Below are 576,716 nucleotides of genomic sequence, written 5' to 3' on the forward strand. Positions count from 1 at the left end.
GAGCAGCACCACTGAAATTCTCCAGCGCTTCACCCACATAGCTTTTGGGTGCCCTCCCATGAGGACTGTGGGTTGCACCTACCATATTTTATGAAGGAAGAGAAAGCTTTCTACATTTAAAATTTAGCCTTCATGCATTTGCACAATTCCTATGGTTACCAGTGGGTGGTAAGGGTTTTTCTCATGGCTAGTGCTTAGAAATTCAACTTTCTATATGAACTGGAAATGCAACAGTCGTTTCTTTACATATGCATTTACAAACTCACCTTTTTGAAGTATTTTGTGATAAAATGATATAATGAAAAAGCAAATTTTATCAATGAACTGAACATATAAGTGCGGGAAATATATTTGTGAACACATATAATGTGAACAGCAAATTTAATTGTATTTTCTACAAGAATTACTGAACTGCTGGTAACAGATTTATTTAAAATAACATGGCTACTTGAGATTTAACATTAGGATGCAGTAAGGATCAAAATGTCATTTTCTCAGCTGATGTATAGCTATCTTTCATATTCAAATTCTGCTGGAATACTCATTAGAGATTTGAATTTCAGGGCCTTGTACACACACACTGGATGCTGAGAGGCACCCCCATAACAACACCTTTCTTCCCCCTCACTTCCTTCAACTAAAGACATTCTCTGTTCATGTTCCACTCTTTCTGCATCAGCACTTCAGGTCATATCTGTATGGCCAGAGAAAACCTGCAGTAAGCCAGGAGCTCAAGTGAACCAAAGTGGCTTTATTGTATAATGTAAAAATGCTTAGGCATCCTGCACAGTGGGTACCCTATGTTTAGTTTCCCTGGATTTTCATTTCACACGACTCCAGAACAGTGTATTTTGAATGACAGACCAGATGGGCTGGGTTTCAGTGACTGCACAGATTCCCTGCTCAGATGTTCCCCGTGGCTCCGCTTTCAAAATGGGAAGGATTTTACTGCTCCCACCATGAACTGTCACTGACTACCTCTATGCGTAAAAAATCTTTTTGAAGATTCATGTATTTTGTCGTAATATTTACATAGTGTTTGACATCTCCAAACTACTTCCATAATCTTAAGAAACATATTCAGACAACTGTATATTTCTAGGCGCTTTCTTCTACAGGAAGTCCTGTATAAATCAAAGGGTTTTTTTGTTGTGTTTTTGTTTGTTTGTTTGTTTGTTTGTTTTCAGAATAAAATGCTACCCAACGTAGTAACAGCATCAAAATCTTGTAGTGCAAATAACTTAAATACTCCAGGATGAGGGTGGTTGTTGCTGACGTTCAATGCTTACCCTCAAAGGCCTTGATTTACGTTTGAGGACAACACTACATTTGAAGCACAACCTAAATTTTTCTGCAGTCTTTGTAAATTATTATTGTAGCTATTACAGAAGGTACTTCAAATACTGAAACAAAATGTCGCTCCTTCTTCTGAGTGAGGTTCTCTCCTTCCTGGAAAAGTAAGCCAGAGGACAATGAGTAACATCCCCCTTGCAGCTCACCACTCTGCTGAGAATGAAATAGAAAAATGCATCCCGTAGTGATGTCTTACTGGCATGCAGGGTCTGGCACTAATCTTAGACCCAGGAGTAATCACTGTGAAATCATCTCCTCTGTAGGGGCGTAAGCAAAAACTGATTTTGTAAAATCTTTTCTATGCATTTAGCCAGGATTAGACCTGATAATCCTGTGTGTTTTCACTGTGAACTTATCTTGACAAAGCAAAGGATCCTAAAAGGTTAATACAAACAGGATTTGGAGACGGGATATTTTCTGTCCATATCCACATGAATTGTCAGCTACAAGTGCACATGATTTGTACTACAATCAGAGTCGTGACAACAGTGGGACAAGAGTGGCAGCAGATGGTGACAGATGTGAGGGCCACCACCTCGGGGTGCTCCGCAGGTCCAGGGCAGACTCTGGAAAAAGCATCTGGCAGCTGAGAGGACACAGAGGGCAGTGAGACAGGGGGAGAGGGGCCTCCAGAGAAAAGAGCACTGGAGGAATAAAGCACAGGCGTCTGGTGTACCAAAATGTCCTGCCCTCCTCTGAACACAACGAACGGCTTTGTGTATGGTCCTTCAAGCACCACACATAATTAGTGCTTGATTATTTTATCTGATTAAAATAATTTTATTTGGGGAGAGAGGAAAATACATGAACTTTTACTGCATCTGCAATCCACTTGCATGAACAAAACCTTCAGTATTTCTCTATTTTTTTCTTTATTTCTTTATTTTTATTGTGATTTCACTTAAATCTGTTTTATAATATCATAATCCTGCTTATTTCAGACAACATTTTACATTGCAATATCTGAGGTCAGAGTGGGTCCCTTGCAACTGATTTTAACATCTTGGGGAGACCTTTCATCCTGTGGGGTAAAAAATTTTCCTGGGAAAACTCAGATCATAGCTTTTGTATGCATTTCAAGTGCTGTACGTAAGGGACTATAAAGAGCCTTTGTGGAAATGGAAGTATGGAAGTCTGAAATAACTATGCTGAAGGTTTCAAATATTTGCTATTTTCACTGCTCAGATTCATTAGATGTACAATTCCACTAGCAAAAATAATTGTTCTCTGCAAAGGATTATTTATCTATTTTTCCTATTTAAGCATATCCCCTTCACAAAGCATGCATTACATTTAGTCTTTCCTCTAGTGTGTAGGTCAGTAACCCATGGTTTTGACATTTTCTCTTTTAATTTCCCAATCCACAGTGTTTGATATTCTACCAAGATTAGCTTTTGCATATTTCACTGTGGGTTATGATTTTATCAGAATCTTAATTAAGGGGCCCCAAGCTGAAATTTTAAACTCTGTCATGTTTATTTTGTAGCGTTCATTGACAAACACAGTGTAAACCACGCATCTTTACAAGGGAGCTTCTTTTCCTTAAACTTTTTGCATTAGAAACATTGTAGCCTGTTAAAACAAGAAGTCTGCACAAGAAAAAATGAATTGTGTAACCTCACTTGGTCAGTACCACATCCTGCTATTTATTCTTTATCGTTAACTGCTTGCTGCAGCGTGGTGGTCATTCTTCTGCTAGCAAATGTCCTCTGTAACGCTCAGATGTTGTTAAAATGTGGGGAGCATCTAAAACCACTGCAGCCAGCTGTAATGAAGTGCAGTCCATTACGAACATTTCCCTTGCACCACACTGCTCGCTGCAGCACATACATTTATTAGACCCCCTAGGCACTGCCTGACATTGTGAGGACATAGTGACTGAAATAACGAGTAGCCACTATGCAGTAACATGTCATTTTACAGCAGGAAATCTTTGTGTGGTAGGCATGGTGCCACGCAAAGATTGATTAGAACCAGATGGTAAAAAATGCATTGCAACTGGCGCCCCAATGAGCTATTTGGAGTGATTATTAAAATGGTAGAGTGTTCTTCCTGAAGGATATGCACGTTCCTGAAGGCTCTTTCTGGTGCAGGCAAAGTTTCAGACATTGGTATTGGAATGGAAATGGTTGTAGTCAACCATGCTGTTGAATAGATGCAGTTAAGTCTATAGTGTCCAGTACAATGCCACCAAACTCTAACCAAGACAAGAGCTCCCACAGTCCATTTTCTGGTCTGGAATTCATAAAATCTACATCTCCACCATATTCTGCCTGTACACTGCAGTATTATCTCTGTGGGTAAAGGCTTAATCCAATTGCTGTCACTGGCAAAATTCCCACTGACCTGCACAGAGGAAGATTTTAATACTTAATCTGTATGTTCCTCATCTAGTAAATAAATAATATATTTCTCTTCTCCAGTACATCCGCCTATTGTTTCTTTATTTAGACTGTAATCTCTCTGGACAAAGGCTTTATCTAACTTTGGCTCTTCTGTAAAATTAACATCAGTAATAGCCTGTCACACCCCCAAGTCAAAACCATCAGCACGCAACAGCCCAAAGATCGGTAACACAGCTTTCTAAATATCAAACATGTTCACCAATGTGTGGAGAAAGACAATCGAACATTTGTCAGAGGCTTACATGATCATGGTGTGGCATGCAAGTGGCTCTGTTCTATGGTCAGCCCTTCGGTGCTTTTCCCACAGCTTCATGGTTGGCACTACACTGTGTGCCCAGAAAGAATAAAGATGTTTTCCTGCATTTCACTGGGAACTTAGAGCAGCCCAGCTGCCCCAAGTGTGTAGGACAATTAGATCATTCTCTGAAACCACTCTCGCAAAAGGTTGATCACTGCAGCACAGCTGATATTTTGTAAAGTGGCCATTCTCAATTGAGCTGGATTAATGTGGTTAAGAATATTAAACTTACTCTTAGATAATATCTAGTACAAAGGCCCTCAGTCTCAGCTGAGATCTCTCTGGGTTACAGTGATATAAATAATACTTAAACAATTACTGTGGGAATTAACTGATATTTAGCAATTTCAGTTTTATTACAGCACTTGCCCTTTGAAAACCAAAGATGAGGTGATAGGTTCTATAGGAACATGAGATGCTTGTGGAAACACAACTGTAATTAATGATAACAGCAAGATCTATTGAGAGAAAATGTGATGAAATCTCATAGCATAGTTTACACAAAGAAAAGGATTTGCAACATTAGCACATTTAAAAAGCATTTGTTTTGTTTGTTCTACAGGCTCAGCAAAAGTTTTAAATATGTAAGTATTGAAAGCATTCCTTTTTTGTCCAGAACTGCCAAATTGTAAATTATATCTCTAGTTTTCTCTTCAGTGAGACAATCCATTCTACTGGTGAGAGCTTGTATTTCTACAGTCTAGTAATACTGTCTTCCAGTGTGATAGATTTTGTCTTACACTACAGTGCAGAGTGAATAATTTTCCATTACAAGTAGGACTGTATTCTCACTTTCAGCAGGAAAAAAAAAAAAAAAAGCTTAATTTTCATCCCACCAGTATTTAATTCACTTTGGGTCTATTTTTCATTCTAGCTAGTTGAGTAATTCATGCCCATCTGTTTCTCTGTGAGTCAAGCAATCATTTTTATTTTTGAAATGTGTTCTTCTTTTTCATATATATTGCAATAAATAAATTGAATAATATTTTGCTGACCAGTTGACTATTTCCACTTGTTACAGAGGACATTTAAAACTGGAACACTAAAGAGTTGCCTTAGCACCCATGAGACATAGTTCACAGTAAGTGCAAAAATTTTCTTTGGTCACAGCTAAAATGAAAGCAATTATTGTCAGCAATGCTGGATTTATGCTATGCATTCACAGTCAAAGGCAAACTCGAGTTTCTAAATGCAAACCTTTTAAAATAGTCTCTCAGCTCTAGAAGAATGTATAAGAACAAGGAAGAGAAAAATTGTAGCCTAAACACACATGGCATCCTTCAGATCATGAATAGACAGAAGGAAGAAAAATATATATTAATAAAAAGAAAAGAAAAGAAAAGAAAAGAAAAGAAAAGAAAAGAAAAGAAAAGAAAAGAAAAGAAAAGAAAAGAAAAGAAAAGAAAAGAAAAGAAAAGAAAAGAAAAGAAAAGAAAAGAAAAGAAAAGAAAAGAAAAGAAAAGAAAAAAGAAAAGAAAAGAAAAGAAAAGAAAAGAAAAGAAAAGAAAAGAAAAGAAAAGAAAAGAAAAGAAAAGAAAAGAAAAGAAAATGAAGATGCAATTATTCAACAGTAAAAACAGTGAAATGATTCTCATGGGTCAGTTATAAAGCAAAATTTTTTAGTTTCAGATGCGTATATGAATAACTGGAGACATTGCTGCCATCATACATTATACTGGTTTGACCCAACTTGTCCTTGCTATTGTCCACACTGCTGGTAGAAGTATTCTTTAGAAGTATTCTGATCTTGATGTGCTTCTCAGTTTGGGCTCTGGCTGCTGTGTAAGAGGAAGATCTCCTCGCCTCACTCCTTCCCCACGAAGCAGCATGTTCAGGGAGAGCAGCGTGGGAGAGACCGGAGCAGCCCCTAGGTACAGATGTTGGAGATAATTTTCTCTGTCCCCTATTCAAGGCGAAGAAGGAGAGCTTTGTACGTCAGAGACCTAACACCCCCAAGGGCTGCTCCTGGAGCGAGCAGGTTGCCCAGCACGCGTTGCTTACAGCTATAGCTGAAGGCACAGCCTCACCTTGGCTTCTTGACACCCCCCTGGCACTTAGGCTTTCTCTTTTCAAACTTACAAAAGAATCAGGTGCTTTGATGAGACACTTCAAATAATATCACATGCTGGCGAATAGCTCTCTTAGCAGCAGGCTACCACGTCATCATTTTTCCATCAATACAAAAAATATGAAGGGGGTCTGCCCTCAGTCCTCTCTTTCGTTCAGGAATAAGCTACCGGCTCCCTGGATTTGTGTTTTCTACTGCAGGGCTCTTGGAGAAAAGCCAAAGAATCATTCCTAAGCTTGAATATACAGTAGACTTAGTTTTGTCTGTTTTGAGACATCTTCACTTTATTTTCTAGCCCATGACATGAAGCTTACAAAATTAAATCCTTTGTTTCTTCTTTTAGCTGGCTGGCAGCCAGTTCCCTATCTTATTATCCCTTGACCAATTTCAGCCCTATATGGCAGATGGTTAGAGATCTCAAATATAACAAGTGTCTAGACTGAAAGCTAGAGGTTGATTAAAGAGGAGAGACCTTACCGTTGTTTCCTCTGAAGTAAAGACAGAGAGAATTCAATGTCGTCTGTTCAGTTGTATCTAGCTGGTCAATCAGCAGGCATGTACTTACAGGTTATGCAGCTAAAAGTAAAAAAATAAAAAATATAAAATAAATAAAGCTTGGAATCTTAAGAAGCATCAGTTGAGGGAGAGCTAGGATAATACCAGCAGGCTGTAGGAGTCCTGTGGGGTGAAGTGAAGGTATGGAGGTTTTGGGGGGAGGCTGTGCATACTGCAGGGGGAACTAGGAGGACTGCAGATACCATGACAGTGGCAAAGGAACACAAGGGTGTGCTGAGTGTACTGCGGTGAGGGTATTTTAAAGGATAAAATGCACTTACCCAGTGCATCTTCCCCATTTCCACTGGCCATGGGTTGACTGCTTTTGCATAGCTTCCTCACCAGGACTTCAGGTGTGACAAAGAGACCCTGGATAGGAGATCCTGACAGAACTTAGGCAACCGGGTTTGCTGTGGGGGCTTTTCTGCAGGTAACCAGGCTAGATCAAGAAAGCCAGACACTAACAGCATCAGGAGCAGACCCAAGCACTCTTAACAGAGCCACAGCATGATCGAGGTTGGCAGGGACCTCTGGAGGCCATCTGGTCCAACCCCCTGCTCAGGCAGGGGCACCCAGAGCTGCTTGCTCACGACCACATCCAGGTGGCTTTTGAAGATCTAGGAGGGAGACTCCATGACCTCTCTGGACAAGGTGTGCCAGTGCTCAGTCACTCACACAGCACGGAGGTGCTTTCTGGTGTTCAGAGGGAACCTCCCGTGTTCCAGTTTGTGCCCATTGCCTCTTCTCCTGGCACTGGGCACCACTGAAAAGAGCCTGGCTCTGTCCTTTTTGCACCCTCCCTTCAGGTATTTATAGACATTGATAAGATCCCCCTTGAGCCTCCTTTTCTCCAGGCTGAACCCCCTTATTCAAAGGGGACCCAGAAACCTCAAACAAACAAACAAACAACAACAACAACAAACAAACAAACAAACAAACAAACAAAAAAAACACAACCAGATAAACACTTTTCATTCTCCATGTTCAGACTAGTCAGTCTGGGACTAGACTGTGTACCTTTTAAGTCTGCATGACTAAATTTTACCTGGCTCATTGCTTTTCCATTTCAATTTCATGGTTTGATTCTCTACTATCTTAATTTGTGTAATTGCATTGCTTCCTAATTTCCATGGATCTGAACTGAGAACATAGAACAGCAGAACAGGAAATGATTTCCCAGTCTAGCAGGATTCTCAGCATTCTCCTACACTGAATATCAGACTGAAATTAAAGTTTTTTAAAAACACCAGAAGAAACAAGACAAAACCTATGCCTTCATTCTGGAACAGTCTCATGATAAAGACATTCACACAGCATCTGCATCACCTGCAGAGGAGTTAATTTAGCTGGATTCACATACAGGCTGATAGTCTATAAATTCTTCATCTTTAATGTATTTTGTGTGCATGTAAACAAACAAACTTGCACAAACGCAAGGATATATCTATGGATTATTTTTCTGTATGATGTGTGATACTGAAAAGTCTGCAAAAAGTGTCCTCCCAACCCTGCTGATGAAAGGAAGCTTTTTAATTTTTCAGAACTTTTTTTTTATTATTATTACACATATGCATGTGTGTGTATATACGTAAATATAGATATGTGATTATACAAAAATCTGAAAATGTTGCTGTGTTTGCAGACATGATTAATGGACCTAAGTCAAAATGAGTGCTTTTTTGTACAGCTGTCAGCACAGTGAGGTTGAATGCCTGCTCACTAAGCCATCAGCAAAGCCACAGGACTGGGACAAGTCTAGCCACACACAGTTAGGATGTTTTACTGATTGTGGACTATTTTATCTTCCAATGGAGGTAATCTGTCAGGGTAGCTGGAATAGAAGATGAGAGGGTGATTTCCTTTCTGAGCAGGTCCAGTGTCCTAGAAGACTGTGACAGGCCCTTGTTGGATTCTTCAGCCAAAAGGGCAAGCGGCATAGAACAATTAGAATTATATTCCTGCTGGGTTGTACTGATGGGCAGATAAGCTGCTGCATTATGCACATGTCTAATAGATTAAATAATTAAACAATAGGTGGACATCTTCCTTAGTGTTTAAGATCATTAAGAAAATTTATGTGGAAGCATTCCTAGACTCATGCAATTATTCTCATTAGACTTAATAGTACCACAGGATGATGTGGGCAGTCAGCATCTTTCCAGAAATGGGCTTCATGCTGTGTAATTTGAAGTAAAGTTATATTACTACTTGCCATCGTTTGTTTTTTTTCAATGTTGAAATATTCTGCTCTCAGCACTGTGTATAGGTGGCATGTTAGTGCTGGGAAGTGTCCATGTTATGTGCCCTTCTTCAAGCACCCCCTTATTCACCAGCAGTTAACTTGACAAGTAAACAGAACCATAAAGTGACAAAGCAGTTGATCAGAGGAGTGTCTCTTACTGACTTTCCATTACTTAGCAATGGTCATCAGTCAAATATACAGGTAAGACTTATCCATAAGGAATAAGAAGAAAGCTACATGTGCAGACTGCCTCTGTTAGAGATTACCCTGTTTGCCTTGGAAGAGAACCCAGGCTATAATGAAATAATCACATTTTATCTCCAAAACGACAACATTTTATGCAGTGTCTTAGCAATTGCGTAATATTGTTGTTACATCAAATTAGATGTTATAAAGGGATTTTTTTCTCTCTATCAGTATTCACTTCATGCCTTGCCAGAGCTTGGCTGAGATCCACCTTTATTTCGTGATGGATGTGTGATGACCAGTGCAGTTGAACCTCCAACAATTTGCTCAAAACTTTTGTGATCCTCTGAGTGATTACTGTTGACCGCCTAGAGAGCTCCAGCCATGTATGAATGCTGCCTGTGAACTGATGTACTCTCCCTTTGAAAAGGACTTGCTGTCATTACATTTGAAACAGATAAGCAGAATGGCGAAGGGGAGGGAAGATATAGATGAAAACAGAACTATGGTTCTATCTTACATACCAGTCTATGTACTAACAAGGCTGTTTGCACAGCAAGTGGTGATGGTGTTTTCACTGACTCTGATGCATCTAACCAACCCTCACAGTAAAGAATTTCCTCCGAATATCTAATCTAAACCTACCCTCTTTCAGTTTAAAGCCATTACTCCTCGTCCTACCCCTACACTCCCTGACAAAGTGTTCCGCCCCAGCTTTCCTGTAGGCCCCCTTTAGGTACTGGAAGGCCGCTGTAAAGTCTCCCCAGAGCCTTCTCTTCTCCAGGCTGAACAACCCCAACTCTCTCAGCCTGTCTTCGTAGGAGAGGTGCTCCAGCCTCTGATCGTCTTTGTGGCCTTCCTCTGGACTCATTCTAACACTTCAGTGACCTTCTTGTGCTGGGGCCCCCAGATCTGAATGCAGTGCTCAAGGTGGGGTCTCGTGAGAGCAGAGCAGAGGGGGAGAATAATCTCCCTCAGCCTGCTAGCTATAATTCTTTTGATGCAGCCAAGAATACAATTGGCTTTCCAGGCTTCGAGCACACATTGCTGAGTCATGTTGAGCTTCTCATCAACCGATATCCCCATCTCCTCAAGGCTGCTCTCAATCCATTCTCTGCCCAGCCTGTATTTGTGCTTGGGATTGCCCCAACCCAGATGCAGGACCTTGCATCTTGACCTCATTGAACCTCACGAGGTTTGCACTTTCCCAGCTCTCAAGCCTGTCCAAGTCCCTCTGGATGGCATCCTTTCCCTCCAGCATGTTGACAGCACCACACAGCTTGGTGTCATCAGTAAATCTGTTGAGGGTGCACTCAGTCTCACTGTCCATGTCACCAACAAAGATGTTAACAGCTCCAGTCCCAATACCCACCCCTGAGGAACCCCACTTGTCACTTGTCTCTGCTTGGACATTGAGCTGTTCACCGCAACTCTTTAAGTGTGATTATCCACCCAATTCCCTATCCAGTGAGAGGTCCATTTGTCAAATCCATGTCTCTCAAATTTAGAAACAAAGTTGTTGTGAAGGACAGTGTCAAATGCTTTGCAAAAGTCCATGTAGATGACATCAGTTGCTCTTCTCTTATCCACCAATGCTGTAATCCCATCATAGAAGGCCACCAGATTTGTCAGGCACAATTTTCCCTTAGTTAAGCTATGGTGGCTGTCACCAATCACCTCCTTATTTTCCATGTGTCTTAGCATAGTTTCCAGGAAGATCTGCTCCAGGATCTTGCCAGGCACAGAGGTGAGAATGATTGGCCTGTAGTTCCCCGGTACTTCCTTTTTCCCTTTTAAAAATGAGGATTATGTTTCCTCTCTTCCAGTCAGTGGGAACTTCACCAGAATTTGTCTTCTGTGACTTGGACAGTGTGGCTAAAGCACTTGCCAGCGAAGCCTGAGGCAAAAAAATATCTTTGAGTACCTCAGTCTTCTCTATATCCAAGGTGACCAGGTCTCCCATTTCCTTCCAGACAGGGCTCGCAATTTCCCTAGTCTTTCTTTTATCACTGATGCACCTATAGAAGCCTTTTTGTTGCTGTAGACATCCCTGGCCATATTTAATCCTATCAGGGCTTTAGCTTTCTTGACTTGATCCCTGGCAGCTCGGATGATTTATCTGTATTCCCCTCAGGCTACCTGTCCATTTTTCCATCCTCTGTAGGCTTCCTTTTTGTGTTTGAGTTTGGCCAGGAGCTCCTTGTTCTTCCATGCAGGCCTCCTGGCATTTTTGCCTGACTTCCTCTTTGTTGGGATGCATTGCTCCTGAGTTTAGAGGAGGCGATCCTTCAATATTAACCATCTTTCTTGGGCCCCTCTTCTCTCCAGGGCTTTATCCCATGGTACGCTACCAAGAAGATCCCTGAAGAGGGCAAATTTGCTCTCCTGAAGTCCAGGATAGCAAGCTTGCTGTGTGCCCTCCTTGCTGCCCTAAGGATCTTGAACTCCTCTGTCATGGTCACTGCAGCCAAGGCTGCCCTTGAGCTTCATATTCCCTGCCAACCCCTCCTTGTTGGTAATATCCATATCCATTCTGTGGTAATCACAGAACTCCAGAGACTTCATATTTTCACCTTCATATAAAATACAGGACTTTGCCCATTGACTCCCGTGACAGAGAAGCACAAGAGGCTGAGAAGTTCCATGCTCAAAGTGGAGCCTGTAGTTTAACACAGATAAACACAGGGGAACTGCAGAAAGTTCTCCAAATGATCACGTAGTTTACAATGTCTGGTTTGTGACAACAGAGCTAAAACAAATATAGAAAAGCGAGTGGCTGCAATTCCATGACATGAAAAGTTTTATCTCCTTCAGCTTCACCCATCACAGAGTAATGGGAGCCATGAACATTGGTATGGCATTTTAAGTGGCAAGATTCCTTACTGTCTTATCAGTAGAGGCACTGGTAGCTATTTTCCTTTTCCTCTCTTGCACTAGCAGACTTTGTGCCTCTCTTCAGTTGATTAGCATTTTGAATTTTGCCACACAAGATCATTCCGTTTCTATAGCGATCTTGGCACTAATAGTATAGGCTCATTTCCTATCAGTCATGGTTTACTTACGTCAATGAACACATTATTTTCAACTGCGTTTCTTTCATTCCTGCATCATGTAGGTCATTATATTTATATGCAGCCAATGAGACCAAGTTTCTAAAATTGCCGGAATATTTAGAACAGTCTGACAAACTGTACTATGTTCCTGCCTATTAATGAGCCATTATGTTGGGAAAACAGAGCATAAGTAAAAACTAATTAAGAAAACAGGTAAATAGCAACAACAATTGCAGTACATCACTCAGAAACAAAAAATCTAAAGATGTACAAGTTAAAAAGTCAGAGTGTGATAGTTCTTCAGAGGCAGAAGTGTTGAGTCCTACATGGACTCAGACTGCCTTAGTAAGACCAAAACAGAAATCTGTGACAGTCTACAGAAAAACCCATTCCTGGTTTTCCTGCTTAGTTGAGGTTCTGGCTATTATGCATTATAACATGCTTATAGCACAGGGCAGATATCTTGTACTGATCTATCTTTTGAGAAGGCAGCTGTAAATCAGATAAATGAGCTTTTCTAATTCTATGTCCTGAAAACACTTCACAATTGTCTACACCAATCTGTCTTTTTAGCTTTCAGTAACTACTATAAAGATTTTTTGTTCTCTTGGATTATGAGTTTGTATGATGAAGGAGGCCTCTGTTTCCAAACAAGGAAGGAATTCAAGAATTTGTCACTGAATGGGACACCTAACAGATAAAGACAAAATTGTCCCTAGAAATTATCTATTGTTCTTCTAACAGATAAAGACAAAACTCTCCCTAGAAATTATCTATTGTTCTTCTAGTACTAGTAATCTAAAATATACTGATGTAGCTTAGCTATGACTGAAGATGAAAACAGGGATGTTGTTTAGACAATTTATTTAAATGTGTTTGAATTTCTCTGTTCTTAAGTCACGTTTTCCATAAAAGTATCAGAATTCTAGGTTATCTTGAGGTAAAGCTGTGTAACAGAGATTGAAGCAAATAGCAAATGTTTCCATTTAAATGGAAGAAAACTACAAAAATATGAGGTTTTGTAGAGAGGATGGGTAGAGTTGAATGCAAGTATTCTTTGTTGATCACTATGTGCTACTATTCAGTAACATGCATGGCTGGGGAAAAAAAAAAGGCTTATGAAAATGAGTTTGCAGAAATAGAAATTGCGGTACAGGCATTGAATATAACATAACATTTATAACATTTATTTATTTATAACATTTTCCTCCCTCTCTACTCTGCCCTCCTCCCCCTCTACTCTGCCCTGGTCAGGCCTCACCTGGAGTACTGTGTCCACTTCTGGGCTCCCCGGTACAAAAAAGACAGGGATCTCCTGGAAAGAGTCCAGCGGAGGGCCACAAAGATGATACGGGGCCTGGAGCATCTTCCCTATGATGAAAGGCTGAGAGACCTGGGTCTGTTCAGCCCGGAGAAAAGAAGACTGAGAGGGGATCTCATCAATGTATATAAATACCTGAGGTGTGGGAGACAGAGGGATTTGGCCAACCTCTTCTCAGTGGTTTGTGGGGACAGGACAAGGGGCAATGGCCACAAGACAGAGCACAGGAAGTTCCGCATGAACGTGAGAAAGAACTTCTTCACAGTGAGGGTGACAGAGCACTGGAACAGGCTGCCCAGGGAGGTTGTGGAGTCTCCTTCTCTGGAGACATTCAAGGCCCGTCTGGACGCCTACCTGGGCAGCCTGCTCTAAGGAACCTGCTTTGGCAGGGGGGTTGGACCCGATGATCTTTCGAGGTACCTTCCAACCCCTTCGATTCTGTGATTCTGTGATTCTGTGATTTATATCATTTCAGTTAATACAAATCTGTGAAATCAACCTGAAAGCCCAGAGAAGGTTATTTGACTTTGAACTTAAGTTCATCTGCAGCTCAGCCACAAATGCTGCCATTTTATTAAAGGCATATCCACTAAACTTAAGGAATTTACAAAGCCTCTTCTTTTAACATTTTAAGGCTAGAGACCAGTTATCATTTATATTTGTGCTTCTCTAAGTTCTAAGTTCTTGGAACAAGTGATGTCTCTCCAGTTGTAATCTTGCTGATTAAACTCTGCAAGAATGGTTCTTTTTGCTAAATAGTAGGATAACCTTCAGCAAAGCTATTAGAAAAAAAAGTGAAAAAGAGGGGACAAGTGGGTTAAGCTCTTATTATCCAGCACTGTAGAACACTAACTTGGAATTTTTTGATAAGCTTTTTTTTTTTTTTTTAATGTCATTAAAAAAATGTACTGGGCTTAATTACAAGTTGGAGTCAGCTCTGCAACTCATGTGCATTGTCACCATTTTCTTCTTTTGGCTGTTCATTTTCTACTATAGCCAATAATGTTTTCTCCAATAAATACAAAATTTACTGTTAGCTCTGACAAAGTCCAAGGATGCAAAAGAAGGTAAATCACTCTACGCCTGGAACTACTACTTGTGTTTGTATTCTCTAAACTCTAGATCCACAAAGTAGGACTGAGTCTTCAGAACTTTAAAAAGTCCTGAAAAAAGTCCTGCTGCTGCCTCTTCTCCAAAATAACCAGTTTTCTAAGTGTAAATTTCTAACCCAAGGCCACTTTCTTGTCAGATTCAGGCACCTTCAAAACTAACAACAAGCTTGCTAGGCAAGGTGGTACCCAGGTCTCACTGAGGATCTGGGCCTGAGTGAAATCACTGCTGAAGACAACTGGGTTAAAAGTAACAATATCACAGAGAGACACTGAAATAGAAATGAGATGAAGGTTTTGGGTAGTCTGTAACAATAGCTGATTCAGGAAATTTTCTGGTCAAAGAACCATAAAACAAGTCCTAGCTATTTCTAATGAGAAAAATGAAAGAAGAAAATGTACTATAGTCAATAAATAAATCTTGACCTGAGGCCCAGGGTTCACGGCGTCAGATGACTAGGAGTTTTACAGGATGATTCAAAGTAATATAACTACACCCCAAAATGTAAGAAAAATAGAGAACATTGATACACAGTTCATTTCCATTTTTATCTAATGCTTTCAAAACAGACAAGTGAGAAAAAATACAAATGTTGATCAAATAAGTATAAGGAAAAATGAGGTTTTAATGAAGATTCGTAAGATTGCATCAGGTAGTCAAAAATCAGTGTTGCAAGTAAAGCAGGATGTGAGTCACACTTATTAGTAGGATGTTGTGTGAGTTCTGTCATGTAAACAAGTTATATTGGTCAGGCTCTACTACAGAAACACATACTGAACCAGCCTGAAATTTATGGTTGCCAGCATGCGGTACATCCTGGCTCCTTGGAACTAGATAGTGACAGCAGATCCACCTGCTTTGGAAGTATTACCAAACGAAAATCTCTACTAGCTAGTAGAAATATATTCCATATGACAAATGTTTGAGCAATATGATGTTATTGACATGTGCACTCTCATTCACTGCAAAATTACAACACTTCTTTTTCAAGAAAACTAATTAAATTTCTAACTTTCTCTGCCTGCAACACATTTTTGTGAACAATCTTCTTCTTTTTTTATCTTTTTTTTTTTTTTAATAAGTGATTTCTCTAATAATCAGTTCATTACAAGGTGTATATATATACTATTGGCAAGATGCTATGCTTGAAAAACACAGTCCAAAATAATGTTCTTCTAGCTTGCATGGAAGAACACTTGTCCCTGTGAATAACAAAGGACAGTAACTTTGCCATTTGTGTATTCATCAAAATGGTGAAAGAAATGAATGCTCCTCATACATTTCTATTTAGAATTAGTGGGGAAAAAACAAACAAACAACAAAACAAACAACAATAACTACGACAAAACCAACCAAGAACCAGTGGAACCAACAACGGGGTACTTATATTTTTGAGCTGAGAACTGCTATGGAGACAAAGAGCTGTGAAACATTCATGCCTCCTGCCCACATTTGATTGAAATGGGATGTCCTGTCCAGACCCTTCACCACCTACTGGAAGAAGACAGGTTCATACTTTTTCTGATTTTATCGTTCTTGTTGCCTACCTGATAATTTTGCTTGCTAGCATGCTCTGTGGGCATTCGAAGCTGTACAGTATCAGTCTGACTAATGTTTCAGTTCTTGAAGCATCCCAAGACAGTTTATCAGACATCAACACTCATGACATTTTTCTGCCATGTATCTATCCAATGTGAGGTGACTCAGAGAACAGAGGGGGAGCTTTACTCTCTAACACGTGCCTTGCTTGCAGGCAGGCCAAGCCAAAGTGCTTCCCATTGACCTTTGTTGCATTGCATGCTCCCTCTGCACAAATGTTAATGTATTCAAGACGTGGGAGAAGGCATCCTTGTGTGTACAAAGACTTGTGTGTACAGAGACTCTCCCATCCAGAGTCTCAACTTCTTTCTTCAACCAGAAAATAATTATCATGTTCACTTTCTATAATTGATAAACATCTAATAATTTCTCTAATTTTCTTATTACTCAGTTCATGCACTGAGAAACTAATTTATTTGCTTTGCTGTTGGTTACATTTCGTCATTGTCACTTTGCAGGAGTTTCCAATATGCTGCTGCTAGTTAGGTTTTCACCTCCAATAGTAACTTGCTTTACTGGTTTTCTTTGTGATGACTGGAGTCTCTTCTTGGCTGCCCGTTATGATTCAGGGGGGTATAACCTGTCTCATATAATGAGTAAACATCCCAATAAGACTGAAAGGGGTTTTGTATCCACCCCATTATGCCAGTGATGCCTTACTAGGTGAGCATTGTGAGTGAATGACATACTAGTGATAGGACTAGAGGGAATGGCATGAAGTTGACCCAGGGGAGGTTCAGGTTGGAAATTAGGAGACATTTCTTTTCAGAAAGAGCAGTCAGGCATTGGAATGTGTTGCCCAGGGAGGTGGTGGCATCACCATCCCTGGGGGTGTTCAAGGAAAGGTTGGACATGGAGCTTGGGGATGTGGTTTAGTGGGTGACATTGGTGGTAGGGTGGTGGTTGGACCAGATGATCTTGAAGGTCTTTTCCAACCTTAATGATTCTGTGATTCTCTGATTCTGTGTTGTAATGTGTTGTTATTAAATATTTTTATTGTAGAGCTTTCATATTCATATTCTGAAGCTTTCCCATTTTTGCTCAGCTACGGACCTGAGCTACTCAAAATAAGGTACTGGTAAGGATCAGTTCAGGTCTAGGCACTTTAACCAGGGCAAAAAATGAAGCAATATTATATTCTAGCTCAGAACCTTTAAACACCTCACTGTAACCATATCATTGCTGAAATTCCCTAGCTGCAATTACAAGAAAACTAGCATGATAAAAAGCAAATATTAGGCTTGGCACAGTCAGACACCTTTGAACAATTTGTCAAATTCTGAATTTTCTGTGGATTAATAAAACTTGTCCATCAGAACGCAAAACTCCTTACCCTGTGACATGCCTAATTGCATATTTTCAGGATCCTCCATGTAAGAGGCCCATGGCAATAATTAATACCTAATGCTGTAAAAACCGTTGCTTTGGCTGTTGCTTGGCAACCAGCATCCCGTAGGCTTCCGCAGGGGCTTCGCATAAAGGCAAGAGAGGGAGCATTTTGCACTGCCAGGGCCACAGCAGCTTTGGGCTAGGCTGGCTGCTCCGTTCTGGCTGTTTCTGGAGTGATCTCCATAAAACAAATCTCTCTTAAGAGGTTACATGCCTGAAAAGCCTTTTCAACGGCTAAACAGATGCCAAATGCCACACATGGTAATTTTTTCGTACCTCAAAACACCTGTTAGGATCAGAAATGCATCGGCTGTCCTCCTGTTATCTTCCAGTAACAAAGCTTTGTTTCCAATGGTTGCGTTTCTGTGGGTTCATTTCTACTTCTAACTGGAACAGTTTGCCTTCTCCGACAGGGCTGATTTATTTATTTATTTATTTATTTATATATTATTTTATTTTATTTTTTTACAATATATATATATTTTTGTACAAACCATAAATTGAATTTAAAAGAGGAGTTGAGCTGCGAGGGGTTTTTATACAAATACCGCCGTATCTCACTGGTATATGCAGGACGAGTAGAGCAAATTTCCCTGAAATGCAGTCCTTCCCAGCTGTGAAAGCATTCCTTTTTGCTATTACTTTTTTTTTTTTTTTTTTTAAAGTACCAGTTCACTTCCAATGCAATCTCTTTACCTTGGTGCAGGGACATCTAAATCTCATTTAATTCAATGTATGTATTTATTCAGATGGCCACTTCAATAGGAGCAAACCAGTATTGCAGGTTTTCCTTTATCAGTTACAGTCTCCGAACTGTTTTGTGGTCCTTAGCAAGTCGATCAACTTTTCTTAATCTTTGTTTTTCCATCAGAATATCTGCTCAGATAACTTCTGACTCAGAAAGACACTGTAATGCTTTAATAGCAGCTACTATATTAGCCCTTAAGGAAAAAAATACCAGTGTAGGAATGTATTTCATTTTGTTATAAATAATGCACAATTTATCTAGTTTTAAGCTAACACATTCAGCACCAGTTGGGTAGAAAAGATATAGCAAAAAAATCTTATTTTAAAATAATCATTTTATTAACAGGACTGTGAGCAATCCTGTCCTGTGTTTCTATGAATCATAGTTGTAACTGCTCTCAAATAATAAAGTTCAAATATTATGTAAATATTCCTCATTGCAAATCCACCAACTTTCTTTTTTTTTTTCATTATTTTTTATTTTTTTATTTTTACCTTTGTCCTTCAGCAAGATTATTCAGTGCTTTGAGATATTTTGTAAAGTCATTATATTCATACAGATTTCTGGCTGCAGCAGATCTTCTGTAGAGCCTTGCTTTTATATTCATGCCCAGTCTTGACATCTCAGAGAAAACTGTCAAGGCACAGGAGGTAGGAGAGTTCCTAGCATCGATGGAAAGTTGATGAAACTTTGGAGCCTAAACACTCTTTTTTTATTGTTATTTTGGTTTGTTTGCTTGGTCAGTTCATTTTTTGTGTGTTTGTTTGTTTTTCAACACATTTAGTTCATGCACATTTTTAGAATTTCATTCCTGCCTAATTCCCTAAAGGTTAGCCAACTGACACTTTGAGCACCAAAGTTGCATACAACCTAAGTGATGTAAAACATCTCAGTCTTGAATGATGAGCAAAATCCCAATAAAAGATTACCTTATGGATATCCAGAATTTAAACAGTACAGCTGAGGCAGAATCCATGATCCATCTTACTTAAAGAGTTTGGTGAAGTTGTACATTGAAAAATGCTTGGACTTACCAGGAAAGGCTAGAAAGGGTTTTCTCTCTTCTGCTCACTGCTTTTCCTCTCTTTGCCTCACTTATATGTAACTAAGTGAATTTTACACATACGCTGAAAGCAACATGAATTTTAATTTCACCTTTTTTACTTGTGATTTCATGATCAAACTTTTTTTTTTTTTTCTGGATTAAAACATTCAGCAGCTCTTGTGCTAGCCATAAATTTGAACCATGGACTTACATATGAGCTGCCTATCTTTATTTCAGGTCACTGTGAGTCTTGGCAATAAGATGATGTTAGTTCAGTTTATGGCACTCACACACTCTCAGATCTCTGTCTTTTGACAGAATTATTTTTCATCTTTGAGAGTATAAATAAGGAGTTACATTGCAAAGTTGGATTGCATCCATAAGTAAGTGCATTACTTTCCTACAGGCAAGAAATTTTGTTCCTTTATTCTAGTGAATGCATGTTTTCCAGGAGAGTGTTAACTCCTCAGCACAATGATTTCTGCTCTGTGTCAGCAGCACAGGAGCTAATTCTCCTGGGTTGTAGTTCTACAACATGTGTGGTGGAGCTAACAACCTATTGAAGCAGTTTTGTTTCATTAGCAAGGGAATTTCTCCCTAGTGGAGCATTTCAATACAAACAACATTTTATTACCAAGTCCCCATATAGAAGTTTAATTCGAGTACTAAGGTAGCTACCACCTTACTGGAACTGATACTTCTTGGCAATTGATTAACCTCCCTCGAGATTTGATTTCCACAATTACAGAGTAAAGCTCCTCTTGAAGCTGTTTCATGCACTGAGTGCCCACATACAATACTGCACTTGCACAGTGAGCTCTCAGAGCTATAGCTGAGCTCTGGCAGAAAGGGCAGCCTCCACTGTGTGCAATATCATTTCAATTCCAGCTGAGTTTCTTCTTAGATACAGTGGTCCATCTTGGCATTGGTACAGCTTCATCCCTACAGGGGAGCATTTAGTCATTCAATTTTGTTCCTAGGATGTCAGCAGCATTAGAAAATTTCAAAATTAACCTTTTGTATAATAAAAAGGGAGAAATGCCAAAACAGTAGGGAGAGATATCAATGGGTTCTTGTGGAAAAAAAGAGATTCTGAAAAAAAAGTGATTTAACAATCACTGAAAAAAATTATTTCACAGTATGGTGATTTGTGGGCTAAGAGTTAAATTCCAAAATGAGGTAGTGTACTTCCCAGCACTGCAGATCACTGCATAACTCCTGCCAGTGACGGAACAAACTCTTCCAAGTCTGGCAGTTGCAGCATGAATTCCCCTGCCTGTTGCCACTACAGCCAACGTGATCACAGCAGCATGCATTTTTCCTATGTCCAGAAAAAAATGTGTTTTTTTTTGCCTGGAAGTGCTGATGCCTGTAAAAGTGCATTAGTCATCAGGTCTGCACAGGGAAACTGGTTCTGAGAAGTCTTGATTACTGCACCTTTATTTCTTCAGTTAGCAATCTCCTGCAGATCTGCTTTGTGTTCTTTACTGGTACCCAGTCTTCATGAGAAGATGAGTGAAAATGAGAAATACTACAGGGGTTTTAGTTTTTCTGAACATTTTTATGCATTTTCCATCTGATAATTTTAACTCTCCCATACCTTTCCAATACTTAAAACGCTGCACCCTCTTTTTAGTCTTAATAGCAAATATGAATAACTCATTTTCCATAGTGAAACAGATGTAAAGCTAAAAAATATCCAACTATTTCAGACATTACAGCATAGATTTAAAGCATATTGATAGCCTAATAGAAATGTATAGATTTCAGCTCCAGGGAGATCAACATGTGATTTTATATATATATATATATATATTTTATAAAACAGACTGCAAAACTTACTCTAAAATAAATGTTGTTTCAAATTCATAGACTGTACCCATTTTTAGTTTCAGATTCCATTCTGGGCTCAGATTTCTAAAAGCTAGGCATACCAAACTCTTAAAATGTTAGGTTCCAGCTGGATCTAGCTTTCTTTCCACCTGTGTTAAAATGAAGTCTCATTCAGAATTCCCCTGCTCAAGGTAAATTTCTTGAATTGTCACCTGTAAGTTTTAGACATTCCCAAAATGTTATGCTACTGTCAGAATGATGTCACTCAAGGTAGAACCTCAACGATAGCAGTTTTCTCTTTATATGTAAAAGATACATTAAAATCTTGCCATTTTGTCTTTTAGTATGATGTGAGGTTTGCAGTAGATTTCAGTTTATGTTTCAAATATTAAAATGTTACTCATAAACATTCAAATAACATTTTCTGAGATGTCAGTAATGTTGACACACAACACCATTTTGATAGTTTTTCCCTTTTTGTCCACTTGTGCCTTTCTAAGCAGATTACAGCCAGTTTTCAACATTCCAGTCATGTGAATCACATCACTAGCTTATAGTAATATGCAGCACTGTTGAATTTATGCTCATAAATCAACAATTCCAATACTTTTTATTTAATAGCTATGCTCCTTGTGCATAGCCAACTAGAGCTTCTCTTCTGTTGTTGTTCACTGGAGATTCCATTTTGTTCTCAACAGTTTGATTTTTATCTCCTTTTCACCTTCCCTTTTGATGTCAGTTTAACATCCTCAGAAACAGCCAACATGGCTTCTAGAATATCAATTCTCTTTCTACTGAATTTCGCTTGGACAGTGGAGTGCCATCTTCTAGAGAAAATAACCCTTTCTTCACAAAATCCCAGTTAAGGTTCAACAGAGTGTTCTGTGTTGCTTGCAGGTCTCCAAGAACAAAGGTCCCTGAAGTGGTAATCAGTGCAGCATTTGAATTATGTTGAATTCATATGAATTATGGCTTGATGAGTCCTAAATGAGGGTGATGGCAGAAATGCCTTAAGTTAGCAGTGGGGTGACATTTTAAAAGATTGTGAGGAGATGATGATTTCTGAGGTATCCGGGGGTTCAACATTTCCTTCTTGCTTTAAATTCAGGCACAGGTATGTATATATATAAATTTTATTTTTTATTTTTGAAAAGAATGAACAAAAATATCATTTTGCATTTTTGTTGTTGTTGCACGAAAATGGTTAGTAGCAAGGAGGTAATGCCTCAATACACTGTATGATTTAGGTACATAGCAGTTTGCTTCCCTGCCAACATACAGCCAAGGCATACATTTTCTATCACAGCAGTTGCGTGCTAATGGAGGGAATGAGCAGTGTTCAGCACAGCAGCTGCATCCTGTGAGTTGTGGACATCCCACCTCTGTGTGCCAGGTCTCTAATCATAGGAGAGGAACACATTTAAAGCTCAGCTGTAAGGCCTGCTCCTAGGCTTGGCCTTTCTTTCTGCTACTCAACACAAGAAAACTGGAGCAGCAGAAAAAGAGTAAATTACCTCTAGTTTGCCAGAGAAAAGCAACTCCTTTGCCCTACTGTAGTGATAAAATTATCTGTAAAAACCACTGGCAATTTCTCCTGCTAGCAAGGCTCTGGCTTGGCCACGCATTAAGATGTTCTATTCCACATAGTACAGGCATAGCAATGATAGTGCACTATGGGAGCAGTCACAATGTCATGCTGTCCCTCTCTGAATTCGCGTGTTATGTGTGCAGATGTTATACTACTGAAGGTGTAAAGCCAGTTCTGAGAGAAAAGATGTCGGTAGCACAAACAGAAACCAGAGAATAAGTGACACCTTGTCCAGTGATGCAGCACTAACAATAAAGAAAAAAAACACTTCCTAATAGAGAGTTGGTCCCAAGTCCGAAGCCATTCTTCATGCAGAAAAATCTCAAAGACTTTAGGGCCCCACTGCCATCACTGACGCAGCAATGATTGCTACACTGCATGAGAATCTACTCTCAGTAGCAGCTAGTAATATTCAATATGGATTTTAGTGCTCTCATGCCACCAGTATGTCTTGTTGCTGTCATTAGGGGAAAGAGTTAAGAAATACAAACATCCAGTAGAGGCTCATACAATTACAAAAATCAATAATATTTTCAAAATGTTGAGATGATTAATTTAGTGGCATAAAGAAATCTAGATCATTCCTCCTTCAGAAGCACGCCTGTCATCTTTTCGACCACAACAGTAGGTCAAACTACTTCCAACACTTCGACGATGTGCTGGATATTAGTTGTCTGGGGGCGGACTTTTAGTTGAAGTGTTGCTGGTCCATCTATCCTATTAATTTTTGTTGGATGAGATCTGAGTCTTCCACCCCCTTCTCTCTCAGAAATCATTTCTAAATTTATCTTCAGATGAGGAAAGAGAGAACAGTTTTCAAGCCTGAGATGGTAAGCTGTGACTAATCTAATATGCATTGTTATTTTGATAAATGTACACTCAGTAATTGATAAAATATCAGTTAAACCAGAGTTTATGATCTCAGCAGAGCAAGAGATAAATGATGCATCCTTTGCTACATTACTGCTGTGATGCAGATGGAGTTAAAGAATATAAAACTTACATGGTATGTCGTGTGAATGCTTTGTACCAGCTCAGACAGAAAAACACTTAGGTAACTGTGATGGCGAGCAGATGATTACAACACAAGTTAAACAACAGGGAAATATTGGCCATGATAATGGTGGACAGGATTCAATAAAAGATACTCTCAAACCAGTTAAAAAGCTAAAAATCATTTTGGAGTGGAGTAAATATGATGATATCCATATGAAACAAGTGACTTTTCAATGAGATTCTCAACGGCAAAGCACCACATACTCTTAGAACTTTATATAAATAATTAGTAATGTATGGTACTTTGCTCTCAATAAAGTAAGCAGTGGCAATATATTATGAAACCAACTAAATGGTATTAGAGTTCTGGGAACTGAATAAAATAAGAAGGTTTAGGCTCTGTCATCAATGGAGTTTCTCTGCTTCAGCAGTGAAAGGGATGTGAGCACTCACCACAGCTATAGAAAGTGAAAAACTTGAGTAGGAGGAAAGCTGTATGACTTTTAAGGAAAAAAAAAAAAAAAAAAAACAAAAAAAAAACCTAAAAAACTCCTAAACCCAGGGTGCGTCTATTTGACTGGAGAGTTTCTGTGCACTGTAATGGATCCTGTACAATGAATTCTGCACTGTTCAGCCTACATTTGTATCACGGTTGTTTATTCCTCTTGTTGCTCATTGGTTCCCCTTCCAGCTATGCAGCTATGTATAGGGGAAAGTTCATGTATGTTTTTACATATATCCTCAAATGCAGCATTCTTAGAAGAACATTTTTGCTGACTTTGATCAAGGGAAGTCATCAGTCTCTTTCTCCTGGTCATGGTGCCAAAGGAATTGGAAATAAACCTGAAAGTGAGGTGTCCCTATTAGACAAGGAGACCAGCAAGGCTCCTTGGAATTACTTGTGTTATATGTGGAAGTTATATGAGGCTGTAGAATAACCAGGTCCCAAGTTTGGCTTGTCACGGATTTGTTTCTTCTAGAGAACGGTTCATTTAGATTTGGCCTATAGCTAGGCAGGTGGGTTCTCATTGAGGGGGAAAAGAGCTGAGGCAAGGCTTTGAGGAACATCTCCTGGAGGAAGGCGTATGTTCTTGGGGGGCAGACATGCAGATAGCCTATGGGGTAGTGGGCTTAACATGATGGCCTGAAACTTCCTCTGGAGGGGTTAAAGCAGGCTTTGACTTAGGTACTGGTCTGGAAAGGCAAAAGGCAGCCCCAAGCCAGGATGAGCTCTAGGGCTGCCGCAGGGATGCTTTCTTTAACCTGGCCTCAAAGCACTAGGCCTGCACGAAGGTCCACCTCACAGAGGCTCTGAAGCCACTCCGGCTCGAAAACATGTCTGTAAACAAGGGCTGGTGACAGCCATGTGTGTCCCCCCCTCCACAGGGGAGGCGGTGGGAGAGGTGCTCTTTCCTGTCAGGCCCCCCAGAAAGAGAGAGGTGCCCTTCCCCGAAAGACTTCTGCTGGATCTAACCGGCCAGGTGAGCCAAGCCCACCGCACCGGATCTTCTCTTTCTTTCCCCCCTCTACCCTCTCTTTCCACTCTCCTCCTCCCAAGCCACGGCGGAGGCAGGGAAGGGAAGGAGGCGAGAGGTGCCTGCGCGGGGCCCGGGCCGCGCCGTGCCAGGGGCACTCCCCTCAGCCACCATCGCGGGCGGGCAGCCCGCCGCGGGGTCCCGCTCCCCCCTCCTCCGCCCGATGGCGGGGGGCGGAGGGGAGGAGGGGAAAGCGGAGCTCCCGCTGGCCCAGCGCCGGGATTCGCTCGCCCGGGGCGGCTCGGAGCGGCGGCGGAGGGGTTAAGCTCCCCGCTGCCGGTGGGCTCGGTGCCGGCGGGGAGGGGGTTAAGCGCCTTGGCGGCGGCGGCGGCGGCTGCCACAAGGCTCCGCGCCGCGCTCCGCGCCGGAGCCGTTCCAGCGGGAAGATGGCGACGGAGGGAGCGAGCGGCGAGCCGGGCTCCGGCGCCCGGGACGACTCGGCGGCTACGGCGGCGGTAACGGGCTCGGCTGGGCCGCGGGGGGTTAGAGCCGGCTCGGCCGGCCGAGGGGGTGCTGCGGGGATGGGACGAAGCGGCGCTCGGAGACCTGCCTCCCCCGCTCCGTCCCTCCGCCCTCCTTCTCCCCCCCGGGGCGGGACGGGGCTCGGCTGCGGCCGAGGGGCGAGAAGAAGGGAGAGGCGCTGGGGGTCCCCCCGTCCTCCTTTCCCCACCCGAGGGGCTCCCCCCATTGTTCCTTCCCCGCTGTCTGAGAGCGGGGCTGGGCAGGGCAGGGCGCCGGGGTCCCCCCGGGGTCCCCCCGCTGCCTTCCCGCCGCTCCCCGAGCGGGCTGAGGCGGTGACAGCGCCCGGGGCCGGGAGAAACGTCGATCCTATAACCCTCCCCGGGCTGCCGAGCCCGCAGGAGCCTTTTTTTCTCCTTCCCTTCCCTTCTAGCGCCCCCCCCACGGCAGCCGGGCAGAGCCCCCCGGGGGTGCGGGACGCCCCGGTGCCAGCCGGTGGCGGGGCGCGGGGGCTGCCCGCTCCGCTCCTTTCAGCGCGGGGCTGAGCCCCACACGGTGCCCCCAGCTCCCTGGGGCTCCTCACCCCCCTGCGAAGCCCTCCTTGGGTTGTGGGGGGGCTGCCGGGGGGCTCAGCTCCTGGGCATCGCCCGGCAGAGCCCGGGGTGAGCCCCCCGGCAGCGCCCAGCCCTGCAACCGAGCGCCGGGTCGGGGGCAATACAGCCGAGGAGCTGCGAGGTTTAGGCTGGGTCTTTTCTGAAAGCAACAACCCCAGAAGGCAGGATGGCGCTAGTTTCTGGGAAACTGAGGGTACTACTAGTGTGTGTGTGCCTATATACCCCTATATACCCCTATATACCCCTATATACCCCTATATACCCCTATATACCCCTATATACCCCTATATACCCCTATATACCCCTATATACCCCTATATACCCCTATATACCCCTATATACCCCTATATACCCCTATATACCCCTATATACCCCTATATACCCCTATATACCCCTATATACCCCTATATACCCCTATATACCCCTATATACCCCTATATACCCCTATATACCCCTATATACCCCTATATACCCCTATATAGATACATATTCTTTTCTTCCAAGTAGGCACAAATTCTTATCTGAAGCCATGTTCCGGCTCTCCAGTTAATTTCACTTGCACATTTTAACTCCTGCGCTGTCACAGAAATTGAGTTTTACTTTAAAAAAATAAAAAGGTAAACCTTACGAAGTGAATCACATCGCTGTCTTTTAAAACAATGACATGGCTTTGATATAAAAGAATATTGAGGTGATGATTCATAAAAGCAAAATATCAAATACTTTCAAGTCCTAGTTCTGAGTAAAAATTATACTAAATTCTTTAGTGTTTCATGTTCTTACTACCTTCAGAATTCAAAAAAGTAGCTTAATCAAGTACTGCTTTAATATTGTCCTGTTAGGCAATGCAGTATGAGCTGCTCATGCAATCTGATGTTCTCATTGTCATGAAGGAGTGACAGCTCTACACTGCACGCTTTTTCCCCTTACTATTAGAAATGTTAAATTGTCGATTTCATTTTATCCTTGGTATAGGGAAGTAAAAAGAACACTTACGGGCAATGAAAAGATTCCTAAAAAATATTTATACAGTACTCCAGTGTTCCTTTTGAAGGGTTACTGTGAGTAGCTTATTTTCTGTCTTCAAATTCAAGATATAAAATTATGAATTGGATCATCTTGCTTACATTTAGGATGACAATAAACATCTAGGTGGCTGTCTTGTAAGTCATGCTAAACTCAAGTTATAGTGAAATACTGTTTTCTGTACAGTTTTAGATTTAGTTCTCAGAATCCTGATTGCACAAATGGTGCAATGGAAAACTGTAGGAATAGCATTTGTAATAGTAATGCACTAATGTGCAATTTTTATGGTATAATCAGGAACTGTACACTGCAGGACAATACAGTAGGGTATCTTCATGCTGTAACTCTTGTATCTTGGTACACTGTCAGGTACACCATCAGTAACATCACTGGGGGAAAAGAAAGACTTGGTTTTTACTGTTTTTAGAAGCACTGTAGAAAAGGACAGAATGTGTCACCCAGCTTTCCCCCCCCCCAACCCACCCAAGAGAAAGTGATAGAAAAGCCTAGGCTGTTCTGTAGTGTTACATTTAGGAGCAAAGCTGAGAGTCTTGTCCTTCTGAGTTCCCTTGGATGGAGCACAGCTCTTGGTAAGCCCACCAAGTGGGCTTCCTTTCTCGCAAAATATTGGTATTTTTATTGTGATAAGGATGACAAAAATGGGATGGAAATGGTTTGGTCCTTTTTCATACCTGTACAGCTTGATTGGCTGAGCCAGTGAAATTGTGGTGGTGCAATTTGGACTAGAATTCAGGGAAAATATGCATGTGTTTTAAAACATCTTTGAATAACTTCCATCTGCATAATATCTACCAGTAATAATTATATAAGAGCAAGAAATAATTCAATTTGACCGTCTGTTTGTTGAAACATTGAACACCAGCCTGCTGTGCATGGAGGGCTGTCTTGTCACACATTATTGCTTCAGTGCAGGTTTAACAAACAGCATGAAAAGCCTCTTATAAATCAGAGAATTTGTTAAAGTTATTCAGTAAAATCTCTGGTTTTGATTTTGCTTGACCAGTGATCAAAAGCACAAACGGTATTTTTCTCCAGAAGGCAGTAGTGTCTGCTGGCTGTAAGGCTGTATGTATAGAGCACATTGGTGGAATGATATCTTGACTTCTCTAAAATGAGTAGGGATCTTTCTGTTGCCTTCATCAGTTAAAAGTTCATTGAGAATGATGTTTACATACTTGAAAAAATCATTCGGGGTCAGTCTGGGTTGCTGTGGATCAAGTAACAGCATAAGAAGTTGCACTACAGAAAAAAATTGTCAATATTAAGTGGATTAAAAATTGATGACTAAACAAAATAAATGGAGAGAAGTTCCATGACACTTTATGGTGACATGTTAGGAGGATTTTATACTTAGCTTGGTGTATTCAATATCTATCGATCTGCAAGAACGTTTGTAGTAGAATTGCCATTGTGGGCAGTGTAGCGACATGCTAAACGATGGTTTGATCAGGTCAGTTATACTGGCTGATGTAGATAAGTTGGAAAGATTCTTAGCTGAAAAATACTGCATGTAGCAGAAAATGAGACCATAACCCTTGAAAAGCAAAGACTGAGTCTCTTAGTAGGGACTGCACCCTGGAAAATTATTTCTTCCAAAAGGATTTTGATTAACTACCACGATCCTCATCTGACTACAGTGCAGTGGCAATGTTCAGAGAAGTTATTTTCCTCTGGTCAGATGCACAGTGCTGTTGGGGTGTTCCAACAGGTAGGTGAGATGCAGACACAGCACGGTCTGTTTCAGTCCTGCTACTGCTTTGCATCTCTCCTGTAACGAGTGGCTGGTAACGATCCATCCATCGTGCAGTGGTAAAGTTCAAGCCTTGCTCCACAACCTCTTTTCTGCTCTGCCTCCCACTAGCCCTGCCTACATCCTGCCTTTTCTGTGCTGCTCAGCTCCACGGCTGGCAGCACGGCCTCTCTTCCCTTGTTGCAGGGGTCTGGGGGAATGGAAAAAGAAAGCCAGTGAATGTCGTCCACTTTGTAAATGCTCCTTTCTTTTCCAAACATGGGCCTGTCACGTTGCCTCTTGCTAAAGGAGAAGTGCAGAGGGGCAGTGCTGTGAGCCAGGTAGCGGTGTGGAGGGGCAAATCTGTGGGATTTAATACATCCTGCTTTTTTTCCCAGCTGCTTGGATGTTTGTGCAAGCGTAGGGAAGAGAGGCGTTGCTTTGGTCTCAGAGGTGGTATAGCAAGACAGAATGAGATGGAAATGAAGAAGCAGAAAAAGTAAAGAAAGAGCTCATTTTCGGAAGACAACAGCTGGAGGTCTGCCTCTGCACCCACTCCTCCCCAGAAAGGGAGCTGTAGATTTACAAGACCAGTGTCATCCTTGAATATGTAAACAGGAAGGAGTCAAGTAGGCTTAGGGAGGAGGCACTGCCTGTGTGGTGTGTGAATTATAGGTTTCCTGGGCATTGGGGTTTGGTTCTAACATAGCACAGGGAAAGGTGTGAAATTCTGAAAGGTTTAAAAATAGTTCTAAAGATAACTTGAAGAATGTGAACCTGTACCTGGATCAAATCATGCTATTTGCCTTAGAAATGGCCTTCAAGTACGTGACTTTCTGAACAGGAATTCCCTGTTAAGTTTAGTACCAGTTTAAGCATGGTCATCGAAGGACTGTTGTAAGCCTAGATTGATAAAAAAGACTTAGGCATCTCTTTCAGATGATTCGATTTCAGTGCAAGTTAGGTATCTAAGTACCTTTGTGGCTGTTCATAGATTGAAACATGTTTTAACAGCTATGAGAATATTTGGGTATGTGTAAAGGTCAGTGTCTTACTAATTTTGGAGGGGCTGTGGGCTGTTTGTTTTTTTTTTTCTGTTGTTTGTTTTGTTTGTTTCTAAAATACAGTTCTCAGTTCTGAGGTATATTTATGGTTAATGCTGGAGCTGTTAAAAGTTTTGCAGTTAGCCCAAGCCAAAAAAAATCCACAGCAGCTAAACAAAACCTCCCCCATGCCTTTTAAAGAAAGCCTTTGAAAAAAAAAAACAGAAAGCAAGGGAGCTGTGCTTGGAGAAGAGAGGAGCAGTATAAGCTGGTAACTTTGTGTGCTGAACAGTCCAATAAGTCAATGAACTAATGGATGGGCGTAATTAAATGCATTTAAAGTACCCTCAAGGTCCCTGAGGTGTGACTGTATGACATTTTGTCTAAGTCCTGGATGTTAAAGTTGGGTGATATTCTTTTCAGGAAGAAACTTGGTCTGAGTTTAGGAGCAAGTTCCACAGTATTGCTTTTCCTTGAAAGATATTTCTCTGCCTTCATATTATTTTTTTGTTGTTTTTGTTGCCAAGATCATTCCTATAGGTCTCATCTTACTTCTTAAGTTCATTTTGGATGGGGTGGGAAGCGGACATGTATTCTTCCATCAGATAATTTCTGGAGAAGCATGGCATCACTCTTACTCTGGTTTCAGCCTAAAGAACAGGCCTTCCACAGCCAAGTCAATAAATCGTGCTTTCTCTTAAGTATCTGTGAATGCTGTATGGATTTTGTAACTACTTCTTTCACATTTTCTGTTTGCAGAGTTTTCTTTGCTACAAGAGGGTTAGGATTCATTTGAGCGCATCGCCGTGTTTGCATTGAGCTAGATCTTGAAACTTCCATTTATAGTTGGTGGAAAGAATTAAGTGGTTACAAGGAATGATCTGTTTTGGAAAAATATCTGTGAAATTTCTCTGGTTTTAAGTGAAGTGGCTTGACGGATGACTCTTGGAGGTATTGGTGGGATTCAAGGCACTTAAATTTAAATGTTTACATGTATGCACAGTGTTAATTATCCTATTACAGCGAGTGGAAATCCGACCGATACTGCCAGTGGAGCCTTGAGCAAATAGTTCTGGTGGCTGGTAAGCTGAACAGCTTTCTTGGCTGTTTTGACTGGGCTGATCGGTTTTCTGTTGGCAATAACGGGAAATTCATCACCTCACTCACATACTGACACCTGCCTTTCGGTGTCTCAAACCTGTCTCAGGGGCTTCCTTAAGTGATCCACATGCATGCTCTGGGTATCCCAGCTGACTTTCTACCAGCCCAGATGGTGTGGGTGATTCTTCTAAGTTCTGTATCATATCTACCTGCCTCCAAAAGAATCTCTCTGATCCCCAAGATACCTAAAATTGCACCAGATACTTACGTGTAGGTAACAAAGTAGAATCAGTTGAAATGTGCTTATACTTGGTCAGGTGAGTTCTACCTGGTGGACATTAGGGTTGTTGGCAAATTTGTCATCAAATGTGTGAATCAGGGTTGTGTTTCCCTGGTACAAGTATTTCGTGGGTCTGACAGCTGTGAGGCCGTCACGATATTAAAAGTTTGCTTTGTACGACCTGATAAGTAATAGGAAATCCTTTTATTTTTAGAAGCTCGTCTTGGAAGTCTGCTTTGTGAATCCTCAGGAGGATTCTTGTGTGTATTTAATGGAACACCACATAAAATATGTAACAAATGTGGATATGTACCTTTTCCCTCCCTTCTGAAAGGACTCCCTATGTGTTTTCCTATACACCATTTTTTCTTCTTGTCTTTTTAACTTTTCTTCCCCTCCTGTCGTTCCACCTCAGCCCTTAATCATGCTTCACAGTTTTCTTTCCCAAGTCCTGGGCTACTACCCATCTCCATCTCTAAAAAGGCCACCCAGCTGCTTTCTGAGCAGGAAGGAGATTGTTTTCTCTGGTCATCTGTGATTAATCCACAGCTTCTGTGCTTTTCGCCCTGGTTCTGCTTAGGGAAGGTACAAAGCTGTGTCTTTCCTGCTGCCCCTATTCACACTTGTGCTGAAGGCAGCACAGTTTGGAGCAGCTGCACTGGTAGCACAAGGAATGACACCTTTAGCTCCTGAAATTGCCAATGGTATCAGCTGGGCCAGGTCAGTAAAACCAAGATATTGGTACTGCCAATCCCTCACGAGAAACGTTGTTGTTCTTGGGGCATGGTGGGGATAAATCTAACATTAAAGACTTTTTTTTTTTTTTATCTCTGGTTTAAATAGCTTTGTATGTGGGAAGGAGTCCCTTCTGTTCTTGTCTCTTGGTGCTCTTCCCATTCCATCCCTTTCTGAGTTTTCCTCTCCAGTTCAATCCCTGTGTCCTAACTCAGCCTTCTCTTGTTTGGAGGTTATGCTTATGTCATCTTCTTGGCTCATAGTAGAGCTCAGTTTATCTTTAGATGGTGCAGGTTAGCATTTTCCCTATACTCTTTTGTGATGAGTACACGGGTATTTGAGTTTTAGCTAATTAGCAGTTTTCTCTGTTGTCAGTGTGCTTGCTGCCAGGCAACACAAACCCCTTACAAAGTTGGTCTGAAAAAATAACACGAAGTTTTAGAGACATAGAGAACTGAAAAGGACACAGTGTTTTTCAGATATTTTATCCTTATAAATCAAATAAACCAGACATTTTAAAATCTGGAAGAAGGAAAGAAAAAAAAAAACGGCTATGTTCTGGTTGTGTATGCCAAATTTCACCCTGGGGCAACATATTCATGTATCTCTGTTGTAAAACAAATATAGTGGATGGCTTGGTTATATAGTTGTTAAATTGTTGGTTAAATTGTTACAGCTTGGCACTCTACCAGAGGTATTGTAGCTAAACCCCAGATGACACATAAGCCATGAGCTACTAATGGAGTCTTTCTTTTCTGGAGATGTAAGTGTTACTGCTCCTCTGGAAGATGTTAGGAAGATTACTTTCCTAGGCCTAAACAACAGTTTTCTCTGTAATACGGGCCAAAAATGTTCCATCTGGATGAGAGAACTTCACGCAAGCCTGCCATGACTGACACCTTGGTCCCCAGAAGGTGGCAGGGAAGTGTTTAAGAGGAAGATTAGTTTTATTTCATCATATGCCAAAAGTATGTTTAATAAATCAGAAAGCATCCAACAAAAGTGGCTGATGGCAGACTCGCAGCAAAGTTGGTGGTTCTTCACACAAGCTATGCAATGAGCTGCAGGAAGGCTGTGGATTCGAAAATTACATAAAGATTCAAAAAGCAAAGGGGCAGATTCACAAAATCTATGTCCTTCAAGGGACTACTATGTGCAAAATAATAATTTATGGCTCAGAAGGTGAAAACTGCTGGAGGCTGGAAGAGTATTTCTGGGAAGTATCATTATGTGCTTGTCCTGCTCTGGTGCTGATTTCAAGTCATCCACTATTGGCTGCTTCTGGAGACAGGACGCGAGGCTAAGTGGGCTTTTAGTCTGACGTGCTAGAGCTGTTCATGTATAAAGTGGCTTTGCTAGTTCTTATTTTTCAAGTCAAGTTTTCAAAATGAAAAAAAATATAAAAATTAAGCTGTGTACGTCATTGGTATGACTTTCTCTTAAAATTTTTTGTCTATTTATATCTAACTTTAAATTAACAGAGAGCACTTTTGAATGGGGCAGCCCTGAGGGATGAGAGGCTGGAGAGCAGCCTCGTGGAAAGGGGTCTGGGGGTTCTGGTTGCCAGCAGGCTGAGCATGAGCCAGCAGTGTGCCCTGGCAGCCGGGAGGGCCAACCGCACCCTGGGGTGCATCAGGCCCAGCGCTGCCAGCCAGGCGAGGGAAGGGATTGTCCTGCTCTGCTCTGCGCTGGGCGGCCTCACCTCGAGTACTGTGTGCAGTTCTGGGCACCTCAATATAAGAAGGACATAAAACAATCAGAGAGTGTCCAAAGGAGGGCCACAAAGATGGTGAAGGGTCCAGAGGGGAAGACATATGAGGATTTACTGAGGTCCCTGGGTTTGCTCAGCCCAGAGCAGAGCAGGCTGAGGGGAGGCCTCATGGCGGCCTGCAGCTCCCTCACGAGGGGAGCAGAGGGGCAGGCGCTGAGCTCTGCTCTCTGGGGACAGCGACAGGACCCGAGGGAACGGCATGGAGCTGGGACAGGGGAGGGTCAGGCTGGGGGTTAGGGAAAGGTTCTGCACCCAGAGGGTGGCTGGGCACTGGGACAGCCTCCCTAGGGCAGTGGTCACAGCACCGAGCCTGCCAGAATTGAAGAAGTGTTTGGACAGTGCTCTTAGACGTAGCGTCTGATTTTTGGGTGGTCCTGTGTGGAGCTGGGAGTTGGACTCGATGATCCTTGTGGATTCCTTCCAGCTCAGGATATTCTATGGTTCTACGATTTTATGAATTGCTCATTGTTGCTGTCTTTTCACATGCTCTAGTTTGTGGTATGTACTTGAGTAAGATTTACTTTAATTACTTGATCAGATGGTTAGTTTAAAAAGCTCATCTTGCATCACATATGTTGAATTATGCCTCTGGTTTGTAAAGAATGTAAAGGTCTTTTCGTTTATGTCTTGTGGAAGACTGTAGGAAAGAAATGTTTCACCTGTGATGTACAGTCGGTCTTCTGACAAAGAGCTGCCCTGGGCTTTACCTCCTGACAAGCAGAATTTACTGACTCAGAGAAAAGAGTAGGGTCATGTTTCTTGCACTGTGCTTTTGTGGATGCCCCTCTTAACTTTGGCTGTGCCTATCAGAAGTCTTGGGTGCCTTTTATTTTTTTGTCAGAGGAGGCAGGTATTTTTTTGAAAGGGAAACCACTGAATGGAGACTTAAGGCTTTTTTACATTGCTTTCTGTGTGGTTTGGAAAAAGTACTTGATGTCTCTGCATCAGCTTTCCATCTGAAAAACAGAGATGGTTTTTCATGTATTAAAGGAAGTTATATGAATAGATCCATTGTTGTCCTTCAGCCTTTAGATATTATGAAGTAGTCCATACAAGAAGGAGGGTGGATAAGTGGGTCTTGCTATCTGACAAATTTAGTGGTTAGAATTGCAGAGAGTGAAATCTGCTGCAGCCTATGAGGCAAAATCTAGTCAAATTTCATGAGGAGCTGCATGCTTTCAGTAACTGCACTTCATGCACATCCATTGATTGCTGGGCCATGTGGAGCACTGTGAGAGGCTGCTGCAGCATATGTTGGGAAAAAGCCTTCAGAGAAAGAAACTGGTTGTTTTTCTTAAACATGGGCATGAAGGATCTTTTGTATCAGCAGAATAGCTGAGCCAGGCAGCAAAATTGGAGGATAATTGTTGGTGGAGGATAATTGCTGGTCAGTCTAGAAATATTGGTTGGAGTGGATGGCTCTGTCCCAGAAAAAGTTATATTTGATAGAAATCATCGGTCTTCTCTTGATCCATGTGGTTCAAGTAGATGAAGAAGCTTAGCCCACTGTACGTTGAATATGAACAGCTAATGTTCTGGCACACAGTTCTCACTAGCCATTTGTGCACCTGTGTTTTAACTGCAAAGTAAAAAAAGGGAACCTGGAGTAAATCTAATATAGTTAGGGCTTTGGGGTACTTTTGATCCATCCCTCTAACCAGAGGGAAAGACGACTGTTTTCTCTCTTCTTGCCTTGAGAAAGAGGAAATGGTACCTTAATTTTTATTGGATTTTCCTGAGAGGAAGCTAAGCTCCTGGGTAGCTGAACTTTTACATTTGACTTCTTCCTCCAGGGAGAGTAGACTCTATACCCAGATAGGCAGTTAGCTAATTTGGCAGCTGATTACTTCAGACTGAAGATAGATGAGTGTCCTCATCTCGGGGCTTCACTAGAAGACACGTCTGTGTCATAGCAAGGACTGTAGTATTTCCCTCGCAGTGAACAGCATATGGGAGATCACAATGGTCAGCTGAATCTAACACATGAACTAGATGCTGTTTTTTTTTCTCCCTTAAAATGATCTCCTTCTAATTTCACTGTTTCCTTCTGTTAGCATTGTGGAGTTTGGTGAACAAAACCAATTCGTATTCATCTTATCCCCTACCTTTGTAATTTGTATCAAGAGCAGATCACTCAGAGATTGCGTGGGGGGATACAAATCTTGAAGATTTCCACCCTTGTGGTCTTTCCTCATACAATAGTTACTCCTCCTCTCGTAATCCTTTTACCTGTCCAATTCCTTTCCTGTGGGTGAGAACTTCATGCAGTAAAGGATCCCCTCTACCCACCTGTCTGTTGACAGCCTTTCAGGACCCTAGCAGTGTGAGGCAGGAACTTCATTTTACAGGAGCCATGCTGACTTTCCAAGCAGACAGTGTTTACACGTGCTCAGTGATCTTATAAACTCATTCTATTGCCTTTTCAGAAGTGGAAGTCAGGCTTATAGGAAGCTTGATAACTGCAGAGTGAGGAGATAATTGTTGCTATAAACTGTTGTTTGTCAGTGCCTCTTAAACCTGAACTATATCCTCCAGTCAAAAAAAGGGGACTGTGAATTAAGTGTACAGATAAGATTTCACGTCTTTTCTCAAGCTGTGCTTCGAAACTTCACATACAGTCCTGTAATTTGGTTCTGTCATCTTCTCTTGCCTTCATTCTTGATGTGTTATTTCAGGTCTGCTGAAATGTTTCTGTCACTGTAAGGCTGTATATAGGAACAAAGTTAATTTTTTTATCATTTCACCCTTATCAATTATGAGACTTTCAAGGGTCAGTTTCTTGCAACAGTATAGGATTTGAAGCAATGCCATGCTGGTGGGCTTTTAAGTTCTTCACCTTAAATGAAAAGAAACAGACTATTTATTTTGACTTTGTGTGCTACAAAGAAAGCCACCTCAACTTTGACAGTCACGGATGTTTGAGTAACCCATAATTAGGATGCTGATATGTCTTCATTTCATATCTACAGTAACCATTACAAACATTTAATTAGTGTGTTCATTAGTGTTTTGTTTGTTACAGAAAAAAGAGTTTGATGTGGATAACTTGAGCAAGCCAGAATTGCGGATGCTTTTGAGTATAATGGAAGGAGAACTAGAAGCACGAGACCTTGTAATTGAAGCTTTGCGGGTAAGTTACAGGGTTGTTGTGGTTTATATATATATATATATATATTTTACATTCTCTTTTGCCAATTCTTTTGTACTGAGCATAGAATGTTATTAGTGGAAGAATAAATTATGATTTCTAAGCTTTAGGTTGACTAAATCTCAGTAATCACAAAGCATGTTCTTGTTTAATTGTTGTCATTCAGTAATTCTGTATAATTTTGGTGTAAAATACCAATAAAGTTTCAGTGAAAGAAGTGCAGAAATGTGAAAATGACTTCCTCTATAAACTCTTTTATGCTGTAGAATCTGTTATTTGTGAAACGAAGGAATGACTTCAACAGAGAATTCAGTCCATTCTTTGTTTGTTCTGATGTTCTATATATTTGTACATCCAATCATTCTGTGAGACAGGAGGAGTGACAAAGTTGGATGGTTATGTCCAATTAAGAAAAAGCTTTTTTTTTTTTTGGTTAAAAAAAGGGAAATTACAGGATATGTATTCTAGCAGCACTCACAGGTGCTTGATTAGGTGTTTTTTTGTGTGTGCTAGGCACATGTGAAGGTTGGTTTCTGCTTTGAGAGGATGCAGTCTGAAAGTCAGCTTAGAAAGCTGACTGGAAATGTACAAACAACTGTATTTTAATAATAAGATGATACATTTTTTGACTGTAACAAATTTAAATTTTATTCTGTTACCGATCAATTTAAGCAGAGCTGCCAAACAGAGTGCAGGTTTAGGGGGAAAACAGTCTTACATGGATTGAAAATACTTATAGCTTCACAGTTGGATAGAAGCAAATTATGCCCTTTAAGGTCTCTTAAAGGAAAAGCTGAATGTAATAAAATATATTAATACTAAATATTAGTAGTATATGCAATGATAACCAGGTAACGTGGGAACGTTTTCCATTTGTAATGTCACAGTAACAATTGCAAATGCATTTTTATTCAATTTTAATTTGTTTTGTGGTGGCTTCACATCGTGATGCAAATGGACCTTTAAAGTAGCTGTCACTGATGCACCTGCATTAATAACTAAAGACTTTATAAGTATAAAACTCTATTATAAAATACAATTTTCACTTTGTACTGACAATAAGGTGCTGGAAGCAATATGATTCTGGGGGATTACTGCACTTTGAATTCATTGGTGTTGGGCCTTCATGTGTGTGCATACATTGAAATGTATTGCCTTTTCATCAAGCTGCTTTACAATTTCACATCTCAGTTGTCCAGATGAGAACCTTTTCTTTTCTGTGACTGCCAGTTAAGATTTTGTAAAAGAGGGAACAACGTGTACACCTCCATTCAGAATGGTTGTTTTTTTTTTGTTGGTTGGTTGGTTGGATTTGGCTGCAGGAATGCAAATATAATATTCAGACAATTTTCTTTACTACATGTTCATGGCCAAGCTACTACACTGCACACCAAATAATGGATGTATTGAGATTCAATAAAATAAATAAAAAAATAAAAAACCAAACAAACACATTTAATGAGAGTAAATGCTAAAAATGTGGAGTGCAGTCTCCGGAGAGAAAAAGTCTACATTGGATTCCCATGTACCTGCTGAAATGGGCAGTATATTAGTATGTACATGGTAGTTCTTGATAGCTAATACAGATCAATATTAAAAATTGCTCCATTTCACATATGGTATATAAATGTTGAAAAACGGTGGTGTTTCTTTTCTTTTATTCTCCTGCATCTCAATTTCCACTTCCCGTGTGTCATACTAAAATCCTCTAAACAAAATCCATATGGAACTCAGTCTTCCAGGCAATGTGCCTGGTTAACTGTACCAGTACTGGGAAACTTGGAAGTTGTACCTGCTGAAGATCTGTAGCATGATATCTTGGAATATGATACTTTGGGATCCTCTGGCTTCTTGAGAATCAGTTACCACAAGTCAGCAATACTAGTGGATAGAGCCTCTAAGGGACCCTCCAAAAAAGCTGCTAGATAGTCAGATATAGTTCCTTTTTTTTTTTCTTCTAATTTTTAAAATAGAATAACGAGATAATGCCATTGGAATTGTGTTGAATTTAGTACTGACTTTGGTTCATTTTGACAAATGGGCATACATTGTGTATCCTTAAAGCCATAAGGAAATGCAAATGACTTTCTGTTATTTCAGAAGCTGATAAAGCTCTATTTTAAAATTAGTAATGTTTGGGGGTGGGTCTTTTTCTGTGGTTTTCTGTGTGTGTTTTGTTGTCTGTTTTCTTTTTGTTTTTATTCTACTAATACTGCAAGGCTTTTGTTTGAAAGACTAATTTCTTGGATAGGTCAGAACTTGTTAATTTCAAGCCATATAGTAGACAATGTAAATTGTCTTTTACTCGTAGGTGATTTTCCTGTCAGTTTTTAGTTTCTGTGATGTATACATTTATTACGCTATTTCATATGTTATTGATCTTTTTGTAAGACTAAAGAACTGGGTCTTTTAATCTCCTCTTAGAAAGTAACTTCATCTTTGTGGTTGTCATATCAGATTTTTTCTCTATAATCGCTAAAGCTTAAATACATTGTTCTTAAATATATGTGCCCTTATCCATACACATTTTGCAGGGTTTCACTGAGCATTTGTAAAATTCGTGCAATCAATAGTGTTTGTTTATACATCTATTGGAAATGTCTGTCCTGGAAGATTCGGACACTGGAAAGAACTGGTTTTGACAGATCACAAAAGAACTAGTAACACTGAATATAATTAAAGACTGACTCAGGTGGTACTACTCATAACCTGCCTCTAGCATTAAGATGAATCCATTTTAACAGGACCTGCTTGAGGCATCTGTTAGTCTGTCCTTTCCCCATTGTATGTGTTCTTACGCTGACCTCTTGTTTCCTGCTTCACTAATTTTGTGTGAAGCCATATCATGTGTTTTACTGAAAATCTGAGACAGATCTAATGCACTTTCTCTGTCTACAAGGCCAAGTATGTTTAAAATAGATAAGTTTCAAAAAACACCTTCAACATCCATAGGTGGAATTTCTTGTCAAGCTGACTCTTACAGGAGCACAGTGCCAAATGGTTTCTCTTGGTATACGCATCATATCATCACAATCAACACCTTATCCACTGTATTCCCTGGTGGAAAGGAACAGAGGTTTCTTTCAGAGTTAAGGGGTAAGATCTAAGGAGCAGAAAAAATCTTCTTGGATAAGATATGGGTTGGAATTTGTGCCTTGCTGTTTTTTCTTATTGATGCGTTTATAGTTTATATGTGTTAGGGAGCTATCGCTTAAACCACTTAAAATCTTGCTTTAAGTGATTTTTTTTGGCTTATTTTGGAAATTTCCTTTTCATGATTGCAGGTTAATTCATATTATGTTGTAAAAGTGTAATTTGCTTGTGTGGGTTCTGCTGGATTAAGCAGAAAACATTACTGACTTTGTTTTTTGTGGACTGAGCCACAGTCATGTATGGAGAAAACTCTACTACTGAATAGCTCCTAGAAACCTAAAATAATAATCTTTGGAATGTGTTCTGTTTTCATAACTTCTGTTTTTTCTTGGTTTCTCTTGTTTTAATGAAAATAGCTGTAAAATTATGCATGATTTGAGGAGTCAGTGAAATAAATTAAACTCCAAAATGATATCGTGTATCTGTTAGTGCTGCTGTAATATTGCTTTTTGAAAGGGAGGAAATGCCCTTGGATTTCAGGATTGTGCTGTCTTCAAATGCTTCTTTTTTAACTGTTCATTTGCACATACTCATTGTATCACAAAAGAAATTCATATTTTATGAGTTTCAGTTTAATTTCCTATTGGTATTAGTAGGCGTCAGAGAAGATGGCTACTAACTCCTCATTTAACACTTATGTTTAGGATGTTGCATAGACTTTTTTTCCAGAAATTTTCAAAAAGGTCTAATCAGTGGAAAATTAAAAATTAAAAGTGAGAAAGGGCAATAGTTTGGGATCATGGGAAGAAATCTTATTAAATTAACTACTCATCCCACTGGGAAAAAAAAAAAGGAAATTCAGTAAAGTTAATATTATTGGTGTAATAGATTTTATTAAGGCACTTGAATTTTTGCCACATGATTAATTAGAGAGAACCAAACCCAAGGTGTCATATATAATAATTAAGTCCTTTTATGGCATCTTTGTGCATAATATCTTGTTTAATGTTGAGCTTCCATTGTGTTTTATATAAAGTTTTGATATTTGAAGTCTGTTTTGAAATGAAAATCAAACTTCAAATCCAAACTGCATTCATAAGAAATAGGCAAATGACATCTGTATATGTCTGCTTTTACAATACATTGTTGTTTTTTTATAATATACATAACTGCAGATACATAATGACACATAGCATTCCTATTTCTAAAAAAAGGGCTGTTGTTTCAGTTGGTGAAGCAGGAAGCATTATCTAACTGGGTCAGTGTCTCCTATTATTGCTGTAATAAAGTAGACTGGTGTTTTGATATAAAGAAAAGCTATGGGGTTTCTTTGTTTGTTTGTTGTTTTTGCCCTTAACATGTATAGTATAGTTGTTGTTAGCATAGTATATTCTGACTTTTACAATACAAAAGCCTTGGTATTTTGCTCAATCAATCTCTATTAGAACCCTATTTCTTTTCTGGGGAACGTTTTTGGGGAACTCTGGAAGCTGGAAGTCAAAAATTCAGACTTAAAAACAGTTATAGTTACTATCATCTAGCACAATTTAGGTTGCTGTAGAAGGTCAGTGCTGTGAGGACCAGCATCCTTGGAACAACAGACCTTTGTGACACTCAGGTCAAATTTCCAGATTTATTCTCCAAGTGAACAGTTAATTTTCTGTGTAGGGCAACATCAGGATTCACCTCAAGGGAGGTGATCTTTCTATAAATCTTTCTAATTAGCTCTCTGGCTTTGTAATAACTACTACACTGATAGTTCTTTTTGAATCTGTAATTTCTTTATTTTAATAGGTCCGTGGTGAGGTTTGCACCGCGATTAATGGTTTAAAAGATAATCTGATCTTATTTTTAAAGTTATTTTGTTAATAAGAAATAGCATAGTCTAATTGCCATTGTAAATGCATATAGTTAAAAAAAAAAAAAAGAGGAAAACTTGACTGTAGCTGCTTCCTCCATCTTTGTCAATTATCCAAATAAATGGTCTGCTTTAACAAGGGGATAATAGGGATAATATATTCCTAATGTGGAGGTGGTAAAGTGGTCACATACGGCGTGGCACTGGCCACACACAGCTGTGACCTCAAATACAGCATTAATTTGTGTGGTTGGTTTTGTGTTTGTGTTGTTTTGTTTTTTTTTTTTTTCCTCCAGCCATAATATGGTTACTGCATCTTCCTGCTTTCCAGAGGAGATTTTTAAAGTGCACTGACCTTCGTATGACGAAGTGCTCATGTTAGCTGTCGAAATGGACTTAGAAAGTCCGGATGCTGTTTTTGATGGTGACTCTCATGAAGTTAAATCAGTAGTAGTTTGTTTGTTTTTTTTTAATTTTAAAACCCATCATAGTTGAGATTTTTACCTAATGTTATTCTTGTAATTGTTTTATTTGGATATGTAAAATTCAGTAGGTAGTGCATGGTAAAGTGAAAAATGTTTATCTTGCTTCTAAGGTGTGTGCTAATTAGTGTGACAAAAAATGCAAATACTAGATACTCTGGGGGAAAAATCCCTGTTGAAATTCAAAAAAAATTGACTATAAAGTTTGTCAACACCAACAACAGATATATTTTTGTTTAATCAAAGGTGACTACAGTATCAGTGACATTGGTTTGGGGCGGTGTCTTTTCTCCAAGCTTAAGTGAGCACCGAATGAACAGGTGCTATGTATGTGACGGCAGGATCAGGAGGGCAGTATGAGAATAGCAAGGTGAATTTGGTTGTAGGTGTTTCGTCAGTATTATAAAGCCCTATTGTGTTTTCTTCTTTTCTTTCATGTGTGGAGTTCAGACAATACCAAAAAACCTTAGTGTATCATATTTTGTTTGTGATGACAGTATACTAACAACTTTTGGGTTTGGTAGGTAATCTAGATTGATAGTAGAAAATTTGATACTTATAATTATGCTTAGTATGGAGACTTTCATGCATGGTTCTGCATTTCAGTAACGAATGAGCTATTCCTTGAAGGGGTGGAGGTGCACCTCAGGTAAGTAATAAGCAAAAGTTTTGGAAAGGGAGCTGCAGAAACTTGCAAACTGTGTTTACATAATTTGATCTGTCTGCTTCCTGGTAAATTCTGTCCAGTACAAGAACTTCCTTCAATTGGCCAAGGCAGACTTTTGCCTATTACAGGTTGAGGTTTTAATCAAGATTTTTTTTTATTTTTTTTTTTTTAGCTAGAGATTTTGCATCCTTTTTATGTTAATTACCTTCTGCATGTTGTGATGGGGTGGTACTGCTTTTTGTCTATGCTCTGTAAATTAAATGTTAAAATAGAATTGTCACTTGCATTTGAATAAAGTTTTGATCATGGACTACTGTGCAAAATCAAAGAGTTGTACTATAAGACAACACTTCTAGAATGAACTTTGGAGTTAGAGGAGAAGAAATCTGGGAGCTCTAAGAAAAGGGGGAGTGAAACCATATAGAGTTTGGTTGTTCACAAATAGGCTGATAGGGAGGAAAAATTACATTTATATTAAGTGTGATCTGCCAAGGGAAACTATGCCACATATACATTTTGAAGAATCTTACTTGCACTGATTGTGATAAGTTGTTGCAAATTTAAAATTCAAAGGTGAACTTCCACGTGAATCCCACTCTTCTGTACCAAAGAATGGAGCTGGGAGCACACAGGAGGCAGCCTCAGAGGTTTCTGGCAGCCAGTAAGACAGACTGTTTTGTAGCAGGTGTCTTTGAAAAATGGTGATTAGCTAGAAGGAGGAGCAGATGATTTTAAATTGTGTGTAACAGAAGGTTATTGTTGTAGACAGTATGATGGTAATCGTTGGCCTTGGTGGCAAAAGTGAACTGTAGAATAATTAGGTAATGCCTTGCTTGTATTGTCATTTTTGCGTGTTTGAATTTCTTTTCAAAAATTTAATTTTTACTGAATATTTAGGATGCAGTGATCTGTAGTTTGTGTCCTTACTCATCGGATTGTTACTTTTAATAAGCAAGCATAATTAAAGTTTCAGTATTTCAAGCTATTTCAGATTTCTTGATTGTAAGAAAACTATGAAGTATGAATAAATCTCAGGTTAATAGATGAGATGGTTTTCAGTGCTTAGTTTTGAATGTTTTCTTTATCTGTTATTTATTTAAAGAGGCCAGAGGAAGTGCCCGCTTCCCAGAGGAGGGCCACGAAGACGATCAAGGTGCTGGAGCACCTCTCCTATGAAGACAGGCTGAGGGAGTTGGGGTTGTTCAGCCTGGAGAAGAGAAAGCTCTGGGGAGACCTTAGAGCAGCCTTCCGGTGCCTAAAGGGGGCTTGCAGGAAAGCTGGGGAGGGACTCTTTGTCAGGGGGTGTAGTGACAGGGCAAGGCGTAATGGCTTTATACTGAAAGAGGGAAGATTTAGATTAGATACTAGGAAGAAATTCTTTACTGTCAGAGTTGTGAGGCCCTGGCACAAGTTTCCCAGAGAAGTTGTGGGTGCCCCATCCTAGAGGTGCTCAAGGCCAGGCTGGATGGGGCTTTGGGCAACCTGGTCTAGAGGGAGGTGTCCCTGCCCATGGCAGGAGGGTGGAACTGGGTGGTCTTTAAGGTCCCCTCCAATCCAAACCATTCTGGGATTCTATGAAACAATGCAGTGTGTTCTTTGTTCACCTAATTTAAAAAGTGTTGTTATACACAGCCTAAAAGATGTTCAAATCTCCCAAATCATGGGTTATGTCTTGTATCTTTTGTAATTTATACTATGCAAGATAAACTTTTTTTAATATAAATTTAAGTTTTGATACTCTGCTGTATTGCTAAATATTTCAAGAAAGTAGCTATCAATTAAGTAGTTATCTATTAAATAGTAGTTAATAGTAGTAAAAAGTAGTAATCTATTAAATATCTATGTGAGCCTCATTTTTTAAGAATTGCATGACTGGGTACAGTGCTAGAAAATAGCTTTTGTTTGTCTCATTTAAAGAAAATAATCAATATGCTTTGGACAGCGAATCCTAACACTGTAGTTCAGGAAATGTGTAAAATGTTCGAGATTTTACATTTTTATAAAATGTGTTTGTTTGTTTTTAAATCAAAGGACAGCCTTATACCTTATTCTTGATATTGCCAGAGTCTGTGTTTCAATAGTTTGAAAATACTGTTTCCAGTATTTGTAGGTTGGCTTTAAATATTAATATCCTAGGTAAAAGATGAGATATTGGAAAAAAAAAATTTGTTTGCCTGTCAAAGTATTTACTTTTCTTATATTCAGTGGTTGTGGTTTTTTTTTTGTATTTTTTTTGGTAGTACTGGCTTTTTAAGTGTAGATAATTAACAGTAAATGCTTTTCTTTTCATCGTGAAAGGTATCAAGTGGATTTTCCCTTCAAGTATCAGCCTTAGATTTGGCACTTCATTACGAATGGAGCCACGTCATGCCTTTTCCAAGAGATGTTGGGGATGTAATAGCAGCAATTACAGGATTCATTAGCTTTGATCTGAGGGATCCTGGGTGTTGGTTTTTTGTTTGTTTTTGACATCTACAAAGGCCTCTTCTGGAAGCCACTGACAAAATAAGTTTTTAGTAGTGTTACATTACTTCTTCAGTTATTTGCTCTTAGCCAAAGGGAGATAGTAAGCACTGAACAAAGAAAAACAGTTGTTAAATGATACAAAAATACTACTTTCAGTGCGTTGTTACTAACCTTAGCTTTACTACTCAGGCAGACACCCTTATTCCAGGCTCTCCTAAAATTGGAGACTAATAGTATGAAAGTAGTATAAAATTGCTAGAAACTGTCTTTTTCCAGCAATGACTGTTAAACTGATAATATTCTCTTTCTGTTTTTGACATAAGATCTGAATAACTTTATTGTTGCCAGGCATGTAACTACTGATTTAGCTGAAAGTGTTCTGCTGGTTGCTTATCTGGGTAATTGCTTTACCTTTCCTACTTGATTTGCCCTATTCCCATTTGTGGGCATGTGTAATCCAACTGACTCTAGCAAGTAGAGATGCACACATTTTTAAAAATAATAATAAAAACATCTATCATTGTGTTGAAGTAACTGTTGGTTTCTGTGATCTTTATAAATAATACAGCTGAGCCTTCATTGTTACAGTGACTTATTTAACTATGTTTTCTCTGGCTGCCATCATTACTCTCATTGCTGACAATGAGAAATGTAACTGGGACAGCCTATCTGTATTGTTATATTAACTGTAATTTTCCGTTTTTAGTTACGTGGACATACACAGGATGTTTCCTCTATGCCAATAAACGGCACAGTTAATTTTGTTGATGGCAATACTAAAGTGCAACTGATACATAATGCTTCTTTCCTTTCTGTGTGCATCTCTCATGTGTGCAATTTATTTTAGTGCTTCTTCCTGTTACTGTTGCTGAAGAAAAATATATAGGGTTTGTTCTTGGATCTTTCAAATTAAATTATGATACTTGTTTATAAAAGTATTTTCATTACTGTGAATAAGAGATTTGAGTGGGGTGACTTTCAAATATTCGGAAATATTCACAAAACATCAACTACTTCTGTTACATTTGGGTCTATGTGTCCCTGTGCTTTTTTCCCTTTCGCTCTGTTTTGATGCTGTTCTGCCTGGTGGGTAGGTCTTTCCACCTGCAGTTCTCCCAGAGAGACATCTGTCTTAGCAGCTCTGGCAGAGTGCTAAAAATACTTAGCGCTAGGTCTGTTATAAAGGCCAGCATTCCATTTGTTTAAATAAATGGAAAAATTGAGAAAACAGAGCAACAGTGATTATAGAGTTCTCTATGAAATAGCAGAGAAAATTTTAGCTAGGTTCTGCGGAAATATAAGCTGTTATATGACTAATTTAAAATCAATAGTTTAAGTATCGATGAAGAGAGTACTAGCTGGGAAGGTGCCTTAAATTTTTAATAAAGGGTGTCAAATCCAGAATGCAGATAAGGATTCTGTTTACTTTAAAATGTTCCGTTCAAGAAATCAAATGGATTTAGTTAGGTGTATTCATTCATTCAACCTCTTCTCCAGGGATAGTGGCAAAAATAAAATTGTCCTTGGATGTAATACACATTACTCTCCAAATTTTTTTTTTCCAAATGGATGCTGGAAATCACTTCAAAACTCTGAAATCTTATACTTTACCTCAAGTAAATCCATACTGTTAAGCATTGTAAACACACAGTTTGCTGACCTTTTTAATTAATTAGTCTTGTAATCAAGTAATTGCCATGCAGTAATATAGGATGATATTTTTACTAATTGCTATACAGTAATAAGAGTTATATTTTAACTGAGATTTTGATAATCTGAAAATATGAAAATCTAAATAGGAAAAGAAACAGACTGATTTTAGTTACAGCATTTCGTTATATCTTTAGTATGCTTTGTCTGTTGCTGTGCGAAGGAAACTTCTACCTGCTAAGTATGGAGGCTGAAGTCCTGTTTTCTTTGGTAGAGGTGAAATCAGAGTTCCTTCAGTACTTCAGAAAAATGACTGTCAGATTTCCAGACAAAGAATTCTGAACTGATTTGCATCAATCTGAACTATAAATTTGAACGTGCAAAGAAGTGTAGATGACGTGGCTGTGTAAAGTAATCAGAAAGTTTAATTCTCTTCTGTCCATTGAGACTCAATATCAGGATGAAAATCTGTATTATTTTCATAAATAATAAATGTCTGGGTGGTTAGATAATCAGAGCATAGAACAGTGATACTTCCTTACAAAATATTGGCCTATAACTTTCAAATGTTTAAGCATCAGACAACAAAGCTGTCATAAAACAGGCCTAATGTCATCTTTATATAGAACATCTGGATGATTATTCTCAATTAAAAACACATGTTGTTCCATGATTTGAGCTTTTTCTTTTTCTGAATGTCAAAACTCAGTACGAGGCCTGAGTTTCACCTTCTACGTTTGTTTAAAAAAATATATGTGTATATGTGTATATATATTTTTTTTTTATGTTGACTGTCTTGGTTTATTTGTGTTTTTGTTTTTTTTTTCTTCTTTTAGTACTGATGTGTTAGTAACTGATCTTAGCTTTGTAATATGGCCTTTACATTTTTATATCCTTTTCTTCTTCCAACCTCAAAACAGGGGATTTTCATTACTCTAAGGGGGAAAACTAGTAAAGAAGAATTGGAAACATATGTCTATCTGTTCTGTGTGCGCTTCTTTCTTTCATGGACGTTTTTGTCAGGTAACAGGGAGAAATGGAAGTAGACTCAGCAATACTGGGGTAATAGTAAATTGGTGATACCAGGGGATATTCTCTCATGCAATCAGACCCCAAAGGAGATTCAGGCTTGATTGTTACCTTGACTGTAAGCTGCTTCTTCAGTGCTTTCTGTTAAAGTGTAAGTCAGGTTTAAGTGTTAATTAAGCATCTCTCTTCCTGTACATAGAGACTTGATTAAGAAGTGACATTACTGCTAGGCGTGTTGTACTTCTACTTAAAATCAGACTTAACAGAGAAGAATGAATTGTACAGCTTTTTGTGAACCACTTTAATATTTGGATACTTGGCATGAAACGGAGAAAGTTTAGTTTGCCGCTGTTCTCATCAGCCACTAGTTAAGGTTTGACCTTTTGTGCCTTAAAATGATTTTTGTGCGTCTTCTTGAATGAAGTTTACTAAGGATAGCCTTGTAGAACAACATATAGTCATCATCCATCCAGAGCTTTGTTTTTACCCTGAAAAATTCTTTTTAAAAACTTGGATTTAGAGCTATGCAATTCTGAGAGAAAGGGACACTTTGCAAGTTACAAATTTTTGGAAATTTCTATGGGCTGTTGTGAATGAGAGAATAACACAACTTTTTGTTGTTACTTTTATTTTAATGGTTCATGCTTAGGATAACTTTTCTGGAAAAACTGATTATATCTCCACTTTCATGCAGGCTACTTCACAGTTGAGTTTCATTGATTTATCTGGATGGCTGTGAGTAGGCAGTCTTTGGCTGTCATGGGACACTGCCCCAAGACAGTTTTGAATGCTTTTTATGTGTATGTGTACCTTACATTAAAAATTACGGAGGAGTTATATTTTCCTTACCAGTACCTCTACAAAAAGACTCTTTTATGATCCTGATCAGTGATCCATGAAGAGCACTTTTTTTAGTAAGAAGCAATTCTATAGTCCTGTTAGTGTAATCAACCTATACGTTGGTTTTATTTAATTTGCCAATTGTCATTTATTTCTCAATTTCTTCTACTGTTTTCACCCCTTTTGAACTAGCAGCCTGTTAAGCTCTTTGTTGCTCTTCAGAGATTTTCCATTTTTTTCAGCCCCTGTAACATCCAAAAAGTGTACATGAAAGCTTTTGTCTTAGGGTATTTGACAGTTACTATGGAAACAGTTTGAATTTATTGGTCAAATATTTTTGGCATTATATTGAGCTCATTAAAATCTAACTCACTTGTTGAATTTGCATAGGTACACAGTATTATAGTGCCGAAGAAAGGAACGTAAGCTGTAGTTAAGGTTCTAAGGAGTAATTGAGCATCACATGTTCATTGACAAAATCATGCTGCAGGATTCTGTTTCTTCAGCAGTCATTGACATTTACACTTTTCATTTGCTCTGTAAAATGTTTTATGCATAAATAACATCTCGTGGTACTTGGAAAAAATTCACTTACACGTGCATTAAAAAAAAAAAACCCAAACCCTCAGTCATTCTTAATTACTCATTGTAAGATCATAGTAAGACACATTTTTATTTACCAGGTATCTCTGAAAGTACTGCTTTTATTACGATTATGTATTCATTGATAATTCTTTTTGGCTCAAACAAGTAGCCTCAACAACATGTTTTCTTTCAGCCAACTTCCTCTTTTAAGTAGTCTGTTATCTTTTCAGTTTTGTTCAGAATCAAGATGTCACACATACACCCCCTCCTTAATGTAATATGTAGAATAAGCTTTTACTGCCTCCTATTCTGTGCTGGTTAGTGTCAGAAAACTTCTTGCCACTCCCCAATACATATGGCAAGAGAAAATAATATGAACCTATCAACATCTGCTGAAACAATTTTAGTATATGTGGAAAAGGAAATTAATCAGAGGAACAAATGCTTTTGAAAGGAAGGAAATTTTGTTTAAGGGTTCTGGAGCAGCTTTAATTCAGTTCCATTGTTCCACAGCAGTGTAGGACATGCAGTCCTATTTTTGATGTTTATCTTCAGTTGCTGCATGGAAGACTCGTTGAACTTTTAACTTGGCAAGTAAGTGAAGAGGAAACTCAGAAACACGTTGGGGAAAAAAGTTCAGTATCAACCTTAAAAATATTACTGCTTGTATATTCTGCTACTAGTTATATAAACTGAGTATGAAAACTTATTTCAGTGATTGTGTGCAATTAATATCAACTTAGACTGTTACCAAGAGAAAACTAACAATATAGTTTATAGTGTGATTATTTTTTTCATTTTTTTCTCATTGGGCTTATTTCTTGCTTATATATTAATTGGTCATATTTGTTTTTCTTTATTTTGCTCTGCGTTAAGCTTTAGGTTCACAGTAAGATAGGTATTGTGTGAAGTTACTTCTCACTCCCTTGCATTCTTCTTTAAATAATGGTGGACAAAAAGAAATCTAATTAGACTTTGTAATTCTAAGTCTAGTCACTGAAAACACATATTTTGTTCCCTGAAGTGCCACAGAAACAAATAAGCAACTACAGACCAGTGCCTGTGCTGGATTTTCAGCTTGCCCTGCAGCCCATCACCCAGGTACCTCCATGCCTTTTGCTCCTCTCTCTACACATCCTGCTGCCAGTCTTCATCCCCAATGGATAAATGGGATCAATGACTGGCTTTAGAGATGGAAGTGTCCAGGAGGGAACTGGCAAATAGGTGCACAGGAGTGACTTGAATAGTGTGAAAACACACTATTATATATAATATAGGGGGAAGTGAGATGTCTTGCTGTATGTGGTAGGAGTCTCAGAGCAAGGAATGAAGTAGTTTATTTTACAGCTTTGTCTTTCAGATTTTTGTTGGCTGCAGACCTAGGAGGGAAGACTTGAGAGAAAAACCTTCCCCTTGTGTTGCACAGCTGACAGTGCTGATTTTATTATTTTTGAGAGTATGACAGACTAAAAATTCTGCTAATTTATGATGAGTATTTTCATGATTCAAGGCAAGAAATAAGACCTCTTCTACCAATAAGCATTCAGTTGTTTTGCTTCCTCCAAGAGCTTATTTCTTTTGTTTGTGACTTGAGGAGTTTCTTGTAGATATGTTAGCAAAAAAAAAAAAGACAGTTGTAGAATAAATCAATAATTATGGAATAATTTAGGTTGGAATGCATCTAGAGAGAACATTCAGCCCCGTCTGCTGCTTAAAGTAGGACTGATGTCAAGGATGGATCAAGTTGCTGAGGATCTTATCCAATCTAGTCCTGGAAATCTCCCATTGGCAGGGGTTATACATTTTCCCTGGGCAACATGTTTCAGTGCTTTTCTGTTCTCACTGAAAATAATTTGAGTCCAAGTGGTATTCTCCTCTTTTCATCATGGGAAGACTGCTGCTTGTCCTTTCAGTGTGCAGACCTCTAACATGTTTTGTCTCCATTATTGTCATTGTTTAACACTGAAAAGCCCTATTTCTACTTAGCTCTTCCTCTTAAAGAAGACATCTTGACTATTTTTTTCCCTCTCTGAAGATGTTTTTCAATTCTGCTTTATTTTTTTGCATGTAAACTCATAGTCCATCCTTGATCTGACAAAAAGCTGTAGGCCAGCCTGCCCATAGATAAACTTCAGGCTCTTGTTCTATAAGTGGTAGCTGCAGTCTTATTTTAGTCTTTTGCTTCAAACCCTGTGTAAGGATTTAAAAGTTGTGTATAAATATGATGTTCTTTTTGGACTGAACTGAAAAGCTATTGTAAATCTGTCTAAGCTTTTGCCCTTTTGCAGTAGTGAATTTCTTGAATTAATGATTTAAAGATTTTTTTCCTTTTTTTTAGATATTTTCTTAATTTGTATATGCTTACTATCAGTTTCAAGAGCAATTCTCCAGGTGGAGGATTTATCTTAAGATACCATTTTGCATAACAGTGGCATATGCCGCAAATAATAGTATTTCCCATGGACACCTTTCTATACCTTTAAACACTTTAATCTTAGCCCTCTAATTAAAATATTAGTTAATGTGCAAATGGCTATGTACAGGAGAATAAGGTTGACAGTTCATAAATTCATATAACACCTTTCACAGTGCAGCAGTCATGATTAGTTCCTGTAGTGGGTGCATATTTTTTCTGGTTTTGAAAATTTGCTGTTTGAAAATACATTCAGTTAATTATTCACAAGCAGACATTTAAAATGTTATTTTCTCTATCTATTTTTCTGCAATTTAAGTTAATTTGAGACACTGCTAATGCCGTTTTAGCACAGCCACCAAATTATGCAGACTCTTTTAAAGAATTAATTACCCTTGTGACATTAGATTGTACATTCCTCAGATAACGAGTGCCATCAAAAGTAGGTATCTTAATATTTCGACTAGCTCCTATGACTTGAAACTCAGTACTGAAAGATGATGTAAGAGAGAAAACATTCCAATTCTAGCGTTTCTGCTTCTCACATCTAAGGTATCGGTGAAGTGTGACAGAACAGAGCTATTATTTAAGGGCTAAAGGACCAATGTACAAAAAAAATGATTATACATATCTATTATTAGCTTCATGAGATGGTGTTTGGTAACAATGCTAGCTTAAGGTATTCTGATTTATCTCCTTTTTACCTTTTTTTCCCAATTTGCTACTGCATTGCCCTTCGGTGTATTGGCACATTCGTTCATCAGCTGCCCTGTGACTGCCCTGTGAGAAAAACTGTGGGGTGGATCCTGTGGAAAAATAACCTAGGAAAAGAAGCCTGGGGTTTGTCATCTGCGCGTTTTCCTCACCCTGGTGACAGAGCTGTCCCATGGGAGCTTTCCCAGCCTCAAAGAGGGAGTGCTACGTGGTGATGGGTGAACGAGCAGGACATCAGTACTTTTATCTGCTGTTACTGTGGAATATTTTGCCTTGTGGAACCAGGGCCTCATGGAGTCAAAAGACACCTACGTTTTTACGACCTATTTCATTCACATACCAGAAGTTCTGCTCTTTATCATGCCCAAAGGTTCTGCCACATTGGCTGAGGCAAATGTATAATCAAGCACCTGGCTCCAGCATTCACAAATTAGGTGTTTTTACCTCTGAGATCTCCTAGAGCAAGATGCCCCAGGTATACTTCAGACAGTGTTACACTGAAAAGTTTTTATTTCCACAGAAAATAGGTGATTTGCACTCAAAAGCATGTCACTGAGAAAGAACTGAATGTGGTACTTCCTTCTGCATAAAAACATAATTGATATAAATTCAGACTTGTGTTTTAGGTATTGTCAAGGAGATTTTGTTCCAGCTTGCTGCTCCCTTTTCATTTTATAGCTCTCCTTTTAGCTTTTAGTAGACAAGCATGGAAGTGGTATTCTTTGCCTATGTCAGGCCATGGTTATGCTTTTCAAAGCCTACAAGCCATCTGACAGAAGAGAAAGAGGTAATGTTGGGGAAAGAGCACAGTTGGTTCTTTTTTTTTCTTTTTTTTCTTTTTTTTTTTTTTTATGTAATGCTCTAGCAAGTATCTACGTATAGTAACTACTGCAGGAGCCCAGAAACTTATTCTCTGGGACAAACTCTGCAGATTTCTGAGAATAGTGTTATATGTATGTTAAAATGTCAGTGGTTTTCTGTGTGTGCTAATGGTATAATTTCTGGAAAACTAACTTCAAATGAATACCCAGTGACTCAGCAATGTTCCATGAAGTTCTGTAGTTTATTTCAAAATATCCAGATTGTCTTTTCCTTTAAAATATTTGGGTTTTAATGTGAAGTAGGTATTTGTCAATTTACAAATTTATCATAAATCAGAATGTTGGGATTATAATAGGCATTTGTATGTGGGAAGAACTGTGATGCTTTCAGTTTTGATGGGTGTGCATTATTTATGTTTATTCTTCTAGGTTTATATACAACATTTTGATGAGGAGGTGATTTATTATATTAAACACTTAGTATTAATATTCATCTGCTTAAATCTAACCATGATAATCACTCAACATGACCTTCTGCTGTTCCTTGCTATTTGCATTGTCAGTAGAATGTATTGAAAGCTAGGGTTAGCATGATTCAGAAGAAGTGAAAATAGCATGATTTACAAGATTTTGTATTAAATTCTGTCACTTAAAAACAAAACAACAACAACTAGAAGCTTCATCAATATTATGATGTGTTATACAAAAAGATATGTTTTTGCAACTATTAAAAATTTTTCAGTTAACAAGACAACACGAAAGGAAAGTCGATCTGAGAAAAATGTTCATGTTAAAGTTAACAGACCTTTTCAGTTTCCTATCAGACCATGTTTAATTTCTTAACCTCTTCTCTTAGGACCTAAAGGTAATTGAATTTTTTTTTTTTGTTTGAAAAGCAGAAAATGCATTAAGAATATTTTTGCAGCTCTCCTCAGTGCAGAATACTCATTTACTGTTTTGCAGTTCCCGTTGTGGAAATGGTAAAATGCCTGCGAAAGCCTCTGGTGCTTTCGTACACTTGTTATACTGTCTTGGCAGCCTCAATTAGTGTTTTGACATTCTTCATTCAGTGTTTTTCTTTTCAGTATTTTTTTAGTATGTTCTTTTATTCAAAGTGTCTATAATTAAACTACTTTCTATTTTTATTTTTCTGTGGCACGACAAATTCCAGAAATACTCAATAAGTAATGGGTTTCAGCTGAACAGAGAACTGAGTCTCGTGTGCAACGAAGGGCTTTATCCATGCCTGGTGGCCATTGCCACCTGTTCAGACAAGAGGAGGAGATGATGGAGACTACTTTCAGCTCTATTCACCCTTTTTGATGTGTTTGAGACTAGTTGGGAACATGAGCAGTGATATTAACATTCAGCTCTGGTCAAAAAGTCATCCTGGATAATGAGCGGATAGCCAGAGGCAACTGTAGTGTCTTTTATTAGATGGATCTTTAGGACCAACACTGTGGCTTCTAAGATAGAACGATAAAAACTGAAAATACAGACAAATATTAATTGATGTTGCTGTATCTACCAAGCCTTCATAATAGTCAAAATGGTGGTGTTCTCACCTTTCTGTTCCAATTATTTGTTTTTACACGAGCTATGTACAATATCATAACAGCCAAACAGCTTCAGATTTAAGGTCCATCTAGCCAAATATTCTATGGAGTTACTGGATGCCCCCCAATCCTTGAATTAGATAATTAAACTGTAACCCCTTACTTATCTCAACTGTTGCCATTCATAACTGTATGTTTAAGGCAGATATTTATATCTTCTCATTTTCTAAGCAGAAATTCTCTACCCAGGATGATCGTTTCTAATGTGGCAGCTGTTCTAAACTTTTGATTGTCTTTCTTGTCCTTCTTTGGTCCTGCCACATAACCCCCAGTGTGTTGAGTATGACAATTGCATGCAATATTCAAGATACAGACAAAACATTAAGTATGCATTGGCAACATGATGGCTGCTCTTTTGTTCTTTAATTTTCTCTTAATGGTTCTCAGGATTTGTTTTGTTTATTAAATGATTTCTACTAAGCATTGTACTGAAACTTGTGTGACAGTAAGGCAAAAAAATAAATCATGCTGGATCCAACAGCCTGAGAGGGGCAAGGCTGCTACTGCTCTGTGGCTCTGTGTCCCCAGGTCCAACCAGTAGCAAGGCTGAAGATGTATATGCCCAGCACACACACACATATATGTGATGTATATACGTGATGAGTGGTACAGACAAACACATGAACACAGGGAGCACCAATGGCCTCATCCTGCTCCCCTATCTGTCTGGACAAGCTGGAATCCACTAGTGAGAAATGGGTGCGTGTGTATTCATGTGTGTATGTATAGGTGTGAATATACATGTAATCGTATATACTCACGTATACATGTACAAGGTGGATACCCCTCCTCAGTGTGCCTAGTAGTGAGTCACAGCTGGTATCAGGATATGGGAGCCCCTGGAGGCCCCTCCCCACGTCAGCTGGTGGCACAGACCGTTGTACAGACATACACACCGCTGAAACGATGCCCCTGGTCCCATAGCCAACCTCTCGTGCTCTCACTCCTGGAGACACACAGGTGCTCTCACACCAGAGTTGGCCCTTGGAGCCCCACTCACGCCCTTGCTCCCAGGCCCCTTCACTCACTCGTGGGCTGGGCAGGCTTCACTTCTGCTGTTGATCACACACTGACTCACACACCCACTCTAACTTCAGTCACTGGCACCATGGAGACACAGGTCCTCAGCCCCATGGTCTGACCCCAGCTGCTGCACTCACACCCCATGCACGTGTGCAAACAGAATAGGGAGCCCTCACCCAGGACAGGGTTAGGAAGGAAATTAGTAAGACAAGCTGGACTGTGGAGATCAGGCACAGGGCATGACCAGGTACTGACCAGCAAACGAGTTCAATGTGACTGCCCTTTTTATCCATGTACCACTCTGTCTTCCCACTCTTTTTCATCCCAAAGTCACCCGAACCTCTCCCTTGCCCTGCTTTGGTTTCTTCTCTAAGCATTTCACTGTAAGTCCTGTGTGATCCCAAACTGCTATTCCTTACACCCCATGTTATGTCAGACCCCTAGGCAGCAACCCGTAGAGGTGCTCCTACTGACTCAAAGCAGCAAGTTTCACACCTGGATAATTCTGGGCTGATGGCTTTGCTGGGGCAGCCCGGGCCCAGACAAGGAAGTCCTTGGTTCAGGTTCTCCCCTGCCACTGCGTACTCCAGTGCTCCGTTGAGCTGTGGAGACGGCCCTGTGGTGGGCCCAGCAGGGTTTTATTCAGGCTCCCCTTCTGCTATTGTCTCTCTGTGCTCCTTTGTGGGTGTGCAGGTGAGCTCTGTCACCTAACCTAACAAACAGTATCAGTTATAACTCAAACATCGTGTATTGGGAACATGGAATTTTGCATCAGTCATCCCAAACCACGGGCTGTTCTAGACTTCCTCATTTTTCCACAGTCGTTAGCTTTCAGATTTTCCTATAGCTGCTTTAATTCTTAATGTCACAGATCGATGTGATTTTCATTCACCTGGAGTCCATCCTTTCTGTACAGCTTCATCTTTTCCTTAGTTAATGAATCTGAATACCCAGTCCCTTTACTGTTTTGCCTTTGCCTCTGAGATCCGTTAATCGACTTTGCTTCTCATCTTGCTGTTGGTCTCTGGGTTTCAGGCTGGAAGCTCTGGTGGCCTTTTTTTTTATTTACAGCTGAGCTGCTACCTCACTGTCACTTCCTTTACTTTGATGTCAGTCTCTATATATAAACAGAATGGCTTTTACACTGCCGATGATTTATGTATGGATTGTGCCTTCATCTCCATTTAAATTCTTAACCTGCTTGGGTTTGTCATCTTGTTTGCCTGCTTAGCACTTCAATCCATTTAGAGTCAGGTTTTTGGTTTTGATTGTTTCCTTTATGTGAAGGTTGAATTCCTAAGCTACGTAATGCCCTGTAATTCCCGGGTATAAAGCCAGGAGCTGCAAATATAGCCCCTCCCCACTATTTTATTTTATTTTAAAATATAAGATAAAAATTAGAGCTTTGAAATCTTAGGCTAATTAGAGGTTATTTGCAAAGCAATTTATTAAAAAAAAAAAAAAAACTTGGTTCTGTAGGCTTATTTTTGTCTCTTCAGCCAATCCCTATCTGACTTTCAATCCCAGCTAAACTTTCTGTCTGAATGAACTCTGGGAGGTTTTCTGAGCTGTGCTTTTTGTTTGTTTGTTAATATTTTCAGCTTCTATTTATGCTATCAAATTGGGAAATAGACTTAAAATATTTCAAGCATCAGAATAAGTATCAGAATGCTCACTTGCATCTGCTGCAGTTAAATTCTCTTTTACCTTTCAATTTCCTGCAACATCTCGGTTTTGTGCCCTATATATAGGCAAAAGTTGGGCATTCGCTAAGGTATGTTATTTGTAGTTTGTCTCTGGAGAATTTTTCTCACATGGTTCTTACTTTCTTCTTTGGTTTCCCATGCCCTGAATATGTGTCACCTTTTATGACCTTTTCATATGTTACAATTTTAACATCAGGCTTTTGGAATGGTCTCCTAACCTATCTGGTTAGCCTGTTCCTCTGCTTTTACACCTCAAAATTTGCTTATTCTTCATCTGGTTTTGCTTGTTCCTGAAAACTGAGCTTCCTGATTTTGAAACAAATCACACGTAAATAACTCAGCCCTTATTTTTGAGGGATTCCTTTTTCTGATAGTATTTCTCTGCACTGTGGTTTTTGTTCTGATTTTTGAGGCGTACTTGAAGGAGTTGCTCTGGTGGTTGGCTTAGTTTTAAGGTAACAAAACTTCACTTTCCTCCAAAGTTTGTACTGCAGTGGTTTGGCTCGCTTCCTTATACTTCCTGTTACATATGCAGGCACAAAAACACCATAACAAAATCTTTAGAAATCTTTCAATAGTTCTGTTGTTTGTTTGTTTGTTTGTTTGTTTGACAAATTAGATGAGACTTAAGCCTGAGATTATGGAACAATATTTTCTATAAAAAGCCTTAGAAGTCGGTACTAATATGTGGCCTTTTCATGTACTGTGTACTAAATGTATAAAAAACCTTCTCTGAAACTGATCTCATTTACATGTTGGACTGAAGAACCAAAAAATTATCAAGCAAAATTGCATCTGATCTTTATTGTGTAATATTTTTGTTTTGCTAATAAAGTGTGGTACTGTATTTTGGAAATATAATTGTGTTTTTAAATAACAGCTTGTAGAAACGCATGATAATGAAGTTCTTCTTGAGCATAGATTTGAGAAGGGTCTTAATTTCAAAGAGCCTTGGAGGTATTTTTGCTCTCTGCTTGTCTGATCGTTGCTTAAGCTAATCTCTGTATGTGTAAAGATGCTGTTACTTTTTTATTTTAAAAATTCTTATTTTGGTACTGCAGTAAACACATGAAACATGTTTTCATGTCTTTCACTAACATAATGTTAATACACTGAAATAGAAAAGTGTTTTAGAATGTTTTTCTTCCCTTTCTACTCTGTGTATCAGCCAGTTTACAAGATGTTATTTTGTGATATTTCTGAAACTGTTCCAAACTGAAATTTCTGTGTTAAAATGAGACGGGGAAGGATTTTATGTAGCAAATTGTATTGACAATGGTGAAATCTGTGTGCAATGTATCTGTCCAATTCTATTAGAAATTGGAAATACTTAAAGAAAGCATTTTAAAAATATGTGTAAGTATAACTTTCTCAGTGATTTAAGTCTGTTCTATGTGTAGATGTACTCCAAAGAGTGCATTTACTTTTACTTCTTTATCTATTGTTTTACGTTTTGTTTTTGTTTTGTTAGGCCCGGCGCAAAGAGGTTTTTATCCAGGAACGATACGGAAGGTTTAATCTGAGTGACCCATTTCTGGCTCTGCAGAGAGACTTTGAGGCAGGTGCTGGTGATAAAGAAAAGAAGCCAATCTGCATGAACCCTCTCTCCATTTTAGAAGCCGTTATGGCTCACTGCAGGAAAATGCAAGAAAGAATGTCAGCTCAGTTGGCTGCTGCTGAAAACAGACAAAAGAAGGTACCCTGCTACCAGTTTTCTTTTTCCTTTTCCCTCTCCCGATTTGTTCTTTCATGATATGTTTCAGTTTGCTCCTTTGTCTAACTTGATTATCGTCACGAGTGTTAATTTTTTTTTTCCATTTAGTTGTCATATATAGTGAGGTGCTAGTTTTCTGGTGATATTTTGTGGTACACATCACTAGTTCCATGAATTTAGATCTACTTATGGAATAAATGAAGTAGAACCATTACAAGTCAATGCACTATATAAATAGACAGGTTAACATGAGCTAAAGGAAAGCATTGTCACTATATATTTTTAAACTAACTCCATTGAAACCTAGAGGAGCTACTGTTATTTTGCATAACCTAAACTGCCTAAAATAAATAATTTATTTGTTTTTCTTATTAGGTGGCTCTATTTCATAAAACAGTAAGAAAGTAAATTACAACTAAAAAATATTTTTTGAATATTTAGAACATTTGGTGTAAGGAGAAAATTATTTTGGTACAAGTATGATGCCAAAAAATAATAAAAAATAAAAATAAAAAAGAAAGAGAGAAAGTTTCATATTGAAAACAAAACAGTGTCATTTTGAAAGTGAATTCCTGGGCAATTCCTGACATACCTACAGCAGGTTGCCCAGGATGTGTCTGCTTGAGCAGGGGGCTGGACCTTCAGAGGTCCAACTTTTAAGCTAAACTTTAAAGAACTACATTAAAAAAAAAAAAAAAGTATTGTTTTGAAAGTGTGTCACTCATATGCTAACTTTTTTGCTCCTTATAACAAATAGGGATTTTGAGTGAAACTCATGTGCATAACTCTCTACAGAACTTGCATCTTTTTTTTTTTTTTTTTTTTTTTTTAAGCCAATTTGAAAGGCTGTTTCAACAGGGCACCCTCTTAAACTTCTTGGTTTGTAGAAACTGATGACATTTCTCTTAACCATCTCCATTAACCTCCACATAAATTATTCTTTCAGTGTTTTACCTTCCCTTAGTTCCACATTTTCCTGTCTATTCTCCATCTCTGAAATCCTTCTGTGGAAGAGATTAATGAAAGTATTTTGAGGGATTTCTTGAAAGGTTCAGCAAAATATGGTGACCCTGCGTAAGGAAAAAAAGTTAAGCCCAGACAAATGTGACCTAAATACAGAGCCAGCTGTACCTCCTCTAGGAGTGGTTCCTCCTTCCCTAGCTGTGTGATGCCTCTATCTTCGTGTTTCAAATTGCCTCAGTATCTCACTCTTGCACTAAGTGGTCAGGTCTGTGTACAGCTCTGGGGACTATTGTCTCTGGATATCACTAGACTCAGACAGGCTCTGAGTGAGCTCTTTTTCCTGGAGACTTATTGCCTATGAATATAGTGACCCTGAAGGTATTCTTTAAATAAAATCATTACTTGATCCTAAAAAGTAAGTCATAACAATGTGCAGGAATGTAGAAAAATGAAGAGGTGCACAAATGACTGTCAGTTACGGGCTTACTTTATACCAAACACCTAGTCCCCAGATGTCATCTGCTTTGTGTTAAGTTTCCAGCCCCTTCCATCTCTTCGAATGCCATCCCTGGAGTTGCTGACAAAATTCATTTTGAAGTTTCCTGGAAACTCATAACCAGACCATCAAAATGACAGTTTTTGATCTGTCAAGTGTTTGCAGATAAGTTAGTATTGGGATGCATGCTCATAATAGGCATGTTGGTTGGAAGAAGCCTGTTGATGGGATTTAGTATAACTTTGTGCATAACGCAGATTATTACCAGCAGTACATTTGGTCATCCGTGAATTTGTCTAGCTGAGTCTTGAAAATCCCCAGGAGTGGCAATACCGCGGCCCTCCTGCACTACCATCGTTGTGAAGAATGTCTTAAGGGGCAATTTCTCGTTGCCCTTTTGTTACGGGGTCCCACCTTCCATTGCCAAGAAGAATTTGGCTTTGTCATTGCTGTAAGAGCCCTTAGTAGTAGTATCCTGCTATTAGATCATCCGTCAGTCTTTTTTTCACTAGTCTAAGCAAGGTCCCTTGACCATTTCTCACAACACGTGCCCTCTGTCTCTCACTTTTAAAGGGCCTTTCCGGGTCAGTTCTTTCCTGGTCCCTACCAATGATCTCAGTATCCTGCTGTATTGCCTTTCAGAGCCTTCTTGGGCACGTTTCCAGATGTTTACGTTACTGATATGATTTAGTGTATGCATATAGTACACTTCACAAAAACTCACCTTGTAGTTAGTTCACAAACTCATAAATAATTGCAACTAGTTCCAAATCTGTCATCTAAAGGAAAAAGTAGTGTAAATATTCATAGATGTGGTTTTTTTGTTTGTTTGTTTTTTTAATTCAAGCAGATACAGACAAAGGAAAGCGATGAGGGGAGATATAGGAGATAAAGTAAAATAAGAAACTAATGCTGCTCTTGTCAATTTGCGATCAAATACGGGAACATATATATATATTTATATATATACATATGTGTATATATATACGTTAGGGATTCTTGTTTTATATGCAATGCTTACAAATAAAATAATAATTTGGAAAACCAATTTCATCCCAGCTGTATGTTAAGATCTACTTGTAATTTTTTGAAAGTAAGATAAATTATCTTACATTTCCCATGATTTTTGTACCTATTTTTGAAAAAAAAATATTATTGGGTGCACCATTGTTACTGACTAGTTGTGTTTGTCTGTGAGGGATGGTTTTGTGAAATTTTAAATAGACAATGAAATGCTTGAGAAAAAATCATGATTTTCTCCACTTTAAGAACTGTGAATGGGACCACTCCTAAATACAGTATCATCATAGTAGCTTCTTAAATTAGTTTGCAGCTGTACTGTCATTAACATAACTGAAGAGGAACTGTTGCTGATATCGTTTATTTAGTGATGAAAAGTCATACCTTATGTGTTTTGTTTTATATATATATAATATATATATTATATATATAAAATATATTATGCATATTATTATATTATATATAATTATATATATTATTTTTTACTTTTATTTTTATTTTATTATATTTTATAATTATATTAATATATATTACTATATATATTATATAATATATATAATATATATATTTGTTACTGTTTTTTAAGACAGGTGAACTTGGTTGTGTGAATTGAATTACACAGATTGTGTTGGTTAACCTGGGATGAAGCTGTAAAACCACAGTGGAGCTAACAGTTTTTGATGTATTTGAAACCAAGGTGATGTTTACAGTGTAGATATAATTTCCCATAATAATTTCTTTCTCTTAGTTCACTGGATGTTTATTAGAATGGTATGATTTCAGGAAGAAATTTTACTATTACTAAAATATTTCACATAAATGTTGCCACCACCTGTTTATGCTTTTTCCCATTCTTCATAAGAAAACGGAGGAGAAATTTATATTCAGGTAACATTGTTAGCAGTGTTGGTAGATGGAAACACACGTTCAACTAGAACAAATTCCTGCAGGATTTGTTGTCTATGCCCTCTTTGTCGTTTCTCTTGCTTTACTTTTTCATCATTTTCTTGTGTTTGAATTCTACTTAACATGTGGGGAAAATTTATTTCGGGGACAATGAGCTATAGCGGGTGGGATTTATTTCTGTTCAAACTGCAGTCTGTCTCTCTTGAACTCATCCCTTGATAGCATGAGTTTCAATTCTTCTATATGGTACAACCAGAGAGTAACAAAGCTCTTATTTTAAGATGTCATTTATATTACTTGTAATTTAAATGCAGTTTAATTTAAAATTAATTTCAGACACATCTACAGTGGTGTGAAATACATTTCAAGAACTAAGAAATTTCGTCTACTGTTGTAAAGGAGAGGGAATAGTGTGCTGTAGCAGCAGGCTTCTGGAAAGCTGTTGGTAAAGCACGTGGCTGGTTTTGGTTTTGGTGGTTTTTTTTTGGAGGGTGGGCAGGGGAAGCTGTTAGTTTTTTCCTTTTTTAGTAGTTATTGGTGGTGTTTTTTTCTTTTAGCAACCAAGACAAATTTTAAGCAATGAATGAGAGAGAAGATATTCCATACCTATTACCTTAGGCCATCTCATTTCCCACATTACTGTTTACAGAAAATATATGCACTGTACTATAGTGTCTTAAGCTCTGAAATCAGTATCAGTTTGACCAGGATACTAAAATCTGAACCTTTACTCTTGATATTTCTCCAACTACTGAAGTGAAACGTTTATTCCAAGTAGAATCTTAAATATATTGCTATTTGCCACAGCTTTCACCAGAATTTTTTTTTTTAACACTGAAATGTTCTCATATCACTTCGTAGAAGCATGAAGCAGTTTCCTATTGCAGTCAAAATAAAACTTACATGAGCACTTGATTTTTTTCTAGGTACCTGAGAGTAGTTTTCCAGAACAGTAAAAATTCCCACTCAAAAAAAGCACTTTATCAGTAGAGTTCTGAATTGTTCTTCCTGTATAAATCTCTACATAAGTATTAAGCAGAATTGATAATTGACAAAAAGAGCACAGGAGAAGGAATGGTCACTGTCTGTTTTTATTATCCAGATGAGTCATACAGGAAATGACTGCATCATTATGTAAACAGAGTAGGAAGAAAGAAGCCAATTTTTCTTCTGTTGTAGTTTGACATGTGTAAAAGTTTACCTGGGAAATTGCAAAGTAATTTGGTATGCCTTACTATTAGTAATTATTTTATAAAACAGTGCGTTAACTTGTATTTTTCCAGTGCTTTTCTATGAGACAGTCTTTGAATAAAAGAACAGTTAGTGGGCAAAATGAATTGGTTAGAAGCGTTGACTGTATGAATGAGTGGAAAACTTATTCTCATCTATTTTCTGCACATAATAGGTAGTCTTTTGTTCCTAGCCTACAGCATAGATTATACATCACTGATGTCAGCGAGACATTCTACTGTTAGTAAGTACAGGAAAATGTTTGTGACTACACCAAAAAATTGCTCTCTAAAATGAATGTATTTTTATAAATGTTAGTAAGTAAGACAACTGCTGTGGGCATGGACTGTGTTTTTCAACATTAATCTTCTTCAGTCTGAGGAAGGCCTAGAACTTAAACTTTCATTTCTGGGCTCGAAGTTTTTCTGCAAAGTTCATTTCTTAATTGTGGCCAGTTCCTTTACTGAGAAGAGGACTCTGTCATGTCATTGAATCAGGTGTCTAATTTCAGTGCTTGCCTAATTTCTGGAGAACAGGCAGCTCCTCACTCAGAAATCACGAGAATTTAATCAATTTGTAGAGTCTTTGTGTTATCGATAGAGCAAAGTAGATAGTTTTACTTAGTCTCTGCATTGCTCTTCAGGGATGCCTGTCTTTTTCTCTTGCTTATAGGCACTTGCATTACATACCACAAATCACTTTCCTGGGCAGACAGGTTCATTTTAGGCATACTCTCAAAGGTTAAAACATTAATGTCACATTAATACTAGGTTATGTTGAAAGTCTACATCTTGCTAATGAGAATTTTTCTATATGTTTTCTTACAGCTGGAAATGGAAAAATCTCAGTTACAGAATCTTGAGCTGGAGCACAAAAAGCTATCTGCTCGTCTTGAAGAAGAACGTGGCAAGAACAAGCATGTAGTATTGATGCTAGTGAAAGAGTGTAAGCAGTTGTCTGGACGAATAGTAGAAGAAGCCCAGAAACTGGAAGAAGTGATGTCAAAATTTGAAGAGGAAAAGAAAAAGGCTAGTGAATTGGAGGAGTCTCTTGCAGCTGAGAAACAAAGGAGTACACAAATGGAGGCTCAAATGGAAAAACAGCTGTCTGAATTTGACACAGAGAGAGAACAGTTGCGTGCCAAACTTCATAGAGAGGAAGCACACACCAGTGACCTCAGAGAAGAAAGAGATAAAATGATAAAAATGATTGAGCAATTAAAGAAGGAGAATGACAGTAAAACTAATCTTTCTCTTAAAAATAAAGATAAAAATAAAGATAGGAGCCTTGTTTCTGTTTCTGTTGAAACAGAAGAGCTGAGTTCAAGAACTATTGCCTGCCAAACGGATCCTGTAGTTATGGACAGTAGCACTGAGAATACTAAGAAGTTGCCTTTGACTGTATCTGTGAAGCCTTCCACAGTGAACCCGCTAGCGTCTGGCAATACAAAAATGAATGTGTGTGCCAATGCAGCACTTGTGAAACCTGTTATTGATAAGCAGTCTTCACATAATGAACTTGTCCCTCCTGCAACTCCTGTTCTTACACAGAGTCAAAACAGAATTGAGGAAAATGGACCAAGTACAGGCTCATCATCTGATTTACCAAGTAGCACTTCCCCCTTTCCAAATAGTACTTCCCTTTGCACTCCTTCCACACCAACTGTCACAACTCAGAATTACTCAGTAACTTCATCTATGCACAGTTTGCATTCACCGTCTGCCAATGCTACTGGCCATCCAGGCCTAAATCCACGAGTCCAAGCAGCTAGGTTTAGATTTCAAGCAAATGCTAACGATCAAGACCAAAATGGAAACACAACCCAAAGCCCTCCCTCAAGGGACGTATCTCCTACTAGTCGTGACAACCTAGTTGCCAAGCAGGTAGCTCGGAATACTGTCACCCAAGTCCTTTCAAGATTTACCAGCCCTCAGAGCGGCCCTCCGTCACGGCCTGGGACGTCACATTCAGTGGAAGTTGGCACTTACCCCCCAGTCGGTAAAATGAATTTAAAGACGCCTAGTGTATCGAGAATTGACAGAGGAAATCCTCCGCCTATTCCTCCTAAAAAACCAGGGCTTTCGCAAACTCCTTCTCCACCACACCCACAGCTTAAGGTTTTAATGGATAGTAGTCGATCCCCAAATACAAGTGTAAAAACTGACAGCAAAACCGTGACCTCACCTCTTTCAAGTTCACCACAAGGAATCAGGGTAATAAATGAGGAAATTATTTCTAAGTCCTCACCTCAGCTGCCACCAAAACCTGCTATAGATTTATCTGTGGCACCTGCAGGCTGTGCCATACCAGCCATAGCCACATCTCAGGTGGGTGCCTGGCCTTCCCACTTCCCTGGACTGAACCAGTCTGCATGTTCAGAAAATTCCTTTGTCATTCCCACCACCATTGCCTGTAGCTCCTCCATAAACCCTGTTAGTGCTTCATCCTGTAGACCATGTGATTCAGACAGCCTCCTGGTAACAGCATCAGGTAAAGGGATTGATATGCTACAAACTGTCTCCCTCTGAAGTAATTTATTTTTTTTACTCTAAATTTCTCATTTGCTTTATTTACCTTTTTCTTTAGTTTCCTTTCTAAGCACTGAAATTTCCATTTATATTTTTTCCACATTCCAGGGGTATGGGAATTCTTTTGCATGATTTAGTAATGTCCTTAATTAGTTTGCTTCCTCAAGGAGGTCTCAAAATTGAAGGTGTTTTTTTAAAGGTAAATAGTTCTAACGTCTAGAGCAAATGGGCAGTGGATTATGAAATATTAAGAAAATTACCTTTTATTAATATTGTTATTTTGGACTACAAAATGCTTTCTTAGTCTGAAATAATGTTTTGAACTTTTTCTGTGCTGATGATCTTCCATGGAATATGTGTTCCTGTTCATTTCAGTGCTTTTTTGAATCTTTTAGAAAATAGGGCATAGCTGTATTCTTCTTCTATGGCACTAAATGCTTGCAGCTTAAGGTCCATTATTGCCTGGCTAACAGTGCAGTTTGAAATATAGCACTTCATACCTACAGAAATATATTGAGGTTTTATTTCCTTTTTCTGTATTTTTTTGGTAGGTATTTATAGTTGTAAGCTTTATTAATAGCTATACGTGGCATCTCACAGGTTCACTTCAACTGATATCAGCAAAGGCTTGATGTTGGAGAACATTAAAATCTAAATGTTATGTGAACAGTCCAAGTCTGCAGTCAGTGCATGTATCTGCTATTCATTTTGCATTGTGCTGAAGACTTTCAAGCCTCATTTGTTACCAGCTTCAGGATATCTTCTTGATGACAGCTAAATGAACAAAGAAGGCCCTGATCTCCTTTTGAGTTAATTGCAGATCTCCTATAAATTCTTTTCAGCATATGTACTTGCTGGGATCAATAGCACTGAAAGATTAGGTAGAAGCCTTTCTTCACCCTCACTTGCAGTGCAGTAAGAAGATGGTTGCAGAGTTGAGCACTTTGGACACAAAAAATCTTTGTTAACATTGAAGAATGTTTGAAGGACATGAAACTGTTGGAGAGTGTACAGAGGAGGGCTACGAAGATGGTGAAAGGCCTGGAGGGGAAGACGTACGAGGAATGGCTGAGGTCACTGGGCCTGTTCAGCCTGGAGAAGAGGAGGCTGAGGGGAGACCTCATCACAGTCTACAACTTCCTCGTAAGGGGGTGTCGAGAGGCAGGAGACCTTTTCTCCATTAACACCAGTGACAGGACCCGCGGGAACAGGGTTAAGCTGAGGCAGGGGAAATTTAGGCTCGACATCAGGAGGGGGTTCTTCACAGAGAGGGTGGTTGCACACTGGAACAGGCTCCCCAGGGAAGTGGTCACTGCACCGAGCCTGTCTGAATTTAAGAAGAGATTGGACTGTGCACTTAGTCACATGGTCTGAACTTTTGGGTAGACCTGTGCGGTATCAAGAGTTGGACTTGATGATCCTTAAGGGTCCCTTCCAACTCAGGATATTCTATGATTCTATGATTCTATGAATGATCTGAAACTTCATACAGTTGTTTTCAGTTCAGTTATGGTCCTTTAGTCCCTTTTAACTTGAGTATCTTTATCTCATCTATAGGGTATGAACTGCCCCCCGCAGTTGGTGTGCTTCCATCACACAGCTGACCACTTTCTGGTGGTGGTTGCCCCACGCAGTTGGCAAGTTGGTAAGGCAGTTGGACTAACTCTCTAGTCTTGGGGAAGCTGTTCTGACAGCACCATGGGGCAACCTGTATCTGTATATATAGGAGATTCCAAGGTTTGCATTATTTAGGAATTTTTATTCCCATTCCACTTCAATGAAGACTTTCAGCACATTTCTGAAGTTTTAGTATCTTTTATTTACTTTTTTTTTCAGAAAATGTTTGGAATTTCAATTTTACTTTCAGTTAAATCAGACCGTAGTGAAATCTTACTCATATAGTTATGCTTTTAACATTTGCCTGTTACACCATACTGTCAGAATCTTCTCACCTTTCCGTAGTATGACACGGAAATGTGACCTCAAAAATCTTATCCTCCATTTGTCTACTACATCTCAAAGTCATCAGCTGTGGGATTTGATGGCTGCCTCTTAGTTTATTGTTTTTCATATAGATGCCCTGAATTTTCAGCTTTATTTTTTGATAGTCCAATTACCATGTCAGATAGTTCATTAGTCTTCCAGTATTCCAGATATTATCTGAACCTCATTTGCCTTCAGGAGCTGTTAGACTCCATAATGGAATTATAACTTTGTAAAGAATTTAAGATTCTATTAATGTACAACAAATTAATTATTGGGAAAATCAGCTTCAAAGTTAATAGTTTCTGCGGGCTAGAGGCTGTCTTGCACAAACCCTGCCAGTGTGAAATAGACTGTAGATTTCAGTTAGTTTTACATTAACTAGATGATCAATTAAAACAGTTTTTGATTATTCTTAAAAAAAAAAAAAAAAGGAAAGGAAAGAAAGAAATCTTCTACCTTAAACATATAAGTTTACTTTACCACTTGACTTCATAACTGCACGTACTAGTTTGTGCTTCTAAGTATTAACGTTTTTAGGAGAACAATCATTCTTTAAATAGGACTCTTCCACCAAATAGTAAATTTTTTGCTTGTGAAATTCATGACAGTTCTTAAAGGCAATTCTCAAACATGAGATTTTTGTCAAAAACTGTTGTTTTTTTCAATTGTACTGTTTTATGTGTTCAGATTGCCTTTCGTAACTTAGGCTTTGCACACTCTTCACTTGCTATTGGAAGGGATAGAAACAATTGGGACCATTTAATCTCATAATCCTTGTTCTGAATATTTGACACTTAGTGTTTTGTAAGTGGCATTGCTTTTTGTGAATTTTCACAACTGAAAATGGGAAACATATCCCATAATCAGAAGTATGCAAAAAAAGATTGCTTAAACTGTAGTTGGTGATCTCCTGTTTTATTTTGTTAATTTTATCAAAGCTGTTATTTTAATATCCCTCCTTTACTGACCTCCAAAATAAGGCCGAAAGAATGTTAGTAAATTTGTCTGCAATATTCAGGTGGATATTCAGGAGCTCCTTTGACTTTAACCCAGACTAACACTTGATTGCGTTTTTCTACAATCCAACCCTGTTTCTTTTTTTATTTGTTTTTAGGGGAACTTTATCTATTTGGGCCAAGTGTTCCTGTGAGCTGCACTAGAACTAAATAAACCTTGAACAGTAGACATTATGCAATTATGGAAAGACATTGCCCTTGAAATTTTATGCTGAGGAAAAAAAAAACAGATTTAATAAATCTATGTGCAAATTGACTTTGCCTTAGAAAAAAGCTAGACCAAGCTCAATAACACTGTTTTAAGTAAGATGATGTGGCCAGTAGTGCCTGAATTAATGTCACTCACTCGCTTTCTTTTTTCAGTTTCTTTTTTTGAGTATGATCTTACTGAAACCTCTTTCCCATATCTGCATTTTTCATGCCCTCTAGCCACAGATTCAGTTAGTTTTGCTAATTTTCTGGTTGGCTTTAATCTATTTTATTTACTTTTTTTTTCCTGAAAATGTTTGGAATTTCAATTTTTCTTTCAGTTAAGGCAGAACATAGTGAAATCTTATTCATATTTTATTGTACAGTAAGTAGTAAGCAGTAAGCTTCAATCTGAATTTGTTAATATTTTACAAAAATGTGAAAAACAGATTTAATGTTGAAAGAAATTGAAAGAATCCTCAACTTTAATATTTTTTGGCTTATCAGTAAATTCACATTTCTTTCTTCTTACTGTGGAGTCAGAAGAATTGGCAATAGCTTAGTCACTAAAGTATTCCTTTTATTAATTTGAAAACTGTGTCCTAGTTAGGTCAGATTGCTTTTATCAATAGGATGATTTTCAGTAAGGGAGTGTCTTGGTTCTAGAAAGAACAAGTATTAAGAGAAAACTCAAAATATGAGATCAGATAGTTTCAGTTACATGTTCTGTTAAATTAATGCAGTGATACCTTCTTTTAAATGTGGGGCACTGTACTGTGTTGCTCTTTTCATTCCTGGTAAGAGAAGACACCAGCTTTTGTCATTAATGTTGAACAGACTGCACATAAAGAAATTACAATGAACATTTATGGCCTGATTCAAAATCTGCGACAGTGTTTTCATTAATTTCAGCAGCCTTTGAACTGGTGCCAAAGTGCTTCTGCTCTGTTTGGATTCCTACATTTCAATGGCTCTAAGACTTCAAAATGGAAATGAATCTAGGCAGTTGGATTTTCATACCCCTGGGATTTCTGCTTTCACTTTCTTCTTGGTTTTGTGCTTTTTATGTCACTTTTCAGTGAAGTATGTTTTTTTGTTTTGCTCATTTCTATAGTGATTTCTTTAATTATTCTCTCTATTCAATTGGCTTAGAATATAAAAGGGGGGGGGGGGGGGTGAGGCACTGATCTGGGCTCTGAAATTAACCATCTCCACATTCTGAAGCTGATGCCAGAAGCTGTTTTTGTCTATCCCTCTGCCCTTCATCACTGCATGTCCTACAAGCTTTCACAGATGCTTCACGTTTCCTAACTTTATGCATCTGTAATGATGTACCTTATTTATTGGTATTTCCTAATATTGATGTATTTATTTTCTGTTTAAATGCAGCCTGATTGTATTCATCTACATTGATAATAGAAGCCAAACTTACATATATCTTATTATCCAGTTTCTGTATCTTTCTGTGTAGGAAGATTTCATCCAATGATAGCTACGTATAATGAATTTCATCACTGAATTGCCACAATGTAATTTCAAGGTGTTGGAACAAAAATTAAGATACCACGTACGGCACAATAAACATTCTTTCTTTCTTTTTTTCCCTTAATGCTTTAAAACAACAATAATAAAAAACCTACCTTGCACTATTTTCAATATGGAAGAATTCCGAGCAATGCTATTCATATTATGAAATAGCTTTGCAGAGTGGACTTCATGCTTACAGCTTAGAGTCAGTCTCCCCAAACTCTCCCAAATCCAATACGAATCAGATTTAATTTCTAAAATGAGGAGGAAGTTTAAACCAAGACTGTTCTGGAGTGCCACACAAGCAGCGTCCACTATCAACTACCATGTCGAGACAGTAAAAAATACATATCAACTGCCAGTTAAAAAACATTGATGTATGTACTAACAACAGCAGCACAATTAGTATCAAATAATAATAGAAAATCAGAAAAAAAAAAAGGCACTTTTATAATGGAGAGGATGAACAAAAGTCATTCTTAAGTTCTTTGGGGATTTTTTAAGTCAGCTGTTTTCAACTATTGGAGCTGTAAATGTAGTATATTTTATCATTTAAAAGATGTTGTTTACTTTGCATCTTCCTTAGTTGTTCTGCAAACTTTTGAAAACCTTCAAATTTCTTCATTAAAAATTTTGGAAAAACAAATATTAATAAAAGTATTAGTAGTCAAAAGGTAACTTCAGAAATGAAGTGATATAAAGATGGATGGAGTTAAATTTAGAGTTTTTCATCAGTTTAAAGCTGAATTTATAAGGTAACTTCACAGCTGTACTGATAACTTTTAATACTCTATAAAGTAAAAGAGTTGAATAATAAGCTAACATTGTGAAAATACTTCAAATATATTTCCTTTACATACTAAGTTTGTAAATTTAATTTGAAATGATAAATTCAGGGAGCTTTTGAAACAAATATAACAATACTCAGCACATATTTGTTTGTTGTTTTGAACTGGGATCAAGCTATGCTCTCTTTATAAGTGCTGCTCAGCTGATGGTTTCTGATGTAAATATGGAACTTAATGAAAATTTGCCTGGATCTTGCAAGGTTCCCAAATCTGTTACATCCATAGAATTCTCTGGGGGGAATTTTCATATTTAATTTTCTAAAATGTAGAGCTTATCCTAGCAGGGTACTATTTTGGTTCTAGGTGTTGGAGGTTGGATAGCACTTAACCAGCTTGATGGAGCTGGAGGTAGTGCCCTGCATCTCCTCTTCAGTGTTGAGTGTCACAGAGCTACATTAAAATCTAGTCAAACTTTCCTTGTATTGTCAGATTTCAGTCTGAGATAATATCTTGTATGTGGCTACAGAATATGAATAAACTTACTTATTCAAGAGGGAAACAGAGAATGTGTAATTTCCAAAGGTAATATACAAAATAAGAAAAGATCTTTCTCCTATTTTCTCTTGCAGTCCTTGATCAAGGAAGAATGCACAAAATTTTTTATGCCTTATGCAGCAAACTTCATATTCTTAACAAACTCCCTACTAAAGCTGAAAAGTAATGAATGCAACGTTTAACCAAGATAACTCCAAAGCTTTCAAAGCTTTGGGTTGAATACTGTCTTTGAGCTGCATAACTTGAAAGCTTTCACTAGTGAATTTTATATAACCTTTATTCATTCACACTGGAACATTTATAACATATCATCTAAGTATTGCTAAGTAAAATGGTCATTACCTTAAGGTGTTGCTCAGTATTTATTTCTGCATTATTTCTGCAAATTATTTTTTTCCCACAAAGTTATTTAAAGTCACTTGAAGTTATTGAGGGTTGTCTGCATTATTTGTCTATATAACTACGGATGAGATATAAATACTGAGGTTTGGGCTAAGACTGTAAGGAATAACAAATTTTCACATAAAAATAAGCACATTTTGTTTTGGAAATCTTTCCTTAGATACTTTAAAAAAAAAAAAAAAGCCTTCCCAGGATATCTAATTAAAACTTATAGAAAACTTTCAGTAGTTTCTGAATTTTATTAATATAAATTTTGATTTTTGTCAGACATCCAGCCACTACTACAATTTATAACAAGTTTTACATTAACCTGTTGAAATCTTATTTGTTTGCATTAACAGCTTGTCACCCCTGTACAAAGTTTTCATTCTTCAGATTATGTTCTTGCAGATAAAGCATTGTCACATAACTTGTGCTAAACTAACGAATTCTGTCATTTTGAAAATCCTTCTTAATTTTTGAAAGAGCACAGAAAATGCAAAGCTTTATTTATTTATGTGACTTCCTTCTAACTTCTGTTGCTTTAACTCACAGGCTGGTCTTCCTCCCTAACCCCTTTGTTAACAAGTGGTGGTCCTGTCCCCCTGGGTGGCAGGCCCACCCTTCTTCACCAAGCTGCTGCCCAGGGAAATGTCACTTTATTATCAATGCTGCTTAATGAAGAAGGACTGGACATTAATTACTCTTGTGAAGATGGCTATTCTGCCTTGTATTCTGCTGCTACGAATGGACATACAGGTAAGTGATTCCAGGTTTTTTTACAACATTCATGTGAAGTCTTACTTCATTAGCTTTTAATATTAAATTAATCAAATGCACTTTTTTAAAAATGAAATTGAAACTGAGATATATAGTTTACATGACAAAAGTCATAGTATAGCATATAATATAAGCAAAACTTCTAGAAAAAAAAATTGGAACACAGAAAGGCATTCTTGCTTGTGGTAAAGTTCTGCACGAACATCCATTCTAATTCTCCACTCCCTTCCTATAAAAAGCCACCAGGTATCTTCACACCAAGTTCTTTGACAAATTTGATTATTTTTTTTTTTGTAACAAAGGCAAAAACTTGAAAGAACAAACTTTGCTTTACAGTAAGCAAGGCAGAATATGTCATCACCACTCTTTCTGCAGCAGCATTGAAAATGATGGAAGATGTTTTCAGAGTAGTGTGTTACTTGGGAAATCATTAAAATTAACTGTCTTTATTTTTGAACTAGATGAAATAGCCTCAGTTCATTCCCTACATTCTACTGAGGTAGTTAACAATTTTCTTTTTCTTTTCTCCACTTTTTCAGCCCTTAGTCTTGAGGAGGTAGCATCTCTGAACCTTCCAACAGCCAGTCTTCATATTTTTTAGGTACCTTAATAAAATGATTTAAAATTATATAGTAAAAGATACTAATTTTGTTGATACAAAGTCCAAGCAACGATTTTTACACCATTAACAAAGGCTTTTGAACAGCAACTTTCTCTAAATTTCTCTAAATTTTAGTGAAATCGGGATTATTTTTTACAAGAAAAGGTGGAATGTAGTGCCTTAAAAGCCACTGCATTCAAGACTACTTTGTTATTTTATCTAACAACGTATCTGTTAGTGACATAATCCCTGATTCACTTATTAAAATAGTATTTGGAGAAAAATATTCCTTTTTTTTCTGAAGTATTTTTAAAATCAGAGTGTAAAGCTAGGTTCCAAAATCCATAGCTAGGCAAATGGTATATGGTTTTCTGATAAATTCAGGGTTAATTTTGCTACCAGGCATGAGGATAGGAGGAATTTTCCCTTTGTTCAGAATGTATTTTGTCTTTCTTTGCTAGGTGCTATGATTTATCTCCTAGTAACATCTGGGCCTTTTCATCTGACAGATTCTTTGCTGTTGCAATGACCCTTATACTATTGCAAAAGTCCTTTATTTTATCTACTTCCTTTGGCACTTAGTATTTCTTGCAACTTTTTGTCTTCAGTATTAAGGGTCCACATTTATTATACAGTGGGGAATTTTTTTTTCCTCTTACTGAATGGATGTTCTGTAGATTTTCCTAGATTTAAGTCCATTGGTGGTGTTTGTGGATGACAGTGCTTGCCCCAATTCTTCTTCTCTCATCTTGTATTCCTAATATATTTCCAAGCAAATGCCCTGATTTGCAGTTACAATTACTAAGCAGCTCTTACTGACAGCAAAGGCAACTTGATTTCTTGTTTTCTTGTCAAATTTTCAAATAATAGGCACTTGGAGAAGCATGAAGACAAAACAATACAAACAAGCATACACATATGCATCCTGTAGCTGTTTGGTACCTTTTACTTTTTAAGATAAAAAATATATGTATATATATAACTATAGTTTTAGTGTTGCACTTCTATTTACAGTTGACAGGATGTGAATAATACTTTGTTTTACAAATCGGATCTTAGTGACTAAGTGGATTGTATGAGTTCTTGAATGAGAGAATCACACAGCAGCAACACTGATGTCTTCTTAATATATTATGTGAAAATTGAGAGTGATGCAAACAATTAGATTTATAGTATTTTTGGAGAAAGGTTTTTGTGATTAATATGTAATCTTCTGTTTGTTACTTGCAGTTTGTTCCCAAGTGCATGGATAGATGCAGCTCTTCAAAATGCAGTCTTTTAAGAATAATGCTATGTAAAAACATGCAGATTTAAGAAAGGAATTATAGGGATAAATCTCATACTTTAAAAAGTCTTTGTTACTAGCTTTCTTAACTAAAAAGATGGAAAGAAGTGACACTGATGTAGTTTTTAAAAGGATAAAACCATACTAATTTTACAAAGTTTTTCATTATATTAAGTAGGATTGTCAATGGTAAGTTACTGTCTTTTGACTGATTTCTTTCTTTCTTTCTTTCTGTGGAAGACTTAACACATACGCTTAACCTGGAGGGTGAGAACACCATGATATGATTTATTGGGAATACATTCAACCTGGAGTTAGTGACTAAATAGATACAGCGATTTTAGGGACCCCTTGTTTTCTCTAAGTCAACTAACCAGATTTTTTTCTTTCTCCTGGGAAGTACTTGACCAGAAGAAAAGAGTAGCTCTAGACTTGTTAGGGGCCAGTGTAGTGAGTACCTTCCTTCAGAAACAACCACCATCTTGCAGAGTCTGGGAGGAGTGGAATGCAAATGATCTCCACATGCTTTCAGTGAAGACATATAGTATTTAAGATCTGTAGATATCTAAATAAAGGTAGAGCATATTGTAACCAAGACTGTGGCAGCAGCTGTTGTATGCTTGCAGCTCAGTCTATAGAGAAAAATGACAGCTATACAAGATAAGAGAACACTCAAATATTCTTTCCTAATCTGTTCTGTTTGCAAAAAGGATAGCCTTCCTGTTCAGAAACAGTTGCCCTTTGAGAGCTGCAGCTTGGGTTTTTTTTTCCAGAACATGAAGCTCATAGCAGCTTCTTTGTTTCTGTGCACACACACTGTCCTCAGTTCCATGGATCTGAGAGAAAAAACTTCACCCTAAAAATATACACTAAGTACTTTATTTCTGTTTGAATGGGCACTAGGAAACTGTTGTTATGATTTAACCACTAAATTGGGAGAGCTGAACAGATTGTTTGTCAGGCCATCTCGGTTTGATCCATTAACAAAACAGGAGCCGCTTGAATCTATTATGTGTTTGATAACATGCACAACAGTTCACGTGGCTGATGCATAGAATGGTTTGTACTGGAAGGGACTTAAAGATCATCCAGTCCCAACTCCCTTGCCATAGATCTGGTCGCCCAAAGCCCCATGCATGTGCATACCTGACCAGTGGTGGCAATCCTGACCATTCTCTGCCACTCACGAGGTGGCTCAGAAAGAGAGAATTAAGCAGTAAGAGTTCCTGAAACAGAGATGTAAAGAAAATAATAATATTATCCAATAATAATATCCTTTGGACTCAGCTATGTGCTAATCACATGCTTTTTTGGTATAATCAATTTTCCTCTACCATGAGTATTTGGATGCTGTGGCACCATCATTGATAGGAAAAACTGGAACGGTTTGGGAAGTAGAATGGGGTGAGATGCAAAGACATAAAGCTACATGAAGTCAGCTCTGCCAAGCCACTGGATATATCTGCATGGTGTTTGCCAGCACTCTGGAGGAACTGACTACCCCGCTTTGACGGAGAGCAGTAAAGTCTCCAGGTGTTTGCTAATGAACTTCCACGTTTTATTTTGACCAAAACCTTTAATAAATGATGACATCAGTGTCTGTCTTGTACCTGCCCTTCTGCCCAGTCCTCCCCGCTGCTGATTACTTCTATGGCAGACAGCAGTGAACTGGAGTTAATGAGTCTGGATTGACCTCAATTATTCTCATCCAAATCCCAATTAAAATCCATCCAGAGGATGCAGGCTTCTTGGAGATTATTGCTCTTTTATGTGATGTGCTACCAGAACAGGTTGTGTAGACCTTGCTAGCTCACATGGTATGCCTTATGAAAGTAGCTATGCTTCCTCATGCTTGCACCTGGCCTGGAGAATAAAGAGCTCATTTCAGTGATCTTCATCAGAAACACTATTTTCACATAGATAAGCTACTACCTGAATGATCTGCCAATCAATAATTGTGAGTTAACTGTACCTTTCTGGAAAGGTGGTCTTGTTCTGTGCGTTCTTCGTTGCTTTTGCATGGCTAACGTATGCTTTGTGAAGAAACTAAAGAGTATTCTTGCCAAATACTTGAAACTGCTAGAAGAAAAAAAAAATCATTATCCTTCAAAAACTTTAGAAGTATTTTAGGATAGCAAGCAGGAATCCTTTTCAATGTAAGACTGGGATTGACATTGGAAAGAGGTAAAAATGATGTCAACGTTAAAGTATTTTTTCCTGTTGCAAAGTGATTGAAAATATAATTTGCTTTTAATTAGTATTGTATTACATGTGGAAATACTAGTTAAATTTAGTTGACGGAGAGCTTCTTCATGACTTAAAAATACTACAGGTTAAATTAGGTAGTTTATCTTGACAAACAACTTTAAAAAAGAGGTGCCATTTCAAATCAGATTATGTATTTAAGAATCTTAATTTGCGATATAATGATTTTCAGTGTTTTAGAATCTTACTTCTTAATTTTAAATTATTTATTTAATCAGCTCCACAACATCTGCCATTAATATTTGTGACAGCAGTGAAAACATTCAGAAATGTTTCAGTCAGATTTCTAAATAATTCTAAAGGTATTTTTCTGGTGTCTAGAGATGAACTTTACTATTACAGCTTGGTCCAGGATCTTACTCAGTGCTGTAACAGGATGCATTAAGCTTGCTCAGAAACTGGGCCAGCAGTTTATAACTGGTGTTCAAGCTGAGCTTATTTTCAAGGTAGTAGTTTTAGCTACAAAAGATTTGTTTTATCTTGGTGTAGAAACAATTTTAAGAATATAGTGGAGATTTAGTGTTTTCTTCAAGCTTTATTGAATTAAATGATATTCCAACATATGTATGAACATCAGTATAATTACTATGTAATTAATTGTCTTAATTTAATTTAGCTTGGTGGAGTCAGGCTGCTATTATTTGTACCATGTTATTCTGGAAACATCTGAATAGGAAAAGTTTTGTTTTTTCTTTGCTTTTGTGATCTTATTAGTCATTGCAATCCCATGTCAAAGTGTCCTAAAAGAAGGTTGGCCAGCCTGCTGTTTGAGTTCTGTGCAATTTGTGAGCATTTCCACTGTGGCTGTCATTTTGGGGACTTGTCACATGGCTGTCAGTGGGACTGTGCTGCCATTGGGGGCTGCTGGTTAATTCAAATTTCCAGCTTCAGAAATACCTAAATTTAGCTAACACTAACAATGGGAGTTGCCATTAATGGGCATGTTTTTGGATCTCAGTAGAATCCAATCCAGGCCCTTTTTGCAGTAGAGCGGTGGTGCCCCGAGGGAGCAATTCTCCTCATCTCTCTCCTGCAAATTCTTTCCTGAGCTTCTACTTTGGTTTGCTATGATGTGTGGCGTATAGTCATAAAGGCTGGCAGCTATTGCTCCAAGATGATGCTCCTTGAGCAGGTTTCATTTTCTGGTAGTTTTAACCACTTGTTTTTGTTGCATCAGTCTATGTTTATTATCAATTTGTAGATTGTGTGAGATTGCTGCTGACTGCAGAAGCACAAGTTGATGCTGCTGATAAAAATGGCTTTACACCCTTGTGTTCAGCAGTTGCTCAGGGACATGTCAAGTAAGTGAAGTCTTAATATTTTTCTCATCAGCTATTACTCTCTTTGTATTCTGTTTACATTACTTTATATACTTTCCTTACATTGCACTACTATTGCATTCTTAACTGTCACTACTATTGCATTCTTAACTGTAAGTGCATTTAAATATCATTTACTGAAAGCAACCACTCAAATTCATATTCATATACTGTTCTGTTTTCAATATTTACCCATTTTTTTGTTTCCAGTTGCAGCTCTCAAGGTTGTTGAACATGTGTAGTCTTAGTAACCACAATGTGATGCTGGTCTACATGGTAGTCATACCTTTGGATTTCTTAATTTTCTTCATGTTCTCAGCCATAATACAGGTTTAACAGAGGAAGAAGGAAAGAAATTATTTGTGCATTAAATTTTTGAAGCATAGAGAAATGTGATGTATCATATACAGAGACAAAAGAACATTTATCTAAGTTTTCTTATAAGTGGTGGAATCAAATACTTTAAACAACCAAAAGAGTTTTTTTAATGTCTAAGTTTTTGTATCAGTAATTTTGAAAAACAGAAAATTATGTATGAGTCAAAGAATATTTCTAAGAACATACAGTAATTTCCTTTTATCTTTGAAGCTACTGTTTTAGAAAGATTGGTGTTTTATGACAGCGTGGTTTGAGAATTCTGTCATCTCTTTATATTGAGAACCAGTACACAACAATTCATCCAGATGATTTTTTTTCCTCCCTTTTCTTTAAGTGGAGGAGCTGAAAGCTAACCCCGTGTTTCTTTTTTGCAGCTTTACTGTGTATCATGGAATCATAGGAAATAGAACTGAAAGTTGGAAGCAGCTATTAGATAACATCTTCCAGAGCACCCTTATCCAGAATAAAGCTATTTTACAGATGCAAAGATGCAACTGTATCAAGTACATCAGTATGAGTAGGGGTCTTTATTACAGATGTTACATTTGTTTTATATATGTTTGGTTTTGTTTATCTTCAGTTTTTGATTTTATTTTTTTTTTAGTTTCAGATTTTAACATTTGTTTTTTTCTGTGATACAATAGCATACAGGAGTCAAAGTCTTAGTGTTGTTACACTGTGATAGGCCTTGTCCCACTAGGTTGTCCCTATCCTTTCTTATGATCTTCCATGGGTGTATAAGGAATATCAGAGATTGTTGCCACTTGTTAGAGAACTTCAAGCTTATCAACTAAGGAATACCTTTTGCTGGAAGTCTTTAAAGCAGAAACACCCCAGTAGGTGTTTTGAGCACAAAAATACATATCTAATGAAAAGTTTCAGTGTTTTACATAGAATCTGTAAAACATGTATGTGATTTGATAAGATGAACCAAAGGTACAACTTATTTTCTCTCACTAAAATAAATATCTTAGATTTTTTGGTTTGTTTCAATAGGAAGCTGTTTATTTATGACTTAGCCTCACACTTTGCTTTATATTGTCTGCTGTTATGATACTTCAGACTTCATATTCTTTTTCTCTTAGACTTATTATGTAGCATGAAATCCCGAAACGCTTTTCTTCCTTTGACTTTCTTAGATATTAAACATGAACCAAATCGTAAAAGTGAGTGTAGAATAATAACAGGGCCAGATGAAAATATCAGAGAGACTGCAAATGCTTCTAGCTGTTTTTATTTGTTGATCACTTGAAATTTCTGGCTCAGCAAAAGTCTGTAATAGGCAAAATCTGGGGCAGTGTTGTAGTTTGTTTTCATTCGAGTGTTCTGTTGCATAGTCGGTGGTACTTGTGTTTCTGCAGCAGTAAGAATCTGGGGTTATTGACAACAATAAACTACTATCAATTACACACTATTTGTCTGTGGTAGATTTGCTAGCCAGTCCCCTGTGACAGACATGTCACTCGTGAACTGGGACGATATTGTTGTTCCAGCCATAGTTACGGACTCAGGAAAAAAATTGACAGCTCTTTGGGGTTGTTTGGTAATTCAGAAAATGCTCTCAAGTAAAACTTTGAAAATCATTTCCCATATGGTCCAAACCAAGCTGACCTCAACTGCTCTTAACGTAAAAAGTGAGCGTAGCATTTCCAGAGTCATCTAGTCCCCCAGGGAACACTGTAGGATATTCAACAACGTCTTCTTGAAGCTGTTATTTATGAACCTGCAATTAGACAGTCTTCCTTGAAGTGTCAGAGAATTAGAACTGCTAGATTTTTAAGAACCTGCTAGCATCATACAGTACAACAGCTTGAATACAATGCAAAATGACAGTACAGGTATTTCTGACACAGCAGACTCAAAACTCAATCTGCAGGTGCTTTATGGAGGTGTCTTGCTATGAGCCAATTTTAACACAATTTCTTTGTGATGGTATGGTTAGGGTGCATGTTCAACATATGATAAAGTAGAACATCAATTTTGTTTTCTTTCAGTTTATTTGAACATTTTCAGAAAGTGCAGCTTAATCATTCACACTGCAGTAAAAAAAAAGTCCTTATTTCTGACTAAATAAAACCCTTACTAAGAGTAGGTTTTTCTAAGTGCTTCTGTTTTTTCCTTTGTAATTTCTTACATTCTCATGTATATGTAATATTATATATATATATATATATATAATATTGTTTAAGATATTTTGTCATCCTGTTTACTCTAGTATGGTCTCCTTACCTTTAGTTATATGGCATCGCGTTAGTTGCTCTCAGGCTTCAATGTTGCTATCCTTTTATTTTTATAGACTGATAAATACCGAACAAGGGAGATGGGGAGTTATCTTACATTAAAACCTTTTTGAACTGCAGAGGGAACAGGAGAGAATTAAGATTTTTGTAAAGTCTTCAGAGTTGCTGAAAACCTGGGTTTGGAAAGGGAAAAGGGGACAACCCTGTTATAAGAATCAGGAAGAGAACTGGACTTACTGCTACAAGGTCATGAGGAAGTACAGGATCTCGGATCCAAACTCAGGCCCCTAATGAGTCTCAAGTTCTCCTCAGCACTGCACCTCCTCTTCTGTCCTCCCTGCTCCAGTAGCTGCTGCCAACACACCCCAAACCATCCTGCCCCTTTTGCTGTCCCTTCCAGTTTGCTTCTCATTTGCTGGTTTCTAAAGCTAGTGCAACCAACAAACAAAGCTCCCAGTAATTTGATAAGAGGAATGGGAGTTGCTGTGTTTTGTTTGTTTTCTTCTTGAAACTATTTTAAACATCAGTAGTCACAAAAGAAATGCTACTTTATTGCTCAGCTGTCATAAAGTTTTTTATTTGCCTTGTGAAATTGTTTTAAATAACATTTATATAATAACAATAAATACATCTACATTAGTTTAAGATTTATGGGTTTAAAGTAACTTGATTTTCCATCTTTATTGTACATTAGTATAAAATTATATACATATGTACATATGATGAATAAAATCATGGGTTGATCTGTATCTCTACAATCAGTACTTTACCCCCCCCCCAAAAGAAAAAAAAAAGATATTTAAATATTGTAAGTTTTAAAGTTTTTGAATGTCAAATATGGGATAATTGTACTAACTTATTGTTTGCTGTAGGTGTGCAGAATTATTAATTATGTATCAGGCTGATATTAACCATGCTGCTGAAAGAGGACAGACACCTTTGTACCTGGCTTGTAAAAATGGAAATAATGATTGTATTAAGCTCTTGTTGAAAGGAGGAGCAGATCGAACAGTAAAAACCAGTGTAAGTGAAAGTAGTTTTTAAAGTTAAAATACATTGTATAATCCTGAATAATTACAAACACCGAGGAAATATTTACATTGAAGTATTTATTTAAAGTTTTCTTTAAAGCTGGAATATGTCATGTCATTTGAAATTAGTATTATTTTCTTTTCATCCTACTTTCTTTTTTTTGTTAAGCTGTGTGTTTTGTCTAAAATCTCCTGAGGTACATGACTTCCATATCATTTTACATACTTCAGATTCTGTCTGCAATTTGCTCTACAGACTATTCTTCAGCACGAGACATGCAAAACAGGACTCTTCTGTTTTGAATTATTTTAAGGTGGAAAGGTGGAGATAAAGATGTTTTTTCCACCTTTTATGTTATGAGGTGTTGTTGTCTTTGAGGGACACCACCCCCACCCCACCCCCCAGATTTGCTAGCCAGTATTGTAATGTCTCATATCACAAATGACAGAATATGGCAAAAAAGAAATCAAGCATGCAGGAAAAAAGGAGGAGGACTGTCTCAAAATTAACATCTAGCTACTATCTGGGTACCGCTCTTTTCAGGTAGTTTCCTGATTTTTTTTCCTGAAGATTTTGAAGTAAGCATGACAGTAAATGTGGGGTGTAGGCTGTCCAGAAACAGAAAAGAGTGTTAGCTTCACAGTACATTTTGCTAAGCATATAGGGGATTTTTTGGATTCATTTATGATGGGTTTCAAAAGTAAGTATTTTTTTACTTGAGATGAGAGAAAGTTGTGATGTCAAACACGTGAAAATATCTGGTAAATTGATTAATGCAATATGATACAGATTATTGAACATTAGTCATGTTAATTTGATACGTAGTAAGGAAGCAATCTTCTAGCAGCAAGTACAGTCCTTTATTACTTACACTGTTCTAAATGCCTTGAAGTCTCCATCCATTGCCCTGTCCTTGTAGAAAACTGTAAACTTAGTGTGCTACATTTCCTTCCCTCTCATTCCTACACCTCAAACATATACAAGTAACTCCATATTCCCCAAAGATTATGTTGTCACTCTTGCCTATCTTGTCAATTTCCAAACGGAGCATTCCATTCAGATTCATTGCTGATATGAGTTCTGCAGACATTTTCCTATGTGTTTGGTGGGAGTGTGCTTTTTGCTTTTGTTTCTTCAGGATGGCTGGTCACCCATTCACGCAGCAGTGGATTCTGGTAATGTTGACAGTCTCAAGCTCCTGATGTACTATGGAGAGCCAAACAATGAGAACTCTTTACCTGATATAGAGCCTAATTCAGACTACTTTGATTTGGAGAAGACAGAAGATGGCTGTAGCAGTAGAGGAAAACCTGTTGTTTCTGCAGACCTCATCAACCATGCTGACAAAGAGGGTTGGACTGCTGCTCACATAGCAGCATCAAAAGGCTTTAAGGTCAGTCTATGTGAACAAGTTACAGTAATGTGCTAGAATTTAGGCAAGATAAATCCTTTTTTCACTTTGAATACTTTGAATTTCACTTTGAAACATGAATACCTGAGATTCAGACTTTCAAAGTTAAGCTGAAGTGAATCCCACCGTAAATGCCAGGTTATTGGGTGACATGTATTTAACAAAGATGTTAAATGGATATAGTTTACAGTTGCAGTTAGGGACAGTTTAACTACAAACAATTTCCCTGCAGGAAAAGAAATATTAATCACATCTGTGCAATAATACATTATTTAATTACTTATTTTGGGCAGCCTTTTTATCAGGCAGATAATAAGCTTGGGGGCAGGAAAACTGATAATATGGAGACATCTGACAGGTTTAACTGATTACACACAGGAACGTTTCTGGACACGGAATAGTGTTCTTGACTATTGAGAAGATTGATTTATTTATATGACAGCTGTCAGTCAGATCTTACTGTGACACTTTTACCCAAGGAGAAAATAAAGAACAATTACTAAACACAGAACAGAGTGAATTAGGATAATGCAGTGCAATATTTCAAAAAGTATCTTGTGATTGCATGCCTAATTCAATATCTGCCATTATATTTGCTTTTTTCCTAATAAATTTGCTATGAAAAATTCATAATAGCCACAGATTTGAGAGTTAGTATATTAAGATATGTTTATTTATTTTGTTAAATGCATTTTTTGACTCAAGAAAAATGTTTGGGCTATTGAGAAGCTAAAGAATGCTTAATACATCTTTTAAGTACTATTAACAATTCATCTCTGTTCTCTAATCCTTTATCTGTACTGCCTCTGCTGTGTCCTTCATGACACTACATGATAGTTGCATGTAAACAGTTCTGGCACTTGCACAGCAGTTCAAGATTGTTAGGCGTAAGACATTCACAGGTGAATTATTGTAAATCAGCTGCTTGTTGCTGCTCTGCAGGTCAACAAAACTTCTTATTCTGCTGAGGAAATAAGCTTCATTTTTTGTTCTTTCCCACCTCTTTTTTTTCCCTTCTTACTTCCTACTTTTAGCCTCACAGTTCAATCCTCCCCATTCTGCTATCTGCCACTTATTACATTCATTTGAGAAACACTTAACTTACAAACCTGATGAGAATATACAGGATGGTTTTGTTTTGTTTTGTTTTGTTTTTCTTCCTCCTGTTTATTTTTTTTATGGAGAATTTAGTGAGCTAATTAATTTTTGAAATGTTTGGCAAGTGCTGGAACTGCTATATAGTAAAATCTATCTCATGGGAAGCTAGGGCTTAAATGACTGAAATGTGTCAGAGTATCATATGTGCTGACAGATTTCTTTCTGTAACAGCAGATACAAAAACAGGTAACAAAAGCCAAACTTGGAACGATTGGAACATTTATAAGCTGCTTCTCTGTATTTTTGAGATTTGTTTCTCTGCTACAATTAGATTCAGAGTTTAACAATATAATAAGAATTAGTATCATTAGCAATGGCGTATTTTTTGATTAGGATATATCCTTGAAGGCATGTCTGAAGATGACAATGCTTTCATGCAGGCCACCTCTAATGTTGTTGAATGGGTGATCATTAAAAATCAGGAATTAATCGGTCTTCTGACCACTGATTTCAAATCAAAATTTGAAATGTAGTTTTGTGAGCACTTTTTTTTCCTAGTTTCGAAACGCCCATATAATTGATTTTTTTGGTTACAGTATGATTGTACCAATTAAAATTTATCTGCTTGTAGCTCGTTTCTAATGAACTGTAATGATTTTTTGCTTTTGTCAACCGTGCCCCCCTCTCTCTCTCTCTCTCTCCCCCTCTATATATATATATATGTGTGTGTGTGTGTGTCTGTATATATATATATGTATATATATATTCAGTCTTCAAAGTTTAAATGGCAATCATGCTGTTGGTATCGACACTGTATGATCTACAAAATGTTTGTGCTCTGAGTTTAGTATAAATGCATTGTTATTATTTCACTGCATCGCTACTATGCCTGGAGAAATTTGGGTTTATCTGCCAAAGGAGAGGCTTGCAAGGTGATTTTAAAAGATTGTTTTTCTTTTGCTGTGTACCAGTAAGATGTCAGGCATGATGGAATCTTATACTTGCTGAAATGGAAAGTGAAAACTGGTTCTATGGATTCGTTTGAATAGTTTCCTGATTTAGTCTTTATTAAGCTTTAGAATTGCCTTTTTAGTATTGCTTGAACATCAAGGAACAGATTTTCAAAACAGGATGTATTGAAATGTCTCTGTTGTATTGTATTGTGATGTAGGGCTTCTGTTGCCTTATGTGAATATCTTAACTAGTGGCCAGATGTTAAGAACTGCTCATTTCAATGGATCAGCACTTGATGCTTGAAGACTGTAGAAGCCTGGTTATGTTATGTTCTGCTTTTTCAAAATCTTCGTTTGAGACTTTCAAGACTGGTGTATAAAATATTTTTACACCTTGTTTTCAGCTCAGTGAGGAATATTGCTTGGACACTCATATATAGAATTTCTGTAGCTGATCTTTGGAAATGCATGTATGTGAATTTCAGTTAGGAGTCTTAATTACATATTGGTAGAACTCTGCAATGCAGCAAATGGACAATTAAATAATACAGCTCTTACCTTTGCAGAACTGTCTAGAAATCCTTTGTAGCCATGGTGGACTAGAGGCTGAAAGAAAAGATAAGTGTAATCGAACATTGCATGATGTTGCTACTGATGATTGTAAACATCTCCTAGAAAACTTAAGTAAGTAATTGCTATCAATAATGTATAAAAATTGTTTTAGTAAAGAACTTGTGGGTTAAAAAAATTTGTCACCACAAAATTTTCTTACTTCAGCAAGTTACTATTCTCCAAATTTTGCAAAAGCGTATGATAAAATTTTGCTGGAGAGTGTCACATGATTTATATCTTCATGTTTTTGATCCATTTGAAAAGATGGTATATATTGTACATACGCAAGCATCCATATCCTTGTAAAATTTTTTGAATTTAATATTAGTAGCTAATTTTTCCAAAGCCATTATCTTCTTTGACCTTCATTCTCATCTTTTAATCAAATTCTTGCAGAAAAAATCACTGAGTGTTGGGTAGCTGTCATATGTCCTCAGGCTAAGACAATCATCTAGTCTTTAAAAGCACAGTTTTAATTGTCATTTGTTTATAGTGTTAGGGATTGTTTGTTTATTATTCAAAGCAAGTCTTAGAGAAAATTTCAAGCAATTTCTTCTTACCCACATGAATAACTTCTGTGAGAAGATTGTTCTTTTCTTGGAACCTGTCTAATTCCTTGTCTGTAAGTTTTCTTAAAGTTCAGTAGAGCTGGCTTACCCCTGTATTTCTTGAGTTACAACTTAGTCCATCCACTCACAATTTCTGTTTTCTCTATTTTTCTGTATAGTCAGAAGTACCGGCTTTGTAGATTTGTACGCTTTGATTTATTCACTTTATTTTGTGTTTGCATTGTGGGATGTAGGTCTGCGATTAGTGAAGTTCATTGATTATCAACAAACTAAAGAAGCTTTCTCTGAGCTGTTTTTGATTTTCATCTTCAGCTATTATAACATCTGGGTTCCTACAATTTTACCATAGGTGCACAACTCACTTTATGATAGAAACTTCTCCTCTATGGTCTACTTCTTTATCAGACTGAAGCTAGTTTCCAATGGCTGAATCTGTAGCCTGCTAAATAGATGCTTGTATTATTTTCATCAGTCCTAATCTCCTGTCAGTCTGGTCAGGCTTATCATGAATCCAACTGCTTTTATCAGGTCAGAACCTTTGCGCTGCATTTCCCATATGGTTCATTTGTTAAGCCTGTAGTTCACATCACCGCAATCATAATTAGCTCCCCCCACACATGCACACACAGTATCTGATCTGTAGATGCTTGGAAATAATGCTGTTGGATATGGATGTACACCTCACCGAGCCAAGACTGCATTTGGGGTAAACTGGGTATGTGCCATCCTCTGCCTTCCTCACAATCCAGTAAGGTTTTCACTGTAAGGAGTTATATGCATGTAGGACACTTAACATGTGCACTGACCTATCTGAATGACTGGGGGCCAGGATTGCCAGCTACTCTGTAGAGGTCACCTGCACTGAAGTTTTGGCATACACTGTAACTCCATCCTAGGGGGCTGTTCCCTTGTAGAGAACCCCCTCTGTTTTTTACAGTCATTACTCATTTCCATGAAGTCCAGACATCAGAAGGGCAAGTCTTTGATACATTTCTCACAATCCTATATCTGAAGGATGCCCCTGAGTGATCTTTTCCCTATGGTTGGCTAATGTATTTAAATCAGAGCTTTTGTGAAGTCAGAAAATCCTCATTGGTTTGTATCAGCTGAAGATTTGGCTTCTGAGCTCAAAACCAAAACTAAGATAATATTGCAAGATTCCAGGATAAGCTGACATCATTTTTTTGCATTGCACTTATTTTAGATTACATGAATAATTTCTGAAATGTACTGGTTTTGCAGTAAGCTTGAAAATAGTTTCATTTTCATTTTTAGTAATCTGATTAATCTATACAGATTGCTGCTTCTCTTGAGTTTTATTCCAGTTTTCAAAGAGTAAGCTTCAAAATAACTAAGTTGATTTTATTGTATGTTTCTTGTATGTGGATGTAAATTTTCTACTTTCTTCTTTTAAAATTTTCTTAGCGTTTATTCAATAGCAAATCAAATACACAGTTCTAAGTTAATTTTCTTACATTTTATTTAAAGACATTTGGCCCAACTAACTGTGTTTTCCAGTTATGCACTAGAGCCAATGAATTCCTTTCTGCATTGATAATAAAATGTGCACAACCACAATAAACTGAAATATTAGGAAGCATGCTACTGTCTTAATTTATAATAAATTAGTCTATGAAGAGGAAAACAAAGATTAAGTAAATTTCATCTTTCCCCTAATTATTTGAGCATGATAATACTGATTTTTTTGTAATAGACACCTTGATATTTATTTTTCATTATTGCTCTGATTTTGTGGTGGTGACCTGCACTCTGCTTTTACATCTGCTCTTCTGTAGCAGGAGTTATGTTATGGCTTTCCTTTTAAATATGAGGTGTTACTGGTCTTTAATAATTTAATTTTTATTGAGTTTTACAGTTTTTCTCATTTTTGTTTTTCTGTTTTTCAACAGATGCTCTTAATGTACCTGTAAGGATTTCAGTCAGTGGCATTGAACCAGCCCATTGTGGTACAGAGGAATTTGATACAGAAAACACAATATGTGCTTTAAATATCCGCAAACAGACATCATGGGATGATTTTTCGAAAGCAGTAAATCAGGCAGTGACAAATCATTTCCAAGCAATCGCTTCTGATGGATGGAGGAGCCTAGAAGACCTGTCATATAATAGTGCTGCAGAATCCAGCATTGGTCTCAGTGCAAGCAGTATATTATCTGTCAAACTAGGTATGATTATTGGTGTAATAAAAGCAAAAATGAATGGTTTTCCTGAATTCGTGAAATCTTATTTCATCCCATAGTTTAAAATATACTAAAAGTTACTTGTGACAGTTGCTGAATGTTATCAGTGCTTTCATGTCTATACATTCGTTTAATAAAACATTTTTATACTCACTGTTTATGTATTACTATAAAGAAGTAGAGTAAGATAAAAATATCTTAAGTTTCTTGATCTTTTAGATGTCAGACTAAGAAAGGCCAATACTAAGTATGAAATTTTGAACATTGCTGGCATGAAAGTATGCTTTTGTTTTAACTGTGTATGGTACTTTAACATCATCTTGGGGACCAACCATAAGGTCCTATGACATTTAGTCCTTTACTCGGTTTAGTACTCCAGAGGAGGTATCTGTATTACATGTGAAACAAAAGGAGTTAAACCAAAGCCCACACTATCATCTGTACAGTACACCCAGACTGTACAGTAAATCCAGAATGTAAATCATCAGCCTAGGTAGAACAGAACTACCCCTGTTTTATGTAGCTTCACTTATCAATGTATAATATAAAAATATTTTAAAAGAATCAAAATAATGAGAAAATTGACCAGAATGTGGTAGTACTAACAGTTGCATAGGACGCTGAAAATTCATGTATATCATCTTCTCCACCTCTCCCCAAAGAAAAAAAAATACCACCACCAACAAAATAAATCTATTTCTATTTGACTATGCAAATTATGTTCTTTTACTTACAGGGTAGTGTATTACTTGTAAAGATGTAAAGACAATCTAGCTATTAACTTGTCTATTAATTGGCAGAAAACATCAGTATCATCAGTCATATATCAAATAATAGTATAATTTAGTACATGAGACTGGTCTATTTGTCAAATTGGTCAGTGTATACAAACAATCTGTAAGTAGTTGTATATGTGTAAGTATAGGATACTTTACATAGATGCAAAGAATCTCTCATTTTTTCTTTTTGATAGGAAACATTTCATGGTCAACAGGTCAGATTTTTTCCCAACCACCATGGGACTTTCTGAAGAAGAACAGAGCTGAACATATCACAGTGTTTTTGATTGGTAATTTTCAATTCATATTTTTCAGTTTTGACTGTTTAAACACTCCATGAAATACATAATTTGAGAATCATTTACTGCTGGTTTTGTTCTTCAACATTACTCAGTCCTTAGAAATATCATATCCGGTCAATTGTTTAGCTTGATTTGAAAGGGCTTACAACATTTAGAAAATATGGTGGCACACAAAAGCCCTACTGTCTTTTTTGATTGTATGGTAGTATCCATTTTACGTATGTCATGGATAACTCTGAATCTGTGTAGCTAGATGCCTTTCATTTCTTTGTTATTTTAATTTGCATAGCCTGTAATTTTAGGAGGTCGCTGTAGAAACAGTATAAAAAGCATGTGTATCCATTATACATGCTTATCAACATGAGAGATTTAGAAATGTTATTTGCTTATCTGTTTTTTAAAGGACCTCAAGAAGGCTGCCTAAATAGTGTGACTTACGCATCTATGATCCATCTTCAGACTCTTCAGAATTACCTCCGCCTGGTGAGTACCAAGCTAACTTCTCTCCACATGCTATTCATATGTGAAATTATTACATTAATAGAGGTGACTTTAAAAAAGCCTCCTACTCTAGGAATGTCAAGATTTCTAAAAAATTAAGTAGGATGAAAGCTGCTACTTTAAAATAAAATTCCCACTAAACATTCTCCCAATAATTTTAGTCATGTGAGGGCATTCCCTTCATTCTTTAAACAATTGCCATCTGATTAACTAATGTTTAAGAAAATATATTAAAAAAATCTTTGATATCTTATTTCTTTCCAAAGTGATTTCATTCTACTTTTTGACGGAAAAGTAAATTAGAAATCATGTAAGCAATTATTTGAGACTTTAATTTTATTATCAGCTTATATATATAAAAGATATCTGTGTGTATATATGTGTGTGTGTGTGTGTATATATGTGTGTATATATACATATCCTGTAACTCCTATAAGTTATTTAATATCTGAAAATGTAGGGATAATTGGGTAATGTGAGTTAACTTTCTTAGATCATTTGTTTTAACATTGATCATCAAATCGGAATTAGTTTAAAAAACTACATAAATTCTGCTATGTCCTAGGATAACATTTTAGGTTGCTTAGAAGAGCAGTTGTATGTCATAGATTTCTGCTGTGTTCAACAATATTGCACAATGATGTGTGTGTATTCTCTTAATTACTTTTTATAGATGAAGTAATAGTTCATCTATCTAATAGTAATAGTAACAGTTAAGATGGACAAAATAATTTTTATTCTGCTACACCATAATTTTATAATTAACCCATTTCAACTGGAAATAAAGTCCTTACACTAAGTCCATAAGTCCTTTGCAGTGACTTAAACTACTCTTTAATGATTGTAACATTATTTTGATATATCTATTCTAATGTGAATCAAGAAATGTGATTATCTGTGATTCCTAGACATGTCCTTCCTACATGAATATTCAAGTTAATGAAAAGAATATTTTTTTATATGGTTTTACAAATAAAGATATAAATAGGAACTTCCCCTTTGAAAATATTGTGGTACGCAAACATTGTCTATTTTATATCTTATATAGTAAGAATTATCAACTCCAGTAGTGCAAAACAAAGAATTTCATCATTTATTAGGCTCTGATTCTCATGTGTGTAAAAGAAAAAAAAAATAAAAATCAAGTCTATGAACTTTCAAGAATAACGTATTGTCCATATGTAGGTTGAACAATACCGTAACGTCATCTTCCATGGTCCAGAAGGAAGTTTGCAAGACTACATAGCATATCAGATAGCGGCCTGCATGAAGGTATTAACACAAACATATATCGTAAATCATTTTGCAAATTGGAGTATGTACCATTTCACCAAATCTATACATTTTCAACACAGCAAAAACAGGTGGCTGCAGGATCTACATGTGATATCGTTAAAGTTGAAGTGGATGCTGGTTTCTCCAAGGAGCAGCTTGCAGAACTGTTCATCAGTAGCGGTAAGCTTATTTCAGCAGATTGACTTTGGTAATTTGTAGGAAAGTTTTTAATTTTACAAAGAAAATAAATACATTAAAACATTTTGCACAGTGGGTGACATGTTTTAACAGAACTCATGGTTTTCCATGATTTTATTTGGGGAATAATGGTAAGCGTCTAAACTGAGGTAGAAATAAATACGACAATCCAGTAGGGAGCTCTGTCAAAAGTTCATGATATTTAAGTAAAATTAATAGTTTGTTATATGGCTTTTTTTCTGTTTCGTTCCTTTTTCCCTTTGTTTGTGAGCCTTTAAGTTGATTGCTATGGTTCAAACCTACTGAATGAAAAATGAAAGTATTATTGCCTTATTGTAGCTGTTCAAATGTTTAAATATATATGGGAAGAGAAGTTATAATTACTAGTTCTTAAAAAGCCAGATCACTTGCTTTTGATATATGCTTGTTTACTAGATACTTAAGTGAGGTTCTGTGCCCAATTTTTGTCATCGGGGAAGGCGAATGTTAGTGTGCTTGTATTCTGTATCCTATTATTCCAGGATAAAGTTAAATTTCTGTTAAAATGAATAGTTTTCTTTTAATAGATGGGAATAATTACTTGTAGGCTAAGTTCCCTTTACTTGGGTGCTCCACAATGAAGTATTCTCAGAGTGCTCCATAGGTTGTACTTGTGTATGTTCACAATGCATGATTGATAAGAGTGAAAAAAAGGTCACAGTAGCCAAAGTAGGATGACAGTGAGAATGGTCAAAATAAGTGTGGAACCAGAAGAATAGAGACACATGGATCAGTCAGATGTAGCAAGGAGGACATAAAAAAAGTAATAGAATAATGCTAGAAGTAAAGGACCAGGTAAAATTTTCTCTGGAGGGTTTGTTCATAAGCAGGTTATACTGCATTCTGCATACTCATACGTTTAAGCTGGGATTTCTTTTATTTCAGCACAGTATTAACCATACAGTAGTAATAATAATAATATATAAAAATAATAATATATAGCAATGTATATGAAATATAAAATAATTTGTAATATATAACATGTTACACACAAGGTATTAATGTAAGAGCCTGAAGGGTGATAGGACGCTTTTTCGTGTTTGGTACTGTCCAAATTAATTTTGGCTCAAATACAGTTTTGCTGTTTGAAAGCAGTTCTCAGCTATGCAGCTGGTTTCACCCCTTTGAAGTCTTCTCCTTTTTTTTTTTTTCCCATTACTGTTTCATAAGTTTTTAGTTATACTTTTTGTTAAGAAAAAACAGCAATATAGTTTGAATCTAACCTTGGTAGCAAGACTTAATTTTCATCCAAAAATGCTGGGCCTTTCTTTTATTACTCTGGCTTATTCTAGAGTGCTAGGATTTAAATTTTACCTTTCATCCAATATGTTCATTCACGTTAATAATAAATGTGACATGTCATTACTTTTTGAGATAGCCTTGTATTTCACAAGCTATGAATTTTATGTTTCACTTTCTCTATTGAAAGAGCCTGGGTTTTAGGCATTTGAAATTGGTATGTCTGTGGATACAGTCTCATGTTCTATCACGGTGAAACTTTGAGACAGAGCTTTGAGAGGATCAGCCCCTAACTTTTCTTTCTCAGTATTGGCAGACCTGTGTGCAGTTCTGGGTGCCACAGTATAAGAAGGACATGAAACAATTGGGTGTCCAAAGAAGAGCTACGAAGATGGTGAAGGGTCTAGAGGGGAAGACATACGAGGAGCAGCTGAGGTCCCTTGGTTTGCTCAGCCCAGAGCAGAGCAGGCTGAGGGGAGGCCTCATGGCGGCCTGCAGCTCCCTCACGAGGGGAGCGGAGGGGCAGGCGCTGAGCTCTGCTCTCTGGGGACAGCGACAGGACCCCAGGGAACGGCATGGGGCTGGGACAGGGGAGGGTCAGGGTGGGGGTTAGGGAAAGGTTCTGCACCCAGAGGGTGGCTGGGCACTGGGACGGGCTGCCCAAGGCAGTGGTCACACCACCAAGCCAACTGGAGCTCAAGAAGTGTTTGGACGGTGCTCTCAGACACAGGGTCTGATTTTTGTGTGGTCCTGTACAGACCCAGGAGTTGGATTTGCTGATCCTTGTGGGTCCCTTCTAACTCAGATTATTCCATGATTCTGTGATTCCTGGTGTAATTTCTGGCTATGTCAGTTTCTGCTCTCCCAGGAAATCCCAATCACAGCTGGGAGGTAACGTGTGCCAGTGATTATTCCCACATATCATTTTGAGTGCCACCACATTGCTGGGAGAGAAGAACACCACTTAGAATTCAGCTAGGCTTTGGTGTTTACCCTGCAGGCCAGAAACTCATTCATGGTCTGGTTTATTTACTAGCCTCTGCGTCTGTAGGAAAGCTACTTTTTGAATGCTTTGCTCCAAGTCAGTAACACACTTTTCTTAATAGCCTGTGCTTGCATTTCAGCTTTGTGACAGCTGTCTGAGTCTGTTCTGATATCTGTTTCTTTCCCTATTGTTTTGTCACATCTTCTCCCCTAGGAGAGCTCTCTCTTCCTCCCTCAAAATGGTTTCATCAGACCCAGAGGATTGTATTTAGGACTTGGTAAACCTGTCCTCCCTGCTGCCCAGCCATATCCTCTTAGTAAAACAGGGCAGTAATAATCAGGAAATTGCAAATATGTAAACAGCAATCATCAGCTATAGTCAGTCACTGCAGAAATGAGTATGGTTCAGTGAAGGTCATGTAGGATGGGAAACCAAAGTATTCAGTGAGCCAAAACTTCAGGGAATTGCCGGTTGGAAGAATCTTCTTGTCAAATCTTCTTGGGTGTTTTTTGTTTGGCTGTTGTTTTTGTTTGTTTGTTGTCTTTTTGACTTCTGGGATTTTGCATGCAACCTCATGTCCTCCTCATAGAACTTCAAAAGCTTTCCAGACCCATAAGAATGTGGTCTCTTGGAAATAAAAGAACATTATAGGTTCCAGAAAAGCCCTCTTGGTCTTGGCTTCTCCTTCAGTGGCATTGAAATATCTGAAGATTTCTTTATGATCACCAACAGGTCTGACATCAGTGTCTTCAGTTCACCCATAACCTAAATATATTCAAAGACTGATCTCAATCTCCTTCTCACCTAGCACAAACACTTAATGTGTTGCTGCCCAGCTTTAACATGTGAAGAAGTGTATATTTGTCTGCTGGAACTCAGTCAATTGCTTTCTTCTGGCAAATTTCATATTTGGAAGTACCGTTACCTTTAGCATTGTAAATACCGAGCAAGTTCAAGCCTAAGTGATACAAGTAATTAGAACTGATCTGTTTCTAATATTCTTAATCAACAGAAACTCAGAGAGGTGTCAGTTTTGCCCCTAAGTGCAGGTGATTAATTTAGGCGAAAGTGAAGAACAGTGAGTGCATCACTGAATTCAATGCCCAGGTACTGCAAGCAACTATCTTACAGTTTCTTAACAACATATTATACATTTTTGAAAACTAGCTAGATCTCCCTACTCATTTTTTGTTGTTTTTTTTTTCTTGTTTTCAATGAGTCTTTCTGGAAGTCTGTTCCAGACTACATTCCCATGTTTAAAATCTGATTTCCAGCCTGAATTTTTAATGTATGGTTTAAATGTTTGCTCTCTTGATGATTTCTTTTGTTTGTTTATTTTAGCTAGCTCTTTCCCCTCATAACATTTACATCCCATGTATGTATACCATGTATTTGGAGACCATTCTTGTTCTTTATCAAAGTTTATTTTTCCTAAACAAAACAAGCTGAGACTGCATAATTTGATGTGCCTGTTATTTTCCAGACTTCCTGTGTCCTTGCGCTTTCAGTATTGTGTTGAAGATCATGGTACTCTCTGGTTTTCACCCATTAAATTCTTTGATTTCTTTGGGAGTTTTTGTGTGTGTGTTTTGTTTTGTTTTGCTTTTAATGTCCTTTATAGTATTTGTGATTTACATTATTTTTATAACTGATAGCCATTCTGGTTTTGCACTGTTACTCAACATTTTCCTTCATGACCATCTTTTGTATCACCTTCAAAAAGTTCTGAAATAAAGCAAAGGACACTCAGGACAAGTGTTTTGTTTAATATTTGTATTAGAGAAGCATTGTTCTCGGATTTTGTGTTACGGGAATACTTGCAAAGAGAAGTGTTTGCCCAGAGAAGTCGTGGATGCCCTGTCCCTGGAAGTGTTTAAGGCCAGGTTGGAGCAACCTGGTTTAGCGGGAGGTGTCATGGCAAGGGAGTTGGGATTAGATGATCTTTAAGGTCCCTTCCAACCCAAACCATTCTATGATTCTATAACAATGGCTATTTAGGCTATAAGGTGTTGAAATCACAAAAAAAAATAATGGAAAATATTTGAAATGTGAAAAAATGAAATATATAACTTTAATGCCTGTTAGATTCAGATGCTACTATTTGTAATCAAACTAGCCTCAAACTAGCTTTGATTGTTTAGAAGATTCTTAGAGATATGGAGTGACCTTTTGAAGAGAGGATAGTAGCAAATAAATAGTTAATCTCACCAAGTGATTAAGTTTCATATGAACATGGAATGTTCTTTATCTATTTATCACTGCATGGAATAAAGAGTACATGTTAAAAGCTTAAGATGTATTAGCAGCAAATGAAAGAAATGTTTCCAGAGATCTCTGCTATCGTCTTGCTATTTATTTTCAGTGTCCTAAAATCCTTTCTATATATGAAGATTCCATTATAGTCATTTCAGGATTATTTTTAGCTTTTTATTTTTTTTTCCTTACTGCACAGTGTGAGATTCTTTCCATTGTTTTTATGCTTTTCATTTTGAATATATTGTAGAACATGTTAAAAGGAAAAATAAAATATAAAAAAGCCTTTGTTGCATGAGTAACATTAAAACTGTATACATAAATAAAAATCAATTTTTATAAGTAGACATTAATGGGATTTTTATATTTCAGCTTGTCTTGTCCCAGTTAAACAGCCTCCTGTAAGCAAGACAACCATTGTGATTTTAGAAAATCTGGAGAGAGCTTCTTTATCTGAATTACTAGGAGATTTTCTGGCACCTCTTGAGAACCGTAGTTCGGAAAATCCTTGCACTATTCAAAGAGGTATTTTTAAAGAATTTGGTATGGAGAAATGTTTTTACTATGGTTTTATTATAATACACAACACTTGGAGGGGAACTTGGAGGAGAAAAACATAATTTATTCAGTTTTTGTGGTTTTATTGCAAAATACGATTAGCTAAAATCAGCATGTTAAATTTTAAGGATAATTTGTGGTTTGTTTTTATCTTTCTAATAAAAACAAGACACAGTTACTTAATACGAAATCAGGTAGTGGCATTTGGGTATTTTAGTAAAATGTTTTATGTTTCATTTTTAGCAAATGGAGCTTCTGGTGCCTTTTACTTTCATGAAAACTGCTTTTTACTGGGGACAATTGCGAAGTGTCATCTTCATGGCTCTGACTTGCTAGTCCAGCAGCATTTCCGTTGGGTTCAGCTTAGGTGGGATGGGGAACCAATGCGTGGTTTGCTTCAAAGGTTTTTAAGAAGAAAAGTTATAAACAAGGTAAGCACAATTTGAATCAGCTTCACTGATTTTGTTTATCACTAAGTCTATGAAATATGTACAGTGGTAATGTCAAAAGCTGATCAGATAACGGAATTGTTTCAGGAAAAATATATTTCCAAGAATATTTGGGCTGCCTATCTGTAAATGTCATGCTTGACTTGATATAGGAAAGTATGTAACTGTGGCATAAACACACAGGTTGGCTACAAGAATAATACTGCATGTAGTTGCTTATCCACCATATGAAATCTCCTTCAGTAATTTTTTTCATCTTCTGTGTGAGCATGATAAAGAAGAATCTGTTCAGCAAATATTAAATCCCTTTCTCAATAAATTGTCTGTACATCTAAAATAGGATAGTTATATGCCCCGTGTGTATTGTCTAAGCTTTAAACAGCAAAAAGAGTTTTCGTAAGGAATTCAAACAGGAAAGAGAGGTGAGAAACATTAGTAAGGAGGTTGTTTTGAGCCAATAGGCCTGCCGAAGTTGGAACAAAAGACCAAAAGAGAATAAAGATGGGAAGCCTGTTTTAAAATGAGTAAATAAATGGATAGGAAATGGGAGAAGAAAAAAAAAAAAAAAAAAAAGAAAAAAAAACATGGGCAAAAGCAGAACTGGAATTTTGAACGTTATTTGGAAAAAAAACATTCCAGTGTAATAGTAGCTGTTGTAGACAGTTAGGCAGTGTTAGAGAGGGGGAGGGGAGTTTAATCAGAACAGCTGCAAAGGAAGATAATCTTGGCCACAGAGTTTTGGACATGCTTAAAAAGAGAGATTGTTCTAGGAATAGGAAGAACTCAGTAGTACAGAGTCCTGATCTGGGACAGCAGACCTAGTGTTAGTTCAGAGTGTACAGCTGTACATATCTTGGTTATCCTTGGGGAAGTCATCTTTCGTACCCTGTGCCATCTATCACAGTCTCATTTATAAAAGCTTACTGATTTGTAGAGATTGTAAAGATTAAATTTCAGTCATGATAGTGAGCAAATTTTAAAACATTCTTAGATATACTTTAATAGCAAGAACAGGAATACAGAATATAAAGAATAAAGGGGAATGTATCAGTTGAACTCTTACCAGATTACTCCTCTTAGATTACTTTTTACAGTTTCTTTTTTTTCTCATGTTTACTTTTTTTTCCCATAAGTTTTAAATCTTTGAAATCGTTATGAGCGGTTGTCTGGTTGAGTCTGAATGATTTCCAGAATCCTTGCAAAGGATGGAGGAGAGTAGCAATTGTGTGTAGGCAAGAAGGTAGGATGGTTGAAACTTGTCTTGCAAATATGCCGTAGTGCTGGAATGAGATACAGACCAGAGGACAGTGCAAAAGTATGTATCAGAATTCTCCTTCATCCTCTAAGGATAGAGGTTGTGTTCTCAAGCTTACACTGGAGAATACCTAAAGTGTGAAGTTCCTTTATGAAAGGACAGGAACACTTTGATCCTAGGTCATTAAAGATCAGAGAGAAGGACTTTTCTTCATTTAAGTACAAGGCCAAGAAATACAGCAAAGCAGGCAGTTGCAGAAGCTGCTGTATTTTGACTTGGTCGTAGGCATGGGCTGGATCAAGCTGCTTTGACTACCTGCAGCATTGTGTAACATGTCATTTTCAGGCTATTTTGTTTAGTTTAACAGCAGTCCTTAGTCTCACAGGTAAGAGTCTAACAGTGTAATAGGTTCCTACCTCTGACTGAACTTGAACAGAATTTGGGTAATTGGCTCATTTTTTATTTATTTTTTTTTTTCGGGAAAGCATGTCTGCTGATGGTGGCTATTTGGAGGAAGAAAAAAAAAACACAAAAAGAAACAGCATGTCTTCTTGTATCTTCATCTTAAATAATGACTATGAATGCCCAGTGTATTAACATGGTTTTGGTTTTTGTTTTTTAACATGTGTACGCCAAATGATTTGGGCTTTAAAATAGGGGAGACCAATGTAAAAAGTAGAAGAAAAATTAATCTGTTTTAAAATCTAAGGGAAAATAAAAGCACCTTCATTGTTTCAACAGTACAACAGTAGACTATTTCATAGATACTTGCTCTTTATTTTAATAACTTACTTGTGCATTAATGTTCATGTTTTCAGATTAAAAGTTCTTTTTCTCCTTGTTTTGGAGATGTATTTGGAACAGTTTAAGCGTTTTTCTACATTAATATTAAATTGTTCACCTGTAGACTCTGTTAGTTGTTCAAGAAGCTCTGGCTTCAATGCTGGCAAATACTATCCCTAGTGCATCTTTTAAAGCTTCCTTTAATTCAAACTGTTCCAGAGGATAATCCTAGGATTAGGATGATGAAGACTGTAATTTGGACTCAGATGAGATAGAAGATCTTTTTGGCACCAAATAATTTTCCTTTAACAAGGCATACTAAAAATGTAAGTCTTACAGGAAGGCGTTTTTCCTTCACTGCTACTAAATATAAAACTAAGTTAGAAACCCACTCAGTATATGCCTGGATCAGACATTCCTGCTCAGTGTGATGGTATATTCTTTTATGTGCCCTATTTTTATTACACATATTGCATAGGATATGGTAAATGCGTCTTGTAATTCAAATCTTAAACACCATATAAAAAGCAACGCAGTCAAATTTGTGTCTCAGTTTCCCACAACAAAGTAGGGGCATGTCAGTTCACTGATAAGGAGTCGTAGTTGGGGAAATAAGGTCTGATACAAGAAGACTTCAGTATATGTCATAGAAAAGTTTGACCAGCTTTTGTCTGTTCTGGTTTTCATGACAGGAGGAGGAAAAAAAAAAAAAAAAGGAAAAAAAAAAACAGGCCTTCTTGGTGCTTCAGTATAAGTGTTTACAGCAGAGATCTTGCATTGTGTCAGTCATCTTTTCTCTCTCTGCAGTTCAGAGGCAAAGTACCTCCTCCATGTGATCCTGTGTGCAAGATCATAGACTGGATTCTTGCTGTTTGGCACCAGCTGAACTCTTGCTTATCACGTCTTGGAGCACCTGAAGCTCTTATGGGGCCAAAACATTTCTTCTCTTGTCCAGTGGTGCCAGGGCATGGCCAAGCAACAGTGAAGTAAGATTTCTATTTCTTGTTTGACCCTGTTCAGTGCCAATCAAATATTTCCTACCAATATAGCAGTTATGTTTCTCCCCAAACTCATCTGACTCAGCATCCTTGGAAGTATTTTAGCGGAAGTTACTGAAAGCTTTAAGACTTTTGTTTGGTATTTAATTACCAGAAGGGCAATTTTGAAGGACAGAAGTGGGAACTGGGTGTCTAACACTGGTTGAAAATCAGTCTTTTGTTGTGACCTTTCAGTTATTTTCCAACACAGAGTTTCTAAAATAGTGTGTGTACGGGAATGGCTAATTTTGCTCAACCGTTTAAGGGTTCTGTTCTTCATTCCAAGACAGTACTGTAAAGAAAACTTTTCGTTAGGGAACAGATCAAAATAAGAATCAAGAATTCTGAGCTTGAAAAGTTGGTAAAGTTTCCTTTTGAAGCTACATATGAGAGAAATATGGAGAAGTAGAATGCTTTCTCACCCTTTCTAATGTCTGGTATCATTTCTAAACACATACAGTTTCACGGAAGTATTAGCTTAGTAAATAAAGCAGATACATTCTGTGCACATGGTTAGATGTCCAGTGAAATCAAAGAAGAATGATGAAAATTTGTCTTTTCCTGCCTGGTACGTATTGCTTGAACATCTGCTCACATTCCAACCTCTGCAAATATTAGCAAGTGAAACAAGAAATACTTACAGAAGTTTAAGGTATATTGACTTCATGATAGGATGTTTGGCTATATTAGAAATGTAACGAGCCCTAATTAAGATTCAGACTTACTCAGAACTCAAATGATGTGCTTTTTTGGGGTATGTGACGTTACTTTTCTCACCGTGTTTCACAGCATTCTCCTTGATTGTCCCTTCTGTTCCCTCTCTGACTTGTCTCCCTTACCAGCTTCTGCTCACCCTTAGTTCAAGGTCTTTTTCTTAGCGCATACACTAGCTTTCTCACCTTTTTCTCTGTCCATATCTTGATAAATTTTGCTTGTTTATTTTCCACCTCTTTCTAAAGGGCAAGGTTTTCTAATATCCAGAGTAATTATCAAGTTCTAAATGTGGATTTAGCATTGGCTGAAAATGTTATGGTTGCTATGAAATAATAAATGAATAAAGTACACCATGCATTTATCTCCTGTCTTCCTCTTGATCCGTGTCCACTGAAATGTCTTAATCAGTTATTTATTGTAATGGTATCAGTAGAGGGCAGAAAACGTGTTGCTTAGATACCTTAAATATGCATTTCTCAGTTTGGATTTGTCCTGAGTAACCTTGACTAGATTCACAATGCAGTATTTTGAGGTAATTACCACAACTCCATAATACCTTTTACAGTAGTGATATGCCAACTGACTCTTCATTTTAATGCAGTTTTTGTGTACTAGTAAACAATCAGAAAGAGCAGCTGTAGTGAGCACTTACTAGACACTTCAGGTTTAGCAGCGTGATGCCTAATGGTGTAGTCATATAACTAGCAATAAATAGGTTTAATTAACAGCTCACTGGTTGGTGTTATTTCAATCTAATTAGCCACTCCTGTCCTCTTGCCCCTCTTCTCCGCTGCTATTCTGCTGCTTTTTGTATTTGTCAAAGCCTCGCTGAGTCAGTTCAATTCATTAATATAGTAGCCAGCTGTCTGGAAACTGAGTTTGTTCTGGGCTGGGTGTTAGCGCAAGGTAAGTGGTAAAACCAGGCAACTGGAAAGTGAGAGGGAGAGGGAGAAGGCATAACAGGAAATTGTTTCATGCTGTGTGCTGTTTCATGTAGCTTCACATGTTTTGGAGAGTAGACTGAATAAATGAGGAAAATTTTAGCTGCATTTTTTTGTTTATGATCTAGAAAATTAATGATGATGTTCCAATGGGGAAGAGTTTCTTTTTACAGCTCTTTTTCAGGGATGAGTGATACTATATCTTTCCAAAATATTGGATACATCAAAGAACTGGGGACTTGATCAAAATGTGCACAAATGAAAACCAAACATAGGACTGAATTTAAACACCAGGCTGGAATTTTATTAAGAGAGGATGGCACTGTAAAGCCCATCAACCATTAACTGTTAGATTAAATGGGCTAAATTAATTTTAATCTCTGCAACATTCATTTCTGACTATTCCTACTAGCAACATTGCAGACTTTCAGAAGCTTACATAAGCAAAAAGTGAGAGATAAAGTTATAGTTCAGCAATTTATAGTAAACCGGTGTTTACTTTCATAGCTTAAGTCAGCTAGCAGAAGCAAACTGTGTCTATATGGAATGTATCTACAACATCATGCTAAGAAGCTTAAAGGAACATTTTAAATATGCATTTTACAGCTTATTAACTGTACTAATTCTTTTGTGAACTAATACAACTTTTACCAAGCTTATACAAGCACTTTAGAGTATAATTATACGTCACAAAAATTCAATCTATGCTTCATAACTAATAAAAAATATATATTAAATGACTCACGCATTCTAAATTTAAAAAAAAAAAATATTTCTAACCAGCCAAAAAGCCATCATTTTGGGTGATAAGATGGCTTCTGTGTATCAACATATGAAGAATATGGTTCACCTCAGTGAAACAGACTTTTTAGTCTTCATTTTTTCTGAATGGATTTCTGCGAAGCTGAAACATCATTATAGCCTGTAATTTCATATAGGCCTTTGATATAATCTATGTAGCTCTAAATTTTACTCATCTACCTCCCACAAGACGGTAATAAGGAGGGGAGAAAAAAAAAAAAAAGTTGTATTTGATTTTAAAAAGATTGATATAGCGTGAAATAAGCCTTAGTCCTGAAACTGCTAGCCTTTCTCCCCTGAGAACTGTAAGCTGTGACAAATACCACTAATTTATTTGCTAATACACTTAGTTTTCACTCCTGTGCTAAAAAGGTGTAATATTTCTCTCTTAAGCAAAAATCCCACAAGAACCACATCCCATTGAATCAATTTTTTTGTAATCAGACCCAGTCTCTAAACCAGACAATCTGGAAAATCCACAGCATCCTGGAAACACAGTTCACCATAGACCAAATAAACAAAAGGAGAGAGAGAGCAAGGCAGCTGTATGAAAAGAAAGGTCATGCAAGCTGGATGAGTTTGGAAATGGAAGAATACTAGAAAGGGTGCAATCAGGACTGAATAGCTCTTTTTTCCCACCCTGGCAGCAAATATGCTATGAATGAACACCTGCAAGCATGGAAACTTTTCCATGTTCTGGCAAAGGTGAAGGAGAATTTGTTTTTGGTTTTGTTTTGGTTGCTTGCTTGCTTGCTTTTTTTTCTTCTTTTTAATATACACAAATACTCATTTTTCTGGGACATTCTTTCTTTAAGCTTTAGAAAGAAAATGATGGTTTATGTTCTCATTTGAAAGAGGAAAAGCATCAGATGGTAAACAGTTTGCCAAAGCCATCTGAAAAAAAAATAAGTCAAATAATTGAATATAAAGCAAACAAATAAAGCCTGCCTTAATAAAATCAGTTCCTTGCTGATATTGGGTACAAAGGGATGTCCAAAATATATGTGCATCCTGAAAGCACAAGCTCTGATGTGTTACCCAAAGTATTACCCACAAAATCTGGAGGGTTGATAATTTTCTCTGAGGCTGAAGGATTGTTTGTGCACCTACAGGTGGATGTCCAAGTTATGGAATGCTGTGATAGCTCCCAGAGTTCAAGAAGCAATACTCTCCAGAGCCTCTGTGAAGAGACCGTCTGTACCAGGACAAACAATAGCCAAAAAAAATCCCAGTCAAGGTCAACAGGCTGTTGTTAAAGCTGCTCTCAGTATCTTGCTAAATAAAGCTGTTTTACATGGCTGTCCTCTACCCAGAACAGGTAAGAGTGAGCAACCAGAAAGGCAAGTAGTAGTATATTGCCAAAGCGGGGCTTTTAACTGTTTGGTTCCTTTTGCAAGACTTCCACAAAACATAACAGAGTTGTACAAATTAGTCAAAGAAGCACCATTTGCAACAGTTCTTTCTAAAATTGTTCTATTTTTGTTTCAGAGTTAGATAATTACATAGCAGATTTTAAGGGTGGAAACTTTCCTTTATCCATGGTTTCAAGCTACAAAAATTGTGGTAAGAAAAGAGGAGAGAATGCTTCTTGGAGAAAAGTGAGTACAAGTCCTCGCAAAAAGTCAGGCCACTTATCCTCCCAGTCATGGAATAAGCAGGAGACAAATACTGAAGGTAAAGTTTTCTATTTGAATTGTGGGGAAACAAAAAACAAAAAACAAAAAAAAAAAAAGTGGGGGTTTAAACTGAGTAGATAGGAATATAACTTTTTTTCCACATCATGAATTAAAAATTTGCTACAAAGTAGCACTTGTGTTTATGTTTACTCATTTAAAAAAATGACTTTTTTTTCCCCAAAAAAATGTTTCTTTTTCACTATGAGGTAACCTAATCAATTCCTTTTTTTTTTTTTTTTTTTTTTATAATGCCCTTCCTGTTGTCTGATAATGAGGTAGGCTTTGGCTCTGATGGTGGAAGATAGAGCAAGTTACACATCATACTGCTGAGAGTGATGCTCTGTCATTCCCTTCCTCACTACTGGCTGTGAGGAAGCTTCATTACTTGATTGCTTCCCTCCTTCATCCCTTAAATCTGCACCTGATTTAGAGTACACACACAATGTTTTAGAGGGTTGTCTTGGTTTTTAAATCTTTATATCATGTAAGGCTTTATGTCACTGGGTTTATGGGTGTGTATAAATGTGGAAGCTCTACTAGTAGCTGACACTTTTGAAATGTGTTTTCACCTCAACATCATAAGCCATCTAACAAGCAGTTAATTACAAAGAGATATCATCTGGATATATGTAGAAGCAACATTCATTCTTTTGCAAGTACACATCTGTCTAGAAGGGACACTTTGGAATGCTGTAACCAAATGCCATATCGAACATGAAAACTTCTAGAGGACAACACCAAATTACTTGTTTTTGCTTTCTGAAAATGAAGGTAACTTTCCTTTAGACAGGAGAGTTAGGGAAGAATTTAGAGGATTTTTTTTTCCTTCATTTTAAAAACAGGAAGATTTTAGTCTCAATTGCCTTATACATAAAAGACTGAAATACCTGATGCCTGGTACTTTTTAATGTTAAATTGAACTATTCATTTCTTCAGCTCTTGTTCAGAAAGAAACCTGCTTTTGCTGAACTACAAATCTAATGTCCCAGTTCTGCTTTCTAGTTCTCTGTTTGAATTGTGAACAAATCTAATCCCACTAAGATTAATCTAATCCCACTAAGATCCCACTATGATTTGGAGAACTCAGATGAACATAAACTGAAGTAGCATGGTTAGCACTGTACTTTGTACGCAGAGATGCTTTTGGAGTCGAGTTAATATCTGTAAATAAGTTGGTGTTTTTTTTTAAATAAAAAAGCATGATGAGTTTAATTTTAGCAGCCTTTCATTTCTGCTCTGTTGTTCCTATTAAAAGTAAGGGCAGATTATTTGGGTTTTCTTAAATGAAGTTGAATCTTTTCCCATTCATAAGTGATTTCTGTTTGAGAGAACCAGAAATGGTGCTTTACAGAGAAATCTGATGTTCTGACTTCCACAAAAAGGCATCACTTTTGCTATTTTAGCAGTTCCATATGGTCCTGATGCTACTCTGAACAGTTTCAAGGGACGTATTCTGAACTTTGGAAGACTTTATTGATGTAATTAGCCAGTAAATGGGAACACATTTTCCCATTTATCACAGATTTTTTGAAGAATTCAGCAGACATAATAATACACTAATAAGTCAAACACTCTTTTCTGCAGGTGTAAAATCTAAGACTATGTTGCAACCAAACTGTAAGAAAAGAGCTTCTCTTGCCACAAAGTAAGTTTTAATCTTTGATATTTGTAACAAGTAGAAAACAATAAAGATCTTGAAATGGTGTTGTAACCCAGCACCTAACAATGAACGGATGAAGAGTTTGTATTTGATAGTGTTTTGTCTTTCCATCTGAATAAAAGAAATCTATTTAATTTTCATATGTGAGAGAAAATAAAATTTGTACACTTAGGTATAATTTTAGAATCAGTTTCTGTAATTCAAACCTTGCAGCTCTTTGTGTTCTTTTTATGTAACAGAATAACGTATGACTTTAGAGTATTATGTAATATTTATTCAGCCATAAAAAGCCAACCTTATGCTTTTTTCACTTGGCATTGTATTTTAAAAAACAAACGAACAAACAAACAACAAAAGAAAAGCTCCTCTGGCTGTTTTAGCTTACTGAATGGCAATTTGAAGTTGTACCATACCTGCGCTTTAGTCTAAATAATACTGAGTTTCTCTAAGAAAGGGTATGAATTAGTCACATGGAACTGCATTTGAGATTTGACTTTAGTCTGAAACCTTTATGCCACCATATTCACAGGAACAGAGAGCATAGAATACTTTATACTTCCAGTATGCTGGCTTTTTAAAATCAAAATGTTTGGAATTAAGTCCAATGAAGAGATGAGAATAAAAGTTATTACTCCATTAAAAAAAAAAAAAAGGAAAGTTTTTGAATACAGTGGGCAGAAGAATCCTTTCTTAGAATTTCAGGTTAGAGAGAATAATTTGAATAGACAGGAGGTCTAATATGATAAGAGCAAATATTTACAACTGTTACTGCCAAGGAATTAGATATTTTTCCTGTTTGTAGTAGTAAAAACATTTGGAAAGAAATTACTATTTTCCAGGTGTATATAGTATTTATTTTTTTAATTCTATATCTTGGTTTGTTTGTGCTTTGTTTTGGGTTTGGATTTATTTTTTATTTTTTTTACTAGGTCTTCAGAGAAGGATCAATTGAGAACATTAAATCTAGAGCAAAGGCTGTCCCTTGGTTCTGATGATGAAGTAGATCTTGTGCAGGAACTTCAAAGTATGTGTTCCAGCAAATCTGAGCCTGATATAAGCAAGGTAAACATAAGGCTTTTAAATAATTTACATAATTACCATATGCAGCTGTTTGCTACGTGCTTAAAATAAATTTTTAATTTACAAGCACTGCTTGAACTGAAAAAAAATTGTAAAGTTAGCTGGCAATAAACCAAAGTCAACTAATAAATAATACATTTGAAGGAGAGTGTTCTGGTTTAATACACATTATTTTAAATTACACCTTCACTGTCTTGTATCACAGAGCTTTTTGCAGTAGAGGCTGAAATTTATTAGTTCATAAGCGCTGCAGACAATAGCCTTCTCCGCATTACTGTTCCCCATATTATCTTTCATGTTATCGTTGCTTCCTCTGGGAAACTTTTTTGCAGTCCTAAAGACAGAGTAAGTTTTTCTTAGTATGCATTGCACATTTTGTTTTTTTTAATGTAATCTCGTTAGCCATCATAGAACTGGCTCAAAGCTCATCTGCTGTGTAGGCAAAATTACGTTTTGCTGCACCATGCAAGAAAGAATGGATTGGCACAATTCTTTTTTCTGACAGAAGAGGGTAAAGGCGGCTTGCAAGACTCATAAGTCTATGACTAAGTTCTATGCTGGAATGGATTTTGGGGTGTTATGGGAGGCCTGTTGAGCAGAAGGTAGAGATGTGGATCTTTCTCACTTTTCCTTCCATAACAAAAGCATCCAGATCTCCCTGTATCTATGGCTATTTTTTTAATTTTCCTTGTTTTTCTCCTGGCACAGCTGAGGTAGATGTCTGTGACAGCAGGCTGTGTTCAGACTGGAGTAGTTGATCCATGTCTTTGGAAACACAGAGAGAGCAAGCACGCTTCTTCAGTCCTAGGCTGTTGTCTAGTTAGGCCATCCATTATATCCTCTAGGATCTCCTTGAACAATAGTTTCATTAGTTTTGCTTTATTAAGTATTCTGTTTATCCTTAGAAGACAAACACATTTTTATTAAGAAATGCTATGTTTGGGAAGATTTTTCAATGTATTTAATTAAATCCTTCATTGTGTGATTTTTGTTTTGTTTTGGTTGGTTGGTTTTGGGGGGGAGTTGGTTGGTTGTAGTTTGTTTTGATTGATTTTTTTTTTAATAAAAAAAGTACTTGCAATCCTTGGATGAGTCACATTCTCCAAGCTGGTCAGCTAATCACTAAGTCAGCTAACAGGGATTTACGGTATCTGTCCTTGAAAGAATGGGATGTGCTTAAAGAAATGGTAACCAACTTAAAGTTGTGTTTAATAACATTTAAAACGTAATTGGTTGTTGACAATTCAAGGAAATGTGGGTTAGATGAGGAAGGAGATAGATGTCACTGTCTTTTGTTCGGTTTCCTCATCATGGGTGGAACCATCCATGGTTGTAATTTCTGTTAATTCCCTAACTGCCTGGTAGAGGCTTACGGAAGTAAGGGTGCTGTTGTATGCTTGCTTTGTGAGATGTAATTTCAGGCTGCCATCAAAATAAGCACATCAACTTTCTAATTTGCGCTTTCACTGCATGTTCCTGCTGCCTCTGTTATGATGGGATTGAGTACTTTTGCAGTTGCAGAGTGAATCGGGTCACCATGCCCCAGGATAAAATACCTAGTTTTCAGCAAGGTCAGAAGGCTGATCAGATTGTATCTGTTACTTCGTGATCATAAGTTTTGGTGGAATATAGCAGAAAAGAAACATGGCAGGAGGAAGAGAACAGGATCATTCCTTTCTGTGACATCCCTGAAGCTTGATAAAATGTAACAGGAAACTGCCCTTAAGCTCCGCTAAATAGTATTGCTCTGGAAAAGATGTTCAGTCTTCTCTGACAATGGTCAATGTTAACACTCTCTCTCTCCCCCTCTCTTTCTCCTTCCCTCCCTCCCCTTTAAATGCTGTCGAGAGTAAAAGGAAAGTTATTTTACTTGTTCTTTGGATATTTATGCATTGCTACTATATATTCTCATTACGCAACTACATGAAAATCAAGTCAAGATTCCAAAATTTGGCAAACAGAAACATAATTTCTTGTGTGAATAATAAAGAACTCATCATTTTCTTGTCTTTATTAGATTGCAGATTCTAAGGATGCACTACTGATGTTCAACAACTCTCAGAACAATCCTGTATTTTCAGCAAGTGGTACTAACCCAAGTAAAACAACGAAACAAAAGGTAGGTGAAGAGTTTTGTAGTAGTAGTGAAAGTTTCTAGAGTTTAGGTGTCTCTAAAATCTGAGTTCCTGATTGGATACAAAGAATGAATGTTCCAGTGCCCTGTTTATTATGAGAATAAACTGTCATGATTCTTAGGAAACTCGCTGGACACACCATGCCAAGTTTCTTCCATGTGTCTTAATGGAAACGAAGATTTATTAAACAGTGGATGTATTTGCTACACGTTTTTCATGTTGATATGAAGCCATCTCCCTAGGCCAAGTATTGTTAACATTCCTGCAACATTGTAAGTTATTTGTATCAGATTTTGAGAGAAATAAAAGCTCTGGTTTCTTTTTTTTTTTTTTTCATTTTTTAAACCAAGTAAATCTATTTTAAGAGTTTGCAAAAGCTGAAAACTTTTTTAAATTCTTGATGTAAAATTGCTGGCTCATGGTTTATTTTTGTACCCACTTTTGCAGTGATTACCAAAATACGTAAGATTTCAAACCAATATTTTCCTAAGTGTTTTTATCTAAGTAGAATTGAGTCACTCTGATGTCAGAGCTCTCAGTGGGTAAGATTCTAAGAAGGTATATAATCAGAGTTTTTGAAAAGTAGGATTTTCTTGTTTAAAAGTTTTATTTCTCTGCCTAGCTATCTATTGCTCTATAGTTGTCTTGGCATATTATTTATGAGATTCCAAAAGCAACACGCTGTTATAAGGTTGGTGGCTCTGCAAAAAGATAGTCTAAGTGTGAACAAACTTTACTACCTTAGGAGCAGCTTCAGAGTGGGAAGGTACACTGAATACTACTGGCATATATATCAGGTCCACTATCTGCTCTTCTTTTTTGCAGAAATTAAAAATAATTGTTTAAGGGTTAAACAACCCTACTAAGTGTAAAGATGTACTATTTCCACCTTAGTTTTCATTCTTTGGATGATAATTCCATTTTCTTTATTGTTTTTGAACATTGAGAGTACTTGTGACCATACAGCTCAATTAACCTTAGCCAGCACAGAGTCTGTTGTCCATGTTCTCTTAATAGGCGTTCAGAGACTTGGGTTCCTCTAGAGATCAACCCAGACGCTGTCTGACTGTGGTAAATTGTTTTTTGGAGGTACACTGCCTATTCTCTGCCAGTACAATGGCAGCCCTGAAAATAGTTTAACTTGTGCACCTAAGCATTAAAAAAACTGAAGTTAGATGAGATGACTTACCACCCTGACCATCATCTTTTTTCATATTCAAATATTCAAAATACTAAAAATATTGTCTGTAATTTTATTTGAAATCCAAAGAACAGACTCCACTGAATTGAAACAATTTTAACATTGCAGATCCACATTTAGGTATACTGCTTTTGACTGTTTCTCTAAACACATTAATTTCAGACAGCCCAAATCAGAGCTTTATATAGTAGCGATGCTTAGATAATTTGGCAAGTCAGCTGACCTGCTCATTTCCACTATAATTTGTTGCTAGTGAATTTATTTTACTTTTAAAATTTCCTTCTAACAATGTAAGGCATAACTAAATGCCCATTTCTCCCTTTTAGCTGTGGCTGCAGCTGCCATTTCTCTGCTATGATGAAAGAAAAAAAAAATGTTACTTTGAAAATTGAGATATTTGAGAATTAAATTTAATATTTTTAAATGCCAATGCAAAAACCTCATTGACTTTTCTTCTTTGGGTATTTTAATATGCTCATGATATTTCCTTTCAATCATAGAAGGAAGAAAAAAGCCGTAGTTAGTTCACCAAGTAGTAACACACTGTTGTATTAAACTGCAAAGGATTGCAAACAATAAAGGTTTTGTAGGGGCAGAGGGTTGGGAGGTCGTTTTTCAGGTCAAGTTACAATAATTATTTATACAAAAAATGCTTTCTTTTATTCACAGGATGGAACCCGTCCTCTCAGCAGCAGTCGAACTGTAGAAAGCAGCAACAGTAAATCAAAGACAGAGCTGGGTGGTTCAAGAGTTAAATCGTTTCTTCCTGTACCTAGAAGTAAAATCACCCAGCCTTCTCAGAATACTAAAAAAAGCAGCAGCAGTAATACAAGGCAAATAGAAGCAGATAACAACACAAAAAGAGAGATTTGGAATTTGCACAAAAAAGAACAAATAGAAAAATCTAATAAATAAACCTGCCTACTATACAATTTTCTGTGTTCGCATAATGTCTATTGCAAAGAACCAAGTACTCAAATTTGTAAATACTTTTTTAAAATAAACTGTTTCTCTGTAATGTAAAGTTTGTACAGGACCACAGTTTTATTTGTATGTAAATCAGCTGGAAATTATATTGTTTTAAATGTCAGAAACTGGCAGTTTTGCCACCTTCATAGATTTCTTTTTCTGTTATGAAAATGACTCTTGTTTAAATGATAATATTCAGGGGTATTACCACAAGATTCTGTTTGTGTATATACTGTACATAAATATATTCTATTAAGTTCACGTGCTAAATTGCATTCAGATGAGTTGCACAATATGTACAGTACTGGCTTAAAGCTATTGTACATGCATTTTAAAGACATGTTTTTATCTTCAGTTAATGAAAAATTAATGGAATGTGGCAATAACAAAAATGATCAGAAGTGCAGATCAATTAATTTCAGCTACAAGCCATATTAAATACTTTGATTTCCCCATCATCTGCCTGCTGAATTGCAATTCTGTTTCTCCCAAGCTTCTCTTCATCTTAAATGTCATGAATTTGTGTTACAACTTCTATCTTTCAAAAAAAGGAAAGAGATTGAGAAATTAAAATGCAATAAAAGTTATTTTTCTCAGACTCTTATTCTTTGATAAATTGAAGAAAATGTGGTCATTTATTAACTTAGTTTTTCTTGTATACTGTAAAAAAAATTATATGCTTCATTAGTGTTTTTTAAAGTACCCAAGAAATAATAGTGTTTTACAGAAACAAATTTTAATGGAAAGGAATTTGAGCACAAGCTTAACTACAGTATTACGAGAGATAACGGAGTAGCGATAACATGAGTTACTATGTAATTATCAATTTCTATTGTGGATTTAAGATGTAATTGCTGTGAAATGATACTTGAGTTGCAGTGAAAATGAAGTCTTTTTCATTTTTCCCCACTACAGAGGCAGAACATTTTCCCAGGACAGAGTCTCTATGAAGGGAATATTTCCCCAGTCTCTCCTTATGGTAGTACAGTTATTTACTTGTGCATTGTTATAATGTGGCAATGCTCGCTGTCTAGAAACCTCATTGGGTATGTAGAGAAAAATGTAGAGTTATCTTGAGGTCAGACTTAGTTGCCTTCTGTTGAGTTATCAGGAGATGGTTTTGAGAGCTATGGACATGGTCACGCCTATAATTTCCACAGTAGCTTTTTTCTCAAGATAAAGCCGAAAGAGGAAAAAATGACAAAACTGTTTCCTACCAGTTCACCTTTATATGTAAAACAGTCATCCCAAACTCATGTCAATAAAATTTTTGTACTGCATATCGTCTATCTTTGTCTCTTAGTTTGTGTGTTTGTGTTACCTCTATAGATACAGTATATTAGAAGTTTATTTCTGTAATTGTTTCCCTCATGGTATGGGTAGAAAGCATCATGATTTTCAGTAACCACTGTTTTATTAACACTTCAATACTTTGTGCAAGAGTAGTAGTTACATTGAACTGAATAAGGGTGATTGCTGTAGAGGCTGATTTTGGTAGTAATTTTGGTGCTGGAAAATGGGATGCTGCTTTTACAGTTGATTTTACAGCAGAATGAGTCAGCTGTGAAATGCTGTAGGTCAGAGAAATGGCTCTCAGAAGTTAGCATCCTTTATGTGCAGTAGTTACCACACAAGCTGCAATATCAAGATTTGTAATAGCAGTAAATGTATATATTTTTAAGAGCTATAAGGAAAAAAATATATATGTGAATTCAAAGCTAGATTTGTTCTAACTTGAAGATACACCTTAGAAGTGGCAGGCCCCATTTAGATGAAAAGTTAGCAGTGTGTTTCTGTGTGAGACCATCTTAGGCACAGTGTCCTAAAGCCTGGTTTTAGATTTATTTTCAGACTGTCTGCTGTCTGTGAGAATCAAAAGTCTTCTGTGCTGTATTTTGAATGAAAATAAAATCTGCAGAAGACTGGGTAACTTTGATCATCTGCTCATTGTTTGAAAGTCTCTGTTGCTAAATTTAGCAGTGCCTTTAAATCCTCTCGTTATCTTTTCTTTCCAGCCTGCTGTCCTAATCCCTGTCCATCTGCATCTTTTACCTGGTTGACTTCTGCCTGATATCATTCCGTTTGTCTGTCAGTTCACCGCAGTCTGTGATCTTCATACACCTTTAATCACATGGTATTTTGCAGATCTGCTAATTCAGTCTTCTCTCCAAACTGCTAAGCTCTCATTAGGCTGTACCAGTTCCTGCCCTCACATAACCATGAAATAGTCTGGATGCGAGCCTGGCCTCTCCAGTGCTTTATTATTGGGATAGATCGTGCAGAAGCAAGGCAAGGCTCTGTTCATGAGTTACAGGCTTCACTGTCTCCAGTTTCTTCCTGTGATGCTGCAAACGGCATATCTCATACTTCACTTGTAATTACAACTACTCTTATTTTGGGTTCACAAAAGGCAAAATCTTTCGTCTCCATGCCTTCTTGTGTCTTAGGCATAGAATGCTAGTGAATAAAATTAGAAGTAGTATTGTTTATACTAAGAACAGGAAATTGTTTGGTGGGGGATATGATGGTTTATAAAGGAAATGTGTTAATGTATTGCATGTTGCTAGCTTTGCAAGATTTTTAGGCGGCAGTTAACTGTCCATTAATGAATAACTGTACCCACAGTCCTACGTGGCTTTTTTTTTCTCCCCAGTGCCAAGCAATGCTAAATCATAGCCGAATTGTGGTAGAGCTAAAACACGAAGCTGACAGAAAAAGGAGAAAAATATTTCAAGATTATTTTCTAGATATAGTAAGTAAATAAAATGCAACAAATTTTAAACAAATTTTAAAGTTCTGAACTGACCTCTAGCAATAAGCGCTAATTCAGAATTAATCAGAAGTGGTTCCCAAGGTTCCCAGAACTGCCACATTTTGGGGAGCCAAAGGAGTGCGGTGTGGTCCCCCAAAGCCCAGGAAGGTGGGAATGGGGCGTTGGGCAGTTCTGATGCTGGTGGGACAGGCAGAGGGACGCAAGGTTTGTGCGAATAGGAGAGGTGGAGCTTACAGAGAGATTCTGGAAATATGATATTTCATGCATAAAATGCTAAAGCTGGTAAGGCACCATTTAAGCAACTGTGAAAGCAGAACTGGTTTTTGGAACAGCAGACTACTTTGAGCACAGCGAGCAGTTTCTGCTAATGACGATGATCAAGCTGCTTTGTGTAGTTATTTTGTATGTAAGATTTACGAAGATGAGTCGATGTGTACATCCGAGTTTGTTTAGGCTAACTTTGGGTGGCCTTTGCTGTCCTAAGAGGTTCTTGGTGCTGAGCGAGCAGTTTGGCCGCCCTTTTCCCTTCTCCTCTGTGCGTAAGGAGGGCTACAGATCCTTTGCGGGGTAATTTCACTCTTTTAATCTTTTTTGGCTTCTTCATAGCAGGCTGTAAAAGTAGTACTGTAGTACTAGAGTCAGCACGCTCCTTGGCATTTATTACACATGTGCGCAGACACACACCCCTTTAATAGTGTAGGTGTGTGCTTTCAGTTACAAAGTGCTTTGGGAGGGGTGCTCTTTTTTTATGTCTGGTTTGTTTTATCAAATTTATATGGAGTAAAGCACATAACAGAAGAAAAATCCTCTTAAATAACATTCAGCCTGTGCTTATGAAGGTCATTGTTGTTCATTTTTTTCTTCCACTATGTTGGATTATATTATCCTTTCTGTCCTTCTACTGTGCTCTATTTTCCACCAAGAACAGTGCGTGCAGCTTCCCGGCTTGGGTTCAGGCAAACAGCCCTGGCAGCTGTTACACCACCAATGGCGAGTCCCAGAATGATTTTTCTAGAAGGTAACGTGCTCTTCTCAAACCTGTTGGGGGCCAGTTTTCCTCCTCCTTCTTAGGGAGGCAGGCACCAAGGTATTTCCTGCCGCAGCCTGAGTACGGTGGCTGGAGCAGAATTTTTGGACCTCCCTTGGAGGGCAGGGAGAGAACAACTTCTGCAGCATCTTGCCGGGGGCTTTGGGAAGCGGGGTGCGGTGGTGGTAGCCAGGACTTGATGGCAGAGGGGCCTGCTGGGCCCTGGCTGGCTGGGACATTCTGCAGCGCCCTAAGGGGCTGGGGACAGGCAGCTGGCGATTGATTTCACTCACTCGAAGCATTCTCTCTGAAATGTATCAGCAGCGTCCATGTGTGTCCCCTCTGCTGTACTTACCTGTCTCCCTAGCCCTGGAAGAGACCTGCATGATCTGGGGGCTGCTGCTGGGAACTGGTGATGCCCAGCGAGAGGGTAAATGGGAAGTGGGGAGCAGGGACGGAGCCTGGGTGTCAAAAGCCATGCTGCCTCAGCACGCTGTTGGCTTTGTTTGGCCATGAAAGCTAAAGTGGCAGCGGGACAAGGGCATGGCAAAAAAAAAAAAAAAATCAAGAAAATAATAGTTCCGTAGGAGCGGAGGTGGTTCATAAATGGAGCCAGTCACAGAAGACCTAGTTAAATCAGAGCTCAGCCCTGGGGCCGGAGTTTTGCCAACACCCGCAGTAGCCCTGTGTCAGGACTTAATGGTGAAGAGGAAACGCAACGCGTGGGGCTGGCAGTGCTGCGACCCTCTCCAAGTGCTCAGGGGACACCATTTCCTTCCACCGTGACCCTCTCCAGAAGCTCAGGGGACACCTTCCAGGGCCCCAGAGCACCACACAGGCCGGGTAGGGCCCGGGCAGGGCCGCTGAGGAGTGGGGCCAGGGCCCAGCAGCAACACCTGGCACCTGGCTGCCCCCCGGCAGCCCCAGGTGGGCTCCCGCAGGGGAGGGCCCTGGGGGGCGGCTCTACGCATGTTTGTTTTTTCCAGTTAAAGAAAGTAAAAATAATAACAGAGGTCTGTACCGCTAGTGCACAAAGACAGCATGGGGCAGGGCCCGGCCTAACTCTGAAGGTGCGCTTGTTCTTGACAGCGGGGTGTGACATCGAAGACCAGTGGCAAAAAAAAATAAAAAGAATGCAATCCAAATATAAAACTTTTTGTACAAATATATTTTTTCTTTATAGTACATAATCACTTTGAAAATACATCATTTTCTTAATAAATGTTTGCAACAATATTAAAATAAATAAAATATCCTAGAGAAAGTTCAGTTTCATCACAAAACTGCAAACCAGAAGAGTATAAAAATTGATTTCATTATTAAAGTCTACTTCAGAGAGGTTTCTCCTTTATTTTTATTTTTTTTTAGGCCACAGTAAGAAGTAAAGGTGCCAGACCTACATGTGCAGACTGTTAAGAGTTCCTCTGCTAGGAGTCCTGTCCTTCGGCGTGCGCTGCTGTCAGCCTGCGGGTGTGTGCAGGCTTGGGCCAAGCCTCCCAGGTTTTCCAAGGAAATCGCAGTTCTCCTGTAACTGCGGAGACACGGCAGATGGTGACAGGCTTGCCAGTCAATCTCCTCTCTTCCTTCATTATCACCTATGCGCACGGAGTCGTGCACTGCTATGAGAGGGCATTTGGCCTTTTCTGCTAGGTAGGAACTGCCGTTGCTGCATGAAGAACAAAGAGGAGGGAGTATGCTGTGCGTGTGGCTGATAGTGTCTCTTAATTTGTTCGCAGGAAGTGAATCCAGAGAAACCTTTTACATTTTGATTTTCACATTTTCCACCCCGGTTTGATTATTTTTCTAACATTCTGCCTGCTGCCTGGACCTCTCACCCCAGCAAGAACATATCTAAAAGTTTTCTGAAACAATTACATTGGGCTAAGCAGGTTACTTCTGCGTGCCACCTAGTTTGTACCGAATTAGAGCAGCTTGTGAAAGGAAGTCTCGTTTTACCATTAAAAGTGGCATGTCTTCAAGGAACATAAGAACTCGCACACAGAAGGGAAGTCATTCCCAAATGCACATGCAGTCACTGCAGCGAATGCCTCCTGCAAGGGTACATTTGTGTGCAGTCCTACAAGTTCAGAAGTGCCGGTCCTGTCACTGCGGGGCACTGCTGAGAGCTTGCTCCAAAAAGAGGGGTGCCCGCACCACATCTCACAGCCTCGTCTCCTGCACTTCTTCCTCTGTCTCCTCCTGCAAGGCGGTGATTTTGGGTCTAGGCTTGTGCTTGCTGGAGTTCCTGCGATTTATCGGGAGCAGCTTAAGGCGATCAGCATGGCTGATGGCTTGCCTGAAGGAGCTCTTTTCATTCAGCAGCTTCTGAATCGATTCATATTGCTTCATCTTGTTGTCCTCGATTACCTGAAGAAACATTTCACTCCATTAGATGAGCAATGCCAGTGCTGACAGAGTCCAGCTAACACAGCTAACAGAGCAGCGGAGAGACATGACAGAGAGCTTCTTATACCAGGATAAGTCTAGTTTATGGTTTGAATTTTCTAATTACAACCATAAGAACAGCCGTTAAAAACTCAACATGTGGCAAAGGTGCCAACTGCTCAAGTTACAGCGTGCCATTGGGCTGGTTGGTTTCTCCTGAAGACTCAATTTTTAACGCTGAAATAACTTGCCAAAGTCCCCAGGTACTGTGGTATTTCCCTGGCACTGCTGAGATGATGCAGTTATGGAAGTGTTAACTGCAGGACTATTACAACAGAGTTATCTCACAGTGAGAGGGAGATGGCTGCCAGCAAGGTGCCAGAAATCCTGCTTTGCTTTCTTCCCAACAAATAAGGAAAAGACAGCTCTCCTCTGCTTGGAGGGACAACAGGTTAGCCCAGTGAGGCTGTGCCAGCCTGCACTGTTGGAAAGGAAATGACAGGAGAAAAAGCCAGCTTCCCTCGCTGGCATGGCACTTCCAGCACAGGTCGGATGAGAAGGAGCTGTTTGTTGGCAGCTGTTTGTTAGCAGCTCTGCTTAGGCTGTTCAGAAGGTGGGAAACCTCCCGACACCGGCTGCAGCACAGCCATGCCCAGCACGGGCTTCGGGTGTTGGCAAAGGCTGAGGCTGAGTGCCCAGACAGGAGCAGGGCACCCAAAAGGGTGTGCAACCTGCTCATTAACCAGCCCGCTCCAGCTCCAGGCCTCGTGCCTCCCGCTGTGCAAGTGCACCCCATCAGATATACTTGGAAAAAGGTGTTTCAGTCTGCTAATGGAATGAAGATACTCTCACGTGGAAGAGTAAACAAACTACAGAGAAAGGAATGTCGTTTTTAAGAACAATTATGTAAGTTGCATTTTATTCCTTTGCTAACAATTTTTATATAACAAAGCAAATGCCCCAGGACCTTAATGCTTTGCCACCTTGATTAAACAAGAAAGGAATATTCAAGTGGCTTTATGAAAGAAATCAAAGACTCTGATCATCGGCTATTTTCTCGAGAAAGCCCTCTTTCGTCTGTACCCTCCTATCACCCAAGAACAAGTGCAGCCGGTTCTGCTTCTGCTGTTCAGTCCCTAAGCCATTCGCCAATGCAGGGCACCAGGATCAGCAACCAGCTAGCCTGCAGTGGTTGAAAGGGAGGATCCAGCGCTTCCAGGCTTTGACCCAGCTCATCTGGACATAGATGGCTATGACAGCCCCTGGGGAAGAGCAGACAGGAGCGTGTTGCTCTCATGCAGGTGACAAGGTTGCTCAGCTGATGGATGATGCCCACTGTGAGCTTGGAGCAGCAGACTTCATCAATACAGCCATTGCCATCAATTCTGCTCAGCACATGTTGCTCATTTGTCAAACATAACGAAATAACTGTCCCCAGATTACGAGAAATGCTCACCAGAAACCGCTGGCACTCCAGTATCGCTTCCAGCCTGTGCTCAGAGAGTATCACAGTGCAGTCTGCGAATGCGTGCTTCAGAGTTTTTCTAATCACTTGGGAAGTTCTGAAAGGCAAATAATCATCGGGGTTCAGACTGCAGCATACATGCCCGCACCATCTGTAACTTTATTCACAGTATTTAATCATCTAGCTGCATGGTGTAAAGCTAACGTGCGTGTACACCAGCACGTAAGTACAGTTCTGCAGTGTCTCGGCACGCTGCACTTGTGCTGTGAAAGCACCCATCAGCTATAACATGAAGGCTGTAACTAAACTTCTCTGATCCTCCATGCAGAACTACTGAAATGTATCTCTAAATATGCTACACAACACGCACATTCTTCCAGCCTAATTTACATTCTTGCTGTCTGAGCTGGAGATAAGTCAGCTCGGAGTGTTGAATTCACTCACTGTGAAATCCCAGTCTGACATAAGCTCAGGGGGACGGAGTCTCTTCCCCTCTGTTAATGTTTACAGTGCCCAACATCCTGCAGTTTCAGCGCTTACCTTGCATTGCGATGGTAATAGAACAGCAATGCTACAGCACTGAGCAGAGGTGGAGGAACACCCAAAATTTTCAAACCCTGTTTTTGAGTCTGTCTGGCTTTATGGCCTCGCAGGGCTCCCCTGAGGCCACTTTGGGTCCCACCAGCTTGCATTAGGCAGCAGGATGTTGGGCTCTCTGGTAGAGCTCTGTTTGTTCCAGGCTAGCTTGCAGCACGAAGCATACACCCCCGCAGGCATGCAAGGGTGCAGCGGCACTGAGCATGGCCAGTGACCTGTTTGGCCTTTCCCTATGGACAATTCAGCATGACGCAGATGGGTACGGTGTATGTGGCTGCACATCCCACCCCCACCCCACATCCTCCGGTCAAAGCAGGACAGCCTGCACGGCCAGACTGCTGCCAGCAGACTAGGAATGAATTGCTGCCCTGACAGAAACAGCCTCGGACTGTGTTCTTCCCCATAGGCACCCTCCGAGGTCGCACACTTTATGCCTCCCTTTTCACCAAGGTCTGTTCCTGAAGCTGAAATTAGATTTAGTACCAGACCAGAGAAGTTACAAAAGGTCTCTTTAGGGGGTGCTGCCTGACTGGTTTTCTTATTTCGTAAGAGAAGAAATGATACATACACAGGATCTAGGTGAGCACTCGGTTCGTCAAGCAGCAAGATTTTAGCTTTACTGAGGACTGACCGGGCAAGGCACATTAACTGTTTGTGCCCGTGGCTGAGGACACAGCCGCCATCCACAAGAACGAAATCCAACTGGCCTGGAAATTGCTCAATTACAGACTTCAGCCCAACCTGCCGGAGAGAAAAAGGAAAAGTCGGTGAGGTACAGTTACTGCTCATTGTGGGTATGACGACCAGTGCCTTTAACTTCCTTGCCTTTCACTTCTGACAGTAAACAGAAAATATAAATTGATGAAGACAAGTATCTGTCCTATGAAGACTACAAGCTGGATGGTGTGAAAAGCATTGAAATATTTGAGCCATACAACGTGCTAGGATTTATGTTGGGAAGCTGAGAGTTAATGCTCTGTTTGTTTGTCACATACAATGGCTTCTGGCATTTTGACCAAAACCCTCTGAGTTAGAAGGCTAGGGAAAGCAATGTATTTTAAACTTTTTATCCAGAAGTGACGTGCGTCATTGGTAATGTTAAGGAGATTTTTGAAAGGAAACCAGGCCTCTTTGGTTACTAGGAGGGTAAAAAGAAACAAGCAAAATTCACATGCTACATTACATCAACAGAGAAAATAACCCAGGTCACCATGGCGGTTGTCTCTATGGCTCTGAGAGCGTTTCCATCTGCTCCTTTTGATCTCTCAAAGGTCCTGTGCATTTTGCTCAGCCTGAAGGCATCACGGGCTTTCCTCTGGCACCGATGGCAAAATGTTGAGAGGGGTGCTTGGGATGGGAAGCTGCTTCACTTGTACCAGAAACTGAAACCCAGCACAGGAGGTGTTTTCTGGTTGTTTCTGCCAGAGCTCACATCAGGAAGTGCATTGTGTTCACCCCAAAGCTTTGCATCTTCCATGTGTCCAAACTGGCCACGCTCTTTGGCATTTACAGAGAAATGGTTGTAAAATATGAGAACTAGAAAACATATGTGAGTTGCATTGCTCCAGAATACATTATAAAAGTGCAATGCAACCCTAGTGGATTATGAAGAGCCCCGCCTTGAATTTTTGAAATATTACTGATCTGCAATTCATTTTCATTCCAAGGCAAAAAAAAAAAAAAAAAAAAAAAAAGGAATTATTCCTTTGTGTTTCCTTTTTATGTGAAAACCATGTGAAACTGTGGTGCGTGGGTACGTGTTTTGTATTTTGACAGAGTTCATGCGTTTATTTATAAGCAAATCAAGGCTGCTGCATTGTTCTTCACTCCTCTTTCTAACATATATGCTGCCCTTTAATGAAATTCTGCAACAGGTTTTCAGCTGGAAAAGTTGCTTTCTTCTTAAAACTGCATGAGGATCCTCTCGGGTCCAGCCCGCTGCCTGCAAGAGCACAATTTAGCCCCCAAAGTCTGACAGATTCAGGTGTTGAAATATTGGGGCAATGAAAAATGAAACATCTGACATTTGTCCAGACTACACCTTGCTCTCTGCAGCTGATTGCAGGGAACGTCAAAAGCTGCTGCTGATCTCAGCAGCACTGTCTAAATCCTCAGCAGCCACTGTGGATCCGGGATAAGCTGGAAGTCAGCTTTCTTTCTGTGCCGCGCTCCCAAAGTTACACTGACTCATTGCCTCTAGCGAGCCAAATTTCAAGAGCATGAACTTTGTAAACAATCAAATCACTCCTACTAAAAAGTATTACAGCTCTTTTTCTCTTCTATTTGCTTTGCACTCTCTTGCCTATTAACTGAAAAACTCCGTATCACGTACAGATTTGCCAAACTCCCTAGTGATAAACACTTGAAAACAATTTTTTTCACACAGTTACAAATACAGTTTAGCTCTTTGAAAACACACACACACTGAAAACCACCCTCAAAAGCAGCAGAACTCGTCTTTTTCAAGAGAGGGAATGTTAATCAACATTCAACTTTTCCCCCCAGTCTCAGGAATCAGAGAGTCACAGTGCTGAGTGCTCCCTTGCCTCCGCTAGGACTGGCTGAAAAGCTCCTGTCATTTCATTTAACCAAAAATGTAGTGATGTTTTTATTTAACAGTAAATTATGCATAGAGAGTGTCCACTTTCCCCTTTTCCAAAGACAGGAAAGAAATGGTACAAAGCTCAGACTGAGAGCAGAGACAGAGCTAACCTCCTGGATGGGAAACGAGGAAGCTTTCAGATTAACTCCCACACTTGTAAGCGTTTTATGATACTTGAGACTTGCTATGAACAAGGAAAATGGCACCAATTCATTGCTGAGTCTGTATTAATTATGTCATCTGTAACTTGGAAGGAGACACCTGCTTTCTAGGCTGCAGCACTTCCCCTCCCTTAACTCTCAGCAGCGTTTTCTTTGGGCACGGTATACACCCATGCGATTTACTAAACACTATCAGAGCCAATAGGTGGCATCTTACAACCATAATGCGTGGTGTTTTATCTCTAGATGGAAACAGAACTGTAAAAATCTGGTTCCTAATCCTGAGCAATTTGAAAACAAAAATGTTGCTAAAACCTCAACATAAAATTAAATTAGAAGAAAGAAAACCTTCAGGTTCAGAAAATCCAATAGTCCCTGATTCTTATTCTCCGTGAAGGAGGCAGCTGCCTGTGACACAAATTGTGCATAAGCCTGAATGCAATGTCAGAGAGAGCTCCTTCTCCAGCTCAAAGTTGGCCCAAGAATTGCAATAACTGGAAAATCTTTTGATGAAAGGTTTTTCTAAGCTGAGTATAAATATTTCCTATTGCAATAATACCGGTCTTACATCTAGGACAGGCCACAGAAATTCCCCGCTTTTTTCTGGCCTCCAAAATGTTTGCTAGTCATCGGTACACGTTTCAGTTGAAAAATACTTTATAGAAATGTCACATGTTTGGCAAAGCATTAAAATAACAAAAAAATACAGGATTTTTCACTGTCTCATCTTTCTCCGTGCTTTTTCTCTCAGGGTCAGCCAGCGGAGTCATACATAAAACCTCACCTATGCTAAATCACTGCACGAATAACTCAGACTGTGCTGTGCGGAAGTTTATTTTATTTTTTTGTAACTCTGACAAAGGCAACTTTTTTTATTAGGCAATAAGGAAACACGGTTTATAGCCTAGCATTATCTTTTCTCAGCACTTTGTTGAGATATGCCAATCATTTGACCTACGCTGTACTCCGCTGTACGCACTTCACCAGAGGGACACAAACAACACTGAATGGTTTTACCTCCTCTGCAACTTTCCATATTTCTTCATCATTCCATTGCCCATAAGGATCCAAATTCTTCCGAAAAGTTCCGGAAAATATAAACACTTTCTGTGAGAAAAAAGACATGCAGATAGATAGATAGACATGAAACATCCTGTAAGACATTGTAAATTGTAAAGCATGCAGAGAAAAAAAGTCACCTTCTCCAGTTACCAGCTGAAGTTTATTGCAGATTTTTAAAAATTATGGAAAACATTGTTTAGAAAAAAAAAAAAAAGTGGTTTCAAAAAAACTTATGTTTAGTTTTTGGCAATTTTCTTTGTTAGAACTTACCCAAACTTGACCGAAAAATGTTAAAAATACCATTTCAGCAGTTTTCAGAATAAAAGTTTTTCTGTATTTTAAGTTCAGAATATGTCTTTCTAAAATCATTTTGACTCTTTATTATTTGAAACATAGTCAGAAAAGATCACTAACCCAAAGTGTGCGTTTCCACAATTTCACTTTGAGACAAAAAACCTCATGGATATTTGGCTATATTCAAGGACACTGTCTTAAGTCGTTCCTCATCAGTGAATTTGTCTTTTCCCAGCCACCTGTAGTCCAACACATTTTAGCATCTTCCTGTTACCTGACACTTCACCATGTCCCAGTCCTATCTGCAAAGATGTTTTCAGTCTCTCTCCCGGTGTCACGTCCCTGGGATGTGACACAGCACAACTGACTTTTGAGCGCAGCACCAGCTGGCTGCTCGCACAAGAGGCAGCACTGATGGATGCTACATCCACTGTGATCTTCCTTCTCTGTCCTCTGCCTTCCTGATGCCACGGAGGATGATGAGGATGCACATTTCTCAGCACTGAGAGTACATCCTTCTTGCTCTAAAGTTTACTACCGAATTCTGCTTTTTTTCATCAGTTTAGACAAAGAGATTTAAACAAACATCCCTTAGATACATGTTTTGTGGCTTGAAAAGCAATGACTCAGACGAAATTAAATATTTGTTTAATCTCTTTTTACATGGGGTGGGTGTGTCAGACCAGTGGAAATGAGGTTCTTCAAGTGACACTGAGGTTGCACAACATTTCTTATGGGATAACACTAAGTTGCTGCTTTCTATGCTGCTCGGTACACCTGCTGCTTACAGCAGGGAGAACTCGCTCTCAAAGAATGTAAAGTACCGTGTTGGGAAATACTACCATTTGCATGCTCTTTCCTTGTGCATACGGAACAAATATCAAGAGGAAGGATTTGAGACAATTATTTTCCTCTCCTTTTGTCTTCCTAAAATAAAATATTTATTTAGAGATGATATGTTGAAATGCAAGTAATTCACAGCCAGATAATTTCTGGCTGAAATTAAAACAAGTCTTGGTAGTCCAATGCTACTGAAAGCAGCGAAGGACGAGCTGCTCTAGCAGAAAAGGGCTGAGCAATATAGTTAGGAGATACTTTCCCAGAGTGTGGCCTGTCAACTACAATTTCCGTCTGACCTAACCTGGGAACTTGGCATTCTTTCATCAGATTTCAGAGTGATTTATACACACGTTTACAGTAATCATTTCATTATGATTAATTAGGAGTTTAAAAGTAACAGCTTAAAATAAATCATTCTAATTAATTTACTTAATTAAGAGATGCAGACCATTGCCAATAACTTCTGTGGTGTAAGAGGGAAGAAAGTACCTCGATCAAGAGAGCAGAGGAGAAAACCAAGCCCAGGATGCTGCCCTGCAGTCACCGGAGGTGCTTACCTGAGACCCCTTCACTGCTCCACGAGCAAGAACCCAACTGAGCCTCAGGGGAGGCAGCACAGTGCACAGCTAACAGGCATCGAGGTACCTTCGGCAGATACCAGGGAAAGAGCAGTGCCTTTCCTTTATGATCATCATTACCCTAACACTGAATGCTCAGTGCGTGCAGCACCGTCCTTCCCCCTGCCCCATGCTGGTGAGTTGGTGTGCGTGGGGCTACGTGTGTGCAGCAGGACTAGGGCCTTCCAAGCAGCACTTTCTGTCAGTGCGGTGGAAATAAGAGCGCCATGGAAGCAGGGTCAGACATGGTTTTGTTCGCATGTTGAGCACCATCCACTTAACTAAGGGAATAGGTATTTTCAGTTCTCACTGGTGAAGAATAGTTAACTGAACAAACCAGTTTTAAAGAAGATAGGTCTGAATAACATTCCTGCTGAAGTGCAGCAAGGAGAGAAATAAAGGGAACCACTTTCTTCAGAAACTGCTGTTATTCCTAATAAGTATGCTTTCAAGAAGTAGGGCATGAAAAGCAAGCTATTCCCCAAAATACACTTTTTTTTTTTTACAAGGTAAATATTTAATTGTCCCAAATTCTGGTATTTTCTCTATTCATTTCAACACCTCCTTCCTCCCAGCTCATTAGAAACCACATAGGCTTCACTTGAGTAAATATGGTGTTAGTCACATGGGCCATTTACAATCCATTTAAAAAGAAGCAGAAAAAGAAAAAAAAAAAAGTTATTGAATGCTACAAGATTAAAATGAAAAAAAAAATAATAATAAGAAGAAGAACGAGGAGGAAAGTGACTCCATGGGTTTATGCGTCATTTATAAATATGGAAGAAGTTGGAATAAGGAAAGTGGTGGAAGGGGAGCTGGATGGTTGGGAAGACTGGCAGTTAGGTCTGGAACCATTTCCTTCTCGGTCACTTGTTCGTATTCGCCCAGAATGATAATGGGTGTGATCACACAAGAAACAGTTTCTCAGAGCTGACACCCATCCACAAGCAAAAAGGCTTAGGAATATAAATACTGTCATGTTTATGTTCTGCCCACCCCAAATATTGTAAATCAACCCCTCTAAAGGGCACTAATCCCCCTCAGTGGCTAGAGCCTCTGCATATTGGTTATGGTGTTGGGTACACACAGTTTGTGCAGATAAGCTCCCTAAGTGATTTAAGTGTTGTGTAGAGAACCAAGACCCTGACATACCTATGGAAATGCATACAGAAGAGTCGAGGATCAGTTTACAAGAGGCTGATAAGGAGTGAAAATATCCTGGCTGTGAGCAGCTGCTGTCACAAAGGCCCACACAAGCCCTGAGCCAGACCCATGGGCCAGCACCCCTCGCTCTGCTCTTCTTGTGAACCCTTCCTTGTTCCCCTATGCCCAGGGCTGGAGAGCATGTGCAACCTTAGCAGGACCGTGACACCAGCTGCCCACACAGAAAGTTAAAGTAACGGCCATATCACCTCCATGTTGCCTCCTCCAATCCGTAAATATCATGGCAACAATATTAACACGAAAGAAAAATGAATTTTTTATCTGAATGCCTTAGTATTAGGTACGGAGATTTTGTTTTTGTAAATGTCCTTTAGTGACTGCATTGACATTAAAATATTTACAGTCAACCATAAGAGCATGTGAGCAATGAAGATCTATGGCAAATTTTATGGAACCAGTTCTGTAAGGTTCAAAGCTCTCCTGAAGGTACTAAAACCCTTTCCTCCCACAGGTGCTGTGCTCCTGGAAGCACTGGACCCACATGCAGAGGATAACTGGCACAATGTCCTGAACGAGCACGTGGGGTTCTTACTGATCTCCACTCTTACTGATTTTCTGTGCATGGGCCTGGGGCAGCAGATGCTCCCAGGTGTGGTGATGCTGACATGCCTTGATGCCCTGCAGGAGTCCAGACTCTGCAAGACCCTCACATTAGCACCTCCAGGGCGCTGGGCTTCCTGGCACAGGAGTGACTGGGGATGGTACAAAACAGCCACTCCTGCAACTTCAAAGATGGTGGTGGAGATGGACAGACAGGCAGATGTAATAAACTAAGTGAGGTGGCTACTGAAAAACTGGAAGTAAATAGGTGAAAGTTGTAAAATGTCACTTCTTAGGTGAAAAGAAGGAACAAAAGGGGGTTGGCTGGCAATCCACTAACAAGAGTAATCTTGTTCTCCATACTAAGCTTGATTTTAACTCTATATGGAATATTTACAGGTAGAAAATGCTGTGAGATCTGCCAGGATGATTAAATGTCTAAATATGAACAGAATAACACTCAAGGCTCAAGGAAATATCCACTCTGACACCTTATGGATCTCAGGTTTCTCCTCTTTTGTTTTAATGGGAAATTGGCTCTAGATCTCTTGTTCTCCCTTCAAAGCCAAATTTCTGAAGGCTTTTTCATCAACCTAGCTCCATCAAATACTTCAGGACATAATCTGCTTGAGGACCAGTATGCAAAAGCGCTTCAGTGTGATGAAATCGGATGCAGCTGGCTTTCCTCACCAAACACGCTGGAAATGTGGTGGGGAAAGTCTTGTGGAAGAAGCATCAGAAAGGGCTGCCCGTAGAAAGGGATGATGGGCTGTGATTGTGCTTCCAGCAGCCTGTTATCGCTGAGTTACTGTTTTACATGAGAATTACAAACATCCTGTAGGAGCAGAGCTGTGGTCGAGGCTGTGCTTAACCAGCGCCAGCCTTTGATGAGGTGCAGGAAGGAACTTCCTTGTGGGTGCTCCAGGAAACTTGTTTTATGTGATTTACCAGTTCGTGCACTGACAGCTGCATTTGATATACTGAAAGGAGCAGATGGATCTTTGCCTTTGCTCTGGCTCAGTGTGAGCCCTGACTGCCTCTCAGGCTCTTTCAGCACCTCCTGCCTGGAGCAGAGTGCAGTATGTGCCGCTGTTAGGACACTGTAGGTGCTATGCAGACATCTATTGACAGTCCTATGGAGGAAAAGGTTTTTTTTCCTTCAAATTACAAAATTTAGGAGGAGAAGAACAACGCTGGAAAATTTTCATGAGGAAGCATGCCTCAGGTCAAACTAGCTCCGTTCTCTTGTTGTTAGTGCAGCCTCTCTCCTGAGGCTGTGAACATCCATGTGTTGTTATAGGCCAGCCTCCCAGGAAAGGAAAGGTGACTTTCTCTTTTTTTTTTTCTTTTTCCATTCTGAAGCTGCAGGTGAATGGCAGAGAACAAAAGGCACTCTTTGTTCTGCTGGGAAAGGCGGAAGGCATAAGTAATTTCTCTTCCTTGCTGGGAAAATACTGGTGAAAACATTATTTCATTCTGTATGTGGGAGCTTTTGAGGTACAATGTGAGGTTCCTCAGAAAGAGTTTTGGACAGAAGCTGCAAAACGAAGCACGGAAACAGACTGGCAACTCGTGATTTCCAGAGAACACAGGGCTGAGATTTTTTGGCATTGATCCACGTATCATGGACTTCCAAACCAAATTAAATGTGTAACTTTAACAACAAACAATGTGTCTCACTAGCAGAAGAGCAAGTTACATTGCTCACTTAATTAACATTTCTCACATTTGGCTGATGGCTACAGAGTGATGTTTTCAATACCATCAGTGATTCTGTAGAGAGTTCTCAGCTATGGGAATTATTAAACATAGTTTTCACTGTGACCGCAAGGCTACTAGTTACAAAGCATTCAGTTTTCTCTTCAGCTCATGCATTCCCAAGGCGAGCTGGAGATGGAAAACAGAAACCTGGCTGGGCACCCACATCCCAAAGGGAAGAAAAAGGTGAAAGCAAAATGATGATTATGGGAGAGACAGGGAAGCCCCTTCTCACACAGAAAGTTACACTATGTCACAAAAATTTCCCAATGGAGACAACTTACTCTCACAAAAGCACCCTTCAACAAGTCATATAACATACCTGTTCTACAAACTAAACCATCAAGGCAATCTTTGCCAATCTAGACACAGGTGTATTTACAATCTGCAGCACAGCTACCTTGACCTGAAAGGGTGACTTGTTTTTTTGCTTGCACCCAAAAGTCATGCTGACAGCACTGAACCAGAAGTAATAAAAAAATAAGTTTACAGGACTAGACAGAAATGAAAGAGTTGCAGAGCAGAGAAGAAAGGGTGACAGATCAGCTGCCACGGGGCAGCCAGCCAAGCAAGGCCTGGCCAGCTAGGCTCGGCCTGGTGGGCAGAGCTGGGCTGGGAGGAGAACCTGAGCAGTGACTGCCTGGTGTAGCTGGCAGTGAAGGAAGGGATTGCTCTGGCAAGGCCAAAGTGCTTAAAAATTGCTGCCTTTGGGGGAATTGCTTCACCCTCAGCAACTTTGTGAATGACACAAAGATGAATGATGCTGGTGATGTGCTGGAGGGAAGGGATGCCACGCAGAGGGACCTTGACAGGCTTGAGAGGTGGACCTGAGCAAACAACATGAGGTTCAACAAGGCCAAGGGCAAGGTCCTGCATCTGGGTTGGGGCAATCCCGAGCACAGATACAGGCTGGGCAATGAGTGGATTGAGAGCAGCCCTGTAGAAAAGCACTTGGGGGTACTGGTGAATGAAAAACCGTGAGCCAACAATGTGCACTTGCAGTGCAGAAAGCCAACCATATCCTGCACTGCATCAAAAGCAGCGTGGCCAGCAAGGTGAGGAAGGTGATTCTCCCCCTCTGCTCTGCTCTTGTGAGACCACACCTGGAGCACTGTGTGCAGCTCTGGGGCCCCCAGCACAAGAAGGGCATGGAACAAGTACAGAGATGGTCAGAGACAGGAGCACCTCTGCTATGAAGACAGGCTGAGGGAGTTGGGATTGTTTAGCCTGAAGAAGAGAAAGCTCTGGGGAGACCTTACAGTGGCCTTCCGATGCCTAAAGGGAGCCTGCAGGAAAGCTGGGGAGGGACTCTGTGTCAGGGAGTGTAGTGATAGAAGTGATAATGTTACGAAGAAATTCTTCAATCAGAGGGTGGTGAGGACCAGAGAAGCTGTGGATGCCCCATCCCTGGAAGTGTTCAAGGCCAGGCTGGATAGGGCCTTGAGCAACCTGGTCTGGTGGGGGGTGTCTGTCCATGGCAGTGGGGTTTGAACTACATGGTCTTTAAGGTCCCTTCCAACCCTAACCATTATGTAGTTCTATGAATTTCGGGGCATGACTCTGGAACTCCACAGAGAAGAAATTATTTTACTTCCCACATGCCAGAAGTCCTGCAGGCATAAATAGCATCACATGTCCCCTTTTACGTGCACCATGACAGGGTAATAAGAGATGACAGCTAAAAAAGTGAGGATTCCAACATGAGGATCAGTTAATGACTAGTTCTGCTACTAGCCTATCAAAGAAAATAACTAATGTATAGTATTCACACACTAAACATAAAACATGATGGTTATAAAACAGGAGGTAAGAGCACCACTGACTGTATTTTTTTCTTTAGGTGGCACTATCTTATTTTGAATCAACGTGAACCATTTCAGAGGCAAAGAGATAAGCAGGCTCTGAACACTTTTGTTTGAGTGTAACTTCTCATTTTCAGACGAGTTCTTGTAAGAGTAACAGAAATTCTCAAAATGTAGCATTTTCTGCAAATTATCACTTCCATCCCTCCAAATTCCCTTTTCACAAAATCTTTGCCTTTTTTTTTTCTACTTCTTATCAGAAAACAACTACCTTTCAGCCTAAAGGTAACTTCATGTATATGGATATACAATCAATGAAAATAAAGGCACACAATTGCCCTTTTGCTGCCTATAAAATATTTTCATTACCTGAGGGATCACTCCAAAGGCCTTCCTCCATTGCTGCAAGCTGACTGTGTTCCAGGAGATGCCATCAATCTGGATATCCCCTTCTGTATTCAGCAGTCTTAAAAATGCAAAAAGTAAAGTGCTTTTTCCTGAACCAGTTCTTCCTAAAAGGCCCACCTGCAATGCAAATTCATAAAAGCAAACACTTAATCCTGCTCATATATTAACCACAGCCCAAGGCAGCGACACTTAGAAATCTTAGCAGTGGAGAGCAACCCAAAAAGATCTCAGTGGGTTGGTGTATGTCATTCATTTGGGAATGATAAAAGCCTACACCAAGGGCTGAATGAAACACTGCACCAGGCTCTGTTTTGCTGGTGTAAACCTTCAGAATTAACTAGGGAAGAAAATTCATTAGTCTATGATTAGCCAAAGGACAGAAATTTGTTTATATATTATTTTTTATTCTGTAACCACCAGCCAAAGCTGCGATACTGACTTTTTCAATAGCTGGATTTTATATAGCTAATCTGAATTGTGGGCCCCAAGTATGGGCTGTGTTTGTATGATGACAATATAAATGTGAAGGTGATGTGAGGACTCTTCCTGCTGCCTGGCATCCTTTCCATCGCAGTGCCTCAGACCAAACAAGACAAGCAAAGGTCTATGTTGTGTGTCACCAGCAACCTCAGCAGATGAGAGCTCTCCCCTTTCATGTTTGTTTTTCCCTTGCTTCCCTATAGGACAGAGACAAATCCTCTTCAGTTTAAGGAGCATGCTCCAATTCTGGACGCATTACCTGTGAGTGCAGGGTTCATCAGTGGAATTGGATAAAATGTCTAAATCATAGTCATCGTAAAAGGATCTTTGTTTTAATTGCTCTGCCCCTCCTCTGTACAGTACAAAAGTATCTTTCATTCCCATTACTCCTCTGCTTCAATGGATTTTCCAGGAAGTAAATCAACCACACTGCAGCAGCACCCACACCTCCAAACTCCAGGAATCAGAGGTTGCCTTTTCTCTGAAGGCAGAGTGGTTTCAGGATGGTGCTACTAGAAGTCAGACCCCCAGTATCAACGTTTTGATGCCCTCAAACTTAGCAGATGAAATATTCAGTTCATGTAAACTAATACAGATCTATGAAATCTGGCAGAGTCTGGTGCTATTCAAACTAGGAGCTTAGAGCTGCCTCATGGCAAGGCCAGGGCATTGTCGCTGAACCTGTTTTCTCATCTAGGTGACAGAGTTAAAATTGGCTCTTCATCCATACAGCTGAAGCTCAGGAGATATTGCAAGTCTTTCTTTCCACCCTGCTGGGGACGATACTTCAGTGTGAACCTCAAGCAGAGTGTTCAACACCTGCCTAAATGCTGCCCTGAAAAGAGAGCTCTTTCTTGAATGTAACCCCACAAGATTAGTTAAGACTGCACAAAATCTGCACAAAGGTTAGCTAGGGGGTTGTAAACCTTTTAAAGAATAGAACTGTTTATTGTTTGCTATATAATAATTTGGCATAGCCTACAGCACCCGTGGAACACCCCTCTGACCGCCGAGCCGCTGGTGCGTTGATACCCTTGGCACACCGGCCAGTATTCTTTCGTGCCCTGTTCCACCTGGGTCAGTCTGCCCCCAGCATCTGTGCTCACTTGCACACTTCCCTGTCCACAGGAGGAGAAGGAGACAAGCTTCAGGCACTGCAAGAGGACTTGGAGAACTGCTGCATATATATTTTACATTTTTATTCTGCTCAAACACCCTCACCATGCTTCACTGAGGTGTAAATAGCTTAAAGACTTCTAGGATAATTAAGCCATTAATGATTTTCCTTACGATTTTTGTCCATAGCTAATAATCCTACAGATGAGCTCTTTTTCAGACATTTCTGTCATTCAGGTGATTTTGATGATTACTTTGTTCTGTTCTTCAATAATTTCATGTTTCCATTTACAAAAACTTACTGAGTCAATAAATAGGTTTATAATGACACCTCAATAGTTAATAGAAGTCAGATCAAAGACAACAAAGCAGTGCCTCACCGTCTGCCCTGAACTTATTGAAAAGGAAATGTTTTCCAAGACGGCAGCTCCTCCTTCAACGTATCTGGCCGTCAGGTCCGTCACAGTCATTTGGCCCCCGGATGGCCAGTTCTTCCCATCCTTTGCATGCCTGTTTTCAATTATAAGGGCATCTGAAAACTGATTATTCTTCTGTGGCTTAATGTTTTTCATCTCTTCTGTTGGCATGTCAATAAATTTAAATATTCGGCTGACAGACCGCATCTAGGAATCAAAACAAACAGTATTCTAATTATATTTAGTTATCAAACAAAACAAAATTAAATTATTCCTAATTCCTAGCCAGAACAGTGAGTCTCTTTTCTATGTAAGTTATACTGTGATATAATTTTAAAAGGTAGGCTACTTCTCTTATAGAGCTCTAGATTCTGTTTCTCTTGTACTCACAACACTGGCCAAGCATGTGATTCCACTTGCTTTATTCTAAAATGGACACAATAGTTGTTGTTGTTGTTGTTTTCCTTTATAATGTATTGTGAAAACTGCAGATGAACTGTATACACGAAAGCGAACTATTAACGTGAAAGAAATCCTGGAGTCTTCAACTCCTTCATCCTGTAGGGCATTGCCCTGTCTGAAAACTGAATTTCTTTGAATAATGATTAATCTTCAAAGATCAGCAGAATGCATGGAATTTGAAAGCTGCAAAGCTTTATGATCAAGTAAAGAGTATGGTCATCAGACATCATTTTAATATTTCTGAGAGATTATCTACAGATTTTTAGAAAAAAAATGCAAGGAAGTTCCATCATAATTATTTTTACATATGTAATTGTGCATATTATGTGAAGTTATCAAGTTCTGTAGTTCATGGACTTCAGACACAAGTTGCTATCTGCTCATAGCTGTCTTGGTGAATTTTCAAAGAAGCACGGGACTAGAAGGGATCCTCCTTATCTCATACACAATCTTTTATAAATGCGTCAAGTATCAGTTAATAGACAGTTAATTCATCTCCTTCATGAGAACTTCACTGCTTAGGCCATCATAAAACATACTTTTAATTCTATGGGCAGGTTTGTTCTTGGGCATTTTTAAATTTTAAATTCTAAACAGTTCTTTTTTTCCTAGCTGCATTCCCCACCTATTTGTGGAGGGCCATCTCAGATCGAGTCACCCTTTATTCTCCAGGACTAAAGAAAATCCAGGTTTAAGCCTCTTTCTTAACATACGTTCTCTTTCTCCAGACATCCCACTTGAAATTAATCTTTCCTGTCTGATCGGAACATATACAGCATTCTGAATGATGTTTACAGGGACGTGGTACAGATGCATTGATACTTTCCTACCTATATTAACCATATCTCAACACATATTCTTTACTTCACAATCACATCTTACAGTCATCCTTTGATCAAGCAGTGGTCGGCCAAGCTTTCCTCCACCTCAGGCATTTCTAACTGAAGAGATCCTTACTTACAAGAGAGGTTATTCTTAGCAGTCTCTAAGTTAAGCCTTTGCACTTTGTTTACTGAAATCTGTTTCATATTTGTCATCTGAGGTCACCTAATACCTTTTAACTCTCAGTGTTCTTTGTGCTGACACTGCCCTTCAGCTTTGTGCCTTTGGCAGATTTCTTCAACACAATTTTTTTTTTCCTTTGTTGAGAGCATTAGAAAAAAAAGATTAAAACTAGCTCAGTCACAAACCTAATCTTTGTTGAGTAGCCTGTCTACAGCTTAATACTTACTGCTTAATGCCATTTCCTTTCTATCCAATTCATTAACTAGTTTACAGTTTTGTAATAATCCTGATCTCCCTTCATTTACATAATTTCTGAAACAGAGCTAGAGCCAATGCTTTCCAGAAGACAGATCAGATCAGATCTACTGCATTACTTTTGTCTGGAAAATAAATCATCAAACACAGTTATCAGGTTAGTCTGACACAACCTAATTTCAGCAAACTTGAGTTTATTCCCTCTGTAAGCACTACATCTTTGCTTACTTCTTCAAACTAGTTTCTGAAGATCCTGCCATTGGACTAACAAACTGATGGTGGCATCAGTGACTTCTAATCTCTCCTTCTCAACTGAAAGTACCGTTTGTTATTCTGTCATGTGCCACCACTGCCGGGCTGGTGGGTTCATCTGAAGCGGCAGTTACTAGATCTCCAGCTTCTCAGACAGTCCTTTCTGAACTCTGCGGTGAACTCTGAACTGGGTCCAGTGCCACCCAGTCTGGGTGCGTTGATCTGCATTATTCCAGCCCAGTTTTACAGGTTTAACTGAAATGCCCAACTGCAGAGCCCAATCACGTTTAGTTAAAGACTCCACTTTTAGATGGACCAACTCACTGGTGATGTATGTAACTCTCCACTGACTGCACAGGAAATTTAGGGAGACCAGGATTATACCTTAGGTGCTTACTTGCATTATGCAACTACAACTAGGCTGGGTTTTTTTGTTTGTTTGTTTTTGGTGTTGTTGGTTTTTTTGCATGTAATTTCCCGTTCAGAGATTATAAATCCCATTCCTACCTTCCACTCCAATTCCGACTCCCAATATTAAACACTGTCATTACTGAAAACTGAGACCAAATATTTATCTAAAGCTTGGGCCATTTGCAAATCTAACTCTGATTTTGTCAAGTTGTGCTTCTCTTTATGCTTGTTGATCTCCAATGCATAGCTTGTTTTGGTTCTGTGGAGACTGTCGTTACCAATATGCTTCCAGAGAATGTTGCTAATCCCAGTGGTTTTAGAGTCTCCGTAATTTCCTACTGCTATTCCCATGATATACAGGAAACAAATTCCAACCCCTCACTTCAAGAAGACATGAGTTTCTTCTACAACCAGGTTCCTATGCACTTTAGTTCACCTAACTTAATTAACTACAGTCTTTATTTTGCCAAAATTTTACTTTTGAAAGCAAGATTAAGCTATAAGACAGTGTCAATTCTTATTGGTCATTAAGTCTTTAACAAAATAAGTAAGTAAATATATACACACATTGGTACTGCATCCAGGACTATTTGGGCCTTATTATTAGCATTTGTTCTCTAATCTGTACTCCCAGATCTCTCTCTTTAAAGACATTATGGAAATCCCTTTGTACATCTTTGACCTTATTAAAATGTTTTTGTATTCCCTCTGTAAACTCATGCTACTTGATGTATTATCATTCCTTCCTGCTCTTCGATCCAGATTGAAATATTGTTAGGTGGATTTTCAATTTGGAAGCAAATATAAATAATACCAGGAACTATTAGGAAAATTGCTTACATCTCTCATCACCTTGAAACAAAACTGTGACAGAAGTTTTGAAAGGCATGCTAACACCCAAGCCTATTGATCACAATTTCCATCTCAACTAGCGTGCAAGATGGAAAGGCATGGTAATCATCATGTTGACAGTTGAATGTCATCTCATTTTGGTGATACAAACAGAAGGACCTTGGACGAGACTGATGATTGTTTTCCTGTCTGACTGTATTTAGTAAACCCCCACAACGAACACCGTGCATTTATTTTAGTTGATGTTATATAGTACTTTTTTTTTTTTTTAACCAGAAATCTTATATTTTTAGAAATATCACAGCTTCAGAAATACTGCATCTTCTTTCCTGGCTTTGTCAAGAGCAATGAACTTCTGTCAGTGCCCCGAAGATCCTACTACTAAACAATAGCTAAAATCTGCTAGTAAGACATCTGGCCAACAAGCCTTATCTTATAACAGAAAGTTTAATCTCTATTTCGAAGTTCCCCTGACAGATTTATCAATCACTTCACACTTGAGGGTATTTTAGACAACTTAATACTTTAAATCAATTCAGAAGGATGCTTTCCCGATTCTGTAATTTGCATTATGATTTAGATCTGGGCAGAATTCAGCATAAGTGTCAGCAACATTTTACAATGATATCCATTCTTCCTTCCACTGGTAGATATCTTCTGTCATTCATAATGACAGGTAGAATGTAGATGACAGCAAGTTTCTTATCCATTATTCCTATCAGCAATTTACCTGCTATATTCACATTCTCCAACTAATGCTTTAGAATAAAAGAGTATATTTACTACTTTCAGCTAAAAATGTCTAGAGCATAATACACTATTTTAAGCCTTGCCTAATTGTATTTTACTGAAATTTTAATAACATTACAAATAACATTACAAATTCTAATTTTCTCATTAATATCACTTAAACTCTTCTTAACGTTGGATGAGAATTCATAATATAATTATGTAACCTATGTTTCCAGAATGTGGAAGAAGTAATTCTTTTACAAGTAATCTAATACTATTAATTTCATAAGGCCTTATATTCTTCTGCTAGAAAGAGTAGTTACTTTCTCCAAACCAGATAGGCACAGTGTTTAACAACAGTGTAGCACACACCATCCCCTCAAAAACAGGCCATCCACAAAATGTCCAATGGCTCAAGTTGTGAAAAACAAACAAACAAATAAAAAATGCGCAGTTAGTCACTGTGAAAACTGGGTCGGTGCAGACAGACCATATGTTATTACTAAGGTTTCTTATATTTTACTGTTATGTTTTGGCTGCACTTACAGGTCATATAATCCTCTTCCAAACTGCAAAATTGAAATACTTAGTTCAAACTTCTGATGATATTTTTACTCTTTCTCATATTGCTTTGCAGACAGAAAAGAAAATGTTCTCACAGATTCTTATTGATTCTGTGCCCTTCGAGATGACCAACCCTTCATTTTGAGAACTGTCACTCTCATGCAGATTATACAGTCAAGTATTTAATTTTTAAAGTTTTACTAGACTAACAGTATTCTCAGGTTTTCTGATGACCATAGTAAAATGAATATTGTGATCATTTCCTAGTTAAAAATTACCAATTAAACAGGTTCAAAGAGAAATAGCATGGAAAAATAAAAGCATGAAAACCAGCTGTAAAAGCAACATTATTTTTCACAATCCTATTTTTTTCTTTGGTTCACTTCTGTACCATGCACTATAATTCTTCAACATCGTGGTGTACAGGATGGGGCACTATGAAGTTTAGCAAATGTGTTTTTAATATCTCTTTTGGGGATTCTTTTTATATCTTCTTACATGAGTGATCTTGGCAACAGTGAAAGCATGGCAACTTCTTGTTCCCTGATAAAAGGAATTGTCCTTCCCAGTTTTAGTGCTGTTATTGCAGGATACACATCAGTGAAAGAGGAGGCTATAAGCATTAACATTCCACTGGGACTAGCCAATGCTTATCTGTGAAAGCATCATTTAATGAAAAAGTTGTTTTTTATTTCCTTATGGAGAAAAAAAAAATTATATATAATATATATAACGAGACTGCCTGTTGGGATAAGAAAAAAAGTGAAAACCAGCTAAAGGGGTTTTAGTAGAAATGATCAAAGTGAGGAGATAAATCTAGCCTAACTGGTAGCTTTAAATGAAACAATGGATAGTTGTCAGAGTGACCAACATATGTTTAAAAAAAAAAAAAAAGGAGAAAACGAGCAGATAAAGTATCAGGAGTTGAGAGAACAAAATGCCGAAACCATTATGGGGTATTAAAAGACAATGGGGATTTTTCAGCTAGAGCCAAATAAAGTTCAACAGAAATCACTTCAAAGAAGAGTATATCTGTGCATGTAAAACAAAAATCCAGAATCTAGAAACTCGCATTGCTTGAAAATGTATGCCAGCATCACAGAAAGCCCTAGAAGGAGGCTGCATGAAATTAAGTCAAATTTGCCACCTACCAGTCTCTTTGGCCAGTATTTCTTCTAGTACATTTTTTTCCTTCTTCACACGATCCTGTTTACCTATTCTCCTACCCTCTTATCCTTTTGTCTGCACTTATTTCTCAAATGTCCCATATCTTGCATATTTTGTAAAAGAAAAAATCAGCACGAGGTTAATGTTATGCACTAATTGCAGCAGCTGTGTCATCAGCGATGGGTTTCAACCCCTTGCAGAAAACACCAGCTTATATGACAACCGAAGACACCACCTACAACTGTGAGTACTCAGGCACACTCGTGTGCCGGCTGGTAAGCATGGATGTCACAGCTGCTCAAGGAATGGCAGGAGTAATGTCATTGAGAGCAGCGTGTGCATATGTGTAACTGGAGGCACAAGGAGATATGTCAATTCTTGCCAATCAGGTCCTGTGGGGGGCTTTGGAGTACCCCCTGGGAGAAATATAACCAAAACAGAGCACTACGCCAGGCTTTAACCAAATGACTGTAAAAGACTTTAAAGGGGGGGAGTTTGAAATGTAGACAATATAAAGTGTAGAAAATCATATATCTGCATCACCCAGTGAAGAAGTATTACCTCAAAACCATGAAGCTGTTCTTATTTCCTCAAACACAAAAGCAGCTTTTGAATGTCAGGAAAAACAGGAATATCTATCAGCCTGGCACCTGGGATACTTAAACATCCATGGGATGGGGGTGGTGCCAAAACAAGTCCAGAGCATCTGTCTATAAACTGAGGCAACTTAGGAGACTGTCATTAATAGAACCAGTGCTCCAGCACTCTGGTTTGTCTTAATATAGGGAAAAGAACTCACAAACTCCTAAGGCAAATTGCAACTTTCTTTTGCTGGGGAAAGGGAATTAATTTACTTTTATATTGCTATTAATGGATGACACTTTAGCATCAGCATGTTTTAGAAAAGGAGATGTTTTTCTTTATTAAAACACTAGTGTGTCCAGCACCCTCCGAATCCTACAGTAAGATTTTCAGTTGCTCTTGTGTGAAATGCCATCAGTTTGCATTAACCAGTATAATAACTAAACATAATTCTCATACAGATTGTTGTATTTCAAATGATAACGTTATGCCTTATGGGGCTAAAATACTATACAAGAGAGTTGTCTGAATGTTACTGTCACCATCACGCCTTACCAATGGCATGTTTTACTTTGTATTGGTCACAGAGCTGCAGTTCAGCTCCTCTTGCAGTTATGGCAAACAAACTCTTGCACAAATTGCTTGCCCTTCAAGACAGGCTGTTCTAACAACCCAAGGAAGAATCATCTTAAAACAATTGGTGGATAGGGAAAAAATGTGTCCCTGAATGGCAGTCAGCTTTCTGGACTATCACTAATCATACACGTAAACAAGAGATTAGATGTTGTAAGTGGTTAATTCCCAGTTTTAGCGCTCTTAAGGATTTCCTTCAGGATGAGGGTAGTTGAATCACTTATTTAAAGAAATGCTGAACTAGCAAATATTCCCTCACTGTCACTGTCTGCCCCGTTTCTTTTTTAAACAACTCATTTCAGCTAATCAGGATCTAATGGTCTCCAAGATCTGCTGTAAAAGCTATTTGTTTCCCAGTGCCAAAATGGTTGGCTTGAGAAGCTAATTTAGGATTCAGAGGGGGTATGACTGGATGTGGGAGATATTTTTTTTCTCACAATTTTTAATAGATGTAATTACAGTTTATATGACTTCTGAATTTTGTTGGAAGAATTCTTCTGTCCAAAATGAACCCTAGAATGCCTGAAGTGTAACTATTAAATTCAAAAATAACATACGAAACTTTCATACATTTAAGCTCATGCATGATGAAAACTGCAGGAACAAATGTATTCTTTTATGAGTTTCCTGTCTGCCTCTCACATCTCAACAAATAAGTGATGATGAATTGACCATGTGAAATATTCTGCCTTAAAAGTCAATCCTAACTAATGAACTAAATACACAAATTAAAGAGATAAACAAGAACAACTCCAAAGCCTTGTTTCATAGGTTATTTTAAACAAAACCAGAAAAAGACCATAAAGGAAGTCTAGGAAAAATGTATATCACTATTGATTTTGCATGAAAGGAACTTAAACACATTCATTATGATCTGCTGTGCAAAGCACTTAAGTGGACCAAGTAAGGTTTGGTTAGATATATAACCATAACAAAATGCCAAGTCTTTCCGAAGTTTTCCCATCACTGCTACATATGCAATCTGAATCCTTAAATGCAAGTATTTGCTGTTCTCTCTTCTAGTCCAGGAGCATTTCTGATCATAGAAAAACTTGGCTTGTGCTTTGCCAAAGCCAGTAGGTAGCTGCAAAAGGTATAAGGAGAATTTCCCTGACACATTTGATTGACATACAAGTCTGATAATAACTCAGTGAACATCCACAATCAACAAAATAAGGCAATTTCTCAACACAAACAGAGCACAGCACAGCACAATTTATGCTTACCAAGCTATCCACATCTATGCTTGAGTTTACTGCCCACTGCAAGGTTCCCATGATGTTCATGGCTAAAGTAAGAATAATGCCAACTCGGCCTGGTCCATCACCTACAGAGAGAAACATATATTCAATATATATGCAAATAAAAAGCTAATAGAGATCAGAAAATTAATATGGATATACCATATACAATACATAAGATACATATAACATCTTAAAATACATATTCAAATTCTCTCTTTTATTTGATGCAGAAAACATGGGTTTGTTGATTATACAAAAAGATTCACAGTTTAGTCATCAAACTCCTGAAAAAAATGAAGAAAAAAATATGTCAGTTTTCCAAATAAAAACAGGAACAAATTAAAAAAAAAACTACTAGGTCTTCAAAATAAAAAACTAAAAGGGGAGATGAAATATTGTTTCCCTATGAATTTTAGAGGAATTAAAAGTCTCCTAGGTAACAAAAGTATTGTAGATGCATATTTTCATATAGAAAGTATGTGTTTTTTTCTTTTCCCTTCCAAAAGTCATGAGAGCTCCCAGTACAGTAAACAGAGGATAATATTTCATACGCTATACAATATTGGATGAAATGTGCACTTTTATATAATTCCTTCTCAACACTGAAATATGATCAAATTACATTTGGATGTTGTTAGAATAAAAAACCTCATTCACAAAATCAGCAACTCCTTGTTCATCAGCTGTCATAGCAGTGAAACTATATCCAGATCCTGAACAAAAAGTTCCGTGTAAAACTGGGGAAAAGGAGTATACTGCCAGAGAATGAAGATTTAAAAACAACAACAGCAACAACAACAAAAAACGTACATAATGAAAGCATACTGAATTAAAAATTGTACTAAAATTTATTTGTAGCTAAACCTGCCGAGTTTTTCTACAAAACTGAACTGTTCCGACACATTGGGAATTCTCAGCTCCTACTCTGCTTGCCAAAGACTGGCTTCACCTGGCCCAGCCACAGACAGCATTTCAGATACGAGCAAGACAGTAAGGTATACAGCCTTTCTCTTTTGTCTTATCTCATTTTGATGGGTATTTTGAATGGAATTTGCAAAACTTCACATCAGGAAAAAAGTCAGTGGGTGGGAATTAGAAAACTGAATGAGTACTTCTGCTATTGATGCGGTTTTAAGAGATCATTAAAACTTACCATGTCTTACTCAGCCATTTGCAAAATGAGAGGAATATTAACCTTGATTTACTGAAAAACTTCAAGCTATACACATGGTAATCACCATCCAAACATTTCGGTACACTCATGTGGTTACATTAATGTGGTTTAGAAGCCACAAGACTACTTTTATAGCAATCATAGTCAAGAAAAGAAAGTTCTGGCCCCTCAGATATTATTTGCAAACTAATCCTTTCTATGAGTCTTCTGCAACAGCAGATTGCACACAATATTGTTTAATTTCTATTTTAAGTAAATCATATTTTCCGTTTTCTGACATACTTAAATCAGTGAGTCCAATGTATGCTGGAATATACAATGATGTATTTCCATCAGAAGTGTCTACAGCTGAGCTGTTGAGCAGAAGCAAGACTTGCATTTCAGTATTCCAGTAAAGTTAACTGTACCTGTAGTTATGATAGAGATGAACGCCACAGCACTGAAAAAGACAACAAAAATCATTTCTATCCTCATCTGGAACCAACGCAGTGTTGACAGGTAGAGGAACCAGTTTGCTGTGTGTAGGTTCAGAGCTTTGTGAAATAAGGTTTCAAAGTACGGCTGCCGCCCAAAGGCTCTCAGCGTCCATAGTCCTTTTAAGCTTGTAACAAGATGTGTGAATATTGGACTCCGAGCTGTAAAGTGTTTAAATAAGAAACATCATAAACACTCGTAAGAAAATACCTTTGATGTAACAAAAATACACAGCCCTGTGCTTTAACTCTCAGCAGTGTAACTATTGTCATTGGTTTAATTTATATTAAGTAATCCTAGCACAGGATATACAACAACAGCATCTGTGGGAATGGGTTGAAGTTCCATTCACTGGCAAGCCAGGAAGACACTGAATGCGTCTTCTAATTCCTCATATTTGGCATGTTACTTGGGGAAACTCCTGGTCTGCTGTAAGATGTCACAAGGGAAAGAAGGCTTCTCCCCAGCCAAAATGAATTCCTACAGTTCTGCAAACTCCGTCACGTAAAGGTTGTGCCGTTTGTTGTTGTTTGCTTAGCGCAGCTAGAGTACTTTAGTGCCCTGGATTCCACTCTACTGACACGGTGGTAACTTTAAGCAGATTTTGCATGATCTGTTTAAAGTGGTGAGACAGTGCTGGATCTCTGTGAACATTAAACAAATTTAAATTTATATCTGAGGAGCTTCTGAGTTATGCATGAGTAAAAGTGAAGATGATCATCAGTGTTTAAGATTCACAAATAACTAACTGAGGATCTGCCAGTTTTCTGTAAAGCCAGACCACAGTCCTGATCTGCAAACCCACACTTCAGAATCATTTTTTCCATTTTATTGGGCACATGTTAGTCTCATAGTAGGGGGAGAGGAAGAAATTTAGTCAAATAACTTATTCAGAAATAAGAATTATATGCAGCCATAAAAGAAATATACAGACATTGAATTTTTTTCTTATAAAGAAAGAAACTCTTGGCGCACATAAAAAGCCTGACCACATTTTTTCACATTAAGTTTACTATCAAAAAACTGTATGTCAGGACTTTATTTGTTTTCAGCTGCAGTGGTGATAAAGCCCAGCTTTAAATAGGTCTTCTCCATCGCTCTTTGGCAGCAGAGCACTCGGTATTGGCTGGATCAGTAACAGCAGTGCTTTTAAGGAGATATGTGTTCTACTCGCAGAGACAATAGCATCTTACAAGAGAAAAGGCAAAGAAGAGGTGAAAGGGTGAATCACTTCTCAATTGATTTGTTGCAGATTTAGGAGTCTACCAATTTTGCTGCTCATACCTTCAGATTCCAGTTGTTTCAGCTGCTGAGAAGTGTGGATGAAGTATGCCCTTAACACAACAAAGGTTGCTATCACAGGCACTGATGCCAGGAAGATGTAGGGTTGTAATATTGAGACTACTGTTATAGCGCCAATCACAATCAGTATTAACTGTAGAATGAAAGAAAAATACTATTGATATAGTAAACTTGTCATTTGACAGACTAGAGATTGATGATGAATCTCCTTCCCATGGCAACTGTGTATTGTTTTGAGAACCACAAAATGCTAACCTAAGTACGACTTGCGGCTGAGAACAAGCCTCTGTGAAAAGATCAAGAATAACTGAGACCAGATCTATGACCTAGAGGAATGGCTGTCATCTTTTCTAATACACAGAAGAAATGTTTTCTGTAGTACAGCCAGTATTGCAAACTTCTAAATTATGAAGCCACACTCACACACAAAACAAAACAAAACAAAACAAAAAAAAAAAAAAAAAAACCTATGCACTCACTCTCCAGTTAAAATTGTAAGAATGATAGTTGCTGTATCTGCAGCCACCTCCCAGGCCTACTGAAGCTGTCCCTGTCTTTCCTAGGCTAGGTGTGCTAGATTGTCAGAAACTGAGACCCATTCTCCTGCAGATTCTGGGACAATCATTTTTTCTGAGGATTAGAAAAAATGGGAAATAGTACATCAGCACCTGTTCCAGGGACTGTAACCTACATATGAAACTAGTGATTATAGTCATTCTGATCAGAAGACAGGAGATAAGTCGTAAGAGAACTTGTGGTATTACTTAGAAGGGAAAACAAACAAACAAACATGTTTTAAGGAGACAGAAGACTCAAACAGAAAAAAAAAAATCATTCCAGAGTTAATCTATTTAACCCACCAGAAAGTACTACCATTCTCCTAAGACCTCATCCTCAGTAGCTCTAAATCAGGTAAATTAGCTAAATCAGGTCTTGGTCTTTACTCTGGAAACATCTTAAGCACTAGGGCTGTTTCTGTCTTATACCTGAATTGGTGAAAAACAGATACATCCATGTATGCAGAATAGCAAAAGTCTGCTTTATATAAGAGTGTTACCTTTCACACTAAACAACTACTTCAATCTGCAAGCTTATCATCTGAAAACAACTGCAAATGGACAATTTTGACAAAGATGAATATCACATTGAAACATCACTGTAACTGACCAGCTCACAGAACCACAGCATGGCTGAGATTGGCAGGGACCTCTGGAGCCTACTTGCTTCAACCCCTGCTCAAGCAGATACACAGAGGTTGAGCTTTCAGGACTGGAATGGAGGCCAGACCAGGAGACATGTTCCAGTGCTTCCTCTGTGTCATCATTTTGGAAGTCACAGCTGGTGGTAGAGACAGCAACTCAGCCAGCATCCAGAGTGGCAACGACTGCAGCAGCCAAACTGGTTAACCAATGGTGGTTTATTAATTTAGGGGAAACACAGTCAAGACCATAGCTATAAATGCCCAGTGAGTTCACTATGATTTTCTGAGTGAGTCTCAAAACTTATTTTATATATATTATATATATATGAAATATATATATTATATGAGATATATATATATATATATATTTAAACCCTAGGGAATACCAATGTGTGCTAACAGCATCTCATATGAAGGATTTCCAAAAAATTATGACCCCCTTGTAAGAAGACCCCTCCTGTCTTCTACCTGCACTGGTAGAAGACAGATAGATGTTTAAGCTGGTTGCAATGCTACTGCAGTCATTAGCTGGCTATAACTCATACTCAAAATGTATGGAAGCAGGCCAGATGGCTGTCAGAGAAAACATCACATCACACATGCTCTCTCTTGCAATTGATGTAAAATTAGTAGGTTTTCTTCCTTTTTGCATAGCTGGGTGTATCTCAGTGACTGAAGAGAAATCCTGGGGCCTCATTTATCCTGGATGAAGAACCATCATCCGTAAAAGGAGGATATGTCTAATGCCCACAAAAGTCCTAAGAAAAAAATGTATCATGACATCCACTGCTGCAACAAAGAAGGAAGCAGTGTCCTTAAATATGAGAGTCATGTGAGTCATCTCATTCTCATAGAAGAGGGAATGAGAACCAGCTCTAAAATTTTGTGCCAAATTCTTGGGAAAAGCTCAGAATTCATTTGCATATCCCAATGACAAACTTAGGCAACCATAAACTGAAGGCTAGCGGACAGCAACTTTCCATCTCCGTCAGACTTGGATTTGGGCATCCCAATAGACTTAGAAGTCTTTTTTTTCCTGTAGATCTCTGCACCTGGGAAGGAATAACCACAAGCCACAGTACAGGTCGGAGACCGACTTTTCACAGAAGGTTCTGTGGGTCCTGCTGACCATGAGCCAGCAATGCATCCCTGCAGCAAAGAAGGCCACATTGCCTGAAAGTCAAGGAAAGTGATCTCCCCCTTCTCTTCAGCACTGGTGAGACAGTAACTGGAGTGGGCTCTCCAGTATGAGACATACAGACATACTGTATTGAGTCCAGTGAAAGATCATGAAGGTGATAGAGGACTGGAATATCTCACATATGAGGACAGACTGAGAGACTTGGGATTGTTTAACTTCAAGTAGAGAAAGCTCAGAGGGATTTTAGCAGTTTGTATAAATACGTAATGGTATTTAATCTCTATTTATAAAAAATATTTTTATAATTTATGTATATTTAAATGTCATCAGGTATTTGGAGTGGAGTAGAGAAGACAGAGATGGACTTTTCTCAGTGTCACCCACTGAAAAGACAAGAGGCAATGGGCACAAGTCAAAATTTACAAAATTCCACTTAAACATAAAAACTTTTTTACTATGGGATGGTCAAACACTGGAACAAGTCACTCTGAGAAGCCGTGGAGTCTTCACCCATGTGGATATCCAAAATCCAGTATGGCTGCAGTTGACCCTGCTTTGAGCAGAAGGATTGGAGAGGTCCCAGGCCCTAGGTCCATAGGTCCCCTCCAACATCAACCATCCTGTGACTGTGATAATCAGCATATAAAGAGAAAGTCGTACATGTAACTTCTCTGTATCTTTCAGATTAATCTGACATTGTTTATTGCAGCGTCCCTGGAAGTCAGAAGCTGCCAAACAAGTCTGAATCTACAGAGGTCTAACAGAAATGTTTTATAGGGGATGACTAGTAAAAAGTGTTCAAGACAGTGGGTAGGTTCAATGATCTTCTCCAGAAGAGTGGGGGAAGACAGAGTGGCTTATGGTGCATGTCCAAGAACCTCTGCAGTTGAGACTTAGGAGACTGAGGTATACCTATGAGACCTTAGACTATAGGTTAGCTTCTGAAAGGCATCAGAACAGAAAAGCCAAATCTAGGGACTTTCCTTATCATTGAAACCTGACAAACTAGTCAGCTTCTTGTACATGGTTTGACACAGAGACAGACTAACAAAAATTGGTTTGGAATATCTCCTCCATGGCAGATCCAAAACATCAGAAACAAAAAAGCCACAGCAGAAAAGACAGCAGTGAATCCTGATTGCACTGAAGATGACATCAACAACTCAGAGAAGTTCTCAGTGTCCATGTATACTGATTCAGCAAAGCTTCATGACTTCAGGTGGGCACAAAGTAGTGCTGTAGTTTTCTTGAACCTCTTAAGGTGGAGCTGCACTGTCCTCTCTAAAGTCACAAGGCAAATTTATCAATTACTAATGAAGATATAGGGAAAGGGACTTGGTTTTGAACAGATCATCATGTTGGTAAGGACTGCAAATCAGAGCAAACTCACAGATGGAGTCAAGCAGACTGTGCAGCACAGTGTTTGTGACAAATAAACCTGACTTGCATATTTCCTACATAAATGTAGAGAAGAACAGAAGTGCCATGGATAATTTTCATTTTATTTTTAAAATGTTCCAGGAGCTAGCTCTATTTGAGAAAAAGCTGGTGTTGTAGCATTAGTGCTACTGAGGGGTTCTGGGATCCATATAGGGCCACAGAGTCTCAGAATAGGCAGGATTAGGAGCAAACAAAGGCAGCCTCCTTGAAAAACACTGGAATTTCTCTCTGTATTTCATCAGTGTTCTCTTCAGAGTGAATGATTTGGAAGGTCATTCAAAACTCATCAAGATCCTACAATGCATGGAGTTTCCCATGAATTATGCTGGAAACAAGTGTTTCCATCAAAAAAAAAGAGACAAAGTCTGAAAGTCTGCAGTTCTACAACTCTTAAGACATAAAATTCTTCCAAAGAATTCCTCCTCCTGAAGCTCTCTTTCATCACACACATCTAGCTCATGCCTTGCAGACTTGGCTTAAATCACAGAGACAAAGGAAGAAGGAAAAAGGGAAAAAAAAAAAAAAGGAAAATAGTGAAAAAGGGAAAAAAAAGAAAATGGTAAAAAAGGAAAAACAATTAAAGAAAAAAAGGAAATAAAAGAGGAAAAAAGAGAAAAGAGAAAAGAACAATAAAACAAAGAAGGGAAAAGGAAAATCAGAACTGCCCAACTGAGAGTTGAAAACATATTATCATGGGTGAAACTTCCAAATAAAGCAGGCCAAGAAGAGTTTCAACAGAAGATAAGAGAACAGAAAAAATGAAAATACATTCAAACAAGACAACAGGTAAATTAATTTTGATGCTACCTAACTGGGAACAGAAGAGACTAAGAGGATAATATCATGAAAATGACTGGATGCAATCAAAGGAACTGCATTAAAAATATTAATCTTGAATAAAGATAACTGAAAGAAACCAAGGAATGCCTTTTGGAGCTGAATGTGGACAGCAGCAGGAGTACTTGTAGTGAAGAGAACTGCAAGGCAAAAATGTTTCTGAACCTGAGTACTTACAAGTGGTTTGCACAAACAGTGGAGGTAGACAATGGGCAAGAACTCAAAAAAAGAAGCAATGAAGTTGACTAACAAGGTAAGCAGCTATGTAAACAGAAGTACAGACTGAAAGAGAGTGATGGGATTTGATTCTGGTCATTAGTTCTTATTAATATGATTAAATGATATATCACATCGTTATTAAAATAATAATTAATATTTCTTTTCCATGATTTACAACTGAAACTTTACAGTGCTATAAGAGCAAAATCTAGAACTTTTGTTCTACAAACCTGAATGAGGTCAAATACTGTAAGTGGAAGTAAATCATCTAGTATCGCCGTATCTTTTGAGAATCTGTTAAGTATACCACCTATGCATTAAGAAAAAAAAATAAAAATAAAAGTAAAAAATAAATAACACATTTTTAACACTCCTTAAAAATCCTACATTTATTACCTTAATCAAAAAAAAAAAAGAAAGTGTTATTGTTGTTTTCTGAATAAAAAATACTAAGGGTAAATACAAGATTTATATTCTAGTACAAACAATTTCATTACAGATTAATAGAGCTACATCATGGATGAATTTGGTTTCATAACGTCTGTTTCAATTCTTCAAACATCAGAAAAACTCCAGAAAAAAATGTAATAAGAACAAAGAAACAAAATTAAACAGGACAGAAACAGACACAAGGCATAAGGTCTGTACCTCCTATGCAGCAGACTTTGCTGAGGCACAGATAATCTGCATATCAGCATTTGTATGAATTTGTACACCATTATCTTAGTTTCTGAGCAGAATTATTGTGTTAATCACCAAATAACAACAGAATTAAGAATATAATGGGAAAATGAAGAAGAAACCCTGTGTTACATTGCCATTTACCAATGCTCCCTTTAATCTAGTATGCACCAGTAAGTGCATACTAGTATGGGAAAGGAATTTCACGTACAGCAGCAGACAGAACTTGTTGCACCAGTTATATAATGAACTCTGTATCAACTCCAGAGACAAATTTGAATATGAATACCATTATTCACACTAACTGATGTTTTATGACATTTTAGTAGGACTACTCATGAAATACAGCACTATTTATCATCCACTTCTGACTCCTTGTCACTCACCACATAGCTGACTATATCTTTTCTATCACAGTTTTAAACAAAGGCTATTCATTAGAACCTCTTCTGGTTTTATTGTCTAAGAGTTTTAACAGTGCACTTTCTCTTTATACTCCAACTTAGAAGGTGATATTTCAGAATGAGAACTGACAACTGAAATATGCCATACTTAAAGTGCAACCAAAGCTCATTATAAGATTCACAAATTACTTTATGTAGCAAACTTTTACCATTCAGCTTGACTGACAATATAAATGGAAAGCAACAGTATCCTTTAACAGAATAAAAACTGTTTAATTAAAATAAAACCCATACATGAGTCAATCAGTTCCCATCCTAGTTACCTGCTTTCAAAGAGTTGAATGCTGACATAGGTGCATGGAGAACTGCATGCACCATCTTCTGATGAAGAGTTTTAGACACTGTTATAAGTGTATGCACAAGGGGCAAGCCTCTGATGACTCCCATGGCCAGAAAGCTGTCTGCAACTCCCGCATAAATATAAATCATGTAGTATCTGCTAGTGTTGGTGATGATCACAGGGGGATTGTCACTGGTAGTGTTTTCTGGTTGTGTTGTATTTACTTTTTCAGCTGTGCTGTGTGATGGAAATAAGAAATAAATGTATTGCCAGAAATTGCAAGTTTCTTTCTTTTATTTTCTCTAATAAACGGCAATGTTTTTAAACATTTGTTTAAAAAGTTTTTTAATTATTTTAATGATTAGCTATATGCTTTTCCCATAATTTTTAATAATGTCATGTATATATAAAATATAAATCCTGATCTACCTCAAGCGCCAACAAGGCAAAGTTACTGTGTGTGTGTTCAGGTGCCAAGGCAATATTTGCCATATTCTTCTCCTCAGACATCTTTGGTGATGCTGGTGCATTTGTAATACTTTCTAAAACTAGTTGTTGTTGTGCAATTAAGTGTTTTTACAAAGATAAAAATTAAGCCATAGGTCTGTAACTATGAATCCTCCAATAGTTTTCTCCAAACCACTGTGAAAATATACTGACTCTAAATCTATTTATTGCCCGTTTAATCATTCACAGAACTTCTGTTAACCAGAAAAAAAATAGCTTAAGTGCTGATAAAGGTGAATTATTATGAAATAATAAAAATCAAATACCTTAGTGACTTACTCTAAGGGGACATCAGCAAAAATTCCCCCTCAAATCAGACCTCAATCACCATATGCTTCCTATGCTCAAACATACAGACTTAGTGCTGCAGGACTAAAATATGGATCAAAATCATTAATCCAGGAAAAGCCATACTGTTGCTCAACATGTTTTAACCTTCATCTGCTTGACCCTGCAACTTTTGGGAATTTTCATAATTGAGCAGAAGAAATTATATGAATAGGGTCTCGTAGAAACAGTTCACTTCAAATATTCCTAAGCAAATATCCCATATTGCACCAGTGAAAGACAGTGATGAGCCACAACGTGTTCAGGAATGTCAAGTCCACACATCTCTAGAGTGAGCTGACTCAGGAATTGTTTTGTGTGCATCACCACATATCTAGTAATAAGGCACAAACCATTTAATTGTTAGCACTTAATGAAGTACCAGCTTAAGATAATGTCTACATAAGGTATTTTGATCACCCATTTAAGAACCACTTTATTAAATATAAGCTAGTGCCTATCCACATGGACCTCTGGCAGAATTTATTATTTACAGTGAAAAGCAATGTAAAGGAGTCCCCATTCCCTCATTAAACAATCATAACTACTCACATTTGAAAATACAATAACATAACAAGAGAAGCAACCACCTGTAATGAGAGAAAACAGTCAATTTTTTGTCTTGTCACATTATGTTCTCCTCACTTATCTTTTTTCACTAACATTACAATTGTTTGTAGAGAGAGGATTAGAAACGGCTGGAAATCAAACTTCCCTGAAGCAAAAACCTTGTCAGATCTGCTCCTCCCTCCACAGAAACCATTTAGCGCATCCCATCAGCAAGGTACATTTAGACTTGTATGACAATCTGGCTCTCAAGTGCCTAAATATTCCCTTATTGTTTTTTACCATACTATTACCAAAGGCTTGCTAATGCATTCCTAATGACAAGGAACATTCAGTGTAAACTTTAACATATTTTAAGTTTTTAAGACTAATGTTTCTTGATAGCCCCAAAAGAGCACGTCTCTTTCCCAATATATTCAAAAGCAGCTATTCAAATACGAACATCAAACCTTTAGCATTTCTGCTCTTGTATTGCTGTTCTTGCCAGCTGATACCTAAGTCTGATAAATCTATTTGTCTGATCTTGTTTGATTGCTAGTTTTACATAATTCTACACATAAACTGTTTTAGTGATTTTTTTTGTTTGTTTGTTGGTCGGGTGGTTGGTTGTGTTTGTTGTTGTTGTTGTTTTTTAATGTGAAATTCAACTTTTTTTATTGTGAGATGCTTCAGTGCCCAACAGAAGTTTCTTTTATAACACATTTTCTTGTCTGTCCACCAAGCCAGTGGAAATCTTCATCTAGGCCACCACATATCAGTCTGGCTCTTTTTCTCCCTATGATTTCTTTTCTAGGAGTCTAAATGTAGTTTCCAGGATCCTCTTACCATATATTTTATGGTACTGGTACAGGAATGTGTTATGATAATACCTCAGCACATAATTAACATCTTCAGCTTGGGAACTATTAACTTTTGCAGGTCTTATAGTAAATAACTAAAGAGTAAGACCATGATAGCCTGAATTTAAACATTGCTTTTACTTAAGCAATAGTCACGCTGTGGAGTTTAACTTAGATGGATACATTTTTTGTCATCAGATTTGTTCTTCAATGAGAAGGTGAGGCTTTTAAATTATTTTAAAAGGTTTTAGTCTAGTTTCAAAGCAAAAATCTGTAATTGATATTGGAAATGTGCACCAAATATAGAACATAAACCTGATGTACCTTAAAGTTAAAATTTCCTTTACCCCTGCAACTCACATTTAGCTTTGCTGATGTAGCTTTATACTGCCATTTTCCACTACCATGAAAATAAAGCTGATGTGATAAGAACAGCTATACATTAAAATGCTCAATCTTGCATTTGGAGATGGTTTAAAAATTTGGGATCTTAAACTAGACTCAAGCTCCAGGCTCTATTTCTGGTCCAGAAGAATAATATAGTCATCCAGAACACAACTTTCGTGTAAAGTCAGAATATCATGTTCTCCAGTTATGATGATAGTAGAAGTTTGAATGCCAACTGAGAATTGTTAAAAACCCTGCACTGACACAATCAGCCAGAAACTAGTCCTATGTTCCTAGTGGATTCTTCTTCCAATCTATGTTGAAATATGTCAAGAGAATATGGTATTATATTTTATAAATTGGCCTATGAATGCAATCCCATTAATCTCACAGTCTTTTCTCTTAAACTTGTACCATCCCTCAGGAAAACAAACAAACAACAAAAAACTTAATTTAGGATATTAATCATAAAATAGGACACTATAAAATTATGTAGATATGTTAAAAGTCTTTCTTAAATTGAGACAACACAAAAAGCAGGAAACTTCCATTACATGGAAAATAGCCTTGCACGATCAGGCATATGATCAGGCAGAAGTTCTTCAACATGTGTCCTGACAGTGCTTTCCACTGTACTTGGAAAAAGTCTTCTCTGCACACTGCAGGAACATCTCATCCATCTTTAAATGCCATCACAGGCATTCTCACTCCCCACCCTTCTTTCACTAGGAGAAAAGCTAATAACTCATTTTGGAAAGCAATTCTCCAGGATTTATGTATGTGTTCTTTGACAGTTTTCTAGTACTTATTGTTATTAACCTCCCAGGGATCTGCAAAGATATCTTTTAATGGAAAATGGAAGATTATTCACATGTGGACAAGAGACCTGCTCAGGACAACAAGTCTTATTTATGGTACCACTCAGCAAGTTATTTCAATTGATGGGTCTTCTGTTACCATGTACTAATCACTATCTCTGGTGAGCAATGCTCAACTAAACAGCAGAAAAATGATATCCAAAAACATCGTTTTAACAGCAGTTGCCACAAAGTAATGCATACATGAGCAAATTGATTTATCCCTTTATATTTCTATTGCAAACAACATAATTTGAACAAACATCGTAGTAAAATGACAGCAGGAAATTTTCTTACCTCAAGTACGAAGATAGCCACACACAAAATTAGTACAAAAACCAAGCTTTTGTGGGTGGTAATGTATCTGAAATAAGTATTCCATGTGGTAACAGTACCCATACTTTCAGCATCATCACTAAAGCATTCCTGGCAAAGAATTGATAAGATTGTATTTAGAATTATAATAGTATCCACATATGAGAAATACTGACACATGAATGCCATCATTCTTACTGCTAACTCACGACTGCTGTCATTCCCTCTGCTGACTGACTCCAAATAATTGAGCTGTAGCATTCAGGCTACAGGCTGAGAGAGTTGAGATTACTTAGCCTAGAGAAGAGAAGACTCCAGGGATATCTTATGGTGGCCTTCCAGTACCTAGAGGGGGCCCTACAGGCAAGATGGGGAAGGACTCTTTATCAGTGAGTGCAGTGACAGTAGAACAGGGATAGTACAAGAGGGTGGGTTTAGGTTAGATATAAGGAAGAAATTCTTTACTATGAAGGTGCTGAGGCACTGGAACACTTGCCCAGAGAAGCTGTGGATGCCCCATCCCTGGAGGTGTTCAAGGCCAGGTTGGATGGGGCTTTGGGCAACCTGGTCAGGTGGGAGGGGATTGGAACTGGGTGGTCTTTAAGGTCCCTTCCAACATAAACCATTCTGTTTGAACCATCTATGATTCAAATTGGATGATAATGGCTAGAGAGGAAGGTACTGACTGATTGAATCATCTTTGCTATAACAACACAGTTTGCAGATAATTTGAAATTTTCAGACAGCACTGAAAGATACAACCAAGATTTGTCCAGCATTTCTAGAAGTCAAGTAATAGTTAATCAATAGCTATTTTCTTTCAATGTATTTTGAAACATAGATTATTAATGTGCTGTTAGAATACATTCATAAATAATTTCAGGTACTTCATTCTGTGGAGACCGATAAAGCAAAAGAAAAGATGGGCAGTGCTTCAGCAAATTATGAATTTACAAGTTTTTTCTAGACTCTTTTCCACACAGGAAACTACTTTAGAAAAATTTCCTATCCTGTGAAAATCAACTGTTGTTTTTTTAAAATAAATTGGGGGGCAGTGGGGGGAATTTTAGAAAGGAAAGTAGTTTATCATGTAAAATTGATAACTATAAGAAAAATGAATATTCATCCAGTTACTGTTGTAAAATGCAAGATTAATTGCGTATTTTCCAGAATGTTCATTCTGCTCTAAGGAACCTGCTTTGGCAGGGGGGATGGACCCGATGGTCTTTCGAGGTCCCTTCCAACCCCTACAATTTTGTGATTCTGTGATTCATAAAAACAGAGTAAAAAACAGTTTACTTCTCTATTCATTACCCGTATCAGAACATGAGCTAAGCAGTCTGACAAACTTGTCAAATTTGATCAAATTCTAGTTTTAAAAACTGGGCTAATACTTCAAACATATATATTTTTTTCATGGCTTTTGACATTTAAAATGTCAATTGTACATAAATGTTTTAAAATAACATTCTTCCATGTTACAGTTTCAAATTGTAGTGTAAATGATCCAAAGGTGAGATTTAAGTCTATGAGAATCAAATATTCTTTACTTAAAGCCCCTACAGACAGTATTCAAGAACTATTAAAAAAAAAAAAAAAGACAAAATAAAATTTTGAAGATTTCAAGTATTTCAATATGGTATTTGAGTTAAAAAAAAAAAAAAAAAGATACTTCTAAAAGGTATTCCACAGAGAAATACTGCATTGGGATTCATACAGTCAGGCAAAAAAAGATATGAGGAATATATTGCACAAAATCATCACTATATAAAAAAAAAAAAAGGTAAATGTAAATCAACACACACCTTCAAATCCTCTTCATTAATTTCATCAGTTATGTCCAAGATGCTGTCTCGAGACAAGCGCCTGGTGTACATGTCTATCTCAGAAGACAGGTTTGTCTGAGGCACCATGGACATTTTCCGAAATGTTGTACTCCCCTTTTTGGAAAAGTGTGGTCCCTGGTTCACAGAGGATCCTGTCATCAGGTTTAACACAGATTGCCTCCTCCGAGCTTGCAGCATATGGTCGGTGTTTAACATGTTAGTCCGAGGCAGACCCAGGTCTCCCTGTTCCAAGTCAGGTACCAGTGAGATCCTCCTTTCTAGTGGGTCGTTGTGGCCATCTTCCATCCCGTTGACCTGTGTCCCATTCTTCTGCATTATCGAGAACTTCCTGCCTGCATTAAGTGGGTTAATAATTATGGAGTTCTTCCTTTTGTCATTAAAATCTGATGTTTGTTTAAAAGATTGCTTTTTTACTTCATTTCGTGGTCCCATGCCTTCTCCTTCAATGGAAAATCGTCGGAGAGTCTCTGTTATAATTGAATTTCTTCTCTCTGCACTGAATTGATCAAAAGAATCAAATCCCATCAGCTCTGAGCTGAAGTCTGGCCGTTGACCCTGAAGTTCAGAAAAAGTTCCATAGAAATAGCAGCTTCCCTCATGTAAGATCAATATTTTGTCAGCAGTCTTCAAATGTTCCAGTTTTGAAGTAACTAAGATCCTAGTTTTATTTGCCATCAGTTTGCACACACAGCTGTTAAAAAAAAAAAAAAAGAAAAGTGTTAAAAAATTATATTTTTCTCTTCATGATTAGACATTGCTTTTATCCCTTCCATTTTCAATCCATCCCTCCCTCCCAGTATGAATGGTCTTGGGTGCTTCCTCAAATTACAGAGGAGGTGGTAAGAGTGAGATGTGTGAAGGGTGAGCACTTTGATGCAGAAGCCAAAAAAAAGGGGAAAAAGCAGAGTTCAACATGAAAATGAAATATATTTTTTTTTCATCTTAGGGTAACTTAGATCTATTAGCTCAGTTTCAAAACTTCAAATTTTTGTTGGCAGAAAACTTTATGGATAGCAGTACATGTCCTTACTGTTTTGAACTACACCAACAGGACAAGCCAGAAGGACAACTTGCTGTCATCCACTTGGTCAGTGGACACTTTCAGGTGACCAGTCTTTCAGCAACAGAAAAAAAATCAGACAAAATACAGATTTTTGTAAAAATGTATACTGAGATAAGTATTTTAAAAAGAAAGATTTTCTGGTACACAGGCACATCAGACATAAAGCTACATGCTCTGGAATTAATAAAATATAGCAGGTTCAATACGTAGTGACTGAGCAATAGTGTTTGCACCTGGCCCAGGCCTGTTATGTCCAGTACACTGTCTTAACGTTTTTTTGTACACAAAATACTCACCCACAAGAATTCTTGAACATAACATCCCCAAAAGCTATCATTTTGATCACGTCAGGATTTTTGTATTGTTATTAAATTCTGTACCAATTAGAAGCAGATTTCTGTTCTTGGTTTTACATCGTGCTACTTGATGGAATTCTTAAGTACAGTTTTCAAAATATACAGTACCTTTCAAATATTTCTTTTTCTGTAAAAATGTCTAAATATCCAAAAGGAGAATCCATGAGATACAAATCAGCATCTTTGTACACTGCTCTGAACAGAGAAAATGGAAATGAAATTAAATTTCACAAATCCTATACATTTACATAAATAAAATTCAAAATGAGTGCCTTTACAACTTTGCCTCAAAAAGATTTTTCTATAGTATCAATATGGATTCAGAGTTCAGCATTTAATGTGCTTATAAGACACTTTTCAATAAAGCGTTTCCTTGCTTCAGACTACATTACATGCTAAATTTTTTGTTAATTTCTGTGCAAAGGAAGCAATATAGCTATTTTTTTACATAGGCTATTCTATAGAGCTGTTTAACACCTGAATCTGACAGTCTCTCTAGGTGTACAATGAACATTTAAATAGTTATTTAGTATCTACTCTAATGTCTTCTGATGCCTGAGTGAACATTACACATATATAAATAAATGCTTGAAGGGACTTAGGTGCTGGGACTTAGTTTTAAAAGTACTTTGAAAAAACTGCTGAGCCAAGTGTATTAGCAAACCACAACCTTGCAAGCATTATCTTAAATGGGACAGTACAATATTTTGAGTTCAGGACATGAAAAATTATTTGTAGATTTAGTCCCTTAAGTCGCATGTGCCTGGACATGGGTCAGTGAGATCTCAACCTATGGTTAAGAAGTTTTTTTATAGATCAATTTCAACAGCAGTTCAAAAAAGGCCCCTTGCCTTCCTCCGTCAGCACGAAAATAGTGTTGTGATATGAATCAGGGTATAATTAGTAAAGAAAATTTGGACAACTGCATTTCAGTACTTTTTAAAGTACCTTCCAAATAAGTTTTAAAAACATTATGTTAAACAATGTGAAAATATGTAACCACCAGGAGAAACAGCCCTCAATAACAGTAATTATATTAATAAACCAAGCAACTTTATCAAAAAATCCTCTGTTGCGCTTGATTTCAGTAACCATACATTATGATGAAGTGGCTGCACAACAACAAAGTTTGTACTGTTCTTGGCACTTTCATCAGTAAAAGTTTGCAGTTTGTTTCCTGGAATAATGGTAGCACTGATTATGGCTATAATTTGTATGGTGGACTTATTAGCCACATATGACTGACTTTAGGGTCCTGGGCCAGGGAGATAACTCAAACCTAGTGCATGTACTGTGTTTTTTCATGGGCCTTTCTTTCTCCCTGTTGCAGCTGCAGGCACCGACAGTGCTTCACTAGAAGGCTGCACTCAGGCAAGCTGCATCTGCTTCTCATGACGGGTGGTTGATGGCACTTCTAGATGAGATTCTGATTTAATACGACTTTGTATAGAGTACACCAGACACATTGATGCAGGCAGTCCAAGCAAATAATGTCCAGTTTATCTCCAGTGCAGATGGGTACAACCCAGGTCTGTAATCCTAAATTTTCTCCTCTAGCTTTCATAGGCCTTCATCTGCAACCCACATACCTGCACACCTTGATGTATGGTGAGTTTAGACTAGAGCACAAACAAAATTCAAAGCAGATACAACTACTGCTTCTGATACATTTAATTGTTCATAAAATAATTATTAAATAGCTGACAATACACAATATCAATTGTATAACACTCCAGTAAATGAGCTGTGATCATCTGAAAAACAACAGACAGGATTACTCATAGAATCTGGGATAGAGTTCATGTAAATTTTGGATGAAAATCTGAATTGATTTTGATTGATTGTTGTTGTTGTTCTTGTTTTGGTGTTCCCTGGAATCTTTGCCCGCTCCTCCCCCTTCTCTCTTGTCTTACCACATAAAACAGAAACGGCTATATCCCTTTTCCCCTCTCACAAAACCACTATTAAGATTCACACTGAGAGCCTCCCTATTTTAATGAATTCATTTTAACCTTACACAGGCACGCACATCTTTCACGGGATGCCAGCATGGATCACCATAACTGATTTTACCTCTAGCAAGCATTTCTGAGCATGGGAACCAGCCCAACTTGCATTTGGCACAGAAATAAATGGGACCATTTACAAATTAGAGCTATCATTAGTGGATTTTTGACAACAGCTAAGTGAACCAGTATAAACACAGCTAATTTGTAAGAAAAACACCTATGCTGTTCTTCTATATATCTTCAAAATTATTTACTAGCTTTGAAAAGCCCAACAGACAAGGCTAGACAGTTACTCATAGGTACCAACTAATGATTGTCTTCCACTTCTTTTTCCAAAAAAAAAAAAAAAAGTCCCAAACTAGTAGCAACACATTTTGAAATGTGGCATTGTTTACTTTTTTGTTAACTATGGACAGAGAACATGTCATTAATTGATATAGAGACTGCATTGTATAAGTGACATAGCAGGGAAAGTTCCTGGAATGCTACTTGATTTATACATTTGCATGACAAGTGTTTCTTTGGTACTTAGAAAGCTACACTTGACATTCTGAATCTCCCAACAGTGTCTTTCATCAGAAAGGAAAGATTCATCTTCAGCTAAGCCATAGCATGTGTCTAACAGCAAACTTTTAAAATTCAATGAATAAAAATAGATGTATCATAAAAAAAATTGCAGAGTAAAACTCAGATTTCTGGTAGTAAAATGAAGTTCCTGATACACTTGGGGCATATTTATATAGTAGAACTTAATCCACATGTTTTTAAGTGCTTAGTCCTAACATTTCCCCCATATATGAAACATTGAACATATGAAACATTCAAATAGATAACATAATACTCACCTTGCTAGTGAGATTCGTGCTCGCTGGCCTCCACTCAGAGTGATTCCACCTTCCCCCAGCACTGTATAATCTTTATCTGGGAACTTCGAAATATCCTGTTAACAATTTTTATTTATTTTTTTAACAATCAGACATGTATTTTCCATATTCAAGAGACGTAAACTACAAACTGAATGGAGGCATAGCATACAGTACTGAACAGACAGCTTAGAAAGAAGTATTATAAGAAAAATAAATACACAGGATTATTTCTTTATTTCTTTCACCTGTTCATGTAATCAGAAATGGTGATTAAACAAAACATATCATTCTACCTCAAAGAGCAATCTCAAGGCACAAGATCTCAAGAACAAATATTTGTCATAATTGCTAAATCTCTATAAAAGTAAAGAATGCACCTTCATACAATATCAATGGTAACCATTAGATTTTCCTCTCAAATAACAATGATAAATGCACTTGCTATTAAAAGTAGGGAAAGCAAGAAGCAAAGTCTAGATGTGAATTAATCTAACCTCATAGAAATTTATAGTTCAGACACTTTCATTAAAAAAGGCTCGCACAAAATTCCCAGACGGGTATGCCAGGAATGCTCAAGGTTTGCAAACAGTTTAGGAGCCAAGTTCTACATTTTAGGCTGTAAGTTACTTATAATTTATGATTATGCTAGGAGTGAATCTTTTGTCAGTGATGAAAACGGGGAATACCATTTCACCCTTATGTGAGGCAGAAAAGGAAGCCAGCAGAGTTCCTTATGCCTCACTGATGGAGGTGGCCAGGAGGTTTTTTGAGTATAAGTAGTTAGCACAGATCCATGCAAACCACAATAACTCATGGAATTGCCCCAAAGCCAGGGAAGCTGACCCAGGATACCAGAGGGGATGGCACATACAAAGGGCACAGGCACAGCAGAGAAGGCCTCCTGCTGCTGCTGGAGGAAGCTGTGCCTTGCCCAGCTAGAAAAGTTTTTCTTCTCTAGTTTAAAGTCAGAACTGTGACTCAGGCAAAGCAGGGTTTGCTACCTTTCCTTGAGTAAGAAGGAAATGTTAGAAAACATGCATGAAGCTTTTTTATAAGCATTACTATGTATGAAATCAGAAAGCTGGTGCCTGCCGCTTGACGGAAGAAACAAGCTTATGTTGTTCTGGAGGTTATCAAAATCTTTGCCCAGTCAGAGAACTAAATTGACTTTTTCTGCTAAAACAGTGGTGGAGATGATGTGTAATAAAAGAGAAAAATATAGAAGAAAAAAATAATTTCCCCATGGCAGAGTCAGAAAATCTGTCATCTTGTCTGCAACGAGCTAGCCCAGGACTCCCGTTTTCGGCAGTGGTATCTGCATAAGAATAATCCGTTCCAGCTCTGCACATGCAATTCGCATCATTCCCAGTGTGTACAGAGAAGTGCTGGGACACCAAGACTCGGTCTCGGATGCCAGGCTCCCCAGACACCCAGGGCAATGAGATCTAAGCTGAGCTGCTCTCTGGGAGTTAACGTTTCATATGAAGTCAGATATAATACAATTCTGATCACCTCTACTCAGATTTGGACTGCTGATCATTCTCTTTGGGGCATTGCAGGCCCCTGTGGTTTTCCAGAGCAAATAAATAAATAAAAATCTTGCCAGATAAATGTTTCCTTCTTCCTCCCCTGTAAATTGCCCTGACCTCAGGAACAGAGTGAACAATGCTGCTCAGCCCTGGATCAGTGACAGATTAAAGTCCAGCAGCTCAAAGACTAGAAATTGACTGCCTGATCCGCCAGGAAATGGGAGATTCTCCCAGTTCTCTTATTTGATAATAGCATTTACTTCCTGGCTCAGAGGAGTCTGACCTTAAAATCAAGAGGCTCTTATGTATGGAAAAGCTATTGCAGGTGATTTTCAAATGATTCTAATGTTAACTAGTTACTTCCCTCTTGTAAAAGGAGAGCCACACAACAAATTCTTGTTACTAATGTGACAGCTAAGGTATTCGCAGACAGAAGGATGCAAAGAATCGTGGCAATATGTTTAAAGCAAGATTATCTGAACATGAAAAAATCATCATCATGAAACATTTAGAGAGAACATATGAAATTCTGGCATAAAGGTTTTAAGGCATTTATTTGAGAAAATGTGCTCAGATCCCTTCTGGTTTCACTATCTATATAGGAATCGTTATGCATCTCTACATTTGACATTTACTCAATGTCTTCACCTGGATGTTAGGATTTCAGTGGTTACATGTCTAGACATCTAAGCTGATTTCAACAGTTTCCCATTTCTACTAGTACTACAGCCTGCAAATGTGTTGGTGCTGTTGCTGGTTCCTGATTCTACTGTTTCTTCAAAATATAAAATAAAAAAATACAAAATAATTAAAAAAAAAGGGGGGGGGGGGGAGTACTGAACCCAGTATATATCCCCCTGCAAACAAGGTAAAATCCTAGTCCTACTGAAATTAATTTCAGAACTCCCATTGTTTAATATGGTGGTTGAATTTTGTCAGATATATTTCTTTGCAGGTGTGTCAACATGGAATTTTAATCAAACTTTTAATGAGTTCCCCTTCTGTTCTCTTCTACCCTTCACCTCAGGATAATATATGGCATGGAACAGACAAAGAACTTTTCAGGCTGTAATTATAATAATTAAAAAATGTTTAGCAATTTCTTTCAATGGAGTAAACAGAGTGAAGAATTCCAATAGACGCACAATGCTATTTGTTGGAACATGTGTTACCTATTGTAAAAAAGTACATAGGGCTTGTCCAAATACATCCTTGCTGTCATTTCATGCAGGAAGTGAAATCAAGCCAGGGACAAATCTAATGTAATGATGCTGAACAGCACAAAATCCAGCATACTAATTAAGCATCTACTAGATTTTTTAACACATCAGTTTCTAAATGCTGAAATTGAGAAAATTGTAGTTAAATATTTAGAGAAGAACACACACACAGATCCCATAGATATTAATTTCTTTTGTGAGGTCTTCTAATATCAGCTAACAAATCTCACACCCAAGGAGAAAGTACTCTTTTCAATATCTGTTTGCATTTTTAATGGTGTAAATGTCATATTCATCTACGTCAGCAGCAAACAGTAAGAACGCCTGTGGACTTAGTATAGAAGAGTACAGTGTAGATAGTTTAAGGTAATATATCTTTTCACAGTAAATAATGAATATGGTCTTGTTAAAAAAAGCAACAATGACAACAACAAAAACTCAGAATGGACTTCGCTTGGAAATTCTTTGTTATCAAAATCATTTGATAGATTTACATCTTCATGCTAAGAACACATTTTAGCAACTATTATCATAACAGAGCGTGCCAGAAAATAGTTTCTAAGAAGCATGCCTTTCAACAATCAGTGGTTATTGACTTACAAGCTTTATATTTATATGATTTGTATATATTCAAGGCTATGTCAGGAGTTGTAATGGTGTAATGATAGAATATATGCATGCTATTTATGGGGCCCCTCTTTCTTAAAGATGTCTCTTAAGATCTTCTGTCTTCTGCCTCCTCAAAAAAAGAAAAAGCATTTGTGAAACTGAAGGAACAGAGTAGTGGTCTTGATTGTCTCCATTTGATCCTCATTAACCATTCCCTCTATTTTACCATTTTTTCTACAGTACCAATGTCTTTACCTTCTCTATCCCTGTCCTTTTCTTCATTGCCATTAATATTTCCCATGTTTATTTTTACAGTTACCCCCGTTCATGCTGCTACCTCCTTCTCACCTATCAAAATATTCCATTTTTCTCCTTCTTCTTCCTCCTTTTGTTGGGGAGAAGTTGCCTCTGAACACACTTTGTGATTTCCTTTCTGTAGTACAGACCATTTGCAATAAATTAGAAAACTACCAAAGGTTTTGTTGCATATTAGGCCAAATAAAGCCAAATACAAGTTAAGCAGAAGCAGTGCCAAGGGCTTCAAACAGGAGCTGCAGTGCTGCTCCACCCTATTTTTTTCTCTTTTCTTATAAGACAAAAGTATATCATTCTCTCACTCATGATTATTTCTATGCTTCTAAGCAATCGTATTCAACTCTAATATTCCAAAGAAACAAAAATGGAACTGGAACAAACCTCTAGATCTGAGTTCAGTGATTAGTAAAAATTTTCACAAAATGAATTTAAAATGGCAATATCTCTTTCAGGCAGAAAGTCCACATATTATGTCAAATCTCCCAGTACAACCTTTGCATCTCAGACCCGACAACCCAAAAGCTGGCTACCTTTATACTTTTTTCATCTCGCACTGATATGATCCACTGGCACCGGCAGACTCCTCTAACTGAAATTCTTGTCTGTGGCCCAAAAGCATGGGCAGGTCAGCTGCTAGCGCAGCTGGTTCCCTGGGGGCTCCAAGTAGATAGGCTGGCACAGTTTCCTTTCAGCAAGGGAGCATCTCACTTTGGAAAAATCAATACTGACTCAGAGGAATAAATGGACCAACTTCAAACAGTTTATCAGCAATCATAAAAATATGTTTAATGGAGCTACTGTGTTATGTTCTACGTTGATCTCATTTGGTTAAAACCTGTGTCAGTCAAGAGAGCTCTGCCTGCCCCTCTCCCTGTATTAGGCACAGAGTAGATTATCTTGGATGCTGTCCTATCTTCCATGTAACTTCTGGAATCATATTTAATTCACTTACCCTGTACTTAACCTACCCACATGTTTCAAAACTCTGCTTCTCAGGAATATTTCACCATACAGAAAGCGAGTTTTGCCAGCATTTGTATGAGTTTTGGGTGAGTCTGACATTCTGCCGAAGGTCACAAACTTTTGTGAAAACAAAACTTATGAATTTGGATCTTGGATCCCTCAAAAATGGATCAGATGAAATCTAACAAAAGCCTGAGCTTCAGAGAACATAGGTGGTTAGAGAAAAGCGATATACCTAAATAAAATACAAATTTTAAAAGTAATTTCTAATTTGAAATACTTTAAAGAGATCTGTTTTTCTGGCTTCTGGCCCAGGAAAATGAGGTCTCTGGTATGTTCAATCTGGTTACCCAAGAGCCAAGATAGACAAATATACTGAAAATTCTTATCTTTTAAGAATGTTCCCTAGTGAGTATGAGTCTGAAACACAGAACTTGATTTCAAAGCTTTACAACCTCAAAATCTGAAGTTTAGTTCAGACCTGTCTTACTTTCAAGATCACAGCTTTTTTGAAAATCAGGACAAACAGAAAGTTACACTTTCTGCAAAATGAACAAGGAGTAATTTCTAGTGCACCTTAAAGCAGCTGAAATAAACTCACCTAACAGTGAAACAAATGTTGGATGAACAGCCTTTTTTTTTTAATTTAAAATATATTAAAAAACTCCTAAATACAATTTATATCAAGTCCACAATTTCTGTTTCAACAAAAACTGATATTTTACAGCACAATCTTCATTTAAAGATATCAACTGTCTAAATTAAAGGAAATTCTTGACATTTTCTTCCAAGTAACTGATCACATTTCTGGAAGTTTACCCACTTCCAATGAGCTATTCTCAATTTTTATAAACAAATGTCTTCTTTCTACTCTAGCATTTTTTCTGTCTTTTTTTTTTTTTTTGGCTAACTATCTGACAATTACTATCTTTTCCTGTTAGCTAAAGGGTTGGCAGCTTTCAGACATCTTTTTCGTGTATGGACTCACCTCACCTACTACCTGTAGTGAAGACATCTAAGCTACCTGTTCTTTCTAAAAAATCAGTGAAAAGATGCAGGAAATTAATTTGTGCTATTTTAGTTGATTACATTAGGATGAGATGAACTTCACTTTGGCATGCCTGTGTCTGTCCCCAGCTCTGAAGACAGTCCAGGTAACCTTCATGGTTGTCCACACTGCAGGCATCTACATGATTAGGTAACCAAGCTACCTCTTAATATCCACTTGTAGAGAGTTGCTTACTATGAAGCACTCAGTTCCAGATTTGAGTCCTTATTGTTCCTCTCTTCCGCTTTCTAATGTGTCAATAGCCCTTGTGAACAATGGGCACGAAAACAGAGCACTAAGCACTTCACTCACTGTCTGACTAAAGCTGTCAAACTGCCTCACAACCCCTACGGATTAGTTCAATTGTGCACTTGCATTCAGCTCCAGATTTGATATTCTGTGCAGACTAGTAGGACACCTGCCAAAAAAACAATCAGCAGGGATAAAAGAGGCTGGAGAAGTACAGTGAGATGCAAGCAAGGATATGTGCTTCCATTTCAGGGCGTCCTTGTCATTGTGGAGAACTGGTCACACGAGGATAGATGCCATCCTTTGTGAGGAGATGCCAAACATGCAGGAATACAAACCAGGGCTTGGCATATCTCCTTCTTTACCTATTCTCTTATGGTCTTATTTGAAAATGCATTTACCACACTCCCTGTAAAAACAGCTCAAAAAAGACAGAATCAGGCTGCGGACTTCTTCTGTACTGTTATATGATTTGATTGTGCATAGAAACACTTCCTCTGTTTGCATGCCATGTTAAACATTACATCCACGAGCAGCTGGTGCTTGTCAAATCAGAACATGTGTTTACTTTAAGAGTGGTAGCCTCTTAAAGGTAGTTTGCCATTATGTGTTTATGGCCTCTTAGGTAACCATTGAGGGATCGAATGAACTAACTAGGAGGAAAAACATCTCTTACCTTTCAAAGAGGCAAAACCAGAAGTCATAAAAGTGTGATTTTAAAACAAATGAATTATTGCATCTCTTCAAATGTGATACAGTGCTTGTTTATTTTTTAACTATGATGATTATAATGGGCCTACTTCTGCAGTCTTGACTAGAAGAATGCATTCTCTTGAGATGATTTTGTTCAATGCTAGCAACATGCATCCTTGAAAATTCCTGTAATAACCATTCAAAGGCTTTACCTTCTTAACTCAGCAAATTACAAAAACAAAAGAAAAATCTACACCCTTTGTACAGTATGCTATTAATAATGATTTTTCATACTAAAATTCTGAAAATCATGCCATGTTCCTTCCACGTTTATCCTTACATCAGTAATGAAGATTTTGCAAACCCATTAACTGCTATTACAAATTCTCATTTACATTCGTGCTATCCCTGCCATGACATTAATATGATCCTTGAGCCTCGATGGAAGCTGCACTGGTGGAATTACTACAAATTTAGTAGCAAGTTTCCATAGACATATAAACTCATCCAGTTCACATCTCCCAGTGGTTTTTGCCATTCAGCAAAGTGAATAAAAAGCAGTGAAATATGCATGATGTTCTCAGTATTAAATTTGTTCATACTTAATTGGACCTTAATTTGAAGTGCTAGCGCTAGTTCATTTTCTCTTGCTAATTGACTTTTATCGTGTGTGATGAAAAGTACTTGATAAAAGTGTAAAACACCTTGTCAAAAAGAGAAAGGTAGCATAAGCTAAGGCATCACCAGTTCACCTTATCTTATTTTTCAAGTACCTTTAATCTTGTCTATGGGGACTGTCTTTAGAAAAAGAGTGAGTTCAGATTCTGGCTTCTATCTATTATAGCATGTCAACCTGTGATGTTAAAGGTAATACATTTGTAATAATATCTGCACACTCAGAATTTAACCCATTCAAACAGGTTATTTCAGAAACGTTAACAAGTAAACAATAAATAGTGAGGACTAGTGATCTGTGCTGGACTAGTTTGATCTAGAAGTTGAAAGTCTTCACAAAAGGCTAACAGTGGAGGAGGAGCAAGCTGCTCCAGACTGTATTACTAAGTGCACAATTCAAATGCTTTTTAAACTCCGACAGGCTTGGTGCCGTGACTACATCCCTGGGGAGCCTGGTGTTGCAAATGATAACTCCTTAGCAAGTCAGCTATGTACCAATCCAAAAAAAAAGCAGAAAAATGTAGCACCAACCGTTCTGAAAATTCTCATGCATCCCCAAACTATTTAAATTACACTTACTTAATATTATTTGAATATCTGCATAGACCTAAAACAAAGTGCAGAGCACCTCGGATGAAATCACCCAGTGTAAGTGTCCCATTCTACTGATGGGTAAGAACGCTGTGTGCCAGAAAGCCTGAAACCTATGTATATGGTATGGCATGACCACCATAGAGTGGTGGTAATATGTGGTATTGGTGGTAATACCTGTGGTATTTTATTGGCACAAGTGAAGACAAGGGGAAAAACACATTGAATTTAGGAATAGTACTTATTGCTTTCTCTGGGTCAATTTTTCAGCATGCTTCCTCTATAGGGCGAAGGTGGAGATAGAAAAGCAAAAGGGACATTTCATAGGTGTGTTACTACATGATACATGTAGTGATGTGTCCATTCGCTCACGGGGTCAAAGGAGATGTCTTTGTCTTCCCAAAAAAAAAAGCTTTTGTGAGCATGGAGCTTGAAAGAAAATCTCAGTCAATCACTGTTAAGAGCTTTATTTTAACTGACTTTCAACATATGCCCAATAAGGAAATAAACTCTCTTTTATCACTAAACCCTGGTCCACCTTTAAGAGCCCGTGTAAGAGCTAGACTCAGCAACAGTCTTGCATTCAGATGAACTGTATAAACTACCTCGTAAAGTTGCAGAGAAGAAGAAGTGTACTCCTTTAGGCAAAAATCCTCAGGTATCTGTTCTTCATGAAGAACAAGGATACATACAGCCCCAGACCAACAAAGAACTAACCCTTCATTTAATAATAAAACCCTAAAAAATGCATCCTTGGGAGAAACAATGAACTAATATTTGAAATCCATTCTTAAATCTGCTATACTCTGCTATACTATGTGGTAACTTGGATGTGAAATTTAGTGAGACTAACAAGCACAATAATAGCAACAAGGTAATGCATTTGGATTGATTCCAAACCATTCTGCCTTCTCTTCAGTCCAACCCGATTTATTCAGGTTTAGTACAGAAGAAAGTATCCTCAGAAATATCAAACTTGGTCTCAAATAATGAGCCCTGCTAGGAGGTGAAGCATATCACTCAGCACAGAGCTGCACCAACACAGATCAAAGCTGGCTTGATCAAGCCTGTTTGGAGAACAAAGGAGCTCCAGCCTACCAAGACCAACACGCTGATCTGTCCCACCAACACAGAGACACCAAGCCATCCCACCAACACCGAACCAACCACATTCTGCTCTAGCAAGGGCCTGGGCTGGAAAGCCTCCTTGAGCAAGGACAGTTTCGAATTGGCGCAGTCAGTTCTTGGAGCTTTGGCATTAGCTACAGCTCTTAACACTGGAGTTAAGGACTTCTCACTTCAGAAAGCCTGAAACAGAAGTTGCTAATTCTCCTGTCTTCAGAAGCTTTCAAAGAAGATTTCCAGCAAACCACAATCCAAACACAGGCTGAAATGACCACAAGCATATAAGAACAGATTGCTTTATCACTTAACTATACCCTGCTCTGAAATAAAATGCAGTAACTTCATCTTACTTTTAAACAGGCTGGCTATTGTTTTCTTGCTTGACTGGCGCTAAGGAAAATGTTTCACTGTGTGGTCTAAAGAAAGATCCTATTCAGCACAGTTAAATATTTATTGTTTTCATATATATGTTACTGACAAAACACCTGATCTTATGACACAGCACTAAGTGTGGAAAGGTATAAAATGCTGGATCCTTTTATATCTTTCAATGTGAAAAGGTGTCCTTTCCTACACTACCTTCTGGCAACATCAGACAAACACAAGGACATTCCAACGTCATTGCATTATGGACTGCATGGCATGTAAATTTTGGTCCTGCAATAATTTCCAGAGTGAAAATGTTCAGCATGCACACACGAAAAAGCTACTAGTTCAGTCAAAATTTTCCTCTAAATAATTCAGGTTGCTGGCACAGCATTCTAGATACCTCCAGAACATTTTTGAGACATGAAAGGAAGGAGGAATACAGGTTAATTTCTCAAAATTGTAAGGAAAAGTAGCATTATCTCTGGAAAGTAATGTACATATATATATAAATAATATATATATATAAATATATATGTGTGTATGAAAAAAATGTAGAAACAATACTTCTTACCTCATTTCTTCAATATTATCAGGTTTACCTGGGTTTTTAGCCAGCACGGAAGACTAAGAACACAGACCTTACAATAGCTGAGCCAGCTTATTTAGCTCCCAGAATCAGCACCATCAGTGTATCTCTGAAGGAGCTGGCAATGGACTGACCTGGAGTTCTATGAAATCTGGATGCTAGGATGAGTTCTTTAAACCTCAGAAATGTCCTGCTTACTTAAAACTCCACTCCCTGACTTTTTTTTTTTTTTTCGCTTCAGTCTTAAGATTTCTAGATGACTGACCTCTTCCAGTTGGCAGGCTTTGATGACACTCTTGTATCGGTATTCATCATAGGATACACCAAAAATTATGTTTTCTTTTATTGTTCCAGGCATGATCCAGGAGACTTGAGGTGAAAAGGATATCCTTCCACTGTGTTTAATTTTACCCTGAGAAGGCTCCAATTCTCCCATTATCAACATCAGAAGAGAAGTCTGAAAAAAAATATATATTAATGGTTAATAATCAGAGACCTGTACAACCATAACAAATGCTAAACAAAAGAGGAGTCACTCTACTAAAACAAAACAATAGGATGGTACTTTTGTTCTGTAAAGAGTGTCCCTACAACCATTAATTTAGTATAAGCAGCAATTAATGGAGATTTTTATGACGTATATCTGAAAGGCCTCTGAAGTGAGAGAAACTTCATTCACTGAACAAGAAAAACTAAGATGCCCTGTAAACAAGGTATGGTGCCGCAAAAGCATGTGTTTTTAATTAAAATTTTGTCACTTTTGCAAGGTAAAAATGTGAGTGTCTATGAGAGACATATAAACATCAGGTGTTATAAGTATTCCTGGTGAAAATTTTTAACATCAGTAGCTATTCACTTGTTCTTTGTACAACACTATTCATGTTTACAATCTTGCTAGTGTTTATAAGCCTTTTATCTGTATTGCCCTGAAAAGTGCAATTTCTCTGTCTGTGGATTTAATTGCTCACAAACTGCTCAGTGTGATCTGAAGTTTCCTCTGTAACTGTTAACTCATTTACGTGAATACATGACCTAAGCATATTTACTATTTCCCTTCATAAAAGAATTGATTGCAATTTCAGTACTGACATGTTATAATTTCAAAGTTAATCAGTAGCTTCTAGTAACCTTGTCACACATCACTAGCTACTAGATCAAAGAACAGAGTTGAGAAATACAAGGAAAAAATATGTTACAAAGGCATTCCAATGGTGTTCTTATCACTAGTAAACAGTCAACAAAGCCGGGACGTAACAGCCAAAGATCTAAAAATCTACCCAAGTCACAATTTTATCTTCTCAACCCCAGAGACCCTTTAACCTGACAGGTTATACAATATGCAGAGGGAGTCTCACAAGATGTCTTTCCATCATACCAGAATCTAAATTTTCCCAAAAGCTGAGTAAGAAATTTTTGATCTTGCAAAGGGTAATTGCTTAGTATGTTTTGCACACTGGATGTAAACCCACTTTGTGCTTTAATTTAAAGTGTCATGTATTTTAAATTAAAATAAATAAATAAATAATATTTACTAGTGAAGTTGTATTAAAGAGTTGATATCAGGCTTCATAGCAATTATAGAAAAAATAAGTACACAGTACGTTCCAGAGGCCTGACAATTCCTGGAATTTACAGTACCAGCCTTAAGCAACAAGAAAGAAACCATAAATTAAGAGGGTGAAAGGAAAGGAGAAACTTTTTTTGCTTGGGAATTAAGTGTAAATCTTATTTTACATAAATCTTTCAGATAATATTATAAAGTTGTTATCTTTATTGCCTGGAAAAGTGCAGATTTGTTGCATATATATAATGCTCACATAGACTGCTCTGTGTGATCTGAATTTTTCTAAATTCCCTAAGTACCCAAATAAATTAGATATATATAAATCTTTCTATAGTAACTGAAATTTTTGTATTACAAGTATCGGCTTTAGCAATAGGCACTTGAGGTTAATAGAGACTTGAGCAATGTAAGAAAACTATTCTGTTAATTCAGAATTATCATAGTAAAATGCAATCCAACTTATCATCAACCTCATGTCCTCAGTCCTTTGTTCTTTTGTATTGGTGTCATTTCTGAAAAATATTAAAGCATTGACCATATTTAAATTGATGGGTCCTTTGCCATTGACTTCAACAGACCAAAGATTTCATGTGGAATTACAGAATCACAGAACGGTCAAGGTCAGAAAGGATCCCTGGAGGTCATCTTGTCCAACTCCCCCTGCTCAAGCAGGGACGCTTAGAACAGGTTACCCAGGATCTCCATGATTTGAGCTTCCACACCCAGAAGAGTCCAAATCAATGAAAGTAAAGGAAATCAGAATACCTTCACTGATAATTTGTTAAGCAGGAAAAGAAAATTTGCCAAACACATAATGAATGTTTGTTTTGACTTTCACTTCTTCTCAGAAGACCCCCTGAAACTGAAATACCTAATTCCTTGCAGTTCAAAGTGAATATGAATATCAAAATTCAACTCATTTCATAGTAAAAAGGTTAATTGGATGTATTATCTGCAAACTAAATGCACTGATAACATTTTCCAGTTCTAAAATTATTATTTATCTAAACCACAACTTTTCTCAGAAAACCACCGGTTTTAACAGCACCTCCACAGACTTATTCCACAGGCTTTTATATGGGACTGAGTGTGTATGTCTAAGCTACACACTGTAGGAAGTGGAGCCCATATGACCAGGTGTGCCACATATCCGGGGTATGCACCGTAGTTACCAGACTTATCAGTGTCAAGCTTTATAAGTTTTTTAGTTTTCTAAGTTAAATTGCTATTTCCTTACTAAGTCTGTATCCTTGTATGTACAAAAACCACCCGGCAAAGTCTTTCTCATATTGGCCACAGAGAAAAATTTAAAACAATTATGGGACATTTTATTGAAACATATTTTATTCATACTTTTTCCTGCAGCTACCAATACCATTATATTATTCCTTAAAATTGATATGACTTTTGTTGAAACAACAGAAATAGAAATACCTTGCCCGCTCCAGTAGATCCAGAAACAGCTAATAGCTCTCCCTTCTCAATCTTGAAATTTATATCCTGAAGAACAGGAGATGCATGAAGGGGAAAATTGCTGAAGAAGAGATTGTTGTCATTGCTAGGACCTTTGCTGTTGTTTTCCTGTTTTGCTTTTACAAAGAGCTCTCCAATTCCCTGCAACATACATATTTGTGTGTTTGTACGTACATTAAAAATGAATAGGACATGCATATGCAGAAATTTATATCCTTCTATAGGCTTACAAAGACTTGTGAACTTACTTTGCTGACATTACTTTTCCTATCTGTAACCCATCTATTATATTCTTAAAATAATATCTATTTTAATGTATACATTGTATTTGCTCCTAAATTTGTAGACATAAAAAAAAAATTCCTATAATTGAACTGCTTTCTAATGTTTATAACTTGCAGGAGCTTGATTTTGTTTCCAGGCTAGTTTAAATCTAAAATAACTTACAGGCCTTAACATTTACTAAAAAGCCTCTTTCAAAGTCTCTCAGCTGTGGATAATTTGATATTATGCATTCATTACTTGCCACATATTCCTTGCCTGCTGTTAGCTGAAGACAGTTAAACTGAAGGTGTGCAGTCTGCTGTTTTTAGAGAATGCTAAGGCAAATATCAGTAAAAACAAAACAAAAACTAAACTGTATTCGGTATTTGAATTTATTTTGGGTGAAAGTACTGACCTCATCCCAAAAAGCTGTTACTTTGTCCACTTCAACCCCAGTTGTTGTTAGATTATACTCCAGGGCTTTATATTCTTCTTTTAGCAAGAAATCCTAGAAAGACAACAAAAGCAGATTACAGGAAATGAAAAGGGATGACAGGTGTATCACACAAAGCAGTACAGACTTGCCAACCCTGAGCACTAGTTAATATTTCTGACAGTGCTATTGCATTCTAGTGTTTTCAAGTGAGGCATAAATGCAGCTTATACAATGTCTTTCAGATGCTGAAGAAAATGGTTTCTGAAGCTTCCAACTCTTACATTGTCAGTGAAAATACAATGATGAATGTATTTGGTTCTGGTTTGGAAAGAATATAAAAACTTGGCATTTCGTTTGCTTTCAGGACTTGCATTGGGCAGCCTTAGCCCTCCAACCTTAATCCTTTTCAAATATACCTTTGTTTCTGGAGTAGGACATGGAAGGTTACACTCTGGTAGGCAATGAAACAAAGCAGCTACATGTTTCTAACTCACTATTCCAAAACTGAAAGAGTTTAAATGAATTAGAATTATGTCTCCATCGGCACAAAAGGCAGATAGTAATCCTGGCTAGGCTAGCACTGAAGTAGTGTCATTTCAAATGACAGAAGTCAGCAACCCTACACTTGTTTATGTTCTGGGATTATATAAGGAGAAAGAAGTGTAAATCCATGCTAATGAAGGAAAGTTAACTTTTCTATTCCATGATTTTCTTAAGGTTATGCAGTCTGTATGTACCATCTCCTCTAAATTGCCTTTTAAAATTAGCTGGGACCAAGAAGGTCTACTGGGGCAACAGTGGGCAAAAAAAGGGGAAATGGTAAGGGGGAAAATACAGTTCTCTACAGTAAACCTGAAAGTTTCCCAACGAGCACAAGTGGAAGTGAAAAAGCAGATGATTGTAAGGACAGGTACCAAAAAAAATTGAAAGGCAAAACACGCACAGTTTATGCAAAAGAAAGAAATGGTTAGATAGGTTTTTATAACAAAGGCTATGGGGTCATCCAGTGGAGTTGCTGGAGCAGTGATAGTGAGAGAAAACATGCTGATCCATAAGGACTTCAAGGTCTAAAAAATATGATGCAGCCACATGGCAAATACAATAACCTTGGGGACTGATCTGAACTCTCTAAACTGATGAGGAAATTAAATCAGAGAAATGTATGTGTGGTTTATTGTTTCTGTTTATATCTGTGTATTTCCTGTGACAAGTAAAGAGCATCTGTGTTTTGGAATTCTGTGAAGTCTGTATATTGGGTCTATACTCAGCCTATCACAAAGACAGTATTATTTACAAATTCTAGAGCAGCTTCATAGCTAGTACCCCCAGAGGAAAGTGGCCAGCAAAGTGGTATGGTAACTGGGCTTGCCAATTCTCTGAAAGGGCATAGGATACGCTCTTCCAGGAAATAAGAGAGACAGGATGCCTCCACTAACGCCTGGGGAATCTGACAAGACAAGAGCTGTGTAAATTGGAATCCAACAAGGCATCCTTCTGAATGTCAGATAGAAAGGCTTATGGTTAGACTCTTGAAATGTCTGCTCAGTTAAAAATCAGAAATATCAGAAGAATCTAATATATACTCCTTATTCTATATTGAGATTCAGATTTCTGATTAAGGTCTTTAAGTAATATATTAGGTATTCTTTATCATGCTAAAAATAATAAAATTATATTTTACTGAAAAACATCTACACATTTTTTTTAATCCTAATATTTGAAGGGAAAATAGAACAAGAATTCTTTCTCTTAGGATTGATTTGAAAACAGCAGGTAAAAAAGACAGCGTTCATGAGGATTTGCTCTGAGATGACTCTGCCTCTCATGCTGGTTTATGAGCAATTGATCTTGGTAGGTAAGGTAGGTAATAATTAGAAGACTGGTACCTTAATTATGTTTAGCATTCACAATGACTGAGATGCACATTTGCATAAGATGTACAATCTCCTGCTGTTCTTGCCACTAATAGCTACAAAAACATAAGGTTTGTGATTGCAGCTACTGGAAGCTGTGCTATATAAAACACATACTAATTTTGTACTTCCTTTTCTGAAGGAAAAACGTCTCTTGAGCACCACAAATGTTGATATATTTTTATTAAGTTTGTTATTCTCCAATAAAAAAAAAAAGAACTCTTCTGTTTCAAAGTAAGTAGCCTGCAGGTAGCATAAGGCTCCCGTGGTTATGCTGCCTGGGGAACCATATAACAATATCAAGATTTATAATGACATTTCATGGTGTATAATCAAAGCAATATATAGTATATTCGGAAAGTCTGCACAAATGCTGTGTGCTTTTGTTGATCAACTGACAAGATAACATGATATAAAGAATTAGCTTACGTATTTGGGAAGATTGAAGTGTATGTACCCTACCTGTATTTTGTTTATTGCTCCAATAGAATCGTACCAGGTCTGTACAGACCCAGGAAACTGCCTGGTCACTGTCATTCGAAGAACAATGCAAAATGAAATGGTGGTAAATATTTTTCGGAGAATAATTCCTTTAGTCACAGCATATGGAACCACAGCTAAAAACACCACAAAAAAGCTTGAAAAGAAGAAGGCTGAACTGTTGAAATATCTCACATAAGCAGCTTTTCGGGTTAGCTTCAGTTCAGTTCTGTTAAAAACAAAAACAAATACAGATGATTAGTATATGGTTCCACGGTTTTCATTTTATAAACTTTTGGATGGAGCTGTTGGTAAAACAATTAACTTAGAGGCTCATCTGTCTTTGTTATTTTTTAGGAGCACGGTTAAAAAGCAAGATTCAAAATAATTTTGAACCTAAAAAAATAATTGCAGCCAAATATATACACCAATCTTCAGAGATGTTAGACAAAATAAAAATTATCTATGTCACGATTTAGATATCTCATAATCCACAAGCCTCTACAATTCCTGGCTCAAGCATCCTGAAACATCTACCGCTCACACAAGTGCCATCCCCATCTCATCTGGCCATCTAGATATGCAACACCTCTGGAAATGAGATATTCTTAAATGTCAGATTTACTATACGTGACCATAAAATACTCTAAGAACAGTCCACAATCTTAGTATAGTGCCATCTCCTTTTGCAGATCACCGTACTAACAGCCTCACCCAAGAAGTAAGGTATCAGCTGGCCTCAGCTTGACAAAGTGGGAGGCAGGGAGTCTAGTCTCTACCTTTCCTGATGAAGCTCAGTTCATGGAGCAGCCTACTGACTACTGTGCAGTCAGGAATGCAACTGGTGATTACTTCTATCTGCCTCCACAATGTTTATGCATCTTACAGTAAGATATTAAATAAAGAGAAATAATCCAGGGAGCAGAATTCATTTTCTAAGTCAATAGCCATAACTCACAGTGGTTAAGCTTTCTATTCACTGCTCTCCTTTTCAACTCATTCACTTTGTAATCCTAGGAACCCAGCAGCTCAGTTTTGTCTGAACACAGGCACCTCTGCTTCAATGAAAGGGACCGGATTTTCAAATTAACTAGGGGAAGAGATGGAGCTAGATCCCAACGTGCCCATTTGATGGGTGAGTACTCTCACCACTAGGCTGTTGCACAGAAGTTCAGTCACGTCAGTGATGGCAATTCATGGCATTTCAAGGCTGAGCATCATAATCTTTACATGTCTTCTGGTATTGATCCCGTGTCTGCATGCAAACTAAGCCCAGGATTTGGGGGCTGTGTGGGAACCCCTTTCAGTCCCACCTTGAATGTGCATGGGACTTCCATGTACATCAGCATCCTGCCACTGTTGTCGGACAAAGTGTTCCTGAAAGTCCCTCCTGAAAGTCTGAGCCCAGCCAGTTTTGAAGCAGGATGCCTAGCACCTCTCATTATGTCTGCATTTCACAAAGAGAGGCATGAAAAGAGTAGCCAGGCATGCAGGTAACCACAACAGCTGGAATCATGGACCTTGAAAAAGTGCCTCTAAAGTCCCACCAGAATTTGTATGAGGCTGTGGGTGGCAGCACTAAATAGGGACAACAAAGATTTTGGGATGTGATGCTCAGCCAGTCCCATGCAGGCATCTGGGTGGAAACTACCTAAACCACCCCTAGTGCTGAAGCACACAGACATTGCTCCAACGAGGGACAAAAAGTGCACTAACCATTTTCAGTATACTCCCAAGTACCAGCCATAAGTGATTGGCTTTGCAGAGGTGGATCTGTCTGTGATCCAGGCTTGAGGGCTCCGTAAATTAACCACTCATTTGGAACATGTCTCGCTGAGGTAACATAGGCACTTGGAGTGAGGATGTAAAGGACACTGTGTGCCTCTCACATACACTGGTCTACACTATACATGTCTGGTTTTGAAGTGATGCTACTGCAATCAGTACAACCACATGAGCTTGAGCTTCTCTGCTTTATAGAAAGATGGATCTTCTGCTGACAAAATAGAGACACTTCCAGCCTTGGACTTAGCCTTCTGCAGTTCTGTGCTATAGTTCATGGGCATGGGTCAGCATTGTGCTTTTTTACTTCTCTAAATACATTGTATGGCCCATAGAAATGCAGACATGTTTATTCAGTCACCTGTTATGAACAGTAATTAGTACAGGCTTCAGAGGGCATGCAGGTGACAGCCCATATTGCTCCCTCTGAAGCGTCACAGCTACAAGGGGGGAGTTTGCCTGCAGCAGGATGGGCAACCCTGGCAGCTCAAGTCTACCAGAGTACGGCTGCAGTTATATCTAGCTCGTTAAACTACAGCAGATCAAACCAGGTTGCATTGGAAACTGCTAGCACACAGAAATAATTTGGTAACAAATGAGTTATAATTTAGGGCTGCTAAAACACAGGCATGAGTTAACTCAGTGTGTCTCGTCTCCCACCACCCTAACGAGCCAACTGATGGGAGGTCTCAGCAAGCAAAATTAAAATGAAACTCTCACATTCCCAGATTGACCTGTTCTGGTGATGTATTCACCGTGTGACCTTTTGGATCACTTAAAAAATATGGTATTTTGGAGCAAAAGGAGCAGAAGAGAGATACCGTGATCTTATAATATTTCTGTCATTCTTCCATGTTTTTTTTAAAAACTCCGTGCTTAATATGATAACAATTGAACTCCAGCAACACCAAATTCCCTATAAATTATTGTAGAAAATATAAACTGTAAGATTACAGTTCTTTTTCTGTTTTCTGTGACGTCATTTCTACACAATTTACTTACAAGGCATAGTCTAAAATTTCCTAAAAGCAATGCATATGACTAGTGGCACGAGGTAAATCTTAGCCTGGTTCCATCTTAGAACTGGACCTCCAGACCTAGATTAAAACTGAGCTTTCTCAGATGGTTTATATTGCAGATTTTAAGAACTTTCTTATTCTGAAGGTAAAGAGCACTTAACTTTTCCTCCATTGCCTTTCAGAAAGCAGCTGAACGAGAAGGTGTTTGTGTAATAATACCGCTTCATCTCTTTTATTTACACGGTAATATGGCACTTATATTTCTTTTATTTTCTTCTGTTTTACCAATCACACACCTGGCACAGAGTTCTAATTCTCTCTAAAGGACTAAACAAACACACAGTTTTGTGCAGCATCACCTATCAATCAATGTGCCACTTCTCCTCCCTTCCCCCAGGACTCCCTGTCAGCAGCCAAGTCCTTCTCTAGCTCTCAGCTAACTAGCTTAGCTCTTTTACCTGCTTTATGCTTCACGTCTGGTAGTTCCAGTGCAATCTCAATGTTAATTGAGAAGATAGACATTATAAAAGACTATCCACAGACAACAAATGTTAATAGAATTGTACAGAATGAATACGTGAAGCTGTGATCCTTACACAGGTTGTGTGCAACATTTAAAACCAGCTTTATTGCATTTCTCAGAAAATGGCTGCGGAGGACTCACAATGTTTCCTCCACTGCAGAATAGGAAAGTCTGTAAAGCCTTAAGTAACCATCACAAAAGGGCTTTTTATTGTAAGATGAGGACAGGGTTGGCCAGAAACAAACACAGATGCCACAATTGTTTTACCTGCACAAGCTAACCACTGAAATACCATTATAACAGATGAGGAAGCAAATAAAAAAAAAATCTCTACTTGACAAATTGGGAAAAAAAATAACTTCAGTGTGGGAATGCATGGTTAGTTTATGGAGGATTAATATTTGTGTGCTTTACTTCTTAACTAACATGACCACAGAAAGTGTTCGTAGTCACTTTATATTTTTTTTCTGAACACATAAGAAATTTGACCAGCAAATGAAAACACTTACTCACGGAGGCTTTCAATCATTTTTTCCATTGCATCTTCCCAACAATAGGCTTTAACTGACTGTATATTTTCAATTATTTCTGAGGTGATGACAAGTCTCTCGTTGATCTTTCCTGCTCTCTTATCTCTATAAGGTAAAAAGGCAGTAGGTTAATCCTCATCTACTTCACCGTGCATAGTTATTTTGAATCTCATTGTATCTTAAGAAAACTCTTTCCATATATATCTATTCTTAATATGCTTATTCTAACAAAATTATTATGAAGAATGTGATAGGAATTATTAGAAATGGAATAATCACTTTACTAAGGTGAAAACAGAAGCTCTAAAACCATTAATCAAGTCACTAACAAGGAGATTTAATACTACGAAGCATTATCACTGTCAATGCATCACTAAACATGTTAGACCCTTTTGGTTTTTTTTTTAAGTTTAGACATGTGCCGCTAAATAAGTAAAGGCTTGTCCCTACATTTCTGACACATCCAGCATTCTTTGGACACCTCTTTTGTAACAATGCAATAATGAGAGACCTTTAATTAAGTAGTATAAACTTCATAAAACAGCATGTTTCAGGAAAATATATTAAAAAATATTTTAAAATAGTCTCATCACCTGTATTTCATCATCCTTTGTCCCAGCCAGGCTTGGAAAAAGGCCATGACTATTAGAAAAGCAAGTCCAGAAAATGCAGAAGCTTGTAACATATCCCAGAGCAGTCCCATCAGCAGTGCCACTTGTAAAGGTGCAATCCATACAAAATGAGCCAGAGCAAGACCCTGCAGAAGCCCACAGCAGAATAACAATAATAATGAAAATTACAGACTGCTTTGAAAAGTACAAGAAAATGAAGAAGTCATTAAAGTGACACTTTGAAAAATGTAATGAAGGATGGTACAAATATTTCCAGTAGTAAAACAAGTTTATAAAGGAGAATTTGTGATTCTGAGCACATAGCGTTCTGGGTGTTAATAATGATGACAGCGCAGCAGTACGTATACATTCCACACCTGAACTTCGATTTTTGTAAGGCAAAGTTCAGTACACAATTGTCTCTTCACTATGTGCGCACACGAGGAAAAAATCCAGCTTTGCAAAAGTAAACAGAATTTGCTATCAACACTGGCATTTTCAATCACTGCAAGATGGGAAAAATACGTAAACGATTCTTCTAAAAGTGATTTCATCTGATATAGGAGGCCAACATTACTCTGGTGAAGAGATGTCTTTTGTATGAATACAACAAATTCAAAGAAGACTGCTGCCTTCTTCTGCACATTTGCCTATCATTAGATAGATTTTGGATTGAATCCTGTAATCAGGCTGAGAAACAGATCTTGCACAGAGCTCTGTGTTACTGCAGCTACACTACTGCACTGCTAGGGCACTTGGCCTAGTTTGTCAGTGCTAGCTCAAGTTGCTCTATATAGTAATACAGTGCATAAAGTAGATAGGGTCTGTGATGTCAAGTTTCTTGTTTCTTCCATAGGAAGCAAACCTCATACTATCAGTGGGGCAATTATCCATGCAGAACAAAAGCTCACAGTTTTCAGCCTCCAAGCCATTACAAACAATCTACCTCCATGTCTTTAATGAAAAGTTTTGCAGAAGACTTTGGAAGTATTGAAAGTACTGACTGAGCACTGTCACAGGTTGCCCAGAGGGGTTGTAGAGTCTCCCTCAGAGAAGTTGTAGGGTTTCCCTCCTTGGAGATATTCAAAAGCTGCCTGGATGTGGTCATGGGCAACCTGCTTTGATGGCTCTGACTGAGTGGGGAGGTTGGACCTGATGACTTCCAGAGGTCTCTTCCAACCTCAACTATTCTGTGATTCTGTATTGTCTAAAATGAATGTGTTGGAAATGACTCCTAATAGTCTTACATCAACACGTAATTAGATTTTTAAGGAGTGTGGGTAATAGTGACAACAGGGTGCTGAATGTCATCGCTTGTTCAATAGCAGGAGCACCATACTGGCTCACCTTATTAGAAAGATACAGTGGTCAGGAAAAAAAAAAAAAAAGACAGAAGGGTTGGATGAGCAGCTTCTGACTGCTATGAAACCAACTGTGTAACCTAGAGGTTTCCTGGTGGATTCTCACTGCACTGTAAAACAAGAATATTTTTATTGTATATCTAGTGTTTAAGTTTGCTTTACTCATCAGCATAGGAGAAAAAGGAAGATGTATTTATTAGAATGAGCATTTCCATGACCAGATGCCAAAACATACTCTTACGATGGGCTTCATTTTAGGTCTACAATGAACAGTCAGTGCAGTCTGACATTTATTCTCCTTCCCCCCTTAATGATTGCCATGAGTGGTTTGAGGTTTTGCTTTTGTATTTGATGGATCTTTAAGTTCATTAATCAACCAATAACGTACCTCATCAAATTTGTTCAGATTGTTGGAAAGAAGACTGACCAATTGTCCAGTACTTATTTTATCTAGGACTTTGCTTGACAGTTTTAAGGTCTGTAAAAGAAAACAAAACAATTGGAAAATGGCCATGTAACTCATTCCTATCAAACAGAATAAATACAAATTTAAAGAATAGGCAGTTGTACGGTAGTATAAATTACAACTCACTTATCAGCTTCATGCTACAAAGAAAGTCTCATTAAACTTGTTATTTATGTCACTTGAATTTAACGTAGCCATTAAATTGCTTTACAAATATTGATTTATTGACTTAGCCCTTGCTTTCTGTTGCATATTTTATATATATAGATATGTATGCAAATACAAGCTTTAATTAAGCATGCATGCTGTGTGTTGCTGTGCTTCCTCAAAAATCTCCTACTGTGCCTATCTAGACAAATGTTTTTTGAAAGATGTTTTCACAGTGAGCTTTAAAATAGAATAACTAACAGGTTTGTTTAAATTAGCTGGATTTGTTATTGGTAAAAGCAAACACCTTTTAAAATCTTTGGATTTGTGAACATGAAATGCCTCAACTTCTGTTGATTCTTCTTGCTATAGAGAACTCACACAGTATCATTCCAACTCAGTCCCTTCTGTGTTATACTTCTGAAAATACTCCCTAGCCACTAGCATGTTATTTTTCCTTTGCTATACATGTGCATAACAGGAGCACAGTGGTACAACAATTAAGTCATTTCACTACATATCCAGTGAGTCTGAACTCACACAGAGTCTGAATTCAGTCAAAGCAGCTGTAGACATGTATTTAATTCTTTGGACATAGGAAATGGACAGCTGTCAGAAACTGATGTTAACCGTATTACTCTTTTGTGTGCTTTTTGTAACAAAACTACCAACATTTAAAAAAGCTGCCCTAAAAGCTATACAGGGTATAGATAAAAGTTTGGCTTTAAGTGCAAATGAAAAAATTACCTTCTTATAAATCAAGCTAAACAATGCTATTCTTATTTGCATCCCTATATGATGAAGACCAAATATAGAAGGGTGTATGAGCAGTGTTCTCACAAGGAAGAGAAGGCACAAGCCAATGCCCAGGTAGTAGGCTATGGATCTTTCAGAGGAGTTGTCCGGATCATAGGAAGCTATTATTCTTCCCAGCAGAAGGGGCTGCACAGATTTGGTGACTTCCTGAAGATGGAAAGAAGAGAAAATAATTTTGGTCAGGTTTTTTTTATTTTTCCTTTTTTTTTTTTTCCAAAGTGATACATTGTAATTTCAAGACCTACCAACTGAGATTTACACTTAAATGAGGAAGGAGGCTAGCTCTGTTCTCTGTGCAAACCACAGAAATACCCAGCAATCACACAGGAAGAGATAGCTCACTACTGTCTGTGATGCTCCTGCAACTCCACCAAAGCAAATCTAGCTTTTAAATTTTTCTGGTTGTTTTCTACAAAAATGACAACTGAGATATTAGCTTCCAGATTTACTTTCCAGAGGTGTAATGAATTTGCCACATAATATGACTGAATCCAGTTTTGCAGATTAGATCTCCATTTTAGCCACCAGGGAACAGATCTCATTGCATTTTACTGGGCTTATAGGACACAGGAAGACTCACAAGTCCTGAAATGAATACTGAGGTAACACAGGTAAAACTTAAGGTAAATAGGAATAACACCAGAATAGACTGATAAACAATTGGGATCATCCTACCCAACAGTTCTAGACCATTGTATCCAGGGCTGTAATAAAAGCAAGATGAGAGATGTAAATGGTAAGGGAGGTAAGTTTGATAAAAGTCCGAGAGAAACCGGTACCTCCTGCCCAGCCAGCCCCAACACTTCCCATCCCAGGATAAGTAATGTGACAGAGTATCAGAGCAGAAGAGAAAAATGAGGGGTAACCACGCTGCTAAACTACAAGGCATCCAAACGATCTGCCACCATAGCCTGCTGTTACGTATGTCCTCAGACTCCTTTGCTATTGTAATTGAACCCCACTAGTTTTATCTACGCTCAAGTTACATTTCCCTTTCTTCATGCCGTGATCGTTCTTATACTTTCACCCTCCAGCCTCATCCTTTTCCATCTCTTCCTCTTCCCCCTCTTTCCTTCCCCAATTCTTCCACAAAAACTGCAAAAATCATCAGTGTGCTGTGTGTTCTAACAATTTACTTCTGCATGAGCTTCTGAAGTGTATGAAGTATGAATGTAGAAATGAAAAAAAGAGCACATGCAATGTAAAAATGTTCTTAAGAATTTTTACATGTGTCTCCTCATCTTTCTTTCTGTTGTGTCTGTTCACTCTCAGCAGTGTTACTTCAAAAATAGCAAGAAACCATCAAATTCTCTTTTGTATGGGTGTGTTAAGTTCTGTCAAAAATTATTGTCTATGAGCTCAAAAACACACAGGCCACCACACAGAGACACAAAGAGGAGTGAACTGGCACAATTGAGCTATAATTACTGTTTTACAGAGATAAATAGATTGGGAAAATCCCCTTTGTTTTTCCCTTCTCCTTTTGGTCTCTCACACGAGATCAGTCTCAGGTACTCATACAACCTGTACTGTAATCTTTTCTGAATATCATTGTTGGTGAAGTAGATATTCAACACTCGCTTTTTCAACAGAAGAGATGAAATTTTACATCTTAAACAAAATACCTGTGCTATGCACTATTACTTGATTAACTGCAGTTCTGCCCAACAAATGCTGTAAACCTGGAGCCTGCTTTGACAAAGACTTCAGTGTTATCAGTAGGCAAAGGGAGGGGTGTTTATTGAAACACACATGACCCAAGGCAGCTGTGCTTAGACCATATGCATCCAGAAGTGGCAAACCAAAACTCCACAAAAGTCAGAAAATACAAAACAGTCACCTTTCAAGGACAATGCAGTGCTTTTGTACTCTCAGAGATTCCAAGATAAGTTTATATATATATGCTTAAAATAGCAAGATTTTTTTTTTTGTATTTACTCTTATTCCACTGAAAATGCCATGCTCTACTACTGTGTTTGTTGTGACTATAATGGCATTGCATACATACCTAGCTTGCTCCAAAGAAAAGGTGATTTACAGACTAAGGTCAGAAAAATGGCTGGCAATAAGTCAAATTGTTTGCTATCTTCTGCAGAAAAAAAAAATCCACTCATTTACAGTGGAATTTTATTAGCTTATTTTCTGAAGGCACTATTACCCAGTCAACACACAAGTGAAAGCAGAACTAGATGCTTTTCATTTTCCCTCTTGCAACCACAAAATTACCTATGGATATAAGTACGGATGTGTAAACTGAATAACCTGTCTAAAAAAGGAATTGTGCATCAAACAGAAAATCCACTTTTTAGGAGTTGTTTTTGCTTCTCCTGTTCTTGCTCTTCCCTCTGCATTCATCATAGGCCATTGAGAAACTCAAAAAATTCCCCTCACAGAAATCTTAATTAAAAGACCAAAATTCTGACGAGAAATGAGAGTATGACACAAGATACCATGCTACATGGTATCCTGGTCTGGCATGGCTACTCTTATGCAATGAGAACTTTTGAATTATATATACACCCCATATGCTCGATCACTCTGAATTTGAAGACAATAACGCACATCTCTGCTTTTGGCCCAAGAAGTGCCTTGGGACTTTCATATCCCTCCCTGCCCCATTCACTCATACACATGACCTATATGTGAGAACTTCAGGAAATCCTCATTAGAATCCTTTGGGACATGATACTAAAACCATTTCTGAGTTAATGTTAGCAGCAACTTCACCTGAGTGAAAATATAAATTTCATGGGGATAACTATAAGATAAAAATGTAAGTAGAATCAAACTGATCCTCACAGTAAAGTACCCAATTTGCTAGCCAGCATCTTATTAAAAAGAAAGATTCTTGTTTCACCACCACACTATCTTTTCTTTACATTGCAAAACACATCTGCTGATGAGGTGAAATGTGGAAGCTGTTTAGGCCAGCAGGGGAGCAGATACATTAAGTGAACTAACACAACACCACTTATGAGGGAGAAACATAGTACTCTAGGGGGCCAGAGTGCAAGTGTCCACCCTTTAATAACATCATTACCTACAGTGCATGAGGGGAAAAAAGAGAGCCAGAAAAACCACTAGATCAGATGACAGCAAAGCTGTGATTCTAGTTGCAACAACAACTGCACAAACAGCAGGGATGTAAGCGGAGTTTAAAACACATTTTGAGGAAGGTGCTATGGAAATGGCTCAGGGATTAGACAAGGGAAGAGTTGAAAGGAAAGTGAAGTTCAAAAGAATGCACAACTTGATTGCACTTATGCCAATACGGCACAACATCCTGTCCCCATTTAAATTAATGGCAAAGCTCCCATTAATTTCCGTGAGCAGGGCCTGAAAAGAACATCAGCAGCTTTAGCAGACAGTTTTCCTCTTACAGCTTCCAATAAAATGAAGAGCTATAATGAAACCAAGAATTTAAACTAAGATTTAATTCTGCCATGCTTATTGTGAAAGGTGCAGGTTTTGATTTCTATGTGCTGAATTTCACATCTGCAATTTCTTAAAGAAATGGAAAAAGACAACAAACATGACCCAAAAATTCTGTAGTCCCGTTGTTGTTCTGTCTGCAACTGGTCCAAAATTGTACTTGGTTAGAAAAAGTCCACACAGAGAAATCAACTCTGCACATCACACACATGCATGCCCCCAACTATTTTATTTGCATATATTCTGGGAAAGGCTGTTATACTCAAAACTGTCTGCACGAGCCTTCAGACACTGCTTAACTTTTAACAAGAATGCATTACTACAGTAGTTTAGGCTGACGGACTCTGCTTTACATGGCAGGCTATATTTGTAGAACTGCTGTTGTTTTCAAACACAATCCTGACATGAATCAGGAGTCACTGGCTTGGTGTCTATTACACACAAGAGGAAATACGTTAAAAAATTAGCAACAGGAATGATATGACAGGAGCAAATTAGACAGAATTGTGTTGGAGTCTACAGAGAAACGGTCTTGTCCCAGAGAACTGTTGACAAACAAGGTAAAAGATTATAGAGATAAGTGTTATGACAGCTCTGCGCACACCAAGAGACTCTGCCCTAGATAATTAACTGCCATACCTGGAAAAGACAGATAAGAAAGATAATTAACTGATTTGTCAAATTCAGTTCTAGCCACATTGCCACCCATCAGGCCTGTATGATATTTGAACAGCCAGAGGGTGGCCCAAAATTTGACACAGAAACCCCACAGAGTGAGCACAAAATGCACCATAGCCGCCTCTCCTCTCCTTTCTCTTTGTGTGGTCCCTGTAGATGGAGAAGGTAAACAGAGCACGTCTCGTTGAACCAGATCTTCAGCAGTGGCACATTCAGGCAGAGGTGAATGTCAGTCAGAGGAGACCTGCAGCTCTTCATCAGTGACAAGAGCCCAATAAGTTAGAGAGATTTAAGATGGGAGAAAACAAAGTTGGCCTGGAGCTAATTTCTTCGATAACTCTTCTCTACTAGGCAACCATCTTGATTACCCTACTTTTAATCAGAAATTGTGTATACAAAAGGGTGAGTGTATCCACCCAAAAGAAAGAAGCATAAAGTTAAAATGTAGAGAACTTTTTCATGTTAGGTTTTATTTTTGAAATTAAGCCTTGGTGATGAGAAATTTCAGTATTGTTTTGTATGAGCTACATCTGAGGGATAGTCATAATGTGATTAAAAAAAAAAAAGGCCTACATATTTTTTTAATCTGTGAAGAAGCATGACATACTGAGGTATATCCTATGTTTTCTACAGTCAAGAAAGAAAGTAAATGCTGCATCTTAAGGGAAACAATTTCCTTTTTCTTCAGAGTGTTTCTTCCCTTTCTTTAGGCTATTTTATTCTGTGACTCTCATTCTATTACTGATACTCGACACTGAAACTTCAGTGTTGTAGAAACTTACTTAAAAAGCCACACTTACCCGTTGGCGTGGTATTACAAGAGAAAAAAAGCAGCTAGTTTTTCCATAATTCTTAGGGGAAAAATCCATCTGAAGTGCAATTGTAGTCAGTTATTAATTATCTAACTTAAATTAACAGTGATCTACACCAGAATACTTGTATCATAAGAGGAATCATAAGCAAGTTCATAACAGTGATGACAACTCTCTATCCTACTCTTCCTTTCCTGCTTGGGAGAGAGATCATTCAAATGGAAATGAAAGTTTGTATTTCTATAACTTTGTTACTCTCTTATAATAGTTCCTTGGGATACCTGGTAGAAAAGTAGAAAAGATAAGTTCTGTTTCATCGGAAGCAGCATGAACTTCAGAGAAATTTATGAGTTGTTTGACACAAATTTCCCTTCTGCCCAGTTCACAATCTTACTTGAAAGAACAGCTAAACTCTGGCACATTCAACTCTAATGGTGATGGAATTAATTCCTTTCTGTATCAACCCAACCAAAATAAAAATCTGACCTAGAGATCTGTCTCATATCCAAACAAACCACTAACTATATGAGTACATCTGACCACTTTGGGCCATTATATCTGTTATATATATATAAAATATGTATATATCTTATATATTTTACACAGTTACTTATGCAGAATTGTTACCACTACTGAAGACAACTTGTTTTTTTTGAATATGTAAGCCTGAATAAACCATATAGCTATGGAGCTGAGTGATAGTCACTTCGGCAAGATTGACCAAATCATGTGATATTTTGCTGTCTTTTTTTTCTAATGTACATGAAATTTTCTCTTGAAAATTCGTGATAAACTTCTTTTAAAATGTCACTTGAGAAAATAATTACTTAAATTCAGCAGTGATGCAAAAAAATCACATGCTTGCGAGAACATATGCTAGCACCTAGCAATATGTATATTTCAAAGTTACTAATACATGTTTTAAAGATATGAACACGTGATAAGAAAATACTTCATTTAAGAAGGCCCTGAGTATCTCTCTGTACTTACCATCTTTCTGAGCAATATACAGAGCAAAACCTGTAGTTATTCACATAATTCTGTAACAATTTAGCAATCCCTAAGACTTGCATCCACTTCTGGAACACTGAAAGTTTACAAGAAACAAGAACAAATCTTACCCCTAAATATAATAATATTCCATAGAACATAAATTTCCAGAAAAAGCATCGTCGAAGAGCATTAATAAGCTTGGGCTTTTTCTTTGAAGTTGCCAGCTCTCTGTCCCACTCTCTGAAAAGAAACCAAAAAACAAGACCATTAAGTTGTGTGAGCAAATACATGGGTCTATGGCTCCGACATACTTCAATTCACTCAAGTATATCCAAGGAGATTTAGCTAAGGTGAATAATGAAACAAAGCTTTGCAGAGACCCTGAAGACCTGGTCCTCATTGACTTGATAGATCAATAAAAGTTCAAATGTAGTTCAGCCACATATTTGGCAGTTTTAAATACTCAGCCATACATCACCCTGCAGGGAATTAATTCATGAAAAGGTCACATTGTATGTTTTAAAGAAACCTGCTGTACTTAAGACCAACGCACAAATAATAGGCAAATAAATGCTTTGGAGCTCTTCCAGTCTGCAGAAAGAAAACACCAACAAAGCGTCAAAAATGTGACTTTCCTACCGCATAGCCTTATGTTAATCTGTGCTGCTAGGGCAATAACTTTGTATTCAATAGTTGCTAACTAATCAGAAGTAATGCTATATATAATAAGCATATGCTTAGTCAAAATTCAGCTCACAGATTAAAGCACTCCTAAGAATTTAATCAGTCAACACTTTTCTTCATTTTTCAACAGAATATTAAATAACAAGAATATTCCATTTATACATTCTTCTCTGTGTCAAAATGCATTAAGCACACCAATACTCTCAATACTTTTCACCAGTTTTGAATATGTATGTCACACTGCACTTAAATTTAATTGGATTGGCATAACCATGGAGATGTGAACTGCCCCAGAACATCAGGAAAAGCTGTGCCAGAGGATGAAGGAGAGGGACTGAACTGAAGCCCTTGTATTGTGTGCATCAGGGATCCCAGTCAGCTCCAAAGGACAACTGAATGCCCTTGTTTGCTGAATGAAAGCCAGTTAATAGACACCAGCTTGCGCCCAATGTTATTTAGACAATTTATCCAAAAACTTCTTGATGAAATTTCCAATGTGATTCTTGAAACAAAGTTAATCCATGAACATTTCATACCTTTCTAGTTTTTCAGAAAGATTATCAGCAGAGTCCGCAGAAGGAATTTGATAAATATCCGACAATTCCAGTCGTTGTCTGTAACCTTTTTTCAGAATTGGCTTTGTCCATCTAAGCAGAAAAAGAAAAAGAAAAAAAAAGAAAAAAAAAAGAAAAAAAAAAAAGATGACTGTTTCTGGGGTTAATTCTGAAGCTGCATTGTCTTGCCTGAACATTTGGTCCACAACACCTATGTGTGATGGCATAATACAGTACAGCTCTGTATCATATTTACTAAACTGCATGTACAAATGTAATGTTAAAAGAATAATTGCAAAATCACTTCACTTAATTAGTTTTGGATTTTGATTATACCCCAAAATGCCTATTTAATCAGTACGAGGCAATGAGCAGGGCACTGAGTTCTTTGTACTGTATTTGCAAAAACATACCATGTCCATTTTAATGTTAATTTCAAAGTTATAGGTTGTGTGAGACTCAAGTCTATAATCCCCATAATTCAGCAGAATGCAAAGATATTTCCCAAGTGAACAATTATATCACACCCACTGTGAAGAGAGTATGCTTTAAGAAATTGGAAAATTATCCTTCTTTTCTGCAATCATACTATGGTTTCAGACAAATCATATGGGCTTAGCTTAGTCTTTGACACCACTTTAGCTGAGAAATAACACACGATTCACAGTGTGCTATAGCAAAGCCAGCTATGAGAATCCACTTTGGAGAACTATTGGTAAAACATCCATAAACTTCACCAGTACTGGAAATAGGGACCAGAGTTTTCAGGGATGTAATAAAATGGATTAGCAGAAAACTTCTGAATTTAAAATAATACTATTATGTGAAAGTCATTGTCAGCCATTGCACATGATAAACCAGGTACAAGATGGCAAAAAGGACCAGTTGCTGTTGACTTTGTGCACGTCACATGTAGAAATGGCTAATCCCTGTCCTTCAGGAACTGCAGCTCTCATTGACTGTCTTCATCAGAAGTTCTGTATACAGAGATATATTTTGGCAATGATAAAATAAGTTATGGGACACTAAACCAGTACTGCAGCTAACGCAAGTGAGCAATAGTACTTCCTAAGCAACCTCTTTAATTCTCAATTTTGTAGTTAAGTAATAACCTTGCTGAGCTCCTTAATAATGCTTTGAGACCACAATAAGCAATTACCAAATTGTCTTGACAAAAGAGAAATTCTTTACAGTTTTCATCCTTGTATATATTTAACTGTCTGTACTTATCAATGCAGCCTAAATTATGTGCCCCTAAATCACACCCCTCTCCTAAGTCAACAAGTCACTTTGTGCATTCCTTGTCCTCATATATCTGCTCACCAGAGCAGCTGCACCTACAGCAGATGAATTCCTCCAGCCAGCTACAAGAGCAGTCCTGACACCTTCCAGGGATCTCCTGGTCTGCAGCCAGGTTTCTACCACAGTCTACGGCATGTTCACCTCCCAGCTGTCCTGGCCTTACTTGCATGTCCCACCCTAGCTAGATGTGGCCAACCATGAGCTGTGCCAAGTGGCCTCAGGCGTGAGTGCTCATAGTGGGAGGAGTTGGCCAATTGCATGGTGTCTGTCTCAAGACTGTCTTTCAACAGCAGCTGTCAAGAACCGCACAAGACTGTATATATTTAATGAAAAAGAATGTACCAGAGAGAGAATATATGAATATCTCCTACAAACAAATTTTTGCCAGGTTCTAATAGCATCCAGTTTACCATTATGCTTTTGATTTCTTGCAAAGTTTTGAAATGCAAACTGGCTATACATTTATTTTAACTGCCAATATCATCTGTATTTATCTTTTTTTTTTAACAACAACTGAAACACCTGAATCAGAGTTTGTTAACCAATGTGCTTCTGCTATTTTTAAGCTTAATAGAAGCGATTTGCCTGCATTAATTCCAAGCTTTTTTTCTTTTCATGTCTACAGAGAACGACAAATTTCTTTTGAAAGGAAGAAAGCAAGAAGGAAGGGAAACAGATTGGCTTTAGAGCATTATGTTAGCAAATGCCACCGGATTACTGGCTGGCATTTAACGAACTCTTTCACAGAGAAGCCTGTAGTGTTGTCAGAGTTTTGCCACTAACTAGGAATGTTATTATGGGTACACACACATGAAACCCAGCAGGGGACAAGTTTCAAGGGTGTATGGTAGGAAAGAAGAAAAGAAGGAAAACAAGTTCCACCTCTATATTAATTGCCTGGTAGCAAAAAATACCTTATGAGTTTGATATATAAATATCATATACATAACATACCATTTGAAGTTCTCTTTGGTTAGATTTCTAATGACTATCTCTTTATCATTTACTTTAGCAATATATAATAGATTTGTTATTATAGCTATTTCTTTCCCTAGCAGTCTCAACCCACGCAAGCAAATTGTAGGGATAGGACAGATGTCTTTGGCTTCCCAGAGAGTATTAACACACACTGTTGACTCGTCAATAGGATTTGACTCTCCCTTTAGGCTGCTTTGCGTGGCACCGAAGACAGAAGGAGCCTGTGTGTTGCTAAGCCAACCACATGGTTCTTCCTCTGGTGCACAGGAATTCCCCAGGGACCTGGGACCCTCTCTCAGACATGAAGAGCATGGCACAGTAGCAGAGCAGTGGTGCTACGCTGCTCCAGGACAGTCGGGCATGTTGTGCCTGATGCTGTGTAACCTAAGGTGTTTGTAGAGCCACTAGTGCCTACTGACTGTAGGAAAAGACTGATAAACCACATAGATCTCAGCCATTCCCAAAGGTTCAAACCAGACCAGATGCTACAAGAGGTTCTCACTCCAGTCCTGTCCCAAGGGATGTCCATCGCTCCAGCAGCAGCACAAATTGCAAAATGCACTTTATGTTATACGGGAGGTGGCAGCTCTACCACACTTGAAATGTGTTTACAGCACCAAACCCCTCCTCGGAGCATCCTGCAACACAGCCACACAGGGTGGACCCAGCTCTACATGGCCCTTGCTACCAGGTGGGACAACCCAGCGCACCTGCAGCACACATCTGCTGGGCACCATGGCCTAAATCCTGGGCCTTGTTGCCCTCAGCAGAGCAGGGTTGCAGTTATTTTGCTTCAGATGGTAACCTGCTGAAATAATTTTCAGGGTATGTAGCCTGCTATAGTAAACTTCCAGCATTTTCTCCTTTAAAAAGAAACAAATGTGATGTTCTGAGATAAATATTAACACATACTTATTGTAGGGCTCCAGCAACAGAAGGTAAAAACAGATCCTATTCATTTCTGTTTTCTTTGTTGTTGTTTTTTTTTTTCTTTTTATACAGACCATCAAAATTAAAATTTAGATTTCTTCACTAATAAACACTTCTTTTCCGCGAGGAGTTATTTGACATGAAAAATATTTAGCTGCAATATCATTGACTCTGCCACTAGCTGTGAGCAGCACCGTTTTAAGAATAATTGATGTTCTGCTGAAACCCCAGGATTTCAATAGCTAATCTTAATTAGTATTACTCCACAGCAACTCTTTGGAAAGTCTTGCATTTTTTGTCTGTTTTTTTTTTTTTCCAAAGTGGTATTTAATCAGATTATTATCTAATCTCTAAATGTTTTTGATATTCAGTCTTTTAGCAGAAATGCAATATTTTTCCTTTCAGTTAATAACATAGCCAAAAATCTTTCAGTTTTTGAGGGGAAAAAAAGTACACAAGAGGTATGAAGGTATTTAAGCAGCGTAACATATAAGGGTAAAACACGATCAGCATATTAAAGTCTGTCAACTGTTTGGATACCAAAATCAAGTGTAATATATGCCTCAAATATTTCTTTAATAAAGCTATCTCATACCATAGAGGTGATGATGTGCTACAAACAAGGTTTGCAACAGTTTCAAAATATACCTCCAGTGACAGTGTCTAGGAGATAATGTTTCTTCATTTTCATTCTTTTTCTGTTGTATATGCCATAGCAAGAATATGAAAGAAAGGGTTTTTCTTTTCCTACTCTTTTAAAGACACTTAAAACAGGTAAAGAACATTGAAGACAGTCTGTATCAACAAAATTATTGCAGAGCTGTGCTATTCATGACTGAGCTGAATTTGAGGAGCTCCCAGATGTGTCTCCCAGATGTGTCACTAACGTAACAACACCTATCTTAATTCAGTTTAGCACTCCATTGTTTTAGCCATGCATTTATAGATTCGTAATAAATTAGCAGGAAATTGCACCTTGCATGCAATAGCCCCTTCCAAATCTGTAATTTGTTCCAGCATCAGCAAATGACATGTGATCAGTGGTAAACATCTCAAATTGAATAGATTTGTGGCAATTTGAACAGGAAAGGGGAAGGAAATTACTTATTTAATATGAATACTAACTATCAACAAGTAAATTGCCACTACAATGATATGTAATTAATGCGGAGTTGTAGGCTGCCTCTCTTACGACTTGCTTTTTGCCATCTTCTCTGCATGCTGCATCATATGTTGCTGCCAGTCTTCAGTCTGACTCTTCCAAATTAATGAGAAAATATCTCACATCTCCCAGTTTCCAAAATGATCTTGGACTCTGAGCAAAGCAAAGCTGGTGGTATTTGGGTGTGGTTTTTTTTGTTTTGTTTGCTTGTTTTTGGTGTGGTTTTTGGTTGGTTGGTTTTTAGTATTTGTTACCTCCAGAGAAATAAAAGCATCCTAGATTTCAAAGACTAACCTTAAACTGAGTTAAACTGGAAGAAGTTAAAATGAAAGATCGGATTGACTCCAATACAATAAAGGTTCACATTCTTTACTTTAAAAGTTGAAAAAAGTTTATAAAAAGAAAAGTACCAACATTAAAACACAGCATGAGAATATACCTGGAACCAAGTACCCTTCCCAGCTGTCACTTGGGATTTTCTCCTAAGGCACAACCTTGCCCATGGAGTTAAGGCAACGGTTCTGCAGCAAGCCACTCAAGCACTGCCTTCCAGGAGCAGTGTCTTCTCCTGCCCACCCTCTCCCAAAGGAAGGATGCTTTCCTGTATCTGACAGGCAGGAGGGTTCTGGTTTCAAAGGAAAAACAATTATTTTCAAAATACGTCTTAAGCACCTACTTATTCTCTTGTAATTTTGGAGCTTCATGACACGTAGCTTCGGTTTAGCTACTTGGCTGACTCCTAAAATGCTCATGGACTTCCTTTTGCTTATGTGAGACTTTGTGATACATAAACACAGCCTGTGAGCTCTTGGTCATGTAACCAGGCTTACCCTTTCTCCCATGGAAGGCAGTTGAAATGCATCTACAAGCTTACATTGTAAAATATGTAATGCCAAAGTCTTCTTAGCTACTACAGTTCAATCAGATCTTTGATTTACTTACTTATTTTAGAGGACATGCTGGGACACATTATTATCCAGAGTTAGGTCTGGCACCAACCTGCCCCCAGAAGCACTGTAACTACATGCATATGTTGCTAGAAAAGATATATATATATATTTTAATAATAATAATAATAGCAACCTGTAGAACTCTCCTGCAATAAGCAGCACTAGTCTCGCCAGTTTGAAAGTTAGCACAAAAAATTTAGATAATCAGAGACTGAAACTCTTTTGCATGAAAAATGTGATAACTGCTTCCTATAGAAATATCCTGCAATAATATTGCTATACCCTTGAGCAACTGAAATTCTGGATAGGAGATCTCAAGCAGTCTCCATTTGCCAACTCCACCACATGCTCCCAGGACAAGTTAATTTTTGCGCACCCCTCTTTATTCTCTACAGAACTAATAAGCAAACTTATTTTTAACCCATCCCTTGTGCTATCTACTTTGACCTTAAGATCTTCAAAACAGGCTTCATTATTAAATGTTCTGCAGTGTCTAATAAAATAGACTTCAAATTTCTATTAGGGTTTCTAGAAACCTCTGTAATAGAAGCAATAAATCTACTTTCTATGTCAATGCCTAAAGTATTAAAAACAGTAATTCAATGATTTGGGTGGATTATTCTCTATCCTACTAAAATCAAATAAGCATGGTGAAGGAGAAAAGGTATAGGCAGGCCTGCAAGTCTTTCAAAGACCTGACCATTTCATTTTGAATATTAAGACTAAGTTGTTTTTTTTTTCATGCAGAATAAAAAGCTTTACGTGTACTTCAGAGACTCAGATGCAACTTGCTACAACAACTGTGCTTTAGAAGTAGAAAACACCCAGAGAAGGGTGCTGTGCTACACTAGGTTTGCACTTATGCTAGTTAGATCAAAGATGCAGTACCAGGCTGAGAAAAGGGCAGATTTCAACCTTATTTAATAGAAAAGGCATTCCTGTGGCTAAGTGATTTCAGAGTAGGAGAACAACCTACTTTCTTCAGTCCTCTTCAAGCTTCATATTTAACTTTGGAAATATTAATAGAATTCAAACTTCCTAAAGAAGCCCAAAACCTGCACAGATGTCAACCATCTAGGGGATGACTTTCCAAAGTACTGAAAACTCACAGTTTCAAACAGGTGTGAAGGGTGAACAGACCAGCATGTCCCTAGGGCAATGACTAGGCAGCCCCATGGCACCATAATCTATGCTGCAGCTGCATCTATGTTTGATATTCACTAACGGACAGGATTTTTGATTACCTGGGATCAGTGAAAGCCAAGTCCTCAGGACTAGACCCAAAACAGGCCTTAAGAATAGACCTTAAGAAATTTGCCTTATGTGTCTAAGTGTCTAAGCTAGCTGTCACAGCAACTGAGACATCACACTGCAGGATTCAATCCACCTGCTCGTAGCTGCCAGTGTGCACAGTACCCTCTTGGTATTAATTCTTAAATTACATGGCTCAAGCATAGGATGGGGACCACTTTTCAGCCACTGTGTCTCACAAGGTGAAATACCTTCTGGAGTAGGTCTAGCCTTAGCTCCTTTTTTGTGTGAAATGATTCAGACTAGTCCTCATGAGAATGCCTTTTCTAATCAGAAACTAATTTGGTAAAGGCACCCTCAAACATTACTTTTGAAAAGGTGTCATTGCAAATAATAATAATAATAATAATAATAATAATAATAATAAAATAAATTAAGAATAAATTAAGCTAGGAAGAGTGAAAGAATAACTATGACTAGAACTCATGGACCAGGTACTCTCAAAACTTACATCCTGGATTACCAGAAGACATTTAACAGACTTCATAAAATGTCCCCTTAGAAGAGAAATCAGGACTTACTTGCAAACAAGTTTCTTACCCAGCAGACTACAGAGACACTTTTGCTCTTGTGCTTTAAACTGAGCTTAAGAGAGAGAACTAAAGTACTTTCAAAAGGAGGGACAGACACTATCCATACACTGGTAACTAGCCCTACCTCCCAGAAGACATTAGAGGGAAGGACACGTTGAACTGAATTTGCTTTCCTATGCCTCTTAGGGCACACACAGCAGAAGAAGAAATCCAACACATATCCCCATCACACTACATTGCTCTTGGAACCAAGGGATAGCCATGTGAAAAGATGTTGAGTTACTTTCTGTCTGGTTTGGAAAGAAAAAGCAACTAGAGGAGACCTGCTGGACTGAGCCCATGAGAAGGCAGAGCATGAAGATGGCTTGGTTTAGATTGCTCATCTGGATTTAATGATAAACATGCATTGAACTACTCAGTCCTGCTGAGACAGTTGTCGTATTGGTATATACCAAACCAAAAGTATATGCTTAGAGAGTTGGACAGGAGCATAAGAATTGCCTTTTGTGAACTTGTATTTAAGTATCTAAACTTGGATGTCAATAAATAAATAAATAAATAAATAAATAATCAGAATTGTCCCAAAGTTGCAGCCACTTCTGATACTCCAGTGATAAGTGTTTCCAGTACCCAGCCATAAATGAATGATATCCGCATTAATTAAACCATAATGATACTTCCTGACCTCAGCTAATCTACAATAAAACCAGGTCACTTCAAAGTACTCTGACTTGTTTGCAACAAGCGTTATGGCCTTGACCCTGCAAAACCCTATGAACATATGCAACCTTGTTACATAGACAAGAATGAAGCTTCCCAGCAAACATGAAGCTAAGCACATAACCATCTGACTGCTTCTACATAAAAGTTTATTTTCTTCAAACAAGACAAAAAGTTGCCAGTGCACAGAAAAACCTCTTGCATGTGTTTTGGAATGAAAGAGATTAACTTTTTAAATGTAATAAGGAAAATAAAATAAACCAACAAAAAAACAAACAAACGAACAAACAAAAAGAAACCCTGAAACCCCAAACACTTAATAGCTAGGGGGTTCTAAGTGTCATACTAATAGAAGATCTCAAACCTCTTGTCTTCATATCTCATTTCTGAACCATCAAAATTCAGTTTCTGAAACAAAAACTGTTCAAATTTTAGGATGAAATTTGGTTTTAGTGTCTAAATACTACCACCACCACCCCCAAACAATTCTCCTTTTTGCCCCATCAGTCTAGGTGATCTTGAAAATCCAGCAAAATGGCAAAAAAAGATACTACTCCTTGTATACACATGACAGTGTCTCACCTTTCAGCAAAATGAAATAAGAAAGAAAGCAAACAAACACAAAAAAAAAACTACAAAACACTGAAACATGTTTAAATTATCCACTTATGAGCAAGTACCTCCATTCTGATTTTAATACATTCAGACCTATCCCTCTAGCCCAAACAGGACACGTAATCGAACAATAAAACCTTGTCAACAGGTTTATAGACATCAACATCAAGAAGCTGACAATACATCATAAAATATTAAATAAATATTAAATAACGTTACATTTATCCACAAGATTTCCTGAAATGATAACTAATACATTAGTGTTACTTTTACTAAAGTGGCCTTCAACTTATTGCAGTTTATTCAGATTGATAATTCACAAATGATACCACGGGAACTGACTAGATAAGTTACTTCACTAAAGCCTTCATCAATGCTCGTCTTGAGAGCAACTATTCTATCATTGGAAAAAGCAACTTTTTTCCATACACACCCCTTATTTCAGATAAAATGCCCTTGAGCTCTGTCTCATGTTTTCATGGATCCAAAGTGTATACAATGTAGGCATGTCCTGAAGTTCTTTACTAAACAGCACCAGTTTCACAAACTACTGAAGTGTGTACGTTCAGTTAAAACACTGATAAAATATTCTGACATCTTAGAAAACCTTGTTCCAATCTAACTCATTAATCACTACCTTGTGGGTGTTTCCAGTTGAGTGGACAGGTCTCCTTGCTGATATGTAACAAATACTTCTGTCTTTGTGAAGCTCATTACAGAAAACATACTTCAAAGCACTATACAATTCTTACACCTTGATGAATTTTTGCTCTGGGATAGCTTACCTTTTAATGATCTTTAGCATTGATCCTAATCTATCTCTGATGAGACAGAAACTGATGGAGTCCTTGAGGACTGAAGCATTTTCAAACAAGCTAACGTCTCATAGCTACAAATAATGCATGTTTTAAAAATGTATATTGATTTACATGTTTATTTGTAAAAGAAAGCTGTTCTTTCTGCCAGTTTGGCTCTAATACATTTTCTTACCTTTTGGCTTTCACTTTTGATATTTTTCAAGTATTTCATGTAACGTTTGCAAGAAAAAAAGGCATTCGCAGTGTATTTTTTAAAGTACAAGTAAGCATACACTTTGTAATTAACAAAAGCATATCATTCAGAATGTATTAGAATTACATTAGTCTTTATAGAAGTTTCCATACAATTTTGGCTGTTCTTACCCAATGAACAGACCGTGTACTTTAATAGATTGATTTTTCTTTGAAACAATGCTACTACCAAGTTTTGTAAATACATTTATCTGGTCTAGTCAGTATTGACCATGATTATCTCTTTTACTTCGTGTATTAGTTATTACCACTTCATTTACAGTAAGGTAGTTGGTGCAATATCACACATCATGCATGAGGTGTTTGATTCAAATGCCATTTAATTGACTTTAAGACTTGGATTTTAAAAGACTCCAGATCAGACCAAAGGATGGTTAATCATGCACTCACTGCGCATGAACTGTGTCTAGTTTCGGCCATGGGAACTTTAACTAAGGCAGGAATCAGAAATGTTTACTTTAACCAACTGGGATTTTTTCTCTACCCCTTCCCAGCTTCTAGGAGAGAGCTGACAGAAGCTTTACAGAGAAATGTAATGAAACACAACAAGTGGCTCCATGACCAATGAAGTCAGTATGCAGCCTTATTTCCCATGGATTTGTATCTTAATACTTGACAGGAGAGCTAACTGAAGCTTCTTTTACGGAGAATTTATACAAGTTTACTCCCATCATCCACAGGCTCTGGATCTAACAGCACATGAGAGCAGGTAAAGCTTCTTTCACACCGCAGCATCTGTAAAGGACAGCCCTAGGATGCTCTCCTTTACCTGGATGTTTGTAAAATCCCAGAAACCAGTGAAGTTTAGGATCCTTCCCCACTATCACATCTGGCTAAAAGGGAGCAAAAGGACTGAATTTGGGGGAGGCAGGCAAAACGAGCAATTCATAAAGACCACTTCCCTTCAGAAATCTTTTGGAACAAAAAAGAAAAAAAAAATGACCTAGACCAATCTGCTGAAGAGGAAAGTCATCCCAAAATGTTTAGAAAGGGAATTAAAAGCCCTCAGTTACTCGGCCAAAGCCCTCGTGCCAATGTTATGGTTTTATATCACGTGCTCCCGTTTCAGTCACTATGTTCGTGTTTTGCCCAAGATTTCCTCCCTCCCCTCAGCGCTGCCTGAAAGACCCTCGAGTAACAACAGGGGGAAAGCAGCTCCCAGGGGAAAGGGCAAAAGTGATGGCATGTGGGCTGGAGCCAGCCAGCTTGCCCTTTCCAGCTGGCAGTGCTGCTCCTAGCAAGGTGATGCAGAAGGTGTTTGGGTCTCTATACTGTCTTTTAAAGCATGTTGTGCACTGGTGCTGGTGTTGACTCCTTCTCTTTTTCATTCGAATTTATGGAAAAGAAAAGGTGCCAGGGACTTGACTTGCAAGAGGAAGCTTTGGAGGCTTACAGGGAACTATTGCCACTAAATCTTGCATTGCTGAGCCAACGCTAAAAACCCGACGAGGCACAGAGGAGGAACCCCAGCTCGGGGAGCAATCCCCCCACCCTGCCCTCGTTCTCACCCTGCGCAATGAGCTAACAGATCAGCCAGTTGAGCAATTTACCAAAGGTTGCTCAAATTGGGTCATAAATTAATTTCTCGGGGACCGGGGAGGCTTTATGACACCTGACAGACGAAGCCCGTTCAGGTGCCAAACCGCGGCGGGGACACCAGCAAAAAGAGGAGGGGAACGGAGGGGGAAACCCCGACCCGACACCGCCGGGGATCCCCCCGGGCTCGGACCCCTCGCCGGGCAGGGGAGGGGAGGCCAGGGGTGGGGAGGCCAGGGGAGGGAGGAGAGGCCAGGAGGGGCCAGGGGAGGCCGGGAGAGGCCAGGGGACCGCGGCGCCGGGGCTCCCACCTGAAGAAAAGTTTGGAGAAGATGTTCGCCTTCTCCAGGGGGGACCTCTGCATGGTGCCCGCTGGGCTGCGCCGTGCCGGGACCGGCGGCCGCCAATTGCTCACGCCTGGCTCGCCCGCTCCGCTCCGCTCCCGGGGCTCTCCCACCTTATCCGCTCGGGCCGCTCTGATGTCATTGCCTGCCTCCTTCCCCTGCCCCTCTCCCCGCCTCTGCTGTGCCCAGGTTCAAAAGCGGGAGGGCTGGGGAGCCGGCCCGCGCTCTGCCTCCTCCTTCCTCCTCCTCCTCCTCCTCCTTCTTCCCCGCCGCGCCCGGCCCCCACCCGAGCGGGGTCTCCCTCCGTCCCGCAGGCACCTCGGGACCCCCCTGCAGACACCCAGCACCCCCTGACCGGAGCCCTGCTGGCAGCCCCGGCTCCAAAGCCGCCCCCCAAAATCCCAGGGTGGGCACCGGCACCGGGCCGGGGGCAGGTGGGGAGCAGGGAGCGCTGCCGCCCGCTCCGGGACACACGTGCTGCGATGTTTTTTTCAGGTTTTCCTGCAGGCACAGCTACTCGAAGCTCAGGGGATGGGAAAAGCGCATCCCGCCGGGGCTCAGCCTGAAGACCCGGGTGCAGTCGGGGTTTCGCAGCGTTGTGTGCGCGCTGTGCAAACAAAAGCCCTGCTCTCAGAGACAGCATGATGGAAAGCACGCTTAAAGGAGAACAAAGATGTCAAGAAGCAGGAACAAGAACTCGTGATTTAATGCTGCAGGCCGGCTGATTTTATTTAATGCTTTAAAGTGCCATTTACACACCCGGTTTTTCTTTCACTTCTGTGACTTAAAAAATATCGCTGGAAGAAGGTCACGCTTTCCTAAGCACGCAGCTGTTCCCCTCCAAGCTGGTTCTTTAAAGAGGCAAACATGCTACCCCGTGGTCCTACAGCTTGCACCACAATTAAACCGAACTCTTTGCAAACTTTGCAGGCGTTTCCATTTCACCGCACCCCGCCGCGGTTTCACACGGGATTCCTTTGCCTTGGCAGTCCTCCCTCGGGGGCTGCGGGCAGCCAGGAGGTGTCCCCTGCCCCGGCACAGCACCGGGCTTCTTTGCGCCCCCCATGGCCCCTTCCCGGCTGGGATTTCCCGGTGACAAAGCCGGCAGGCAGCGGCACGGAGCAGGCAGGGCTCCAGGAGGCTGCTCGCACTTCGCCGTGTCTTCAGGCAAGGCGCGGAGGCAGGAGGAATAAATCCACCCGGGTTTCGGCACGGGATCCCTTCGGCATCCTGCCACCTAGCGGAGCCGGCCCCCGGGGCCCTGGTGATGAGGGGACAGCCGGCCATCCTTCCAGCTCCTCCTAGGGTGCTGAGCTAGGAGGGGAGGCGAGGACACGCATCCCTCCTTTGCAGGGCACGGGGCGAGGCTGGGAACCCCCTGCTCCTATCGCCTCGGAAGGAAAGTCTTCAGTCGGACCCTAACAGACTGTGAAATCCTCTCACTCGGTTAAAAAATGGAGGAACCAGAATTTAAAGGCGTCCTGGACACCAGATGATCTGAGCAATATACAACCTGCCACGGACTCTTCTCTTTCTAGCCTTGAGATTTCCGGTGCACGTGAATAAGGCAGAAACTGAGCAAGGGGTTAGGCTTTTCTGTAATTTGCATTAGAAAGTGAGGCATGTTAATCATATAAAACCTTTCGTGGGTCAAGTCCAAACTGCTAAAAATGTCAGTGGCTAGTGGATACTATTTTCCATAAAAATATGGCCCCTGTTGCTATTACCACCAGAGATGACTTATGAGCATTTGTAGTAAATTTGGGACTAACAAAGACACACCTTCAGTCATTGCTGATGATCACATTTTTTTATGTGAAAAATTCCACCATCTTTCATATGACGAACTTTCTAGGTCCCTAAATTCAGCTATTTCTCCTTGAAGCTTTGAATGGCTCCTAAAGTACCAGCTAGAGACCTATTCTGCACCACCAAGATCCCTAGAAGTGACTGCTTCCCTGCTCTGTGATCTGACAGGTGGGCAAATAACTTGGCTACTTTTACCCCCTGCACTCATAAGCCCTTAACAGGTTGCATTTTACAGGATTGTTTCTTGACATTTTTCTCTTGAATGTTTCTTCAAAATTTCTACCAATACGTTTCCTCACCCCCTTCCCCCCCTTTTATTTTTAACATTTTGTGGTTTTGTAAAAACGATTATTCATAACCTTCTCAGGGATGTTGAAGATACTCCTGCTGATGTGAATGTGAAACTTGCCATTAGCATTAGTGTGAGTAGGAATAAACTGTAATATTTCTGTTCTCTCTAGGGACTGAAATACCTCCACGTTTAGTATTATCTATGAATTCAATTTACTTGATCTTCTTTCACTTCTAGAGAAACACAATCTGCTATGACAACAGCTACTTCAGCCTTTCATTGCATCCACAGCAAACATCTGTCTAATTTTACCCTGTATTTCTGAAGTCACACACATTGGAAGCAGACCATTTCATTCATTTCACTTTGAAAGCAACTTCAAGCTTAACCCCAGGGGCTGTAGCCCAGCCTCCCCTCTGCCCTGGGGTACACGTTCCCATTCCCACCCATGGCCACCAGACCTCACGTGACACTGCTAACTCAAACCTCAAGTTTTTCATAATCTTTTAATTAATGAGGAAACATTTTGGCTGCGATATTTCATTCAACTCAAAGCAGTCGAGTGTATTCACCAGATTTGTTTTTGTTGAAGCGGAGGACTAGATCCGCAAACCTTACAATGGTCTTTCCCTCAGGCTTTCCTGTGCCCAGCTGGACTCCAGCATGCCTGGGTTCACTTCCTCATTCCATGTGACTAAAATAATGGCTGGAAGCCTTGGCTCGAATCCCCTTGGATGAATACTGTAAGACATGGGTCAGGGATACCTTCTTAACATCTCTTGTGAGATGGCTCAGCCTCCCCTGCCATCCACCTGCTCCTGGGGACCTGAGAAAGTGGTCTGGCTGACTTGTTGCAAGGTATGGTTTTACTTTACCCAATAGGTTTTGGTTACAATAAATAAATAAATAAATAACTACACTGTCTCTGAGCTGCTCACGTTTTGAGACAGAGATAACTTTACAAAGGTTCAAAACAGTGAAGCAGTAACAATTAAAGAACTTTGTCAACTAGAATTGTAAGTATATATATAATTTAATGTTCAATAAAAGCCTTCTACCTAATGGCTCACAAGTTTCTATTTTTAGTTGCTCAAATCCCCAAAGTACTCTATCTGTGGATAAATTAGCAAGATAGTGCATTTCATATTGCTTATCAGTTTTAGCTTATACTACTATGATTTCCAGAGACCTTCTCCATTCCTAGGAAGTATAAAGAAAACTGACTCATAACCAAGAAAAAAAAAAAAGCTACAGCAGCATTCCTTTTAAAAAGATATATATATATTAACAGGAATTTACCAGGTAAATAAAATTTGAGTACCTGTTAGTAATACTTTTAGAATACAGATGGACAGAACATTTTGTTTTTAGATATAGAAGGTGCCAGACTGACAGTGTCTGGGTCCATTTGCACCATCAAACCTGTATCCTAATGTATAATCTTAATGCTGCTAGAATTACTTCAACCAATGCTTTCTGTACTTGCAGATTAATATACTTAATCCAAGTGCACTGGATACTCTTGGCAAGCTGAGTCATGTATGCTTTCCCACACTGCATCCTCAGTATCTGACTACGTCAGCTCAATTCATTGTCTCTCTAAGCCTTGAAAACAGTTTAATATTCCTGGTAAACTAAACAGGTCTTCTACCATGCATGTATTTCTCTGATACAAGGTACAGAGCTGGGAGGTGAGGTACTGTGCAAATACCAGGCATCTTATTCTGGAGGGGCAAAATGGGCAGGAGATCACATTTTCGATAAGCTTACAAGGAAATTATGAAAGGAAAAACCCTGATGAGCACATCACAGACCCGACTGACATAAGAACAGAAGAATTACTGTTGGTGTTCCTCTAGTTTTTTTCAGGTCTGTTAGGATGCTGTACCTTTGTAGTCTGTCGGTTAAAGGGGATGAGTTTACATTATCACATGAAAAAGGAAAATTTACCCCAAGTTCTCTAAGTACAGAAAATAATTACTTCTGCGTGAAAAAAAAAAAAATATATATATATATATAAAAAAATTGAATCAATAGTTGTCTATCTTCAAGAAATCTGAAGCAACAAAAGGCTTCTTTAGAGAGTATCAAGTTACTGATAATGGTAACATAATAAGTTCTTCAGGGAATAATAACTCTGAGAATAAATACAATTTCTATTCACAACTTTTGAGAAAAAATTACAAGTTAACTTTTCTTGTGTAGTGCACACACTTCTTCATAAGATGAACTGGCATGCTGACCAAAGTTTAGTGCCAGTGGTACTGAATTTACAGATGCTGATACTATAGATGCTTCAGATTCCTTCTTCAAAGGATTTCAAGTTGCGTGCAATTCTCAACCAAAATTACTGCACTAGAGAGAACCAGCAGACAAAAATTAGACATGTTCAGAAGTTGCCATTTGGTCTATGAAGTTATTAACAACCACAAGAACACCTTTTTTTTTTTCTTTTTTTTCTTTTTTTTTAATTTGGAGGGTTTCTTTAAGCATTTTGAATCTGTTCATGCAGAATAAGGGAAGTAAAAATGGATTATTTCATCCACTAGCACATGATTCTGAGGCAATTCATTTCTGTTTGTACTGATGGATGAACTCCAGTGCATCAAAACTAGTAAAAGCTTAGATCTACTGAAGTGTCATCTTGATCTGCCTTGCTACAAGGCAGTACCAAAGTACTTGCTGAGGTTTTGCTGGCTAAGCTTATGCTGAATAAGTCCTGAAGGGACTAGAATCTGAGAAGAGGAAGTTTAGACTGTCGACTTGATTACACAAAAAAGTCACAATATTGATTTTTAAGCATGAATTCTAAAAGATTTCTTAAAATGATGAAAGTCCTGCTGAGAGTAACCCTGAGTAATACTAAGATCTGTGGAGGGTTATCACAGAATCACAGAATCATCTAGGTTGGAAGAGACCTCCAAGATCACCGAGTCCTACCTCTGACCTAACACTAACAAGTACTCCACTAAACCATACCACTAAGCTCAACATCTAAACGTCTTTTAAAGACCTCCAGAGATGGTGACCGAACCACTTCCCTGGGCAGCCCATTCCAATGCCTAACAACCCTTTCAGTAAAGAAGATCTTCCTAATATATGCCAGTTCGGACAGAGCTTAATCAGCGATGAGAATTGTCCTGGCAGACAGAGCATCTGCATTTAAGATAGGTAGGTAGGTAGGTAGGTAGGTAGGTAGGTAGGTAGGTAGGTAGATAGATAGATAGATAGATAGATAGATTAGATAGATAGATAGATGATAGATAAATAGATAAATAAATAAAAAGAAAAGAGGTAATTGTTGACAAAAAGTGAAGCTAATGAAAAGGACAACTTTGAATTAAGCTGGTGCAATGATATAAAAAAAGTTACCAGATGTTGGGGGCATACTTTTGCACTTCACACTATATAAAATATATTTGGTTCTTTGGAAGCTGCGGTAGAAAATGAGCTGGAGGTTTTCTCAAGACTTCAGGGTTTGTTTGCTTTCAGTCTAGAATAAATGTGAGAGGAATTAAGAGCCTGAGAATCCAAGCCTGACAAGCTTGCAAGGTTTATGTTTCCAAAGATCTTCTTCCTCTTCATCCTGTCATGTAATAATCCTAGAACAATGATATTATTGAGGTTAAAAGGGCAAAAATCCAAGACTGATACCTTCCTATGACTCAATAAAAGGCACATGCCTGCTGTCTTAAACAGTTGAACAACAAAGATTATTGAACCTAGCGCGTAACAAAAATTGCTTAATTATTTACAAGTATTTAAAAGAGCAAGAGCTTGAGTTCCTGACAGAGCTCTAAAACTGGCATCTTCTATACCAGAATCTTACAATAAAAATGATGCAGTATAGACTCTGCCATGTGAATCCACGTGTGAAATGAATCCTTAATCCATTGCTTTTTGAAAGTAGGTTGAGTTTGGTGTATGATATTCTTGCCTAAAGTAATTCCTTATGGGTCCCAACTTTTTCTGACCCTAATGGAAGAAGTTTGACGTTAGCAATGCTATTACTCAAGCTACAGAAGAACTGTAGGACTTGGTCTTTTTCTCTGGTCTTGAAAAAAAGAATATATTTGTTTCTTCAAATGAGCAGTAAAGGTCTCGCTACTAAGGAAGGTGACATTGCCCATTCTCCACGCACGCCTCTCAGCATTCTCAGCCCTTGCGCAGGGTGTTCGGGCACCAAGACAGGCTCCCCAGGGTAGTGGTCACAGCACCAAGCCTGTTGGAGTTTAAGGAGCATTTGGACAATGCTCGCAGACACATGATCTGATTTTTGGGGTCTGATTCTGTGATCACGTCTCCAGAGGAAAAGCTGATATTCAGGTTAGTAGGCTAAAGCCCCATGTTTAGCCAGGCTTCAGAAAACTTCTGTCTTCAAGTACAAAAGAACAAGGATCGGGCTTGCTGACTGACATTTTCACAAAGGATTTTCTCCTAGCCAACATGAGAAGTGATGGCTTTTTTTTTAAACATGGAAGCTGACAGCAGAATATTGTGAATTACTGAGTTTAATTAAAAGCCTTTCACATTGGACACAATGGAAAATTTATATGAGGCAAAAACTGTTTCTCATCATGGGATCTTGCAGCCATTTGTGCTAAGCCAAACAGCTGCAGCTGTATTTTAAATAGACAGTTAAGGTTTCTGAGGCTAAAGGCTAGACCTTTAAACTTGTGTCAATGAACTTATGTAAAGCTGGGATTCTTCTAGAAATAAAGTGACATTAAGAGAAAGCCACCATTACCTAGCTATGGAACAGACATTTCATTTTCTTTACAAAATAGTTTGTGACTTCCTTACAAGAAAAAAAAAAAAAAAAGCTTACATTACTGGAAGGTAAGAATTGTATTAGACACGGTGATATCAATGGCAATAGAGTATCAGCCTTCAAGTTGTCCATAGGACTTGCTGAAGTAAACATTCCTCCACTTAAGAATCCCTGAAATTTAAGAGTCCTTACTGTACTTTTAAATAAAAATTCCTAAACCACCAGTACTTAAGACTTGATTATCAAGCCCAGACTTTCACCACTGCAGAGCAATTCAGTATTGCACACCTCCAGATCCTGCAGGCCAAAAAATACCTCCCAGAGCACTAGGAAAACTAAGGTTTATTGTAAAATACTGGCTACCACAATTACATTGCAAAAATAAGGGAGCAAGGGACATTAAGGGTATATAAAGCAATTCAGGCCTCTGGCTTTTCACTTAGTTGTTAAAGAAACCAAGGATATAATGGCTGATGTGTAATGGAATAATAAGGCGGTCAACCACAGATTAAGGAGTTTCACAAAGATGTTAAAAAAATAACAATGAAATTCATGCTCTGCTAAGTTCTGACCATGAACCTGGATCAAGATGTCCCGCCCTGGGAGAGATCTAGCTGTGTGGTCATTCTGGGGTGAGTCTCCAGAGTTTGCTCTCAAGCTCTTCCACTCAGTGAAGACAGCCAAGCACCCACAAATACGGGCTGCTTAGTGGAACCCAAGTTCCAGTCATTTATGTGAGCTGTACCTCTCAAGTTGGGAATGATGCTTTTCTTCTGAGAGGGAAGGTGCTCTTGGTGGGAAGAGGAAAAAAAATTTAAAAAAAAAAAAAAGGAAAAAACTTGTCAGACGTCTGTTTCTTCTCACAGTAGAGTGGGAGAATGAGTAACCTTACTGTTTTCTTTGGTATGAGACTGAGGGGAGCTGGTGAGAATGAGTCTTGATAGAAAACAGGAAAAAATAAAAAATAAAAAATAAAAATAAATAAATTTAACAGCCCTGAACACTGAAACAACAGATTCATGTAGTTCTAAAGATTTTATGGGAAAAAGTATTTTCAAATTACACTCTAAAATCTGCAAAGACTTTCTGAGTCATTTTTGTTTTCCTTCCCAAGCTTTTCTATAATTAGCTGGCTACAATAAGGACTATTTTGTTGCTTAATATTGGTTTAAGTGGCCGAATGTTACCCAAATATGTTCATAATTACAAAAAGGGCAACACTTCCCCCTTCCCTTTTTTATGTAGATTTTGAAAAAAAAACAGGTACACATCAAAATAATTACAACTCGCACATTGATTTTATTATTCAAGAAATTGAAAATATTTGCAGAAATAACAGTTTTATCTCTAACTGCATTTATTGCAGAAATTAAAAATAGAAAATTACTGCTCTACCCTCAGATAGGCTTCTCCCTTGGATAGACTTTTCCCTTGCTTACATACAAAAACTTAATTTACACTTCTCTATGCCAGTATGAAAGGAACAATATGATCTATTCAAGTACTCTAATGGGTTATAAATTAGTAAAACCATTGAGGGGAAGGAACCATCTGTGGTTTGAATTGTAGACAGCAAAATGAAACTGGAGTGGATAACACAGTAGGTGCAAGTCCAGGTTACAATACAGAAACTAAAAATTAAAATATTTAATTATATTATAGAGAAATGTAACAATTTCTCAACAAACTTGTTTCAAACTCAGCCATATTTTCTCAGAAACAATGCATCAACAGAGTACAAGTGAGATAACAATAAAATAAAGATGTATTTGAAATACTGGATAGGAAAGGCAAAGAATATCAAACACATATATTGTGCAAATGTGTAAACATAACAGATTCACAGATTTCTCTAGGTTGGAAGAGACCTCAAGATCATCGAGTCCAACCTCCGACCTAACACTAAGTACTCCACTAAACCATATCCCTAAGCTCTACATCTAAACGTCTTTTAAAGACCTCCAGGGATGGTGACTCCACCACCTCCCTGGGCAGCCCGTTCCAATGCTTAATAACCCTTTCGGTAAAGAAGTACTTCCTAACATCCAACCTAAAACTCCCCTGTCGCAACTTTAGCCCATTCCCCCTCGTCCTGTCACCAGGCACGTAGGAGAACAGACCAACCCCCACCTCTCTACAGCCTCCTTTCAGGTAACTGTAGAGAGCGATGAGGTCGCCCCTGAGCCTCCTCTTCTCCAGGCTGAACAAGCCCAGCTCCCTCAGCCGCTCCTCGTAAGACTTGTTCTCCAGACCCCTCACAAGCTTGGTCGCCCTTCTCTGGACTCGCTCGAGCACGTCCATGTCCTTCCTGTAGCGAGGGGCCCAAAACTGAACACAGTACTCGAGGTGCGGCCTCACCTAAGTAAGAGGAAATGCTTTTGTTATTCAACACATAATTATACTGTGAAAGTCTGTGACCCAAGACTTCACTGAGTTCCAGAAGACTCAGCACACAAACAGATATTTACTCAGAAAGTGAAATATTTAATATATGTACACCAGCAAAATCTGAAATCCCTTTATTGTTGTTTTTTTTTTAAATAAATATATTTATATGGATTTGGGAGGCAACATCTTGTATATGCAGTCTATCTCAGAACATTACATTACTATAGTTTTACTTGTTCCTCTGTAGTATCCTGTACATTATCCTGGCTAGCATTGGCAACCTCAGTGGATTGGTCTGTCATATGCACTGGGCTACATGAAACTAAACAATTTTTTATTAACACAATTAAGAGAATCTTATTCTGACAGAAATATAGAACCATATCAGGACCACCAGATTAAAAATAAAGAACAGCATCTGAGTATCAGAAAGAAAACTAAATAAAGGATAGGCATACTTATGCATCCACTGGCCATACAATCATTTCATTCTTAAAATCAGAAATAAGATATATTTTTCAGGTTATTTTCTCTGTCACTTTGTAGGTAGTTTTCATTATTTTGCAGTACTATCTAAAAGCAAATAAATCTGGATTCTACTGAACTATGTAAGCGTATAGGAAATGACATCTTCATTTGTCATACTTCTTCCAGTCTGAAGGCAAGGTACAACAAAATAGGTGAGACGAGCTTTCAGACTCTGCGAAAACCTGTAACAGAAGGCATGTGTATCAGAAGAAAATCTTTCAGCTCATCCTTTTGCCAGCCTCAGCCAACTGATGTATTCTGCTCCCCTGACTAAAGGAGGCCAAACATGCTTTTGACAGGGTAGGTCCAGCCAGTTAGGACACAACCAAGAGGGCGGGAGGATACGTGGGATGCATACGAAGAGAGAAACCAGAAAGAGAAGTAGGCATTTGTGATTTTTAGAAAGAAGTTAAATAGAGATATGATTTCTTATCTCTTTCTTACTGGAAAAGGTAAAATAATTAAGAAAAAAACAGTAAAAAGATAAAAACTAGAAAAAAAGCTGAAGGTTGTGTTTGCTGAACTCTACATAAATGCTGAGGGGACAGTAGAAACACTGAAGGCTAGAAGGAAGGGAGTAACAAAAATAATTAACTTAGTTCATGTTTTATTTTTCAAAGATTAAGTCAGGAAAGGCAATGAAAGGAGAATTTTTAAATGGTTACCAAGCTGAAAGATACAGTTAAAACTCCATTGGTATGGCTAAGATACTTGACTTCATGTATGTATCGAGGGGAAAAATACTATAAACAATGAACAACAACTAACAAACACCACAACCACCACCACAACCACTACAACCTGCCAACTACAAACCTGAAACCAATACATCTTTCTTTAAAAACGTTATAGGAATTCTGAATATCGAATGTATGAGGAGGCTTTCCTAAGAAGAGAGGCATCTCCTTACCTTTCAAGAACCTTCTTGTTTAACTACAGCTGTCTGTATTCTTCACACAAATGCCTGGGGAAAAACTTCTCAAAACAGAGGCTAGAACATCAAGTGCCTAAACCCAGTATAACATGTTCTCTATACCAAATGAACTTGAGATGGTAGTCTGTCATAAATACTTTGCTTTGGCAGGCAGGAACAGCAAACAGATTCCATTGCAAAAAGGAGGCAGGCTTTTAAAACCAAATACAGAAAGTGTAACTTACCATTCTCCAGACATAGTTGATCTTCAGCAAGAGCCTCATTAACCCTAGGAGAAAAGTTGATCTAAAAAACACTGAAGAAGGAATATCCACCATATAACAGAGCTCACGAGAAGGGAATGACGAAATTTTCTTTGTAGCCATATTCCCACTTGGGATATCCACTAGGAATATATCACATGAGAAATTAAATTACCTAACAGGTAAGGCTTAGTGCTTAAAAGTGTTTATTGCCAAAAGAAGAGCAACTGAGTCAGATTTCACTGCCTGACCTACGATTCTCAGGCACAGAGTTTCTATTAAAAATATCCTTTGTGTTCTTCTAGGAGGTTGACATTTTTTTCTGAATCATTCAGCCTAACTGGAGCCAGGATCCACACCTGTCACAGGCTTGCAAAACTCAGAAGGCTTCAGATATCATTTATCTATTAATGGCACTCAGATCTTACTACCTGCATTTTTCTTTTTTTCTTTTTTTAAGTACTGAAGGAATGAAGGCAGAGAAAGGTAAACAATAGCCTATGTAACCAAAACAAATGGGATGTTTCTTAAGTTTCCACTGAAATTCACTATCAGCTAAGGGCATGATGCAAAACCCAGCTTTATCAATAGAAAATCCTTTTTTAGCTTTAGTGTTGCCTGGAACAACTAGATCTATTACTGTCATACACCATGCCTTTGACTAAATTTATTTACAAACAGCAGTTTAGCACAGTTAACTGGACACCAAATGGAAAACACTGCATTTTTTATACTTAATCCTCTGTTCTCATTGTACTTTTTCATTACCATTTTGATCACTAACTGTATCACTGGAAGTGGCTTAATAATTACTCATTGCTTCTAGAAGCCTTGGTATAATATGCCTCCTTATTCCTCAGGTTTTCTGGGGAGAATAAAAAAAAATCCTTTTTTATACCACCACCTGCTGAAAACTTTTAATGGTATTTCGAGAGATAGTTGCTGTTTTAATACAGTCTCCCAAAAGTACTGGACTAACAATGCAGCAGAACAATCAGATGTTTAGGTTGCTCAATCATAGCACGACAACCAGCCTGTAATGAAAAGCAGTTTCTTCCCAGAGGTCCTCTCCAACAGCAGAATAACAGGACAAACTCTAATGTTTTGTAGAAAAACTCCCCAAATCAAGACTTGTATTCAACGCCTTGTACTCAAATTTAACAGAGTTCTTCATTTGAACCTGTTGGTGATTTATTAGATATTAAACTCTTTAGGTGATTAACATTTATATTTCAGACACTCATGTCTGAAAATGTTCATTCCGACTTTTTGTAAAAGGTTTAAAATGTCTAACAAACTTTTTCTAAGCTTTTTATATTCATAGAAAGTTAGGCATTTAAAAGCCTACTCTAGTGTTGTATTCAAAATGGCTTTTTCGCACTTGTATAGTTAGTTATATGTATGTAAAATTGGTGCAATAAATTGAGGAATTGCATCTTTTATTAAGGAACAAACTAAGGTGTAACTTTTTATGGTGTTGAGCTATATGCATCCTCCACATTTACAAAACAGCCATCATTGCAGCGAATCTTATATGTCTAACAATAACATCCCCAAAATGTTATACAGAATACATCACATTTGATCTTACATCACCAGTTGCCATTGAAATTGGTAGAGACTGGTTCAAATTTTCAAGATCATAAATACTCAGTGTTATTTTTTCTCATTCTTTCCAGTTAAGATCTTCTTGTGACTAGGTAGGAAAATACAAATTAAAATAAACTGTAGTTTAAAAAGAAAAGAGACAACAAAGAGAAAAATGGATATCTGCTTGTTTGTTCGATACTACTAACAAATACAGTGATAATCTTCAGTCTCATGCCTAATGTTTCAGAACCCACAGATTTGTAATGCAAGCAAAGGTGATGTCAAGATGTTGACAAATGGGAGAAAGCGTATAAAATTACACACAACAAATACACGAGACAAAGTACATGATGGAAGTGATGTGAAATAATACGATGGGAAATAATGCAAGACAAACACAAAACTGGAAAGAAAAAAAAATAAGTCTGCAAATGGGAAGCATGAATACCTCACTAGGGTGTTCTGTGGAAAATATTCTGGGGATTCAGATTCAGTAAGTCAACCAAGTAAGTGGGGCTAAAAATACAAATGGAGTTGTGACATATTAACAGAAGCAGCGTATATAGCCCATGTGAGGTAGTTATGCTGTTAATGCTTGGAATTAGCTTTATAGCTCAGTTGGAGCACTGAATCCACTGTGGGGTAGAACTGTGTAAGAAAAACACATCCTGGGAAATGACCTAAAGAGTGGGTGTGTTTATTTTTTTTAGCTTATAAGACCTAAATCTTCAAATATGTATAAAAATGACAGTTGATCCCCATACCCACCAAGGAAAAGTGACTACAATAACTTGCAACAAAGAACACTGGGAAAGTCTTCTCCTTCTTAAGGTAGGGAAATATTGCAAGTCTCCTTTTCACGACAAGTTACACAAAATATTTGTCAAGAAAATTATAGGCGTATTGTATTTTGTTTCAGTGCAAGGGTTGGGCTACTTGACTTCTTGAGGTCTGTTAGGACAAGTTAGCACAGCCTTTTGAGAACTTTCCCAAGTCAGTTATGACGTTGCTTCAAGTGTATGAGCCCAAACTCATCCTCACACATAGTTTTGTTACAAATGTTAAGAAATGCAAATGAAAATATGTGATCCCATTCTTATCCTTAGCACAAATCCAAAATGTGCAAGTTTGGTGCATACCCATGAAAGCAGAAACAGATCTTGCACACCACATCTCAATCTACTGCTTTCATATAGCCCATTTATCATTTTAATGACATAATAACATGAGTTTTCTCAACAATGCCAGAACATGATTCCACAAGATGATGGGATTTTCAGATACATATCACTTGAACTGTCTCTATATTTTGTATATGCGCTGCATGGAGCATAACATGGACATGGTGCATAGCTCAAGAAGCTTTCATTCACTCCCTGGCCTAGCTGCAGAAGGTAAAAGAAAAGGGGTGTCTGAGTGGGTGGGTAGTTATCCACCATCTCCTCAGATACACTAAAGCTTCTCTTAAGTCCTCAGGTCGTGAACTTTTTTCGTCAATAGCTTTAAGTTTCAGAGACATCTAGAAAAAATAATTTGTGTAGGAAATTAAGCTAGATGCCTCCGCATAAAATAGTCCACACGCTGTTGAGCAAGACAAGGCAAAAGACTCATTAGATGGCAACATTTAAATAAACTAAATTATGTCTGCAAAAGCTAGAAATGAGGAAACTTTCTTTGATACGATAGAATTGTTTATTGCCTCTTCTCACATAAAAATGAAGAGTCTGAAATTAGGAAGTGTGGATACTAGAGGCACGCACTCCCACTAGAAACCATCTAGAAACTAGTTTCCCAGGGGTGCTGCCCTGAAGTACCATGCACTGTGAAAGGGAAATTCTTCATTCTCATCCTGACGCTGTATTCACATTGCTATCATTTGTCTCACAGGTCTGGAGAACCATTAGAAGCAAAATACCTTGTTAGCAATCCAGGAAAGATGGAAGGTACTCTGACAGGTCTAGGCAGACAAGCATGCAAAAAAGGGAGTTCTAATGGAATATACTATGAATATATATATACATATACTCAATACTGACTCTTATGCATTAAGTTCCCTGTGTTATTCAGTGTTTTACCATTGTAAAACTGATATCTAATAGCCATGACATGACACGACATGACATGAAATGTCTCTTTGCTGTTGACTGTGATATGGTCTTTTCCACACCAGTGACTTGTGGAATTGTAAACTCAAAGCTATAATACAGAATGTGTTACCAAATGATCAGTGGATTCTCAGGGGCAAGTAAAACAAAATATTATTTTGTTAGTGCATGAAAAGTCCTGAAAACCAAGTAGATATTGAATAGAAGTGGTATTTACTTACCACAAAAGAAGCAATGCATGAAGGTAAACATGATAAATTAGTTTTAAATTATTTGAAAGTATGACCGTCTTTAACACTACCTGTTTCCAGATATAACAGAGAAATTAAATTGATTTTTTCTAAGCTAATTCTCCTCAAGCCTAAATTATGTTTAAAAGATTGTGCTGATTCTTTACAAAGCTAGTTTGGCAAAAATTGCTGTCTGCTTACTCTTTAGGTAATGTAAGTCTGCGATTTGAATGCCATAATAAAACACCTTTCTGAAAATGTGTTTTTCTAGCATGTACTCTTGGTACAAAACACGCAGAATATGACAAACCCTAGCTTAAAATGGTTACGTTCAAAGACTCCAAACATCATTTCTAGGTGGGTACAGAAATCCCAATGGAAAAAAAAAATCAGTAACCACTGACCAGTGGTTTCTTACAGCACAGTAACCTCCTTATGCAACAATAACCCCTACTCAATGCTTTCGAGCTATCTCAGACCAGAACATTGATGTTTCTGGCGTTCAGTGCTGACTGGGCAATCTGCAAGTGCTATCGTAGAGGTGCAGGGCAGGCACAATTTCAGAGGTGGCTTTAGAGAAGCAGGTTTAAGCAGAGCTGTTCAGCAAATAATTTGTACCAAAGAACTCATGGCATTTTCTCCTCCCATATCTCACTTTGCTTGTGTCCTTTAACCACAACAGTACTAAATACACAATGCTACAATTTCATCATGAAATATACATATGTTCTAGAAAAATCTATTGTGGAGTGATGGAAACATCATTTTTCATTAGGTTTACCTGCTATGCAACTGGTTTTCTGCCAATAGTTACAGGACTGCAAGTATTTAAAATACAAAATAATTGTCTAATATGGCAATTCCTATTCTCTTCTACTCTAGATTGCAATACTATTCCTATCATCACTATCTAGAGAAAATTTTTTTAATGGACTTTCAATATTGTACTTTTTTTTGTCCTAGTTCTTTTAAAATACTCAGTGTATAAAGGCCTTCCCAATTCAGTGAAAAAAAAAAAAAAAAGCCTAGTAAATCATAAAAATTCCATTCTTAATGTACTGATTTGACCTTATTTTAACCAAAGCAATGTCTGTCTTTTAAGTTATCATGCAGGGAAAAAAATCGGTAAACATGACTCTCTGTTTGTTTCCAAAATCTCTATCAAACTATCTTCTACAGCAGTCTCATCACAAGAAAAGAAATAAGACTGGAAAAAAAAAAGTGAATAAAAATAAACAAGGAAAGGAAATATATTTGAAGTTGTTTACATTTAATTTATCTTTCTTCAAAATTGGTGGTTACTGATGCAATACAGGGCTCAAGGAAAAAAAGAGATGATGTGTTACAAACTGAGAAAATCTCAAATCCTCTTCCAAACAGCCACTAAAACTGGGCTGCACAGGAGTCTACCTTGTCGACTGGCCTCTTCTTCTCCTGCCATAGGAAACTTCCTTTGCTCTCAGCTTGGCAGAAATCAATCATTACTCCTACTGTCAGTACGAAGACCAACCTCCTTTCCTTCCCTACCTTCTCTTCTTCCTCATTTGGATAAGTCTACGTGGAAAATTAATGGGTACTGTATAGTAATATAGCTTCCTTTCTCTCTGTAATGCTTTTAGCTCCTGGTAAAATTATGCAAGAAAAACTAGAGAGACAGATTCTCTCCTGCAAAAGAGGGAATGAAGTAGCATGCCTTCTTCTTCAGAGTCAGGATGGAAAGGATGGTTATTAAGTAGGAATAAACAAGGAAACAGACCAGGTAAAATGGAGGTGAAAGAATAGTGCATTGTTATTTCTGCTGAAGTCTTTAAGCTTAATTTAGTTTTAAAGGGTTTACCTTTGAAAAATTCCTAACCTTGCAAGAACTAGAATATAAACACTCCTAAAACCTATTATGTTAAAAATGTGAATACAGCAAAACTGAAAGTCAAAAAACGGTCACACTGAAGTCCTTTACTTTGTATTTTTTTCCCCAGAGCATTATGATACAGTGACTGATTGTATTACCACCTGTATCTAAAACCGTCCATCCCACTCCAACTAACAGAAACCAGATATGCAGGGAGAAACTTTTAAAAAAAATAATAATATATCAACGCTAAGGCCATTCATTCCTCAAGGACTCTCCTGAACTCAAAATCACAAAGGAGACGTCCCAACACCCAGATGAATTTCAACTTCAAATTCCAGTAAAATAGGATTTAAACCACAATCTCGTGTCTGTTTTTCTATGTGATAACAATAATAAGAATGTCACAAACATTACTACTGCAAGTTATTATTACATCAAGACTTAGGTAAACTATGACAGCAAGCTGCCTAAGCTTTGCTACTGCTGGACAGGAATTCCACCAGCTAGCCAGAACTCTATAGTACTGTTGCATGCAATGACTTTAGAAAAGGTCAGAATATTGAAAATCTACACTTTGAGTGTTTGGTAGAAGATTTGTGTTTACACAGGGTCATCAACTATATAATTTTAATTTTCTGATGCCAAAACTCAAGACATAAATGAGCAACTGCAGTATACAAGCATTATAAATGCAAATGGCAAGGAATTTCCTTGGCATGGGAAATAGGAAGGATTCTGAATGTTGTGATATTAATGAGGTGTTCAGTAAGTAGCTCCAATTGGAAGGGGATGAAGGGAATTTTGTTCCCCTCTCCAACATCAAATTAATTCAATTATATGAAAATATAAAACTTGTCTGAAGGAACAAGTAATTGATTTAAAAATATTATTAAAATTTTGTTGTTGTTGGTTTGTGTTTTTTTTTAATTTATTTATTTATTTTTTTCATTCTGTGAGAGGGGACAGTAAAGTGTTTAGCCTGGGAATGCAATTGCAAAATTTAGGAAAATAGTAGATTACAAAATTGGAAAAAGACTACGACAGAGAGCCATTCCAACTGAACAAAGGATTGTTTTTCTGTTGAAAGTAAGGACTGTGAAGTTATTGCAGAATAATATCTGCTGACAGGACCAAATGGCACAGCAACATGAGAGAAACAGGACCCCACCACAGGAAATTCCCATTCCCCTCTCGTCAACCTGTGACAGATCACTCGTCCTCTTGTGACAGGTACTATCTGCTGATTAACTTCATGGGAATAGTGTTAGGATCCTGCAAGTACAACATGAATGTTTATTTTGAAGCAATGCCAAGTGGTAACCGAAATAAAGCTTCTTAACATATGCTTTTGAGTAGAGATACTAACAACAGCTTGGTGGATGGACAGTGCTCTTGTCTACTAGGCTATCTACCTGAAAGAAGTCCATCTCACAAAAGGACAATTGACATGAATTTTTCCTATTACAAAAAAGAACCTTTTTACTTGAAATGACAAGACTGAGCTCACTGCCCAAGGGTACTGGAGATTTCACAGTAAGTTAGCCAAAGGGTTAATCCAAGTGTTATTACAAGTGGCTGAGGAGGATAGGGAAATCTATGATCCTAGATATTGCTGCAAGCCACTTGGCCCCATTTTTCCCCATATATATTTGGATTAGATATATGCCGTGATAATTTGGATGATATGGTTGAAGGAATGGGTATTTCAAGGAGGAACACAGGAAAGAACTACATGTGACAGAAGTAAAGCTGTTCATTGCAGAGCCTTATAGTCAGATAAGGGATTGGGACTGGGATCCCAATTTAGTTTAGTGCAAGATAAATTCTGTAGAAAAGTTATGAAAGTGAATCTGTAGAAAGTAACTGTTTGGGTAACTTATGCACCTGCATTAAGGGAGAAGAAACCATGTCTTTGATAACCTGAATAATTCCTATATATAGGATGGACAGGACTCACAGTATTTTTATGATACCAAAGTGGATAGGAACTGCTGAGAATTTTAATGCACAAATTAGAAAGGAGATGTTTTTTAATATACTGGTGCACGTTGATAATCCTGAGACTTCACGTACTTAAACTAATGGGACTAATAAAAGGTTTTTATAACACGAGAGCCATTATATCTATGGCAACAGCAACTTTGAATGAAGGAGCAATATCAGTGGTTAGAGACTTGGGAAAAAAAGATGCAGAGATACATAAAGGATCTTATGTAACAAAATGATTTAATAAAGGCACACAAAAACAGCTTGACTTTGGCAATATCAGTATTAGGGACTTAATAGAGGGAAAGAAGCTTGCTCTGCAATCTCAGTACTCATTACTTTAGAAAGCCAAAAAGTCAGGGCATCCCCAGTGAATAATTGCTCCCACCTTATGGCTTACCGGGCCAGCTGTGACAGTACCTGAAAATGATCAGAAAAGCCTCTTCAAAAGTTAGGTACTTCTGGACAACAGTTTGGAGAGTAGCATAAGAATGCAAATATAAGACACTTGGAAACCATTGCAATCCCTTTGGCCAATTTTCCCACTGGGCATGCGGACATTCTCATTTCCAAACATTGGAGTGTGTAATAATTTTAATTCATACCATTAGGCATGGGGACAATGATAATTCCTCTTGAACAGAAGAGTGCATGTAGAAGAGATTCTGATTTTCCTGGAAGTGATGAGATCAAAAAAGAATCGGTAGCAAAGCTCAGTTAGCACATCTTATAAATTCAGAACAGTTCCTCACAGCAGAGAAGCTGTGAGGCTGGAAGGCTCTGAATTACTGGTATCACTTTGGAGAGCCAGCATCACAGGCCTTTATGTAAAACACCATCCTGACTGAACAAGCTCAAGCAAACCAAGTCCAAAAGGGTGGTATACGTGTGCGAGTTGTCACTATGCCCAGAGACTACTGATAAGCAGCCCAGCACTCATAAAAATACGAGAAAATACGGGCTTCATGTGTTTTGGTAAACTGATGATAGAGAGGCAGTCTAGTATGCAAACATCACTATTAGATTGCATGTTTTGCTATGAAAAGAGAAAAAAAAATCAAAAAGAGTTTTTTTTTCAGTCCCTTTTCCAAGAAGCCATACTCCTATGTTAGTCAGAGCGAAGTACGATTGTGGTGACTAACAAAAATTGTATATACGTAAATATGCTGCAATATCTGGATAAACCTCAATCTTGATAAAAGAGCTAAGATAAAGCGATACATCAGAAGAAAAGGTAAGTGGGGTAGAAAGTTTAAAACACCACTTGTTCCTATAAGCAGCCATTACTATGTACAAACATCTGAGTTTCTAAGAGACAGAAATTACTATTACAAATGGTTGTCTGAGGATCAGCAAAGTGAACAGCAGAAACAGAGAAGCTACTCACCATTCAGCAACATGATAATGAAGTGGGAGTACAGCCAGTTAAGATTAAGGGGAAGAAATGGTGTAGAAAGGAGTAGAGATAGTGGAGGAATGAGGAATTTTTTAACAGAGAGGCTGCACGCAGTAGCAACAGGAATCATTCTGACACAGACTTGCTATTCAGACCAAAGTTTCTATGTTACACAGAAAGAAGCTAAACATGTGTCCGACTGACATTAAAAATATATATGTCTTCAAGATCCTAATCCCTGTTCTAGCTTTTTTAAGCAGTACTAAGGTAATAAGAGGTACTTTAATGACACTGGCATCAAGACAGTCCTGAAAAGGCTTACACTATACCTATGAATTCCCCACTACTTACTACTTTATGTAGTCTCATTTTAACAATGGTTTAAGGCATCTACTTGAAAACAAACAGGTTTTACGAACAGGGAAACAGTTGGTATGCAATTTACAATCAAGCTTTTGGCAGCAGATTGAAAATTTTACCTCACATACCATCCAGAGAGATTTGGCAAAGTGGACACGATAAACACAGCTGTAAAAAAATAAATTATCTGCAGAAGAACAGCTGAAATTAAATGCTTTCCATCTATTTCCATCTATTATAAATCCATTAGAGCAATGACTTAAAAAAAAATTATGAATAACTGCTGTAGTGCAGCAGCTCGTAACAAAATTTCAGAATAAAAAAAAAATGTTTTAATGCAAAGAGTGATTTCACAGATCACAGGAGGGACACTTGAGTGCTTTTTACAGAACAAATAAATTACAGTCTAGGGAGTAAAAGAGAAAGTTTGTAATATTAGCCTTTCTTTATATTTGAAATACCTTAAAAAGAATAGATGCTACAGGTATATACAAGTCTGCTGAAAAGGACAGGAACAACCTAAACTATTATGAAGTACTTTGCTTTCCATCTATTTGGTGAATGTGGCCTGTGAAGATACAATCAATTGTGTTACCTCATGGGACTTTTGGAACTTCTTGCAAATTATGTAAATTCCTGCCTTGAATCATGGAACTAGGATAGGTGTCTCTCATAGCTGGTACCTCACAAACCCCATGCAGTTACTGGAAAATTAGTCAATTCACTAGACCCAGAGCTAATGATCCTCTCTGGGAATGAGAATATTACAGTTAGTTACAAAGTCTTGTAATGTTTGGAGTGCCTACTAGTTGCACAAGGACTTCTCTCCTCCTCTACATGAACAAATTAGAGCACAAAAGGAATGGATTTAAGACATTTTATCAGTTGCCCCACTGTCCAGTAAGGTTTTGTCAAAGTTATATCTAGCTAATGTTATTTACTCTAAAAACTCGGTGATTCTGTATCTTAATGTTACTGCAGACGGAAATTTTACAAAAGTAATACTGCAAGGGCATATACTGTTACACAAACTAGTAGCTGTGACTGAGAAAATTACATAGAATGCCACATGTGTAAAATGCTACTGCTGTTAAATCTCTAAATTATTGGCTGCTGCATTGCTAGTAGAACATTATTGCACTAGTTAAGGTTCACAGAGTCATTCTCTTTAAACATTTACCAGTTCTGATTCTCCTCCCAAGAACACTACTTTCCCAGCATCAAAGTCCTTAGATGTTTGCTGATTTCAGGCCTCTTGGTCTGAAAGAGGGAATTTAACCAGTTTAAATATTTTGGTGACCATATTTGAATAAATAGATATACATACATCGGGCCCATGTGAGACAAAACATGAGGTATAGACAAAAATATAGAAAAAAAAATCTGTCAACAAATGAAATCTATTCAATAGTAAAAGTCATGAAAGAAGATAAAAATTCAGCTGATCAATGAAAACAAGTGGAAGTACAGCCAGCAAGAAGGGTGGGTGAAGGATGATAGAGTATATTAAAGAAATTATCTTTTCAGAGAAAAACTTGTTCTTACAATGCTGGTATTTACTGAGTCCAGTGATTGCTATTCTTACTGTCCACTGTAATGCTAACAGCTATACTTAGTTATAGGCTGACATACAAGTACATGGAGGTAGGCTACACCTAGATTAGATATTTATTTTACAGTTAGCTTTTAGTGCCTGTTCTGATGCCCCTTGTGATACAGGAAATTATTCTGAGACGTTTTCCCAGCTTGAACCATTCTATAATTGCCTCCTGCATGTAAAATGAGTACAGCATAGCAATGAGGAAAAGATGCTGGGAACTGTTCCCACCACAGTAAGTAAAAACATACTGATATTGGCACATATGGATGGCAGCCAGAACTTACCATACTCTCAACCAAAATGAAAAGTCTGCTTAGTTGAAAAATGATGTTAGACTTCAAGGTCACAAATGAATTGTATTAAGAATAGTGTGAAGAAGAAGAGGGAGCATCCACATCAATGTTTGTTTTACAGTCACAAGCAGACACACGATGACAGATTACCTGCTATAAATTTCTGCATTATCAGAATGTGCACATTTGAAACAGCTGTCAGGTGCACTGTCTGCACAGCTCTTCTGCATGGTGACATTTTGAAAGGGGTTATTTTTTGTAGTACTAAGGACTACCAGGGCTGTTACTGAAGGAGACCTTTTAAGAGAGGTGGCCTTTGAACAAGGAAGCAGCATGTAGTCTGCAAAGTGTCAGTTGTGATGTTTTAAATTGTACATGAGATGGTACAAAGAAAAGGGGGAAAAACAATAGATTTCAAGCTTTGAAGCCTGAACAAGGACAAATAAATCACATGAAATACTCACACACTAAATAATCAGCAGTACATTAAAAGTAAGGAATCCATAGATAACATAACCCGTTAAAACCAACCCTCACCAGGACAACTGTAAAAGGCACCCTCAGTTGTCTTTAGTGTTCAGCAGCTACAAATTCTGCTAGCAGGGATAAGAATTCTACTAGCAAGCCCATGTTCTTTAGCACAGCTGAGCCAAAGAAAAAAAGAATATTATGGAAGCTTCATTCAGAGTCTGAAGACTATATTTGGGAAGACTTGTGGGCCCATATAGATCCAAAGAAGCTAGATGACTAGGCCGTAAATTCTACTGGCTACAAAAATATTTAATCCAGTAAACGTTATCAATTGCACCATGATTCTCTTTGAATACCTGTGATTTTATAGCACTGTGTGTGTTTTAAGCATGACCCTAACTAACCTGCAAATTCCCAATATGGTGAAAGCCACCTTACATATTGCGCCGTAGTTTACGAAAATGTAAAAAGGAAGAAATACCTACAATATAAGTGACATTTTGGTTAAAAGGAATTTCCCCAAAATTACACTTGTACAGTGTCATATGCTCAAAGACTATATTAAATATTCCATGTGAGCATCTGCCTCTTCACCAAGACCAGTCTTTTTCTTTTCTGTTCTCTTTCATTAGGTGGAAGACCAAATTCATTCCAGACTCGGGCAAGGTCTGCACTGAGCTCGAAGTGCAGTTTTGCTTATGGATGAAATACAAACCATTGTTCCTTATGTGTTTTTCAAGCGACTTCATGTGAATCTTTTAATGGATGCGACATCTCTGATGATAAAGAAACATAGTTGCAGATCTGAAATGGGAATTATTGTACAGGAAGGCAGAAGGGAGCAGGGTGAATGCTCATCACAGTGCACGTGGCCACCGTTCAGCCTTCCCCTCAGAACTGCCAAGCCATAGGCTTTGGTATGGTGACAGCGCCTGCACACACACGGGCAATGGGACTGACTGCTGCTACATCACACGAGCTGGCTTGTTAAAAGTGTATAAATGATGACGGAAACAAGGGAAAACTTTTATTACTTTTTCATTTCCCTCAGATTTAAAAACACTTCATAACCACGGATGAGGAAGGACATCATAGATAGCCCTACCGCCTCACCCCACAACCCTACAAAACCACTGAACCACGGCAGAGCCGCGTTACACTCCCACGTCTTTATACCCGCGAGAGCAGCCGCTTCCCCTCGCGGTGCCGCAGCGTCCCCGCCACCACGGACCAGCTCCCCCCTTCCCCTCCGGGGCCGCACGAGGGCTCCATGCCGCGCCCTCCCTCAGCCACCGGCCCCCTCCGCCCCACCTCGCGTCGCGCGGGAAGGCGGCGCGGCCACGTGACGCGCAGGCCCCTCCCTCCTTCCCCAGGCGACGTGGGTCGGGCGCGTGCTGCGCGAGGCAGCCTCGCGCCGCGTCCGCCATTTCGTGTGGGGGGCGCCGCCATGTCGCGGGGCTCCGCCGCGTCGTGGGGCGCTCGCGTGGCGGCGGGGTGCGACGAGGACTGCGACAGTGACGACGATGACTGCTGGGATATCGGCGTCCCGGGGGACGAGTCGCAGGTGGGGCGAGGCCTCGCCGCTGTCGGAGCCGTCGTCCAGCCGGGGCCCGCGGCCGGGTGGTGGCTGAGGGGAGAGGGCTTGAGACCCCTCCCGTCTCTGTTGCGGGTGTTTTTTTTAGCAGAGCAGCGGTGGAATACACTTGGTCTAGGCATATAAAACCTGGATTTTGAGGGGTTGGCTTCTTATGTAAAATCTTAGTGTGCTTTTCAAATGCTTTCTCTGCTTACTGATGGCAGACTTGTTACTCCTCCCACGTGCGGGTGAATCTGAAAGAGACCTGAGGCCCAGAAAGCTGGTTTATGTTTTAAATCTCTGAATCTGTTTCTTCCTAATATGAAGACGTAAGAGATTTATGGCATCTGATAATCGTGTGGTATTTGATAGTGTGAGGCAAAGGGAGGCCCTGCATGGCTTTTTCTCGTGGCTGGAGCTGGAAAATGGAGGTAAGGTGAAAATTAGCAGTACTCTGCTAAAGGTTACAGTCAGTTTTTCAGTGGCCTTGATCTTTAAATCAAGGTTCCTACCCAAAGATATGCGTCATTTGGAAGTTGATGGTTAAGTAGAGTAAAAATAAGTCTAAATTAATTTATTGGCTGTTTCTTATCATTGATTGTCTATACATTAATTAGTTACTAAGAACGCTGCAAAAATGTGGGAAAGACTACAGTATGCTGGGGGAAATTGTATAATTCTGAGTTTTTGTGATACAACTTCAAAATTTACCACAAAATACGACTTCTGACTATACCCTCTACTGTCAGCAAAGAAACTAGTGAATATTCCTTGATTTATTGGTGTATGTAATCACTTATAATTGGGATAATGCCAGCAGCAATCTGCATCTGCAGCTTTAATATAGAACAAATCTGTGATGCTTCTGTGAAAGGAACTTGAGTCAGGCAACTGCTTGAATCGTAAACCAGTCCTTTGGTCAAATCATTTTTTAGCCAACTCATTTATGACGCAGCAATTACAAGTCTTTTGCCACCACAGGAGTAGGAGGGAATAACAATATTAACTCTTCCCAGCCATGAAAATGCTGGGCTATGCCACACAGCTTGTCATTGCGCTACACTGCCCCACATTGCAATTTTTGTTTCTGATTATATTTTATTTTTTAATGCCATGCTTCACACCATGTGAAATGTGCAAAAAAGGTAAAGAAATGTGTTGTAATATTGTTTTAGCAGCAAAATATGAAAAGGAGTCTTAATTGAAATAACACACCATTAAGAAAATCTGCGAACACTGTAGGAGGATAGCACATCCATTGAGAAGGAAGATAGTTGCATTTTCAGAGAGTGGAACCTTTCTGAGAAGGTCATATTAAAACTTTTTTTTTACAGTTGAGCCGAAGCAGGTCTACAGAGGTGGAAGAAGTAAAGTTTCAACAACACATTTTTCTTCCTCCACTTCTCTGTGTTGTCCTTACAGAGATCATTAGTGCTTTTACACTGAAGTCAGGCTGTAGTTGATTGCTTGAAACGGTTACCATGTTTTGACTTTATTTTTCTTTGTCTGTCTATCAGTTGGATCAAACGTTGGAGTTAGACAAGAAGGATGCATTCAAGAAAGCTCTGGTTCATGGTGATGTGTCCTTGATTGAACAACTCTTAAACTCGGGTAATTAAAGCTATTTATGAAGTTGAATACATTTACTTGAACTTGGAAAGAATTCTAAAGCTTTGAAGTTTCTCGTTTCAAAGTAACATCTTGGGTCAATATAGGAATATGTGAGTATTTCCAATATGGGATATAAACTCTTGGTATAAAGATGAAATTGTTTTTTTCAGTGTCTCAGCATGATGTATTTCTGCAAGCTCCTTCTAATATATTTTTTGTCAATCAAAACTCCTGAAAACTGAGAAAGCTGTAATGTGTGAGCGATTACATAAGGTGTTTGTTTGTTTTCAGATGTATCTTTAACCTGAATATCTACCATAAACGCTGAATTAGAGGTTGTTTAAATTGAGAGTGAGAGTTGAGTGGGTATTCTTTACCTTGTTCTACTTTGGAGGTTGGGGAGAAGGAAGGACATTGGCTTTTTTTTTTTTGTGCTCCCCCGTTTGAAAATTCCATGTTTTTCTCGAGCACAGCACTGTTAAATTTGTGGCATGTGCCATTTGTAATACCTTAATTTTTCAAAAGTGTCATGTTTAATACTATAATATCTGGTATGTGCCAAGTGTCATGGCAACATCAGCTGGAGAAAGATTTTGTGATTCCAAAAGGTCTAATAGGGTTTATGTGGCATTTGTCACTAAAAAGTAGTTTGTCCTGACACTAAAAGCATTTCTCCCTGATCTGTTACTCGGTATTTCTCTGTAATGTGTTTCTGCTACTCAGTGTTAGGAGGATTGGACTTACTGAAGCATCCAGAGCAATCAGAAGCTGCATAGCTGAGGTGACCTGCCTAGTGATAATTATCAGGAAGTTTTGCTTCAACAAGCAAGCAGAATAAGTAGCTGTGAGCTTGTTCTCTGAGAAAATGTGTCTTGTGGCTAGAAGAAAGTATTTTTTTCAGTTAGCAATGGGTTTTTCTGAGTTTTAAATTGGTGACATTACTTGCCCTTCTGGGAGAAGACTTTCTCACCACAGCGGGGAATAATTTTATTTTAAATCAGTATTAACTCAAAACTAATGCACAGGTTGAAACAGTGTGAATACTGTGTGAAATGTATCTTCTATCTTGCATTGAAAAAATCTGTTCTCATGTAGAGTTTTCAGTGATATCTGTGCATTAGATTGTTTAGTTGTTTTGTTACAGTTAGCCACTCTTAATGGCTTATTCAGCAAAACAGTAATAGCTGAGATCCAACCTTTTTGTGTTGATGTTTGCCACATAATGAACTGTTCTAGCCATTTGGAAGGTGAAAATTCCCTGTAGTCCAGCATCTTGTCCCCTAAAATGCACAAGGCAGTGAGTGTCATGAGAGTCTGTAAATGTCCTAAGATTATGATTAATTTTTGACATATCCAGTATAGTCTCTGCAGAGCAGTGGAAAATAATGCCTCTCTGAAGAAAGGTAACATTGTCCTTCAGAGGATTAGTGCTTAGTCAGATGAAATCTTTGCCTCCGAAGTTGCCTTTAGTTTATGTTCAGTAGAGCTTGCAGAAGGCGTGCTACCAGCACTCCACCAAACTCCAGGTTTGTGTTGGAAGTGGATTTCCTAGCAACAGTTAAGGACGTTCTTTCAGGTAGAACAAGAACATGCTGTCTTCTGGCTTGCATAGCGATTGCTCCAAGAATCCGTGGTGCTGAGGCAGTTTCATAGAGCTGCTTTAGGAGATGGACAAGTCTTCTCTAATCTGTCCTATTAAATACTAACGTACTAAGAACAGTTTCCTGTCACAAAAAGTAATGCAAGCAAGTAGAAGGTGTGGTGGTGACTCTAACTGGCATTTTGGTCTGCTTTGGGAGTAAAATATTTAATACTGTATAATCGGTTTGTTTTCCTCAAATGGGACTAAAAGTTAAGGCCTTGTGACAGTTCAGGCTGACCAGGGATGCAACTACAGCCATTCCTTTCTTGTTTTTAGCAGTCTGTTCCACACTTGTCTTTGCATGTTTGTTGGAGCTCATCTGATCTTGTGCGAGGTGGTTCAGACAACTAAAGTAATAGTAAGCTTTGTAGGGGGAGGGTGGGGAATGAATAATTTTTTTGGCCAGTTTAGGACTTTGAACTGAGAACTGTAGGTGGGCCAGCAGTGGGAGACGACAGCAGCGCTATTTAACTTCGCTTTAAGGTATTGTGGAACCACAGCAATAACTGTTGACAGACTTATATCAATACTTCTATTAGAAAAGAAGTCTTCCACTATCAGTTGTTTTAGAAGTTACCTCTCAAATAAACTGAGACTGAAAGTGAATGGATTCTAACAGTAGAAGCGGTTCTTAAACTAGGAATCTTTCAGCACCTTAATTTTTTTTGTATCATCCATGGAATTACTTAGCATGAAAAGGTATATGCAGAATTCGATCATAGTTCTTCAGGCATTACCTTGTTAAACTTTCTGAATTTGAGATTGCATTTTTCTCTCTAAAAATAGCCTTTCTACCATTGCTGTTATTAGCCACAATCAACAAAATACCTGAACGAGGTACCAGAGAAGCTGTACTAAGGTGTGCAAGTGGGTGTGTGATAACTAGCAAAGATAAGCCAGACTAGCCAGTGAGTGAAGAGGGAGTCAGGAGGTGTGCACGTGTGGGCTGTAGAGACCTCTGTTCGGACAGAGAGGGGAGCAGGATGAGGCCGTTGATGCTGTGTTCACGTGAGCTCTGTGGGGCTGGTGGTGTCTGTGTGGTCTGTGCATGTGCCTGCTGGGAATACACATGCAGCCTTGGTACTGGTTGGACCCGGGAACATGGAGCTGCAGCAGGCTTGCCTCTGGCTGGCTGATATGGCCTCGTTTTTCCCTTAATCTTTTTTTTCCTGGGCTTCACTGTTTGTTGCCTTATAGGACTTCTTAAGGGCCTTTTTAATACCAAACGACGACTTGAAAACAGATTAGGCAATGAGAGAGTTTGAGTAGTAACTAGCGGGAGATGTTTTTGGTTAGGTCAACAACTCATAACACATGCAGCCAAGCAGCCAGGTAAGTGTTGATACTGTTTTAGTTGCCCTTTCTCTATCTTCCTCTGAAGATAATAGTGCATTGTGACTTCCACAGTGCATAAATGTTTCAAGGCACTCACTAGAAAGACTGCAGTAGGCCATGCGTGACAGGTTGTAATGCAGCTTTGACATTTCAAAGTTGCATTGCAAAAAAAGACTTTAAAACTTAGAAAAAGCACCAACGTTCTGGCCAATACTGTCTGCTATATAGGTAAAGAAAGCAGCGCGGAAAACACTTTTCTCAGGTGTCCTAGCAAATCTGTATGTCTGCCAAGTGGATCTTTTGCCATTATTGTTTAAATACGTATTAAAATGCTCTGAATGGGAGCTCTAGTCACTTGGACTGCTTTCCCTCTAAAGAGGGGAAGTGACTTTTTAATGCCGAGAGTGCCAGCTTTCTGATACTCCTTCCCAAGTAGTGTTAGTTCAGCGGGCTGTGGGATATCAAACTTTCTAGATGCTTGAAGTGATTTGTCTACAAGGAAGTTCAGATATGACTGCTGAGGGACTGGCAGTCCTCACCCACAGTTACTGGCTCACCTTGTAGAATTTGGCTGTGGGCCTCAGTGAAGCGTTTTGTAAACTGCAAATAGGAATGCTGTGGCATTAAGGATTGCAACTAGTATGTATGCAGTACTGAAAGGATTTGATCGTAGCTTCTGTGGCTTGCAGGTGTTAGAATGCTTCAAAACCCGGCATTCATTGAATGCTTCCTCTTTATTGATTACAACTCCTGATCTTAAACAGTTGAAGAATCAATTGCAGAGCAGTGACTTCCTATTCTCTCAGCTTTAATGGCTTCATGTTGCTACAATGAGCACATCTTTGACAAGCTATCAAGGGAGGGAAAGTAAATACACGTTCTGCATGAAAAGGTTTGTGTGTAGCTTGACTGTCACAAATTTCTTAGGACAGTGTCTTCCACAACTTCCTCTTGTAAAGCAATATATTGAGTAATCCATAATCACTGTTGGACTAACGTGGAATCAGCTGATGGCAACCAAGTGCTATAGAGGAAATAATACGTGAGGAATGATTGAAGGGATGTTTTCTCTTATTGTAAAAATCTATAAAGAATTTTATTTGAAAGTTGTCACATGAGTTGCTGGATCTGGTACTTCGTTTGGTGAATTTCGGAGGACAGTCTGGCCAGTTTATTATTAGCCACAGAAGAGGCTGTGGCCGTTACACAGACTAACAAACAAAGCTGGTGGTTGTGACTGAACCTTGCATTATCTTATCTTAGAATCATAGGATGGTTTGGGTTGGAAGAGACCGTAAATTATATTTCTTTGGAGATAATATTTTCATAGTACTGAACACAAAACTGGTATCTGCAGCTTAGCTGCATTGGAAGGCAGATAATAAGAGGAGCCATGAAGCAGGAAAACCCTAGTCAGTATGGTCTTAATAGTATGACAGACACGTTGCTTCCACAGCAGCCCATTTGGATTGGTAAGAATAAAAATTTGGGGGTTTAGATTGAGAAAAGCAGTAGCACTAAAGTGGAGAAAACAGATTATGTGCACTTCTCTGAAATTAATTTGCAGTTAAATTCATTTTTTTTAATTGTTTAAATTTTCTTCTGTTGTGCTTAACTACTTGGATTGAGTACTGGGCTTCATTGGGGTTAGTTCTAAAAGTTGTTTTCTGGTATTCCAGCTAAATATGTATTTAAAAAACAAAAATGGTATAAGAGGTTTTCCTTTCTCTAGGGCTAAGTGGAAACTGTGTAATCTTCATTATAATACGTATTTGAATAAGATTTATAAAATGTGTATTTATTTCGGTGTAATTTTAAGATTTTAGTATCTTAAATTTTGACAGGTATAAGCATAGAATCTAGCTTTCAGTTTGGGTGGACTCCCCTGATGTGTGCTGCCAGCACGGCTGATTTTGCAGTGGTACGTCTTCTTCTGGACAGAGGTGCCAATGCATGCTTTGAAATAGGTAAGATGTGAATAAAAATAGTGGCCAGTACCTCTCTATACCAGACGTTGTCCTACCTTTATTCTCTTTTTATAAAGAGAGAAAAAAATAAAATTTCATGATGGAACTGGGATATAGTCTAGATTTTCCAATTTTAAAGTAAAAGTAGAAGTTTTAAAGTAAAAAGTAAATACATATTTTCTTGGATCTCATCTGGATTCATCTGATGGATATCCTTATTCTCTCTCTCTCTCTTTCTCTCTTATTCTGTCTTCACTACCACCTCTTGATCCCCAAGTACATTTTTTTTTAAAACGTTATTTGAAAATCATCCTAGAATTCTTGAACAGATTAAGCTGTAGAGTTAAAACTTCCTTTGTTTGATCCTGTTATGAACTATGTACACGCAGAAAACAGCTAGAATCCTGAATTTTGAGTGGTACCCACTGCTTTTAAATTCATGATGATGACGTTGTTTCATCCCTTCTAAATCTAACAGAAGTGCTCTTTTCCTATAAAGTATTATTCCTTTGTTCAGCTTTCCAGCTAGTTATGTGCAATAGATTCATCTTTAAGGCCATAGATGCTTCTTCTCCCACTGTAGTTGTTTGATTTTTGCTCTCCAGCCACTCATCGTTAGCCTTCAAACATGCCAGTTGACCTGCTCATGTGATTGCACTGTATCTCGTTTCAGACCAAAGTAATAAATAAGCACTAGGTTTTAGGTTAATGATGGGTTTTGATTTCTGTATTTTAAACGACTACACCCTAACAATCAGAAGAGTAGGTCAGATGTCAGGTCTGCAAGATGGTGACAAACACTAATTCTCTTCCTCTGGCATTAACTGAAGAAATAATACGCTTACAGGAGTAGCTGCCCAGTTAATGGGAAACTACTCTAGACTTCTCTAAAACGAGAGCAAAAGTTTTCTATTAAGTGAAAATTACTCTTCAGTGTGTTTGCTAGATCAGGGTTTCTGGCAAGAGTTTAGTGGAACTTCTAGATACTACCAGTTCCTCTCTCTGTTTGTATAGCTCATTAATAACTCTGTCCTGCTTCAACTGTAGTGTTTTCCTTCTGTTTCATTATGTTGGAAAACTTATCCAAGCTCAAGAAAAGATACGGCAATACAGAAGAAACTGATGAAACATGTTACTATGAAGTACATAAAAAGTTCCATGTTTATGGTTGTAGAGAGCTGTAAATTGGGCAGGAACTTCTGTGGGTAGCATTTTCAGCCATCCAGTTAACCAACATGCGTGGCATTTTTTCACCCTGTGACCAGTTGTGTTTGCCCAAAGTGGCACCTTGTTGGGATCAGGTTTCTCAGCTCGTTTCCCTGCTGGTTTGTGTAGTGAAACAGTAGCTAGGGCACAGCAGAGTATTGTCCAGCCAGGAACAGTCTTGCAAGCCATTGATTGATTCAGATCAAGCCAAATGTGTTCAGTACAGCTATGCCACCCTTAAGTCGTACTAAATGTCATCAGTCCTGGTTGTTCTGTATGAGCTGGCAATGACTCGAGTGATCCCATACTAGTAATGTTATAACCTTATAATCCTAATAATAGCTCTGCTGTTAATCACCTTTTGTCACATTTTAGTTATTCTTTGTACGCTGCTCGCTTAATTTTACCCTAATAGTGGAATGAACTTCGGTAGTCATGACGAATGAGGAGCTAATGGTAGCATTCGCTAGGTGGTGGGATCAGCATGTAGCATCTTGTTGGAGTAAATTCATTGTCTCTTCTGTGTTTTTTTTTTTTTCAGCTAGCCTGACCACAGACTAATCTTTTTTGCGGTCTCTTACCATTTTTTCTGTGCAGAAGAGAAACCCGAGTGTTCTAAGGTGTTTCTTCTTCTCTTGCTTATGTATGACCTGTAGGTAGGCAAGCAGAAATCAACTTCCCACCCTTTCTCACTATCTTAACTACTGAATACAAATACAACTACAGTTTCTTCTTAAATATAATTCCCAGATTAATGATCTTTATTGCTATCTTTTGTTCAAAGTCCAGCCAGCTTTCAGGTCATGTTATTACTGATGACCAGTTTAAATGTTCAGAGTAAGAATCTGTTAGTGAATGAAATTATTTACTGGAAAGTTAATTACTTACCATTAAGAAGTGACTCTATGAAACTTAATTTTTCATTTAATACACTGATGTATGTGTTTTACAACTTCTATATGAGAAGGTTGAAAGTTACAGAAGGTTGAAGGTTACAGTTTGGTCTTTAAAAACCTAGCTGAATTTAAACACAAACCTAAAGTCTTCAGTTGGAGGAGTCAAAGACAAGAAGTTGTGAGAAGCAAAGAAAGTAGAGCAGATTGCGGTGAAGTATATCTCAAGTTTAAATGCAAAAAATACCTGATCTCTTTTGAAGAATAAAGGTGCTAGTGCATACACAGTCCTGAGATTTCTATAAGAAAGGTAGAAAATATGTTGTAACACTTCAATCATTGGTCTGAAGTATGTGCAGTTAAAATTATACTTGTTAAATTGCTGAAGGCATGTTTGAACTTGTATGTAAGTTTGTTTAATAAACAAAGTGGGCAGTTGTTCAAATGGTAGTCTTCTAAGCCAAAGAGCTCGCTAAGGTCCTTGAGGTGTGATACTTCCCACATCTGTAGGAGAAAAATAGGAAAGATCTCCCCTGTTCTGTGGGCAAACAGCAGTGGTGTACAGTTCTGATCCATGAGTAAAGGTGGCACGTAACACCCAGCTGGCTTTGGAGCTGGAGCAAATAAATACACTGGTTCCTGATGATGAGTATTCACGTATTGTGGATGTGGATTTAAAGAACGTTCCTCCTTTTGCCATCTTCTTCCTGCCACTACTGCACAATAGTAGTCTAGGTTTGTAAACTGGTTTCCTTTTCCTTCATCCTTTTAATAAAGCCTTGTTACTTGAACTGTCCTTTGTATGGACCTCTGTTCTTCCTATTATTGATGTTGCTATGCGTGTTTTTTTAAAAAGGTTCATGCACTTTTTTTAATTCATTGCAGTTAACTCCCTGTAAGATGTTTCTTCACTTGACTGTGTTTTATGGAGAGGTAGGGAGGAACAGGGAATGAATCTCCTGGTGTGGACCGACCAAGATTTTAGAAACAGATACCTAAATTTAAGCTCCTGCAGGTTTTTTTTCACTACTTAAGCATCCTCACCTTCAGTAGTGGTAGATGTCTCATTCACTTCTGATGTCATTCACTAGTCTCATTCACTTCTGTCTATGTCTTCACTTTTTAGATGCCTTTATCTTACCTGATAATTCTAGTGACTTTTAGTGGAAGAAAAACAAGTTTCTTACCTTTTTTAAAGTATCTTAGTTTATCAGCACCTGATAAACAAATCTAGCAAATGCAAAAGCTTTTAAAGGAACTTTTGGATTAGCATAGTGTTTGACTTTGTGTATGCAATTCTCTAACTGTAAGTTTCCAAACAGATAAGTACACAGTGCTGATGGCAGCGTGTGCTGCTCATGCTTCAGAGGAAAACATCTTGAAGACTGTAGAACTACTACTGTCAAGGAATGTCGACCCTAACCTTACTTGCAGGTACAAAAAAAAAAGTCTTTGAACACTCTGTATTATGTAATATTACGGTGGAGACATTTTTAGACTTCGTTGTTACCACTTAAGATGATGTCTACTTCATTAGCTTTTTGTAACTTTGCTGCTCTGTGTATATACAGAAAGATTAGGGTGCAGGTGTTTTTCTCTTCTAGTATAGTCATTCACCTGAGTAAGAGTGTGATCAATTTTATGAAATTCAAGTGTGTGTGTTTGGTTTTCCTTGTCTTTGTTTTGTTCTGCTTTTTGTTGTTTTTTTTAAGATAATTATTTTAATCCTTTCGGTTGACAATAGTGTAAGCACAAGAAATACATCCTTTGCCTTTCCCAAATCATATTTCTTATTTTGTATAAGGATGTGGGTTAAGCCATCAGTTAATTGGTTAATTCTTTATTTAAATTCAGGCTTTGCTTTTGAGCTTTCTGCGATTATCTAGCTATATTCCTTTCACAGATTCCTGTGGAAGAAGTAAACTTCTCTTTAAATAAAAGTTATTCTAGTGCAAGCATGCTTTAATCTCCTTTCAAAAAAAACAGATGACAGTGTTTCTCAAATTACCATGTCATGTCTCAGCAGTCTGAAGCAACGCATTGTGAGCTGTCCGTAGTATGCTGCAGTGCTTCGTTTTAAATCATAAAGAAGGAAATTCTGGGCTGATCCATGATAAACTATCCTCCCTCTGCTGGAAGAAAAAAGATTGTGTTTAGTTCAAATTGAAACTGCTTTTTTTTCACTTGACTGAAATTAATTTTTTTTATACCACAGCTCTTTCACCTCTTTACCACATTACCTAAAATATGTGGACTGTGTAATGATACAAAAAGAACAGAATTGGAGGCCTGTTGGTTCTTACTAAAAGAATTCAATTGATTTGCTGGGACCTGACCTTCACTGTAATCATAGTACTGATAGATGGGGAATAATAATAATAATGATTTTAAAAAAAGTTGTGCTGAAGTGGCACTGATCTACAGTACCAAAATTAAATGCCCCATTCATTCTTTATAGGCTAAAAATTGCTCATGAAATAAGAGAAAACTGCAAACTCTGAAATAATTACAGTTTGTTGCCCTCGGATAGCTGGGTGTTAAAATAAATGTCCTGCTTGAAAAAATGGGGGAAGTCTTTGCGTTATACAACTTTGCCCTGGGTGTTTGAAAACATAAGCTAAAGCTGAAAGTTTACACTTAAAAAGGCCTTTGGCTGAACTTTGAAGAAAAAAGATTGGCTTCTGACACAAGAGTTGGGAATTTTAAGGACAAAGCCTTATTTATAAACTCAATGTGTGTTTTGCATAGTTGATCTTATTTATTTACTATCTCTCTTTGTTCCCTAAGACCTTGTGCTAACATGTGAGTTAATACTCGCGTATTACCAGATCCAGTGTCCAGTTGTGGTAGTTCTTGCTTTCTCAAATGAGAAGGTGACTGACAATCCAAAATGTAGCATTTCAACCCAACAAAAGTAGAAGTTAGATGACAAGAGTTGGATTTTTTTCAAAAATCTTCATGCTGCCTTTTTTCCCTTGCCAGTATTTGACTTCCATGCATGTTGCTCCATTATTAGAATTGCTTAGGAAGCTTAGCTGCTGCTTTGTGGGGGCTTCTTCCAATGTGCTCAGAAACACAAGGATGAAACCCATCAGACCTGGTTCTGTGAAGATTATGAAACAAAATAGATACTCTGCATGGCACTCAAGTCCTGCTTCACCCATTCTGTTAGAGCAAGCAGAGTGTTCTATAAGAGGACATCCGAACTGTCAGTGAATTAAGATTATTGTGAGTCTTCACTATGCAATCAGTTTACTGCATATTAAGAACTAAAATTTACATTATTTGGTTGTCTCAGCACTTAAAAAGCAGTGATTTTAGGAATCTTCCTTTGCATTCACCAGCAACTGAAATGTATGTAAATTCACAGCTGAAAATTTAACTGTGGTGTAAGGTAGAGCTTGATACTTGTTCTTTCTCTGTTGATCTGGCAGAGAAGCCATATGGATTGTTCTTTGATTTCACATCGTATGGAGATGATAAACAGAAATCTGCAAATCCTTTTGACTAATTCTTGAAGTGTGCGTGATGAGGTGGAAGACCACTGAAAAATAACTTATTTGAAATTCAGTCTAAGAAAGAAGACAAGCTTAAGACTGGATAGGTAAACGGTTTCTTTGCAGTAGAGTAGAGCACGAAGGAGAAAGTATTAAGCAGAGTAACTTCCGTTATTTTTGCTGAATTAAAATCAGGAACTAAATACTGGTGTCTGTGAAAACAGTTTTATCGAGAAGGTAGTATATGAAAGTAGCAGTGCCAACTGAAGAGTTTTGAAAGACAAACAAGCAAGGTATTGGATAGGCGAAATGGGAAGGTGTTGTAAGACGTGCTCTTGTATAGTAGTCTTTGCAGAGCTGCTGTACTCTGAGTGCTTCATTTAAGTGAATGCTAGCTTGAGAAATTAGCTGTTTTTATCTTGTACAATTTACTTCCATCTTGCTCTAAAATGTAAATGATATACTTAAGACTTTTGTAAGTCCTGGAAATATTTAAGCAGACTCTTTGTCATTTGTTCGGTTTCCTTTTTTTAAAACTTCTTTTAACGTGCAGAGCTTTCTAAAAGGTACACTGGTTTTATTAATATTAACCCGTGACTTCATTTTAGACAGAAGTAAAAGGTATGAGCAACTGACAACTGTATCACAGAACAATTCCTAGGATTGTATTTCATAGGTTGTTTAGTAAACTTGGGTTTTAGTGACGATATCTTCCAAATTCTTGTTTATATAAGTACAATAAAAGAAACCTAATGGCTTTGCAGGTAAGGGCAGTGTTTTGAGTTGATGTTTCATGCCAATAGACTTTTTGTTGAAGGACATACAAATAGGTGATGACTGAAACTTCATTTACTTTGAAATAAGTTCTTTGTTTTGTGTTCTCTATGGGATGTGCGTGGCTCATGGCTCAATCTTAAAATTTCTAGCATAGTTGAGTCCTGGTCAATGACCAAGACCATGTTTCTGCTTTAAACTGGTTATGAATTTTGTGTCTGTTTGGAGAAAATCCTTAAAAAGCCTTTTTGTTTGCAAGTATTGTAACACTAGACTTTTGTTCTGTCTTGTTATACTTGTGTTGTGCAGATTAAAAATAGAGATTGAAGCATACTGTTATGTACAGCAATGCATGCACATTAAAACACAATCACTGTTCAGGTCTGGTGTTAAATTGCCTATATTAGTTCACTTCTGCTTACGTTTGGAGGAGTTTTAAGCAGTAGCAAGAAACTGTTTCACAATGGAAGTTTTTAGACTACTTTGCTCTCTTGAGAAAATCATAGAACCATTTAGTTTGGAAAAGACGTCTAAAATCATCAAGTCCAACTGTAAATATAGATGATAATGGGAGGGTAAAATTTTCATCTCAGTATTGCCCAGTTCACAAGGTAGGTCTCTCTTCAGGTTGCGTAGTCAGAATAAAGCAATTGTGTAACACCTCAGTTTTAGCAAGATATTTATTGCTACTGATAAGATAGTAAGTCTGCATTGCTGCATAATAATTTTAAAGACCTTGACGTTATCTTGGTGTGATAGTTAACTACGCCAAACAACTAATAGTACATCTCAGTAAAGGCAAATAGCTTGGGAAAAATTAATGCACTACAGTGTGTTTTATGGCCAGGGCAAGAAAATCAGGGCATTTAATACTGATTGAGTAAAGATCTTTGATCTTCAGCAAGAAAAGTATTCTGTGATACTGCATATTAGATCTTGTTAGTTTGAGAGGGTTTCTTATTCTAGCACTATGAACTCACAGAAAGACATTTTATTATGTTGGTCAAACATCAGTACAGAGGGACTAAATATTTAAAAAAAAAATCAGATGGAAAATTACACTTAAAGTACTGTGTTCATTTGGGCTATAACCATGTATGTCTTCCCTCCTTTTACTGAAGTTAGGAAAAAGTCAAAAGCACAGTAAATGTGTGAGTTAAAAGCCGTTCTTCCTAACTTACGAAGTGTTGAAGCTTGTTCATCACCCCTTTTGGTAGTGGGAAGGAGTCTAGACACAGAAATGGATGATTTGGAAGACTGTACTACTTTCAGCTAGTATTGAATGTACAGTGGTACTACCAGGCTTGGTACTGTTAATCAGAGGCAGAGATTTAAGATACTCTGGGACAGTACCAGTGTTAGACACTGTGTTCTCAGAAAGCCTGTTGAAAAATATATCTTCATGTCTTGGGATGTCCCCTGAGCAGCCTTTCTGTAAAACAGAAACAAAACCTGCACTGCGATCCATTAGGATTATACCAGCAACGTTCTGTCTCAAGTATGTTCAACTTTCGGTGGTAGTGTTCACTGTTCATAGTTATTTGCATAGAATTGGTGGTGGTGTTTTTTTTCCATGTGATGATGTGGATTACTTATTTGTTTTTCTCTTTTACATCAGAATATGCTGTGTCTTTAGCTAAACTAGTTTGCTTGTAAAAATGGGACAGTGTGAGGAGGTAGAAGGACAGGGCAGGATGATTGAACATGTCATAGCATTTGCAATCCCCACTGTTAATTTTTATGCTAATCACATTTATAATCACATCCTTTTTATACTTCTAGTTGTATGAAGATTGCTTTGTCTACTTTTTCATCTTCTGTGTTCTGTAGAACTTACGTATCTATTTCCTATCTGTTTTACAAGAATTATGTAAACATTGAGAAGCAGAAAGATAAAAGAATGGTGATCTAAAATGAAGTCTGAAACTAAGCCTGACATGTGTTCTACCCCAGCCTTCTTACTAGAACTATGTGCTTAATACTCCTAACAAGTTCTCGTTCAAGAAGGTAGAATGCTCTTCTGCCACCTTGCTTTTAAAAAGGTAGTGCTTTTTTAAATTAAAAAAAAAGTATATTGCAGCTCACAATACGCTAAAGTATGATCTTCCAATCCTGTTTGTTGTACAGAGTTTTCCACTTCACTCCTTATAATCCCAGTAAGCTTGAAAAGGGACAGATAGCTTTACTTCTCTTACTACAGGCAAACTGTTACTGTTTCCTTTCTCGGTTATTCTCAGTTACAAGCATAACGTACATCACTGGAGTTAAGAAACTGACTCCAAAAGCTTCTGAAGATGCTTCTTGGTTTTCCTGAACCAGTATTCAGTTTGAAGATGAACCGATTAAAACATTAGTGTTTTGTAGCATTTCCTCTCCTTGGGGTCTCAAGAAGAAAATATTAGAGACTAAGCTGATAAGGTTGTTTACTACCTGCTGGTTTTTTCTAATGTTAATGATACATGTTAGATAATGTTAGTTCTAGGAAATAAACATCTGTCCAGTTGTGAGACTTCAAATGCAACTTATGCTTTTCAAGATCACCAAGCTGCATTACTGAACTTTGTACAAATATCTCTTTGATGGAAAGAAACACGTGTCTGGATGGAAGATATCTCTTCCTTTCCTCCCTCATTGGCAATCTTCTAGAAAGCTGGACTTTGTTTTGCTTGAGAGAGTGATTCCAACCATAAGAATGTGTATATGTGAGATATGGTGAATTCTGCACCGCAGGTTCAACTTACATCATACTTTATTAATAAGTTTTTTATGTTCATTTTAGATTTTTATCTATTTTATATTGACTAACCCTTGAGTATTATGTCCAGCATGGGCAAATACCATGTAGCAAATTGCGCAACGCCAAAGGACTTCACAGGTTCTTGCAAAACAGGTACACAGGTACTTCTGCAAGCCAGGTTGCTGAAACCAGAGTGTCTGCAAGGCTCTTCAAAATGAAGAGAGAATTCTTCAGATCACTTACTTGGATTGTTATCACTATACTTCGTGTATGTTTTTTTAGATTGTGGTAAGATGTACCGTGTCGTCAACAAGAAACAATGGATTTTTTTTGTTATCTTACACATTGCAGTTCTATTTGCAGGTGTTTTTTGTTTTGTTTTTTTTTACAGGGCTGGGATAGCAAAGTTGTTTGTTTTATTCCCTAAAGCTCGTCTCCCACTTCTGGGCGTACATGTAAGTGGGTTTTGCTTTCCAAAGCTGTGGTTTTGTCTAAGATGTGGCATGGTATCCCCTCATAGATTCTGCTGTGTAAACGCGGTTGCATATTTATGCAGTGCTGTAAGTGTTTCCACCCTGAAACAGGCTGTACCTGTTTAGTTAAAGTCAGAATTGCCTATTTGTGTTGGTGGACCTTTTAAACATCACATTTATTGGGTTTTACTTAGAAAGGGAGAAGTACTTTCTCAGTGCCTTCCATGTCATTGAGTTGTTGCCTTGATTTCAGATGCTGTCTCTGCAGTACTGTGCAGTTGTAGCCTCTACATGTTGTACTTTGGAGAAAAGAGTATTTTGTTGCCTCTGGACTTTTGTTCAGTATTTTTTCTTTGAAAAAGCAGAAGATAACTGTGAGGTAGTAGCAGTGTGCAAGTTTCAAAAAATATATATATATATTATATTAGAAGCAGAATAAATGAAAATGGATGTGAATGTACTGTTCTTGCAAACAGAAATACTTCAAAGGTGGTAGCATGAAAAGTCTGTCACAGACAATCACCAAATAGAAATAAGTGTGGGAAGTAGTATCAGCATTGGGCAGGTAACTTTTGATTCTGTTGCTACAAATTAGGTTGTAATCAACTTCTATTGTTTAAAATAATGATGTCAATGTTTATAGGTATCTGTATGTGTCTCTATGTAGTCATTGTGTATATATATAGCATTATTTAGTTAAGTTAGAAGGGCTGACTATAGAGTGTTTTTCTCTGTTTTTGTAGTAATCTTGATAGGATTGTAGGATAATTAAGGTCAGAAGGGACATCAGGAGATCTTTAGTCCAGCATTTTCCTTAAAGCTACCTCTGCCATGACATAAGGCTGGGTTACTGTCTGGCCTCAAAAACTGGTGAAGACAGAGACCAGAAAACTTCTTTGTGCAACTGGTTCCATCAATTGACTGTCCCCTATTATAAGAAAAATATTTTCTTATATTCAGTCAGAACTTCTACTTTTGAGAAGGTTGATGGGCTAAAATGAATTAGTTAGAGACTAGTGCAAATCTCTTCTTAATTTCATTACCGGATTTTTCTCCTGTTAAATGTGTTTTGAGAAGGTGTAGTTACCTTTTGTTTTCCTGATTTCCAAGTAATAGATATTTTATTCACTCTATCGTAAGGTTTCTTCACATTTATATGCCTGTTTTTTTCAGTAGACTTTCAACTGTGCTTGTGTAAGACAAAATATTAACCTAACAGAACCTTTTGTGAATAAGAAATAACAAAACAAAAAAAAAGATGAGCAGTGCCATAGTTCTATCCATATTCTTGAAGTAGGCAGAAAGCATTTTAAGGCATCTGCTTTGGTATACATATGCTTTTCGGGGTCCCTCTGGTGGTCAACATTATACTTAAGAAACTGTTAAAGTTCAGGAAAGTCCCTCAAATTGCATCCTCGCAACATAAAATAAACTTTTGACAGCAAATTCTTGTCGTAGAGCTGTACATTAAAAATATATAACACTTTCAGGAAAAAAAAATTGCATTTTAAGATACAGTAAATAGTAATCAGACATCATTAGTAAAATACTTCAGCTTGTAACTTTTTAATTCATAGCAACGAGAAAATCAACTCTCCTCCAACACGTTTCAATTCTGTGGTCTTATTCCGCTAAAGAGTAAGTGTCAGGCATCTCAAAAAATACTTGTCTAAATGGAAACATTTGAGGAATATTTTTTTCTTTCAGAATATTCAAACCAATCCGCTGTGGTTTCATTTTACAACCATAAAAAAGTATCTAAGTAGAAGCATAAGATCAGTAGACTGTTGTCAGCACAGTTTTGGGATATAAAAAAAATAATGGGAAAGATAGTGTCTGTAAGTACTTCATACTTGGGCAACTGCAAGAAATAATTTTATGTATATATACATATGTGTGTGTATGTATTTACATAATATACCTGTGTATGTATAGGGAGAGAAAGTGGCAACACTTCAGGGAACAGAGAACAAAAATGAGGCGAAGTACAAAAATATTTTGATACACATTTATTTTTACCATTTAAAAACTTAAAAAAAAAAAATTAAAAAAAACTTTAAAACTTTAAAAAAATTTAAAAAACTTACCATTTAAAAACTTTAAAAATACCGTTTAAAAAGATACTTAGTGTGGCGTTTCTCTGTAATTTTCTGAAGGCTTTACCTGAGTATACCCAGGTAACATTTTGAACGTTAATTGTGCTCATGCATCCTGCACTCATATTGCAGCTGTGCACGCTCACAGGAGTTGCGTGACCTGTGATTCTTGGCTTATATTGTTTTCACCAGAGATAATTTTGCAAGTATATCCATAGTTGTTATTTTTAACCAAATAGTTAATGAGAAGAATATTATGATTTACAACTTGCCTTCCACAAAACTGCAGTACATCTCTTTGGAACTTGCAATTTAAATTAAACCATGTATAGAATTAATCACTTTAACTGTGTTTCTCTAAAAAAAAAAAAAAAAACAGTATTTGAACTAAAAAGTGAAGGTGCTACTTTTTTTTTTTTTTTCCCCCTGAGTTGATGAGAAGAATGGGCAAATTGGTAATACTCTCTGCTTTTAATAAGGTGTGGAAACACTGATCTACAGCTGTGCTTACTCCCTGACTAAGCTGCTCCATGTGCTAAATGAGAGGCCCACCACTGGGTCTCTGGTAGCATCAAGAGAGATGGTCTTTTAAAAAAAAAAAAAAAAAAAAGTCATGTAGTTAAGAATCAAATCAGAAATGGTTTAGTCACCAAGTTCCTGTGTTTCATGTCTGGGAAGTGTTAAGGATATTTTTGTTTTAATGCAGCATTTGACTCGACTTCCTTTCATTTAGAAAATAAATGCCAACTCTTAAAATGCTTTAAAAATGCTAACTGATATAAATAAGTTGCTGAATCTCTATGTTCTGTTAAACTGAACCTTGTGGTAAAGTGTGAATGTGGTGTCATGGGCTTTCTTCCTATGAATTGCTGTAGACATAGACCATCTTCACTGAATTGAGGAGCCCTCCTTGATAATGCAGTGAGATTTTAACATCTTGATGTTCTTGTCCCCATTCCTTTCAGGAGACAAATGACTCCATTGATGTATGCAGCTAGAAAAGGCTATTCTCGTGTTGTTGGTCTTCTTGTTGCTCATGGATCACACATAAATGCCCAAGATGAAAATGGATATTCAGTAAGTGATTTACTTCCATGTATTTTAACTAAAGTTTAAAAAATAATTTAAAAGCAGGAACCCATAAGCTTGTTTCTAGTGTAGCTTCCTCAAAAATACTCAGTTACACTCCTTTACCATCACCTTGAGATTGTTTTGCACTTTGTCTCCAGATTCTGGCATGTAAGAAGTTACGAAGGTTGTATTATTGATTGAACCTCCTATTCTTTTTTTTTTTTTGCTTCATATGTAAACTTGATAAAAACAAAACTGTTCTTATGCAGGCATTAATATGGGCAGCACACCACGGACATAAAAACGTCATTTTTAAGTTGTTGGAGCTTGGAGCTGACAAAAATCTGCAGACTAAGGATGAGAAGACAGCAGCAGAGCTAGCAAAAATCAATAAACATTCAGAGGTACTTACTTCACTTCTTCTTGAGATGCAGATTCTGTGGGTTGGGTTTATTTCGTTGTTTGTTTGTTTGAGATTGCCTCAAAAAACTTCTGTAGAAGTGTTACTTTAATAACTAAACTGTAGCAGCTAGTTGCATACATTTCCTGTTCCATCTGCGCTGACTATTTTCTGTTATATCCCAACTTGTGACAGTGCTTTCAATGCTTTTAAGGGTTTTTGTTTTTTTTTAAGTTTTGGGATAATTCCCTTTTTTCTCTAGAATCCTTGACTTTGAAACACAGATTTGACAAGGGATTATTACTGTCAGTACTGTTGATATGAGAAGTAGTAAAATAATGTGTTTAATGTGTTTTCTTCTGTATGCCCAAGTGTGTGAGAGAATGCAGATACTAAACTATTTTGCAGTGTATAGTTTCTGATTGAATTTGGAAGGTAAAAGGCTAAAGCTAAAAGGGGGAAAAGGGGAGTCAGCGGTATGTACTGGCTGTCTTCCAAATATGTTCTCAGGAGAGAAGACAGTCTAAAACAACATAAATTGGTCATCAGATCATTGGAAGAGCAGCAACTCATTAGCAGTGTAAAGAGAGCTGCTGAAAACAGCGTATATTTTCCTAAAATAAATCTGCTTACTGTTGTTGGTGGATGATGCATGGTGGATCAGACAAACCAGGCTCATGTATTTTGCTTTGAGTTGCTCTTGCCAGTGATGTGGGTTTTTGCAGTGTCTCTTTAAGAATGTTACTCACTTTAGTGAATTGGGATTCACTGTAATTAGATTTTTTTTCTTTTTTATTGTTGTTGTTTCTTGTAAGGCTACAGGGCTAGGCAGGAGCAAAAGTGTTAACTATGCACAAAGTTGTCAGCGTAGGCTAGCAAGATCAGTGTACGAGGCTCAGTGATCTGTCAACTCAGGTTACTGAAAGGGGCTACAAATGCTTTCTGCCTTTGATAAATGACTTGTTCAGCAGGCTGTGGCCATATAATCTTATAACATGACTGTGACATAAAGGGAGAACAGGCTACTCCCGTTTCAAAGGTGGGTCTTGCCTCTTGACCTGTGAGGTGCTAGCTTTTGTACAGTTACTGCAAAGTCTTGCAGATGTAACCGAGATATTTAATGGTCCTGAGCTCCAGATCAGGAGTCTGCTCTTCAGCCTGTTGGCAGCACCATGGGTTGTCACATAGGCTGTGGCTGCAGAAACTAGGTCTGGGAGGACGCTTATTTTCTTCCTTGCATATTGTACAAACTTTTGCTGGGATGGAGTTTTTCTTCCTAGCAGCTCACATGGTGCTGTTTTAGATTTGTGACCCGAACGGTGTTGGTGCCACAGCAGTGGTTTGGCTGTTGCTGAACAGTGCTTACGCAGCGTCACTTTATGCACGTGCACCTTTGCTGTTTGTCACTCTTCCCCTGCCAGTGAGTAGGCTGGTGGGAGCACAGCTGGGTGAGCTGAACTGAATTGAACTGACCAAGGAATTGTTCCACATATGTAACATCCTGCTCAGCCAGGAAAAAAAAGGGGGGGGGGAGGGGGGCTGTTGCAAAGTAGGTATTTGTTAGAGACTGGCTGGGCTTCGGTCTACTACTGGGAGGTGGTGAGTTACCTTTGCATCACTTGCTTTTTTTTGTTTCTTATATTTCTTCACTAATTAAACTTCATCTTGACCCACTTTTTTTTCTTGCTTTTGGTCTTCCACTTCTATCCCATCACTTTATGGGGAGTGAGCAAGCAACCAAGTGGGGGCCTTGTTCGCTAGCCAGAGTCAGTCTGCCGTGTACATATGTGTGTGTATGTGTGTGTGCAGAAAAAACTGGCTGGTCACCTGAATTTCAGAAGAGTGGTCTCACCATTCCTTTGGTCTTTTGGGTGTTCTACTTGTTCTGCTAGATTCTCTAGTAACTAACTCATGCGGGGGCAATTCAATTTCTGGAATCCATCACCGATGCATAATGATATTTGACAGAAGGCTTGCATCTTAGTTGAAAGAATCCTTGTCCATCAGGTACAGTTAACTTAGATCATCAGTTATAAACTGCTAAATGTTGGGTCCATGTATGCGCTGGAAATGCAGGTGTTAAAACAGCTTTATGCTTTAAGCTCTTCAGAGAACTTACTCCCTTGAGGGTGTAGAACTCTTGTCTACAAACCGCTAATAACTACGTTGGTGTACTGCTGCTTCTGAAAAGCCGGATGCTAGCTCTTCTAGGACTACATTACATGCATTCTCTTGCTTTGCATCAGTTCATTGTTGAGCTTTGATTTTGATTAATTCAGAAATGCTCTTGATAAACTCTGTGGGCTTAGTCTTAACTCCTCACTGTAGTTGTTTTAGAGAGAAGAAATGGCAGATGTTTCATGTTCCCTGTGTGTAGTAATTTATGATAGATCTCTTTGTAGTCTTACTTCTGTGTATTTCTTTATACATTTTAAGTTAAATAATAATTAATTCATTTTGGCTCTTTCAGATTTATAGTTTACTCTCTTTGGCTGTAAATCACTCGCAAGGGAAATACCATGAAACGATTAAGCAAGAGGCTATCTACAAATTTCTGACAGCTGTCCCTGACCACAGAGTTGGGTAAATAAAGTCATAGCGTAACTTTAGTTTATAAACATTCCTGAGAGATTGTATTTGTTCATATCAATGTGATTAAGTTTTACTGATATGTGTTGCATGAATTTTGGAGCACTACCAAGAGTCCACAGTAAGTATATTAATATACTCTAAATTTTTCAAGACCGCATAGTTCCATTGCATTACGAACAATGAGCATGCTCTAGATTTTTCCTTCCTCTGACTTGATGTAAAGTAGAGGCAGAGTCCAGTGCCACTTCAGTTTTTTCAGTGCTATTAAATCTGTGTGCACCCCTGTTAGATACTCCTTGTGTCATTATCTTCATTTGATAGTAAATTCCAACTACTTTCACTGAATGCTTGTTTTCAGTGTTACTCTACCAGGAAGAGTTGTGTCCCGTTCTTTTTTCCATGTGCATTCAGACACTTGTGTTGCCTTGAGGAGGGCCAAACACCTGAGAAAGTCCAGGTGAAATACGAACAGCAGTTAAGCTCCAGAACATTGATATCTGCATGCATCTGACTCTGAACCATGCAGGTGTTCTTTGGGTGAACTGAGCACCTGCTTCAGCAACTTTGAAGATGCCTGATATTGTTTTGTACCAGAACATAAAGCTAAGAAGTCCTCAAGAAACAATCTGCTTTCCTCTGTGAGCTACATAGTTTTCAGAAGACAATTTCCAGAGCCCATAGTCTCTGTGCAGTCTGTTGGTCAGGTTGATTTTCTGTGTCCCTGCTTAGCCAGGTCATGCAGAATTTGAAATGCTGCGGTTCTGTACCATGAGGCTGGCTGTAGGTCACAAGTTAGCAGTTCAGAGGTAGTGTCAGAGCACCTCGTTTCAGACAGAGCCTCATCAGGTTTTGTTGTTAAGAGGAACGCTTACCTCAATAAGATTTTTATCCTCTGGGGCTTCAACTGTGGTCATCTTAGAGGTACTTCGTAGAGCTGAGGGTGAAGGTTTGGCATTGTGGAGTCAATTGTCTGTGTTTCCCTCTTTGTTCTTGCATCTTATTAATAAAATAAGGAAGTAAGTTAGCACCATGCAGCAGTTATCCAAATTCTGTGCTGTTGAAACCTGATGGTGGCTAGAGGACATTCTACCAGTGCCTTGGTAATCTTGATAAGCTTTTAAAGTAAGACACTGAAATCCTGTGGCCTACTTAACAATAGTTTGTGGCAGCCAGATGTCCAACCATGCAGATGTAACTGTATTAAGCAGTTTTGCACTTCTAGGATTTCAGTGCGTTAGTAGGCTTTTTCTAAACTCTACCAGTTTTGTCTGCATCAGTTAAGCATTTCTGGTGATTAGTACGACTCCTGGTTTCAGAAAGCAGTCTCTCTGAGTCTAATGGATGTCTGGCTGTTAAACTGTGTATGTGGGAATAGGTGTTTATCAATTTACACGCACATAAAGAGTGAGTTAGGTTTTTTCATCTAACAATAGTCAAGAAGTACACTGTGCTTTTGTTTACTCCATCATATTTCTTCTGGCTGGGTTCCTCCTTCCTTCCGTTTGTCTGCATGACTTTCATCACAGGCATTGCCAGTTGTCTTCTAAATTTCCATTTCCTCTCTAACCTGCTCCTAATGCATCATCTAGTACTGGGTATAAGTTGTGCCCCACAGTGCATGGAACCTGTCATAGTTGCTGCTCTAGTTCATTTCTGATCATTAGGTAGTGAGGGTAGCTTCAGTTGTTGCCTTCTGCTGTCCTAAATGAGAATTGTCCTGGCTCCAGATGCCTGTACTGTTCAAGGAGGCAAACATCTGTGTCAGGAATTTGCTCTCTCAAACTCCTAGACAAGTCTTCTCTAAAGAGTCATCTTGTTGAGAGGCTTTCAAGTAAACATACAGATGCTGAATAAATGTCTTTTCCTTGTACTAAAAGTCTTGAGTGACCAAAAAACTCCCGAAACCTATGCCAACTAGATGCTTTGAGTGCCTAAATAAAAAGCAAAATTGATCGCTGCAGGTTGTTTATCTCCTCTCCCCAGTTTGGGGGCATCGGCTTTACACATTATGTGAATGGATATGTGAATGTATATGCAAATTGCTTACTTCAAAGGCTGGCTGTTGTGGTCTGTGTGGTGAGGGGAAGAGGAATAGGGGGGGGGATAATAACACAATTCTGCACAACTTCGTGGTAGGGACAATATCTTCAAACTCTACTAAAACTATTTTAAACTCTTCATATATTTTTGTCTGCTGAAATTGACCCTGTATGTCCACAGAATTATCGAGATTCTCAGTGTGCAAACTTGAAATGTTTTCTTACGTATTCAGAAAAAAAATTTTTTTTAACAAATTTTAACAGTAGGAACTTAATGACTTAGCCTTTGATGTGAAAAGGAGGCAAACCTTAATTTCAGGGCCAACAAGAAGACAGAGCAAACCATCTCTAAGCTCAAGATTTTGGCAAAGGGTTGCTATTGCAATTGCAGTAGTCCTTTTTGATTTTTGTATCATTTGCTTTTCAGTTTAATTCTGTTCATTACAATTGTTCATCTAACTGTTGAAAGCTGTTTAAACTTTTTAAAATTTTTATATCTTGTATTAATGTGGGGAATTCATGTTTTATCTTTGTTTATAAATGTTAAACTTTAAACTTACTATGAGTTATTCTGCTTCATCAGTCTAACTTCTGAACAGTAGCCTTCTGACAACAAATTTGTTACTGGACTGATTTCTGCTATCTTTAATACAGGCATTCCTGTTTTCTTGATAATGTTTTTTGGTTTAAATAGAACTGGTTTAAAGGGGTAACAGCTGTGGGCCGAATCCAATTTATATGAAGATTAGCTGATAGGAACGCACAGTTTATCTTAAACCGCACTTAGAAATTTTTCAGGCTTTTGTGAACAACTTTAAAATTCATTCGGAACGTTTTGCTACTAAAAAGTGACGTTCATTTATGAAAGTAGTTTTCTTTAGGCTTAATTCTACTTAATAGACCAAAAATGAAATTACGAAATTTTGATAGATTAAGCTGCACTCCGTGATGCTTTTGAGAGACTACTGTTATCAGTAGGTACGTGCAGGTTTAGGTCTGACAGTGCTTTGCCTGGGATTTTTTCTATAGCATATTGTTGAGGTTATCTTTTTGCTTGTATTTTCCATTGTTTTCACCTCAAATCTTATTATATTTACAGTTCCTATTCAACTTTTGATGACATGGAAGTATTTTTGCATGGTCTTGGTCTAGAACACCTAATAGGATTATTGAAGGTAAGATCGTGATTTATCTGCTATCTGTAAAGGAATTGTTGAAAACAAAGGCACCTTAAGCATCAGCATAAGTTCTATCACTTTTAGAATATTAATTCAAATAATTGTATTAATTTCAAGTTACATTTGAAGTGTAAAGGTCCACTGCAGTGGATTAATTTTGTTTATTAGTCGGTCACAACACATGATGTTTCTAAACTGGAGGACTCTTCTGTTTCTTTGTGCAGTTGTTCTTGTATCTGAAAACTGAAGTAAAACATAAGTGGGGAAAAACATAAGTGAAGTCGGTGTTTTCTTTTGAAATTATTTTTGATGACAGAAAACCCTTTGCCTTACACAGGAAAGAGATGTATATTTAAGGCAACTTCTGATCATGCAAAAAGAAGAGTTAATACAGGTCAGTTTACTACTCTGAAAATTTTTTCCTTTTTCTTAAATGGCTTTAATATCTTTTCCTTAGAAATGTCTAACTTTTTAAGAATTCTTTAAAGGTCTGTTTTCAAAATCTTATACAGCAACTTGAATTTTAATATATAGAGAAATGTTTTCTGAAGTATGTAATCCCACAGACCAGCCTCAAATTCTGAGAGTTGAATTCTTGGATATTCTTTGCCTGAGTATGAAGTGGAGGCCCCCAGTATTCCTTTGCTGTAATGATGTAGGAGTTGGGGTGAGCAGGAAATAGTTCAGTTTGGAATTTTAGTTGTTAACTTTGCTAAGTATGTAAGTATGTTTTCCCTGAACAGAAATCAGTGCTAGTATTATCAGTAGATAATCCTAAATAACCCTTTAAATGTGGTCCAGTTTGTGAGGTGGTAGTATCTTTTGTATTGTGGGATCTCATATCCCACACAGACTTGTAAATCCTTAACCAAAAAAAAAAAAAAAATTGATTTCTTACAGTTTACTACATTTGGGAAGCTCGGTATTCCACTGTTGTGTAGGAGAAACTGATAAGTTATTGTAAGGTTTCAGTTTGTAGTAGAAATAAGGTGATTGCATTTTCCTTAGACTTATTAGAATTACTGCTCTGGGGAAAACTTCCTCTGCTTAAAGGAGGATGCCATAATGAAATCCAATCTTAGCAGTCTCCTTAAAACAATGTAACTAGTTCAGGCTGCAGGATACTTCCTAGCACTCTGTACCTGATCCAGGATACTGAAGGGGCCTTATACACATGCTAGCCACATACATCCTCAGTGTAAGCTTTTTTCCCCTACTCTGGTTTGGATACCTTGTTGTTTTACCCTGGGACAGTACCAAAACATTCATGGTTCCATGAACACATGTGTTCTAGCAGGCGGAATTAACATTTATCTGCAGCTGTTACTGTTCTTTCAGTGCTGGTGTCGCAAGGATGTTTTGCATGAAGGTTTATCTTGTAACTGAGTAGACCTGGTGTTGTCAGTGTTTTGACAGAGCTCAGAAATACCTGTATTCTCAGAGGGGGTACCTATGGGGAGTTTTGTCGATCAAGAGGTTTTTCTGAGAGTTCATGTAGACATAAATATTACAAGGCATGTCAGCATCTGTGCTTTTCTTGAAGCTTTGGGATTGTGTCTGCTGGGCAGCATCGCAGTGTGGGCTTCATTTGAATCCGTAAAGCCCCCCCTTTACAGGAATTTCACCCTTAAGACATTTTTGTGGCTTTTCTTCTCGTGACTGAGCTGCTCTCTCTTGTGATTGCATTAAACTGCAATACATGTTCAAATTGATCGCCTGTTTTGATGTTGTAATCATTGTTACTTGTTTTTGTCATGGGGACTTTGGAGGAGGGGGAGGGGATTATGGACTTAAGTGAATAGCTGAGCCTTAGCATTCCTTCACTGAAGAGACTTAATATTTTTCATATAAACTGCTAACTTCTGTTTCAGTGTTCTAACATGTTTGGGGCTTCCTATTACAAAGAGAACTTTTGGGGACAAACCAAAATAAATACCTGGATCAGCTGTTCTTGCACAGGAATACCGTATCTGCCTCAGCAACAGCAGGAAACAATACCTGGAAAATAAGTCGTGCTTTGTGCATGGACATAAATTAATTAGTCTTCAACTCAGGATTTTTTTTAAATGATATAATGCTCCTGGCTTCTTACCACTTCATAAGTTACCCTAAATTCTTGATTTTAGTTTTAGAGCTCTAGTAACAGTTTCTCCCCACTCCACTGATAGAAAAAATCTAATCTGTTTCCTCATAACTCTAGAGTTGAAAGGTTTTAGTGTGATGGCAGATCTACCACTAACAGCCAGCTCTTTTAAAGAGCCTGGATCTTATTACTGCAAAGATTAATGATGACCTCTGATGGATGCCTCTGAACCATGCTGGTTTTTATCCAAAGAAGTGGAGAAAAAATCCTGTCACTAACATGAGACACTTTCCTCCATCAAACAATATCAGAAAGATATTTTCTCTGTAAATATCTTTATCTGTATTCTACAACAGAGCCTAAACAATGACTCTTTCAAGCTGAAATCCATGCATTCCTTCAAGTTATAAACTGTTCCATACTGAGACAAGTCTGTTCAGTATACTGGGCTGTTTGGTTCTGTGCTTCTTATGACACTTAGATATTTGGGGAGGGGGGCAGGCGGGCATCTTTTTTGAGTATTCATCTCAGAAGACAGTGGCACAAATAATTTTATTTCATGATGCATTTTGGACTGAGAAGGCTCTGTTCTCACGTGTCACATGTCTGTTAGTTTAGAATAAGAGAAATTGGCATGCTCTTCTGGATTTGAGAAAGCATAATTAAATATTAACAAATCAAGATGTATAACCCAAAGGTTTAACTTCATCATTGGAGTTATCTGGTCTGCATACTTCCGTATCACAGTACCAGGATTCTCCTTCCTCTTCCACCTTCCCCCACAAAAAAAAAAGCATTTTATATTTGGCAGAATATTTTGAAATTGTTTAAAAAAAAAAAAAAAAAAGTGACCATTTGGGCAATATGGCAAAGACGCGAGACTTAGTGTATAACCTCACGGGTGTTATCTGAGAAGTATCCTGTCTTTTACTTGAGGTAATCTGTTATTCACCTCTTCTTTTATTTCTGTCTAAAGGATGACAGAAAAGTCATGTTGATGCCGGCACGTGGGTTTTCATGGAGTTTTTGGTTTGTTTTTGTTTGAGTGAAGTGTTGTTAGCTGATGTGCCTAAAATTGCATAGTCTATTTAACAGATACAAGCAAGTCCTGCTACAACACTTCTATGTTCTTAAATGTATGGTTACTTCAGCTGGCATTAGTTGGACTGCAGAGTACAATTGAACTTAACACCAGCCTAAAAGCTTGCTTATCCATAAAGAAGAAGAGGGGTTTCATATACGTCTCATTCCTTGCATTTTGTCATCACATGAATGGTCAGATTCTTGGTAAACCCTCCCGTTCAGCATAGATGGGCTGGAAAGGGAAAATATGCCCGCTTTGGGGAGGTAGATTGCACTGATATATCCGCTTTCTTAAATTCTGCACCTAGGACTTCTAGATTCAGAAAGGACTGTGGTGACGGAGGACTTTATCTATAACGACTTTTATGACACTCCTTACATAATAAGCCATATCTTCAAGGTGTGGTGGTGCTCAGTCAACTGATTTGCTCACAGAACAAAGTTGTTTTATTTTCAGGGATACAAATTACATCATAGTCTTGATACACTGATCAGAAAGCCGTATCCTGACATTTGTTCCAGGAATGCGAAGATTGCATCAAAATCAATTCCAATTATCTTAATACTTCCTGCTTTAAGCCAGATATTTTTAATACTCAAGAATAACTGCCACTCTGTCCTTGGAAGAGTTTATTTGATGTGTTAATCATAACTAAAAGTAAATTTGCTGCTCATAAATCAGGTTACTGCTGTTAGATGTCACTTCGCTTTGTAAACATTAAGAAAAAAATAGTTCATACTAGATAGGGCATCTCAAGAAAAAGTTGAGAACTAATAAATTTACAGCTCCACATAAAAAAATTTATTTCTAGAAAGTCCATATTTTTCTCTCTTAAGGCTGCTAGTGATGTTTATCAAAGAGACTTGAGTACAATTTGTTCAGGAACCCATGAAAACCTAATGGAAATTGCTGAAGTTAGATCTGTAGCTGGCTGTAGATCTATAACATCTGTTTGAAATGTCTGAAGAGAACTTGTGATCTTGTAGTTACGTGATATCTGTCACTTTTTGAACACCTAGCAGAGAACTTGGGAAACTGCTTTTATGGAGTCATGATGAACGCTGACCATCAAAAACTTGTGTCTCATGTAAACCGTTTCTCTGGGCACCTTCTTGTCTGTAGAACTGCTGCCTGGCACCATCCATGGCAGAGAGACTGCCTGGCATTTTGATCTGATGTGTATTGCCAGCTGGTCATTCAAAATTCTTTCTGCAATCATAGAGTGGGTTGGAAGGGACCTCAAAGACCAACCAGTTCCAACCCCCTGCCCTTGGTAGGGACACCTCCCACCAGACCAGGTTGCCCAAAGCCCTGTCCATCCACAGCTTCTCTGGGAAACCCATTCCAGTGCCTCACCACCATCTGAGTGAAGAATTTCTTCCTTATATCTAATCTAAATCTACTCTCTTTCAGTTTAAAGCCATTACTACTTGTCCTATCACTCCACTCCCTGACAAAGAGTCTCTCCCTAGCTTTTCTGTAGGCCCCCTTTAGGTACTGGCCTATAGTACCTATAGAAGGCTGCTATAAGGTCTCCCCAGAGCCTTCTCTTCTCCAGGCTGAACAACCCCAGCTCTCTCAGCCTGCTCTCTCAGCCTGTCTTCATGGGAGAGGTGCTCCAGCCTCTGATAATCTTTGTGGTTCTCCTCTGGACTCATTCTAATACTTCCGTGTCCTTCTTGTGCTGGAGGCTGCAGAGCTGCACATGGTGCTCCAGGTGTGGTCTCATAGGAACAGAGTGGAGAGGGAGAATCCCCTCCCTCGTCCTGCTGGCCACGCTTCTTTTGATGCAGCTCAGAATATGGTTGGCTTTCTGGGCAGCAAGCACATGTTGTCAGCTCATGCTGGGCTTCTTGTCAACCAGACCAATAGTTCCAGAAAGACAGAGGTCTGGAAATCTTATATCTTACAGATTTCTGAGGCTGCAGCATGGAATTTCAGATCTCAAGAACATGAGTGAGAGCCCCCTACGTCCCAGACGTCCCAGCTTTGGAGTCTGTGGTATCCCTGCAGTCTGAAGTTGTAGAGTGGCCCATTCCTGCTGGGTCTCGGTACTCAGCTGGAGAATGAGAAATTAAGTCATAGGGACTGTATAAGCCTGTGTCAAGTAGCATTTAGGGTTATGATACCTGGTCTCAATGTGAGGTGAGAAATGTATTCAGATTTTATAAGTATGCTGTCTTTCAGATACATAAAAAGTCTGCTTTTATAGAGTATTTTATGGTAGCTGAGTCTTTAACAGAATCACGTCTTAGACGATTCTGAAATACCTGAGCATAGCATCTTAACAACATGAGAGTACTTAAGAAGAAACAGCTGTTAGTTGTTTGTAATAAACAGATTTTTCAAAGTGTGATATCAGTTTTGACTCCTACTGGATTCTTGTCGTTTTGGTTTCCATCATTAAATAGTTTAAATTTTGTGTGTTTTTCTCCTTTTAAAGTTACAAACATTGTAGTTGACTGCATTAACTTAAAAGTAACTTCTTTTGACTCAAGTAGTAGTAAACTGTTTTATGTTTAATACATATTAAAACTAAATTATAAATCTGAAATGACTTTTTAAATTTAGATTGGCGTTACAAATCCCGTAGATCAACAGAAACTCCAAGATGCTATTAATGAGCTACAAGTGGAAGAAATAAGAATTGGAGATCTCCCTGAAGTAGTGAAGATGGAATTTAGGTAATAACTGTGTATTTAAGGAAAGTAAAGTGAAATACAAACTATTCAAGTGACTGTAATAACTATTCAAGTGACTGTAACGTTTTCTTTAGCACAGAGCTAAGATTTTCTCACACCTTACCCCATGTATAAGCATTCATGTGAGTTAGTGGATTTTGAGAGGTGGTAGTCTACATTTTGTACAAAAGAAAGTTAGAAGCGTAGATTATTGTTCTTAGGACACTGTTTATGGGTTATGTTGCAATCTTATGCCATTGCTTTGGTCATCTCTGAGTGATAAATTCCTTCTCTGTACCCCAGACAAGGTTACATGGCGTTGCTGTGCTGGGGTTTCACTAGGTGTGTTTATATCACACGTGGCTTCTCTGACTCCAGCGTTAACTCGTTCTTTATTTTTTCTGATTAGCTTCAGTGAGCAGATTTTTTTTTATTTCTTCAAGGAAGTAGAGTCTTGCCTTCTTCCCTTACCCATGTTTCAAGTGCATTTTTGACCCTTGCAGACTCTAATTGATGTGGTCTCTCCAATTCTCTGTTGTATCTGTAAACAAGACAGACTCTTCTAGTACTTAAATTTGAGTTTACAATGCAATAAAAAGATGTGCAGAGAGAGAGAGAAAACTTCTCTATAGGGCTCTAGTATCAACTCTACAGCACCTGTTGTACTTTATTCTGGTATAGTCTTGTGCAGTCCCATGAAAGCCAGGCCTGAGCTGAGAGAAACATCCTCCAGCAGCCTTATTAAACTTCATCAGTCCCCTAAGCACTGGTAGAACAGTTCCCATATCTGCCACTAAAAGAAGATTGAAGGCTGTAGTAAGTGTAAAGGTGTCTTAAGGTTTCTTAAACCTCTTATCCTCTGTTTTGCTGTGTAATAGTTTTTCTAAAAGAGACCTAGACTTGAATTTAGGTGCTTCCTTCTGGGAGATACCTCTTGTTGGCTAGTGCACTACTAGTCAAGAGGGTAATTCTTGCCTAGTAGCTGCACTACTCCTCCGTTAGCTACTTCTTTTTTCTCCACAACACAAGGGAGAGCTGTCTGTTCTATATGGGAGATGTGAGGCTAACCTCATGCTCATGTTGTTCGTTGGGCTGAAGGGTTCAAGTGCATTCTGTACGTTACCTCCATCCTTTGGAGGCAGCTGAATCCCACTGGTGCTGTGCGTTAGCCCTCATGTCACCATGTGGTCCTGCTATATTTTTTTTTGTGAGTCTGTCTAGTACATTCTCCACTCCTGTCTAACCATTCTTACATAAACTGCTTGCTCCTGGTGCTGACAGCGTGCCTGTTCGTGTAACCATTACTGTGTTGATACAAAAGATCTTTTGCAGCCTGTTCGAGGTGCCTTTTTGCACCATGATGCCAAATTTGAACTGTGGGATGTGAGAGGTTATGCGAGGCTCTTGAAAAGGGAAGCTCTTGAAAGACTGAGGTGGGCTGGGAGAGGCAGGTGTTCATGTTCTAATACAGGGCCTTGATGCTGCCTTCTTGTCTCTGAGGAGATTGCTCTGTCAAAGTTAGTACCTGTTTGCTTCCAGAAGAGAATTCAGATGAAAACCAGCATGTGTTCTCCAAGACTGAAGAACTAAAGTTCCAGCATGCCAGAAGGTACAAACCATCACAATATAGATACACATCTTAAATACTCTGACAACACCTGAACCTTTCCTATTAAAATAGAAGCTTTGCTGCTGAGCTGAGGAAGTAGACCAGGCATCTGGGTGTCTCAGTGTCCGAGTTCGGCACCATTATAAAAGGATTTTGATTCTTCATAAAGGGAGCATTAGCTGCAGTTTGAAAGGACTTTGTCCAGTTCAAGCTTCATGCATTTTTTTATGTTAAAAATTATGCTTTTTCAAATTGGCCTATAGTGAGCAGTGTTTGGTATATGCACTCAAGCAGTACAGCTAAAAAAAAAAAAAAGCATAATAAGTGGAGAAATAAAGTTACCAATCATTGCATGCAAAGCCACCTGGGGGGGGGAAGGGAATTATAATATGTATATCGGGTACAGTCTCATACACCAGTAATGTGGTCATCAAAAAGATTTATTTGTACAGTATGGATTTAGAACATACATTGTTCTCAAAACCAGAAAATAATTGTTTGAGTAAAGAGAAAACAAAATATGACAGCACTTGAGTTAGGGCAAGCAATGCGTGGTTTTATAGAAAACATCTTGACATGTATTCTAGGCATCTGACCTGGAGACTAAAATCATAGGCTATGTTTATCTGCTATTACATAAAGATTTTACTTGCCATTTGTTCAAAGTCATTCTGTGAGAAGGAAGATCAGTCATTAAGTCATAGAAAAACTAACATAGTAGAAAATGTTGAACTGATTGATTATAAACTCACAGAGTGTCTAGCACTGTTTAGCCACTGGTGTTTTGACAGCCATTAATTCTTTTTAAAAGCGATTATATTTTGAAAACGTTACTTCCATTTGGAAGTATTTGGAAATGGAAATAACATGTCACTGCAACAGATAGGAATTCCATGAAAATGTTTTCTAAGATCTATATTGGTATAATAAAGAAGTTTTGCAAATATTTTTTCCCTCCTTTTCGTGTCCATGAAATATTAACGTAGGAATTCTGGAGGGATTCTCAAGAAAAATAACTTCTTTTGTGACAGAACACAGAAGGTGCTGCAGTTGATCCTAGCTAGCTAAAAAGGTATCTTTCTAAGCGGAAAGAAGCAAACACAAAATGAAAACTAAAGGAAATAAATAATTCCGGAACAGGTTTAAAGCAATATAATCCTGGTTGCGGATAATACTGAGTGAAAATTGTGTTCTGCTTTTATTGTCACACCTTTCCTTCTCCCTTCCTGACGGACCATCTTGGTGGAACAAGTCCTAGGTGCAGAATGGTTCCCAAAGAGTTGAGTCTCCAGACTCGCCTGTCCTCCTGTGTAGATGCTGCAGTAGATCAGGCCCCAGGCTCCCAGCTGTTTTTAGGAAGCAGTGTTTTGCCAGTAGGCAGCTTAATATTGCTTGTTTGGGAGGGGTGTTGTAGGAGAAGGTTGAGAGCTGAATGAAAACAATCTGTGGGCTAAATGCAGCCTCTTTTTAGACACTTGCACACCATGGGCTTGTAGCTTAGTTCAGGTGTTTGGCAAATTGCTTTTTGACCTTTTTGCTATCAGAAGAGGTGTGCAAGGGGATGTATGTTGTATTTCAGTTTAGTAGGAGATTGCTCTAGGGAGAAGAGAGAGGTTGAGGTTTCAATCCATTTACACAAATCCTCCCCTAGATGCATTGAAGTCCTGCGATAGGGAAATGCCAGCTTAAAACTGTCTTTTGTTTTGGGCCTGATGTTACTCACCTAAATCACAGAATCACAGAATTGTAGGGGTTGGAAGGGACCTCAAAAGACCATCGGGTCCAACCCCCCTGCCAAAGCAGGTTCCTTAGAGCAGGCTGCCCAGGTAGGTGTCCAGACGGGCCTTGAGTATCTCCAGAGAAGGAGACTTCACAACCTCCCTGGGCAGCCTGTTCCCGTGCTCCGACACCCTCACTGTGAAGAAGTTGTTTCGCATGTTGGTGCAGAACTTCCTGTGCTCCATCTTGTGGCCATTGCCCCTTGTCCTGTCCCCACAAACCACTGAAAAGAGGTTGGCCAAATCTCTCTGTCTCCCACACCTCACGTATTTATACACATTGATGAGATCCCCTCTCAGTCTTCTTTTCTCCAGGCTGAACAGACCCAGGTCTCTCAGCCTGTCTTCATAGGGAAGATGCTTCAGGCCCAGTATCATCTTTGTGGCCCTCTGCTGGACTCTTTCCAGGAGAAAATGGCTTACAGGTAGCTGAAACTGTTCTCTGGGTGACAAAGGCACTTTTCAGAAGTTTCAGGATTTGAGAGTTCACTTGTTAAAAGCAAATGGATGATCTTACTTAACACCTCACCCCCCGCCCCCCCCCCCCCCCAGTCCTTTTCTTTTGCCCAGTCAATGGCAGCAACTTTCTGGCTTGCACCATGACTTACAACTGACACTTAGGGTTCTTTCTGGCACATAAAATAAAATGAATTGAGTCACTCTCACATGGGAGCTCTGAAAACTTGGCATTGAAGTTAGCCTGTTAAATTTCTATATCCTTTCCTCCACTCTGTGGTGACTGATCGAACTAATTTTCAGTTATCTTCCCGTCTTTTGAGCACTAAGTATACTTTTTCTTCAAAGTAAATAACATAAGGTATTTTAGTCTTGGAGAAACGTATTTTCAGATCCAGGGCCCAAGTCAGTAGCAGATTCTTCATTCTTTCGCTGTGCTGGAGACTGAGTGACTCCACAAGAATACTACTATTTCCCCCCCCAAAATCCTTCTCAAAAATGTAATCTGTGGGTAATGAATATTGATACATCAGCATAAAGTTGACTAAGCTCTCTACTTCTGGTGTTGGAAGACTGATCTGTATGCCCACATGCACAGGAAAGCAGTGTTCTGGGGTTATTATGCATAATCTGGTATAAAATTTCTTAAATTGATTAAAAACAGGATTGGTGTGAGTGAGAAATAGTAGTGGAGGTCAGTAGAATGTTTCCCAAAAGAGTTTGGATGACACTTTTTCGGCTTTGTGTGTAGCTGAATATTCCAGGTAACTTAATGATTTGCTACCCTTTGGGGTGGGGGGAACAGACAATCAAAGTAGCATAACTTGCCAAGATGTTAAATGTAGTATTGTGTGTTAAACAGGATAGATTTTTTTTTTAATGTAATAAAACTGCATGTCTGATTCACTTACTAGCCAATGCTGGAAACGCATAGATGATTTTAGCTTGTGAAAAGACATAGCCTTTTACAAATAATGGAATATGGTTTTGTTTTGGTAGTGGAGATGAATGCCTCAAGTTCCTTCAGAAGTTGAATAAAGAGTGTAGCAAGCTGACTGTTCCTGTGCAGACCATAAATAATCATTTTCTCAAAAATTCTCACAAGGTATTCAACCAAAGGGAAAAAAGAATTGATTTAGAGTTTGGGGAATAGCATTGTTCTATGCTGTAAAATGAAAAATACGAATACTAATCAACTGTCTTGATCGTTGTTAGTTTTCTAAAGCTGTCCAATGTTTTTTCTCTAAAGTACAATTATTTTTTAAAAATTTATTTCAGAGTTAAGCTGCCCTATTAAAGAACATAAAGCTGTTTCTCAGTGTTTCCCCTGACAGGGGAATTCAGGTGACAGGAGCTTCCCACGAAGGCTAAAAGAGCAGTAGATCAATGTCATGCATAAATCATACAATGAAAACCTAGCATTAAAAAAGTTACATTTTTTTTCTGACACTGCCTTGTATACTACATCAACTAATTAGCATTAAGTTGTAATTTGCAGTAATTCTGACAAATAACTGACTCTCAACAGATAGTGCTGCAGTGGGCACCAACCGAAAGATATATTGAAGTCTGCAGAGATGTGGTTTACAATGTTGAAAGGTTGGGAGAAGAAGTTGCCAGACTGAAGGACCTCGTGGAGAAGGTGAGAGTGAGGCCGTTACATTGCACACAGAAACCTGGCTGCAGTATCTTGAATGTGACAGCCATCCGTGAAATGTTCTGTACCTTGGTCTGTCTCAGCCACTTTAGCTGTAGTTTGATCACTGCATCCACCGCTCGTACCCTTCTTCCCACCTTTCCATAACAGAACGTGAAATAATCTAGGATGTTACAAAACAGTGTGGAGAGTCTCCAAATGAAGGAATATGAATGGAATATGAAATGAAGGTCAATCTTATTCTTTCTACCACAGCAAGGAATTAAGTGGGAACTACTCTTGTGCACGTGGACAGCCACTGTGGCGTAAACCACTCTGAATACTTATTAATTAAGGAATCTTTTGTTTGGAATTATTGACTCTCAAGGAAGATACTGCAGTTTTATGGATTGAATAGGAGGCATTCCAGATAACTTTGCAGAGTGACAAAAGAAGAGGGTGGGAGAGGTCAAGGCTAGATGTTAGCACCACATCAGTCATTCTCAGACCAACACAATGATACGCTCTTGTCAAGTGGGGTCACGTTAAGTAATAGGCCAGTAAAATGAATGGCTGCTCTGGTAGAGTAAATGGAGCATCAGTGTCAGAAAGGAATCTGTTACTGAATGAAGCCATGTGGAACTCGGACCTTAAGTATAATGCTACTAATGCAATTTCCTGGAGTTCAAGTAAATTTAATGTAATATAACAGCTTTCTCCTAATAAATCACTTAACACCAAATACATTTAAGAGGTTCTAACAAAGAACTCTTTAGCTCTTTATGTTCCGTTGTTTGCATATGCAGAAGTCAACTGCATGTATATATCTGCCTCGTGTGTGCAGGCCAGTTGCGAGGGGCTGCGAGGACCTGAGTTAGGTGCTACTTGCACTTGCTGTCATCTGAATTGGAGGTTTTATAGCTGTGAAGATGCAGCACGGTGTCTCTACACCCACTGTTAAACAGGCATTAAACATTAGCCGTCCAGTTATTTTGAAAAATGTAATAATTCCCGTTGTACTAAAATAGTGTAGTGTGTTATGAGTGTGACTGAGGAAGACTAATATGAAGCATTCTAATGCTAAATTTCTGGTGGGGCAGTATTGAATCACTGCAGAGCACTGAAACACTTATTATGAAAAGTGTCAATGTAAATGAACCAGTGGAACCTCTTAGATAGTAAGTTAGTACAAATTCCCTTAAAATCTGCAGTAGTATTTCCTAAGCTTCGTCATCACAAGGTTTTGCTTTCAGTATGCGTTAAGTGCATGGCATTCAATTTTTTGAAAGTATAGGAAATGAGGTGGCCTGCCAAGCATTACATAGTAAGGGAGGGAAGCAGGACTTACCAGTGTTTCACTTCATGACAAGGCTGCACTCAACTTCAGCAGGCATTTGAGCAGGCACTTGTATGGTACTTTCCACTCTCCCTTTAATATCAAGGAGTCTTTGAAAGCTCAATCAAATACGTGTTTAACTGTTGTTTTAATAAACAGTTCTTCTAGTTATTAAATAGCAAAAGTCCTGGTTAAAATATTTGATGATTGGAGTTTAAATGTTTTGGTGTTGATTTTTTGTACTGTCTATTAGTATGTTTTACTCCTGAGGAATTCAGTTTGTAAACAGTTTGTTTTCTAGTGTGTATTGCTTACAGAATCATTGCCCATGAGATAAGATAAAGGCTTCCACATTGATTTCTGTTGAAGTAGGGCACGGACACACAGAAATAATATCTCAGTCCTGAGAATCTAGGATTGTGCTTTATCACATACTTCAGAAGCTTTCACACTAACTTTTTTTCTTTGTTGTGCTTTCTACATGAACTTAACATCTGCTTCAGCATGAACAGAAGAATGACCCCAGTCAAGTGGTATTCCCAGAAAAAGCACCCACCTTGGAAAAAAGATTAGTAAAAATGGGAGCATTAACATTGTTTGGGTTTGGTTTTTTCTTCTTTATAACTAAGTTAATGGCAAAGAAAGGCTGACTTGTTTTTTTTAGTGCTTTGAATACTTCTGGAAAACTTGGTCACATTATGTTTAAATTCAGTGTATGTAACTGAGCTGAACTCGTGAAAATTACTGTAGTTTCTCATTGTATCCATAATATTTGCATCCAGTAAGTACATTTGGTCTAGAATCAAAAATAAGATGTGCTTACTTAAAGGTGTCTTTAAGATTTTGTTTCTGGTACAGACAGTAGGTACAAAATCTCATCAAAGCTGCTTTTTTGCCATAAGGTTGTTACTATTTTACTGATTACTAGTTTTGTTTTCGCCTGTTGTTCAGCTGCTGTAATAGCTGCTGCCTGTTGTTCACAAAGGAAAAACAGAAGCAAATAATACTGTATCGTTTATGTTGCGTGCTTGTATTTAAAATGATCAAGCAGGTGTGTTTTGCCTTTTTAATATTAAGTATCATGATTGTTACGTTGAGAAAGATCTTTTTGCAGTATAGATTCATACGAAAAACTTTCTGGTGAGGTGTTTTTGTTTTGTTGTTTTGTTTTGTAACAGCCACAGGACTGCAGATATCTTTTTACATGTAGTCTGAAAAGTAATTTCCAACTGAACTGTGCTATTCAATTTATGCCTGAGATCTGTTTCCTCAGGCATAATTACTTCTATTAACAGTTTCATCCCAAAAAGGATTATAAGGATGCTAAAAGGATTATAGCAATCCTAGCTATGAGAATGCAGGCAACTTAGAAGGAGTATCAGCATGTTTCTTCTTGATCTGATCAGCTTTCACTACAGAAGCTTTGTGTTGAGTGATTCTCTCTTGAGGTTTTCTCCATTTAAAGAGTTGTTCGTAGTTCTGCAGCAAAATATTTGTATCTGGTTTTCAGTCTGGTTACCACACTACTAGCTGTGTTGCAAAAAAAGGGAATTGGTGTAAGTCATCTAAATCACAGTTACGTTTTTGTAGACTTCAATAAAAACACGTAAAAGTGCTGAAAGTCTGTGAAGGGACATTCTTCTATTAAATCAGAAGCTGTCTGAAAAACCAGTAGTCTCAATGGGGGCGTCATACTTCAGCACTCTTTTCAGAGGTGTGTGCAGTCTTAATCTTGAATGCTTCCTCCAGAGACTAGTAATGAGAAGATAAAAAAGACCGATTGCTACTCCAGGCTGTTACTGTTGCTGTCACAGTTGTTTTCTGCTTTTTGTTTTAGAAAATTACCTCGAGTGTTAGTATGTTTGCTTGTTATTGCAGTTGTTTTACCGCCTTTCCTCCCAGCTTTCTCATTCAGTGCAAGGAACATCCTACAGAGTGATGAAGCTAGAAGCAAATACAACTTTTTTTTTCCATTCTGTTCCCAACTTTGGATCAGAGAGGGTAAGTAATATTCCCCACCACCACCATCTACCAGCAGAAGTGTAGAAGTACATACAGTATCAGCATCCTGACTTGAAACAGCATAGAAAAGGAAATACTTTTAAAAATAGTTCTGTTTCTTTGTACTACCTTGTAATTAGTTCAGAACTAACAAGACACATCACAAAAGGAAAAAATCCATGAAAATGGAAAATACAAAAATCTATAAAGTGCAGTTTTAACTGTTTGTCACACACAGTGTTATACATACAGAACTCTTCTAATTACCTCTAAATACAGTTCAGAAATACTCAGATGCAGTTGTCCAGTGATGAGATAGCTGGCAAATATTAGAAGTTTGATGCAAAACATCTTTTTGTTTTTGTTTTTTCCAGTTGGGAGGATGTTGTTGTTGTTCATACCTATTGTAAAATACCTATGAGGGGAAATAAAAGTATGATACTTGCTGATAAGTGGTTTCTAGTTTGAGAGGTACGATAAAATATTCTTGACAGAAATGAGTCAAAGGTTTGAACATTGTACTAAACTAACTTTATATAGATAAAGTCATCAGAAAGGTGATACTTCAAATTCCAAATGTCTTCATTTTACTACTACACTTTGATTTTACTACTTCATTTACTACATTTTACTTCATTTACTACATTTCTTTACTACTTCATTTACTACGTTTTACTATGCATTTCATTTTGCTTCTACAGTTACTACTACACTACTAGTACACTGGGCAAACTTTTTTTTTGTTTCTGTAGACCACGTTATGGATCTAATAAGGGAAATTGAATAAGTAGAGGACTGCCTTCTCCTAGTAATTTGTACAATAAAAGCAAAATATATTTCTATTTTAAATAATAGTGTCTATTTCGTTGTATAGTTGCTTAAATCGACTGCCTCCTTAATGAAGTGGGTAGTGCATTTCTACAATAAGCTGCTACTTAGGCTGGCCTCCAAAATGCATTTGGGAGAAGCCAGTCCTGTTAAGTTGTCTTATGAATCGCTTATTTCTGGTGTTTGTAAGACCACAATTGCAAACACTTGACTGTGGGCAGCATGCAGGTTAATTACAAATTTTCTGCCATCAGCATCCTTAGTGTGTTGGAGTGTTCAAAAAGGCATAATCCACATGTGAGAAACAAGCATCTTAGACCTGATGTTGGACTTTAAATGTCTCATTTAATTGGTCAGTCATTAATTGTGCTGAGTAAGTAGGATAAGATAAAAGCCAAATAAAGGTTACTTTAACCTACCTCATCATTTAAAAAAAAAAAGTATTCTTCAGATTCCAAACTCAGGCTTAAAACAGTGAACTTCAAGGTCCTGTGTTCACTTTCATGTTGTTTCAGTGCCTTTTTCAAATTCCCTGCTTGAGAAGGTATCACAGTATGGTTGTGATAGGGCAGGAAGCAAAGAGATTACTGCAAAATCTGGCCCCTGAGCCATGCAGTCAAAATTCAAACCCCCCACCAGCACCTGGTGCGGGAGCCTTCAGATGAAAATCACCCTGCTGAGAGGCCTTCTTCTGTAAGTCACCACATTAAAGTCATTATCCTGAAATAGTAATAATGCAATGATTAGCACATCTATGAAGGGATGGGAGGAAAATGCTAAAGAGCTTTGCATACATTAAGCAGGTAAGCCTCACAAGCCTGTGAAGTATTATTTTCCTTTTACAGTAGTGCAAATTGGGGTGCAGAGGGATTGAGTGTCTTGGACCTGGGGCCAAATCTGACAGTTGCTTGAAGATGCAGCTAGGTTCCTACTTAGCCTTGCAATATCATTGGATACCTAACTTCTCTTGGTACTGATGAATATTCAGGCAGTGGCCTTTTCTGCATCTTTAGACTGCTGTGTCAAATTTAGGGCCTTGGATGATCCTGTAGCGATCTGAAGGAACCTAAAGGATTTTATTTCTCACGTGTCCAGGATAAACTACAGGTTGTGAATGAGAGACTTTGTTCCATCTGTCTTCCTGGGCTTTGGGTTTTGCCCCATTCTTTAAGTTTACTTGTGGAGTACCTGTAGTAAGGTATTGCCTTTGTTTTCCTGTTTGGTTCCCGCTGCAAATAGCAGACAGTAATTTTAGCTGTGTGCATTCTTAAACTGGGAAAGAGTGGGCTTTTTAAATTATTATTACATTTTCTGTTGACTTAGAGAAATGCTGTGTTCATGGCTTTTTGTTGGTTTTGTTTTTTTTTCCCCTCTTCTTACCTTGTCCAACCCCCTTCTTGGGGACAAGACTTAAACTTGAGCTGTGCAGTTTGTTTCCTCTTCCTTTCTTTGAACCTCTTCCAACATTCCCCCCAAACTGTAACTATTGCTAATAATTACAGGTAGATGTCTGATTATGCTGGCTTTCTCCAGACTCAGTTCCAGTAATTGTGTAAAAATTACAGGTGCTCTTACCCAAATAAAGCTGCACTGCTGGTAAAGTACTATAAATACTGCTTTGGACCTTATGCGATGGACAATTTTGACTCTTCAGCCTTGCTAGACAAGTCTCTTGGGAATAAATCCATCTTACACTGTGTCATGAAAGGGGGACTGAGTGATCCACATCTTGTCTGTGTTCACTGTCTGTTTCCTTGCAGCCTGTTAGGGTAATCGTAAGGGAGGCAGTGTCCACACAGACAAAAAGCCTTGGAGGTCAAGTAGGTTTCATAACTGCAAGTTTCTGCTTTTAAAGACATTTGCTGTCATTTCTGTGTTCTGCAGGCACAGGGGGAAAGGTGTATTTGGAAAATTATATTTCCTGTTCTAGGGATGGGAATTTCCATGTACCAGAGCACTGGATTTTACAGACCAGAGATGATAAGCAGTGAGGTATGAAATGAGGTATCAGTGGCATCAGATGAATGGTGTGTATGCTGAATAGCTTTAGTGACTTAAAATATTTCTTATCCTAATGCAAACAGTGTAGTTTCATGTCATACGGAGCTGAAGTCCCTGTAAGTGAGACTCAAAGGGTTCTCTGAAGGATTTTGAGTTCTACTAAACTGTGATACTGTGATACATATAAGAAGATGTCTTCCACTTAAGGGTTTGGTTTTTTGTTTTGAACTAAATATTCTTCCCAGATGAGCCTTCAGCTTTTCTGAAAACAGTCTTCACCTGAATGCAGAAATACAGGTTTGACTACATTATCTTCACTGTATTGAAGAGCCTCAGCTCAATTTTACAAGGCATGTATGGAACGAGTCGGGCTCTCAATGCTCCTAGCTAGTCTGTTGTCATCTGCATAGCACATGGCACGATCTCTTGACAAGAAGTTGTGTACATGTACTCATTGAAGGCAAACACAGCACTGGAAGTGTTGTCACTGGGGCTGCACGCGGAGCATCTTCTGGAGAGGAGGAGGAGGACAGCATTTATTGTTGCTGCGGGTTGCTACAAGTGAAGGTGCTGCTGTTAATCGAGAAGGTTATCGTGGAGAAACCCGATGGGTCAATTGCTGCCTGCACACCCGAGGAGGCTGGTAGCGGTGAGGGCTGTGGCCTCTGCTCAGAAAAGCCTGAACTCCTGCTGGAGTTTGCTGTCCCTATTAACTGGTCCAAGATGCATGTCCCTTATTCTTCAGAAACTGAAGCTGGCTGCTGCCTGAAAAGAGGATTTTTTTTTCCTTTCACATCAATAATATGTTATTGAATAGATTTTGAATGCCTAGCTATTGCATTTGAGACCTCTTACGGTCAGTAGACTGAACTGAGGTTCCCACTGGGCAGGTAGTGCTGCTGTAGGACCAGTGCTGTGCTCCAGGCTTTGTTCCCATATCCCAAAGTCTTCTGGTGTGGGGGGTAGTTGCTTTGTTTCTGGTTTTGATTTGGGTTGGTTTTTGGGGTGTTGTTTCCTAAGTTAGATTGAGAAGCAGGTGAACGGCACCGCCTCAGGCGTTGATACAACTCTGCTTTTTGCATTTTCTTCCTCCAACGCTAGAGGCTTGTGGCTGGGTGCGTGACTGTCCTCTCAACTCCTCACCAGCTCTAGCCTGGCAGCCTGCCCTCGCACCCAGCACAAGCCCTAAGCTGTTTCTGAAGCAGCGGTCCCACACCACCTCTCTTTGCTTCCTTCCCCAGCTTTTTCACCTGGGCTGGCACCTGAAGGCAGCGGGGCAGAGCACCGTGCTCCCGGGGTTATTTAGTGACCTTACCCTAGGGCCTTTCCCTCCGCGTACAATGTGTGCTGTGGGGTTTGGAGCATCTGCGGGAGAAAAAGTTGCCTAATGGGCTTAGTTGCACCCAGCAGCCTGCAGCTTCCCCTGAAAGCTCTGAGGGGCCGGTGCTGGCATCACGATGGGCTTGGGGAGGGGGCAGCGCCGGTTCCCCCAGGGGCAGGGGTGGTGGCCCTGAGCTAGGGGGCTGTGGGGATCCCGGCACCAGGCCGCCGACCCCACTGCAGTGCCTGGGGCCGGCTGCTCGCTTGTAGGGTTAGCGGGAAGCAACTGGCTCATCGGGATTCCTGGCCCGAGCGGAGGTGTTCCCTCCTCCTCCTCTTCCCCCAAGTGTCTCTTGACATCATTTCATCCATCAGCGTTACAGGGAAAAAAAAAAACGCCACACAACCCGAACCCACCCAGTCCGCCGGCAGCCCGCAGCAGCCCCTCAGTTGTGCCGCGCCTGCCGGGGAGGCTCGGCGGGGAGCGGGGAGCGGGGCTCGGCCCAGGCCGCCGGGGACCCCCTGGCCCCCCGGGAGCCACCTCCAGCCCTCGGCGCCCCCTCCTTCCATGGGCTTTCCCCTCGGCCCGCCGCCTGCCCCGATGCTGGCCGCCGCCGCCGCCTTCCCACCATGAACTTGCTCGCCGGGATCTGGGGGCCGCTCCCCCTGCTCCTGCTCTGGGCCACGCCGCGGGTCGCCTCCTCATGGTGGTAAGCCGGGGAGCCCCGACCCTCCGGGGGGGGAAAGGTCCCAGAGAGGGACGTGTCCCGCTGGGGGAACGCTTCGGAAGATACCTAGGGCTCGGGCTCTACGCGCGGTACCTCGCTAAGCATATCAGGGCTTAATAGAGAACATCTGGATACAGATGGTGATGTAATTTAATTTTAGTCAGGGCTTCTATTTTGTTTTTAAGCGCCGGTTTGGGCTGCTTTGACCCCCGGAGCTCGGGGGCCGCCCTGAGGGGACGTATAGGGGGGTGAGGGGGGTCCCTGCCCCAGCCCGGGGCCGCCGCTGCCCTGCCGCTTGCCTCCCGCAGGTACATGGGGGCCGTGGGCTCGTCGCGGGTGATGTGCGACAACGTGCCGGGGCTGGTGAGCCGGCAGCGGCAGCTGTGCCGCCGGCACCCCGAGGCCATGCTCTCCATCGGCCGCGGCGTGGCCGCCTGGACGGCCGAGTGCCAGCACCAGTTCCGCCGGCACCGCTGGGACTGCAGCGCCCTGGAGAGGGGGCAGCGCCTGCTCGGCCGCGTCCTGCTGCGCAGTGAGTGGGGTGAGGGGGCCGGGGGCGGGATGGCGGTGTGGGGCGGGACGGGGGGGTATGGGGCGCACCGGCCTCTCCCTCTGTCAGCACTTGAGGCACCCCGGGAGAGAAGCGAAGGGCGAGGTGAGGCGTGCTGTCATCGCACGGAATTCCTCCCTCAGAGGGTGGTGAGGCACTGGGGAAGACTGCCCAGAGAAGCTGTGGGTGGGTGCCCCGTCCCTGGAGGTGTTCAGAGCCAGGCTGGGTGGGGCTTTGGGCAGCCTGGTCTGGTGGGAGGTGTCCCTGCCCATGGCAGGGGGGTGGAACTGGGTGGTCTTTAAGGTCCCTTCCAACCCAAACCATTCTGGGATCCTGTGACAAGAGTGCTATTTTGCTTAAAAACCACTGTCAAAGCATAAAGACCTTTGGTTCAGAAAGAGAATTTGGGTATTTTAGCAGTTGGCCATACAGTTCCCACATCTCCTTTCTTCAGCGCATAATGCACCCCAAAAAGGGCTACAGAGAAACAGGGGCTCCAGAGCGCAGCTGCCCAGCCCCAGCTGGGGACCTCAGCACTCCAGTGGGTGCTGGAAGGGGCCGCTGGCATCCCAAGAGGATCCCAGCTCACTGGGGTGGCAGGTGACGACCCCTCCCGTAAGCCGGTCCCTGCTGCAGCGTTTCTCCTGGGAAGCGTGGAGCAGCATGCAGCCTCTCCAAGGGCTCCTGTGTTCCTGCCACAGGGACCCGAGCAGTGGGATTTCACCCGTGCAGCCCCGCTCAGTGCCAGCCTCCGCTGCTGCTGAACGGTGACTGCCCATAACCATCTTCGTGCTCCCTTAGCAATTATTTGTGAGTCACCGCCGACGTCACCCGCAGTTTTCAGCTGAAGTTTTGGATGAGGTTTTTGTCTGGTGGAGCACGGCCTGGTTCTGAGGAGGTTATGTCATAAACAAGTCAAAACGCAGTTTGCCCCAAACTGAAATTTTCACTTGCAGGCTTATAGGAGAGAATTTAGACACAAGGCTTCTGCGCTGTACGCTGAGCCTGATTAGGCAGTGATTGCAATGGGAAACATGGCCTGATATTGCTCTAATTTGAAATGAAATGTTTTTGATTAACTTAATAAACTCAAACATTTTTCTTCCAACGACATCGTGTTTCTTTTTAATTAACACGCTAAGAAGCTGTAATGTTTCTGAACATGTTTTCTCAGAAATGAAATCTTCCAAAGAGCGTGATTTGTAACAAGACTTCTTCTGCGTGATTTTGAAGCCAGTGTAGGAAAAAGCAGGGTTTGCCCAGTGCTTTTGCAAATTTTTAGCTGTCGTTTGCTGAAGGTTTGCACAGCACACAGAACTCAAGGAGCCATTCATATTTGAAGCATCTAGATGCTGCTGGAATATAAAAACTCAGTAGTAAGTTATATAGTGTCATGCTGAAGTCATTGTATTTTCCCTAAAATGGAGTTACAGGTAACATCATTGACTCTTTGGGGTCCTGCTTACTACGATGATATTATCTAAGGGTGGTGACTGCTCAGAACGGGTATCATGGGCCAGTGGCCCCAGCTACTGCACAATTTGTGTGCTAAAAAACCTTCCAACCTTCCTGAGGCTGAAAATGTCCCGTTACCATAGAGAGAGTTGTGTCAATACAGTACAGCTCTGTATTGTACATTATTACATCTTAAGATAGAGTTAAAAAATAAACCTAAGCAGTCATTGCATTGAAATAGATACCCTGGAGAAGGCATAGGCTAGAAATATAGACGGTCTTTGATAAAATAAATTTGTTAATAAAAATAAAATAAAATAACTTCGTTAACAGGAGGGAAAACTGCCTGAGCAGTTGGGGTGTGGAAGTCACATCTGCGAGGTCAAATCCTGCTTGTAGTATTACACAAGCAGTGCCATTGATTTCATGGAACTTGTTTGTATGAACTAAGGCCACCAGGCTTGGCTATAGACAGAAAAGTTAAATTTAACTTATCTTCAGGAAAAAGACCCCAAAGATTTCTCACTACTGTCTTTGAAGCATGCAAGATTATTCCAAGTGCCTCAGAAGAGGAAAAGCTAGTTTCAAAAGTCAGTTGCAGGATTTTGCAACGTACATGTCGTTTCAGTGTCCCTGTTTAATGACTTCTTAAACTGCTCTCTAAAATAGCACTTCATATATTTCTCTAAATCGACAAAACAGGATAGAAACACCAGCTGTCCTGTTCATGTATCTGTGCAAAACAACTGATCCGTGAAAGTAAATTAATCAATATCAGGAACAAACTTCTAATGTTTTCCAACTCCAACACTATATTGATGAGCTTTTACCAGGGAGGGGTCCAAGTTTAAGCCATGACTAATTCTGACTCCGGGGAACATGCATTTGTGCGATTTCAGCCCAGTTTTGCTTAGCAAAAAGTCCAGGATAGCTGACTTTTAACTGTTAGGATAGCTGCTCAGAGCAGCTACCTCAACGATTTGTAAAGCAGCCTTTTTGTTTCAGGCAGTCGGGAATCTGCTTTTGTCCACGCCATCTCCTCCGCTGGGGTAGTTTTTGCTATCACGAGGGCATGTAGCCAAGGAGAGCTGAAATCCTGCTCCTGTGATCCCAAGAAGAAAGGCTCTGCGAAGGACAGCAAGGGCCATTTCGACTGGGGCGGCTGCAGCGATAACATTGACTACGGTGTTAAATTCGCCAGAGCCTTCGTGGATGCCAAAGAGAGGAAAGGCAAAGACGCGAGAGCGCTGATGAACCTGCACAACAACAGGGCTGGAAGGAAGGTGGGTGTCCATCCCCCAGATGCCTGGAAATGCTCGCTGTGAGCTCTCACGGTGTTGGGGCAGGTACCTGCTGGCTCTCGCTGGCCAGTCTCAACAGTTAGGAAAGAGTACGGGATGAGTGGAAGACCAAGATGCCATTTCCATCCCCCTTGAAGGTTCAGTGTGACGGGGGGTTCCACATACAGAAAGAGCTGTTGCTCATCAGTGCCCCACACCAAGTCCATTCAATGATTCCTTGTGTAGGAAGATGAACAGAAGAACAAGTCTTCGTAGGGTCAGTGTGGGTGGAGGTTTTGTTTTGAGCCTAATCCTTACACCTAACCCTTATATATGGAGGAGTTTTACTTCTGATTAATAAAAAATAGAAGTTCCTAAGAGAGGCTGAAGACCACACTGAAGAGCAGGTGGGACTATTAAAGAGCAAATTCAAAATATCTTGGAGAAAATTTAAAAAAAAACAAAACACAAACATTACTGTCTATTCCTCTCTGTGTATGGTAAACTGACACACAGAATGGGCAGAGATAAAATAGAATTACTTCACTTTTTAAGAAAACAGAAGTCATAACACATGTAACTCCAAAAGGCTTCAGCCTCAACCTTCTCTCAACAAAAACCCTTCTCTAAACATTGTATGAAAATCCCATTATTTAATTTCAACAAAAAGAATCTTCACTGTTATTTATTGCAAGTGACTGGAGGGAGTCATATCATAGGGCGTATCGCCCACTGCTAGTGCAAGGGCTGAGGAAGACATGCACCGATATTTGGTGGTAGTGGTGATAAGTAATAAGAATAGTGCACATAGCTGGAATATGCTATTTCATTATTCAAAATGTGTTCAAAATTGACTTCATCCGCAACATCTGAAATAATACGGAAAGATATTTTATATTGCTACACCTAACACTTCTAACATGAAGAGCCTTCTTGTTTCTCATGTCTTGTTCTCCTTAATTTAATACATTCAGTAGGAAGTAAATTGTTCATATTCTGATCTTTTTGTATTAAAAAGTTCCCTTAATATACTATAAAAATATATTAACTATCCTGTATTAGAAAAAAAAATCCAATTGTCATGACTTTTACTGAAAGCAGATGATTTTTCTCCAACAGCATCTTTGTTGCGCCTGTTTATTACCAGCAGGTACAACTAATATATAACACAGTCAGATGAGGCTATTCAGATCAGTGGCATGGTTGTAATATACAGCTGGGGGGGAACCAAGCTAATATAGCTGCTGGTATGTTACTGCCCAGAAGAGACTGCAGTCTACAGCACAAGCAAAGACTTTATGGGGGTGAATTAGTTCCATGCCATAAAGTTCTTTCTATGACAATCAAATATATTAGTAAATTTAAATATATATATATATATGCAAAATAGTAAGACAGTATTGGTAAGCAGGTAGTTTTTTTGATTTATTAAAAATAATCAACGCATTCTCATATGCTTTAGGGCCTGCTTTACAGGAAGTGGTGCTGGTCTGCACCCACGGTTCAGTAGTGTAGGCTGAGTTTTGCAGGCACCTCGCTACCCCAGCCCATCCACAAGCCTGGCATCCAGGTGTGCATGAGACCAGCTGCGCCCTCCTCCTTTTCACACCACCGAAAAGGGAGTCCCGTGTTGATAGGTTCCTCTTGAATCTAGACTGTTTGGATTTTACTAATTCAAAAATACACTGAATAAGTATTTATAGTAATCTCATAGGAATCGTGCAAAGTAATATGCTGTGTATTAGCACAGGGACACCACTTGCAAAATAAGTGCTGCATCCTGATGTGCTTCAGGTATTCAAGGCCTCAGTCCAACAAGTTCTTTTAAGTGTACCTGTAGTTTCTCAGATAGTTAAAACCAAGCATCTGCCTAAATCCCTTTCTGAGCAGAATCCCAGTCCTAATTTTCCTTTGAAGTAGTCACAAAAAACGCTTACAGGTTGGAAAGAAAAAGAAACATACTTTGGCTACATAACACATTCTTACTTCATTACTAAGTGCTTGAATGGGAACCACTGCCCTGCTGTGCATCAGTGTCACTTCTGGTCACGCACCTTTTCTCTCTGTTATCTTCTTCCCGTGATGCTGTTCCCCTTATGCAAACTCTAAAATGTTCGTATTTCATGAACCCTTAAGGCATAATATGTATAGATCAAATATCCATGTCTTCAGAATTAGGAATGAAATATTTATTGTATACGAACTCATCTGTTGTTCCCTAACATCATATAGATAGTTTAAATGTTTGAGATGAAGCTGAAATGGCTTTCATGCTATCCAAACATTAAATTAATGATGAAGGTGATCTCTCCACTGCAAACTAACGAAGGTCGTACTCTAAAATGTTTGTTAAAATGTTTATAAGCATTTTACAAATACCCTGTTTCTTGTGTGTAGATCAAATGCCTAGCCTAGATATGGTGTTTTGTAGAGGCTCTGCAAAAACACTTTAATATGAAACACTTATGATTTTCTAGGCAATAATTAAAACACCATCTATATCTGCATAGGCATTTAGACACCATGCCTAAGAGCTGTTTGATGAGTCGGACTGTTTAGTCAACTTTTTCATGGTAAATTTAGACCTGATTGCAATACAATTTCCATTAACAATTCAGCACTGGCAATCTCACAGTATTCTCTGGATTTTTTTTCCATACAACATAAGTGTTCATGTCAAAGAGCAGCTCCATGAAGCTGAGATAGGGACGCTCAGTATGGCGGTGCTTCAGCTTGAGCAATGGTGCAATGGGTTACCTTCACCTATAGAGGGGCTGAGCAATTCTGTCCGTTACCCAAATTATTTCCTTCTGTCCGAGCTGTGATCTGTCATTACATTGTGCTATAGGTCTTTGGGGTGACTGGCAGGGGGGGAGGTAAGGACACCCTCGGAGGATTGGTAGTATGGTTGAGAAAAGCAAGCAGAGCAGACCCACCATGCGAGGCTGACTTGATGCTACCAGTGGGTGTCACTACAGACCGTGGTTTCAAGACCCATTGCAAGCCTGGCATTACAGGATCAATGGAAAAGGATTGAGAAGCTTGAATGACAGTTTGTTTTACCTGTGTATATTTTACTGCGTTTCTAAACAGGCCGTGAAGCGGTTTTTGAAACAGGAGTGCAAATGTCACGGTGTGAGTGGATCATGCACTCTAAGGACCTGTTGGCTGGCCATGGCAGACTTTAGGAAAACAGGAGATTATCTGTGGAAGAAATACAATGGAGCGATTCAGGTGGTCATGAATCAAGATGGCACGGGTTTCACTGTGGCTAATAAGAGATTTAAGAAGCCAACTAAGAATGACCTGGTATACTTTGAAAGCTCTCCAGACTACTGTATCAGGGACAGGGATGTAGGTAAGCCTCTATCATTACACATGAATGGTTTTATTTCAGACATTTGTACTTTGCAGGTCAAAAAATATCATTATTAATGAGTGTATATATATAAATCCATGCATATAACCAGCAGGAAACAGGAAGGAAGATGTTCTGGAAGGATGGCTCTGCACAAGAATGATAGCTCCTCAGTGTCTCTAGATGTACGATAGCCAGTTCTAATACAATTCAGCAGTTTCTTCCAGATACTATGGAACCATGGAGACTCTGCAAGGCAAAGGTTGCTTTTGGGACAAGTTTGAGCTATGCTCTGGAGGCTGGTCCATGCCATAATGCAGCCGCGTGTACAGTTGTATCCCATAGCTCAGTGCAGAGCTGCCAGGTGTAACTGCAGCAGAACCGAGTCCTGTGTTGTCCCCATGGAACCATCTCAGTTACGCTGCGTCTCTTCCGTATTGTAAAGTCCCAAGAGACAGGTGTCCTTTATCTGCACATTCCTCACAGCTCATTGTGGACAGTCTCTAGCAGCAGACGCCCCTCTCCCCACAGGCATGAGATCTGGCAGCTCTGCTCTGGCACCAGTCAGCGCACCGTAGCGCGGTGCAAGGTGGCTGGAGGAAGCGCAGGTGACTGCAGGAGTGCACGTCAGTGGGGCAAAGCACCCTGCATCCAAAGACACAGTGCTTACTCCTCTCTGTAAGTCAGCCTTTGCTCGGTCTGTGACTACTATCATGTGTTCTGTAGAGTCGTGCCAGCCCCAGTGGGAAGAGATGAAGTTTCAGGGCTGCTGTTAACACTGAATGTTTCTGCTTTCAGAGGTTTCAGTAGAGGTTTTCAGTAGGGGCACCCTTAACAAAGTTCCAGGGTTCAAGGCATTGCCAAGCAACGCTAAGCATGCTAACAGCTCTTGAGCAGCTTGTAGCATTTCCTGATGTGGCAATTAAGAATTAAAAAACAACTAAAGAAAAAAGAACAACTGAAAAAAAAAAACAAATTTGGAAAAGAGAGAGAGACTGAGTAATGTATGAAAGATGCTGTGGAACTAATTAATAGGTTGTATAACGTACCAGAGTGCACCCGGTATGACACATCCATAAGTATCTGGATAGCAACGCAGCTTAGCTCTTTTTGGCACCACTGTGTATTTACAATCCAAGTTTACTTGGAACAGGCATTGCAAAACAACTGTACTTAAATAAGAACAATATGTGAAATCCTGGTCATGTACTATTGACTCCAGTGAACCCAGAATTTCATCCAGTACACTTACATTGTGTAGTGTTCCTGGTTAGTTAAGTAGTCAAGGTAATTTTAAATGTTATTTATGGCTTTTGCAGGTGGTACTTATTACCTGCACAAGAGCATATTGTTCCTTGAGTAGTGACCGATACCATAAAATCTAATACTTTAATCCAGGTGAATAAATGGGCATATTGTGGCATTGTGCAGAGACTAGGATTTATTCAAAACTTGATTTCTTTGCAGACCAGGTTTTATTCAAAACTCATTTCTTGAAGCTGCTTTTCTCACTGTAAGATCTGTGATATTTTTCCCCTTAAAAGGAGAGTCAGTGCACGAGCCACTTCTATGTCAAAAAGCCATTTAATCATCTCTGCAGTAAGCCTAGCCTAACATGTCAGGCTTGTTATCGTGGAGGAGACTGGGCGTTTGTCACCGCAGTGTGCTCTGCTCGCTTGCCTGGTGCTGTCAGGCCCACCCGGAGATCGCAGCCTGACATATGCTTTTGCTCATCCCCAGATAACACTTCAGATGAGGCGTTTCTTTGCCGCTCAGAATCCTGAGAATGTGGTTGTTTTGAAGAGCACATTTTTGGAAAGCTGTAGTAAACCTTCAATGGGAAAGGGAACAATTCTGCGGGATTGCCTGCTACTCTCATGGAGCAAAGAAAGAATCAGATAAACACAAGCTGATCTGAGTTCAACAGAGATAACATCAGCAGCTGAGCAGCATTTTTTCTTGATTAGTTTTATTTTGCCCTGTTGAGCACTCCAGAGCATTGGCCCTGTTAGATGATTGGAGGTTAAATTAAATGAGATTATAGAAGTTTGAGTTTGGAAATATGCGGACAGCATCTCAGTGTCAGCTAAATGTAATACCACTGTACTTTATTATGCCCTTGAATATAGCTCTGCCTTTCATTCTCCAGGGAATTCAAGCAATTTAGTGCTTCAGAAAAACCGTGAATCTGGAGTTTGATTAGTATCAGGGCTGAACGAAGGATTCCCAGAGCACATTTTATGAAGCATTGCAGCTTGACCAGGAGACAGCTTCACAAACTGTGAAATGACAAAGCCAGTATCCTCTGTGGCTTGGGTGTGTTAATACACATAAACCAGTAAATTAAAGGTACTCAGGAGTTGTATCACCAGCGATCTATCCAAAAAAACCCCGCATCTCGCCTCCTCCTGTCGGAGCTTGTAGCTTTGGCTTTTCTCTCTGGTGGCAGGCAGCCATCGGAGGGTGCTGTCACTGGATACACCCCAGTAGTCTGTCCGGGAGGGGCAGTTGGACGTACGTACATGAATCACCCCTGCAAAGTGAAAACTGCAGTATTATTATTTTTTTCCTAGAAGGAAAAGAGGAGTCATTGCTTTTGGGAGAGAGATAATTTGTGGAAACCACTAATAGCAACTCGCTTAATAGCAAGAGCGCATAATAAGCCAACCACTTCTATCTAGCATTAAGATTTCATGACTTTTAAAAAAGGACCAAAGGATGGTTTCACAAGTGTTCAGAAGTCACTGGATTCTGCTCATGTGGAAGCAAAAATCTTTTTTTTTCCTACGTTTTTATACTCATAGTTCAATAGAAACAGAAGTTGGACATCCAAGAGGGCTTTTGAAAACCTTGTTGTGAACTTACAAATTTTGACACGCTTTGCATGGTGTTCCCTTATATTAACATGAATTGCCAACTGCTAAAATCAATAAAAGCATACCCAGGACTATACACAGAGAGACTGCTTAGAGATGATAATGCTGCAAAAGGAAATAACGTGAAGGTTTCACTGGTGGCATCCCAGGTGTAGCATGTACTAGTATATCCCTAATGTGCAACTTCACCTCAGAAATGCCCTAAACAAAAGCCTCCTTTGTCTGCTTGTAAGCTTCTGGTAGAAACAGGTTAATTTTTAAAATGTTGCCACTTCACCATCCATGCAGGCTAGGTTGATTGAAAACTGTAGCAAGTTTATCACATTTTGAATATACTAGTGCAAAAGCGGAGAATGCTTTGGGAATAAGCGCATGAGCAGCCATATCACGGACATCACCAGTTAACTGGTAGGTCCTCTTAACTGGTAGGTCCTCTATTATGGGCTGTTGTTTGTAGAGTCTGTTAAAGCAGAGTAATGTGTTCTTAAAAAAAAAAAGTCCATCAGGTTTATTAAGAATTAATTTGTGCAGAGCAACCAAAAACCTTGGGCAGTGTTTGGGTGAAACCTCCTTCTACAGGGAGACTCCCACTTAACTCACCCCAGGGTTTAGTGCAGGCTGAGCTTGGTTATGTGCTTGGGGTAGCTGGGATGAAGTTGAGAGAGCACTTCTCCAAGGTGGATGAGATAGCAGGATCACCTTGCTGAGCAAGGGTTGACTTCTTGCAATTGTTGTGGTAGCAGCAAGGCTTTGGCCCCCTGAAGATGGTGGTGGAGCGAAGAGATGGGTCCTGCCCATGTGCAGATGTTCTCAGGACCTGCTGAAAACCCTTCTGAGATGTACCCCAAGCTATTCTGAGTTACCCACAGGTTTCTCCCAACACTCGTTTGGTCCCAGTTTGGGTGCCATCAAAGCCAGCATCGCTGCCTCTGCCTGCACATGGGCTGGGGTTGGCACACCTGGGTCAGGAACGTGTGGTACCAGTCTCCCGAGTCCCCGACAAGTGGGCATGTGGCTGTGGCTGGGGACTCCTTCACAGGGTTATTTTTTTATCCCTTACCGCCCCATCTAAGCCATGTGCTACATTTCTGAGATGAATAAGGAAGGCCAAATCTGGAGTGAAAGAAAAATGTGAAATTAAATTACAGCCTGCAAAGTATTGGTGTTGGGTGAGACGTGTTAGCACTCGAAGTATGCAACCTGTGGAGAGAAACCCATGTTGATCTCTGTCAGAAACTTTTCGCTAAGTTGTTCCCTGTGTGAATACTTGGCCTACATCTCCCAGCGTTTGCACCGGCAAGGCGTTGGGCGAAGTCCCGGCCCTCAGTCAGGGCAGGCGCTCGTCCCTGAGGGGCCTGGGGGCTGCCCTCAGGAACAGGCCACACCAGCGCCCGAGGATCCTCTTGGAGCTGGAGGACTGTGGCAGCTATTAATGGCTATGGGAATTGGAGTCAGACACATATTTACTGTCAACTGAATCTGGATAAGCTCTTCTTTTATCGATATGTTTCTGTTTCTTCGTTGCTGGCCTGCAAAACCCCGGGTCTTCCAGACAAGGCTGCTTCCCGAGGGTGCTGCCTGTCCCCTCAGACCCGCCTGTACTTGTCTGGTGTGTGTAGGGCCCTCGTATTTCTTGACTTAAAAAGTACCTTCAGAGTCGCTTTTCTGTCAATACTTGCTTTTATTTATTTATTTGTTTTCCAAAATGCAAGTGTGGAAACTTGGTTATTGTTATCAGGGTTTTAATTTTTTTTTATTATTATTATTTAATGTGCATGTTGAGTAATGAACTTTATTGCTTGAAGCCAGATTTTTAATCAATAGAAACAGAAGGGAAAATCTCATGTTATAGAGAAATAAAGTCATTGTAGTGCTTTAGGAATGGAGAGAAAGTAATTTTCAACTTTCCATATGTTTGCTCAAGAAAATAACTGTGCAAACCAAGAAGAAAGAAAGGGTTTGATGTACAGGCCATAAAGTTGGCAGTATTCAAACCTGTGGATATCTTGGCAGGTACGATGTTGTGTGTTGGCATGGCAATTCTGAAACTTGAACTAAAAACAAAGAGGTTGCACGAAAACTCTCTGCGAGTTAGAACACAGTCCTGCCTCTTACGTGATGAGGAGGTGCACTGCAGGTAGCAGGGCAGGAACAGAAAATCCTGCCCTTTTGCTCAGTTTCTGCTGGTGGCCTCGGTGCTGGAGCACCTCCAAGGAGTGCCGTGATGTGTGTGGCTGCTCTGTCAGCTATTGCTCATCCTCTGTCTCATGAAAGGGAATGGGTTTTGTGTGTGCATGTGTCGTAGCTGAATTTGTTTCGGCAAGAGCTTTACGTTGAGGCGAGCTGAGTGTGTGTTGAATGTTGACAAAGAGTTGGAGGTGTCTGTCAGTCCCCAGTGGTGGAGTGCCAGCATGGGCTGCTCCATGTCCTGCTTTCCCTGGTGGGGGCAGGCGACCAGGGACTCTCCTCAGGCTCCAGCAGAGCCACAGCGATGCTGAAGGGGCTCTTTGAACTTCTCAAAAGCATTGGCTTTGCTCAGGAATTAAGCCTTGCTATGAACCTTACTCTTTCACCAGGTTCTGTGGATGATGTGGTCTCCTTCCCTAGTGGCACAGTACTGCTGGTTGTGTGTGGTGGGTGACATCAGATGATACTGGCTTTTGACTGTCTGCTAAGGGATGAAATCATTTTCTTTTTGAAGTCAGTGGCAAAACTCCCATAGAAATCGGTGGGAGTTTCCCATTCAGGTTCTCTTGGCTGCTGTGTGATTTCCTCAAACATCTGGAAATCAGAACTTTGGGGCTGGGAAATAACCTGTGCCTCGGCTGAGGAATGCTGCTGCACCTTCCCGGGAAAGCTCCCGCACCTCATCACAGCAGTTCTCGATGAATCCCCTTGACCTTATTGCAGAGGTTGGCGTGAGGTCTTCCTCCCATAGCAGTTTGAAATCTAACCCGAATCACGGTTATTACAGATTATTGTCCTTGACATACCACAACACACAGCCTAGGCACCCCAGGACTTTGTTATTGGGCCACATCAGCATGGTAAACCCCCAGGACAAGCCCCTATAAACGTGGTTATTCAGCTGAAGGCATTTTGCACAGCCTGGGATGCGATAGTTGTGTCTGTGGGCTGCACGAGCACAGCACCACGCAGCTCTTCCTGCTCTTTGTGCTGCCTCATGGATCAAGGCGAGCACGGTAGCCTGCAAGGAGGGTCTGGTTTGTTTCTGCCACAGGCTTCCGATGTGACCACGGGCAAGTCACGCAGCTCTGCATCCTCCCAGGTCCTTCACTGGTTTCTACACCGATGTCAGGTGTTCCCTCAAACAGAAAAGACTTCAGCCTGTCCCCGAGCTCCCCTCCTGCCCCGGTGCTGGGCAGAGCTGGGCAAACTGGGGACAGGGCTGAGATGGGGACAGCAGAGCCTAGCCAGGCAGAGCAGCCTGGGCTGGGGACCAGAGCATGTCTGCAGCCACACTGCACATTCCGTGTGCCCTCTCCTCCTGCTCCGTGCTGGCTGGCCAGCAAGGGAGCCAGGCATGTGGCCCTCCATTCGGGCCACCTCCTTCCTGAGGTGGCACCTTCAGCTCGTGTATTGGCCACAGCAGCAAGCTTGAGCGGGGGCTTGTACCAGGTGGGCTCCAGAGGGCCCTGCCAACCTCGGCCTTTCTGTGATGCTGTCATTTGAAATCAAAGCTTTCCAGGTGTATGCTTCTGTTTGTGGCCCAATGAATATCTAAATATTTAAGTGAAATGGATTATAGGCTATGGGAGAGAAGGCTGAGCTGCCGTTGGGGGACTGAAGCTCTCCTCTAGGACTTCAGTTGAAGCGTGTCCTGATTCAATGTAAAAAGAGCAAAATCTCCCACACCGTGCTAGTCATGCACCCGTCATGAAAGACGGCGGTCTGAGAAGGTGGCTGCACTCCAGTGCCTGAGACCACTCAGCGCCTGTGTGCTTGGGTCCAGGGCCAAAAAATGGGATGTGTCCCTGGTGCTGGGGACAGTGGGGACAGGGAAAACTGTCAGACAGCGCATGCTGGTACGTGCTGAAGTGCTTCAGTACAGCAGCGATGGCACGTGCAACCATGAGTGCACCATAGGGAGGGAAAAAAGAGTTAATGCAGCTTGGATTTTCAGTAATTACAAATTACATCTCAGGTTTTTATTAATTAGGAATGATTTGCTATCCTACTTCATGCAAATTTGAATTAATATCTGCATGCATTTTATTCTCTTAGGTTAATTTTTTCATGTACACCTATGAAATAACTGTACCACTGGGTGATAATAAAACCACACAGATACACTTTGTAAAATTTTCCCAATCAATTCAGTGACTGCAGTCATTATTTAGGAGATTCCATTTTGGCCAAGAACGGAAGAATATAGCTATTGTTTGGTCTAAAGAAAATGCCAGCACGATGTTTATCTTATGGCTCTGCCTGAAATTAGGCTAAGCAATGAGTTTCTATGAAGTTTTCAGGTGGATAAGAATAATCTGTCGAACCCTCTCAAACTAAAGTGAACCCTGAGATACGTTTGTGTTAGATGTGTGGCACGGTAGCAGTTTGGGCAGGAGATGCCTTCAAGGGGTGAATCCAGCCACTTTGTGCCTCCTGGGGATGGGCAGAGCTGTTCAAGTTGCTCTAGAGAGCTGCAGAGAGGCGCGGGATGTCTCCCTGCCCTCCTTCTGTCCATAGCAGGCTGTAAATCAATTTCATGCGTTCTGTATCAGGAAGGAGCAGAAACCTTTGTACTTGCTCAGTGGGGATGTGTGGTAGCACAGATCATCAGCAACCCCCTGGGCTGGTGTGCACTGGGTATGTAAACCAAGGCCCAGTGCCCCAGCACCCAAAATGCCCACTGTGGTGTTGGGTTTGGCAGAGACTCCAACCTTCAGCAGCAGGGGCACTGCCCAGCGCGTCCCTTGCAGCCCTGGATGTAGTGGTTTGGGGTCTGGCAGCCCTCCCACAGCTCCTGTGTGGAGCAATGTGATGTTGCAGGAACAGATACCTCACAAACGATGTCTCTTTTTCCTGTTTTTGTATGCTCTCTGTCCTCCCTTAAAACCCACCCCCTGCTCTTTTGAGTGACCTCCGCTGCCTTCCCCTTGCAGGGTCCCCAGGGACGGCCGGCCGGGTTTGCAACCAGACGTCCCGCGGCATGGACAGCTGCGAGGTGATGTGCTGCGGCCGAGGCTACGACACCTCGCGCGTCAGCAGGATGACGAAATGCGAGTGCAAGTTCCACTGGTGCTGCGCCGTGCGCTGCCAGGACTGCCTGGAGGTGGTGGATGTCCACACCTGCAAGGCGCCCAAGAGCGCCGGCTGGACGTCCCGGACATGACGTTTGGGTACTGCCGCCCTGCCTGGTCCACGCAGGGAATGCTTCCGAGGCCTCTGCTGGATTTACGCCGGTTTTGCCTTCGCCTTTCGTTACACAGAAGCTGCTCAATGACTCTTACAAACTCTGCAGTGTTCACATCTCCACATAACCGCATTGTTGCACGGTTTGTGTTAACAACCGCTGCCGCGCTGGAAGGAGCTGCTTCTGTTGGGGCTGTCCCAGCCAACACACAACTCTGAGCTCCTTGCGGCAAGTCCTTCCTGCCACCGGGCACACGGCGAGACGTCAGGATGAGCCATTTCGTACTGGATGCCACCAAATGTGGGGGTTGCTACGGCCTCCTGCCGAGGGCCTGGTGCTGCTCACAGCCATGCCCTGGGCGCTCGGCCTACTGGGCTGAGGCCTGGGCCCTGAGCAGGGACTCCTCCGTGGAAAACTTTGTGGCCAGGATGATTTTGGGGCTTTACCAGAGGTGAATTTGCCCACCCATCTGCTGTGGGGTGGTGTGTGTGCTGTGGTGGCCCTTACAGCGCTGGGCTGTGAGGTGTGTTGGGCAGAGACTGGCCCGTAGGGGAAAGCAAAGAGCAGCAGGAAGCGTTCAACTGCAAGAGTCTCATCTGCTATTAAGGAGCCAAAGCTAATGTCTTAGGTATATATTTGTGAAAACTTGCCTTAAGGACTTATAAAAGGTTATTAATACTAACCACTGATTTTTTTATTTTTTATTTTTTTTTATGAGAAGAATCGAAGAAAAGTAATTCCAGCCCAATGACAGCTGGAGTCAGGACACTAAACTACCTAAGGATAAGATTTCCTATTTTTCATTTACTGAATTTTACTGAAACATTTGCAGAAATCTGATGGAGAAAGCAATACCGTGTCTTAATAACAATTGGGTTTCATTCTAAAGAATCTATCAACTCTTATGTTCTTTTAAATTTAATAAACCTAATATAAATGTGCTCAGAGTTATACTTTCAGTTCCAATGGGGACTTCCAAATGAGCTTTTCTCGGAATGCACGCTGCACAAACTTGCAGCTGATTAAGAGTGCATTGGCCTTTGATGGAGGCAGTTGCAGGCTGTGCCAGGTCTGTGTTCTGGGCTCGGATCAGCACAAAACAACAAAGTGCTGGAAATGTGCGTAGGCTCATGAGGCCCTGAAGTTGTGGCCTCATGAAGGAGAGATGCTGGGGAGCTGTGTCAGACAGGGAACAGCCAGCTTGCTAAGGAGCAGAGAGCAGAAATGGGGCCAGTGCCACTAAGTCTGATAAGGCAGCCCTGGAAGGCTATGGAAAAGCACCCATGAAGTGCAGAGACAGGCACGGTACTGAAAAAATAACTTACGAAAAGAAGGTAGAACAGGTGACAGAAAATATTTCCATGTGAAAATGGAAAAGACTGGAGGAACCTTAGTGTGTACAAACAGTGCGTGAAAAAATAATAGACAAGAAGCATACCGTGGCAATAAAGCAAGGCGAGTAGTCAGGTTAATGTGCTTTTTTTTTTTTGCTTTGTTTTGTTTTTTAAAGAATATTAAAAAATCATGTGTTTATTTTTATTTTTTATTTTCAAAGGTCTTGAGAGAGCAGTCATTTAAATCTGAAATTCTTTTTGAAAAGCTTTAATCATTAAAATGGGCAGGGCAACTCCAGAAAGCACAGCTGGCATTGAAAGATGAGGAGGATCCAGAAAGCTATTTGTCTGGACAAAATAATGTTCCCGTTAATGTGTACAGCACTAATGTAATGATCATGGTTAGTAGTAAAAAACAGTCGTGCCACTGGGCATACACCCAGTGCTGGTGGGGATAGCCCTGCCAGTGTGCTAGTTACAGTGTGCACATTACTCGCATGCACACACAGTGCACACACATATATATATGTATGTACACACTTTAAGTTCAGTGGTTATGCTGGAAATTCTGGCTCTAGGCTGGATAAGCAAAATTTCACACCTAATTGTAGAGGTGAGCTCCAAGGAGAATTTTTATTAAAATTTCATTGTGAAATTAAATGGAGTTCACAGTCTGGGCAAGGCCACATTCTAGGCCTTAAAGAACCTAAAAGCAACATGTTATTATTTTTTGGTGTGTGTCGGGTGTTTTGAAAGATTCAGAGATCCTTTGAGTAGTCTACAAATTCACCGTGTAATAACGTTGAAAATATTTCAGTGTTCTGGAAAAAAAAAAAAAAAGGAAGCCTCATTATTGCAAAGGAACTCGCTCTATGAAGTCAAATAAAAGGCAATGAAATCAGCCTCAATCGCTTCATAAGTTCATCGTTTGGTTAATACACCAGCAGACAAATACACCTGAATTTTACAGTCCCATGTAAAATGTTTTGAGGTCATTGTATTAAAGGTGTCAGAATGTTTATTTTGGCAGAACAAAATATCACTAAACCTGGAGCAAGACTGGCAACAACCATCAACCTTTACCTTGCATGAAAACGTAGCTAAGATGTAAGTCCTGTTACTTAAGTCTTCATTTTACCTGTGCAAGAAATGATGTAGAAATAACCAATATGCTGATAGAATGCCCTTTAAAAACTCCATTTCTCTGGACTGGGGATTTTAGCTTACTTTAATCTTATGGGATATCATGACTTTGTAGGGAACAGTACTTTTTGAAAGCCTGAAACCCTGAGAGGTGGCTGGTGGCGTGTGTGTTCTTACACCAAATTTATGTGCAATATCCATTGCAATATCCATTGCAAAGTGCACCCTCAGTAAGTTTGCAGATGACACCAAGCTAAGTGCGTGTGTCGATCTGCTCGAGGGCAGGAAGGCTCTGCAGGAGGATCTGGATAGGCTGGAGCGATGGGCTGAGGTCAACTGTATGAAGTTCAACAAGGCCAAGTGCCGGGTCCTGCACCTGGGGCACAACAACCCCAAGCAGAGCTACAGGCTGGGAGATGAGTGGTTAGAAAGCTGCCTGGCAGAGAAGGACCTGGGAGTATTGGTTGATAGTTGGCTGAATATGAGCCAGCAGTGTGCTCAGGTGGCCAAGAAACCCAACATGCTATCCTGACTTGTATAAGAAACAGTGTGGCCAGCAGGTCTAGGGAAGTGATTGCTCCCCTGTACTCGGCTCTGGTGAGGCCGCACCTCGAGTACTGTGTCCAGTTTTGGGCCCCTCGCTACAAGAAGGACATGGACGTGCTCGAGAGAGTCCAGAGAAGGGCAACAAAGCTGGTGAGGGGTCTGGAGAACAAGTCTTACGAGGAGCGGCTGAGGGAGCTGGGCTTGTTCAGCCTGGAGAAGAGGAGGCTCAGGGGCGACCTCATCGCTCTCTACAGGTACCTTAAAGGAGGCTGTAGCGAGGTGGGGGTTGGTCTGTTCTCCTACGTGCCTGGTGACAGGACGAGGGGGAATGGGCAAAAGTTGCGACAGGGGAGGTTTAGGTTGGATATTAGGAAGAACTTCTTTACCGAAAGGGTTGTTAGGCATTGGAACGGGCTGCCCAGGGATGTGGTTGAGTCACCATCCCTGGAGGTCTTTAAGAGACGTTTAGATGTAGCCCTTAGTGATACGGTTTAGTGGAGGGCTTGTTAGTGTTAGGTCAGAGGTTGGACTAGGTGATCTTGGAGGTCTCTTCCAACCTAGATGATTCTGTGATTCTGTGATTGCAATCTAAGCAGAAAACATACAAAAGGTACCACATAGGTACATTTAGGAACAGTCCCTGCTGCGAGGGCACGGTGCTGGCTCATAGTCCACCAGGATCACTGGGGCCTTCTCTGCAAAGCTCTTTTTGAGAAAGTTGGCCCCAGGCTGTACTGGTACACTTAGTTATTCCTCCCCAGCTGCGAGACTTGGCAGGTCCCCTTCTTTAATGAACTTCTTGAGATGCCTGGTTCCTGGTTCCTCTGCCCTGCTGAGGTCCCTCTCAATGGCAGCAACCATCTGAAGGCCCAACCACGCCTCCCCGTTTTGCACAATCTGCAAACTCACCGAGGCTGCACTCCGTCCTGTTTTCCAGGACGTTGGACCCGCCCTTGGGAAGCACCATGAGCAACTGGCCTCCGCCTGGGTGATGGGTGCCACTCGTCACAGCTCTCTGAGCTCAGTGCCGCCAGTTTTCAAGCCACCTCCCCACTCCCTCACCTAAGCCTGCACTGCATGACTGTGTCTAGGAGTACGCTGTGGGAGACGGCATCATCAAGGTAAGCAACATCCACACGATTTCCCTTTTCACACATCCCTGCTGACTACTGCCAGTCACCTTCCTACCCCTAGCGTTTTCGGAGTGGCTTCCAGGAGGCTGTGCTCCACCACTTTTCCGAGGTGAGGCTGGTCAGCCTCTAGCTCCCGAGGCCCTTCCTGTCTTCCAGGCCTCAGCAGCCTCCCCCCGCTGCCATGGCCTCCACGAGCAGATGGAGAGTGGCCCCACAGTGCCTCAGCACTTGTGGGTGCACCACGTCAGGCCCCAGGCACTCGTGTCCGTCCTCTTTGTTTAAATGTTCCCTAACCCAGCCCTCCACCACGGTCAGCCTGCCTCCAGACAACGCCCTGGTCTCAAGGCCCTGTGATTCCTGAGACTGGACTCACCACAAAGACCAAGAAGGTGGCACTGGATGCTATTGGGACGCCTTTTCAGTGTCCTTTCTCATCAGAGCCCCTGCCCCACGCAGCAGGCCCAACGCAGGTGTGCAGCAGGCTGCATTTCATATCCCATTTCAGTACCACGTCAATAAGCTGCAATGCAGAAAAAGCCCCACCAAATCCATTTCATCAGAGGAGAATCAGAATATTTTGCAGAGCAACCAGTGTGTAACAGCTGAGTTGGACAATTATTTGGTTATATTTTTTGCTTCATTTGTGAATAAAAACAAAACCAAAAAAAGCAAGAACAACAGGGGGTTTTAATGTAGGCGTCTTACATCTATGAGCGTTTCTGCTGCCTCTTTCATGAAGAAATTAATTACTCCTGGGAGTGTTTACCATTTCTTAGTGGGAAGAAGAGATCGTGTAAATATTTCTAAGAAAGAATCTCCTTGACCTTCATCTAATTAAAAAAAAAAAAAAAAAAGAAACAAAGAAATCAAGCAAGGCAAATTAAATAAAATAATCCTATCGGTTGTTCTACGGAACAAATTTTCTCATCCATTTATTCATGAAGAAAAGTGCTTTCCCCAGGCAGACAATTCAGTGTCAGAAAAAAAATGCTAGATGAGGCAAAGCGCTGTAGGGATTATTATTTTTTTAATATAGAGTCCAGTTTTCTTGAGGAAGTTCCTGTTACTTGTGGTGCACGAAATAAGACCCCAGCAATGTCTCTGCAATGCCGCTAGCCAGCCAAGCACTTTGGGACTGGTCCCTCACCACTATTTTATTCTTCAGCAAACTTTACCACTAAAAGCTTGTTCAGCTCTTTTAGGAGAAATCTCACCCCAACAATCTGACTTTCTTTCTTACCTCTTGGAAAGTGGGAATGACTTTTAGGACTGGTGTGTTGTCATGTTAGACCCACAGCTAAAGAGATTGTTGGGCTGCTTTTGTGGTGGTTTTTGTTTGTTGGTTGGTTGGTTGGTTTTGTTGTTGTTGTTGTTGTTGTTGTTGTTCCCTGCAAAAATCTCTACATGCAGCACGTGCAACCTCCTCACCTCCCACCCCTGCAGAACCTTCTTCGCAAAATTTAATTAGGTTTTAATTAGCAATGCAGTACCCCAGTTGTCCCTACTCCTGGTCCTGCGGAGCTGCTGGGGGCAGGCAGCCAGGCTGCAGGCTGGGAGCAATTCCCCCCGGCCAGCCCTGGCCAGACGCTAGATGGTGGCGAGGGGGAAATGAGCTTTAGCCAAGCTGAGCACTACTGGAGGGCACGCTGATCGCACAGCTTTGGGGTGGAAGGAGAAAGGGGAAGGTGCTTTTGCCCCAGACCAAGCAGCTCTCGGTCCGGTGTGGTGGAGAGCATCTTTCCCTGGCCTTGCCATGGAGACCCCTGGTCACCAGGGCTCCCGCGACTCCGTGCAGAAGCGTGAAGCTCTGCTGGCACCTCAGGTGGTGCCATGCTCTGAAACGGAGCCTGTGAGGTTTCCAAGCCCTCTGCAACGCAGGAAACCTGGTAGTTTTTCCCTTGTTTCTAGCGGGGTAAGGACTCCTAAGCTAGCTGCTGAAAAGCCTGAGTCTGTTTGTTTGGTGTTCACACCAAGTGAAGAACAAGCAGGGAAAGCGGCAGCCTTCCTGTAGGCGCAGTGTTCACTGCCTTGAGCACGGCTCCTGCCTTGCAGCAGCCCTAAGCCCACCAGGGGAGGGCCAGAAGGCAGCAGCCGGAGTGGCCTGGTGCTGCTCCTGGGGGTCTGGTCCTCTGCAGGGCATGACCTGAAGGGACAGCGTGCAGCCAAACTGCATGTGGGTGTCGTTAAGGAAACAAACAAACAAAAACCAAACCAGGAACTGCGAAAGTTTTGAGTTAAAAAGCCCCCATCTCCGTAAGCCTTCAAACTAAAGATGAGTTACTATCTGAACCAGATTTCGGAGTGCTCATCTCCGCACTGAGCCAGGGGCTTTCTATCATGGTAATCACAGGCTGTGCTCGGCGTTTGATCTCAGCAATGCTGAACTTCACAGGAAACATGTCAGAGGCACAAAACCCTAAGGCATCAGACTACGCCTGATGAAAAAGAAAATCCTTTGTCTGACTTGCCTGGTCTCTCAGCTGCCTAGAATTATAATTAAAGCAGAAAGATACTTTCTAGATAAAAAACATAGCTCATTACTGCTTATAAGGGAGCTGGATAGATATGGATGGAGAGATAGATAATAATCACATAAAGATATTTTTGAGCTCCTCTAAGTTCCCCAGAGTTCAAGGGAAGGCTCTGGTTGTTCCAAGGAATTAAGCATTCTTTTTTTGTCACACAGATTATTGCAGGTAATAATTCCCACACATATAATGTCACCTTATCTCTTCCTCCAACAGCAGGCCAAACGCGTACCTCAGCTGCTGATAAACATGGACATCTGCACACAGCTGCATATACGCTGGTGTGCAACCACATTTATATATTCAATCACAGCAATTTGTTCTTATGAAATGTTGGGCATATATAAATCAACTTTAAAAGGTGTTTGAGGTGGCTGGGAGTAAGCGACACGAAGCTACACAGGGCAACAAGAGCTGACAAGGGCAAAGCAACCAAAGGCTGACTGAGCCTGATCCTTCTGATCTGACAGCACGGTTGTGAGTCAAACATGAAATTATCCTCAGTTCTACCACCAGAGATGCCCAGGAGCGCCTGCTTTACAGGTATTCCCTTGTGGATGCCTTAGCAATTCAGGTGCAATGCTGAGAACATTAATATCAGTCCACTTCACACGTCCACACCTTGTCCTCCACCTGTAATCATTTGCCACATCCCACGTTTGGTGTAAGCCCCTCTATTTTCAACATCACGGTGAGCTGCTTTGCAGGACTAACGGCTTGAGGGGAAAAACCTGCGCGGAAGCCCCCAGCTGCCACGCACCTCCAGCTCTGGGCTCTCTGCTCCTCTGCATTCTTCCCCGGTCTTGTTCTTACAACCGATTGCTCCTGGCGTGGGGCTGGCGTTTTTCTCGTTGCACAGCAGCTTTTGATTTAATGCAGCACCACTGCTCGCCTGCACAAAAACCTTCTCCTGCATAGAGTAGTGCATCTGTGATTGAAAGGGCAAAAATTAAAGTACCTCAGTTGTCGCTGATGCCACCTTCATCTAATAGCAACACCAATAACGGGAGGTTTGTCTTTGCTCACTAATTTCCTCATTGATAAACAAATTTATCTCCTGCTAGTCAGTCCCTGAAGCTGCTCAGCATTTTTAAAGCCATAGCAGTGCCCTGTGCCATGTTGTACGTTTTGAAGTTGGGCTGGCAAAGATGCCTTTCTTTCCCCGCTGCCTGAGATTAATGCTCCCTCATTTGGGAGGCGAGCTGAAAAGAAATCCTGGAGGCAGCTGTAAGGGTGCACTTTCAGTTCCTGACAGCGGGGACTACTTGCTTCAACTTCCAGGTCAAACCAACGATTTTAGAGCTGGCCTCATGGCAGAGGTGTCTGCGGGACATTTCCATCTACAGCGGTAAGTTACACACGAATCCTTTGTCTAAACTGCTCCCAGCACTCGGGTGAGATTTCCTGAGGCAGGCACTAATGACAAAACTCCGACCTCTATTAATTGTGCATGAACCAACACTAATTTTGTTAATGAGCTTCTGGTCTGAAGCAACAAATATTTTATAGTGCTGATGTTTAATCCGTACAGGAAAAGGTACTGGCTTTTTCATACTCGATGAGCACCAATAACGCAGGAAAAACTCAGCAACAAATACACAGAGGCATGAATACAGCAGCCACACAACGCAGGTGGATTTGTCCTCAGTTCTCTGCCGCTACTTCTGTTGTGATCTGTGAACAACCAACAAAGCATGGAGCTTCTGGAGGTGCTTGGAATAATGTGTCGTGAGTAAAATCTTTAAAGTGTGTGGACTTCTGGAAAATTCACATGCAGGTAAAACTGACCTCTGGGCAGGGATGGGAATCAGAAGCCCGATGCACCACTAAAACCACCCGGAGAGCTGACACGGTCTCAAGCAAGAGACTAAAGCTGCTTGAAGCAGGAGCTATAAGTGCTGAGGAGCCTGGCCTAGACCAGCCTAGACCGTCTGCAGTGTTGAGGGCTTCACCCCGGCTGAACTCTGCAATAAGAGGCAGCGATTCTGCTGCTTTCAGCTGTGAGGTTATTAGTGTTTCTTCATTAACTGAACGGAAAGCCGAGCCCTGGTTGTGGTGAGGCAGATACAGCACACAGATGTTTAAGAACACAAAGTACAGTCTGACTTTGAAGAATAAGCCAGAAGACAGCGATGCTGCAATACACAAAAAGTTTATTTTTAAGTTTGTCTTTTCTGAAGGCAAAATATAATAGAACCTAACATCAATGTATTTTGTACAACAAAACAGTTTTCATATGAGAACAGACAATCCATGAAGAGTTTTTAAGTCTTAGAACTGCTTCCCTTTTTATCATGCTTTCTTGTGGTCAACAAAAAGTTGGCACAGAAGACGTCATGGCAGTCAGTCCGCGGGTGTGCTCCCTCAGATCCTCGTCAGCTGGTGCCACAGACTGGAGGGCAGGATGCTTTCCACTTTTTCCATCACGAAATTTAAAGGGGCAAAGAGGGTGCTGAGAAACTGCAAAGAAATCAGATACACGTTCAGGTCAAAATCCAGGACATGATACTCATCAGGAGAAAGCTGTCCAACATGACAAACTTTTGCTGCGTGCTTCTGTAAAACTCTCTAGCATTATAAAAATGAAACAATTCATGCATAAAGCCTTTCTGCCAAATTCTGAGCCTCACATATATACAGATTTCTGGATTTTGCAGTCAAGCAAGAAAAAGCAAGATCTACAAAGACCAAAGTGATGAACTACAGAAGTTTCCACAAATCTAACGTCCGGGACCGAGGCTCACACTGAAGCCACTAAAAGCTCAAACCAAATCCTACTGAAGTGAAGTAGGCTTCATTACACTCATTTTATTTACAATTACTTAATAATACAATTATTTATTTTATTTTATTTGACATTACACTAATTTTAATTCAACTGTACACATTACATGGAGGTACTCTGGGGCCCTACGCATGTGTGAGAGCATACAACAATGTGCAGAGTCGGCCACCTCGAGACTCTGAACACTGTGGCTTCCCACTGGTTTGGCTGACACGATTTTGCCAGAAATAAGCAGTTCTGAGTGGAATTGAGCAGCGAAGAGCTGCATGAGATTTGTGTTTCAGTTACTGCTGTGCAGTCAGCACAAAGCAGACGAACTCTGCTTACTACCCGGACGTGTCTATTAAGCCTCCTTAGGAGGTCGGTATTAAAGCCGATCTGGTGCTGGATGTGTTCTTCTTTTGCCCATAAGAAGTCTCTCTCCTGACGAAACGAGGGCAGCAGACAATACATAACACATGTACGTTCCTTTTCATGCTGTGAATTCAGTCCGTGCATTTTAAAGGCAACAGTAAGCACTGAAATTCTTTTTTCCCTCCTTGGACACGTTTGCATACAATGCATGCCCTACATCACGGTCAGCTTGTGCATCATGGAAGAATCAGGTAGCACCGTCACTGGTAAAGGGATTTTGTCATAAGCACAGGTCAAAGAAGCTTTTCCTAACTGCAGCCGAACAGAGTATTGCAGTCGTAGCCCTATATAACAGCTGTCAAGCTATGTAACATGAATCAAAGCTGAATGAATGCAGCGCTGACCTCCCCAATCTCAGAGTTTGCCATTACTTCTCCCAGTGGCTTAGCCCAAGTGTAGCCATTCCCCTGGTTAAGCTGTGAACTGTTTAAATAAACACGTCCCGTAAATTGTGACGCATGCAAAAAGCTCATCAGAGGCCAACTTCTGCTCGTTGTGCAGCACCTGTTCTAAGTGGTAATCTAGCACCAGCGCACGTACGTGGATAAAACTCAGCTTTGTGACCAGTGCTAACTGCCTACTTGTTAAATCGATTAAGCCTCATTTGCCTGACGGTAAGTTTTATTGCAATTCGCAGAATTTTTGTTCCTGAAGTACTTAATTATATCCTGTAACAAAGTTTCTGGCGCTGAGATGAGCTACGTCTTTTTCCACCTGGAGAATCAGCTGTTTCACAAAGGATAATTGCAGTCATGGCTACCAAAGCCTGGCTCCACTGAAGTCCAAGCAAAACCCCTGCTGACAGCAAGTGGTTCGGGACGCCACCTACTCTCTTGTTCAAGCCCACGTAAATGGGGTGCACTGAGGCTGTCCCAGGGGCTGTCTTAAAGTCTCCTCTCATTCTAAAGCGTTGACGTTTGCCTCCTGCCTTCTCCTTGCTAACCCCTGCTCTGCCATGATATTCTCGCTCACGGGGCACAAGCAGCCCGTCTCTCACAGAGCCAGCTATAACCCTGACCCCACAGCTCAGTTTCTCTTCTCACTGGTAATAAAGAACCCAGTTCCTGGCCCTGAAAGCTGCAGGACACCAGGGGTTCCTCTCAGCTGACAGCACTGCAGCGTGGCTAGTGCAAGGCCTGGTAGCCAGCCACCAGGCTGCTGGAGCAGGGCACGGTGCGTGGCCCTTGGAAAACTGGTGCTCCTGCCCTCCAACAGCACTGGCAGCTGCCTATCCGGCTTGTTCACCACCCAGGAGGGCTTAGTCTGCATCACACATTTTTGTTTTAACGGTTTTTGCTCTTCCCTTTGGTACTGCCTTTTTCTTCCCCACACAGAACAGAAAACCAGCACCACGCAGAACAGAAAAACCAGGAATTCAAGGTGGCAGAGCTGGTGATGGGAGACCTGTGGAAAGTTTGCTATCGTTACGTTGTACTTTAAAGGATAACTAACAACCTGGCTATTTCAAAGCTGGCAGAAGCAGATTTCCAGGACCACCTTCTGAATAATGTCTGATAAAACAGACGTGGAAAATTATCTTTTCAAGCTTTTCCACGGCATAGCCAGTATTTGTATGAAGGAACGGACCCTGTGATCTGACCCACACACTCCCTACCTCAGCGGCTGTAGAGGTCCAAGCAGATGAAAGATTTCCCTGTGCAAACCTGCTTGCTGAGCTGAGGTCTCATCCATCATACAAGAAATATTGCAACAGACCAGGTCGGTGATCTCAGGCAAACAAAGGAATCAAATCAAAGACAAATTAGTCCTTCTGAAGTTTCACTCATCTTAGTAATTTGGTGTGACTTAACTAGGCACTACACTTCTAGACACTTGACTTGATTTGATGTATTACATAGTGACTCCCTTGTTAATACTTCTCTCAATTTTGTTTAAGACACATTCTCATTGCTGCCATGTTATGAAGGACCTGCATTTAGATACTGTTATGTTTCTGCATGATGATGAAAGACTTCCAAACGCATTTACACTGTGCAATTCCATCCAAGCCATGCAATCAGAAATTTGTTTTGCTTGCATTCGCATATTGAGCAACCTCCGAAAGCCTCATTAGAAAGTCTAGCAAAAATTAAAAGCATAAGCTATGAACACGCGTCTCCCAACCAAGCAAAAATGCTCAGATCTGTTGTCACTTTCAAGTTACTCAGGCTGACAAAACACTCAAATGGAAGAACCAGATTCTTCTCATTTCTGTATGGGAAGAGTCAAGCTTACTCTATGCGCTTCCAGGTATAATGTTACTGACTTGGCTGGATGCATTGGGAATATCTGCACTTGCTGCTGCCCTGGCAGGCAGCGTTCAGAGCAGGTTGTGGCTCCAAAACACGGGGTGCACTAATGGAGTTTGGTGAATTCCTGTGAGTCTACGTTCAACCTCCCAGAAGAGGAAAACAGCTTTAAAATATCTTTGACTTCTGTGTCCAGTGGTGTAACACACGCTGCTCAAAGGGACTGCCGCAGAGGCACAGCCTCACACAGGGAGGTCCTCAGCACTCAGGGGCTTTCTCTGCCTTGGGGAGTCTGTCACTGTCGGATTCACATCTGTGGTCCTAGGACAGCCAGCTAGCTGAAGTGGGGGTCTTTTTGTGAGAAAATCAGTCTTCTCTAAGTACAGATGATCAAGACTTCTGTACAAATTGAATTTTACCTTGAAATTGTATTTTTTCCTTCAATAGAAGCATGGACAGCTTAGCATCACTGGATTTAGTTCCCATTGTAACCAGCATTTATCCTTATCTCTGCAAACAGAATCCGTGAAGCCTGGTCTCATCATGCGTGTGGACTCTCCTCTTTAGTATCACATCACAGATTTCTAGGTTGGAAGAGACCTCAAGATCATCGAGTCCAACCTCCGACCTAACACTAAGTACTCCACTAAACCATATCGCTAAGCTCTACATCTAAACGTCTTTTAAAGACCTCCAGGGATGGTGACTCCACCACCTCCCTGGGCAGCCCGTTCCAATGCTTAATAACCCTTTCGGTAAAGAAGTACTTCCTAACATCCAACCTAAAACTCCCCTGTCGCAACTTTCGCCCATTCCCCCTCGTCCTGTCACCAGGCACGTAGGAGAACAGACCAACCCCCACCTCTTTACAGCCTCCTTTAAGGTACCTATAGAGAGCGATAAGGTCGCCCCTGAGCCTCCTCTTCTCCAGGCTGAACAAGCCCAGCTCCCTCAGCCGCTCCTCGTAAGACTTGTTCTCCAGACCCCTCACCAGCTTGGTCGCCCTTCTCTGGACTCGCTCGAGCACGTCCATGTCCTTCCTGTAGCAAGGGGCCCAAATCTGAACACAGTACTCGAGGTGCGGCCTCACCAGAGCCGAGTACAGGGGCACAATCACTTCCCTAGACCTGCTGGCCACACTGCTTCTTATGCAGGCCAGGATGCTGTTGGCCTTCTTGGCCACCTGGGCACACTGCTGGCCCATATTCAGCCGACTATCAACCAATACTCCCAGGTCCGTCTCGGCCAGGCAGCTTTCCAGCCACTCATCTCCCAGCCTGTAGCTCTGCTTGGGGTTGTTGCAGCCCAGGTGCAGGACCCGGCACTTGGCCTTGTTGAACTTCATGCAGTTGACCTCAGCCCATCGCTCCAGCCTATCCAGATCCTCCTGCAGAGCCTTCCTTCCCTCGAGCAGATCGACACACGCACTTAGCTTGGTGTCATCTGCAAACTTACTGAGGGTGCACTGGACGCCCTCATCCAGATCATCGATAAAGATATTAAAGAGGACCGGCCCCAGTACCGAGCCCTGGGGGACACCACTAGTGACCGGCCTCCAACCAGATTTGACTCCATTCACCACAACTCTCTGGGCCCGGCTATCCAGCCAGTTTCTAACCCAGCGAAGCGTACGCCAGTCCAAGCCCCGAGCAGCCAGTTTCTTGAGGAGAATGTTGTGGGGAACTGTGTCAAAAGCCTTACTGAGGTCAAGGTAAACCACATCCACAGCCTTTCCCTCATCCACCAAGCGCGTCACTTGGTCATAGAAGGAGATCAGGTTCGTAATGCCTCCGAACTCATGTAGCAACCCCTCCTGGGTGCTACCAGTCTTCCTCTTTCACCCAGTTGCCCATTTTCACAAAATTGTGCCAGAACACCACGTCTCTGGGACTCCTACATGTCTGATTTGACTGTAACTGACCAACTGGCCAGCAGTTAGCAGAATGCATGGAACAGATGGGGCTAGAAAATGTCACTTCTGTGATTTCTTTCCTTTGCTCTCTCTCCTTCTTCCTTCCCCCTTGACATACAAGATTAACTGCTGTTATTAACACATTTGGCACCTAGATTTGTTGCAGACTAATTCATGAAATGGAGTAGATATCTACGTATGGGTTGGTCTCGGCAGGTTTTTCACCAATTTGTACGTATGTCAAACCGTCAGTAGACAAGTCTGGAGCCCCTGTGTGCCAGGACAATGAGAGCGTCTGGGTTAACGGGCTACGGAAGAAGTGCAACAAGATGCTTCCTGGAGAACAGGTCAAAGCCAGTTCCCAACACCCACTCATGCTAACTTACTTAGTGTTCGTGAAATACAATAACTATCAACTTACAGTAACATAAGCCTGGGCTGTGATGATGGTGTTACATCTGTGAAATGCTTTTGGGATTGGGAGGCATAAAGAAAGAATAATCTTGACCCATTAAAACACAGTTTCGTGCTGTTTGTAATACACCACATGGCAACGAGCACTGACCATACAGGAGTAGGTAACTCAATGCATATAGCTACAGCAACAGTCAACACGCTCATCTTTTAGCTATTTATGAAGCTATTTTCCCTAAAACTGAAAGGGATGAGCCATGGCTGGTCAACCTTTTCTATTCTGTTCTGACGCAGCCACGTTTCAAAGAGCTGGCTGCCGTGATTTTCTTCAGTCTCGTATACCTGGGCTACTTTTCCCAGAGGAGATAACAGAACAAGCCATCTGAAGCAAAGGTTTTTTGTGAGTCACAAAGGGAACGTCACAGGCTTGGATTCTGCCCTTCCTATGTAGAACACAAGCTGTGGTATCTGTTCTATTAGTTTAACACCAATGGCAGCTGCACTTACACATCAAGGAAGCAGATCCTTCTAGAGAGACTCTACTCCCCAAACGGCCTTGGAGCCTGCAGGCTCCACAAAGCTGAGAAACAATTACTAACATCACCACTGTAACTTCTGGTATCTCTGTCTGATTACACTCAGTAACCACAGCCAGGTGAGTTAAGCTCACACAAACAAGCTACCAATTTTCTCCAGTTCCAGTAGCTCACTGCCTGCAGTAGATACACTCAGTGCAAAACCTGATCGTGCCGCCTGCTTGACATACACCCTTTGTTCAGGATACAGGGCTGACAAGCACAGGGACAAGTCTAACAGGGACAGATTTCATCTCATTAACTGGCAACATCAGAAAACTGAAGATTACACTGAAAGAGCACCCAAACAATGGTCACGCTTTGCAAAGACTGAATGAAAAAACAAAAATGCTTAACAAAGAAGCTTAAGAACATATGCCTGAGTTGCACACTTACTGTCCACCAAATGCCTACATATACACTTGAGAAACAAGAGAAAAGAATAGGACTTCAGATAACCTTCAGCACTTTTTACTGATACAAGTGGTATCTTTTGCTACAGCTTATCTTATTGTCTGTCTTCTAATGAAACAAAATTATTGACACTAGAGCCATTGCTGTACCAGACGTCTATCACTCACAAGCCTGGGTTGTAGAAGACCTGGCTCACTTGCAAAAGGAGCTTGAGAAAATACTAATAATCTGGAATTTGACAAAGCCATTCAGCCTAGTTTTCTTCAGCCCTGCCCCCTCAAATTCAAAAGCACCAAAGCCACAAGACCTACATCAGATACAAATATATTTGAGAAAACATATTCTTACAGAGGATATTCATCATTTCTTGGACGAGGAGACAGTTTTTTGATCATCCTGGAACTTTTCTAGAATGCCATTTTTTTCATGTCCTAGAACACCAGAACAATGATGTTCTTGGCTTTGCAATGAAAAAAAAAATAAATGTGTGAACAATTCATGGCCTTTCCCTCTCAGCCTCCAACTGTTACTAATCCTTAGTGGATTACAGAAGCAGAATTAGCACAGACTTCCCTGGATGCAGTTAAGAGAAGTTATGAGGGAAATACTGATGGTACTTCTTTCATGGGGAAAGAACAGAGAAATTTCCCCTCATTAACAGCAGACTGTTTCTGCTCATTCTAAGAGTTTGCATTGCACTGGGAAGCATGGTACAGTCATTACTGGTTCTACAGTAAATATATGAGTTCTGCAAACCATAATTAGTTATTTTATTGGATTATGTACGCAAACACAGATATTACCTTGTCCAACAGAGACCTTTTTTGGCAAAATCACAGGAGATCTAACCTAACAAAAGAGCCATGTAAACCAAAGAAGGCAGTGGTGTGTTTCACTGATTAGAACCCTTAAGAGTTGTTCAATGTCCCTGCTCAGACATCTCGTGATGTTTTATTTATATTACTGAATGTGCAGATGTTTAATGCTCAGCAATATTTCTCTCAGCTCTTCCTGTATCTGTGTCTTTAGTTACCAGAAGAGAGCAGCAGCAGAGAATACTCACAGCTTTTGCGAAGACCCCCATAAGCTCTGGGAACTGATGTGTCAAGAGGGCTAGCATGGCTGTGAAAGAACAGAGTCCAGCAGTGAAGAGGATGAAGAAGGGAAGCTCTTTCTTGGGGTAAACTGAAACTTCATGAAATGCTGTAGAAAAAAGAGGGAAGGAGAGGGCATTGAACGTAAAAACAAACAACATTCTTATGTGGTTTTAAACAGTCATAGACACCAAAAGATGCTTTTGAAGAAAGAAACGTACAGAAGATCTGAAACATCTAAGGCCAATGGTATTGTTGTGTCAGCTATCTTACTGCCAAGTAATTCTGATCTCAAGATCCTATCAAGCTTACTCTGACCTACCTATACACTACTTTTGCTTTCCTTATGTCAGAGCTAGCTGTAATGCAACTATGCAACTACTAACCCCAGAAAACGAATCTACAAGTAAAATGCCCATTTTTTTCTGTAGGTCGTTGACTAGCCATATGGCTGCATGTTTGCTAATGGTGATAAACAGAGAGTGCAGAAACAAGCACAAGTGAGCAGCAGTGAGAGCAGTCTTTCAGCAGCCACATGGTTGTGGATTGGTTTAAGCAGGCTGTAAAACTACATTCATTATAACAGTAAATTCTGGGGGTTACATATGCAGAGCCAAGAAAGCTATCCTAATAGTAGGACATACGCACACATACTTTCAATTCCAAATTTTCAGAATTCTTTGTATCTTTACAACAATACAACAGCTTTTGAAAGTTTTGAAAAATGACATTTAAATTACCTGGGAAATTTTGATGTATTTGTTAGTATACACTAAAAGGAATGCAAAAATTTTCTTGACTCTGGTTATGAAAACATCACTCACTGGGCTTTGAAGGAAGCAGCACTGAGTAAGCTAAAAGGGTCGGAGGAGGACAAGGAGCACTCTACTACAAGATTATATCCCTTAAACCGTTATGGTGGCTCTGATTCAAGGTGAAAATCTGGCTGGGTTGCCAAAAGGTTTGGTGAACTCTTATTTGCCTGCTTCACTCATTCAGTCCATAGTGTGGAGTTACAACCAAGATATACGCAAACTTTGAAATATTTTTTTTTTCTACTACAGGACCAACCTCAAAGCTTCACATATACTAAATCCCATGACTATCTATACACACAAGACATTACTCTTCCATTTTGCCTACTTTCTTTGCCTCAGTGATCAGGTCTCATCTCACCGTATGTGCAGACAATATAAGCACAGAGTAATCCAGCAGCATGGCAGAGCAATATTCTTGACTGAGCTCCTCCAGAGTGGAGTGGTTTTCAATATAAACAGTATGAATTCTTAAGATTTTTAATTTAAATATTATAAATGAATAATATGTTTAATTTGGGGGTTTTGTATTAATTTGGTACCAAAAAAAAAAAAAACCACCATAATTTGCAACTTCTGTCTCATTAAATTTAGAGCTTGGGAAATACCAGGTCATGGATTTTTTATGTCTACAGTTTCTGGTGTGCAGTTGTTTGCACGTGCCTTTGACACAGCCTCAAACTTATTTTTCTTGTGTGTTATCAAGTCATGGCTAAAGTTATGCGATCGGTATTTTTAATTAGAATAGCCTATCAGATCTCAGTGTTCTGCTATCACTCCAGCTGACTCTCCTTTGAATCACATGCAATTAAAGGGTGTGGACAGGTACGAAAAACCCCTTTAACCAATCTGTGCCTGTCACAGTACATTAAACCCTTCCCTACTCAAAATCAAGAGATTTTGCAGTGAAATGCATTTCCCATAACTGCAGGAACAAAACATGACTATCTGGGTATGTTGTTAAATAGTCCCTTGCTTCTAACATCCGACAAGAAAAAATAGTTGTGCATCTAGAACGAGAGTGCTGAACTATTCTGCATGACTTTGTCATTCCTACATCTCCTGACGCTCCACCCTCCCCAGTTCAGTATCCCTCCGAGTAACGCATGCAGAGCACTCGAAGAGGTGTTGTTATAATTAGGGTGATTATAATGGGGTGGGGAGATACTGTAGGTTGCCAAGGATTTCTGTGTAATATCAGTGAGAATGCGCTGTGAAGGAGAGCCTCACAGTGAGCATACTTCAGCCATCTTATTCTCACCTTATGTTTACCCAGGCTCATTAAAAGTAGCAATACGTTTTTTAGCCCAAAGCAGAGAGGTCATGAATGAAAGACTACAAAGAGAGCAAATGCCCTCAAAACTAGCATGCCCTCAAAACTAGCATTCCCTCAAAACCGGCATTCCCAGCAGAAGCAGGCTGAGTTTTACTTTTTCAAAGATTTCTCTTTATTGCTTCATCCGAATAGAGACAGTGAGAGAGGAATCTCCTCCCTTGGATCAACCTGTGTTTGTCTCCTCTGCACTTGTGCGTGTCCCATGTGTGCTCACAGATCCCACTGCCTTTGGTGAGAAAACATGTGGGAACGAAGTGTAACTGTATACAAGGCTGGCTGCTTCAGCTCTTCCTCTGCATTCTTGTGCTCCACTGCATGCACCGCGAGTAGTCCCATTAGCTTGTTCTAAAACTCTTCCCGAGGGCCGGATCTGTCTTTATAGCTGTATGTTGCAGAGCACTGGGAACGCTGCTGGCACTTAGCTAATACATACCATAAACATGTATGATAAATGACTGAGATATTTTCACATCAATCTCTTTATAATAGCACACACATCATTACATGAAGAAAACCCTTTCTTGTTATTTTGGACGGCTTTTCAGAAAACGTCAAAATAACCTGTCAAAATAACAGCTGCATTAATGATCCAGCCGTCCTCAGGCAGGTTTGATCTTGCTTTGGAATTAAGTAGCTACTGTGTCTACACAAGACTAACATGGCTGTGCAACTGTGCTCTTGGTTTGATGTGTTGTTATCCTAGATAAAAGATCAGACATATTTTCCACTGTCTTGGCAAGAGAGAAGTAGCAAGATCTAACAGATTTATATCTCCTCAGTAATCTCACTCCCTATCTCCACACTGTTGACAACAATAAAGATAGCTAATCATCATGAACTATGGCTAGGAACTGCCTTTTAAACAATTAAGTGAGCTCCAGAGACTTGCTGTCAACTGCTTACTCCAATCCAGCATATTCAATTTAAAGAGCATCGGTAGCAATCGGTATGGCGAGACTCACGTAAACACTTCTTTGATGCCAACAATAAGAAAAGTTGAACGTACATGGTAGTAGTTCTCTATCTGCAGTTTCTGTACAAATAGGGTAAGGGTAGAAAAGATGTCCTTTTTCCAGTGGATAGGGGATCATTCTGAAAGCTGGAAAGAAAACAACACCATGCATGAATTACCGAGTGTGGCAGTCACTGAAGACATTTAACTCTATTGACAATTTTGAAAAACAAACAGAAAAAGTAAAATGTTTATATTTGATTACAGTTTATATATTGATAAATTAAATGCCAAAATATAAATCTACACTTAGCTTTTGATACTGAAAACAGTTATGTTTTCTTTTATGCTTGGGAGTGTCAAGTGAGACCATGTTGCAGCTATGCACACAAATGTTTGCACGATCATAGCCCAATATACTTTAACAATTCTACGGCCAAATTTACACATTTTGTCTTAGACTTTCATGCCCCAGAATTTTTAAATTTCAGGGAAAGAACTGTATCTGATCTAACAGGTGTAGCCTGCAAAAATGACCAACCAAGCTTGTGAATTTTGGCCAATACTTGCAATCTCTGTGTATCAAGCATACTCAAAGTTGCATGAAAAAAAGTCCACCACTATCCGCAGTGATTTACCCATCACACTCCAGCAATACAGGTAACGTGGATGAGTCAAGCCCAGAGAACCAGTTTTCCAACACAGTCATGTTTTCATTTTGTATTTGGCAATCAAAGATTAATATCGAATTATTAAAACCAGGTTCCTCAAATACATTCTTTTCAAATGCACCAGATAAAGTCAAGTTTCTGCTATAAATCTTCAGGTCATGGATAAAATAATACTTAATCTTACATGCTTTTAAAATTGAAAATAATAACGGAGAGGGAGGGAAATGGATTACTAAATCTGGCCTGTGGTGATGTCATAGGCCATCTGAGTTATGCTCATGTGGTTTATGGAAACATCAGTGCACTTGACTGAATTATAGCTCTGCAATCAATGCATCCTTTTCCATTATCCTATATATTATTCTCACTGTTAAAATGTCATCAACGTGTTATTCTCACTATCCCTATGAACATCAGTCACTGAAGCAATATTTTCCTCACCAGATGTCCTAGAAGCACTGTGTATTTTAGATATTAGGTACTGCCCACCCCCATGTAATAATATTCCAATATCTCTTGCTCTAAGGCAACTGAGGAATTGGTTTAAAACACACAATACCTCAGTGTTTTCAGTTGTGCACACTGCATTTGAAATAATATTAGCTGTAATTTTTGTGCAATTGTGTGTTTATTTTTGATTACTATGTTTAAAACAATAGTATAATAGTCAGAAATCCTCAAAGCAGAGTAACAATTAGCCAGTGTAACTTCAGCTAACATGTGGTATCGGTATTTCTTTTTGTATTTGAGAATATTTGAATATTGTTTAAAAAATAAAAACATTACACATGTAATTTCAATATTTGGAATGCAGCCATTCTATATTACAGGTGCATGACTATCTACATCTACATAACACACTGTTTTCTGAGAGATTATTGAGATAAATCATTATAAATTTTTCTCTGTTGTCAGGAACTTCTTACACTGAGATAGAAAGAAAAGATATTCCATGCCTCAGCTCTTTGTAAATCAAGACTCGTGTTTCTAAGTGCTTTTACAAAGTAAAACTGCCTACCTAATAATTATTTTCTACCTGAGGAAGTGCAAAATACCGTTGAATTACCAAGACCCTTTTCAAAAGAACCTAGAAACCTCTCCACGCAATGTATCCTCTAGGAGAAGTCCTCGTATGATTTTCTTTAATGTCAGAACATGATCTGCATCAGGACACAATGAATTTGAATCTCAGCCTCGACAGCACTATTATGAAGAAATGTATTTGCATACGATCTTGGAATGATTCACAGATTTTGTTAGATAGGTGGTATTCTTTCAAGGTTTTCTTAATGTACAAAGAATGTCTTTACAGACAGAACCATGCTTTTTCCTTGCAGCTGCTTTAAAAATATCTAATTAATTATATTCTGTTTAGATTTTACAAGCAGCACTGTTATGAAGTAACATGGCAATTCTGTCTGTTAGGCTATAGAATATTCAAAGAGGCAGAGGGATAGCATTCTTTGTTCATATGAAGTGTCTGCACTAACAGACCCAAAATGAAGATATCAGGCAATTGAGGCCACAGAGGTCAAAAAATGGCTTGCTAGTGAGCATTTGCTGAAGGGACCAGGAAATTCAAGTATCTACAGTCTTGGAAGCACACTTTCAGAAATCTTGCTGCTCCTCCTTTCCTCTGGAGATTTGCATCAGTCTAAAGCAGTGAGTATCTCATCCATCAGCTATCATCATGAACTTCAGGATGTATTCTGTGTTTTCCACTGATCTGATACGTATGGTGCTTCCCGATAGAGCTATTCTTACCTCAGAGCCAGTTAGGAGGTTTTAGACAACTGCGAGAAGGATAGAGAAACTTACTTCGAGAAACAGGAACAACTACCATCAAGATGTCTCCATTCACACTAGTTGTCTACACTCACAGTCAGTGGGAAGAATTGGGCAGTTGGAAGCATCTCACTCTAACCTAGATGTCTACAGCAGCTTGGAGGAACCAGTATCTATTCCCTTCCATTGATGGCAAGGGAGTCTCATGACAGAAAATGCAAGCTCATTCAACAAGCTTCTGCTCTAAAGATCTGTTTATACTCATTCTTGAGAAAAAAAAAAAAAAAGGTGGCTTTTCTTCCTCCTGGCTCTCTGCTTCAACATGACATTCATCTGCAGCCTTGGAGACAAAGTGAAACCCAGAGTTGAAGTGACCCGCTAGAGTGACCCTGAATCAGGTACTGCTCAGAGGGAGCAGAAAACCAGAATTCTTGTTCTGACACTAACTAGGAGAATGTTAGGGAAGTTGTTTTTAACTCCATGAACCTCAACTACATACTCAGTATAACAGTGCTCCTTAGGGCTTCATTAGACCTACTGAAATACATGTACTTACTGTTGACAAACATTGCAAGAGCATCAAAGTCAGCACGTGGCAGAGGAGCATCAGAGCTTTCAGCCCCACATTTGTTACCCAAGAGGCAGTCCTAGTGCTGCCAGTGGTACCACCTGTCAGCCCTTAAGGACCCTTAATTTCCAGCAGTTTTAGAAAACAGACCAGGCTGTGAAGATCTTCCAATATTATCCCCTCATCCTCTCCATAGTGCCCCCAAAAAGCCAAGTAAAAATCCAACAAACCAAGCCTTGTGTGATCCTCACGTGCAACAACCTTGAGTGTCCGTACAACAATGTATGTGGAGGGGTGGATGTTCAATGCTCATTACTTCAAAATCACTAACAGAAGCTTTTCCTGAAATTTTGGCTTAATATTTAAACAGATGATCAAGCCTCTTCTGTCTTACCCTAAACTGCAGTAGTATTAAGACTCTAATCGAAATCAAAGGGGACAGTAACGCTAAAGATGGCAGAATGGGTTTTGTTGAATTTAAACAGCCATCTTCAATATGTGACCTAATATGGAGTACTTACAGCAAGATAGTTTATTTAGCAGTGTTATCAGCCACAGAAGAAAGTACTCTGGTGTATACATAAACAGTTTATGCATAAACAGAAACTACTCCTACAGTGGCAATTCACCATTGATCCATATACTCGTAAAAGCTACCATAACGTTTGAGAACACGTAGGTATTTACTCTTCATGCAAACAATGGGAAACATGATGCACGTTTAGAAACTGACAGTGATGAACAGGCTCCTCGGACTCTTACGAAATTTGGAAACACTTTCTGTATGGAGCACCTGAATCCAACCCAGAGCAACATTTCACATGGTGTCACTCGGGACTGTGATCTGCACCATGAATACAACTATATTTTGACTGATAAAAAAGATAGGAGCAGGAAACAGGTAACTTTCTAGTTTGATGATTATCATTATTTTCATAACCTCACTTTTCTCAATTGCCGAATACAATTTAGACGAAGCACTCTGTAAGTACCTCAGAGTTGAAAACACCACAAAGACAATTCTGGATAACTTTTGTCAGAGGCCACCTTACTTAGGAGTGACCTTATTCTCCTCAGAAGCGTTCAGAAGGTGCACCCAAGCAACTGACTAACTCAGACACAGTGCTTGGTTCTGCCCAAATCTCACAGGGTTACAACTGAAGAGTATATGTTTATGTGGGCATTAACTTCCTACGTACAACCTGCTAAACTGAGGCTTGTGGGTATTTTAAGTGCACTGACAGAACAGCACAATTTAAAGACAAGCACATAAATGAAAGAAAACGAGGGCAACTGACCACATATGGCAGACAGTTGGTATGAAATAGCATTTAATTAAATTTATTTTCTCTGTTATGTATCCACTGGATTTAACTTACAATTAGGCAGAGATGCTAAGGAAACCTTTATCAAGTAAAGGAAATAACAGCAATATAAATAGCTTCCTATATCCTTAAAGAATGTTACCCATACTAAGATATGGACCAGAAGTTATAATTATTAGACTAAATTCTAGTGAAACCATTAAATCCCATGGCTATCCGTGCTTGAGGAAAATCTGAAAAAAGTTCCTGAGGACCACTGCACACAGTTCATCTCTCTCTGAAACTGCCGTGCAAAATGAATTACAGAGTTTTCTTTACAGGTTACACAACAGTCATTAACATCTTACAGGATAATGTACAAATATTTCCTAATGAATTACATATTCAGCTTGCTGTGGGGGGTAATAAAAAGAGGAATCGATTCATGTAGTTAGATGGGAATGCCCCACATTGCCTTCAGGCACAGATGACTACATTTCCTAGTTGGCAGGATGACTGCAGTGCAGCCAGCCTCCAGTGCCAAAAGCTGGTCTTGGAAACAGCCCCTTAAGGACTCCCCAGCCTGACAAAGCAAAAGAAGATCTATTCGGGATTCTCTCCAAAATACTGCTCCATAATGATGGCATATAATGAGGCCTTGGGCTAAAGGACTTCTGCAAGCATCTGGAAAAGAAGAAATACTATAGAAAGACAAACCACTGAAAGAAAGCTATGACAGAGAAAATAATAGACTGGAAGAAATCACAAGAAAAAAGCAAGAAGGTAGGAGAGAGAGAAAACCCCAAATGGCTATGGTACTACAATTACCAAGCAAGGTGTTCTGTACACCTAGAAATAAAGCCATTGTTTCCTCAGGAAACATATACTGCAGATTAGGCAAGTTCAGGTCATTTAATACAGTGACTGAGACAGTAAGTCACTTTTAAGTTGTGTTTCAAGTGGTAAGTTCCTTTCTGTAGGAATTATCATAATGACAACCTGTACCTTTTCTAACAAACCTAAGTGAGAAGAGCAAATGGAGGAACGAAAAAAAATGGTGGTATGGTAACATATGAAAAGGCTGAAAGGAAGCAGAAGAAAGCAGTGCAGAAAAAAATGGACTGGATTACAGAAAGAAAAAATCATCATAAAAAAGGCCACAAGGGCTTTTTCTAAATAGTCATTCTTAATTCCTTGGAACCTGAAAAGGACACATCAAAGACAGGATAAGATAATTTAGATGTGAAGGGTTAATATATGATCTTTGGAGATCATACACTCCAACCTCCTACTCAAAGCAGGGTCACCTTTCCAAGTTAGATCTGGCTTCTCAGGGCCACGTCCAGTTGAGCTCTGAGAAGCTCCAGGGATGGTGATCTCACCACCTATCAGCAACCTGTTCCAATGCATCACCACTTTCATTCTGAAAATATTTTTCTCATGTCTAGATTGAACTTCTCATGCTGCAACTTGTGTTTATTGCCTCTTGTCTTTTTGTTGTGCCCTTCTGAGAAGACTCTGGCTCTGTCTTACATATTTTCTTTCTACTGGGTGTCTGAAGACAGCAGCTGAATCCCCCTTACACCCACCAGAAGTCTTTTCCAAGATGGATAAAACCAGCTCCCCCAGTGTCTTTTCCTACATCGCATATTCCAGCTTCCCAAGCATTCTAGTGGTCCTCCACTGGATTCACTCCAGCTTGTCAATGCAAGATAAATAAATAAATAAAATAAAATAAAATAAAATAAAATACTGTCTTGCTTTATACTACACATTTCAAATAGTTCAGTGCTAGTGAGGATATAACTGACCTCCAAAAATTCCACATGCTATACTTCACAAAAATCTCTCATTTTCTCATGACATTCAATAAAAAATATTTGATTAGCTTCTTTGTAAGAAAAAGAATTACTTACTGCCTTCCCATGTACAGTGTAAGAGATTCAATGCTCCCTCTACCCTTTTCCAGTGTTGAAGATGAAAGAAAGCATATGCTATTGCTTCACTGTCCCCTCTCTTCAGAATATGTTCAGGGGGCAGAATTAAGCTTTTCATTTCTAGTAGATACTGCAATAAAAAAGCAGAGTACAATTATTTCAGGAGTAATAAAAAACACAAAAAGCTTCCTGCGATTCTACAATGCATACTGAAAGGTCTATTTCCCTAAAGCATTTTGTTTCATAAGTGTTTCATCAGATGCGTAACATCAGCAACTGCACTGGAAGATAATTACGGAATGATTCCCAAACACTAAGATACGCTGACAGATGGTTAATGTTTTGCTCTTCACTTGCAACAGGAGGACCATGGAGAATTTCAAACTGAAATGCCTCTCTTATCAAAGGGGAAGGAAAAAAAAGCTCAAAGTAGGAGAGAGACTCTAATTACAAGAGCTTTTTAATTAGAAATGTTCATAATGAAATGAAGACGACATTAAGCAGTTCGACGCACATAGTCATAGGCTGCACACAGGTAGCTTTACTGCATTACCATCCACAGGGTACGAGGTCTGTAAACATGCAGGGCTGGCAGCCACCTAAGTGGCTACCAACTATTTACAAAGAAATAAGGTTTACAAAATGTAACAAATATCAGATTTCCACACAAAAGAAAAAAAAGTACTTGATATTTAAGATTGCTACTCAAAATATTTATTGAAAATGGCATGAAAACGAAAAACACCACTGGCCAAACCCACAAACAACTCTCCCAGTTAGTGCATCCCCTATAGCAGCAGGTGACTGAAACACACTGAGGGTTCATGCCACAGGAGAAGACAGAGGTCCTGAACGTTATTCAAGCAGGGGATCTTTCCTTATTCCCCAGCCCATGAGTTAGACCACTACCAGACCAGCAGACGTTGCCTCAGCATTGGTGTTACTTCGTCCTGTTAGTGAAGGGGAAAGATAAATGGACAGGGGAGGATACATCCCTTGTTGGGAAGCTTTACGAGGAAAGGGATGACAGACAGAAGTCACAGGCTGCTGAATCAACTCCTGTCTGCCAGCTCTCCTCCACCACGTACAACACTTCCCAGCTGAGCACTAATTTTGCTTCAATTGCATAGGGAAACTGTTGCTCTCCTCCAGGATGCCCAAGGGCAAACGCTCTGCCCGCTCGGCTATTTCATACAAGCGGCTACGGGTAGCACGTGGGTCACACAGCACATGGTCCATGGGCTTTGGATGAGTTACAGGAGATTGCTACTGTTGTCAGAAAGGAGGATGACTGCAGGTGAAGGAGGGAGAGAAGACGGCTCTTTCAGCCACTGGAACAGAAGTATAAGGATGTGAAACTACTGGAAAAAAATCTACAATATTTACTAAGAGGCTGGCTTTTTTGGAGTGGAAAAAAAAATAGAGTCAAAGATAAGAAAAGACTGCAGATTTTAGATAGGGAGGACAACAGTTTGGTGAAATTAAAGAGGGTACAAAAGAAAGTTATGGACAATCACCAGCAAAAAGAGAATAAGCACGCAGCCCCTCTACTTTAGATCAGTCTCTGTGCCTACATGTTGGTCTCTGCTTTGGTTGGGAAGAAGGAGGGCTGCAGAATTAAGGACTGACAAAAAACGAGTGCAGGCACTTGCCAGAAGGTCACTGTGACCCATCAAAGGTGACAGAGAGGTGTGAGTGATGGTACCCTCTTGGCTCGCCAAATACCGATTTTTGCAAATGGGAGACTTGCACGCTGGCTCAGCGATGCGTGAAAGAGGAACAAAGAGAGAGGGAAAGAAACAAATGAGGATTCAAAATCATCCTTGGAGAAAGGAAGAGGAAAGGCCCAAGAGGAAGGAGAATCAAGTGGCACAATGTCCTGGAGGGCATCCTAGAACTAGTCATCCCTTCGGCCAGAGGACGCCTGGAAGGAGCTAGACAAACAGGTAGGGGATTGAAAAGACCAAGGTCAGAGCAGAGAACTGACAACACCAGGAAACAGATAAGTAATTCAAAGGGAAAGAAAAATCACCCGTGTTTCTGATGCAGGTCACTGCAGGAGAAAAAAAATGAATTAGCAGTGGGAGTAACATGTGATATTGGATTTTCTCTAAAGCCATTCAGAAAAATTAGAAGATCTGTGGAGCAGGTGGATTAGTGGAGGAAGCTGCAATCTAGTAGGCAGGACGGTCTGATGGGGGATTAAGAGTGGCAGGAAGAATGGAATAAAGACCTGACAAGGGAGCTGCCAAGCTTACAGAGATATAGGGAATGTTCTTGTTCACTGCCTGTATGAATTGGTCACCCCTTTAAAAGCCCAGGTCCTACCCATTAAACAGAATGGAATATGGTTGTGCGAGATGCAGACTGCTTGCTACCTGTTCTGTTCATTTAGAACATACCTCTCGCTTCTGTATTTTTTGCAAAAATAAGTGAGAAGTTCTCAATACTTAAATATTTCAGTCAAAGGGGAAAAAAAGCCATGTCACTATCTGTAGGGAAAGAAAGAACAGGAAGGGATGTCCTATCTCTAGGAGCATTAAGATGAAAACATGTTCTTTTGATTCTTATGTATTGCTTGTTAGCAGTGATTAAAAACAAATCAAGTGGAAATACCTGATGGTAGGATGTGCCTTGACACTTGCAAATCGTTCTTAGCCCTCACTCAGTTGTTTTACAACTACCTTTTCAGTCTTCATTTTTCTCAGTTTCAGAAAGACAAAACTATTCTTAAAAGTTCCTTGGGTCAAAAACGGGAGACAATCCTCCCTCATTACTCTATCACAGCCACACTTTCCCAAACAAGATGCCCGTAATATGGCTTGGTGACATTCAGGACGGCTCACACAAAGTTGACGGATGGCTCAAGTCTCATTCAGGCCTTGTAATCGTTTTTGTTCTATGCACAGAGGCCAGGCCCACCTTTTGGGCATATAAGCTATCAACTAATTTACTCTGGAGGGATTGCCGGCAGGAATGCTGATTGTACCCAGCCCCAGACAGACCTCAGCTGGAACACTCTGTACATCAGGCACATCCAGAAACATAAAGATCAAATTCTACAGGAACACAACGGAGCTAAGCAAAAACATGGCAAGCCTGCTGCGTGAGAGAACACTTGAAAGCTTCCGTTTGTTTAACCTACCTATAGAGCAGAAATGGGTACCCAAAAGGTACCTAGCTGAAGGCTGAGCTTGATTACTATGAAGGAGGGATATGGCAGTCCGTGAAAATGAATGAATCTGATATCCTAGAATATGACATCTATTCCTGTGTTGCTGTATTTTCAAAGAGAATTCAAGGGCCCTGAGAGCCCTTCCACCTTCCTGGAGATTTCCTCAGAGAACTCGGGGTCTGCTTGCAGATAGCACAGCCAAGGCAGGCTCCATTTTTTGGGTGACTGCAGGCTACTGCCTCCCAGGTACTTGACAGACAGGACCGAGTCTCAGAAATCTGCTGGGTTTCTAGCAGATTGTCACTGTGATGAACACAGTCCCCACAAACATTTTTTACTGGAGAAACAGGCAAATTCCAGTCAAATGAAATTAAATGAAATAAATTTTTCTTCAAAATCTGCCCAATCAGCTGCCAATTTACCATGTGAATCACAATCCTGATGGACTTCAACATGCAACAAAAATCTCCAGCTCTTGACAAGCCAAAGACATTTGATTTTGGTTCCCAAGTTGCTGCTATTGCACTTAAATCAAAGATGCTACACGAGACAGTCAGTCTTCTCTTTAACATCAAAGACTACAGGGTGGGAAATTGGCTGTTTATACCTAATTTCCAAAGGCCTCAGTCCAGAGCACAGACTTGTTCTTACAGGACTAATATAGACATAAGATCCTAGCATACCAGCGAAATTCATAGCACTGTGAACTCCAGCTGGCTTTACAAGAGAACAACCAACACCTCCTGAGAGATTCCTTATTCGCCTGTACCTCTCAATATACTGTCTGCCGTGTGTGCACAACCATGATCCTACATTTAAAGCGATAAAAGTTCATCACCTTTTCAATACTTTGAATATAGAGGGAAGACAGGGAGGGGCTTTCTGTCATCCTGACAGGGCTCTGAACCCAAGCACGGTTCCTGTGCAAGGGAAGTCAAGTAACAGGCTAAATAGCTATAGTAAGCAAAGAGTTGTTCATCAGGGAGGAAATGGAGGTGGCAAGCCCTGCACATCTCCACCTGCACTTGTTTTTCAATGACAAATGAAGAGGTTTATCTAGAACAGGAAGTAATACACACCACCACCACCACTATGGGGTTATCATTTTCCTTTAAAAAAGGGATCAGCTTGGGGAAGACAATCTAGAAAATTTCAGCCAGACTAATCTAGCTGTGATTAAGGTACGAGTGAATACCAAAGTTGCCCAACTATTACTGTCACCAGCAGATAGCTCACCCAGCCCTTCTCCACTGCACTGTGTTGGTTTGAATTTTGTGTTGTTTTTTGTTTGTTTGTTTCGTGGACTTTCTCTTCCCTCATCCCATACTTCTTCCTGACAAAAAACTGCCTTTTAGGAGTTACAAGGGGAACAGCATGTACTTCCACAGAAGGCTTCTGGGCTGGCTACTTGATATTTTAATAACAAAAATCATGAGCTACAGCCACTCTGGACATACGTGGGAATGTACCTTTTAATGAGCATTTGGAGAATGACAATGGAAACTTGCAAGAGTGTTATTGTTGTTGTTATAATGCCTATAGGTGCAAACAGTGTGATAAGTGCTGTACAAGCACTTCATTGTGTACATGCAGTGTAATACGGGGAGTTTATATTTCTCTTACTTGAATTGATTGAATACATATTATTTCTTTCATAATACTGACAGCACTCTGCCTACTACTTCTCCTCTGCTGGGAGTGCTTTTAACATTCCAAATTAATGAACTACTTCAGTGCCCCATTATAAAATACATCAACTAATCTCAGGAAGGTTTTCCCTCAGTTCTGCGTCTTACCTCTGAAATTACAGCTCAGATTGCTCACAGGCAATAGTCACTGCACCTGTGACAGCATCCCCTCCAGGCCAGAACATCAGAATTTAACACTGTTTGAACAGGAACTCTTCCTCCCGGTGGGATGAGCAGCACAAGCTTAAAGCAAAGTTCCAAAATACTGGATTCTGCATGCCCAGAGAAGCCAACTGTAGGTCACACTACAAGGTCTCATTGGATTGATGGTAATTAACAAGGTTGGCCTTTTTGCTGGAGATACAAAACAAATCACTGTCTCAGTGAGCAGCTAAAAGCTCTCTTAAACATGTCTGGAACAGTTTCTCTGCGATATCATGGGGTGTGCGGGACGGATTCCTTTCCCATCTGGTATATAAATTTGTTTGCATTATTTGTTTCTATTAGCAACTACAACTTACTAGAAACCACAGGAGCGTTCAGAGACACAGTTCTCATTATAAAATAAATTACAACAAAGAAGATAAGAATGAAATGAGAAAGAATGAAAGGGAGAACAGGTAAATCTTTAAAAGTGTTCAAGTTAATGGTTGGTTATAATTTTTTAAGAAACAGTTTACTCACAAATGTGGCATTTCTTAAAGTATCATCAATATTTACAGTCTGAATGAATTGCAGTGAAGTTCAGCAGGTACCCTCTTTACATCAGTTCAGCCCCCTGCTTACATAGCCACCCCAGACAACTGTGTGCAGGGCACACATCTGGCTAAATTTTAACAATTAGATATAAGGACCACAATCTGTCCCTCTGACTTTACTGAACTTAAAAATGTTTGTGCCTTATAAACTACAGAAAAGATTTGGGTGGGAGGGGTGCGCTTTTCAGGGTGAGTTTGAGAAGAGGAAGCCTTGCAAATCGATTCAGAAAGGGTGTTCCGCAATTGAGGAACATCTTAGACACAGCTGTGGTATTTTATCAGCATTAACTTGAGATAGTTACATTGCAAAGAAGCGGGGAAGCTCCAACAATAACATATAAATAATACTGATGAAGTCTTCCGTGCATACGTACATACTTTTTCATATGCTCCATGACCTATGTACTCTCCATGACCGAGGATGTACTACTCTCTTTTCCATAAAAAACCCTCTGGAATACAATGATACCCCAACTGTGGCGATAAAAACTTTTTTGCCGTTGTTTAACTCTTAAATTTTTGAGCAGCACGTTGCCAGTGTCAGCACATTTCCTTGGGACAAACACTCTACAGTGCCTGATGCTATACTAACACAAAGGTAGACCAGACCTTAGAATAGAATAGAATAGAATCTCGTTTAAGAAAGAGATGGCTTGAAAAAAAATCAGGCAAATGGCCACAAACAAGCGATACAATTTGGTGTGATTCTTCTCTTAGTGGAACTCACAGCTCTTTGCTTTGTTCTCTTTCCTGCTGTACTGCTGACTTACATCTGCCACTGGTATGCTTTTCTTCTACTAAAAAGAAGCCTGAAAATATTCTGCCTGGTCACCTGCTTTCTCTTTACAAAGCCAATCTCTGCCAAGGTATAGAACTGCAGTTTGCTGTAGCTGAGTTGTCTCAGCAACATAAACAAGACAAACTCTGTAGACAGATGTAATACCTTCTATCAGACATTTTTCTGGTACAGCTTAAAAAATTAAGTGGCTTTCAAGCACAGATACCTTTTGATTACAGGTAAGATGTCTTCAGAATGAGAAATCATCATCAGTTGGACAATAGTTCAATTTTCACTGCAGTCAAGAAAGAAATCACTGCTGACATACCTAAGCTGGCCTTACACTACATAGCTGAGCTTCCAGAAACAGCACAGCCAGCTCAGCTGCCCAGCTTTCTGGATAGATTTGGCAAAATGCACGGAGCTCTGTATTGTCTTTGTTCACTAAAACCTAGTTCTGGTTCCTCCACGTGTCACATCTTGTCTCCAGCATAATTCAAAAGCAATGACAATTTATCACCTGTAACTGAGGCTTAATGGACTGATCTCTGGGAGGAAAACTGTCATCGAAACATACTATAAGAAATGGAAGAAGAGCCCTGTGTCAAAAGAAGATTAATTGCTGGAAAGGTGGCTGCCTGAAGAAAGATTACCAGCCTTAGTAGGTCTCTGTAAGAGGCATTTTTGTGTGGACACAAAATAAATGTGGAGTCATCCAGAATCAATGGAATTGGGTGCACCCCACAGAAACCAGCCAACATCTGAATGTTTGCTTTTCACTATCAGTGCTCAAGAATTCCCATATCCTCTAGAGAAGAATTCTGATTTTGTCCATTTACTTACACTAAGCAAATTCAATTAATAACTAAAAAATTAGTAAACAAAATTCCAAAGCCAGATTGCTTACTAGCCTTTTCTGTTTCCCTCCTCCTTTATACAGGATGATCAGCCCTTTTGCATTCAAAATTCATTTTGCTTGTGATGAGTAAGAAATCTACTTAGTTATTAGAAAACTTTTTCAGTGTAAGAGTAACTGCTTTTTCATTTTCTTTTGCCTACATCTTCACATGACATAAACACAGAGAGAATGCCCAGAACCATGCGTACACACTGGCTCCCATGTGGAAGACAGGTGTTTTTACAGGGTTTCTCATCTCTACGTAAAGATGAGAATCTGGGACTTTCAGACTGTTCCTTCTTAAATAAGTGTTCCTACATCTTCAAATTACATTTGAAATAAAGCGTAAGAAGGAAAATCTGACCTCTGCAGTATCATTATGGAACACTGGACTGGTCTGGCCGTACATCTCCTAGAGAAAATCATCAGCGCTGTAGGAGTCTAATGGTTGTTTTACACCGACCTCTAACAGGTCAAAGGCAGACCCAGTCTCCCTTTGTTTCTAAGCCTAGCTCAGCAACACCTCTCTGCAAATTGTGTTCCATGCTCTCTCCTCATCTCAGAATCTCATTAACAAAAATCTGCTGTTTCCCGTTAAATGTCTCAAAAATGCATTTCTAGTAATAATCTTTTTTATGTGATGAATTTTAATGATCACACTGAAAATGGAAAATCTCCTTTTGAGACAAACCATAAATATATTGAACCATTTAATTTTTTTCCTCCTTAATAACGTAGGTCCTTTCAAGGCTTCTGCTGAGAACTTTGCAAATGCTTTCAGTAATATGTCAACATCATAATTTATTTCTTCCTCAGTCAGAACAAGAGACTCGTTAGCGTTAAAATGCTAAAGAAGCTTTGAAGACATATTAGCATTGTGGCACTGTTCAATTTCTTGTGATTTCTTTTTAGCTGCTTGCTACAGCTTATCTCTGTTTCTAGAGACTTCAATCATAATTGACCAGAAATTGAGGTGTAATATGCATACTCTGCATAAAATTATAATCACGGATATGTTATTGCTACCTTTATAGCCTTTAGCTAATAGCAAAGAGAATATGAGTGCAAAATCAGCAGAGCTGTATATTAGTCTGTATTAAAACTGGTTACGCTGTTTTAATGTCAAAATAAGAACAACAACAAAAAAAAACACAACAAAGTCTGCTCCCATTAGTACCTCATTATCCTGGTAATCCATACTTTTCACAAAGATTTTTAATTTCAGAATGACAGCCTGTGAAATTCAAACTGAAGGAATCAATTAACAATGTGAACTAGACTGAGGAACTTATATGTGGACTGGACTTCTATTAAATTAATAGTACAGAAAATAACATGAAATTTGCATTTCACACATGGGGGATGCTTGTTGGAAAGGGAATTTCAGCCTTTTATTGAACAGTCACCTAAACAGGAGTTGGTGAGTGAGACAAGGGTCACAAACAATGAATAGAAGCAACGATCTGCAAGCAAAGCAGCATCTTGAAGGTCTGGAAGTGCAGAGATTACAGGGGCAACTGCCACAATTTACAGTAAATTAGATTTTGCAATGGAAATCAAGTCAAAGAAAAGAAGGCTCTTAACTACGAACAGAAAAAGAACAAAAAAAAAAGGTAGTAATTAAAGATTTAGCCTTAGTTTCATGGTAGTGTTGAGCATGGGGCAACAGCAGGATGGACCTTAAAAGAGTATTCAGAAGTGGAAACCATTGCAGCCAATTGTCTCCCCACCCCTGAGCAATGAAAGAACTGGCCCCAGAAACTGTCAGACTTGCACTACAAACTTGAAAGAGGAAGATCCCCATTCAAAATCAAGTGATCCAGTAATGAGAATAGTAAATGGAGTACCACGTATTTAAAGGAGGGAAATAATGTATATTAATGTGGATTTATTAGTACACAATCTGTTAAAAAAGATTTTGAAGGAAAGAATGATCAAAGGCATGGAGGTAAGTAGGCTACCAAGGAGAGCTCATGACAGACTAAATTGACATCTTTGCTTGGCAAGTTATCTATTTTTTTTAAACGAGGATATAATGTTTTAACTGGGCTTCAGTAAGAATTTGAAAAAGTTCATCCAGAACAAGACTGGATTAGAGAGGCAAACAAACAGCCAGGTAGAAGAGAGTACCAATGGCTGTGTTGGTTCAAGAATCATTGGGATGGAAGAGGATAAACAGAATTTCATAGGATATCCAAGAGCAGTTTTGGAACCAAATTTAAATATTTTCATTGTACAGCTTGCCACAAAAGTAGAAGATCAGCTAACAACACAAAGGGACTCATCTCACCTAAATCTAGTCTAAAAATCAGGCTTTTAATGGAAAATAGTTGCTCCTTTCATAGTCAACGCAGAAAGAAGCACCTCAGAGGAAAAGTCTGTCTAGAGATGTCTAACATAGTTCCTTCTTGCTACTGTTTGTCAAGGAAGTCTAGACAATTTTATTAAACAGCCTATCTTTCAGATAGCTAAATCATGCTATTTAGTGGATGGCATAACAGATATATCTCACAGAAAGAATACTTAATTCCTGAAATGCATGGGAACAAACTTTCTGAAATACATGCGTACACAAGGGAGAAGTTTTGAGTTTACCTTGACCAGACTTGGTGTTCAATCCTAGCTAATGAACAGTCTCCGTACATTTAAACACACACAAGCCTTCCACTCTCCAGCAAAGGCTGGTTGCTTTCACAGGGCAACACTGGTCCAAAGGAGGTTTGCAGGGTGAGGTTCAGAGGCAGATCTCTATGGGCCAAAAAGCATCTGCCTTCTAATTTGCCTTTACAGTGAACTTACAGACTGCAGGTGAGAAAATAATAAATTAGCCTTCAGTAGCCATGGGCAAGATTCTTGCTGCTGAGATACACATCTCGGGAGAGGATTAGGGAATTAAAACATAAATCGCTTTTCTTACTGATCTTTGTAGTTCTCAGTGATTCTTCATCTCTGAGCTATGTGTTCTCAGAGCTTGATGACAGAGTGCTGCATAAGGATTACTAATGCAACTTGTTTGAAGCATACTATGAACTCCAAATCTAAGTTTCTTTGTATGGCATATCAAAACCATATTCTTTTATGTAGTCATCAAAACAAAGAGAATATGCTACTTTAAACTAGAAGATACTTTATGGCTATTGTGCAAAGAATAATCTGTCCCTATATATAGTTCTGTCCTGCAGCATAGCATTTGGTGGTAAATACTACGACAATGCAGTATGCAATTGTTAGTCACACAGAGGACTAACTTTAGCTAAAATTTCAAGTTTTGAGGTCCAGAGTAGAAGACACTTTATGTGAAATACCAGAAGAAAAAAACTGTAGAGACTATTTATCAGCCTCTTTGCCCTCCCATTGTTTGCTCCCCTTTCTACAACTTCACGTGATAATCAAATACCAACAAAACAAAACAAAACAAAACAGGAGTTAGGACCTCAGCAGTTCTACAGCTACGACAGTGCTTTCTCCATACTCACTTTTGGCACATGTGGATTAAATTCTACTGCTCTGTGAATAGCTTCTACTGCATTCATCTCTGCAGTACTCAGCCCTCGCCTTGAGGCAGCCTCTGGAGAAAATCTAGAAAAGCAAAGGAACAAACACATTAGGTCAGAAATGCTAGTAAGAAAAAGGCAGAAAAAGAATCTAGATCATGGGCCCATGTAACCAAACTGAGTCAATTTCCTATGCTCTCCAAACTTCCATAGTAAGTGGAAACTCTAAGTGATCTATTACGTGAAGGCCAATGAAAATCCCAGCAGAAGTGGAAAGCATGTTTGCATCTAGTCAAGGCAGGAAGTCAGTTCAGTCAGATCTTTCTCTGTCACTAATCTAAATTTGCTCTAGATACCTTTCTAAGGGGCATATTCAAGGCTGAAGTTGCAGAAAAAAATAAAAGTAAAAAAACCCAATGCCAAATAATCGTTGGAGGGTTTCTATTAAAAACAGGTTTGGGGAGGTTTGAGGGAGGTTCCCAACCCAATGCCCCTGGGCCAGGCTGGGATGGAAGCACGATGCAGCAGCAGTAGCGGGTGGTCTACTGGCCGCAGCACCATTGAGGGTAGCATGCCCAAACTGCGGGCAATTCATCTGCCCCAGTGAATGAAAAACCAGACCATGCAATCTCTTTCTCACCTCACACCCCACGGCTAACTCCAGAGCTGTACTTGGCAGGCAGACACCACAGGGAAAGCTGTGACAACCTTAGCCCTGCCCTCCCAAGCTGGAGTCGCTGTGTAGGGAGGAAAGATGTTGCAGTAGGTACTGGCGATCTACAGGATAAAAAGAATGAAAGAAAATTACTTAGATCTTGATGTGTACATACACTTTAAAAGCAAAAACTGTCAGGATGTCAGTCAAGAAAACGGCTTTCCACTCTACTTGCTTTCCAACTTTAGGGAGGCATTTGACCCTCAGGTGCACGGACACAACTCCTGCCTGGGATTTGTGTAAAAGCATCTGAGAGCAGAACTGGGATCTTTGGGCTCCATCTCACAAGGAGCTGAGCACCTTTTTGGAGTGGGCCAGCGCCCTCAAGTCCACAGATATCAAGTAGATGTGCTCAGCACCTTGGAAGGTTGAGACCCAAGAGATAGGCATAACAGGAATGAGCAGATATTTGTGTGTCTAAAAATATGAAATTATCTACCTCTCAGAATCCCTGACATGGTAATGCTAAATCCACCTGCCACTATTTAAGCAGTCTTCTCACAGCATTTGTAAAATGACATTGTTACCAGTGTATCCGCATGCATTTATTACCTTTTTGAGGTCAGGTTTATATAAAGTTGAAGAGGTTGAGCCACACACCACCTTTCAGTTGAATCTTCTTTATACTACCTAGGAAGCCAAGGCTCCCCCAGACAGTATACGTTACAGGATCTTTTAGTTACACCTTCATTATACTAGCTAGGAAGCCAAAGCTCACCCAGATAGTATACATAAATATGAAAAAAGAATTGAATTTAGGCTATTTCTCTTTTCTTCTTCCGTAATATTTGAACTGCAATGTTTGATCACTGCAATTTTTCTTCTTAGATATAAATTAATTTTGTGAATTTACTGCAGGACTGAATTCTCCTGCTAACCCAGCAGATTGTTAGGGTGTGGGCTCAGCAGATCACCTAAGAGAAATCTTGAGTTAAATCAGGAATTTTGTTGGAGAGGTTCTTATGCACTTACTTGTCAGAGACAGCTCTGGCTTTGAGCAATGCAGCTGTGTAACATATTGTTGCTGATTTTGGTAAGCTTATATCTGTTGAAAAGAAAGAAAAAAGTGAACATCTGAGCCCTTAAAAGTCTGCAGAAAAAAGTGTTTGATCGATACTTCATCAAAGTATGCATGGGATGCGCAAAATTATTAAGTGAATACAGAGTACATTCTGATCTCACAACTTGCACTCTCATGTTACATCAATTTTAAATTTCCACCCAAGTAAAATATACAGGCTTTAAAACCTGTGTTAATGACCACAGGAACTGCCATTTAATCATCAACTGGTTCATTAGAGAACTAATTCAAAGAGTGCAATTATGGAGATACAGTGAAAAAAATCATTACATTGTACATAAAAGTAACCTGGAAAATGTGATTTTTTTCCAGTTTATGAAATGTTTAAGAAATAGCTGAGGGCTATCTTATTCCTTCCTCTTGTTTTCACTAGAAGCAGTTGTTTAATATGAATACAAGGCAGCTACACAAGTTAAGACAGATATTTAAGTAATAATGGATTTGACATGCAAGCAAACAACTATTAGATTCACTGCAGTTAAAGATCAAGAGTACAATTAAGGTGTTTTGCCACTTACGGAAATCTTGAACCAAAATGTTCACCAGACAGCCTCGAGCCATTTTATGCTGTCCCAGATATGCAAAGCAGCCATACACCTGACTTAACCCATTGGTTCAACTTTATACCTGTTCTCTACCAGCAGATTGGCACCAAGCATCCAAAGGGTAGAGATAAATGCTGCTTAACAGATTTCATCCATAGATTTGTTCCCCCTCTATAGAGAATTGACTTCCACACTAGCAATCTACCTAGCAGACATATTATCTAGTGACTGAAATATTCCAGCATTAGAGTGTAAAGATTACACTTAAATAAACAAAAACAAAACCAAAAACCTAAGGGCTGGATTCTGCATACAGCACACTGTCTACTACCGTAAGTAAATCCCAATGAAGTAGTAAGATATAAAAAGCATTATGGCCCAGAAAAAATATACAGCTTCCACTAGTAAGTATCAAAAATAAACAGTGCAGTAAACACAAGGCACTGGACTACGCCCACTGCAAGAGTGGAGAGTTAATAATTAGACTATTGTTCTCAGAAACTATCTATCCCTCAGTTTGTCATTAAGAGTGAGATGTAGTGAGCATGTTGGATACTCCCCTACAATATATTCCAACTCTGATTTCACTGGATTGTGCCACTGTAGCAAGTAAAGTAATTAAAATCAACAGCATGCAGAACAGACTAGGTGATGCATATCTGAATTGCTACAATAATAGAAGCTAGCTACAAACACACATTTGAGCACACCTTCAGTGACAAGAAGAGAAAATATTTCTAAGCACCTCCAATAACCCTGCTTATACCAGGTTCTCCTTAGCATTAGGAGTTAAAAGCCGTTTCCAGTAAACAAAAGTGGTGTTCTACAGAACATACCAGTCTCTGTCCTCTAGTTAAAGGCTTGTTTTCAATCATAAATGGATTGGAAGGTAGAGTATCTTTCTGAATGCAAAAGAAAAACAACAAAACAATGACCTGCAGTCATTTCTGTGGGTTTGATTTGGTCAGTAGAATACTGTATTTTCCCCTGATCTGTATAGTGTTTTTCTGGGCCACCAAGTCATCTTTCTCTCACAGGAAATATTTTCCCTTCCATCAGTTCAAATCTAGCAATGTCTGTTGAGGTTTGGACATCTACAAAATTTTGTATGAATGATGCAGAACAAGAGGTAGATCTGCTGCTATTCAGAAATCCCTAGAAATTTTCCCATGCAAACTACCCTTATAAAAAAAGAAGCAAGAAGAGAATGCTTGTCCTACTTTGAGTAACAGAGTAAGAGCACTTTAAGGAGCTGAAAACTAGAAGGAATCAAGAGGTCTAGCATATGCAATGGATGCAGCAGAGGAAAACCAGTTGTTATGAAAGCTGAATGCCCTATTTCAACAAAGGAAGCAGGTATGCCAGCAAAACACAGAATGACAGGAAGAACATGGCATTCCGTCATTAATACACAATCCATGAGGTTAAGCAATGAGACTACTCTACACAACAAAAGTCACACCACATGTGTAATGGCTAGCTTCCACATCAGATCATTGATTCCTGAAGGGTGAATGTTCAGTGGAAGGGACACGGACCAAGCTGTGAGGAGTGCAATTCTAGGATAAGAGCTTAAGATATCATACAGTAGGAACTGAGCTTGATGTGAGGTTAAATATATTAAACAAAACACTACATCACAAAACAAGGTCTTCTACTAGGAAGTAGGTGCTCCTAGGCTGGAAACAGCTGAGGGAAGTCTGTGCATACAGATTTCAGGATGATGTATTGTAAGGTGCTGGCATCTACACAGGAGGGAAATGTGGCGAGGTGAGGTAAGGCTTAGGTACACCACCTGAGTCATTCCTGCAGAAGCAACGGGATTTTTCAAGAGAATGTTGTGTTCAAATCTCATCACCCATGTTCAAGATCAACAAAAGTAAACAAAAAGACTGTGAATTGGTTTTGTAACAATCCAAATGAAATATGGCTTGAGAGATGATACAACTATTTCCTATGCATACCCACAGAGAACACCAGGAAAGGGGAAGGGCTGTTTAATTGAAGGACAATGTTGGCACAAGAATAAACAGTCCAACATTAAATTTAGGCTGGGGATTAAAAGAAAGTTTTAAGACATGAAGTTTGGAGACAGATTTCCAGGTAGAATAACGGGGCAAACAAAATCGCTAGTTTTGTTTAATAGCTTGCCCAGCTCACAGAAAGGGTAATCTGTAGTAAATACATCAGCAGGGAACCTGACTTACCCAGGAGGGCTCTTCCACTACTAGGCTCCTAATAAGCAAGCAGCAATTATTTGAGGATAATACCTACAGTCCCTTGGCAGTGGAAGAAATGCACACAAATGTTCGTGTTTATGTTGCTGTGGAGATAGTGATCACCCTCAGTAGGTCCATGCTGCTTCCCTCCTGCTTTTTGCTTGCCCCACATTAGGCTGTAAGGATTCAGTTCTTCTATATCCTAGCCTGATCACTACGATACTTTAAAACCTTCATATAATTTAGGCTTCATTTCCTCATCTGGACCTTCATATTTTATAAAACAGCATAAAACAATTATGTCTGGTTATAACTTGAATTTAGCAAGGGAATCAAGTCTAAACTTATTGTAGGAGATAAGTCCTCTGTCAGGAAGGTTTTCATAGATGAGTGTGTCCAGCTCGCTGAGCCATCTGGCAAAATATCTTCACATATACTGTTTCCCACCCTCCTATGATTACTTGTGGAGTTCCCACAATGTGCAAAAATATGCAACTGCTATTCTGTTCTCAAAACTGTCAGGATATTTTTGCTTAGTAAGAACTGATATGACAGTCTAAAAGGCTCTCCCTTCTTTATTGCTCGTATCTTTAAACAGAATACAAAATAGTTGAAATTTAATTAACAGTCATTTTCTTTGGAGTAGCCCCAGAGAGCTATTGGGAGGGCTGGGAAAGCGAATTCTTACTGGTTATTTGTGTTGCAAGTGATTGCATTTGAGGATGAATTAATGGAGGATGCTATGGATAGGGATTTGCAACCATATTATCACTAATTCTGTGATTTGTGGTATCCAGAGTATGCCATACATCATCTAAATAGATCATGGGATTTCTTATTCTCATAAAATAGCAACTAAACCAAGAAATGATGAATCCGCGTGTAGACTGGTGCAACATCCCCTATCCAAGTCATCAGAAAGCCCTACATGTGAAAACATGCGCATATTTGCAATTCCTTTAGTTATTAATAAATGGGAAATCTAAGTGACTGATCAGAAACTACTCCCTTTTTTGACCCAAAAGGACTTGTTATTTCCAAGTCAGCAGTGAAGATTCCTACAGGTTTAACTTTAGATAGGTGACTAGTCTTACCAACATTAATAGGATCAAAAATATTTGCTGAAATAAGCTGTAGATCTGGGGCCACAATCTGTACAGGAAGATCTTTTCAGTCAAACTGCTAGTTCTTCTGCATACAGCACTAAAGAGACACTACATTTAAGGTACCAGATTAACTCACGTATTTCTAAACATGCAACCTTTAAGGATGCCAACAAACTGCAAAATTTATAAGAAGACATTAAAAAAAAGATAGAATACAGGACATGCAATGGTTTGGTCTGATTTTCTCTCCCTCAGCCCGTGTATTGACTCCAGTGTTTAAGGGATAGGCCAACACTTGCCTTGTCAGCACAGAACTCCCCCAGTTCTCTGCACCTGCAGACTAGATTATCATCTCGTGCACAGGTGGAAGGAGGAACTGCTTACGGGAAAGACTGAAAGTGGTCTAATACATAAATATGTGCTGGCCGGATCAGTGATGACAGAAGAGAGATGCAGTCATCTATAAAGATACAAACATTGTGGAAGAAAGAGAATTAAGCTGATACAAATGGTTAAAGCGAGAGTAATGGGATGGAATTCAATAATGGAAAATATGAACTGAACATCGGGGGAAAAACACTTTGTCAAAAAGATCTACTGTCCTGTGGTATTATCTCCCACAAGAACAGTCATTGCTTGAGCCCTTTTTCCACAAGACATGGTAGAAAATATGTTGGAGGGAGCAAAACTATGAACACAATGACCTAACGCTTACTTTGTGCTTGTAACACAAAGCAGTTCTGCTTTTCTGTAGTTTTGACATTTCTTCCTCACTGGTGGAAGACCCCAAAATCAAACACACTGACTGTGCATAGTAAGGCCTGGGCTTTGGTCCCCTGGTAGGATGGGAAAAACATTTCAGCAAAAACGAAGGGTGTTTAATTTTACTACGAGCACAGCTAGTGCTGCAACTATTCAGATATGGACATATTTTGAGGGTTACTGCTGGTTGTAAACGTGTCATTGCTGAGATGAACATCGCAGGGACCAGACCTGTGTCAACCCCTTTGATTTGACTGAGTTTAATCCTAAATGCATCTAAAGGGGAAGGAACCTTTTCTCTTATAGAAGATTAGAAAGAGCAAGATCAGTACAATTAGTTTAGACTTTTTGTGTTGCACAAGCTGGAGAAACAAACAAAACAAAACAAAACATAGAATCATGCGGAGAAAAAAAAAAGAGACCAGATGGTATGAACAGACACAGAATTGAGGCAAATATACACAAAAGCCCCAGAGACCATAGCCAAAGACTCCATGTGATTAGTTGATCAATCTACAACTATCTATGAAAGGAATGCCTTTAAGTTAGATTAGACGTTAGGAGGAAATTCTTCACTCAGAGAGTGGTGAGGCACAGGCACAGGCTGCCCAGAGAGGTTGTGGATACCCCATCCCTGGAGGTGTTCAAGGCCAGGCTGGATGGGGCCCTGGCAAACCTGATTTAATGGGTGGCATCCCTGCCTATGGCAGGGGGGTTGGAACTAGATGATCTTTGAGGTCCCTTCCAACCCAAGCCATTCTATGATATGATTCTAAGTTCAATGTAAGTAGAATCTACATATTTCATATGCTGTAAGGACAAGAAGTTGGACAGAGGGAGACTGAAGAACGGAGAGTAACTCTGAATGGGATGCATTTTAGAAAACTAATTTCTCTACATTAACTGTTAACAAATAAGAATATGATCAATACCCATCCACCATGCACGTTCCAAGACAAAGATTATTGTTTCTAATTGTGTCTTTTTTAAAAAAGGTTTGCATTTTGATTTGACACTAACTTAGAGTAGGATTCTTTGAAGTAAGCAGTTACCAAATAAAAGTGTAACAGCATTGGGCAGAATGAGATCTTTTGCATAAGAAAAAAAAAATCAATCAATCAAAAAACACAAAAAAAAACACAAAAAAACACCAAACACCTTATTTCTATGTATCATATGGTCTAAATTCTCTTCTCAAGTTAGCTCTGAATTCAGGCCTGTCTACATGGTAACATGGTCCTTCTCCTTCTTTGCAAGGGGTAAGTGAAAGGAGAATCTGTGTAAGGTGTTCCTCCTGCAAACCAGAAAGTTTACAGTCTCACTATAAAGTAAGACAGTGACATTTATTACAAAAAAAAAAAAAAAGAAACCAAGGAGATCTTCGGGGAGGGATCATTGCGTCACTACAACTAAATAAACAGGCCTCCAACCTTTTTTAATTTGACTTTCAATTACCAGAAAGGTCTGAGTTTTCACATAGTACCCAGGTTACCAGAGAATAACACTCAAAGGAACTGGCTGCCCAGGGAAGTTAATAAATCGTTTGCTCTAAGCATCACAACAAGCAGACCTACTCCACTGAAAAACAATCGATTTAAAAAGTAAGGATATAGGAGCAGATAAACTTTATCTGTTATGAATACCAGAAGCTTATTCCATTAAGAACAGTCTCTTCAGCAGCCATAACTATTTCTGCTGTAAATAACATGGATACATGTCAAATCAGAGCCAAGACTCCTTTTAGAATTCAACAGTATTTAGGTCATCTGCACTCTATTGACAGGCACTGAACTCTGAAACCATAATGATGTAGCTCAGCAACAGCGCATGACTTCCCACTAATGAGGCCCTTTTTCCATGAATAATGAGTATAGACATCAGCTCTGTTGCCAGGTACATAATATAAACACTATTTAACACACAGCTTTTAGTAAAGCAGTGTGTCTGCTTGCAGAGGCTGAGGTTTTGCACAATGCAATCCAACTTTTTAGCCCAGGGTGGGGGCAGGCTGCTCAAGGAAATAATTTGTTCATATGTTATCAAAATACAATAAATCAGGTTTGGTCTCAGTCAAAAAAAGGCAGTGGAGTGGAACCAACAGAAACTGCAGATAGGAAAGTATAAATGAGTTCATTGTTTTATAATCCAATAAATCTTACAACACATGAAGCTGATGAGTTCTAAAATGAGCTGAGACTCCCTGAGATGAGCCTTCTGAGACTCATGAGCTGTAAGAGTCATACTGGTTAAGCCTGTGCTTGTGGAGTCCTTGCGCATACCTAGCATATACACACACCTTTCTTTATATATGGCAAAAAATGAGTTGAAAATGCATAGGCTCAAACAGATGAAGTAAAAAGAGTTTCATTTTGAAAAGCCACATCTGTTATACTTCTGACCTCAGTTTTGATTATATCAGATGCTTTTGAGAAAAAAAATGCACCTTCAAGTTTTAGCATCTTCAAAGTGCCACCACAGTATTGTTTAAACCTAGAGATCAGAGCATCAGTATGAAAAAGCAGAGTTGGCACAGGAGTTTAATCTGAGATTTGGGAGGCTTGATTTAATTCCCTGTTCCGCCACAGGTCTGCTATTTCCCAGTTATTAGTAGATAACTACATTAAAGACAAGGATGTGCTAAAGTCCCATGGTGCCTGAAGCCATAGTGAGAAGCTTCTGTCTCCATGGGCTTTTATACTTTTCTGCTTTTTGGCACCTAGGCAAAGAGAACAAAGCTGAACAAAAACAAGACAGAAGCCACAGAGAAAAGCGTAGCTGGAAAAGATGTAAGTGGTAAGACAGGAGGTGTAAAGTGGGTGAGGAGATGTATGATGACCATCACTGCCCTGAAAACCAGAGTGGGACAGCTCGTTAGGTGAGACAGAAAAATGGATTTGGGAGTGAATGGTACTGGCTGAAACAGGAGTCTCTGGTAGGAACTGGGAGCAAAAGAAAGCTGAAATTGACTGTGCAAAACAGAAGTAGAAGGAAGTTCAGTAGACAAGTGGGACAGAAGATCAACTAGGGATAGGCTGGAAAGGACGCGAAGTCTACTCAAAGACTCAAGAGAAAGTGCCCAAAGCTCTGTGTTTACTGGTTCCAGTGCCCACACTGGTAGCCATGCATGCAAACAGTACCTCAAATGACCTCCATTCACCACTTCAAAAACTTTGAAGTTACAAGCCTTAAAATCTCTGCTTAAGTAACACTAGAAAAGCTATAAGATCTAGTAATTAAGAACATTTTAAAGGCAACAAGATAAAGCTAGAGAAAGAGTTAAGAAATATGAAAATTTAGGCTTTTTCACTGAATTCAGCCATTTGGTTCATGCATACTCCAATCCTTTCTTCAGACAAAGTTTGAATAACATGCAGTTATTCATGAGTCTACAGAAAGAGTCTACAGAACCAAAACAGTCATTCTTTAAACATCAACAGAAAGCGAAGAAAGTGCTGAAGAGCTATGAATAAGTGAATTCCATTACTCTGTACAGAGAATGAAGCAGGGTTTGCAGAAAAAAACAACACAGTATGTAATCTCTGGACTAAGGACTGTGTAAGGGGATTTATGATGCTAGTGCAAGTCACCTTAGTTACAATATTTCCTAAGTTTTAAAGTTTGACTTTCTAAAGTTTGACCAAAACATTGCTTTTCTGAGTACTGTATAGAAAAAATATAAATACATATGGACTTACCATCATACTTTGCTAAGACTGCCTGAACATCTGCATATGCTTGCAGTTCCAACAAAGCTTCTAGCAGGTTTTCATGGATATTGAACATGCTGAGCAGAGGAAACTCCTTCATCAACTAAAATCAATAACATATGAAAGGGTTAGATTATTAACATGGAAAATGGTTTCATGTTCAAAATGCACCAACACCAAGTTAAAACCCTTCAGTTCCCCACATTCCTGACTCTTTCCCAGAGTTCACTTATCTCAGAAATTTCTGAGCTGTAAACAGACACTGGGTCGGGTTTCTTGACAAAATATGCGTAGCATAGGATGCATTTAATCCTTTAATCAGGTGTACAGGAACAGGAATACTCTAAGAAGCCATGTAAAGAAAATCATTTCAGGTCAGCCTTGGTCTATTTGACAATATTAAGTTGGATATGAAAACTCTGTCAATTAATAAACATACTTTTGAAGATATAGAGAAACTGATGAGAACCACCAAATCTTAATCTCGCAAACAGAGAACAGGATGGAAACAAGAATGGTGAAGATTCACCAGGAATTTTAGAAGATAAGAAACAGGTAATGCCTGTAGCTTCTTCCCTCCTTAAGGAAGAGGCTCTAACAGGTTATCAGATGTGCAAAGTGCAGAGAAATTCTTCCTTGTACATTAAATTTTTGCCTGATACACGTTAATGTAAGAAATAATCTGTCCTTACGAGATAAGTCTGTCTAAATTTGGCTCTCTGGATAGCACTGACTTTGTTGCAATTTGAGGATTATTGAAGTATCAAAAATGCAAGGACAGGAGTGTTTTGTATAACTGATTATACAAATTTCTGGTGAGAACCATGATCACTGAGACAGCAGCTGATTCACTGAATTTGTGATTCTAGTGGGATAGGGATGGTCATAAAGCTCCCAGTTTAAATGGATGGAGCTGAACCTGTGAAGAACACACATAAAAAAAGAAGCTGTATAGTTTACAGGCTTTCCTTCTTCTCCGGTTTTCCAAAAAAATTGACCACAGGTCTTGGTGCTTATCTAGATAAAAAATTTGACCATAAAAATAAAAAGTTTAAGTCTTTGCTCATGAAGAAAAATAACTGCAGGTGAAAATTCACATAGCTGGATTCATCAGTTATGGATCCAGCATGGCATCTACTTCTTCTCATTCTTGTCCTTACTGACTGTTGCATATTTAACAGTCGAAGCTACTACTTGGAAGGAAAAAGCATGACAGAATCTAGCCCTACGTAAAAAGTGATTTAAAGTTCAGAATGAACATATTGCAAACAACCCCCTTCAAGGGATTAAGAAAGATTATCCCTCTTCATTGGGAATGAATAATGGCTGGCAGGAAAACCTTCCCTCCACGAGCGAAGAAAAGGGAAGAGAGCTGCAGCCAGTTACAGATGTACTGTGGCCAGTAAAAGTTCCTACTCTGGTTCTGTTTCTCACTGACATCACTCACTGCTTTTTATTTTATTTTTTTTCAGCTTTAATTAGGTTCTGTCAGAGTGATAAACCTTGCCTGAGACAGCAGCAGAAGAAAGGTCACTGTCGGGACTACTAGGCCTCCAAACTGACACGTGTTAATGAAGGTTTAATCTGGGAAGGGTTGAAAGTTAAGAAGTCCAACTGAGTCAAAGTGAACTCAGTTGATACTGTGGTTACAAAAATAAAACACCTCTAACTAGCCACTCAGCTGTTCTAACACTGACTGTGCACAAATGACAATACATTTGCTATAAATAAAAATAAATAAATAAGAGGAGAGGACATGAGCTCAGTTTTCTGTCATCCCTGGATGGACAACATACAGCTTTTACTGCGAATAATTTTCACAGTACAAATGTGTTTTTTGAGAAGCGTCCCAGATAGTAACGCCACTTAGATGGAAGTGTATTACGACAGGTCATCTTTTAGGCCCCAGAGTGTGGGGAAACACCGGGGAAGAGAAAAAAAATGCCACAGAGGTTGCAACATTGGCCTGCTGGACGTTGAGGGCAGGCCAAACACTGCGTCACGCTGAGGAGCAGTGGAGAGCCGAGGGCCAGCTCCCCTCTCCTCCCCAGCAGGCCGGACGGAGGCTGCCTCACGCCCCACACCGAGGGGTAAAGATGGGCACCCTGTCCGTGAGCAGGGGAAGGAGAACGCACCCTCCAGTTCCCCAGGCCCTTACAGCACTGGGCTCTTCTCTGGCCTCCGGTTTAAGGAGACACATGGCTCCCTTTGCACCTAACTATGAATTTTCTGTGATGTTAGAGACTAACGTTGGCCAAGTTGTCCAATGATCAATTTTCATTCTCTTTACATCTTTACTGTAACAGACAAATTTTAGTGCCAACCACACTGCACTTAGAGACAAGACCAAAGCTCTACTGTCATCTTTCTCCATTCCTTAAGACCTCAAGAGACAGCCATCAAATTCAGCACTTGAGGTTTCTCACCAAAGCAACTGTACCTTCTTACCTAAATACTGCTTAGGACTAAAAATTGCATTGTAAAATTCTAATTATTGGACTCTCACCCAGTATACAGAGCTGTACTCCTCTGAGCTAAGCTTGCTTTCATACCATATCAAAACCAACATAACATGGCCATGAATGTATTACCTTACAACACAAGACATTTAAACAGATATCAAATACATCATACCAAACACATGCTCACAAGGATTTTACTTTGAACTTGTCAAAATAATTTCTAGTGGCTGCATCGGCCCATATTCTGTTCCAACTGCTCTGCACATTTGGGGAGGAACACATACATACACAGAAAGTGGAACTGCTTCTGTTGAAAGATTCATTAGCTGTACTGAAGATACACAGGAATGGCAGCTTTTGCAGATAATTAATAATTTTTAATTGATTAATTTAAAGATTAATATTTTGGGAGTACAAGTTTGCAGAAGAAGTCTGGAAATAAGTCTGACACAATCAGGTATCTTATCACTAGTCCTGGGAGGGCCATATTTCCAGACTCACCCCAATCCATATTGCAGGGTGTAGTTTCAATGAATTTTTGATGGATATGAAAGAGTGATGATCACAAAAAATGCTTTATGGTACAAGGAAATCCCCATCTGATTTATTGGATGAGGAACAAGTTATACCTCCCAAAGAACAGTTAAACGAAGAGGACTCCCTTTCCTGAGAAAATTTCCATCATCAGCATTTTGTCATTTAGATCTGATTTTTGAAACATTTTCAAGGAATGTAGTTCTAGCTGCTATATCTGTTTTCCTCCCCGTGATGACATTAACCTCATGCATCAATTAGCAATGATACATTATTTGTGTAGGAGACAGCTTTGAGTTACAGTTTATGACTACGACTAGACCATGGGGCTCAAGTGAATATAGAGGTGGATAAATGAACGATCTTATACATCGCCTGGTGTTGACACATTTATTCTTCATTTGCATTGTGGCTATACAAACGGCCACATATTTTATGGGCAATGCACAACCATTCACTCCTGCTTATATTCATATATTCTCTACAAACACTTTAAAATCAATGTATTCAACTGAATGCATTCATAGATTTGAGAGGTGAGTTCGGCTCACAAAGAAGAAATAACAACAAATGAGAAATTCAGGGGAAATTTACAACCTTAACTTTGAGTCTATCTGTTCCCACTGTGGCTATCTGAAATGGTAAAATCTGCCTCCTAGAAGAGAAATGACTGAAGCTGCCATCTTCTAGGTGCAACTGTCAGCCATCAGCAAAGATCAAGCGTGCACTATGGATAGCACTGTTAAGTTCACCAGCACTTTGCATAAGCTTCTTTCTGGTACATAACTTGTAATCTGTAAGCACTGTTAACTGAACAAAGTAAAAAGGCAAAACATCAAGCCATTTTTGAGCAGAAATATAGAAGACCTCATTTCTTAGGGCTTCATTGTATACAGCTAGATTTTCAGATGTCTTAAACTCTGTCTGAAGTTTGCCTTGGGCTTGAGGCATTTGAAACATGTCATTCCACATTGGTTCTCTGATGTCTAATAGAATAAGCTTCTGGTTAAGTTTTTATCTGGTCAGCTGACTAATATGATTTTTTTTCCTGCATTCAGCTACTTTTCCCATGAAAGCTGCAGAAATGTCTTCAATGTTTCCCTTCATTTGACAAATTTTGTTGAATCTGAATAATGGATCAAACGTTCCTTGCACTGACAGACAAACAGTTGAGACTTGATTTCGTAAGCTTTATTTTCCCAGAAAACCAGGCTAAAAATGATCTAGTAAAGAGTATTGTTGTAAACTCCCTAATATTGAAGCTAGATTACTAGCTGTAAAGAAGCTATCTGTCAGCTAACTGAATAGAATGGAGCTGATTTGCCAAGCCTGAGAGCAGAAATCACAAACCCCTGGCCAGCTCACCTGGCAAGGAGAGAAGAAATGTTGTCAGCAAACACAGGCTAGCACACAGATAGGCTCCACTTTACACTGTGGGCTGGGACAGGTATAGAATTTAGCTGACATTCCATTTTTAATTTGGCAAATGCAAGTTTAGCTCTAGCGTTCCAAAATATTTACAGATAATGTGTCTTTTATTCAAGGTAGGATTAGCAATTAGACAGTAAAGGAAGAAATATCTTACTGACTATGCAAACTCTAAGGAAATATGCTAGAACATGCAGCCTATATGTTCTCTCTTAACTGGAGGATGAAAGCTTTCGGAGTAAGACTTGAGTTCTTTAAGGAATATAATTATGAAAATGCTGTTATTTGGACTGTGTTGTAAAAATGCACATTCCAGGAGTAAAAAGTATCTTGAAGGAAGATGTGGCATGAAACCAGAAGAACACAAGTTGTTCCAGATGTACATTTACTACTAAATAATTGCATCACATGAAAGTGGTAAGAGAAATTATATAATTTTTGATATATCAAAGATCAGCAACTTTATAAAGCATGAAAATAAAGTCATTACTCATAGCCCTCTTCAGGAGAAAATCCTTTATTTACATTATCATGAAGTACTTTGCAGAAACCTTGCCATAGTTTTAGACTTTTAAATGAAATTAAAAGAAGGAAATGATCTAGTAACTCAAAAATGTGCTAGGGGTTTCCAAAGAGGTAGATGAACACAATTAAAAGACATACAAAGCCTCTGAACAAGGATTGATACAAGAGGTTTGACAAAAAGGAGCCCAAGTTACCAGCGTCCCTCTAAGACCACATGACTACATTCTATCTTCTGTCTTAACGGAATCAGAGTGCTGGAAACCCTTGGGTATATACACTCAGTATGATGAAAAATCAGATGCAATTGTCTGTGCTGCATAGAATTTGATAATACATGGTATATGCTCAGCAGGCTGAATATGCATTTCAGCAAATTGTAAGGAGAACAAAACCTGACAGTGTAGCATAGCTTTAGTACAGGAAGCAAGTATACTGCTCTACGGGACACGTGCTCAGCACAGCCATTTTGTTCCATCTGGGTGTAAATGTCATTAAGTATGTTGGACAAATCTTCTGAGGAGGCCCACATGTTCTGCTAGAAAAATGCCTGTTTTCAACATACGCCTAAAAGGCAATCTTTCATTGTAGTCACCTGGCTATTACAATTTTAAGCACAGTTTACATGAGAAACATTATCATCAGTTTCAGGTTATACACACTGAATTTCTAGTTTTGAGGGTTTTGCACAGGATCACAGGCATGACAGAAAGTGAGGGGTCTGACTCGCAGGTGAAGTAAAAGGACAAAGAGGGTTAGGGCAATCACAGGAGCCTCCATTTTGTTTAAGATCCCATTCAAATGAAGGATGTCCTCATCTTCCCTCCCCCCAGTTTATCCATACTACGCACAGCTGTTACAGAAGAAAACATATTTGAATATAGAGGCATATGGAAGTGTTTTCATTGTTAAAAGTCAACGTTTATCACTTGCTGTTATTGCAGCATTTGTGTGTCAGAACAGGAATTAACTAAAGATCCTTCCCTGTGGTGGAGACTGGCAAACGTTGCTGCTCACATGAGCAGGGCTTCTCTGAAATTCATGAGGTAGCTCTTGGTCTTCTTGAACTCAGAAGAAGTTTTGCTTCAAATTGTAATAAATGGCACTTTTGAATAGGTGCTGCAGATTTTCTTAAAGCTAGCATTCCACTCCAGGCAAAAGAAGCCTGCTTCACTTGACCCCTATAATGCACGCCAAAGACTGACTCACTAATCCTTGCCTAAAGCACAGAAGTATTTGGAAGAGACAGACAGTAGCCGTGGGTGCAAACAGCTGCAGAAGTTGCATTGTTAAGTTGCTAGGGATCAGAACATCTCTATTAGCAGTCAGGACTCTTTCCTTTCACACAGCTTGATGATACGAAGTACAGAAAATCGTTCTGGTTATGTATTCCCCTTACCCAAGAGCACTCAGCAACGCACACAGAAATAGAAAATTCAAGATAATATTGAATAAAAAATAGCATTCAAAGTCCAGTAAAAGAGGTTGCCAAGGAAGTATGCTAGATTTAAAGAACGGGCACACCAGCAAAAATCACTAGTGCTGCTGGTCATAAAAAGATAAAAGCCCAACCAACCCTTATCATTAAAATAGATTCAGTATGGTTGAGTACCATTTTGATGCCTCCAAATGGCATAACCTTTTAAACCACTTGAAAAGTTCAGGGCAGCCTAAGTGTTTAAACAACTTATCAAGCAGTACATTGATATTCGAGCAGCTCTCTAGCAGTGCAAGCTGCTTAGACACTGACAGCTCCTTGGTATCTTCTGAGGCAGAAAAAACACATTATAGATACTGCACTTGGGCACCGAGATGAGCACAAACACATCCAGCTTGAAATATCCTCAGAGCTCGGTCCATAGAAGTAAACTTCTAGGTCCTTTAAAAATGAACCAAAGAGTTCATAGCAGCAGACGTGACTGATCCCAGAAAGAAAATGTGCATTTCTGACCCTTCAAAAAAAGTTCTGGTTTCTAACCTTCTCCAGCACTGAGGAAAGACCTGGGGAGTCCCTCCCTAGAGAGCCTCTCCCTAAATCTTGTTTCTAAACAAAGCTGCAAAGCATGCGGCAAGTTGCAATTCCCCTGTTTCTCAGAAACATACAGAAATCATCACAGAACGGCTTGGGTTGGAAGGGACCTGAAAAATCACTTAGCTCCAACCCCCCTGCCATGGGCAGGGATGCCACCCACTAGATCAGGTAACCCAGGGCCCCATCCTACCTGGCCTCGACCACCTCCAGGGATGGGGCATCCACAGCTTCTCTGGGCAACCTGTGCCAGTGCCTTTCCACCCTCTGAGTGAAAATTTCCCTCCTAACCTCTAATCTAAACCTCCCCTCTTTTAGTTTAAAACCATTCTCCCATCGTCCTTTCACTGTCTGCCCAAGCAAAAAGTTGCTCTCCATCTTTTTTTTATAAGCCCTCTTTAAGGACTGAAAAGCTGCAATAAGGTCACACCACACCTGGATGCAGAGCTCCAGGTGGGGCCTCGCGAGGGCAGAGCAGAGGGGCACAATCCCCTCCCTCCACCTGCTGGCCACTCCTCTGCTGATGCAGCCCAGGCTGCAGTTGGCCTGCTGGGCTGCTAGCACGCACTGCTGGCTCTTGTCCAGCTTTTTGTCCACCAAAACCCCCAAGTCCTTCTCTGCAGGGCTGCTCTCAATGAGCAGGCATGAACTCTACTTGTTAAGACCAGAAAGTAGTTATCACAGGAGTGCAGGGGATAAAAACACTTAGAGAGCAAGTTTGTTTCATCTCTCTGAAAGTGATCGAGAGGTGTTCACTTCATCCCCTAGCACACTTTCTGCCTGACTCCCTTCCCTTTCATAAGCACACATCACCCTTCAATGAAAGCCTGCTCATTCCACAGCCCAGATCTTCCCCGGAACAATCCTAAGAAGCTAGAATTAATTTGATAATTCACTTTCTTGCACAGTACGCCTGGATACTCCAGTGACCAAGGGAAATTCAGCAGCGCAGACAACCACTGCTCCAGCCACCCTCACAGTACAGAAAGGAGGGCCTCCGCGTACCCTCCACACCCCCTCTGCTTTCATTCGATGGAAAACACAAACCACAAACCCAGCACACTTATTGTCTTCCACTGTAAAGGTGAGGGAACGAGCAGACAGACAGCAGCTGGTACAAAAAGCTATCCTCGCTCCTCGGCACCTGGTTTGTCTTTCAACATTATCCCCAATAAAGATTTAACGTGAAGGGATACTGAAGGTTTCTGACAGCCACCACCATAGCCTCTCACCCCTGCACACCCCAAGTTTTCCAACATCATTTGGAACACGCCGGTTTAAATCTTCCTAACATAATCAGCCTAAGAAATAAAACAACCAGCACCGTAGACTTTTTCCTCCGGGACAGGAAGAGAGATCTGGTTCCCTCGCACGCCGTATCACGCTCTGTGTAAGTAGGAATAAAACCGGAGTAACTCTGGTGACTAGGCTGGAGTTACTCCAACCGCACGCTGATCAAAATGAGATCACGAGTTAACTCAGTACATACCAATAGTGACAGCTGCTGGTTTCTATAGTGAAACATAGTAAATAGTTATCATCACAAACACAAACAAAGGCAGAACACCTACACCACCTACATGTGCCTCAGTTACACATTTCCATGGCAATTACAGGTTAGTAATTCTGATCGATTCAACTCAACTAAGTGAATGATATCAAAGCAGCAAAGCCAACACCACAGTACTTTCTCAAAATTGATTACAGAAGCGAAAAATTCCTAACAAATTGCTGTTTTTAAGTATCTTCAACAAAATACCAAAGAATAGGATTTTCCTAACAGCAGCATATATAACCAATAACCCCAAATCTTATTAAAGCCACCGCCAACTCATTTTCTTTCCATTAAGGTGTTTTAAGCAGGATCTCCCTCTTTTCTTACATAAAATTAAAATAAGACAATGTAATCCACCAGTAATGTCCTCAAGATGGCCTTATATATGCAATGAATTAAACGCTCGCAAATATTTTATTTTTTCAAAGTGGCAAAGACTCACTACATCCCAATCATATTTCCCAGATGGTGTCATGAACCTCTTAACACTTCATTTCCATCATGTTCCATGTCTTGAGAAATCTGTTTTCAATCTCTCAAACACAAACAAGGCCTCCACCCTCTGTCCCCTGATGCTAGATTCAGCAGTCCCCAGCCAACTTATTCTTCATATTCTTCTTAGGGTGAATACATCCATCTCCTCCCTCATCAATCACACAGAAACCATCAATGACACATTCATGTTCAAACTTCTTCATAAATGTATAATTTATGTAATCCACGAAAAAATGGTGGCTATGCATTCATCAGAAATAAATGGCTCCACGTCAGTCTAGGAGAAGCGTCTGCAAAGCTGATGTGACCCTCCTCTTGCTTTTAATGGACTGGAGATGTGACCTCGAGGTACTGTTGCTTTTATATTTCACCTAGGGACCTGCTAATTCTCAGCTCTGCTCAGTCACAACAAAGGTCTCTAGAGGCATTTAAATTCAGTTCTGAGGATTTGGCTAAGTGTCTTTATGTGGAAAAATAGAGGATGCATTGATCTGAGTTGAAGCTCTAGAAGCTGACATTCTGTCTTTCTACCTCCTTTGTCTTGCATCCAGTCCTTTTGTTTCAGCATGATGTTAGATTCACAGAATGATTCATTTTATGTTCCTATGGAGGAAAGTTTTTTTCAGTCCTTCCAGTGCCTAACAAATGATGACTTTGGGTCTCCCTGTCATTGTCACTTGCCACGTTATACTTAACTTCAAAACCACACAATTTTCTCTCTAGTGACAGAAAAACTCATTTCTTATAACAAAAATATTTTGGGTCTCACTTTCCATAAGAAACCTAGGACTGGATGGACCACCTGAGTCCCTGAATCCAGGACTCTGCACACTGTTAGCCATATATATTGACATCAGCTGCAGAAGGGTTCACAGAATATCCATTTGACATAGCCCTATCTACAAATCACCAAACACATTCAGCAGCCCCTAGTAAGCTCCAGAAGTTGCCATAATTACGACGTGTGACATTTGAATGTGAAATTCAAGATCTTATCTTTCTTATATATTAGTGCCAGAACTTAGAATTCCAATGCTTTTCCACCTACGTTTCATACAGTATTGATTCCAGTGTGCCTGTGTAACAAAATTCATAAATAATCGTGGAGCTGACTGGACTGAAAACAACATTTTCTCCCAGCTGACTGCCTTGACCGCAAGGCTGCAAACCCAGGTCTTTCCTCCACGTTCCTCTTTCTAGCCGTACTATGGCTGGGTTTCGACAAGTTCTTTTTCAACACCTCTAACTGGGAGCCTGGTGACTCTGGGGGAGTGACAGCTGTGTGTCCGAAAAACCTCAGCAAGAGACATGAAGTGAAAGTTGCTTCCCACTTGCCATCTGGCAGATTATTTAGGATGAGGACTAGCATCATGATGAACTCTGCTCAACGGTTTCAAAAAACATTACTGAATCAGACTTGCTGCCTTGGGTGAGGCAAGTCGCCTCCTCAAAGACGTGTTCCTAATCTGCATGCAGGACGTCCCACCTGAAGAAATGCTGAGCACTCCCAGCTAACTCTAACGCTGAGCCTTTTACACACTTGAACCATGTACAGTGCCTTATGGAGTTTGCTGCCCTTCCTGCCACCCCCCACATTGCTACTGTTTGAGGTTTCAAATTAGTAGCCTACACATTTGGGATAAGTCATCCTCCCTCTCAGGGGGAAATCAGTTTGTTACAGATTAATTACTTGTTCTTGACATCTCAGTAATAGGCTTTGCATGAATAAATAACGCTGTCCTCAGGTCTGTGTAGCGTGACAAACAATGACAGAGCCAAACTGCAGCTTTGTAAGAGAAAACAGAATACTTAAGACGTATTTATTAAGTTAGCTGCATTCATTACATGTCCTAGTGGAAGAGGGAGAACTCAGGAAAAAAAAAAGTTATGTAACTTTATGATCAAATAATTAAAGACTGCACTCTAATGCACACATACCAGGACATGAAATTCAGTCTGTATGGGCAACCATCTCTCTGGCATCGTGATTTCGTAGTGTTGCTTTTGCAATCTTATAAGTGATCTGTTAACGTTGTCTTTATGTACATTACACATACTAAATGATCTTCAGCAGTACTGCATGCTGCAGGAGTGGATGCTAACTTGTAGGCAAATGCATATCATCTCTATGCTACTATTACCTACATATCAAAGCAAAACAAACAAAAAAATCCAAACTCACATCTCTCATCATCTTCACTGCTTCTCTGGTCCTTCCCAGCTTTCTTGCACACATTGCCAGCCTCCTCTTAATATAAACTAACACATTGGTGTCCCTTCCTGCATAAAAGTAAAGAGACATAATTGACACAATTAATAATGACATAATTTAGATTTAAAAAGATTTTTAAAAATGAGTTCATTTAATATTCTAACACAAAAGGAAACCATTTTCTAGACATTTTTTGTTATTTGCTATCGTATAATAAGAAGTTACCAAATTCAGCTGATTTAAATGTGACATGGCGACTAAAATCAGTGAAATTACTCTGGATATATGGTGGTTTAAATAAGGATCCACATGTTAGCTGTGCACCTATGAAATATAAGTGGATCTGAAGGTACAGAGAGCACTGTAGGATATTAGACAGACCATCACGTAATTGGTCAGGGGAGGGGAACCCCTATGAGGTTAACACTGATACAAGAACTCCGTGGTTATACAGACAGCATGAAATTACTTACCAACTCACATATTCGGTTCAGACAACAGCATCCATGAAACTACATGTGTCTTACCTGGCTTTTTTGGTAAGTTAATTGTACACGTTAATAGGAGACGCAGCAAATCAGATCCTCAGTTTCACTCTAACAGTCTTTTTACCTATTGGTTATAAGTATACCCTGACCCTCCCTTTTGCGGAGCCTTTACTTGTTATCCTGTCACCATCTTTAAATTCCTCATGCAGCTAATTATGGATTGCAAATTAGCATCTTTCAGATATGACAATCCTATATGCTGGAAGGTACCCTGACAACAAAGAAGACAGAAACTAACCAGTTAGAGTAATTAGTCTCTTGGAGAATCCTTACTCTTTTGGTGATCCTTGGTTTCTCATCCTCTCCCTATAATTTCAATGTGAACTTTTAACATGCTTCTGGACCAACAGGAAACGTGCAGACAGGTAATCATCTACAAAATTACCATATCAAGAAAATATAGGACACCTGCTACAAATTATCTTCACGTACACTATGCAGTCTATAAAGATTCGTTTGTTCCTAACATTTTGAAGTCTTTCATAATAAGAACAAGATGTGTGCTGAACACATTCCAAGTGCCTACAAATTGTTTTAAAGCTGTGATTACAATTTTCAGATAGATTAAGCAGCAGGCAGAACGGTCTGACTTTAGAAGAGAAAATAAAGAAGGGAGGGACGGAATTTCATTAGCTATATTTTATATTATGTAATTCCTTATCTCTGTATTGTTTTCTATATATTTAATAAACAATTTATTAGTTACATCTGTTTCAATATGTTTATATAGTGCAACTAAGAGTTATAAATTTCAGGCCACGCTCCCTTCCAGACATTTCAGAAGGAATGGTCAAAACATATTTACTTGTGAAATCAAGACAACCCTTCAGGCCAAAGTTTTCAGAGGTGACTAATGATTTGGGGTGACTAACATGAACAACCTTAAAAAGAAGATTGCCTGCACCTTCTATAAACCAGCATCTTTTGAAAGAGATTACATTGGGTACCCAAAGTCTGCATCTACTCTTAAAACTCATTGTCTAACGTAAGATACTGTATGAAAGATAGAACACGTGAGTATACAGAGATATAGGACAATATGCTGTTGTTCAAAAATTGTAATGATTTTCACTCCTTAAAGATGAAATGCCCATTTTTCATCCCAAGGTCAACCTGAAGGACTAGAGATGGCACAACAGACATTTCAGAACCATGTAGTAACTGCAACACGAGGAGAGGAACTGTGGTCTCCTTACAGACATATTTATCCATGGTTCTTGTTTTCCTAAAGAAATCTGAGCTGCCCACCTTTTTAGCCATGGAAGTCCAGCATATAATGTAAGGAATCCTACACAAAGCCCTTGTGTGTAAGGCACCGTTTGAGACTGGAACTTCTCTAACTTCCGTAGGTGCTCACTGAGGTTATCGGCTGAAGAAGAGAGTAGAGAGGAGTGGGACAGTCTAGCCCCTCTACCAAGCAATGGTCAGAGCTGGCCGTCACTTTTCAGCCCCTCCTGCTCTGTGGCAGCGTACTTAATTCTGTGATTCAGCTGGTTGCTTACTCTGCTGTAATACTGAAGGTTCGGGGTGTCAAACTGGACGATGATGGTAGCGATACGTACCACCTAGCACGCACAGCTTACAAAGGCACCATACTTACATTTGCCTGCACAAACTTTATCAGGCTATCTTGGACATCTTGCTTACCACGATAAGCATTGTGACAGTCTTTAATCACTCTTATTGTGTATTTTTCGTATAACTGCTGGCATTTTCTGTGATTAGGATGGATTGAGTGCACAAATCAAGGTTTCATGGACAACCATAAGCCTGCTAGAACCTGAAAACTGCTTCGAGGGCTCAGCTGCTCTCCATTTGTTTTTCTCCAAAAATAAGCAATCATCATAAATGTATCATCCCAAATATCATTTGATATCCAACAAATGTTTAAAATACTACCCCCAAGATTTATAAAAACTCAGGTTTTCAGGTATAAACTTGTGTGCACTTCTGAGACCAGAGATGACAGACGATTTCACTATGCACAGTTTTTATCAGCAATCTTTGACTTATGTGAAATAGCTAGAGGCTGTGAATTCAGGTCCTGAGAAACTTACAGATGCCCAAAATACGTTCGTGCCTGTACTTATACAATTCATTGGTATTATGTTTGCCTGAGGCAGCCATTGTAGATTAGAAATAACCTAGATATGTTTGCTTTATTTACCTTTTGTTCATTTACTGGCAGTGAACGCTCATCTGTTTTCTTGGAATTAATAAACACCGAGTAAGTATCATTATAGCACCTACATCTCCGCATTCAGAACTTTAAAAAACTAGACTTTTAATTACAGCACTAAATTATTCCAGTTGTTAATTTTTATGTTTCTGTGACCTTTCTTAACAAATGCACCTAACTTTTCAAATGTCACACTGGTGAATGGGTCTCAGTAGCTTTCACACAACGTGTTGTACGTGTTTATCCTTACAGCTGATGGACAAAGCTGGCAAAGCAGTTTGTTCCTGTTTGCATCATTCTTTACTGTTTTTACAGCATAAGCTTATGTTTTCAAAACAGCTAAAGGCATTTCGGTGCAGCTTCCTAGATCAGTATCAAATCTCTTTTGGCTCTGCAGCCTTCTCCTTTCTATTAAGTAAATGCTAAATATTTTCTGTCATGACAGAAAAGATGCATCTGTAATCTCAGTATTGCCAACTCAATAACCAAATCAGGCAAAAACACTGAAACAGGATATTCTGTTGTCTCTAGGAATATGGCTCTAGGACCTTATTCCAGCCAATGTACTGAGTACGCATCTCTGAGAGGGGAAAAAACAAAACCAAACAACCCCCCCCCACCCCCCAAACTCCTACCATTACCAGAACTTATCCCTTTTTAGATGTAGCTATTCCCTCCAATGAAACTTACTGTGTTGGGCTTCATACTGGGCACCATGGTGCTGCAATTGCTGACTGCGCCTGTAACAGCCCTCTCCAGCTTTCAGAGCCTGCTTGAACAGCTTCTCTGCTTCTACAATTGTTGTAGCTTCCTCTTCAGCCAAGAGAATATAGGCAGTGGCACATCTGCAAAAAACATCAGAGGAAGAACTATGAAAAAGGTACCTGAAGTAAAAATAATAAAAAGCCATGCAGACTTTAAAGGATGTACCAAATAGAGAGGCAAAGAAGGTTTGTAGATATACTGTTCTCAGAAACCTTTGTAAATACTCTGACAATTTAGAACTTTTAATTATCTGTGCTCCTCGTCTATTAAGGAGTAAAATCACAAAGCCATTCGTTTCACCTGTTTAAATCTCCCTCTAAGAATAGGGTGAGCTGCTGAATTGAGATATCTCTCTCATTGACTATAGAGGGAGCCTAGGTAACTTGAGACTCGATGGCCACAGCTTTAACAGCTGAAATTAGATGGGGTATAGGCTGTTGACTTCTGTCTGATACCAGTAGCTCATTACTGATGAGATTCTTCTTTATACAGAAACAGAATCAGACTGCTGCTGCCATCTCTAATTGTGTTTCACACAGTCATCACTTGACGAATAGGAAACAACAGGTCTGGGTAAAAATGAGACTCTGTATGTGAGTAGAATGGAATAGGTGTATAGTTCACTGCAAGCAATAGCCTTTTCTGCTATGTGCTCCTTCGGTTAAACTGCTGTTCAGGCACAAACACTTTTTTTTTTTTTTTCTTTTCCTTCTAATGAAACAAGTGAAAGGCAATCTATAAGGCATCAGTTCATAAAACTCTAGAATGTGGTAATCTCTGACAGCAACCTAATGGAGTCTCTCTGCCTTATGCACTTTGGCAACATTTGTACAGTTTGCCATGCCAGTAAAGCTTCAGAGCACTGAGTTTACTGTGGGATCTCAGAATGCTACATTTCCGATTGAGAAAATAAATAACAGACTCAAAGAATGTAAGTCCTGAAATATTACATCACGTTCCTTCACACTATCAAATGAAAATTTCAAGAAGTGTTTATGATTCCCCTCCTTGCTTCTGTTCAGGACAACTGAGAAATCCAAAAGGGAACTCTCTTGTCCCCAGCCCACAAATAAGCATATCATAAACTCATCAGGAGGCAACTTAATTAACACTTTGCTACGTCAACACAGGGCCCGAAGCTCACTGACATCAGTGGGAAGACTCCCCATTGTCATCAGTGCCCTAAGGATCTTCTGTGTGGCTAGCACAACATGCAGCTGTGCTTTTTTTCCTCCCATTGTTGGGCTTCCTGCGACAGGCCTGTAATCATGGTTAAAAATTACTGTAGCAAACCCCCTGCCTTAAGCTATCATCAAGTGGATTTTTAAATGACAGAAAATAAATGTAAGTTTTGTTGTCACTCACTCATTCAATTCCAAAGCTTCATGTGCTGCAGAAATTCGGGCTTGAGGGTTTCTCTCTCTCCAGGCTTTTTGCATTACTATTCAATAAACCAAGCAGACAAGGGGTATATCAATCATTACAGCATTAACAAGGAGAATCTATTGCATTATAACAACAAAATTTCCTGTTTTCAGCCTGACTCACTCCAGAGCGTTTCAAAGAGCTCAGCGACCACTCAAAAGATACATAACCAACATGAGCTTCTGTCCCAAATGCTGAGCCTTATTCTTTCATTTAATTTGCCTTTCTTCCATGAAAAAGTCTGACTGAGAAATCATGCTATCTGCATTGTTACACGCAGAGAGGGTAAGTAGTTTTTTCACCTGGGGGAGGTAGATTCCGTGGGGCACAACAGAAAACAAGGACAGCTGGGTTTCTTATTCCAGTTCCTTAATGTCCTGTCGCTTTAGGAGCATGTTAAATGGAAACAACATCCAGGCTAATTGGACCACCTCATAATTAGCCCACAGTGTTCAGAAAATAGGATTCATGTTTCTCCTGTGTCAAAAAAGCACAGTACGATCTCCTTTGTAATTATGCCCTCACAATACTGCGCCCAACTGCCAGTGTGTCTCCTTTCCTAGAGATAAAGATTTGTCTCTTCAGATGCAAATTCTGATGATCAAACTCATTGTTGTCCACTTTAGCTGAACCAAAATCTGCACGTGGACTTAACGGTAAAGGCTTAATTCAACTAAAGCTGCTTATATCAAATTCAGTTCTAAGCGTGTTGTTCCTTTTATTTATTTAATTATTATTTTACAGAGTTTCTAACTGCGGCAGGGAATGAAACACAGGACTCAGGTTTTACATAAGCTCTCCTCTGTCAGCAGAGACTAAATGGGGCCTGGACAATGTAACTCAGTGTACTACACTGCAGCTGGAGGCAAATTAAGCTCTATCTGTTTGAAGTCACTGCAAGAAACATGAGGAAAACGTAAGTCTTACACTTGTAAGTGGTACCTTGAATGACTTCAGCAAGAAACTAGAACAAAATAGTGACACAAATTTGATAGCTTATTCCTATATAGATACTTGTACAAATCTAGCGTATTACCACAGCAACAGCTTTCCAGGCATGATCAAACTTTTGCCTTTCTTAATCTACCTGAGAGAACTGATGTCTGACTGCATTTTTCTTGCAGCCGTTCAAAATAATCATTAACCTACTAGCAAAAACGGTTGCTCACAACATCTCTTACTAGCATCTGCAGGCCGTAGATGATCCGTGTCACATGTAAAGAATGTCTGATGGTCCTGTGCTGAAAGATTCATATCGTAGTAAGTCAAAGGTTCTCTCCCTGTTACCCACGTATACCTGCAAACATGTCGACAGAGAGACATTTTGGTTAACAAGGTCACATTCAGCAAAACCTACAGAAAAGTGGAGTCCAAGATATTAGAAATGAGCATAATATCACCTAGCCAATCTTCTAACCAACTGCATTTCACTGCACTGTGATGGAACAACAGCAATTGAACATGACCTAATGAGGATGTTGGAAAGTACTTACTGGCAATCGGTAACACACGTGTTCAAACATTAAGACTACGTGAAACCTAGATACTATTCATTAGGTTGTTTACTAAAATTGATTTGAACAGAGTTACTATATCGACACACCAGCTACACTGCACTTAGGTGTTCCGGTTTTTCTAAGGGCACCAAAAATTACAGAAATAACAAGTGCATGAATTTAAATTCTTTTTCATTGATAAACATTTTACAAATGACAGATAAAAAACTGGTATGAGCACAGGTGTCCACAGTTGTTTCTCTTTTTGCATCCCTGAGTTGGATTAATGGAAATGTACAATTAAGGCCCTTAACCAAGTACCATACCTGAAGCTGTAACACCACAGCACTTACCGATTATATTCAGCTCCTCTGAACAGATTTAAAGGATTTCGCCAGACTTTGCATTCTGTCATGAACAGAAACAGACAATAATGAATCTCTCCCAAATTAAAATGGTACTTGAGGCTTAACAGAAACATCAGTTACCTTCTAATGAGCTTTAATGATTAACTTTTATTTCCTATAGGTGTGAAATGAAAAAATAAAGAGCATAAGAGAAGCAGGTAACCAGATTGTTCTTCCCTTTTTAAATAATAATTTCACTATAAATTAGTGTTAATAAATGATGTAATTCCAGACAAATAACCCCAACAACGCTCCAAATGCCAGGTGAAAAAGACAATACCAATTAGTGCTGGGACTCACATTTGCCATATGGCAGATCTGAAAAGGGCTCACACTGGGTTACTGCACTGAAAAACAGCAATTAACTGCATCCCTATGGACTTGTTATTTCTACAGGAAAACTGCGCTGCCTAGTTGATACTGTAAATCACTGAGAATCTCAGCTACAACTGCCAGTTTTAATTCTTCCTTAGCTTATCCATCGCAACATCTGCTGACCTTACCTAAATTCCTTAAGCATCCCAGGGTTGACAAAGTAGTATAAAGTTGATTGGCAGAGAAAAGTTCATTGCAAAGGTTTGGGAACATCATAAACATTTCATCTACTTCTCTCAGGGAAAAAAAATAATCAAATTCTTCATGGTACAGGTAGGTAGAGAGAAAAAAATCCACAACATTTAGAACATGTCATTTAGAACAGAAGTAAAAAGAAATCAGTTTCTACAGCTTTTGAAAAGCTGAGGTCTTAATTATAGCTTTTCTTGCTTTAATTTAACACCAGATTTGTTCTCTTGAGTTCAACAAAGACAATTCACTCCTGTGAAAGTGAAACCAGAATCAAACCCAGTATTTGCAGCAAAGACTCAGAGGTTCATGGTGAGGCATCATGCTGTTTTGCCACGAAATCTGTTCCTGGATGACCCTCGTTCAGTGCTCTGCAAAAGCCCATCAGAAGCACTGGACTTGCAGCATTTTACCATCTGCTTTCCATCACCAAAAACAACCAGCATGTTTTTCCCAATGAGGTTCAGTAACATCGTTTCTAAAGAGATCTGCATCAGTTTTCAGGCAGGGTATCCACCCTGCTTCATACAATGCTGGTAAGTTTATGTCTGGTCCATTAAAGTAAGGGACAAACTCAAAATGGCAAGCGAAGCCTTTGTCTGTTTTCGTGGATCTAGCTCCCACTTCTGAGCATGAAACTCAAGTGGCAAGGAGGGAAAGCATTTTACATAAATTATTTGTAGTAACATAACACTTGCAACTCCACAAAGTATCAAGTGGCAGAGGTGGTGGTGGGCTCTCAGCTTGGGCCCTGCACGGCATAATATGAGCCAAACAACAACATGGGAAAGGGAAGGTGTCTGGGAAGAACACAGGCAGTGACTACACACCTGCATCTTTCAACTAACCACTTCATCGGGTAGCCAGTATCAGAAAGCTCCACTGGTTTGCTCACAGAAGCACTCAATCAAGCTGTTGGCTTGTGCAGCCAGAGGGTACGGCTCTTCATCAAGCTTCAATCTGACAGCTCTCACATAATGTGACTTGCAATCCATAGTAAATATTAAACTAATATCAGCCTCCTCAGAGATTTAATAGTTCCAGGGGTACCATTCAAAGGCTTGGCTTACTCTGTTTGCAACAAATAAGATTTGCCAACAACCATTAGATCGCAGTGATACCATTCTTTGCGCTCAACTTATTCAACTTTTGGTGGTTATGCTTTGTGTGGGCACAGCACTTTCACGCTGTAGCAGGGGAAGGGGGGCTGGGGAACAAAAAGGGGAGGTGAAGAAGGCATTTTTATTACCACCTCCTGTCCTGGGGCTAGTTTGGCATCTGTCTGGATTGTTAAACATGATGTGCTCTTTGTTGCTTTTGTCTTGGGATCTGCTGATACCATGGTTTCAGTGCAGTAATCTGACAAATAATTCTTCCAGACTTTCTGAGGATGAACATATCTACTCCAATATTCTACAACAGTCAAACATCTACACAGGAAAACATGGTGAACCAAGCGAAAAAGCCATCTTCAGCCTGTTGGACAGTGAAAGAAATATCCCAGTACAGATGCCTGACGAACTCAAAAGGTTGCCTTTTCTGTTACATTACAAACTAATAATATGCTATAACTATGTCCTTATTTTGTATAGGCAATACAGACTTCTTGAATATTACCCTTTCAGCCCCTTACTCAATGGTCACGTTTTAAGCACTGGTATCTTTCTGGAAGCATGAATAGCAGGCTTTCTGTACAGACACACTGTACAAAGACACTGTTAGAGGAATTTGTAGAAGCGAGAGCCTGTGCACTGAAAGCAAACCCACTCCCTGACTACGTCTTTGTATCGGGAAAGTCAAAATGCTTGGGTGAACCTCATTAGTCAAAATACTGTGCCTTCTGCTTTAAAATGATGGTGGTTATTTCGGAGTTGCTGAAGTGTGACAGCACACACTGATGAGTGCACACAGGTGTTTCCACGCCACCCCGTGCTTTCTGCCAGTTCACCCAAATCTAATATCCTGCACCACGCAGCGCTGCTATTCATGGCCTCTCCTCAGATGGGAATGACAGCAGCTGAATTTGCAGTGCTATATGGAGGCTTCCCCAAGTGGGAATATCCAGCAGAGAGCAAGGTTTTTTGATGCCACTTACTTTAACTTGTGAGTTCAAAGCTAATTTTTGTTTGCTTGTTTTCATGAGCACTGAAGAGCTGAAGTAAAAGTTTCCAGGTACAGACATAGGTACCTCAGCTGCTAAACACCATGTTCTCCTTAACCGAATTTGTTCTTTTTTCTTTTCCTCATTTGTCAATTCTGATATATTTCAAAAGCCTACACAGAAAACAAATTTAATGGCAGCCTAATTTGACTCTGGGGTCACATCCCCAGTGAAAGCTGAATTAATTTCCAATATTACGATCTGCATGCTCAGCTTAGGCTGAAACAGTTAAACCTTGTTTCACAGATGAGGAAAGCAAGCAGTGAGACCACTGCTCTGACTTCTGAAGCAATATCTACAGCTCAGGCCAGAAGCCTGAGTCTGTCACAGCTTCTTCACCCCTCACAGCCTCAGTCGTCAGTCCATCGCCCCAGGCAGCTGAGCCAGCCAAGCAGGGCGGTCAGCTCCCCTGGGATCCCCAGCCAGCCCTGGCGGATCAATGCTCCAGGGGCTCATGCACCTCAGGAGGGCTGCTTCTTGCTGGCTGCCTCTCAGAGGAACACCCTGGCAAGCAGGCACCCAGCACCAGGTGCCTCGGCAGTCCCAGCTCTGTACGGTAGACTAGGTGACCTGCAGAGACGGACGGTCTGTGGGAGAGCTGGGGCAGGACACAGCTCGCTCTGTTCAACACTGCTAGGTGTCAGAGCTTGCTACTTCTGGTTTAATATTGTCTTTTTCACCGGAGCAAATATATGCGTGTTCGTTATAATTAAACAGAAGTGTGTAACAAAAATTACAGCTCATACGTTTTCACCCTTCATGTAAGGCGGTCGACACACCTCCTAAACCCTATGTTCATTCAGAATAATTAGGTGCATTAGGAATGAGGCCCCAGCATGTCATGGACAACTTTTGAGACTTGAACTGCCCTGACTCAGACACCTTCAGCCTGGTTGGAAGCACCCACTGAATTTTGTAGGAGCTGTGAAAGCTCAGGAAAATCTATCCCAAATGCCTGAAATCGGGCACCCTAAACTGGAGGCCTCTGTTTAAAACCTGGCTGCGTTAGGACTTGCCCAACGCCACCAAGCAAATCAGCAGCAGAGCTGGGAATGGAACAAGCCCTTAGGCTATTACGAGCCACTGTGCTTCCACTTGCTGAAGGGAAATCCAAATGTTGCTCACTTACTGCTCATATTATCTAAAAAATAAAGCAAAGCAAAAGCAGACGGGCAATCATTTTTTCTGATTATTTTTGACAACGTGCTTCCCGTTTTTTATATGTTCTTTTAACTCCTGAAAAGAACTAAAAGGAAAAGCCTTTAGAAACGGTATGGCAGAAAGAGCAAGTGGAAGGCATGCAGGGGCTTCAGGAGAGGAGCAAACCGCTGCCTCGGCACCTCAGCCTGGGCGAGCGGTGTTGGTCTGGCACGGTCAGGGCGAGGGATTAACGGGGCAGCCCTGTGCTGGTGGCACTTGGCTGACCCTTGGCTCCTCAGGGCTGACTCCTGGCTCCTGGGAGCTCACCCCTGGCTCCCGGGGGCTGACCCCTGGCTCCCCACGGGCAGCGCCGAGGGCCGGGGACCCGCGGGGAGGCCGCCCCTCACCTGAGACGCTCTGCCGGCTGGAGTCCGCCTCGCCGCCGGCGGCGTTGGCCGTGCTGGGCGCGCTGTTGTCCACCCCGCCCAGCAGAGGTCGCAGGTGGCTCACCGAGACCTGCTCGATGAAGGACGTGCCGTACTTGCGGAAGTACCACCACTCGAAGATCTGCAACACAGCCGTCAGTGGCCCCGCGGCCCCCGCAGCGGCCCCCGCGGCCGCCCCCGGCGGTGCCGGGGGCTCGCAGCCCGCCCGCGGCCCCTGCCGAGCCCGGGCTGACTGCTGGGAGGCCGCCTTCCTCCGGCAACAACAGCGAAAAACCCCTCCCTTACATCAAATTATGTCCTTCGGAGGCTTTTAAAATTGCGAGGACCATTGTTTTGAGGTGACTTCTAACGAGAGCCCCCATCCACTCATCCCACGCGAGGCTGCACGCAGGGCTGTGCTCCTGCCTCAGCTCCCTCCCTCCACGGGCAGTGGAAAAAAGATGAGAAAAGGCAGGTTTGCTCCTTTTCCTGGCAATGCCTCCGAAGGATCTCACCGCATTTCATTTAAAAAACGTTTAAAGTACCGAACGAAACACCTGAAACGCAATCTTACACCTTTTAAAGGACTATTTTTCCCCCCCCAACAGAGCTAGCTGTGTTTTGTTTTGTATTCCTGACTTGGCATCATTCCGAATTAAATTTCAGGCTTTTCGTTCAGCTAGAAAATCATATATATATATATTTACGTTGCTCTGCTTAACGAATCATTCCACAGCCTAAAAGAACCCCTGGAAATTAAAATTATGCACATAAATATACATTTGCTGTATTTTCACAGAGAAATTATATTTTTGGGGTAAGAACAGACATTTTAGGAAACCACATAAACCTGGAAATGTAGACTATGTCATATAAACAGGGAAAAGATTTTGAGTGTAACACACACAGTTAAAATGAGTATATCCTAAAGGGTTTGCAGTTGCACCTCCATCGCCAGCCAAACATCTATACACCAACAGAAACAAAACCAAACTTTTTTTTTTTTTTGTAAAATTCGGCAGTCCCTTCTAGCATTGATTAACCCTGAAGTTGTGAATGAACGATCTTTGCTCTTTTTATTCTTCTCCATCTCCGTGTTTTATGCGAGCGCTGAGAACTTCTACAAAATCCTTACAACCCAGTTATTTACTGGTCCTTACTACAGCCCTCCACAGTCAGCACCCAGTGAATTCACACAGCCTGCCCAGCCTGGGCGCTGCCGGGGGAGCTCTCGGGGGCTGGCAAGCATTTGGGCTGTGGGACACCCGGAGTCTGCAGCGAGGTTCACGTTGGGCTCCACGCCTTCCCTGAATCGCACCTGAATCACCAAAAATGGTCTCCGTATTTCTGTATTTTTTGCTTTCTGAAGTCCTCTTGAGCTCTTTATGTAATTGAACTCTCTTCTCTCAGTCTCCGTAGGATTGTCTGTAGAGGATACTGGATACTCTTTTTTTTTTTTCTTCTTCAAACCATTCCATAGGTGAAAAACTCCACAGGGCCATAGCAAGAAAGTATTCCTCTCCAAAGGTTACTGTAATATGTTCAGCACTGGTGCTTCCCCTAATTCCAGCTGTGTTGCTAAAGTATCCAAGAGCATTGGTATGGAAGAAGCTGATGCTAACTGTGCTGGATGGAGTGGGAACGTAGCTGGTGGCCATATATCAACTTCACACAAGCATGTGTGGCAGCCCTGGAGACCACTTGGTCCCCAAAACAACCTAATGGCTCTTCTTGGAGACATCAACAAGGAAGAATAAAGCAGTTTTATGAGGAGAAGACAGAACGGCTACTAACGTGAACAGATAAAGGTCACAAGCGCTGGGGAAGATAAACATGCTCAGAGGGAAACCAGAACATAAACACATCTGGATCCTTGTGAACTCTGCATTCCTGGCAAATCACTGAAATCCCTCACGGCATGAATAGCTCCTACCTGTGTTTGTCACTCTGTGTGTTCCCTAGGGATGCACCCAGGTGGGAACCTTGGGAGGCAGGGGCAGACCTGTGAGGAAGTATCACTGTATGCTGCTCTGCACTGATGCACTTTCCAGGCATCCACCACTGCCTGCCTTTCTCCAAATGCTAGGGATGATGGACAGGGAGCTGGCACAGGCGAGTCTTTGGGTTCAGCTCTTCTCATGCTCTTACACAACACTTTTATAAAGGGTTGACAGTCTAAATCTTATGATCATAACCTAAGCAGCCAAGATATGGCTGACCATCAGAAAAAGACCGTGCTGTAAGACACAGTCACAGCTCTGCTCTGAGCGTATGCTTTTGTACTGTCTTTGGCAACTTTGAAGCCTGAACACAACTCAAGCCCCAGTTGTGCCTATCCAAGGCCTCAAAGGACATGGTTTTTAGGAATCAAGAATTACAGTTTTGTACTGAGACACAGGACACTGAGTATCACTGTAACAGAGTCAGGGACTGAAGTACAGCTGCCAGACTGGCCTCTCAAAACTCTTAGTAGTTACAGACTGTCATCTAACTGGCTTTATACTTTCTTCAAGAAAAAGAGAAAAAGATTTTTCAAAATGTGTTAATAATTCCCTGCTTATTACTTCAACTATAAACAGCTTTTACATAAAAAAAAGAGTACTTATGACCTCATTTGCCCTGCATAACTGTACACAAATTGGGAAACTGTCACACTGAATTTCAGTGAAACTGAGGATACAAGCAGAAAGAATGCATGTATGCTGTCACTACTACAGTTCAGCTGAGTGACAGGAACTTGTCAAAACATGTGGTACAGCTGTAAGTTCCTCCTTAGCCTTACAAATACATTAATTACTTTTAAAAAGGGGATTAAAGCTCCTAAATCTTCTAAGACATCTTTGAGAAATATTTGCAATGTTGAGTGAATCCAGTGCCAGGGAACATAAACCAGATCTCAATGCATACCAGCTCCTAGAAAATGAAGCCATAAATCATCACCAGAATATGCCTTTGCTTAGAGTGATTTGTTCAGGGTGTATGAGAAGGTAATATGTAATCTGGTATTGAAGTCAAAACAATAAATTGCCTTCACAGTACTTCTGCACCTTTTTCAGACAGCGTCAGCCGTTTTGAAACCTGATTTCTATAAACAAGTTTGATTTCTAACTGTACCAGCCAGTTTGAAGGCAATGTGAAGTCAACAAGCTTTTGACAGTTCAGCAGAGATCATCTGGCAGAATAATAGCTAACTACAAGGATTAATTACCTGTAGAAAGAGATCTGGATCAGAGAGGAAATTAGGGAGAAAAGTCATTTCTGCACCACCTCTGAAAGCAAAGGCCACCTCATTTAGTGGTATTTACCTTTAGAAGAAGGTGTCCTTGCCCATGGCAGGGGGTTGGAACTGGGTGATCTTTAAGGTCCCTTCCAACCCAAACCATTCTGTGATTGAATGATTCATTTCTCTCATATACATAGAGTGGAAGGGAAGCTCATCTTCACAGCAGTAGCAAATTTCTCTGGGTTCTCTCTAGTTGATGCCTGTTCTTTCATATGTGAACAGGGTCAAACATTTCCAGACTCTCAAGGGGTCTTTAAACCTTCACAAAGGCCAAGTTAAAACCCTGTTCTGAACATTTCCAGCTTTGTGTTTTGAAGTCTAAATCTAGAATTCTTATTTTTCAGTCTGGTAGGGGTCATGCTTAACATAAGAATATTTGATTTTGGAAAACCCATAAGGATGATTTCTACGAGTGCATGGCTATGAAAAAAAAAAAAAAAAGCTCGTAGGCAGCAAAGATATTTGGGTCAAGTAAAAGCTGGTTAATCACTCATAAATCTTAAAGCGTTTCAGATACTTGTTTTGGACCTTTTTTGCCTTTGCTTCTCTATGCAGGTACTTCATTTCCCCTGTGCAATGAAAACACTACAGTTCCCCTCTTTCTTATCTCTGCTCTCACATACCAAATCTCACAATCCCTGACCGTTTTATTTCTCTGTGCAACAACAAATCCATTCTGCATCACTTGGATTATCTGATCTTCCCTCTTCGTTTTTCAGAACAGATACTTCACCAGAAATGCATCAGTCCACAAGGGAAGGTTTTGATGGCTGTTCTCACTGGACCAAATACTTACATCTATCAGCAATTTAAATTATGTTTTCCTGTTTATCGTATCCAAGACAGGCATCCTGTCTTACAGTGACTACTCTCTGTAGTCCTCTCCCAGTGTGTGTATTGAGTCTTCAGCAGAAAGAGTAAAGAATTTCTGTTGCAGGCAACTTCCACAGCTCAGGGCTCTCATTCAGACTTCGAATTAGGCATCTAGGTCTCTGAGGAGTAAGATTTGGAATACTCTTCTAATATGAGGGGCGGTAACAACCAATCTAATGGATCTAAATGAGGCTTACTCCCTTGAGGAGCAGGATAATGATAGCCGAGCATTCAGTGGTTGAGCCCCTGTGATAAATAAAACAGGAGCGCAGCACATGTTTGACTGGCTCTGTCATCCACGCTGTTTATTTGTCAGCGCGCTGCCTGGCCTGCGCCAACTCTCCCTGACAATGACTGGATGTGTTCGAGGGATATCACAGCCCAGGGGCTGTTTCCAATAGATAGTATGGGAAAGATCACCCTGCTTTGGGAAGCAAGAGTGTTTATCCATACGGATGAGATGATACGATGCTACTTGTCCGTGAAAAGAGAAAGCCCCTTGGTCTGCGATGCTAGCAACCACCTTATGCAAAATAGCTATTTACCTACACTTTACCTGCCTCTGGAAATACAGAAAGGGGAAAGAAATTAATATATTGCCTGGCCTAACCGCAGGACTTCTCTCAGTGCTTGGTAAATGCCATTTGTTATGCCTTCACTGGGTTACAGGCTGCCTTCCTGCAGAACCTTCCTCTCTCAGCAGCTACCTGGCAAATGTTTCCAATTTCTCAGGAGCTCCCTACAAGGACTCTGCCCTCCCTGACCTGTCAGCCTCCACCGAGCAGAGCAGAAGCTTTGAACAATTACCACGTATCAGCCTTCAGCTGCCAAAGATTGTCCCTGTACAAATGTCAGACTTCCACAGAATCTGTGGGAACACCCGGAATTCGGGCACCTTTCTGCTCCTCTGCAGCAGACTACACAAAGGTAACAGAACAACTAAATAAATAAACACAGAAGAACAGTTAATATCTACAAGAAATAATTCAGGTCCTCTTTGAGACTTCCTCCACTAGCACCATCAGTTGCAAAAAAGCAGAAATATGTTATTTGCCCCAAGCTCTGACACAGAATAATAAGGCTTTCTTGGTGGAGCTTTGAGACTGGGGTTCACTGCTGCCTGAGGTTTGTTAGAACCCAGACTCTATCAGCTTGAAGTCCAAACACCACAACTTTCACCCTGGTGGTAACATATTAAATATGCAGCCTTACTGAGAAATCTCAGTGGCATTTAGGAACACAGTTGCAGTTCACAGCATTTGCCCGACATCAGTCGTGTTCCATGTTACCCTACCTGTGGCAAACTTCAGCCTCTTGACACCAAATACAATACAGCTCCGCTGGATTCTCTGTGTCAGAACCCCGTTTTTCAGTGAATTGAAAGTAACTGCGGTGGAACCAAGTTTCCAATATAACATTTTTAATGTAGTTTGGGACTTAATTTAGTTCCTATTTTTAATGTCAAAAATAGTGCTGGGGTGAATTCAAAAGATGCTAAGTTGCTCATTTTAAACTATGTGCTGTAAAGTAATCATTAAGGAGAATGGTTGAGATAGAAAAGACTTTTCTGTACTGTTCTGAGCTATCCAGAAAAAAACAAAGGGTTTGACATCCTTGCTTCAAATCACATAATCTACAGTAAGGCCAGAATTTTACCTAAAGAATGAAAACAAAGTAAGAGACAAAATAAGACAGGAGAGTACAGTTCTGCAAAGGAGTCACGCAACATGAAATTCCCCAGAGCTGAACTCTGCAGAGTCATTGTTTCATGATCCAAACATGAAACAGAATAAGCATTCACTTTCCCATTGGTCACCACACTTCTGAAATGATGGAATTTTCCCTCATTTCATAACCTGCCGTGCTGTGATTTCTCCTTCTGATTGGGAATTGCAGCCCACCAGTAGTGGAAACAAATCTGCCAGACCATATGGTGGAAAATTCCAAAGAATATCATTACATCTATTCTGACAGATACCCTAGTGATGTGGATTTGAGAGGAAAATGTTTATTTTATAAAAGGGTTTCATTTAATACCACTAGCAGGTCTAAGAATCCTTTAGAACTGCAGATGCTACATGACAGGTGAGTGGGTGGTATTGTAAGCAATTCAGCATGTTATAGGGCCATTGGTAAACAGCAATATTGTTAAGAAATAGTAGGTCTGAAGCATAATTGGGCTAGAGAATGGCTAGCACTGTCTCAGTAGAACTTGCCCAGTTGTCTTTCCTGATGATGATCCTGATGATCCTGATGATGACCATTTTCCATGGTCTACTTAAGCTGCAGTTTCTTCTTTCCATGGCCATCTCTGCTGAGTTCTTTTTCCATCGTCCAGTTTACAGATCACATGTTCCTCTCAGCACATGCACTTTTCCCTGCAGCCTAGGGTTCCTGACTGTCACCTACCTGGCCTGTTTCTTGTGCATATTTAGGACAGTGGCATATAAGCATCACACAAAAACTGACAGAAGTGAAGGTCCACAAAAAAAGCTTTCAACACAAAACAGGCTTTCAGTCTTCTTTCAGTCTTTGTCTACACCTCCATCACCTCTCTGTTCCTTTAACTTATTCATAAAGGACTCTGTCATGCACCACTTAGTGAAATTTCTTTGGCTAAGGCTCACTCGGTCTCCTCTCTTCTTGGAAGGCTTCTATAGGTGCCCTTTTCCCCTTCATCACATCACAGCCGTGAATGCAACTTGCCACCTGCTTCTTGCACTTTCCATCCAAGTACTGCACTTAGCAATTTCTTGCTCACAAGTCTCCTACTGAGCTCATTCCTCAGAAATTGCTTTCATGACTACAGCACAAAATGTAACTACATTTGCAATCATGCTATACACAGGCAATTTAGTTACAAATAATTTAGCCTCTCTCGGGTTTTTGTTCCTGTTTGATTCTGTAACATATTTCCATAGATACAGACTATTTTTTTCCTTGCCAATTTCTCCAGCTGTCTTCAATGGCCAGCAACAAATATGAGATTGTGCCTGTGGAACCCATGTATTTTCCTCATTCCTTCTTATCTTGTTCGTGGGGCCTGGCCTTTTGAATGCTTCTCCTTTCTGAGTGAGATTACTGAATGTAACATTCAGTTATTCCTCCTGTGCATTTGAGTGCGTTGCACCAAACTGAACCAAGTCTTGCAGGTCTGGCTGCTGAACCTCAGCATTCATGTTCTGAAAGAACTGCGGATGTCTCCAGAGCTCTGTCCTGTGCTTTGGGGCTCAATCCATGCAGTCATGATGAATGCCCAAGGTGCAGGCATTAAGTAATTGCTTTCTGCCACAAGCAAACCCCAGAGCAAGGCAGAGCAGCAGTGCACCTGACGCTTTATACCTGAAATCATCTAAGTGATGAGAGTCTCACAGGCATTTAGGAGTGAAGGATGGCGTTTCTTTGTCTACAACAATCAGTGTGGAAGTGAGAGCTCCTCTGAGGTCAGCAGATACACGGCGATGTGAACCAGCCCCTGGTGATGACCTTCATTTGTGTCAGCAGAAAGCCACTCTCAGCTTTACTCAGTATAAGCGTAATACCCGATATACACATTGCAGATTGTTGGACTTTTTTTACCTCAGCTTGTTTCTGTAAAGACAATGAATAAAATCCAGAGCAAATGCTCTGCTTTTGACTCCTGCGCTGTGATGGCATTATGATTCAGTCCACTGCATCGATTTGCACGATGAAGCCCTCAGGGATTATATATGGGAGGAGTTTTTTTGTTTTTTTTTTTTTTTAAAGTGGTTTGAAAATATTCTTTAGACCTTTAAACAAATAGGCAGACATGTATTGAGAAAGATTTTTAAAGTGAAGATGTGAAATAATCTGCCTTTGGAATTCTGGCAGTAAAACTAGGCATGTTGCTAATATTCTAGTCGCCGTTTCTCTAGTAAATCCTGCTGCAGCTTTCTAAAATGAGCAAGTGAAGCTGAGAGAGTTGATGCCTCTCCTCCTCTTCTTTTCACCACTCTTGTTATTTCTGTAGTACTTGTCAATGGAAGCACTTAGTGTGCAAGCACTTGTTCTGATTTATTATAGGGTTGTTTGTTAGTGGGACACAGCGTCCTTCAAGATTTTTTTTCTTCAAAGAAATATAGTGCTGAAGCATTTCCTCTCTCTTTTTTTTTAAACAGAAATAGAAGGACAAAATTTATGTGCTGCAAAATGTAGGTTTAGAAAACAAAAATGACACCCATTAATCTCATCAAAGCTTAAAATCCCATTCTGAATGAGAGAATCAATTTGTAAAGTGATATTAATTATCTGGTACTTACCAAAATAAGTCCCGAGATTAGTGAGGAGGTGCCTGTCAGGGCAACATAGAACTTGGGGGTTAACGTGTTCAAAAACATACTCACTGAAAAGGAAAAAAAAAGAGAGGAAACCATGAGTACAAGAGCAGGACATGTTCGCCCCATGTGTCCCCTCCTCCTCCCAGCTGCTCTCCAACTTCAAGCAAGTTATTAGCTTAATTCTGATAAAAAAAAGTTTCCAGAACATCCTGTTTCATCTGCCTCGCATGACAAAGTACAAGATGAGACTGCTACATGCAGAGTTTTGTTTTCAGAAGAGCCCATCACAAGGCAATGTACAACAGTCGCACACATGCACGGACGGGTCTTTCCTACTGCAGTCAGCATTCCACTGCCACTGACTTCAGGATTCCCTGTGATATATGGAAGATTTCTGATTATCTACCTTTGCTACTCCATCGCAGTTAGAAATCTTATGGGTTGGTCTCAAGGTGTTGTGTTCAACTTTGTCTCAACATCCTGCATCGTCTTCGTCAAAACAATTTTTTAAAGCCTGTTATTTTTCATTGCTTTCATTCTTCATTCCTCACTTATAAAGTAGGAGATAATAGCATTTCCCTAACTTGCTCCTCTGCATTACAATTAGTGAAGCACACAGATAGTATGGCAATAGCGAATAAATGCATAAAACAGATTAGGAAAACACCTAACAGGCTTTCTGATAGATTTTATTAAAACAACAGCAACAACACCACCACTATCCAGATTATCTAGGATAAAATCTAACCTATCCAGGGCAGAAGCAAAGCCAGACAAGCTGCAAGGAACAACAAAACCATTTGTATGCACTCCTGGAAATTCAAAGGGCTTTTCTAGTCATACCACATTTTGGAAGCTGCTGAGAGAATCAACAGGTAGTCTTGCTCAGCCCCCCCACGGAAAATCCCTATGGACTTGAGAAAATAAAATACCCTTTTAGTAGTTTTTGGATACTCTACAGAAGCTATTAGAGAGAACTGGAGCTCTTATGCTAAATCCCAGATGTTTAAAGAGAAAACGTCAACTACCCATCACCTCCATCTTGCATGAATGGACCTGTTGTCCATTAAACTGCACAGGGGGCTAGAATATTGTCTGTAAAAAAACTACTGGTCTCATCCCGAACCAGTGCCAAAGTATCCCTCACACATACATACATACGTATGTGTGCATTCATACATATGGATCTGTACGTATGCAGGCGTATATAGGCAAAATGCTCTAGTCATCTCCACCTGTGTCTGAAGAAGGAACTGACAATAGTTAACAGGTAAATTTAACAGCCTTGTAGCAGCCAACCTACTGAACAGTCATTTAAAAACACTGATAAAAGACCCGCAGATGTAGGCGGGAGGCCCTCAGCTCAGTCTGTTCCCTTTAGAAATGATACTTGCTGAAATTAAAGAATGTAGAGCCGAGAAATGAAGAGAAGACAATGACAGCAGGATACAAATCATCAAACATTTGATTAATTTTCCGTAACCAGTAAAATAGAAAATTGTTTTCCAGAAATGCACTGCTAAAACTGATTGAAACATTGCAAATTAGCTGCTTTGTTTGGATTTTAGCTGTATAGTTAGTCACTGTTGTGTGGTGTTTTTTTTCTTGAAATTGCCATAAATTATTAAAATGTGCCATTTTCTGCTCCACTGGAGTAGCATTAAGCATCAAGCTGATATTGTAAAGAACTAGTTTGTGGGTTTTAATTCCATCTCCCATTATTTTTCACAGATGAGTTGGGTGCCAAATTCTCCGTTACTGTAAATCAGCACAACATCCCCCACCTTACCATGTGCAGTGGAGCTACACTGATTTATACCAGCTCTGGCTCAACAGTTGGGATTTTCCCACATCTCATTGCTTTTTTTTCTTGTTTCCGTTCTTCTTCTTTTTTTTTTTTTAATGTCTAATACAAACTGACTTTGAAATAGTAGTCCCTGCTTACTCCAGCCCCAGTATCTACTAAGAAAGAAGAGGAAGACAGACACCGAAATAGCTTTAGCTTCTACACACCACCCATGAGTCCTTTAGAAGAAACATTCCTCATTCTGGAATGCAAATGTAAACCAGAGACATAATCAAACAGAGTCACTGGGGATATTTCAGCCTGCCAGTGAAATTGCTTCCTCTGCTGAGGTCAGGGTATTCCTGGGAGAAAATACTCTGTCGTGGGGTATAGATGTGCATGCCCCCCATGCAGCCCAGGGCTGCTGCAGTGCCAGCAATAACACCAAGAGCCAAGCAGCGGGAGAGACTTCACAGAGGTGCTTTCTCTTCTCCTCCTCTGCTGTAGCTTCACAGCTCATGGAATGCCAGAACTTTCCCAATTAAACTGGAAACACTACCCTAGAGGAAATTTGAATTCCAAGGGCATTAAATACAAAAACCTAAAAATTTACCAAAGCTGTGAAGGCATCTGAGCCTCCTGCGTTTTAGAAGATTCCATGGGAAGGTAGCCATTTGAAGGCGGATATAGTCTATTTGCTTTAAATTCCTACTGCCTCTTCCATTAAAAAATGCTGCAAATTGAACAAAATTCCTTAAGTGGTGACAACGTTCTCCCTTACCATTACTGACTGCTATCAGTACACATCACTCTGGGAAATGCATGCCCATTTGGAAGAGCCCTCTCCACAAATCAGACTCCAAGCTGCTCACCAGTAGAGCAGAATGAGCGAGCATCTTAAGAATTGATGTTAGCTTTGGTCTGTCACCACATCTGTTACGAGCAATTTATTCTGATTTATAGACAATCAGATCCAAATGGAGATAGGCTTTTATTTTTCTGTCATCTGCACCACTGTTACTGTTCTGTTCTTTACTTACGTGTATGCTGGTGCTCGTCTGTGCTCTTTACTAGAGGCTGCTACAGTCGTTCACTTTTACAGCTTAATCGTGGGGACTGGCGAGGTGAGCAGGTGTGATGCTGGATGCTCTCAGACTGTAGGGTCTCTCCTCCCAGCTAACCAGCATGGCTCCGCTGCTTCATTTACAGTCGCATGCCATTAGCAGAGTTACTTAGCTGGCCTGCTTCTCTCTAATCCCTCTGCTGTTCTTCTTCCCACTGATTAATAAAAGAATCTTCTGTTCCATTATGAAAACTATCAACTTCTGCCAATTATTAACCACCTCCCTGGTCCCTTTGTCTCTGTAAATATTATTAACTAAAGCAAACACTTTCTAATAAGAAACATATTTCCAAAACAATAAATCCAAGCACTGGAGGAGCTGTGGTCAGACTGTTTTTATGCTGAAGTCAATGAGAATTCAGTCTTTGTTTCACTGGAAACTACTTCAAGGTCCATTTTTCATGATGTAAATCCCCAAAGTAAAAATCAATCCTCTTTTGGGTTATCTTATACGCACGATTATATATATATATATAAAGAGTAAAGAGTATTTCCTTATAGTCAGCATTCTGACCCTGAAGAAATCACTGCGAGGGCTATCCAGTATCTACATCCCTCCCTGCACCCCATATCGGACCCAGATTTCCTTCAGCGAGTTGCAGTAAACTAAAGATACCATTAGATAACGCTAAATGTCCATCTGCTTAAATCTGCATAGCGGTATTTTTCCCCTCTGTTTCCATTTCAGGAAAGCGAGGAGCAGAGAGAGGTTTCTGAGCGGCGCGAGTTGATGCTGGCTGAAGATGGCTGCGGAGTAAGAAGTCAGGGAGAGCCGCCAGTGCAAGGTGGCACTGCACGTGCTTCCTTCTGCATTCCTCACATGCCAGCATATGCCTCATTATTTCTGTGCACACAGGGAAGGTGGTACAGTTACTCGGCTTGCATTATCAACTCTTGTCTGTAACTCGGTAGCACTTAACAAAGGCATCTAATGAATATCCAGAGAGAGAAGCTTGCCTGTATTTAACACCAATTGCCCAATGTCCCTCCAGTGCCAACTCACTCGAAATTGCGGTTAAATCCCAATTATTTACAAAGGCTTTTGATAGTGAGTGATTTATTTTAGGTGTGTTAGTGGAGATGATGGAATACAGCACAGCCTGTTTTTGTAAAGAAAACCAGCAAGACCTATAAATGCTGTCTAAACAAGCCATGCATGTCTGCTTATGAGACATTTCTGGCCCTAAAAATAAGCCCCCTGCCTTTCCTCCCTTCTCTTTATTGCTTTCATTTTAATCATGCTTGAGTCACCCACAATAAGGTACTATTGACATTTCCAAAGTTGCTTGCATTACACCAGTAAATCATTCCGTCCTACTGTATAACATCCAGGGAAGGATTACTATGTCACTGCTAACCGTGCATGCTCGGAGATGAATTTACAACCAACTCAGTTCACAGCGGACAAGGCAAAAAAGCACACAAGCCACAGTCTGTTGAGGCTAATCAAAAGAGGTGATTGAAATGTTCTTAAAAGCTAATGTCATTTCATTCCTGTTGGACATATGTTGTTCATTGCCACTACCCATGATTCTTTCTGAACATGAGGATAAAGAATAAAGGAAAATCATCCATTTTTTTTTCAAGCAACAAAATCCTCAAATCATGTACATTGTCTTCCTCAAGGTAACACTGCACTATGGTGCTTTACAACTTTCTTCAAACACTTCGAGGCATTCACATTTCAGGCATGTGAGGAACCACCACAGGAGGGAAATACTGGGTTTAAACCGGTGAAATTATCATCATGGTGTTGTATCAGTTAATTACACTCAAAGATGTTTAGGGGTGGGAGCATTGCAAACTAGCTACTATTCCCGCACGTGGGTCTACTAAAATGGCAGCACTAATATCTACTTCTGAATGTGAGCCTATGTCGTTCGCCCAGTATGGTGCTAATAAAAATTTAATAGCAGTGCCGCACAAATCATGCACACAAACAGCCCAAGCAAAGAAAGGACTGCGTCATTTATTGCACTGCTAAGAGGTAAAATAATTCCAAAGTCAGAATGTTATCTTCAAACAGAGTTAAACTTAAATGCATACCAATAACTTAGAACAAACAAGAAGATGCTTTGCAGACCCAGAATTAAAGAACTACAACATTTCACTTCATTTTCTGTCTCCACCCTCCACAGTATGTGCTTGGTATGCAAAACAATGAGAAGTCTTGTAATCCCAGAGCCCAGGTCCTGGAGACTGGCAACACACGAAGAAGGTCCTGTTGTTGAGGATCCTTGACACAGCACCTCAGCTTCTTTTCACTGCAAAAACCCATTCGAGCTGGTGTTCAGACATGGGACAGAGGATGCAGAAGGGACTGACTTATTGCACAGGGGCCTCACCATGGATTAACGTAGCCCCCGACTCAAAGTTTCACAGCAGTGCAGAACTCCTCTACCAAAGTGCCAGCCAAGATGGTGAAATAAAGTTGTTCAATAAACTTCTCCTAATAAACGTATAAAATTCCCCTCTGAGTAGGAAGCACTGCATACTCTCCACTTCGACTGAACTATTTACATGTAACCTTTTTGAACTCTCGAGTCATACTTCAGAAGAAGCTCAGCAATACACTTGGGAACCCATGCTAGGGTCATGCTGAATTATACATTCTTTTCTGCGATGGCCTCCATCTCAGTATAAATACAAACCCCACCAGATTTCAAAGTAGCATGTGATATTGCCTCGGGAAAGACAAACAAACAAAACTTCATCATTTACCAGGGTTTTCCCTGGGAAGCTACCAAGATTTTTTTATACTTCTCCAGACTTCTTGAAGAAATTGCCAAAGAAGAAGTGAACATCCAACAGTTTACGAATGCTCCAGAGTGAGTTTCATTTTTACTTGAGTTGTTGCAAATTCTGTGCAACTTCCTTCTCTAAGGCCTTCTGTGTAGCTCTGTTTTCAAAACGTGAAAACTTTTGACACTCAGAACCAAACACGTGGCCACTCCCGGCAGGAACAATCGGCGTCTCTGTGCTGCGCACAAGGAAATCCAGATGCCCACTCACTTTGCTCAACCACCTCCGCTTGTCCTGAAGGCATGAGGCTGAATGGGAGTCACATTCAGACATTTGGAGCCGGATCTAATGGCCAGTGAAGTCATCTCTTGCTCTGTGAATGCTGGATCAGAGCCCAGGTGGCGTGCCAAACGGTACCTATTACTTCAGATAAATACTGAACTCGGTAAACTACCAACGACTGTGCACAGGGTGCTGCTGTTACACATACTTCTGCGTAGGCTTTCTGGGCTGAAGCACCACCACACTCTCTCTTTCACGTTCCCTCATCTTAAACGTACACGTTTGCCCTTTCGATGCAACGCCTTCGCCACATAAAGAAGGGGCAGTGACTGTGGATGGTCTGTTCTGGATAGAAGTTTTGCTAGCATGGGAGAGGCCTTCAGTCACAAACCACAGCCAGAAGACAAGAACCAGCAGAAAGCAATAATACAGTACCAGTTCCAGGTCAAAAACATCCAACTTTACTCCTAACTGAAAAAAGAAATAGAATTTTAAAGGTTGCAGATGACGGCAATAACTTTCTCACCGCTTTGTGACCCAATGGCCCACTGAGCTAATTGTGCCCAGCACAGAAAACTGAAACAAACCCAAGTTCAGTCCGTTTTCCCCAACCACTCCTGCCTGAGATTTGCTAACGAATCCAACTTGATCATTCTCCTTGACATTTTAATGCATTAAATATCTGAAAGCCAACGTGACACAGCGATCAGTACTGGCCTGCCTCTCAACACCAGGTCTATATTCATGCTGTAACGCCCAGAAGTGATCAGATCAGTCTCTGTTCTGGCTCAGTCCTAGCAAGAATTTGTGCTGGTTCGTGAGCCTTTGGGACTTCCCTGAGTATACTATGTCCTTCTGAGTGCATTAACCACTCAGGCTGTTAGACATGAGGACTGCTTGTCCCCACTGAGAATAAGATGCAGGGAAACATAACTGATAAGAGATGGGAGCCATCACGGAGCTGAGGGCAGAAGGACAGAGGTGCAGAGGGGAAGGCAAAGTAAGGCCAGAGAGAGAGACAAAAAAAATAAGATTGAAAAAGTTAGAGAAAAATCTGTTCTGGTAGGAGAAACCTTGAAGTACAGGTGAATGAAATAATCCAGGACTGGAAAACAAAAAAAACACATAGACTCTAGCATGACTTAACACTGTGTGGTATCAACAGGAAAGGGGAAAGAGAAAAGAAAACCAACGTGGAGATAGACAAGTATAATATACAGATAAATTAAAAGAAAATGAAAAATGGAATGACATTAAAAATGAGCACGTAGAAAGGAGGACAAAAGACAGAGACAGAAACAGCAAAGGCAAGAAAAGCACACAAGAAACGTCCCATGCAACGTGAATGTAAACAGAGGCTATTTTTATTCTAGGAAAAGACGGTGTGCGATCCAGGGGCACCTTTCACTGGGAGAAATAATAAAGGCAACACTAACAGGTTTGGTCGTCTGGGGAAGCAATACTGCCAACAAGCTATTCCACAGCATCAAACACAATCAGTGCCTTGTCTCACAAACTGAGATCCTTAACACAAGGTGCTGCTTAAGTTCCTGTCCCCACCTGTGCGTTTTCCCACTATTTCCTACGCCCATGCAAGAGGCAGGGCAATTGCTGAGCAGCCGCAGCCTGCAGCCCAGGGCATCGTGGTACCCCCAAGCCTTTGTAACTGAGATGCCTGCAAACTCTGGCCTTTCAGCAGCTGCTACGCTCAGCTGCTCCACTTTCCCCCTGGAACAGCCAGGCTGCACACACAGGTACAGGACCCACTGTATCCCACCCCAAGAAAAACACCTGTGAATTTAAATACCAGAACCAACATAGGACAGCCAGACTCCAGCACGGTATTTTGCTATCCCATTTGACTGAGATCATGAACTCCCTACCTAGTGGATTTGGGGAGAATAAAAGTATGGAGAAAAAAAAAGATCGATTTTCCTCCGTGAAAGCAGCTACTGTAATGCAAATTTGCTGCCACATTTGCTGCCCCCTGCCAAAGGATGGGGAACATTTCCTCTTGCTTTCACAATGCAGCGGTGACATGAATTAATTACACGGCTCCCGTTAATTGTAGAGCACGCTGACTGAACACCAGGATTTGCTAATATATTGGCAGCAAAAGCCCTGTTAAAAAAAAAACTACCACTGGCAACAAACCCCAGCACTTCCATTTAAAGAAAGGTAAAATGAGGGAGAAACCATTTCCTGGGACCTCAGAGCCCTCGGCTGTCAGGGATTAAACTCCTGTGCATTTCTTTATGGCCAGCACAGTGCCCCACTGCTACAAGCAGAGTCCTGGCATTAAGAATGCAGAAGTGGGAGGGAAGAACTGGGACAAGTAAGAACGAGACATGAAGAATGAGCAGTGACATACTGAGTAAAGATGATCATTTGGGTTTTTAGAGATGTGCATGTGTAAGATCTGGTTGTTGCTTGGTTCTTAGCTAAATTCTCTTGCAGCACTTTCAACCTCACTTCTTCTAAAATCATTTTGCTTGTCAGGTGATTTGAAACACTGTCAATATACACGTCTCCCCTGCAGATTTTAACTTTTCAAGAAACATACTAGTCCTTGTCTTAATTTGCACTTAAGTGATGTACGTACTGCAAGAGCAGGTACTCTCTCAGACTTGTGATGGGGAATATCCTTCGCTGTGTAATGCTGCAGGGCGTCTGCAGGCAGAACCAGGCCAGATGCTGGAGAAGGCACCTTCACTGTCAGCTTGCGGCGCCCTGCTCTAACCACCAACATATCTGCACGTGCACCTAGCAGCAATTTCCCCAGCACAAAACCGGGGGAAATTCTGATGTGATGCTCCAGTCGGATGAGGCTGCGCTCCCTGATGGTCTCTCGTGATTTCGGAGCATCGCTGTGTACAGACTTCTACCTTCTTTCAGACGTGTGGACAAAACCTCACTCGTACAGGAGAGAGCAGTATACTGAGCTCTTCAGAGTACAGCTGTGGCACTGCTTATCAGCTGGATGGTTTTAAGACTTACGGCACACAGCAGTTGGGCTCCACTGAAAATCAACAGTGATGTATTTCACTGCAAAAATGTGCCTAAGTACTGTGACAAAATCCCCTGATTTTTCACAGAAGCAGTCTGCACCCCGAAGTATTCAAACAAATCCATAGTGTGCTTTAAAATTCTTAACATCAGCTGCATTGGTGTAACTGAATTGCTCGGGCTTTGTCCAGTGAGGACAGGCACTGCCTGTGAAGTCAAACCTACCTGGTAACCTCAGCTGTCCCTTGCTCCGAGGCATAACACAGATTTATGTGGTTTAGCCTTTCAAAGCTGTCTTAAAACAGAAGCCAATTACTAATCATTATCTGGAGTCATTTAAGACAATTAATGGCTTTTGTTTCAAGTCCCGGATCAGCGCCTCTCTCTCACAGCCCAAGTTTTGCCCTCTTCTCTCATGTAACAACGCTCAGGGAGGTACCAGCCCCACCGACTCTTTGATTTTGGTTCATTAGCTGTCTAAGAATGCCCTTAGCTAAAAGTTTGCCACAGTGATTAATTCCAATGCATAGATAACAAAGGCTAATCTACTTCAGAGAGACAAATCAGGCAGAGTGGTCACGACCAACTACTGGCCTTCCACAAAAGCCAAAATATCCCATGGGTTCCTATTATCCTGGAGCCTCTCTCTGAGCAGCTATTCCCATGCCGAGACAAAAAGAGGCAGATGAACAGAACACCCTCCGCTGCCCTGCAGCCTCCCTTTGTGCCTCCTTTTGTTCAGGCAGGATTTGCTGTGAGCACTAAACCTACGGATACGGGCAGTGGTACCTCTTCCGTCCTTACTTGCGTGTTGCGTTCAACAAAGATGGGGATCGTCAGGTTTTGTGCATTCAAAAACTTGTCTCAGCAAGGAAAAACTGCAGTTTGCATCCTGACTGAAATTGTGACGATTTTTCAGACACTATTTTTTTTTAAGTTCTGGAAAAAAAATCTGTTCCTGACATTCCTATCCTAACCTTGATAGCTTCCCTATATAGCACGTCTATTTTAAGAGTCTCTAAGATGCTGATCTCTTCGCATGCAAGAAATAGCAAGGTGCTTCTTGGGGTAGAGGTGACGGGAAAACATTTTTGTAATTAGAGGCAGCAACCTCGTGAAAATTCCTTGGAGATCCACAACAGCTAATATCATTATCCTGTCACGGAAAACTCATCTATGCTTCCTACTTACAAAATCAATAGGGTGTTCATGCCATTTTTCTCTAAGCTACCCATTTTAAATTTCTATACGCAGCCGGGATGTTTTTTCCAGTAATTGATGGTCTGGGTAATGTAGCACAAAAGGAAGGGAGAAATGAATTTTCTAGCAAGTGTGATTCATTAGGCTTATGTACGTAATAATCAACCTTCCCCTTCACAGCACTCTTAAAGCTGAGTGACTCACACAATAATTGTACCAAATGGAAAAGAAGACAAGTTAAGTAGAAAACTTTTACCTCTTTGCCTCCCTTTTGTGGATTTTCACAGAAAGCACAGCACCAGATTTGACAAGTGCAGTACAATTTCCATTGTCTGGCAACCTCTTGGGACACCCAAAACTTATTAAAACGGAAAAGGCTCAGTGGCAACTCTGTAGACAACATTGAAATCTGCATTCAGGTCCCAGCTGATAAGGAGACCAACTTTGGTGGAGAATTTTGCATAACAATGACGTTCAATAGAGCGAGCTACAGAGAGAGAATTTCCAAATAAATGCACGGCAAATGGCATGGTGAGGGCAGGCATGGCCCTAAGTCAGACCCTTAAAGCACTGTCAGCCTGCGGCCAGGTGGTCCTCTGCCACTGCACACAGCAAGTCCCTCTCAACTGCTATTTCCTCCAGACGTCCTGGGACACGAGACAGAACTGGGCTCTCCGTGGTTTTAAAGCTTGTTTCATTTCATGAGAAGGCAAATACTATTTAGACCACATCACTAGCATGAACAATAAAGATAAAATCCCAGGAGAAAAGGCAGCTCAATACGCCCACTGTTTTTCTTACTGAATATTTGATGTTTTTAATTCCAAAAATGAGCTGAGCTGCTCTGGCTAAGAACAATTGTGAAATAGCATTCTGTACAATAGTGTCTTTAATGTTCCTTCCTTCTGCTTAAAATTACTGAACCCTTTCAGAGGTAGGCCTCCTTACGCATGTCAGAGGGGGCACACAAGGAGCGAGACAGGACCCAGCAGGGCTGTTTGGCACCATGCACAACGGGCACCAAATCCAAAATCCGGCTGCTCAGCAGCACCCAGCGAACGCATTAATCCCAGCCCTCTGTGGTACCCAGCAGCTGCTCCTTCAGATTCCTTTTCCTCTTGAGCCCAAGTGGAGACAGAAGTGAAAAATGCAAGACTAAATTAGCTGAACAAGACGCACCTGATAAACGAGAAGCTTGTGTGAGAAATAAAACCAGCCCAGGTCTTATTGTAACCTCTGTTCTCAGCCCTGCTGTTGGCTCAGGCACATGCTGCACTGGCTCTAAATTGAAAATTCAAAGGCTATATGAAACATTCAGCAGTGTCTGGAAGCTTCCACATCTAGGTCCAGCCTGGGACCTGTGAAAGTAAATATGCGTTCACCTGTCTGAGTTGTGCAGGAGAGTACCAAGCAGGTGACAAGAGCATCCCCACATTTCAGCAAACGACCCTGTGGAAGTACTCGGCATGTCATGCCACATCAAGCTGCAGGTAACTGACAGCAGCTGGATTGCAGATGTCATGATGGAGAAAGCAGATTAAGAAAAAAAAAAAAAAAGTATTTCTCTGTGATTAGCAGGCTACGTCCTTGTTTTTGCACTGTTTTCTATGTGCTGCCCTGTGAGAAAGATGCTGAGCCAGGGAGAAAAAGCCTAGAGCATGGCTGGTCCAACGCCACCTTTCACTTCCACAGCCGTGCACATCGGGATCTCGAGCACAGGCAATGGCTGGAGATCCTCTTTGCAAGTTCCCCCCTCAGCTCTGCCTTGAGCTATGGGAACTCCAAGTTCCTCAAACATCAGGCTAACGTAGCCCAAATCAAGCGCCTGCAATCAGAAAATGGTTTTGAAAGCTGGGCCAGGCCAGTGGTGAGTCACGGCGGTGAGACCACCTCGGGAGCTTCTCGTTCTCTGTGGGTTGGCAGGACCTGAGCACGGAGCAAGGGCCCACTGCCTGTCCTCGCTTCTGACTGCTGCTGAATGCTGTGTAACCTGTGAGCACTGCACCGGGTGACCAGAGAAGGCCTCGCTGCAAAATAAGGCAGTCAAAAATGCTTTGGTTTTGTTACATCCACTTGTTCCTCTTCTGTCCACGTTAGTGCACGTAGGACTAGTAGCCACAGCCACGTTAATCCTCAGATTGTGGTGGTAAATTATAATAATCATTGTACTGGAATTTTTTCAGCTCCTCCTTAATTTGACCTACTCAGAACACCCTCAAAAAACTGTCTTTGAAGCTACACCTTGCCATGTTTTTTCCTAAGGCAGTGGTAAGTTTCTGGAACTCCTTTTTTGGTTTTGTTTTTGGAGTGGGGGGACCCCAGCAAAAAGATTCAACATCTTGGGGACCTCACATCTGCTCGCTCCCAGGTTTTCCCTACACCTGTAACTGGGAACTAGCTCCCTGCTTGGCCCTTGAGAGAGAGCGACAGAAAAGTGATCTCCCAGTGTGAGGCACTCGGACCAGATTCCCATCTCAACACGCACATCTGAATGAGCAACAGCATTGGCAGAAAAACCCAGAAGAAAACTTTGTGAATGGCGGGATGCCAAAATCAATACAGCAATATATCCAAAGCAGGGTCTCATATAGAAAGCTCAAGGAGGGAACACAAAATTATTGTAGGAGACTACTTAACTTAATGCTTTCCAAAAGGCCACTTGGCTCAGAAACAGAGAGATTCGGGACCTGCTAAGTGTGTTTAAGCACTCGGAGTTGTGGCATTTAAATGACCAACAAAACCCTCATTGCTCATTATTCAGAGCACGAAATGCCGCCAGGAGAAGGGCCGCTGACTTTCTGGCTGGAAGTGCCCATCAGAGAGATGTACATCAGGATATACAATACTGGAGCAACACGGAATTTGCAATGAAGTTTGGGTTCTGCTTCCAGCTCCACGGCTGCCTTGCCTCTGAGTCTTCAGATGCAGTGTTTTGGGGTGCAGTTTCTGTGCCTGTGCCTTGGGAAGACACCTCGGTAACATTTTGAACCAGCAGCTGTCTTTGCACTCATTTACAGCCATTGATTTCTTCACTTCCACAGCGTAACATCCTAAAACCCCGGCAAAGTGAATTTCTCAGGCCTTCTCCAAGGACTGTGGCTGGTACTACCTTTCTCCAAACCCAGAAGGCATTACGGAAAACAGCTGATTACATCCAAGGAAAGGTATTTCATTTAGTGCCTTCCAGCAGAGCTGATCCTGACCCACCCTGTCCCAGCACAGCACGGTAGTCAACACTACGGTGGTCCGTAAAGCTGACGTGCCAGCTGGCACTATGTACAGGGACTAGAAGAAGGAATAGGGCATGAGATGGTATGCAGAGGTGATTAAAACAAAAAAACTAACACAACTTTGCAGCCTTAAGAACTCCCTTGAGCAGAAAGAGTGAACGCTACAGATAACCTACTGTGTTGGGTTTGGATCTCCCTGTATTTGCTTGCCACCTCTCTATTTTTTGTTACTTTTTAAAAATGAAAGTAGCTCCCACAGGAGATTACTGAGCTCCGGCCACATTAGCACTGTTAAGGAATGGCTCCCCTGAAGAGCTCTTTTTTCATGTTACACAATTAATATTTTACTAAATGGTGAAAAGCTGCCTCCAAGCAGAAAGATCCCAGTTCGAACTTTGAAAACAGGAAACCTCATCAGCCAGGGAAGGTAGGGAAAACCACCTGAGCTTGTTAAGTCATTGCTGCCTGAAGGAAACCCCAGCTGAGGGAGTCAAAGGGAAAGAGCGTGACGCCTGAATACGTGCTACAGCTCACCAGCAAAGCCAAGCACAGAGGAAATGCTGGCAGCAGAAGCCAAACGGAGGAGATGCCAATAGGTCTGCAAGCTTGAAATGGCATCAAGAGATGTTACATTTTGTAGCTGTATTAAAAATGTATTCAGTTAATATTCAGTGGGGAAAGATTTGTTGACTTCTGCAGGAGTATATCAATAAAGAAATATTACATTAACCCTTTCCCAAAAGCATTCATAACTTTCTCAGTGAAGCGTAACACTTTAAAAAAAAAAACAAAAAAAAACAACTGTTTTTCAAAACCCAGATTTTTCTTTCCCATACACAAGGCTCTTGCCCTGAGGATATTTAATTTCTGGATGAAATAAATCAACCCAATCTTCTTTTATCTGGGAGTTATGAACATGGCTTTGTGGGAAAAATGCAGTTGGGGATCTTATAATAGATTTTTAGACTTCTCCAGAGTGGTGGTTTCCCTCTTCTGAGGAGTCAGACTCCTGAAGAAACTACTGCAGGTTTGCTGCTCATGAAGCACATTGGTAATTTGGATAATCAACTAAATGCCACAGAGCCATTATCTTTTCCCTAAAGCTGCTTGTTGTTTTGGACTTGTAGGAGTCTTCCCAAGTTAATTTAACACTGTCACTATTCCCAAGTTAATTTAATACTGTCACAGAGGTAAATCGCTCAGAGATTAGTTAGTCTCAAGCCACAGCTAGAAACCCATGACGCAGAAGACTTACAAAGATCTTGCTAAAATTTTAAGTATGTTGCTCTTACTGGTTTACAAAAAAAACCTTCAAAATATTCTGGATACTACGCTTTATAGACAGAAAATGGTCCTGTGAGGCAAAGGAAAAAAGGGAAGGCAACAGGACCCCCCGTCTAGGGGAATGAAGCCCTCTTGTCACCGTCTGTCCATCCCACGGCTGTCAGTGCTGTGAGAGAACGCCAAATATGTTGATAACACGTCAGGAGACCCGAAACGCCACAAAACGAAAACGCAGCAGACACCACCCATGTAGTGCCATTTCTGGAAATGCAGGTGAAAACAGAGGAAGCCGGGCTGGATGAGCGTTGATGAGGCAAAACACGACAGAACAAGGCGGCACGGAAACTCAAACGAGTAATTACGGCGGGCCCTCCCCAGCTGCCGCCATGTTGCACTCCGGCCCCCGCTGTGGCGCACGGTGCCCTCAGGGCCGAGGGCCGCGCACAGCAGCCCCCAGCACACCTCCTTCCTCTGCCTCGGTGTGCAGGGCACGTCCCGCTCTTACCCTGAGGTCTCATTTCACTGGGAGCCAAGAGATTTCTTCCCAAGCCTTAGCGATTGAATGAGCCGAAAAAAAGGAAGCAAAATCAAGAAATGAAATGAAACAAGCCTGGGATTCTGCAGTAACAGCCATAACCTCAGATTTTTCTCCCTGTGTGGACCACTGTTTCTTTCTCTGTTTTGCCCTGAGGAGAAGAACATTTTTTTCACCACTGCCGTTCTCCTTTCTTTGCGAGGTTTATCTCCAGAAGCAGCTCACTCAGCCGACAGGGACAGCACAGAGGCTTTGCTAGCTGAGGGGCTATTTAAGATTCCTTGCTGGAGGCCAGCATTAGTGGGCTCTGAAGTGGTCTAAGCGCCCCCAAATAGCTCCGGTGGCCTTATGGACACCGAGGACTGAATTCTGTGTGCCTGCATCTCTTTGGGGTGCACCTGAAGTTTGAGATGTGCGAGTGAGTTCACTCCCCAGCGCACAAGCTACCAGCACACAAGACCATTCTCACTTTCTTTCATGCTGCAGCAGCTTTAAAGCTTCCTCTTGCCTTCATTTCTGTGACGTACATCCACTTGCTCGCCTTCATGGCAGCCCCTTCCTATTCTTCGAGCTCTAAATTATTCATCCCGGCTGCCATCTAGTTCAATTGAATTTCCATTTGCAATGTCATTTGAAAAACGCAGAGCAGGTATATCCTCCTATCCTATCTGCATGCACTGGAAATGGCCTCAGACAGGAGAAGAAACCAGAGTGCAAAACTTCTGTTTATGTCTTTTCTGCCAGAACAGATGACAACACCTATTTCTGAAGAGATCAGCATAAATTGCTACTTTTCTGCATACAATCGAGTCAAACAGTGATGGGCCAAATGTGTATCTAATGCTGATGGGCAAAATCTCCACTCAAAGTCCCCACTGACAAAGAACAATTTATTTTTCTCAGTAAATCATTTTCCAAAGCTTTTCGTAGAATCAGATTTCCTTACACTTCAGCTAAAAAGTCAGGAAATGGATTGCAAGAAAGTGGCTGATGAGCAAACAGATTTGAAGGAGAAGAGAGGGTGACCAGGAAATACAGTGGCTTATTTTATTTAAAGGAAGAATGAAATAATTCCTTTACCCTTGAAGGAAAATAATCTTGTTCAAGAAAAGGAAATTGCTTCACTGCAACTGCTGTATTACAAGAACAAAATCCACAACCGGTTTCTGCGCTGCCTGGCGGGGTTTACACGCCGGGGTGCAACGCCAGGCGCTACCTGCCCAGCCCAGGTGAGGGACAACGCTGCCCTCCCTGCACAAGGGCCATCAACCAGGGCTGATGCCATCCAGAAAGCAGCAAGAAGAGTGGTTCAATCCTGCCTCGTGGCCATGGGTTACAATGCCCTGACCCCAAACCATGCAGACACAGGCACTGGAGTCCTGTCCAAGCACAGGCATTCCAGCTTTTAGCCTATGTTTTAAAAGGCACATGCCTTAGAAAGAAAAACTGGGAGAGAGGTTCAAAACAATTCAGTGCTGAAGGGCTTGAGGTCTAACTCTGCTCCCTTGCCCTTCACCCAGCACACAGCACCTTTCATCCAGGTGATGGTGGTTGGGGATGGAGATGCTCTGTGCTGGGATGGCAGTAACAAAATTCACCACTCCGGTTCAAGTGATAAGATTACACATGTTGTACCTTACCTAACCATTTCTGACCCACAATTCAAGGAGTAGAACAGTAGAAGTTGATCCGAATCCACTTTCTAATGCCAAAAAAGGGTACCTGGTGGAATGTACATTACAAAATGAAAACCAAAATTCACTTCTATTTTTTTCTTCTTCCTCCAGTTCACCTTCCCCTTCCCCCACTTCTTTCTTTCATGTGATACTGAGCCATAGACTCAAGACGGTTTCCTCGCTAACCCTTGCTTAAAATGGTCTCCAAGGGGAGGATTTTCAGCCCTGGGATTTAGCTTCCCACCTGCAATTAACAGGAACGGCAGCTAAGCAGCTAAACCCTTGGGCGAGCACTTACCCACACTGTTATTTAAGCTGGTGGTTTTCTTTTGGTTTTATTTGTTTGACCCAGCCCAAGAACTGTCCCAAAGCTGTGTGCTCCAGGAGCGACGTTTTCAGGGCAGTCCTGCACCCAGACATGCACACAAGCTCTTTTGTGTAGATGAACACTTGTTTTTAGGCTCACGACCTTCGGCAGAAAGGGGCCTTTTTTCCCCTCTCCCCTTTTTCTGAACCACAAAAACGGGATAATTCACTGCCACATTTTGAGGTACAGGGACATTGTCGGCCTAAAGTCACTTAACAGGCTATTTTTTCTTTCTCCTGGTGAACAGGAAAAGATTGTGTTGAGAACGACAGATGTTGCATGAAGAAGATAATTGATCTTACTGATACTATTTTTTTCTCCAGTCTGTTTGCCTGGAATCTCTTCTGGATGAATGTTTTCAGCCAGACAGTTTCTCTGTTTTGACCTTTCACGCAGAAATAAATGAAAAAATCTTCCAATAAATTAGACTTCTGCTACCCATTTTCACATAAATACTGTTTTCCATTTATAAGGTGTAACACTGTGAAAAGAAGCAGCAAATGAAGACAATCATCATTTTGGATTTTATAAAATGTTAATAAACAGCATCTTTTGCACTTGTATCTTTTGTCTCAAAGCACCTAACAAATAGAAATTAAGATTCTTTCTAATGCTGCAAAAATAGCTTAATATTATGTCCATTTTCCAAGTGACATGATCAGAACTACAGGGGCAAGCTGAGAGATGCACCCCAAGATTCTGGTTCTCCTTGCTTTGTGCTCATTTATACGTCCTGTTTTTACATTTCTAGTCCAGTCTGAAGCCTAGAAACTTGTATTCATTGCAGCTGCTGGAGTGTGTAGCACAGTAATGGTGCCTTCTAATATAAAACTAATGGAAGAATGACTTCTGGATACCTAAGAAAAATGACTTTATTAATGAAGTCTTATGTGCAGAAACATGCACCTTGCAAGGACATCTGGGTCTCACCATCTTTCCATGAGATTCTTCCAAATCTCACATCATTTCTGTCTTCAGGCCATCAGAACCACAAAAGCTCTGCTAGCACAACACAGAAGGCAGATTTGGCAGTGCTACATTCATGTCTGGACTTGATGATCTCAGAGGTCTCTTCCAACCTAAATGATTCTATGACTCCAAAACCCGATGTCCAAAATAAAGCCTCCATAACTCAAAGCAAAAAGGAGCTAGACGAAGTGACACGACTTCTGCTTTAGAAGGGCTTGCATGCCTCAAAGTTTTTTTTTTTTTTCCCCAACTATAACAATTGCTGTAAGGAGATTATCCCTTCTAATAAATTTTGCTTAGCACTTCAATGTCCTTTCCATTATAGATCTCAAACAACACTGCTAAACATAATGTGCATCAAATTCACATTTTAGAAGGGGAAGCTTAGATACAGAAAAGGTTTGTAAACACTGAGTCTGATCTCATGTGAGAATCATAGGAAAAATCCACCCACGCGCCTTGAAGCCAGGGGAATTTTTGCTACTGCCATTAGCAGGACGAGGATTTCACCCTCGTAATGTGATGCCTCTGCCATTTGTGTGAAATCATAGAACTGTAGGTTATGGTTATCAACTTGCCTAAAATCTCATCCAGGTAAAGCAATTTTGCTGTTCCTGTTTCCAGAATGCTGCCATCCCTAGAGCAGCAAGCTATGCACAGGGCGGTTCCAGCAGAACACACAGTTCTTGGGTGACGCCTTTTACCTTGCACACCAGTCACATCCACTCAACAGAAGGCGGCATCATCCATGCCCTGACGCCAGACCAAAATGGTCTTACAGCACCCAGAAAGACAGGCCTGGTAGACAAAAACACCTGTTTCAGAACTGACTTCATTATTTTTTACATCTGCCCATTTAACCTCCTTTGTTGTTAATAGACTTCAAATCCCAGAATCTTTTACCAGTAAAATTGTCTCTAAAAAATAACCGCGTGCTTGACTGCCTATTGTTCTCTGTATTGCTGCCTCTTCTGGAGAAGTGTCGCGCTGCAGGTACAGGGAACACCAGTCACTGCAGGGACTTTTCTGAAGAACCTTGTTGAGATACAAGAGCTCCTTATTTAAAGACAGTCCTCTCACATCACATATTGATTACTGGGCTTATATGCTAGTAAGAATCCACAAGTGATTCACAAACTGACAGAAATTTCCCTGCTTCACTGCATATTCTGGAGCCTCATACCCGGTACTGCCTGGAGCCTTGCTGACTCACTTTCCTCTAAGAGCAACACAGAATACGGTGCAGAGCACCCTAAATGACTGCTTATTGCGAGGTACCATGCCTTGTGAAGATACTCATCTCCATCCAAGACAGCAGCAAAACCCTATTAAACAGCTTGAAAGACTAATTAGCTCAGTGTTGATGAACAATATTGCTTTGGTCTTACTCAACTAGCTCACTTGAAGCTCTTTCCACTGCACAATATAGACATGCCCTTTATAGGAAAACCTAAGCCCCGTTTATTAAGTGACAAACCCCCTGCTGGCTCAGTTTGTCCCTCAACCTTTATATTAAATTTCTATCTTCAGCTTTTCAGAGTATATTTATACTGCTGTTTGCCAAATGCCATAAGCAGCAGTTGAATCTAACGAGGCTCATATCCAAATCACAAAAGAACTCAAATAAACCGTCACGTCCATATTTATTTGAAATGTTAACAACTTTCAGTCTTCGTAGGCATAATTAAAATTTGTGTCCTGTATATGCTTTTTTTCCTCTGGAAAAAATAATGATCTGTCATTTTAAGGGAATCAAAGCATGTTTTTGTGATTGGCATCTGACAGATTTCATTAAAGTCGGGTTTCTTTGGAAAGTGGTATCTATAATTCTGTTTAATGTAGAACTCCCTCTGTGCATTTTATATGTGTTGACAGTGAGCATGCATATATTTTCCCTCTCTATCTTTTCTAATAGTAAATCTGGTTCTAGTATTAAAGAGCAACACGCTGAAGCAAGCAGAAATTACATGAATTTTGTATGTAAATTTAATGTATGCAATACCTTATACAATATATGCTTGTGAATTTAAGGATTTGGAATTTTATGGAGCTATCTTAAGGCTCGTTTCACTAGAGCTGTCCTCATAGCCAAAAGGGTGCTGTGCTCTTCAGAAGCCGCCCCAGACCTATACCCTTGCGGCCCTTCTGCTTCCCATGGTGACACGTAGCCACTGCCACCTACTCACACCACCCGTGGAGCAGCACAGCATGTCTGGCCATGGACGGCCTGGATTTCCATGCCGAGTGCCGAGCTAAGAATGATGAACTGTTTTTTTTCCCCACTGCTAGGAGAAGATTCGAGGTGGTGCCCCATTCAAATTTGCATGTCTTGTTCACCAAGCATGTTGCAGTCATTAGCTAACCACAATTCTACTAATTCCCATCTTTGAATGCTCTTTCATTTAGCAATTCCTGCGGTTATTGTAATTACATTTCAGGGCTCATTGGCTGGGAACGTCAAATGATGTGATATAAAGAGAGTAACGTTCAAGCAAAACTTCTCATCTCTAAACGTCAAATACAGAAGAGTGTACCATGAGTTTGCACCAAATGAGACTGCCATTTTTAATTCTATAGTTCGCTGTGCATAGTAATTGTTCCTTCCATTCTTTTCCTTTTTTTTATCACCACTGGTTAATTTATTATGTTCTGGTCCTTTACTATATTGGACAGTAAGAAAATGGCACATCAAGACAAAGTACGCCAGAATTTTAAGTAATTTCTACAGACTTAAACTCAGATCTTCAAAAGACCTTTCTTCCAAGGGTCCTGGGGTAAACCACGTTCAGCATCTGGAATCTTTTATTTACATTTTATCAGCATTATTCAGAACTATTATTAACTAATATCTCTTAAGATTTATTAATTACCATCCTTATTTTGATTGCAGGAATACAGCTGTCTACGTGGGACCAAACTTGCACTTGCAGCCTTCAGGGAGTTGTCAGGGTTTTCCACGTGGCTGACCCTACTTTTATCAGTGGACAGCCCCAGAAATAACCTGATATGGAAACTGATGTTCTTCCCGACAGGAGCTCATTCTGTTTTTCCACACCATGGAGGAGGCAGAGTTATGCTTGAGTCCATGTAGGGTCGAGAGAGAAGAATTTGTTTTGGATCAGGTGAAATGAATGATGGAGGAACCTGTTTGTGCCAGTACGTTAACAGATGACTTTGAATACCTATGTGGAAGGCACAGGCTGTTGCTGTGCCCGGTGCTTCCCCTTCTCCCAGTGCTGAGAATAATTACAGACAGCAGCAGCAGATGTTGCCAATAAACTTAAAAGGAGAAACGGAGGTGGTAGGAACAGAAATGCAGTGTCACAAAGAAAAAAAACAACGAAACAACAGGAGGAGCACCTGAAAACGCAGCACCTTTCCTTCCACAGAAGGCAGCCGTGTGGCTGCAATGCCTCCCTCCCTCCGCAGTTACACAGATGGCTGCAAACGCTGTAACGGTGCAAAGCTCACAGCACATCCCACAAAGCCATAGAAGGAAGGAAACCAGTAGCATTGCTTAATAGTCTGCTTGTTTTACAGTCAAGTGGATTGCCAAGCAACTAGGCTATAACAAGTCCCATATTTAGGGGAAGAAATGTTTGTCTTCTGTCTGTCCCTGCTTGCAAATGGCAAATGGAGGCAGTTCCTAAGCCAGACAATCCAAGTACAGCATGTTCCTCCGTCCCGGCACCCGTACCGCCCGGCAGCCGGCGTTAATGACTGCAACAGTTGACACGTGTGCCTTGCCAGAGCCTGAGTTTGTCATCGTCACTGCAACTTCTACTCTCAAAACAAAAGAAAAAGAAAAGAAATCCCCACTGAAGCCCCTGCAGTTACTCAGGAATCTGAGATTCCCACGTTACTTAACATGACCGGATCCTTTTAGGACTGCATCAACTACAACCCCTTATGGCAAAGAGCTGTCTAGGCACGTGCATCCCAAGCTGTTTGAGATGACACAGGGTATCTGAAACACCGACACACTGCACGAACAAAATACCCCCAGGACAACAGCCGGAGACCAGGTGAACAATCCTAGGGCATGTGAAATGGCTCTAGATGCCTCGTTTAGGCAACTGACCTCAGTCCCAAATGTTCCCTTCATGTCTTGCATTCTTCAGCCACATGAGCTATCAATAGAAATGGGTTAGTACTGCAGTTAAAAAGCACCGACATAAAAGTATTACAAGATACAGTGGGTTCGTTTGGGAGTCCATCTTAAATCATTTCTGAAGACTAAAAATGTAATATGCATTTTTTCTGGATACAAGCAGATACCGAAGACTCTCACCCAAGATAACTGTCTGTAAGCACAGTGCTCAAGCCCAAAATAAGGTGTGGTTAGGGCAAATGACAGGACGGATAACACTTCAAGGCTTCACGTTGTTGGGTCCCCAACCCAAGGCATCCTACTGCTGAAGGATGATGGTGCAGTAACAAAAACAAGCCTGAAGTCATACAGGTGAGTGGGGCAAAATGACCCCAGCCTGGCCATGGACCCCTGAGGCATCATTTCAGGGATAAATCTAGCTGTTCCACCTCAGCACTCATAGTCCTTAAGAGACATCTTATTACCTGAATGCTTTGATAGATGTTTGTTATCTCATTTAGCGGCTTTTCAGGAAGCAACTAACTTTATGCAGAATATATGCCTTTTTCCATGGCTCAGCTCTCTGACACGGATGTTTTCCAGGATTCTGCCTAATGGTAAAAGAATAAAACTTAAGGCATGATGAAAAAATACAATCTAAATGTACGAGCAGTACCTCAGCTTAGACTGATTTCACTTTAGTGCCCAGCTGAAATATTGACTAATGAAAGGAATGAGAAAGAATTGCTGAAATGAAAATTGCTGAAACCAATTTTAAAACTGATTCTTTTTGTAATTCACTGTTTTACTCTAAGAAACTGGATCAAATTAATGACAAAAACCAATATTTTCCTTCAATCTGAAATGATACTAATAATCAAAGTAGAATCCAGCAACGAAAACATCCGCTGGCTGCTCAGAGATAAATTTTGATTGGAATAATACTAAAGTGTCTCCGTTTGGGAAATTACTACATTTGAAGCCACTATTTTTACTTTCAAATTTACTAAATTTCATATCCTTGACTCAGTTCCTCTCTGTATATCCCAACATTAAAAAAGTTGAGAACAGAAACCCCCAAGCCCCATCACCTGATGACGGCTAGCCTTCTCACTGAAGCACAGCGTGTTATAGGGAAGATGTAATATCAAAAGGTAAGGTATAGCTTGTTTATTACATAAACATATACAAGCTCTTGTTCTTTTACTCAGCAACTGCCACAAACTCAAGCAGAGAGCAGAAAAGCAGGGGTATAAATGACTACACCATAAATTTCTGTCCTTGCCTCAAGCACACGCAGCTCTGCACAGGCAGCGATCTTCCACTGGGGCGCCGGCGCTGCTGGAGCTCTCAGCAGGCCCTCGCTGCCAAGCAGCTCCTGCAGCTCGCTCAGAGGAGATGCGATCAGTGGCAGGAATTGGATGAAACACTGCACGGTGCAGAGATGTATTTGGATGAAACGTGGGTGAAACTGTTCCTTACCTGTTAGCAACGACCTCTGCCTCTCCACCCAGAGAACAGACAGCCCCACTGAGCAGAACACAGCACACCTCCAGCAACGAATAAAAAAGCGACAGGTTCAGGATAAAAATATGAGAGACCACTCCAGGCCAAATAACTGAAGACCGTGTCATAGATAACAATAGCTGTTTTCTCTCTTTGTCTGTTTGCTTCCCTTCTCCAGTAGGACAGGCTGGTTTTAGCAGCTTACTTATCTTTCTTACTTTTCCAAGGGTTCTATCAGAAAAAAAATCTTTTAGTTTCAAAACAGAATTCTGTCCACTTTGCCGCTACTCAATGCCTATCCATTAACTGAAAACAAGTGGGGAGGTTTTGTCTACCAATACTTTGGGCACTGACTTTCTCATGCCAAAGACCTCTCTGTTGCAGACTGAGCTTTCTAGACCCGGGCTGTCCACCAGAGACTGAAAAGTGGCCTTTACAGATTTACTGAATTAATTCAGTGTACGTTTTTGTGCTCAGGCAACCTTATCTGGCCTGCTGTACAGGCTGCAGCAGAAAGGATGACACCAGGCTTCCTGCAGCTGAGGAAGAGGCAGAGCATATCAACCTCCAGAGTGAAAACTAGGCTTCAAGGGAGAATCTGAAACACTGACTGCCAGTCTGGTCTTCGACGTGACCATAAAGCACATGAAGCAGCAAAATGTTCAGTGATACTTGTAGAGCCATAGAATGGTTTGGGTTGGAAGGGACTTTAAAGTTCACCCAGTTCCACGCCCTTGCCGTGGGCAGGGACACCTCCCACCAGACCAGGCTGCCCAAAGCCCCATCCAGCCTGGCCTTGGGCACCTCCAGGGATGGGGCACCCACAGCTTCTCTGGGCAGCCTGTGCCAGGGCCTCACCACCCTCAGAGTGAAGAATTTCTTCCTCATGTCTAATCTAAAGCTCCCCTCTTTTAGTTTAAAGCCACACCCCCTGACAAAGAGTCTCTCCCCAGCTTTCCTGTAGGCCCCCTTTAGGCACTGGAAGGCTGCTCTAAGGTCTCCCCAGAGCTTTCTCTTCTCCAGGCCGAACAACCCCAACTCCCTCAGCCTGTCTTCGTAGGAGAGGTGCTCCAGCCTCTGATAATCTTTGTGGCCATCCTCTGGACTAGTATTTCCATGTCATTCTTGTGCTGGGGGCCCCAGAGCTGAATGCAGAGCTCCAGGTGGGGTTTCCACTGTCATCTTTAGAGTTGCGTTGTTTGCTGGGAAAATAGGGGGGAAAGCCTCGGCAGCTCTGCCAGTAAATTCTCAATATATATTCTGAAAATACAAGATTTTCAGAGTGTAAGGAAAACTACCCAGCAGGAAAACCTCAGCAGGGCCATGCTGCTGATGCTGAACGGGTGCATAGGCCTCCGCTCAGAAACCTCAGCTCTGACCACAAGTGCCCCCGGAGCAGCTGGGAGCTGCAGGAGATCGCCTCAACAGGCAGAGACCTCCGGCTCTTTGCTCTTAGCTACAAGACCTATAGCAGGCAACCGACTGAAAGGGATCTTACAGCTGAGAGGGGAGGCATCACTAAGGAGGACACAAGTGCATTTGCTGTACTTGTTCATTAGGGAAAGAAGGGAGGAAGAAAAAAAGATGCAAATTAAATGGAAATGCCTCATTTTGACAGGAGCTGAAAATAACACGGCAGCACATGGGGAGGCACAGCTGGTGCTCAGGCTTATTGCTACCATCCAGGCTGAATGGCTAGCAGGATTAGGAGCAAACCAGGCTAAAACAAAGCAGCACCGGGCAGCCTCTGCTCTCCCGCGCTCCCGCCCCAGTCCTGCTCTTTCTTGCTAACTACACAGCTCGCTCCCGTCCCGCTGTTAATTCAGTTTAAAACAGCAGACTGCACTGATCTGTGTGCAAGGTTACAGATTGGGCTCGTGCCCATTTTGTTACAGCACAGATTGCTTCCAGTCTTGCAGCGGGAGCCATCTGGGAGGAAGAGCTCGGCTACTTAATTGGTGCTTTCAGTAAAATAGAGCACGGTCAGGATTGACAGACCTAGAGAAAATAACAAAAGCAGCCATCGTGAAGGGAGGGAAGGAAAAAGGAGCCTGCCTACACTCCAGACTCTGAAAAGATCTGGAAATAAATAGGATTTGTGACAAACCCCTGCACAGTGCTTAGCCTTTGGTGTTGCTGCTTCTCCAGCCCAGTTTGAGAGATGCTGCCTGATTTTCCCAACCCAAGCAGGAGCAGGGGGACTGGCTTCATGGCACGATTCATGGCACGTTGGTGGCATGAACAAGCTCTCGTTCACACAGCAGGCTGGTAACACACACTACAGCAAATTGGCTATACACCTCTTTTGCATATTGGAGTAAAGGGAGACTGATATCTTGATTGGGATTTCTAAAATGGCCTCATTTACTAAAATTACTTCAACAGTATTTCCAGATTCTCTCAGTTTTACAATTCAGAAATGTCTCCTATTTCTTCATGGGAATTGCAGCAGGTCTTCGTTAATGAAGGGTGGGCAGGATTGAACACCATCACACCTCTTCATGCCTGCCTCCCCTACTCTTTCTCTTACCCCCCCCCCCAATATAGGTACTCCAGCTGCCTGTTTGGCAGATCAGATTTTAGCTCTCACACTTCCTAAATCCACCTAATGTGAGAATTTCAGGATCTTTCATGTTGCAGATTCCTTCTCTCCTCTAGCTCATCACACCTCCCATATTTTCTTGTTGCTCAAGAAAGAAGTTGACCTGGCCTCCTCCTTCAGGTTTCCAACTGTTCTGCAGCTTATTTCAGTCTCCACAGATCAGCCAATACCTGATTTTGCAACAGTTTGCATAATACATTTTGTGCTCTATTCCTGTTTTTGTAAAAATCTCAGAAGTTATTAAACCAGCTCAAGTTCAGTAATTAGATCCAGAGCGGAACATAGCTAGCAGGGTGTCTGGTATAAAGACTAGCTTCACACCACCTAGGACAATGATTAAGTGCTGCACTATTACAGATAATGCCTTCATAAATCTAAGAAGGCTCTTCTCACCTCATGCTCTCAGAATTGTTAATGCTCTGCCACTGTGGATCAATAAACTGTATCTGGGCCTCCCCACAAGCCAGCATTTTAGGGAAGCGTGGCCGTATCTGCCCGTAGGGTAATTAACACCACCTAGTATCCATTTTCTTGGCGTCTTCCAAATACACAACATAAGCTTTGCAGAAACTTCACCTAAGGGCTGGCTGCATGGACACAAGATCAAAGAAAACAAAGTTATCCATTTGTTATGCTTGGAAACTGTAGTTCGTCTTCGGCAGATGTGAACTTCAAACCCTTTATCAAAGGTCGTTCATGCATGTTAAGAAACCTGAGAGTATAACAAACAAGCCGATATTTCATTTGGAGTTTCTAAAAGCTACAAGAAGTGTTAGGAAAGATACTAAAAACAAAACCAAGAAACCGTGTCACCATTTTTATATAAATGTTACTTTTAAGTACTTTGACCTGTCTGCACCCACATTTTTTATGCAATATAGTTCACAGACATTCTTATTTCAGCTAAGAAAGCTTATTTCAATTAACCTTAAACCTACACCTTGTTAACTCAATCTAGTCCTAATTGAGAATCTACATAGTTTTTTTTTTTTTTTTGTATCAGCTTAATTAACCTTGTTAAAAAAAATCACACTTTTATTTAAACCTAAGGAAGGACAGTTACAGACAAACCTTCTAAGGGATCACCTACAATTTCTGAGAAGAGTAATCACAGAAAAGACTGATCACATCAATCACCCTAAGCTCTTAAGAGCCCAGCACAAAGGTTTTTGACACCCATTTAGGACAAGTCTTTCATTGCTCGATACCATATTGATGCGGTGTTCCAAAGAAAAGGGGGCCAGCAGCAAACGGACAGTGCTGAGACGTGACTACTGTGACTCTGACCATACGCCAACTGCTGCTGTTGGCTTATTTTTGGACATTAGCCTCCTGCACTAACTGGTGCGAAATCACTTCCAGAGAAGCAATCAGATATAACTTCAATCCCTGAAGGCCATGCTTGGCCTTGGGCTCAGGTATGAGGCCCTGGAAAAAAGCAACTTTATAAAGAAAAAGGAAGCCAACTCTACTTTCACTCTTCACTAGCGCTCCATTCTCCTTGCAAAGAATGAAAGCAAATGCCGTGCTGGAAAATAAGTGATTTTATTATGGTGATTTTTTATTATGGTGAATTATGCTGATTCTTTGAAAGTGTTCTAAACTATCTCTTGTAACAGAATTGCCATATCATGGTTATCTCATTCAGCTATTATTTTATAGTTTAGTGTCTCAGATTGCTGATAAGAAGTTTATTTTCATTAAATATCAGTCTGATTATATCCACCAAAAACTTTTACTATTATTTGACTGGTCATCCTCATTTGCTTCTTCTAAATAATTTAATCCAACCAATTCTGTGAGTTTGGATGCTAGAACACAGAAGCACAGCCCAATAATTATTTCCTAGCAAAATAATTATTTTGCTAGGTACTTCTAGACTGAACTGACGTAAAGACAGGACTACTGGCCAGCTTTTAGCCAACTTCATAAAAACAAATGAACACTCGAAGCAATCAATAAGCTCTAGCAGCTGATTTTCAGAGATGAAGTTCTCATTTCTGGAAGGCAGCCTGGCAGCATGCCCCCCCTCTTCCTCTGCACAGGGCAGCACAGCCTTGCCCGTGCCACCCCTGAGATACCTCCAGCCCTCTCCTGTCACTCTGACTGCAGTGCTGCTGGAGATGTGAGGCTACTTCAGCTTCCAGGCACATTTAGACTTCTGGCTCCACATAGATGGGAACAACGAGAGTAGCTACCTGCCGCTGGGCTGCTATGGGACTGGGTTTCCAGTTCCTGGAGAGAAGCAGTGAGATCACGGCTTCACATCAGCAGTCGCAGACTGTGTGGGGAGATGGTTTCAGGCTCTCATGCAGATCTCTGAAAAAATAATATTCTGAAATAACTGAAAATGTGTAGGTACCGTTAGGCTGCAGGGATGGTGGCTGTGCTGACAGGCCAGCTTCCAGACGCACGTTGCTTTGTTCCCCAGGGAAGCGTTCGTGTTTGAGGGGACACTATTAAGCATGGCAAGTCCCAACGTGAGCCTTTTCTTCTTGTCTTTTTACATAGTTCTGTGTGGCTATATATACAGTCTTTATTTTATGGAGGAAATAAGCGAACGTCACTACAGACACACAAACGGGGCCCAGCCTAGCTAAATGCCAGACACGTAGCTCGGCGAACTCCTGCAGCACAGGGCACTGAATCCACAGCTTCGTTCATCGCTGAAAAGCAGCCAGGACCCACAGAGACAGTAAGGCTTTAGCAGGCATGCAGTGCCCCCAGATGACCAACCTAACGTCTCTTTGCATTGAGAGGTGTCACTGCGGGCTGTGACTCGCAATGCCCACAGCGAGGACACCTGCTGGGGCATGCAGGTGTACCCGCGCACAGCAAGAACCCCAAATATTTATACCTACAAAGATAACTCTAGAAGAATGTCTAGTGTGAAGGCCTTTGGAAACCCGTTCTTTCTGGCACCCCTCTCTGCATGGACAGATTGGCAGTGCTTTATCCTGGGTAGGCAATTAAATCTCCTGGTCACTGTAGCTCTTGTATCCTTACGGGCTAGGGCAAGACCCACTAGTCCCATGACAGCATGGCAACTGTACATCTGTAAGGATGATAAGCTGTAAACTGTAACGATGGTGCTATCTGTGTCTTATTTTATGCACTTGAGGATTCTTTCATCCCAGAGCCATCTCCTTGTGCAGTCATTACGTTCATGAAGCCTCAGAACGAAATCACTGGTAAGTCAGAGATCTTGCAGGGATACGTTCCCGCTTGTACTGCTACAGAAACCATTCTGCTGCTGTTAAAAAGGGACACTGTATCCCCCCGTATAATCTGCATGCACGAGGCCTCTCACATTTGGGTGGTTTCCTGGGGGAACTTCCACTCTTGAATAAGACGTTTACAGCTCAGATCTTGCTGCTTTTGTATCTGTCTGCTCATTTCCACCATTCGGAGCTTTTTTCCATCCATCTGCGCAGGCAGCCTGATTATCACCCTCTTCGCTCTGCACATAATAATAACAGCTTATCTGCAGTTATCGCTGCGGACCACGCAAGCAGAGAATAACCAGGCTGATATATGCTGCCGAGCTACAGGAACACTTTCCCCGGCTTACTTAACCCTCTCACAGACCTCCACCTCCGCTCACTGCCTGTAAAATTTCTAGGGCTTTTTAGCTGAAGTGTTTGGTTTTGTTTCCTTCTGGACAACAAAGAACAGCATGGGATCTTCACGCACAACTTGACATGTTTCTTTACCAAATAATTCTGTATTTCTGATGTATTCTCTTTGATAGTCTAAATCAAAGCTTGAATGTATTTTAGCATCCATCTGCTGATTTGAGTGACTGTTTATTACACCTGCGCAAACACAGCAGCACAGTTTGCTACCACTGGGAGACAGCCTTGGGTACCTCGCTAATGCCAGTAATGAAGGCAACTAAATGTAATGAAGGCAATTAAATATTTCTTTCTGTCATGCTTCAGTATTACTAATTATAACACCTTTTTGTTTGTTTGTTTTTACATTTGTGACCAGCAGCTTTTTCCTTGTGCTAAGCTGGTTGAGAATCAGTGTGACTCATGGTAAGTATCGGCAAGCCAGGGATTTCTGCAGTTCGGGTTCTGCTTGGGATGCTGTCTCCTTACAGCATTTTCCCTGTTCTTGCAGCAGTGATCTTAGAGATAGATTCAGCTGCCATTTCCCATGCTCCGCGGAGCTGTAATACATGCCCTTCTCCTTGTAATTCTCTTTCTAGTGGTGTCCTCATCATATGATCCCTTGCTACTTTTAAAAAATGCAGCAAATATGTAAAGTGAAGAATATGTGATCCCCTTTTTCTACTGCCATCTGTAACTGAGTATGTTTTCCTTTTGCTGCACTTGCATAAGACCATACCCTCTTAGAAGTCCTCGACGCACCACAGGACGGGTACTTCCACGTTCAGATGAGTACAGCAGGAAATCCACACTCGCAGCAGCTTTCCAAGACTCAGTCCTCGCAACAAAATCTAAACCAGCATTTGCTGGCACGATGACATGCATGAAATCATATTCTCATTCTAGATGCAAAATCACTGGGCTAACGATGCCATGTTAAACATGAGAGGAGAGGCAAAGGGAGATGGACAATCTTTCCACTGGCATCTTCAAAGCCTTCTCAGGGCATCTTAAGCTACAGACCTTTTGAGCACAAGTCATATTCTTCCAGAGCTCATTCCCGCTGCTCTCCTATCCTTCTTCCCTGTTCCATCAATTCTTTATAAAAGCTATTTAAGGGTTATACAAATGGGAAAAGTCCCCACTGCAACTACATAATTCCTCCGAAAAGCTCACCAGTTTTGTACAGCTTCATTCTGGGCTCCTCCTCTAGGCTGAACCACTGTCTGGCACACTTTGAGGGTCACCTCAGCATCCTTCATTTCAGTGCACTGAGGAAAGATCGTCCCAGCCACTGGATTTCTTGAAGGAGGTCATACATATCTGACTCTAATTTTGTACCACTGCCTTTGAGTCCCACAAGAATTTCTCTTCTAATTCCCATGTACTGATCAAAACACTTGATATGCCTCAAGATGTCGATTCAAGATGAATCCACAAAGAGTCTTAGGACTCCTAAAATACTTTCCACATAATGCTGGGAAGCAACGGCACATTTCTTGGTCTAGATATAACATGGGTCCACTCACGTTCCTGGTTTCTGAGCATCATAATTTCATCTCTTAGCATAAGCTCCTCCTTGGTCAAACACACCAAAGCCAGCCAATTTTCCACTGAGCTACACTGGATTCTGAGTAGCAAGTGTTTTTCTCTGTAGTTTTACAGCTTAATTCCCTATTACAGAGGCTCAGTGCCCTATCCTTTGCAATAAGGAACATAATGGCATTTCTAAGGTTCTTTCAGCTCTTGTTACAGATAGCCACCTTCATATGAAAGGTTCTAACCAGAGACGTACCAGTGTTTCAGTTGTTTGCACCAGTGTTTCACCAAAGAGGAAAGATACCTGCTCATCCTGAAACTTGCAATACTCTGTCTCCCTGAATCTCCAATACTCTTTTCATAGCACGTCCTAGACCTTTTCCTGGTGCTTCAGTGATGAGCAGGCTCTTCTAGTTAAGATGAAAACAAAGGGCTTAATTGTTCTGCAAGTCATTTTTTTTAGCTGGGCATTGACACTAATTACCCCCCAAATACATAAAACTCCAGTGCTTCTACACTAGCTCAAATTATAGGCTATCGTCCCCTCTGCATGTACTGTACTTCCCATCTGGGTCATGTGGCCCGAAGGGACTCCAATAACCTTTTCAACTGTCCTTGGGCTTAAAGATTTATCCCTGTTTCTGGTTCTGTAAATCAAACCGGTCAAAGTTGAAGCTTGTTTTGATCTCCCATCATTTTGCAAACAAGCAGATGGACTGAGCTGGTATCTGTCTTTAGATGTAGGCTGGAAGTCGGTCCTGCTTTGAAGGAGGTGCTGGTCCCTTCAACACAAATTCTTCTGTGATTTTTGCCTTTAATTTGAAAAATCTTTTGTCACTTTTAACCAATCAAGGACCTCTCTATTGATTATAGCTTATGATTTTAGTTATGGCAAGGATCTAGTAATTAAACAATCTGGAAAAGAAAAAAAAAAGGGGGAGGGGGGCGTACCTTCGGATTTCTTCCCCGGTGCAGAAATTCACGTGCTAACTGCACTGGAGATAAGACTTGCGTTCAGTAACTTTCCATCAGACCCTTGCAACCTCCAAACCAATGGGACAGGAAAGGGGACTGAGGGCTACAAGAGCCAGATGGTCTGAGACTGTCAGGTACACGAGTCAAATCCAGCCTGCAAGATGTCTCCATTCACCCCAGCACTTTTCTTTGGGAAGGAAGAAAGGGCAATGCACACCTAAACTTTCCAAACAGCTGCATGCTTGAAAACAGCTCTATGCAGTGAATTCAAACTGCCATTAGCTCCCTCGTGGGCCGGGTTGGTGAGAAGAGGCAGGCACACTGGCCCAGGACGGCAGCACCCACCCCCAGCATCCCATGAAGCTGTGGAGCTGGGTTCTGGGCATCCCACCCTCTAATGAATGGAGGACATCACCTTTCGTCCAGCACTTGGCCATCTACTTCACAGAGATTGTCTCTTTTGAGCTAGTAGAAATTGCTCTTAATATCCAGCACTACGGTCTCTCATTTCTCAGTGTTGATGGCTGCTCTTACGCAGGGTTTTATAGGACTGCTCTCCTGATGCTATAAAATCAATTATCTTGGTGCGACCGTTCCCTGTTAATGCATCCTGGCTGGGAGTTTGGAAAAAGAATAAAAAAGCCCAGTGACGAAAGCACTTTGTGAAAAGACGGACTAGAAGGCAGTGCAAGCCGGCAGGGTTTCCATTTCCCTACAGAGATCACAGAACCACAGCACGGCTGAGGTTGGCAGGGACCTCTGGAGGTCACCCAGTCCAACCCCCTGCCCAAGTGGGGACACCCAGAGCAGGCTGCCAAAGACCACGTCCGGGTGGCGTTTGAAGATCTCCAAGGAGGAGACTCCACGACCTCCCTGGGCAACCTGTGCCAGTGCTCAGGCACCCACACATACAGAAGTGCTGCCTGGTCCTCAGAGGGAACCTCCTGTGTGCCAGTTTGTGCCCATTGCCTCTTGTCCTGGCACTGGGCACCACAGAAAAGCGCCTGGCTCCATCTGCTTTGTACCCTCCCCCGAGGTATTTATAGACACTGACGAGATCCCCCTGAGCCTTCTCTCCCCCAGGCTGACCAGCTCCAGCTCTCTGAGCCTCTTACTACTAGAGAGGTGCTTCCACCCCCTGATCACCCTGGTGGCCCTCCCACAGTCTCTTTCCAGCCTGTTCACTGCAGCCCCCACCTGCCCACCTCTCCATGGAGCGTGGCCTCCAGCACCACACTGCTCGTGTGCCCTTCAGTTTGGCGTTTCTCCTGCCCTTGGCCAGCTCTCCTGTCCTCTCCGCTTGTCCGAGAGGACCTGCTGAGCTACCAGGCAGGCAACCACGACGAGCATCTCCTCGAACAGACCAGACCAGACAAACCCCTCTTCCCCTCTAACCTTCACAGGTTAGCATTGCTGCTAGGTTAAAATACTACAGCAGGAGCAAACCCAGCAGCGTGAAAACATCACCTCGGTCTCTCACAGCGCACTTGCAGCCTTCCAGCAGCGCTGGGGCGTGTAATTCCCTCCCCGCAGCCTCCCGCTGAGTTATTCTGTCTGCGCTACCTGAAGCACACGCGGTGCAAATCCTCGGGCAGGCATGAAACCAGCTCTTCGAGCACCTCTTTGCTGGCTCTGTGGGCTCCAAACCACACTCTGCCAAGCTCCTTGGCATCACAGGGAGAGATTTCACAGAGCCGCATCGCCCCAACCTCCCCCGGGACTGCCGAGCCCCACCAGATGTGCTTCCTCTCCCATGTCAGTTTAATTTGTGCCTGTGGTGTCTCTCACATAGGCCTACAAGCGGGAGTCAGACAAGGGAGGTGTGCTGGCCCTGGGGGTTGTTATCCTCTTCTCCCCGGCCTCCTTCTGTCAGGGCCCAGCTCTTCCCAGCCCAGCGCCGCGCCACGTTGTTCGTGCTCCCCAGGCTTGGTGGAGCGCTGACACAGTGCCACAACATTTCCCGTCCAAAAGAGATCTCACTCTCAACTCGATTTTTAATCAGAGTTTCCCCTTCTACAGACTCTGAAACGACCTGGGGAAGCGGATCCACCTGTCAGGTCAGCGGGAGAGGCGGCACGGGCGGCCAGCTCGGCCCCTGCCACATGCCCGGCACCTCACGGGGCGGAGGCGGATGAGAACAGAGGCACTGGGGATGAACGACCTCCACCCCGCGTGCCTCCCGTGGGGCTCACCAGGAGGGCACGGGATCGATGGAAAAGACTGAGCCCGACCGTGCGGGAGCTGCCACACCACGGCCCGGCTCCCTGCACGGACATTTTCCTTCGCTCTTCCCCAGCTCGCAGCGTGCCGCAGGGTTAGCATCTGCTCGTACATCGCGTCCCGGCTTCCCCCGTCATGTCGGCGCTGCCCCGTGTTTGTCTTTCCCAGCGGCCAGGAAGAGATAAGCACACGTCTGTGTCTCTGCACTGCCCTCGCACTATCTCCCGCCGCCCTCCTCGCTGCCGTTAAAAGGAAAAAGCAAAAACAGAGTTGCTGAGGGGGAGCGTGTTTGGCCTTTAAAGTATTTGTGTTAATGAGTGACAGAATAAAGGATCTAAACCGGGATCTGCTCCACATTGAAGCTGAAGGATGAAGCGATGGTTTTCCTTGCTTGTTGTTTGGTTTTGCTTTTTAATCAGAGAAAAAGAGTACAGAAATGTGAAAGCCTCAGCTCCTAAATGCTAACTGCAACCAGCAGGATGAAGAGGCTGTAATCTGCTCATTTCATGCTTTTTGGGCAGCTGCAGCAATGGCTTCTGTAGTGTTTTCAAGGACCAGATGAGGCTGACTTTTATTAATTTACTTCAGCATTATGCAGGTCTGCCCAGTGGACCCAGCACGGCGCTGGCAGGACAGAAATGTTAACCCTCACGTGGCCGCACCTGCCACTCGACAGCTCAGCAATATGAAGGCAGGAGCAGAGGGGAGGCCAAAAAGCCCTCATTTTGACTCTGTTTTGCCCAAATTAGTTCCCATTCAATTCTCTTTCTCTGAAAGCAAACCCTCTGGTTCCTGGCACGGCAGCAGCACTGGGTGTGCAGCCTGCCCCAGCCAGAGCACCCGCTCGTGCTGTACGTAAATCCTTCTGAGGGTAAATAAACGCGGCTGGACCCTCCTGGGGAGCTGTAGGGGATGTTACAGCAGCTCCCACCTCGCTTTTCTAAATTCACTCAGGTGGGAGCCATGGAAACAGAAGCAGCCCCAGCTGTTGTCGGTACCAACCAGTCAGCACGGGGGCGGCTGCACCTCCGCGCCCGCCGTGCCAGCACGCCATTTATCGGTGCACTTGGCAATGCGGGAGGGGAGCCGGGAAACGAACACCGACCGCTTTCGGCTTCCCACGCCTGCAGCAGGCAGTGCCCGCAGGAGGGCAGGTGCAGGGCTGATTTTATCTCACAGCGTGCTAACAAGCACTTTGCGCGGGCACACACCCAGACGCACATGCAGGCTGCTCATAAATTTGGCCGCGGCACCAGCTGCAAACACCACGCCGGGCATTTCTGCTCGTATTCTGCCGACCGAGGGCTTCGAAGGGGTTTGCAGCAACGCGTGAGAGACGATTCTCAGAACAAAAGCAACCCCGGAGCAAATTTTGCTTCCATTCTGCCTGACCTTGGCCAGGCTTTGTGCGGGAGGAGGTGGGGAGCTGCCGCCCAGCACGGGGAGCGGTCACCCCTCGGGGAGCAGGCTGTGACAGGCGGCAGGAGGTGATCCCGAGGTGTCCCCGGGCTCCCACCGCTGCTCAGCAGCAGCCGAGCTGCAGAACGGGTCCCAGACCCACGGCGCGGGGCCGTGCCACCACCCCGCCTGCTGTAACGCTGGGAGCAAGCCGCTGCTTCGCATTCGGCTCAGAAACGCTTGCAGCCCGCAGTGTTATTTCTGCAAAAAGCAAACGTTCGGCGTTTTCCAGTCGGCAGATGATCACTGGATAAGGCAGGTCGCCCCACACAGCCGCACCAAAAACAGCATTTACACAAAAACGCTGTCTTCATCCTCGAGCAGCTTAGCCAGGAGCTAATTGCTGTTCCCGTTGAAGCGAAACCTGCCTGCTTCCCATGGCATGTGCCTACATTGCTTCTATACAGCAGGCTCAGCTAAGGTCCTCCAGCACAAAGACCAGGAAGAAACCAACAAACAATGCTGTTATTTTGGATTTTTCACCCATTTAGAAATTGAGAAATACTCCCAATATTTAGAATTCGACTTAACTCATTTAATTCTCCAGCCACAGGAAGGATCCCAGGAGAGCCTCCCTTCTCCCCGAAGCAAAACCAAAGCGATCGAGATTGTTTTTCCCTTCAGATTAAACCATCCTTCCTCGGCTCTAGCCCATCTAATGCTGCAGCAATCTCATCCCCTCAGCATCTCATCTGAGCACTGCATTCATCCGCGCGGCTGCAACTACAGATCATTGACAAACGCGATCTTATCGGTACCACGTCCGAGTGAAACTGCCTTTATCCCCGCATCCTTCGGCGGCCCGAACCCAGTGATGCCGGCACGGAGGATGCAGCCGCAGCCAGGAGGGAGATACCTCCCTCCTGCACCTCTCGCCCCTTCATAAACAGGCTGGGCACCGCAGCTCTCGGCACAGGGAACGCAAGCGCCGGATACAACAACGAGACCGCCAGCCCTGTTCAAAGAGAAAAAGGATGCAAGCGGGATGCATTTACTTACGTGAAGACTCAGTGCCAAACATGGCTGGCCCCAGATGCTGCTATTTTAAAAAGGAGAGAATAAAAAAGAGAGGAAGACGGAGGGAGTGTATGAGAGCAGGGATGAGACTGCTACACAGCAGGGGTCATGAAGCCAGACAATGCAGTCCAAGCTATCCAAGCTGCCAGACTCTCCTCTCCTCTCTTCTCTTCTCCCCTCCTCTGCCCCACGCTGCAGACAGCTTTTCCTTGCCACCAAAGGTCCTTCTTCAGGCGGCCAAAGGCAGGAGCTTCTGTTTTAAATCCAAGAGATAAGGGAAGGCCGGCGTCCCTCCTGTGATAGCGGGAGGCAGAAATAGGTAGCAGCCACCAGACACTGCAATCCCCAGCCCCTGCTCTCAGTAAGACAATAGCATAGCTCATGCATACACTGGATGACGTCAGGACACTGCAAAGACTGACTGCTGCTAACCAGAGGCTCGCAGGGGGCTCGGATGGAGCACGGCGATTCAAATGGGAATTCCTTTGTCACAAAATGCAGAAGACAAAGAAGCCGACGTGTATTTCCCTCCCCGATGATAAACCCCCCCCCGCCTCCTGCCCCGTGCTTTTAATGCCAGCACTGAAATATCTGCCGTGAATTCGCCCTTCTCTACTCGGCTGCACAAGATGCAAAGTGTTTCTTTGCAAACGCGTCATGCAGAATAAATTTCTGGGACAAATGTCCTAGTAAATGCCATTTATGGCATATTCAATAAAGAATAATCATGAGTTTCCATCACTAACCCTCTTCATTATTTTTCCCTCAAAGAAAAATTAAATTCCTGGGCCAATCTACACTTCAAACATATTTTTCACGTGGCGCTGGCCAACTGTCTGATTTACTTAAATCTATTGTCAAAATACACTGTAGCAATGCTCTAACCATAATAAGTCACACATTTAAATAAAAAGAAAAATCCCAAACCACATTGATCCCATTGATAAAAAGCACCCTAGCAACCAAAAAATATTTTCTTTATTTTTTATTCTTTTAAACCATCTAGATTTAGCATTTCTTAGCCTCTGCAAGTGCATTTTTGAGTGCATTGGACATATCTTTTCTGACATTCAGTAATTTCAAAACGTTAAAATGTAGAAACAAAGACCTAAGCTGACTCCTTCCAGTCCTACTGCAGACAAAAGGCATTTCCATGCCTTGTGCTGGCAAGTGCAGCGAAGCAGTAAGCTGATGTTTGGAAGCCTGCAGACATCGGGGGTCATCTATAAGAAAGGCAGTCTGGAGGGGGTAAAAATTCGAAGGTTTCTAATAAATCTCCCTGAGCAAGCATCTGCAGCTACTTACATGGCAAGCGCCGATAAGCGCTGCTAGAGGCCAAGAAGAAAGGGAACACGCACAAATCCATTAGGCAAAGCACTTAAAGAAAAGCAACCCCCCCATTTCTGATCTTCTGCAGATTAACTGTTACCAAACACTCCCACTGCTCTGCCTGCTAGGGGGGTTTGTGCATTTTGCGGAATGCGCCGTGTCACTGTGGCCGGCAGGCTGGGAAATCGGGTAACGTCTAATGCTTGCAGCACCTTACACCAGAGCATCTCAACAGCTTAAATCATTCGGGGGCCAGCCAGCCATCGGCTGGGGTCACAGCTGCCCTAAGAGTAGACTGGAAAGCAAGGTATGAGTTGGAGCTGCAGATGCCCACTGCCACACCAAGTCCTCTGCTCTTGGGGACGGGGAGCGCAGCCCCAAGCTCACACAACCCTAAACGCATGCAACCCCAAGCTCACACAACGTGTGTGCCCAGCGATGACAGTATGGACCCTGTACAGCACGGGGCTGTATTGAGCCCCATCTCCTTGTCCTCATACAGAGGGCTGGGGGCACCTCCAAGGCACACCGAGCTCCTATGGTGGCCACCTCCGCTGGCACAAAATGCTCCTCAGCTTTTCCACAGCTCTCCACCCCGTTTGTCAAACAGACTCTTTGTATTCAGCACACACCCTGAGAACACTTAGTCCCACCAGGCTTTTGGGAGCGTTTTACTGTGTTTCATCCCTGGAACAGAGCCATGGGAGAGGCTGTGCCCTGGAGTGAGACATCTCACAACACGCTCTGTAACAGGCAGCTTCTGGTCTCTCCGCTGACAGACAGGACACGGGAGCACGGTGACTCAGAGCAACCCTTAGGCAGCGACTAACCAGGTGTCCTCCATCTGTTCTTAAGCACCTGAAATAATGACCTGGCTGTTCAATCGCAATTAAGATTTCCACTCATGTGCATGGGTGCTCAGCACCATGAAGACCTGTCCAAATTACTTCTGGCCACAGAGCTGTAAGGGCTGTGGCACAGATCCTCTGACGAGGCCCACAGTGTGGCTATTCCCAGAACTGAAGTAGTTATTTTGACTATTTAGAGCTGGTAACACCTCCTTCGGCTGTACCAGCTTGACAAAAAGCTGTTGTGTGTGGAGCGAAGCAAGCCTTCTGGATCAGCTTTCAAGTGACCCAGGCAAGTTCACAGAGGAAACGTGTCCATTATGTACCTAAGCCTCTCAGCACCTTCAAACATCAATCTCTGGAACAAAACCCTTAGTGTTAATGTGCAGTGGCCTAAGAATAAGTTTTGCTCTGATGAGCAAATTCGAACTCCCCACAGCATTGTTTCCAGGGAAGGTGACAAAGCTCAGGGCCTTCCAATGACATCCTTGAAGGTGTCAGGGAGCCCAGGCCGGCAGCCAAGTTCTCATTACACTGACGCACATACCTTGTTGAAAAGCCCAAATAACCCCTGCGGTATCTGTGCAAGGATTTCATAACACTCCTGGTGGTTCGCGTTATGTTTGCCAGGTCAGTGCTTTAGGTTGTGGGGAAAGTGACACTTGACAGACTACTGAAAGACCTTCACTGAAATTCTTTATCAACTCTATCTAAAACTCGCAGCAAAATGACTTTGAGAAAGTATTAAAACCTGTATCCTCTCTTCTGCTTTTGTATGGCCGTAACCTCACAGTTAAGTGAGCCGGCCAGCAAAACATGGGATTTCTGTTTCCTAACCCGAGTCCTGCTATTGGTTTATTCTACAAAGAAGGGTTAACGAATTTCATCTCTGCCTATTTGAAGTCTATCTATCTCATACAGCTGTTCAGATTATGTAAATTAGCAGACAGAGAATGTCACAGGAAATCTGTAAGAATTATCATTGTCACGATCTGCTCACAATGTGCACAAGACATTGTTCAAGCATTACATTCAATATAACTTCCATATATTTCTCCACAAGCCAGCATGAAATATTTAAAGCAGCAAATATATATGTTGTTCAAAGCTCTCTGCTCTATGTTCATGTCTTCCAGAGAAAGGGATGTGCTCCTCAGCCCTTACCACTCTTTGAGCAGGTATTTCTTATTTCTCGATTTACTACTACAGAAAAAGAATATACATATATTATTTTATTTTGTCAGGGCATAAGTCTAAACATTAAAGAATAGCTTGATTTTTGATAAAGCTAAAAAGGGAAATGTTAAATTTCTATACAGATGTAAATTTCTGCTTTAGAATAATTTCTCTCAAAAATGGTGCAGGCAGGAACGTGTGAGCTACTAACAGAGGCAGATCTGTATACACGCTTTACTCCTGATCCACTCCTACGGAAATCTTTATTCTCCCTTGTTTACAAGAAACATTTAACTTTGAGTTAAATCCCCTTTTCCAGAGGAAAAACTCTAGGAAAGGAAAAGGAACCCATCACACCTGCGAGGTCCTCCTGCGGCGTCAGACTGGGAGGCTGCTTTCAGCAGGGGAGGTCTCGCCCATCTCCACCACGGTGAGGCAACTGATCTTACGTATCCCAGTCTCCAGAGGACACGCAGAGCAACCTCCATCGTCCTCAAAGATGGCTAAGGTTTTTGTTTAGTTCATTAAACTCTGCCTTACTCTCCAAGTACGCTGCTCTGTCACGATACTGAAAGTTTTTTTTTAGGAGTTCACAAAGTTTAAGGCAGTTAAGGTGCTACTGGAAACCTCTGAGTGAATATGCAGTTAATCTGCACAATTCAACAGCTACCAAAAGGAATTTATTTTGCCTCTAGAAACATCAGCTCCCTCCTAAAACCACGGGCAGGCTACCCATCACCTCTGCTGTGAAGATCTCCAGCTTCTTTAGGTTTTGTTAACTCCAGCAGCAACTGACACACCTATTATTGATCTACATGACACCAACTGCAGTGGTTTCACATCAGTAGGCAGCTCACCTCCACCACATTTGCTCTCTCACTCCCCCTTCTTAGAAGAACAAGGAGAAAACATGATGGAAAAAGCTCAAAGGTTGAGATAAGGACAGGGAGATCACTCAACAATTATCATCACGGGCAAAACAGACTCAGCATAGGGAGAGTAATGCATTTTATTACCTATTACTAACAGACTAGAGCAGTGAGAAACTAAAAACAAACTAAAAACACTGTTCCCCATCCACCCTCTTCTATATCTTCCCCCCGAGCAGTGCAGGGGAACAGGGAATGGGGGCTGCGGTCAGACCCTAACGCTTCGTCTCCTCCGCTCCTTCACGGTCCCTCTCTGCCCCTGCTCCACGCGGGGTCCCTCCCACGGGATGCCGTCCTTCCCCAACTGAGCCTGCGGGGGCTGCCCACAGGCAGCAGCTCTTCAAGCACTGCTCCCACATGGCTCCGTACCACGGGGTCCATCCCCCAGGAGCAAACTGCTCCAGCACGGGTCCCCCACGGGCGGCAGCTCCCCCCAGACCCCTGCTCCTGCGTGGGCTCCTCTCCACGGGCTGCAGCTCCGGCCCGGGGCCTGCTCCTGCGGGGGCTCTCCATGGGCCGCAGCCTCCTCCAGGCCACATCCACCTGCTCCACCGGGGGCTCCTCCACGGGCTGCAGCGTGGAGATCTGCTCCGTGTGGGACCCATGGGCTGCAGGGGGACAGCCTGCTCCACCAGGGGCCTCTCCACAGGCCACAGGGGAACTTGCACTGTGTGCCTGGAGCACCTCCTGCCCTCCTGCTGCACTGACCTTGGGGTCTGCAGGGCTGGTTCCCTCACATTTTCTCACTCCTCTCTCCCAGCTGCTGTAGCACCGCAGATTTTTTCCCCCTTTCTTCAATCCTCTCTCCCAGAGGCCCACCCAGCGTCGCTCACTGGCTCAGCTCTGGCCAGCAGCGGGTCCCTTTTGGAGCCATCTGGAGCTGGCTCTGATCTGACATGGGGCAGCTGCTGGGCTCTGCTCACAGAGGCCACCCCTGCAGACCACCTGCTACCAAATCTTGCCATGTAAACCCAATACACCAACAAAATACCGCAAGGCCTTCTTTCAGGCTCTGGAGCATAACGGAGCAGAATGGCAGCACACAGCACTGAGCTGCAGCTCCATGTACACTTTCTCAGGTCGTATTTTACTCAACTTCACTGGCACTTAAATTAACTTCAATCAACATTTCTCGTGAAAAAAAATGAAACCATGATTATACTGGTTTCAGAATCTTCAGTGCTGGTACAACTTCACTGCAAGGAAATGTCTGAAATGCTTCATTTTTGGAAACACAGGATCTTTCCCACTGCCCAGGCCAGCAAGTGGGAGCTGAGGTGCCTGGTTCCCATGAGCAGGACCACAACGGGAGCCAGGCCACCCAGAAACTGGGCACGAGGACTGGAAAATATCCCTGGATATCTGAGCTATTCCCCCTTTGCAAGTCGCAGTTCCCTTATTTCACTGGCACAGAAAGGAAGGAGTCAGCTGGCAGAAAAAAAATGTCAAGGTCTCTATCCTGATCAACATATAAAGCGGAATTTAGACCGGACTGGTTTGCTGACTGCGGGAATGTTTTTTTCTTATTTTCTCTTGCACTGATTTTTGGATGTTTCTGTACAACCTATATTGCACTTATGCAACTCCATTTCATGCAAAAAAAAATCTGCAGTAATTTTAGCCAATTAATGCCTCAAACAACTACGTTTTCTGGGGAAAACATACACATGCACACACACACACACAAATGACAAGAGAGAATATGTACTTTGTTTTGCCACCAAAAATCTTTTTATGTCTGTCGGTCATAATCTGAGAGATGAAGTCTAAATGACAGATTGCATTTTTGAAAAGAGATACAATGAGGCATAATAGCCAATTATTACATTATTGCAGTATCTTTCAACTTCAATTTTAAAAAAGAGCTTCAGCACTGCTCTGTAGGCAATTACTGCAAGCCATTCGTTATGGGCAGAAGAGATGCTCAGCAATCAGCAGAGAAGTTCCTTGTCTTCTGCATCCCCCAGGACACCCCTCTGGGACACACCTAATGGCCATGAAGCTCTGGCAGTTATGAAATGGTAGAGTACTGTGCACAGAAAGCTTTATGAAAAGAATGCTACATACAAGAAAGAAAAAAAAAAGAAAGGATTAGCGCAGTATAGGCACTAAATGCTAAGGTAAGGCTGAGGTTGTGGATGCCAGGCAGGTGTCTTGCTCTTTTCAGAGGGCTAAGTGTTTGCTCCTCATTAGCCTCATGATCTCGAGAAAATACCAAACCTTGGGCCTCTGTCTTTAAATGGGAACTAGGAACTTCTGTAGGTGACAAAGTCTTAAAATCTTAACCAATACAACCTACTTCTCCCCCGGTAGCCCCTGGACTCTACTTGAATTACTGGGGTCCAGTAGCAGAGAGCAACAGAGCCAGATGGTACTCCCATTCCCTACAACAAATGGTAGAGTAAGTCTGCCATTTTCTACAACCACTTCCCTTCCTAGACTCAGTGTGAGACTGGAATATAATGCAATATTATTTTTTAAATGTCAGAATATAGCTCACCTCCTGTACAGTGTTGTCAAAAGATCAGGATGATGACTCAAATCTTTTTTTTTTAATTTCACTTTTGTTGGTTTGTTTTTATGTTTAAAACAAAACCAGCCGAACTGAAAACTGCTTATTCATAAATATGTAGATAGTTACCAACACAGTGGGACCATCTACTCACTGTGTGCAAATGACGTTTCAAATCCAAATTACATGTGTTATTTTTTCAATAGTAGCAAGTCCTGTGCCCCAACAGAGCATATATAATGACTTCATTAAATTCTGAGAGCAGATTTTGTCCCAAATACATTAAATTGTGATGAAATAGGGCCACTACCATATCTGAAAAATGTACCAGCAGAACACACTACCTTTTGATATGAGCCAGGAGAACTTGAAAACAAAAGAAGCAACCAATGAGCACTGTGGTTAAATCAAGTACATTCAAATAACAAGCTATTTAAAAGCATTTTTAAATAATAAAATAGTAGAAGAAGAGTGCATATTTTCTACACTGAGGGAAATGCCTGAAATAGTTAGTTGGATTTTTTTTGCATGCTAAAATCTGGGTCATTTCCACAGATCTACGCCAAAGGACTGCACATATGGTACACATGAAAGCCTCAAATTTAAGAGTGAACAGAGGTGGATAACAAATTTTAAAAAAAGACTACAAACAAACTATCATTTCTTATGTAACACTGAGGGATGACAGATTAGGATTAAGTCCTACTCGTAACAAACCACATGCAAATGGTATCAGAGAGAACACGTGTGCCCCAGGAAAAAAAAATAAATCCAATTTATATGCCTAAAAAGTAAGACGGAGAGAAGACTTAGAACAGTAGTAAACATTGCCAGCACAGCATTATGATCCACATTAATAACGCTGTCTGATCTAATGCCAAAACTTCACAGTTGAGAGTAAGATTAAATTTAAATTACTTGTCAGTCAGAATAAACATAGTAAGAATGTTAAATTTGATATTACAAATAGCAATGATTTCATCATTATGTACAGAAAAAATTAAGAAGGATTTCTAAGTCTACAAAGGAATACCCACAAGGCAATACAAGGAGGTGTCCAAGGTATTCAGCTCAGCTTCCCAAAGGAAATAAGATTCACATGGATACACTCTGTGTGTGCATGAGTCCCTGCTTAATAACTGGAAGTGGTCAGCCACTGCAACCTAGCTTAGCAGAGGGGCCGGGGAAACCATGGCATCCTGCGTGCTCCGTGACTGCACGTAATTAGATAGGGAGGAGATGACTTACAAAGGTCCCTCCTGCATGAGACAGTGCTGTGTTGAATACACTACTATAAAAGAGCCCATGGTATAACCATGGGAAAACTTCAATCAGAGGTTTATTTTTATTTTCCTATGTGAATACTTGTGTGCATATGATGGGATAAGCTGACACTGCAGCAATAAATATAAAACAGTTGCAGAGTCAGTCAGGAAACCAAATCCACTGGAAACTAAGCTTCACTAGTTCCACTGGACAAAACTCCAGTCATTTAAGGATTTCAGGTTTCCCAAGGCTTAGGATTTTTGTTGTGTCCCAGCCTCTGGTTCCATGGGCTCCAACCAGCTTCCATGCAGTGCCAGCCCAGCAGACTGGAGATGTGAAGTATCTCCCTTGAAATAAAAGAAAGAAAAATTCTCAACCATCAGATCTCGTAAATGCTTGGATACCTTGATTAACACAGCTTTTCTGAGAAAGAAAAGCCACTTTAGAAGTCAATAAAACAATGTAAGCAGCAGCTTGAGCAGCGCTAGAAATCCCGTTTGCACACACTGCTGCAGGCACTGATGTCCATCGGTGAGGCTCAGACTGCGGGCTCCGGGCAGTGAGCCTGGACACAGCAGGCCCATCGGATACACACTCAACAGTGGAACAGTAAAACCCCTCCTGGAAAGGCAACGTTCCCCAAATTCAAAAAGACTTATCTGGATAAGGGCCAACCTGAGGTCTCTGATGAGGAAACTTCCACCACAGCGCTTAAGCATAGTCCCACCGGCTTTTATGGGAAGTACGCTCAAACCTGATGGACACCTCGGAAATGTTCTCCTAAACAAAGCACTAGAGAAAGTGTCAGGCATTTAGTCACGGTAACACAAGGCTCACCTACATGGCTAGAGGAAAATAAGATGGAAGGGGTGGTGTCGTTTGGCCTCCTCATGGCAGATTCCGCTGCACCAACGTCCTTCCTGCCAGACGCCAGTCCCAGAGGAAAACTGCAGAAACTCCCAAGGCCAGCCTCACGTGGGAACTCACCTTTGGAAGGTCTGCCTCCACGAGGAGCTCACAGCACCTACTGGCTCACAGGCTTCCTCTCACAGCGAAATGCCCTGCTGCCAAAATACGGAGGTGACTATCGCTTATGCCTTCTGTGCAGTGATGGACGAACACCATGGCTCAACCGTGACTCTAAATGGGCTCGATCCTAAGGGGCACAGTAATTGAGCAGCAACTAAATGACCAGACATTAACCTTATTCAAGTTTCTTGGAAACTATGACAGGAATTGGGGGTCTCCCCATGAGCAAACCACACTGCGCAGGTCCCATGGCCCGCAGCTCCCTTCCAGGCCCTTCTCCTGGAGAGGCGGTGGTACCCGTGGAGCTGCTCTTCCAGCAGCACAAAGAGAGGATGGAGACGTGGGAGCTGCAATTCCCAATCTCCAGAGCACTCATCTTGGGAAAGTGCTGTTCAGCACAATTAGAGCACTGATTTGAAGTAATTACCCTTCTTGTCGCTTCAGCAGTCGCCAACCCTAGCAGTGCCTATTTCTCTCCGCTGACTACAGAGTACACAGGGAGCCAGGCTTGAGCAGCTCAGACACAGACATCTACTGATGCATAGATGAAGCATATCCTTTGTGCCTTGGAAATTTAGGGGAAATATAGGAAAAGGAGCTGGGGTCAGGAGCCTCCTACTTCAGGGAAGGAAATGTAGATCCCTGCACTCCTAACCCCACCTTGTATGGTGCCCTATGTTATGGGTGCGAGGTCCCCTGAAGCAGGTCCCAGCCTTCAGCGTGACCAAGTCACCCAAAGAGCAGGTGTTTAGCTGAGAGAGACACCTTTTTCCCTGTACAGCTGCATAAATATCCATTACACCACTGATTGAAGAGTATCTCGATACTTGGAAGCGCTGTGCCAAGTGTATTCTCTGGCTTCAGCATCATGAAAGATTCAAGAACCTGTGTCCGGTACTAGACAGCAAGGAGAGTTTATCGGCTTTATCAGCCCCAGCAGGAAGTTCATGCTGAGCACGGCATTTGCAGGTACACAATGAAGATAAAATTGCAAGTCGCTTCACTGAAGAGAAAGTCTCCCTTGCAATCAGAGACATTCCTCCTTCTAGCAAATGAAAGCACGGAGACACATCCCTTTCAGGTCAAAGATTTTGTGGCCCTTTTGGCACACTGGATTTATTTACTCAAAGATACCCAAATCAGCCACCAGCCAGACAGGAGAGCTTCAGTTTGGAGCAGAGCACATGCACACGGCGCGTCCCCACCGCCAGCTGCAGGGCAAGCACATCTCCTCCGAGCATCCCTCCTTGATTCTCCACAAAACACATCCATCTTGAGGTGACTGCAGGCTCCGCTTAGCGCTGTGTGCTGTCAGTCAGTGCTGTTTACCCACTTCAGCCTCTGGTCCTGTTTACACTACAGGCAAGTAGTGTTTGACACCACTTATCCTTAGCGGAACATGGCTTGGTTGTTGGCCAAAACAAAACCTCAGGCACAAGGAAGGGCTCGTCCCCTGCGTGGGGCTGGTAGGGCTGGCTCCCAGCACTGCGACTGCTCCATGGGACCTCTGCAGCACCTGCAGGGCAGAGGCTCACGCGTCCTCCACTCTTAAATATAAGTGAAACAGCGTGAGAAATGTATCCTGTATGAATGGTTACTGAAAACTCTCAAGAGGACTAGAAGAAGATGTATTTTGAACTATTTTACATGGACTATTGTGCCTCTCTGCAGCTCATACCAACCATCACTGGAAACACTACCCTGGATGTATGGGGTCCAGCATGGCATATTCCTTGATCTCAACCATCACATCTGTTTATAAAGTGGTAAAAACAGGCTTTCAGGCTTCATTACTTTTCTTGTTGCTAACCATGTGTCTGATTGAAATTGAAACAAAAAAGAAACAAAACTTTCTGAACACGTTATAGATAGGGAAAAGCAAAGGGTTAAGCACTTTAATAAGAAAAGGATATGTGACATCAAGTGTCCAACTATGAACATAGAGCTTCCCCTGGCATGTGGTGTCAGGTCCCAGGGAAAAGACCTCAGTGGAAAGTCCAACTATGTCTTAATCATGTGCTCAGCATGCCCCTTACTCCAAATACCTTTCGCATGTCTGTGCAGAGGGAGTTAAGGCTCTACTGGAACATTGCTTTCATTGTATACAATAATTGCTTCTTGCCAGAGCAATTATTTTCACAGAATATATTCTATGAAAAATAGTTTGCTTAGTTCAACTTCTGCCCTGCATTACAGAAGCAAATGAAAGCAACACAGACGTGAATTTATATTTCATCAGCAAACTAACCCTTCACCAAACTTTTCATTGTCATTTACTAGCTTGAATTAACATCAATTTAAATGCAGTTCAACAGATAACAGCTGCTTCAAGAAATGCCAGTAACTTTCTTTTGCTTTAAAATAATGTAGAAGATGAAAAAACCAAGCAGCACTGCATAGCACCACTGGCTGAAATGTGCCCTGTGTGTCCTTTGATAACCGCCTGTGCTGACGCACGGCAGGCTGCTCCGGACAGACACATGCTGCACACTCACTGTGGAAGCCAGAAGGGAACTGGAATATTTTAATCGCAAGAACCACGGTAACAGCTCAGCTCTGCAGCAGTGTGGTGGATTTACATGCAATAAGCTGCAGAGCCAGAAGTCTTCAGGGCAGGAGCTTTCTGAAGGGGTAATTTCCTGGTTAACAAGATGGAGTTAAAACATGTATTTTCTTTGAAATCTGCCTTTTTAATTGTTCTTGTTTTCCCTTGTTATCGTGTACTTAAAACAGAGTGATTCACTGGTTTCTAACAGACAAAGACTATTATGTCTCCAGCAGTAAACACAAACCAAAAACAAATCAAATAAAAAGCAGGTGATGGACAGTGTGGACAGCGCTTCTGCAAAAAGTCACGGTGAAATGGGAAATCTACATCTCCAGGGATGTTTAAAACAAGAACAAGACAGTAATATTCACAGATCTTTATTCAAGCCAAAATCCAAGTCAGATGACACGGGTATAGCAAGGTGGCCGCTTACCCACCCACGCAGCCACAGCCAAGCTCAGGTCCCACCCAGCTGCACCTCCCTGCTCACGCAGGGTGCTCAGGGCCACGTCGCGATGGGTTTTGAGTGTCTCCAAGGATGGAGACTCCACGACGTGTCTGGGCAACCCGTGTCTGACCACCCTCACGGTCAAAAAGTGTTTTCTTATGTTTGGACAAGATTTCATGTGTTTTGGCTTGTGCTTGTTGCCTCTTGCCCCGTCACTGGCCCCACTGGGAATCCCATCTGCATTTGCACCTCCACCTCAAAGGCTGCGGCCCCAGAAACTCAGCCTTACCAGCTGAGTATTCTTCGGGCTTCTGTAATCTGCCCAAGCCTATTCATGCACAAGAAATATTCTGTCCAGCACTCTGTTGTATGTCTTTTTACTTCAGATGCAGCCAGCACATTGTAAGAAACAGGAAGCCTGGAGCTGAAAGCACAACATCGTGTCTCCTCCTAATGCACAGCTACAGACGCATAAATACAGGTGTCTGGGAAGAGCATTTTTAGTGAAAACTTTAATATAGAATCCACTTCTGCCAAATTAAGACCCCAAAAATGCTTTTGATTAGATTGAGCTTGGTTTGAGAGTCTAGCAAAAAAAGATTTTAGTACAGTAAGAAGTACTAGCTATAAGCATCAGAAAACATGTTTTTGCCTTTCCCCTTTCACCATCGTTAAAAAATACTTGGAAATTACAGTATTAACAGGACTGCTTTACCAACCTATTAGTACAGAAGTAACTCTTTCAATTGGAGGGTCAAGAAAAAATCCATGCTGTGATGACATGGCTAAACATTTCCATGTCATCAAGCCCAATGAAACAGGTTGTTTTATGCAACTTGGACGCTTCTGCAGATAAAAAAAAGGTAATTAGAAGCTTTAATTGCATATCCTCCCAGATCAAGGACTTTTCTACAACATATTTTGGGGACTTACACAGCACAAGAGGTAGACAGTAGTGCAGAAACAAATGTTTTATACTTTTTAAAAGTTACAATGCTCTTTATTGATTCTTGAAAATAATCAGGCAACAAATATACTTTTTTGACTTTGTTGCAAAACAACTGGAAGAGAGGTTCTGAATTTCCTTGATTTGAGGCATGAATGACCTCAGAGGAAAATATGACCTTCTCAGTGAAGTCTTTGTGTTGTGTGGTTTTTTTTCCTTCCAATTGACAGATGAATTAATATACTGTTGGCAACAAACAAAACTTTTTCATCCTCTTAAGATGCATCAATTTTAGCTCAGGCTGTACATTGAAAACACCACTGTTTAATTTTCTTTCACAAGCAAATACATCCCTACTTCTACTGGCAGCACTGAGCCTTAGTTTTGCGGCTTCTGCAGCAGCCAGCTACGGTTCTCTGTTACCAGCCTCTGCCACCTTTACCAACCCAGGAGATCAGCGGGTTCCCACTCATCCCAGAAAGTGCAAAACCACCTCTTTTTAGGAGGTTCACCTTGACCTTTTGCTGCAGTGAATGGTGTGGTCATGACCTAGCTAGCTAAACATACAGCCTTTGGTCATTTTCGTACCCCTACATACCAGGTCAACGAGTCTGACATTGTTCCCCAACCAGTCAGAGCTCAGCCTCTGGATAACACAGCCTTTAGATACCAGACATTTATGAGGTATTCCTTTAAAACAGCTCCTATAAGAACTGTCAAACGCAGAACATCACTTTTTCGTTTCAAAGACGGTTGAAGTAATTTCTGAGCAAAGCTTGAGAAGAAATTGAAGATTCCCTAGTGTCAAAGACGCTGTTTAAATGGGAACGGAGCAGTCAATCCCATATGACAAGACTTGATCTCAAGGCAGGAGTAGATTAGCGAAATGAAACACAGTCCCACAAAGGTGGCAGTCCTTGAACTCCCACCACAGCAGGAGTTCACAAGGCATCTTTCACTCAGGCTAACTCTTTTGCCATTTTATTTATGTTTTTATTTTGCATTGAGTTTGCTGGCTTCAAGCTGTCCCTGTGCTTTTACCCTTTCACAGTCTCACCTTTGTGAGTTCCTACGCTTACGAATAAACCGTTTCTCTTTCCGCTTCCATCCCACAACTCTCACATCCTCTTTCTACATCCTGCACAACCGATCAGAAAAAGCGGACAGCGGAGCACAGTGAGCCCCCAGTGCCTCCGGCACTCCTGGTAACAGCTTCCCAAGAGCTCCAGCACAGTTTCTGCCTAAAAGCTTCACATTTTAAACCTGTGCTCGCTACACAGTGCCCTTCTGCGACAGTAAGTATCAGCTCCCCCACATGGTGAGTACTGGCCCTTTACACAGACGTGACACCTTGCAGGAGCTCTTGCTCCTCACTGATTTCAAGTCCAGACACAGATCATCTGAGGAACGTGCCCACCCTGCCAAGGTCCGGAGATTCTCCATCAGCCCCCCTACCCTACACCCGCAAACTGCTCACATCGTGAGTCTCCTCACATACCTTGGAGCCCACCTCCCCTGCCCCGGAGCCTGCAGCACACAGCCAGCCCTGTTCTTCTGTCGCAGACACGACTGCTGCTCCCCTGACCTTGCTGGAGTCCCACAACAAACCCCAAAAGCTACTGGCAACAGGAACTGGCTGTCACCTCTGTGCCTATGGGTTGCCACATCCAGCCAAGGCCACCCCCTTACCTGGTTCTACCATTATAAAAAAAAAAAAAAAAAAGGCAAATTCCCCGATTTCGCATTGGTGGGGAGCTAAAAAAACTATACAAGAGTTGTGCTTCTCAAAACCCACCTTCACAGGACTCACAGAACAGCAAAAGATGTGTCTGGGAAACAGCAGGCTTACAAAAGCACTCCAAAAGAGACTTCCTAGTGTCATTACAGCTATGCAGTACAGAGCCCTGCCGAGCAAAGAGTGAAGGACCCTAAATCAATATTGCTGGACTGCTGCGGGGCAGCGATGCACAGGACGGACAGGGTTTTTTCAGAGGTAAACCAAGGTTTTGGCTGCTACGAGGATATCGTTGCACATGCAACGCTTTTATCTAAAATCTTTGTGTGACTGAAATGCAGGGCTGCACCTTGAGGACCAGGCTGGGCTGGAAAGCCAGAAAACTGACGGTCAGAGCATGTCAGAGAGAAACCACAGAGGCAGCCAGGATGGGCTGAAATGTGTGCATGGGGAAAGATGAATGGAAGGAAGCGGGAGAAGGTTTACGAATGAAATGTCAGGGAGTCACCGGGAACGAGGTGACACCCCTCTGTGCAGCAAGGCTGCGTGAGCCACATCCCGAAGCTGAGGACAGCATCAGCAGTGAACCTCCTCCGAACCAGCGTGGCGTTCAGAGGAATTTTCCCACAGTGAGGATCACATTCATCACCCCGCGCCAGGAACAATATTGCATTGTAATGTCTCCGGGATTCTAGCAGACGTAAGAAGAAACATTTAACCTCAATAAGGAAGCTCTGAGAAGTATCTGAGCAATGCAGAGCACTGCTCTTTCGGCTGCGGTACTGCATGGGAGGCTTTTTACATGTCAGCCACATTGCTAAACACAGCAATGTGAACTCAAGTGAGGAATGAAGCCGGAAAGCCTAGGTTTTAATAAATCCTGAAAGGCTGATGGTCACGCACCCCTTCCACCAGTACCCTGCTACCCCCAGGCAGATAAAAGCAGGTGTCTGAACCTACAGACAGACATGGCCAAAAAACAAAAACAACAAAAAAAAGACAGAAAAAGAAACACTGAAGATGAACTTGAAGTGCTTTTCTTACCTGTACAATCTTACAGACGTGTCAATGCGAAGCAAACACGGTAATGTCTACATCAACAACACTGCCAGCTTCACTTCTTTTTCAAAAACTAATAGTTCAAATCATTTTTTTAATGTCTTTGTTGTTTGTTTGTTTGTTTAAGTTTTTCTAGCATGGTAGAGCCTATGCCCTCTTACGAACTGGACTCGTCTTATCTTCAATGGTCACTTATTCTTCTTCTTACACTTTAATCTTAAAGTTATCTTTCTTAGCATTGTGACCAGAGCAGGATTTCACAGCCACTCTGTTTTTCTTTTGGCTAGGGAGCACTCTGAGCTTTCTCACAATCATTACAGCAGGAAAGCTGTAGCCTACACAAAGAGGAAAACATAAATTATGCTATGACAGCTTTATAAGGCTAATTCCAATAAATATCCCCCAGTAGGCTCCTATTCACTGTTTCTTTACAACAGCTAGTAGGGATTTTTCTGCTGGAAGCGCATGAATTTCGATGGTATTTTATCAGGGAAGTCCAGACAGGACAGGAGGACGACGAGGACCCTCTGGGGCTGACTGGTTCAAGCCCTGGCCTGGGGCAGGACAGACCATTTCATGAACAGACGGATGCCGTTCCCTTTTCCCACCTCGGGTCACTCCCAGCCAGATTTCTGTCAAGGCTTCTGCCCTCACTCTGCCCTCACCTAACACGGGGCAGGTTCTGGATCCTTCTCACAGAAGCCGCCCCTACGGCCCCCCGCGAACAAAACCTTGCCACATTAACCCACTACAGGCTGGCCTGTGCTGGAGGACCAGGCCTGTCACACAGTCACCAGCACGGCCAGAGGCCAGCCCAGCACAGCCTCCGAATGAGGTCTTGCTTTTTCCAGCATCGCTTCAGTGTTTTGTTCAGGCGTGCAGAAAGTCTGCAAACACCACTCAAAGCTTTTTAGTTCAGCAGGATCTTTATATGCGTATAAAATTTAGACGTATTTATACTCATCCTAGGTACTGCCACTGGATTTTTATCGAAAACACCACCACAGAAGCCCACCTTGCAGACAGAAAGAAATGATGGCTGTTTCAACCATGCTGAGGTTATGAAGGCTGAGGATTAAAATCGGAGGTTGAAGGATGGGGTCCAAAAACCAGAAGTGCCTAGTACTGAAGCATCATCACAGTACAGAAAACAACACTCGCAGATTAATTTCCTCTTATGTTCCACTTGACATGGGACTATCAAATTAGTGATTTCTATCCTCAGACTAACTCCTTTCTCATAACCTCAATGCACAAAATAACTAAGACTCTAAGCTGCAACATTCAAAATGTTATAACACTTAATCTGCTGTCCCAGTTCTTGCTACCTTCATGTACCAACTCTCCTGTTCTGACTATTAAAATATAGCTGCACTAACTTTCAAAACTACTGGGAAAGACTTTTACATTTTCCCATTGTGGCATGCCCAGCCAGCTACGGACTTCTCCCTTTGCTCTCCACGAAATGCCTTTTAGCCAATCTCCCTGCACTTTTCCTTTTCAGCTCAAGCACAGAGCACTTGACCCCACCCCTGCTTTTTGTTGTGAAATTGGAGCATGCCCAACATTTTTTCCTCTGTAGACACTTTATTTTTAAATCAATGGCTAAGAATGCAGCATAATATATCTTGAAACAAATGTCCTTAGTCATCGTTTCCATAATATTTCAACTCCTTCGCAGGAAATATGATTCAGAAGAGAACAGCACCAGAATAAAAACCCAATTTTTCTACTAGGTAATGTCCACAGCTCTTCATTTCAGAGCTGAGCAATAATAATAAAAAAAAAACCTGCAGTAATGAAACTTCGGATAAACAGGGACTCTTTGGAACAGCACTAGGAAACAACTGGAGAGCCGTCTCAAAGGCACACCGTATTTCAGTGGCACATAGCTGGTCTGCTACTGAACACTGAAATGCTGTTGGCCATGTTAGAGACATGACAGACCTTCCACAGCTCCAAATAAGTTTCATATTTAATAGGAGATAGCATAGGTCTAAAACTGACTGACCTCTTCACGAACAAATTCTCACCGATCCCAACTGGCCTGTTGTCGTAGGAAGGTTTTCTAACCCACGGGAGGAGAGAAAAGGTCTCCTACAATAAAATTCACTGATGCTTCTTAAAAGCCCTTCAGGCTTGCACAGAAAGTGAGGTGAAACCTCACCTCTCCGATACTTCTAACAAGCTCATTTGCTCCCACTTCTTTTCCCACAGCACTGATAAATAAAGGCATCTCTGCTTGGGTTCAATGGCAAGAAGCGTAGCTGTAATGCCTGAAGTGTCAGGTTCAAATTTTAAGGTTTTGTAAATGAAATTTTTATAAATCCCAAGGCCATGCTAGCTACCCTGTGAATCCGGACAGGCAGTTTCAGTCACAGCCAAGCTCTTGCTTCCCTCCTTGCTGCACTACGCTTTGTTACCAAAGTGCTCCTGCCACGGAACGTGAAAGCAGATGAATCTGCCCCTGCACTTGGAGATCTTGTAGGTAATAAGATACTGCATTGAGTAAATGTATCTCACTAAGTGCAACCAGGGGAAAAAAATAGGAAATGTTGCTGCAAATTAATTGCCATTAAATTGTTTCATTTCTTCTTTCCTTTAACTGAATTATAACTTTGGCTTTGTTCACTGTCATGTTTTTTTACTTCTATTTTTAAATTCTTTCTACTAAAACAAGTAGGAATTGACTGTATGTGAAATAATAAAGATTACACTGCTATTTTCCATGCGGACATATTCAAAAACACACAGAACTTAAGTTCAAACCATCACGACCAACTATAAAAGCACGCTTACATTCACGTTGCCATGATCCTTTTTACTTATTGAAGCCAGAGAGAAATCAGCTATTGACGCCACTGTGAGCTGGTTAGACCATTCAAAAAAAATACAGGATTTTTTCGAAACAGGTATAGTATAGGAAAACGTCATTAAGAACAGTCAACTGAATTACCTAACAGGAATTAAATAAACTAAGTGTAAGAAAAAAAAGTGGTAATCAAAACACAATGTAGTCAATAGCCTGATCTGTGTTAGTGTTTTCTCTCAAGTCCATTATAAGGTTAAAGAGAATTATAAACATCTGTTTTCTAAAGTCAGCTTAACAAAGGCAACGTAGACAGGACTGGACCACATCTGAAGTTCATGAGCTATAGAAATAATCCCACAGCATTTGCCACCTGGCTGACACCAGGGTTCTCTTCTCTGAACACAAAGGTGAGGAAGCTATAGGCTTCTTGTGCTCCCGAAAGGAAAAAGCTCCTTGCAACCCGGCCCAGTCCCCAGCTGGGACGAACACCAGTCTGAGAAGAACAGTGCAAAACACTGACTCCCACCTGCTTCTAAGCCCTGGGGGTTTGGGTCATTTTGTGCTACAGACCTGAGAGGTACAAACTCTCCACGTGCAAGCTTCCACCTCATGTTCCCAAAGAGCCCAGTGGTCTCAAACCCAGGTACCGAAGGCATGCTTCTCCTGGAGAACGGATACGGACATTCCCATCTCAAATTCTTAAGGGACAGTCCATCCAAAGAAACAAAACAAGCTTTCTAGTCACAAACGTCGTACCCTAAAAGGCACTGAAGCAATGTGAGGCCGAGGCACCCTACCAGTGGGACCTTATCCCACCTTAAAGCCCTGGGTTTACTCAGAGCCCCTCTCCCAACCATCCTGCTCGCCTCTTCTGACTTTTGTCGGTAAAAAGGCCTCTGCTCCTATAGGATTTCCTTTTATAAAGGCTTTTTCTCTTGCTGCCCATGCACTTCGGATCTAGCCCATCTCATCAGCAGTCAGCTCTGCCTAACCACACGGGGAGACCTTCTGACGTCAGGGCCGTGCAGGCTGAAGCTGGCTGCCACAGTTGTGTGGCAAAGCTGCTGAGCTCAGACTGGGCCAGGAAATCTCCTCCGGCCCCGACTGCCCATGAGGCATCACATCTGTGCTGAAATAAGTGCTGTGACCCAGAGCAAAAGTTACAACTGTAATGGTTTTCATACACCAAAAGGGGATCTGTGACTTTACAGGGGGATGTTCCGCGTGGTTACAAACACATCTGAGAGCTCCTGCGCCTCCCACCTACTGGTAGTAAACAGAAAGTAACAGCGATCCTTAAGTTTCTGTTTCTGGTTAACACTGACCAGAAGAAAACCGGTTAACAAACCAATGGCAGAAAAGATAAATACCTGGCTAAAAGCCTGTTAAGCTAAAATATAACCCTATACACTGAGTTAGGCAGAAGCAGGATGTTTTCAAACACACCCCCTGGTTTGATATCTTATCACTTACTCTTCCAAGTCCCCAAAAGAAACAGCAGTCCATGCATAAAAGGTCTTTAATCTTGCCCGAAGAGAAAATTAGTAATGGAAACATTCACTGAATCGCTACGTCATGCAAATTAAGCAGTCAAAACCACAACACACTGTCAAGACCTTGTCATGGGTGAAACATTCCCTATTTGACTTCACGTCAAACTTCCAACATCTGCAATTATCTGTAGTGTCCTAGCACTGCAAAACGCTTTGGCACTTTGTAGGAAAGGTTTTCCAAAGATGTCAGGATGAGGGATCAGACCTGACAGCCCAACATGCACTTTGTGCTTAACGGTCAGCCACTGGCAGGGGATCCATTTCCACCTCCCAAGTGTGAGACTCATTTAACATGCAGAGACGTGCCACAAGGCACCCAAAGGAGAGCAAGCATGAAATCTCTGAGAGGGCATATATACAGCCAGAGCATCAAACAGCCTGTAAAGGGATTCGGCACAGCTAAAGTAGCAGTGAACAGGTTTGTTGGCTTTCTGTTTTTCAGGTTGCCCAAAGCCCCATCCAGCCTGGCCTTGAGCACCTCCAGGGATGGGGCATCCACAGCTGCTCTGGGCAGCCTGTGCCAGGGCCTCACCACCCCCACAGTAAAATTTCTTCCTCATGTCTAATCTAGGTAATTAGGCTTCAGCCACCTCAAGACCTCGAGAAAAACCTCCAAAGCAAGACAAACCAAATCTGACAGCATCTTTAGTAAATAATGTTTTTCATTAGGTCCAGGAGCAATAAAATCAAAACTTCTGGTCAGTCAATGCCCTTCTGTTTCCATTTACGGTTAAGAATGCAAAAAACTTGACCATAATTTCTTTCCCAAACTTGCATCAGCCTGTTCCAATTTGGGGACAGAATTCAGTCTAGTCAAACATATTTTCAAACAATGTGGTTTATTTATAATCGGAAAAGTGATCTTAGTAGTCATCGAAATTACTAGAAGTTACTAAATTTAAAACACAACAAGCGCATTTTCTTCTCTCCTCGTACAGAGCAACAGCCTGAGCAGAGCCTCTGAGCGCTGCTGTGCCCGGCTCCACAGAATGCCCTCCCTCTGCCACCAGCTGCACTCAGAGCCAGGGGAAAACAAAAAACATACCAAAAAACACACCAATGAATAAATAAATAAATCTCAAACCAGACAAACAAACACCGTGTTATGAACGGCAAAGAATCTGAAGTATATAATCTTTTACATACTGCAGTTCACCTGTATTTCCTAAGTCCTACCACCCTACCTAAAGAAGGTGACTGCAGAGGAAGGAGCTGCAGTGGCAGTACAAATTGTAAGACTAAAATATCAGTGTTGTTTAGGTCTCGTAAGAGCTAAAGGAGAAGGGATGCTGTAAGTGTATGTAGAATAAAGGACCAGAATGACAAGCAGCTATTCAATAAAACAAGGGATAAGCTGAGAACTATGCAAGAAAACAGGCTTTCACAAACTACATAATTTAATTGCAAAAATCACTATCAGAAGGTGATGCTGAAGTCAAGAACCCAGCAAAACTCAGGGCTGGAATGACAGTATGAATATTCACAAGGGTAACAAAGGGAAAGTGAAGCAGCAAACCTGCATGTGCAAGTGAAATACATATTAAGAAGGAGAGGCAGATTAGGATTGGCTCATTAAGAGTTATTTTACATTGCCTGCAAAGAAAAAGAAAGCCATCACCCCTCCCAAAAATATATATAAAAAAATCAAACCAACCCAAACCGGGGCTAGAAATGCCCTCAGTGAATCTATTATTGCGATTCATGTTCTGCATAGTTCCTGGAGCACTGCCTGCTATCGTGCATGAAAGCCCCATACTGCTCAGAAATATCAGGAACACGTTAAAAACTGGTTTAGAAATAACAGGAAACCGTGCGATGATTCCCAGACCGAGCTGAGAAGCTTTCAACACGCATTACGCTGCGTTTGAACAGGAGACCGTCCTTTCCTCCCCAGTTAGCACAGCGATCCATCATGCTTGCTCTGCATGTATCACTGCAAGAGCACGGCTGTGCTCTGACAGGTATTTCTGGCTGCAGGTCCGCTGTTAGTGCTTCTCCTCCCCAAACGCCTGCTGTGGCTGCTCTCCCTACCCGGCAGGGACCTGGCTAGCAGCAGAGAGCCAGCACACACATCAGCTCTGCTGGAGCGATGGGGGGCGAAACCAGAAGCAAGCAAGACGAGCGTATGGAAAGTGCTGAAGCGAACTGGGATCACTGTGTCGGACAACATCTGGCCAGCTGTCTGCCTGTTTTTGCAGCAGAAGGCAGGTGGGCACCAGTGATGAGGAGCTGCCCGGAGGACGCCCTGGCCTTCACGCTGAACGAAGCCCGATTTGGCTGGGTTGTCACTCTCTGCCCACGAGGGCAGTCAGTGCTACGTAACAGCCCCAGGCCTTCCGAGTAAAAAGGTCAAGATTTTGCCTTCACAAAGGCTTTACAGCAAATGGGCGTTGATTATGATGCATGCAGGAGATGGAGGGCAAAGTCACTGCTCTGACACAGAGATGTTGCTCAGATGCTGCTTCCCGGTAATCACTGGGCGCCTGCCTCCAGCTCATTAGGCATCATTTCCCAGCCTCCCCTACAACGTGCTGAACTCATGCATCTGATTACTGGAAATGAATTTTCATGACAATTAAACCCTATCCTTCCTGCCTCTTTATTTTCAATCAAAGAACCTTTCCCTGGGAAGCAGACAGCCTTGTTGCGAGCATGAGTAGAGTAAATTAAAATAAATGCTAGCAAAGATGCAGTGCCTTTTATATTATCTGGGATGGCTCCTCGAGGATTTCAGAGAGAACACCAGCATGAAAAGGAAGCTGCGTGTTCTGCCTCTTCCTACAGAGATGGATGTTAAAACACTTCTCATCTAAATTAGTTTTTAGATTTGTAAAAAGAAAGTGATACATGGATTTTGAATCCTTGCCGTATCATTATCTGTGTTTTTCCAGGTGCTGCACAACTTGAAGGGGCCTTGGTGACACAGCTGAAGCAACAGGAAAGTAAATTCGAACACAGTTGGAAGAGGAGTATGAGAGAAAGTAGTTATTGATTGAAGATCTGGAGAGTAAATGAGAACGGGACACTCAAGGGGCACTGGATAACACTTGGGAAACAAACCAACACGGCAGGCATTATTTGGCCTTTCCTGTACGTGTAAATTGTTCATGCAAAATATGCAGTAAACCTTCCTAATATTTTATACTTGTCTATATGCTCTCAGTTCCAGATATTATAACGCAGTTGGACAAATTTAGCTGTTAAAAGTAATTCCATAGGAGGCTACTTAGCAAACTAATTTATTTTAATTCTTTTGACCTTGTCGCTGTTGTTCAGCAGGGGAAGATGTGGTAAGCTAAGGAAGGGCTGTGGGTTTATCTACCAAGACAGTTATTCTAAGTCACTGCCTTTCCAATTAACATGGTATTTTATTCCGTATTAAATGCAAGAGAGGAAAAGGCTGAAATATTATGCAAACAGATAGTGATTCACTGGAACAGAGTACTTAGCCCTAAGCCCTGGCACTCAATGACAGTCACTGCTAGCCATACAAATTTATTTTTTTGTATTCTCTTTTTGTAATCTCTCTAAAATCTTATGTATGCTGCTGCCTTGATATACACTAACGAATACTTTTGTTCCATTTATGAGTACGTGTTATAAAAACACATCACAGCTGAAACTGGTCCTACTATAACACTTTGCAGACAAAAAATATTTTAAGTATTCAAATTGTTTCTGCCCACTATGCCTGACCGCAAGCCTCCTTACCTGAGGTAGTCCTTCACTTACAGTAATCCACACACACACAAATGAGTTTAATAGCCGTGAAGCAGATGTGGACTTGGCATTAAAGAACAGTAAACCTGCTTGTCACCTTGCAACCTACTCTAAACCATGCCCGCAATACCATTTGTCATCTCTTGCTACTTACATTTCTCTTTGGTCTATCCAGATAGATCAGGTAAAGGTGGGAGCTCGCATTTAACACACAACCATACAGAAACTATCTAGTTGAAACTCCCCAGAGAAGCTCATGGATAAAGCCCCAGTGAAACTGAAGTGCTGTATTCCAGGGGCACCTGATATCGAAGAGACTGCTTTGACTGTCTGAGCAGCTGCAAACAGCTGCATACTCCTATTTTTAAATGATGCTATTGTGCATACATATCATATCAATGGCGGTCCAGAGAAAACATAAAGCAGCTTGAGGAAATGAATGAACAGAGCCAGACTTTGGCTGATTTATTAAAAAACAAACAAAAAAAATGATTTATAAAAAATAATCCACTAAAAGATTCTCTTATCAAGGCAGACTTAAGCATCATAGAAAGGCAATGACTTCTTTCCTGACAAATCCCTAACAAAAATGTCAAGTGCTAAAAATGAGCAGCATAAATATTCTTCTATAAAGACGATACTGAATCAAAGGGGTCATTTTGTAAGACTTGCATCAGTGTCCACATTTACAGATGTCTGAATGGGTCAGCTGTATCTGGAGAAAAAAATCCAAAAAATAACCACCACCTTTAGTATGTTTGTACACATACACAAAAAACAACAAACAAAAATGCTCAGAGAGATGATAGATGAGATTTATCTAATAACAACTGGGCAGAAGACGAACCTCCAGGAAATTAAGCCAGTTTTGGTGTTTGTGTGGAAGAAGCCAGCCAACAGGTGACACAGGAACGTGCCCGTGGGCCGTGATCCCTGCAGGACTGCTGGTGCAGATCTCCATGTGTGAAGCACACCTGAAGTGACAGCCTTCTGCCTGGGAGCGGGCCGTGGGGTTGGGAAGCCCGTGCTCCTGGTCTGCTGGATGTCTGAGCTGCTCCAGCTGCAGGGGGGGCTGCCAGTGGCCCTGGATTTTCTGCTTTTTGTCCTACTTAAAAGAATTTTACTGCAGTCACTGTTGTTCCTTTAGTTTACCAAGGAACCTCTCGTGAACCTCAGCTTCCCTCTGGCCTTGTAAGAGCAATGCCGACCATCTCGATCACCTCACGAGTGGACTTCTGTAGGTCAAGGATGGGTCATATCTGCCTTACATCAGTTGGAGGATGACCTCACAACCATACTTCTTACGGTGTGACAACACTCAGCTGCCTACCCACCCCCTGCGGATAACTGGGTGCACCACAAGCATCGAGGATCTCCGTGTGTGTACGGGGGGATCCATCCCCTGACACGCTTCCTACATGGCGGCGTGCCTCGGTGTGTGCGCATGTAATGGGAACAGACGACGACCGCTCCTTAGGTCTGACCCACGAGGAGCCCTCAGGCCTGTCGGACTACATTTCCCACAGGCCACCACCGGCTCGCCATGTCGCCGGACTCCTCCTGTGTCTTTAACAGGATGCCCTCTAGTGCGTAGCCTGGAGATGGACTTTTCCCCTCCTGCCCACGCCACTGCGTATCAGAGGCAAGATCTGCTTGAGGTAGCATAGGCACGGCAACCCCAGGGCTCAGCTGCAGGGCTGATCTAAGGGCTAGAAGAGAGCTAGCAACGACGAGGAAAAAGAAAAACCCTACAAACCAATGCTCTTTAGCAAAGTCTTACCTTACTGCTCCTATCTGAACAGCAACCGCTAGGATATGGAAGTGACCGAAATGCAAGTGCTGTGAGTTCTAGTTAGTTTCTGCATGAGAAACAGCTGCTGAATAGAAACTACGATTTTATCCACTGCATAAACAATTCAATTAATCCTTTCTAACAAACTTATTCAGCAACGACATGCCAAACAGTAACGTCAACGGTCTCTGTAAATAAATATGCTGTTTATTTTGTTCACAACAAATTAAGAACAGAATCCAAGATTCAGACCATTTTCATCTGCTATCGTGAAGTGTTGCAATCCCATGACCAGAGGGCCACACATGTTATGAAAAGAGTCGAGGACCTGAATCGGCAGGCAATACCCTTCTTGCTGAACGGCTCACTCACAGCAGCCTAACACAGCATAACCAGATTTGTTTGAACTGCCTCATGTTTTTTGGTCTCGTATTATTTTATGGTGTTCTCACATCTCTCATTAATACTGATTTCTATTCAAAACCAGCAGGGTAACTTCCTGCAAATCACCAGATAAGACACACAGTACAGAATTACACTGGTGTGTGGGTAAAAAGAGAATAATGCACACATATTAGATCGTATATCAGATATTTAATGATTTTCTTACAGCTAGCAAAGCACTTTCTGCTTTATTACTATGCTTATTATACCGAGTATATAAATAAGTAAGTGCATGTTAATAAGAAAAGTAGTGGCTCAGTAAAGCATCTAGGTTTTGAAATAACACAGGTGCTTCTCAAAACATTACCCTGTAGATATAATTCTAGCCTGTATGTTTAAAATACACACCCCAAATAAACTAACATTGTAAACTGGAACAAGGAAGATACTTTCAATACCAGCTTATTTACACCCTAAAGACCAAAGGTAGATAAAATCTAAGGCGGGAGGGGGAAAGGAAGAGAACAAAGCCCTTGGTTATCCAGGAGCTAAAGGGCAGGCTGGGGTACACCTGGGAAGAACAAAGCTGTGTGGTACTGCTTCCCTATACAAACACAGGTCTAGAAAGCAGCAGAGCCTGTCCTGCACAGGACACATTGCCACCAGCTCTGCTACCTTAATGGATTGCTGCTCTCCTACATCATGCAAGGAGAAGTCTCGAGGGGCTAAGCCCAGAAGCTGAGCTGCCGCAACACTGAGCGTCTCCAGCACGAGGCTCTGCGAGGGGACGCCTGCTCCCTGGGACACCACAACCTCCTCTGCTCCTGAAACAGCGATGTCTGGGGGAAAATGCTTCACAAAGCGTCGCTGCTCCTGGCATCGCTCTCCCTTAAGCACTTCCCTGTCACATTACATTAGAAAAGGGAAAGAAACACAAAATTAAACGAGAGATTTTGGCAGACCTCTCTTTATTCACTTACTGTTTATTATTGATTTTTGTGCCTATGCAGAAGGATCACAGGCTCATGTGTTTGGAGGAGGACCACCACACCGTGTGTGTGTTTTGTTGCTGTTTTTTTAACAATTAAAAAAGTCCCTAGTGTTCACCCTAGGATAAATCAAAGAACTCCTCTGTGGCTCTCATGGTCCACTGCAAAGATGCAAAGGGGTCATGTCATGGTCCAGACTGAGAGGCCTGAGATCCCACTGCCTGGGATGACCCTGAGGGTTGTGCTGTCCCGTCTATGACCAAGCTGGGTCAGCATCTAAAGCCCCTGAGCCAATTTACAATGCAGGACTGGTGGCTGATCTAATTTGTACAAACAAACAAACACCTGACCCCTAGCAGCCTCGTTATGAAGTGAACGGCGAGTACAGAGGTGTACCAAGGCATGCATTTCTGTGATAACAGCAAGAGGAACTCCACCGTATCAAGAGACGATCAGATTCATGATGAAAATGCAGTAAAATTAGGAATTTTAGATCTACCTGAGAGCGGACTAGTACTTCAATCACCTTAACTCTTCAGCTGAGTAATTTACCAGTTACTTGCTTTGGTTCATATTGTATGAAATTTGTCTCGTTGTTAGAAAGCGCACGACACTTTGCAAAATGGAAAATTTATCTTGCAACTTTCAGAACTTACAGTGACACGTGGGCAGACAACCCACCAGAACCCTTTGAACTCAAAAGGATCCGAGAAACTTTGCGGTTTAAGTTTAGACAAGTAGGCTTTTTCTAACACACAATACACACAAAATATCTATATTTAATGCTATCTACCCTGCTCTGCTATCGGTTCTCAGTTTCATGATACCCGTGATGTTCCACAAGAAGACAGCAAATGCGCACGGGCTTACTTCAGATCGCTGGGAGGTGTCTGGGAGCCACTCATGCAGAACAGCCTCTCCTGAAAGGACCTACTGCTGAAAAACTCTGGGGGCAACACAGCCATTTCATTAAGTCAGTGGGAGCTTTGTTGAAGTGCTGACCTCTTTGAAGCAGTCAGCAGACTTGCTCGAAATAACTGTGTAAAGTTAAATTCCATTTCTACCTCACAGACACATATCTATGAGCCAACGCTTTAAAATAAAGCAATATCAGCCCTGTACAGATATTGCCTGCAAGGCCCAGGATGTTCAAATATACCCCTCTGCTTTGGGGGATGACAAAAAGCTCAGAAATAAAGTTGTACCTGCTAAAAGGAGGACTCAGTAAGACCTTAAGAGCTGTCTAAAACCACACAATATTTATCAAAATAAACCCGCCACACAAGCAGATACTGAATACTTCAGTAAAGTCACTAATGTGACAGTATGGTAAGAAGTATAATACAGTAGTCCCCAAACCAAAATGAATACTTGTTTCACTTCTGAATGTGAACAAAACTGTCAAACATGGAGGAAAAAAAAATAAGAAGTGCAAGAAAACAGATACTCTGACGAGAGAAACAGACAAAATTCAAAGAGTGCAGCACGTTCGAGACATGGCTGAGTGCGAGACGAAGGGAACACACATAAATGATCCTGCTGAAAGAAGTGGCATTTGGAAAATCAAGCCAAGTTTCAGGATGGTTTTAATATACTGATGCAAATCCCTAGCCTATGCCAGAATACCTCATATATATAAGACACAGACCCACGCTCCAACACCACTGAGAAAGCAGTACTATGTGAAACTTCACAATTTTAAAGATGACAATAAATTAAGCAACAGGGGTAAATGAAAAACTGGATATAACACAAAATAAATAAATCATGCCAGACCAACCAGAAGTGTTTCTTTATTAAAAAATATCCAGTTTGCCAGCCAAGAAAAATGAGTAGCTCCAAACTATCTGGATTTCAGTGAAGTATTTGACACAGTGACATAGGAAGTTAGTTAAAGCAGGAGATGGGGGGAACTGAGAGGGAAGAACTGGCAAAGATGGAAAACTGCCACTTGCTGGGAAGCACTGGGGGAAAAGGAGAGGCTCATAAAGCTGTCAGCTCAACCTTACTGAATATTTTCATTACCAAAACCAGAAGGGTGCAGGAGAAAGCTGGTATAAGCTGCCAGTACAGAGCAGAAATGAATCATTACGCAGGGAGAAACGGAGCCTGGGCAAGCTGCAGTGAAGGAAACTGGATCAAAGTTAATGGTGCAAAGTGCGAGAGAGCAGCAAGAGCTGCTGCCTGCAGCTGGCCAGCTGCACGGACAGAAACATCCAGCAGACTACACGACCACAGTACTACCACCCTCTGAGGAGATGCTGACACAAAAAGGCAATTGTAACTGCATAAATACACGGCAAAGCATGTCCAGGGGCAGGAGGGAAACGTTAATGACACTATGTAAACAGCAGTTAATGGAGCCCTATCTTGGCATACTATGTACAATGCTGGTTACATGGTTGTGAAATGGATGGAAAACTGAAACAGGTCAAATGTAACTAGAACGAACAAGAAAATACAGGCATATTATGAGAGCAGACCAGTGTAGCTTGCTCTGTCCTGAACAGGGACTGGGAAGGAAAAATCCCCATGAACACACGGGGCAGCAATGCTCACCGCAGCAGCACAGACTTTAAAGCTAGAGGAGGACCTGTCACAAGCACAAATGCCTACAAACCAGCCATGAATAAATTCGGGCTGGAATTAGAACAGGGTTTCTGACCAGCTCTGGCAAACCAGCGCAGAGGTTTATGAAAAGATACCAAATTACCAAAATGTGGCTGAGGACTGGAGAAGGTGACCCAGAGAGCCACCCCCGGCTCTTCATTTCCGCGCAGCACAGTTCCCACATCACCACCACAGCAGGCAGAGGAATTAGGCTGGGAAATCCTGGGTGACAGTCCTGACTCCAGACTGACAAAAAGCCCGGACCGTGGCATGGGCCACATCCTCACTCTCCAGATCCAGGCAACTCCTGCAATCCGGGCAGACTGGGCAGTTCTGTAACTGATGGGAACTCCTCATGGGTTGTATCCCCCCGACCATGGCTTTAGGGGCTGCTGTTAACACACCCGTGGTCAGCACTTGAAAACAGCAGACTCCTGGCAGGTTTTCCTAGAGGGAGATTCGAGTTAAGAACACGTGGGACAGCATTTACTGCTGAGGAGATGCTCTGGTGCTTGTATCGCTCCTGCTCTGTCCTAACCCAACGAGTTGTATGAATGGGCACAGGGACCCACGGCAGGAGCCTACTCGGAGCAGGCAGGCGCATCCCTGAAGCCGAGTGCTGTTGAGGAGACACTTCTGCCTCCTAACGGCAGCGGGGCACCAGGGGCCAGCAGCACTCCTGCGACAGGTCAGGTTTACCCTCCTTTTTCAAAGTGGAGGAAATGACCGGTCTGGGACTCTAAGCTGGGATCTGGGTAAAACCTACCGGCCGGGCACGCTGCCAGCAAGTTCACTTCAGAATTAAAAATAGCAAGAGAAATTTCACATGGAAGATTAAGCACGTCAATAGATCACGTAACCTTGCACCAGACCGAGCCGTGCTGTAAACAGTTTTCAGCATAAAGCACACAGGCAGTGCCATCGAAACATTTATTTATGCGAAGACCAATGTCTACAGTAGTCTCAGGTTGCAAACCCGTTTTCTTGAGAAATGAATGACAGCCTTACGAAATCAAACGACGACGATGATAACATTTCTTGTGCTTTAAATCTGATCTCCAAGCGCCTTGCTGCTGGGCATAAGAACCAGCATATCAACCTAACAGGCCTGACATTTAATAAGCCAAGTTTATTTCTAGAAAGTGAACTGGAAATTAAATCTCCTGGTTGCAGCTGGCACACTGTGCACAAAAGGAATCTTACGATGACTGCATTTCATTTTTGCCCTATAGCTTTTATCCTTCTAATTGGTACATTTAAGTGCACTTGATCACTTAAGCACTGAATTTACCACCGTGGTAAATCTCCACTTCAGACTACACAATAATAAATCTTTGTCTTCTCTTAGCAGCTGGCGAGTTTTGATTTGGACTTTGAATTCAGGTCTTTTCCTCAGGCTTAACAGTAACAACTTGTTTGTTCTGTCTTCTGAAAGCGCGACATTAACTCCTCTCTTTAACTGCATTAGCGCCGCTTAAGCTTGGCGTTCTCTGCTAAAATCGGCCGCGCTTCTGTAGTGCCGGCCTAAGAAACACACCAGAGGCAATTAGTCTGTGCTGGTAGCTTACAAAGCAACTTTCACTCATTAGTATTTACACAGCATCACTGGGCCACATGACACCTCGCAGGCACGAGGACAAGCTCGAGTTTATAATACAATCTCTCAATAGATGCCTCCGATGCCACAAAGAGCTAATTTAAAAGCAGGTGGAGGGGGCCTCAGACAATTAACAGAGGAGGAGCACTCCCGCAAATACCTCACAGCCCGGCCAGGGGACCAAGCTGTGGTTTGTCTGAAACTCTTTGACAAATGCCTCCTGTAAAAAGGGAAAAGTTGGATGTGACCATCAAATGACAAGGGAGAAAACTGGTTTTGGAGGAAGGGATGGGGTCTCTACCCCCAGTTTTGCTACAGGCCGCTGGCAGTGCCCTGGTCGACTGTTTAGACCCCGGTCTGTGAGACTTTACGCACATTACTGCCTTTTCACTAAAGGTCAGGACTCATGCTCACAGAACCATGTCACTGAAGGTCCGCAGGACCAGGGCCTCGTTTCCCCGTGTGTCCTCCCTGCCCAGTTCAATACAAACCTCAACAGTGTTCGACAAACCCACAGCTATTTGGAGCGGGGCCTCACTTTGTCGAACATGAAATACCTTCTTAAACAACGAGCCTTGCGACGAGAAGACTGAGTCTTGGCTCGGTGTGACTGCCGTACAAGATGATCTTAGAGGTCTTTTCCAACCTCAGTGACTCTGAGAGTCGCAATTTTCTGACTGCGATGTTCCCTTTTGTAGATTTGAGTCCAGAGCAAACTGCTGGGTCACCCAACGCAAGCTGCCACTTCAGTCGTTTTATTTGCTTTGCCACTTGCCAGCAAGACAAACAGCTCTGTTTTACAAGGCACAGCTCACACGCAGGGCCTGTCGGCTGACTGGGAGCATGGAAACCCCAGCCCCTTGCCTACAGGAGCCCCGGCACACCCTGGAGCCACCGCGGCCGCGGCGCTTGCGCAACCTGCGCAACGGGCAACAACGCTTCCAGCTGGCTTTTCTTTCCTCATCTCAACACCACAGCGTTTTTAACACTCAGCTCTCAGTTTATTGCAGGCCACAAGATTTCACTCACCTCACTGAGGCATGGCAGTGCTCACTGCACTGACAGTCTTAATACCAAAAGACCCAAAGCTGCAAAGCCATAGCATCGCTTGCCGTAGCACTTAGGTCACATCTCCACGAATCTCTGTTAAAAACATACTTCACGTAGGAAGTCCTCGGGATTCAGCTTGCAGCCACCCCTATCTGTAACATTTGTCTTCTCTACATTTTGAGTACCTGCTATTTTCTTCCCATGACATAGCTTACAGTCTAATCAACCACACCTCCATACCTTATTTCTGTTAGCGTATTACGCCCCAAATGTCTCGCAGCAAGGCTTCTTCAGACCTCAGATTGTTGTGGCCCCAGTTCTGCCAAACAGCGCATGCACTTTACCTTTAAACACTTCGGAAGCTTGCTAGATGTCTGTCAACTAGATCACAGTTCTCACTCCTCCTTAGTTATGATCAAGTTGCCTTTGTGGCTTCTCTGTGGTTAGATAAACATTTTGACCTTCCTTATGCCATCGGTGTAAGGTGTTTTTTCTAGACTCTGCACAGTTCTTCTCAGAGACTGCTGCAATTTCCAGAATCCATTCTAAAATACAGACACACCATTCCCTCAAAAAAAGTGTTTTGCCTACGCAGAGGCAACACCATCTTCCTAATTTCTGCCAGGTGTTGCTCTAAAGGCAGGCACTGACAACCCTCAGTGCTTCTTATCTTCCGCAGATTCAAATTTACCATGTAGATTTCTGCATTTACTTCTAGCTTTGTTTATGAAATAAGTGCCAAAAAAGTACATTTCTATTTTAATTGTTCCTCTTAATTTGCAATCAAAGCCTTTGCACGGCTGCTCAGAAAGTTAGGACCAAAAACCTATGCGTACAATGGGGCTTATGTTCTTCCAGGCTAAATTTATATTGGCACTCGGTGGATCCTTTGGAAAATCCCACTACATATATGCCGTTTTAGGAGCACTTCTGAAAATTTTCATCAACAGATGGAGGATATTAGGCTTCAGTTAGAAGCTCACAGTACAACTCAGTGGTTGCCTATCAGTCAGCGTTACAGTACATTCACTCAAGATTTTATCAAATACCATTTTGTAGGCTCTCACCTATTTTCCCTGGAATACTGGCTGCCAATATTCTAGAACTTCTGTAATAAGAAAGACAATTTCTTAAAGAAGTGCTTTCAGAAAACCTTGCATTTCTTACAGACTTCACCCTGTTTCCTGAATTTGACTCTGACTGAAAAATTAAGTTCAATCAAATAAAAATCAAATTCCTGAAGAAATGCCAAAATCTGTAGAAAACCAATGTTCTCCTGTATCATTTTATGCTGCATCCATTGGGAATTAATCTAGCAGGTTTTGTTATGGCTTTTCCTCCCCATTTCACCGCAAGAATCCCAAGTTTAGTTTATAAAGAATTTTGCCATAAATAACATTGCTTTCATGCACATTATATTCTTTTCCACAAAGAGTGAAAGGGGAATTTCCAAGCATACCATGCTGAAAATATACATGAGTAAAACAGTTTAAATATGCTGTACAATGTCCTCTTGCATTTTAGCCTACATCCCAATAATTTTTTTTCCAAAAAACATACACAAAAAAAAGACCAAAGAAACCTCTCACATTCAAGCCTGCCTGGAGGATCAGCAACAGCTACGAATGCTTCACAGGACTGTAAGCGATACAGCTGAAGACAGAAGCTAACAGTAAACAAAACAAGATTTACTTTAATTCCACTAGGATTGCAGAAAAGTAGGATCTGCATTGAGGAAAGGCTCCATTTACATTCTGATAAACCCAAAAGTTAAAGACAAGTAATTCGGGGTCAGTGAGACCAGCAGCACTGCAAAGCACTACCTCAACCAAGAACCGTAAGCACCAACAAACTGTAGCTGTATAAAATTTGAATGATTTATTTTTAGAAATCTATATGCCAGCCCTGCTAGGAGTGGTCATGTATTTCAAATTTTACTTTCAACAGTCCAGTTCACAGAAAAAAAAAAAAGAAAAAAAAATCATCAACACTGCATTTTTCAGGGAGTTCCACCGATTTTTGGTGGAATCAGAATTTTGCTCCGGGTTTTGTGTTATTATAACATACTCCTTTCAGTGGTTCACTCAGTGAACACTCATGAACTCACCCATCATAACAACAAAAGCTGCCTTTGAAAGGCCAGGCAACTACCTGCAAGCCCGTGAACCTACAATAACTGTCCTGTTCCTTTCAAGAGTTAGAACAGAGCTGTTCGCTCACGTTTAATCCAGTTGCGACTCCCTGGCTTTGCTCAAGTTAATCTTTTCCAGCCCTCATGCTTAATTTCCCAGGCTTGAATTTACGAGCAGAACCAACACCTTCTGTCATCCGCGGGGAAACCATGGCCACTGGGTGACTTTTAGTAACAGAGGAGTGGTTTCTACTGCTGCTAGGGTTTGAGACCAGTGGGAACTATATCCCATTGCAACCTGCTGGAGAGCAGCATGCTGCACCAACGCTGAGTGCAGATCCGCAGGATCAGGAAGACCAGCGAACAGAAGATCAGAAAGATCACAGAATCCCAGAATGGCTTGGGGTGGAAGGGACCTTAAAGCCCACCCTGTTCCAAGCCCCCTGCCATGGGCAGGGACACCTCCCACCAGACCAGGTTGCCCAAAGCCCCATCCAGCCTGGCCTTGAACACCTCCAGGGATGGGGCACCCACAGCTTCTCTGGGCAGCCTGTGCCAGGGTCTCATCACCCTCAGGGTAAAGAATTTCCTCCTTATACCTAATCTAAACCTACCCTATTCTAGTTTAAAGCCATTACTCCTTGTCTTATCACTCCACTCCCTGATAGAGAGTCCCTCCCCAGCGATGAGATGGGCTTTGCTCCATCCTCTCATGCCTCCTCCGTTCATCTCCTACAGAATTTCTGCTTACAGAATCGCACACAACTTTCTTGCTTGGTTAAGTGCTGGATAGTTTTGGTAAAATGAAGGTTCAATGAGTTTTACTGCAGTGGTCCAAGTGCTTTATTTATCTAAGCCTGTGCGATGCACATGCCAGTAAATGTACTTTAGCTGGACCAGATTCCTGTAGGACCTGGCTGCCTGAGAAGCTCTCAACTCTGTGTCTTCAAAAAGACTCTTCTTGGACGAAGAGAAAGTGTTGTTACCCTAATTTTACAGAGGACAGAGAAGCACTTAGAACACGTCTGCTCTGCTCTCCTGCCCATTCAAGCACAAAACCTGGCTGTAATTGAGTAATCTGGCGCTGGCTAGTGTTACAAGCCTTGCTGCACATCAGCCTCTTTCTTCCCCTCTCCAGATGGCTGGCACCAGGCACAGTGCTTCAGACTCTGGGCTCCAAGAGAATCCTATTACATGGTCACAGACCCCACATAATTAAAATCCTCGGTCATTATTTCAGTAGGATCATCAGAATTAAGGAAAAAAAAAAAGGGAAAGAGAAAGAAAAATACAGCGTGCCCCAGAAGACGACTTACTGGCGAGGAGAGCTGTTAACTGCAGCGACGTGCTCTCTCCCCTGGCTGCTGTCCCCACATCCATCCAGAGTGACCTGGGAGGCAACATCTCACCTTTTCCCTCGTGGCACTGGCTACAAACCCTCCTTCGGACGCTGAGCTGTGAGAGCGCAAGGCCCTGCTGCAGCGCAGCCGGAGCGGGATGTCCTGCACTAAGCCGGCGGCACGACACGGGCACCTACCAAGCTAGGCTGGCTCGTTCCTTCTGATTATTCACGCCTTCAGGAAAAAAAGGTTTCATGATTCCTCTGCCCTCTGCAACCCAAAAGCTTCCGAGGAGCCTTCCTGTCTGCCTCGTCGCGAGCCGGCTGCAGTCAATGCTCTGGTCAGTAAATCCGTCCTCCTGGTGCACTTCAGGAGGTTAAATAAAATACTCAGAAACTTCAACTGCTGGGCCTTTCTCCCTCTTAGGATACAAATAAAGAGCCAAACTGTTATTTCAGGAAAAAACAACCAGGGTTGCACGTATTTATAAGAGGTGTGTCTTAGTTCGGATTAACGTGGCATTCAGAAACTGCAAGTGCCAACGTGGAAGAAAAGTACAGCACATTATTTATACAAAGTAATCACGTCTACTTAATTATTTTGGAGAAAGACAGCAACATCCGCTTCCTTAGCCACTTATTCTGCGTTTAATATTTTAACCTGGCATATTAAGCTTTCTCTATTGCTTCCTGGTCAAAGGCACCGTGCAGCTGGAAGAGTTTGCGCTCTCCCATTCACAGAAACTTTATGACTTGATCTGTACAAGCTTCAGTAAAACGTGAAAACCATGAAACACAACAATCAGATTTAGCATCAGTATTTTTCTACGGCAGACTAGGTTTCCCTCTGGTTACATTGCTGCAATCCGCTCTCCACTGAGGACACTGGAATTACACCTGCCCAAAATTGCGGAGACTCTTGCAGCCCGTCAGCCTAATTAAACACACGGCATGACGGACTTGCCCTACCAGCTTGGCCACAGCTATAAAACACTCCGGGCAAGCACATCTGCCCAACTTCAGAGGAGGAATAAAGGCCCCACACTTGTTCTTAATAAAACCTAAAGCCAGAAGTGACCACTGGACTACTGGGTGAGACCTTCCTCGATTACCCTGACCGCTGACGCTGCCCAGCCTATTGCACAAGCTCTCGCTGAAAACTGATTTAACGCTGCACTGGTGACTCTTATTGCGCCATCCGAGCTGGAGACTTTCAGAAATGGGAAACCCAAAGGTTCCTTTAGCAGCTGATCCATGGCTTGTTAAAAATTAATGACTTTTTATGACTTAATTGAGTTTGCCCTCTGCTTCTACCCATCAATTCTTATTCTTTTCATGACTAAATGGCCACCTATTCCCCGAGACAATACCTCTTTAATGCAACCTAGCCATCTCTCAGTCAAGTCTCTTACTCCATACTGCGTATCTCCAGCCCTTAAACCCCTTTGTTGCTGCCTTCTCCAGTTTTCCACCTTCCTTTTAAAAATACCGACGCCAGGCATGGAAAAACAGAACCACGCCAACACAGGCACTGTCAGAAATAACATTACCCTCGCGTGGTACTCTCCTTCCCATGCCACGGCAGCCCTTCATATCGCAGCAGCCAACCACAGACACGATTTCATGAGGTGCAAACCATACCTGGGGGCTGCACCGCTCTTCCTGGCTGCCTACGTCCGCATCTGGTGGTACAGAAAACCAGTTCGCCTGACTGACCTCGACAGATCCAGATCTCGCTGGGAAAACGCCGAGTCATTGTTTTTAATCACCTTATTATTTTTTACGTCATCCAGAACTTTTGCTAGCAATGTTTATGCTCTTCTTTTCACACCACTGCGATAAGTTTGATGAATATCACAGCTGGTGCGCTTTGAGAAGCCTTACCCCAGTGACAGCATCCCATTGTGACTAACTGGAACGAAAAGCCACAATGAATCACATGGGTTTTAATTCATTCAGGAGAGCTTTGAAAAAAAAAATTTAAAAAAATCCCACCCACCACCACCAAAAACTCCCCGCTATTGCTAGTGCTGATTTTTTAATAAACACCGCTTAGGAACAGATGATGCACAAAGGCCACATTGTTCTCCCATGGTAACTAATTTTCACCACACGCTTTGGGACTCGCTGGTAATTTCTTCAGCCTTTTTAACTGAAAAAAAATAACCAACCTGGGAAAAATGAACAGTTTCAAGATACAACTGCCCAATTCAGGCTGGCTAACGCTGCACGGGTTCCTGCTGATTCAGTGTACTAGTGGCGTATTGCCCTATCACGTCTGCATAGGCAAAGTCCATCCCAACAGCGATTACCCTCCAGCAGACTTGCACACTTATCATTCAGAAGAGCAATCTAGTACCTAATTTTTATCAGAAACATCATAAAAGCTTTGATCGTGTTAAATCGGTACAACACACACCACAAATTGTGCAGGAAAATATGTTAACTCCATTCCATATATTACCCTAATCCAAGCATATTCCCCATAATAACCAGTCTGGTTTTACCCTTTAAAGAAACCAAGGGTTTTCCACAAATAAATTTTTCCTTTTGAATCCCTCATCCGTGCCTACACCACCTGCTGCTAGGAAAGCTCCCGGAGAGAATTAGCTGCCCCGTAACTTAAGCTGGGTTAGTATTTACACAGTCCCTCAGCCTACGGTACTGAGATAAGCCTGCTATGGAAATGAACCGAGACCGGGCACACAGGAGAGTAAATTGCTTCTGATTGTTGTGGCTTAGGCTTGGGAATTAAACGCGCCGCCCGAGCACCTGAAATGCTCAGTTATTCTCAAAAGTACGGAAAAAAGCATGAAGCCGTGGGGGGAAAACAGCAGTTGCGTTACTTGTCATTTACACGGAAGGACCAGCAGAAGTAGCTGGTGGCTGAGAATCAGACACAGGACTCTCCCCTCCAAGGGCTCGCTAGTCAAAACAAGGAGGTCTGCTCTTTGATAGAAGTCACGGCACAAGTCCTGTGTCAAACCACGCTCCAGCTAACCGCGAGCTTCAGCCGGGCACGGTCACAGCTCGCCCCGTGCTTCTTCACCTGTGCTCACGGCGTAAAGCAGAGGAGAAGGGGAGGTCCAGCAGTGCCCACCAGCCCCAGCACACCTGCGGGCAGCAGCGGGCAGGCTGGCACAGCAAGCAGCCGAGCTTCGGGCAGCATCCCTCAAGGCGGGGAAGGGAAGGGCGATAAAACGCTGGGAGGTAATTTGGGCTGCGCGCCTCAAAGCACGCCCTGGGATTTCTGTGGCGCTGGGGCTCCTGGAGCTAGGAGGACGCCCAAGCCAAGCACCCCCGGGGCTGGCAGGACCCCACCACCCCGCTCCACCCCCTCCCGAGCCCACCTCACAGCCCCGCTGCTGCCCTCCCAGCACCTCGCACGGCCCCGGGGGCCGCCAGAGCCGTGCCCCGTGCGCTCACCCCGGGCAGGGCCGGGGGTGCCCCGGGGCGAGCCGCCGGCCCCGGCCTCTCGCGGGAGCCCCCCCCGGGAGCCCCCCCGGGCCCGGCAGCGCCCCGAGGCCGCCCCGCGGGCCTCGCCCGGTGCCCGGCGGGGACGAGGAGCCGCGGTTACCTGTGGTTAAATTGTCGTTGATCTTCAGGGGCACCCGCAGGATGTAGACGAGGAAGAGCATGACGAAGAACCACAGCGTCCAGAGGTAGGTCCACGACCAGACGATGCAGGACTTGAGCTGCTCCAGAAAGCCCGTCCCGGCTTCAGCCATGTTTTGGAAGGGGAAAAAAAAAAAAAAAAAAAAAAAAAAAAAGGAAAGAAAAAAAAAAAAAAGGCGCCGCCGCCGCCAAACCTGCTCTCTGCTGCCACAGCCGCGCAGCGGGTGCGGGGGGCGAGCGGCGCCTGCCGAGCCCGGCTCCTCCGCGGGGGCTGCGCTGCGCTGGGCTCGGCCCGGCCGCGGCGCCCTAAGATGGACTCCGCCGGGAGCGGCCCGCGCCCGCCGCCGGGGAAGGCAGCGCGGGGCCCGCCGCCCGGGGGCCGCACCGCCACCGCCACCGCCCCCGGCCCCGGCCCCGGCCCCGGCCCCGGCCCCGGCCCCGTGCTGCGGGGCGGCCCCGCGCGGCCCCCGGCCGCCGGGGGGCGGTGGGGGGGGACGGGGAGGGAGCGGGGCGGGGGCGCCGGGGGACGGGGGCACGGGGCTCGGCCGGCGCATGATGAAACGCGGGGAAACGGCGAGAGGCTGCCCCGGGAAACCGGCAGCCGCGGCCGTTAAATGCACGGGCAAACACGTAACGGCAGCGCGAGCCGCCGCTGCTTGCTTCTTTCTTTCTTTTTTTCTTTTCTTATTTTCTCATGTTTTCATTTTTCTTTTATTATTTATTCTTTTTTTTAATTCTTTTTTTCTTGTTCTTTTTTCCTTTTTCCCTTTTCTTATTTTTTCTTCTTTTTCTTTTCCTTCTTTTCTTTCTTTTCCTCTTTTTTTTTCTTTTTCCTTTCTGTTTTCCTTCTTTTATTTTTTCCTTTTTTATTTTTTCCTTCTTTATTTTTTCCTTTTTTCTTTTTTTTTCTTTTTTTTCTTTTTCTTTTTTCCTTTTTCCTTTATTTTCCCTTTTTTCCTTTTTTCTTTTTTTTTTCTTCTTTCTTTCTTCCACTCTTTCTCCTTTTCTCTTTTTGTGCTTGGCTTTGCGTTTTTCAGCAAGGATTTTAGCCGACCTTCTCACAACGCAGCAGAACTTCGAGCCTAAAAAGGGTTCCCTGTGGGATCAGGATCATACAGATGTATTTTCTTTTCAGTCTCTTTGCCTAACCTAGTCTTCCTAGGATAGTATCAGACGCAGAAGACTACAATTTTATGTGCACCCTATCTTGTATATTCATGTGTACCACGCTCAGCACCACCCTGAACTGCAAAGCTCCCCACTCAGAGGATAGATACCACATGGCAAAGTAAACCAATGTCTTATTAAAAAAAAAAAGTGTAGACAAAGCACAGCCTTCAAGTAGTAAAACTGCACTTCTGTGAAATGCATTTTTCTTCTACCATGACTTACTGACGTACTGCATGAAACAAGATTTGTCAACAGACCGTGCCAGAAATTCAGAGGCCATTTAACGTAACTGGTTCCCACTTTCCTGATGTCCCACGGCTTACAAACATTTATGTACCGCGCACTGTGCACTTTAATTTGTCTTGACCTCTCCCCTTCTAAGCTCCTACGGTCTGTTTGGAGTGGGATAATGCTCTACAGCACCTTGGGAAATAGCTGGCATTTCTTAAGCAATACTGAAAGAACAAGAAACCCTGTCGAATGGCCCAAACTGATAATAGCCACACTCTCCTGGGATTTTCTAGTCTGCCGATGAAGAAGTCACCATAGATAAAACACAGCTTTTCTAGCATGTTTACAGTACCTAAAGGACATTGCAGCAAAGTAAATCTGCAGTCTTACAAATTTATACCTTCTTGCGGTACCAAAGGCACCCAGGCTCACAAATTTGTTCTTCCACAGGACGTGCAGCTGGGTAGGCAACACTGGCTGGGGCTCGGGCGTTCAGAGTTGCCAGGATCTTCGGATTAAGGGAGGTGTTGCCATATGGCAACACTGGTGTGAGACTGGCAGAAGTTTTTCCCACTAATAAAGCACAAAACTTTATTTTAATTAGAATATACAGATGGCATTTTGAAAGAAACTGCAGAAAGGACATTTATAGTTAAATTACATGCCACAGAAAACCACATTTCAATTATTTCTGCTTCCTCTTCCAGTTAGAAAGGAAATACTTAAGACATATCTGAAAAAAAACCTTATTCCATCATAAAATTATTGCTAAATTAAAATATTCCTCGCATGTTCTCTTTGTTCCTCTCATGTTCTCTTCGTTCCTCTCACGTTCTCTTATGTATTAGGAAAAAAAGAGCAAATTTGTCACATAATTTTTCTCTACATATGGTAGTTTTGAGAATATCATTGCCTACATTACAAAACTACGATCGATTCCTTTCCTAGAGGAAAGACACAAAGGTTTTTGAAAGCACAAAGGGTTTAAGAAAAGTCGAGGAAGAAGAACCGTGCGTCCCAAAAGCAACGTTTGCTCGAGGTGAAGAGGAGTTGCCCATTAGGGTATCTTGAGCCACGGCTGGCACGGTGTGCTCAGGCGATGAATTAATTGCGTTTCTGTTGCCACCACTGAAGACACCGCTGAGCTCCCAAGCACGATGCCCGCAGTTCGGGCTCTGTTTAACACTAATTCTCCCTCCTCTCTCCATTCTGCTAGCAAAGGGTGCCAAGTATTAACACAAAGTTTTAAAACATCCGTTTTACAAGTCAAAAAGCAAACTCTTCAGTACTATAAAGAGGTTTTATTAAGATTTTATTAAGTGTCTCCTGGCTCTGGGCACTCGCTCCTTTGCTAGGTCAAGACCTAACAGAATACAGCTGAAGTGGCCATTGCAAAAAAAAATAAAATAAAATAAAATAAAATATCATTTTAAAACCATCTTTTACCTTTCTGTTCTGATTTTCCACACGACTGTCTTACTCAGTTAAGTGTTTTCACACAGCTCCTTGGGCACCCCAGTCCTTACTTCTGCGAGCCTTGCAGGTGCCCACACGGCTCATTTACTTGCCATAAGCTGAGCCCGGGCTGCTCACTTTCTGACGACTGTTGATGACTTTGCTGAATTACATCAGGAAGTGGACGCAGTGACAGTCACTGCACATGAGGTACGGCGAAGTTATCGCTTTCTTCCAGACGGGAGGATCCCTCCTGAGCTTGGGGCCTGGCAAGTAAGAAGCAATAGATGCTACCAGCATGCAACAAAAGGCTAGGCTTAAGGTCTGCGCCCGTGCACGTGCACACGTGTATATACAGATGTAAATCCACTTGCACATAGTGTGCCTGTTAAACGTATGCAAGCCCACATTAAACGATATCAGGGATGAACTGGAGATGGCAGTCTAAACCGAAATCCATGATGCTTATAAACAGCCTGCCAACGTGAGTGAAAGCACTAAAGGAATTGTCATGGCATGCTGTTGCCAGCACTCTTCAGGAATCCCAAAGCCTTAATAAAACCGCTTAAACATGTAGGAAAGTCTCTTTTCAGCTAAAGCACACACATCTTAGCCACAGCCCAGAGAACTGAAAACATGTTAAAGAAGACTGAAATAAAAAATCTTGCTTAATTTACAATTTAATCAATCTATTTTCATTAAAAACAAACAAAAGACTCCTAAATACTTTACTATGGACTTCTGAGCAGGGTGCTCAGCCCGAAGCTTCTGATCCTTATCTTTTAAGTGAGATGTTATGGTACTACAGGAATATGCTTCAGCTGAAAATAAGATAGTCGTATTTCAAAATATGCCACCATATTTGTGTACTAAGATCACCGCTTCTCACAAAGTTAAAAAAAAAAATAATCTTCTTCCTAGATTTCCAAGCAGCGTGCAGGTTAGAGGACAGGGAACGAAGCTCCGCCTGTTTTATCTGTTCATACAGGAGGGGCAGCTGAAGGAGCAGGAGCTGGACCCCCAGATTCCCAGGGATCTGTTTAAACTGAAGGAGGATGGAGAAAACGAAGAGAAGGCTGACATGCCCTGAACACGTGGGGCTGCCCATGGCCATGAAGACTCAGGCAAAAAAAAGAGGATGAAGAAGAAGGTGTGTGGGCAGTTACCGGGGAGGGAGGAAGGGCAGCCTGGAGGAAAGTCAATTACGGCTCTTACTGACAAGAAAAGCAACCGGGCAGCTGCCTTAGCTGCAAGGCAAGTCACAAATACAGAATTAGACCTGGCTCGGTTAACAAGATGCCGATGGAAGCACAGTGCAAAGAAAAGAGCCACCAAATAGTTAAGTGCAACTCCAAGCTGTGTTTCAGTATTTTCAGGTAGCGTTAGAAATAGACCTTAGCCAGAAAATCAAACCAAACCAAAATCCAACCTGTTTTCCTTTCTTCTTTTACCTTTTTTGACTAACAAATGACTTTTCTCCCTAAAAATCAGACAGGTATTCCACCCTGAACATCAGCAGAAGCAGGTGTCAGTGCAGCGCACTGTGCCTCCTCCCAACCACACCTGTTTGCTAAAGCTTATTGATATATCTCTGGAAAAAAAAAATCCACAGAAGTATCTGCCAGTAGCACTTACATATTTCTTCTGATGTAGATTGACACACACATTCACTGAGCTATTTTACGAAGATCCTTTGTAAAAATCAGGTGGCGTACAGAGCCCCGTCAGTATTTGTGCGAGATGGTACGTGCTCAGGATTCGTAAGGAAATACTAAAAAGCCGCAAGGTTGGCCTCTGGTCAAAACAGAGCTCTTGGCAAGCCGGAGTTTGGCATCGGCATCCACACGTCTTGGTACGTCACAGGAGGCAGACGGAGCTGCGGGAGAAGCGAGGAGGCAGAGACAGACAGCGGGGAGCCCGGGGGGACCGGCCCTGCTGGCGGCCTCCCCAGCTAGGTTGAGGGGCAGGACGGCAGCTCGGCTCCCTGGACCCGCACCCTGGAGCAGAGCCAAGCGGTAAGCCTGCTTCTCTGTCCTGAGATGAATTTGGAGGCGCAGGAGAGGAGAAGGCACTGAATTTCCTTGCTGTTCAGTATCTTGCCTTTTTTCGTAAGATGTTGAGTGATTGCAATTTGCTTTGTGTTGTCGCTGTACCAACAAATGGACCTTTTTAGCAGATAAAAATGTCTCAATTACTCTATCTGAAATCTGCAATTAGTGTATACACAGCATCGTTTATTTTTCCTGTCACAGAATCCCAGAATGGTTTGGGGTGGAAGGGACCTCAAAGACCGCCCGGTTCCAAACCCTGCCATGGACAGGGACACCTCCCACCAGACCAGGTTGCCCAAAGCCCCATCCAGGCTGGCCTTGAACACCTCCAGGGATGGGGCATCCACAGCTTCTCTGGGCAGCCTGTGCCAGGGCCTCACCACCCCCACAGTAAAGAATTTCTTCTGAGTATCTAATCTAAATCTTCCCTCTTAGTTTAAAACCATTACCTCTTGTCCTAAACCTATACTCCTTGACAAAGAGTCCCTCCCCAGCTTTCCTGCAGGCCCCCTTTAGGCACCGGAAGGCTGCTCTAAGGTCTCCCCTGAGCTTTCTCTTCTCCAGGCTGAACAACCCCAACTTCCTCAGCCTGTCTTCACAGGAGAGGTGCTCCAGGCTCTGACCATCCTTGTGGCCCACCTCTGACCTGCTCCAACAGGCCCATGTCCTTCTTGTGCTGAGGGCCCCAGAGCTGAATGCAATAGTGAGCTCAGCATCAACACTGCGTCTTCACCAGCTAGTTATCGGTAGAAACCCAGGAAGAAGTTTTCTCCCCTTCTTTCACCAACAGACTACAAGAGGTTTTGAGCAATTGATGTATTAATGTTTGCTACTCTCTGTGGTGATCTCCACCACCAATGAGAGCCACATGGTTGCAGCAAATCCATCATCTGCAGTGAATACCCATTATTATAAATAACCTTGGCACTTCTTTCATTGGGTCCATTACTTGAGTGATAACTTTGATTTTTTCACAGAACAATTATCCTTGGTTGTGGGAGTGCCAAGGTTGTGTCTGTTGTTTCTCAACCATGTCATCATCTGTGTTTTGATACCAGGCACTGGGTCACCACATCGTGACAGCAGTTACAGTTTATTCAGAAAATTTACTATGTTCAGGAATAACCTTATCAGAAGGGTGAAGTATCCAGCGGTTGAGTTTACTATTTGGGAAATTATGTAGCGGCTGTCTCTACCTCATCATCTCAATTCAGGTACTGTAATTCTGGTCACATTAACTGCTAGTTGCACTGCAAGGCACACAGTACCCAGCTGAAAGAGCTGAGGAGAGGTCCCTAGGTTCCTAACCGGAAGATGATGCCTCACTAAGTTTATTAGCAAAGTGGAACAGGACATCTACCGAACACTTTTAACAGATTCTTCTCCTTGCTCCTTCACTCCAGCTCCTCTTACACCCATAGATCAGTCATCTAGCAGCTTCTGACCTGGCCTTGTAGCAGAGCCCTCAAACAGCAGCAGCACTTCAATTCTTCATGAGCAAACGGCATTTCCTTTCTCAGCAGGTGTTTCGGGTCTAGGCTTCTGCAATTGAGCTGACTCCTGGCATCCACCAGTGCACACCTACAGGAACTTTAAATGGGCTCCTGAATGACACACGCTTCTTTAATACTCCATGAGATGTTCTGGCTAGCGGCTAGCTCAGGTGGAGTGAGAATACTACGACCTCTAGCATATGTTGCCTTGTCAACTCCGATTGAACACTGCTCCTTTTCTTTTCCTCCACACAGAAGAAAGGTAGGAGAAAGCACACCACGTGCTTCACAGCAGAGAACCGGGGAGCTGTGAGGTACAACAGTGGTGCATTTCTCCTCTTCAGCTTTGACTGACATCAGTGCTTACAAGGTACTGCTAAACGAACTGCCTGCTGTTGGTACAAACATCCCTGATAACAAAGATCCACCTCATCGCCCCAGAAAAGTTCACAGCAGCCCTCAGCTCTTCATTCCAGGATTCCTAGTTCAGGAGTCGTTTGCTGGCTGGCCCCCATCATCAGGATACAGAGCTGTCTGTTTTGTGCACTCTCTGTGCCTTTGTTGCCACTAGAAAGGGGTATCGCAGGGGACATACCCAGCTGTATTTTTTATTTATTTTGTAATAATTTAGCATGTGTTTCGAAATAATAACAGAAATCTTCTCACTGTTGATGAAAACAATGCCAGGGAACACTACAGCCTTCAATGCCAGTTCCTAGCAGGAGGAAATCCAAGGACTCTGTTAATACCATGATAGCCTGCAACATCGCCGGGACCTAAATTAACAAGATGCAGAGCAAAGACAATCTGCTTTTGAAAATGAACAGAAACCAATGAGCAGGATGTAAAGAAATTATTTAAAGTATTGAATTTCATGTTGAAATTAGAATTGCTGGGATTAGTCTTTAGCCTAAAATCTGCACAGTCTGGAGACACTCTTCAAATACATAAAACATGTCCATAAAATGTATTTGAAGACAGCTAAAACAAAAAGAGGTTAAGATCCAGCAAGGAAGATTTAACTTTTCTTAACGCCTACCCTAATAATACCACTACTGAAGGCCTACAGGAACTTGGAGAGGAAACTTAATTTTTATCATTAACTATTTCTTTCAGAGCAGACAACTGTCTATCCCACCAACTACAGCCAAGGTGCAGCTGGTGCCACCACACTGTGCAATAAGAACCAAGATGAGCTTTTGCTTCTTCCCCTTGAAAGAAGTGAAGACTCCTAACAACACTACTGCTCAGTTGTCCGATCAAACATCTGACCTTTGGAGTCGTTAACCACAGCAGCTTTGTGGCCAACTACGCCTTTGCTTCCTCTCGTTCATATTTTTACAATGCAGTGAAAGACTTGCAAAGTTTACCCGTTTTACATCATCTGAAAGGGGATTTAACAATGCAGCTCCATGCAAAAGGAAAGAGGAAAGCGGATTTCTTCCTGCTATTTAGTTTAAAACTGTTAATGGCTCTCGAAAGCTCAGATTTCTACTCCAGTTGCTTGTGCAGCTATTAACCTTAAGTGTCACAGCAAAACTAGAAGTGTACTTAAAAGTGTGTTCATCTTTGGAGTACCGTTTGATTTTGTAATTAACTTACCCCTTTTCTGAGCTTCTTTTCCCCTATTTCCAAATTACAAAGAAGCTATAAATGCATGTTGTTAAGACACAGTAGAAACAAATGCTAGGTCAGTATACAGACCGCAGGTTACCAAAGATTCACAGAGGTATTTGGGGCAGTACCCTCAAGATCTTGACTGGATTAAGACAGACTGGAAGGGAAATAACAGGTCAAGCTCTCCTCAGAGCTGTAGCATCAGACTCACACTCTTCAGGCTGAATAGGAGACGGAAAATACATATTCAGTCGTACTCTTGTACCTCTTACAATCTTGGTGACAGATCTTGTGTTAGAACTAGATATGTTGCCTTATCCAGGAAAAGGCAGGATGATGGCATCCCAAACCCACAGACATAGCTGGAGCCCTTGCTGGCACCTCAATAGCACAGCAAGGTTTTGAACATTTCCACCATTCGGAGCCTGACTTTCAAGCACCCGGCTTCTGCAAGATGCCTAGTCCTGAGACAGTACGCACCACAATCCAGCACCCAAGGAAGTCAACACATTGAAGAGGCAGGCAGCTCAAGCAGCTGAAAGGAAAACATTTAATAGTCATTGCATCCCAAGAAAATGGAAATTAAACATGTCTTCCACTCGAGAGCTTGTGGCTGTGATTTTTCTGTTAGATGCATAAACGTTTTACTTGCAAAATAGGAGGTAGCCTGGTTTTCTTGTAGCCGTTTGTTTGAACATTTACTCCATGAAGTCCCTCCTTTACCTCATGGGGCCAAACCTCTTTTCTCTACCTAAGAAAGGTAGCCTAGTTTCCAGACATACCACAAGAGGTAGCTTTTGACTCTCAGCAGGCTTGCCTACTCACCACAGCAACTGGCAACCCATCTGAGGAAATCTTTAGTTGCAGCAAAAGAAGCTGTGAGCATGTTTCTCGGAAACCCTCCTCACAATGCTGCTCGTCTTGCATTCACAGCATTGTGCCAAAGCCATAGCTCAGCCTTCTACATTATTATTCCTATATGACTTCTGAAATAAGTTCGAAGGGTAAACTACTTGTTTATTAAAGGAACTACTCCAAATTCTTTTGCTGTTAACTACGGAACTGGATTCTGTACACACTTGACACTGAAATATATTAAGGTTATTCAAACAAAACCAAAATGATCATTTCCTACAGGTGATTATGAGCATGTGCTGTCTACCCCCAAAAGCAACCAATAACTCCTTCTGCAAGCACATTTACAAGCCCATAAGCTGCAAGTTTTTTCAAACCACACCTAGCCAAGTAACAGTCTTTATATGCGCCTCTGAGGCTTGTTTTTTAAACTCTTGACAGGTTTGCCTGTGCACATTTTAATTGATATGCAAGAAAAGATGCACAGAAAAGTCTAAACATTTTTACAGAATATGTTCAAGGCAAATATTACCACTCTTACCCTCTCTTGTGATGAGCACATGGATAAAAATCATGCTGAATGTTTCCAATTACAGATAAGCCAACCACAGTAACAAAGGAAAACATTACAAGTGAGAAAATGTGCCGAGTGTTGAGCCTGCTTTTCCACAGAAGGAATAAAGTGCATACCCTCACTGTTCCTTTCCTTTAGCTTTTCAAAGAAAATTGGAGTTGCCACTGTCAAAAGCTGACACTTCTGCAAGGTTATGAACAAACTCTAAGTTTAACCTAAACCTAGGTCACAGTTTTACCAGAGGATGAACACTTTCAGTCTTTCCAGTAAAGAAGTGTGACTGGAACTACGGTTGTACCAGAAAGTAGTTTAGTATGATAGGAACAAATCCATAAAATCAGACACTTGGCATTCAACCTCTATGCCTACACTATATAAAGTCTGGAAGTTTGAGGGGTAGGTTTAGCGTGATCCTCCGGACATCCTCAACATAGAGGTGGCTTCAAGCTGTCTGAAGGACAAACTATTGCTATGGACCCACGTCCCCAGCAGGAGCTGGAGTCTGCTTGGTGCAAAGCCAGAGCACAGTGCAGATTTCTTCAACAGGAAGTGAACTCAAGCATGCCCAAACTGCTTTGCCAGCCAAACCAGTGTGTGGTCACTGAGGATGAGAGAAGGTTTTACTCCCAAACACCACTGGTGTAGATCCGGATGGTCTTTACCTGAAGAGGATGCACCTATTAGGATGTTCAATCTCAAACAGTACTTTCAACCTTGAGCTGAATAACCATTTAACGAACTACGTTGCAGTGTTCCCAGACAAACCAGCAAGAAGAATTGTTTTTAGTGTGTAGGATGTAAGAAGCAGAAGGGATGTAACTAAAATTACAGTGATGGTAAAGTCTTGTTCTACCTGTAGTATGATTTTTAAGACAGACATACATAAAGGGGGTGCTCAGGAGAACTTGAAAACAGAAGTATAACTCCTGTTTCATATGTTCAAAGAGAACAACTATTTACTTGCATACAAGTTAAAAATTTCTCACTATAAAGGGGCACCGAGATGCATAAGGTATAGAACGTTTCATAAACACAAGCATTTTACAAGTCCATATTACAAGTAATAATATCTAGTACATCAGCATTCCACAATACAAAGCTTGTCTTTATATTTAAAAATAGAATATAAACAAGTATTAGGTCACATTAAGACAATCACCACAGCAAAATTTCTCAGAGAAAGTGCTTTACCTACACAAAACCCTACACAAAATACCCTAAAACTACCAAGCATTTCTAAAGTTCTCCAATTTAACAGTAGAGGTTAAAAAAAAGTGCAAGTGACATCCAAAAGTTTTGAGAGAAATCAAGAACTCCAAATGTGCCGTGATAAATTCAGGTCAACTTCATCTGGGGAGTCATTACCCCTAAATGTGATATAAGATACTATTTAGAAGAAGTAACAATATTTGATTTATTTCTAAATCACTTTACTGAAGCTGTAACTTAATGGATGTGACATTCAAGGTGTAGAACTATCTCACAGACTAAAAATTAGCACATCAAGAAAAAAGTGTAAGTAATACAAAAGTATTCTACCAAATTGATAGGCTTAGAATTGAGCCTGCAGGATGCTATTCTTTGAAGACAGCAATCAAGACTATTGTAGGACCGAATTAACAGAGATGAAAACACAACCATAGAGTACTTCACAGTAAAATACTTCTTTATTAGGAATTCGCTTAAAATTAGCTTTTTATTTCAGGTAAGAAAAATAGCATTCTGACTTTTAGCCAGTGCTGATCCTGGTCGTACACAACTTTCTAACAGCTAGTTTAATTGCACCACTGTTGCCCATTAACAGTTCTCCTAACTGCCCGTTCACTGTTCTTCATTCTTTAGCTTGCTCTTAAGTATATGTTGAAGAAAATACTGCGACACGGTTTGTATTTAGATCTTAATGAAGATTGACAGAGTGACTAGACAATGACTCAGGATCCGTTATCAGCTTGCATACAGCTTTTATAAGCTTTCTTTTAAACAACAACGTGGTTCAATAGCTGATTTACAAAGACAATTACAAGGGAAACTCTCCAGGAAGACTGTTGTAGAACGAAGACAACTCTTCTATGATACGAGTTAGTACAGTTTCTACTATACAGTTTAGTACTGTAAAGTAGCAGCAATTTCAAGGACTTAGTTGACTCTATACCCCTTTATAATAAAACATTGAAGAATGGTATATAGGGGTATTGCTATTACACTTCAAACAGTAAACTATTGTGTGTACTTTTTTTTTTTACTCAGTACAAGCTGAGATTCCTCCTCTTGCTATACTGTAACTTACAGTGTAAAGTGATTAATTGGATCATATTGTAAACAAAAATATACAACCCTTGTGTAAGCTTTACTGTTTAAGGAGCCTGCATAAATAAATACCTACCTTCTAAAAAAGTAAGCCGCTTATTTTTTCATCATGAGCATATAATTAGATAGCATCTTTTAGAACAGGTTTCCATCCAATTAAAAATGAAATCTTGAATTCACTGAAGTGAAATACAGCATTTGTAATGATGGCTTTTGCCTGGGCTTTTAAATACCTAACATCCATTTTCAATACCAGATCTATCAGACAAGGAAAGTATAAAAATGTGTTATTTTGGGGCTTGTAGTTTCTTCCATATGAAGCTGTAAGATACACGTCAAGTGGACTTCCATAGGTAGATGTTTCTTAAATGAAAATGGAAACAATGTATGATAATATTGCAGCAAACCGCAAATACACTGAAAATAGCCAATGGGCCACAAGTTTGCAGCTGTTTTAAACAACCCTTTAAAAATATATAAATAGCAAAAAAATAGGCCGTGTCAGGAAGCAATTTGATACTCAAATAAATAGAAAATTTGCATTTTAATGTCACATTGAGTTTTAGTACATTTCAATCCAAGAAAAAAAAAATAAACTGACAGACATGGTAATGAGTACAGGATTATATATATTACAATATGCCATGTTATAATACATTTGTGGCTTTATGATAAAAACTCAAGGGCAGATGGAGTTTGAGCTCATTTAAGTAACTGTCAGGATCAAAGCATTAAATGAATTTCTGAAATAAGTACTTTTATTTAATTTCAAAATCTTGAAACAGCATTAGACCTTGGCCTTGGCCTTTTCTTTTTTAAGTTTAATTAAACTTAACATGGAGCTAGCTAAATAAGTATGCTGAAAGGTTTAAACAACATAGAAAATGCTTTCTCAATTTTACACTCAATTAAAGGGTAGATGATTTCAACAACAGCACCTATAGCCAGCTCCATGTTGACCTTGACCTAGAAACGCACACTACTGATCTCCACAAGGAATCCAGCGCATTTTGGAAGTTGTCCATTTCACATGAAAGCAAGAGAAAGGGTTATTATATGCAAAAATATTTTCAAACTGTTCTTAACTTGTAATTGAAAACTAAAGGCATGGTTTCTTCATTATAAAAAACAAATAAAGGTACAACAGAAACTCTAAAGGAAGATACTCAGCTACAATGAAGTTGCAACCCTCTGAAAAGAAAGAAAAAACAAAAAAGATCAATTAGCTAAGCTTTGTGCTCTAACCAAACTACTTACAGTGATTTTCCATGGCAAAAGCCCATGCTGACTGGGTGATCTGACAGTTCCAAATACTTTTTGTAATTTATTTGTATACAAGGACACTAAAATGATCCAGTCATGCAACGTTTGTTTTAAGCATTCTGCATCTCTTTTCCAATCTTATAGCTAAGAATCTTGTTCCAGTCAATCTTGGTGCGGGTAACTGGCAACTGTCGACGTAAGGCCTTGAAAGTAGTGTCTGACATAGTCTGATAATTCTCGCTGATAGCAGTCTGTCAAACACAAAGTCATACAAAACAAAGACACATGAAGAACAGAACCAGGATGCTATATAAGAAGTTAAATGATTGAGCAGTCTGTTATCTCTTAAAGAGGCTTAATAAAGATATGCTAAATTAAAATAATATCTTATGAAGAAAAGCTGTTAGATCTAGACTGAAACTATGTGAAGAAATTTAGACAGATGCAATAAACCTGGCTCTGGCCCAGGTGTCTCAGCAAACCCACAGTGTGTTAATCAGCAACATGAATGAAATGCCAATCTGAGTTAGCTCATACATCATTACTTCCAGACACCAAAATTTTCCACTGTTATTTCTGTGGGATGGTAGAGTGAGTCTCTACTTAAATATACACACCACGACTTAAATATAATGCATACGACACTTACTACAGTTTTATTAATGAACATTTTTTTCAAACTGACAGAGCAAGCTGTCTGAAATTTACCTTATGTTCAAGACAACTAACTTGAATAATGCTTACAGTAATAGTTAGCAAAGCTGTGTAACAGAGCAGTCTTCAAACAGAATCTGTATAAAAAATTCCACTTAAGGAATGCACTGAAACGGATCAGAAACACTGATATTTAACCACACTAGGGCCTGCAGAGTTGCATTTTCTGCTCTCAAAAAACAACTTTGAATGTAACGTTATGTAGGTGAGTGCAATCACCAGAAGGTTTGGAAAGGGAGAATACATTTAACAGCAGCATGTAATATATTTAGATCCGTAAGGAACTGCATTATCTTAGTATTAAGCACGTTAATTATAGAATAGTAGCTTTGGCCAAATATATGGTAATCTACACGAGTAAAGATATAGTGTGTTTTTCCACCAACGTACCTGATACTCATTTTCTGCAGCCTCTACAATTTTTATAAATTCCTTCGCTGTCTGGGCTTCATTCTAGAGAAAGAAAGCATTTGAATTAGGTCTGATGTACAGCGTGATTCTCAGAAGACCAATTACATTATGTTTTTTCCAGTAATTATGAGATGTGCGTAGATTCCACGAGAACACATGACCATTTAGTGACTAAAACAAAATTGAACTAAACATTCATCCAAAAGGCATACACTACATTCTTTGTTGCTATGCCTTAATTATTCTTGGGTATTGTGCTGGTTCAGGGTATGAGCTAAAATTATGAGGAAATAAATCAACCAAGTATGCAGCTATATAGGTTTATTTACATGTGCCAGGCTAACGTGCCAGGTAGGAAATGGTATTAAAAAAAATCATAACAGTTCAACTGCAAACAAGCATACAGATTATCATAGAGCTTATTACAATACTTTGATTTAAAATGTTATGGTTTGATAAAAAGACATAAAACAGAACAGTATTTGTAAATATGAAACTGCGTATGTGTAAGTCTCTAAAAACATGCTAAGTATTGGTGTTAACAGGATTGATGTTAAATTTCCTGTACAGCTTCAAGAACATCAGCTAATTAATTACAAACAAAACCAAAATTTCTTGCTTCTAAATATTCTGAAACAGGCAGCTGAACCGAGGCAGAAAGCACTAGACTATATCTACCTATTCGTGTTCTGCAAGAACAGAGGTTGGACTACGTGGCTGGGGGAAGGCTATAGCAGCCTCAGCTCTAACTGGTTTAAAGTTTCACTGAAATTGCACTTAGCAGCCGTCAAAGTGCTCCTGGACACTGTAGAGAGATGAAGAAGGTAGTGAACAGTAGAAGAAAATTACAGATGGGAAGGGTTTTGACTTTTCAGTGAACTGAGATAATGATTTAAAAGGCTCTGACACGGGGATGAAGAATTTGTGGTAAAAATTCTTATTTGGCTCAGAGAGAAATTAGGAATAAGAAAGTAACCTTCACTACAATTATTCATAGCTCCAGCAACAAGAGTTGCTTCAGTTAGTTATTTCATTTGTGCCCACTGCGGGTGCAAAATTGCTTCTCTGCCAAACAATGAAAAGGAGGAGTCAGCAGGGCTCCTTTTAATCTACCATTCTGTCTCTGTGAAATAAGAACCAGTACAGCCTCTACCCTCACAGCCAAGCTCAAAGCCAAGGTTAAAAGTTGTTAACCAGCAGCACGCTTGCTTTTGTTCTATGAAGAGGACAGAAGGTTATGTAAAAGATCTTTTTCTACTCATTGGTCTTCTGTCACTTTACTCCATGTCACAGAATTAAGTCAATTCCAATAGAAAGTGAAGCAAAAGGAGAAATTGACAGGATACCTTCTTCTGGATAGTTTCCCCTGAAAAAAATCTTACTTGAATGAAAGACTAAACAGATCCCTCTGCTAATGGGGTCAAAAGTAATTTTATATTTACAGCTCCAGAAGCGTTATTACTTGGCACCACAGTCCACCATTCTCTATGCTGCTATTGCATCTGAAAAGCCAACAAGCCTTGCTTTATATTAACGAACAATGTTCCTTATTGACAAACTGATCTTTTCAGCCCAAATGGTCACTACTAGTCATTATCATTAAAATACTTCTACAGTTCACTTCTAAAATTTCCCTTTACCAGTTTAACTTCACTGGCTTAAGTTTTTCTTAACGAACACCCCTAACGGGAGATCCTACTGCTTACAAATACAATCTGCAGTAGGCAAGAATAATGTTATTTCAAAAGTAGTAATTCATGCTGCAACAGTACCAAATCCTAAAGGATACATCTGCTACTATTTCCAAACAGTTCTTATTTTAACTGTGTGCTCCTCATTACTACAAGTATCCATTTGTAAAGAAGTTGAAAAATTAGAAGTTGAAAAGTTTTGCTTTAAAGCCAAAATTATGCTTTAAACACAAATGTTTCTCAACCTGAAGCATCTCTGAAAGTGCTTTTCATACACAGAAGCAGGAGGCCGATAGCACCAGTTACACATACGGAGGGAAAGGAAGGGAAAATACTCACTATTGCTTCTCAACTGGAAGCATTTGCTTACTATTTTTAGCATAATGGTCTTCTCGTGAGCAAAGGAGTGCTACAGGTGATCTCCTAGAGACTACTGCTAAAGTCAGTTGTTATAACTTTACTAAAGTGGGTTATTATAACTTAAACCTTCTTCATATTCAAAAAGTAATTGTAAAAGGACACTCTACATACTGAAGTCTAAATACAAGAGAAGTTCAGGAAGACAGCAAGCTAACTAAAACTTTACAATCAAAGTTAATTTAGCTTATATAAGCTACATGCAAGCATACACAGGTTTTAAATGTTTAAAAGAGCCAAAACATTTAACTACATGTTATGTAAAAGTAGTGCACATTACATAGAAAATATTTATAGATTAGAACATTCATTCTCATTCGAGCAGAAGAACAAACTAGCCCCCAAATTTCTATTTTTTTTAAGCTTGCTCATGTTGTTTAATTAAAAAGGTCACCTCAACATACATACTAAGATCTCTAAAGTTCACTTACAGACACTGTTAGAGAATCCTGTATGTCTTTATGGCTCACAAGCTGAACATTACCATCTTCATAATAGTGAACCTACAGAAAATTAAACAAAAAACTCGTATTAGATGTTACAGAACATACTCATACAGGAAAATCAAAACACTGTAGCATTTATCCCAATAGATAACTTAACACATTTAAACAAACAAAAATGTTACAGAACAACACATAAGAAAACAAAATGTTGTAGAATTAAAATGTTTTTCTGAGGGTGGAACTGAAGAAGCTACTCTGAAAACATTTTGGTGTTCATTTGCCTCAGGTATTATTTCATGCAAAGAAGTTTAGGTCTTGATTAGCAACACAAAGTAGAAGACTTACTTCTCGTGTGATAACCTTTCTAGAAATTCTTGATGTGGTAAAGATATATTTAACATGACTTTTGCCAAGGCTTCAGGGTACAGTGAAGTTCTTCTTCCTCCTTCACCCAAACTGTGTGCTACAGACAATGCAACATTAGGCTTCCCTTTCTTTATCTGTCTGTTTTTGGTATTTCCCTCTATCAGATATGGCTCATAACAAAAGCAGGTACATATAGAGACAAAGGAGCTCTTTGGTACAAAGTCTGTCAAGGTTAGGTAGCAAGGCAGAACGAAATCTGTATCTACAGAACAGCTTCCTTGTGTATTTTGCAGGAGGAGGAGACTGGTGAAACTTCACTCAAGCTAACTTTAGTACTTTTAAATTCAGGTGGGAAGGATCTGAAAAAGTTTAGCTTCTAATGTAACTATAAGAGATCTTAAAAAAAATAGAAAGCATATATGAAATTACATGCAACAATTCACAATAATTCATACAAAGGTTATGTAACTGACACCTAAACAAGTATCCTTAAAGATATTTTTACTATTTTGATGAAGTGAACATAATTAAAGTAGCTGATGTCATGAGAAATAGAAGCATTTGTCTCTCACCCTATTAGGCAAAATAACATTTTAATTTGCTGATTAATGTACAATACTATAATTTCATAGACATTATGATCATTGGTTGTGCAAGAGACCCTCATTTTTACACAGAACACAAAAGACGAAAACATGACACAGAGTAAGACAGCTACATGTAAGCAAAAGAAAGATCTATATGGGAAAACATTACTTCATAAGATTCATCTTACTAGATTGTTTACTGTCAAATGCTTGTTTTCCAATAAGAGGTATTATCCTAAGCATAAAATTATCCTTTTCAAATCCAGCATTACTGGGTGAAACTTTTGACGTTTTTCAGTCCAGTTCCTCAGAGGTGAGGAGCGCTTACTCAGTGCAAAATCCTGAGACTTCCCAACGAAACAAGAGAACCCAGAGAAGTATGATCCCCCTCTTCTCTGTAAGGATACACCGGGCAGGTTGCCCAAATTTCCCGTGCTCTAAAGCCAATATCAGCACAAACATCTCTCTCACTGAGTCACATTCTTAGCAAACATTCAGGCCTAAAAATTTAACAGGGATGAAGCGTCAAATCTAATTCTGGGATTTGTTACATCATAAAACATGAGAAGTAACTGTTCTGTACTATACCTCACTGCTGACATCCTTCTAGAACGCTAGGCCTGGGTTCAGAAGACTACAAGAAGGATGATGTTTATGAACAGAACCTCTTGGAAAGGTTAACTAAGGAGGGATGAGAATAACAAATTATCTAACAGATAAAATTAGTAACCAGCACACTTATCAGTTGCTTTCCACGCAGAGTTGGAGCATGTCAAGTACCACAGGGATTTAAATTTTAGTAAAAGACTCTGCTGTTGTGCAATTTTCTTTTAATTATATGTAAGGCAAAAACTAAACATTGAAAGAGAATAGGACAGTTAAGACCCTCCTGTATTAGAGTTTTTTAATAGAATAAGAAAAAAAAATGAAGGGATTGTATAAATGATCTTAAGAGTACTACCTAAGACACCTGGAGACTGGTGATGCTGGAATTTTCCCGAATGTATTCAGAAAATATCTCAGAACCAGGGCAATGTCCATACTGTTGTCATAAAGACTTCCCAAGTAACGGAGAAATTCCAGTGCTCTGAAATTTAACTAGTTTATTGTGAGCCTATTCTAGAAGATTGCTTTGCTCCTTAAAATACATTAAAGCACTCAAGGTGTTTTTGGAGGTGGGAAAGGGAGAGCACTCCTATACACATTGCAGAAATTACACAAAATGGCTAAAAATTTGAAACTGAGTTTCCTCGGTGAAATAGGAACTTCATAAACAAGCAAAACAATTAAACTTTTCAGCACTTCCTAAAACCACATACTTTATGAATGTAAATAATGACGTAAATCCTGATTAATTATGTAAGATAGTAATAAAGGACAAAATCAGCTGGTACCCAAATTGGGATACAAAGTAAACCTAACTCAATTCCCTGTTCATGCTATTTTCTAGGCTACTGGGTTAAGTTTTCCCAGAATTAGGTAAACACTTGCCTGCTTGTTCTGGAAAATCTCCTAAATATTTAACCAAAAGTGCACGCTGTAGACAAAATGCCTATTTTGTTGCAAGATAGATTTAAGTGACAGTTTACCTGGATTTTCCCTAAGTTTTAAAAAGCCTAAAAGTTTCTTAGGGTGCTTACTCTGATCAACTTGACCTGACAACACAGTAACAACTGTCCACATTTTTCCCTGCAGCGGGAAATCAGATTCAGTGCCCTGCTTAGGTAGACCTGAGCATAGCTAACGCAGCCCAGAACAAGCCTCAGACTAGAAATATACTCCAACACATCTTCCTTCTGAAATCAAGTCACTGAGCAGTAGGGAAGTGCAAAACTCCTAGGAGCACAGAGCAGGAAAAGGGAACTTGGCTATTTCTTGTTAAAAACAAAACAAAAACCCACAGAAAAAGCACCATCACAACAACAAGAAAAACCCACCTACGCTGCGAGTCAGACTGCACTAACATTCTAGTCCCCGATCCCAGAACTGTTTCAATAAATTCCTGCAAAGTATGTGTACACATTCCAGGGAACTGATCCAGGAAGTCAAGTCCTCCTGCCTACCACATGACAGTCAGTCTTGCTTGTCTCAAGAGTTTTGCATTCCTTCTTGGACAGTATCTACTTTTGAATGCCCTAAAGCCAACATGATGGGTAAATTCTGAATGAAGGAGACCTAAATTAAAAAAATTCAGATAATGGAATGACCAAAACCTCTCTAAACAACAGGGTGGATAACAAAAAAACTGCTATTATCACTTAAAAAGAAAAAAAATCCCTATTTCAGAAAGGGCCTACCCTCAAGAAACTTCCCCATGTAACTGGGAATTCAAGCTCCTACCAGCTCACTGTACAGGAAATTTAAGACGGTATACACCTAGCCAAGGTGAGTACACCTTCTGAAGTCCTCAGAATCATTATACTAAACACATATTTTGTAAGGATGAGGCAAATATATAATTTAGTGACTAACACTTAATTGAATGGTCATCTCTACATTGCTTCCTGGGCTCCCCAGTTCTCTTGGAATATTTAATACACTGGCCTGAGTCTCCCTCTCTAAAGTGGAGACTTACTGATCAGGACACGATTTAGGATAAGCATACCTGAATTTTCAAGATGCCAGCCACTTGAGTGGTTGAAGGTGTGATTGTAAACTTCCATTCTGACCTCCAACGGCCATTCCTTAAAAAAAAAAAAAAATAAAAAATAAAACCCAGATATCACCCCATTGGTTAGGAAAAAAACAAACATACAACTGTTAGAATGAAACACCCTGTAGAGCTACACATACACAAAATCTCTCAAATCATAATGATTCAGCCCATAACCAGTGAAGAAGAGAACAAAATTATTCTGGAATGCTTATCCTAGGTTTTGGATGTGGACCAAGAACATCCATTAGTAAGGATCGTTTAACAACAGGACTTAGCTTCTATATAAAGACTCCAGTGTTCTTTTCCTTCTTTATTATTAGGCATATGCACTCCATATTTTGTTTCCAAGACCTGAACAACTTGCTGGATCAACCAAAGTCACACTTCACATTAGGCTGAAAAAGACCTGACTAAAAGGAACATTAAAATAGCAAGACTTTTTGCTATGCTGAGCTATAATTAGGCCTTTCCTTCTACCATTTCTGTTCCTGGACAACTGTTTCCTTCTAGCAGAAACAAATTTAATAATTTTGCCCAATTGCTTAAAGGGAGCTTCAAACGTCTGGAAAACAGCATGGACAGACTGTAGTTTCACCTGATTCATTTCCTGTAAATTAGGCACTTTTTGATTTAGTTAGGTTAGTGGGTTAGAAAGTTAATATATTAAAGCTGTATTAGGAGGGTACTGTAACTGCATCTTGATTCCTGCTTTACACTTGAGGAAAGAAGATTTGATACTATAAATTCCAATTCTACTGTCTCTAGGTGTACATCCCAGAACACACAACAGTGGGAGAGAAAGACTAGGATTAACAGCTGGTGATGGATCTACATTGACATCTCTTCGATAAAACAGTATTAACTCAATTATAAAGCCTTTTGTTATTATTTCAGATAACACCAAAATCACAGATTACCACTGAAAATTCAGACTAAGGCAATTCATAAGCTTGTAAGGAAACTGAAATGGTCACCTTACTCAGTAACACTAGTATTGCTGGTAGCTTTAAGACTGATCTATTAGTTGTAAAAAAGATTCCATGCTGAACTATAATTTTAGGTAGAATTTTAGCTTGTCATTGAATCCTGCACATCTGAAAACTAACAAGATCATTTGCTTCTTTGTCACTTTGAAGTCCTTGTAAGATGACCACAGTGTTTCCACACTAGGATATCCTCCTTGGAATGGTATTTTAAGGACAAAAAGAGTTCCAGTTAAGTAGGATCCTTTTCTAGGAAAGGCTTTACCTTACAAATAACATATTATTACTTTATCACTGATGAATTAAGATGTTTGATAAGATATGAACAAATCACTGGGCAAATCATTCCACTGATAGAGACAAATGATGAAATAAGTATGTATACGTAATATTCACCTTTGGGGTTAGAAAACAAAGATTTCTGCACTTCCATTCATTATCCATAGGATTACTAAATAAAATTTCAAGCAGATGCAAAATAGCAAATAAAATATCTTTCTTCATACAACTTCACATATCAGCTATCTTTAGGAGATACTTCCTTAACTGAGTTCTGGTGCTCTGGTATTTATTTTATCTTTAGCTAATTTAACTCTAGCCAATTTTCTGAAACAAGCTATCCACCCCACGCTGTGGAAAACATCTTGACATACCTTACCCAAAGCTTAATGATTCAAGTCCTACAGTAAATTAAAATTGGAGCACTTTCTTTCTCTGAGACATGCAGGCTAGGAGTTGTTTTCACAGAGGAACTTTGCCAAGTAGAAGCAACAATATTAGGGAACACAGACAAGGGCACTGGTGATGGTGTAATAAACTAGAAGAGTCACAGAGGGAGTTTTACAAAATTCCTGAAATCCCACAAAGGAGATGCAGATGTGCAGTCTGCCGTTGCACTTCCTCCAAAGGAAAAGCTTTCTACATAGTACTGGCAGAAAAGCTTGGTGGGGAAAGATGAAAGATGGACATGCACTTACTTCTCTGACCCAAGGATAATCATTGTAATGGCAATAGCGCCGTTATTCAACACGCTGTATTTTACTGTACCTGTATCCATGCAGAAACTTACCAAAAATTTTTTGCTTGGAACTGATGGCTCTCTATGCATGCAATAATGGTTTGCTGTCCATCAATTGTTTTACCATACACCTTAATTAGAAATGAAAAAAGAGCAGAGTTAACATTTCAGTTACCTTGTTCAAACCGATTGGCGATCTCTAGTCCTATTATTGTTTCAATAGGGAACAAACTTTAAAATTGTATTCTACAATCACTATGTTTCTTACATAACAATCAGTACATGAAACATGAATTGTAAATTACAAAACAGTAAAAAATTAAGATTTTAAAATCTGAAGGTCAAGCATCTTTAAATAGTCACAGAGTTACTAACAGCAAATCAAATGCTACTTCAGTCCAGAGTGAGAGGTTTTATTTTAAGAAGCCATCAGAACCCACTGATTCTGGTTGTAAGAATATAGCATTTTGATACATAGGACAAATGATGGAGAGAAAACAGTTTGCTTTACTGACAGTTTTATTAGTAAACCAAATCAAGACAAGGTCTTACGGATTATTTGTTGACTTACTTATTTTTAAGTAACCCACTAGGTATTCAGTATTGATGGGATACTTCTGTAGTAATTTACAGAAGGTCTTATTGCTTTAAGAAATTTAACTCTCACCTCTGAGGAATTTTTATTTAAGTCTTCACTATGACAGGACTAAAAAATAGTAACCTTCAGTAGCCATCCACTGGTAATCCAACAGCTGCTACATTAAACTTCTGAAGCTTTCTCTCACTTCCCTAGATGAACATTTGACAGGACTAATTCTTTAGAGTTGAAATTAACTATATTCCTGGTTTACCAAGAATTAATTGCAAGTTCATTTTAAATTTCTATCTAAATGAGCTATACATTATCCACACAAGTGGAATAAAATAAATTTACATAATATACTTGATATTAAGAATTTAATTTAGATAAATACGTAAAAGTCAAAATAAGATCAGGAAAATTACATTTTAAAATGGCATATTCCTGAAGTCAAAAATCTAGTCTTCAATGCTATTTAAAATACCCTCAGCAGTGATATTGGCATTACTCTTAAATGTAAATTTGATTAACAAGATCAAAAGCATGTCAATTAGCTATATATCTTTACTATTATAAGATAACAGAGATTTTAAAATACTACAACAGTATGCTTGGAATGAACATAATTGTTTGGACAACGCCCCCATTAATATACTTAAACTTTTGGTTAGCCCTGATGAGGTCATGCAGTTGGACCAGATGATCTTTGAAAGTCCCTTCTGGCTGAACTATTCCATTTTTTTTTTCTTTTTGGTAGGACACAGTGAAGGGTGACAACACTAATGAGGGCAATATTTCACAGTATTTCTTTTTTAGCCTATGCAATGCTAATAGTATGTGGTTATATAACGTAGTACTTACCGTGCATACACCATTTGGATAGTGTTCTTTCACGTATGCTTTCATTGCTGTCTCAACTGAATTTCTCCAGGATTCTATGGCATTTTCAACTTCATGGGGCCTAGGATCAGTAGCCTCCTTTCTTAAGTGATCAAACTTAAAAGAAATCTTGTTCTTGGGATCCAAAAATTTTCCATTTCCCAAATCACCATGTTCTGTTATCAAAACCTGTATTAGAAATTTTTAGTCAATAGTATCTGGTATGGAATAAAGAAGAAAAAAATACCATACCAAATCAAATTACATTGTACTGTTAACTGGAGATTATAAAAAGACTCACATTTTAAACAAAATAACGCGCATAGCAAGAGAAGACGCTAACATGACACATTGACACAGAAAAAAAAAAAACAATCCTACCCTCTTATTGCAACAAACTATGCAATATAGAAATTCTTCTCTATTCTAAAGGTACAGCAAATAGTTTCTACAGCTCCAAAACAGGCCTGAATGCAATCAGTATAATGATGCAGAATGAAATTGCAAACTCTTTAGGTATGCTATTTGATTAACTTACTAAACTGGTACTATTGGCAGGCCATAACACTTATGTTTCATCAGGGAAGATGAGTTTCATTTTTTTGCCATGATATGTTCCAGTATCAGAACATCTTCAGAAATTTAACAAACATTGCGAGTATCATCGTATTCATACCTGTTCATCGTAACCGTCAATTTTTACTGGAGTAAACTGGTCCAAGTTGTACTGTGCAAATGCACTGCAAGAGAAGAAACACCAAAAAAAACTGCATCAAGCACAATCTTTTTCCTTAGTAAATGTAGAAGACTTAGATAACAGCTAATAATACATCAAAAATTATATTAATGCCTCATTATCTAGCTTTAGAATCACCTTGATTCACTCAGTACTGATATTGCAATTCCAACTATTACATGATGATTCATGTTCAAGAGTAACCTCACACAGACATACACATAAGCTTTACAGTAACCTATAGTAGTGGAAATATGGATAAAATCTAAATTCCACATAGTTCCACCTAGTAAGCCATACAGCTCCATTCTTACAGATAAAGTTAATCTTGGCATAAAATACAACAGGTGTAATTTTTTCGTGTGAAAGTGGCACCTAAGGAAACAGTAACTTTCAGATGTCCAGTGACTATAACATCTACCAAGAAACCAAAAACGAAATCCCAAAAGGCAGAGATGAGTTCCAAACTCCAGGCGTTTGGATTTTGAAACAAAACACTTCCTCTAACTATTAGGACACAATACCGATCTCTGTTCGGCTAAATATTTTATCTTAATCAAAGATGCACGATGCACATAATAGGGTTTGACTTGCCAAGCACACACTTACTGAACTTGCTTTTATGCAAATGAGTATGTGGCATCTGGTACTTACTGGGCTGCTCCTTCCCTGAGAAGATTGTCATTATTAAGCAGCAACCGAACATCTGAGAAGAGATGTTTATAACACAGAAGTACGGTTAACTCAGAGAGCTGTTTCAGTCACATAACAAGTGTCAACAGAATATCCACAACAATTAAAACCCAAACCACCACAAAGCCATACAGATAACTCGGTAAGAAATGTGTTGCTTTATATTTTGCAATTTTGACCGAACTTAATGAGTAAAGCACTAGAGAAATGGATTCCTTCCAATGCAATCTGGTAAGAAGACACAAGCTAAACTCTACAGGTTTGGGGACAGCTCTAGGAATATGTCAAACTAGTTTTTAGAGAAGTTTTGCATGAGAACAGCACTGGATTCAAGTGAGGATTCAAGTTCACTTTTAAGAGGTAAACTATAAAAACCCTCCCATGGTATTGGTGGTAGTAGTTACTGTAGTTTGATGACACTAATTTGGTCAGTGTTGTACTTGACTTTTCTTTTAACCATACTATTTTTGTTCTTGTTCCCTAACGACACTTAGCAGTCAGAGCACAGTATATCACAATACCATTTCTACCATCAGACAAGAAGCATGTGAGTGAAGTCACTGCTCTCCTCAGAATTACTTAATTTAGTGCATAGTAAAGGTGATTTCATGTATTTGACTTCTTTATTATTTACTAGGCACTGTTTTACAAACAATTACCTTACAATTCAATGCAAGTACACATAATAGATAAAAGCATCAGGAAAGAAATATCCTAGCAACTTAAAGTGTTCATCCTTCTAAGACCAGAGTTAAAGATACAACTGATCACTAGTCTCACTATAACACTTTGAACTCTAAGGAATTCTAAAGAAATCCTATAAGTTTAAAAAAAAAATCTGGAATATATTTGAAGCATTTTTCTAAATAAATAAAAAAACAATTTGGAGAATTTATGTTTAAAGCTCTCTCTTTTTTTTAAGGAGTCAGTCTGAATCGCATGTAAATATTTTTGATTTTTACAACATTCCAACAATTAGGCCTTTGGCTGGACACCTATGATCAAATGTTTTGTTATGAGCCATCAAAATTGCAACTGCATTATAAAGCAGGTAGCTGCAACCATGAGCTAGCTTAATAACAGTCTTAGCAGTACTGCTATAAGAAATTGTATTAACTTTCAGAGTGCTGTGCTAATGAGCTGCTCACCAGCAGTTCATTTCACAAACGTACTACAAGCTAAGTTTGGGGAATCGTCTAGCCACAGTTTAATTGAAGAACACAGTAATTCTAAACACAGTACCTTCTTGTAAGAGATTTAAGCTCCAGCCTGCCACTCACTCAAAGTTCAGCGTACTAAACATACTTCCCTGTGTAAGTAGCATCAGAGCTATATGCAGGCTACAGCTAAAATTTATGCCTAAAGTTTTTGTACACCCATGTATCTTGGTGCAAGACAAACACAAGCTTTTAAAGAATAACATCTTAGGTAAAGTCTAGGAAACAATAGCAGAGAGAAACTAATTTCCAGTCTCATTACAGCTTATCTACATACCAGTAAATTGGAGGGTGCCCATAATTTAAGGGTTAAAAATGTTTGGAGGGGATTAATATTCTTTTTCACAACTGCCACTTTAAGCAGTAACCCTTCGTATATCCAGTGTTAAGTATTTATAATGATATTCATTCTTTTAAAGAGGACCGCTTTAATTTCAGTTAATTTCTGTTGAAAAACATAAAGGGCTGAAAAAATGTACGCATATCTTCTAAATGAAAGCATTAGCAACTGTTAAGTCATCACTGCTTAAAAACAGAACGAAGGCTGTTCTCGTATCACAAAGAGAAGCGGTGCTTTTGCATTTAAACTCCGTGCTGCCTCGGGAGTGCAAAGCTTATTCTGCCAAACTACAAAACCATGACTGCAAAGCTCTTGCAGCAAGTGAGCTGCTAAAAAAAATAAGCTGGGTGAAATTCAGTAGAGTAATCAGGAATACAATTTTGAGTCTAGATACCTTAAATGAAAGCACAGAGCAGAGAGATACTCACCATTGAACACTTCATTGAATTCCCCGGGGGGTGCATGAATTATGAATTTTGCTGCTATACGCACCTAAAACAAAAGAGAATAATAATTATGTGGTTGTATATACTTGCATTTATTCCTATTCACACCAATCATGCACTATATGGCTTTAGTGTCCAGACACGCAATTGTACAATTGCTACTGTTTCATGTACTTATTCACACTGAGCTACTCTGTCTTTGTTAGAAGCACTGAACATGAAGTTTCACCTCTTCAAAAAGGATAGAGAAAGTTGTAAGTAATGGAAGCAGAAAGAGAAACTGAGTCACTCATTCTGTATTACTGGCAAAAAGAAACAAATAGCGTGACAAAGAGGATCAGTAACACTGACATTTCAACTTTCAGTCCTGGGAACCAACAGACATAATACGAGAGCCGACAACCAGGGATGAGGAAACATCCCATCTCCAAAGGTTCCCCTCTTATTTTACCACATATCCTATGCTTCTGAGCTTTCCAGAAGGTTCACAACTAGACAGCAGTCCACAGATAAAAACACTTCTGTAGACACTGAAGCATGTAATTTCACTGGCCTCTACCTGCAAGGCCTCTTTAGTACCACAGTGTCAGCAGACAACAGTTAAACCAACCAACCAAAACCAAAACCACACACAAATAAATAAAAAAGAAGTACTTTAATGCAGATCCTCAAAGAATTGTCCTCAGCCATAACTTTTTGCACAGCATAACCTGGCACTGCCACTAAAAGTACGTGCACATGCCCTGGCCTTCTCCCTGTCCGTGCTTGTAGAAACACACAACTGCACAGCGAGCAAAATTAGTAAGGTCATTTTTCTCTTTTTTCAGATCAGTTCCCTGAACTGGCTCATTGCACAGCTCCAGGCACATGTGCTTGCAAAAGGAACACAAAGACAATTTATTTACTGTGGATCAATCTCAAAATGTTTCCACTACTACCTTACTTACAGAACATCCCCCTGCGGACTTATTTTCATTCATTGTTTTCCCCTTTAAGTTGTTAGGAACACCCAGAGCAAACACACACACACACACACACACTGGTTTCAGAGCTTGACTTGACAAAAGTTTTTAATCTTCATAATTCACAGTTCTCTAAGTTGAGGAGACATCCAAGGCTCTCTATTACCCTCGCTAGGATGTTGCTATTCAAATCTAGTGATACTACCTGGACTGTATTTCCCATTTCTAACGCCCCCGTTATGTTTCTGTGGGATAAACAGCTTCTGCACTGTTTGGGCTTCCCGTTTGAAATTTAGATGTTTGTGAAGGACACACTTTATTTGCAACTACCCAAAAAATAACCACAGAATGCTTTACATTTCGCCATTTACGTGTATTTGAAACTGTGAAAGAACTGTCCGAGCCTGCTGGAACTCTTGAATTGATTTGTAAATAGATTTTATAGCCAAGGTTGGTAATCCAGCGCTCAGACCAGGTTCTTGACAGGGCCGAGTTTCAGGCAGAGGTCTCCAGGAGAGATGGTTCAAGCTCAGAGGGCCCTGCGAGCACGTCGCTGCCTCCTTCGGGGAGTTCAGACCTCAGGGACTTGCCCAGGCAGCTCCCAGCTCGTCAGAGGCCAGCAGCCACTCACCGCTAGCTAATGGAAAGGGAAGGGCTGTCAGGTCCCAGCTTTCTACACCGAATGCTACGTTTTGGACCGCTGACAGCCTTTATCTGCTGCTTCAAATACCCACATCGCAACTCTCTGCAAGTAACCTCCGATTTGCATTGTACTGAGATAAATGCCACAGGGCTTACTCTTTTCTCCAAAGAGCCACAGAGTAGGTAGGAGTGCCTTGTTTTATGGCAGCTTATTAAAGCCCCTGCCCAGATAAGCCCAATCGTCTCACCTCATTTTCAGCTGGTTTTTAGTAATGCAAAATTGAACTATTTTTTTTCTTACTGGTCAGATCAGCCATAGTATGAGTAACATTCAGGGAAAAGAATTCAATAGTAACAGATGCTTCCTCAGGACAGACTAAGCAAAATACTGCTTTTAATGAAGATTTTACTAGCAAATTACATTCCTCAACAAGATTTTCTCAGTGCAATATACCATCATAGATACCACTTTTTAAAGGACAGATAACCACAAGCACGCAAATCTGCAATAAACATCTCATCAAGAAGTGTGAAGCAGACTCATGCTGGCAGAAGTGAGGGAACTAATGTCTTCAGAAGCTGCACATCAGCTAGATGCTGTGTTTTGCTAAGCCTGCCTTTCTGAAGTCCATCTAAACTAATCCACTTTTTTCAGCAGTTACATCAAATTAACTTATCTGTTGAGATAAGTAGCTGAACAGGCTTTGTTTCCCCAGATCATACATGCAAGAAGCCCATATAAAGGAAGTAAATCCAGTATTAAATCCAACTTAACGCATGAGAACTTAGAACCACCTACAGCTTCTCTATTGCCACTGAGATCTTCCAGAAATGCGTGCGCTGAAGGAGGATGGATTCTCTGGGCTCCAAAACCAGACAAATACTAAAGCAGAAATGAATGTGCTTTCATGAGCCTTACGAGCTGAAGATCCCCCCCTTTGGCAACTAAAAGCCACTGGCTCAGCTATCACTTGAGGAAGCACAAGTTAAAACATAGGGGCAGGACATGTAAAATGATGTGGTTTGAGACAAAAAAAATTTTTAAAAAAGGACGCAGATACAGCAAAACCCACCTTGTTTGTAACATGCAGAGATGAGCTAGAAAAGCCAACTGCAATATAGTTCATACAAAGTTATTTTTTCTGAAAACTGTTTAAAGAAAACACTTGTGGGAGATGCATTACAGTCAGATCTGATGCTGGTTATTCACCACACTGAGACTTTTAGAAACTGATAGGAGCTGATTTGATCAAGCCAAAACAGAAGCAACACTGCATCTTAAGAGTCTAAATGACAAAACCTTTTCATTCGAGAGAAATGCACATTCGCACACAGTATGAACACTTTACACACATACAGGTACCAAAAAACTAAGTTACAACTGAGTATCCTTTTAGAAACTCAAAAAGCTTGAAGTGAGAAAATCCCTTAAGTTTCTCAATTTATTACTCTAGTTTCTTCCCAAACATCACCTAACACTTAAAGACAATGCTGTAGTTTCCAAGATCAGATTCACAGCCACTGTTTTCAGTTACAAGTCTTCAGAGCAGCTTTCAAGGAATTGCAAACTGCTGAGTTCACTAACCCAGAACTTCTAACATCAGGGGTCGCTACGTACAGGTCTTGCAAACAGCTTTTTAACGCAAGCCTTTGCGTGGAATAGCACATTCACTGCATTTAATGAATTGAAGGCACAAACCCAATCTAAATACATTTTTCTGAAGGCTTCTGTGACTTCCTGCAGTTTTGAGGATTAATTTGGATAAGTCATACACATGGTACAAAAAAGACCCTCCAAAACCCACAAGAAACAACCAGAAACATCACTTCTTAGAGCACGGAGAAGGGCAGCATTCCCTGCTGCAGGTGATTCCCACACACAGGGCAGTCCCAGTCAGCAGTGCAGGCTAAAATGCAAGTCTGATGCCAGCAGGCAAAAGTTAGCGAGGTTTAACCTCTCAGTTCAAATGAAACCAAATGCTGCCCAGCACGTCAGTTAAAAATTGCTTAATTTGATTAAGTAAATGATTTTAGGTAAAATTTCATATCAAGGAGATAAGTGAAGGAGAAAAAGACAGGTTTGTTGTATGCAATGAGCCTGGGTATCAGGCAAACTTTCTCCTGCAGAGATTAAAGCAATTGCTCTATCAACAAATGCCTGCATTCAGCTCCTACAGTACTTGCAGTTTTTCAGATTGCACAAGCACAGAGGTAGCAATGATTTACAGAATGGTGTCTTGTTTTCACTCTTTTGCCTTTATTTCATGACATAATTTCTCTCAAGGCGTGCCATCAACCAGATACACAGACAAATCCTCCTCCTCCACCTCTTTCCATACTGAGGCGCGCTGAAGTTTCTTTTATTTTAAAGAAGTCGTGCACAGTGACTTCAAATGCCCCCAAACCGCTCTTCCTGTTTCTGGCACATCGGAAGCTGACACTGGCTGAAAAGCCCGACCTTCTGTGCTGAACGTGCCTATATATGGCCATGAATACGTGCTCGGCCCGCGGGGCTCTCAGTGCCACGCTACGGTGTCAGCTCCGCTTCAGGCATCGGCCAGGGTGCACCTAACAATAAGAAAGGCATTAAAATATAAGTTAGCTATTCCTTTTTTCCCCCGTTTCTCTTTTTCTCCTCTTTTCCCCTTTTTAACGTAACTGAATTACAGCTGTGCTTGCCAGGCACCCTGACAGCTCCCACAGTTAACAGGCTGCAGGAGGAAGAACAAGCTGGTAAGCAAGATGCTGTGAAACCACAGGCTTTGCCCCTGCTCTTTCCTACACTTCGCTTATTTCAAGTTCAGCCGTGAGCTCACTGCAGCAGGGAGACCCACCCTTCCTCCACACTTGTACCAGGTTAAAGTTTACTGCTCCAGAGCAATAAAAACGGAATAGTGATGTACACATAAAAAGCTCTTTTAACCTACAAATTGCACGCAGATCTTAAAGAACAGACTAAAAATGGTGTGGGAAGAGAAGGCTTTCACAATCCACTTCCACTCTACACAGCCACAACAACTTTGCTGCTCATCACAGGAAAAGACAGAGCTTCCTCCAGCAGTTACCTATACCAGCGATTACTGAAAGCGTGGTAGAAGGGCTGAGGCATGATACATGATGCATTTTGTATCCCGCACTCCTGAGAGAACCCTTGCTTCCCTGTAAGCCAAAACAAACCTCGTACTCACAGGTCAAGCTATGTTTGGCAAAAAAGTAGATGAGATCACGTTAAGTAGAAGAGAGCTCTGCGGCCCTGCTCTAGGAGAAGTAAAGAGTCCGACGTTTGGTGTGATTCCTTCTGCCACTGCTCGAGGTGCTGGTTCCAGAAGCCTTTCTGCAGGCAGCCAAGCAAACAGCTTAGTCCTGACCCACTGACCTCTGTTTACAGACAGTTAGAGAAAGGGGCTTCTTACAACTGGACCATAATTTCAGAAATATTAACGCAGTTAAGATTATCCAAACCATTTGAAAAAGTTTAAATTCTCTGAAAATTCACACTGTAATTCACACTGCCAGTAGCACGCAAGTCCTTCAGAGATCCTGCTGGTAGCCCTGGGGGTGACACTGGGTGAGAGCCCTCCCTAGCGTTACTGAGGCCTGAGTTCAATTCCGGCTACCGCTTTGAGTCCAGCTGAGCCAGTCATTTTCATTATGCAGCTCTGCTCTCTAATGAACGCCAAAACTGCTCTGGCATCTTCTACCAGTCAAAATTCATTGTGTACTGACAAATGTACCGTATCAGGAAACATAGTTTAAGGTTCCATCAGCTGCCTCACTTACAAGATGCAATGCTGCTGGCTACAGCTGAGCCAATGACAAAGACATAAAACTGTTAGAGTGCCCACACAGGAGGGCTGTGAAAATGGTGAAGGGGTCTAGAGGGCAAGACGTATGAGGAGCAGCTGAGGTCCCTTGGTTTGCTCAGCCCAGAGCAGAGCAGGCTGAGGGGAGGCCTCATGGCGGCCTGCAGCTCCCTCACGAGGGGAGCGGAGGGGCAGGCGCTGAGCTCTGCTCTCTGGGGACAGCGACAGGACCCGAGGGAACGGCACAGAGCTGGGACAGGGGAGGGTCAGGCTGGGGGTTAGGGAAAGGTTCTGCACCCAGAGGGTGGTCGGGCACTGGGACAGGCTGCCCAGGGCAGTGGTCACAGCACCGAGCCTGCCGGAGTTCAAGAGGAGTTTGGACAGTGCTCTCAGATACCAGGTCTGATTTTTGGGTGGTCCTGTGTGGAGCCAGGAGTTGGACTCAATGATCCTTGGGGGTCCCTTCCAACTCAGGATATTCTGTGCTTCAATGATCTGTCAGTATTGCAAACATCAAAAGAGTTCTGAGTTTGCAAATCCATCACTGTTTAAAAAAAAAGAAACTGGCTTCCTTTGGAGAGGTAGATACTTGGTACTTACTGGCTTCAGTTTGTTAAGTTCCTGGGTTAGGTACTTTCCAGGATGTTCCACCAGGAATTATGACACATCTCCTAATAAAAAATGAACTGGGGGTGTTCCATGAATGGCATAAGTTGTTCAAAGCCCCATGCCCCCTTTCTAAAAACTCCTTCATATAACCAGTGCTTGGCTATTTACCTTGAGCAAGAACACAGCAACTAATTCATTTACCATGAGAACTTCAGATAGTTATTGCTTCTTGCTGCTAACAGAGCAGTGAGGTGAACTTCAGAGGCCCAGAAAAGCTCTAAGAACATGCGAGTGAGAAAGGGATTGCCCCGTGTCAGCAGCAAACCTTCTCAGCATCTCACGGAACCTCACCCATCCTCATGGGTATGATTTCAAATAGCACAGAAGCATTCTGATACATGTAGCATCTCAAAAAAAAAAAAAACACACAGCAATGATGGTCAATCTGGCAGAGAGGGAATGAATACAAGAATTAGCACTGCAACTGCCTTGCTACCAAGCTCAACCGAAAAATGCACTGTGGCATTCAGCTCACTTCTGCTTCTGGGATAGCTAAGGAAGAAACCACTGCAAAAATGTGGTCCTGGGGCACAGGAAAGGAGGGGCACATTCCAGGCCCATGGCTTTGACTGCACAGACGTTTCCTTCATGTTAATGCCTGAAGCTGCATTAGATCTGTGAACATGCATTGCCCTCCAATCCATTTAGCAAGCTACAAATTCTGTAAACTGTAATGATAAAGAGAAAAGGAACAGGGTCTTGTAACGATCCAAATCAACTCCTGCGGATGAAAACATCGTATTATACTGGATTGGAATAAACTCTTCCTTTAAAAAATACACAGGACAAACCAGAAATAAGTTACAGAAGATATATCTCACATCATTTTGTGTACTTTTATTACCCCTGCCTGTATCTAACTGGCTACCCGTTGATGCCACGCACTTCCTATATATTAATTCAGAAACATGAAAGAACAGAACAGAACCGGTCCGCTTAGTGAAACATAGTTTGTAAACATTAAATGAACAAGGTCAACCTGAAACTTCAGCTATCACAATTAATTATTAGAAGCTATGAAAAGGAAAAAAAAATTACTGATAATTATACTACAGAGAGTTGAAGATATTACATTGGTTTTTGCCTACATCTGTATTTCTCTGAAAGCCTGTGGCTCATCAGTAGTTGGCTAGAAAACAACTAAGAAAACCACGCACATACAAAAGTGATTCCAAAACTACTGACGGCACTATGTCACAAATTTATAGTACAGAACATTCTTCCTGCAGTGGTTTTATTCCGATTTACCTTCAATGTAGCCCTTTTTCCAGATACGCACATGGAAGTTCATACTGTGAGCAACCAGGGAAATACCAAAGCAGTAGAAAAGATTAAGAACACCCCAGGTTAAAAATTTATACAAAATCCAGCTTTTTGTGTATTTATCGGGCTTTTAATAGCTTCCACAGCATTTTCTGAGAACAAGCAAACAAAAAGGAGGTGTGTGCAATACAGTTGCATCTCAGGAGACTATACCAGTATTTTACAGCAACTTATTTCAGACTGTATTCAGAAGTTATTCTTTGGTACTTCATATTTCAATATAGGGTCAAACCTCAACATATCTAACCAATGTAATAAATGAAATTATTTTCATTTCCATTGCTTTGGGAAGCTAGTGCTCCTTTTGTTAAAAAGAAATCTCATATGATTTGAAAAGGTCCAATGCAGTCTGAAGTAAATTTATTATTAGCTCTTACCGATAAAGCCATTGGAAGCTAAGCAACTGCATGCCTTTCTTACGGATGAGAGAGACATCAAATAATACGCATACAAATCTCAAGGTTTCCTTGCAAGAGTCATTCACAGGGAACTGAATAAGCAGCACAATTTTACATTTAGCATAAAGCAAAGGCGTTCCCTTTTGTTTGAGAAGTTAAAGCTATAAGGTACAGCTAACTAGGTATTCCCAAAGCACAAACTTGGCAGTGCCATGCCCAGGCATGGCACCAAGCCGTAGTCAGCCGCGCACACATGCTCCCTCCTCAGCTGCAGCACCCAGCCCTTCAGCACCCAGCCCTTCCCCAGCAGCCGTCGCAGAGCGGCATCCACTGTAACCTCACAAGTGCTTTGTTCACATTCACAAACTGTTCTTCCACCACAAAACCTACATGTTTAAAGTGATCCTACTAGTCCAAGTTCATTATTTACCATTAAGTATTCAAAGGACACCAAGCCTAGATTCAAGAGCAGCAGGGAGAGGAAAGGAACAAGATCAGAGCTTTCTCTTTGAAAATTGCCTCTCTTAAAGTCATAGATGATGGTGCCACCTTATCCATAACCACATCCCCTGCCAATTCCAGTGCCTGAAAATCCTCTCTCAACGTTACCTACCAGTTCGAAAGTTTTAATGCTTTCTGTCAAATTAAGAAGAAAGTATTTGAAATGCCTTGTATTTCAGAAGCTGGTCACTCAAGAATAAAAACAGTAATTTCCATATGCTGAAAAAAATCTGCTTTCATTTCTTCTTAAGCAATTCAAAGTTCTTCATACCCCGCTCCGGGCAACTGCAACTCAGTTTTATATACTGCTCTCCAAGAAAAACATTGGTTTGGTAAATAATGTGGTTAGAATTTTTATCCTATTCCTGTTTGATTGCCAAAATCAAAGTCAACCAAAGGTGGCATTTCACGGCAGAACTGTAGGTTGACGACTGCTGTTGGGCAAAGAACCTTTCCTGCTGTACGGCAAATCATTCTCTCCCATCTCAAATATTGCTAGAGTGGCCAATAATTTGATCTATAACTCTTCTTTAGTTTTTGTTCAAATTTTTTTTTTAATCTTATCTACCTACTTAAGCTGTGAGGTTTCCTGGGTAGCAAACTTCTGCAAGAGTTCTGTGAGCGCAAAGACAGCAAGGACCGGGCTTCTGGGGGCGCTTGGGTGCCGCTGCATTCGAAACAGGCCCCGACGTGGTGAAAGCCATACTACTCAGGGAGTATCTAACTTCTCCAAACTGCTCATGACAAAAGAAAATACGAAGTGCAGTTTTAGAGATCACTCATATACAGAACTACAGGTTTAATTTGTATGCATCGTCAACCTTCAGACTTTTAACTTGTCCAAAACGCAGACAGCTTTGTTTTGCATCACGACTCTCTGTGGAGATGCGCAGTGAAAAAACAAGATGCATCGGGCACAAACTGCAGCAAGAGAAATTCCCATTAAATATGAGGAAAAGTTTTCGACCACAAGTGCAAGACAAACGCTGGAAGAGGTTACCCAGACTGCGCAGTCTCCATCCTCAGAGATGCCCCAAACTCAAAGGGCAAGTCCCTGAGCAACCTGGTCTAAGTTAGCCCTGCTTTGACGATGCAGCATTTGGGTTACTCCCAGAAGTTTCTTCCAGCCCGTATGACTCTACAAATAAATTATTTGCAGTCATACATACAGTATGTAATCAATTTTTCAGACCACGTTGAACATTTTCATAGTTTCACCACAGACAAAGCAATTAAAGTTCCAGTTCTGTCCTTCAATGTTAAGTGTATCGATGCATTTTTAAAAACTATTTCCAAACTCACGTCAACACGTTATGATATCTTAGCTATGTACAGAGAAATCTTGATCTTGGGGGAACTGCTGTATTCAGAATTACATGGCAGTCTGTGAAGCACCCCCAACTTCTTCATTCCTATTAAAGAATTGTCTCAAACTTATAGATTACTGTGTGACTATACCCAGGAAAGACTTTTAAAATCCTGCATCTACTCCAAAACATTCTGCTCCTAATATTAATATCCTTTTGAAATGAACGATTCAGAGCACATATTGATTTAATACACGTAAAGAACTAATAATTCTTTTATTTTTAAAAGTGCCAGTGATGCTTCTGAGGTGGTTTTGGAAAAAAGGTGCATTTTTGCATGAAGGAAACACCTGAAGCAGAACCCCCCTCACTGGTGGGTTTGTTTTTGCAAAGTGAGCTCTGCTGCCAACGTACTAACTTTTGAAGACTAAGCCACACACACGACGATGCATTTTACAGGCACAGACTTCTCACCTCAAAGCACTGAGTAAACAAAGTTTTCCTTAACCAATGTGACAAAACTACACTGCAGAGTTTTGCTGGTGTAGTTAGCTCGGTAGGTTTTCACAGCTAGGTTAAGAAACTGCAAAGTTACCCAATGCACCAGGAAGCATGAGGCAGCCAAGCCAGCTCATTTTTCACAAACGGGACCCTATTTCCGTGTCAGAAGAGAGGTTCTGTTCTGCTTACAGTGAGCTGGCTGGCTGTTAAAGCTCCACCTTACTCCATAAGCCTTCCTAACCAAGCAGAAACACAGAGACACACGCGTACTGAAAGAGGTGTGGCTCCCTTCTGGTATCACATTTGACAACACACATATATATGCTTAGCATTTTAAGGAACATGAGCAATTTTTGCACTAAAACCCTGATGTGTGAAAATTTCCTACTAATACTCTCCTTTCCTCACTGCAGACACCCCTGTTTTCTATCTCCGCACCAACACAGCTATTTAACTCCTGTGCTTTGTAGTGAACAGGATTCACATTGCAAAAGGAAAAAAAGATAAAACACCTACAGTAAACATGTCCTGGCGAGTCACCGAGAGGCACTGACTACAGAGTACAAGATTTCATTACGATTTTAACAGTTTCAGTCTTGTTTTTCATGTGCTGCTATTTGTTAATGAGTATTTACATTAGTAAATGCATCTTTTACAGGAAAAGCAGTATCTTCCATTAATCATTGCTTACATTCATGGAGATAAATTGTGTGCTTTTATATGCACACTAATACAGTCATGAAGAAACATTTTTGTATATGCTTATTAGTTTGACATCGCCACAGGCAGAAAAGCAATTTGTACAGAAATTGGAACACAATTAAACTGCAAAGAATGGTTATTAAACTTTTAGCCAAACTCGTTCAAATACGCTGAATAAATAAATAGGTTTTGCATTCAAGACTTATTAAGAGAGGATGCATTACGGATAGGAAGGGAAGGGAAATGATGATTTCCAATTGCTACCTCACTTAAGAGTCAGGATTTCCACCTCTCACGTCTAATTTTTATTTATAGACTGAAACACAAACAAACTTTTGTTTTTCCACTTGTCTGAAAGCTTCCTAACTTTCAGTAACCTAAGTGAACAAGACGGCCATAAAACCCCGTGTCTCACCACGGCTCTCTTTAGGGCTGGAAAATCCCAGGTGCGGTAACCTTCGCTGGCAAGAGCCCAGCTTCACACCTTGGGCTTTGCACAGTCTTACACACCACATCAACTACAGCTAGCTCTCAGATGTATTTATTTTTTAGCGCTTTTTAAAAATCACCCACACGGTATCATCACTTTGAAAGATATGCAAGGTTTCAAAATCTTGTGCTAAAATGAGAACCTAAGGAACAGAGCTGTGATCGAAACCAGTTGCACAATCTCGCACGCTGAAATAACATTCTTTCTGGAAAGTGGCTCTTCTCTTTCCCTGCTTTTAGAGCTCCTTTACCTGAACCACGCACTACTGCCAATTTATTCCACTATCCCAATTCGTGCCCTTTCTGTATTCTCCCTTACACCAAGCACAGCAAGTTTTAAACCTGAGTTATGTTACAGCCATGTTGAACTGGCTGCCAGGTGACACCAGCAAGTTGGTGCTGCTGCCACAGGAATTACTTACTGCCTTCGCAGCACTGGAATTCCTGACTACGCACAAAGCAGGACAGGAACTGAGTTTCCGAACCCGTGGTATCACCAGATCACTTATCTCTCATTTTGCTTTTATAGCGCTATTAGGAGACCAGTACAGAACAGTCTATATTTGTTCACCTTCTTCCCTCCTCGAATTTCAGTAGTTCTGATCAGTGTTGTAGCTATGTATCTGTCAAAGTTACCTACAACCCGATTGCACCACCATCATCTACACCAGCCTTTGAAGCTCTCCATTTCTTATCACGGAAGAAAGATATATGGAGAGGCAATATGATTTATTCCCTGCGAACATTAATGTTTGTCTACCTGTCCTCCTGTATTTGTAATCACAGTCCCAGCTGGATGGCTGAGAAGGGTGTGTTTTCAAAATGCTATCCAGCAGGAGGATCTCTTTCACTCAGTGCTGCTCAACGTTTGAGATAAAATTTAACTAATTTCATAAATGTTAACTTCAAAAAATTGTTTTATTATTCATATCAAGTAACAATTGAGAGACTAGAAATTAACCAAACTGAAGAAATTCAATTCAAGATCTCCATATGCATTAAGAATTTGCACTTTCAAATTTCATTCCTTATACAGTATTCATTTAGTGACTCAATCGAGGGCAAATCTTAAAATTGCAGTAATTTAACCAAAAAATGCTTTAGTCTAAACTGAGGAAGTCTTCTACTTAATCCACTTAGAGTGCACAGTCTTAGTTTAATACCATCAGAAAATGATTACAGCTTTTAAGCAGTAAACATTTTTATTGTAAAATGATAGCATAACTGAAATGTATCTATGCTTTCAAGCACATTGTTAAAAGGCTATCCGACATAACTTAAATGATGTAAATAAAATCCTTAAACAAGCCCATGCCATTTTGGGGACCCCAGTCTTTCCAAGCACTGGGTGGGAGCTGCCCAATACAGAGAATGCTCGTTTCAGAATGGATAAATACATCACACCTTGATAAACCACCTGAGAGGCTCACATTCAAGAAAGCTAATCCATGTACCTCTTTTGTGGAAAAGTAAAATCTTGAGGTATCATAAGGTCTCCAGAGATATTTGCTTGCTTTTCCATGAGCTTGCAGCATTAGCCATCTTTGTTTTATTAGCCAATAAAATCTCTTGCCAGGCTTGGAAAATTCCAATCATGTAGGACAATCAATTTTATATGAGACTGAAGCGGATAAAAGAATCAATTTAAATTTACTATGGCAAAGTACTGATTCTGTTCATTTATACCGAGGCAAGAGGAGTCTCTAGAAGGTCTGCACCCATTCTGAGAGGAAAGAAAAACTGCAATTAACGGACAGAAGAAAGTTCAGAACTTAACTCCATCAGTTGCACAGGCACAGTATTAAGCACAGGCAGGGCTTCTCAGCTCACGGAGAGGCAAGATGAAAGTGTCACCATAATTTACATTATTTGTCAGGACAAGAGGCAACGGGCACAAACCGGCACACAGGAGGTTCCCTCTGAACATCAGGAAACACTTTTTATTTATTTTTTTTTATTAACTGTGCAGGTGACTGAGCACTGGCACAGGGTACCCGGAGAGGTCATGGAGTCCTCCTTGGTGATCTCCAAAAGCCACCTGGACGTGGTCCTGGGCAACCTGCTCTGGGTGGCCCTGCATGAGTCATTCTGTGATGCCAAAATAACTTGTAGTTGGAATGTTTTTAAGCATATTCCCTAACAGCAACATACGGGATTAGAGTTACTTGCATGTTCTGGAAAGGATACAAAGAACCATGGACCGTCATGTATGTGAATGGTCCTCACGTAGAGGACTAAAGTCTCTGGCTGGAAAGAGATGGAGGGACCCTCATGTTATGCATCTTTTGGCCTATCAGTGGCTCTCTAGTTCTGAAACGTGGCCCTGTTAATCCCAAACATGCAAAAAATCTGCCTTTTCATAACGACTTAAGACATTTTGGACATCCCTGTAAGTTCAGAGAAGCTTGAAACATCATTTTTTGGTGTCCACAACCTTTCAGTCATCTCAGAGCTTCCGCTGCCAGGAAAGCACACATTTTTTGATCAGAAATGAATAAAACCGTGTGTTACACGAAGACAGGGGCAGCGCACGCAAGCCACCGCACCCCAGCTGTGAAGCAGGCAGCTGCCACGAAGCTGCCTCCAGGAGAGGAAGCCAAGGAGCGCCGGTAACTGAGGTCTCCGAGGCACCCTGCTCCTTGAGAGGCTTGCCGTAAAAAATCACTTGTGACCCTCTGTAAGTCTCCACCGCGCACACACGGACCGCAGACGCCTCCGTCACACAGCCGCTCCGCTCCTTGACCTCGGACCCGCCGGCGGCTGTAGGAAGCGAGGGAGCCTTCCTCCTCCCCGCACCCTTCCTCCTCCTCCTCCTCCTCCCCACACCCTTCCTCCTCCTCCCACGCCTCCCGGAGCCGGGGGGAGGCGCAGGGCCCCTCCGTGCGGCGGGCAGAGCCGGCGGCCGGCCCCGGGAAGGGGACCTGGGGCCGGGGGAAGGGGCCGGCAGCGCCTCGCCCCGTCTCGCCCTCTCGCTTCCCGCTACCCAGGCACCGAAAGGGGGAAGGGAAGGGGGGAGGGCCGCGGGGAAAACACCCAGCCCGCGGCCCCTGCAAACGCCGGCGGCCCCTTCAAGCCGAGACAGCTCGGCTCCGGGGGTGTGGGGGCGAGGGGGCGCCCCGCGGGGGCGCGGCACCCCGCCCGCCCGTACCTTCTCCTCATCGGAGAGCTGCTCCTCCAGGTCCGCCATCTTCCCGTCCGCCTCCCGCAGCGCCCCCACGCTGCCTGCGCATGCGCGCGGCGGGGGCGGGCTCATGGCGGCGGGGCGGGGGCGCTGAGGGAGGGCGGCGGGGCCGTGGCGGTGCCGCCACCGCCTCCACGGGCGGGCGGGGGGCGGGCCGCGCCCGCTGCCTCCTTGCCCCCGGGGGTTCGGGAGCCGCTGTTTGGCTGCGGGGAGGGGGCGGTTGGGCTGAGGGGGGCTGTGGGGTGCAAGTGGCCGGCTCACGTCTCGTCTTGGGCGGAGGAGTCATTTAAAAATGAGTCATCGGGGCTGCGGGGCTGACGAGGGGAGGGGAGCACCTGTCTGTCGTAGGAGGATGGGCTGAGGGAGCCGGGGCTGGTTAGCCTGGGAAAGAGGAGACCGAGGGGAGACCTCATCAGTGTGTGCAAATACCTGAGGGGAGGGCGTCAACAGGATGGAGCCGGTCTCCTTTCAGTTGTGCCCAGTGAGAGGCAACGGGCACAAACTGAAGCACAGGAGGTTCTGGCTGAATATGAGGGGGCACTTTACTGTGAGGTGGCAGAGCACTGGAACAGGTTGCCCAGAGAGGCTGTGGAGTCTCCTCTGGAGATACTCAAAACCCACCCGGATGCCATCCTGTGCAACGTGCTCTAGGTGATCCTGCTCAGCAGGGGGGTTGGACTAGATGATCTCCACAGGTCCCTTCCAACCTCAGCCATTCTGTGATTCTGTGAAAAAAGGGCACTGCGAATTGGGATGGGCTGAAGCAACAATGGGATGGGCTTCAGCAGGGGGACAGCTGGACCAGATGCCCTTGGAGGTCTTTTCCAACCTTAATGATTCTATGATCCCCTGGGTGACATGCCCGCTGCAGGCCGGTGTGTGTTGTAGCTGGGGGTGGCGGAGCTACAAAATCAGGTGGGGGCAGAATTTTCAGAATAATTTTTTTTGGAAAGCCATGAAATTTGATGGAAGAGAGCTCAGAAAATTCAGTTTGATGCCACCAGCGAAGACAAAATGGATGGTGTGAAAGGTTTGGTACTGCAGAAGACTATGTAGAAAAGGTGTGCAGTCAACCAAAGGGAACAGGAAAATAATTAGATGGGAATTTCTTAAGAGTAAGAAAACCTGAGTATCTTCCAGCTGCACAGAATTGCAGGCACACGGAGGGACATTTTAGATAACTGCTTTTAGGAACTACTTGGAAGAAGACATGGTAGAAGTTGAGAGGAAAACTGTAACAGAGGAAAGATAACATTACCAAGCTCCAAATGGTTGAGCCAGTGAAATTCTGTCTTCATCTGACAGCAAACAAGAACAGATGCCTAGGAGAATGGTGAAAGAACAAGGCTATGTGCACTGGTACCAGTGGGAATGCTTCCACACCTCCTGTCAGACGCAGCTCAGAATATAGTCCTCCTCAGTGATTTCCTTCTAACAGAGATTGCCAAACTATTATTCAAGGGTCAGGTAGCAAGTAGGAGGATTTGTTTTCTTCCAGGAGCAAAGTTAGACTGGGAAAAACAGCAGGAGAAGATGCTTTAGCAATGCACGATCCATTCTAGCAACAGGGAAGAAGTGGCAGACTCCATTTTGTAGAACCTGAAAAGCTGTAGAGGCTGAAAAAGGAAACCAAAGGCCAAGGAGAGTCAGATGATCTTGTTGAGATATCCTTTCTGTTCCTCGATTAAAACTAGAAAAGTGATGGTTTTAGCCAAGTACAGTGTTTGGGTTTTGTGGAACACTGGGATAAAGACTGAATAAAATTTGGGTGTCTATAGGCTCCATCTTATTAATAGGGATGCCAATTTCCTGGGTGATGTATCAGGGTAATTTCCTGCCCTGACAGCAAGAGCACTTGAAGTAATAACCTGAATGTCCTCATACCACATTCTAAAAAATGACAACCCTGAAGCACTATGAGATAAATCCAAGCATTACATTATTTGTAAGGGGTACATCTTCCAGTTTACTGTGTAGTTATGGTAGAAAACCAAAATAAGTAAGACAATTTGGAGCTTGAGAAAAATGACATGATTACTACTGCTACGTTAGTCAGTTAGTCTTGTGACTAGGATGTTGGAATTGATGGTTAGACCTTGTTCCTCAGAACTGAAAAGGTAAAAGGGTGAGTATGTTATGCCAGAGTGAGCATTAGCTGTTACAAAGTTGGAGTTCTGGAAGAATAAGATGATTATTTATAATATAAAGTTGTTACTCATTAAATGAAATATGATCTACCATGGACCACTCAATCTTGTTAAGAGAATAAGGTGAACTTCTTAAAGGTCTATTCCTAATGTATGGGAAGAGTAAAGCTTCTAACATTACTTCAAAATGAAGGAGGTATGGTGGAAGGATTATACATCCAGTGATAACTCTTTGATAAAATCTTTAAATGTGGCTTCTTAATGTCAACCACAGTGTATTTCACCCAAGCTATGATGGACAAGTAAAAGCTGATCATTGACTGGAAAATTCACAGATAAATATAAGTCGATCACGATTAGTGGTATGAGTGTAGTCAGCTTCTAGCCAAAGGATCTTGTTACGCTCTAAGGTTCATCCACATCTGTCGTTCTTGCATGAGAAGCCATACACAATGATTTATGCTGCCATATGTGGTATAGCAAAATATTCCCAATATGTGTAGAATTTGATAAGGCTATAATTCTAGATGTCCTAACAGTACTGTTGCATAGAAATGAAAGAAGGTGATACTGGAGAAGAAGTTGTTGCAGGTCAAATGGATACTGGAAAATTACAATGCCACTGAAAATCAGTATATAAACGAAGAATGAAAATGAAAAAGTCAATATGATGAATGTACAAGTTGGACAACTTGGCTGATTTGGGAAATTGGAAGAGAGATTTAAAAATACCTGTAGCCATTGACAACAAAGATAATGGACAACATTTTATTCATGTCAGGAACAAAATAAAGGACAAACAAACCTTGTATTTGATTAGGCCATTGCTAGCGGCAAAGCAGTGAAATGTAGAGCAGGAAAGGTATGTCTCAAGGTAGTTTTGTTTGGGAGAATCTCATGTATGTTATTTGGAGTAAATAACTAAAGTTAATGGTCTGTAGCAGGGGAAAACATTGCACAACATTTAGCTTCACGCAACTGGAATTCGTAATTTCCACCCAGGAGTCTTAAGAGTAACCAGCTGAGAAAGTCTGCGTTGATTTTTAACAAACCTTGGGATTTGCCAACTACTTGGATATTGCCAAGGAAATTGCTTTATTTAAAATGTAAAAAGAGAAAGTAGATCTTGGCAGATAAACATGAACAATTTTCTCATTAGATGCTATATCTAGCTTTGGTTTTACCATGTTTACACAAGGTTTTTATTGAAATTGCTGAAATTTGCCATGATGAAATGAATGATTCAGAGAAGGACTATGTAGTCATCATAGATATTAGTGGGAGCCTTCTGCATACAACCATAGCAGGTGTTTTACTGTGACCTTAGGACTTAATGGGAAATGAATAATCAGAATGAAGTGGAAATAAGTACTGCTCTTGCCTTATGACTCAGTGTTTTGGAATGGTTGTGTGTCTTTTCAGGAAGAATATGGACATTTCAGAGGGAATTTAAAGGAGAACTAAAAATAAATCTGAAGATGCAGAACAAATGTCAGGATGGTAGGCTTAAGGATGCCAAGATTAAGAAGTGGTTTAGGAAATGTCTCCTCAGTGAGTGACTGCAGTATAAAGCAGTGATACCTGCATTAGTTTGCAATTTATCTGCATCTTATCTGAAGTCGTACCTCTTTACCTACTGTTCGAAATTCAGCAAAGCCAATTCAACCAGTAGCTCTTCTTATGCTATGAAGTTCATGAACATTAGCTTTCTGCTGTGCCAGTGTCTCTACACATTGATCAAGGGTTAATTTGCATTTCAGTTACATACGGACCAATAAAACATCCTAGTGCTAACTAGCTACCCCATGTTGTAGGAAATGTTTGGTCCACTACATGAAGCTCACTGCGGGCTACCAGCTCTGTCTGATGAGCAGTGTGTTTCACTAATGCAAAAGAGAAAGACAAATTAATCTAAAATAAAATAATAGAAAATTAAATGCAGGTGTTGAGTTCTACTTCGTCTAATCAGATACGACAGAGCTACCAATCAAGTACCTGGCTAATTTGCTGTACTGCTTCTGTCATTTCGTTTGGTGCTGACTCTGTAGGGCCCCCGGCCCTTGCTTGGAACGGGAGGAAGAAGAGCACGGCAATCCTTCCTGCGGGGTCTCTCTGCTGGGCCATCAAAATGGCTTGAGACAGTTTCTGTGCTAGAGCAATCCTGAAGAAGTGTGCTCAGTGCCTACCTGTTTAATCTGGAGAATGTTTCCTGGTCACGGTGGACTCGGCCTCGCTCCAAGGCCTGCTCCATGGCGCTGCCAGGAGCGGGACCAGGCCGGGGTGGAGGGCTGTGTCCCTGCTGCCCACACCCTTCCATGGGAAGCAGCTCCCTTCATCCTGATGCCTCTTGATATAAATCCTCACATTCCCGTGGGGTGGCGGGAGGCTTACTCCGATCCCTGAAGTTGCCAAATACATATCAGATATCAGGGCCCTGGGAACTGCCTGCCAGTTTCTGTCCGTATTTTGAGGGGTGTTTGGTGTTTGCAGACTTCCCAATTCACTCTCTGTACCTTACAGAACCTTAACAGCAAAAGCAAATAGGTTTTGTCTAGAAAAGGCAAATATTAAGTCTTTACAACAGTGAAGGGAAGAAAGCTATGACGGGAAGAAAGCTGTTACCAAGAGCAACTTTAGAGCAAACTTTAGGCTGAGCTTCCTTCTTAGACAACACAGCCTTTTAGGCCACAACAGGCATTGCAGTGAATGGCTCAGTAGCACTTCGCCTTCTGTGGCTCTCCCTTTTCTGTTGATACCCGAGAATTTACTGTCCTTTGGTTTCTTTGCTCAGGAAGTTCACGGTCTTCCCTCTTTCTATGATGTTTTCAAGATTGTCAAAACACTCTTGTTTCACAACCATAATATTTATACTACGGCTCATTTAATTTTGCATCATATTCTATGCTAATGACTATGCATGTCATAATTATTTGGATGACAGACTTAATCTTTAGAGCGGATTTTTTTGGTCAGTTTTAGGGGCTGATATTACCATTGCATTCAGATCTCATCCACGCTTCTTCTGTGACTTCCTACTCTGCTTCTATTCTTGGGAGCTTTCTCGGCTTCTTTCTCCACCCCGCCCCTCCAGGAATAGTCAGCTGTATATCTTGCCTTATGCAATTCAAATTCACAGTCTTGCATTTTCCTTTCTTTTGACATGTGTCCATGTTTTAGAAATTAGATACCCATGTTGTTTCTTAGCTTAGAGGTCAGTAGTTTTCTTCCCTGGTTGCAACAAGACTTAGTTATCCCATAAATTGAGGCGTGTAGAAGCAGAGACACTCAGTCAGAGTGGGCTTATGTATCTGTGATACAGAATTTATATTCAGGAATAGGAGTGCGCAAAGGTAGGGTGAAAAAGAGCAGATGTTGAGCGTTTAGAAGGAAAGTAACCAAAGGAAGGATATATAGTTATGTCTTTGTTAGCTGCTGCTTCTGCTTCAGTGGAGATAAGGAGGCTGCAGGTCTTTGAAGGCAGGCTCAGCAGGCAATAGTGGCAGCAGCATCTGCAAAGAGCTGAAGGCAACAAAAAGATGATAAGGATGAAGTGCTGCACGCTAAAATATCTACTTTTGGTTCTAGACAGTCCCAAGCTATCTTTTGGAAGGAGAAATATTTATATAATCCAAATTATGTACAGATTTTCAGAGGTGCCAAAATATTTCATGATCTGATTCTGAAGCCTGTAATCTTCACATATGGGGTATGTGTCTGTAGGTTTCTCCTAACATGTTTGTTATCTTTGCTATTTTAGTATGTTAAAAGCTACAGTGTTAGCTTTTAAAGTCTTGTCTCTACTTGCCCACTTTTATTCTTCACCTGCCCTTTGACTGTTCGAGTGTGTTGTTTGATAAAGGTGTCAGACTTGCAAAAAGCACATCCAAAATTCTCTGATGACAAGAATCCTGATTTCCCGCTGAAGAGTAGAAATGGAGGAGCACTGTTGAGCACAGAAGATTATTGGCTGCTTATAAAAAAAATTTCATTACAGAATATCTTCTCTCAATGCTAATTTATTTAATTACGATGCAATATAAGGAACTACAGTGAAGTAAAATGGCGTTCTAAAAGTATTCTTAAAGTTAGTGGTGCTTGGTGGTCTGCCTGTACCAATCAATTTGAGCAGTTAAAATTACAGCACCAAAGTTTTCAGGAAAAATTAGCATCTTTCTTTCTTTCTTTCTTTCTTTCTTTCTTTCTTTCTTTCTTTCTTCCTTTCTTTCTTTCTTTCTTTCTTTCTTTCTTTCTTTCTTTCTAGCATTGTTTGCAGTGTCTGTGGAAAAGCTTGCTAACTTAAACATCAGTCTGTGCTACAGTGTTAAATGTTTTTAAATAAATTATATCATAGCCATGTGCTTTGATGGAGCTTTGGAAAGAAGAATGTTATCATGTGTGTTTTACAGCCTGTTTTTCAAAGATACATAAATTAGCTGTGTACAGTTATGTGCACAGTTATATGTACAGTTAGAGGGTTTTGAGAAGAACATTGACAAAATGCAAAAGGTTCAAAGAATAATCAGGGACTGGAAAACGTGAGCAATTCAATCTGGTTAGTTTATCAGCAAAAAAAGTGTGGGTATTTGTGAGTTTTATGAGATCAGAAGGAAGTCTTAGTACAGGAGAGTATTACGTGACCAAAAGTTAAAACAGGGCAGATTCAGACTACAAATAAACATAGGTTTTAGTTGTCAGAGCAGTTGTTTATTGGGACAATTTAACCAGGACAGCAGCCCTGGCACTACCAATTTTAAAGTAGAGATTGAATGTTTGTCTAAAAGATATATTCTACAGTTCAGTGAGGAATTAAAGAGCCAATGGCCTGTGTTGCAATAGATGGTAGTAGGGAATATCCAGAAGCAATCCCCTGTGATGTTGTAGGGCATGATTCCATTAACCATTTTGCAGGTTTTCCTGCTCAGCAACTGAAACTCCAGGGAGAATGGAAGTGGCTCCATGAACGAGCCGAAGAAGAGAGAGCACAGCTGGAGCACAATGAACTCAATTCAGCGAGGACGGAGCGCAGAAGGGAGTGAAGGAAAAGCAACAGGGAAATTCCTGAGGTTGGAACGGGTATGAATGGACCAGGAAAAACTGGGGCCAGATATAAAGTCTGTGAATATGAGAGCTTTTAAAATGGGATTATTTGGAGAGTATTTTCAGTGCTTAACTTGTAAACGTGTGAGTCTGAGCTGTTGACCCTGGGCTCCCATTACATCAACGGGGAGAAATAAGCACTCCAAGGGTGAGTTTCATCTGACCTAGTTAAGATGTCTGTTTTAGGATAAGATTATTGGCTGTAATGACGTGGCTAGTTCAGCCCCAGCTGTCTAAATATCAGATCCCTGTGTTATGACAGCCAAATCCCCTTTCAGTGTTAAAAGATCAAAGGGCAGGAAGGTGATGGACCAAGGAAGGGGGACGTGGGTTGAGGGAAAAACACAGCGGACAGCTGAAGTTACAAGGCTAATGGAAGGGAGAAAGGACGACACTTGAATTCAACATTGCTTTGTGCTCCTCGGGGAGTTCATACTCTGGCAGGTAAATCCCATACTTTTCCATGGAGGACTTTATACCAAGGGAGCTGTATTTCTGTACTGTCTCTAGTGTAACTCCTACTCGGACATCAGGAATACTGTACCAGTAGCTATGGAAAATACAGAGGCAAATCAGTATTAGGATTAGCAAAGGCCAAGGATGGGGGGGCGGGATTAGGAGGTGGGAGAATCATCAAAGTATAAGGGTTTCTGCATCCCGTAATGGATGAAGAGGACCTTTAAAGTAATTGTGCACATAAAGATATCTCTGACGCTTCTCAATCCTGAATCAGTCTAACTCTTCTTTGGTGTACAACATTTGTTTGCCTTTGCTCTGTACCAGGAAGGCTGGGAAGAGAAGAGAGGACCAGCAGAAAGCAGCAATGGTGCTAGGACAAAGCAAATAAAGGTGAGGAAAGCAACGGAGCTGGAGCATTGCTCTCCCCAGCCATTGACTTCTTATAGGACTAGGGTAGCCAAGAGTTTTTGAAGAGCTCCATGAGAAAGCACACAAATTCTTTTCCTTCCCTCTCACTGAGCCTGGTTCCTGTTTATATTTTTAATTATTCCCTTCTGAAAAAGGAAAGTATAGTTTTCTAGATGGATTTATTTATAAGGGGACATTGTTTGGTGATTTTATTTTTCAACAGGAAATGGCAAATGTGCTGATTTGTGTAATGAAGTTGAGATTCACTGGAGGAGTCCAAATTCCTTTTTCTTTTGCTCTCTATGGAAGTGAATTTCTTATGAAGATAAAATCTCAGTAAAGATAAACCATACAAGCAGATGTGACTGAAGGGCTGAGAGTTTCTGTGCCTATCTAGAGAAAAATGGCTCAGGAGCAATGTTACTTCATGCTGCACAATGGCATGGGGCCTTTATTTTTGATTTTATGTCACATATGAGAAGAAACAGTATAAAGAGGTGGTAGGATTTTTAAGTAAAGAAATGTAATTGTATTTTTGGTAGTTTGGCCCCTGGATGATTCCTGAAATTAGTACTTGAGTATACTTGCTTCTGACCTCAGTAAAAGTTCTGGATGGTAAATACTTCTGGAAGTCAGGACAGTGTCCAAAAATTGATGTGGGAATGAAACTTCAGTCATCTGCTTTTAAAACAGGGTTTGCAATATCAGAAGTAACTTGTGATTCTGATTCACTCATTTTGAGATGCCATTATGCTTCCAATAAGAGGCATTATTCAATCATTGGTGACAAAGGGTGTCTTTACAGGACACCCTCAATTGCAGAGACAAAGTCATTATTAGAAAAGATAACCCTTTCGTTTCAGGGTTAGTAACTTCTTAGTTGGACAAGAATATTTCTGACTCAGGATATAACAGTGTTAATATTTTGAAACTCATGTTTTTGTTCTTTTAGTGTTTGCTGTGTTCCAGAAGCTGCTTTAGATAGTCAGTGTGTGTGTAAATAGGACGAGGCCTGCACTGACACTGGGTGAGCAGAAGAAGGCTGTAACACCCTCGTCTCTCCAGGTGACTAATGGCTGAATGAACTGCTAGCAGAAAATGCAGCCAACATGCAGTCCAGTTCAGAGTAGCTTCAGATGAGTGTCTGCTGCCCAGCTGGCTCTTCCACACTTCACACACTACTGCATGTTACCGACTGAGTGGACTTGTGAAATGTAAATGGCCTATTTCTATTCTATTTAAAAATCAGGTATTTCTTCTGATAGTGAGAATAGGTCTGATGTGAACCGGGATTGCAGTAGGTTGCAATAAGGATCCCACGAAAGGCACAGAGATCCCAATAAAGAAGGTCTGTCAGGTTACAAATCCCAGCAGCTCAGATCAGCTTTCTTTTCTTTGTTTCAGTATGAACTTCCCAATAAATGGGATCTGAGGTTCGTCAAAGTCTGTAACATTCAGTCTTGCAGGAAAACAAATTTTGGAAAAAAGAAAAAAGAAAAAATTTCCATCTCTCATGTTTTATATAGCTCCTAGCACCAGGCATCTGCTCACTTTCTGTCAAAGTACATACACTATGGAAAGGCAGACCATCAAATAAAGACATAGATTTCATCTCATCTGGTAAAGAATACATTTAATATAAGAACTTGATACAAAAATGTATTTTGTAAATGAGATGCACCTACCACAAGAACGGTTTGCTCTCTGATACTGTTAGAGTAGAACCACTGTCTGCTAACGTAAATGACTCTTCTCAGTGTCTTGTCAGTTAAAAACCAGAAGACTCCTTAAAAGCTATTGCTGTGTTTTGTATTGACAAAACCACATTACTTTATTAATGTATTTTTCTTTCTCAGCATAGTTTTTTGGAAGACAGAGGCAGATGGTGGTGTAAGTTGCCTATAGTGGTCATGTAAACGCTTCTCCACAGGACTCACCCGTGTCCTTAGAACACAAGATTTGCTTACTTGGGACATCTGTCATCTCTTATCTGTACACAGGGATGCCATGAAACCACCTCGTGAGTAAAAGCAACTCTGAGGATGTTATCTTACCATTCTCCTTTACCCAAAGTACTCTTATACATGGCTATAATAATGGCATTGTTCTCGGTTTTCTGGTGCTCTGGAAATTAGGAGGTCTCTGTCTGACCACAAAGAGCCAGGATTTCACCCACTTGCATTCTGAAGTTGATGGTGGCCATGGGCTATTTGGGGCAAGATGAAATGATCAGAAATCAAGGGAGGAGGTTACAGACAAAGGGGCAGTGTGTGTGCAGATGGGAATGCAAGTTTTACGTCTGTACATTATCTCAAGTTAACATTCATCTTGTTTGACCTCAAAAAACATTTTCTTATTTTGAGGCCTCAATTTTACACTGAATTGAGATGTCTAATGGTACACAGGTCTACTGCAAAGAGCAAAATTAATATCACAAGCATAACAAAGCTGAATGTGGGAATTATCCGTCCTTGTATTTCATACTTGTTTTGTAGTCCGCTGTGAGTGGCTTCCTAGGCTACATATTGACAGCTCTTTATTCAACAGATTACACAGAAGAAAACTCCCCCAGAGGATTTCCACTATTGAGTATGTCTATGGCAAAAAGAATTTGTTAAGTTAATAATTCTGTCTATTCCTGAGAAGTTTGTAAAAAAGAGAAAAAATATGTTTGTTTGTTTGTTTTTGTTGCAATAACTTGAGACATAGGGATAGTTAATCCCATTCTCCCTGCATCTAAACATGGATGAAAGATGACTGACAGAAGCCTAATGCAAAACCAGAGGAAATGCATCCCACTGTAACGCCCCCCTGGACATAATCTTTTGGTTAAGGAGGACAACTCAAAACAAAAGTAACACAAAGATTAAAAATCAGATTACACTGTTTTCATTTCTTCCTGTTCCGTAAATACATAGAGGAGTAAAACATTATGCTTACTCTGAGAAAAAAAAAATGCTGCCATTTTCCTCTTTCTGGCCCTGTAACAAGCATTTTATGTGAACTAATTGGGAATGGAAAATAATAAAACCAGAACTGTATTTTGGTAGTAATTAGTAACTCACTAAGGAATTTCGGTATCTAGATGAACTATTTTGAACCAAAGAAAATACATTTGATTCTGGAAAGGGAACAAACTTGTATTCCACATGTGTGTTAACCAGTTCTCTAATTTTCAGAGATCGCACTTACTATTTCTGTGCCTGCTTTAACTCCTGTTGCTGCAGTTATAATGATATCCCTGACTGGTACAGATCATTAGTCTGAAAGAAAGCCTCATATACTTTCTCTCCAGATGGTAAGCTTAGGCTCTTTCAATCTGTGGAAAGTTAGTGCAAATACAGAGCTTTACTTCCTTCCTCAGCAGAAGATTTTGAACTTCTGTTTTTAGTCTCTCATGTTGGATCAGGATATACAGCAAGAAAAAAAAAAAAGTCTTATCCCTGTTGTGATCACTAGGATGAGATGACAAAGAGGTACAAACAGAGGTGGGATGTCTAAAGGTTTAAGGTAACATCATCTAGCATGATGGAGAGGAGTCTCTATTCTGACTATTCTTTTTCAAATTTTTGTGGCCCTCACATCAAAAGTCATTTTTAGAGAAAAAAGAGAACAGCAAGGAGCCTCTACAGATGTTGAAAGTGCAACACAGCAGAAGACAAAGAGCCTTCTTGAAAATTTAATGTGGACGGGTTGGTGGCAGGATGTGAGACTTTCATAACCTATGAAAAACACAGAAGGAATGATAATAGCTGGAGGGGGTGAGACATGGATGGACTGCTGTTCCATGGGCGGCTTGCTGACATGGTGACATGAAAAGCTATTTCTGAACCTAGCTGGATGTATTTGCAGACCTGCCGTAGCTGAGTCCAGCTTCACCATGTGTCCTTGCACAGTGATGGATGCTGGTTTTTGGCCAATCCCTTGTGTCGCTCTTGATGGTTGGACCTATATTTGTTCATTTCTGGCAGCTTTTAGCTCTGCATCGCTGCTTATTTATTTCTTGGCCTTATGTTCCTTTTAGTCACAACCTTTTCTTTCTTTGCTCTGAGTCGCATTAGATTGCTGCTGCCACCATTGTTCCCTGCCTCGTGTGCTTTCCTGCCAGCCAGGAAAGAAAGAAAAGAACGAGGAAAGGAATGGGAAGGTGGGAAGGTGGGGAGGAGAGGGCAACAGATCTGATGCCATTTTCTTTCCTTTGAGCATGTTGGCCCTTACAGTTTTGGGGCAATACAGCTTGCCTTTGATTGTGGGCTGCATTCCAGGGGAGGATTTTTCAAACGGGCTGTTAGCAAATCCTCTGTCAAGCCATAAAAATCTGTTCCAGCCCTCTTAACTTGGCAAGGCTGGGAATTTGCAGTGCGTGCGCTGGAGAGCCTGGTAGGGTCCCCTGCTGGTGGCCAGCCCTGCAATGGGGCTGCTGCTGCCTGCCCTTGGCTCCAGGTGCAGCGGAGAGGGTAAAATGGGCTAGCTCTGTGGCAGCCCCAGAGGGTTTTGTTTTAATGTTAACATGTATGGGAATTTCTGTTAGCCGAGCAAAGCAAAACAAAAGGAAAACCAAAACAAATAGTGAAGCTGCTTCACTGGGTGTGGGTGGAGCGGTTCCCCTAATGTCAGGGGAGGAACTGATGAGGAAGACAGAGAGGAATTTCAGTCCTGAGTAAACTGCAAAATCTCAGGGATGCCTGCCTGACGTCGGTGCAGCCGACATCTGTGCGCCCAGTGTCATCCGAGACGTGCCTGACGCTGGTTGGTATGGATTAGGGCTTAGTGACACCAGGCTAGGGGTGCAAAAAACCCACAGTGAAATACAACTCCTCAGGGTAGAAAGGAGGCTGAGGCAATTGGCACGGAGATCATAATCTTTCTTTTCCTGCTGCAGGATATACGGTCTTTATTTTAGGCTCTCTTTTGTAGTATAAGGTGATCCGTGTAGGAGCTGACAATGGGCGTACATTAAGGGAGTGCAGAGTGCCAAGTACAATGCCAGATGCACTGAGAGGTCTCCGCAGAGTTTTGGGAAAAGGAAGCCAAGCCAGGGTTCAGTGTTCCTGAAAGGGAGCAGTTTCTAATAATAGGAGACATTGAATCAGCCAGAGAAATGGTGTGTCTTAAACGAAGCGTAAAATCGGGCGACAACAAAATTTGAGAGCAGTGCCCTGAAATTGTTACTTCTGCGAGGACTCCTCTCGGGGGCTCTGATCTAGGTAAATGGATTTAGAAGGAAGTCCTCCACACTTTGTCAGTGACACACGGACAAAAACCAAAGAGTTAGTGCCTTACATTTTTCTGATATAAAACAATTAGTATCCATTAGCAAGGGGTATATTTAGCAGATCCTAAACGGACGCTACACTGCAGAAAATAAAATGGTGCTTTTTCTGCTTTCAGTCTTTGCTCATTGGTATGTACACATACACGTCTAATAAAAGATCATGAAGGATATCCAGAGATTCTTATCCAATCTATTTCAGAGTGTATTACAGAGATACCATCTAAAGACAACACAGACACGTTCCAGCAAACTTACTTTGAAGCACAGCAGCCTAGAAGCCTGAGAGCTATTGCCAATGTAAAACTTTTATTGATTTCAGTTAATTCGCAGCAACAGTACTAATCAAATAGATTTAGCTTTATAGTTTTATTAATTACCAAAATGTAAATATGATGTTAGACTTCCTTCTTCTGGAAGCCGTGTATTCTCTAGTGGCAAGCCTTGGGACTTCAGGCATACCGAGCACGATAGTGATTTATCAGCCCTTTTTAGTTAGCATCGGGAAACACGAAATAAGAAATGATCTGTGCGAAATAAGGAATGATCTTCATGAGCCGAGCGATGCACTAGATGGCACTGTTGGTTTGAGTTTTACCACAGCCGCCTTCTTCTGGGGAACTTGTCTTAATTAGCTTCCTTTTGAAAACAAACATGCTGTTCCAACAGAGGGTCAGTGTACATTGTTCTGGGCTGCTGCTTTTATGTTTATAGTCATGTAATCAATATGTTGTAAGGGTAATTAATTTTTAACTTCAAGCCAATTGTAGATCAAATGCCAGTAGAGTTGCTGGGTGGAGACAGTTTAATTTCTTTTGAAGCAATGATACTGATTAGCTGCAAAGGGTTCGCAGTGAGTTGCTAGAGATCCAGAAGACCTTCTGCTTTGAAACTCTGGTGCTAACTTTAAAGTAACATTATTACTGTGATACAGATTAATGAGTTGTGGCATAATTCTGATACAGTTCCTCTCATGTACTCGCTATAGTTTGTCCTGCCAATTCCTATTTCAAAGCAGCTTTATTTGCTTTGACTATTCTGTTCCTATCAAAGGCATGGCACAAAGTTAACACTAAACTGATCAAACTCACTTTCTGCTTTTCATCTCTTTTCTCTTGTTATCTGCCTTCCGGGACTCTAGAGGGCCCACGGCTAAGGATGAGATTGTGACCCTCCGTACAACAGGGTACAGGATCCTGCAAGAAGCCGGGGCATTCTCCAATCTCTCTAGGCCATGTACGTGGGTCGCACTGCCAGGCTGGTGTCCTGTCCTCCCTTCCCCTTCCCCTTCCCCTTCCCCTTCCCCTTCCCCTTCCCCTTCCCCTTCCCCTTCCCCTTCCCCTTCCCCTTCCCCTTCCCCTTCCCCTTCCCCTTCCCCTTCCCCTTCCCCTTCCCCTTCCCCTTCCCCTTCCCCTTCCCCTTCCCCTTCCCCGTGGTCTGGCCACCCCTCACAGTCCATACTTTGAGATATTTGCTGCCCCTACTGCCAGTGCTTTCAGCCATCCCCTTGATGCTTCCTTGTCTGTGAGCTGACCTGTCTTGATCATATTTTCATCCCTTCTCGCTCTTTCATCTTCTTCCTTGCCTCTGTTCTTCAACATTCAAACAAATTAGAGTCTCAACACTCGGCTCTCCATCTCCTGTCATATTACTTTAATATCTTCTTCCTGCTCCTTATTTTTTAACAATCAATAAATGGGCCATTTTCATGGATAGGTTATTGATCACTTCTCCGGTTGTCTGGATTCTTTCTGATCTAGTGTCTGTGTTTTCCATTACATTAAAATTTCACTAGAGGCTCTGGCTATCCATTCTCGGGCAAGTCTCAGGGCCTCTCTGCTCTCCTCATCTTCCTTGATCTCTTGGCCGACTTCTGAGACTTTGATCATTTAATTGGATCTCATGCCAAGTAAAACCACGAGCACCGGTTTAATCTGAAATTAAACTTTTGTTTAGTCTAACATTAAAATATAAGGTCAATTTCAAAACAAAAATATTTCACTTTCTCTGAAAAAAATCCAACCTTTCATACTTCTGGGCTCAAACTGTTAATTGAATTCAGTCTGAACAACAATTTCTCTCCTTTTGAGTCATACTTTTGAGTAAAACTGACCAGTTAATGGGACTGTGTTACTGAGCTGAGCTGCAAACGTCTCTAATTTCTGCTGGAGCCAAGAATAGCTCTTGGTATAGATGGGTATGGCCATCAGCTATTGAGACTTGTCAGATTTTTAACCTTTTCAGGAAGACAAAACATCATAAGTCGGATAATGATCAGCAGAGTTTAAGATCCAACTATTACATTTTTTTATAACAGATGACTCTTGTGGCTGTTAGAGGCAAGACTGCAGCTATTGCAGCAGACCGTTCTGTAGACTGTAATCTACATTTGTTTGCAAAATATTAGATAAAGATCATGAAATTTATTCTAGTTTTGAGACAAACTAGAGATGGATATTTGCAGCATACAGAAAGATTGAAAACCCAATTATTACAACCACAAGAACTGAAAAGAAAAATCCATGCTGTCTTTCTGCCTGCCTGTTCTGCAGGAAGCATTTTTTCCATGCCCTTAATCACAGTGCTTCGGAGTAGGGTTGCAATGTGCACTTGCCAAAATTGGCTGTTTTGGGAGGCGGTGGGGTGGGACAGCAGCGTGTAGCAGTGTATTTACAGTAGAGGGAGCTGATGTTCAATGAGTGCGTGCATGAGTATTCACTGCAGTATGGCTCCTTATCAGTCTGCAAGCACTACAGAAGAAATATTTCACCATTTTGGGGGGATACTTCTGCATCCCTCACCCACTGGGTCCTGTCACAGCTGATCTCTCCAGTAGCGAGAGTGGCCTCAGGGAGCACTTGTCTGAAAAAGTCTTCTTCTGGGGCCAAGGGACATCTTCCCATGTCAGGTGTGACATGAGGGAAACTGGATGTAGTGTGTAAATAATATTTCAAACATTGAGCCTAGCACACCTCCTACCAAAGGCTGATGTTTCCACCTTTCTAAATATAACTTCCTGCTACACTGCAGACAGCATCTCCTTTGTATTCCTAGCTTTCCTGTGCTCCCTGCCCTTGGCCTGGGCTCTGTCTGACACATCTCACAAATGAGTGCTCAAGAAATTCGTTGATTTACAGCCCTCTTTTTGCAAGCCAGAGATCTCTAGTTCCCTGGAACCGGCTGGTTGAATTATGCAAGTTATTCAAAGATAATTAAAAGAGACACAGCACATGTGAAACAACAGAATACATATGCACTCAAAAACATGGAGAGTTGTAATTCCTTTAAGTGAGTTCCTTTGGATAATGCAGGATAATGGGCTGAAGGACTGGGGCTCCAGCTACATGAGCTCCTGCCCCTGGCTTTGCCGTCACTCTCTTTGGAGAAAGCTGTCCTCCCGGTGAGGCAGCTTTCCTGCCTGCCACGGTTCACCTAAGGTAAGCACAAAGGAATTAGCTGGGGAAAGGACGTTGTTCCGAGACAAACATAAGATATATACTTTAAAAAATGAAAAATAAAGGACTCAGAGGATTACTGACCCATCTATCTTGTATATCCTGAAAGATCCTCAAACAAGTTATAAATTTGCCGTGCTAGCACCTAGTGCCACAGTTCTCAATCTGCTTGCGTTTGTGGACAAAACCTCCAAGCAAGCCAAGTGCTGTAGTGCCTTGATTGTCAAGACAACTTGGATTATCTCACTGCTCGTTTCCTTTAGCCATGAGCAACAGAGCTGCTGGCCTGATCACTCTATAAAGCAGTAAGTAGTTTTGAGAGTACCGAGTTCATCCCTGGCACCACTCTTAAGAAATGTGGACAAACTGGGAAGATCCAACAAGAAGAAAGTTAACGTGTTTAGAAAATACGTTATATGAGTAAAAGTTGAAGAAAATCTTTTAGCCTAGAGAAGACTAAGAAGGGAATTCTTGAAAGGTTAAAAGTTTTCTGTAAGTAAAATGGCAGTTATTTTTTTGCTGTGCAGACAGAGTTGGGGCAAACAAAAGGGGCGTGGGTCTTGGCACCAAGGAAAATCTGGAAAAGCTGTCCAAGGAGGACTTTAGCAATAGTGAACACATAATGAAGCCTTGAAGTCCTTGTAGCTTGGGCAGTTTTTTATTTTGTTATTTAAAGAAAACCTGTTAGACAAACATTTGGCAAGGCAGGTTAGGTGTGTTCATCATGTCTTGGTGGTGTGGGATAGACCAAATGATTTCCTGACATTTTCTCCAGCCTTATATTTCTGTTGGAGTCCTTTGAAATGTATTAATGAAGAGAAATATCTCCCCAGGCTTGGTAGTATTATTTATTATACTTAGTATAAATAATAATTTCCTTACAAAGGAAAGCTCATATCTCCAAAACTGATTCTTTCTGCTCATTTTCTGGTCAGCTTTCCTCCTCGGGTCTTGGCGTTAGTCATTATTGTAGCAGGAGAAAATTATGATTAGCTGTTTAAGCAAAGGAGTATTTGATTAGAAGCATCAAAAAAGGAAACAAGGAGGCCTTTATGATGACATTTCTATTAGGGAATTCTCCCAATTGTACAGTGTTTCATAATCGTGGATAAATTTGGTGTTAATTTCCTTAACGAGCCTTTCTCAGAGTGATTGATTTTTGAGCTGTATGCCATTGTCCTTGTTACTGGATAATACCTTCATGTTGGACAATATACTGATGTTATCCCAGCTGATCACAGCGGTAGGATGGATTTGCCTCTTTAAACAGCCTCTTATCAGCTTTCCCTTGTCTTGAAATATAAATTATTGTAGACTGAGGGACATCTCCCGTATTCTCTAGCGTGGCTTTGCTCTGTGAGAAGATGCACTATGTATTCAATCTGTTTCTGAAGAAAACCCAGTCCACAACATAAGCATCTCAAGTTTTGGATACCTTTCACGTACATGAGAAAACACAACACCGGCATTGCAAAACACAGATAAACCACAGCAGCAGTGCACCTCATTCAGATACCCTATATCTGGCTGACACAGCCACCTCTTGGCAATGCTTTAGCACTAAGTGGAAGTTCCCTGGAGACTCTATAAGTCTACCACTTCATGCTTAGGTAGCCGGGATTTGCAATACATCTGGGAAGTGAAAAAACACTGGGAAGCATTTCAGATCTTGAAGGAACTGACCGCTCCAAACAGATGGCTTCTTTCCAGAGAAAGCTCTTCCAGCTTTCAGAAATGCTGCTCATAAAACCTGACCTAGCTGTTAGGGGTAGAATATAACTGAGTAACGGGGGGTGGAGAGGAGTGATATTAAACTTTTGTAGAAAAGAGCATTGGAAACCTTAAGCAGTAAAATCCTTTGATCTCATTGTGGTCTCTAATTCCTCTATTGCAATTGAATGTATGAATGTTGGATAAAATTTCTGTGTTCTCATTCAGTTGGTAAAGGAAGGTTTTTTTTTTTTCAGTTTTCACTGAAATGAGAACTTGATAGGCTGAACTCTGTCTGAAAAAAATGCTTATGTATGTTGTATTTTATGAATGAATCTGTTTGGCAGCCTAGCGCATAAGTACGTTATGAAAAATATGATCTAAACCAAGCATTTCATTAAGGAAGGACATTTGTTAGTGGCTTTCTGTATGGGCTGTTAACCTTCATGGCCACCAATTTCCCTGCAATGAAGTTACTATTCTAACACCATTCCACGTTTTATGTAGCAAAATATAGGACTACATAAATTTTAATGCAATGGTGGTAAGTACTATAGAGACTTTGGGAAAAGTTCCGCGTGAATAACAATTTGTTCAGCACAGAGATAAGGATTTGTTTATATTGATCATCACCATCCAGCCATTATTTTCCTGTTCAGGATTGTCTGCGGTATGTAATATCGGGTGGATATTTGCACATGGAACCTCTATATTGTGATGCCTTCTGGTATTGTGAAGATAAAAGCCAAAAAAGAGGATGAGATACTTGGTAGATCAGTTCTGGTGAATGAAAGAACCCTCAACTACTGCAGAGAATTCAGTAGTTTCTGCCGGATAACCTAAAATGAGCTTTCCTGGACTCTTTCCAAACCACTTCAGTTTTGATAAGACACAAAACCTATTTCAAGATGCCCAGAACAGCTGATAGAAGACAATTTCATTCATTTATCCAAGGAAGCCGGAAGATTTATTCTGAAGGTATTCACTCTCTTAAACATATGACATAGAATTAAGCATATTTTAAAATAATTTACTTTGTAAGTTTTTGATGGTCTTAGAAAAACCCTGCTGCTATAAATTAATGTCGAGATACCTAGCAAATACATTTTATAATTTTTTGTGTTACAGCCATACAAATATATTTCCAGGATATTTTGGGGTAAACTTAATATTCACAAAAACAAGCAGAAATACGCTTGTCAAAGAGGTGAGTTTGTTTTCATCATTTCAGCGAAATGATTCAATGCTCCCGGAGTCTGCATGGGCCTGACAAACCCTTACCCTCTTCCCATCGGATTCAGAGCCGATGTTCTAAGTTCTGGCAACAGCTGGAAGTGTTTGGTGCTTCAGAAATGTACGGAGGACACAGGCAGTACTGTTCTGGGACATTTGTACAGTTATTGAGCTGTTGACCTTACAGGGAAATACTTCTAAGGCTGTTACGACTGTTGTGGCCAGGTGGCAGGTATGGTGCATAGGCAAGGCTGGCAATTTGATAGAAAAGCTAATTTCAGTAGATATGTTTCCACTAGCTGACAATGAATGAAGAAGCTATTCAGATACTTACACTTCTCTACAAAATGCAAAAGTTACATGGTTAGAGTGTTTTTAACTTTCTGAAGCTGTTTGTCCATCCTGTAGCTGTAACCTCTTCTACGTGTAAGAAATCCACTAGCATATGTTTGGGTTGGATGTGACTCATTCCTTGTTACGTCCCGTTTGCTGACTAGGGTATACATGTTTTCAAATTATTGCATGTGTTTGCCACAAGTTTCGCACCATATCTATATTTATGAGTTCCACCAGGCTGCAGCTCAGCTGTCTTTCTCAAATTGTCTATTTTTTTTTTATTTTCTGTGCCACAAAAATGATAGAGTATAGCAACCGTGTCTGAAGTCCTTTTTTCCTCACTAATTGAAGTCCAAACTGTATTTTTGTGTTTATTTTCTTCTTTCTTTTTTTTTTTTTTTTCAAACTTACAAAGTATGCCAACAACCCCAGTGAGCTGTGAACTCGTGGCAGCTGAGGCGTCCATGTTTGGTCATGCACCCTAAAGTTTTTGGCAAGGACACTTCTTATATTGTGAAGGAGGACATTCAGCTGTCATTTACACCAGAGAGGGGCTCAACGTGTGCTTGGTAATTAGAAATCTGGCAAGTATTAATACACAGTATTTGTAGAAACCCACGGAGCCTCAGAGGCCCAAGTAAGGATGACTTTTCTGTTAAATTGTCATAATGGACGTGAGAAGACATCCCGCAGATGCTGACGAACCTCCTAACAGCACCAGGCTGTTGCAAAGTAGTTACTACCATGAAAGAAAAGCATAAGAAAACAAGGTTAAATAAGTCACCCTGCATTAGTGCCTACCAAGAAAGAAAAGAACAAGAAAATTGAGTAAATAAGTCACCCGTCTTCAGTGTTCTAGCATGGGTTGTACAAACAAAACCCTATCAAGTCTGACCTACAGTTTCTGGCTATATTTGCTTAAATCCCTAAATAGATCTCTGTTCTTTTCTTGAGTCCCGTGAGACTCCTGCTCCAGCTTTTATGCTAACTTCAGACCCAAGGAGGATGGGATGAAGTGACAGAAGGAGGAAAAAGAAACCTGAACACACCTCTCACCCTTTCTCTAGCCCCAAACAAACTAACTGAGAAACCAGAAGCCCAGCATGGCCTGCTTGTCCGAGCTGCCCCAGATGGCCTCTCAGCCAGGAGGGCCTCTATGGGCTGCCCTGGCCTGGCCTTCGGCCTCCCCGAGGCACAGCATGGCATGAGGAGCTTGCCAGCTCCAGGAGGGAGAGCGCCTAGGTCGATGGTCACGTCAGCCAAAGAAGCGTCGCTCCTCGCAAAACACGAAGCAAAATTTGTTCCTCTCCATCCCTCAGGAGGTCGTGGAGTGGCAGCACGTGCTTGACCTTAATCAGAGAGACAACCTTTCAGTGCTCTCATTAGAAGTGATTTCACCTCTAGTAGGTGGATGGCGGTTTTAAAAGGCAAATTGACTGATAATGTCCAAGCATGCTGCTGCGGGGCCAGATACCGCTCTCAGCTGTGCCGGTGTCAGCTGAATCAATCAAGTTTCTCTGAGTTCTCCCTGCTGCTTATGAGATCAGGATTTCTTGTAAATGTTTTTACTAGCAGATCTGGCAAAACACTGAGATTTCCTGTGTCTTTCTTCGATGCTCGGAATACTTAGTTCATGACCTATTTGTTAAAAGTAATGGAAATTGGAATGTCTCAGGAATAGATGTTCGGTTTCATAAGAAAAATAAAATAAAAAAAAAAGGGATTTGTATTTCATTTATCAGCTTTTACCTCTTTCTGAGATACAATGTTATAGCTTAATGCCAGAAATGAAATTTCTGAAGGGAGAGGTTAATTTGTAGGTTTAAAATTATTTTGATGCTATTTTACAGTTGATCACCCATACTGCTTCTGTAACAAAATTGTAATGTACCTTTTCTCTTCCTTTGGTTATATAAGGCATTTCAGTCCACACTTCATGACTGTATTTAACACGATATATAGAAGGTAAGCAATATGCAAAACCGAAGGAAGCCAATTGTACAGTGTACCATTTATATATATATTTATATATTTTATAGAAACCTTTAATATTGTTGGATGTATTAAAAACCTTCCTTAATATAGGCAAATTTTTTACAAAGGTTGAGTTAGCAATGCACCCAAACTTCTGAGTGAAATCAACAGCATCATTTCTGTGGGGAGAGGATATCCCTCCCTATTTTTTTTTAATCCCTTGGCTTACGCATAGGGTATCCCTTATGTAACTTTTTCATCATGGGCCATGTCTACTGTTAATATGAATGTCAGGGGACTGCTGCCAGCTTAAGTCAGCTGAAGATCTCATGCAGAGTGTACCCAGCATAAGCAAAGTTACTGAGCATGGGAAGCTTGTGATTCTGTTGACTCTTTCCAAAATGCGTTATATATTGCATCGCTTAAAATCATGAGTCGTAATCAGAGGAATGTGTTACAAATCTGGTATTTAAGTTCAGACCATCATTTTGCTGTGCATTTTTCTGTTTTATATTGAAGACCCCGATATTAATAGCAGACTGCAAGAAAAACTTGGAAAGGTTTTACTGACTTTTCAGGGAAATCCTGAAAATGTGTTGGAAAATAAATTACGTGTAAATAAACAGAACGAAAAATGTCAGAGCATTTAATTGCATTGGGCTTGTGACACAACAGAAGAGCTGCTATTTTGTATGTGCTTTTTCCCTAAAATATTTTAACATTTTGAGGTGAAACCAAGCATATACATTTTCTGTTAATAAGTAAATGTAACTGGAAAAATTGTGGTTTCCTTGATATTTTGAAATTACAAGTGCATATAAATGCTGGTTTTAATTGGTTGAGACTTTGCACATCAGAATATTTCAGAGTGAATTAAGTACAAAATGCCACTCAGGTAGGCCGTGGGAGGAACCAGCCTTTAGTGTCATTGTGTTTATGAGTCGCACAGGGCACTGAACATTGCAGTGTTTGTGGGGTACCGACTCAAAATTCACTTTACAGAAGTGAATTTGTGAGTTCAGTGGGATATGTCTTATCTGATTGCTAAGAGCTAAGGCCACTGCAAACTGGAAAGCCGCCTGTCTTCAGGTGCCGCAGATACCAAGCACCTTGTAGAAATGAAATGCGTGATGGATGACCATGATCCTCATAGCCGTGATAGGTTCAGATGCACTTTTGTGCTTGAAGTTTCTTGTGACTCATGACTGATTAGGGAGCCTAGGCACTGAACGTGAGCACTGTCATTCATCCATCCTTGGGCCAAACAGCTACTCTTTGCAGTGCCTACATGAAGAGCTTCAAATGTCATCCCCAACACTAAGTGCGTGAAGAATTTTAAGGCTCTGCATGGGTGCAGCCTGTGAATGGGGAAGAGACTTTCCAACCAAAGAGACGTTGCCAAAATTGTTTGCTACAGTATATTCTGCACTTTTCTCTGAAGCATATAGTACTGGGCTGATGAACCCGTGTGCTTGATTTATTGGAGCACTCTCCATATTTTTATGTTTCTGAGCTTTTCCTCTCTGTTGCTCTCTTTCACACAGTTCCATTGGTTGCTATTCCCATCTTAGAAAAAAATGTACAGACTTTTATCAGCTTAATGGTCAAATGTTAACAGTAATAACAGCACTCAGAGTATAAAGTATTACAATAATTCATTTTAATAACTTGTTTATTAGGTCATAACAACAACTATGAACATAAGTACCATTCAGCTCTTCTGCAGATACATGAACTTACTAACATCAAATCTTAACCAGAATCACGTATTCTTACAGGTGTCCCAGACACAACATTAACTTTATTAAGCAAAAGTTCATAAATAGTAAAAATGTCCTCTGTTTCACATTGCAGCGTTCCTCAAGCATGTATGTACAAGTCTGGAGTATCTTCTCCAAATCTATGTGTCATAAACTTCCTTAGCTGTTTTAACAACCATAGAGATGATTTTTTTGCCTGCAGCAAAGCCTTTTGTCCTTGAGCAATCTACAATTAGTATTGCTCTCAGCAGACATGAAAGTTTGTTTCTGAAATGAAAGTGGTGATGAAACACAGTACAAGATTATCTGCTCGTAGTTTGCCTACACACTCTGCCCTCATTATAAACCTTTCAGTTATAACACTGTCTCCCAAGAACAACATATCTCCCTTATATCAGTTCTTTATCCACACTACCTCTCTTTGAAGATCTTAAAATGGTTGGCTTCAAGCAACAGAGATATTATACTTAGGGTGGAGTGTGTTTGCAGTCAGTTATCTTCCTTTTTAATATTTACACAGTATTTTTAAGGTTGCTACAATTTATGAATCATGTACGTTGACATACATTTTCTGAAATGTTCACAGTGCAGTATTTTGTGGCCTAACCAAACCTTGTAAATGTCATTAAAAATAAACTTTTTTTTTTTTAATATAAAAATAGAATACTTTATGTGTTTACACCAACAAACCCAGTTCTATCCTATACTAAACAAGCTATACAGTAGTATGCACAGAATTCCACAGGAACAGAAATGACATGTGATGCTTGCCCTAAAGCTATAGTACTCCCCTCTAATGAATGAAAGTTTCATTTACTCTCTCTCTTCATTTTCTTTTTCTTGTTATAATGGAGAAATAAAAGTAGGTATCATAATTCACTTGGTTGTGTGATCCAAGAAGAGGTTAGGGGGCCTAAAGCTGTTTTCTTCTTTTGATCAGTCTTCTAGCTTCTTAGGGCTGGCATGAAAAAATTATCAACATGTCTGCTATGGCACAGTCTTCTTAGGTCAGGGCTGGCTGCAACACCTCCACTCTTTACTCACCTTTGGCAGCAGCTCCACCCAAGTGTAGGTGGCACACCTTCAGCTCCTTTGCTGTGTGACTCACCAGCCAGCAGCTCCATATAGTAGCCAGCCTGCCTGTCTCCTCTACCTCTCTAGAATAATGCAGCCCATATTACTACATCTCAGGGATTAGCCTGGCATTTAATATGGATGCCTTCAAGTTTTTAGTCTCTGAGAATAGTTACTTCTTTACTGAAAGAGTTGGAGGCTTTGCATTTTTTTCAGTGAGTGATCCGTCAATATAGGCTGTTGCTCAAGTGGTTGAATGTTGGAATGAAGTTGACACTAGGAATGCTTAAAGCTAGATGCTTTTCTGCTCATTTTATGTACCGTCTGACTACATAAGAGGACTGGCAAGGCTGACATGCTTATTTTACTGTGCACAAATTCTTTGATGTTAATTTCTGCTGTTGAAGACATTCACCATGAAGCTGGCTCTATTGGCTGTTTATCTTCTAAGAAACCAAGTTAATATAGTGCAAAAATCCAAAGTTTGGACTGTGCAGGAGGAAAATATATTTTAAAACTCTTGTATCATTGTTTATCTAAGCCTTTTGTGTGAAAACCATTTCTGCACTGCTCATTATCCTAAAGTACATGCAACAGTAATAGTCCTTCCAGCCTTATTGATTGGTATTCTACATTCTTCTTCATGGCATTAATGAGGAATCTTTGTTCTTGGGTCCGAGCTCACATTAATGAGAACTAGCGAGAACTAGCTCTGATGGTAGCAAACAACGTTTCCATTTGGTAAATTGATGCAGTTGTCCAAATACTTGGAAATTACTGTGATGGTTTACAGAATCCCATAGCCTTAAACAATATGATATCACATCCTTGTACTAGTGCAACTTGGGCAACAACATAAACATGTGCAACAGTGTTCTCACAAAGACTGGGCAGTAAAAACTTGTGGACAAAAGGTTTCATTTTTTCGTTCATACAACTATGAATGGATTTTCCTCTGTTTTAGACATACCCGTCATGTGTCTACATCCATGTCTGTATTGTCTTGTGATGATAAAAGAGAAGGATAGGGAGCAATGCACTTCACGTTGACATAAGTAGCATTGACATGAACATAGTGTTCCCCAATAAAAGTGGAGAAGATTGTTGATATTTTTGAAACAAGTTCAGAAAATGCTGGACGCATCTCAGGTTTTGGATGCCAACACTTCAGCATGACTTCATACCTGCCATTCAAATAAAAGAAGTGTTCAATTATGAAATTATGTAAAAAAGCAAACCAAAACAAAAAACACCCTATTTTTCCCCCACAGTGTCAGTTTCTGTAACATCAGAATCAGCAGCAGTTGCAGAAGGTTTTGCAAACTACTTACAGTGGATCAGGGCAGTATTCAGGTTGTAGCAGCCTTCTTCCTTGTAATAAGTAAACAGTTATATCGAAAGAATTTACATCAGGATAAGGTGGTGCCCCTCTTGTCATAAGTTCCCATAACAACACCCCAAAGGACCACTAAGAAAACAAAGAAATAAATAATAAATGATAGGTTTGGAGAGCTTTACATTCCAGTTTTAGAACATAGTTTGACAGATTTACGTATTCAAGTGCGTTGGTTTTCCTTTGAGAAGTTATTTTACTGCATTCAGCTTTCTTTTAAGTGGGCTAATAAACGCTGTAGGGACTTGAGGAGCCACTTAAATTAGAGCCAGAGAAACTCAACCAAATAAAAGAAAAGAAAAGCCTATAGGCCTACTTAGCTGGTATAAATTGGCAGACCTCTTTTGAGGTTAGTGGAGTGCTGCCAATTTACATGATCTGATGATCTGACAAAACCTGTGCAAATACATACTGAGGAGAGTATATGTGGTGAAAATTCTATGCTTCACAGGCTAATTTGAATCTGGACTGAAAGGAGGGCTAAAATACAAAGTAATCCAGCCAACTAATGACTTCAGATTATAATTTTTTCTTCATAAATGGACAGGTAATACTTGAGATTGCTGTAGGCAGTCAATAAGCATTTATAAAGCAAATAAGGACTTTTTGAGACCTATTACATTCTAAGAGTGTCAAAGTTAACCTGCTGTTTTTTCAAGCTTTCCAGAGCCCCTCCTATAACAAGGTTCAGCTCCAACTTGGCTCCTGGGAATGTCCTTAGTTTCCCTTGGAGTGCGATTAAACTCCTAATTCTTTCCTGAGTAGTAACAGATAATTAGGTCAACATCTTGTTGCTTCGTGATTGGGACAAATGCTTTTTCTGGTTATAAAAACAGTCGCTTATTGTTACATGAACTAAAGTTAAATTCAAATAGAAGTTCTGGTTTGGAGTTAGTCCATTCTTTAAATGCTAGAAGGCAATATGAGAGAAATTAATAGGTGATACAAATATGTTTCTACATTACCACATCTGACTTTGTTGTGAACTTCTGAGTTTGTAAACTTTCTAAAGCCATCCATTTCACTGGCAGTTTAGCTCCTGTTTTATTGTGCACACTGTAGTATTCTTTATCATAGACATCTCTAGCAAGACCAAAATCAGCAACCTTGACAGTGAATTTTTCATCCAACCTGGAGAAATGACAAAAAGTATTATCCTCAGCTGAGCAGACAGTATTTACAATGATGGCAGATTATAAAGACTGACTTGCATTTTTGATACCGTGACTTTGGAAGGCAGTATGTTGTCTTGGAACTATTAACTAATATTACATTAAAACAAAAAATGCAGCAAAGTATATTTGATACCCATTTAACAACAGTGAATGAACTCGGGAAATTACTGATACTGTTTTGATAATACAATTCAAATTACAGGTCTTTTGAAACAATTGCTCCATAGAAAAAGATCTTTGCTAATAACCTATATATCCTGATTAAGTGCTACATCATTTCTTCCACAGCTGTTTCTTCCCCTGTATGCTTAGAAAACTCTCATTTTTATTTCCAAATCAAAGTATCACCTTTCCTATTCACTTTCAGTTTGGGTAAGGAAGGACGTATCATTATCTCAGTGACTGCCCACACCTAATAATTGATATAATAACAAAACCAATACCAATGAATCATAGAATCACAGACTATCCCAAGTTAGAAGGGACCCACAAGGATTACCGAGGCCAACTCCTGAAGGGAGAAGGAGGAAACCCTGATGGGTTGTTGGGAGGGCGGTTTATGACATAGCTGCTTCCTGCACCTCTTCTAGGATAGTGGAATAGATTCAATAGTTCATGGGGACTGTATTTGCATCCTGGTTTTCTTCTGGGGCTGCGTTTCTGAGTGCTGAATTGCATGACTCCTCAGGGGAATGGGGGTCCTCAACCCTACATCTTCCTCTCATGTGGTAGCAGCTATCCAGTCTCTGAAGTACTGAGCCGTATAAAAGCAGCCATTCAGTTGTCAATATGAGATATCCTGATAGCTGTTACCTTCTCCCCCAAGGAAGAGACAGCAGGTGAGTGGGAAATGTCCTGTTGCTATTCCTTGGATTTAGATGAGACGAAACAGGACTCTTATTCAGTAACCCCATTTGTTCTTTGTTCTTAGGAAACCTGAAAATCATGTTGCTTGCTATTTTTTTGCTCACTGAAAAAAAACAAAAACCAGCAGCTGCAAGAAAATTTTCTTTTCCAGAGGCTGTTCAACTGCATGTGTGCACACTTTGAAAAAGCATAAGAAGCCTAATGTTGCGAGTGAAAAACCTTTTTGCAGTCAGAGTTCCAAATTATCATGTTAAAAATAAACTCTATCATTTAGTACTGTATCTCATTAGTTCACAACATAGGTGATGAATCAGCATAATACTCTTTGCAACTACTGTATCAGTCTTTTTGTGAACTGAACTGTCTGGCTACCCAGAGACTAGTAAGATTCCTTGCATACTCTTATTTTTTAATGTAAATTTGTGTGCACATTTGAGACAAAGCAAACTCATACTTATGTAATGAAAAATTACTGTCAAGAAGTCTCACTGTTGTTTCTTTGTATTCCTGTTTTTCTCACAAAGTTCCCTACTGCTAGGCGCGGCAGCAGAGACGTGCTGCTTCTGAAGAGGTTGGGTGGAAGCACAGCAAGTTGAGACAACAGCAGTTTAACTTCCCTAAGGAGATGCCTTTTAAATTCTCTAACCAATGGTTTTGAGAGACTCCACTTTCACCTCAAAATTTCTTATTTCCCACACTCAAAAAAGCTTATGTGTAACAAGTGAGCCTTTAGCAAGCTGAGTAGCTCATCAGCATGCAAGACAAACATCGGTGTAATTGTGGAACAATGAAAAAACTCCAGTTTGACTAAAAAAGGAGAATCCTGGAAACCTTTATTTACCTCATCTCACTGTCTTACACAAAAGAGTGTGATAACGTAGCTAGAAATGTATGTTTATACTTACATACAGTTTCTTGCTGCCAAGTCTCTGTGCACAAACTTTTTGCTTGCAAGGTATTTCATCCCTTTTGCAACCTGAAGGCCAAATCCAATTAAATCTTTTACCGTTGGGTTCTGTAAAATATAAACATTCATGGTATAATGAATGCAGAAACCAAAGAGCAGACTGTTTTTTTTTTGCTGTAACTTTCAGTTTTTGACTTGCCTATCTTGTCACCAGAATGATCAAGACAAGTTGGTGCTCACAGTAAAACTGGCCTAAGTTCAGTCAGGTTCTTATGCCCAGTGAGGAAACACCTGAAGAAATCAACAGAACTGAAAGACTCCAGAAGAGTGGAGTTTGCAGCATAAGCAGCATTACTTGGGCTGGGAAGCTGAACAATATTCTGAAACTTCAACATCACAGCTGATAAACAGAATTCACATTTGTGAACTTAGAGCATGTAACTCAGTAGAAGTTTCTACCTGTGACCTTGGAGCTCATCAGTTGGAAATGGCCAGAAAAGAAGGCAAAATATCTGGGGCAAAATAAGTGCAAGCTATCATCAGTATGATGCCATGGAAAAGGTGAACGAGACCTTAGCAGTTACCAGGGAAAGACTGGTAATTCTGCTGGTCTACAATACACTGGTGAGACCTTACAGAAAATGTTAAATATAGGAATAAATATAAAAATAAACCTGTAATTCCTTAATCCAACAACATGACTTGTTATGTGACAGTAAGGTCCAACAGATTATTGCTGTGTTGACATTGTTCTATATCCTTTTCTTCTATGCAACAATCCTGTTCAACTGTGGTTATTGTTCTATTTATTTCAGGGAGGCCCATGGCACTATGCACAGATAAGGTCTCTGGTGATTGTAGAATGAAATAAGCTCAAAAGGGAAGAGGTACCTACCTTACAAAGCTTAACTCCTCCAACAATTTTTCAAAATGCTTTTTTAAAAAAATAAATTACTGGCTATTGTTGATTGTTATCAATGGCAAAATCCCATTGGCTCAGAAGTTATTTTATATTGCCCTACCATTGTGAAATGGGTGGATAGTACAGTAAAAAGTGCACCTGTAGTCTCATACTTGAGAGAAAAAAGTGAGGCCCGTATGAGAAATCTGTAGCCTTTCAATGAAAATTAAGAAAATCTCTGATGAGAAAGTAGTTTGTATAACAATTAAAAAAATAACAATTACTGGTTTACTCTCTTAAGATAAGAATTAAAAATATTGATAACAGGACTGTGACACTCTCTCGCAGGATGTGAAGATCCCTTACCTAGGAGCTGGAAGTGCAGATGGTGACAACTGGCACAGCTGTTACTGAAGCCAATGGAGATATGCCACTTTAAACCAGCAGATGGTTGGGCCCCTTGACTTAAATCTCATAACCACATTTGTTTATAAAAAGGCTTATGGATGGGAAATGAGAAATACTTATTGCTGATAATTTCTGGGAAACATTGTAGAAGGGAATTTGAGGGGGAAGGGAAGGAGTGGCAGCGCTGTGGTTGGGCTCGGTGCCAGCCTAGGCAAGTGCCAAAGGTTAAGGTGTAATAACAGCAGCAAGCTATATACGTAATGTAATTATCAGAGCTTATAACATGTGGTGTTGGAGCAGGGTGTGGCTAGACTTGCATTATTGTTTCATTGACCTCACCGTACTTACATGAGTCTCGTTCCTAATGAAGTTTCGAAGATCTCCGTGTTTCATGTATGGGAGGACGACTAAGGGGGATCCTTCATTAGGCAAACAGATTCCCAGGAGTGACAGAACATTGGGATGAGTGAAATCTTTCATGATTATTCCTTCTTTCAGAAACTGAGCTACTTCTTCCAGGTCTGTAATCCCTGAGAAATCCAGTAATAAAATGAAACAAATAAAAAAATTATTGAACTACGGTTCATTTCTGTACAGCATGTCTTTGCACAATTGAAACTGATAATGAGAAGCTACAAATGTGCTCCTCACCTCCCACATTACAACTAGGCTATGTGCATAGTTTTTCTTACAGTGACCAAATGCGCTGCTTTTAATTAATTTTTTTATTATTATTTTAAAATTCATTTTAATTACATTTCTCTTCTTCTTAGTATGAATGGAATAAAAACACTTGAATAAAGCCTTTAATAAATTTTGTTACAGTCTCTTCTTGTTTTTCCAGCAGTTTTGCCTGCTGCTCAGCAATTTAATTTCCAAAAGCAAATCTTAAGTAGTCAGTAGAATAAAAAATGACATTGTCTTTCCCTTATTTTCCTCTGTCCTGTTCTTTATAGAAAGAATACATGGTCATTTCATTTGATGAACAAATATATAACAATCTTATATAGCATATATTTTAGATACCTCATGGTATCTAAAGTCATTGGAGTTGCTCCATAGATAAATTTGATTCAGATGCAGCTAAGAATTTTTATTTGTGAAAGTACACTTCACTGTAATTGATTAGTTCACTTCAGTTTTCTTTGGAATTGAGGTAATATCTCACTATCAAACAGTTAACTCACTATTCAGTGACTTCACAGCGCAGTGAATTTTCCTGCCATCGTTATCCAGCAATGTCCCATGGTACACACACCCAAAATGTCCTGTATAAAAAATGAACAAGATTAGCTTTAATAAGTAAAATTAGCTTTCTTTTATTTTCCACTGGATAGCAATTATCCTTTAAGAAAGTAATCACACTCCATTTCTGTCCAATTCCCCACACTTGTAATGTGCACTTCAGAACTAACACATAAAACTGTCATTACATAAAATGAAAACTCTTTTTGCAGCATAATTGATATTTCTTTACCTAGATGAAGTATATAAATAATGACAAGACTGGCGCCACAACTGTTTCTTATTCTTGTAATGACTATGCACACAAAAACCACGTCAGCCCATTGCCACCATACTCTTTGTGGATATATGGAAAAGGGCACTGGAAGGTACAAGGCAGCAGCAGTTAGAAGGAGCTGATGTGCCCAACTTCAACACTTGTTCCCAGTGGTTTGTAATTCCATGCTAACTGGTCCACCAAATTGTACAGCCTAGATGTGTCTTCAGTGGTAATTTGAATAAGGAGGCACTGTGGGCTTACTATTTTTCAGATCTTGAAATAGAAAATGTCGGGTGTTAAAAGTGGTGTGTTGACCATGAAATGTTTTGGAGTTGCCCTGCTGATCACAGATTAGCCACGTCACTGGGGGGTAGTCTATGGTTTCTGCCATGGCCTAGTTCCTAATGCAAAATATCACTGAAAAATGATGAGCCCAAATTGCCTTCTTGCTGACAGTCTAAACAGTGAAATAAACTGGAAGGAACGCATAACGCCTTCCTGAACATGTTCTTTACTGTCAAAAAAATGGGGTAGTCTGCAGACTGAGGAGCCCTACTAGGAGAAGTCAGCTTGACCTGTTTGGAAAACACAGAGAACTTCGAGCTCAAGGCACATGCACTAAGATCAACCAGATCAAATTATGTACATTCATTGGTGACTTTCCTTAACAGGTGTACTACTTACTAGGCACTTTTAAAATATTAATATTTTCAGTTAGAAAGTAAAATAAGTTTTGTCGTTGTTGTTGTTTGTTCATTTTTTTAGTTTTTAGTTTTTGTCAAGTGCGAGTTCTGCAGAGACCACAAGACTATTTGAATAATACTACTATGTTCCAGTCATAAGCCCTGGTCAGAGCCTTGTTGGCCTTAATTTTGGCTTGGGGTAAAATTAATGCAAAGTTTGTTTTATAAAAGCAACTCAAATCCCACCAGACAAAGATCGTTAGGAGCCTGGGCACAAATCCTAAAGCTTAGATTGGGTGTGTCTGAAATATTTTTGGGTTTGGCCCATTTCTAGTTATGGAGGTGAAAATTAAAAAAGGCTTAATTTATTTGTTGTCATTCCTGATATTTTTCAGCATTTAAAAATGGGAAATTACTTGGCCTTCTCTGAAACAAAAACGAAAAGCAAAAGGCCCACCCTTACTTTGGGGATGATGAAGTGTAATACATGGAAGGGAAACACACTGACTGTGTGTCTGATTTCTGGCTATTTTCCTGCAGAAGAGACACTAGGAATATCATATATAGCTATTTTTTATCAGGATTCTGATACTCAATGGGAGACCTCTTATGCATGATCTGAAGAAGTACTGAAAATCCAGTTTCCACTTGGGTTACTAGTGGGTACTCAATAGTATGGATTTTAATAAATGTCACTAACAGAAATACTGACTCGGGCTAGGAAACTGGGAGAGAACCCACTTAAGAAGTTGTAGAGGAATAGGGGTGACTGCAAAAAATCAGAAAAATAGGAGACTTACTCTATCAGGGACAAAAATAAAGGGATGGGAATCACGCGCTACACAGACCTGCTGTCGCGATGAAAGAGGAATGAAGGGGAAGAGAGAGCCTTCAACAGGAGGAAACAGTGAACTCTTCAGAGCTGGGGGAAACTCGTGAAGGACAAATGGGTGTGTGCATTCACCTGACCCATGGGGACTTTCACTGAATGCATTTAGTCACTGCGGGGATTTCAGTGTCATACAGCAATCCTGCCAGCTCTCAGGGTAGGAGTTTAGGACTCACTGGTGCTTCCTCCTTAGCATCCCCTGCTATTTAGGCATTTGCCTTCAGCTTGTGTAATGTTCTGCTGTAGCCTCACTCCTGCTCTGCAGCCTCATGGATCAGACTAAGATTTTTGGTGGCCTGGAAGAGGGTAAGAGTGAGGCAGCTGTCTCAAGCAAGTCTCTTGAGTTCAAAGGAATCTTTTTAAATGTAAGACTCCTTCCCTTTTCTGCTGTCTTCTCCAACTCATCAAACACACAACCCCTCATCTGACTTCAAAGAACCTCCTCGGTTCTCCCCTTGATTCAGTGCATGGGATGCAGTTCTGTAAGAGGTAAAAAGCCTGAAAAACCTCCATATAGATCCCTTATTCAGAATATTTTATGATGAATGGGTGTGCAAAAAGAACACCAGACTGCAAGGCAAAAGTCACAGTACCTACCTCTTCCTATTACTTCGCTGAAATGCACAATCAGGCTGTCAGCACCAATAACCACATGCTGGACTTCTTTGACCAGGTCAGGATTTAACGCACTGATATCAATGTGGACGTTGGTTTGAAGAAGTGGACTGGCTAAATCTGAATCCCCACTGGACAGAATTGGGGAGAGGTCAGAGTGAGGATACTGGGCAGGTCTGCACGATCCATTCTGAGACATGCTTGGAAACTGATCTGCAAGATGAACATAACACGAACTGTTATAATACTTTTAGGCTTCTCCTCAGAAAATGAAGAACTTTATTTCATTGGTGAGCTAGGGTTTGAGTTTACTGGTTAGGAAGTAGCTTAGATTTGCAAAAGTTTTGCTCAGAAAGGGAAAACAAAAATATGCATTGCTAGTCTGCCAAACTCCAGGAAAACCATGTCACTAGAAACTTATACTTGTCTCAACTCTACTTAAAAAAATAAAAAAATAAAGTAAATGGAAATTTGAAAGTAAATGGAAAAAAATCCACTTTTCTGAGGGGATTGAATGAGGTCTTGTCACTTCTTGCCAAGTGCAGTTTATGGCATTTCTAGTAATTGGGAGTAACAAGAGTAAAATGGAAATATGACAATAATATGGGAGGAGGAAGTAGTGAACAATTAAAAATATGAAAACTTGTATTACTGTCATGTTCTAATTTGATAGGTAGCTCTACTTTTCATGGAGGTTTCCAAACTGCTGGTGACTAGCTATATTTATCCAATGGTAAATATTCAACCAGGGAAATGCCTAGAGGTGATTCATATCCTGTAACTACTGAAGATAATACAGTTGGTGCTACTCATGAAAATAACATGAGCCAGCTGATTTAAAAGAGCAGAAATTAAAATGCTTCAGTCAAGAAAGGAGTATTTATTTGAGAAAATTATTTTTGTCAATATCATGTTCACGTATGTTAATTTGCTTTTGTTTAAATGATTTTTCATGGCATTTTAAGTGATAGAATCAAGGAACCAAGTTTAATTTACACCAATTTTGGTCTGGAATGATTCCAGTGGAGTCTGTGAGCAGGAATTAGCCCAAGGTCAAGAAGGAAAAAAGGGAATAAATCTGACAACAGAAATTATCAGTTACCTTATTGCACAGACATGCTTTATATATTTATGTATAAAACCTGAGATATTTTTACATAGTGTTATCACACTAGGTGCAGAGAAAGACTCAGTATTGCTCTACCTAGAAGCAAGAATAAAAACTCTTCCATTTACAAAACCACGTTTATGTCACTAAAAGCAAGTATCTATTTAATAGGAATAATAAAATTAGCTATAATTGTGAAGTAATTTTTACAGCTGCTACATGTAAGAGTCCATGTTTTCTAATGTTCCTGTCATTTTATTCTTTTACAGTAATTGAAATGAACATTCCTATGGCAATATTCAGTGAACAAACCTCCTTCTTTGGGGTGTTATCTGCAGTGCTTTGCCAGTGAATAGTGGCCCCAGGATCACTGATGATTTACCCCCCAACAAAGATCTTTCCACAGTTTTGTCTCTTATATCACTTTCCCTTCTGAACACTGGCACAGGCTTTCCTTTCCTTCAGGAATCTTTCGATCAAGAAGCTTCCTGTGCCAGCTGATGGCAGCAATTACAGAATCATAGAGGAAGCTGGGAACTGGTCTGGCCCTCAGACAGCTCCATGTTTGGGAATTACAAAGGTAGAATAAGGGTTTGGAGTGATTTCTATTAAGATGCATATAGCAGTCTTCTACCTGGAATAGTACAATAGTGTGCGTACAGAAAGACTAACACACATCTGTGATATCTCAAATACCTTAGTATGGTAACTCCTAATAGTTGAGGACTGTTTAGTGGTAATCAAAATCATGGGTTCCACACATCTTATAGGACATTTTCATGCATCCTTTGCACCTCAATCTTTGGAAGCACCAGAGAAAATCAGTTCAAATAGTAAACCTATGAACAGTAAACCATGCTAGTCCCTATACAACAGAGACACAGGCAAACCAGATCAAAAATTGAAATTAAGATATCAGTCAAAATAGCTATAACCTGAAGACAGATGAAAAGCAAGATGTATAAAATGGCATTATCTGTACAGATTTACAGTAGAGATGTACCTTCTAGAAAAGTTGATCTGTAATCTACAGATTCACTTGAGACCATTTCTGTTGTTGGACTTACACTCCTTGCGCTCACCAGCCTGTCCAGATGAGGAGTGTGAACTCTGCCATCATAGCGCACTAGATCACTTCCTAGATCTGAAGGCGGAGGAGAAAGAAATATTGGAAAACCCTCATGTTTACTGTATGCCAGCGTTCGTTTAGGTATTCATTTAATTTTAGATGTTCTACTCTGCTGGGAAGAGGGTCAGGTTGTTGTGGAGGCAACTATGGGCAGGACCTGAACTTCAGCTATTTCAGTAATACAAGAGTTGCTGTAACTTGTATTAAAGCCCCATTGTTGGCCATACTGAAAGATCCAAAGGAGCTTCAAAGCCTCTGGGGCCGGCTTCGTGACCTGACTGTGATACCACATCGGGACAAGACCTGGTTATACAGTAGCTCCCTCCTTCCCACTTGCATAGCACAGCATTTCCCACTGGAAGGAAACTCAGACACAGGGGACAGAAAGGAGGCACAGTTTGACCAAGTTCCTGATTTGGGTGAACAGGAGACCAGGATACTGCAGTGCTCTGTTTTGCACAATCTAGGCACAGCCTGAAGGACTACAAGGCCATTGGATGAAGCTGAAATACATGTGGTTGCAGGCGTGTCCTTTACTTGTCCCCTCTTCTAAGGCTGACAGAGGAAAAGAAGTTACTAAGTTTCCCTAATAGCTCAGAATTTCCCTCTGTAAATCCTTCTGTAGGCACAGCATGGCCCTTCACCCAGCTCAGGCAACAGCCAAGGGCTGAAATGCAACTGAACATTGGACTAGATTGTGAAAGTTTGGCTGGCAGGTTACAGAAGGGTATTGCATGGCACTTAAGCAGATCATAAACTGAAGTATATTTAAAATCTAAAATACAAAAACTGAATTATTTGATGGAATTGACTATGATGGACCTTTAATTTGTTTGTTCTTTCTTCTCCAGAAAAAAAATACCAAAATGATAAAAATTAAAACTGATGTTGAAACAACTCCAGCAATTAGTCCTGTGAAATTCTGATCTTGCTTGATGAGCACTTTTCCAATAACTGTTGACAAAACTTCTTGCTTCCACTGAAAAACAAAAAAAAGAAAAAAAAAGTAGATAGTGTGATGATATTAAAAGACAAGTAAGAAGTAGATTATTAGTACTGAAGTAAAGCTGATATATCCCATAAGAATTAAATCTTGACTTTATGATGCTCTACTGAGATAAGATACTGGGAGTGAAGAAATTATTATATTATAAAAATTATTAAAAATTATATTATTATACGTGAGACCAGTTCTACATTTTTATGATTCATTTTATACTTTCAAGAGGGACATGGCTATGTATGTGCTACACCACACAAATGGCACACACACCCTGGATAACAGGATCCCACTGCTGTCAGATGCTAATTCAAGATGCTAAATTCACACCTTTACTCAAATGGTGCAGGGATGCAGGGAAGTGAATGGGTCTGTGGATACATGGGCTGAGATGTATGTTAGAAAAATGCCCAAATGTCTTTGATATGTGTCTTTCTGGCATAACCACTCTGTAACATCATACTCTCTTTCTGTTGACAGTGTGCCTGCATTTTAGTTCCCAAGGTCACGTGAGTCTGTCCCTTGCCAGCTTCTAACTTGTTGACAGTTTAAAGAAACAAAACAAAACAAAAAAACAACCCCAAAATCAACAACCGAACAAACACCGAGCAGCTAACAGGGAAAAACTGTTTTAAATCACACGGCACTAGCTCAGTCAGTTGGAATGCATTTGGCCATCTTTTCTCTTCCTCCCGTGGAATTCATTCCTCTGGGTACTGTAATGATGGATTTGCCCGTCAAAAGAGCAAATTTTCTTCTTCGCTGGGCAGACTTCAATTTCTGAGGCTCCTTGCCAGTAAACAAGCAGAAACCTTATTTAACCCCTTTATGCTGTATCCTTTTCTACATATGGAATATGTCACACGTATCTGTTTCTTAGAGGTTATGTCCTACCGTCACATTGTAGAACAGACTGAATGAAGTTGAATATGTAAAAATACAAATAGGTGCAGAATGTTAAATATGCACAAATATTGTATGAAACTAGGCATTTACAAATAAGAGAAACAGATTTGCCAAAAGGGGAGCTCATTCTAAAGTTGCCAAGAAACTGGATTTGTATTTTTCAAAGCAAATTCATATTAAAATAAGTTAAAACTTAATAGTTGCTCTATTAATAAAATAATTTAATGATTATTATTTACTTAGATTGTAGTAACACGTAAAATACCAGGATTTCATTGAGTTTACATAGACTTCGATCCTGGTCATACTTAGCTGACTTCCAAAGTTTCCACTGTTTTCAATGAATCAGAGTCCATGCTCTGCAACTTTGATTTGTTCAAATGTAACCCCCTCCCCATGCTTTTACATTTTTATATATATATAAAAAAAATAGATTCTGAAGGATTTGTGTCTTATTCTATGAATCAGTTGGTAAAAACTGCCTACAGTTTAAATCTGCTGTAGAACTCTGAATGACTCTAGTGAGACCACATTTACAGCAATGGTGAAACTCAAACATTTCTTCTCGGTGTCTGCATCTTACAGAACTAAAGAAACTAAATTATATATATTTATAATATATACATATATAACATAGAAAAAAATCCTTCAGAAAGGATCTGACCCTATTTACTGTATCAGAATATTTTTCTGAAAAAGGATTTGTGAACTCAAAAGTAAACCTACTCCATTACAGTTTCCTGTTCTTCCCCATACAGTTCCTCTCGTCTTTGGACTAAGAACTAGCATTCTATTTCTGTGCTTCTTAGTTTAGGTCCTGTTTTGTGCCTAAGGCTCCAGAAAGTCTCTGTACAAATGGGTAATAACAGCAATGATGATAACATTTATTTTAAAAAAGTCAATATTATTTGAATTTCCGTCCCAAACACACATGGATAGAGATATCTCTGTAAACACAGGCTTAGGCCTATATTTGAAGTTTGTAGGTTCAACAGTGTCATTGGCATTGATAATAAAAGTGACATGAATATTGCATGTGCCGTGTAGCTGCCTCACCTCTATATTTAGCTCACTGTTGGATTTCAGGAGATCACTTGGAACCGTACACAGAATTGATTCTGACTGCAGGAGGAGGTTTTCACAGCTTTTATTTCCAACTTTTAGCACCTCTCCTTTAACAGCTTCTGAATCAATATAATTTCCCTTGGAAAGAAAAAAAAAAGAAAAAATCAATCTAATATTACATAACCACCTCATGAAAGTTAAGGAGAAGGCCTTTCATTACCTTGTAAAATGTTTTTAATGGAAAAACGATTGTGAAAGAAAACAGACTAACACAAGTTTATATTGCCCTGTCGATGCGCATATAACAGGTTTATTCATGTAAACGGGAGTTTGACTGACAGGCCAGAGAGGGGGAGATGATAATGTTTAAGGATAAAATCTCCTGTCACTAACACTCATACAGCCCATAAGGACTTCTAAAAATGCAAATGTTTGAGGAATAATTTCTGATGGTCCTGTTTAGATTTTTGCATAATTTGCACAAGAAAGAAAGCATTATGTGATCCTGTTGTTTATACAAGACTGTCATTATATTATCCACAAACTAAAGGCATCTCAAATATTTTGTTTTGCAACTAGTTACGGTTGAGGGAGTGAAGCTTTCAAAAAAGAGCAAGCAAATTGTAATCATAAAAATGCACAAATCTGTCAGAACCACGTTCCATAGACCGAAAGCAGAACAAACCCTGGTAAAAATGACATGAAAAGTGCACTCTCTACTCAGAAAACCTGCCTTCACATCCTAGACTTGGATGAAATATTATTCCTTCTTGTATTGTGGCATAGTAGTGTCCAAAGGCCAAGGTCAGGATCTTTTGTGCTCAGGACTACATCGGTATTTAGGAAGCTGCAGTTCTGCCCTGACCTGTGTACAGTTCAGCTTAGATAAGATTAAAGAACAGGCATATTACGAAGGAGTAAAAGGGGAAAAGGGAGGATGGGGAGTAACAGCAATATGGTCTATTGATGTGGGCTGAACTGGGAGTTTTTCATGAGAAGGGAGAAAGGCATCATGCCTGACAGTGCTGTGAGGCTTCGTCTACTGAAATGAAAACAAGAAACCCATTCTGAAGGGCAAAATAAATGTTATTTTGGAATATATTTTTTATGTCTGCTACAAAATCAGAAAGAGCTCTGGAGAAATTGTAATAAAAATATAGGAGAGCCAGTTTAGTGTCCTATTTTGACCAGAAAAGCCACACCCCAGGTGAGTGCTTTTTAACTGCTGGCAGAAAAAGTCCATTTTGCTCACTTTTGTCTATCTAAGCCATTCGTGGAGCCATTCTTTTTGGTGTTGAGTATTCAGTGGACCAGGGAGCATTGATTCACTGTTTAGTGTTTATTAGTCTGGAAACTTACTGCAGATTGTGAGCCATTCAAGTTCAAATCTTTCTTTTGAATCATGTATCTCAAAAGAACTCAATTTGGGTCTTCCATCTTCCTGATAAATTTATTGTCCTAGAGAGTGTGGATGAGTTGCCTCTCTTTTTCTTCTGCACTACATCTCAGAAAATTTTCTCCGCCAAAACTGTTGCTTACTCAAAGGAAAAAACATACTGACATTTCCTAGGGTGGTCATTAGCTAGTTATAATGAAGGCAGTAGTTTTTATTTATTACCATTACCATTATATTACCACTAATATATCATAGTCTCAAAAATATTCTGTATAATATCTGTCTATATAAAAAGTTTCAGAACTCTTTCAAACAGTTGTTTTGTTCTTCTAAGGACCAAAGAATTTACATATGATTTTAAGAAAATGAGGAAATTGACTCCAGTGAGAACCGGGAAGCAATATTTCCTATTTTAAAATGCATATTACCTCCTACTTGCTGAGTAATGTCCTTACCTGCAAGCTGAAGTATACAGTTATTATTCTGTGTAGCTGTCACAAACCAATCTGATAGACTAGCTAACTACCTTACAACTTTAGAGACAGAGGAATAATTTGGATGAAAGTCTAGAAGCAGTATAAAAACTGAAAACTGTGGTGTGGAAATTTTGATATCAGTGTCAGAAGAATTTTTGGGATTCCTAAACAGAGCAGATTAAATAGGGAAGAACGAGGAGTTACTGCAGTAGAGCTTCCACTTAAGCTTGCTCAGAGATATTTCCATTGCACTCTCAGACTGGACATTAACAGAAACATAATTTTCTGTGACATGTGAAAGAAGATGAAAAACAGACTGACCTGTAAATGAACAAGAAGCGTTTCTTAAGATTATCTCACAATGGATGTGTTGGATTGGTTTAGCAATAGACTAGGGGATTAAATCTTGACCGATTGTTTTAGGACAGATGTGGCAGAGAACAGATCTCAAGATCTCTAATGTGATGTGTAACATAACAAATTGTGCTACTTATTTCCTTGTCAAAGGTTTTATATTTATAAATAGATGTTAGTCACCTAGGCATAGGCCTCTTCAGGAAGCATGCAGAGCTCCAGCGCTGGCTTGGTGCATAGAATCATGGAATCATTAAGGTTGGAAGAGACCTCCAAGTTCATCTGGTCCAACCATCCCCCTACCACCAATACCACCCACTAAACCATGTCCCTAAGCACCAGGTCCAACCTTTCCTTAACACCCCCAGGGACGGTGATTCCACCACCTCCCTGGGCAACCTGTTACAGTACCACTCCTGACCATGCCAGGCCTCTGCAGGCCGTGCACCTCAGGCAATTACCAGAAGTAAAACAAAAAAAAGTGACACATGGGGAAAGGCAAGGCCCCTTCCCCACTGGTGCCTGCTCTGCTCACACTAGTGCTCCAGGATTGGGTGGAGGGAAGCAGTGGAAGAGCTGCTGCAGCCCTCAGAGGGTGAGGGTAAGTGACCTGACACACAGTCCCAAAACCTTGAAAACCTTGGGTCTGCTGCAGCACTTGCAAGAGCTGCCTTTCATCAAGAGGCCATTGAAGTACATTTTCAAGGGCCCCCAAAGTGATGCCATGGCAGAGTTAGGACACGTTCCCCCATGGCAAATACGAGCTGCCAAGCAATGCTGATAGGGGTTATCTTGTGTCTGCAATGTGTTATCGCTCGTAATATCTAAGGACAGGTTGCTTTCCTCCCCTGACCTCAGGTGGAAGTTCCCAACTGTGCAAAGTGACCTGAGGCTTTAAAGGGAAAATGACTAGACTACGAGTTTCTTTGTTCATACCCCAACGGCGCTTGCAGAGAGATCAAATGCCTTTTGCCAAGTCTGGGGGATAGTCTTCTGAGCAGAGGCATAGAGGAAATCAGCACAGGACCTAGTCCTCTGTACAAACTGTCCAGTTCTTTCTGGCCCAGGTCAGTGGCTCCTGTGGGAGGTGGTGAGCAGATTCTGTGCTCTTTAGCAGACTCATTTCTTCAGTTATCCCCAGCAGAGAAATGCCGGAATTTTGCCCGCCCTGTGAGCTTCCCATGTTGGCAGGAGATGGGAGCACTTCTGAAGTAGCGTCTTTGTGGTGTTGAAGCAGGGAAGTGCCTCAAGCCACTCTGCCGTGACCGCTCTGACCGGGGAATGGTGGGCAGCGAGAGACTTCAAAGAGTCACATACTTGGCAGAGGAAGGCAATGATGATGTAGGTCCTTGAGAGACTTGGTAGTGCGGAAGACAAAAGGGCTGGCACTGAAGACTAGAAAGGCTGGCATTTGTGGCGCACAGTGCCCTGACTGTGTTTAGATAGAAGACTTAATGTTTCCTTGCATTTAACATTTTCTTACAAAAACATCTTATGGTCATCAGGGGAAACCAAACAGCACCTTTCAATCGGTACCCACCATCATTTGATGAAAGCTAAATATGTCACAGTAGATTAGTTTGATTGAAAAACTTGTGATAAAAGCTCCCTCCACCTCTCTGAAACTAATTAAGAAAAAGATAAAAGAACTTTGGTTTGGTAGAACAGTCTGTTCACTGAAGCAAGCTGCCATTTAATTTCATGCTGAGCTTGCTTAATTACCACACAAAATATGACCATGAGGCATGTAAACGTGTGTGTATTTTTGTATGGGAGTACGGGGCTAGAGAAAAGTGTTGCCAATATGGCTTGTAATGATCTTTTGGCTCCCTACAGTAATTTCTGAAAGCCACCTCACTGTTTTGATGGAAGCATCCCACTATAACTAATTCTATTTAGAAGAGGATGTTAAATTGGTGCTTGTTCATGCTTTGTTCTAGGAGACCAGCTTTCACTAATGTCATTCTCCAGTTGGTTGCCAGGAAATAATCAGGCTTAGGTAGACATCTGCCTTGCGTGCCATGACTACAAGGTGACATCAATCCTACAAAATTGTTACTTTGGTCAGTGGTCAGTAGGACAGTCCTCAACCAGCCTTTCTATCTCATTATCTTCTTCTTTACAATAAATAGCACTAGGGACTTCTCCTTAAGGGAGAATAAAGGGTTCAAAAGTAAAGTAATAAGAGAGTTTAAAAAAACACTTAATTTTTAACCTAAGTGCCTGGGGAAGATTATGAAGCAAGTTCTCATGGAAGGATTTCCAGGCAGAGGAAGGACAAGAAGGCAACTGGAAACAGCCAGAACAGGATTCCCAAAAGTAGATTTTGCCCAAGTGCTTTCTATAAGGAGATGACGGGCTCTGTAGGTGAAGAGAGGGCACTTGACAACGTCTACCTTGCTTTTAGCGAGGTTTGCAACACAGTCTGTCCTAGTATTGAAAACAAATTGGCATGATATGGACTGGACGAGTGGACTATAAATTGCGTAAAAACCTGACTGGACCATCAGTTGAAAGATTATAAGTCTGACAAGTGGGGGATTTCTCAAGGGGGGATGCTGGGACCAGTACTGTTTAAAATCTTCATCAACAACCTGGACAAAGGGACAGGATGCACTGTCTTTTGAGCTTTCAGATGTCATTAAACATAGGCAAATGACTGATACTGGAGAGCAGAATCACTGCTCAGAGGGCCTGCAGCATGCCGGGGGAACGTGCCAGCAGAAAACTTATAAATTCAACAAATACAGATACTCAGTTCTGCACCTGGGATGGAATAAGCCCATGCACCAGGATATGTAGGGACAGCAGGGCAGAAAGTCACTTTGCAGAAAAAGACTTGGGGGTCCTGGTGGACCACGAGGTAAAATAAGGTGGCAACGTGCTGTTGTAGTGATGAAGGCTCACCAAGTATTTTAGCAGCAGCATAGCCATGAGATGGAAAAAGGTCATTGTTCTTCTCTGCTCAGCACTTGTGAAGCCACACCTGGAGAATTTTGCTGAGTTTTGGGCCCAGCAGTAAAAGAGAGATAAAGACAATCTGAGCGAATCTCAGCAGAGGGCCACTGAGACGGGAAAGATGCTGAAGCACAAGGTGCATAAGGCAAAGCGAGGGGAGCTGTATTTTTTTTTTTTTTTTTTAGCTGTAAAATCTCCATCCTTGTTGGAGATTTTCAAAACTCATCTGGACAAGGCCATAGGCAACCTGACCAAATTTTTAACTTTGCCCTGCTTTGAGCAAGGGGGTTAGACTATGAAGACCTCCAAAGGTTTCTTCCAATCTGATTTATTCCATGATTCTTCTCAAATTACTCTCCCTTCTTTCCAATTGGTTGAAATACATGACCTGGAAATCACTGGAAACTGCTGCTGTCACTGCACAGAGGCATTGAGCCATACCAAAGCTATGTATTCCCAGCTCTCTGTTAATCTGCACACCAGAACTCTTTCTAGTGTTTCTCCATGAACAGGCAAAAGTTCACCCTGCATTGAGTGATTTTGCTCAAAAAAGGACCTGTGAGCTCCTAAGTAAACCTGCTCCATTATAGTTTCCTGTTCTTCTCTACATGCTTCTCTTTGTCTTTGGATTAAGAACTAGTATTTTATTTCTGTGCTTCTAAGTTTAGATCCCAGAGTGATCATTCTTTGGAATTTGCCCAAAACATTTTGTGGTGTCAGATCAATATTCAGAGGGTTTGACTGGAACCCAGCATGACAGACAGAGACTCTCAGGTAACTGTCCGATTTTCTGCAGCCCAGAATTGGGTCACCAGATCATCTTGGAGTCAAAGACCTCAGGCGTCACAGATTTCATGGCTTGAAAATGTGTTGGCTCACAGAGCTCATGAAAAAATGACCCCACCATTAAGGTTGATTCTGTTCTTTAAAGATTTTTATATATTGTATGCCATACAAATTGTAAACATTCTATGGAAATGAAATGTACATAATAACAAATTTTCATCCATGTTCATTATAAATTAGAAATACCTGTATTTACCCTGTTTCTATTTGAAACTTTAAATCAGTAACACACTACAATTTAGGAAATCAGACAAAAATTGATTTAACTTTCTGTGCAGCACTTTATACAAAGCAAACTGTGCCTCTGAGGGACCCAGATTCCTGAGAGATGTTTCTCAGTGCCGCCTAGGCTATTCTGAGTTCTCTTTTAACTGGCACTCAGCATCAACTTTGCATTTTTCATGGGTCCATAAATATTTAGGCTACAGTGGTGACTGATCTTCATGAGTGACTTTGTGCACAGACCGGAATTTCCCTCAGCTCTAGAGAGCCAAAGTTGCTGGGACACTTCTCAAAGGTAACTCCACATCTTCCATGGGGAAGGATGCAAAACCGTATGACAGTAAGAGCCAGGACTCACACGCAGACCGCACACTTCAGGTTCTGGGCTGCTGGCCATGTTTAATTCTGAACTGTTGACGTAGCTTGTAGTAGTCAGAAGCTGATGCAGCCTGGTCGCCCCAGCTGGGGCCCAGAGGACAAGGAAAGCCCCTCTCCCTCTCTACCTGATCACAGTAACAGCCCTGGTACGTCTTTGGTTTCACCTCTTTATCTTTTAGGTTGCAACAACTGGGGGCTTGGATGAACGCAGTCCTGAACACACTGTACTCAGTCCCTCCCTGCCTTTGTTTCCTCGGGGCTTCCTCTACTTCATCAAAATGTCTGTTCCACAGAACGCTGCTGATGTGTTCTTCACAACTTTCAGTGCATTTATGAATACTTCTATTGTGTAAAAAAATAATAATTTAAAAACTTACTTCAACATTTCTTACCTTAATTTCCAGAACATTTGGGTTGCCTCTTGATATGAACACTGGCTTTTCAAAATGCTTAAATACAGGATTATTTACATAATCAAAATCAAAGTACAAAGAGCTGACACCATCAAAAATAAAAAACACTTTGGTTACAAAGGGTGGTTGAAGGTTGAAGGCTTTCAGGGAAGGAGTTGTACAGCAGATTATCTCTGAGCTAGAGCGGTGGCTACATGCCTATAAGAAAGAAAGAAATAATTGGAGTAAGTGCGTGCATAGGAAGTAACTGATGAACATAGCTTTTCTTTAACAATATACATATATTTAAAAAATAAACACCAGAGGTCTTGTTCTTCTTTAACCACAGCAAAATCCTGAGCAGGGCTACACAATGTTTGTTTAGAGTTGGGAGAAAAGTGTAAAAACTCAATGGTGTTTGCACTCTTGTTGAGGAAATGTTCAAGTAAACAAGCTTCCTGGCCTGATTGTTCACAGTGCTTTTAAAGTAAATATTTTGAAGATAATTAGTGGAAAATGATTTCCAATGCCAAGGACCATCCGGAGGCTACCCCTTCACTGGGCTGTACTGGGACACAAAGCAGCCATAACTCAGTTTATCCAGCCTATGTAAGAGTGACTACAACATGGACTTCTCTTCCTTTTATACTACAATAGCAAGGGACCAGAGGAGAAGATAAAAATAGGGCCAATGCATCTGACTGAAATAGCGGAAAACAAAAGTAAAGCACTGTTTACTCACGGTGCAGCTGAGCTGCTACGTTTCTACCAGAAGGGAACTACGGACTCTGTGAGAAAGTGCTTTAAAGCCAACACCTCTGTGGGAATTTGGGCCATGAAAGTTCAACAAAGCATATCTTCTTTCTAAAAAGGTATTTGTAAGACCCTGAAAGCGTGGAATTTGGTGCTTAGGTGTGCTGGTGTAATACAAGTCCCTCCTGGGACTGTTGGCTGCAGGACATGCTTCATGCTGTATCTCCCCACATGAGTGGGGATGAGATGTTTGCACCTCAGTGCCATGCAGAACCTGGCTGACAACAGGTGTGAAGCCACGTTTTCCCCCAGCTTGCAATTATTCCCACTTAAGGCACACTCTGTACCAAGCAGTGCTTCCCAGGGGAAAGATGCTAGTGAGCCGCATGCTCCAGAAGACCTGCCAGGGAGTGCTCTATGCCCTGGAGCTGCGATCCAGAGTCAAATATCTGGCCAGGGTGCTTCTATCCATGCTGTACCACTTTGACACGGGTCTCTTGAGACAGATGGGATGAACCCTGGTCCTCCACCAAAGGATTCCCGTGTTGCAAGCAAGGCAGCTTGATCTGAAGCTGAGTTTGGTCAGTTTACAGGGACAGCATGAATCCTTGCAGGTGGGATTCATCCCGCCTGCATCTAGTCACCTACACTGGAGTTAGTTGTCTAAACTCCCTTACAGTCAACAGAGTGAAACAGGCTCACCTCGAGAGAAGTTCGTCTGATCTGTTTTAGACAACAGCTTTAATTAGATGAACAGCACTCCAGAAGGATCAACTTTTCTCTCTTGACTGTAGAGGTTTCTAGATGTCTAATTGGATTATAATATCAACAGCACATCTACGAGCCTCAATGGGAGGCATGGTGGGTGCTGGGCAGCACCACACATGCTGCAGAGCAGCTTTTTTGCTTTTGCGTTGTGTAAGCCTTGTGCAAGTAGTTCCCTGTACACTGTCCCAGACATTACACTTTCTCACTTTCTTTTTTTTTTTTTTTTCAATAGAGTGGCTGACGTGGCCCAGTGACAATGGGGTTTATAACCTAGTCATCGTAAATCTTACATTTGTTCTACAAGGAATTTCCCTGGAAACCCAACAGTGCTGTTAAATATCTTTGTGCATCTAGAGAGGGATAAAATATATATTTTTTTTCTGTTTTGTTTTGCAAATTAAATTGGTTCTCATTATAAAATGCTGCCTGAAGAAGCTGTGAAATTAGTTTACATTTGTCTGTAATATGCTAAATTAATGCAATGTAATTTTGCTGTGTTTCAAATCAGTGACATAACAGTTCAAACTGTATCAGTTATATATTCACATTAACTTTGAAAGTATGATTAAATTAGATATCAGCACTTTTTCTTATCACCATAGTAGTTCGTGTTTCTTCGCATAATATTATGAAAACTTTAATCTGCCCAGAGAAACATTTTTAAGGCTCTGAAACTGAACATTAGACTTTTAAAGCTCTACTGCAAGGTCTACATATCTGTGAGCCATGAGTTCTGTGCTCAGTTAAATAACTTGGTGTAGCTCTCAGTGACACTAGGGGGACTTGCACCCATGAAACTAACAGCCTTGTTAGATTCCTAGCACAAATTCTGAAATATATGTGCACCCTCCCATAAAAACAAGGTAATCTGTGGGACACAAGTCAAGGCAGATTTTTCCTCCGTTTGCTTATAGTATTAGAGTATTTTTGTCCTTCCTTGATGTACACCATTTACCATATCTCATGCTTTGTTATGAGATGCCATGGATCTAGAACTTCATTTGAATCAGTATGGTAATAATAAGGTGCATCATTAGTATAATATATGATCAAGTCATGTTTTCCCATGATATATGAATATTTGTAAAGTTATCTATCATATTGTGTCTATTCTAAAAAGAGATTACTAAAATATATAATTATAAAACCAAATATGTCCTAGGTAATCATTATATTTATTTGATTAATGTAAATTCATTAGTCTTTTTATCTACTGTAGAGTACTGATGTCTGTTAAATGAATAGCAGTGGTATTCATAACTTTGTTTGTGGCTATCCATTAGAACCAGATACTTTACTTTATCAGGCTGGTCTCTGAAGAGGATGCTTTCAGAGAATGATAAAAATCTAATAATACTCTTTGGAGGGGATGCAATGTGACTGATTGGTAAGGTCAAGAAAAATCTTATTTGCAATGCCCTTATTGGTACATGATTTGACATGACATTTTTACCTTGAAATTGGTTTTAGCAATTGAAGAATATGATGGTTTAGTTTTCAAGAAATATTGGATTGAGGATCTATAAGAAAAAAACTAACTCAATCTATTGCCTACTCAATTAAGATACTGCCTATCACCCAGCACCTTTAAATTTTATTTAATTAGACTTTAAAGTACATTCCCTTTAAAAACTAAACCTGCACTCGTCCTGCGAATATAATCTACATCTAAGGACAATAAGGAAGAAAAGATGTAAAAATTATGGAACATTTCACAAGCATAAGTAAATACTATACCCCAAAGGGAATAATAATCCATTGCACAATGCATATGACTCATCACTTAAAGGTATGTATTCTTGCTTCATTTGTAAAATATGACCCTTGAGGCAATTAATTCAAACCTGACCTACAGAATCTGAACTTCGGTGCCCAATTCAATTTTTTTTCATCTGAAACAACAACAGGAAAAATATGAGGGAGGATCTCAGAGCTCCAAAGGTCTCCCAGCAACTGACCCAGATAAGAGAGGGGCAGTCAGATGTGTATTACAGGATCTGTAGCAGTCAGACAGGAGAAAAGGGCCAATTTGTCCTTTTATAAAAAATCTAAACTTTTGGAGTTCCAGTGAGAAATGAAAGTTGAATGAGGTTAAAGTCAGACTGGGAGACTGTCCAGCTGTGTCTGCCAAAGGATGATCTCTCAGAAGAGAGATGGGAAGGCAAGTCCAGCTTGAGGAAAACCCGTTCAGAAAGCTTTTATGTGTAGGTGAGAAACTGAGCAGTGACACTCAATCAGGATATCTTCAAGATTTTTCAGAGGACTCATGGGCTTTTGCTGTCATTTCAGGTGGTGCAAGAAATGGTACTAATGGTTCAGTACCATTTTTATTCTAGTTGTCTGACTGGATGAAAGCAAGGGAGATGGTACTTCCAGTCTATGAGATCACTGGACCAGAAGGTAGAATAAACCCTTTCTTTCTACTGAGTCTGACAGCCAGCCCTTCACACAACATGACTGATACTGACTGGGAGCCCAGTCTCCTCCTTGGGTTTGGGATGGTTAACGTGCCTGACAGCAGTGCACCCCAGGGAACCCAATGAGTTCACAACTTAGGCTTTTCACTGACACCTGTCACTGAACTATTTCCTTTGCAAGAGATGTACATGAGATACAGATTCAGCACAGAAAGGCCATGGTTCACCTTCATGAGGGAAATTCTTTTCTGGGCTTCTGTGGCAGCTTTAACATACAGAGTCAACATAACTGGAAGATCTGAACCTCAGCATGTTTGGATACATAATCAGGAATAACTTCAATAATCACATGCTCACCATCCACAGTTCCCAGGGAATTTCTTCTCTCATTATTTAACAAATCTAAGCTAGACACTCTCAGGTGAATTCTAGGCAGTTTGATGGGTATTATGAATAGAGATTGTTAAGGGACTTTAAATGTAGAAAAAACTTTAGGGTATTTTAAAATTCTCCTGCAGCACAACAGGAAATGGCATCTAGCAGGGAGTAATTAAGAAATACTATAGATTATTCAAGAGGCTACTTATTGAAGAGATAATTAAAAGTCTGTGGAAATAGATGATCTTGCATAGCTACAGGGTCAGTTGTTGTTGGAGATCATTCATTAAAAGGTGCTTTTCCCTAGGTTTGCAACCTTGGACATCTTGGCAGATTCATAGTTAGAAGGGATTAAGCAGTGGGAATATGTATCTGAATTAATTAATGGATGGAACTTTCAAAATGCTACAGCAAAGGATCCCCAAATGACAACTTGTTTGTTACTGGGGAACCAATGCAAAATACATGCTGTCAAAGAGAAAATATTGGCCTCAAGCTTCTAGCAGGACTTATAGCAGAAGTTAGAAGGTACTCATTTTGTAAATAGGCTCCTGATCAAACACCATCCCAAACCACACCAAGCTTTTACACAGGCACAGTACAAAGTGAGTGGAAGGAATAAGCTGCTTCCTTCCTTGTGCATCTCACACTGGAACTGAACACGTGAGCCTAAGTGAGAGGGTTAGTGCATCCTTATGCATTATCTAGAGCTCTCGGGAAGAGTAATTTATGCAGAACACCCCAGATTCATATTTTTTGTTCCTAATCGGAACAAATGGTCAAATGAACTAATGAAACAGAAATTAAAAAGAAACACATTGCAAATGCTGAAACATATGGTTCAATAACTGTAGAATATTTTTTTCACTCGTGTTGAAATACCGAATTTGAAGAAGGCAAGACATATTATTTTGATAGTGTTAGTGGAATGTAATATAAACACAATTAGTGTGAACACAGTATTGAATAATTTCAATGAAATTTAAATAAATATGAAAAGAAAATGATAAAATTGAAGCAAGGCATTTTTACCTTATAGAACAGAAAATTTCAGAAATACTGAACTGCAAGCATGAGAGCTGATATAGTCAACTTAGAATAGTTAAAGAATTATAGAATGGTTTGGGTTGGAAGGGACCTTAAAGACCACCCAGTTCCAACCCCCTGCCATGGGCAGGGACACCACCCACCCACCAGACCAGGTTGCCCAAAGCCCCATCCAGCCTGGCCTTGAACACCTCCAGGGATGGGGCATCCACAGCTTCTCTGGGCAACCTGTCCCAGTGCCTCACCACCCTCTGAGTAAAGAATTTCTTATAATCACAGAGTGGATAGGTGGTCTGTGGGCCTGAACCTGCACCACAGTCGCTTCTGCTCAGACCTGTGTGGCCTGTGAACAGTGGAATCGCTAAGCTACTACCAGCCCTAAACTTAAATGTTTCTTCTACAGGAGGCTGGCATATTACACACCAAACTTTTCAATTCCAGTGAAACTGCGTTTCTTACCGGGAGTTGTTTCATAGAAACTCATTTGCCAGCTCTACTGCTCATCTCTCCCTCTGGGATGGAAAGAAAGAGGTAGAGGAGAGCAAATGCCCCAAGGCATGCAAGTTGGCTCTGCCCCCTGAGGCTTTGGGTTGTAGAGCACCCCTTACAGCTCCTGCTGCTCATGGCAGTGACCCTCCACTCACACCGTGACTCCACTGGGGATCCAGACCACAGTTAAGCCTGGTGGAGTGAATTAAGGGTTTGGGGACAAAGAGATGGCAGCAAAAGGAGAGAGCTCTTTTAAGTCACATGCAACCAGTTTTAGGCAAATGAGAGGATGTCTGGGAGGTGGCAGAAAGAATGAGCAGAGCTCTAAGAAACAACAATTATCAGGCAAGGTTGGAGCAGCTTGGTTTGTTTAAACTGGAAAAAAGAAAGGCTGAATCAGACCATGGTGTAAGTAAAATTAGCAGGAGGGACAGGTAATCTGTTGTTTGTGTCCACTGAGGGTTAAAAAAGAAGACAGAGCATTAACAGCTGGGATTTTGGTTAATTATTGGAAAGAAGTCTTTCCAAACCACTAGGTAAGCAGGTAGAGCCTCTCTCTCCCAAACTTGTTTAAGCGAGGTTGTGAAATTTCCTTCACAAGGAGCTTTAATAACATCCTAGACAAATATCTGTCAGGCAGTCGTCTGGGTACATTTGCTCCTGCTGCAGGGAAGTAGGCCAGGCTAGGTCTTTATGGTCCCTCCCAGCTGCACTTTCCTTTGATGCTCTGGGATGTGTTTCAGTGCTGGGTTTGGTTTTCCCAAGAGCCAGAGTTTCTGAATGCTGACAAAAGCAGCTTCTTGGAGGAGGCTGGTGAGAGAAAACTGAAAAGAAAAAGGGCTAAAGGAACAATTAAAAAAAATGACTCAGTTAACTCCTCTCTCAAAATAGGGAAGCAAAAGGGTAATTTAACCTCAGCTAGAGGACTTCTTGATCATTTTGTTTTGTATTGCACTGTTTGTCTGGGTTTGGTCTATTCAGGACCACAACCTGTTTTCTCATTTGTTAACATGATAGCTGCTTATTGCATTGCTCTGGATCCCTGCTGGAAAGAGTTCCTCATCCTTATTTGTTTTTGGAATGACTGGATGAAAGTTTGTTTTTTGCATAGGGTTCAGAGTCTCCCACACAGAATGAGACAGGTTGCAACATTAGGCATCCTTCACCAGCAATTTCCTCACTTGCATAGTGCAACCTTGTTTTGTCACTTTTAAATCTTCCCCTTCTCCCTGAGAACAAATATCCTTCCTTGAGAAATAGGCTTGAGGTAAAGACTGGTGGCAGAACAAATGACAAGCAGAGCTGGGCTGCCACAGAGGGAAGCCACTGAGTGCTAGAGGCCTTTAATTTCAATAGAGCAAAATACTTGGGCAATGTCAAAGCATAATACACTCTTGATTACAATCTGTTTGAGGTTATAGTCCATCCCTTAATGCAGGGGGAATGACCACATGCACAGCTTCTTTTATTCTGGGGCAGATTTTTAGAGCTATGTAAAGAGATAGACAGTGGTAGGGGACAGATATCCTCATGGAAAAGGAGGCTGAGACCTGCCTCTTCTTCTATGTTGACAAATATCATGGACACTGCAAGGTATGAAAGCGAAAGAATAAGGGACATAATTCTGACTATCTACATCCCTGGCTTTTTTCAACAGCAGGTTAAATGGCAGGATGGGAAGAAACCACTACTCAAAGGAAAGTGTGGTCTCAATATCTGAAGAAAAGAGGAAACTCTACAGCATTCATTGTCTGGACTTCCCAGTCACTTTTAGACAATGGATATACTTCTTTACATTAGATCCTTTCAAATCTGTACTAATTCTGACAAAGTCTCCAAACGCAGTCTTCATGGATTTTGAAGAATACGTTGTTGTTAGAGTGAGAATTTTATCAATAGATATATAAAAAAAAATCTAAGTCAGACTAGGAACTCCGGTGAGTTCCAAATATTATCTACTCTCTTTGACTGGGAATCTGACAAGCAAGATGTGCAGAATCAGGCCCTGAAGAGAAGCAATTTTGCATATTCTCCCAGAACAGAGAATAGAGGAAACAGGTAAATTAAAAAGAAAGCTCATATCCATGCAAAGCAAAATCTAAAGAGCTGATTTCAGCAATGATCTTTTACTTTGTAAATCTTTTGGACTTAGAAATAATTGTACTCACAATGCTGAAAATCTATGAAATTCTGAGTTTGTTTGATTTCACCAAAATGTTTTATTTCCCAACTCATAGGTATTTCCCAACTCCTAGGTAAAGCGTCTTTCTGATAACACTGAACACTGCATTTCTTTGCAGGGGCACTAATTTTCAGATTAAAATCTGTACCCATTAAATTACAAGCCATGATTACATCCAGCTCAAATTCAGGTCCCGACACTCATAATATTATACAAATCAGGATCATGAAGAATATTGTGACCTTGAAACTATAAAAGACTGCAAATTTGCTAACAAACCATTTAAAATGCTTTGAGCAAACCTAGGTCTAATACTTAGAATTCAGTACAGGAAATATTGTATGATGATCATTAGAAACAAGCTAAGAATATGAACAGTAGTGTAGCATGTCATAAAGCGTGTAGGTCAATTTAGCTTCAATTAGGCTAAACAGACCATACAGGATGAGAAAATGTCAGAGACAAAAGACAAATGTGTAGGCAAAAGGTTACAGGAAACAGTTCCAGTCCAAGTAGCCAATAAATGTCATCTTTGCCTTATAAAAATTAAAGTATGTCACATGACCATATCTGATCACGTTATTTAAGATACTGCATGTTATTAACTCAGGTAACAAAAGATGGTTTTGAATTTATCTTCATGAAGATGATCCAAATTGCAGATGCCCAAACCTTTCTTAATATTTAGTTACTGAACTTTGGCAAGTTAGGAAACATTTACTCCAACAGGTAATTTGGCAATCAGCATTTTTTTTAAACAATGCTTACTCTTGATTTTACGTATTTAATTTTCCTATTTATTTGACGTTTGTTCCATTTTCCTTTTATTTTCACAGTCACCATTTCAATACATTTCCTGCCTATCACAGTAACACTTGAACTTGCTATGTCTGAATAGCAAGTGAATCTGGCATACCTGTATTGCATTGTTTTGTGTTTAGTCATTGAATTTAAATTGTGATATAAAAATCTTGTTATTGGGTACTGTGAAAGCCTAATTTCTTTGCAAGAATTTTATTAGAAACTGTTGTTCTCCTCCCCCTTTAATTTCCAATTTATTGTTGAGTTTTGCCTACACAAAACTATGTTTCCACTGAAATGCTCTTTGAAGAAAACATCAAAAAGTTGGTGGAAGCCCTGTAGTTTCAAGGCAAAAATTGAAGTGTTTCGACTGAAAATTCTGTGCCATTCACAACATGAAGATGACAAGATAACAGATTGTCTTCTCCAAGACTGACTCACCACAGAGAAGTTCATTCCCAGTTTAGGTACAGTAATCACCATCTGAGGAAAGCACACTGAGTTCAAGTTGATTCCCTGAGCTGTGATTGTACTTCCACCACTAGGGAAAATTAAAAGAAGAAGAAGAAAAAAAAGATAAGTAGGATAATGATACATCTGCTATGATAAACTTAATTACAAATTATATTTTAGAGTAAATGACAACATAAAACCAGAATTAGGGATATACAGGGTGATGCAAATGCATAGCTCTGAGCACTGATATTATTTTTCTGTGAAACAAAATTTACGCTTGTTATAACAACTAACCATATACAAGAAAAGAAAATTAATTTTAAATACTGTGGTATGCCAGGATATAAAACAAATGTGTGTGCATTTAAAAGAGAGTGCATTTAATATTTTCTAACTTACTTGTTGCTTTCAGTGGTGCTGAAAAAAGTGTCTTTTTTACTGCTGACATTTTTTTGGCAAAGGCAGATGGCTTGGATTAGAGCTACTGAGACCATAAATATGTCACTTAAAAACACACACATACTACCATACATATATATTCATAATATTTATGTATTGCTGGATTTAGACTATTTTAAAATCCATTTGCTCTCCTGAGCACCGCTGACTTGTCACATTAAATGATTTTCCTCACTAATCAGTGTAATGTCCAGACACAGTGTAGGAGACCCACTTAGCTATACAGTAGGTATCTCAGCAGGACATCACAGGTACAGTCGGCAGCAGCTAGGAGTTAAATCACATAAAGAACAGAGGTGCCCTTCCCCCTTCTCCTTCACCTCTGAAAGGAAATGATCTGCCCTCTGCAACTGCACCATAATAGAAGCAATTGGCATGGCAGATAGAGATAAAAATGCAATTTCTTTTGATAGATTGCTGCACAGCGCAGCCATTCTTCTTTCATTCATTACTTCTCTTATTTCTATGAGAAACTTTTACTCACCTAAGAAAAGATTTGGCTGGATGAATGTTTAAAACAACGGGGTCTTCTCTGTAGGTGAAATGACCTTTCGCGTCTCGGCTAGCTTCGTCGATTCCCACCCTCACACGATATTCCTGGGGGATTCGTTGTGCTGGAGTGTAGCACTCCACCGTGCTCGCTGATATGCTGGAAGGACAGAAAAGTGCTTGCTTGTCAGCACTGTAAAACACAGGTGCTGTTTAAAACATTATCATTTAGTAAGCTGCAAACCCACTTAAGAATCCACGTGAAAAAATGCCATTGTTTACCACATTGGATGATCACATTGCAGAAAATAAGCAAGGTGTGGTGTAGAAACAAGAGCAACACTTCTTCGGTTCCATATTCACCTCAGTTTGACTGACTCGCACCTTGCCTGGTGGAAGGCATTTCCCCAGTGCCTGTGACAGCCATGTCAAACCCTGCACTGTGCAAGGGCGGCTTCCAGCCTGGAAAATGAGAGCATGCTCCAGGTTCAAGGAGAATGACTTGTTCTGCTGTAACCAAGAGGTTATGTCTTTCTCTTTCCAATTCACGGGATTTACCCTGTGTAAAAAAAAACCTCAGGAAGAAGGGCTGGCAGGGTATATACACTATCTTTTCAGAGGTGTGCTGCACTGGGTGCACGCTGGCTCCAGACACGGCTGAGGGAAAGGCAGGAGAGGGTAAGAAGAAGAGAGGGGAGGGTGAAAATTTATGAAGAGCTGACCAGATCCAGCACAGAAGCAGAGTCTCAGGGATATTTGCCCTTCCCTCTTTCTTTCACTTCTTCTGGAAGTCCTTCTCCTATCCTGAGCTCAGTGGGTGAGTGAGCAGCAGAGGGATGAAGGATCCTGGAGCTTGGAGCACATGAATCATGGCCACAGGGAGCAGGGCACATCAGGGGCAAGGGTAACAACTGACTGGAGAAGCAAATATAATTCCAGTGGTTGGGTTCAGTGATTTGGGCCAACCCACATCCAGGAGCCCTTCAGGTGAGGACGTTCTCAAAGGATGTGAGCGACTGTTTTCAAATTAGACAAGAGGGGCATTTGCTGCCACTTCTAAAGCTTTCCAGGAAGGCAGTGTTCACTGTCTGCTGTTGGGGTTAGTGGTTCATCCGCAAGTATCTAGAAGTTTCACCGTCTTTTAAAGGAAAAAAAAGCCAACTTGATCTAGCTATGCTCAGAACTGGGCAACGCTCCCAAAAGCAAAGATCACAGTCAGTTTAGGTAGAGAAACACCTATCCTGAAAAAGTGCTCAAAATCTGCATAGATGTCTCCAGACTATTTTGCTAGTGAGAAGGGGAGTGCTGGGGTTGCTTACCGGGTAAGCCCCAGGGAAGGTTTGATACCTAGAGGTCCCCCTGACTGAAGCAGATGTCTGACTCTGAGCTGGCGGTCATCTCATCCCCACAGTTAGGTGTCTCAAATGGATCAGATGAATCATTCCCCAAAGGTTCATATATTTGTCCATTAGCAGACCAGCTGAGATGATATCAATAAATCCCATCCTAAAGTATTAAGTAGCAGCTGAACATCTTGGTAGTGATTAAATATCAGTCTTGAATACCTAAATCCCTTTGTTGATTTAGTCAGGAAACTTGGCTGATTTGATCAAGAACATACAATAAATCATTTAGCAGCAAGGAATAAAATTCATCTCTCCTGACTTTAAGTCTGACATTAACTAATAGGCTACTGCTTCTCTGCATCCTCTGCAAGTGTGATGTTTCACCACTATGACATTCCATAATCATTAGGAGAGACCAAAAATTTAGATAAATTGCAGGACACCCTGTTTCTGGAACGTGGTGGGCATGATTCTGCCCTTGGCTGTGAAGGTGACAATTCTGTTCACTCCAATGGGAGCCACCCTACTGTACCCAACAAGAGGACAAAGCAGGATTTGCATCATGGTAGAATGGCTACTGAATTCAGAATACTTGACAGCCCATTGCAGAGAATCTGTGCTTATTATTTAACTTTATATTCTGACAAGGTTCAACGCGTTTCCACACATAGCATGTTGAAGGTTCTTGACTGAGCTCCTACTGGATCCAGTTCAGAGCCGTACAGAAATTTTGGCTCAGTCCTCAAAACTATTTTATACATTGCAGGAAGAGTCCCAGAATGATGCTGTCTCCAGTTAGGAGGCAGTTCAATGATAGTAGCACAGAAACACCTGCTCTGACGCATAGGATACAGTTCTGCAGAGGTCTCATGTTGGCCAGGAAGAAATGGCAACCTGCACCCAGTGCTCATGAGATGTTCACTGGATGCTGCTGCACTAACAGCAGCTCTGACTGTAGAAGAGGGGTTTGAGCATGTGGGAATGGGAGTGACAAAAATGATAAAAAATGGGTAATTTCTAGTCTGTTAGAAGCTGATTTGCTATTTTTCAATGCAATGTTTTAATTAGGGTGATAAGGCATTACAGAATAAACAAATCTTCCAGGGAACTGTAGTCCTTTCTAGGAAGATTCTAGACATCCTAAACTCAGGACCTAGTCCCGAATTGAATACTTACTGCAGTCTGTATACTCTGATATGTAGTGTTAGGAGAGGAGAGCACTGTTTTGTACACCAAGACATTTTAATCAACACATTTCAATATTAAAGCCATCACTTCTTTGTAAACACATTACCTTTTCAAGATGCATGGTTTCTCACCAACAAAAATCTTTCTGGATTTTCCACTGTTTAGGTATTTGCCAGCTACCGTTAGCAATGTTCCTCCAGATTTGGGGCCGTAGGTGGGAGAGATACTTGTTATTATAGGATTCTGAGGGGAGTAAAAACAAGAAGAAAGGACTGCTAAATTATGTTTCCGTATTTTCAAAATATGAAGAGGAGGGATCTTCATACATTTCTTAGCACTTCCAAGAAGTAATAATAAAGCAAACAGCAATATAGAATATAGAATTACCAGACTGGATAAGACTCATGAGGATTCTTCTTCCAGTTCATATTGAAGCTAATTAGACAGTAAAGTTTTTAATTATAGTACTTACCACGTAAGAAAATGTATTGAATAACGTTTTTCCGTGTCCAACAGAAACACTACTGGATATATTAAAACTTGCATTTTTTGCAGCAGGAACTGTGCATTCCAGCCTTTGGAAAGCAAAGAAAAAGATGGGATTACTTTTTTTTTTTTCTTTCCTGGCTTGATCATTTTGTATTAAAATTGAACCAAATCAAACTCATAATAATCCAGGATCCATACTGAACAATTCATCAATCTATGTGTGTCAGGGATATTTCAGGGAAAAACAACCAACCAACCAACCAACCAAAAACAAACAAAAAACAACAACAACAACAAGAAAAAACACAGCTAAAAGAACTGTTTTCTTCTTCTTTAATACTAAATAAACATGGTGTTTAAACATAGACAGAGAAAATGATTTTAGTATGTGAAATAGATTTCTGAAAAAAGCATGCTGGAGAAAACAAATACCTCCCATTCAATGGCTGGTTTGATTTTTGGAATTTTCCTTTAGTCTTAGATTTTGGCAGACAACAGGATTACTTCCTATACTGATTTGCTGTCTAAATTTAAATATTACCAAAATTTGAACTTTTGTAGCGGTATGTGCCAATGAACTACATTACATTTACAGTGTCTCATATATGAGCTATTCTCCTTATAACGTTTAGTTTGCATTGAGACTGTTCAGAACAGCAGTTAGGAAGGAGCTCAAGACTCCTGGAGGATGACCTCTCTGCTGCTATAAATGTGTATAGGGAAGCCATGTCGTGCTTTGCACATAGCTTTGTTAGGACACAGCTGAATGCTCTGAATTGAGAGAGGATATTCATTGAACTTACTATTTCTCTGAGATAACAACCAGAATAACCTCCGCCTTGAATTTAAGCAATTATTCCACTGTCTTGAATACATATTCCTGAGGAGGAGGAGAAGTACTGCACAGGGTCATGAGCCTCTTGATGACCAAATTCTTGCATCTTCTCACATTCTTCTCCATCTCACAGATCCTCACAGATCAGGAAGATGGAGGTGACGTACCTGAGCCCTACAGGATCCTGGCTGAAGGAACCTGCCACCTTTTCATACCTTTGAATAGTTTCCTTTTTTGCTGCTCCCACAAGTGTTGAACAGCATTTTACAGGCAAATCAGAATAAGCTGCTGCAAGAGCTATCGGCAGTCTCTAGATATACTGGATCTCTCTTTGGAGCACTGTTTTCATGGGGAACTTATCAAATCAGGGGATTGTTTAACACCTAAATTTTCTGTTTGAAATTTCAGAATTGAAGGATGATACCCATTGATTGAATGTTTGTATCATTACATAATCCATACCACATAAAGAACATTTCTACAAAGGAAACTTCATATTTTAGGTTTCTTACTTGTTTTTGTTGCTAGATTTTGCTTCCAGAGAACAAATTTGTCCTCCAATATGGACTACTGTATTTTTTAATTCAAATCTATTATTTTTGCTGAATCCAAAGTCCCATCCACACAGTGTCAGTTTTGTCCCGCCTTCTAAGGGAGCGCTGCTCGGGAGAATCTGTTAAAAAATATTTCGTTACTTACATCAGGTTTTCTCAAACTTCAAATGGAGTTAAAGAATGTGCAAAGGAATAATTTTAGAAAAGCATTTCTTCTGGCAGACTATGTCCTACCATTCATCTTAATTGTTCTTCACCTTTCATTTGTCACATTATGAGCTTTCTCTGACAGTAGCAATAAATAACAAAACCTATACTAGAAAGCTTTGAAGGATAGTGTTTAGGGGCACTGAACAAGCTGTGCATTGTAATAGTCTTTTAAATCCTGCCGTTCTTGTCTTTCACATCTTATTTCTGGCATGTTAAACATACAATGTACTTATTTTGTTAGAAGCTGAATGCTGAACACAAAAGAGTCCCCAAATGACCATTTTTTGTTAGCTTGATGAAAGTCAGGTTCAGAGTGAAGTAGCTTCAAAGACACCAAAATCCGATATTGCATTGGCTGTGATAAAGTTAACGTGACTTCTGCTATTCTTTCCTTAAATCTTTTACATTTGGTCACCTCTAATTCCGAGTTAAAAATAAACTACCTCTCAGCAACATAGAGACAATCTACAAAGGAAATGCTTTTTTTTTTCTTTTTTTTTTTTCTTCTGTATATTGTAAATTGTCCTGTAAAATATAACAATGGTGGGAAAAATGTAGGAACACTATAGAGGTCTTGCAAAAACTCAGTAAAAGTGCTGGTCAGTACTGCCAGTAAAAGAATAAAAAAGACATTGGTTTAGGGTTTATGGGGACTTTTAACAATACTGCATAATTTTGCAAACGTATCAGTACTACTGGACAAACAACAGAGAATGAAAGACTGAATTTATACTTGTGGTCATAGTGCCTGAACGTCTTAGACTTAAGGCTTTAGGGATAGTAATTTTGCCCCTAAAATGTAATACAGCTGTGCCTTTCAAAGGACCTGACTTCATTTTCAAGCTGAAAAGAAAGTGTTTGAGAGATACTTGGCTATTATTTCATCTGGAAATCCAGTAAGACAGCACATTTCTTTTCAACTCTCTTGTAGCTGTACTTCCAGACTCTCACAAATGAACTATTGTGGATAGAAAGGCAGCTGAAGAATACTTCAAAAGAATTAAACCATATATTCTATATGGGGAAATTTACTGCCCCCATTAGAAAGCAGACAAAGAGTCTGATCTAAAATGCACTGAAGTCAGTAGGAATCTTTTCTACTTTAATGAGGTTTGGATCAGCTCTCAGTGAGCACAGGAGAGGGAACCTACGCAGGAACAGTGCTTTTGCACAAATCCTATAAAAAAGGAGTGACGTTCACACAGACCTCTGTCAACGAATGCTGCAGCTTAGTGTGGGGAGCATCCTGTGGAGCCTGTGCCATTCCCAAATTTAAGTTTCCTTTTTTTTTTTTTTTTTTTTTCCTCTTCAGAATCTGGATTGACTTCAGATAATATTTTTCCACTCCACTTAATATCTCAGCACAATATCTATTTTTGGAATTACAAAACTAAAATTGCTCTGTGGGGGTACAGGATGTCTTGTGTTTTGTGCAATAATGCATAGACTTCTGGCATTTGAGGAGACTGAAATGTAATCCATTAAGTTAGCAAAATAAGGGGGTTAAAACCAGGCTTCACAAAGCCATACAGAATCAAAAACTAAGGCACTTATCTGCTTTTGAGTGATCTTACCTGCCAAAAGAGACTTGTGATAGCAGCTCATGTGCCTTAACTGAGGGAAAATTAAAGTATTTACTGTGTTCTACTAGCAAATTTAGGAGGTATGACTTCAAAGTAGAGCAAAAACCAAAAACAAATACAAAAAACAACCCACCCCCAAACTTGTACTTCTGTATTTGAGCTCTCAAAAAAATTCCCCTAGAGTGTTTTTATGCACTCCTTTATTTATTTCATTTGTTTTGTATGTTGAAACCACTGCAAGTCAAGAGTGGTTTCCAAGACTTTTCCTTGGGAGAGATGACAGGAATGAGCAGTGAACCTCCTGGACTTTGAACCAAGGCATTTGTAGGCATCGTCTTTGCACTTGCATTGTGCAGGTAGTAACAGAAAATAAGCAAAGCCCAAATCAGTTATAAATGCAATGAAAACTGTTGAAAATTCTCTCTGGCCAGGAAACCCCACTGACAACCTGGAGTAAGTCCTTCTGTGAGGCCTGAAGTTCTGCATGTCCCTGCTGCTCCCTGGGCTTTGGGTTACGGGGGAGAAGGCTTTTTCTAAAAATGTTAAAGATTGTGTTTTTCTTTTGTTTATGTTAACAGCCATTATGCTAATATCCACTCACATACCTTATAAATTGTTGGAAGAAAATATCTATTTATTAAAGTTTCAACAGCCCATTCATTTTAATTAAGAGGCAAGAACATGCACAGGCCACATTTGAAATTTCCAGCAGAACCTCCAATCTAAACAGGCAGCAGAGGGCTTGATGTTCTTGATACTTCTGAGATAAAAGCTGACTAAAATGACTCACTTTAAAAACAACAACAAACCATCCCAGGTTTTTAACCACAACAAAGAATCCGAAGGGAGACCAGTTTATTTTTCCTTTTATGCAGTTCACCTCTCAGCGTGACCTGAACTCCGCATGCAGATGCCTGCAATTTGTTTCATTACGGAGTTATCTCCAGTGTGACTCCTCAGAGTCCCCCGGTGTTCCTTCAGTTTGGGCTGACAAAACGTGCACCAGTGCTAGCAGGGGCCAAAGGTGGAGGCAGGTCCATGAGGTACGGTGCCCAGCTGTGTTTGGGGCTGAGCCAGGCAGGGATGCAGAGCTGCTCCCCACCACCCGATGGCTCCAAGGAAAAGTGCTTAAAGCAGGGCAGAGACCTGAAGGGTCTCCCAATGGGAGAACCTTGTGCTTCCCCTCTGTCATTCCTCCTGAAAGGAATATCTCATTTTTTTTATTCTTTTATTTTTTTTATTTTTCCACTGTGCACTGGTCTGTGTAATAACCTGGGAAAACTTTCTGAAGACTTATCTAGTGTCCTTTGGATCAGACCCTCTGTGTTACCCTCAGGTTAAAACGCTCATATGACCTATCCTAAGCAATCTGTCTCTCTGAAATCTGCAAAATATTAAGGGGAGTGGGACAGAATTTCAAATACTACGCAAAGCAGGTCATCCTCTGTTTGTTAGGAACAAAACAAGCTTGTTTCTCATATTTTATGCATATGGGTTTAAAGACAGATCAGAAGATGATGAATAATCTGTTTTATATTTTTTTTCAGTAATAATGTTAAATGTCATGGTCCAGCAGAGCATGAAATCTGTCTTAACAGCTAGCAATCCAAAGGGATTTGAGTACTCAGCTGCATTTTTTTTTTCTTTACAAGCCTTCTAGAAGCAACTTCCACCGATGTGGGCATACAGTAAATCAAGATTCCCTTCAAGACCCATCAGAGCCACAGATCCATGTTCATTACAGGGGCAGACTGGGCTTGTGCTGAGCGGGCAGGGCTTGAGCTGTGTGTGGGGAAGGGCAAGCACGTGGCCAGCCCCATGCCTGCTCCTGCTGCCCACATCTATGGCCCGATCCATCGGATGAGTTCTCCCAGCAACTCCAGAGGGACTCGAGAGGTGGCTCTGGGGACATACCTCTTGGTCTGCACGTCTCTGCATGGGCTCCAGGTGCTTGCTTCTTGAAGCTGCTGAGTGCACACGCTCCGGGTTGAAACCAGAGAGGGCTGTGTGAGCTCAGCACCTCTGAAAGCCAGAAGCAAGGCAGTTCTGAACCTTAGAAATCTTTTTGGATGCATGGCAAGCCACAGCAGCTGTTGGAAATTTTTGCTGAGAAAAAATGTTAAGGGTTGCTGCTTATGCTCGAGCTCTAGGAAAGACAAAACAAGCTATGCAGGGCAGGTGTGAGCAGTTTGGTTCTGCAGAGGTATATAAAAATGGGCCAGGACTAATCCCCAGTGCATGCCTTTGTATCAGTGATTCACAGTCTCTTAAAAATTGGGGACAGAAAGGACAATTTGATCATCTACTGCAGCTTTTCTGAAATGGCTGAGTTCTTGTATAAAGTGAAAGTAAATGATTCACATTTGGAATAGCGGATTTTTTATACCTCCTTTGCCCAAAGGTAAATGGTAACTGAAGGCAAGGTAAACACACTTACACGCACACTCGCACACACACACATCTCTCCATCCATTTTGGGTATGATTCCTAGAGTGCTTCATTGTCTGTTCAGTGAATTTTGTCTGATTTAGCCCTAAATTTTGTATCTGAAAGATGAAGAATACCACCCCTGAAAACAAGTTTCTAGATTACTATTGAATCCAAACTTTTATAGCAGTTTTGCCTGGCTATTCTTAAAAAAAGCTGTTGTCCATGAAATCATCTGCCCAGTTGAAAGAAAGCACTACTTGCTAAGGAAGAACTATTACTTCCCTTTCTCCCTGAGAGTTTAGCATGTCAAAGTTTCATTTCTGTTTGCAAGCTGTATACCCAGAGGAAAACGTATTTTTTGGCCACACAGTATAGTTTAAATGTGTTAAAAGTAAGTAGGTGCAAGTGCTGCCAGAAAGCTCTCCGCTTGTTCCTCCCTCAGTGTACCAGTACATCTGCTGCTCCCTGAGCCTTGGCCTTCACAGCCGTGTTGCACCTCACTCGAAGCGATTCGGTTAAACGTACAGTCTGCCCGTAAAAATCTCACACCAACCGTAGCTAAATGAAAACAGGGGCGAGCCAGCAGGGCTCTGTGCTCATCTGCACGGCGTTGTCCCTGTATGCTCCTCACAGGAGCCCACGGAGAGCAGCCTCTGGCTGTCCCCTCTGCCAGGGCGAAGCTGCTGGCTTGCTCCCCTCCAGCTGCCACATCCGTTGTGAGAGAGAGCAGGCACTTCATTTGCCGTAAGTGCATAAAAATAAGAAGTGGAACGAGCATGGGAACTCCTCTGTTTGCTTCTCATGCTCACCAACAGGGCACCTGAGGGCACCTCTTCCTATATATTTACCCCACAGACTCACCCAACCCTTTAGGCTCCTGATGCAGTGTCAAAACAACGATGGCCACACCGCAGGCCGCATGGAGGGCGCTGCTGGGCCTGGAGGGCTCTGCCAGCTCAGGGTTTCCAAGGGGTGGTGGGCAGGCTGCCCTTCACCCCACACACCACCCGAGACATTGGTATGGTCCCCTGGATGCCGTGTATCTGAAATGATGTGGAGGTGAATACCAGAAGCATGTATTTTACCTCGTAGACTCTTGGCAAGCAGGTCTCCTGGGTCCAGGTCCCTCCAGCGCACTCTGGAGACCTCAGGCACCGCTCTCCGCACCAGCCGCACCGCATGAAGGCAGGTGCCAGCAGGCACTGGCTGCATGACTGGAAATGGTGGCAGCCCGGCCCGTTCAGCGGCACCTTGGTTATCTGTCAGTGGAAAGAGATGGTGCACAGAGCCTTTGAATGCGCACACTCGCCGCTGAGGAGAGTCTCAATTTATGCAGCGCGCTGTGGCACTACTCAGATTTCAGCTGTGCAAGTTGTGGTTCGGCTTCTCTTTAGCTCGGTAATTATAGGATCTTATAAGTAATTTAAGTGACATGATTTTAAATTCACTTGGGAGAAACCCTAAAGGCATCTTAATGTTATATACAGTTACTACCAGCATCTGGTGTTTACAGCAAGATAGCATTTTTTTGCTGATGGAAAAAGAAAACAGCAGCATGCTCCTCCCAGTTCTGTAGCAATTCTTGGAAAAAACAGTGTGTCTCAGTATGTCTTAGTTCATATGTTTATAAAAATAGGCATGATGGCTATTTCAACTTTTGTGAGGCTACATTAATTTCTGTGACACACTGGGCACACGACTGACCAAGTACTTGGTGTTTAACACATACCATCAAAAAACCTAACCTATATAAAAACATGATTTAAAATTTATGATAATTTTCAAAATATCAAAATAGGTATGATAATAGTCACTCTAAATATCAGAAGTTATCTTTGATCAAAGTATTAATACTAGCATTTAATTACATCACTATATAATTTATACTTCAGTACCTTTCTTAAACATTTTTGGGACATTTTCTTTGAAGGTTACTCTTGCAAATAGCTCATAGTTTCTAGTAAATGATTAATAACCATCTTTAGTAATGGCTGATTAATTTCTTTAAATTCTTATAGAACTCAAGAGGTCAAATTATTGCTTATGGTTAAGGTTTAGGATTATCTGTAATATTATCTGCTAACGCAATGATGTTCTAAATCCACCTGATAATGCACATCCTAGTTATGACAATATCATATGTATGATAACTTTTCATCTTTTATTAACCCTTTGTAAACTGCCTGATAAAATAATCTTCAAACCTTACCAAGAACAGCATCTCCAATTTTAAACACACCCACATAACACTTGCACACACAACCCTCTTAAAAAAGTTATAAAGTTATGACACAAACCAACAAAAGCCAGGAAATTCTGAACACCATTCTTTTCTTAAGCCATTGTGTGTTTTTCTTTGCAAGCACTTGAATTAAGGACAGACTTTCAGCTTTAAATTTGCATTTCCTGGCTTTTGTTGGTTTATATCACAGTTCTTACATTATTTAAACATTTCTCAATCTTAGTCTGTTGGTTTGTTTAGTAGGGAAAAAAAGTCTCGGAGGAAACTTGCCCCTCCAGCATTCCCAAGGGAATGGAAGGGCTGGGAGGATGCAGAACATAAAGCAGCAGTGTGAATAGTTGCCCTTAACGAAAGTTGCTGCTTTGTATGCAGGTTTGCACAGAGTGAGGAATGATTAGATTAGGTACTGCTCACCTTTTTTCCAGTCACTACCAGGGTATAGCCATCTGCTGCTACTGAGTTCTCAACAACAACCTGGGGAGAGACGGGCTGGGAGTCCAGCTGAAAGCTGACATGAGGAGCTGTGGGCTCTGAACGGGAAACCACTATCTAAGAAAGACAGAAATTCAGAAAATCAGCAGGCAGTGTGTGACACAAATGCTGCTCAACAGCCTCACATCCCTGCCACTTTTCTGCTTGCATTAATTACTTTGCATTACATTGCATAATGTTTTGCATAATGTTCCATCATGATCTGATTAAACCTCTATAAAATCCACTTTATTTAACAGAGCAAAATCATGGCTCTTGGAGGATCCTCAAAATGCATCATGTTTACTAAAATACCAAGGAGTCACTGCTTGCTTTGTGGTCTTCAATTTCAAGTATTTATAAATCAACAATAAAAAGTGAAGATGGGTCACTTAGCCTTGTAGATTTAAGAGTACATTTAAGAGTGAGAAAAAAGAATTTTATCTACAATGTCTATTTAGAGGAAAGTCCAGGACTTTGAAGGTCAGACATGTTTCCATTTATTTTCACCTTGGTCCTACAGCTTGAACAGTGCACTGTAGCCTGTGTTGTTACTATCTGGTCATGGTGCATGTGGGGCTGCTGGAGTGCAAAGCTATGGCAGGTGCAGATTGTCGCAGTGAGCAGGGCTATGAAGACACAAGCAGTCAGAGCTCGATTCCCAGAGCTGCTGAGATGGCTGTTACTGCAGACAAGCGCTTGGCAAAATCATAGTATCACAGAATCACAGAATGGCTTGGGTTGGAAGGGACCTTAAAGATCATCCAGTTCCAACCCACCTGCCACGGGCAGGGATGCCACCCACTAAATCAGGCTGGACACTTTGAGGTCTAACTCCTGCTTATTTCTGTGGGAGCTGGGTGTCCAGGACAGTCTTGGCACCTCTTAAGCAACAGGGAGAGTAGGAAGCTCTCTGGAAGATGTTCCAAAACAGGAGTCTAATTTAGTTGTCCTGAAGCCCCTTTGCAAGAGCACTTTCTCTCTTGATTTCAGAAGATCTTAGGAAGATTAGTCACACCAGTATGAAATTCCCCCACTAGTCATCTCTCTTCATCTTAAGTTACCTAAATACTTCTGAGAATTTGGGCCTATTCCTGCAAGCGCATGCTTAACTTTACTACTGTAACTTTGTTGACTTTAATGGGATGAGTCATGGCTGTTAAGCACAGGCATAAAGCATCTGCAGATTGGGGTGGATATTTGATAGCAAGATTTTATAGGCTTGGGCCTGCAATCCAGAAGGATGTGCACCCAGTGCGATAGCATCAGGCAACAAAGGCAGAGGATTGTTTACATAAGGGAAGATCATGTTCATGTTTCAAAAGCTGCATCACGTGTAGTTTACTTAAGGAATTTAGATAATCAGCATTTGTTGAGAAGTTGAGATTCAATGGAGTTCATTATTTAAAAAGATCGAAGCCATTTTGGAAATAACTTGTATGTCAAAAGTTTAATTTTTTCCTATAATGAAGCTTTTCTCCTGACTCCTAAGGCAGCATCAGAACAGCCAGGACATTGACTTACATGATTTCACTGGCATTTCGCACTGCCAAGGTCTTTCAGCAAGAGGGCTGACTCCAAGACTCGACTTAGAGATGCTGTAATTACAGCTGATGTTTTGTTGTAATTCAAGACTTAAATAAAATATATGAGCAGTTAATTCATGGTGATAACTGCTTCACATCTCAAAGATATTTACAGTTTGGGGTTACAAGAGGCTTTTTTTCCCCTTAAAATGAAACTGGCTTTGTTAAAGTATTTGCTATAGGTTTGTTTCACAGTACAGAAAGTACAGCTTTTAGAAATCGATAAGGTCTGATCATTTTCAGTGACACAGAAGTATGGTGTCTGACTCAGTGTATTAGGGCATGAGCTCTGTTTTTATATTCAGGGCAATGAAAAATAGAATGGACTGCAAAGCTGCATGGAAAAGCTTGATTAATGTTGGCATTATGGGGAGAGGTAGCACCACAGCTGCAAATACCTTTTTAGTTGATCATTAGCCATGTCTCATCTCGGATACCCACTGCTATAAAATGCTAAGAATTCTTTTCTATCATTAATCCAGGCTTCCTCTTATTGCCAAGCATTCTTTCTGATTGAGCCACAGTGTTAACCCCTTAAACACATCTGTGTTGCAATCTCAGATGATATATGAAAATTTGGACCCCATCTCTCTACAGTCTTGGAAAATTACTTGGTACTTTAAAAACCAAGTGACCTTTATTGTACTGAGGCTGATAGTCAAATCACCTGCTCAAAGCCCAGGTGGATAGACTTTGACCTCATGACATAAAGGGAGCTCAAATTACACTTCCTAACTCATTTGGAACTATGGAATAAAAGTGTGCAGTTTTCCTAGAACTAATCCACCAGCCTACAGAGTTGCAGTAACAGACTCAAGATGCAAAAAATGCTCTTTCTGGTCCCTGTAACTGTGCAATTTCTGCACACATCAGCCTAGTCCTTGAAATTCTATCTTACCCTTATCCAACATAATCCTGAAGAGAAAGGCAATTTTAAGACAGTTGCTACAGCATGAAGAAGAGGCTACTTAGGACTCCAGTGTTGTTCTTAGATACCTCTGATTTTTACTGCTTGGGACTGGGCTGGTATGCGTACCTTTTGGCATTGCTGTATTGTGCCCACACTACCATACACGTGCTACTTCTGCAATGGAAATGTTTCAGTGCTACGAAAGGATTTATCTATGCAAAGACTATAAAGATGATTATCCAAGTACTGTTTTTTTTTTTTTTTTTTTTAACATTTTAATGAGATATCAAGTATTTCTCCAGGACACACAAGAAATGAAAGTATATCTATGTGCCTGCACTCAAGCAGTTAGGAGAGAGGGAAGGGCTTGTGCAGACAAATAATTGACTGAAAGAGGACAAACATATGCTAGCTGTAAATGGTCAGCTCTTGCAATAATGAGAAGTCGCCAGAAGTGTTCTGCAAGGGTCTGTGCTGGGATCCGTACTGTTTAATATATCCATAAATGAGTTTGAAAAGTGGGTGAGCAATCCAGTGACAAAGTTTGCTGAAGATCTGAAAGTATTCAAGGTGATAAGGATGAGGACAGACTATGAAGGATGGCAAGAGGACTTTGCAAGACAGTGTGTCAAGGCAATAAAATGGCAGGTGAAACACAACAAAGAAGATAAATGTAAAGTGATACATGATAGATAGTTCCAGGAAAATATCATCTCACTGTTCAGCAGCAGTGCAAAAACAAAAGTTAGGAATTATAGAAAAGGATTAGACAACAAATCAGAAAAGATCCTTATGTCATATGAATTCACAGCTTGTCCAGTCCTTGAATTCTCTGGTGAAGTTCTGGTTGCCTCATGACAAAAATAATATGTTAAAATGGGAAGAAGGTTCAGGGAAGGGTAACAAAGGTGATCAAAAGGCTGAAACAAGCAATGACTGGGTTAGAGTGGAAGCGCTGACTTTGTGGGTGGGATGTGGAAAAGACATACAGGACTATAAGTGACGTGGAGAGAGTGGCTAGTGGTTGACCATTTACTCTCTTCCAATAAAAGTACTAAATACCATTGAAAAGCAAAAGTAATAGGCATGTTCAAAATAAACAAAAGAGCAAGACTTCCTGTCACTATGTGATGAACCTGTGTGACTCCTTGCCAGAGGATGTAAATGCAATGTACGTGGAAAGAACTGAAAAAACAAAACACAGTTGCTCAGGAAATCCCAAGAACCGAAGAACTAGAAATAGTTGGATGCTTGAAGCAGAAGGTATTGCCTATGTTGCCCTGCTCCCTAGACATCCACTTGTCACCATGGCTGGAGAGAGAACACTGAGCTAGATGGACCTTTGGTTTGATGAACCCATGCAGCTGTTCTCATGCTCTTTCAAATAACCCTCCACAGTGTCTCACTGTGGCTCAAATGGCCAACAATTAATTAATTAATATATTATTTAATATATCTTTTATACTGGAAGCCAGTGATCATTTACGTTGATGAACAACAAAGTAATTCATTTATATACAATTTCTTTACCATCAGTTAGTATTAATGGTAAGTGAGAAGCCTCAAATCTAGGTTAATTTAAGGATAATATGGCAAATTTAGACTGTAATAACTTGAGTTGAAAAAGAGCATACAACAGCTTCTTTTAAAAATCATTCTGATGCTCAGTTCTGCTAGTCAGCAGGATTGAATTACATATGTTACTGAGTGTATGGTGAAATATCTTCTGCAAAAATGAGAGGCCGTCTTAAAGCAATCCCATCTAAGTATCACATTGTTATTTTTTTCCCTAGATGTCTGGCAGGTGGAGGCCATTACCCAGCAGAGATAGGCTCAGGGTTAACTTTATTGTGTAACGCCTTAAATGCCTTGGGATATGCAGCAAAATCTTGCGGAGGGCACATATGTAGCTCTCTAGATGCTGTATATCACTCTAATCCATGGAGAGTATAATGCTCTGAAGGGTGTAAGCTTCTCTGCTTGAACTGAATATTAAAACATGTGTGCTCTCAAAACAGTTATTTGGCAGCAGGTGTTAATTTTAATTTAACTCTTCTGATTTTGCGTTATGCACCATTTCATAGTTTTGGGGGGAGCAGGATACTCTCTTTACCACAGAAGGAGCTGCTATTACAAAACTGTTAAAAGTTGAGTATAGGTATGAAAACGTCACTTACATAGTTTTTGCCACAGATTTCTGCTAGTTGAAAAAATTATGAAGTGGGAAGGGTTGCAACAATTCACATTCCTACAAACGCATGTGTGCATGCTTTGCATTTAAACACATCATACTGACAGTATTTAGAAGCCAGGTGAATTTCTGGTCCACAGTGGCAGGACAGGAGTGGGCACTGAGTAGGACAGCTTTTGCAATGACTGCTTCTATCCTGCCATGCTTTCCTCCCAACACTGCCAGGTTTAAGGTCTGTGCTCCTGTACTTTGTGACCTCCTCACACTTGCTTCCAACATGGCTTGCCACTTGCTATAGTGGGTTTTGTTACAATTATTTTTATCCAATGGGAAAGGAATTAGGTCAAAAGAAGCTTGATCAGTCCATAGGTGGAAATAGCTTCCGCTGTGCTGTGATACAAACTGGAGTTGAATGACTATGCTGAAGGATGCAAAGCTCTGTACTTCCTTGCTGCATGTCAACTCATTTTGCTAATAGGCACCAGGGCTTTGAGCCTTGATTACCGAAGCAGCGAGGCCTTTCCATTTTGCTGTTTGCAAGAGGAGAGCAATGCTGAACGCCTGGCTCTCTTCTTGTTGAATTCTGGGACATGATTTTCCAAGCTCTCTTTGAGTGCAGTTACAAATAAAAAGCAGATGCGATTATTTTTGTCTATACTCATTTCTGTAACATGCATTGTGTTGCCTGGCATGTAATCTATGAAAGCAGCTATGACACATGCTAATTTTTCTCTTTTCAGGGAAATGAGATGTGAGTGTTATAGTTTGGTGTTGTTGTTGATTGTTTTTAATCATAAGTATTCCCGGGAAATGACTGTGACTGTCAAATATGCTGTACTTGGATAGGAAAGCCAACAGATTTCTGCTCTGCACGTGAAAATCTCCCAAACAATTGATCTGTGAGAGCTGAGTCCCTGTTCCTCATCATACAGAACAGGGTGCACCAAACGAAAAGATAAGGCAGCAGGTGAAGGAATCTCTTCATCATTCAAAGCATGATGAAATTCTGGACATCATTGTCACGGCATACCATGGGGAGCAAAACAACACATAATGGAAAAGGATTCCTTTATGGACTATTAAAGGACTATTAAGGACTACTAAACTCCAGACACAGGTTCAATTTCCAGCTCAGGAAATCTCTGGGCCACTGAGTACTAGACACAGGAAGGTACTGGGAGAAGCACCAGTGTGTGCTTTTACTTGCCCCTATCCACCCTGAAACCTTCGTTCTAACCCCATACTTCCTTTCTTAGCTGAAATATCTGGTTAAAAGTGCTGGGGTGTAATGTGTCCCTAGAACAAAACTTGCTATTCGTTTTTGTTCTGTGCCAGGGAGTGCAGGGAGGCCCTGAGGAGGGTGAGCGGCTTGTTGTGCGAGATGCACTCTGTGCCAACGAGGACTATATATGCTATCATGCTTTGGTTCTCGTGCCCCAAGCCATATTCAGTCCAGAAGCTGCTCAGACATGACATTGCGTGACCATGTTTTGCTAACGCTTGGCTTCTCAGCTAGAGCTGGCTCATATCCAGCCAGATCAGACAGGACTGCAGCCAGCGTGTGGCTGACTGCATCTCAGGGCGTATGTATACACATGGGAAGACCATCTCCTTACCTCCAGGAGCAACAGGATGGACATCCTACTACCCCGTAAAGATGAGAGGACACCTGCAGGAGGTCCTCATCCTGCTCGAAGCCCAGTGCTGCCCCACTGAGTTGGCACATATAGTCAGAAGGTGCCTGGGTGACATGAAACTACTGCCAAAAATGCACATGATGAGAGTGGTTACCTGTAGTACATGTAGTACAAAGCTTACAGGGAAAAGTTTCTCATCCCTCTTCCTGAAGCAGGTAACCAACGAGCGGTACATTTGCTTGGCCTTGACCTCAGTGAGGCCAGCTTCAGGTGCGGGGTGCATGTGCAGTGCTCTGTTTCCAAACACTGTTATGCCGAAAGCCAGCCTCTGCAGACGTCAAAGGCATCGGTCTCTTGTCTACTGTTAAGGCCAAACCAAGTGTGAGCTTTTTGGAATAAATCTTATAAAACTTTCCCATATCCCACTCTGCCCAGAGCTATCAGAAAGACTAACCCTTCCTGAAGAACTTTTCGTCACTCAAAAGTCACTCTCTGAGGTAATTTCAGGCAAAGAAAGAAAAGCTTCACCTTGGAACCGAGCAAAATAGAAGATATTTAATCTCAATATAGCATGGATTTTTTTCTTTTTTTTTTTTTTCTTTTTCTTTTGTGACAAACTCAAATGGCCCCAAAATACTGGCTGGTAATGAACGTGTCTTTTCCAGTTATGAGTTGTATCCTTAGTGTAGTTTCTTTGACTCGAGGGGAGTAAGACTGGTTTACACCAGCTGTAAATCTGCTTCCACGGCTACGGCAGTGTGACTGTGTGCTGTTTTCTAATCAAATAACCACTGTGAAATACCTGATTCACTTTGCACCCAACAGCTGTACTTTCAGCCCATGTTCCCAGTCACACTCTGAAAACAAGCACAATAAGAAAGGCCGAAACAGCTGCAACTTTTCAACAGAAAAAAAAAAAAGAAAAAAAAAAAAGAAGGGGGGGGAAAAAAGCTTGTTGTCAGGCCCCAGCTTAGGAAGGAAGTAAAACCATTTTTCTTTTCTGTCTCATGCATGTCAGCTGTCTTTGAAAAATTATTACTGCTCTGTTTTGTAACAGAAACTCCACAATATTTAGAAAACTACAAACTCCAATCTATTCATGGCCAAATACAGATTTAACATTTCTGATGCAGCCAAAACATGCTCAGTTTGTCAATGGGCTGCAATTATTCTCCAGGAGAACTCTGGAATTCACCTCCCGGCCCCAATTATCCTCCTTAAAAGAGCTCATGAATCTTCTGTGCTTGGACGATCTAGATTGATTTGATTTTAGTTTTAGATTTTGGCTGAAAAAAATAAACATTTAGCAAAGGAGGCAGTATTTCCTTTCCCGTATTAGTGTATCAGTGCTTTTCAGAGCTGCTAAAGTGAAAAATTCTATTTAATCTCACTAAGAGGACAAGTAGAAAACAACAGGTGACTATTCACTGGTTGGGTAAGGCATACCTGCTTTTGCATTCCAAATATTATTGGCTCTTCTGATGCTTTTTTTAAAGAAGCAAAATACAGGCTGTACTCTGATAACAGTTGGGTCATTAGCACAGCCATCAGCTTCAGTGGAATCACTTGTAAAGACAGGAGCTATTCAGTATGATATGGCTCTAAATACATCAAAAGCCTCGAGTCAGCTAGCCATCATTTACAGAAGGAAAAATCGTGTTCTCAGAAACTACATATTAAACCTTCTCTTGACTTTTGCAGAAATGCTGTGCCGTAATTGTGTGGTAAACAGAAAAATATGGCTGGAAACAGAGATGAGGCATTGGTAGGAAGGAAGAAAGTGATGAGCAGAAGGAAGTGCAAAAGGATCTGGAAAGAGAGCAAGAAACATGAAAGAAAGAAGAGAAGGAGAATCAAATGGTTGGCTGCTGATCAAGTTTAAGCAGGTATAATAGGAGAATGTGAGATACATTTTCAAATACATTTTTCTTGGTTTGAACATCAGGAGCTTGATTCGGCACCTACTGGCTTCCACAGCACAGGCTTGGAGCTTCAATTGAATTTACATGACATGATACTGTGTTTTAAACATCTACTTTTTGCCACAAAATGTTCATAATAATTAAAATGAACCTTAAATAAATATAACAAAATTTGATTAAAATTCATTAATTTCACCCTTAATTTTCACCAATATGTTTCATATTTGGGCATTGTGTTGCCAGAGACGGAGGTACAGTATTACTATTTCTTTTAATCTCACAGATAATTGGTAGTGCTGAAGTTTATGTCACAAACTAAATTGTCTAAACACAGACTCAAGATCTGATATTTCAAAGAGGATCTAAATACAAGGTGAACTGTGTTCACTAGAAGTCTATATATGAGTATATATTTTTTCTTTTTTTTCTTTTAAATAGGTTCCATGAAAATATATTATGAAGATAGTAATACAGTATAACCAGTTGTAACACAGGTTTGCTGATACATAGAATTTTCTAGAAATTCTGCAACTCATTTTCTCTGAAAGCAAATCTCTCTCTGAATAGATATAGTCAACTCTGAATAGCTATGAGGTACAAATAGGTTGCACAGGAAAATTCAATATTAGCATGTACAAAGAGCTAAAATATTAGTGCAAATGACAAACTGTGCAACAGGTAGGTGTACAATAAGGGAAAAAAATGAGGATTTTTTTGCAATATGTTCCAGTACATTTGTGAATGAAATAAAAAAGAAAATAGTTACATTTCTTTGCTATAAAATATGGGGAAGTGATTAGGGATATTGTTTTGATGAATTAAATAATTGTTAGATTATCCTGATTCTTTTTTAATCCATTTTACTTCAGTAATGTTAGTTTAATAGCTCAATTTTTAATGATCTCCATCTCATTGCAGTTAATAGCTATATTTCCATAGAAACACTGCAAATCTGCTTTAGTTGGACATTTGCTAATGAACATGTTTGAAAGCACTTCCTAGATAACTATTAGTGTAAAAAAGAAAAAAAGACTTAATGTAAACGTACTTTGAATTCTGGAAAAAGTGATGTCGTCTATATTCTAGAGACATAGTATTCCTTCCAAGACCATTTAAAGGCGAAAGAAATACTAAACATATTATCTGGAGGTAGTGTCATTAAAGCTGGTTGGTATGCTTATTCTCCTGCTGGTTGCACAAAATCCTCAAAGAAAGAGCTCCTACTTATTATAATATGAGCCCAATGCTAACTTCCCTCTGTAACTCAAGCCAATCTAATTCAATGATGAGAATATTTCTGCTAATAGCAATATGCAGTTTACACAATAGCCTTTCTTTTGATCTGTAACTGAACCTGGAATGGGAAATGTGTCCTGGAAATATTTTAATTGTTCCAAGAGTGGGTAAATGTCTGAATAAGATGTGTGGTGCAGGACTTGAATGAATAATTTAAGGAATGTTACAAATAAAAAATAATGCTGCCTTGTGCTTTCCATCACAGCTCCCTAAAAGCTTTGTGGCAGCCCAAAACAAGTGCAGTGAATAGGACAGTGGCTGTTATTAACTGTATATTTTAGATAAGGAAATGGCTTCAGAAAGGTTAAACAAATTGCTCATGTTCACTGTGTGAACCAGTATCTATGTTTAAGAACAGAGCGTAGGTTGCTCCTGTGCTCAGCATGTAGCTCTTAGCGTTTGCCTTTCCTGCACTGAAGACTAGCTGCAGCTTAAAGATAACGAGGTCGTCAAAGGAAGTTCAGGTAAAACTGGCAGGGTTGTCACTGAACATTTTGTTAAATTCCTGTATTTTAGGGGGAAAGGAGAAACGCAATTTTCTCTGATTTTCTCCTGTTTTCCACCCGTTCTATATGGTAAGTTACTTTCACCTCCCTCTTTGCAGGAGCACTATGGGTTGTGCAACCCGAGGCAGGTTCTGCACCCAGTCTGTGCAGAAGGCAGTAGTGGGGACGTTGGATACCCTTTGTCCAAAAAGGGTGCCAATTGTGGATTAACAAATACTGGGGACAATATGTAACCCCACTTACTGGATGTGGTAGGGACTGAGAATGAGAGGAGAGAAAAAAGAGAAGGCTATTATTTAGTCTTCTCTGATGACTCATGCTACACAAAGAATTTTACGAAAAGGTGTATGTGCCCAAGGGGTTTCTAATGGAAGGTTAGCAGATGTGGGAAAGCTGGAAGGGCACAGCAGCTCATGATGGCCTTCTTATCAGGAGTCAGTTAATGATGGTTGAGGGACAACAGTGCTAAATTTAATGACTCTGTAGCCTACAGAGCAAGACGAGTCAAAGACTGCCAATACATCTGGAAGTCCACTAGAGGACAAATAATACTGGCAGAGTAAAAAGGACACGGATCCTTGGGTGCAGGTGAGATCTAGGCCGAGATACACCCAGGCTGGACCCTGTGGTGGCTGGAGAAGACAAGCTCTCCAAAGTGGTCATTCTGGGTTGACAGTGCTTGAAAGAAGGTGGGTAGGTAGAGGAAGCCCTCATTGTTTTCAAAGTATTTTGTCTTCTCATGTTTGACTGCCAAATTTTTAAAAGACTGTTGGCTGTATGGGTTAGATTTATTTTGTTATTCACCTACAAAGAAGGTATGTAGGCCAATCTACCTGTCTAGATTAGTTATGTACTCAGTGGAGGGAGACAGACCTCTCAGGAGGGGTGATTTACCACTTACTATGGAAAACCTGGTTTAGGACAGGAAAAATTGCTGTCCAAAAGAACAGTGAGAAGACAACGAGTCCTAAAATCTGAGATGCATTCAGAGAGACTTGCAACTAGGTGGTGGAGGAGTTAATCTCAATTATTCATCTATTAGTCGTAAACTCATATGGGTACGAAGCAAGTAGTTTGCTGTCATAGAAGTGGATCAGTATATAGAAACAACTAATGCTCCTTCTTCTACACTATAAACTGTCTGGGCATTTTACTTTAAACTAGGTATAATCTGATCTTCTAGATCAACTGACCATATGAAGCATGCATCTGAAACTGTTCAGAGAATCAATCATTGTTTTAGAGCTTTTTTCCCCCAATTGGGGTTGGAGCATGCTTGATATGTATCTACGACAAAAAGTTCAGTTTATATTCCTTTCAAAGAAATGTAGTTTGTACAGACCAATAAAGATCTCTGGATTGAACCAGCCAGACTAAGTGGAGATATGGCGGATTTTGCTCCAAGACCGTTGCTCCAAACCACAAAGCCCATGTGAACATTTAAAATGCTGAATGCTCTATTAGATGCTTTGTCTATGTTCCAGAGGGTCTATTTTACTCAGCAATTTGAAATTTCTAACACCCTGTTAAACTGGATAACACTGCTTCTTGTTTTTCACTATTCTGTTTAACTCCAGCGTTTTTTACCATGAAGACAATATTTACCTGCATGAAGCGTCCCTCCGAAGTTCCAAGGTTAGCAACGGTAAGGTTCCCGTTCGTGAAGACAGATATTGAAGTTAACAGGACATTGTTGAACTGGCCCATGAACAAGTCAACCCTCTGCAAAGGAGTTGTAACTTCTAAGCGATATTCATCATCTTGTGCTCTGCAGTATGAAGCATTTCTTGAAAAAGCCTGTTAGAAAATGAAGTACAGATGAGTACTGTCTTTACGAGTAGGAATAGATCTTTGTCAGAGTGAAGTCATTTAACACAAATGCATTTGACCAAAAGTATTTTAAAATGTTTCAAACTTAATTGCTTCATCAGTTATGATGTTCTTTGAGGAAGGCAATGACTTCTTAACATTATGGGAATGCCTCTTTAAACTTTTTTATTCCCTCTGTAAGGAAAAAGCCTGTAAGGTCTTTATTTAACTGGATGATATATGTGTAAGCATATATATCAAGTTTTTTTTTCTCTAGGTGAATTTCACAATGCTCCGTCTCCAAAGGTCTCAGAATTTTTTGATTGTAAAGCTTGACCAGTGACACACCTGTTTCTAAAACAGTGATTCCTAGAAAATGATTCTCTAAAAAACTTTGCATTTTCACTTTTTTTTTCATTAAAATACGATTTTCCAACATTTTTCTTTTTCTGTTCTCTTTTTTTTTTTTTTCCTACATTTTTTTCAGTCATAGGCAGAAAAAGGGAGAAAAAGGTGGAAAAAGAGGAGGAAATAAAGCAGGAAAAATACGTTTCTGATTGTATATTTTAATGGAAATATAGTGAAGCCAGCTTTTTATAATTACTTAGGCTGTTATATTGATCATTTATTGCTTACGTGTTATTTCATCCAATCACTGTATTTCTCAAGTGCACTGCAGTAGTTGCTGTTTTTGCAGGATTTTCTCTTTTAGTTTGGGAATAGAGAATACACGTTTTTAATTTTCATTGGAAAAATTCCTGAACAATACGCTTTAAGGTATCTCTAGAGAAGAATATAACCTTCAGTTCTGATAATTCAATAGTAATCTATTAACTGAAAATTCCATTACTATTGATACTACATCATCTGTTTTGGGGAAATTGTATAGATAACAACCAGAAACCCCCTAAAGGATCTCTAACCAGTTTAAATTTGGAAGTCATCTAGTGTGTTCCCATCCTTTATGAATAAACATGTAGGAGGATTATAGAGGATCTTACGATGGTTCCTTCTGTTGAAATCAATACAGAGCTAGGTTTTTCCTAATTTTTTTATTGATTTGTTGTTGTTACAAACATGTTTAAAAATCCTTTTAAAAGCTTGAATTAAGCCTTTTAAAGACAGTCAGAGTCTTTCTGCTAAAGTCAATAGACCTGAATCATGCAGTTAAAGAACAAGTAGGAATAAAATTTTATTTTCATATTTTCTTGATTTGGGTGGTTTTCCTTCTACTACTGAGAGTACTGTGAGGAAGAAATAATGAATCGCGAATTTCTTGCTGGCTTAACTGCTGAATTCTGGAAAAACCCCAAGGCACTGGAAACTAGCAAACTGTTGAACGTAATAGCTCAGTCCTTTGCTGTCAAATTGTTATGTTTCTGAACTGTGCCCAGCAATAGCACTGGCAGGTGAAGTTTCTTATGATCCCTAAAAGCTCCTGCCAGCAGTTGTGACAGTTTTCTCTCCAGGTGTCCTGTCAATTTACTGTATTGTTTATGTAAAATCCTGTATAAGGCCAAACAAGTGCAATTGAAATCTATGCCTAAACATAGCCTAATGATACAGAAAGAGGGCTTCCAGATTAGATCTGACACAACAGTGACTTAAAGGTTTGGTTAGCCACATGCTAAAGCATTTGCTCTATTAGTTTTGATATTAGCTGTTAATGTATGGTAGGAACTGACCTAGGAACTTTGCACTAGGCACACCGAACAGTCATTGAACAAACTTTACATATTTTTAACCCAGTACTTGACTGGGTTAAATCATCAACAGGAGACAAATTTAATTTTGCTTTGTTTTGGCCAACAAACAAGTGAAAAGCTTTATTCTTTTGCACTCATATCCTATCCAGTTGAAAAATATTTCTGAAACATCTGTGCAAAGATTACTCATACAATGAGTATGAATAGTTCAAGTGCAGAAAGATGTACAGTTTTCATGCTTTTTGAAATAAGGCAGATTTCTGAGTTTACCCTCCCCCAGCTTGGGACCTCTGCTCTTTTCTATAATTCCTTTCCTTCCATGAGCAACCAACTTTGGGGAGAATGTTTCAGTGTTAACCCTAAAAAAGTACTTCCTCCTGTGTGCTTATCTTAACACGATTTGAGCATCCTGATGGTCCTTGTGAAACTCTGTTCGAGCTCTTTTATTTTTTTATTTTTTGTAACATGGCTGCATTTTCCTATTTGCCCCAACACCTTTCCTAGCTTTCTTGAAGTCATTTCAGCCACAAAGTCATTTCAGCCTTCCTCAGAGATGTCGTAATTTTGGGTATCTGCCCAAAGACCTGCAGACTGTTCCACATATGGCTCTCTTACAAAACCTGGCGCTTCATGGATCAGCATAACATAAGGTTAGCTGTTCAAGAAATACGAATGCTTTGATCTTTGAGTAGAAATACAGAGATTAAAAGGCTACTTAGAAAACTAAAGGAAGATTGATAACACAGAAAACTTCAGCAAAGAAGCTGCTTTAAATTAACTCTTTGAAGATTGAATCTCTGCCTCCCTCTCTCTCTTTCTCTCAGTGTACACGTAAGTATCCTCTTGGCTGTCAATGTGGAAAAATAACTGATGTCAGATGATGCACTCTGGATATTACGCCAAGTTGCAGTGACAAATCACACAAATATTGAAATGGACGATTAGAGCACTGGTAAGTGCGTGGGTTGGGCTATATTGCCTCTCTTGTGTGATGAGAGGTGCCAGTTGGGTGTGATTCATAGCGAGGGCTTTGTGAAACTGGTGTAGGTGTGCCACTGGAATGCAAAGAGGTGCGGGAAAGCCCTGCCTTTTGTCTGTATCCAGAAGGTAGGAGATAACACACTATCTTACTTGTTCATAGGGGAAGTTTTGGTGTTTTGGAATTTTCCCTGGACTCAGTCCATGGAGGACAAACACACTGAAGAAGTCCCTAGACATCTTCAAGCTGGGCTATCAGGAGCTGTTGCTACTTGGCAGGTAACTGATGATTTACACATCATGTTCAGTGGACTTAAAAATATTATTTTGGACAGAGTTGTACATTTGAAACTAGAAGTACAAAGTAAGGAGGAAAACTTAAAGTTGTTAATGAAAATCTCAAAATAATACCCCGGTAGGTCAGTGTCAGTGTCTAGTCTCTGGTCTGAATAACTAGGCTCAGGGACCAAAAAAAAAAAAAAAAAAGTTTAACCAGGGAATTTTTCTGAGCTTTTCTGACATTTGCAGCGACTGCTGTTTGGAGAAACAGTTCAGTAAGCATTCCTCCAGACCTGTCTTACTACAGCTGGCCAAAACCTCTCTTCTTATTTAAGTGCAGTGCTCAATTAGATAGTGATATTATGTCTTGATCTGATGCTTAATGTCTTGAATAAACTAGAAATTAATGACTTAATCACTGCAGAACATCTCATGCTGTCTTGCAAACAATTTGGAAGACATCATTAAAATTAAAATTTAATTTGACAAATTGAAGAAGTAGGCTGAAATTAACGAGATTTACTAGTGTGAATTGTAAAATGCTACAGTTATGAAGGATAATTCAAGTACATTCGGAATATGTAGGAGTCTTATTTCCCACTGGTTAGTTTATGTGACTTTTAACTTGTTAGCTCTCATGAATCAAATGCCTAATTATCAGCTTTTGTTTTCTTCTATGGATCCTGGGAGCCTCCCTCAAGAGAAATGAGCACCCAGAAGTGCCTACAGCATTTCTCCTTTGAGCATTTCTATGGCATAACATGGTGGAAATGTGCTACAGCTGGAGGAGATAGAGTCTGATATCTGCAAATAGCAAAAATCCATTTTCGATGAATAACTGCCGTAGTGGGAATGAATGGATGATTCTACATATTCTAAATAACAAATTGACTCCCAATCTGATTTAAAATGGAAACAGTGTACGAAGACATTTAGGAAATCTCCTGAACAGTTTCTTATCTCTCCTGTTGTGGAGGTCAGTGAGTCAAGATAAATAAACTGCAATTTTCAGGAGTGTGTCCTGTTGGAATCAAGTATATAATGATGTAAAACTTACATATATAACAGACTCTGAATAGCAAGAGTAACTGCGAGGAAGACAGAAAGACCTTATCAGACTTTTCTCTCTCAATTTTCTTGAATATTTTTAGCCAATAAAGTCTTGCTATTCTGTAATGCATTCAAATTTTCTGGAAAGTTTGCAATATTTCTCTTCAGGTGAGCAATGCATTTGATCACTGTGTCTTCTCATGTGAAATACAAGAAGTGAAATTCTGGCTCCAGTAATGTCAGTGAAACCAGGATATTGCCTGAAGGGGATGAGTGACTTGATCAGCATCATACTGGAGTTAGACCCTGCACCATCTCTTTTCCAGTCCCAAGTTAAAAAATGTGAAGTACATTATAAAGCTCTCCTGTCTATTGTTGTTAACTCTGAAAGGAATTACTCCTTGGATTTCATAAAATTCATAAATCTTCCCAGCTGTCACATAGCAGTCTCCTTCATTCTACACTCGGTTAGAGAAGACTACTAAAATCCTTGTTCTTATAGCTCCAAGACAAGGTGAGGAGAAAAATAACCAGGACAAACTTTCTGGCCTCTGGCCCATTTATGGACTCTGTTCACCCAATGCCTTCTTCTGCCGGTTCCCTTGGCAAAGAGACAATCTCCCTTCTCCTCTCCCGTGTAGTTTCATGCCTTAGCCGGTCAGACTGAATAAAGCACAATAGAGAAGCAGAGATATATCTAAGTAGCTTTCTACTCTGGTCCCATGGAAGAATATGTTCTCCTCTGCAACTTGCAAGAAGGAAAGTTTGTGAAATGGACCCAATTTTACTACTAGCAGTTCTAAAAAAACAGTCGCATTTGTTTTTCTCACTATACATAACTCACAGGCTATCTGAATTCTTTATGGTTATGGGCAAAATCAATGATCATACAATGAAAAATTATGGACACATTTATTTTTTGGAAGTAATAGAGGAGAAAAGAATCTCTCATGAACAAACTCCAGTGCTATACAACAGGCAGGAGTGAAACCAGCCAGAATGGAGGAGCATGAGAAACAGAAGTTCTTTGGATGCAGCAAGTTGGCTTTTGCCAACAAGATCAACTGCAGTTCCACAGCCAGACTTGTCATCTGTTGGATCGGCACAATGGCAGAATGAGTTCCCAAAACTTGCTGCTGCATTTCCAAGAGAAGCAACTATGCGTAACTAAACAGGGATGGCCAGTACTAGTTGTATGTACTGTCCAACAGCAGGCTAAATGTACAACAGTGTTCTTTATTGGCACCAAGATTACATTACCTTCTTATTCTCCCACTTCATTTCCTTTATCAAATATTATTAATGAAGAGCCTGGGTCTTTCATTTTGAACTATTGCACACATTTATGGTGGAGGGCTCAGTATATCCTTGGAAAGAGGTATTCCAAGGGGACAAATCAGCTATTATTTGCAGTAGGGAAGCCAGAGTAGAACAGTATGCTGGAGATACGCTGTGCATAGCCCACCTGCTGCTCTCACAGCACAGAAAGACAGCTAATGTTCACGTGAAAGTGGCAGCGTTAGGTACTGATATGCTGTAAGCTTGCCTTTTTCAAGCCATATTCTATCAAAAAACTACCTGGATTCCAGAAATCACTCAGAAGTCACATCACAAGAGAAAACCAAAATGCATCAAAATGCAATGTGACTTTTAAAACAGATTTTTGCAAAATATCAACAGACATCACTACCAAGCACTTTTTGTAATACTAAGGAGGGGTAAAACAATAAAGCATGGAGTGGGCCAATTTTGTCAAATGGACACACATTTCTGCACTAAACAATTCCCACAAAGCAGATCTGTTGTGTTTCTGATTTCTTCATGATGACTGAAAGACACACCTAGACTGTAGGTGCTGTGAACTCAGTCCAGTGTTCACTGAGAACTGAACACATCTGAGGCAGGGGACTGGGTTCTCCTGTTTCTAAGAACTTATGCTGGGGCACTGAAGCTTTGCTTTAAATGGGAAAAGAGTTTTTTCCTCTTTTTGTTTTAAACAAATAATTGTTTCCCTCTTCCTTCCTCTTCTTCCCATTATTCCTCATGTATTTGAAAGCAATTTAATTTTATTTTTTTTTTATAAAATACAGGAGAAGTATGTTCCCTTTCTGAGAATAAACTTTCAAATTTCAACTGCAAAGTAAGAGACCTGAAGTAAAAGCAGCTTGAAACAATACTTTAAAACCGAAACAGTCAAGCAACCTTAATTATTCAGTGGCCACTACTAGGTGTTGCCATTGCCTGCAGATAGTCTCAGTTACAAAGGAAACCAACCCTTCAAAATAATACTTGTTGCAAAATAAGGAGAAATTTAAAGCGGATTACTGAAAGATCTTTAAGCTACACTTTCAGCTTCCAGGACTTGATCTAGAACTCGCTGAAGTCAATGGAAAGATTATATAAAAGTTTATGACTCCCAGAAAAAAAAAAAAAGTTTTAAACAACTCTATTGATGCATCTTATGTAGTATCATTCCACTATCTCCTATACTTGTTGCTGTGATCTACTTCAGTGCTCAAACAGGGGGGAGGCGGTTACTGTAGTGATGCTCCACTTAAGGTAATAAGGTAAAAAGACATCCATGTTAAATGTAATTAGTTAATACAAATTAAGATGATTACATGTTCTATTGTCAAGATCATTCAAAGAGTTATTTGCTTTTGCCATTGAACAGTGCTGCATAAGTTTTCATAATCTGGTTAGTGCATTAGCACTAAGTAAATCCTATTGATTCAGCAGATAAAATGGACCTGAGTAATCTTTGCATTTTGCTTATTTCCCTTATATTAATTTAACATTTAACTCAGCATACAGATTGTCAAAGGAGAGGTGTTGAATCATTACAGATTTTGAAGAAATAAAGTAAGGTATAAGATCAGTCGATATAAGCAGTTTTGCTGTACACTGATATAGTACATCAGGTGCATTTTTCACAGAAGTCCTTATTTACATGGAAGCTGTGATGAAATGGAAAAGCTGTGAATTCCATGTAGACCAGCTATCCTAAGATAATTTTGAGCATGGAGACTTTTATTCCAAGATAACATTGCACAACAACTACACATCTAGCCAAAACAGTGGTACGAGAGACTCCTGGGATAGAAAGGAGTCCAGAAAGTAGGAGAAAATCATGCGGTTTGCCCTAATTCCCACAGTCAGAGCATTAAAGAAGAGTCACATCTTCCTTGAGAGAATGAAGCTCTCATTATCACTTTCCCCAAGATCATTCTTCCTCTAATGGTTCATTGTATTCACCTACTGCATATCCAAGGCAAGTAATATTTCTTAGTGACCTGCACTTGCTTTCTGAACCATTTGCGCAATGATTTTTCTTCATTAGCAGTAATTTTATTATTATTATTATTCAGTGTGGGATTTGACTCTGGTTTTACTTGTGTCTATGGAAATCAGGAGTAATTCCATTCTGATGCAAAAGCTGTCTGAGTTCAGAAACCCACATACCACCTAGAAAGTCCAAGTAACACAGCAGTCTCCTGGATACTAATTGCTCACTGTTGCTTTAGTGAGCAATAGTGAAGGTGATACGGGGTCCTGAGTCAGATCAAACTGTGAGTAGAGAAATGCTGAGGTAAGGTTGGTGCTGAGGGAGCTGAAAGGCAGATGTCTGCTTTGTCAGGATTTTCATCCTAACAGCAGACAGGATAAAAAAGTGTTGTTCATAGAGGGACAGAAATGGAAAGCTGGAAGCTTGTTAGACTCTTATGACAGCATAGTATCTGAGACGGGTGCCCTCTGGATATGCCCCTTCATCATTTGGCAGCAGAAGCTGAGGGAAATTCATTCCTAATTTAGATGTCTCAGCTAACTTCCAAAGCCAGGTGGGATGAACCCAGGAGTTAGTAGATCTGCATGCGATGCACTGCAGCATCAGCTTTTCTTTCTCTGGGACATGGATTTGCATCCACAGAAACCCAAGCGGCTCTCTCAGGCAGGGCTGACACAGTCCCATTACAGAACATCCATCAGCACACTGGAAAAGAACTTAGAGTGGGGCAAAGGACAATTAGAATTTGCTTCACACCCAGGAAAATAGACTTAGATCTGAACTTTACATCTCCAGTGAGTGTCCAAAATGCTGCATACCTGCTAGTCTACTTTTTGGAGACCTCTTCTTGTGGGGCTGCAAAGTCTTCCAAATTTTTTCAAAGTTACATGGGATGAGAAAATTATTCTCTGTACAGTTCTAATCTTTAGAGTTAATTAAAGGGCTTCAGAAACTCTGAGAAATAAAAAACTCATGACCAGAGAATCCAGACATCCACGTGAAAAAATAAAAGTCACTTTCTGCTTGAAATGATTGTGTGTGATTCCAGAGAAACGCAGCAGTCACTCTCCCACAGTAATAACCAGGGAACCCTGCCTTCAGTGGAAGAATTTGATTAAAAACTCTGGAAATGGAACATTATTAGTAACTCTGGATGATAAAGCAGTGCCCTTTGCAGAAAATGGTAGGTTAACGGGTACCACTTTTTCACAGAGAAATCCAGCTTTCATCGAGAAGATGATAAAATACCACGCAGAAGCACTGGGAGGCAAAGAGAGACAGGTCCTTAACAGGAGATCAGGGGAAGGAAAACTCTGTAGCTTTTGCAACGCTCAGAATAACAGGTCAGCTCTCAAGCCCCATCGCTGCTGGGGCTTGGAAGAATCTGCAAAGATGCCTACAGCTCAGGGCAGCGCAGTACTTTCCAGAGAAGGTCCCTGACCTGCCTTGTTCCTTGTCATGACTTTTTCTTGGGAACTCCCTTGTGATGGTGTCCCTGGTTGGTCCCAGGGACAGAACAGCCCTTCACCTTTACAGTTTACTCCTCTGATGAATCTGGCCCAGCCTGAGCTAACCTTAACCACAGTCATAGCCATACTCATACCATACCCATGCACGCACCCGTACCGCTTCTTTCATTACAGCTTAGCAGGAGTTCAGACTGTCCCCATGATCCTTCAGGCTGTGATATTTGCCCCAGGCAGGCCTTGCAAGGCTAAGTAGGTAGATGGCCGTGTACCTAATGCTGGAGGGGCTCAGGGTGGTGAGCACACCATGCCTGGCACCCTGTGTCCTACAGGACACAATGGACACCCTTGGGGTGTTTCCTGGATTTTCAGCGAGTGCAGAACAGAAATGTGGATGCAGCCCATCACCTTAGCACTAAGATTCAAGCCTGTTTTAAAGGATGTTAGAGCACATCGCTCATCACCAAACTTGCTCTTCATTTATCCGTCTGAGATGTCAGAACCCACTGAGAAGCTTGCACAAAATCTGTACGGATGGGAGCAGGCTTCATGCCCAGGCAGAGTGCTTTATGCCATTTGATATAACATTTCCAGAGGAATAAATGACAACCAAACAGAGGGATTCTGGTGCCTGACTTTGAGGGAAAACATTCAGGCAAATTCTACTTGAAATATAAAAACACATTTCCTCCATGCTGTGAGATTATCCAAATAAGCCACATCAGCCCTTCCTAATCAGAGAGATGTGGTGTTATTTTTAAACCTGCCAATTTTTTATTTTTATTTTCAAAGCCAAATGGTGTGGGATATTAGAGTTTCGGGACCTCAAAAGAGTTATTTGTCTCTATTTATTTTATTAAATATTCCTAGACATACCCTAAGGATGACAGATCAATAAGTGCCTTTGTGGTTTCCTGATAGAAGGCAGCAATTATTTTCTTCCATTACAATATAAGCATAACCCAATTTTACTCATCTATCTTGACGTGTAATGGTAATAAAGAAGCATCAGCATGTGTTCATTTTACTGTCATTTTATCTTTTGTTTTGGTGATCTTCTGTTTTCATTTCATGTTCTTCCAATGTGATTTCTCTCTCTTTGTGCCTTCCATTCGACAAGGAGTGGCGACCAGCTTGTCTTGCTTTATGACACTTGTGGGAAACACAGTAGCAAAAGCCTGTCTGCGGTTTCTCTTTTCCTGGGCAGTAAATGGAGTATGTCAACCTTTCACCTGAACTTACCTGCTGAAGGAACTTTACAGAGCTGAATTTTGGTTTCATTTTTAGAGGTGCTTTTCCATGAAAGTCAGTAGGGACTGAAGCTATCAGAAGGTATCAGAGGAGAATTGGTCTCACAACAGTTTAGTAATAACAGACAGAAAGGTTAAACAAAGCCCATAAAATTAAGATCTAACTAATGATAGTTGAAATATACAGATGAGATTGTCAAGACTAAACTCAACCCATCTTCCTCACATGGAGAATCCCATTTAATCCACGATAGAAGTGCAGACTACCGGACTATGTTTGCAGATGAAGTAAGTAGTATTTGTCTCCTCAGCTAAGTACTCCTCCACTCTAGCACCACGGCTGAATGTGACTAAGTGTGACCAAATATAATTTGCTAAAAGCCTACATCCAGTTTCCTCTTCACTGGGGGTGAAGAGATTCCCGAACAGTGATTCAAAACCCTCCACAGCAGCTACCTCTCAGATATCTTTGTCCTGACTCGAGCAATAAAACCACATTATCATGACTCCACAATTTTTTTTTAATTCAAAGCCACTTCTATCACCTCCTTTCTGACATTGAAGTGACAGCCAGCTCTTCACTGAGGGAGATTCTCAGGATGTGTTAACTGGTCACAGCTCCACTGAAATTGTAAGTATTTCACTTGAACACAACTGGAAATGTTTTATTTTGATTTTAAAATGTTTTCCATGAGCACTGGAATAAGTGAAGCGTAGTTGTGTCTGGATATGTATCTTGTGGTTAGTTGACTTTACTCTCCGACTAAGCTCTGATGGAGAGTTTTTCCATGAGTGAGCAATACCTGCTTTGGTCCCTATTAGTCCCTCTGATGTTTATAAAGGGACTTCTTACACTTCATAGGTTTCCACATATGATGGATTTTTCTCTAGATTCACACCTGGATTCACATCTTTAAAATTTCTTACTGTTGAGTTTGTTAGGACAACTACAAGAAAGATAGGCATACCATAGCACAAACACACAAACTTCATTGCTTTAAAAAAACAAAGCTAAAAGCTAATGAACTTTGTCATCCACATCAAAATTAGTCAAATTGATCATTTTTGTATAAATGCTCAAAGTCTGAGAAGAAAGGGTTGAGGAAATGTTTTGGATGTTTTATTCTAGTTTATTTTGTAGCCTTAGCAGCTTTTAGCAGCCTTAGACTAAACAGTACTGAGGGACAGCCTCTTAAAAAGATGGACTACCCCAAAGTCCAACCAAATTATGTACAATTTTCTTCTGGGACTTTTTTGGTAATATGGAATGGCCCTCATCAATCAGACTGCAACTGTAAATTATCAGATACCATTGCACTCCCTTGCAAACATTGCTAAAGGCACTTTTATTCTTTTTAATTTTGAAGTTAGTGGTATACCATATGCACTGCCGTACTGTTTTCACTGTCATATGACTAAATGTCACAGTGGTCAGTGCCTTTCACTTGCATCAGTGGTCTGTGGTTTCATTCTGTCAACGTTAAAAAGAAAAATCATCTTGGCTGCATTACAAAAAGCAAGTTTTTAATTTTGCCAAAATAAACTGTGACAAACTTTCACAGTTTATAAAAGCTTTCTTTAAAGTTGAAGGTGACTTATAAAGGGGAAATTGTGTTATGTCCTTACGTGAGTTTTTGTAATGTACAAAAAAGGGCATAAGAAGAGTTGAGAAGTTTGGGATTTTTAGTTTTGTTTTTATCTCTAGAAAAATCAAGGGAGGTCAAATCTGATGATAATGTAGTTTCTTTCTTCTGCCTTCTCCTTCCCTTCCTTTGCCCTCCAACCTTGCAGGTCTGTTTTGCACACCTGAGAAAAATGGGTTCATAAAGGATGCCTGGCAAATTCTTGTGACTTATTTTTGGCCAATTGAAACCTGAAAAAAATCACAGGACTCTTTTCATTGGAGCCCTAGTGATTCCTCTGGAATAAAGTAATGAAAATGAATGTCAAGGCTTGACAGTCTTGATATCTCTGGGTTAAGCAAACAATCAGGACTAAAAAAATCAGACTGCCTTTATGTCATTTAAACGAACCACAAGAAATCACAGCAACGTTTTTCCCTTTATCAATTTAATGTAGCAGAAATCAGAGTTCTGATGACATTTCTTGAAAATGGGCAACTATAATAAACCGTCTGCAGTATAAGACATTCAGTTCTGATATGCAAAGCAGCAGCAGACTCTGGAAAAGCTTTTGAAACAAGAAAATACTTCCCAGCATGTGAAAAGTGACAAATTATTCTGTCAATATTTTAATGGTATACTCTGCAATGAAAAGCTCACCTTATGAAACAGGTGTGTAGGCAAGATCAGAATGAGATAAGTTAAAGGCCACAAGCTTTAAAGACAGTCACTCACAAATAAAATACACTAGGAATAAGAAAAAAAAAAGGGGGGGGAAAAAAAGCACTTTCAAGCACTTTCAGAGAAGAACAAAGTTCATTGTGAAAAATGAAGTGAAAAATGAAAATAAAAGGATATTAAGAACTGGAATGAAAAATAAGGACGGCAATAAAGC

At 40.4% G+C, this 576,716-nt stretch overlaps 7 protein-coding genes and 1 long non-coding RNA gene across 26 annotated transcripts in view; 4 read left to right on the top strand and 4 right to left on the bottom strand.

The window, feature by feature from the left end:
- The first annotated feature begins 24,760 nt into the window (after positions 1–24,760).
- On the top strand, positions 24,761–114,376 carry CTTNBP2 (cortactin binding protein 2). Of its 2 annotated transcripts, none has more exons than XM_080579294.1 (23): positions 24,761–25,270; positions 37,126–37,233; positions 59,686–59,910; positions 65,371–67,033; positions 74,069–74,272; positions 79,646–79,745; positions 83,254–83,404; positions 84,552–84,806; positions 87,442–87,559; positions 89,967–90,242; positions 91,231–91,326; positions 91,742–91,821; positions 93,025–93,111; positions 93,195–93,294; positions 98,201–98,353; positions 98,630–98,817; positions 101,681–101,859; positions 105,479–105,684; positions 105,855–106,040; positions 107,627–107,687; positions 108,632–108,764; positions 110,800–110,901; positions 112,788–114,376. In XM_080579294.1, exons 1-23 carry the CDS (start codon positions 25,154–25,156, stop codon positions 113,031–113,033), a joined length of 5,034 nt encoding a protein of 1,677 aa, XP_080435420.1. In that variant the 5' UTR covers positions 24,761–25,153; the 3' UTR covers positions 113,034–114,376. The 2 variants fall into 2 exon arrangements, with proteins under 2 accessions (XP_080435420.1, XP_080435421.1); XM_080579295.1 differs by lacking the exon at positions 24,761–25,270 and adding an exon at positions 25,341–25,779.
- A 3,658-nt stretch (positions 114,377–118,034) lies between these two features.
- Positions 118,035–204,091, bottom strand: CFTR (CF transmembrane conductance regulator). Its single transcript, XM_080579309.1, has 27 exons — positions 203,895–204,091; positions 192,459–192,569; positions 191,367–191,478; positions 185,255–185,470; positions 184,283–184,372; positions 182,516–182,679; positions 181,902–182,027; positions 178,051–178,297; positions 175,655–175,747; positions 174,937–175,116; positions 172,204–172,395; positions 161,946–162,040; positions 159,200–159,286; positions 157,631–158,363; positions 155,808–155,936; positions 153,413–153,450; positions 152,010–152,263; positions 150,832–150,911; positions 145,746–145,896; positions 144,395–144,622; positions 142,796–142,896; positions 134,619–134,861; positions 132,604–132,759; positions 125,115–125,204; positions 121,903–122,075; positions 120,729–120,834; positions 118,035–119,254 (listed from the first exon to the last, which is right to left on the bottom strand). Exons 1-27 carry the CDS (start codon positions 203,945–203,947, stop codon positions 119,048–119,050), a joined length of 4,455 nt encoding a protein of 1,484 aa, XP_080435435.1. The 5' UTR covers positions 203,948–204,091; the 3' UTR covers positions 118,035–119,047.
- Positions 204,092–228,029: 23,938 nt separating this feature from the next.
- On the top strand, positions 228,030–267,673 carry ASZ1 (ankyrin repeat, SAM and basic leucine zipper domain containing 1). Of its 5 annotated transcripts, none has more exons than XM_080579322.1 (13): positions 228,030–228,338; positions 229,868–229,961; positions 234,783–234,905; positions 238,327–238,438; positions 247,547–247,658; positions 247,922–248,056; positions 250,523–250,635; positions 253,783–253,858; positions 254,178–254,255; positions 259,600–259,712; positions 264,552–264,657; positions 265,081–265,194; positions 267,028–267,673. In XM_080579322.1, exons 1-13 carry the CDS (start codon positions 228,045–228,047, stop codon positions 267,172–267,174), a joined length of 1,617 nt encoding a protein of 538 aa, XP_080435448.1. In that variant the 5' UTR covers positions 228,030–228,044; the 3' UTR covers positions 267,175–267,673. The 5 variants fall into 5 exon arrangements, with proteins under 5 accessions (XP_080435448.1, XP_080435449.1, XP_080435450.1 ...); XM_080579323.1 differs by having other exon boundaries at positions 254,199–254,255; XM_080579326.1 differs by lacking the exon at positions 228,030–228,338 and adding an exon at positions 228,408–228,781.
- A 1,055-nt stretch (positions 267,674–268,728) lies between these two features.
- WNT2 (Wnt family member 2) lies at positions 268,729–290,779 on the top strand. Its single transcript, XM_080579358.1, has 5 exons — positions 268,729–273,384; positions 273,711–273,934; positions 276,413–276,690; positions 279,781–280,045; positions 288,045–290,779. The coding sequence occupies exons 1-5, from the start codon at positions 273,305–273,307 to the stop codon at positions 288,272–288,274; spliced, it is 1,077 nt and encodes a 358-aa protein (XP_080435484.1). The 5' UTR covers positions 268,729–273,304; the 3' UTR covers positions 288,275–290,779.
- Positions 290,780–297,115: 6,336 nt separating this feature from the next.
- On the bottom strand, positions 297,116–442,968 carry ST7 (suppression of tumorigenicity 7). 5 transcript variants are annotated; one of them, XM_080591446.1, is made up of 16 exons: positions 442,532–442,968; positions 365,914–365,996; positions 357,460–357,619; positions 353,134–353,188; positions 352,466–352,581; positions 351,225–351,300; positions 349,785–349,939; positions 346,338–346,435; positions 335,119–335,233; positions 326,683–326,755; positions 324,978–325,080; positions 314,184–314,334; positions 307,994–308,086; positions 304,806–304,945; positions 299,794–299,906; positions 297,116–297,439 (listed from the first exon to the last, which is right to left on the bottom strand). In XM_080591446.1, the coding sequence occupies exons 1-16, from the start codon at positions 442,680–442,682 to the stop codon at positions 297,412–297,414; spliced, it is 1,710 nt and encodes a 569-aa protein (XP_080447572.1). In that variant the 5' UTR covers positions 442,683–442,968; the 3' UTR covers positions 297,116–297,411. The 5 variants fall into 5 exon arrangements, with proteins under 5 accessions (XP_080447572.1, XP_080447574.1, XP_080447575.1 ...); XM_080591448.1 differs by lacking the exon at positions 442,532–442,968 and adding an exon at positions 403,135–403,621; XM_080591449.1 differs by lacking the exon at positions 442,532–442,968 and adding an exon at positions 367,267–367,289.
- Positions 442,969–443,130: 162 nt separating this feature from the next.
- On the top strand, positions 443,131–451,187 carry LOC308194907. Its single transcript, XR_013951051.1, has 2 exons — positions 443,131–446,575; positions 446,917–451,187. It is a non-coding gene; the product is annotated as an uncharacterized lncRNA (long non-coding RNA).
- Positions 451,188–454,847: 3,660 nt separating this feature from the next.
- CAPZA2 (capping actin protein of muscle Z-line subunit alpha 2) lies at positions 454,848–484,410 on the bottom strand. Its single transcript, XM_080591465.1, has 10 exons — positions 484,211–484,410; positions 469,748–469,811; positions 467,724–467,775; positions 467,010–467,073; positions 466,316–466,522; positions 464,926–465,005; positions 462,823–462,901; positions 459,250–459,321; positions 456,690–456,752; positions 454,848–455,836 (listed from the first exon to the last, which is right to left on the bottom strand). The coding sequence occupies exons 1-10, from the start codon at positions 484,313–484,315 to the stop codon at positions 455,696–455,698; spliced, it is 927 nt and encodes a 308-aa protein (XP_080447591.1). The 5' UTR covers positions 484,316–484,410; the 3' UTR covers positions 454,848–455,695.
- A 23,562-nt stretch (positions 484,411–507,972) lies between these two features.
- MET (MET proto-oncogene, receptor tyrosine kinase) overlaps positions 507,973–576,716 on the bottom strand; it is a 91,265-nt gene continuing 22,521 nt past the window's right edge. For all 10 annotated transcript variants that reach the window (XM_080606880.1, XM_080606873.1, XM_080606879.1 and 7 more), the window contains 19 exons: positions 563,981–564,172; positions 552,271–552,405; positions 550,700–550,873; positions 545,350–545,510; positions 543,986–544,088; positions 543,620–543,756; positions 540,975–541,139; positions 540,017–540,116; positions 530,741–530,959; positions 523,710–523,856; positions 521,570–521,726; positions 520,622–520,762; positions 518,493–518,723; positions 516,007–516,087; positions 515,168–515,349; positions 513,509–513,618; positions 511,527–511,692; positions 510,500–510,636; positions 507,973–510,352 (listed from right to left, as the gene is read on the bottom strand). In XM_080606880.1, coding sequence (XP_080463006.1) covers positions 510,142–510,352; positions 510,500–510,636; positions 511,527–511,692; positions 513,509–513,618; positions 515,168–515,349; positions 516,007–516,087; positions 518,493–518,723; positions 520,622–520,762; positions 521,570–521,726; positions 523,710–523,856; positions 530,741–530,959; positions 540,017–540,116; positions 540,975–541,139; positions 543,620–543,756; positions 543,986–544,088; positions 545,350–545,510; positions 550,700–550,873; positions 552,271–552,405; positions 563,981–564,172 — 2,949 coding nt within the window. In that variant the 3' untranslated portion in view covers positions 507,973–510,141. The remainder of the gene's footprint in view (positions 510,353–510,499; positions 510,637–511,526; positions 511,693–513,508; positions 513,619–515,167; positions 515,350–516,006; positions 516,088–518,492; positions 518,724–520,621; positions 520,763–521,569; positions 521,727–523,709; positions 523,857–530,740; positions 530,960–540,016; positions 540,117–540,974; positions 541,140–543,619; positions 543,757–543,985; positions 544,089–545,349; positions 545,511–550,699; positions 550,874–552,270; positions 552,406–563,980; positions 564,173–576,716) is intronic.

This window comes from Anser brachyrhynchus (genome assembly GCF_964034855.1).
Source record: "Anser brachyrhynchus genome assembly, chromosome: 1".
Taxonomy (NCBI): Eukaryota; Metazoa; Chordata; class Aves; order Anseriformes; family Anatidae; genus Anser; species Anser brachyrhynchus.

Bases quoted from the DNA above. Each gene is read 5' to 3' on its own strand.
- ST7 (XM_080591446.1), bottom strand. From the start codon at position 442,682: ATGGCTGAAGCCGGGACGGGCTTTCTGGAGCAGCTCAAGTCCTGCATC. The intron at 365,997-442,531 runs GTAACCGCGGCT...TTTCCTTTTCAG, and splicing joins CAACGACAATTTAACCACAG to TGAGTATGTTTTTGAACACG. The intron at 335,234-346,337 runs GTGAGTTTGGAT...TATTGATTTTAG, and splicing joins CAGTGAAGATGATGAGAGAT to TTGATGAAGGAGTTTCCTCT.
- CAPZA2 (XM_080591465.1), bottom strand. From the start codon at position 484,315: ATGAGCCCGCCCCCGCCGCGCGCATGCGCAGGCAGCGTGGGGGCGCTG. The intron at 462,902-464,925 runs GTAAGTTTCTGC...TTTTTTTTTAAG, and splicing joins TTCCAAGCAAAAAATTTTTG to GAATGGCCGTTGGAGGTCAG. The intron at 455,837-456,689 runs GTACGTTGGTGG...TGTGTTTGACAG, and splicing joins CTGCAGAAAATGAGTATCAG to ACTGCTATCAGCGAGAATTA.
- WNT2 (XM_080579358.1), top strand. From the start codon at position 273,305: ATGAACTTGCTCGCCGGGATCTGGGGGCCGCTCCCCCTGCTCCTGCTC. The intron at 273,385-273,710 runs GTAAGCCGGGGA...TGCCTCCCGCAG, and splicing joins CGGGTCGCCTCCTCATGGTG to GTACATGGGGGCCGTGGGCT. The intron at 276,691-279,780 runs GTGGGTGTCCAT...GTTTCTAAACAG, and splicing joins ACAACAGGGCTGGAAGGAAG to GCCGTGAAGCGGTTTTTGAA.
- CFTR (XM_080579309.1), bottom strand. From the start codon at position 203,947: ATGCAGAGGTCCCCCCTGGAGAAGGCGAACATCTTCTCCAAACTTTTC. The intron at 172,396-174,936 runs GTATTTCTATTT...ATTTTTTTTCAG, and splicing joins GATCTACTGGAGCGGGCAAG to ACTTCTCTTCTGATGTTGAT. The intron at 119,255-120,728 runs GTGAGCATTTCT...ATGTTTCTTCAG, and splicing joins TGGAGTGCCAGCGGTTTCTG to GTAATCGAGGACAACAAGAT.
- CTTNBP2 (XM_080579294.1), top strand. From the start codon at position 25,154: ATGTGTGTCCCCCCCTCCACAGGGGAGGCGGTGGGAGAGGTGCTCTTT. The intron at 84,807-87,441 runs GTCAGTCTATGT...TTACCTTTGCAG, and splicing joins CAGCATCAAAAGGCTTTAAG to AACTGTCTAGAAATCCTTTG. The intron at 93,112-93,194 runs GTATTAACACAA...TTTTCAACACAG, and splicing joins AGATAGCGGCCTGCATGAAG to CAAAAACAGGTGGCTGCAGG.
- ASZ1 (XM_080579322.1), top strand. From the start codon at position 228,045: ATGCCGCGCCCTCCCTCAGCCACCGGCCCCCTCCGCCCCACCTCGCGT. The intron at 228,339-229,867 runs GTGGGGCGAGGC...TCTGTCTATCAG, and splicing joins TCCCGGGGGACGAGTCGCAG to TTGGATCAAACGTTGGAGTT. The intron at 234,906-238,326 runs GTAAGATGTGAA...GTTTCCAAACAG, and splicing joins CAATGCATGCTTTGAAATAG to ATAAGTACACAGTGCTGATG.